Below are 525,479 nucleotides of genomic sequence, written 5' to 3' on the forward strand. Positions count from 1 at the left end.
GCAGCGCTTGTTGAAGGTGGGTTCCAGGTACAAACGGGTGGCTGACTGCAGACGTGTGCCAGGTCCGGACCTGTGTGTGGTTATCTACTAGGAACATTAAGCTCAAGATACCGTCACTTAAGTTGGGTCCCAGGTTCATTGGCCCATTTAGAATCTCCGCAGTGATCAACCCCGTGGCATTTCGTTTGGAGTTGCCGGCTGTGTATAAGATTCATAATGTATTTCACAAAGCATTGCTAAAGAAGGTCGTGGGTTTGGTGGATGGTTCCCCCAGGCCACCACCTCCCGTCTTGGTGGATGGCGCGTTGGAATTTGAGGTGTCCAAAGTGGTGGACTCTAGGGTTGTGCGTCGCACTCTACAGTACCTGGTCCACTGGCGTGGCTATGGTCCTGAGGAGAGGACATGGGTGCCGGCCTCTGACATTCATGCTGATCGACTGGTTACTATGTTCCATCGTCGCCATCCGGACAAGCCAGGTCCTGGACATGGTGAGGTTCCGGAGGTCCCTCGTAGAAGGCGGGGTACTGTCATGTCGGACACTGTTCACACCAGGGTGTCCGGCAGACAGCGGTAATACCCTGTTGGGTATTCTGTTCCAGTCGGGATAGGGTTAACCAGGTTGTCACGCTGGCTGAGGGCTGGGCCACGCCCTTGGTCTTTAAATAGTTTGTCCTGACTATGGGCGTCGCCGACTATAGCTTTAGCCTAGTGCTAGCAATACCGGTCAGCAGTGGTGGTGTTGGAGCGTCTGATATCTGGTGCAGTATATCCCTCAGTGGTTCTTTCTCCAATCTGTTATATATATATTTGGTTGCCCTTGCACATTATTGTATTCCCTTGTGTATTAACTGTGTGGTGTTTCTTTTACCCCTGTCCATACGTATTTGTTGGGTCTGGTGTCTGGTCCCCTCACTGGGTGGAGGGAGGTGGGTTCAGCTTAGGGCTGGACAGGAGACAGGGACAGGGTGGAGGCTCAGGCAGGCACACCTTCAGTGTAAACCCTGGGTAGAGGGACAGACAGGGTTCCCCTAGTCTGAGGGACATCGCAGGGGTCCCGGGGTTTTTGCCTAAAGTAACCTAGGCATACCATGACAGTTATAGCTCGCAGAATAAAGTGATGCAAAAATAATTATTTTTTATATAAAATTGTTTTCATTGCATAAAAGCGCCAAAACATAAAAAAAGACCTAAATGAGGTATCGCTGTAACCGTACTGACCCGAAGAATAAAACCGCCTTATAAATTTTACCCGCACCCGGAACGGCGTAAACGCACCACCCAAAAGAAATTCATGAAACGCTGGTTTTTGTAAACTCTGCATCCCAAAAAACGAAATAAAAAGCGATCAAAAAATGTCACATGCCCGAACATGATACCAATAAAAGCGTCAACTCGTCCCGCAAAAAATAAGACCTCACATGACTCGGTGGGTCAAAATATGGAGAAATTATAGCTCTCAATATGTGGTGATGCAAAAACTATTTTTACAATAAAAAGCGTCTTTTAGCGTGCGACAGCCGCCAAACATAAAAACCGCCATAAATAGTAAATCAAACCCCCCGTTATCACCCCCTTAGTTTGGGAAAAATAATAAAATTAAAAAAATGTATTTATTTCCATTTTCCCATTAGGGTTAGGGCTAGGGTTAGAATTGGGGGTTTCCACTATTTGCGCACATCAGGTGCTCTCCAAACGCAACATGGCGTCTGATCTCAATTCCAGCCAATTCTGCGTTGAAAAAGTCAAATGGTGCTCCTTCCCTTCCAAGCTCTGCCATGTGCCCAAACAGTGTTTTACCCCCTCATATGGGGTATCAGCCTACTCAGGACAATTTGCAAAACAACTTTTGGGGTCCTATTTCTCCTGTTGCCCTTAGGAAAATAAAAATTTTGGGGCAAAAATATCATTTTTGTGGAAAAAAAAATTTTTTTATTTTCACGCCTGGGCGTTATAAACTTCTGTGAAGCACTTGGGGGTTCAAAGTTCTCACCACACATCTAGATAAGTTCCTTGGGGGGTCTAGTTTCCAAAATGGTGTCAATTGTGGGGGGTTTCCACTGTTTTGGTACATCAGGGGCTTTCCAAACGCGACATGGTGTCCGATCTCAATTCCAGCCAAAAAAGTCAAATGGCGCTGCTTGCCTTCCGAGCTCTGCCATGTGCCCAAATAGTCATTTACATCCACATATGGGGTATCAGCGTACTCAGGACAAATTGCACAATAACTTTTAGGGTCCTGTTACCCTTGGGAAAATAAAAATTGGGGGTGAAAAGATCATTTTGTGGAAAGAATATGATTTTTTAATTGTACCGCTGTACATTATAAACTTCTGTGAAGCCCTTGTGGGTTCAAATCACAGAGCTGCTTTAATTTCTGAAGAGCATAATTCCCTTGTAAATATTTTGTTTCATGAATTTCCACTGTGGACTGTTTAGTTGTAGGTTCAAAGTTCTCACCACATATCTAGATAAGTTCCTTAGGGGGTCTAGTTTCAAAAATGGGGTCACTTGTGGGGGGTTTCCACTGTTTAGGTACATCAGGGGCTCTCCCCAAACGCGACATGGCGTCCGATCAGAATTCCAGCCAATTTTGCATTGAAAAAGTCAAACGGCGCTCCTTCCCTTCTGAGCTCTGCCATGTGCCGAAACAGTGGTTCCCCCCACATATCAGGTATCAGCGTGCTCAGGACAAATTGCACAATAATTTTTGCAGTCCAATTTCTCCTGTTACACTTGGTAAAATAAAAAAAATTGAACCTGAAGTAATTTTTTTTGTGAAAAAAAGTTAAATGTTAATTTTTTTAAATATTCAGAAAATTCCTGTGACGCACCTGAAGGGTTAATAAACTCCTTGAATGTGGTTTTAAGCACCTTAAGAGGTGCAGTTTTTAGAATGGTGTCACTTTTGGGTATTTTCTATCATATAGACCCCTCAAAGTGGCTTCAAATGTGATGTGGTCCGTAAAAATAAAATGGTGTTGCAAAAATGAGAGATCGCTGGTCAACTTTTAACCCTTATATCTTACTAACAAATAAAAATTTTGGTTCCAAAATTGTGCTGATGTAAAGTAAACATGTGGCAAATGTTACTTATTAACTTTTTTGTGTGCCATATCTCTGTGATTTAAGGGCATAAAAATTCAAAGTTGGAAAATTGCGGAATTTTCAAAATTTTCGCCAAATTTCCGTTTTTCCCACAAATAAACGCACGTTATATGAATGAAATTTTACCACTAACATGAAGTACAATATGTCACGAGAAAACAATGTCAGAATCACCGGGATCCATGGAAGTGTTTCAGAGTTATTACCTCATAAAAGGACAGTGGTCAGAATTGTAAAAATTGGCCCGGGAGTTAACGTGCAAACCACCCTTGGTAGTGAAGGGGTTAATGCACAATAAAAAACTTGTATGCGGCGCTGTTCACACTATGGCCATGCACAGCATCCAGGCCAGCCTAGTAGTGACACCCTTCTCTTAGCTCAGGTTGGCTGCCCAGCGCCATCAAAATGCATGCCATGTGAATAGACACCGCAGTTTACAAGACCAAATGGGCCCAACTGCACCCTGAATAAAAAGTGCAAAAGACACATTAAAAAATGTGGAGTATTAGCTGATATTTTGGCCAAAATGCGTGAGCCCGTAACCTGCGCCAAAGGTCTCCACGTGGAAACTGAATGGGAGGAGACACAGATTAGATATTAGAAAAAACTTTTTGACAGAGTGATCAATGAGTGGAACAGGCTGCCTCCATTGGTTTACCCACATTTGCATGAATTTAGAAAAAAGTAGCCAGCTCACTGTTTAAGAAGACGTGCTCGGAAGTTCGCCTTGATGAGACGCCAGTGACATGAAAAAATGAAAATTTGTTCCAGCTCCAAATGGTATAAAAATGAATTCTTTTATTCCATACGAGTAAAATTTACAGACAGCTTCTCGGACTTCACAGCACAGAAGAGGACAAGCGACTCGTTTCGACCGCAACTGCAGTCTTTATCAAAGCTACACGTTACTGACGTTGAAAAAACACAAAAATTGAGCTTGGTTTGAGTTGATACACATGCAAGCATATAAATGCATGTTAACATTGGCCATAAAACCTGCAAAAGACAAAGTGAGCAAAAACCCTGCTGTAACTAAAGAAGTAAAAGCAAAAGTGCATCTAAATAATAGTTTTTAGTAATACTGTTTTTGATCAAAAGTAGCATGAAAGCCATCCCACCACGACACGGTAACTCTGTTCGGGATAGGCCTACACTGTCTAATATTAAAAACCTTGCCTTGTGTCAAAGTTGACCTCAATGTGTGAACAAGGGCAGACAAAAGGACTGGGTCCCAAACAGTAGACACCAGTCTGGGGATTATATAAAATTTCCAGCTCAGGCGAGGGAAGCCACGCTCCAGCTTGCACAGAATGCAAAAATACAAACAAAAAACACAGAAATTACTGACATTGCAAACATTATAAAGACATGATACACCAATGAAAGATCACAGATTAGTCATGTGATCAAAGGTCCTGTTCGGACCAAATACGTATATATAAACCCAAAACTACGGAACAATTAAAATCAATAGCGCAAATAAGAATATACAACAGCAAAAATTACTGAACAATTATTGCACAATAACTAACAATGCTATTATCAATAATGAAACATGGTTTCGTTCTTCTTAATAAGACATCATATAAAGGCATTATACACCAATGAAAAGTCACAATTTAATCATGTGATCCAAAGATCCTAATTAGATCGAATACGTGTGTATATCAGAAACCATGAAAACAATTAAAATCTATAACACAGAAAAATATAATAGCAAAATTACTGAACAATTATTGCACAATAGATAATACTTTGATTACCCACATTTACCATATTGTTAGTCCTGTTCTCAGTTTTAATCCTGCTTCCCCTGACTTTGCTCTTGGACTCTGATTTTGTGACTAATTATTCTCTTGATCTGCCCTTGTCTTGTGTTTGGTTACTCTATTAAGTTTGCAACATCAAATAGCAACTTCTCTGCAGGCACAACCTGGGAGCCCTTTGTAAAAGCCCAAATTCTCATTTGTAGAGTAAAGGACCTAATAATTGGGTTGTTTTGATGCTGCTAAATGCTGTGGCTTGTGCTAACTCTATAACACAACTGTCCATAATGTGCTTTTGAGTTCAATCTATTTATCTAGCCGTACACATTAAATATATATTGACCAAACGCACATACCATGCTGACATAATACAGCACGTTATCACAAATGATTCTTTTTTTGAAGTAAAACTTTGTTTAAAAACAGGTAGTTACATGTTTTACAGCGCACATAAGGAAAAAATTCCCAAAAATTAAAAAAAAAAAGCACATTTGAAAGGTAAACTCACCAAAACCCTGACTAATGCACTAGCAGGATGCAGCAGACCTCCATTGATTAGTCAGGGTATTGGTGAGTTTACCTTTCAAATGTGTTTAGTTACAGGTTTTACCTCACAAAAAGAATCAGCTGTGTCCCCATTCTGTGCTGTCTATATCTTCTCTTTTGCTTCCTCCCCTGCCCAGGAGCTGTGGTATGATCAGACCATGTTCCTGTAACGTCAGACACGGCCATTACACAGTAGGGGAACATTTATAAGATTATCTCGGCACAGGAACATTTTTTTAACACATCCAATTAAGAAACTTAATTTTATTCCAAAATCTATTGATAAAAGTCTTTGTTTATGGGACAACTCCTTTAATAACCTTATTGATAGGTAAGCGCATGTTCTTCTGTGCGTGGTGCTCATATGCTATAATTAGTCAAGATGTTTTGAAGATTTTGTTCCCATTACTGATTAAAATGAACTTTTGTTCTTGGGAACACCCCTTTAAGACCAAATGTTGCTACTGGGCACATTTTTCAAAGCTATGCGACAAACTGATTATACATTTCATCTTTTGCCTTTTATGTTTCTCATGTTTCGTTCCATCCATAACCTCATGTTCCCCTGGTTTTACACTCCTGTAGCATTAGGCCAAGAGCCTTGGTGCTGTTCTCACACTGTGAGGTTCTCATTTAAGGACCCAATAAGGCTATTTCTAATATCCTAAGTGATTGATGACACTGGGTTGTATTAAAGTCAGCACACGGAAAGTTCATGTACTGACCGTTAAAACCTGGGAAGAGGGCATGACTCACGAAACTGCCGTTTGTTGAGAAATGACTTAAGTGCCATTCTAAAGAAGGCGAGAAGAACAGCATTCCAATCCGGGTGAAGATTAAGAAGGATTCTTTATTTTGCCAGATGTAGCGTTTTTAACTTTATAGGTCTTTTTCAGCCATGTTTCTTAATCTTCACCCAGATTGGTATGCTGTTCTTCTCTCCCCTTCTATGGTATGTACTCTTCCATTGGGTCCAGTGGAACTAGAACGAGCATTCGCATATCTGTAGTGCTGTCGGCCAATTCTGATTTTTTGTGAAGTACCATTCTGTCATCGAGGGGGCTCGGTATGATTTAGGGTTACTTGGGAGGTTTAACATGTAAAGAATCAGTGCAATCGCTTTTTCATTTGGAGGAGTTACGGTATGTTAATTATTCTAGTTTGTTTATTCAGCATTTCCTTATCACAGCAGCCTGTTCATGACCACTTCTCTGCCATGGACAAGGACCATTCGCCCCTATTTTATAGATCAGAGGCAATCTTACTATTTGGACTACTAGAAATCTGCTCTTACACCACCATTCAATTTCCTCCCTGTGTACACTGTATACGGACTGAACATCGACTTAGTCTTTTGGGTTTAGTAGTATATGATATTTAAATTGAGAAGCATTTCTATAAGGCATCCCCCTATGTACTAATTTCTTTATATTTTAGTTGTTTTGTAGTACTCTGTCTTTGCCAGTTTAGGCTAGCTAAAATAACAGGTGGAAAATGAATAGTTCTAGACCACATGGTTTATCTCTCCATCAGTTTTAGAGGACATTGGACTTTTTATTGCATTTTCTTATGCTGCAATCTTTTTTTTCTGTTTCATATTTTTTTATTCAAGCAATGTATCACTTACAGGACTGCTTTTGTGCAGTTTTGTTATAATCCCTGTTTTCTCTGCTGTAGATATGTCAGTGGTAAGAATGCTGAGCTGTGTATATCCCCACTTATATCACTGATTGGTAGCTTGCTTTCCATGTAAATAGAAGCTGCCAATCAATGGTGGGGGTGGGGATACACAGATTATCTGGACTGGTCTGCACATGAAACCTAGTCCTCTAGTGATGATCTGCTGATAAAACACTAATTGTATTGAAACTATAACGCAGTTTAGTAAGTGACACATCCCTGGTATGATGTTCTCTTGCCCTATATCATCTTGCTGACAGATTCCCTTTAAATACACTTTTTATTGTTTTCTATATACATTTTTCTGCATGTAGATTTAAAATCCACGTCGCTGTGAAAAAAAAACAAAAACAGAACGTCCATGCACAATAAACAGAGAGTCACCTGTGGATGTCTGCCACAGACTTTCGTTAAAATCATTGTTGGATTTTTCAGCCTAATAGTCCCACCTGCGCATGTGCTACGTAGGCGAGGGGTTGAATATAGGCAATAGAACATCCTTATTGTATTGTATTCAATTTTTCTTTGCAATTTGCAAGAACATTTGTACAATTGTGGCCTTTTCTCTGATATTTTTTCTTTTTTTTTTCTAGCATAAAAATGGTTTTGATGTGGACAAGTGGAGACACCTTCAAGACGGCTTACTTTATTCTTAACCAAGCTCCCTTCCAGTTTATCATCTGTGGCCTCCTGCAGGTTCTTGTAGACGTTACCATTTTGCTGCAAGTGTACATCTACAGTGCATACCCTCAGAAGCCAGTGTCACATACCACACATGTCACCAGTGCCAAAGCTCTGTGACGATGAGAACATGTACTGTCTGATCACGTGCTTCCCAAATCTACAACTCCTCTTGCACCAATAATGCACATGTCTGTGTTTAGGTCTTGGAACCTCTTTACCCACCATTAATATCCTTCAGTGTTTTTTTTTTTTTTTTTGCCTCCAACGATATTTCAGAATGCTGTTACCCTATTTCACGGTCAACTCTGGACCCCTACTTAGTGAAAGTGTTCTCTTTAGAATGAATTGATCAGACCCTTAATTGAAATGTGAATTCTATGCTCTCACTGTATGCAGGTGTGTACATTTGAATGCAGATCTGTGTAGTGTGAGGCATAGACATTACTCAAGCCAGTATATATATATGTCCAAATGTATGACTTCTTGGTGCCAGCTATGGGCAGCATGCTAACTAGAATGGTATTGTTGGCGAAATAGTCCCATCCAGCAATCTTGCATCCAGTGGGGAATCCATGCTTTTCTCCATGGGGAGGGAAAAGGACAGCAGACCTGGAAAAATTTCAGCTTCAACAAATGAATGGTCAGTGGCTAAACAAGTTTTTGACACTTGATTTGGAATGTAGGGCATGATATGTGCCAGTGCATGGAAGGTGCCCCATTGTAAGTTCTCGATTTGTACCCCTGTTTGCATTTTTGTCAGATTGACTATTTGCCAATGATGTCTACTGTATAGATCATGGGATGATCTAGTTAGTGATCTTGTCTATGTAAACTTATGTCGGACATTTGCTCCACCTCTCCAGGTAGCCTATCAACACTTTGCTATGCAATGTATTTAATATGAGTGGAGCCCTCCGTATAAATCCGAGACCACCGTTTCACCACTTGTCTCAGTACAACTATATCAGATAGTGTTACTTCCACTGCATGCTATGATGCTTATATGTGACTACACGTCCATGGATGTCTTTGCACTGAATTTGCACCATTATGAATGAAATAATGAAATAATAAGAAAACACAATAACAAAGAGGGATTTCTGAACTTTCGCTGCAGTTTCACCTGTACATTGAGATTCTTGAGGTGGGTTACAACACTGCAGTGACAGGACAGCATTCCAGTTTATAGGTGGCATGTCTGCCCTTGTCTACGTTCCAGGCCTTTACAAGAATGGTACCATACACATGTGATGGCTCTTACTTTTACATTGTTACTTGTATTATCCAAAACTTTTATTCTATGATTATTCAATATAATCATTGTTACCAATGCCTTGACAGACCGCAAAGATTGTCTGTTCATTATTCATACGCTTTCTTAAATGGAACATGTTTTTATTTAGCTGGCACATTTTTTTTTTTTTTTTTTAATTTTTCTCTCGGTTTATGCTATTTTTTTTTCCTTATCGATTGTAAATTGTAATGGAATGTTGTTAAAATGTAGAGCATTGTATAATATTGGAAGCAGACGGGTATGGCTGCAAAGGTGTTCTGTTCACACTAGTGTTATGGCCTTCATCATTACCCAAGCCATGATGGTTATGGCGGTTCTGTTGCATATTGGGTTTTCTCTACATTATCCTGGCTGTTGACAAGCAATAGAAACCTGAAGCAACAGAGCATTATTGCAGAGTGAATATAGCCTAAGATTTATACTTTTATTTTATCTACCACATTCATCAGATATTTTATTCTGTACATTACCGTCAAAACTGCACATTGGGTAAACTAGATGACCAATTGAATATTATGAGAATTTTATGGGAACAAATTGTCATTTCTGTGTTAAAATGGCAATAATAATGCAAGAAGCTGTTATATCTTAACAATACATGCCTCTTTAGTATTTCACACTGGGTGCCTGTGCGTTTTTTAATAAAAGCTGCTTGACTGATGTTCGATTGTTGAAGTAAGAGCTTCAAAAATATGTCCTGCCACAGAATAAAGCACCTATCAAGGGGAGGAAAACAATCAATCAAGGCTGGAGTTGGGATTGATATTTCTATTAAAGCTCTCACTAGTAACTAAAGCTGTTAACTGAGATTTACTGTTATAAGTGCTGGATCCCCACTGATCCTGAGAATAAAGGACAATTTTTCACTGTACACTTATGCTCCGGTCAACTAGATTTGTAGGGAACCCATTTTACTTGAACAGAGCAGTGTTGATGGGAGCGTCGCTATGCTGGTAAAAATCCTAACTATATGCTGTAACTTTACATGGCCTTTTAACCTCCTCTTGTAATATGCATGTCCAGTTATGTTATTTTACAAGTGCTTTGCCACAATCAGTCATCCATTTGCATCAGAGAGATGGCTTTGGCTCAGGAGTTGCGCCGGTGCCATGCACAACAGGATCCAGTTGCTATACACAGCTAAGCTTCTGCATCTTGTGCTGAGACCAGAGCAAATTCTTATCTGAGTTTTAACCCTTCAGATGCCTATGTCAGGGGATGGCAGCAGTTGAGGAGTTTGACAGAGGGAAATCTATTCCTCTGTCTGCCCATCTTCACCTTCCCAGCATCTTTGCAGACAGCAGTGGTTACCATGGTAACAAGGAGGCCCAAAATGGCCTCCATGTTTACCTTAAACCTACGTCTAAACAGATCCCACCCCCCCTGCCAGGGTCAGGTTCCAGTAGGGTGCCTTTTAGTCAAACACTGACAAGTTAGATAATATACTATATATGTTGTGTAGGATATTTTCAATGCAATAAAAGGATCCATAATCAAGTCCGTTGTGGGACTAGCTAGTAGTGTAATCTTTCTTTTAAGATAAAAAACATACAGTATATTTGTATGTGTGTGTGTGTATATGTGTGTATATATATATATATATATATATTTATATATTATATAAATTTTAAAAATAAAAATGGTTCTTAAAGGAGCACTCCTATCAAAGTTTTTATCCTCTTAATGTTTCAGTCATTATATTATACAGCACTGTGTACTTACAATTGCTCATTTTGCCTTTCTACCCAATTCTTTTTATTCTCTACTCTATGTACAAAAAGTATGTCTCTTTTTCGTGCATGAGTCATTCCCATCTAAAACTCATTCTGCCAGTGACTTTTTGCAGTTATGACCTCCTGTTTCTACATAGTTTAGGATTCAGCAGCTCATTTTTGTTAGAGAAGAATTAACTTGGTAGAAAGGCAAATTGAGCAGTTGTAAGTACACAGTGCCGTATAACATGATGAGTGCAATATAGTAAGATGTTAAATTTTTGATTATAGATTTTTACATATTTAGTGTGTTTCTTTAATGTATTCCATAAGAGTATCAGTAAAATAAAGTCTTACAGTTTGTAATCCAAAAGGTAAGCCCACATAGTGCTCTTTATCACAGAAGAATGAAAAAGTGATGGCTCTCACAATATGACAACCCCAGTTTTTTTTAAAGTTATTTTTCACAGAATACACAAAATAAAAAATTAAGTATTACTGTAAATGTATCGACATGAAGCACTTTACAATTTGTGACCCGTACAAACTACATAAGATATTAAAGTAACACAATTCAACAATTGCAAGAGCAAGGTCTTGCTCGCAAGCTTACAATCTAAGAGGAAATGGGATTTAAAGAAAAGGTAAAATTGCTTGTCCTGTATGGTTCAACCATTGTTGAAATAGGGGCAGTCAAGTAAAGCTGCATGATTTGGCCATCAGCCAGTATCTGTAAATTGTTGCTGAGGGTGAGGAAATATATGATAAAAGGGACCAGATTCTGAGGTATATTTAGGAAAAGAGGAACACGGAATAATTATATTAATTAGATGAGGTGATGGGTCAGACTAAAGCATTGTTTACCAAACGCCAGTCCTTACGGCCCCCAACATGTCATGTTTTCAGAATTTCTTTAGTATTGCACAGGTGTAGGAATTATTAGTAAGGCATCATAAACTGCCATAGGTTCCCTGTGCAATACTAAGGAAATCCTGAAAAAATTGTTTGGGTGGCCGAGAGGACGGGGTTTGGGAAACACTGGTCTAAAGGAATTTTTTTTTTAGAGCATGCTTAAAACTGGAGACTGAGAATTAATCTGATAGTCTGAAGTAGAGCATTCCAGAGTGGTGTGGATTATAGAAGGTGTTACTCTTAGCTCATAGAAAGGGTGGAGATGTAGTGGGATGCAGAACTGGGTGAGTGTTAAGTGTGCATTATACTCTGTAGCGAATGAGCCACCAATGCAATGACTGGCACAGGCTGGAGGTATCAGTGTAGTGGCTGGATATAAATCTGACCATGCATTCAGGATAGATTGGAAAGGGATGGGTTTGGTAAGAGGGAGAACGATTAGTAGAGAGTTTCATTAGTCCAGACAAGAATGAATCAAAGAAAAAGAAAGCGTTTTTTCAAGAGTCAAAGGTCAGAAAAGGTTGAATTTTTTTTATATATTTTTGAGGTGCAGGTGTCACGCGCTAGTAATTGGATATTTGGAGGGAAGGAAAGCTCTTTGTCAAATACGACCACAAGATAGCTAGCATGCTGCTTGGGAGGTATGGTTGAACCATCTATGGAAATGACAACTTCGGATTTAGGTAGGTTAGCAGAGGGATAAAACACCAGAAGTTCAGTTTTGGAAATATTCAGCTTCAGTTAGAGGGAGGATGATATTGGAGGGAGTGCAAACAGAATCCCTGGTATTTTGTATTAAAGTGGGGGTGATGTCAGAGAAGATAATTGGTCATCAGCATAGAGGTAGTACTGAAAACCGAATCTACTGATGCGTAGTTTGCCCAAGAGGAGTTGTGTATTGAGAAAGGCGGAACGGAACTATAATGGAACCCCTACAGCAAAGGGAAGAGGAGGGGAAAAAGCCAGCAAAAGATACACTAAAGTGGCGATCAGAGAGGTAGGAGGGGAGAATAAAGAGAGGAGAATCCTTGAGACCGATAAAGCGGAGCATAGTAATAATGAGATGATGATTCACGGTGTCACATGCTGCAGAGAGATCCAGAAGAATCAGAAGGGATTAGTGACTATTAAATTTGTCCATTAGAAGTTCATTAGAGATTTTAATAAGGGCAGTTTCTAAAGACTGTAAATGGCGTAAAAAGTGATGGGTCAAGCAGAGAGTTAATAACCCTATGCGTTTCTGAGACGCTCACTCTCCTTTATCAGGGATTATTTGTTGCATGCTACGTACAAGTAGTTATTGTGACACCATACAGCAACTTGCAACTCCATTTTTGAAAGGACAATATTTGTGGAAAGTGTTGGGGTACTGCACATCCGCTTCCTATTCAAATGAAGTACCCTGCCATTGCCACAATCAAAAGACTGAGAAGCTCTGCAATCGAACAGTTCCGGCCGCTGACATTGAGAACAGCTGATTGGCAGGGGTGCCGTGCCGACCCTGACTGATCAGACATTGATGAGCTATCCCAATGGTAGGTCATCATTGATAAATAGTGGAAGCCTATTTAAGGTGGCAGCATGCAGATGAAGTGAACTACTATTTTGTATATACCTGTGTATATATATATCCTCACTTGACCTTATTTTTGGACATTATTGCTTAAAAATATTTATCAGAATACATTTATCAGGTATTTGAATTTTATATGAGATCTCAGATTATGGTGATAGAAAAAACATGACAATTTTCTTTCAAAGTGGGTATTTTTTGTACAAAATAATATGTATATACATTTGGTATCACCATATTTGTACTTACCAACAAACTAAAGTTAACACTTTATTTGTGCAGCATGGCAAATGGCGTAAAATTTAAAATGCAGAAAAACAGTGGAGATTTGCTGTTTTTTTTATATTCCTTCCAATAAAGAGTTAAAGGTAAGTTTTCTATTAAGTTATATGTAAGCCAAAATGATTCCACTGATCCATATACCTCATTCTGGAAAAGTCATGCCCTCAAATGACTATCTCCTTGAAAAAATAAAGTTACCGTATGTCTCTTGGAACATGACAATATGAAGAGCAGGGGAAAAAAATTGTCCAAAGGCCAAATCTGGCTGTAATGCCAAAGGGTTATAGGTATTTAGATTGCTGTAATCAAAAAGTTGTCATGCACAATGTTTGTAGAATACTTGGCTGAATAGTGCTTATTTTAAGATCTATAAAATATTACTTTGCTTCTTAAAAACCGTTTTGCTTTATTAATAGGTTTCAGCCTCTTTCTCTCTGGACAGATTTATTTCTTAATTTCTCTCATCAGTGCTGAACATTTTTTAATAAGTAATTTTGTGATTATGCATTAAATTATTTTAAAACAAGCTGATAAAAAAAAAAAAACAAAACTAAAAATGGTTAAGATTTTACATGTGGTATATTGTCTGTTTTTCAACTATTCATTTGTCTTTTTTCAACCAGATTCATTATGTAACATTTTTCTGCTTTCTAAAAATTCTTCCCTAACTAAATTTTACATTAAAAAGCCTTTATCAGTATTGTAAGATGGCATTGTTGTCAATCATACTACCAATAGCTATATTAATTCTTCACTGGATTTGTGAAGTTTATGGGGGGGTCTGCTCTACTTATCCCCTTCACAACCTTGGATGTATCCATATGTCCTGATTGGGAAGGAGTTGCCAACTTTGGGCGTATGGATACGTATTGGTGAAAATGCTTCACAAAGTGATCAAAGGCACAGTGATCGCATGAAGGTGCTTACTGTTTCTGACAACAGGGTTCCGGTACTCATTGTCACTGTGTGGTTTCCCCCCCCTCAACTACGATTGCTGTGATTGGCTGTTAAATTCTGAGCAGTCATTCACAGTGATTTTTGTGTTTCAGGCAATAAAAATGCCTGAAACACGAAAGTTCATCTGTGATCGGTGCTGTAACAGCTGGTGCTTAGCATAGGCTGGAGCTTAACAACAGCAGCTTCACCAGCCCCAGGACTGATTGGAACGATCGGACGATGATGCCCGATCACACCAAACTGTGAGCAGTCTGAATTCTGACCAAACTGCTGCTTTTCATTACAGCTTGGAGATGTTGCAGAGTGGTCACAGTGTTGTTCTGCATCTAATCTGTTGCGCCTTGTAATGCCACAGACTTTTTGAAGCCTGTGTCATCACTTCTTGTGGTGCTAAAAGAAAGAAGACGTTCCTGTTTCAAGCTTTTTTCTAATCCACTATAATCCCCCCTTTCAAACGTGCTCCCTCTCCCTAACTCCTCCCATCCATTTTTGCCGCAAAGCGCTGATCAGTTATTGACAAATATAGAACAGTCACAAACATGGTTTACAGTCAAAGACAAAGAAAGATAAGAGAATCAATACCTCATCCAACACATCAAAAAATAAACCTAAAGCAGTTTGACAAAATTGTAACTTTAATATGAACAGACAAAAACACAAAAGACACACCATTGGGGAGGGGAAGCAAGCACCCGAAGGAGGGGAAGACAATGGTCAGATATCGATCTATTCTGATCTTTGCACCCAGAAGTAGTCCCAAGGAGCCCAGACTGAGTCAAAGCACTCCACCTTTGCATTGAGTATTGCGGTCATATAGTCCATCCATCTAATGTCATTAATTCTGTAAAGTAGATGAAGGAAAGGCGGCGAGGAAACCTGCCTCTAATTAAGAGCAATCAAACATCTTGCCGCGGTAAGAATGTGAAGTAACAGCTTTGCTGCCCTTTTCACCATTCCTCTAGGGGTAAGATTTAGCAGATATATAGTCAGATCTAGCCCAACTTCAGCATAAAGCACCTTGGAAATCAGTGAACCTACTTCCTTCCAAAAATTCTGAATCTTTGAATACATCCAAAAAATATGATAGTGTACCCCCATCCAGGCCACAATGCCAACACTCATTTGGAATCGCAGGGTTCAGTCTATTCAGAAGATCGGGAGTGTGGTATCAAAACATTAATATCTTATACTGATTCTCTTTATAGAGGGTACACAGATGATTTTGCCGCCTTTTCCCAAATGATATACCATTTTTGGGGCGAGAGTTCCTTTTCCAGAATGGATTCCCATCTGCTCATGTAGGGATGCTTTGGTTGACGGCCGTTTCGAGGGGAACAGAGAATTTTATAGATTTCTGAAATCAAACCTTTAGTCATCCCTTTCCTGCAGAGCCTCTCAAAATCAGTTGGGAGGGAGATTCCCGAGAAGCCAAAAAGGGAAGAGGCAAAATGCTTGATTTGTAAGTATTGCTAAAAATTCTATATTAGTAATGGAGAAATTAGATTTAACTTCATCAAATCAGAGCAGCCCAAGCGTGTCCCCGTCCATCACATTCGCAAATCTAAATAGGCCCGCAGAGACCAAGGATGGGCCATTGCATGTTCCAGGCTGCTTTGTAACGGGTTGGAATATGATGGAAATCATAGACAAATTTGGAGGGGCTAAACCAAACGTCTTCATACATGTATGACAAATTTCTCTTGTAAATCAAATCGGCCCCAAAAGGGACTCTGGAATTATCGCAGTCATTTTAGACCATAGAGAATTAGGATGGATTAGGGCCAACTACAACTTCTCTATTTCTGTCCATTTATTGTATGATATAAAAAAAAAAGAGAGAAGCCAGCGCTGCCTATGGTCAGAACGCAATACATAAAGTGCATATGCACATATTGATTTCTAACTGTATTTCAAAATGAGAACTGTATTTCAAAATGAGACATTTAGCAAACAATTGATCAATTCTTTGAGCCACACCAAGGCATTCTCACATAGGGCAGTCCTACTCTACGTTTTTTATATTCGCTGTGCCATTACGGCCTCCTAAATGTATTAAAAGCAAGACCACATTAAATGCAAATTGTACCTGAAGTGTTTTTGAATCTCCCATGGCTCCAGAAAGGGTGAGCGCAGATAAAGGTTGACCAGGTCCGGACATAGACATTTCAGGTCCAACCTCCACACTGCCTGACCAGCAACCACAGATGAAGAATATGAGAAAGCTGTGACGTGGCGGGATGGCTCAAAGAATTGATCAATTGTTTACTAAATGTCTCATTTTGAAATACAGTTAGAAATCAAAATGTACATATGCACTTTATGTATTGCGTTCTGACCATAAGCAGCGCTGGCTTCTCTCCCTTTATTTCATTATTGTATGCCCAGAATGAGGCCCATGAAGGAATTCTACGAAGATGAGCAGCCCAATAATATTTAGTTATATCTGGGACCGATAGTCCTCCCTGTGACTTAGGGGAGACTAAGACATGCCTAGAGATCCGATGACAACCATCTTTCCAAAGGAACCTCATCATAGCTGCTTGGAGGGACTTGAGCTCACTCATGGGAACCTTGACCGGCAAGGTCTCAAAATAATAGAGTAGTTTGGAGAGGAGAGACATCTTGAGCGAGGAAATCCTACCCAAAAATGATAGCGGGAGCGGCTTCCATTTATCTAACAATCTCTTCAACTCAGGAGTGGCTGGAAATTGGAACTATATAAGTTGTCGTAAGAGGAGGAACGTTTAATCCCCAAGTATTGAATATTCTCATCTTTCCACCTGAATTTAAAATTCAGGTGATCCAGTACATCTGGGGGGATGTTCAATGGGAGGGCCTCAGTTTTTGACATGTTCAACTTATACCCCGATAAATCGCCATATTTTTTAAGATCATCCATCAGATTAGGCAAGGTAACATGGGGATTAGTCAGTGTTAAAAGATCATTGTCAGCAAATAAGGAGATCTTAGACAACTTATCCCGAACCTCTATCCCTGAAATGTTCAGATTTTGCCTGATCATAGCTGCTAGCGGCTCAATGCATAACGCATAAAAAGGGGTGATAGAGGGCAACCCTGATGGGTCCCATTTGGATATTTTTAATGGGGAAAACGTATGGAAGGGGAGCTTGATTGAGGCAATGGGAGCTACAATGCTCCCAGTACTCTTATAGCTGCTAGGAAGAGGCCCGAAAAGCCAAAGACCTTTAAGGTTTCAAACATGAAGGACCAATTAAGGTGATCAAATGCCTTTTCCACATCTAGACTCAATATCAGAGACTGTAGTTGATTTTTGTTAGCTACATAAATTAAGTCTATCGCCCTTCTAGTGTTCTCCCCCCTGCCGGTTAAGGACAAAACCCACCTGATCCTTGTTGATAAGCTGAGGGAGCCAACAGTTCAACCTACTAGCCAACAAGCAAGTGAGTACCTGAAAATCAGACAGTGAGTACCTTAAAATCAACAGCGCTATTGGCTGGTAGTTCGAACACTCCAGAGGGTCCTTCCCCACCTTTGGGACAAGAACCAAGTAGGAATGAGCCAATGTTTCTGCATGGGGGAGCCCTCCAAGGAAGAGTTAGAGATTGGCCATGTGGGGAGAGAGCTCTTCTGCAAAGGTTTTGTAGTGCAAGTATGTCAGCCCATCAGGATCTGGAGACTTGCCTTGAGGGGTGGTCAGCTAGTATATCGAGGATCTCCTCCCGCATCACACTCTGGTTAAGAGACTCCAAAGCTTCCAAGGGAAGAGTTGTGAGAGTTAGGCTTCAGAGAAATTGGCGCAGCAATCCCCTTCTATCAGATTTGTTTGGGTATATAGTATCTTGTAAGTTGTATAATTTGCTATAGAAACTATAGATCAAATCCGAAATTACAGCAGGGTCATAGTGGATCGTACCATCTGAACCCCTAAAGGCCTGAGGATGGGAATTTAGGGCTCTATTTCTTAACATCCTGGCCAAAAGAGTGTGGGCCTTGTTACCCTTTTCATAATACTTTTTGTTTAGAGTAGCGGAGTTTTGTGATCCTACGTGATGTTATATCTTTCAATTTATCTCTAAATGCCACAACTCTATTCAAGGCCCCTACTGATGGCGAGGCTACCAACAAACACTCCTCAGCTGCCAATTGAAAAGTCAATTTATCATATTCCGCTCAAACGTTTCTTTTTAATCTAGAACTTTCCTTTATGCAGTACCCCCTCATAAATGCCTTATGAGCTTCCCATGACACTGCCGGAGAAGAAACCAAACCCTCATTCAGAAGGAAAAAGAGATGATTCAGCAGGGTCCTCCGAATTGTCGGGTCCTTAAATAAAAACTTGTTCAACCGCCAGTGACCTTTCCTGAAAATCGGATGAGAAGACTTAAGGTCCAAAATCACAGGAGCATGATCAGAGCAAGTAATGTGACCCATATCTGCCTTCGCCAACATCCTGACAATTGGAGTATTCACAAAAAATGTATTCTAGAGCGGGTGCAATGGGGGGGGGAGAGTAAAAAGAGAAAGCTCTGTCCCTGGGGTGGTCTATTCTCCCTAAGTCAAACAGAGAATTACCTCTGATTTAACTGAATTCTGAATTCTCATTAAATTGATCAAATTTTGTGAAGGGGGTTTAACATTAATAGAGAATGTATCAAATTGTTCTGAGAAAGGGACGTTAAAGTCTCCCCACAACAACAAAGCAGCTAGCAGAAGTTTTTGGATTAGGGAAAGTACTTTTCTCCAAAATTTGATCTGTCCCGAATTTGTAGCATATAGATTGCATAGGATGATGGGATTGCCTCTCAAAGAGGCCTCCAAAATGATGTATCGACCCCCAGAGTCTAAGGCTGAATTCACACGTTGCACTTTTTTCGCGTTTCCACGGCGGTTTTAACCGCTCGATTTTGCCACGAAAACGCGAAAAATAAGCATTCCATGCATTCCTATGGGATTCCGCAATGCTGTGCTAATGCTGCGGTTTTTACCGCGGCGGAATCGCTTCGCGGTAAAAACCGCAGCATGCTCATTAATTTGCGGAATCGTGGAGATCCCGCACCCATAGGAATGCATTGTTCCGCTTACTTCCCGCATGTGGCTGTGCACACCATGCGAAAAGTAAGCAGAACATTTGCGGATGGTACCCACGGTCCGGAGGAGAGGAGACTGTCCTCCAGGCTTTGGGTACCATATCCCTGTAAAAAATAGAATTTAAAATAAAACATATTGTTGTTATTACCTTCCGACGTCCCGCGCAGCCTTCCCGCCTCTCTCCACGCTCTCGTTCCCAGTAATCCTTTGCGAAAATGCCCGCGATGGCGTCTATTCTCGCGGGATCACGAAGTCTCGCGGTCATTCGCGCGACGTCATCGCGAATAACCGCGAGACGTCGCAATCCCGCGAGAACGTACGTCATCGCGGGCATTTTCGCAAAGGATTACTGGGAACGGCTGCGCGGGACGTTGGAAGGTAAGAATAACACCATTTTTTATTTATTTATTTATTTTTTTACATTTTATCTTTTACTACTGATGCTGCATAGGCGGCCTCAGTTGTAAAAAGTTGGTCACACTTGTCAGACACTATGTTTGATGAGTGTGACCAACCTGTCAATCAGTTCTCCAAGCGATGCTACAGCTCGCTTGGAAAATGCTAGCATTTTGCAAGCTAATTACGCTTGCAAAATGCTAGTTTTTTCGCAGGAAAATCGCGGGAATTTAAAATGTGATTTTCCCGCAGAATGGATTTCCGGAATTCTCGCGGTAATTTCCGCGAGAGTTCCGGTACGTGTGAACTTAGCCTAAATGTGCCTTTTGAACCTGCAGAGGACAACCTGAAGAGATCAAGATAGCTACTCCTCCTCTCTGTCGCATTTGGAGAGCCTCTGATGTACCTAATCAGTGAAAATCCCCCACAAGTGACACCATTTTGGAAACGATCCCTCAGGAAAGTGATCTAGATGTGTGGTGAGTACACTGAATCCTCATGTGCTTCACAGAAGTTTATAACGTTGAGCTGTAATCATGAAAAAAAAATATTTTCCACACAAATGTTTTCTTTCAGCACAAAATATTGCATTTTCATAAAGGTAACAGGAAAAATTGCACCATACAATTTGTTGTGCAATTTCTCCTAAATACGCCGATACCTCAAATGAGGGAGAAAACCACTGTTTGGGCTTAACGCAGAGCTCGGAAGGGAAGGAGTGCCATTTGACTTTTTGAATGCAAAATTTGCTGGTACAATTGGTGGACATAATGTCGCGTTTGAAAAGCCCAGATGTGCCTAAACAGTGTAAACCCCCCACAAGTGAACCCATTTTGGAAACTATAACCCTCAAGGAATGTATTGAGATGTGTGGTAAGCACCTTTGAACCCCCAAGTTCTTCACAGAAATTTATAACGTTGAGCCATGAAAAATACCAAAAAATGTTTTTTACCCCAAGTTATTAATTTTTCAAAGGACTAATAGGAATTCTTTTTTACAACAAGCTGAGGTACATTTTTACCTGAGTGCGTCAAAACCCTACATGTAATCGGGTAATATTTTGCAGGCACAGTGCAAAGCTCAGAAGGCAAGGAGTGCCTGGTTTTACTGTTATAGTTTGCAGGTACCATGACCCACTGGGAGAGCCCATGACAGCAGAACCCTCCCATAAGTGACCACATTTTACACCTCTCAATTCATTTAGCTGTGCAGTGATCATAATGACACCACAGGTGTGTCGCAGAATTTTATTGAGCAGTGAAGAAAAAATAACTACCCATATTTTTACATTTTCACACAAGAATTGGGTAAAAATGGCAGCAAAATTTGTCCCACAATTTCTACTAAACGTGGCAATCCTCATGTGCCTATACAGTACTACTTAGCCATATGGAGAGACTCAGACGAAACGGGGCGCTATATGCCTCCTTGAGCTAGAAGAGTTTGTGGACTCCATTTACAGAGCCCCTAATTGCTAGAAGAGCAGATTTCCCCCTCAAGTGACCCCATTTTGTAAATTATACCCATTTAGGAATGTATCTACAGGTATAGCGCTGATTTTGATTCCATGGGTATTCTCCAGGAACAAGCAGCAATGAATGTTGCCAAGTGAAAATTGCCAACTGCAGCTGTAGTGACCAGTACATTGCAGTCACCAGTAAGTTATGCCTAGCCCGTGCTTCTGGAGGCGTGTACCCATTTTGTTAGGCGGGTTCTCATCGCTTCAGAAATGCCAAATGTGGACGCTATTATGTGGTTTAGGTATACTGTGAGGCTCAGAAGGGAGAGATGCATTTGGATTTGGGAGCACAGAATTTGCTGAATTTCTTTTGGCAGGAGCCATTTAGCTTTTCCAGAGGCTTTGTACTACCAGTAACATGGAAGCCTCCTATATTGCCATTAACAGACCTGAATGAGGACTTTTTTTTGTGGATTGAGTTGAAGCTTTTATTGGAAACATTTTACATAATGTTATATTTATCTAGTGCTATACACTGAGCACGTACTTTGGGGTTTCCATCTAAATCTCTGAGTGACGTGATTCAGATGAAACCCCCTAGGGATCCATTCACTATAATGAGGCATCACAGTTACTCTGGACTCCATAGCATCACTACATTTTGAGTTATAATTTTTCCATATTTTGGCCAACAGAGTCATGTTTGGGCTTTTTTTTTTTTGCAGTACGAGTTGAGGTTTTTTTGGTACCATTTTCGGGCACATGACATTTTTTGATAGTTTTCTATTCCGATTTTTGGAAGGCAGAATGAAAAAAAAACAGCAATTCAGAAATTTTTGTTTTGGGGAGGAATTTATGCCGTTCCGTGTGTGGTAAAATTGATAAGGCAGTTTTATGCTTCGTGTCAGTACGATAACAGCGATACCTCATTTATATCGTTTTCTTGTGTTTTGGCACTGTTACACAATAAAAACTTATAGAAAAAATAATTATTGTTGCATCCCTTTATTGTGAGAGCTATAACTTTTACTTTCTCTTTCCCCCATGATGGCACCACGGAGAGAGAAGGATCCGCCCTCAGGGACAGGAAACCTGCAGATGAAAAAGGCGGTACCTCTCTCCCACATTAGTTGGTTTCCTGTCCCTGACGGGGAACCTACAGCACATACCTGCAGTCGACGTGGGATGCCGGGGAACGAGCCAGTCCGGTGATAGGCAGCGGGGCTCCCTAACTCGGCTGGGTCGAGGCCTTGCGCAGGCTTCCCCCGTAGCACCACCACCGAGGTCGGCGGGCCTTGAGGGTGAGTGGCGGAGAGGCAGCGAAGATCCGTGGACGAAGCCTGCTGATCCCAGAAGAAAAGAAAAAAGGGGATTGCTGTCTCCTTTAAAAGAGTGACGGCGGTCACTCTAGGAGAGCCCCCTGCCGAGCGCCAGACCCAGAGCGGCCTGCGGAGGATGGCGGCGGCCACCGGGACCGCAAAAGGTACAGGGGTTGGGGCAGAACCTGGGAGCGGCCCAGAGGGGGTGGCGGCGGCCACCAGGAGCCGCAAGGTGTATGCCCGCAGGGCTTGCAGCGATGGGGGTGGCGGTGGCCACCGGGAGCCGCAAGGTATATGCCCGCAGGGCTTGCAGCGATGGGGGTGGCGGCGGTCACTGCAGGCTGCTGAACGCCGGTACTGGACGCGCGCAGCAGCTTTCTTAATGAGTCGCAATGCACTGCTGGGAGATCCCGCAGTGCGCATGCGCGGGCGTCACTTCCGGCGAGGGCTCACAGCAAGGAGGAGGTGCCAAATTATAAAAAAAAAAAGTATATATTAAAGCCCCACTAAAATTGGCGATCTCCAGACCTGCTATCCCAGGGACCAGTGTATCACCCACACATAAAAAACCTACACATGACAGCTTGGCTTTTGAGAGGGAACTCCTAGGCAATAGGGGCTTCTCATCAAACTTGGTAACCACGTTACTGCAAAGTAGAAAACCAGTAACCACTATGGCATATGGGAAAGTATGGAAAAAATTCATATCAATATCTGATTCTGACCCAACGGGGGAGATCCCAATAGGAAAAATTCTGGAATTCCTACAGAAGGGGTTGGAAAAGGGACTAGCTACAAGCACCCTGAAAGTACAGGTGGCGGCCTTAGGGGCTTTGTATAATCATGACTTAGCCGGGAATCGGTGAGTTAGGAGGTTCATGAGGGCAGCAAGTAGATCTAGGCCGATCCCCCTACGTACCACCCCCTCTTGGGATCTAAACCTAGTATTGAACGCACTAACCAAATCTCCCTTCGAACCCCTGGCGGAGGCTCCCATAAAAATATTATCCCTTAAGACCTGCCTCCTCGTAACCTTAACTTCCGCCCGCTGCATTAGTGATATACAAGCTTTGTCTGCCTACTCACCCTTCACGCAAGTTCTGGATGATAGGGTAGTTCTTAGAACCGACCCAGCATATCTCCCCAAGGTATCCTCACAGTTTCATAGGACCCAGGAAATCTCCTTACCCTCCTGTCCCAATCCCAAAAACAAAACAGAGGAGGTATGGCACACTTTAGACGTAAAAAGATGCCTTGTCCAGTATTTAACAACCACAAGGGAGCTTAGGAAGGATAGGGCTCTGTTTGTCTGTTTTCAGGGTCCTCGAAAGGGTCAAAAAGCATCAAAGGCCACACTGGCAAGGTGGATAAGAGAGGCCATCACCCAATCCTACTCCTCCTGCGGGGCGGCCATCCCGGAGGACGTAAGGGCCCATTCAACCAGGGCACTGGCATCATCTTGGGCGGAAAAGCCGGCGCTTCAATAGAACAGATATGTAGAGCTGCCACTTGGTCTTCCCCCTCTACATTTTTCAAACATTACCGTCTAGACTTGACCTCCTCTTCAGATCTCACCTTTGGGAAAAGGATTCTGGAAGCGGTGGTCCCTCCCTAGATGTACAATCTTTGTAATTCTCTCCGTGGTGCCGACATGGAGGAAAGAGAAAATCGTAGTTACTTACCGATAACGGTATTTCTCTGATCCCATGACGGCACCCGTACATCCCCTCCCCTTCACACACACAGGTGTGCACATTACAGTGAGTTAGTTAGCTTTAGTACTTAGCCACACGGTGCCTCTATTAAGCTTAAGTTGAGTAATTTGATTAATTTGGGATTTTTTATAACCATTTGAGTTGCAGCTGAAAGTTCTGTGTAATGCTCTGTAAACCAACTGATGTGGGAGAGAGGTACCGCCTTTTTCATCTGTAGGTTTCCTGTCCCTGAGGGCGGATCCCTCTCTCTCCGTGGTGCCGTCATGTGATCAGAGAAATACCGTTATCGGTAAGTAACTACGATTTTTTTCACTGATGGAGCTGTATGGCTGACAGCCCCTCTGTCTTAGTGTCTTGTGTCAGCTGTCAGAATCAGCTGACACCCGGCGGCGGTCGCCAGCACACCACACATGTTGTGAACACTATTAACCCCTTAACGACCAAGCCATTTTGTAGGTTAAAGACCAGGCCTTAATTTTACTCTTCGCCACGACAGCACCCACTGGAGGTATCGGATCCGCCCATTTGGAACAGGAAACCCTACAGGAAAGATAAAAGGGGCGGTCCGCCTTTCCTCCTCAGTTTTGGTTTCCTGTTCCAAATGGAGCAGGATCCTGCAGGATCTTACCTGGACCATGCATCCGCCTGTGCGGTCTCCTCGGGAACGGCAGGGGCTGCGGTCTGGAAGCAGCGTCGGGGGAGATTCCGTTTGACGGCTCCCCCCTCGTCTAGTGACATAGTGGTGATGACCGGGTCCGGGGAGGGCCGCCCGGTCTTACCAGGGAGCGGGCCGGTCCGGCATCCGGAGGCAGAACCCCCCCCCCATCGGTGGGGATACAGCGTGGGAGGTGAGGCCATGAGCGCGCGAACCGCGCGTGTGAGTAGCGGTGGCGCAGGAGCCGGCCGGCGCCCGACGCTCTTATACCCCGGAAGTAATGGTTGAACTTCCGGGGTAGGATGGCGATGACGTGGCGCATGCGCCCTGACACAGGGCGACTTCCGGGGGCACGACAGGAGTAAAGATAAAACAGCGCTGCAACGATGGAACCATGTCGTCCCCCGCAGAGTCGCAGACCCCAGCAGGGGATTCAGCTGGGGGCAACTCCACCAGGGACCGCAGCGCCAGGACAGAGACTGCCCGCAGGAGCGAGGCAGCAGAAACCCGATCCAGACCGTCTCAGCCATCCGACCCGGTATTAAGCTTCACTGGGTGAGTGTGCAAAGTATATACTCTACCTATTAAGCTAACCTCCTCCCCCTCCCCCCCCTCTCTTTACCTTTGACCTCCCACTTCAGTCAAAGAAGAAAGAAAAAACTAAACATAAAGAATGCGCATTATGTTCAGAGCCTCTCCCTGACTCCTACCCCAAAAAACTCTGCAAACAATGCATGAAAGAGACCAGGCAGGGGTCGACGATATCTTCTAAAGATATCCGAGCCATAATTAGGGAGGAAATACAAGCCATCAACCGCGCCAGCACTCCCTCAGAGTCCAGTCATAAGAAACAGGTCGTTGTTAGTTCAGAGTCAGAGGAAGAACAGGAGTTAAACTCAGGCTCCGCATTCACGTCTTCATCGTCATCCTCGGAGATGGAAGGACGCGCATGTTTTCCACTGGACAGCGTAGATAACCTAGTAAAAGCGGTTAGAAATACTATGGGGTGTGAAGAGGAAAGGGGAGCCCAAACCGCGCAGGACATTATGTTTGCGGGATTGGCAGAAAAAAAGAGGAGATCATTTCCGGTGATACCGGCAATTAAGGAACTCATCAAAAGAGAGTGGGAAAAACACGACCAGAGGGGTTTTCTCCCATCAGCCTCAAAACGGAAGTATCCGTTCACTGATGAGGACCTATTAAAATGGACTAAAATACCAAAGGTGGATGCCGTCATATCCTCCACTTCCAAACAGACCTCGATCCCGGTCGAGGACGCAGGATTGTTAGCAGACCCATTAGACCGAAAGGCAGAATCTTCGCTCAAAAGGTCCTGGGAATCCACCACCGGGGTATTCAAACCCGCAATAGCCAGCACATGTACTGCTAGATCAATGCTGGTATGGCTAGATCAATTAGACCAGCAGATTGAGCAAAGAGTGTCAAGGGAGAAACTGCGTGCAGCCATCCCGTTGACAAGAGGTGCAGCTGCCTTTATGGCAGACGCTTCAGCGGACACCTTAAGACTGGCAGCGAGGTCGGCAGCCCTGGTGAATAACGCCAGACGCGCGCTGTGGATAAAAAGCTGGAAAGGGGACGCACAATCAAAATCCAAAATTAGTGCAACCCCATGCGAGGGTGAGTTCCTCTTCGGGAAAGCCTTAGACGAAATTCTCGCCAAGGCAAAAGAGAGGAAAAAGGCCTTCAGTGATTCTCCCATTCCGTTTTATAGGAAAACCTTTAAGAGACGGCCATTCGGGAGAAGAAGACAATCGGACAGAACGAATAGATGGGCCACGAAAGACGAAAAGCAGAAGGGTACCATCTTCAGAGGGCCAACATATAGGAGAGATAAAAATTAAGAGTTTAGACCCACCAGTTGGGGGTAGATTAAAAAATTTTTTTACCAAATGGGAACAAATTACGTTAAGCCCATGGATTTTGAACATAATCAAGGAAGGAATAAAGATTGAATTCCTTCAGATCCCTTATGAGTTCTTTGTTATAACTCGCCTTAATTCCTCAGTCCAGCAAAAGGCTCTCGAAGACGAGATTCGAGTCCTACTAGCTAAAAAAGTTTTAGTTGACGTCCCTGAGGAACAACAGGGCAGAGGCTTTTACTCTCCCCTGTTTTTGGTTTCTAAACCAGATGGTACGTTTAGAACCATTATTAATTTAGAGAAGCTTAATTCATTTATAAAAAATTATAACTTCAAAATGGAATCAATTAGATCCACTATAAAGCTGCTTTTCCCAAATTGCGTAATGGCAGGGATTGATTTAAAAGATGCTTATTATCATCTCCCTATTCACAATAGATTCCAGAAATACCTAAGAGTCGCAGTGGAAGTCGAGGGCAGGATTCGTCATTTCCAATACGCGGCCATGCCCTTCGGGCTTTCCACGGCACCAAGAATATTTACCAAGGTGATGGCAGAAGTGATGGCCTACCTTCGCCAAAAGGACACACTGATCGTGCCATATTTAGACGACTTCCTAATAATTGGGAATTCAGTCAAACAATGTACTGAACGCGTGACTGACGCAATCTCCTCTTTTCAGAGCCTTGGCTGGATCATCAATATCCAAAAGTCCAGACTCGATCCACAATCTCTCCAGACATTTCTAGGATTTCAACTAGATTCCTTGACCCAGAGATGTCTACTACCTCAGGTAAAAATCACCCTCACAAAACAAAAAATACGAGCAGCTATAGATAGACCACGTGTGTCCTTGAGAGGAGCAATGTCACTATTAGGATCACTAAATTCTTGCACCCCGGCAGTCCGGTGGGCCCAGTACCATGTCCGTACGCTACAACACCAGATCCTCCAAGAGGATAAGCGACATAGTGGTCATTTACAGAACAAAATAACCCTGTCACAAGAAGTCTTGACTTCCCTAGAGTGGTGGTTAGATGATGACCTTTTATGTTCAGGAGTTCCATGGGTTATAGTTCCATCCTGTATCGTAACCACCGATGCCAGTCCCCAGGGCTGGGGAGCCCACATGGAGAATGGGTTTCATCAGGGAAGGTGGAGTGGAGAGGAATGCGAGTACTCATCTAATTTAAAAGAACTGACTGCAGTGTTCTATGCTCTATACAACTTCCTTCCGCAGCTCCAACAGAAGCATGTCAGGATCCTATCGGACAACACCACCACAGTGGCCTATATAAACAGACAAGGAGGAACTCGATCAGAGACTCTGATGTCTTCAGCGGCAAGAATTTTAAACTTAGCAGAAAACTATTTTTTGTCCCTCTCGGCCCTTCATATCAGAGGCGAGAGCAATCAAAAGGCAGACTTCCTAAGCCGACACACTCTACGACAAGGAGAGTGGTGCCTCAATCAGAAGGTCTTCAGGGACATAGTAGCCTTATGGGGACAACCCGAGGTGGACCTTTTCGCCACAAAGGAGAACAGGCAGATAAAAACATTTGCCTCCCTATCTCCGTCAGATCACCCAGACATACTAGACGCCTTTCTAGCTCCATGGAATTTCAACCTGGCGTATGCGTTCCCTCCATTGATCCTCCTACCTCAAGTAATTCGGAAGATCAGAGACGACAAAGCAAGGATAATCTTAATAGCACCGTTCTGGCCAAAAAGACCGTGGTTTTCGTGGCTGCAGATTATGTCAATAACAGATCCTTGGGTCCTTCCTTCGACTCCCAATCTACTCTCCCAAGGCCCCTTTTTCCACCCTCAAGTGCTCAGCTTGCACTTGACGGCGTGGAATTTGAGAGGCAGTTACTGAGGACAAGAGGATTCTCTGAGTCTTTAATTACTACACTAATACAAAGTAGAAAACAGTCCACAACCCAAATTTACACTAGAATATGGAAAAAATTTCTTCAATTCCATACAGTACCTTATACAGCAGAAGTTCCGATAATCCCAATCTTGGAATTTCTGCAGAAAGGGAAATACTTAGGCTTAGCAGTAAATACGCTAAGAGTACAAATATCGGCATTAGGAGCACTATATGGCCATAATATAGCAGGCAACAAGTGGATAACTCGATTCATTACAGCATGTGAACGAATAGCTCCAATCCACATACCCTCCGTCCCTACATGGGATCTAAATCTGGTCTTAAACGCCCTAACGGTAGACCCCTTTGAGCCGATCGACACAATACCCTTCAAATACTTAGCACTTAAAATGGCCCTCTTAGTAGCACTGACCTCAGCTAGAAGAGTGGGTGATATCCAGGCCTTGTCAATAGATCCACCTTTTTTCCAAGAATACCAAGACAGATTGGTATTAAAACCAGACCCTGCCTACCTGCCAAAAGTGGCAACAAAATACCATAGATCTCAGGAGATACTCCTCCCAACCTTCTATAAAAATCCCTCTACTCCGAAAGAGCAGAAGTTCCATACTCTGGACGTCAAAAGAACTGTCCTAAAATGTATTGAGAGGTCCCAACAGTTGGAGGCAGAGTAGGGCCCTATTTGTTTCATTTCAGGGCTGTAAGAAGGGGTATGGAGTCACGAAGAGCACCATTTCCCGGTGGATCAGAGAGGCCATTCGTTTAGCCTACTCCGCAAAAAACGAAGATCCTCCAGGGAACATCAGGGCGCATTCCACCAGGGCAGTGGCAACCTCTTGGGCGGAAAAGGGAGATGTTCCGATTGAAACTATATGTAAGGCGGCAGTTTGGTCATCCCCTTCTACCTTCTATAACCACTATAGACTCGATCTTTCATCAACCTCTGACTTAAGCTTTGGCAGGACTATCCTTGGCACGGTGGTCCCACCCAGGTGAAGGTCTCTGGAATCTCTCCAGTGGGTGCTGTCGTGGCGAAGAGTAAAAAGCCGGATTACTTACCGGTAATGCTCTTTTAATGAGTCCACGACAGCACCCGCTCACTTCCCCCCCTAAAGATATCAATAGTTAAAGTATATCAACCAAATAATGGATAAGAAAGATGTTAAAATAAGAGAACATTGCCTAATCCTTGGCGGTCCCTCTGGTACTCTGAAACGTAAAACTGAGGAGGAAAGGCGGACCGCCCCTTTTATCTTTCCTGTAGGGTTTCCTGTTCCAAATGGGCGGATCCGATACCTCCAGTGGGTGCTGTCGTGGACTCATTAAAAGAGCATTACCGGTAAGTAATCCGGCTTTTTGAAATCGGACCACTGTCACTTTATGTGGTTATAACTCTGGAACGCTTCAACGGATCCCGGTGATTCTGAGATTTTTTTTTCGTGACATATTGTACTTCATGTTAGTGGTAAAATTTCTTCGATATGACTTGCGTTTATTTATGAAAAAAAATGGAAATATGGCGAAAATTTTTAACATTTTGCAATTTTCAAAATTTTAATTTTTATGCCCTTAAGTCAGAGAGATATGTCACAAAAAATAGTTAATAAATAACATTACCCACATGTCTACTTTACATCAGCACAATTTTGGAACCAACATTTTTTTTTTTCTTAGAAAGTTATAAGAGTTAGAAGTTGACCAGCGATTTCTCATTTTTACAACAAAATTTACAAAACCATTTTTTTTAGGGACCACCTCATATTTGAAGTGAGTTTGGGGGTCAATATAACAGAAAATACCCAAAAGTGACACCATTCTAAAAACTGCACCCCTCAAGGTGTTCAAAACCACATTCAAGAAGTTTATTAACGTTTATGTACTTCAAAAGAATTGAAGCAATGTGGAAGGAAAAAATATAATTTAACTTTTTTTCCCAAAAATTTTTATTTGGATACTTTTTTTTATTTTGTCAAGGGTTTCAGGAGAAAATGAACCACAATATTTGTTGTGCAATTTCTCCTGAGTACACCGATACCCCATGTGTGGAGGAAGACCAATCTTTAGGCGCACGGCAGAGCTCAGAAGGGAAGGAGCATCATTTGAGATTTTGAATGTCAAACTGGCTGGAATCGAGAGCGGACGCCATGTCGCGTTTGGAGAGCCCCTGATGTACCTAAACAGTGAAAACCCCCCATAAGTGACCCCATTTTGGAAACTAGACCCCGTTAGGAACTTATCTAAATATGTGCTGAGAACTTTGAACCCCCAAGGGCTTCACAGAAGGTTGTAACATAGAGCCGTAAAATTAAAAAATCATATTTTTTCCACAAAAATGATCTTTTCACCCCCAAGTTTTATTTTTCCAATGGTAACAGTACCCCAACAGTTGTGGTGCAATTTGTCCTGAGTACACTGATACCCCATATGTGGGGGTAAATTACTATTTGGGTGCATGGCAGAGCTCGGAAGGGAACGAGTGCCATTTGACTTTTTGGCTGGAATTGAGATCGGACGCCATGTCGCATTTGGAGAGACCCTGATGTGCTTAAACAGTGGAAACCCCCCACAAGTGACCCCATTTTGGAAACTAGACCCCCCCAGGAGCTTATCTAGATGTGTGTTGAGCACTTTGAACCCCCAAGTGCTTTACAGAAGTTTATAACGTAGAGCCATGAAAATAAAATCTTTTTTTTCCACAAAAATTATCTTTTTGCCCACAAATTTTTATTTTCACAAGGGTAACAGGAGAAATAGGACCCCAAAAGTTGTGGTGCAATTTGTCCTGAGTACGCTGATACCCCATATGTGGGGTGGATCCACTGTTTGGGCACATGGCAGAGCTCAGAAGGGAAGGAGCACAGTTTTGGAATGCAGACCTTGATGGAATGTTCTACGGGCGTCATGTTGCGTTTGCAGAGCCCCTAATGTGCCAAAACAGTAGAAAACCCCCACAAGTTACCCCATTTTGGAAACTAGACCCCCCCCATGAAGCTTATCTAGATGTGTGGTGAGCACTCTGAACCCCCAAGTGCTTCACAGAAGTTTATAACGCAGAGCAGTGAAAATTAAAAAATCATATTTTTTTCCACAAAAATGATCTTCAATGAGCTATAATTTTTCCGTATTTCGGCCGACAGAGTCATGTGCTGGCTTGATTTTTGCGGGAAGAGCTTACGTTTTTATTGGTACCATTTTCGGGCACATAACGTTTTTTGATCGCTTTCTATTCTGATTTTTCTGTTCATTTTTTGAATGAACAAAAACCAGCAATTTAGGAATGCTTTTTTTTTTTTCCCCCCTCCGTTCCGCATGTGGTAAAATTAGTATGGCAGCTTTATTCTTCGGGTCACTACGATTACAGCGATACCTCATATCTTTTTTATGTTTTGGTGTTTTTTACACAATAAAAACGTTCATAGAAAAAATATTTTTGCATCACTTTATTCTGCGAGCTTTAACTTTTTTATTTTTTCGCTGATGATGCTGTATGGCGGCTCGTTTTTTGCGTGACAAGATGACGTTTTCAACGGTACCATGTTGATTTATTTTCGTGTTTTTTATCGTGTGTTATTGCACTTTTTCCAAGCGGTATGATACTGCTTGGAAAAAGTATAATTTGCTACTTTTTTGTGTTTTTTATGGCGTTCACTGAAGGGGTTAACTAGGGTGACAGTTTTATAGATGGGATTTTTACGGACGTGGCGATACCAAACGTGTATTTTTTTTTTTTTTTTTACATAAAAATGTGTAATTTGTAGGGGATTTTTTTTAGGAATTTTTTAATATTTTTTAATTTTTTTTAACATTTTTTAAAATGTTTTTTTTTTTTTTTTTTACCTTGTCCCTTTATGGGACTTTCACTTTTGCTTTCACTTTAGGTATAATACATTACAATGCCCCAGCATTATAATGCATTATACTTATGCTGAAAGCTGCTGACACACATGGTCTCACCAGCTCTCCGTAGGTAAATGACCCGGAGGTTGTCATGACACCTGACCTGAGGCAGAGGGAGCCCCCTACCCTCTGCCTCCCCCTCTGAACAGGGTGATTATGCTCGATCGCAGCAATGAGGGGTTTAACAGCCTGGGGCGGCGGGGCACCGCTCCTAGCTGTCAGTGAAGAAGCTCAACCACTGCAGCGCTGAGCTCCTGCACTGATCGGGCAAGGAGAAGCTCAAATTTCAGCTTCTCCTGCTCATCACTGCTGTGTTTGGTCTTTCAGATTGACTGACCAATCACAGCGCTGTGGGTGCAGGGACCGACTGCAAGGGTCCCTGCCCCCTTCCTGTGCTTCTCAGCTGTCATAGGCAGCTGTCGGCACTGAACTGAAACTGCGTGTTTACACACAGTGACAATTCAAAGGCAGGACGTGCAGAGTCCGTCATGGTGCGGTAAGTTACCTCCTGCCATGACGGACTCTGCACGTCCATAGACATTAAGGGGCTAACCTGACTTCTGAGTTTGGGCTCCCTCTGGTGGTGGCTGCGGGTAGTGGAGCTGGTCGGGTTGACAGAAGTTCATCACCTGAAGATGATGAGTGGAAGTCAGGTGTTACAAACTGGGAAGATTTAAGTGAGCAAGCTTCCCTCAGTTGCTGCTGGTGATTTGTTGTTCTTCCTGTGCAACTTGAAGTCTGCTTGTCCCCTGCTTGGTCCTGCATTGTTCAGATAAGTTATTTGTTTGCTGAAATCTTTTTGCATTTCATCCAGTTTTGTCTTTCTCTGCTTTTTGCTTTGCTGTGTGGGTTCAGCATTGTTCCCTGCTGGGACCGGTGCTGGACCCTGCTCCATATGCCACAGCTTATGTCAGTCTGTTGAGTATTGCTAATCCCCTGTTATAGCAGTGTCTTTGGTTTTGCTTCCAGTTCACACCAGAATGCTGATCTAGTGGGGGAGAGGCCGTGTGGCCTCAGTATTTTTGCATATCGGACGTGTTGGATTTTTTAGGGTTTTTGCGTGATTGCAGACAGTATCTTTTCTGTCCTGTGCTATCTAGACAGTTTGGGCCACATCATTTGCTTACTCTATTATCTGAAGGTGTTTGTGCCTCATCTTGTTTCACCGGCAATATATGTTTGGGGGTTATCTATTCCTTTGGCGTTCTGCTGCGGGGCAGTTTAGCTTTCCCATTTCTTGCTTTAGGTGTAGTTAACGCTTTGGCTGTGCCGAGGCGTCTAGGGCCTTGTAGGTACGTCCCATGGCTAATTCTAGTTGTGTTGTTAGGTTTAGGGGTCTGCAATCCGCTAAGTTACCAACCTTTCTGGTGTTCTGGTTGCCTAGCTTATTTCCCAGTTATCCTTCTCGGTGACCTAATCATAACAGAATCACCAGCCTAAACTGCAAATTCTAGGGTACTCTAAAGAAGGGAAAAATTTGTAAAAAAAAAAAAAAAAAAGCGTCTGAATTGTTTGTTGAATATAGTCAGGATTAGTGTCAGATACTTGTAGATGCTCAGTATTTTTTTTTTTTTACTGACGTCTGTTTACTAAGTTTTTTTTATTTTACCAATTTTTTTTAAATTTTACTATCTTTTTCTGTCTAGAGTTTTTTCTTGTAGTATTCTATTCTAATTAATTTTTTTACACCAAACACGGATTGCTTCATGGCAATTTTCGATCTGAAGGATGCTTAGTACCATGTGGCTACACATGTAGAACACCAACAGTACCTCGGAGTTGTGGTAGTCTTTGGGGGAGTAGTCAGACATTTCCAGTTTAGAGCCCTCCCGTTTAGCCTCACTATTGCCCCACATGTCTTCACCAAAGTGGTCGCAGAGGTCAGGGCCCCTCTCCGGGAAAATAATGTATTGATTGTCCCCTATTTGGATAATTTTCTAGTAGTAGGTAATTCGGCCTGACATCGCACTACAAAGCAAGAGGGAGTAATGTCCACTTAAGAATGATTGGGTTGGCTGTTGAACCTTAAAATATCAAGGTTAGAGTCACTAAAATTACAGGCATATCTGGGACTTCTGCTGAACTCAAAGTTCAGGATTGTCCTCTCCTGGGCCTTAAAATGGAAAACATCTAACACCAGGTGTTAAGGGCCTTGATGTTCCCCACTAGGTCTCTTAGAAGTGCTATCTACCTTCTACGTTCTCTGATGTCTTGCATCCCGGCAGTCCTGAGGGCTCAGTTTCATATTAGAGCCTTACAATGGGATGGGTTAAGAAACAACATTTCCCTTAGAGGGTACCTGGAAGTAAGGATGGCACTATTCCTGTCATCTGTGCAGTCCTTCCCTTGGTGGCTGGATTATACTAGTCTGTTCAGGAGGGTTCCCTGGGTGAATTAATACTCACGGGTGGTCACCACAGATGCGAGCCTCTGGGGTTGGGGGACTCATCTAAAAGACATAGCAATCCAAGGGATTTGGTCAGGGGGCATGCAAGATAGGTTTTTCATCAAACCTGAAGGTATTGCTTGCACTTGAATTAGCAGGAAGACTTCTTGTGTCTAGAGATGTCAAGTTCGGGTAATAGAATGGGGACCCGAACATCCAGTGTTTGCCACACTGTCATATGCAAGACAGCACGGCAAGCACTGCTTCTGATCGCCGGTCAGACAGCCGCGGTTTCCATGCTGTCAAATAACAGCATGAGCACGCAGCTGTGATTGTAGGTATTGTCACCTTCCTGTTCAACCTGTTGGCAAAGAGGTCTATGTGCAGACGGTACCACATCTGCACTATCTGGCTGAAGATGGACTGATATAACTCCCACTCTCCTTGCTTTAGTTGATTGTGGCTTAAACAGTCCGTTCTGATGTTCTCTCCCCTCTTATGTAAGAGCCGTCAAAGACAGGAGATGAATTTCTGCTGGTCGGAATAAGCAATCTGTCACCTGCATTAAGGGTCTGGATTGGGTTCCCGCCTGGTGATTTATGTAGGCCACTGTCACCTGAGGGGTAGTGACAGTGGCCTACATACAGCTGACCGCACTGATGAGAGAAGGAGCGAGCGTTCCTTCACCCATCATCTCCCTGTCGGCGTCTGATGCAGACAATGACTGGGGGCGCGATTAATTCACTGCCTGGCGCCCGCTGTCAGGAGATGAGCGGGAGCTTAGAGCAGCACAGGAGCCAGGAGGAAGAGAGGTGAGTATTTATTTTTCATGGGGGTGCATTATTTTACAGTCTGCCTATGGGGGGGTGCTGCCTTACCTATCAGTCTGCTATGGGGGGGTTGCTGCCTTACCTAACAGTCTACCTATGGGGGGGTACTGCCTTACCAGCAGTCTGCCAAGGGGGGGTCCTGCCTTACCTATCAGTTTGCCTATGGGGGTGGTGCTGCCTTACCTATCAGTCTGCCCATGGGTGTGCTGCCTTACCTATCAGTCTGCTATGGGGGGTTGCTGCCTTACCTAACAGTCTACCTATGGGGGGGTGCTGCCTTACCAGCAGTCTACCAAGGGGGGTCCTGCCTTACCTATCAATCTGCCTATGGGGTGGTGCTGCCTTACCTATCAGTCTGCCTATGGAGGTGCGGTCTTACATTACAGTCTGCCTACGGGTGGCTGCATTATACTGTAGAGTCTGCCTATGGGGAGTGCATTATACTACATTGAGGACTATCTGGTGTATTATGCTATATTGAGGCTATCTAGGGTGCCATCATACAGTGTGGAGATTACAGTAAAGGGGTCATCATACAGTGTTGGAGCCATCAAAAAGTTTGGGGGATAGTAAGGGGTCAGTATATAAACAGCAAGGGGGCATTATATTGTGTATAAGAGAGCATCATACTGTGTATAGGGGGGCTGTACAGGGGGGCTCTGCAAATTATTAAATGTAAAGTGAGCACTTATTGTTATAGGGGAACTCGGGTAACTGTGACTGTCAAAGGGGCACACACAGGGCATTATTACTTTCTAGGGGCCAAAATGTGGGCACTGTTTTCTAGGTCACTTGCACCCAGTATCACTATATGGCCGGCATCACACATGGGAGAAACTCTGATGAGTCTTGCATGTTAATACCCGGCACTGCCGCCGCCACTCAGGAGCGGAGCGCAAGGCTTCATGTATTGCTATGTGGCCGCACGCTCCGCTCCTGAGTGCCTGCGGCAGTGCCGGGTATTAACATGTGAGACTCGTCCGAGTTTCTCCCATGTGTAATGACGGCCTATTGTAGAGGGTTGCTTTAGAATTTAAAGGGCACAGAGAGCCACCCAGCAGGTGCAGTAATAGGGACACATACGGCAGCATCGGCTCAGCATTGGGATATCAGTAGGATGAGGGGTTTGCGCAGGTTGGGGATAGATGGTGATGGGGCTGGAATATGAGAAGTGAAACGTGTCTTTCTTGTATTCTCTGTAGCAAAGTCCTGGCTGTAGAATTGTCATTGTCGGTCTGGGCCAGATGGAAAAGACGTGGAAAGTGAACAATTCCATCAGAAAGAACATCGGCGGTAAGTATCTGTAACTCTGCTGTAATCACTTATATGTTCACGTATATGTTCTGTAGGACTGATATCTACCACTGACCATATGGTGGTAATATCAATATTTGTCTTTATAGAGAGATTATTTTCAGTGACATCAGTCATCTGCTGAGGTTCTCCTATATCCCACTATTAGGGTGCGTCACTGAGGTGTAATCAAGGTTACCTGGTTAGGGTCCCACTCAGGAGTTTTGCCCCGCCCTGAACCAAAACCCTAGCTACGCCTCTGGCAAGGAGAGTTGGCCTTAGATCAGTCCATCTTTAGCCAGGTAGTGCATATGTGGGGCCGTCTGGGCACATACCTCTATGCCATCAGACTGAATAGGGAGGTGAAAATATTTTGTTCTCTGAACCCAGGAGAAGGTCCCCAGGGGGTAGTTGCCTTCTTAGTTCCATAGAAGTTCAACCTGGCATACACTTTTTCACTAATAGCCCTGATGCCGTTGGTGGTAATGCAGATAAGAGAAGAAAAAGTGAGGATTATCTTAATTGTCCCCTTTTGGCCCAGAAGACCATGGTTCTCATGGTTGAGGACTATGTCGGTCACCAACCCATGGGTCTTCCCCTGGAGGTTCCGAATCTCCTTTCTCAGGGATCAATCTTCCATCCACGAGTAACCAACCTTTATTTGGCAGTGTGGAATTTGAGAGGGCTCTGTTAATGGAAAGGGGTTTCTCTCCCAAACTTGTCACCACCCTACTTCAAAGCAGGAAGGTATCCACAACCAGAATTTATGCCAGAACGTGGAGAAAATGTTTAACTGCCTCGGGATAAAGGATTGAGGATGGGGCTCCAGTGGATTGGATTCTGGAGTTTGTGCAGAAAGGCCTCAAACTAGGCCTGTCCCCCACCATCCTAAAGGTCCAAGTGTCAGCTCTCTGGGCCCTGTATAACTGTGATCTCGCACAGACTTATTGGGTATCTAGATTTATTGGGGATTCATCTAGATCTACTCCCATCTTAAAAGAAAGAGCAGTGCCTTGGGATTTAAACCTAGTCTTAACAGCCATGACAGAGTTGCCTTTCTTTTGAGCTCATTGACTTAGCATCTGTCAAAATTCTTTCCCTAAAAACATCCATTCTGGTGGCTTTAACTTCTGCCCGAAAGGGTCAGTGACATTCAAGCCCTTTCCAGAGTCCCACCATTTACTCAGTTTCTGGAAGACAGGGTAATTTTGAAGGCGCATCCATCTTACCTACCTAAAGTTGCATCCCAGTTTCATAGGTTACAAGAGAGTTCTTCCTTCTTTTTGCGCTAGCCTAAAGAATCAGAAGGAATAAAAGCTTCATAAGCTAGATGTTGGATGTCTACTGAAGTACCTGTCTGTTACTGACTCCTGTATAAAGGATAGTTCTTTTTTTGTGTCCTTCCAGGGACCCATAAAGAGGCTTAAAGCTTCAAAACGCACAATAGCTAGGTGGATTATGGAGGCTATTTCTTTAGCTATTCTGCAAACCGCAAAGTAGTTCGAGAAGGTCTGAAGGCTCACTCAACAAGGGGCTTGGCAACCTCCTGGGCATAGAGATCGGACGTCTCAATTCTCCTTCTACTTTTTATAAGCATTATGGGCTGGATTTGGCAAAACGTTAAACTTCTGTTAATCACCTGTGCATTCAAGGTGCTTACCACACATCTAGATAAACTTCTTGAGGGATCTAGTTTCCAAAATGGGGTCACTTGTGGGGGTCCATTGTTTAGGCACATCAAGGGCTCTTCAAATGCGACATGGCGCGGTCAATTTTCTCCTGTTTACCTTGGAGCTAACGCAAGATTTTTGTGACAAAAGTAAAATGTTCTTTTTTTCCTTTTACATTATTTTAACTCCTGTGAAGCACCAGAAGGGTTAATAAACTTCTTGAATGTGGTTTTGAGCAATATGAGGGGTGAAGTTTTTAGAATAGTGTAACTTTTGGGTATGTTCTGTTTTATAGGCCACTCAAAGTCACTTCAAATGTGAAGTGGTCCTTAAAAAATTGGTTTTGTAAATTTTGTTGGAAAAATTAGAAATTTCTTATCAGCGCTTATCCCTTCTAACTTACTAACAAAAAAAATTAGGTTAAAAAAATTATGCAGATGTAAAGTAGACATGTGGTAAATGTTATTTAACTATTTTTTGTGACATAACTCTCTGGTTTAAGGGCATAAAAAATAAAAGTTTGAAAATTGTGAACCAATTGTGAATCATAAACGCAAGTCATATCAATCAAATTATATCACTATTCCTTTGAGGGATGATTTGGCCCATTATTTTGGGACTATTAATGGACAACTCACAGTGGCATACAGATTAGTGCTCATGAGCAGGGGAAACAGATGATAAATGGCCCTGCCTTGCATCCCTGGCACTACTGCCAGCATCTTCTGTATATACACAGCAGAAGTCAGGAGGATTTGTACAAATTGGGCTCATGGGCTGAGCCCACTCCATACCGAAAGGATGTTGGTTATTTACAAAGCAGACACTAGTCAGTAACTGGTAATAGATAACTCTAATAACAGCAATTTAGCACCTTTTAGATGCCATTATAAACAACAACGCCATCTAAATGAGTAGGCAAGGGGACCCAATGTCATTCTCATTGTACCACCCTCCCTCAACGCATGGGTGAAGGCCAAATTTGACTTCGCTATAGAGCCCTCAGATTTCTGTGTATGCCTATGTACTATAACTGTAGTGCAAAGAAGAGGAAAGTACTGCAGTGCACAGGCGCTTGGCCTCTCTGACCTTTCCTGGCACCTGTGCACTGCAGTACTTTCCTCTGCCCTCAACAGGGCAGATAAGTACACCTGCACAGGAGCACAATGGTGGGGAGCCGTGAAGCAAGCAGGAGGGCGGCGATCATAAGAAGATGAGAGGTGCCAGACCCGGACTTGTGACACCCATCGTACCGCCCCTGGGTGAGTATAATAAAACTTGTTTTTCTTATCTTTCAGGTCAGGGGCTTATCTACAGCATTATAGAATGCTGTAGAGAAGCCCTGAAAGGCAGTGGCCGCATCTTATATTGGCCACATCTGGTGACAGGTTCACTTTAAAGGGTGAAGGCCATGGCTACTCCTGGAATCTGGTAAACGGAGTGGCTTACGCTAAACCTGTTTGTGGAAGGTCTGTTAACACGAACATTAAAACCATGACAGCTACCATATTAAAGGAGTTATTTGTGTTCAGACAAGCCCTTTTAGAGTCAGGTCAGTGATGGACAATATCACATGCATTTTTTGATAGCCAAATATGTATAAATAGTCCTGCAAGGCGATCAAATGCAAACTCACTACATTAGTAGAATTTACTGTTGAAGCAAGTCGGCTCTGTTTCATTTGTGCAGAATATGCTCTCTTCTCAAGCCAAATATGCCACAGAGTTTCACGTTTGTTAGATTGTATGGATTTTATTTTTCCTAATGACTATGTGGGATACTGTGTGAGAACTATCACAATGTGCCAAGTGTCTGCAGGAGATGATAACGTTCTCATTTCTAAAGTCAGTCAGACTGATGGTGAGATCACAATCCCATCTTGTTGCGGTCTTTGTAGATTTCTTTGCCTTTTTAAGCTTTTACATAGCCCCAGGACCTGATGGGAGAAAACTTGGAGACAAGTCAAAGGTTGGGAGATATAAGGTTTGAAGATAATGGACATTTAGGTTTTTTCGGTTGGTGATATAACATCGTGAAAGAAAATAAAATGCAGCAGCCGAAACTGCTGAGAAAGGAGATTAAATGGATAACTGAGTGAGAAAGTGTAACTGAACGATCCATGAAATATGATTAATAGTGTAAAGAAAGTGACTGAGGATGATGTAATTGATATTTGCCCTGGCTCAGCAGTATGACCTAAATAAATTGTACACAGGTTAGAGACAAACGACAGATGGAACGATATAGAAAGGCTGTCAATTATTTAGGATCACCTCCTAGACTGCTATGTTTAGAATGAGCAGGGATTTCAATGAAGTACACTTAAGGCTATGTCCACACATTTCATATTAAAAGCTGCTTTTTACAGTACCAGAAAAAGTTATGAGATTTCAGAACTCTCATGCACACTTGTTTATTTTGCTGACTGATTTGGAAAACTGCGTTTTTTAAAACTGCAGCATGTCACTTTCAGCGTTTTTTCACTCATAGAAAGCTGTAAGTGCAAAACGTAGGTATCAGGTTTTGCTGGGTTTATGATGCATAAAACTTGGGAAGAAGAGGCACTAAACTATATCCGCACGCACAAGAGGCAATTGTATGTGAAAAATGCAGCAGAAAAAAACAGCAAATTTTTTTTTAAGTAGCTTCTTGAAAGCCAAGACAGCAGGTTTTGCCTGCAGAAAAGAACGCAACATATGAACATAGCCTAATACTCATTTGATTTCCAAATATTAAGCTACTTTCATTATCTTTCTTTATTACAGCCTGCACAACATACGGCCCATGGGCTGCATGTAGTCAGCCGAAGGATATGTGGCCCGCAGAGCTGCCTGGGAGACACTGCTCCCTCCTTCCTACCTTGGAACCTATTCATGTCATGAAAATTACATCTACAGAATGGGAGGAACTAATAGATCACAGACTGCACATGAGTCAACAGTGTGATGCAGCAGCAAAAAAGGCCAACAGCATTCGAGGATGCATTGAGAGAAGCATAGAGGCTAGATCACGTGAAGTAATTTTCTCCCTCTATTTCCCAGTCCAGTGAGCCTTAAGGGCCCATTACACATAGCGATATCGCTAGCAATATCGCTGTAACGTCACTGGTTTTGTGAAGTAGCAGTGATATAGCTAGCGATATCGCTACATGTGATACTTATCTCCGACTGGCTCCCCCGCTGTCCATCACTGATCGCGCGAGAACGTCCTGGACCATTTCTCGTCGGGCGCTTCCAGTGGCACTGACGAGCGACGCGTGGATGCGGGCGGGAGAACTTCAGAATCGCCGCGTCTGACAGGTAAGTAGCAACCCCCGACCACTGCTATGTCGCTGGTGAGATCTGCCTGTGTGGCAGCTCACTAGCAACCACTTAGCGATGCACCAGTGATCCATATCGTTGTCGGGATCGCTGGTGCATCGCTAAGTGTAACAGTACCCTTACTTTTATACCAGGAAAGATATTTGAACAAATTATTAAGCAGCATGCATGTAAGTACTTGGATAAGAATAGAGTAATTAATCAGAACCAGCATGGGTTTCTAGCAAACAAGTCATGCCAGACTAATCTAACTTCCTTCTATGATGGAATCACTGACTGAGTGGATCAGGGAAATTCTGTTGATATAGTTTATATCAACTTCAGCAAAGCATTTGATAAATTATCTCATACTATACTTATTGAAAAAATGACCAAGTATGGTATTGACAAGGCGACGGTTAAGTGGGTTCATAACTGGCTCAGTGAGCGTACTCAAAGAGTTGTAATAAATGGTTGCACATCTCATTGGAAAAGTGTTTCACGTGGCGTACCACAAGGCTCTGGCCCCGATGTTCCACATTTTTATAAATTATCTAGATAAGGGAACTGAAAGTAAACTAATCAAGTTTGCAGGCAATGCAAAGCTAGTAGGGATAGCTAACACTAGAAAAGACAGAGAAAGGATTCAGAAGGATCTAGATAAGCTTGAAGAATGAGCAGCGACTAATAGAATGGTATTTAACAGGGAGAAATGCAAGATTCTACAGCTGGGCAAAAAAAACAAATTGCATCTATTGAATGGGAGGAATAGAACTAAACAAACAGCATGTGTGAAAAAAACTTGGGTATATTAATAGATCACAGACTGCACATTAGTCAACAGGCAAACACAGTTCTTGGATGTATTAAGAGAAGCATAGAGTTTAGATCACATGAAATAATTATCCCTCTCTACTCCTCCTCCTTGGTCAGGCCTCATCTGGAAGACTGTGTACAGTGCTTGGGCACCACATTTAAAAAAAGACATTGGAAAAACTGGAGCAAGTTCAAAGAAGAGCTACCGGGATGGTGAGCGGACTGCAAAGTATGTCCTATAAGGAACTATTAAAGGATCTGGGAATGTTTAGCTTGCAAAAAAGAAGGCTAAGAGGAGATTTAATAGCTTTCTACAAATATCTGAAGGAATGTTGCAGTGTAAAGGGATCATCCTTAATCTCATTTGCACATGGAAACAAGAGAAGCAATGGAATGAAACTGAAAGGGAGAAGAAACAGATTAGATATTTCTAAAAACTTTTTGACAGTGATGGTGATCAATGAGTGAAACAGGCTGCCATGAAAGGTGATGAGTTCTCCGTCAATGGAAATCTTCAAACAGATGCTGAATCGACATCTGTCTGAGATGGTTTAGTAAATCCTTTGCTGCACTGAGCAACGGGTTCGACACGATGACCATTGTGTAAGGTTTCCGGATGTTCCATCGAGCCTGTTTTGCCCTCATCCAAGATGGAGTCTGGTACTTCGCCCTGTCCTTGAACTTCCTGTGTGGTTTACCGTCTTCTTATTACTGGACTTCCATGAAAGGTGTTGGCTTCACTGTTTGCGTACTTTTGGACTACCAAGTACAAGTCGCACTCTTACTGCATATAATTTCTGGACTTGCATTAGCGATCATGCTCCGCTAGCATAGCTACTGAACATTTCCGTTTTGTGCTGTTTTGCACTTCGCTGTAATTTCAGTAATTCCTCTGTTATTTTGTTTACTTTTGCTTTGTTAATACAGTTTGTTTGTCTCAACTTTGGTCTCAGATTCATTTATGCCACGCAATCAGATTCCATAGTACCTTATATGTATTACACCTTGAGGTCTCTTCCAACTTTAGCATTCTATGATTCTATGAAGTGTGAGGTCACATTGTGGAGAAGGGCTCTGTGGGGTGGACATTTCAGAGAGAGGCAATAAGTTGGTGGACATCATGGAGAGGGGTGTTATGGGAGATACTATGGAGAAGGGGCAGTGTGAGGGGGAGTATTTTGTGCAGGAAGCACAGTGAGGGGCAATCTCCCTACTGCATCTGTGGAGCTCAGCGACACTGATCTTGGGGTTCTTCTTTACCTCTCTCACCAAGGCTCTTCCACAATTGCTCAGTTTGGCTGGACGACCAAGTCTAGGAAGACTTCTGGTGGTCCCAAACTTCTTCCATTTAAGGATTATAGAAGCCACTGTGCTCTTAGGAACCTTGAGTACTGCAGAAATTCTTTTGTAACCTTGGCCAGATCTGTGCCTTGCCACAGTTCTGTTTCTGAGCTCCTTGGCCAGTTCCTTTGACCTCATGATTCTCATTTGGTCTGACATGCACTGTGAGCTCCAGTGAAGGAGTAGAACCATCTCAAGGAGCATCACAAGGAAATGGACTGCATGTGAGTGTCTGAGCAAAGGGTCTGAATACTTATTACCATGTGATATTTCAGTTTTTCTTTTTTAATAAATCTGTAAAAATTTCTACATTTCTGGGTTTTTTTTCAGTCAAGATGGGGTGCAGAGTGTACATTGAGAAAAAAATGAACTTTTTTTGAATTTACCAAATGGCTGCAATGAAACAAAGAGTGAAAAATTTAAAGGGGTCTGAATACTTTCCATACCCACTGTATCTTATAATAGCCTTTTACTGCTTTGAGGATCTCCACGATTTTCATTTTCAGAGTGCTAGAAAAACCATGGCTGCTGTTTTTTGGTACAAGGTTAGAAGGAGGCTGGGTTTTTATGAAGCTGGGAAATTTTCATCACCTGGCCTTTCCTAACGATGATAGTGAACAAGCCATAACCCTAGCAGGCTATTTAAGGTCTGAAACCTTGGTCAAGGTTATCTGAGCACACAAATCTCCACAGGTGCCCAAACTATTGCATTAGTCTATTTTTTGCCTAAACTGCAAAGAAAAGACGTCAAATTTAAGTTTAGGCCTTTTAGATATCACTTCATCTTTAATTTGCTTATCTGTTCACAATAAGAGTAATTTTGACCAGGGGTGCCCAAACTTTTACATGCCACTGTATACACACAGTATGAAGGTTTAAATCAACCCTCTTTTTACAAAATGCAGATAACAAAATCTAAAATGAGCTTACTTGGTATTGCTGATTGCGCAGTTGTCACACTAATGCAATATGAAAGTTATCCAGTACAGTGAACTCCAAAACGGCAGAGTCACTGTGTTTTAGGCACGTTATCATCCCCAAAAAATGGATTGGCAAAAATTAATAGCTTATTTTTCTTCTTTTAGTTTTACCCATCTGGAATATATTTTTCCTCTTTTACTGTGTATTGTGGGGTTAAATAAATAGCGTAATTCCAAGCTACAACTCGTCCAACAAAGACAACGTTCTCAAATGGCTACAAGAACAGAAATTAAAAAAAAATGTCATGACTCTTGGATGGCAAGGAGAAAAATGGCTACACATTCTACAGATCAGGGATGAAAAATGCTGTTTACTGACACATGTACTAATTTTTTTTTTTTTAATGAAATATGCTTTTTATTTATATCATGTACCAACTAAACATACACTTGGGAATACAGCACATAAACTGGTATATGGAATAAGGTTTAAAACAAAGTCAAATGCTTGTATTAATACAAGGCCCAAATTTAGGTATTTTTTGGGGTTCCTCAGAAAACAAGGTGGAAGAACTGTCACTTTAACAATAGGGATGGACCCAATTACGGTACATCTAATACAAATATATTCTGTTTTGTTCTCCATATACTGTATCTTTGTGAAAATATAGCAATAGATAATTTTGAAATGTTTTCCCTTCCCAACATTACAGCTCTTTAGGTTGAAATGAGCACTTGAGTGGCTCATCTAACATGTGAAATAAACTGTAGTCGTAATGCAAGACAAAATATTAATTGAGGTAGAGCACTGGTGCCTGCATGATGAATGTAATTTTTTTTCTCCAAACAATAACATATACAGTATGTAAAATAGAGGGCAGGTAAGTGAAGGATCAGTGACCTGTCAGAAGCCATACACATCAATACCTAATCAGATCACACATGAAGACCCTTCCACAGGCCACCCCGAAACACAAACATATCATTAACTCAAAACTGAAAATAAAGATTACACAACAACCACAAGATGGATTTCATCACCTAAGCTATCATTGTAATCAGTATAACGGCGCCGACCTGACACTGCCTGTAGATTACTGTGCAAAATCCTGCTGACAGGTTCCCTTAAATAATTTTTCAACGTTTTTTAACCAATGTTTAAGCCTTGCTTAAGTTTTTGTAGGTTTCACCATTACCTACCAAATTAAGTTTATGCAGATTTTGACTTTAATTGTACATGTTTAAAAGTTGATTTTTGGTACACTATAAAATACATGGAACCTAATGAATTGGAGAATTTTATAAAATGTGTACTTACTGTCTCTATTTGATAAATGTAGCAATATCTCCATAAGCCAAGTGCTAAATTAAAAGGTAAAATGACCTTGCTGCAAGTGGTGCTAATTAAACAAGTTTTATTTTGCTGATCCCTTGTAGTTAGCAAATAGGATTGATAATGGCTTTATTAAAAGGGTGCACTCAAATGCCAGATGATTAAGATATTGGCCATTTATTTTTCAGCTTTGCTTTATACTGATTCGTATTGTCCTAACCTGCAAGGACTTTATTTGAAGTCTCCATACCAACACTGTGCTAATTAGGTGCTAATTAAGAACTTGGTATGCTCAGTCTTAATGATGCTTAAAGGTAATCAGTCACCCCCTGGGACGTGTATGACCTATTAATATGGGCATACAGGTGATAGAAATGTTACACTTGTCCTACCTATATGCCTCACATTAATGGTCTTGTTGCTGAGAAATGTTATATTTCTTTGTTAATGATTTCTTCCGTGCAGTGCCTGGAAGAAATCCCTGCCTTCTGTTCTCTTTATAATATTACCCCCTTCCCATGCACATTAGTTATGGCCCTGGAATCCTGCGCCTGCGCTCTGCACTCCCTCAAAAATCCATACCACTTCCTCCCTTCTGTGGGTGCTGTATTCAGGGATCTTCTGCGCAGACAACGGCCACATCCACTCAAGTGACCTTTTGGCGTGCAACCAGATAAGGTGCTCTGCGCACTTCCTCCCTGCACAGAAATCACCATGTACACATCGTTCCTAGCAAAGACGGTGCAGGGAGGAAGCGGGGAGAGCACCTTATGAGTGCGCACGCAGGAGGTCACAGTGACTCGCCTGAGAAGATCTCTGAATGCAGTGCCCATAGAAGGGAGGATGAGGTATGTATTTCTGAGGGAGTGCAGGGAACAGGCACAGAATTTTGGGGCTGTAACTGACGCTGATGAGGTGAGTAGTAGTGTTATGAGGACAGTAGGCAGGGATTTTTTCCAGGCCCCAGAGCCTGGAAGAAATCATAAACATAATCTAACATTTCTCAGCATCAAGGCTATTAATATGAGGCATACAGGTACGACTAGTGTAACAATTCTATTACCTGTATACCCATATTAATAGGTCATACATGTCCCGGGGGGTGACATGTTCCCTTTAATTGTCTGTGACTGGAACTGCAGCCACCAGATCCGTGGATACTTGTTTGCTACTTTCAGGTTTCTAAAGCTGGAAGCATGCTGTCCTTTTACTTTAGTGACTTTTTAGTATGTTGTTTGCTCTTGTTTGGCGATCGTTGATCTGTTTGTAACATCTAGTTTTCTGTCAGAACACCTTGTGAAATAGAAATGGATTTTATTAAAAATTTTTGTTGAATGGGCTCCTGGTTGGTTAGATTGCCGTCCATATTGGTGATGAACACAGTTTATTTTTGTATAGAAATATAAATGAATTTTTGGGATGTCCTTTTAACCATAGTATAAAATGCACACTTTATAAACATAATGCCTTTCAGGGCTGATATACAGCATGCTATAATGCTGTAGATAAGCCCCCGTTCTGACCTGCAAGAGAAGAAAAATAACTTTTATTATACTCACCTGCGGGGCAGTCCTGTCCAAGGGGTGTTGATGTCTCTGGTTGGGAGCCTCCAATCTTTTTACGATCATCGTCCTCCTTCTTGGTTCATGTGGATGTCGTGTCCCTACGTCATCCACACAGTCTCCCTGGCATCGCCCTCCTGCGCAGGCGGACTTCTCTTTTCTTTTCAATGATTTATTGAAATTTGCATAGTTACATCAAACAAATACGCCAACGCAGTGGCTTAAAAATTATCATATGGACTACAAATTCCACTTTTCGTGAGTTAAACAGATAATTTGGGACATCTGTACATGGCAATGACTATTGAGACACAGAGGATCAAAGACAGCAACAACCCTAAAGGTACATCTAGTAATAATAGCTATCTAGGTTCAAATCCAGGTTCCCGCCATCCACTCATCCCTGGCCACAACACCTCCGCCATGATGTCAAGCAAAGATAATGAGTCAGTATAGGGAATAAGGGGACAGGTAGTCACAGAGAGAGGGGGTAGTTGAAAGATAGGGGAGAGACATATGGGTCGTAGGGGAGAGGAGGGTGGAGAGCACTAGGCAACAAGAATTCTATCTACGTTGACAGAATCGAGCAGGGAGGGCACTATAGCCTTATTAACTTTTAATAATGGAACTGAATCTAATCCATGGGCGCCATATTCTTTCAAAAGCTGAATGTGAGCCATTTACTAGGGCAGCTAGTTTGGCTACCTGATATAGCAGGTCTATCTTTTCCTGTAGCTGGGATATAGATGGAGTAGCTGTTGTCTTCCAATTCATAGGAATCAAAAGTTTCGCTGCCGAGAGAACACGTTGGATTAACAGAGCGGTATTCTTATGTCCAGTCGGTGTCAGGAAATTTAAGAGCACTATCTCCGGTGTCAATTTAAGCTTTTTGCCCACTACTTTCCCAAGAAAATCCTCCACTAGGTGCCAGAACTGTATCAGGTGTGGACAAGACCACCACATATGTAGGTAAGTTCCCTCTGCATCCCAGCATCTCCAGCATTTACTAGAGGATCCCGTCCACCATTGAGTATTTTGTTTAGGTGTAATATACCATCTGGCGACCATTTTAAAAGAGTTCTCTTGCGCTCTAACGCACTGTGATGGGCCATGAGAGAATTTATAAATGTGTGATATTTGGTTTGGGGAAAACTTGTATCCCAAGTCCTTTTCCCAGTTTGCTATGTAGGCTCTTTTGATACAGCAGTCAGATGTATTCAAAATCTGGTAGATGGACTACTTGCTAGAGATGGGGTGCACCTTACGAAGACTGGAAAACATGTATTTGGAAGTCGCCTTGCTACACTTGTAAGGAGAGCTTTAAACTAGAACAACATGGGAAGGGAAGCAAAGGACCAGAAAAAGCCATACACCTGACAAATGCTATTGAGAACTCTGCTATTAGAAGTGGAAAGGAAGAACAAAGATAAAAGAATCTAATTAATAAAAATATTGGAGAAAGAGAAACCAATCACAAACTAAAATGTTTCTATACTAATGCAGAAAGCATGGGCAACAAACAAGGAGAATTGGAACTACTAACACAGGAAAAGAAATATGATGTCATTGGAATCACTGAAACTTGGTGGGACAATACAAATGATTGGAATACAAGACTAGAAGGATACAACTTATTTGCAAGAAACAGACTTGATAAACGAGGAGGAGGTGTCGCATTGTATGTTAGAAACGCGTATATCTGCACAGAGATTGAAGCTTCAGAGACTGGGAGTTCTGTGGAAACTGTTTGGGTAAGAATACAAGGACAGAATAATGGAAAGGACACCATTGTAGGCATTTACTACAGGCCGCCTGTGCAAGCTGAAGATATGGATGAACTCTTTATGCATCAAATGGCCAAGTTGTCCAAAAAATATGACATAGTTGTCATGTGAGATTTCAACTATCCAGACATTTGTTGGGAATCTCTCTCAGGCAAAACTAACAGGTCAAGGAAATTCTTATCCTCTCTTGCTGACAACTTTATCTTCCAAAAGGTAGGGGAGAAAACAAGGGGAACTGCTACCTTTTTATCTAATCCTTATAAACAGGGAGGAAATGGTTGAGGAGGTAAAAGTGGCTGGAACCCTAGGAGGTAGCGACCATGCTATTTTAGAATTTTGGATAACTAGAGGAGGAAGACCTGTGAAGACTCAGACGTCAAGGTTAGATTTCAGAAAGGCAGATTTTAAGGGATTCAGAAAGAATTGGAGGGATCCAATGGCTGGATATCCTTAAAGACAAACATGTCCAGGAAGGATGGGAAATCTTGAAAAATGAAATTCTCAAAGCACAATTGTTAACAATTCCGAAAAGATGGAAGAATAGGAAGCATTTAAGGAAGCCAGGATGGATGAACACAGAACTTAAGCACATGCTAAAAAGGAAGAAAAAAGTGTTTAGAAAATGGAAAGAGGGAGGCATATCTAAAGAAGAATATAATGTTGTCTGCAGAACCTGCAGGGCACAAATCAGACTATCTAAAGCTGACAATGAATTGAGGCTTGCAAGAGATGTCAAAAGCAATAATAAAGGATTTTGGGGATATGTCAAAAGTAAAAGAAAAGTCAAAGATGCTATAGGATTTTTACAGGATGAAAATGATGAAATGGTAAGACAGGATGTTGAGAAGGCCGAACTTTTAAATTCCTATTTTGCATCTGTGCTCTCTCAGAAAGGAAATGTAACATCAACTGTTCTTCACTGTCCTATTAAGGGAATAGAAGAATCCAGGATATCTATAAACAGAAAGATAGTGAGGAAATACTTAGCTAACCTAAATGAATTCAAGTCTCCAGGTCCAGATGAATTACACCCCAGAGTACTGAAGGAGATAGCAGAAGAAATTTTTGAACCCCTCTCCATAATCTTTGAAAATTCTTGGAGAACAGGAGAAGTCCCAGAAGACTGGAGAAGAGCAAATGTTGTTCCTATCTTCAAAAAGGGGAAGATGGACCTAGGCAACTATAGGCCGGTGAGTCTTTCTATACCAGGAAAGATCTTTGAACAAATTATTAAACAACATGTATGTCAGTACCTGGATAAGAATGAAGTGATTAAACAGAGCCAGCATGGGTTTGTAACTAATAAGTCATGTCAGACTAACTAAATTTCCTTCTATGACGGAATCACTGATTGGGTAGATCAAGGAAATGCTGTAGATATAGTCTATCTTGACTTCAGCAAAGCATTTGATAAAGTATCTCATACAATCCTTATTGAAAAAATGACTAAGTATGGAATGGACAAGGCAACTGTTAGGTGGATTCATAACTGGCTTAGTGATCGGTCCCAAAGAGTGGTCGTAATTGGCTGCACATCCAGTTGGAAGAATGTCTCAAGTGGGGTACCACAGGGCTGTGTCCTGGGCCCTGTATTGTTCAACATCTTTATCAACGATTTAGATGAAGGAATTGAGGGTAAACTGATTAAATTTGCTGATGACACAAAGCTAGGAGGGATAGCTAATACTAGAGAAGAGAGAGAGAGGATTCAAAAAGATATAAATAAACTGGAGAAGTGGGCAGCAACTAACAATGGTTTTTAACAGGGAAAAATGCAAAGTACTACATCTGGGCAATAAAAATGAAAAAAGCATATACATAATGGGAGGAATAGGGCTAAGCAACAGCACATGTGAAAAAGACTTGGGTATACTAATAGATCACAGACTGAATATGAGTCAACAGTGTGATGCAGCAGCAAAAAAGGCAAATGCAATTCTAGGATGTATTAACAGAAGCATACAGTCTAGATCACGTGAAGTCATTATTTCCCTCTACTCCTCTTTGGTCAGACCTCATCTGGAATATTGTGTCCAGTTTTGGGCACCACATTTTAAAAAAGACATCAACAAACTGGAGCAAGTTCAGAAAAGAGCAACCAGAATGGTGACCGGTCTGCAAACCCTGTCTTATGAGGAAAGGTTGCAGGATTTGGGATTGTTTAGTTTGCAAAAGAGAAGACTGAGAGGAGACTTAATAGCTGTCTACAAATATCTAAAGGGCTGTCACACTGTAGAAGGATCAACTTTATTCTCATTTGCACAAGGAAAGACTAGAAGCAATGGGATGAAACTGAAAGGGAGGAGACACAGATTAGATATTAGAAAAAACTTTTTGACAGTTAGTGATCAATGAGTGGAACAAGCTGCCATGAGAAGTGGTGAGTTCTCCTTCAATGGAAGTCTTCAAACAGAGGCTGGACAGACATCTGACTGGGATGATTTAGTGAATCCTGCTTTGAGCAGGGGGTTGGACCAGATGGCCCAGGAGGTCCCTTCCAACTCTACGATTCTATGATTATTTTTTTGGGCTTATCCCTTGTCAGGCGGACTTCTCTGACCTGTTGAGGACAGAGCAAAGTACTGCGTTGGGTTTCTTTCACTAAATTCCTGCAGCTCCCGGGAAAGGTCAAAGGCCTGTGTAAGTACAAATGACTAAAACAAAGGAAACTGCAGTGCTGCTGAATATGTTGTTGCTATTAAAGTAACCGCATCTTTCCCAAGGGCACCAGGTTTATGTACAAGGAAATTTAAGGTTAGCCGGGCTAGCTACATGGACAAGCATTAATGCAAACATTGGAAACACATTAATATCATATGGTCAGACAAGTAATTGAGCAGTAAAACAATTATGAATATCTACTGCTGTAGCTTTACGATTGTGGCATCAGGAAGAATTATATTATATAACCCAAAAATAAATCAAGCCGATAATGAGCGCAGAATATTGGAAATGATCTAACCTGGTTATCAAGAAAAGAAATAGCTCGAATTCCAATATCCACACATGAAATTGGATTGCTGATGAATCGGGAATACAAGCTCACTTGACTTTATTTCCTTTATAAGAACCTGTGTTGATTAAACTGATCACCAGAGATCTAAATATTGTTTTACTTCTTGGACTTTTCCATTCAGCAGATTGATGCGACGACGACTTAATCCATATTTCATTTCTCCAAAGACGCTAAGTGCATTTTTATGAAATAAAATGACTTCTAATAATCCAAGATAGGCCAAGTTCAGTGTTAAACGGGACACTTTGCATCTCCTGAGAAAGGTGAAGATCTAAATAATCTTGCGATTACTGACTCATGTCAGTAGATTATTGCTGGATATCTCATGTTTAAACTTATTACTGAACGCCATGATGATATAGTTAGAATCTGAGCACAGCAAAAAAATCTTAAACGGTTTTCTTTCTTTTTAGTGATGTAATCTGAATTTTACAGCTGAACCAAAATGAAACGAATACCAAAAGCTGCTAATGTGTAAATATTTCGAGAAGCCTCCAGGCACAAGATGGGTTGGAAAAATCAGCATAAGTTCCTCTGGTGAGTGCGCAGTCCTGATATGGCAGTAGAACAATTTGTGGAGCCAATTACTTGCTACTAAAGTCTATTTCTTGGGATAGTTCACAAATCATATATAACATCTTAGTGATGTACCCTTCCAACAAAGATCACAATGACACTGGGAATGCAAATGTTCTCTATACATGGATAAATATTTTCTGTATTGGACCCGGAGAAACATTTTCTATCTTGGACCCATGAAAGTAAAGTCTAAGGCTGTGTGCACACGCTGCGGATTAGGTGCGGATTCATTTTGTAAAATCCGCAGGTGAAACCGCAGGTCAAAAGACCTGCGGTTTTACCTGCGGATTGCTCTGCGGTTTTGTCCTGCGGTTTTTCATCTCCTCAATGGAGGAGATGGCAAACCGCAGCGGAATCCGCAGAAAGAATTGACATGTCAATTCTTTCTGCGGATTGAAAACCGCAGATAATCCGCGCGGAAAATTCCGCACCGTCTGCATTGCGGTTTTTGATTCCCATAGGAAATCATGGTACTGTACACCGCAGCAGAAACTGCTGCGGGTCCGCAGCGGCCAAAACAGCTGCGGAACCGCACCAAAATCCGCAGCGTGTGCACACAGCCTAACACTTACTACAGATTTGTGAGAAATGGAGAACATAGGATAGATCATATCCATTTCATTTTTTTCAATCCTAGACCACCCCTTTAATTACCTACCCTCCTTTTATTTTTACCCAGAAATGTACAGTAGTTTGCTGTTCAGATTCATACATTTTTATTTGGTATCCCAGGTTGTTCTAACGGTGTTTTAGGGACTAATATTGGTTGGATTTATGACATTATCCGTCATGATGTTTTTCTCCGTAGCAGCTCGCCAGATATATTGACTCGCTGAAGGTGAACTATGGAGAACAGTTCACACTATTCATGTAGACCGTATTCACTTGAGTATAAAAAGATCTATGAATCACATTCCTGATGAAAACTTTACAGAAAAATAACTGTGGGCATGTGATTTCTACAGAAATGTCATTTTCTTCTCGTAAGATGGACTTTTCCTACTTCTCCTTGCCTGTTTGCAGCAGACTTGTCATTCATTGACTATGTCTATAATGAGGGGGCTTTAAGTGTTTTAATAGCATATGCACAGAATTGAGTGCTCAAGAATGAATGGCAGTCACAATGATGGTTTTTATAATACATGTTATATTGTAAAAAAAGGCAGAAGTATTGAACAATTGACACGAACCATGCATTTGAATATAAAGCAGCTTCTTTTTGTATCCCTTATTAAATGATATGATTTTCAACATCAATTGAGGTTTATTTGTTTGGGTTAAAAATCAAGGCCATGTTTTGCAAAGGAAATGGTACATTTTTTGGGCCTGTGGATTCAAATACAAAGTATTAAATTCTTTGCTTGGTCAAAACTTTAAACAATAAAATATTGAGCCTCCACTAGGGGGAGCTCCGAAGCTTACTGTATTACTGTATAATATTTATATAGTGAGCAATATAGCAGTTTACCTCTCCCCCTAGTGGTGGTTATAGGCAGCTACCTTTTTAGAACTATACCAGAAAATAAAACTCTTAAGGAAATGTTCACATCACTTTTACCTTATGTTCATTGGGTCCGTCAGAGCTTAATAATAATCTTTATTTTTAATAATAATCTTTATTTTTATATAGCGCTAACATATTCCGCAGCGCTTTACAGTTTGCACACATCATCATCACTGTCCCCGATGGGGCTCACAATCTAAATTCCCTATCAATATGTCTTTGGAGTGTGGGAGGAAACCGGAGTGCCCAGAGGAAACCCACACAAACACGGGGAGAACATACAAACTCCTTGCAGATGTAGTCCTTGGTGGGATTCGAACCCAGGACCCCAGCGCTGCAAGGCTGCAGCGCTAACCACTGAGCCACCGTGCCGCCCGTCTCTATGCTCTAAGAATCGAACTATATGCCTTTGATAGATAATCGCTACTAATTCAAGGGGTTTGCCACGGACCCTCTTAATTTAACACTGTGAATTAAGTAACCGTGACTGGTGGCAGCACATTGTGCACGGCTATTGCGGCTTGCTGGCAGTACAGAAGGGTCTTATATTGCTGAATAAGGGGCTGCGGCCACAGCATTGATTCCCTTACTGCAGAAGCCTAATTGCTGGTTCACAACAGGCAGTCCGTCCGGCAACTAATTATCCTAGGTGCAGTTCCCTGACTGACCTGAGGGTAAGGGGGGCGCCGGAGAGCTGCGAGTTCCAAAGTGGAACTGAGAAAGTGGGATATACATAAATCCCCGCAGTACTTGGAAGATTGATAGCAGTGGTGGGGCATCCAAATTAAACTCCCCCTGCGGCAAATTGTAGAGCGAGATTAGCTTGCTGGATATTTTTGGTCACATGGTGCCAGTGGTGGGATAACTAAGATAAGCCCCACTGCGCCTGTGATAGCCGTGTGCCGGCATTGTGTCACGTCCCTCCGTCCGCTGATGCACCGGTGTCAGTGGTGGGATTGTGACAGTGGTGACACAGGGTCCGCTGTCCGTCGCATTTTGGTGGCAGCGGGACCCCCGTTAGTCGCCCCCGTAAGTGGCGAACGGCGGTGGCAAAATGGGATTTGGGCGTGTAGGCTGATGGGAGTCGTTGACAGTAATGATGCAGGCAGAGTCACAGTGTGCGTATTTGTGCATCATTATGCCGATATACTCCCTAGTTTCAGGCTGACAGCAAGACATAGTTGACTACATCATGGTGCCCGCCTCTAATAGGAGTGTACGGTCAAAAACAATGCTTTAACAGAGTTCACTGTGACTCCATCGGCATCATTACTGTCAACGACCCTCGTCAACGTACACGCCCGGATCCTGTTTTGTGGGGGTTCAGACGTAAGCCCTGACAGAGCCACTGAACATAAGGTAAAATGTGATGTGAACTTTGCCTTAAAACACCTATTCTGTTATCTATCCACCATCTTTCACCATACATTTTTTGTTGAGAAGGTGGAAGGAGCCTAAGAATGTCTCTAAGATTATTCCACAAAGGGGATATTAGTCCAAATGTGTGTGGAATTGGGCCTAAATATGATATTTTATTTTTTTCCCACACTTTTTGAGCGATAAAACCATATATGGTACTATATAAATAAATAATATATGTAAAAATTGTTATTTAGATTATAACACGCTTTCTCAAAAACATTGTTACATACAATCGCCATGACACGTGTCCCAAAAATGTGTAATGCAGGTAATGTCTGCATTGATTGTAAATGGATAATGCTCTGTCAGTAATAAGCGCCACACAAAGCGCACCAAAAATAACGGGTGCCACACATCTCCCCATCAAAAGCAGTGTCCCACATAGTGCCCCCAACAATGAAAGCACCAAACCATGCCCCTGAAAGTAATAATGCCTAACATCTGCACAGATACAGCCTCAGGACCTTCAGAAATAACTGTACAGCATAGTGTTCCCCAGAAATTAAAGATAATAAATCCATTGCTCAACTGTAATATCCAACAGCTACCACCCTTTACTACTGAGTTTTTTATGGTTCAAAAAGCTTTAGGCTTCAATTAATAATTGCCATGTTGCATTTATGAGCTGAGACAAAATTCCTAAAATTGTGCAAAAATACAGGATTTGCTTATTTTGCATGAATTGTCCATGTGCACTGTTACAAGTGGTGGTGTTTCATTAGCCTCACCTAGACTTGCCAAGGAGCTATTAGTGCCACCACCTCTGTGTGTGATTTCTACCCTTAGGTTAGGGCAGATGATAGTGTGGCATTGGGACATCGCACCCAATGTTTTCCTATGGTGTGGAATTGCGGCCTACGACGAGTGCAAGTGTTGCCATGTAACCTACGGCTATGTTCCCACGATCGATGAGTATTTTGTGAGTTTTTGATGTTGATGATTTTCGGCACCATTTCTGCACTCATTATGTAAATTAGATTACTTATGTTTTTAAATACGTTGTTTTACATACGATTTTATTGTGATTTTGACCTTGCTGTTTTTGGGATGTCATGTTTTAAATAAAGCTTCTTTGTTTTTGATACTTCCTGGTATTTGGCTATAACAAAACGTTATTGTTACATTCATGGGCAGTTTTTTAGTGCATTTATGCAGTTCAAATCAGGGCTGTGGAGTCGGTAAGCCACAGTTGCGACTCCGACTCCTGGATTTTATCAGGCTCCGACTCCGGCTCAGGCTCAGGCTCCGGCTCCTTCATAAGTGGCCAATTCATAACAACAAATTTACTGTTGTAAAATATTAAACATCGTGCTTATTCAGTTTCTCACCATCATATAAGTAATCAGACCACTTAGAGCAAAAACTACATTTATTAGAATACAATTAGAATATAGCAAATAACTTTTCTAAACTTTTATAAACTGTAAGTAAATATGCAATCAACACTTTTATGCAGTTAATAAGAAGAAATCTATAAATTTGTCCTCAGAAAAAGTATTGCCTCTGTCAGATCCTCCTTCATGGATGCCCTCAAATCTGATCTAATTATTTTGAGAACAGAGAACAACCTCTCTACACTAACTTGTGTTGGTGGCAAAGCAGTAACCACTCGGGCAACATCTCTGACAATGTCAGGATACAGAGGAATCGCTCGTTGCACTGTTATTTTTGATGAACGGTCAAATTTCTCAATTTCTCTTAGTGCACATGAAAAATTCTGCTGAAATGTACTGGCTGTGTTCCTTGATGGGGATGACTCTTCTTCTATGCGGGAACGCTTTGCACGGTCCTTGTGATCCAAATATTTTTCAAAATTAAATTCTTCATCAGTTGATGATGAGGGTGAAGATGTGGCAGGACGACCAAATTCTTCTTGTTCCTCCTGACTGTTCTGCAACCCTTTCATCCTTACTGCTATTTCAAACAGAGCTTCTTTTCCTTTACTTAGCTGTTGATCATCTAGAAGAATCCGATGCATTGGGTCTACATAAACAGCTGCCAAAAGAATGTTATTTTGTAATAGTAGCTCCTCTCTCCGTTTCATAGATGTAGCAATGCCACTTGCAATTAACCCTCCTCTTTGGGACAGGCGAAACATCAGGTTCTTCCACTCCTTTAAGAAAATACCTGGAGTTAAGTCCTCTGCTTGTAATTTTTTAGTCACTGTAAATGGGTGCTCTAGCAATTTTTCCAGCTCAGTCACCTGATTCCACTGACTTTCATTTAGCATCAGTTGAGGGTTAGCCATGTCTACAAGAAAGGTTTTCAGTTCAACCAAGCGCTGAATCATTAAGTAAGTACTGCCCCATCGTGTGGCTTGATCAATAATTGCCCTTTTTCCAGCACGTCTCTTCAAAATTGAGTCAACTTTAGGGGTTCTGGCAACAGTAGCCAATTTTCTCACCTTGCCAATCAGTGCAGCAGCATGTCCTTCTTGCAGACTGTCTCTTATAGCCAGCTGTAGCGTATGCACAACACAGCGCATGTGATGAATGAAAGAACATATTGACACAGTTTCAACAAGATCATCTAAACTATCATGTTGCTGTTCATCTGAAGCAACTTCAGTTTGCTCCTCAGTTACAATACTGTGTTCCTCTATTTCAAACATTTCTGTGTCTGTGGACCCAGAATGTTCTTCTAGCTGCTGGTCACCATCATTACTCTCATTCATTAGCTTAATAGTACTTATATTTGAAGCATTGTCAGTTACAACAGAAAGAACTTGCTCTTTTTTAAGTTCATAGTCTTGCAGAACCTTTTCCACCAAGACCTGGATAAACTCACTGGTGTGATGAGCTTTGGTGTCTTTTACTGCCAATGTCTTGGTAACTATTTCATTTTTGTCACAAACAAATCGGACTTTGATGGCAAAATAGTTCACTCTGTGACGTGTGCAGGCATCCATTTTAAGAAACAGAAAGCGTCCCTTGAGAGTTTTTTTAAGTTCTTCCTTTTGTTTAAAAGCTTCTTCGATTACTAATTTTCTAATACTCTCTCTCTCCAGAGAAACACCAAGCTTGCGGGCCATTTCCCCATTCAGACACATAAAAGCTGGTCGTGAAAATAATGAAATAGGCACACTATCCTTTACAACAAGCTCTATGATCTGTTTTTTAAATGTATCTACTGTCATTGTCACAGTAACTTTGTCACTGACAAAATATCTTGCAACTGATGGCTGCAAAGTTCTCTGCTCCTTTGTTTGGCTGGAAGAGCTGGGCACTGGTTCATTGGTTTTGATGCAGTCTTTCTCATCCACTGCTTTCAGTACTTCTGGATGAAAGCTCTGTAAATGTCTCTTTAGATTAGAAGCTCTGGTAGGAGCATTTTTATCTTTGCCTGAATATGCACTCATCTTGGCTTCGCAGCATTTGTTTTCGTCTGGATCATTTGTCATACACTGACAGACATAATGTTTTCTATCTTGAGTGATGGTGAAATGTTCAAATATAGCTGATTTAATGTGATGCTTCTTTGACATTCTCAGGTTTTTAATTCTGCATTCACAATCCAAATGACAATTGTTTTTCCTAAAAACAATTGTACAAAATTATTGCCAGGTCGTACAACTGATATAGTGGTCAGTAATACTGTTATTATTCCTCATGTACTCACAGTTAACTGATGCAAAGTTTGTTGAAAGGATAATACTTCTTACTGTCTTCCTCTTCTGAGTAGCAGGCAGCTGTGAGATGCTTGGAAGACGCACACCTAGTATGATCTAGTCTAGAGGAGGAGCTTTACTACGAAGAATTTGCAACACATTTTCACTTTCAGTTTCATACATTGTAAGTAGGGGGGTTGGGGCAGCATGAGGTTAACCAAGTATAAGATTAGATAAGGGCAGTGGAGAACAGTGACACACAAGAAGTAAGAAATGTCTCTATCTCCAGCAGAACTGCTTATCACTGTTGTTCATAGTTTGATAGAACATATACACTCACTGGCCACTTTATTAGGTACACCTGTCCAACTGTGTGTTAAGACTTAATTTCTAATCTGCCAATCACATGGCGGCAACTCAGTGCATTTAGGCATGTAGACATGGTCAAGACAATCTCCTGCAGTTCAAACCGAGCATCAGTATGGGGAAGAAAGGTGATTTGAGTGCCTTTGAACGTGGCATGATTGTTGGTGCCAGAAGGGCTGGTCTGAGTATTTCAGAAACTGCTGATCTACTGGGATTTTCACGCACAACCATCTCTAGGGTTTACAGAGAATGGTCCGAAAAAGAAAAAAAAATCCAGTGAGCGGCAGTTCTGTGGCCGGAAATGCCTTGTTGATGCCAGAGGTCAGAGGAGAATGGGCAGACTGGTTCGAGCTGATAGAAAGGCAACAGTGACTCAAATTGCCACCCGTTACAACCAAGGTAGGCAGAAGAGCATCTCTGAACGCACAGTGCGTCGAACTTTGAGGCAGATGGGCTACAGCAGCAGAAGACCACACCGGGTACCACTCCTCTCAGCTAAGAACAGGAAACTGAGGCTACAATTTGCACAAGCTCATCGAAATTGGACAGTAGAAGATTGGAAAAACGTTGCCTGGTCTGATGAGTCTCGATTTCTGCTGCGACATTCGGATGGTAGGGTCAGAATTTGGCGTCAACAACATGAAAGCATGGATCCATCCTGCCTTGTATCAACGGTTCAGGCTGGTGGTGGTGGTGTCATGGTGTGGGGAATTTTTTCTTGGCACTCTTTGGGCCCCTTGGTACCAATTGAGCATCGTTGCAACGCCACAGCCTACCTGAGTATTGTTGCTGACCATGTCCATCCCTTTATGACCACAATGTACCCAACATCTGATGGCTACTTTCAGCAGGATAATGCGCCATGTCATAAAGCTCGAATCATCTCAGATTGGTTTCTTGAACATGACAATGAGTTCACTGTACTCAAATGGCCTCCTCAGTCACCAGATCTCAATCCAATAGAGCATCTTTGGGATGTGGTGGAACGGGAGATTCGCATCAGGGATGTGCAGCCGACAAATCTGCGCCAACTGTGTGATGCCATCATGTCAATATGGTCCAAAATCTCTGAGGAATGCTTCCAGCACCTTGTTGAATCTCTGCCACGAAGAATTGAGGCAGTTCTGAAGGCAAAAGGGGGTCCAACCCGTTGAGTGTATATTTGAGTAACATTTATAAAATTCATATGAAAGTTCAATTATGAAATATTAATACATTTTTTTTAAAGTCGGAGTCGGTACATTTCTACCGACTCCGACTCCAACCAAAATTAACTCCGACTCCACGACTCCGACTCCACAGCCCTGGTTCAAATGCGCTAAAAATGCAAATCCATTTTTACCTGTGAATTTTCCACATCTAGTGCAATTATACGGGAAAAATCAGCACATAATATCGGCGTACTCACAAGAGAAATTGACGTATTGCAGACTTCAAACACACCGCAGGTCAGTTTACGCAGCGTAAAAAAAGCACAGTGGGCATGAGATTTCTATACATCCTGTCCACTTTGCTGGAACTGCAAGACAAAAATATACAAATACCGTATATACTCGTGTATAAGCCGACCCGTGTATAAGCCGACCCCCCCTAATTTTGCCACAAAAAACTGGGAAAACGTATTGACTCGTGTATTAGCCTAGGGTGGAAAATGCAGCAGCTGGTAAATTTCAAAAATAAAAATAGATACCAATAAAAGTAAAATTAATTGAGACATCAGTAGGTTAAATGTTTTTGAATATCCATATTGAATCAGGAGCCCCATATAATGCTCTATACAAAATATACCCCATATAATGCTGCACAAAGGCTAATAATGCCCCCATAAGATCCTCCATACAATAATATGCCCCATATAATGCTCCATAAAGGTTATGGCTCCATAAATTATGCCCCCATAAGGTGCTCCATAGATTTTGCCCCCATAAAATGCCCCATAGAATATGCCCCCATATGCTGCTCCATAGATTATGCCTCCATATGCTGCCCCATGGAATATGCCTCCATATGCTGCCCCATGGAATATGCCTCCATATGCTGCCCCATGGAATATGCCCCCATATGCTGCTCCATGGAATATGCCCCCATATGCTGCTCCATAGATTATGCCCCCATATGCGGCTCCATGGAATATGCCCCCATATGCTGCTCCATGGAATATGCCCCCATATGCTGCTCCATAGATTATGCCCCCATATGCTGCTCCATGGAATAAGCCCCCATATGCTGCTCCATAGATTATGCCCCCATATGCTGCTCCATAGAATATGCCCCATATGCTGCTCCCATAGATTATGCCCCCATATGCTGCCCCATAGAATATGCCCCATATGCTGCCGCTGCAAAAATTAAAATGCCATACTCGCCTCTCCTGCTCAGGACCCGGCACCTGTGATATTCACCTGTCCGGGGTCCATCGCTGCTCACCACTGTCTGCGTGTCCTCTGTCAGTGACTGTTCAGCCAGCAGAGGGCACGGTGTGCATTAACCACGTCACCGTGCCCCCCTGCTGGCTAAACATCACAGACACAGGAAGCAGCAGACGGCGGTGAGCAGCGTGAGAATGAGGACAGGTGAATATACTATACTCACCCGTCCTGGAATCTCTCTGCAGCCTCGCTTCTCCACTGTCTCCCTTCCTGCCTTCAGATGTCAAGAGATACCGCTCATTACCACTCATGAATATGCGCATATTCATGAGTTTATATGACCCCGAGGTATATGACTCATGTATAAGCCGAGAGGGGGACTTTCAGCCCCAAAAAGTGGGCTGAAAATCTCGGCTTATACACGAGTATATACGGTATGTCAAAGTCTCACCAAAAAAACTCATTTAGGAACTTAGAGTCCACATGTCAAAGAAAAACTGTTTTTTCATGATTTCTGAAAAATCCCATTCCAAATTACTTCAAGACCATGTGGTTTAGAACAATCTAGACTTACTCTACATGCTTGCAATGCCTTGCAATTTACCACAATTTTCTGGACCGCAATGTTTGAATTCACACTTGAGCCTCATGCGATCAATAAAATATTTGCTGTTTAGGGCAGCAAAAACGGGCATACCTTATTATTTGCCATTAGGTTGGTCTCCTGTGCTGCCTCGGTGCACGGGCAAGTATTAGGCTATGTTCCGTGTTGAACTTTTGGTGAGTTTTGATGTTGCAGATTTTCTGCACCATTTCCGTCCCTATTAAGTAAAATAGGCTACTTGCATTTTTTCGAAAATACGCAGTGTAAATAACTCAGCGTGGTAATTCAGCCTTAGTGCACCAACTTTAGAAGGACAATTCAGTGCGCACTTCCTGCTGACAGTGTTTTATGTGTTTGGAGATTTTCTGTAACTCTTGGAGCACTTTGCCTGTATTCCTGCCAATCAGGGCCTCACCACTGGACAGTTTTATATATGTACTAGATGGAGGCCCGATGCTATCACATTGGGAGGAAGGTAATGTCGCGCCTTCTTAGTTAACCTCATACACTTTGAAGTTGTAGACTCGGCGGTGTGATGTGCTGGTTCCAATGTTCCAATGGGTCATCTTGTGAGCATGGTATTGTTGTTAAGACTGCAGATTTCTGTTTTCAGTGCTGTTGTTGCCTAATGGAATCCTGAGATAATCTAATCTTTTACATCAGGGAACTCATGTGCTTGACGCCTACGCTTATATGTATTGTTTTTGTCCCAGCAATGCTGTTGCTGTTTGAGTCTAATTTGCCTGTTGTCTTCGACGTTGTGCCTTTTCTGCTTTCATTTTATTGTCATTGGCATACTTTTTAGGAGTAGCCATGTTGGCGTTGATATTTGCTTTTTAAAGGGGTTTTCCCACAAACGAAAGTTCATTTTAAAAATTGTCTGTGTACAGAACATACCACAGCTCCTTGGCAGGGGAAAAAGCCAAATACAATACTGATATTACAGCAGGAGATCGCAGAGGACACATTTTGAGAGGTAAAATATTGTTTAAAAACAGTCATAGAAATATTTTACCGCACAAAAGAAATCCTCTGTGATCCCTTGCTGTAATGTCAGTTTTGTCTTTTGCTTCCTCCCCTGCCCAGAAGATGTGGTATGCTCCGTATGGTCAGACACAGACAATTTTTAAAATGAACTTTCGTTCGTGGGAAAACCCCTTTTATGTGACCAGATTCCTCTGCCTGTAGACAAGTCGCGCATCTGCCGCTGGGATCAACCGAATGATTCACTGCACCTGCGCAGTAAATCAGACTGACGCCATCTTTGTGCAGACGGCGGCGGTCACATTAAAACTGCACATGTGCTCCTCCTGTACAAAGATGGCGGCAGTCAGTGAATCATTCGGCTGATCCCGGTGGCGGCGTGTTAGCAACGGTGTTCCCCTCGTGGTACCGCGCAAGAGGCTGCGTATGGCGTATTCAGTGTGTGTGTGTGGTGTGCGCATGGCATATTCAGAGTGTGTGTGTGTGTGTGTGGTGCATACGGCATATACAGAGTGTGTGTGGTGCGATGGTGTTCCACTGATGGTACGGCACAAGAGGCTGGTACCACCAGCATTTTCCATATTGAGACACCCATCACTTGGGTGTCCCAATATGGCGGTCGGTGAACTTTCGCTGCTTGGAATTCTGGGATCCGGACACATCTGGATGGAACAGGATGTGAAGACATTGTAAGGTAAGTATATATTAGAAGATTATGCTCAAGGATTGCAAACTGTCTTGCCATTCCTATAGAAAGCTTTTAAAGCTTTTCTTTTTTATTATTATTATTAATCTTTATCTTCTCGTTAACCCTGCTGCTGACACTGCATATATAGACACATTATTTTCTCTCTGGCATATATATGTATATATCTCTATCCCAACTCAAGATTAATTTGAGCAGTTTTCCCATCCACCAGTACTACTTGTGCCTGGCTATAAGTCAAGACCTATACTTTCATTTATGTACTCAAGGCCAAGTACAGATTGATCTTCAGCTTGTGATATGCTTCCCTGGTTCTCACACCCTGCATGACACTAGACTATTATTCATTTATTCACCTATTATATACATGAATAAGTTAGTATATCAGCAATTGAGAAAATCATAAAACATAACTTTTAATAAGTAATATAAAAGCTACCACAAGGAATAGTGAAGATAAAAACACACTGTATCAAATTGTCACAGACTATAACAAAGAGTGTCTGTATAAGTCTCAGAAACAGATCACACAGCGTATATACATGTGACTATTCCAAGTCCGAAGTTTGAAAGGACTGGACAGAATATACTTGGTCTGAAACACTAAAGCTCAAGACCAAGATCAAACAATAAACAGTTTCCTTATTAGAAGTAATACATAAAACAATTTTCTATAGAGAAAAAAAGAAAACCTCTACCCTGTTCGGGTTATCAAGAAAGTTGCCTGTTTATACATATTAAGGAGACATCATATACAGAATCCACAAACACAATTATGAGAAATAGAAAGATCTTGTCACGGTCACGCGTGCCTGGACGCAGATGATACCGCAAGGCGGACCCATAGCACGCGTGACCCTGGATACAGCGCCTCCAGTGGCGAATTTAAATAATAATACGTGCAGATGGATACACCGCCTCCACCTGGCGAATTTAGGTATTACACGTTAATATAAATTCTGGAAACTCCGCCTCCAGTACGGCGAATTTAAATAATAAGGGGGACCTGGGAAACATTAACAATGGTGGGCCCTGCGATAGGGAATGGGGACATGGAGACCTCCTGCACTCCACTGAGCCAGTGTCCCTGCACTCCTCACATTCCCTATACAGGCTCCGCACCTGTCGCCGCACGCGAACCTTAAACCCTTGCTCGCCCTGACCCTAAACCCTCACTAGGGAATTGGGCGGTGCGGAGACTAATCCCACCACTGCACTAATAACACACATGAGGGAAAGAGACAATACAGGGGGACACCACTTAGCTTTATACTCTGTGCTTATGCTCCTGCAACAGAGCCCTCCACCTGCGTGCGTCTTTTCCTCCACCCGGATCCATCACCATAACAGGATCCTTCACCATAGTGCAGCCTTGGAGCAGAGTCCACCACCAGTTGCTGCTGCTTAGTAACAGAGTCCCAAAGATGAGTTCAGCTTCTGCCACGAAGTCAAGCATGCTTGAGTCCAGCTCAGCAGCCAAGTCCCACATGGTGAGTGCCACTCTCCCTAGTAGCCACTCCACCAGTCCATGCAGACACTTCCTGCTGACACCATCACTGCGACCCTACCACGCCATGCCAGCCCTTCGTCCAGACACCATAGCTGACACACGTCCCCCCTGGCTAAGCTGCACAGGACTCCTCCTCAGCTCCATCCTTCCACCAGGCTCTCACCAACTCAGAATCAAAGAATGAATGAATATCACCAGCAGTGATTACACACCCTGAGACTCATTTATAGAGCCCCACACCTGAATCATAATTACAGAGAACTTTAAACTGAAAACCTAAGGTGCGATACCACTATCCACCACCAGGGACAGTCAAGTCACCTTGGCAACTTGCCAAAAGGAAAAAAGTTCACTCTGTGCTTTTAAAACTGTCAGATCAAATTCAGATCATGACAGATCTCACCGCATGCATATGGAGGATGTCCCATCAGACTCATGTTAGGTCAGAAAAAAAGGCATTCACCCTGATCAAGCCCTATCAGAGCTAACAAACCTGACCCCCATGACTCCTGCCCTAACAAGGGCAGTCCAGATCTGCCTCCTAAGATGACTCCATTGTCATCTTAGGAGGCAGCCCATATATTTGGTTAATATGCCCATCAAGTGCTAGTAGGTCCCCTGAAGAGTCACTAACTGACGAAACGCATCAGGATGCACAGGGACATAATAGGGCTTCTATTTTGAGGGTCAGACTTATACAGACACTCTTTGTTATAGTCTGTGACAATTTGCTACAGTGTGTTTTTTATCTTCACTATATCTTGTGGTAGCTTTTATATTACTTATTAAAAGTTATGTTTTATGATTTTCTCAATTGCCGATATACTACCTTATTCGTGAGATTTGTGGGTTTTTGATTCCACTTATTGCTGTTTATATACATGAATAAAAAACCTTTTAACATAAGTAACTGGGAAAGGAGCAAATACTTTTTAGCAGCATTTTATATATACATATGTAAAGGAGTTAAAAAAAAATATAAAAAAAATGGCAAAAGGGGGTGTTGTGAGGTAGATTCTGGATAGGTAAAGGTGCATAGCGAATGTACAGAATATCCAGCAATCCAACTTTACAAATGCAAAAATAAGACCGTATCGATCAACCCAGATTTTTGACCAGACACTTTTAAATAATAATTTTTCCTTTGGTTGACTTGTAAGATGTTCCAATGAATAAACATTTTTAACTTTAGCTTTAAGTACTACTGTAGTGGGTTGGATAGGGGACTTTCATGTCTAGGAGATAAGGCACTAAGCTGCCAATTTACCAGTTTATGAGAATGAGCTTTAAGGTCTGTTGGTGGTTTCCCTTATATACAAACATTATTAGCAGGAGTCGATGCGGCCCAGTCATATTTTATAACAAGTACTTAAAGGGGTTAGCCTGGACTTTTTTTTTTTTTAATTGTGAGTCTAGGAACTAACACATGGGATAGTGGCCAACTACCTGCCTGCTCTTTCCGCTGCCTATCTATGACAAATCGGGGTTTACACAGACCGCTCCTGCCAGCAATTTTGCGGCTTCCACTGACATCATGTCAACAGAGAAGCTGCTTCTCTTCCACTCTGCTCTGTCAACGGGGCGAGATTCCACAGTCATGCTAATTAACATCTGGCTTCCCGGTGCCTAACTGAGGGAAATCTGCTGCCAATCAGCATGATGCTGGTGTAGTGACCCAGTCCAGAGTGTGTCCGTGTGTGGGGGTGGATACCAGGAAATGTTTGGCCTAGTCATTACATTGGCAGTCACACCCCATTGACAGAGCAGCCCGGAAGAGCTGCTCTGTTGATGAGAAGGAGCAGAATTGCCAGCAGGAGTGGCCCATCACCGATCTCCGTCAGTGCCTGGTAGTTCTTAGGCCCATAGTAAAAACAAAGAAAAAGTCCTGAAAATTTCCTTTAGAGCTCATACTCATCTGCATGAAAACGGACAAGTGCAATCCGATAAAAAAAAAAAATCGGATTGCACACTGACCAATGTTGTTCAGTGATTGAGTGCTCATCTGCGATTTTTTTTTTTTTTTTCTTAGATCGGACAAAGAGAAAAATTGCAGCATGTTGTGAGTGGTCGCGTATATCGGACAAGACTTGTCAATGAGTGTGAGGAAAAAAAAAACAGCACACGGTCCATGCATATACCATCCCTTTTTTATCCATATAAAACGCATCTTTTTTTCAACCAAAACAAGCACCAAACCCAAAAAATTTTACACACCTAAGGAAAAATAAACACCATACTAACATTGATCTTAGAACACACACTATACATGCTATTGCATACAGTATCCTTTACCTAGGTTATTATTCTTATAGCTTCCACTTTTCTTTCCAGTGGGTTTAGTGATAAGACGATGGAGGAGTTGCCGGGACGAGTTCCGCTGTGAGAGAGCAGTGGAACAAGAGCAAGGGTGTGGCCCTGTAAAAAGGCCATAACTCTATTACAATCGCCTACAATTTTTGGCCTCAGCGATAGATCTTAGCCCATAAGTGGATACCTTTTTCATTTAGTTGTTTGTCATGTTAATGATTTTGCATTCAAAACATAATTTTTTCTCTCTGATCCCTTACCTTACAGATTGGGTAAGGACACAAAGGGAACTACCTCCAGCTCGGATGTGATGGAGGCCGGGGAGGAATCTGAACTGGAGGCTGGAGCTGCAGGACATGAAATTGAGCCAGCAGAGACCACCACCACAGTGCAGACCATCGATACCTCCTTCCCTGCCCACCATCATCCAGCAACGCTGCCAGTGAAAGAGGGTCCCCCAAACCATCACTTCTGACATGAAAGTTGCTCTGAGTGAGGAATGGGGAGGAGGATTTCTGTCATAGTCTGGCCTGATATTTCCTCCATGTCCCTTTTTGTTTGAGGCTGAGGACTAGGGCTGCCATACAAATTGTTTTGAGTGCCGCAACACCTCCAAATTGTCCAATGCCAGTTTTTGAATTCCTAGGAGGTGGCAGCTTTCTCAGGAAAACCAAAATTGGCAATTGGACCCCAAAGAAGTACACTCAGCCAAGCTACCTGCCTGACACCCTCCACCTCCAGTCTGAGCCTCCCACAAGCCAGCACCACCTCCTCCTGTGTTATCCACCCAGAAACCAGCACAACCTCCTCCAGTGCCAGCCACTTGGAAGACACCACAAACTCCTCTAGTCCAACAATCTTGGCACCCAATACCCCCCTCACCATCATGTCTCCTGATACAAACAATTTTATGTGTTTGGAATGTGGGGCAAAACACAGAGGACAATAACCTAGGGAGATATCCAAATTGATGAGATGCCACTACAACCACAGAACAGAAGCCACCTGAACCACAGGAAGAGGGTGGTATATTTGTGACGGAAAACCCTTTCCTACCCAACACTCTGGACCATAGGGTCTCCCCAATTAGTAATCTTCCCTCACCCCGTATGTGTCCACTCCTGTTGCTGCTGCCCCACCTTTTTCGTCACCAAGTCCTGGCACTGATTTGTATTCCCCACATTATTATAAATTGTAATGTATTTTTTATTTAATAATTTTGTTTGTTTGTTATTACTTATGGCTTGGCGTATGACATTATTATGCTTATGTTATTTATTATTTTGTTATCTTCCGTTATTAAATTAAAAAAAACAAAGTGCCTTGTTCTTTTATTTCACAATATACACAAACATGTAATTTTGAGTAGTGGTACAGCATATCTGTAGTAAAAATGAATTCTTTTTTTAAAACTTAATTTATGTTAACAGATTTTCAGAAAGGGGTATTTAAAATACCTAAGTAGGCCTATAGCAGTGATGAGTTTGGTTCATATATAAAGACCTTATATTTTCTCTTCATGTGCATTTTCTTGCCCTATGGTTTTAAGCTGTTTATCCCCTTAATGACCACTGATGCGCATTAAAACAGTGGTCGCTAAGGGTACTTATTCCCTCGTTGGGGTTTTAAAATAGTGATGGAGAATAAGGGTATAGCGCCTCCGGTGATTCCTGCGGGTGTCAGCTGTACGTGACAGCTGACACCCTGCAGTATTGGACCCGGTCGGTTTTGCGAATGATCAGGGTTGATTAACTTTCAATACCACTGTCAATCACGACAGCAGTATTTAAGTTGTTGCAAGGTGGTCACAAGAAGCCCTTAGTAACCATCGGACCCTCGCTATGAGAATCGTGGGTCCTGATGGTTACTATATTACACTGAGGTCATGTGATGACCCCCGGGTATGGTGGCTGGTGAGATTCATAAGTACAGCAGTGTATTAGACAAGTGATCAAATTAAAAATTATACATGTGCCACAGTGGGACTAAGTAAAAAAGTGAAAAAAAGTAAAATAAAACATGTAAAAAAACACAAAAAAGTACACACAAATCAATAAAATCCATTTCACCATTCAAAATGCAGCGCTTGTGATAAAACAAAAATAAACAAAAAAGCATACACATAATTGGTCTCCTGCATCCAGAACGACCCGCTCTATAAAACTGGCATGTCATTTATTCAGTTTGGCGAATGCCATAAAAAAAACATGCCAAAAATGTTGCTGTTTTCATCATACTGACTCACAAAAAAGTGAATAAAAAGCGGTTAAAATGTAATGTAAAGAAATGCTATAAATGAAAACATCAAACCGCCCAGCAAAAAAGAAGCCCTAATATGAGTGTCTGCAAAAAACTAAAAAAGACGATGCAAAAATAAATTCATTTTTGCAAAATATTGTTTTTAGTCTGTAAAAAGAGAAAAGCATAAAAAAATATATAGATCTGGTAACGCTGTAATTGTACCGAGCCGACGAACAAATCATTCTTATCACTTTTACCGCACGGTAAACTCTGCAAAAAAAAAAAAAAAACAATAACTGAATTGGTAGGTATTGTTTATACTGTGTCTGGAAAATCTGAATAAAAAGCAATCAAAAAATATTATGTACCCCAAAATGGTACCAAAAAAATCTGCAACTCTTCTCCCTAAAAAAGAAAAAAAACCCTCATACAGCTCTGTTCACCAAAAAAATAAAACTGTACAGCTTTCAGAATATGGCGACAAAAAACCCTGCTTTTTATAAAAAAGCAATATTACTGTGTGATAGCAGGAAATCCTAAAATAAAAACAATATAAATCTGGTATTGCTGTAATCACACCAACCCGAAGAATAAATTCACCTTATATCTTATACCGCATGGTGAACTGAACAAAAATAAAAATAAGAACTATTCTAGTACTACTGTCGGTCTGTTACTTCTACATCCCAAAAATTGCAATAAGGCTCTGCTCACATTTATCCTGTGCTCTCCGCTGAGCACTTATGTCAGGGTTTCTGTGTAAATTCCCCAAAATCACCATTCAGACAAAACCTCAGATGGAACCACTCACTTATGAGGCAGATGGAGTCACATTGGACTAGTCTCTGTTTCAACAGTGTCCCATCATTTTAAGTGTCACTTTAGCGCGCAAGTGTGGGTGACCACAGATCTGTGCATGCCTAAACAGATGGATAACACCGTAGCAGACGCCAAATGGAGTACGAAGTGTCTCCATCTGCTTCATGGTTGGTGGTTTCATTGGGGGTTTCGTCTGAATCCCATTTTTGTGTGATTTACACAAACTCCAAGGTAAATGCTCAGCGTAAAACACAAGAATGTGATCCCAGCCTTATTCTGGAAGCAATCGAAAAGTATCAAAATGTTACCAATAAAATCCCTAATTTTTCTCACACAAAACCAGCCCCGACTCAGGGCCGTCATCTGTCACTGGAGCTATATTCGGTTCCCACATTACTGGTAGAACTAAGACTGAAAAAGCGACATGGTTCCCGGCCCTCAAATAAAACCCAGTGAATTCTCCACTCCCAAATCAAAATGCCCCTCCCACTCCTTGTGAGCCCCACTATGCCAAAACCACTGTAAGCGGCCACATGGTTGGCATTATTGTAATGGAGATAAGGCACTTAATTTAGAGATATGTATTGCCAGAAGCACAAGCTGGGAACAATGTATGGGGCTGCTACAATATATGGGGGCTCTACTGTATATTGTGTGGGCACACAATGTATAAGTACTAGACTGGCAGATTTGCAATTCTCCAGAAAAAAAAATCTGGCATGGATGTTACAAAATAGTCACTGCAGCCCTAAATGAATTCATTGAGAGGTGCAGTTTCTACAATGTGGTCACTTTTGTTTTTTTTCTGCTGTTCTGGCACCTTAGGGGTTCCGCAAATGTCGCCCGTAAACTATTCTAGCAATATCTTACCACTAAAATGTCATATTTCCATGTCTCAATGTTATAAAATTGTGAGGCACTTATGGGTTCAAAATACTCACTAAACCCCTAGATGAATTCCATGAGATGTCTAGTTTCCAAAATGGGTCACTTGTGCGGGTTTTCTGCTTTTTTCACATGTCAGGGGCTCTTCAATTGTGACATAGCATTCATAATCTATCCCAGACAAACTGCAGTTTTTCCTTTCCTAGCTTTGCCATGTGCCCAAGCGCAGACTTTTTTGGCCACATATGAGGAAAAGTCGCGTTCTGAACAAATTGCAGAACAAATTATGGGATCCATTTTCTTCTATTATCCATGGTGAAAATGACAAATTTGGGGCAAAAACAACATTTTCGTGAAAAAAATGAAAATTTTCAATATGACAACCTAATGTTATCAAATTCTGTGTAGTACCTGTGGGTTCAAAATGCTCACTATACCCCAGGATAAAATCCTTGAGTGGTGTAGTTTCCAAACTTGGGTAACTTGTGGGGTGTTTTTACATGTTTAGGCATTCAAAAAGTCGAACAGTGCTCCTTCCCTTCTGAGACTTGCCATGCTTCCAAATAGTAGTATTACCCCACATAACACAAGATTTTTGTGAACAAAAGTTAAATGCTAATTTTTTCCTTCCACATCGCTTTAGTGAAGGGTTCATAAACTTCTTGAATGTGCTTGAGTACCTTGGGGGGTGCAATTTTTAGAATGGTAACAGTTTTCTGTATTTTCTGTCAGATAGGCCCCTAAAGTAGCTTCAAATGTGATGTGGTCACTAAAAAGACAGAGTTGTAAATTTTGTTGGAAAAATGAGAAATTGCTGATCAACTTTTAACCCTAATTTTTTAATAATAGAAAAAGTTTAAAAATTATGCAGATGTAAAGTAGACATGTGGGAAATAATATTAATCAACTATTTTGCGTGACATAATTTTTCTGATTTAAGGGCATAAGAACTAAAAGTTTGAAAATTGCGAAATTTTCACAAAGAAACGCAAGTCATATTGAACAAATGTTACAATTATTCTGAAGTACAATACTGTATGTCTCAAGAAAACAGTCTCAGAATCAGTGGGATCCATTGAAGCGTTCCAGAGTTATTACCTAATAAAGTGACACTGGTCAGGTTTCAAAAATTTGGCCTAGTTATTAACCGCTTTACCCCCAAGGGTGGTTTGCATGTTAATGACCGGGCCAATTTTTACAATTCTGACCACTGTCCCTTTATGAGGTAATAACTGGAACGCTTCCATGAATCCTGGTAATTCTGACGTTGTTTTCTCGGGACATATTGTACTTCATGTTAGTGGTAAAATTTCTTTGATATAACTTGCATTTATTTGTGAAAAAAACGGAAATTTGGTGAAAATTTAGAAAATTTCACAATTTTCCAACTTTGAATTTTCATGCCCTTAAATCACAGAGCTATGGAACAAAAATACTTAATAAGTAACATTTCCCACATGTTTCCTTTACATCAGCACAATTTTGGAACCAAATTTTTTTTTTTTTTTTTTTAAGAAGGCTATAAGGGTTAAAAGTTGACCAGCGATTTCTCATTTTTGCACCATTTTTTTAAGGGACCACATCACATTTGAAGTCACTTTGAGGGATCTATATGATATAAATAACCCAAAAGTGACACCATTCTAAAAACTGCACCCATCAAGGTGCTCAAAACCACATTCAAGAAGTTTATTAACACTTCAGGTGCTTCACAGGAATTTTTTGAATGTTTAAAAAAATGAACATTTAACTTTATTCACAGAAAAATTACTTCGGATCCTATTTTTTCTATTTTACCAAAGGTAGCAGGATAAATTGGACCGTAATAGTTATTGTGCAATTTGTCCTGAGTATGATGAGACATGATATGTGGGGGGAACCACTGTTTTGGCACATGGCAGAGCTCTGAAGGGAAGGAGCACCGTTTGACTTCTTCAAAGCAAAATTGTCTGGAATTGAGATCGGACACCATGTCGCATTTGGAGAGATCCCTGATGTGCCTAAACAGTGGAAACCCCCCACAAGTGACCGCATTTTAGAAACTAAACCCCCAAGGAACTTATCTAGATGTGTGTTGAGCAATTTCAACCCCCAAGTGCTTAACAGAAGTTTATAACGTAGAGCCATAAAAATAAAAATCATATTTTTTTCCACAAAAATTATCTTTTTGCCCCCAATTTTTTATTTTCCCAAGGGTAACAGGAGGAATTGGACCCCAAAAGTTATTGTGCAATTTGTCCTGAGTAGGCTGATACCCCATATGTGGGGGTAAACCACTGTTTGGGCGCATGGCAGAGCTTGGAAGGGAAGGAGCACCGTTTGACTTTTTCAACGCAGAATTGACTGGAATCGAGATTAGATGCCATGTCATATTTGGAGAGCCCCTGATGTGCCTGAACAGTGGAACCTCCTCAATTCTAACGCCAACCCTAACCCCAACACACCCCTAATCCCAACCCTAACCCTAATTGGAAAATGAAAATAAATACTTTTTTTAATTTTATTTTTCCCTAACTAAGTGGGTGATAAAGGGGGGGGGGGTTTGATTTACTATTTATAGCGTTTTTTTTTGTTTTTTTTAAAAAGGAAGGGGTCTCATTTTATTTTGTAGAAATATCAAATAGTTACACCTCATTTTATAAATGGCGTGTACCAAGCTTTACCAAGTCACAAAAATGCAACAAAATCTTAGATCTTAATGTGACATTCTGGAACAGCGATTTGGCACAGATACATCCCACAGTTCTTGTTGGCTATAAGGTACGGATGAAAAGAGGCTGAACTGTTATGGGGCCCTGGGATCAGGATAAATGGTTCCTGTAGATAGGTCACTGTGTAGTCCTCATTAGAAGGATCTGGAGATGTTATCTCTTGGTCACTGCACTGTCTTCACATTGTGTGCTGTTCACGTCCTTGGCAAGTTCTCTATCATCTTCAGATTCCAACTCTACATGGAAATCTAAGTTGTCTTCTGCTTCGCAATCATCATTTTCATTAGGTGTAGTTATGTCTGTCTGCTGATCTTTTGCTAACACAACAAGGTCCTCTTTCTTTCCACACTTGGCACAAAGTTCCAGCTGAAGAGTGCATGGCTTGCAGATAATATGATAAGCTTCCTTCACTGTCTTCTGCAAGCATTTCACACACTTCTTAGGCTGAGACAATAACTTGTACTTGCTGAATTTCACACGCCATTCCAACATATCTTTGCAGCGCTGGCATACGCCATCATGTTGTTTGCAGTTTATATTCTTGGTCTTGGAGCTGCTATCATACTTGTCATTCTTGTAAACCGTCACGTTCCGGTGTTTCTGTGGCTGGGAGCGCTGCACATTTCCCCTCTGAGAACTCATGCTGAAGGACTGTATAGCGGGTTTTTATGTTTGGCAGCTGTGACACACTAAAAGATGCTTTTTATTGCAAAAAAGTTTTGCATCACCACATTTTGAGAGCTAGAATTTTTCCATATTTTGACCCACAGAGTCATGTGAGGTCTTATTTTTTGATGGACGAGTTGACGTTTTTATTGGTACCATTTTCGGGCACATGGCATTTTTTGATCGCTTTTTATTCTGATTTTTGGGATGCAGAATGAACAAAAACCAGCAATTCATGAATTTCTTTCTTTTAGGGGGGGCGTTTACCCTGTTCCACATGTGACAAAATTGATGAAGCAGTTTTATTCTTCGGGTCAGTACAATTACAGTGATACTTCATTTATATCATTTTTATGTTTTGGCGCTTTTATACAATAAAAACAATTTTATATAAAAAATAATTATTTTTGCATCGCTTTAGTCTGCAAGCTATAACTTTTTTTTATTTTTTCGCTGATGACGCTGTGTGGTGGCTCCTTTTTTGCAGGACAAGATGACATTTTCAGTGGTACCATCTTTTTGTTCGGCGGTATGATAAAGCATTGTTTTTTGCCTTTTTTTAAGGGGTTCGCTAAAGGGGCTAACTAGTGGGACAATTTTATAGGGCATGTCGTTATGGACATGGCAATACTAAATATGTGTACTTTTATTTTTTGTTTTTTTTTATTTACAAATAAAATAATTTATTACGGAATATATTTTTTAAATTATTTATTAAGGAATTTTTGATAAATTATTTTTACACAGATTTTTTTTTTTTTTTTAACCTTTTTACATTGTCCCAGTGTGGGAGATTACTATATAGTAATCGCTGATCTGACACTTTACAGTGATCTGACAGGCAGTGCAGGAGGCTTCTCAGCACCTGCTCTCAGCAGGCACTGCAAAGCCACCTCCCTGAAGGACCCAGAAGGCCCCTTCCGCCATATTGGATCCAAGGGCCTGCAGGCAAGAGGCGCTCAGAACAACGCAAGCGCATCGTGTTGTTCTGAGGGTCTCAGGGAAGCACGCAGGGAGCCTCCTTCCCTGCGTGATGCTTCCCTATGCCCCCGGAACACTGTGATCATGTTTGATTGCAGTGTGCCGGGGGTGTGCCAGGAGTGGTCCGTGATAATCAGTTGACACCCGGCCGCGATCAGCTGCGCTCCCCCGTACTATCCCGTCCACGGTCATACGGGCCCAGGTCACCTGGACTGGATAGTATGTCATCTGTCAGAAAAAGGTTAAGGTCATAATTGGCTCGGTCACTAAGGGATTAACATGTTTTTTCAATTATTAAAATCTAACCTAAAAAAAAAAAAAGACTTAGATTCCACACAATTTTTTAAGCCAGCGGAGGAAAAGCCGACAGCTGGGGACTGATGTTTATAGCCTGGGAAGGGGGTAATAAACATGGTTCATGCCACAGCTCAACAAGCTACCCAGATGAAGCAGAACTGGAGTTCTTCGTGTGACAGATATGGATTATGTTCTCATCAGACAGTTGAGGAATATGGCTGTTTATTTTTTATTTTACAGTAATAAAATGAATTATTTATTTAAAATGAAGGAATCTGTGTCTTTGTTTCAATTAAAGCACTTTATTCTGTGTAATTTTTACAACTTGATTATGGGGTCAATAATTGGGGCGTCGTATAGACTCCTCTCCTTACTAACCCATGAGCTTGATGTCAACAGGCAATACAAAACTGACATCAACCACAAACCCTATTAATCCACTTGCCACCGCACCAGGGCAAGTGGGAAGAGCAAGGCTAAGCACCAGATTTGGCACATCTTATGGATGCGCCATTACTGGGGTGGCTGAGGGCTGATGTTCCTAATCTGCAAGGTGGATAATATCCATGGCCATTTCTTAGCCTATTAATATCAGCCCGCAGCTGTCTGCCTAGCCTTTACTGGTTATTAATCATATAGGAGACCCAAGATCTTTTTTTTGGTGGGTCCCCTACTTTAATAACAAGCAAAGGCTAATTAGCAAGCTGTGAGCTGATATTAATAGCATGACAAGCTCCATGTGTATTACCTCCTTCCTAAGCTACTAACATCAGCCCCCAGCTGTCGGCTTTCCCTTAGCTGGTTATTAAAAATTTTGGTGGCCACAAGCAATTTTTTCTAAAGTATTTAATTATGACCTAAATACTTGTACAATAAGCTGCACTGCACTGATTAAATAGCTCAATTACATCAATCTATCTAAATATCTATATCTGTATCTAAGATTCGTTTATTAGTTACTAAACTAGCTTGAAATGACAAATTAATTCTCTATGTAAAAGTTGATGTTAAAAATGCATTGCATATGTATGTCATACGGATGATAGGTGAGAAAAAACGCGTTGTACTCGCATGACAATCGTCTGACTTTTCGGGACCAACATCGGAATGATTTTCTAAACACTGATAAGTATAAGCCCTTAACTTCAGTTCAGTAGTATGGTGCTAGTTGGTAAAACTAGAATCTGTGACTCGCTGAGCCCACTTAGGCTAGTATGGAAGGCAATGCATCTATTTCCTTGGTTGTAGTACAGGCTGAGGGGTTGGAAGTATGGAGCCTAATTTGAGCACAGTTATCCTGAGGTGCATGAAGAGATGAGCTGATCAATGAGACATAGAAAAGTGAGAGATGGAAGAGTCCAAGGATGTATTAAAGAAATCAAACAGCAATGAGTGGGACCCATTTTTGATTATAGTATTATACTATTACTTTTTGGGAAATGTTTACTTTTATATCTTGACAATCTTGTGTGTCCTATTCTCCATTACCACTTTTCTAACTTTTCTAAATGTTGAAGCTTGGAGATTCAATTATGTACATTTAAATGTAATTATGCAGCTCATTTACCAATGTGTAATTATTATAATTCCAATTCACTTTGTGTCAATATTGAAATGCTCACGCTGTGCTCAATAGGTCTACATCTCTATTACTTGCAGCAGTTTAGAAATCGAGATAGAGTTGCACAGTTTAACTTCAGGGGGCTTCATGCTTATTATACAGTAAAGAACTTACGGTACTTTATTTTCACAATTTAGCAGGTGGTGGACAAATAAACCTGAACCTGTCATTGTAACACAAAAATGCAGCTTTGAATTTAATTTCTTGGTGACTGATCTACAGATTGAACTATTGTGTATGGAAGCAATGTTTAGTATTTGTTTAAATGCTGTTCTCAAATTAATATATGTTAACCCCTTCAAGCTGCAGCCCTTCTTCCCAGAGCCATAACTTTTTTTTATTTTTCTGCCAATATGGCCATGTGTTTTTTTGCGGGACGAATTGTACTTTTGAATGACACCATTGGTTTTACCGTATCGTGTACTTGACAACAGGAATAAAATTCCAAGTGCGGTGAAATTGCAAAAAAAGTGCAATTCCACACCTGTTTTTAGGATTTTTTTTTTACCATGTTCACCAAATGTTAAAACTGCCATTATGACTTGCCAAGTCATTTCGCGTTTGTAGATACCAAACATGTGTAGGTTTTTTTATTCAAAATGGTGAAAAAAATATCCAACATTTGCTAGAAAAAAAAATTGTGTAATTTTCTGAGACCCGTAGCATCTCTATTTTTCTTGATCTGGGGCTGGGAGAGGGCTTATTTTTTGCATGCTGACCTGATGTTTTTAATGATACCATTTTGATGTGGATATGATCTTTTGATTGTCCTTTATTGGATTTTAACCCCTTTACCCCCAAAGGTGGTTTGCACGTTAATGCCCGGGCCAATTTTTACAATTCTGACCACTGTCCCTTTATGAGGTAAGAACTCTGGAACGCTTCCATGGATCCTGGTGATTGAGAATGTTTTCTCGTGACATATTGTACTTCATGATAGTGGTAACATTTCTTTGATATGACTTGCGTTTATTTGTCAAAGAAAAACAAATTTAGCGAAAATTTTGCAACTTTCCAACTTTGAATTGTCATGCCCTTAAATCACAGAGATATGTCACACAAAATACTTAATAAGTAACATTTCCCACATGTCTACTTTACATCGGCACAATTTTGGACCTTTTTTTTTTCTTAGGAAGTTAAAGGATTAAAAGTTGACCAGTGATTTCTCATTTTTACAACATAATTTTTTTTAGGGATTACATCACATTTGAAGTCACTTTGAGGGGTCTATATGATAAAAAATACCCAAAAGTGACACCATTCTAAAAACTGCACCCCTCACAGTGCTCAAAACCACATTCAAGAAGTTTATTAACCCTTCAGGTGCTTCACCGGAATTTTAGGAATGTTTTAAAAAATGAACATTTTACTTTTTTCACAAAAAAATTACTTCAGATCCAATTTTTTTTATTTTCCCAAGGGTAGCAGGAGAAAGTGAACCCCAAACATTGTTGTGCAATTTGTCCTGAGAACGCTGATACCCCACATGTGGGGGTAAACCACTGTTTGGGAGCATGGCAGAGATCGGAAGGGAAGGAGCGCCGTTTGACTTTTTCGTCCAGGGTCACACATGTGAGAAACTCGCACAAATGGCGCTCCTTCCCTTCCGAGCTCTGCCATGCATGTTTTTAGCCCCAAATTTTGCATTTTCATAAGAGTAGCAAGAGAAATTGCACCATACAAATTGTTGTGCAATTTCTCTTGAGTACCCCGATACCGCAGATGTAGGGGGATACTACTTTTGAGGCACAGTGTAAAGCTCAGAAGGCAAGTAGCACCAGATTTAACGTATTCTGGCTGTGTCTTTATTTACCATATAACTTTAGGATTAATAATGGATAGGTGTATTATAAATGCTTCTCCATTACTAAGCCATGGGCTTGATGTCACCCGACAATACAAAGGTGACATCAACCCAACAAATGTGAACCTCACTTTCCACCACTATAGGGAAAGTGGGAAGAGCTGGGCAAAGTGACAGTTTTGGCACATCTAACAGATGTGCCTTTTCTGGGCATCTCCGGGCTGCTATTTTTAGGTTGGTGGGAAAATACCCATGGCCCCTTACCAGCCTGAAAATATCACCCCCAGCTGTGAGCTTTAGCAAGGCTGGTTGTCAAAAATGGGGGGGACCCCATGCCATTTTTTTAAATTTTTTTTAATTTTAAAAAACAGCATGGAGACCCCTCTGTTCTTGATAACCAGCCTTGTTGAAGCTGACAGCTGAGGGTTGCAGCCCCCAGCTGTGAGTTTTACCTGGCTGGTTATAGAAAATACAGGGGAACCCACACCATTTTTTCCTTTATTTATAGCTCGGGTGGCGGCTGATGAATAGCCCCCATCAACGGCTCCTGCTGTCACTATTAGCAGCAGCAGGGGTAGGCTGTGGGAGTAATAGTCCTATCAGCTGCTTCCTGCTCTCTCTTTTATCACCTAAATATAACTCCTCATTCTCCCATGCTCGCGCAAATCGCTGGCAGAACAGGGGAGAATGATGACAGCTGTGTTCAGCATCTGGCACCGACGAACAGCGCTAACTGTAGTGCTTCTTCCCTGGCACCCATCTGTGTGGTACTGATGTGACACACGGATGCCACATGTGCTGCAAGTATTAAACACACAGGCACTGACATCCACGGTACCGGAAATATCATGACGTTTGAAAGAAGCCTCATAGCGGGTTTTTATGTTTGGTGATATCAACTTCCTGTTTGTGGCACATTAGTATATGGGAGGGGGGAAGCTTTTCAAGATGGGTGATGAGCTGATGACCATCACGGCCATTTTGAAGTCAGCCATTTTGTATCCAAATTTATTTTTTCCAAAGGGAAGATGCCGGGAGCGTGGTGAGAGGAGAGACAGAGTCCGGGGCCATCGGAAGGTGAGTATATCACTATTATTTATTTTAACAGAGACTCTAGAATACCCAATGCGATAGAATCGGGCCACCATCTAGTCTACTATATAATTGTCTAATTCTGTCTGTCTGTCTACAATGGAAATCCCGCCTTGCCATTAAAGGCATCACAGCTGCATCGCTCATTACACAGGCACAGTCCTGTACATATTCTGAAGTACAATACATTAGGTAACAGCAGAACAGTGACTGCATCTCTAGGAGTAACTGGAGTACAATACATTAGATAACAGCAGAACAGTGACAGCAGCTCTGGGTGTAACTGGAGAACAATACATTAGGTAAGATCTGAACAGTAATTGCAGCTCTGGCTGTAACAGGAGTATAATACATTAGGTAAGAGCAGAACGGTGACTGCAGTTCTGGGTGTAACTGGACTACAATACACTAGATAACAGCAGAACAGTGACTGTAGATCTGGGTGTAACTGGAGTACACTACATTAGGTAACAGCAGAACAGTGACTGCAGATCTGGGTGTAACTGAAGTACACTACATTAGGTACAGTAACAGCAGAACAGTGACTGCAGCTTTAGGTGTAACAGGAGTACCTTAGGTAACAGCAGAACTATGACTGCAGCTCTGGGTGTAACTTGAGTACAATACATTTGGTAAGATCTGAACAGTGACTGCAGCTCTGGCTGTAACAGGAGTATAATACATTAGGTAAGAGCAGAACTGTGACTGCAGCTCTGGGTGTAACTGGAGTACAATACATTGGATAACAGCAGAACAGTGACAGCAGTTCTGGGTGTAACTGGAGAACAATACATTAGGTAAAAGCAGAACCGTAACTGCAGCTCTGGGAGTAACTGGAGTACAATACACTAGATGGTGGCCCGATTCTATCACATTGGGTATTCTAGAGTTTCTGTTAAAATGAAAAATAGTTATATACTCACCTTCCGACGGCCCCCAGACTCTGTCCCACCTCTCACCATGCTCCCGGCATCTTCCGGTCCCAGTAATGCTTAGCGAGAAGGGCCGGAGATGACATCACTCTCACGTGAGAGCGAAGTCATCAGTGGTGTTTCGTGCAAAGTATTACTGGGACCGGGAGATGCCGGGAGCGTGGTGAGAGGAGGGACAGAGTCCGGGGGCCGTTGGGAGGTGAGTATATCACTATTTTTTATTTTAACAGAGACTCTAGAATACCCGATGCGATAGAATCGGGCCACCATCTAGTTAGTTTTTCAGAGATTGAGCAATTATAAAACAATCATGTATAATGGATCATAATATTGGGTTCTTTTATGGACTCTCAACTTGGAAACCACTGTATCTACAAGTGCTACTAGAGACTGCCTTCTTTCTTCTGCCGGGGAGAATTTTTTAAGGGTATTTGTAAGCCAAAGAAAAGGGAAAAAAAAAAAAAAAAGGTCCAGCTTTGCAAATTCAAGTCCAATTTTTTGTTAAAAACAAGTCCAAGACAGAGCAAAAATGGTGTGTTCACATGAGTAACAAGTGGTAGATTACACGTTTCGAACAATAGCTTGTTCTTTCTCAAAACAGAACAAGCTATTGCTCGAAACGCGTAATCTACTACTTGTTACTCATGTGAACACACCATTTTTTGAATTTGCAAAGCTGGACCTTTTTTTTTTTTTTTTTCCTTTTCCTTGGTCATTGCATGAAGACTGCACATGGTCCGGGCTATCCACTACACATGCCTTCAGGTGAGCTGGCTTTTTTTCCTTTATTTGTAAGCCAAACCCAGGAGTGGGTGATAAATCCAGAAGTGGTGACATGTTTCTATTATACTTTTCCCCTGATTGTTCCTCTCCTGGTTTTGGCTTACAAATACTGATGTAAAATACTGACCAAATACTGAATGTGTAAACGTGACCTTAACAGAAGTTACTGATCCTATTTTAGTGCTAATGCAGCAGAACTAAAAGACAGCTAGTATTGAAGTAATTGATATGTAAGCAATAATTACAAAATTTGGTTTACATATAAACTTTAAGACTCAAACAGGAAATTTACTTCAATATCATATAGTAGCAAAGAAAATTGTATAAAACCTTAAAAAAATTGATTAGCTCTCATTGAAGTTACTAGATGCATTGCAATTGTAAATTTGATAATTTGTCAGAAGGAATAAAAAAACAAAGCAAAGAAAAAAAACAATTATCTGTGCTATAAATGCCTCTGTTCAGTTGAACTCTCCAAGTCAAGAAGCGGCACAATAAGCTAATAATAAAGTGACTTAGATTTGTAAGAGAGAATTTCTGTCTGCGGAAATATTCTCTGGCAGTTCTGCTGGATGCAAAGTTATTGAAGAGTAACAAACAAATGCCTTCATAAAAATGTTTTAAAGAAGGAAGAAAAACTGTGAAGAGCAAATTAAAAAGTTTAGAAAAAAGAACAACCCTGCAAGTAATTGGCAGTGAGATACTAGTTATCACCAAAATAAGAAGAAAGGAAGACAGTGGGCCGGTATTACGAACTGTCATCCTGCCAGGTGGAAATCCCGACAATGCACATCCGCAATGGAGTTCTTGCAGTACACGGAATATGTGTGACAGGTATTTTCTTATCCAATATATACATCCTGTGCCAGACAAGCAGTTCTGGAGCGCACATTATAAATAGCCCAGCTTGGAGAATGTTGGTTAATATTCTTACAATAAAATTGTTTTTATTAAGAACTGCATACCTTTCCTTGTATATAGGAAACTAATTGCTCCCGTTTGGAGCCCGACTGCTTTTTCTATTAAATACCGCTTAATTAAGTATAATATGTGTCTTATATGTTTTATACTATTGAGTAAATAAGTTAATAAACATGCTAAAGTTATAAGGATTTTCCGTGACTTTTTTTTCTACTAGAGGCCAAGCACTTATTGGCAGGTAGTTGCTAACTACTGGCTTTTTCTGCCATGTGCCGATCTCTCCTGTCTCAGAGCGGTCACAGAACCACTCCTGGAGGCGATTCTCCTCCGTCTTGTGACATCACGTCGACAGAGCAGTTTCTTATCTTCCGTTCTGCTTTGTCAACATGATGTCACTGCTGATGTCCTGTTGATTGACGACAGCTGGCTCACGATTTACATTGCATGAGTTGGAACGCTGCAAGTGACATTTCCAGTGCCTATGTTGGGTATCGGAGTCACTTGTTGACTTATTTCACTATTCTGCTCATGTAGTGTAAATTTCACTAACTCAGTGGGGACCCGGCTGTCAAACAACATGACATCTGCAGTGACGCCCAGTCAGTAGAGCAGCAGAGAAGGAGCTACTCAGTCAATGTGACTTCACAGAAAGTGGGAGAGATCAGCACATGGCAGAACAGGCAGGTAGTTAGCAACTGCCTTTCAGTAAATGCTTAGCCCAATAGTAGAAAAATAGTAGAAAAAAAAGTCCTGCAAAACTACTTTCCTGTTATATAAGAAGCAAAATGCTTTATTTATCATGTACCTTTCAATGAAGTATAGTATGCAACTAATATGTTTTATATTATTGACTAAAAAGGGTAATAAAGATATTAAACTTAACCAGTTAAATCCTGCTGTCAATCACTGACAGCAGGATGTAACATACGCCAACTGGAAGCACGTCATTTTTCCCGCCCATCAGCGCTCCGACACGATGGGTTGCCATGACAGCTGTGGGTCTGCTCAGTTTTACCATACAGTGAACATGGTGAATGAAAAAACAAAAAACAATTGTGGAATTGCACTTTTTAAAAAAATTTCAATGCACTTGGATTTTTTTTCCCATTTCTCAGTACACTATATGGTAAAATTAATGGTGGTGTTCAAAAGTACAACTCGTCTTGCAAAAAACAAGCTCTCATATGACTCTTGGAAGAAAAAAAAACAAAACAGAAAATTGCTGGGTAGTGAGGGAGTTAATACCTACCAGTGTAGTTGAACGCTTAATGTATTATTTTTGAATAAATTTATCATGTTTAAAGTTTTAGTTTGGATTGCAAAAAGATTTGCACTACCCTGGTCCTAACAATAAAGGGGTTCATTATTCAAAAGCGGAGCCCAGGAATCCGGCGTTCAAGTGCTGGCCAAGGAAGTTGGCACTGTCCGGGAAGAGGGTACTGAAGTGGATATCGAACCAGGGGGTACAAATATTTTTGCTCATCCCTAATACCAAGAGATATTACACATAATGGTATATACAAGAAATAGAAATATATAGAAAACGTGTTATATAAAACTTATTTACCGCAGATCATATTACAAATCACTCACTTTTGAGGTTGCTTGGAGTTGTTTGAAAATTGTAGACTTTTACATTAAAATACATAGGTCGATCTCTTTATTCAGTATTGAATCCAAGGGAGTCTAAATGCATAATTGCCCCAGAATCAGTAGTACCAGTATGTCTTTATTCTTGCATTTTAAGATGCGGATACATTTAAGTGTACACACTCACTGGATGTGGGATATCTCGCTGAGGTTAGAAGGGAGTCGCTCAATATTCCAATGGCTGGTAATTCTCTATCCTGTGGAGCCTGTCAGAAGATCTTAGAGGAAACAGCTCGGGAAACCTTTCCCATCGGAATAAGGTTTAGTTGGCCACTGCAGTTTTCTTACTTTTGTAAACTTTTAAGCACTGTTGGGATAAATATCTGCTGTGATTATGTTCCAAGATCTAATAAAGACCAGATTCATGTACAGTTGTCAATCTATTCATGGATTACCGTACTTCATGGTGAATGCAAGTATTTACTAAAACAGACATATCAGGAGAGGAAAAAAACATGTTTAAAAAAAACCTATATGATATCATAAGGCAACGTACGTAGCAGATCAGTTTTAATAAAGAGATGTTAACAATTTAAATGTTCTGTTTCACCCATTGAAAACAAATTCTGTCTTCTATCATTGAACCAAGAATGTATATTATTACATAATTAGATATTTTTGTATATTTCCACTGTGAAAAAATGCAATGAAAAACAAAAGTTAAGTGCAACATAACTAGTTTCAAAATCATCTCTATTCTCTTCTGCTGTATCTATTTCAATAAATACTTGTAATTCATCATGAAATAATGATTCTGGAGCATCTTTTCTCATAATTGTGGGTGTTACCAGTTAGACTGTGCCACTTAGTGTTTCCAGCGTTAAAGGGCTTAGACACTTTTGAGACTTTTTTTTTTAACTTAAATTCCTATATTCTGGGTTAAAAAAAATATTTTCCTGATAGAACGGTGATGGGTCATGAGATCAGCCTACCCCAATTCAAAAGCAGCTTTCTGATGTGAGGTATTTCACAAATGGAGGAGGCTGACGGATAGGTCACATGCTCCTCCGCCAGCAGCCATTATATGGACAGTAGAGCTGGTCAGTGTGGAAGGAAAGCTGCGCTAACAAGAGTAAGTGGGTGAACTCTTTACCTGAGAATCACGGAGTTGGTTCTTACAGTTAAAGTAACAAAGTTTCATTTTAGACTGTCTTTTTTTCTGTGCTAAAGTTGAATGTGCAGTGTAACAAAGAGCTTGTAAAAGCAAAATAATCTAGAATTTGAAAGAAACCCAATTGCAAAAATTATTTTAGCCCAAAATACAAATAAAAAAACAAACAAAAAAAAAAAGTCCCTAAAGGTGACTAACTCCTTTAAGTGTTTCACACAGTATAGTAGGGACCATGATACATGACTTTCTTATGCCTATATGCTTCTGAGGCTGTGGAGTTCAGCTCTAGAGTTCTGTCCATGCATTACGGTCAGTGCTTGGACAGTGAAAAACACATAACTGAAACCAGCCTTTAGGAGCAGTCAGATGGCGGTGTAAATCAGACCGAGATCAGACCGCAATGCACGAACTGGCCGGCAGCTCTCCCGACCTGATCATGAAAGCTTCATATATTTCTAGTCTGAGCACTGTGGCCCGATTTATATGGTCGGCTGACTGCGCCCTTAAGACAAGGTTGGGACATGTGAATTTGAAAAGTTTAATTGATTAATTAGTAGTCAATTTATTATAAATATTCTGGAGGAATAACAGGATTGACACACGACATATTGATAAGGAAAGATTCTCCAAAATTGTTATAAGAAATACAAATAATTACTGAAGATAGACATATGAAGAGGTGACAGGTAGTCCCTAAAGGCTGTAATTAAAGTCCTGCATTATTGTACATGCAATTTAGAATGCATTGCAGCTTAGCAATTACCTTTGCACTACAAAATAAACCAAATATTTACTGATTTATTTGAAAGGCTTTTTTTTAGTAGCAACCATTGGCACAGCGCGCTTCCCAATGTATTTATCTGCATAGCTTATATCCAGTGCCAAAATTAAGGATTATTGGTCCTCTTACACACATGGACAAAATTGTTGGCTCCCTTCTGTTCAAGTAAGAAAAACCCACAAAGGTCACTGAAATAACTTGAAACTGACAAAGGTCATTTTCAATTTAAACTTATTGAATATCAACTAATGGTAATCAGACATTGCTAATTAGCATCACGTGTCTACAAATTTGTAATCAGACTACCTATTTAAAAGGTGAAATGTAGTCACTGTGGGAAAAAAATTACCGTATACAAACCTATTAAAGGTAAAGGCTATGAAGACCATCTCCAAAACAGTTTGATGTTCCTGTTTACTACATTTATATAGATTATTCACAAGTTTAAAGTCTATGGGACTGATGGCAAATTAAAGAGGCGGATATTACAAATGGTAACCAGAGTCCAGACACAGGGTGTCTTGAATCCGTGCAGGGTGCAATGAAATCTCAAGACTAGCGTTGCATTCTGGAGAGAAATGGGCTGCCCAGTGTCAGAAAGCTTGGTCTGAGTTGCAGGTCATAAGTTCTGCAGGAAAATGACCCAAAACACAACTAAAAACATCTAAGAATGGCCAAGATAAAAGCATTGAACTGTTCTAAAGTGGCTTCTATGAGCCCTGATCTAAAACCTACTGAACATCTGTGGAAGGAGCTTAAACCTGAAGTCTGTAGAAGGCAATTTTCACACCAGACACAGCTGGAGCAGTTTTCTTATGAAAAGTGGTTAAAAATACATGTGAACAGGTGCAGAAAACTCATTGCGAGCTACAGAAATTGTTTGTTTGCATTGATCGCCTCAAAAGTTATGCAACAAAATATTAACCCCTTAGTGACAGAGCCATTTTACAGCTAAATGACCGGGCCAATTTTTACAATTCTGACCACTGTCACTTTATGAGGCTATAACTCTGGAACGCTTCAACGGATCCCGCTGATTCTGAGACTGTTTTTTGGTGACATATTGTACTTCATGTTAGCAGTAAAATTTCTTCGATATGTCTTGTGTTCTTTATGAAAAAAATGGCAATATGGCGAAAATTTTGAAAATTTTAAAACTTTTTATGCCCTTAAATCAGAGAGATGTGTCACAAATTTCTTAATAAATAACATTTCCAACATGTCTACTTTACATCAGCACAATTTGGGAAACAATTTTTTTTTTGTTAGGAAGTTATAAGGGTTAAAAGTTGACAAGCAATTTCTCATTTTTACAACAAAATTTACAAAACCAATGTTTTTAGGGACCACATCATATTTAAAGTCATTTTGAGGGGTGTACATGACAGAAAATACCCAAATGTGACACCATTCTAAAAACTAGATTCCTCAAGGTGCTCAAAACCACATTCAAGAAGTTTATTAACCCTTTACGTGCTTCACAGGAACTAAAGCAACGTGGAAGGAAAAAAATGAACATTTAACTTTTTTTTGCAAAAGATTTACTTCAGAACCAATTTTTTTATTTTCACAAGTGGTAAAAGAGAAAATAAACCACAAAATTTGTTGTGCAATTTCTCCTGAATACGCCAATACCCCATATGTGGGGGTAAACCACTTTTTCAGCGCACGGCAGAGCTCACAAGGGAAGAAACGCCGTTTGACTTTTTCAACGCAGAATTAGCTGCAATTGAGATCGGATGCCATGTTGCGTTCGAAGAGCCCCTAATGTTACTAAACAGTGGAAACTCCCAACAAGTGACTCACTTTTGGAAACTAGACCCCTTAAGGAACTTATCTAGATGTGTGGTGAGCACTTTGAACATTCAAGTGCTTCACAGAAGTTTATAACTTAGAGCCGTGAAAATAAAAAATCATTTTTTTTTTTCCACTAAAATGATCTTTTCGCCCCCAAATTTTTATTTTTACAAGGGTAACAGGAGAAATTATACCCTGTCCTGAGTACGCTGATACCCCATATGTGGGGGCACGGCAGAGCTCAGAAGGGAAGGAGTACCGTTTGACTTTTTCAATGCAGAATTGGCTGGAATTGAGATTGGACGCCATATCGCTTTTGGAGAGCCCCTGATGTGCCTAAACAGTGGAAAAAAAACCCACAAGTGACACCATTTTGGAAACTAGACCCCTGAAGGAACTTATCTAGATTTGTGGTGAGCACTTTGAACGCCCAAGTATTTCACAGAAGTTTATAACGCAGAGCAGTGAAAATAAAAAATCACTTTTTTTTCCTCAAAAATGATTTTTTAGCCCGCTATGTTTTATTTTATCAAGGGTAACAGGAGAAATTGGACCACAAAAGTTGTTGTGCAAGTTGTCCTGAGTACGATGATACCCCATATGTGGGGGGAACCACTGTTTGGGCGCATGGGAGAGCTCGGAAGGGAAGGAGCACCATTTTGGAATGCAGACTTTGATGGAATTTTCTGTGGGTGTCATGTTGCGTTTGCAGAGCCCCTGATGTGCCTAAACAGTATAAACCCCCCACTCAAGTGACATTTTGGAAACTAGACCCCCCAAGGAGCTGATCTAGATGTGTGGTGAGCACTTTGAACCCCCAAGTGCTTCACAGAAGTTTATAACGCAGAGCCATGAAAATAAAAAGTGATTTTTTTTTTTTTTTTTAGCCCCCAATTTTTTTTTATTTTCCCAAGGGTAACAGAAGTTAGACCCCCAAAGTTGGTAAATAGTGGAAACCCCTCAATTCTTGCTCCAACCCTAACCCCAACACACCCCTAACCCTAATCCCAACGCTAACCCTAATCCCAACCTTAATCCTAATTCTAACCCTAATCCTAATTCGCCCTAACGCTAATTCTAACCCTAGCCCTAACCCTAATTCTAGCCCTAACCCTAATTCCAACCCTAACCCTAATTCTAACCCTAACCCTAGCCCTATCCCTAACCCTAATGGAAAAAAAAAATATTTTCTCTTTCATTATGTTTGCCTATCTAAGGTGGTGATAAACGGTTGGGCTATTTACTATTTTATTTATTTTGATCACTATGATAGTTTATCATAGTGATTAAAATGAATGAATGGAATCTGCCAGCCGGAGCCTGCAGATTCCCAGCGGGTGCACTGCGCATGCGCCCGCCATTTTCTCCGGATCCAAGATGGCAGCGCCCACTGGAGGAAGCCGCAGGGACGCAGGACCACCGGGAGGGGACAGAGGACCACCGGGAGGTACAGGGGGAGGATTGGGGACCTTATTTCTCTCTCCTCTGATGTGCGGTCGCCATTATAGGGTTAATAACGGCGATCGCAAAAGGGGGTCGGTAAAAACCGACCCGATTCATGTTCTCTGGGGTCTCGACTACCCCTGCAGCTGAGACCCCGGAGAAAATCCGACACTGGGGGGCGCTATTTACTTACTCCACAGCGCCGTGAATTATCGGCGCTGTGGTTTAAGTACCCTTAATTACCGCCGTTAAAAGGTGTATCAACGTTCGTTAAGGGGTTAAGGTTACCATCATTTTTGTGCTGGTAATTATTTTTTTTTAAAATTTTTTGTTGAACCCCAATTCAAAAGTAATATGTGATTTTCATTAGTTGATATTCAGTAAATTTTAATTGAAAATTACTTTTGTCAGTTTCACAATAATTCTGTAACCATTGTTGGATTTTCTAACTTTAACAGAAGGGCACTAACAATTTTGCCCATGTGTGTATGCTCTGTTCACATGACGTTTTGGACATGCAGTTGATTCATATTTTTATTATCTTACAAAAAGTATAATAGTGATAATGTTCTTTTTCAAGTTGAAGAAATCATTAGTTAAGGTATATGTTCACACATGGCAAATTTGTTGCACAAAGTTCTGCAACTGTCAAATTCTTGGGCATGACTAAGGTTTGCAGACATCCATGCACATGCTGCAAAAGCAACCACATTCAGATGTAGGGAAGAGATTCTCAGTCACCCAATTTGCTCTAAATAAACTGCAACATAAGAATATTTCCATCACTTTAGTAACTTTAGTTACACTTAACCACTTACGGTACATACAGGGGTGAAAGAAGTATTGAAAATATCTCCAATTTTCTAAGTAATTTTATGTTTAAAGGTGCTACTGGCATGAAATTAGCAAAGAAATCAAACCATAGATGTCCATAAATTAAGTTATATGTAATAATGAGAAATTACACAGGGAAAAAGAATTGAACACATGAAGACAAGTTCAAAAAGCCATGGAAAGTCATGATACCAGCTGAAATCTATCAGTAATTAGAAAGCAATCTTGCCACTTAGTGAAAAATAATATCAGCTGATTCAACTGATGGCCTATAAAAAGGTATCTCATTACCAAGGTGTCACACAAGAAGCATCTCATGATGGGTAAAACCAGTGAGCTGTCTCAAGACCTTCACAACCTTATTGCTGCAAAACATACTGATGGCATTGGTTACAGAAGAATTTCTAAATTTCTGAAGGTTTCAGTGAACACTGATAGAGCTATAATCCGGTATTGGAATGAACATCATTTCACCATAAACTGGCCACAACCAGGTGACCCAAGATTTCAGACAGAGGAGTGAAAAGAATTATCAGAAGAGCTGTCCAAGAGCCAAAGACTACCTGTGAAGACTACAGAAAGACCTTGAATTAGCAGGTACAATTTCTTCAAAGAAAACATAAGTAATGCACTCAACCTCCATGGCCTGTATGTATGGTCACATGCAAGACTCCACTGCTGAACAAAAAGCAAGTGTGTTTAACCCCTTCACGACCAATGACGCCACATAGGCGTCATGAAACCTGGTTCAAATCTGACCAGTGACGCCTATGTGGCGTCATGACTTCAAAGCCCCCCTGCGGGTCGGGTGACCGGGGTCACTGAAAGGTCACCCGACCCGCAGATACAGGGGGCTTTGTAATTCACCACAGGGGGCGTGGCTTTGCCCCCACGTGGCTACGATCGCTCTGATTGGCTGTTAAAAGTGAAACAGCCAATCAGAGCGATAGTAATATTTCATCAATGAAAATTGATGAAATATTACAATCCAGCCATGTCCGACGCTGCTGTAGCATCGGACATGGCTGGAGACACCGATTCCACCCCCTCCCACTGGCGATCGCCCCCCCACAACTGAATGACAGCGGCGATCTGCCGCCGCTGTCATCATCTGCCCCCCTCCCATTCCCTCTGCTCCCCGCCAGCCTCTGATCCCCCCTCACCCCCCCGGTACCTCCTGAGTCCCCCCGTCCCTACCGGTGTCCCTCGGGTCTGGATGATGGGCGCCGCCATCTTTGAAAATGGCGGGCGCATGCACAGTGCACCCGCCCGAATCTGCCGGCTGCAGATTCCATTCTTTCATTTTGATCACTCTCACAGTGATCAAAATGAAAGAAAAAGTAAATAAACCCCCCGATTATCACCCCCATAGGTAGGCAGAACTAATAAAATAAAGAAAATATTTTTATTTTTCCGTTAGGGTTAGGGTTGAAAAGAGGGTTAGGGTTAGGGTTAAAAAGAGGGTTAGGGTTGAAAAGAGGGTTAGGGTTGAAAAGAGGGTTAGGGTTGGAAAGAGGGTTAGGGTTAGAAAGAGGGTTAGGGTTAGGGTTGGAAAGAGGGTTAGGGTTGGAATTAGGGTTAGGGTTGGAATTAGGGTTAGGGTTGGAATTAGGGTTAGGCTTGTGGTTAGGGTTATGGTTAGGGTTGGGATTAGGGTTCGGGGTCTGTTGGGGTTAGGGTTATGGTTAGGGTTGGAATTAGGGTTAGGGATGTGTTGGGTTAGGGCTGTGGTTAGGGGTGTGTTGGGGTTAGGGCTGGAGTTAGAATTGAGGGGTTTCCACTGTTTAGGCACATCAGGGGGTCACCAAACGCGACATGGTGCAACCATTGATTCCAGCCAATTTTGCGTTCAAAAAGTTAAACGGTGCTTCCTCCCTTCCAAGCCCCGACGTGTGCACAAACAGTGGTTTACCCCAACATATGGGGTATCAGCGTACTCAGGAAAAATTGCACAACAACTTTGGGGGTCTAATTTCTCCTGGTACCCTTGGGAAAATAAAAAATTGGGGGCTAAAAAAATATTTTTGTGTGAAAATTAAAAAAATTTTTTTTTCCGTCTCTGCGTTATAAACTTCTGTGAAGCACTTGGAGGTCCAAAGTGCTCACCAGGCATCTAGATAAGTTACTTGGGAGGTCTAGTTTCCAAAATGGGGTCACTTGTGTTGGGTTTCTATTGTTTAGGCACATCAGGGGCTCTGCAAACGTAATGACGACCGCAGACCATTCCATCAAAGTCTGCGTTTCAAAACGCCACTACTTCCATTCCGAGCCCTTACGTGTGCCCAAACAATAGTTCCCCCCCATATATGGGGCACCAGCGTACTCAGGACAAACTGTACAACAACTTTTGGGGTCCAATTTATCCTGCTACCCTTGTGAAAAAAAAAATTGCTAGCTAAAAATCATTTTTTTTGAGGAAAAAAAAATATTTTTTATTTTCACGGCTCTGCATTATAAACTTCTGTGAAGCACTTGGGGGTTCAAGGTGCTCACCACACATCTAGATAAGTTCCTTGGGGGGTCTAGTTTCCAAAATGGGGTCACTTGTAGGGGGTTCCACAGTTTAGGTACATCAGGGGTTCTGCAAATGTAACATGATGCCCGCAGACCATTCCATCAAAGTCAGCATTTCATAATGTCAATACTTCCCTTCCGAGCCCCGACGTGTACCCAAACAGTGGTCCCCACCCACATATGAGGTATCAGCGTACTCAGGACAAACTGGACAACAACTTTTGGGGCCATATTATCCTGTTACCCCTGTGAAAAAAAAATTGCTGGCTAAAAATCATTTTTTTTTTGTGGAAAAAAAATATTTTTTATTTTCACGGCTCTGCGTTATAAACTTCTGTGAAGCGCTTGGGGGTTCAAGGTGCTCACCACACATCTAGATAAGTTCCTTGGGGGGTCTAGTCTCCAAAATGGGGTCACTTGTGGGGGGGTTCCACAGTTTAGGTACATCAGGGGCTCTGCAAATGTAACATGACACCCGCAGACCATTCCATCAAAGTCAGCATTTCAAAATGTCACTACTTCCCTTCCGAGCCCCGACGTGTGCCCAAACAGTGGTTTCCCCCCCACATGTGGGGTACCAGCGTACTCAGGACAAACTGGACAACAAATTTTGGGGTCTAATTTATCCTGGTACCCTTGTGAAAATAAAAAATTGCGCACTAAAAAATAATTTTTTGAGGGAAAAAATTTTTTTTTTATTTTCACGGCTCTGCGTCATAAACTTTTGTGAAGCAATTGAGGGTTCAAGGTGCTCACTACACATCTAGATAAGTTCCTTAGGGGGTCTAGTTTCCAAAATGGGGTCATTTGTGGGGGAGCTCCAATGTTTAGGCACACAGGGGCTCTCCAAACACAACATGGTGTCCGCTAACGATTGGAAGTAATTTGCATTTCAAAAAGTCAAATGGCGCTCCTTCCCTTCTGAGCCCTGCCGTGTGCCCAAACAGTGGTTCCCCCCCACATATGGGGTACCAGCGTACTCAGGACAATCTGGACAACAACTTTTTTGGTCCAATTTCTCCTGTTAGCCTTGTGAAAATTAAAAATAGTGTGCTAAAAATCATTTTTGAGGAAAAAAAATTATTTTTTATTTTCACTGCTCTGTGTTATAAACTTTTGTGAAGCACTTGGGGGTTCAAAGTGCTCCCTACACGTCTAGATAAGTTCCTTAGTGGGTCTAGTTTCCAAAATGGGGTCACTTGTGGGGGAGCTCCAATGTTTAGGTGCACAGGGGCTCTCCAAATGCGACATGGTGTCCGATAACGATTGGAGCTAATTTTCCATTCAAAAAGTCAAATGGTGCTCCTTGCCTTTCGGGCCATGCCGTGCACCCAAACAGTGGTTTATGACCACATATGCGGTATCTGTGCACTCAGGAGAAATTGCGCAACAAATTTTAGGATCCATTTTATCCTGTTGCCCATGTGAAAATGAAAAAACTGAGGCTAAAAGAAAATTTTTGTGAAAAAAAAGTATTTTTTTATTTTTTTTTTTTTTACAGATCAATTTGTGAAGTACCTGGGGGTTCAAAGTGATCACTATGCATCTAGATAAGTTCCTTGGGGGATCTGGTTTCCAAAATGGGGTCACTTGTGGAGGAGCTCCAATGTTTATGCACACAGGGGCTCTCCAAACACGACATGGCAACCGCTAAATATTCCAGCATATTTTCCATTCAAAAAGTCAAATGGCGCTCCTTCCCTTCTGAGCCATGCCGTGCGCCCAAACAGTGGTTTATGACCACATATGAGGTATCGTTGTACTCAGGAGAAATTGCCCAACAAATTTTAGGATCCATTTTATCCTGTTTCCCATGTGAAAATGAAAAAATTGATGCTAAAAGAAAATTTTTGTTGGAAAAATTAAAATGTCCATTTTTTCTTTCCACATTGCTTTAGTTCCTGAGAAACACCTGAAGGGTTAATAATCTTCTTGAATGTAGTTTTGAGTAGCTTGAGGGGTGCAGTTTTTAGAATGGTGTAACTTTTGGGTATTTTCTGCCATATAGACCCCTCAAAGTGACTTCAAATGTGAGGTGGTCCCTAAAAAAATGGTTTTGTAAATTTTATTGTAAAAATGAGAAATCGCTGGTCAACTTTTGACCCTTATAACTTCCTAACAAAAAAATATTTTGTTTCCAAAATTGTGCTGATGTAAAGTAGACATATGGGAAATGTTATTTATTAACTATTTTGTGTCACATAACTCTCTGGTTTAACAGAATAAAAATTCAAAATTTGAAAATTGCAAAATTTTCACCAAATTTCTGATTTTTTGACAAATGCAAAAATTATCAACCTAAATTTACCACTAACATGAAGCACAATATGTCACGAAAAAACAGTTTCAGAATCGCTAGGATCCATTGAAGCGTTCCTGAGTTATTACCTCATAAAGGGACACTGGTCAGAATTGCAAAAAATGGCCTGGTCATTAAGGTCAAAATAGGCTTTGTCATGAAGGGGTTAAAGTTTTAATAACAAAATGTAATCAAGCCTGTGAAATACTGGGAGAATATAGTCTGGTCAGAGGAGACAAAAATTGAACTCTTTGGATGCCATAATACACACCATGTTTGGAGGCCAAAATGCACTGCATACAATCCCCAAAACACCATACCACCCACTAATGAAGTTTGGAGGTGGGAGCAACATGGTGTTGTACTGTTTTTCAGCACACGGCACTTGCAATCTTAATATAGTAGAAGGAAGAATGAATGGACATATTTGATAAAAAATATGCTGCCATCTACCAGGATAATGAAGATGAAACAAAGGTAGACATTTCAGCAAGACAATGATCCCGAACACACAGCCAAATAAACTGTCAATTGGTTTCATAGAAAGAAACTAAAGCCAGCCAATAACCTGATCCAAATCCAATATAAACTTTATGGGAGGAGCTGAAACTCAGAGTTCATAGAAAGATCCCAAGGAACCTTCAGAATTTGAAGAGTGTTTGTGTGAAAGAATGGACCAAAATTACACCTGAGCAATGTATGCGACTAGTTTCACCATACAGGAGGCATTATGAAGCTGTTATCACCAACAAAGGCTTTTGTACAAAGTATGAAATAAATTTCAGTAAGCGTGTTCAATACTTTTTCCCAGTGTCATTTCTCATTATTACACATAACTTAATTTATAAACATCTATGGTTTGAGTCCTTTGCCAGTGTGGATTGCATGGGTTGTTACTGACATTTGGTGAGAATTTCATGTCTATAGCACCTTTAGAAATATATTTACTTCGAATGTTGGTGAAGTGTTCTATACTTATTTTTCCGGCTGTATCTGCAAACTATATTCAGAAGCCTGCTGATCGATAGCAGAAATCATCAGCAAGCTTGTTTTCAGACATAGCTAACTTACCAAAAATCTATTCTTTTAGAAATGTTAGTCATTATATGACTGAATTTTCTTAAATATAAAAAGAACATTTTTGTGGCCAGTGAAAACATAAAGCTTTTACTGATTAAAAAGAAATATTAAATTAGAATAATTTAATATTATTTTCTTACATAATGATTAATGATACTCATTAAATATAATTGTGGTTTTCACACTAGTATCCAATGTATCTAAGGGTGATGGTTTTAATAATACAATAGCCCAATCTGTACCTAAAATTTAAACAATACAAAATCTCAAAATCTACCAAACACCAGTAATCATTAATTTGCCTTCATATTGTTCTGCATCTGACAGTTTCCTTTTTTATTACTCCCAAGTGTATATTAAGTCTTAACCCAGTTCATTCACCAATACTGGTTTATCCACACCAGGGCACTGCTCTCTTTCCTCTAGTCTGTGTAGCTGCCTGCTTGCTCTTTGCTGTTGTTCCTTCAGTTCAGTATAAGAACGAGAAAATGTGTGAAATATAGAAGTGACAGGAAATGCCATAAGTAATATTCCACTTAGTATGCTGCTCAAGGCCACGACTTGTCCTGGGATGCTTCGTGGCACCATGTCACCATAGCCTACAGTTGTCATTGAAATAACCGCCCACCAGTAACTACCGGGGATGCTGGTAAACTCTTGTTTGGCACCAAGTTCATTCTCTGCCAAATAAACAAGAGGAGAGAACAAGGCCATGGCAACACACAGAAAAAGTAAAAGAAGTCCAAATTCTCTTGTACACCTTCTTACTGTAAGGCCCAATGTCTGCAATCCCAGAGAATGTCTGGCCAGCCTCATCACATACAAGATGCGCAGGGCTCGAAGCACGCGGAGAACTAGGCCCACCTTCTCCAAGTAGTTGTTTCCTGTTCCCCCGGTTTTTTCACTAGAAAGTGAATCCACTATTAGAGTTATGTAGTAAGGCAAGATGGCCATCATGTCGATAATGTTGAGTGGCGTTCTTAAGAAAACACACTTGCTCTCAGCCTGGATAAAGCGTAGGACGAATTCAAGGGAAAACCAGGCCACGCAGACTGTCTCTAGTACAAAAATATTGTAGCACTTCTGTGAACATTCTCCCTGAAAAAGAAAAATGAACATAAGGTTAGAAACACTAACACTTTACTTTTTAAATGCCTCACAAAATACATTATTGGCATTACTACAACTATAAGAGAATATATTAAATCATTGCCATTTCACAAGTTTTCTGGCAATTTTTATGTAAATGTAATCCCATGTCTAAAACATTTTAATTTTATTTAATAATTCAAGAGTACACACGAAAACAATAAACTTTGGGATATATCTTATCAGGCACATCTGCTTCTTTCTCCATCTGGATTAATTGATTTTTCAATTTCAATTCATGGGTAAAATCTATATTCAGTGAAGGTAAAATTTCCCATTACTGAGATAGCAAATGACAGTGGGTGCTTTTAAAATTCTAAGTAGGGAGGTGGGAGGAGTGAAAAAACCCCCATTCTGCTGCAATTTGTCCTGAAATGACAGGTACAGTTCTCCATTATGAGCCCCAACTGCCCATCTCCTATTGTAGTAATGGGAAATTCTATATCCACTGAAAACAGATTTTACCCATAAGCTAAGAATTTTGAGAAGGAAAGATAAGTTTAGAAGAAAGAAGCAGATTTCTATTATATTTTTTATTTTTATTTTCACATGTTCTAGTAATCTATGAGAAAAATAAACGACAGTTACTCTTTAAGAGCTATGCAATGCTATGTATGCGTCTTCGTATCTCATTTTTACAATTGCTCCCTGACTCTTCTGTGCACACTTTTCATTTTTTAATGTTTAGATCCTGCATTTTTACAAGTCATTGGAGTGTGCAGCCTTATAGCAGCCTTCTGCATTCAGAGAGGTCCAGCTCAATGGTTCAATAAGTTTTTATTAAATATGAAATTTTAACAATTTCCAACTTAATGTTTCAAAATGTTCAGTGAAAAGAAACAAGTGGAATATAAGTATACATTACGTCATATACCTAAGGAGTAAAACATATCTTTCCACAACACTATATGATGTATTATAGAGTATATTGTAAATCACAAATGATGAGAAACACTATGAGTTAGGGAAGAGAGATGTGGGAAACACAACGGGAAAGGATAATACACTAGAGGGGATAAGGGAAAAACTTTTAAATAAATGGAAGGTGAGTTACTAGTTTTATCTCAGTAAAGAGTAGTTATCCAAATTTTAAATTCCAAGGAGCTTCTGAAGAAATTCCAAAGTAACCAAGACCTCATGTATTCATAAGATCCTGACTGGAGGCGGCTGTCTGAGACCACTAATTCCTCCATACCGATTAAGAAATCCATGGATTGAATCCATTCTAATCTGAAGGAAGGAACAGGTGACCTCCAATGTCAAGGAACGACTTGTCTTTTTGCTGCTAAAATATTCTAAGTAAACCTTTTTATATGGACAAGCTTGGGTTTGGAAGTACTGAGAGTAATGCTGCTTCAGGTGTGTTATGGAGAGTTATACCAAATAGTTAATTAAAGAGGTCACAAAATGGCATCCCATAATTTACGAATTCAAGGAAAAGACCACAACATATGGGTCATGGTACTTACAGCTGATTCAGATCTCCAACGTCTGTCCCCGGTGGACGCAATCTGGGATCAGCTCAATAATTTATAAAAATTCATAATAATCATTTATAAACTATAAATTTGTGTTTTACCAATATCGCTAAGACATTATAGTGCAGAAATCTTTAATTTTCAGGAAAACAAATATAGAAGCAAGAAAGGAAAGTCGCTAGCTAATGACAAGTAAAAGTAGATTATTAAATGATTTAGCCTATGCCGTGTAAACATCCGGTATGACCCATTGAAGAGGACGTACATGCTGGATAGGATGATTTAGCAACACATGCCCTCAATGTCCATACTTCTTGTAATTTACTCTTTTTTCCTTTATTTTCAGTTTCAGCAGTGTAATTGAATTATTTGACCAGGAAAAGATCCATAAATCTATACTAAATGTGATTTCAATGTGATCGTTTCTTATTTGTTATATACTGTAATAGACCAACTAGCGTCTTGATGCAAACTCTGCACCAACTTTTTTCTCTAATAAGTCCAAATAAAAATGGTGGCCTTGCAATTTTTTTTATGTGTCCTGAAAATGTCAACTTTGTTCATTATACACTTTGAGTTAGAGTACTGTATCCAGAACCAAAAATGTCACACGTCAGGTTTGTATGTGACCTAGCAGTTCCAAGTTTAGAAAGCTCAGGTAAATCTTCAGACTGATGAAAATTGGTGAGACAGAGAAGGTCACATGGAAAAATCGCTGATAGACACTATCATATACACCTCTGTTGGGGCAGTATACCAGCATTGCTTTTCTACCTGATAGGTATATAGCGAAACAATCTGAGTGATCTGTCATCCTGCCAGTGACTTGATGAGCGGAATACATTGATATGATGTGTGTAGCATCTATACATTTTCCGCTCAAAGGTCTTGTACTAAATTTTATACCACTATGTGCAGAAATATATACACAGGTCACCTCCATCCTGCAGCAACACCAGTATAAAACAAAAATACAATATTATAAGGAGTATACATTTTGTCAAAACTGAATAAAAAGCCAAGAATATTAGACATCTCAGGATCTCGGAAGTTTCAGATTAGCTTCTTTTTACATTTACAATGCAACTGAACATATTTTAACCAGGTTCAACACCTTATATGTGGCATAAAGTCAGATGCCCAAATAGTAGGAATTTGTGATTTGGATGTACCTGATGTAATACATTAAAGGGATTTCTCTTGTATACAGTAGGTACGGAAAGTATTCAGACCCCTTTAAATTTTTCACTCTTTGTTTCATTGAAGCCATTTGGTAAATTCAAAAAAGTTCATTTTTTTTCTCATTATCCCCTTTACCCCCAAGGGTGGTTTGCATGTTAATGACAAGGCCAATTTTTACCTTTCTGAACACTGTCCCTTTAGGAGTTAATAACTCTGGAACGCTTCCATGGATCTTGGTGATTCTGACAATGTTTTTTGTGACATATTGTACTTCATGATAGCGGTAAAATTTCTTTGACATTACTTGCATTTATTTGTGAAAAAAAAGGAAATTTGGTGAAAATTTTGAAAATTTAGCAATTTTCCAACTTTGAATTTTCATGCCCTTGTATCACAGGAATATGTCACAAAAAATACTTAATAAGTAACATTTCCCACATGTCTACTTTACATCAGCACAATTTTGGAACCAACATTTTTTTTGTTAGGAAGTTATAAGGGTTAAAAGTTAAACAGCAATTTCTCATTTTTACACCACCATTTTTTTAAGGGATGACATCACATTTGAAGTCACTTTGAGGGGTCTATATGATAGAAAATGCCCAAAATTCACACCATTCTAAAAACTGCGTGCTTCACAGGAATTTTTGGAATGTTTAAAAAAAATATGAACATTTAACTTTTTTTTCACAAAAAATTTACTTCAGATCCATTTTTTTTAAAATTTTACTAAGGGTAACAGAAGAAATTGGACCCCAAAAGTTGATAAGCAATTTCTCATGAGTACGCTGATACCCCATCTATGCTGGTAAACCACTGTTTGGGTGCATGGCAGAGCTCGGAAGGGAAGGAGCGCCGTTTTACTTTTTCAACGCATAATTGGCTGGAATTAAGATCGGACGCCATGTCGCGTTTGGGAGCCCCTGATGTGCCTAAACAGTGGAAACCCCCCATAAGTAATACTATTTTGGAAACTAGACCCCCTAAGGTACTTATATAGATGTGTGGTGAGCACTTTGAATCCCCAAGTGCTTCACAGAAGTTTATAACGTAGAGCCATAAAAATAAAAAATCATTTTTTCCACAAATGATTTTTTCCCCCCAATTTTTTATATTCCCTAGGGTAACAGGAGAAATTGGACCCCAAAAGTTGTTGTGCAATTTGTCCTGAGTATGCTGATACCCCATATGTGGGGGTAAATCACTGTTTGGGCGCATGGCAGAACTCGGAAGGGAAGGAGCGCCGGTTTACTTTTTCAATGCAAAATTGGCTGGAATCAAGATCGGATGCCATGTCACGTTTGGAGAGCCCCTGATGTGCCTAAACAGTGGAAACACCCCACAAGTGACACCATAGTGTGAACTACACCTCTCAATGAATTCATCTAGGGGAGCAGTGATCATATTGACACCATGGGTATGTCACATAATTTTATACCATTGGGCAGCCATGCAGAGAGACTCGGGAGGAATGGAGCGCTATTTGCCTATTCACATGAATGGGTCTGTGCATATGTCAGTGTGTTTCCACAGACCGTGTGTCCGTGGGAAAAACACGCTGACATGTCCATTTTTTAATATCAGCATGGGTCATAAAACATCCAGCACGTGTGCATACGCATAACACACATGGATGTCATCCATGTGACACGCATCGGTGCTGGGGAAGAAGTGTTACAGTAAGCGCTGTTCCCTGGCGCAGGGTGATGAACACAGCTCTCATCATTCTGCCATGTTTGTGCCGATCGCTGGCAGATCAGGGGAGAATGATGAGAGCCGTGTTCAGCACCCGGCGCCGGGGAACAGGGCTTACTGTAAGGTTTCTTCCATGGCGTCCGTCCTTGTAGTACCGATGCAGCACACGCATGCCACACGTGTGCCGCAAGTAATACAGACACTGACATCTCCGGTACTGGAAATGTCAGGACGTGTGAAAGAGGCCTTATACCGGGTTTTTAAGTTTGGCTGCTGTCACACACTAAAAGACGCTTTTTATTGCAAAAAATAGTTTTTGCATCACCATATTTTGAGAGCTATAATTTTTCCAAATTTTGGCCCACAGAGTCATGTTGGTCTTGTTTTTTGTGGGACGAGTTGACGTTTTTATTAATACCATTTTCAGGCACATATCAATTTTTGGTCGCTTTTTATTCTGATTTTTGGGAGGCAGAATGAACAAAAAACAAAAATTCATGAATATCTTTTTGGGGGCTGATTATACTGTTCTGTGTGTGGTAAAATTGATAAGGCAGTTTTATTCTTCAGGTCAGTATGATTACAGCAATACCTCATTTATATCTTTTTTATCTTTTGGCGCTTTTATACAATAAAAAATATTTTATATAAAAAATTATTATTTTTGCATCGCTTCATTCTGAGAACTATAACTTTTTTATTTTCCGGTGATGGAGCAGTATGGGGGATTGTTTTTTGTGGGACAAGATGATGTTTTCAGCGGTACCATGTTATTTATATCCGTCTTTTTGATCACGTGTTATTCCACTTTTTCTTCGGCGGTATGATGATAAAGCATTGTTTTTTGCCTTTTTTATGGTGTTCACTAAAGGGGTTAACTAGTGGGACAGTTTTATAGGTCGGATCATTACGGATGTGGCGATACCAAAATATATGTACTTTCATTGTTTAGATTTTTTTTCATTCAAATATTTATTTAGTGATAGAATAAATATTGTTTTATTATTATTTTTTAATATTGATTTTATTATTTTTAAAAAAATATTTTTACAATTATTGAAAATTTTTATTTCTTTATTCTAACTTTTACACTTTGTCCCACTATGGGACAATCATTTATTGCAGGCTGATCGCTTCTATAGCATGCAGATGAAGCATCTGCATGCTATAGAAGCTGTCAGCGCTGCACTCAGTGCACACTAACCTGAGAGACTTTGTCATACACTGCGCATGACAGGAAGTTTCTTAGCTCTGATAACCTGGATGTTATCATGACAACATCGGGTTACCACGGTGGCGATCAGGACCCCGTGTCACGCCGCAGGGTCTCCGATCCATAGGCAGTGGCACTGTCAGCCCTCTGCCTGCTCCCGAAATGCTGCGACCGTGTTCAATCGCAGCATTTCAGGAGTTAAAGTGCCGGGAGCAGTCTGTGACCACTCCTGGCACTTAGTGCCGGGTGTCAGCTGTGAGAATCAGCTGACACCCGGCTGCGATTGGCCGCACACCTTCTGTGTGCGCAGCCGATTGCTATGATGAACTATACCATCCATGGTCAAATTGTGCAGGTCACATGGATGGTACAGTACGTCACATGGCAGAAACGGGTTAATGTACACTCTCTGCACCCCATCTTGACTGAAAAAACAAATGTAGAAATTGATACAAATTTATTAAAAAAGAAAAAATGAAATATCACATGGTCATAAGTATTCAAACCTTTTGCTCAGTAGTAAGTAGAAGCACCCTTTTTGAGCTAGTACAGCCATGAGTCTTCTAGGGAATGATGCAACAAGTTTTTCACACCTGGATTTGAGGATCCTCTGTCATTCTTCCTTGCAGATCCTCTCCAGTTCTGTCAGATTGGATGGTGAATGTTGGTGGACAGCCATTTTCAGGTCTCTCCAGAGATTCCCAATTGGGTTTAGGTCAGGGCTCTGGCTGGGCCAGTCAAGAACGGTCACAGAGTTGTTTAGAAGCCACTCCTTTGTTATTTTAGCTGTGTGCTTAGGGTCATTGTCTTGTAGGAAGATGAACCTTCGGCCAAGTCTGAGGTCCATAGCACTCTGGAAGAGGTTTTCATCCAGGATATCTCTCTGTACTTGGCTACATTCATGTTTCCTTCAATTGCAACCAGTCACCCTGTTCCTGCAGCTCAAAAACACCCACAGAGCATGATGCTGCCACCACCATGTTTCACTGTTGGGACTGTATTGGGCAGGTGCCTGGTTTTCTCCACACATACCACTTAGAATTATCACCAAAGTTTTTTCTTCATCTCCTCAGAACAGAGAATTGTATTTCTCATAGACTGGGAGTCCTTCATATGTTTTTTTTTTTTTTTTTTAGCAAACTCTATGCAGACTTTCATATGTCTTGCACTGAAGAGAGGCTTCCGTCGGGCACTCTGCCATAAAGGCCCGACTGGTGGAGGGCTACAGTGATAGTTGACTTTGTGGAACTTTCTCCCATCTTCCTACTGCATCTGTGGAGCTCAGCCACAGTGATCATGAGGTTCTTCTTTACCTCTCTCTCACCAAGGCTCTTCTCCCACAATTGCTCAGTTTGGCTGGATGGCTAGGTCTAAGAAGCCTTCTGGTGGTCCCAAACTTGTTCCATTTAAGGATTATGGAGGCCACTGTGCTCTTAGGAACCTTGAGTACTGCAGAAATTCTTTTGTAACCTAGGCCAGATCTGTGCCTTGCCACAATTCTGTCTCTGAGCTCCTTGGTCAGTTCCTTTGACCTCATAATTCTCATTTGGTCTGACATGCACTAGGAGCTGTTAGGTCTTATATAGACAGGTGTGTACCTTTCCAAATCAAGTCCTATCAGTTTAATTAAACACAGCTGGACTCCAATGAAGGAGTAGAACCATCTCAAGGAGGATCACAGGGAACTGGAAAGCATGTGACTTAAATATGAGTATCTGAGCAAAGGGTCTGAATACTTATGACCATGTGATATTTCAGTTTTTCTTTTTTAATAAATTTGCGAAAATGTCTACATTTATGCTTTTTTTCAGTTAAGATGACTTGCAGAGTGTACATTAATGAGAAAAAAATGAACTTTTTTGAATTTATCAAATGGCTGCAATGAAACAGAGTGAAAAATTTAAAGGGGTCTGAATACTTTCCGTACCCACTGTACATTCGAACCCTCCACAAAACAGGATTTGAAGGTATGTGCTGACAGGGCCATAAACTACACTGCTCAAAAAACATAAAGGGAACACTTAAACAACAGAATGTAACTCCAAGTAAATCAAACTTCTGTTAAATGAAACTGTCCACTTAGGAAGCAACACTGATTGACAATCAATTTCACATGCTGTTGTGCAAATGGAATAGACAACAGATGGAAATTATTGGCAATTATCAAGACACCCTCAAAAAAGGAATGGTTCTGCAGGTGGGGACCACAGACCACAGCTCAGTACCAATACTTTCTGGCTGATGTTTTGGTCACTTTTGAATGTTGGTTATGCTTTCACACTTGTGGTAGCATGAGACCGACTCTACAACCCACACAAGTGGCTCAGGTAGTGCAGCTCATCCAGGATGGCACATCAATGCGAGCTGTGGTTTGCTGTGTCTGTCAGCGTAGTGTCCAGAAGCTGGAGGCGCTACCAGGAAACAGGCCAGTACACCAGGAGACGTGGAGGGGGCCATAGGAGGGCAACAACCCAGCAACGGGACCGCTACCTCTGCCTTTGTGCAAGGAGGAACTGGAAGAGCACTGCCAGAGCTCTGAAAAATGACCTCCAGCGGGCCACACATGTGCATGTGTCTGCAAACGGTTAGAAACCGACTCCATGAGGATGGTCTGAGTGCCCGACGTCCACAGATGGGGGTTGTGCTCACAGCCCAACACTGTGCAGGACGTTTGGCATTTGCCACAGAACACCAGGATTGGCAAATTCGACACTGGCGCCCGCTTCACAGATGAAAGCAGGTACACACTGAGCACATGTGACAAACGTGACAGAGTCTGGAGACACCATGGAGAGCAATCTGCTGCCTGCAACATCCTTCAGCATCACCGGTTTGGCATTGGGTCAGCAATTGCGTTGGGTGGCATTTCTTTGGAGGGCTGCCCAGCCCTCCATGTGCTCACCAGAGGTAGCTTGACTGCCATTAGGTACCGAGATAAAATCCTCACACCCCTTGTGAGAACATATGCTGAGCGATTGGCCCTGGGTTCCTCCTAATGCAGGACAATGTCATACCTCATGTGGCTCGAGTGTGTCAGCAGTTCCTGCAAGTTGAAGGCATTGAAGCTATGGACTGGCCCGCCCATTTCCCAGACCTGAATCCGATTGAGCACATCTGGGACATCATGTCCTGCTCCATCCACCAACGTCAAGATGCACCACAGACTGTCCAGGATTTGGTGAATGCTTTAGTCCAGGTCTGGTAGGAGATCCCTCATGACAACATCTGCTGACTCATCAGGATCATGCCCAGGCATTGTAGGGAGGTCATACAGGCATTTGGAGGCCACACACACTACTGAGCATATTTTCCTTGTCATGAGGCATTTCCACTGAAGTTGGATCAGCCTGTAATTTGATTTTCCACTTTGATTTTGAGCATCATTCCAAATCCAGACCTCCATGGGATATTCATTTTGATTTACATTGATAATTGTTATGTTTTATTGTTCTGAACACATTCCACTATGCAATGAATAAAAATTTGCAACTGGAATATTTCATTTAGAGATATCTAGGATGTGGTATTTTAGTGTTGCCTTTATTTTTTTGAGCAGTGTATAATGGTGCCGACAAAACGAAGGTGCACTCTGACGTGCAGCAATTTTGGGTGTATATGCCTACTGGAGTCTAATACTCAGACACAGTATACTATGTGTGAGTTTCCGCCTCCCGTAAGCGTACAATCCCAAAAATGATGCACGGCGGAGCGCACATTCGCTCTGTCAGCACCATTATAGTCTATGGCCCCTCCCGTGCATACGCTCAAATCCCGTTTTGCAGAGGGTTTGGACCTAAGCCCCAACGGAGCCACTAACAGGTGCTTGAACACAGTGTGAAATCATCCTAAGTCTCCTCTCTGAATATGGCAAGCATGATATTTAGATCTCGTAATACAATTCTGCAGTCCAATTAACCTTTATTAATCCATATCTGTCATAATTCTGACCTTGATGTGTGCTGACTACAATGTGAAATGCAATATTCACAACAAGCACTTCAGGGAGTTGATAATATTATGCTACTACAGTATCTCTGAAAATACAAAAATAATCTCTAGGGTATAATAACAAGGCCAACTAATCATGACAGACTGTAGATAGCTGGAAGAATGTAATATTATCATGTAATTTACAGGCACAAAAAACGTAACAATACACACAAGAGACTGCAAGTGGGATATACACATTCTCCTCTTACTCTACTTGCAAATGTTCTATTCTGTACTCCACAAAATAAACAGATCCGTTATCTTTATACTGTACTTGTGTTCTACATTACAGAACAACACATCAATCCAATTGTGGTGGATCTCACACTTTGAATTTGGTATGAACAATTTTAGGCAGAAACCATGTTGGAATATGATAAAAAATGTATTTTTAAACCCTAATAGCACAGTACTTCTAATATATATATAATAGGTATAGCAATAATTCTGATAATTTGTTGGCAGTTGCAGCACTTGTTTTTCTACTTATTGTCAGAATCATATTGTTTTGGTCCAAATATTTACTAGACACATACAAATCATTCTCAGATGCCATTGTAAAATTCTAAAAGTGTAGCAAAAATGTTGCAAAAATTTCCTTTGTGGATTATTCAGGAACTGAAATCATTTCAATGTAACACCTGCACAGGGAACTGTCAGAGCAGCTACCGGCATACTGGAGCTTACAGACACTAAGAAGAGTTTTGCAGTGGCTGTTAAACAGGGACCTACAGACAATCGTTTTTCCCCTGAGTGGCAGTGGACTACAATTCCCAGGGACCCTTGTTTCAGTCAGATGACACGGCCTGTAAAGATAGGAGAGAGTGGATTGAAGGAGGAGGGACTTGGGGAGGGAGCTGATGAGAAAGTGAAAGTAAAGGCTCAGAGAGGAAGGAGCGTGGCAGCTTGTTATGAGAGACAGAGCGGTGTGGATCTGCATTCCTCTATACTGCAGAGTGTGGCGGCCCCCGCTGAGATACCCGTGCTGCTGGAGAGAGCAAAGATCCGGAGAGTTCTGCCGGCACTCCCACCGCATAAAGGCCTAAATCCTGCCGCTCCCAGCTGGTGTCCAGAGAATCCTCCGACCGTTTGAGACACACAGTGAGTGCCCTTCTGAGACTTGTGGTTCTACCAGCGCTATTTACAGTGAGTACACTACAACAGTGAGTACATTGTTAGCTATAACAATTAATGACATCACACTTTCCCCAGTACCAGAAGTCCGCTGCCTCGGAGTAACCTTTGACTCTGCCCTGTCCTTCAAACTGCACATCCAAGCTCTTTCTACCTCCTGTCGCCTCCAGCTCAAACATATTTCCAGAATCTGTCCTTTCCTCAACCTTCAATCTAATAAAATGCTTGTGCTTGCCCTCATCATCTCCCGCCTTGACTACTGCAACATCCTTTTCTGTGGTCTCCCTGCTAACACCCTCACACTTCTCCAGTCCATCCTTAACTCTGCCGCCCGACTAATTCATCTCTCTCCTCGCTACTCCTCCGCTTCTCCCCTCTGCAAATCTCTTCACTGGCTCCCATTCCCTCAGCGTATCCAGTTCAAATTACTAATACTGACCTACATGGCCATCTATAACCTGTCTCTCCCATATGTCTCTGAACTAATCTCCCGATACCTTCCCTCACGTAATCTCCGGTTCTCCCAAGACCTCCTTCTCTCCTCCACACTTATTCGCTCCTCACCCAACCGCCTCCAAGACTTCTCCCGAATAGCCCCTATTCTCTGGAATTCTTTGCCCCAACAAGTTCAACTATCAACCACATTTGGATCCTTCAGACGGAACCTGAAAACCCACCTCTTCAAGAAAGCCTACAGCCTGCAATGACCCTGCTACCTCCTTCTCTCTCACCACTACCGGTGATATCACCTCAACCAACACCGGAACTGCTGCAACCCACCAACCTACTCACTCCTTCCCCACCATCCTGTAGCATGTAAGCCCGAAAGGGCAGGGTCCTCTCTCCACTCTGTATCAGTCTGTCATTGTTAGTTTGTTTACGGTAAGTGTGATCTGTAATTTGTATGTAACCCCTTCTCATGTACAGCACCATGGAATCAATGGTGCTATATAAATAAATAATAATAATAACCCAGACTATTGATAGTAATATTCATCTAAGTGCACCCACGGTTCTACTTTGCGCACCAACATCCGCGGCGACTGGGCCCCAACGTTTGGACTGAGTGAATACAAAAGAGGGGGAACCTGCTACGCTATATTTGCAGGGTCGGAGTAAAAGTAGACTGTGATGTGTATATGACTTTTATAGAGCACCGTTAATTGTATTGTATGTTATTCTTTTAAACCCACCTCAATTCTGCTACATAGCAATAAATCTGTTAAACGGTTTTACTCCTGTTCCCTGAGTGTGTGTACTGAGCTGTGGCAGGGGTTTCCCGAATCAGCCCCTGGCAGTAGATAACTGTCCTTCTACAGACCCAGAGAGAGAGAGCTCCAATCAAGATTCGGGTGGAGGCATAGCACCCTACTTTAGAGAGGTGAGAACCACCATAACACCCAGTGTACCGTGGTAGCCCTTAAAGGGGTGTTACATCAATATTTAGTTAAATTAGTTGATGTTTACCTGTCCTGACTTTGGCATTGGACTTTCCTAACTTCCCCTATGCAGTCTTCCTTTGTGCTAATCCATGCCAAATTATTATTCTAACCAGCAATCTCCTCTTATGTCACCCAAGGTCCTTTATGCTCAGGCAACTGTTTGCTGCCCGAATAATGAAGCATTACTGCATTCTGCTTCCAGAAGGTAAGCCATACTTCCCACTTTGTTCTGCTCCAAGCCAGCTGATTTTCTCTTCATCTGCTCCAGACTGTTCCTGCAGCCATATGCTATTACAAACTCACTGTTCCATTCCTTGTGCTGTTCACACCTTCAACTCTGCTGAAACAAGGTACCCAATTTCCAGTCCATGTCAGCTATCCTGGTACAGTTTGCATCCTCAACTCTGCTGTGTCAATTTACCTTATAATAAGTTCATTTCAGCAATCCTGTTGCTGTTCATACTCACAACTCTACTGTTTCTATGTGTGACTGCACTACTGCCACAAAGTTCCTGATTGCCTACTAGTGATGAGCGAGTGTACTCGTTACTCGAGATTTCCTGAGCATACTCAGGTGATCTCCAAGTATTTGGATGTGCTCGGAGATTTAGTTTCTGTCGTCGTAGCTGCATGATTTGCGGCTGCTAGACAGCCTGAATACATGTGGAGATTGTCTGTTAGGAAATCCCCACATGTATTCAAGCTGTCTAGCAGCCGCAAATCATGCAGCTACGGCGACAGAAACAAAATCTCCGAGCACATCCAAATACTTGGAGATCACCTCAGCAAGCTCAGAAATCTCGAGTAATGAGTATACTCGCTCGTCATCACTATTGCCTACACATCTTTGGGTTCCTGTGCTGTCCTCTCATTAGACTGCCACTTTCTAATGCTTCCAGCCCTGTTTGTCCATCTAACATCCATCATACCCAGTTTTACTGGTCTTTGCTGTTTGACTTTTCCAGTTCATTACATGATCACCTCTGGATCAGTGCTGCTCAACCTGACCTATGACTTAAAGAGAATCCACTTCACCAGGTCAGCTCATAACAAGCATGATAAGATTTTACACATACATTAACTTGTCTTCTGATCCCCCAAAAATGAGACCTTATCTATTTATGTAAAAAAAAAACTTTTAAAAGAACTCTACACAGATATTGCATGAAGAAAACATTTAAAGGAAACCTGTCACCAGGTTTGGCCGACAGGAGTTACGGCCACCGCCTTCCAAGGCTGATATACAGCATTCTATAATGCTGTAGATAAGCCCCCGATCTGACCTGAAAGAGAAGAAAAATAAGTTTTATTATACTCACCCGGGGGGGCGGTCCAGTCCGATATGTGTTGCAGGTCATGGTCCAGCGCCTCTCATCTTCTTGCAATGCCGCCTTCCTGCTTGTTTCATAGGTCGTCAGCCTCGCACTCCTGTAAAGACATACTTACCCGCCCTGTTGAGGGCAGAGGAAAGTACTGCAGTGTGCAGGCCCTGAGAAAGTTCAGAGAGGCCCAGCACCTGCGCACTGCAGTACTTTCCTCTGCCCTCAACAGGGCAGGTAAATATGCCTACGCAGGAGCGCGATGCTGGTGAGCCATGATGCAAGCAGGAGGGCGGCTTTGCAAGAAGATGAGAAGCGCCGGACCAGGACCTGCGACATCCATTGGACTGGACAGCTCCCCGGGTGAGTATAACAAAACTTATTTTTCTTCTCTTGCAGGTTGGATCGGTGGCTTATCTACAGCATTATTCCCCCCTGTGAGCTCCGCTGATCGCGTGTGACATACTATTCTGTCCATGGAACTTAAGTCCCAGGTCACATGGACGGAATAGTACGTCCAATGTAAGGAAGGGATTAAATCCCTCAATACTGTCCTTTTGTATTTAACACCTTAAGAACCGAGCCACTTTGTATGATAATGACTAAGCCTCATTTTTTTAAAATCTAACCAGTGCCAAATTTTACAATTTCGACTAGTGTCAGTTTATGTGGTAATAATTCTGTAACGCATCAACGGATCCTATTGATTCTGAGAATGATTTTTTTGTGACACATTGTACTTCATGATTATGGTAACATTTATTTGATATGACTTGAATTTATTTGTGAAAATGTTGGAAATTTGGTGAACATTTTGAAAATTTCACAATTTTCAAACTTTTAATTTTGTGCTCTTAAATAAGAGATATATGCCACACAAACAAGTTAATAAATAACATTTTCCAAATATCTACTTTACATCAGTACAGTTTTTTAAAAAAATTTTTTTGATAAAAAGTTAGAAGGATTAAAAGTGGATCAGCGATTTTTCATTATTCCAACAAAATTTATAAAACCATTTTTTAAGCACCGCATTACACTTCAATTGACTTTGGGGGGGCGTATATGACAAATACTTAAAAGTGACACCATTCTAAAAACTGCACCCCTCAAAACCACATTCAAAAAATGTATTAACCCATCAGGTGCTTCACAGAAATTACTGCAATGTGGAAGGAATTTTACACAATATTATGCAGTGAAGAAAAAAATACAGAAAAAAATACATTCTTACCACAAAAATTTAGTTTTAGCCCCAAATTTTACATTTTCACAATGGGAAATGGGATAAAATTTCACCTAAATATGTCACACAATTTCTGATGAATGTGAAATACCCCATATGTGGCTGTACTCTACTTCTTAGCCATACGGCGAGACTCAGAAAGAAAGGCGCAGCATTTGCCTCCTGGTGTGCAGATGTTCCTAGAATAGTTTGCAGACTCCATATACAGAGCCCCTAAGTGCTAGAAGTGCAGAATACCCCCTTCAAGTGGAAATTATACCCCTGTCTAACATGTGGACACTAAATGTGGTTTAGGTATACTGTGGTGCTCCGAAGGGAGGAGTGCCTTTCCTAACAATGATAGTGAACACGCTATAAGGGCGGTTTCACACGTCCAGATAATTCCGGTACCGGAAAAACCAGTACCGGAGCTATCCATGTGTCCGTGTGCCGCATCAGGACCACACGGCCGTCCGTGAGCACGGAGAACTGTGTGAACAGTTCTCTGTGTGCAGCACGTGTTGCGGGCCGTGTGTCCGTATTAAAACGGACATGTCTCCGTGTTTTGCACACGGACACACGGCCCGTGAAAAACCGCTGACATCTGCATAGACCCATTCATTTGAATGGGTCTACATGTGTCAGTGTCTCCGGTACATGAGAAAACTGTCACTACATGTACCAGAGACACTGACGTGTGAAACTGGCCTTATACTGTCCTCATACACGTTAGCAGGGTGTGCAATGAGACATGTAGCTAAACCCCCTGTCTTCTTTAAGAAAAATAGGCTGTAAAATTGTAAACTTCTTTTATTGATTGCAGATGTGACAGGAAAGGGTGAAACTATAGGATGCAATAACAGGAGAATTTCAGAATATATAACTGCACAGAGCAGAAAATACAGATAGTCTGCAATACAAAGTAACATGAGGTAATACATAGGTACCATGAGGTAATACATAGCTGATGATTACCTATTTAATACAACAACGTAATAAACACAGGATTATAACACCTAGATAGTGCTTACCGACTATGCTTAGAGGAGGCTGTTTAAGAAGCATGAAGAACACGAATGATGTAGTTTCTCCTAAGACATATGGAGGGATAACAGTTGCTGTTCCCCTCATAGTGTCATAAACAAGACTATGATGTAACAAGAGCAATTCCCACAATACATTGCAAATTAAACTAGAATCTATGCATTAAACGGCCAGCAGGTGGTGCTGTTACCTTACAGTATGAAATATATGAAGGATTAATACACACAAAAAAATGACTTTCTAGACAGCAATTATATGGCTGGACAGAACACTCCCCGCTTGACGTCAGCCAACGTCACTATTGTGTTTATTGGACGAGAACAGCAGAACGAGTTCCCCTACTGGCCTGAGGAACAATTTGTTTTCCTATTTTTACTTCCACCTTACGTACGATTCCATCCTTACTTGGGAATGTCTGGGTAATGAGACCTAATGGCCATTCATTTCTCCGAGACTGACAGTCTTTCATTAGTACTATATCGCCAGGCTGGAGGTTAGGCTTGCTGGTTTGCCACTTTCTCCTCTGTTGCAGAGTAGGCAGGTACTGTTTTTTCCACTTGTCCCAAAAGACATTGGAGAGACTCTGTACTTGTCTCCATCGACTCCTGTAATGGTCTTTAACATTAAATTCTCCAGGTGGAGAGTAATTAGGGTCGGTCTTCTGCGTAAGCAGCAGGCCTGGGGTGAGAACAATTGGGTCATCAGGATCACTGGAAATTGGAGTCAACGGTCTGGCATTTATGATGGCTGACACTTCGGCCATGAATGTTGTCAAGCTTTCGTGTGTCAGTCTTGCAGATCCTTCCTGTAAGAAGATTGAATTCTCCTTGCGACACCCATCATTCTCTCCCATACACCTCCCATGTGTGAAGAATGTGATGGGTTAAAAGTCCAAGTACAGCCATGTACACTTAGGTATTTTTCTACGTCCTTCATATCCAAGTTGGAAGAGAGTTGCCGTTCTCTTGCTGCTCTGAGTTTCCTCAGAACACAATCTTTTGGTATTGGTCGTTGATTTGTTAAACAGTCGATTTCTTTGGCATAGTTTTCCCGTTGTACAGCTCGGATAATTATATTCTTCGACTGTTCTAGCTGTAGAGCTGTGTGGACGTGTTTACCATGGTGCCAGTGGTCCTCAATGTCTTGAAGTGTAGGTGCTAACTCTGTATGACAGTTCTTACATAACTTCTCCATGAAGGTTAAGAAATGGTCTTTCATCTTTGGTCTACTACAGAAGCTGTGCATGAGGGAGACAAAGTGTTTGTAAACTTGTTCTCTGTTTTTAGGCAAGCATTGTCTTTGAGACTTGAAGGGTAGAGATGCAATCCAGCTCTTCGTTTTGTCCTGCACCATTCCTTGCTCCATCATCTCTAGAAACAGTCTATCTTCAAATGACATTGCTGTACTATTATCTTCTTTGTCTTGCGGAAGACTGTACACCCAAGGTGATCTTGGTTGCAATTCTGAATGCAATCATCATTGGCACGACTCGCTAAGATACTTGGTGCTGAAGTGCTGTGTAGCAACTCCTTTATGAAGTAGTGATTTTCACATGGTTGAAGGAGAGAGAGATCAAGCGTACTGGTAAGCATGTTGTTAACCACTGTCGGTTTGTGTGCTTCTCCTAAACAGTCCTCTCCTACAATGACCCACCCAAGGTCGAGTCTCTGGGTATATGGAGCATTGTGAGAGCCATTGATATGCTGCCTAACCTTGTGGACTCGTAGAATATCTCTCCCAAGGAGCAAGACTATTTGAGCCTCTGGGTCAAGGTTAGGAATCAGGCGTTCTATACGCTTCAGATGAGGATGATACGATGCCACTTCAGGCGTAGGTATCTGTGACCTGTTGTCAGGAATCTGGTTACATTCCAATATGGTTGGTAAGGGCAGACGCATTTCGCCATCTATAGACTCGACTACATAGCCTGTTGCTATCCTACCAGTTGTCTCTACTATACCGGCACAAGTTTTCAAAGAGTAGGGCGCACTGGGTTCTCTGATGTTAAAGCTATCAAAGAAGGCAGACTTGGCTAATGACCTGTTACTCTGATCATCTAAAATCGCGTATACTTTGATGGCTTTGTCCTTTTCGTCTGCCGGGTAGACTCTCACTAGGAAAATTTTAGAGCAGGACTTGTACACTTAGAAGTAATGGCTGGAGTGTCAGTATTTGAGTCATTTAGCTCCCCGCTATGCTCTTGGGGCAAAGCATCCGATGGTGGTCCAGGGTGTAGAACTGAGTTATGTCCGGTGCTGTCAAATTCGGTACACCTTGCACTAACGTCACAGTCCCTGGCAAAGTGGGATGTTGAAGAGCAGCATTTGTAGCAGAGACGGTTCTCCTTAAGGAAGGCCTTCCTTTCCTCCAATGACTTTTCTCTGAAATCTCTGCAATTAAGGAATGTGGCTTCTTGTGTAAGGGACACTGCATGCTTGAGTCCTTGGATTTGTCTTCTCCTTGACCGGAGCTGAACTCTTTGCGAACTGAACCTGTGGAAGAAATGTTAGTTTTGTGGACCTCTACAGTTGTTCTACGAGGTTTACTAACAGAGTTATTGGCACATGACAGCATGAAATCAAAGCTAGGATCATTTCTAATTTTTGCTTGTTCTGAGACAAAATCTACAAACACATTGAATGGAGGAAATGGTACATTTAACACCTAGATAGTGCTTACCAACTATGCTTAGAGCATAAGAAGCATGAAGAACACGAATGATGTAGTTTCTCCTAAGACATATGGAGGGATAATGGCTGCTGTTCCCCTCACAGTGTCATAAACAAGACTATGATGTAACAGGAACAATTCACACAATACATTGCAAATTAAACTAGAATCTATGCATTAAACGGCCAGCAGGTGGTGCTGTTACCTTACAGTATGAAATATATGAAGGATTAATACACACAAAAAAATGACTTTTTAGACAGCAATTATATGGCTGGACACAACAGGCCTAACTAGTGATGAGCAAGTATACTCGTTGCTCGGGTTTTCCCGAGCATGCTCAGGTGATCTCCGAGTATTTTGGCGTGCTCGGAGATTTAGTGCTTGTCGATGCAGCTGCATGTTTTGTGGCTGCGAGACAGGCTGAATACATGTGGGGATTGCCTGTTTGTTAGGAATTCCACACATGTATTCAGGCTGTCTAGCAGCCTCAAATCCTGCAGCTAAATCTCCGAGCATGCCAAAATACTCGGAGTTCACCCCAGCATGCTCAGGAAAACCTGAGCAACGAGTATACTCGATCATCACTAGCTATAACCCTAACCGGCTAATTATGGCCTAAAACCTTGGTCATAGTTATCTGAGCACACAAATCTGCAAGGGTACCCAAACTTCTGCATTGGCCCATTTTACTTATTGTAGTTTTTCAAATATAATAGTTGAAAATATATATATTTTTTCCAAAAATACAAAGGAAATTTGTTATCTGTAACTTTAGGCCTCTTAAAAATCATTTCATCTTCAACTTGCTTAACCTCTTCCTGACATATGCCGTACAAGTACGTCATGATTGGGAAGGACTTCCCGACCAATGCAGTACATGTACATCATGGCGATCACCGATGAGTGTCAGCTGACTCTGACAGCTAATACCCAGGTCTCATTGCCAGGAGCGGTGCCCCAAGGTTCCCTGCACTTTAATCCCCTAAATGCTGTGATCAGTGTTATACTTTCCTTCGTTAAATAAGATTTGGTTCAGGTGATCATCTAATCAGAAGAACTGACACTGGAATGGAATGGCTGTCAGACATGTAGAGAAGCTGATTTTTATAAGAATGTGCAGTGGTCTCTTAATTTTTGCCAGAGTATATACAGCTTTGGCAAAAATTAACTTCCAAATGTTCAGCTTGTCTGATTTTTCTCTTTATAGGTATATTTTTGAGCATAATGTAAATTTTTCTTTTAGTCTACAAACTTTTGACAACATGTCTCCGAATTTCCAAGCAATAAATTTTGATTTTTTTTTCTGAACAGGAGAAATGATCAAAATAAAAAAAACAAACAGTGCTTTCAGACCTCAAATAATGTGAAGAAAACAAGTTCATAATAATTTAGAAACAACAGTACTAATGTTTTAACTCCGGAAGAGTTCAGAAATCAATATTTTGTGGAATAACCATGATTTTTAGAAACAGCTTTCATGTGTCTTGGCATGCTCTCCACCAGTCTTTCACACTACTTCTGGTGGAAAAATGAAAGCAGTTCTTCTTTGTTTGATGGCTTGTTCCTGTCCATCATCCTCTTGACTACATTCCAGAGGTTTTCAATGGGGTGCAGGTCTGGAGAATGGGCTGTCCACGACAGGGTTTTGATGTGGTGGTCTCTTAATTTTTGCCAGAGCTGTATAGATATACCCATAAATAAATTTTATTATGAAAAGACAAAAAACAATAACGGTATGCATATTTGATATCGCTATGTCCGTAATGACCCGACCTATAAAACTGTTCCACTAGTTAACCCCCTTAGTGAACACTGCAAAAAAAAAGCAGCAAAAAACAATGCTTTATCATCATACCGCTGAACAAAAAGTGGAATAAAACGCAATCAAAAAGACAAATGTAAATAAAAATGGTATTGCTGACACAATTATCTTATCCCACAAAAATCAAGCTACAATACAGCTCCATCAGTTGAAAAAATAAAAAAGTTATAGCTCTCACATTAAAGGGATGCAAAAATAATTTTTTCTATAAAATAGTTTTTATTGTGTAAAAGCGCCAAAATATAAAAAAAGATATAAATGAGGCATTGCTGTAATTGTACTGACCTGAAGAATAATTCTGCCTTATCAATTTTACCACATGCGGAATGGCATTAAAAAAAACAAACAATTCCTGCAATGTTGTTTTTTGTTTTGTCTGCCTCCCAAAAATGAGAATAGAAAGCAAAGAAAAATATCATGAGTCCAAAAATTATACCAATAAAAACTTCTCCGGAAAAAACAAGCTCTCACATGACTATCAGCAGAAACATGTAAAAATTATACCTCTCAAAATATGGTGATACAAAAAAATAGTTTTTGAAAACATCAAAAGCGTCTTTTAGTGTGTGATAGCAGTCAAACATAAAAACCCAGTATAAATCTGGTATCGCTGTAATCACGTCGACCCGAAGAATAAAGTCGTCTAAACACTTATACCACACGAGGAACAGTGTAATAAATAAAAACAATTCTTCACCTGCTGTTCATTTGTTCATTCTGCCTCCCAAAGATCGCAGTAAGGCTTGGCTCACATTTATCCTGCGCTCTGCGCTGAGTGCTTACACCGGGGTTTCCATGTAATTCTCTGAAATATGGGATTCAGACGAAAACCCTGGCAGAAGATTCCATATAATGAGGCAGATGGAGGCACTGTGGATGCTGTCTGACCTATGATCCAGCGGTGTCCATCTTTTTATTAGACGTGCATAAAAGTGCTGTCGACCGATTTTCTGCACCTCTGAAAAATGGACGCATCTGAATAGAGGTCAGATGGAGTCCAGAGTAACTCTGTTGCCTTATTATAATGAATGGATCCCTCAAGAATTTCACCTGAATTACGTCACTCGAAAATTTAAAGCCATATAAGTGCTCAGCACAGAGCACCGGATAAATGTGATCCAAATTGTTATGTAAAATGTTCCCAATAAAAGCTATAACTCAATCCACAAAAAAAGCAAGTCCTCACTCATGTCCATCATCTGTTAATGGAAATATAGGTCTCCACAATACTGGTAGCAAAAAGGCTCTGGAAAAGTGAAATGGCCCTCACCACCCCAAAGGAAATTAAAAATTCAGCAAATTCTGTGCTCCCAAATCCAAATGCCCCCTCCCTTCTGAGCCCCAGTGTGCTTAATTCACATTTAGTCCACCTAATTTACAGGTGCATGAGCTGGACACAAAGTACTGGCTACTGCAATGGCGGTTTGCAATTTTCACTCAGTCACATCCACTGCTGCTTGTTTGTGGAAATCTCCCATGGAGTCAAAATCATCACGACACCTGGAGATAAATTCACAATGGGGTATAATTTCCAAAATAGGGTCACTTGATGGGGGATTCTGCTCTTCTAGTTCTTAGGGGCTCTGTTCATGTATTTGGCAAACTATTATAGAAAATTCTATGCTCCAGAATGCCTCCTGTATAACAGTACTGCTTAGCCAAACGGTGAGACTCGGGAGGTATGGAGCACTATTTACCAATAGCACTTCGTCCCTCCCGAATCTCGTCGTATGGCTAAGCAGTACTGTACAGCCACATTTGGGTAATTCTACATTCAGCAAAAATTATGGGACAAATTTTGATGCCATTTTTACCCATTTTGCCATGTGAAAATGTAAAATCTGGGGCTAAAACAAAATTTTGGTGGTGAAAATATAATTATTTTTTCTTCCTTGCCCAATGGTACAAAAATTCTGTCAATATGATCACTGCACCCCCTAGATGAATTCATTTAGAGGTGTGCCAATGTGACATGGCACCCTCAAACCATTCCAGCAAAGTCCGAACTCCAGTATGGCGTTTGTCTCAAAAGTAGTTTTCAACCACATATGGGGTATCAGCATACTCAGGAGAAATTGCACAACAAATTTTTTGTTCCATTTTCTCCTGCTATCCTTGTGAAAATAAAAAAAATGGGACTAAAACTGCTCTACGTTTATAAACTTCTGTGAAGCAGATGGGGTTCAAGGTGCCCATCACACATATACGTACATTCCTTGAGGGGTCTACTTTCCAAAATAGTGTCACTTGTGGGGTTCTTCCACTGTTTAGGCACATCAGGGACTCTCGAAATGAGACAGGACACCGGCAGACCATTCCATCAGTCTGCGTTCCAAAACGTCACTCTTTCCTAACCAAAAAAATGTTTCAAAAAGCGTGGTAATGTAAAAGTTGACATGTGGGAAATGTTATTTATTAACTATTTTATGTGATATTACTCTCTGATTTAAGGGAAAACATTTTTTTTGCAAAACTTCCATTCTTTTCACAAATAAACACTATCATAAAGTACAATATATCATATGAAACAGGAATCAGTGGGATTCATTAAAGCGTTACAGAGTTATTACCACATAAAGTGTATATCTTTGTACCGTGTTAGCCAGTGGATAGAAAAATATTCAGGATTGAGAGTCCTCAGTAGTTGATACCTTTTAATGGCTAACTGAAAAGATGGTAATACATTGCAAGCTTTCGAGACTACTCAGGTCTCTTCATCAGGCTAGACTAATACAAAATCTGAAGTCACATATTTATGCACAATACAGCCTAGAAAAAATGCAATAGATAAGACAAGTGACGTGAAGCAGAACTATCAATATGGGAGAGGGAGAAACATAAATATAAACATTGGACCAGTTCATAGATAAGGAGTCTGGATGTTTTATGGTCCTCTGATTGGGGTCTAGTTCTGTGTTGCCCCGCAAGGTTTTAAAAGGAAATTCCTTAATTGATGTAAAAAGACATAAATCCATGCGACACATTCATTCCAGCACTGAGAAATGTTCTGTATCCCTGATCACAGCAGCATGGATATGAAATTACTGGTATTGAAAGATACAGGAAAGATGTATATCTTTGTACCGTGTTAGCCAGTAGATAGAAAAATATTCAGGATTGAGAGTCCTCAGTAGTTGATACCTTTTAATGGCTAACTGAAAAGATGGTAATACATTGCAAGCTTTCGAGACTACTCAGGTCTCTTCATCAGGCTAGACTAATACAAAATCTGAAGTCACATATTTATGCACAATACAGCCTAGAAAAAATGCAATAGATAAGACAAGTGACGTGAAGCAGAACTATCAATATGGGAGAGGGAGAAACATAAATATAAACATTGGACCAGTTCATAGATAAGGAGTCTGGATGTTTTATGGTCCTCTGATTGGGGTCTAGTTCTGTGTTGCCCTGCAAGGTTTTAAAAGGAAATTCCTTAATTGATGTAAAAAGACATAAATCCATGCGACACATTCATTCCAGCACTGAGAGTGTCAAAGTTCGTCATAAATTTGTACTGGTATTGAAAGGTAACTTCACATCTCAGAGAGAGAGACGAGTTTGGGAGTACAAATTTATGACGAACTTTGACACTCTCAGTGCTGGAATGAATGTGTCGCATGGATTTATGTCTTTTTACATCAATTAAGGAATTTCCTTTTAAAACCTTGCGGGGGCAACACAGAACTAGACCCCAATCAGAGGACCATAAAACATCCAGACTCCTTATCTATGAACTGGTCCAATGTTTATATTTATGTTTCTCCCTCTCCCATATTGATAGTTCTGCTTCACGTCACTTGTCTTATCTATTGCATTTTTTCTAGGCTGTATTGTGCATAAATATGTGACTTCAGATTTTGTATTAGTCTAGCCTGATGAAGAGACCTGAGTAGTCTCGAAAGCTTGCAATGTATTACCATCTTTTCAGTTAGCCATTAAAAGGTATCAACTACTGAGGACTCTCAATCCTGAATATTTTTCACATAAAGTGTAAAATTTGGACTGGTCATGAAGGTGAAAACAGGCTAGGAGGTAAAGGGGGTAACTGTTCACAAGAACAGTAATTTTGACCAGGGGTACCCAAAATTTTACATGCCACTGTATTAATCCACACCGTTCTCCTGAGAAGCAAACACTCATTATGGTACTGCTCTCTAGCCATTTAGCAAAAAACCTACCTTTTGTTAAAGGCACAAATTTTAAATTTTGATTAAGCAGTCCAGAGCACACGTTGGCATTGTTTCTATGTTTTCATGCTTAGTTGCTCTTTTTCATGTCAAAATGTATGGCTTTTTGGCCACAATTCTCCCATGAATACTATGTCTGGCCAAAGCTATCTGAACAGAAGAGTTTTGAACTAAAGGGACTGATGGACAATTTCCAATTTTGAAGGGAAGTATGCATGATGCATCTTTAATCTGCTGGGCTAAGTTTGGTCAGCCACTGTGTCTGCAGTCCTCAACATTGCCTAATTCTTGGTGTATCTTCAATGGAGCTTGAACTACACATCTTGAAAGTCCAATCTGCTTTTAACTACCTTCTGTCTTGTTGCTGTGCTTAAGCCCCCGTTACACATAACGATGTCCCAGCGATCCCACCAACGATCCGACATGGATGGGATTGCTGGGACATGTTAGGCTGATCTTTGGTGAGCTGTCACACAGACACAGCCCCTCCAGCGATCAGGACCAGCGAGCAAGCTGGTTTCCAACGTAAACATCGGGTTTCTAAGAGCCGCGCGGCTCTTGGAAACCCAATGTTTATGTTGGATAAAAGCGTGCAGCGTCACAGATCGCTGGCTCCCGCTGCCACATGCAGCGATGTGCGCTGGCCAGCGGGAGACCAGCGATTAAAAAATGGCCCAGGACGATCCAGCACAATCAGCGATACCCGCAGGGGGGGGCGGTCACTGCTGGATGTCACACACAGTGATGTCGCTGGAGAGATCGCTGATGTGTCACAAAATCAGCGATATCGCCAGCGATATCGCTGTGTGTAATGGGGCCTTTAGTCTTGCCTTGATGAATGGCCTATACTCTCATGCTGATGGTCTGGTTATCTCCAACTGTGATGAACAACAGTGACTGGATCATATTTATGTTCCTCTGTGTCTCTATCAAACCACTACAGTGGCACAGCTTAAGGGTACCGTTACACCTAGCGATGCACCAGCGATCCCGACCAGCGATATGACGCGGTCAGGATCGCTGGTGCATCTCTAGGTGGTCGCTAGTGAGCTGCCACACAGGCAGATCTCACCAGCGACATCGCTGGGGACGGGGATCGCTACTTACCTGTCAGATGCGGCGATCCTGCGTCCTCCCGCCCGGCTCCACGCGTCGCTCGTCGTCACAGCAGGAAGCGCCGCAGGAAGTGGCCAACGAGAAATTATGCAGGAGCTTCTCGCGCGATCAGCAATAACCAGCGGGGGAGCCGGTCGGAGGTAAGTATCACATGTAATATCGGTGACTTTACAGCGATATTGCTAGCGATATCGCAGTGTGTAATGGGGGCTTAATAATGCTATCTAACACCTCCCACTTGCTAGTTAACTTGAGCTAAGTGCAACAATAACATTTTCTGGCAGTACACAGGACATGTTATATCACACAGCATGGCACAAGACAGGACATCTATTGAATAATAATGGTATTGCCTAACAAAGTCCAACGACATGAAGAACACCAAGTGGTAAATATTTTTTCTTTGCTACTTTTTTTTATTTACTGTATCTTCCAAGTGCAGACATTACTTAAGTGCAAAAAGGAAACATATATTCAACCCAAACAGGCAAGTATAACTGAGTCTTTGAAGAACATACTCCATCAGATCCATAATTCTATGAATAGTGGATACAGCAGAGACAGTTTCAATGTGTAACACAGCACACTCAAAATTTCTTAACACGGCATGTTGTGTTACTTCTCACAACTCAATATGGGATTCGTGGCAGCTCTGGTTCTGCTGAAAGTGAAATTTTGTTTTTTCGTTTTGGTACAGCAAAATTAATGCCTGTCTCTTGCTGGCTGCTCATCAGCTGATGATGGTTGGTAACCATTCCCTCCTTCCTTTAAATAGTCACATAACCCACCCATCAGCTGATTGTCTGTAATAGAGTTCTTCTATGCAGACCAGCTTGGGGTGTGGAGATCTCCTGTGTCGGTGGTGTTGCTGCTGTGGGAGTTCATATTCATGGTGTCATTTTTTTATGCTGCTGTGGAGCTTAGCAGAAGAGACTGAAGCTGAGTATTTCTTCCTTTTTCTTTATCTGTCCTGTGTTTGTCTCTTCACCTGTGTGTTAGCATCAGCAGTGGTGAGTCCAGTGTCCTTGCCAGCCAGTGCTCTACCCAGGGTACATTGAGGTGGCAATCAGGGACCAGGCTCGTGACAGTGGCAGGGGGGAAAGACCCACATAGGGCATTACGGGAGCTTAGGGACAGGCATAGGTTGGTGTCAGGAGGTGCTCCCTACTCCCTACCATTAGGGCCTTCCTCTCTCTTTTCCATCCGATGGTATTTGTATGCTACTCGTCCGCCGGACTTACCCATGTCCGAGCGTGACAGTTACATGTTGAAACTCTTTCTGCTGACTCCACTATTCATCGATGTTATAGCATTATGGAGCTGATGGAGGATCTTTTTAAAGACTCGGTTATTGCCTGTTCAGGGTGAGCATAATATGTTTGAATTTTGCACTTAAGGTTTTCCCACAAAGTTAATTTTAATCAACGTTTTAATCAATAGATATTTGAATAATAACTTCCACAATTGGGTGTGTTTAAAAAATGTTCCTGTGCTTGGATATTCTTATAAATGTGCCACTTCTATCTACTGTGTAATGGCTGTGTCTGACCGTGCAGGAGCATGGTCTAATCATACCACATTTCCTGACCGTAAGAGGACGCAAAAGAGAAGATACAGGCAGGACAGCATGGTATTGCAAATGATTCTTTCAGGTAAAACATTCCTTAAAAACAGGAAGTGAAATGTTTTGCTTTACAAAAAGAATAATTTGCAATACCACACTATAATGTTTGTATAGTCTCTTTTGCATCTTCCCCTGCCCAGGACCTCTGGTAAGATCAGACCTTGTTCCTGCATGGTCAGACACAGCCATTACACAGTACCTAGCATTTATGAACAGTAAAGTATATAGCAATCCAGGACTGTTCAGAACATAGCACATGAAACCCAATGCTGTTAGTCTTTAATTTTGTAGCAAGGTGGTGAACTCCATTTTTGAATAATTTTACCAGCTGTTTAATACTATATAAATTCGCATACCTAATTGACACATTAGATTAACCATGCAAGCAATTTCTCATTTGTATCATTAATAATTATTGACTGGTTGTGATGAAGATAGGCTGCCATTAGTTCTGATCAATGACATTAATAACATATTTGTTTTTCTTATGTTTGCTTTAATAAAGTGTGTCAACATTATCTCTGTGCTAGCTCCTCTCTTATAGACCCGTGTCCATAGGAGCCATGTTCAACCAATACAGAAAATAAAAATTACAATTCCGTAATAAGTCTGCTGTGTGATTATTCATATCACCACTACTAAATTCCAAATAATGCATTACCATAATGTCTCAGCATGTACTGGGCAACAGTCAAGTCACAAGATAAATGACTGTATATTGAATCTATTAACATAATAAATGAACCCATCTAGGATTGTGGCCGTGAGCTGTCCACATCAACATTCTCTTAATCTTCGTGTGATTTATATATTGGCTTATATTTTTTGTCTCATTAGTTTCCCTTAATTGTTAATATGTGATTATGCCCAACAGTTTATTTACATATGATTTTTGCATTTTAAGAATATATTATTCTGCTTTATGTATCAGATGTTTTAATGATTGCAGTATTTCTCCCAGTTAGAACTGCCCCAAATTGAGATTCTTACATAGAACAACCTAGAATTATATGCTGATACCTATGCCTTCCTGCAGATTGAAAAATATTCAGGATTGAGAGTCCTCAGTAGTTGATAACTGTATAGAAAATTGGAGTCGGATCCTACACAGGACTATTACAAGGAACTAAACAAGTTGGTTTCTTGTCTGCCTGACCAGTCCATAAGAGCTGGCGATGACCTGATACCAGAGACTCCAAGAATAGGGACATTCTACATGCTTCCCAAAATCCACAAATCTGGAAATCCAGGAAGACCAATTATTTCATGTGTGGGCACCCTCACTGAGCAGGTATCTGGATGGGTAGAGGGTATTCTTAAACCACTGGTGAAGCATACATCCAGCTACATTCAGGACACAACTGACCTATTGAATAAACTAGCAGCAATAGGTCCTCTACCAGAAGGAACCATCCTGGCCACCATGGATGTGGAATCTTTGTACTCTAATATCCCACACCAAGATGGTTTAAATGCCTGCAAATTCTTCATGGAAAACACAGGGACTGATGCTGATGCTGTGGTGAAACTTATAAAATTCATCCTCACCCACAATTACTTTGAATTTGACAACAGGATCTATCTACAGGAGACTGGCACAGCTATGGGAAGTAAAATGGCTCCACAGTATGCAAATCTTTTCATGGCAAAGCTTGAAAGCGACTTTTTGTCCTCATGCCCCATCAGGCCCCTGGCCTACTACCGCTTCATTGATGATATTTTAATCATCTGGACGGAGTCTGAGCAACAGCTAAAGACGTTCCACGAACAGTTTAATCAATTTCATCCCACCATCAATTTAACACTCAACTACTCCAGTACTGAGATTAATTTTTTGGACACCATCATTAAGCTAAAAAACAATGAAATAGAGACATCCCTGTATCAGAAGCCAATCGACCGTCCAACATACCTTAAATGGGACAGTTTCCATCCAAAACACATAAAGAACTCTATTATCTATAGCCAAGCCATCAGATACAATCGTATATGTTCCAACCCCATGGACAGAGACAAACACCTTGGTCGCCTCAAAAAGACCTTTTTGAATCAAGGTTACCATCCAAGAACAATTGAAAACCAAATTACAAGAGCCACCAGATTGTCAAGGAATCACCTGCTAAATTACAAAGCTAAAGAAGAAAATAACCGAGTGCCTCTAGTAGTCACCTACAACCCAAATCTGGAGGTGCTAAGGGGAGCTGCACGGAAATTACAACCTTTACTACAAAAAGATGCCCGATTGAAATCCATTTTTCCAGACCCCCCACTGCTGTGTTTTAGGCAGCCCCCAAATTTAAGAAGCATCATTGTCAGAAGCTCCCTGTCCTCTCCAACAGCTGCAGGAACCTTTCCTTGCAACCAGAAAAAATGTAAAACCTGTCCATTTATAATGACCACGGACAAGATAAAGATCCCCAACTCACATCAGGACTACAAGATCGCAGGTACTTTCAGCTGCATTACATCTAATGTGGTGTACTTAATTATTTGTACTAAATGTCCAACTGGGGGTATGTATGTGGGGGAGACAGGGCAAAAGCTTAGAACAAGGATGAATGCTCATCGTCACACAATAAGAGAAAAAAGAATGGATCTACCTGTGGCAAAACATTTCTGTATCCCTGATCACAGCAGCGTGGATATGAAATTACTGGTATTGAAAGGTAACTTCAATTCTCAGAGAGAGAGACGAGTTTGGGAGTACAAATTTATGACGAACTTTGACACTCTCAGTGCTGGAATGAATGTGTCGCATGGATTTATGTCTTTTTACATCAATTAAGGAATTTCCTTTTAAAACCGTGTGGGGGCATCACAACACAGAACTAGACCCCAATCAGAGGACCATAAAACATCCGGACTCCTTATCTATGAACTGGTCCAATGTTTATATTTATATTTCTCCCTCTCCCATATTGATAGTTCTGCTTCACGTCACTTGTCTTATCTATTGCATTTTTTCTAGGCTGTATTGTGCATAAATATGTGACTCTTCAGATTTTGTATTAGTCTAGCCTGATGAAGAGACCTGAGTAGTCTCGAAAGCTTGCAATGTGTTACCATCTTTTCAGTTAGCCATTAAAAGGTATTAACTACTGAGGACTCTCAATCCTGAATATTTTTCTATCTACTGGCTAACACGGTACAAAGATATACATCTTCCTGCACATTGTTGTCTGCAGGTAACTTGTCTTTGGGTTCTTTTCTGCACACATTTTAGTGACTCTGTGATATTGGAAGAAAGCTATAACAAGTTATTCCAATGACAAATGAAAATACTGGGACTGTAGGAAATAACTGCCTACTGCATGGAAATCAGTGGGTTGTTATTAATAGACAAGGCTCACATAGCCTCACAGTTACTAGTGGGGGTACCATAGGGGTATGTACTGTTTTCTCTTGTTTTCATAAATAGTATAGTGCTCAGTATTAATGAGTGCACCCCAACAGATTTGTCAGAAAATGTTTAGTTTAATTTCAGAATCAACATATCAACGTTTTCTATGAGATACCATACTTCAAAATAATACCACAAATGTGGGCCATTGATTGCAAACAAGATTTTGTTATTTAGATGACTCCAAAAAGTATTTTTTTTTTAAATTAGAACATGATCATGTTATAAAAATGACTACACCGCAATGAACAAAGTTAAACTTTATTTTTTTAAGTTTACTTAACCCCTTTCTGACATACTACGCCAATGTTAGACTCCATCCCTTTGATGTGGGCTCCGGCGGCGAGCCCACATCTTTCCAGGGATATGTCAGCTGTTTTGAACAACTGACATGTGCCCGCAATAGCCGCAGGTAGAATCGTGATCCACCCGCAGCTATTAACCAGTTAAATGTCGCTGTCAATCTCTGACAGCGGCATTTAACAAGTGCTTCAGGCAATCGCACTGAAAATATGCCCAACGTTGACCCGCGTCACGTGATCGCGGGTCACCGGTGTGTTGGCGTGACAACCGGAGGTCTCTTGGAGACCTCTATGGTCAGTGCAGGAGTGCTGTGAGCTCCACCCAGTGGACGGCGCTCATAGCAAGTGAGTAAATCTGCTATATAGAGGAGATCTGATCATCGCCTCTAAATAGCACAGCCGATCGGGTTGTGGCAGCTTCTAGTCTCCCATGGAGTCTATTGAAGCATGCCAAAAGTAAAAAGAAAATGTTTTTAAAAATATAAAAAAATTTTAAAAAACATCCCCGTGTTCAGAATTGCCTGATCTATCAATAGAAAAAAATTAACCTGATCGCTAAACGGTGTAGCGATAAAATAAGTCAAAATGTCAGAATTACATTTTTTGGTCACCGCGACATTGCATTAAAATACAGTAACGGGCGATCAAAAAAATCGTATCTGCACCAAAATGGTATAATTAAAAACGGTAGCTCAGCACACAAAAAATAAGCCATCACCCAACCTGAGATCACGAAAAATGGAGACGCTACGGGTATCAGAAAATGGCGCAATTGTTTTTTTTTAATAAAGTTAGGAATTTTTTTTCACCACTTACATAAAAAAGAACCGAGACATGTTTGGTGTCTATGAACCTGGAGAATCATAATGGCAGGTCAGTTTTAGCATTTAGTGAACCCAGTTAAAAAGCCAAACAAAAAAAACAGTGTGGGATTGCACTTTTTTTGCAATTTCACCGCACTTGGAATTTTTCTCCTTTTTTAAAGTACACTACATGGTAAAACCAATGATGTTGTTCAAAAGTACAACTCGTCCTGCAAAAAACAAGCCCTCACATGGCCATATTGATGGAAAAATAAAAAAGTTATGGATCTGGGAAGGAGGGGAGCAAAAAACGAAAACGCAAAACTTAAAAAAGCTCCGGGGGTTAAGGGGTTAAAGAAAACCCTTTCCCATTTCATGCTGTCAGCAATGGCACCAAATGGAAGAGAAATGTCACAAGGCCAGAGAATGAAAATAATTTCTTTACATAAGAAAATATAAGAAGATCAGCAAAATTTTACTGTTAAATTTTTGTATCACTCTTACTACAGTATTTAAGATGGAGCTGTAACCATTTCACAGACATCTATGCTAATGTTTAAGGTGTTTTCTGGGCTCTAAACAAATATCAGAAGTCATTCTATGTGACTGCTGATTGCCAAATCATGTCAGTGTGCAATATCACGCTGCCATAATTCCCTTTTATTCTCAGTGCGAATGAGTGGTCAAGTTTGCAGCTTTCTTAGTTACAATCACATACCGACTAGATTCTTCTGCACTTCTCTCAAAATAATTTTAAGAGAATGGGAGGCAGAGGGTCTTAGAAAAAGAGGCTGTAGAAGCAGGAGAATGGGTGGGAGCAAAGGCAATGGAGTACAGATCGGGGTTTCAGAGGTGACAACACTAATGGTGACTGTAGGTGTAGGTTGAAAAAAACATGTTAGAGATCTCAGAAAAGTGAATAGGGAGGTACAAGGAGGCATCAGGACTCAGAGAGGAAGCACAGACACGAGGTGGAGATGGCGCTTTGCAAATGAGGGGAATGGACTGACACTGACAGCGGTATGTGACAGACAATGCTGTTGAGAAGTGTATCAAAACATTGCTAGTGTTGGCACAAAGTTCTTAAATAGTAAACATCATTTAAATTTTTTGTTAATAAATCAATAGAACAAATGGAAATAAGCATCTTTGTAATTTATCTCTTCAGATAAATCAGCTTTTTTCTGAACTAATCATTAATTCTCAAAATTACCAATTCACAGGTAAATTCTGTATACAGTGAATGTAAAATTTTCCCTTTCCTGAGATAGGAGATGACAGATGGTGCTCATAAAACTGTAATTTTTAACATTTAAAAATAAAAAAGTAAATGTGTCTGTGACGGATAGCACAGGGGAAGGGGTTGTTGACTTCGCTCACCTCAGGGGAGGGGAGAGAAGGACCCAGCAGGGATCAGCTCTGTGGTGCCACCACTGCCTCTGGTCAGTCAGGAAACTGCACCAAGGGAAAAAAGTCGCCGGAGAGGCTTCCCTTATATGTACAAGTTATTGAGGCGCTCCCATTGAGGGGGATATACATCACCAGTCCAGGCTATAAACCTCCCAGCCGTCACTGTCAGGGCTCCTCACTAACACAGTACTGTAAGCTGCCACCAGTTCCTCGTTCGAAATAAGCCACATCCGGCAGCAGGTCAGGAACCAACCAGGGCAGCGTATAAGAACCAACGGAGCGTGCGAATGTGAAGATTCGTGTATCAAGATAAAAGAGCAGCCCAAGATTAATTTTATATTTAATTGCTGAAAAGGAGCACTAGAAAAAACAGGTATATATTTACAAGAACAATATACAGGTATACAGTCAGGAGTGTAGTACAAGGATAGGGTATAGATAGGTTGCAATTACTGTGTTGTGTAGCAGGTGACCACAGGGAGGCGCTGATGAATCACAGGTCCAAATCTTAGTTACATGGTCTTCCTGGCGGCGTCAGCCAATGGATCCTCCTGCCATTAGAAAACTAAGCTCAAAATGAGCAGCTGCCTTTTATCTCCTAGGCTGTTCCCTCACACACTCTGTGCTCATCCCTGGGCTTGTGCAGCCTCTCTCCTCTCCTTCCATCTCTGAGAGAATGACTTTCCAGGCAGAACCGTAGATGGCACATAACTTTCCACCTGTAGCTCCAAATGGGTCGGCGGTGCTGCCACTTGATTCCGCTGGATTTTATCTGTACAGGGAGACCAAATATGCCTACCGTATATAATCCCTGGTAGCTATGCTTCATAACTCCTTAACACAAAATGCTACAGGTGGCTGCCAGGCACGGGCGTGTTGGGAAGGAATGCCGGTTCCGATTATGTGCTCGGCTAGGCTCAACAGATATTGCATTCTGTTATTATAGGTCATTTTCAAGATTCAAAACCTCAGAGCTTTGCTGTGACCTGTAGTGCGTGAGTTCGACAAAAGGATTCTGGATCTGGATAAGATGGAAACTTGGGCCAAAAGGTGGCAGATGCTGTTTAAAAATGATAAATGTAAGGTTATACACATGGGAAGAAGGAATCAATATCACCTTTACACACTGAACGGGAAACCACTGGGTAAATCTGACTTGGAGATCCTAGTTAATGATAAACTTACCTGGAGCAGCCAGTGCCAGACAGTGGCTGCCGATGTAATCAGGATCATGGGGTGCATTAAAAGAGGTCTGGATACTCATGATGAGAGCATTATACTGCCTCGGTACAAATCCCTGGTTAGGCTTTACATGGAGTACTGTGTATAGTTTTGGGCACTAGTACTCAAGAAGAATATAATGGAACTGGAGCGAGTACAAAGGAGAGCAACAAAATTAATAAAGGGGATAGGGGAACTACAATACCCAGAGAGATTAGCAAAATTAGGATTATTTAGTTTATAAAAAAGATGACTGAGGGGCGATCTAATAACCATGTATAAGTATATAAGGGGACAATACAAATATCTCTCCGTGGATCTGTTTATACTAAGGAAGGTGATGGTCACAAGGGGGCATTCTCTGCGTCTGGAGGAGAGAAGGTTTTTCCACCAACATAGAAGAGACTTCTTTACTGTTAGGGCAGTGAGAATCTGGAATTCCTTGCCTGAGGAGGTGGTTATGGATGACTCAGTCGAGGGTTACAAGAGAGGCCTGGATGTCTTCCTGGAGGGTAACAATATTATATCTTACAGTTATTAGGTTCTTTAGAAGGACGTAGATCTGGGGATTTATTCTAACGGACTACGGGCTGAACTGGATGGACAAATGTTTTTTTTGGCCTTGCTAACTATGTTACTATGAATCCAGTGTGGCTGTGCCTGCACTAGAACTCACACCCTTGTGCCAAGGGTGGGAGGCACATTCCAGGAGTCGAGTGAGATGTCCTGAACCTATAATCCAAAATGGGGTCTCCCTTGTCCCTCACAGTATCATCTTTAACTTTAGTCTTTTTAGAGATAATTTCATCTTCAACTTGCTTAACTGTTCAGAGTAACAGTAATTTTGACCAGAGGTGCACAAACTTTCTCATGCCACTGTATACCAGTCATAAAGAGGCCAGTGTCAGGCAACAGTGCTGTACAAACATTCAACAAGTATGTCAGGAACTTTCCCAATGTACACGTTATATTTTGAGCCACCAGGTTATGTAAACGGGGACTTACACAGAAAATGGTACAAATACATGTTAAACATGGATGTGGATGATAATATGACTCCTATATAAAAAATATCTTCCCCTGGTATTTTGGTACTGACAGACTAACTCGTATTATCCATTGTACTTCATACATCTGCCAGAGAAACTGCGAAAGCAAAGGCACTCTTATTCCGCATACTATTGTCCTCTGCACTACTCATAGATCTTTGAAGATCAGTTTTAAATAAGTTATTAAATGTTGAATTGATACTTCCCCTTCTCTAGCTCTACTACTTACAGATAATACTACTTTTTCAAATAGACATAATAGGTTTATGGGTTGCCAGTCACTAGACTAGCAATCCCTCAGAGCAAAACGAGTACAATTCTTTCATTGGAAGAGATTCCACCAACAAAACCCGTTCATATGAAAAAAGATTGCTCACAAAGATCAATTTTCTTTCTAAGTTTCTCATATTTTTGTGCATATGTGGCTTCAAAATCCTAGAAAGTGTTATAAATGGTAACAGTCTCCCCATTTGTTGCAGTACCTGAGGTTGTTATGATACAGTATGTTAATTTAAATGAAAGGGTTATCTATTCTAGGTTTTGTTTTTGCTCTATTTTTTTCAAGTGTTTTCAAGTTTATCTAAATAATTTTGTCTTTAGAAGTTCTGTAAAGGGGGCCTATCATCAAACTAATTGTCCTAGTATATTTAAGTAATTCTTATATTGTTGTCGGGTGTCCCAGGACCAGGGGCTCCTTCCTTGTCCCCAATGCAAGGAGCGCCCTAGCTCGCCCTGTTCCCCAGATTACTTCTGACGCTGAAGACGCCAGGGCCGCGAACCTTGCCTTAACGCCTGAATCTATCCACAGTCTGTACCATTCCCCCACTCAGGGAAGAGAGGAGTAGTAGTATACCGCAATACACCAACCAGACTAACAAGGTAACATGAATATGGATAACGAAAAATACAAATCACACATATATACTCACACAAGCAGCAGATAAATGCACTGTGGAGTGGATGATGGGTTTAAACCAAAGTAGGAGAAGGGGAATAATCACACACCTAAAATCTAGCAACAGTCACAGATAAATCCACCAAACACCTTCTCAAATAACAACCACCAACAACCTCCAGGCATACAGCAAAAGCTATCTCTGAAAATGAATGCTAGCCATGGCCCAGATTATATACAGTAGATGGGAGTGGCTAACAGTGAACAGCTGAGCCTTAATGCAGGAAAGCTTCCAGGAGCTCTCAACAGAGCAAATTAACCCCTGACCTGCTGAAAGAAACCTGAACTGTTTAATATGAATGTAAAGTGCTTCTAAACAGAGCAGGAGTAGGAGAAATCAGATGCTGCAGTCTTCTGACTCCTCTCTGTCGCGGTCAATCCCTGACATACAGTATATGTTGGCTTGTTTTAAATGGATACTGACTGATTAGAAAGTAAGGGTGTATCTAAATACTTCATTTTTGTACCCTTTCTTTTCTTCATATGCTTACTTCATGTATTTGCACAGATTCTCAGGGTTTGATCTGGTCTGCATATTGTTCTAATGTGCCTGCACACACATCTGTTATTCTTCTAAACACTGCTCTCTCTGAACTAAACAGCGCAATTTCATCAAAATTGCTTAGAGTGGGGGATACAGTAGAATCGCAAAAGCATGACTTTATTAAAAGTAGATGTCACTGCCGCTATGCTGAGCTCCACTCTGTATGACTGTCAAATCTTCTAAAATAATCACACTGCTATAAACAGAATAAACTTGGTGAGATCACATGGTTTAGAGCAGTAATTATGAGAGCTCGTTCACACAACCATATTGTTGGTCCAAGTGCTATCTGAAAAAAACTGAGAACAATGTTATTCAATGGGGCAGCGCAGATGAGCAAATTTTTTTCACTGACAGAATCTGGGTGTGATAAAACTTGGAGCATGCACTAGTATCTTCTGTAAATCAGATAAAACTCGCCCATTCTGGTCTATGGGTGTATCAAAAAAATCTGCTCCCCATCTTGACTGAAAAAGAGAAATGTAGAATTTTTTTCAAATTTATTAAAAAAGAAAAACTGAAATATCATATGGTCATAAATATTCAGACCCTTTGCTCAGACACTCATAATTAAGTCAGATGCTGCCCATTTCCTTGTGATCCTCCTTGAGTTTAAGTAAACCGATAGGACTTGATTTGTAAAGGCACACACCTGTCTATATAAGACCTCACAGCTCACAGCACATGTCAGACCAAATGAGAATCAGGAGGTCAAAGGAACTGGCCAAGGAGCTCAGAGACAGAATTGTGGCAAGGCACATTTGTCCAATGTTTTTGAAAAAAATACATGAAACACAGAAACTTATTTTAAAACAGTAGGTCATTTTATAAGGATATACTCCCTTTAAGCATTTTTTTTAGCAATATATCTATGGTAATCACTACATTGAAAACAGATATAAACCACTTCACCAGCATAGGATTTTCAGTTTTTGCATTTTTGTTTTTTTGCTTCCCTTCTTCCCAGAGGCATAACTTTATATTTTTCCATCAATATAGCTGTGTGATGGCTTGTTTTTTGCGTGACAAGTTGCACTTTTGAACGACACAATTGGTTTTACATATAGTAATATATATTGGTTTTCACATATAGTGTACTGTAAAACGGGAAACAAAATTCCAACTGCATTGAAATTGCAAAAAAAAAGTGCAATTTCACGTTGATCATGTGACAGGCGCCTATTTGGAGGATTTGTGACATGCTTCCGATGCCCGTGTAGGAAGATGTACCGGGCCGGTGGTACCTCTCATGCGCCACTTCCGGGAACTGTTGGGGCTGTCACCATTGTTGCTGGGGGGAAAGCTTTCTGACCTGGACAGACCTTTGCACTCGACAGTAGGGAGCGTGTCAGAGATAAAAGGGATGGTGTGCGGGAAAGCGGGACACTTGGCGGGAAGGCAAAGTGCGCAGCAGGAGAAGGTTGGTTCACTCTCCTTGGAGTGACGAGATAGTTCCGGCCCGCACTGTAGTTCCCTGAGCCATGCGCCCACTGACTGTGAGCAACAAGTAGCTGTGTGCCCGCTCACCCCTGTTACTGAGAATCCGTCTCGCACGGTTCCACTGATTGCCGCGGGCGAGCGACCTAAGACTAACCTGGTGATTCGTACAGCACCGGGTAGTTTCACCCCCACCTCCACCGCTGAACTGAGTCATGCTCCGGTGGTTCCATGGACTGTGCCACATCACGTACATTGTCCCGGGAATGCAGGGTCTTGCCTAGGAGAGCCAGGATGCACCACCTTAATCAGGAGACAGTTCCTCAACTTTCTTCAGGACCATGCCAGAGACTTCAGGCATCCCTTGCGTGGGCGCCACCATGGGATTTCAAACCTTCACAGCCCGGAAACCAACAGAGTGATAAGTTTACTGGTTTCATGAACAATTGTTCTTTCCCAGATACATTATCCAATTTTGCTCCTTAGTAACGCATTCTCTGTCTGCATGGAGTATTCCCTGTAATAAACCCTTTAACTCTTGCTCTGCCTTCTGCTAGTCACTGCATCCTGTGTTATGATTGAGTCACCGAGGAGGAAAAAAACAAAACACAAGCTCAGCCCAGAAAATCAGAGAGGTTGGAAACTAGCGGATTGTAGACCCCTGATCCTATCACACAATTAGCAGTAGCCGTGGAGTGTTCCTACGGTGATCCTAGACACCTTGTCACAGCCGGAGATCTACACAAGCCTAAAGAGAGAAAAGAGAAAAACTGACTGCCCCAGAGCATACCCCAAAGCAATAGGCAGCCCCCAACATATAATGACGGTGAAGAAAGATGAAAACACTAACACAGATAGAAAGATAGGTTGAGCAAATGATGGGGCCCAAGCTAACTAAAAAGGACAGGACAGAAAAGCTGCTGTCTGCAATCCGAGAAAACCCTGCCAAAAAATACTACCAACCCAACTGATAAGCAAAAAGGACCCTGAAGTCACTAGACTTCAAACCCTATATTAGCACTCAGAATATTCTGGAAGCAGAGCAAAAGATAACACTGATCAAGGAAAAAGAATCCAGCACACCCCCGGCAGGGGATGGCTGAACTCAAAAAACAAGGTAAGCAAAACTAAAACTAATAAGCTCAATAGCAGAGCAAAAACTTATCTTTGGGAAGCAGGAATCAGACTGGTCTCCAAGAATCCAGCAGAGAAATCACCAGTGACTCAGAAGGGCATCAGCTGCCTTATATCCAGTCTGTAGTTCCCGTTACCCAGTCACGATCCACCTGATCAGGCGTTTGGTTTCTTTCATCCAAATCATCCTCACTACCTTCCTTCACCAGAAGAGGGAGATCCTCGGACACAAAAGATGAATGAACAGATGAGCTCACAACAATCCTGTGTACCTGTTATCTCACACTTGGCGTAGTTGGCAGGATGCAGTATAACAGCACGGAGGCGGCAGACCAAGCAGTTGGGGTGAGCCCTAGGTCCTGTATCTCCCTTGGGGCAATGTTGAGAAAACTCCCTAAGTTTATGGGGAATAATACCATGTTATGCAGCTGGACTGAGCGCATTAGGGGGATGATGAAGATGCACCCCATGACCCCTGCATTAGAAGCCGAGGTGGCCATGATCGCTCTAGATGGAGAAACCAGAGATTCAGTTAAGTTGTGACCCCCCAGAGAGCGAGACACCTTTAACAAGGTGCTTTAAATCTTGGAGGAAACCCATGAGGACCCCTTGGACCTAGGGGAGTTACGGATGAGTCTATTTAGCCGTATGCAAAGAGAGGGGGAGACGGTGACTCAGTACATGAAGGCACTTCAGGAGATCCATACCGCTATCATTAGAAAAGATGGCGTAGGTGTAGGGCCTACTGACATATTGTTGCGGGATCAGTAGGTGACAGACTTGCGAGATGTGCTGATGAAACACGCTTTGCCAGACCGCTTGCGGGTAAATCTCCGCATGACCTTTTCTGAGATAGGAAGTGAAGCACGCAGATGCGAGCAAGAGCAGGGGGTGACAGTCCGGGAGGGAAGGTATGGAGCGGAGAGGTATCTGTGAACATTGTCACCGAAGCCCAATGAGTGGAGGAATTGTGGAAATTAATCCAGGATATTTGAGGAGAGTTGGCTGATGCAAAGAAGAAGTCAGTAGGTACCTCAAATCAGCCAGTAGACAGAGATAGCCCTGAACTTTGCTGTGAAACAAGGATGTTCCATCGAGAGAGACCCCTCACCTGTTATAATTGTGGAGAAATTGGACATTTGGCTTGGGAGTGCCCACGACAGGATAGGCCACTTCAATGTCGTCCGTTAAACTAGAGGGCTCCGAGCCTGGGGGACGCCACCCGGAGCCTGAACAGTCACGAAGGAGCATCAGAAGTCCCTCAAATTTAGTCTCAACATGCCCTCAAGTCTGGGCCGAAATTGACCGTCAAGCAGCACGTTGTCTGGTGGATACTGGTTCACTTGTGACTATGATGCCTGAAACCTACTTCCGGCGACACTTTCCTGAGGCAATGCAACCTGAGTGGGGTCCAGTGATAAAATTGACAGCTGCCAATCACTTGCCCATCCTGGTCGCAGGGGTGGTCTGGATGCAAATAACCATCTGCGGCAAAGACCTGGGTTGGAAGGGAGTGGTGTTGACAATTGGAGAAGCAGGTAACAGACATGCGGTCATCCGGGGGTTGAACGTGCTGAAGGAATTCGGGAGTCTCTTCATCAATGAGCCCTCAGATGTTACCTTGAAGCAGTGGAGCCCGCACACTCCCCAAAGGAGAGTATTCCAACAGTTAAACAGTGTAGCTCAAGCGGAGTCAGCTAGTGATGGAGGGACGTTCGGAAAGGTGATTGTACCAGCCTCTGCTAGACTCGTTTTGCCACCAGGACAGTGCTTACCCTGCCTGTACGGGCTTGTACCACTCTGGAAGGAGTTGAGATACAGATCGAGCCAGCTACTATGGAACAACTGCCCCCAGGGCTCCTTGTGGTGTGAACACTAGCCATTGTACATGACAGGACTGTCTCAGTATGCTGTGTCAATTGGAGAGAAGATAACATGATGCGGTCTCCCAAAAGTAAAGTGGCGCGGATTCTGGGCATGCCAGAAGAATTGATATAACCACAGGCCGTGCAATTGATGGTGAAACAAGGACATCCTTGGATCGTGGCTGTAGATACGTCTCTGACACCAGAACCCCAGCATTTACGAGAGGGGCGTCATATATTAGAACAGATGCGGGCCAAGCTGGCAGACCTTACTCCGCTACAGATCCAGCAGGTGGAAGCTTTACTGGGGCGATATCAGGATGTGTTCGCACGTCATGAGGATTTTGGCTGCATTACAGCAATCACACATGAGATTCCGACTGGGAATGTCGCACCCATAAGATAGCGGTACAGTCAAATTCCATCGCAACTATATCAAGAGGTGAAAGGTATGCTAACTAGATGCTGCAAAAAGGCATCATATGGGAGAGTCCAAGTCCGTGGGCCGCCCCCATCATGCTAGTGCGAAAGTAGGATGGTACACTACGTTTTTGTGTAGACTATCGCAAACTCAATGCCTGCACCATGTGAGATTCCTATCCATTTCCCTGGATTGAAGAATCCTTGTCTGCACTAGGAAGCACCAAATTCTTTTCATCGTTAGATCTAGCCAGCGGCTATTGGCAGGTGCTGATGTCTGAGCAGGATTGGTCAAAGACCCCCTTCATACTCCCCATGGGACTATATGAATTCAACCGGATGCCGTTCAGTCTGGCCAATGCCCCTGGAACTTTTCAACGGTTGATGGAGAGATGTTTAGGTGATGAACTTTGAAGCCACGCTCATTTATTTAGACGACATCATTGTATATGCCCTTCATTTGAAGAAAATTTACAAAGACTGGAACAGGTGTTGAGCAGCCTTCAAAGACACGGTTTAAAAGTAAAGCCTCAGAAATGTCATCTGTTGCGCACTCAAATCGAGAATCTGGGCCATGTCATCTCTGCTAATGGGGTGAAACCGTCCCGAGAGACAATTGCTGCAGTGCAGGATTGGAGTATCCCGACGACTGTGAAAGACGTCCGAGCATTCTTGGGGCTGACCAGGTATTATCGGCGTTTTGTGAAGAATTTTATCCACATAGTGAACTCGCTGTTAGAACTTTTATAGGCAGTGCCCTCAAGCGCCAAGAATCGGACTATCCAATGGGGAGACCATCAGGAAAAGGCATTTCAAGCTCTGAAGAAGGCATAGACTGAAGCACCAGTGTTGGCTTATGTTGACTTCTCTCAACCATTTATTCTCCACACAGACGGAAGCTTGCATGGACTTGGGGCTCTGTTGTAGCAGATGCAGGACGGGAGAGAGAGGGTGATCGCTTATGCGAGTCGGTCCCTTCATGATTCCAAATGAAATCCTGACACAATTCCTTCAAACTAGAGCTGCTGATGTTGGTGTCGGTATAAAGGAGAAGTTTGCGAAATACCTATCTGGGACTGAAGTACTGGTGCGCACCGATTATAACCCTTTGGCCCATCTGGAAAATGTGAAAGTAGGAGCTATGGCACAATGATGGGTGGCTAGGATGGCAAAGTTTTGATATAAAAATACCTACAAGAGAGGGGCTGAGAATACTCATGCTGACGCCTTATCCAGAGTGAAACATGGGAAACCTGGGTACAGCCGAGATGAGGAATTAGAAGATGAGGAGATTCCCAAGTTCTGAGAATTCTGCCAGGATGGTGGCAGCTATGCAGGAGCAGGTGCAAGTGTTGGCCCAAGAGGGTGTCTTGGGATGATCCCATGATGAGTGGGTTTGGTTACAACAGGAAGATGGTGAACATGCTATCAAGACAGTGGGTAACGTCTAAGCAACTTCCCAGTCAGAGATAGAGAGATGCCCTGTCTCCAGAGACTCTGTGCGACAGTGGGAAAGACTTCAAATGAGAACTGGACTGCTATATCGGAAGGTCCAACTTCAACAGGAGCTGGGTGTCACGTGGCAAGTGGTAATTCCGGAGACCCTCTTTTCCAAGGTGGCCACAGAGGCGCATGAAAGGGGAGCACGCTTCGGCCAAGAGAAAACCTTTCAGTGGTTACAAAGGTTACTTTATCATCCTCGGCTGAAGGCTATAATGGAAGAGACCTCTAGGCTGTGCAGAAGCTGTGAATTGGCAAAACCACCAGAGCAGAGAGCTCCCACACAAATCAGTGTGACTTCTGCTCCTCTGGAGGTGCTGATGACAGACTATATGACTATTGGGCCGGCTCATCAGGGGTACGAGCATTGTCTGGTAATGACGGACCAGACCACTTTACAAAGTTCGCTGTCATGACCCCAACACGTGATCAGACTGCTGAATCCGCCACGCATGCCATTTGTAAGAATTTCATTCAAGTGTACGGTTGCCCAAAGTGAATACACTCCGACCAGGTGGCCTGTTTTCTAGGAAAAGTAATAGAAGAGTTATACCGTCTGCACCAGATCGAGAAGTCTTGCACAACGCCATATCATCCTCAGGGAAATGGAGCCTGTGAATTGTTCAACCGCACCCTAATTTAAATGCTGAGAACACTTGAAGAAGACCAGAAGGCCCGATGACCCGAGTTCATAGCTGAGTTAGTATGGGAGTACAATAACCGAACACATCAAACCACTGGTTAAACTACGTATACCTTGCTATTTGGCCATTCAGGAAAAGAGATCACAGAGCTGGAGCTGGATCCAGAGGAAGACTACCCACGGATGGGTGTCCACCTGGGTCCGAGAACATCATCAGCGTCTACAGACTTTACATCCCCTGGTGCTGACTAGATTTCAGGAATTGGAGCATGCAGAAAAAACTCCTCTGCAGGGGACAGATCTCCACGCTGGAGACCATGTGAAATGGCAAATCAACTCTGAAGGGCCCGTTTACGAAATTCAGCCTCAGGGAGGAGAGAACTATGCCACTCGTAAAGTTCACCGGAACATGCTTCGGCCCTGTCTGTCAAGAGACCTTGATCAAGTGGAAGAGGTGTAAGATGCTTCTGAAGTACCCCCACCAGTCATAGTAGATTGTGAAGAGGAAGAAAGTCCTGAACAGCCATCCGAAGATCTACGGGAGGGACAAGTACCTGAAGTTCCCGAGGAGTCTGCCCCAGTGGAAACAGACGCGCTCCCGCCCTCACCTATGCAACCTGACTCAACCACCCAATGCGAATCGGCTACTCTTTCTGACTTACGGCGCTCCGAACGAACAACAGCTGGAATACCCCCCAAGCGATACAATCAGGACCAATTTATTTGGCAATGTCTTGTCCAAGAACTAGAAGATTGCCAAAGCATTTTACAAGAACACTCGCCCATGGAATGGCGAGCAAAAGAAGAGGGGGAGTGTAAGAAGATTGACCGGGCCGGTGGTACCTCTCTTGCGCCAATTCCGGAACTGTTGGGGTTGTCACCATTGTTGCTGAGGGGGAAAACTTTCTGACCTGGACAGACCTTTGCACTCGACAGTAGGGGGCGTGTCATGGATAAAAGGGACAGTGCGCGGGAAAGCAGGACACTTGGCGGGAAGGCAGAGTATGCAGCAGGAGAAGGTTGGTTCACTCTCCTTGGAGCGACACGATAGCTCAGGCCCACATTGTAGTTCCCCGGCCTATGCACTGACTGTGAGCAACAAGTAGCTGTGTGCCTGATCATCCCTGTCACCGAGAATCCATCTCGCACAGTTCCACTGATTGCTGAGGGCGCGCGACGTAAGACTGACCTGGTGATTCAAACAGAGTTGAGTAGTTTCACCCCCCTGCCTCTGCCGCTGAACTGAGTCACACTCCGACGGTTCCACGGACTGTGCCACATCACATACATCGTCCCAGGAATGCAGGGCTTCACCTAGGAGAGCCAGGATATGCCGCCTTCCTTGGGACACAGTTCCTCAACTTTCTTCAGGACCACCCCAGAGACTTCACGAGTCCCTTGCGTGGGCGCCGCCGTTGGATTTCAAGCCTTCACAGCCCGGAAACCAACAGACTGATAAGTTTACCAGTTTCATGAACAATTGTTCTTTCCCAGATATATTATCCAATTTTACTCCCTAGTAACCCATTCTCTCCCTGTGTAGAGTATTCCCTGTAATAAACCCTTTAACTCTTGCTCTGCCTCCTGCTCGTCACTGTATCCTGTGTACCTGCTATCTCACACCCGCATAATTAAATGCCAATGTCAGAGAGTGACAGTGGCATTTAACATGTTAGCAGGTGTGGTGGATCTTGATTCCACTTGTGGCTATTAGGGGCACAATGACAGCTGATCAAGTCAGCTGTCATGTGCTTGAAAAGATGCGGGCTCAGCGCCAGAGGCCACATCAAAGAGGGGTGGTGACATATCTATGTATTTCTTGAACTAACCATTCGAAGCCCATGTGGATAAAATAATTTACCATCTTATTGCTACTTGCAGAAAAATATATTTAGGCTACATTCCCACAATGAGGCTTTGGTGAGTTTTTGGTGTTGCAGATTTTTTTGCTGAATTTCTTCACCTGTTAATTAAATAGGGTTACTTGCATATTTTTTATTGCGTTTTTTTCCGTGTGTTTTTATTGCAGTTTTGGCACTGTAGTTTGTCTTTATTTGATACTAGATGGTGGCCCGATTCTAACGCATAGGGTACTCTAGAATATGTATGTAGTTTATTTAAAGGGAATCTGTCTCCTCATTTTTGCCTGATAAGTCCCTGATGGTGGTGGCCCCAGCTTATCTACAGCATTCTGTAATGCTGTAGATAAGCCCCAGATGAAACCTGAAAAATAAGAAAAATAGGTTATATTATACTCACCAGGGCTGATAAAGTATGCATGCGCAGGAGCCGAGGGAGAAGCAAGGAGGAAGATGTCATCGTATGAAGATGGGAGGCGCCGGACGGGACGGCGACACCCATCGGACCGGACCAAACGCTGGGGTTAGTATAATCTATTTTTTGTTATCTTTCAAGTTTCATCGGGGGCTTATCTACAGCATTACAGAATGCTGTAGATAAGCCAAAAATGGGGTGACAGATCCCCTTTAAATTCTGCGCCAATATCGCTGATTGCGGCAAATCCATGTGGCAGGAGATGACCCGCGGCAACCGTCGGGAGGTCAGATCTCCCGGTGGTAGCGGTGGCGTGCGTCATTCGAATTCCGTGCCAATTCGAGGCCGGACTGCGCCTGTCGCCTGATTGGTCGCGGCCGGCTGGGTGCGACCAATCAGCGACGAGGGATTTCCGTTACAGACACAGAATTAGACGATTATATAGTAGATGTCATGTTGTAAACAGGCCTGCTTTTCTTTTAATGCTTCCTTTCATTTGGCCTTGACAAAACTTTATTTACACAGTCATGTGCGGATTACATGCGTCTTGGAAGCTTTTCCGCTGGAGCAACGCACTAAAAATGCATGTGCATTTTTCCCTGCGGATTTACTGCATCTAATGTAAGTCTACGGGGAAAATCTGCACATAAAACTCTGTGTATGCACAAGAGAAACTGATGTTATATATTTGAAACACGCACTGCAGCTCAGGTTATGTTGAGTAAAACAAAGCACAGAGGGCAGGAGATTTCTTTAAATCCCATCCACTTTGCTGGAACTGTAAGACGCTGCATTTATGACGCAGTGTAAATGAACAGCATCAAAAATTCACCTAAAACTTATTGTGGGGGCACAGCCTTTGATATTTCTTGTGCTACAGATTCAGGGGAGAGGAGGGAGTTTTCCAAGAAGGAAAAGATTTTGCCAACGTCAGATTCATGAATATATGAATGAGTGTGGAAATTGTACAATAGTAAATTGGAAATTGATTAGCTCTGTGTTGTGGATTGATGATATTCTGACTGTTGGACAAATATAGAAAGGCAAGCACATTTTATTCATTTGTTTGGCTAATAATTCAAGTAAGCTATGTTAATATGTTTTTAGTATTTATGAGCTAAAAGTAATTAAAGCTATACCCTAAGGTTATGCAGTTCAGTGGTAAAGTTGATGGATGGAGACTGTTTACGTTAGATTTGTAGCTACTGGACATTTCATAACAGCAGATTTAAGGCTTATTATGGTGCCACTTACAAGAATAGGATAGATGTGTGTATGTTCTGGCAGGTATCTGTTGAGGTGTTATTACGGTACCTTTACCCTGTGCCAGACGTTACACTGATTTTGCCCATCTGATATAGAGTCGAATATAAACTCATCACTTTCATCCACAAAGCGCTCCACGCTTCAGCCCCACCCTACATCTCCTCCCTTGTCTCAATCTACCACCGTTCCTGTGTGCCCTGTTCTGCTATTGATCTAAGATTAACAACCTCAATAATCCAAACCTACCACTCCCTCCTCCAAGACTTCTTGGAGCTGCGCCAATTCTTTGGAATACACTACCCAGGACAGTTTTTCATAATTCCCAATACCCACAGTTTTAAGCATGCCCTAAAATCACATTTCTTTACATTGGCCTATCGCCTCAACATACTTATCTTACTAGCCCTGTTTTGTCCATACATAATTTTTTTCAAAACTAAGCCCCTGGTATAATTTATTCTCACACTCTACATGCAATTAATAGCCCTCCGTATCTGTACTTTTACACCTACTGGTTGGTTACGGGTTCATGCGGCATTACGTGAACACCCTATTTATTGCATTGAAGGCTGGACCATACTATACAAGCAATTGTTACCATCCACCTTTCGTGTCTCCTCTATTTCCTCATAGATTGCAAGCTTGCCAGTAGGACCCTCATTCCTCTTGGTATCTGTTGATTTATGTGATTATTGTTATTCTGTAATGTCTTTTATTGTCTATACAATTCTCCTCTGAAATATAATATGCTGCGGAATATGTTGGCGCTAGAAATAAAATTATTACTATTATTAGTAATAAGTATCTGTAGAGGTGACATCACTGGCACCACACAATTTCCAATACAGAAGTGAGGAGCATTGGAATGACCATTTAAGTTCCAGTTCTTATTTCTCTTTTGTCTCTGCATCATGACTATATAAGTAAACTTCCCATTTATACCTTATAGAGAAAAAAAGGAGCCAAATGGGGTTTATCCGCACTGCTGGTAGCCAATGAAGATCCAAATGGAAGTATAATAATAAAGAATTTTTTATTTCAGATTTTTCAGTCAACATGTTTCATAGTCATTCCAGACTTCTTCCTCAGGACACAAACCATATTTGAGAAGAAAAAAAAATCAAAGATGCAAAAGTTACAAAATGTCTGGTCGTGAAAGCTTATTCTGCTACAGATATTATTAACTTAAGCCAACTTTGATATGAAGTATTACATTTTTGCCATGAAAAAGATTGGCTCCTGGCATAACAGGCAGAAGCGTCTCTGTTCTTTTCTAATAGAATCTAGTCCTGTCCTTGGAATTGAATATACAACTCTCACAAGGATCCATATTTACACCTATTTTAAAGCAGCGTAAGTTTAATACTTATACAATACTTTATATGGTAACTTATACTTTATATGATAACTTAGAAATATTATAATATTATAATATAGTTAATAAGAGAATTTCACAAAATAACACTTTTATATTAAAGAAAGTCCTTGGAAAAAGCTAATCTGTGCCCTGTCCACTTTAAAATCTAAGGGTGAGCATTTCACCTTGTGGAGAGTACCAAACTTGTTTAAGGAGACTTATAGGCCATGCAATGCTCCTCTAGGCTCAGCTAACCAAATCAGATCTCCTGCTTTAGGCCACGTTCCTATGTTCAGTATTTGGTCAGTATTTTACATCAGTATTTGTAAGACAAAACAAGGAGTGGAACAATCACAGGAAATCACAGTACAATAGAAACAAGTGCACCAATTCTACGATGTTCACCCACTCCTGGTTTTGTCTTACAAATACGGATGGAAAATACTGACCAAATACTGAACGTGTGAACGTGGCCTTACATAGATGAGGGCCAGATGCTCCAAAACATGTGTGTGCAAATGGAGTATCGGGTTTGGCTTTCTGTCCTATGTCGTGTGGAAGGCTCGTCAAATGGTCACTAACACATAGGATTGCTACATTCAATCAGTGGCGGTAGAGTTCAAGACCTCTTCCTCTCTGAGCAGGTTTAGCATTGCTTTGATCTACTATCCCACTTTTCATTACTCACTTCATATTTCTTAGGGTACCGTTACACCTAGCGATGCACCAGCGATCCCGACTAGCGATATGACGCGGTCAGGATCGCTGGTGCATCGCTAGGTGGTCGCTAGTGAGCTGCCACTCAGGCAGATCTCACCAGCGACATCGCTGGGGACGGGGATCGCTACTTACCTGTCAGATGCGGCGATCCTGCGTCCTCCCGCCCGGCTCCACGCGTCGCTCGTCGGCGCCACAGGAAGCCCAGTAGGAAGTGACCAACGAGGAATGGTCCAGCAGCTCCTCGCGCGATCAGCAATAACCAGCGGGGGAGCCGGTCGGAGGTAAGTATCACATGCAGATATATCGCTAGCAATATCGCTGTAACGTCACAAAATCGGTGACTTTACAGCGATTTTGCTAGCGATATCGCAGTGTGTAACGGGGGCTTGACGAAGCATCCATGTATTTTTCAATGCTGTGCATAAGTAGACATAATTCACGCTGTGTTTTTTTCATTTATGCTTTGCAGAGTAAATAATATTCAGCAGCCATATGTAAAATTATAAGGAATTACAGCTAGTTCAATGGTTAATGGAGCCTTGTGCAAATGAGCCTAAAATACAAAGGATAAAGATTTGCAGTTTGCAAAAAGCAAAGGTCTTCAGAACAAACCATTAGAAACATTGTCCGGATCATGGCAAATCAGTGTAAAAGCATTTTCCTTTTAATATGATCGCCCTATAACTGGGATTCATTTAAGCAGCATCTTGTGGTAGCTTGGGAAGTAATTTCCATTTATTTTATGCCATTACAGTTTACATTTCTATATAAGTAGAAAGAAACCTGGACCAAAAAGCACCTATTAAGAAAACAGGATTTATAGTCCCATCAATTCTGATGATCTTTTCTCCAGCATTGACACATCTATTCTAGTAGTAATCACTACTAGAAAACAGCCTGCCGACTCACCGACGCTACTACTCTGTGAATAAGACAAGAAACCTGTAACATTAGTCTTTTGGGAGTTTTATTTGACTGAATAGAGCGCACTGAAAATGAAAGGTCTTTAAAGGGATATTCTCATGTTATTACATTGCTTTAGTTAGGCAGAGAAAGCAAGTTAATTGAAATCTTGTTTATTTTCCTGCTATCTGCTGTCACTCTCCTGCAATAAGAGCTTTTATCTTACATAGTGTACAACTTGTTTACAAGAAGCTTGGTTACCAGTGTGCAGCCAAGTGTTTGCGGTAGTTATATTCCAGGAGAGAAGTTAAAGGGCGTCTTAACACAGAATGACTCTAAAATTCAAGTACAGTTGCTTGGTGCACCCTTGGCATGGCCAAACATTAAAGGGCACCTTTTCCCTACTTGATTTCCCTTTTCCCCACTACCCCCCTTTTCTTTGATTAGCAACTTTAGCTTTTTAGAGCCAGAGGAGGGAGGAGATAGCAGTAAAGCAAGTGTGTGGGAAGGTGCACTGAACTGTTTGGCCATACCAAGGGTGTACAAGATGCCTGTACTTGGTTTGGATGGAATATTCTTTAGGTTTGGAAGACTCCCTTTAACTCCTAACATCCCAGTCAGTGATTTTTATGCAGCAGTTGTCTGCTCAGGTCCCTTATGCTCTCAGCTCCCCTCAGGCCTATTAACACTCATGTAGAATCACAATCCCTTTTGACGCAGCATCAGCAGTTTCCAGAGCAGTTCTTCTAATCTTAGCTCTCACTTCCTGAGCTGGTTGTTTGTTCGAAATCCATGTTATCTCTATATGTAAATGAAAAATGAAGCCACAAACCAGAGCTGTCACTTAATGAAGAGCACCAGCCCCCAGGAAGTAAAGCGATTGTAAGGAGACTGCTGAACTATCAGTTACTCTAGAGACAACTTGAGAATACCTTTTTTACATCCTGTACAAGCAGTTATAGTGTGCAGAGCTGTCACCTAATCTGAAGCAGCTACCATTTTCACCAGATCATCAGTTGGCCATTTCCATTTATGGCATAGTATTATTGATACTTTCAGAAATAGTTGTTGCAAATCTAATCTGCTTTAAAGAGAAGAGCGTAACTTGTTCATTAACCCTCGAATGATGAAGCTAGTTTTGGCGTTTGTGACCAGGCCCCACTTTTCAATTCTGATATGTGTCACTTTTCTATTATTATTATCGTGCATTTGTATAGCGCCATTTATTCCATGGCGCTTTACATGTGAAAAGGGGAAATATAGACAAGTATAATAAACATGTGTAAGACAAGGGACACACAAGTACATAAGGAGAGGGGACCCTGCCCGCGAGGGCTCACAGTCTACAGGGATGGGTGAGGATACAGTAGGAGAGGGTAGAGCAGGTCATGCGGTGGTTCAGTAGACCGAGGATCATTGCAGGCTGTAGGCTTGTCGGAACAGGTGGGTCTTCAGGTTCTTCTTGAAGGTTTACGTTGATGGTGAGAGTCTGATGTGTTGCGGCAGAGTTCCAGAGTATGGAGGAAGCACGGGAGAAGTCTTGTATGCGGTTGTGGGAAGAAGAGATAAGGGGAGAGTAGAGAAGGAGATCTTGAGATGATCGAAGGTTGCGTGCGGGTAGGTACCTGGAGACCATGTCACGGATGTATGGAGGAGACAGGTTGTGGATGGCTTTGTATGACATGGTTAGGGTTTTGAATTGGAGCCTTTGGGCAATAGGAAGCCAGTGAAGGACCTGGCATAGGGGGGAGGCTGGGGAGTAGCGGGGAGGCAGGTGGATTAGTTGGGCTGCAGAGAGTAGGATGGACTGGAGTGGTGCCAGAGTGCTAGAGGGGAGGCCAGAGAGGAGGAGGTTGCAGTAGTTGAGGCGGGAGATGATAAAAGCATGCACTAGTGTTTTTGTGGTTTCGTGGTTGAGGAATGAGCGGATCTGGGAAATATTTTAGAGTTTGAGGCGGCAGGAGGAGGCGAGGGCTTGGATATGTGGTTTGAAAGAGAGCGCAGAGTCGAGGATCACCCCAAGGCACCGAGTGTGCGGGACTGGGGAAAGAGAGCAGCCATTGACATTGATGGATAGATCTGGTGGAGGGGTAGAGTGAGATGGGGGAAAGATGATGTATTCTGTTTTGTCCATGTTCAGTTTGAGAAAGCGAGCAGAGAAGGAGGCTGAGATAGCAGACAGACATTGTGGGATTTCGATCAGTAAAGAGGTGAGGTTAGGTCCAGATAGGTAGATCTGTGTGTCATCAGCAGAGAGGTGATACTGCAAACAGTGGGATTCTATGAGCTGTCCCAAGACGAAGGTATAGATGGAGAATAGTAGGGGTCCTAGGACAGAGCCTTGAGGAACACCTACAGACAGGGGGTGAGGTGAGGAGGTGGTGTGTGAGAGGGAGACACAATGTTCGGTCTGTTAGATATGACGAGATCCAGGATAGGGCCAAGTCTGTGATGCCAAGAGATGAGAGAATCTGTAGCAGGAGGGAATGGTCCACGGTGTCGAAGGCAGAGGACAGATCCAGGAGAAGGAGGACAGAGTAGTGTCGCTTGCTCTTGGCGGTTAGTAAGTCGTTGGTGACTTTAGTTAGGGCAGTTTCAGTTGAGTGATGCGGTCGGAAGCCAGATTGTAACCGGTCAAAGAGGGAACAGGAGGACAGTTCAAGATATACATGCTGTTCCAGTAGTTTTGAAGCGTAAGGGAGAAGAGATATCGGGCGATAGTTATACACAGAGGATGGGTCAAGGGAGGGCTTTTTGAGAATGGGTGTGATTGAGGCATGTTTGAAGGCTGAGGGAAAGACACCATTTGTAAATGAAAGGTTGAAGAGGTGTGTTAGAGATGGGATGAAGACTGTGGCCAAGTTAGGGATGAGGTGGGACGGGAGTGGGTCGAGGGCACAAGTGGTGAGGTGTGATCTTGACAGAAGGGTGGAGAGCTGATCTTCTGTCATGATGGAGAAGCTGGCTTTTGCAGAACAGGGCTGAGCGGCTAAGAGGGGCATTGGGGGCTGCGGGCCAAAGTTTTGTCTGATCGTATCGATCTTCTGCTTAAAGAAGGAGGCAAAGTCTTCAGCAGAAATGAGAGGAGAGGGAGGAGGTGCTGTGGGATGGAGTAGAGAATTGAAAGTGTTGAAGAGCAGTTTAGGGTTGTGATCCAGGGAGGATATGAGAGATGCAAAGTAAATTTGTTTTGTGGCAGAGAGCGTGGACTTAAAGCTGGCAAGGGACTGCTTGTATGCGTTGAAGTGCTCAGTAGAATGTAATCTAATAATAACTCTAAATGCTACTACTTATCCAAGTAATTCTGATATTGTTTTTTGTGACATATTATACTTTCTGTTAGGGCTCATACTCACTTGCGAGAGACTCGCACGATTCTCGTGCGAGTCTCTCGCATGAAAACCTGGCACTGCCGCCAGCACTCGGACCGGAGCGTGCGGCTACATGTATTTCTATGCAGCTGCACGCTCCAGTCCAAGTGCCGGCAGCAGTGCCGGCTTTTCATGCGAGAGAGGATTAAAAAGATATATGTGACATGCACATGTTTTTAATCCTTTTTTTCCGTGCTCAGCACGGTTTGGGAGACCCCACCCTCCTCCTTTGTGACATGCACATAAATGAGCTGTCTTTCACCAACAAGCCCATATACTGGGAAGCGCCTGTCTGTATCCTGTTCATTCAGACACTGTTCACATGTTCAGGTTTTGAATACATTAGATAGGGACTGCTTCGTGAAGGGTTACCGTGAAGTGGTGAAGCAGCTTGGTATGTATTTTTTGCAAAAAATGTGTCGACTAAATATCCTGTATTTGTTATACAGCACTTGCTGATTACTTTTATATGTTTTTGACTGCAGAGTATTTTTTCAAATTTGTCATTTTGTGCTCTCTTGTTGTGGTTCAGCCATTGGGTGGTGTGGGCATTGTCTTACCGACTTGTTCACACTTGTGCATGTCACATATATGTTTTTAATTCTTTTTTTCCGTGCTCAGCACGGTTTGGGAGACCCCACCCTCCTCCTTTGTGACATGCACATAAATGAGCTGTCTTTCACCAACAAGCCCATATACTAGGAAGCGCCTGTCTGTATCCTGTTCATTCAGACACTGTTCACATGTTCAGGTTTTGAATACATTAGATAGGGACTGCTTTGTGAAGGGTTACCGTGAAGTGCTGAAGCAGCTTGGTATGTATTTTTTGCAAAAAATGTGTCGACTAAATACCCTGTATTTGTTATAAGCACTTGCTGATTACTTTTATATGTTTTTTACTGCAGAGTATTTTTTCAAATTTGTCATTTTGTGCTCTCTTGTTGTGGTTATGCACTGAGAAAAGCAAGCAGGGGCAGAGGCAGACTAGTCAGGTCTCTGGTTATGATAACTGGCTAAATATTTATAGTATATGCTCTCTGAATCACTGAAGCGTTTCAGAGAAAAGTATATTTGACTGCAATAGTGCAAACATATTCTGACTCATCTTGCACACGGTCCCTTTATTCCTTTCTGAACACTCAGCAAACTATTTGCTGTCAAATGTCCAAGTTTATTCTCATTGTAAACTCTATTCTCATCCACTTAGTTTGATTGACAAGTTATTTCCATGGTCCTCTTCACTGCACCTGCTGCTAAAATATTGCGTATGCCCGGTAGAAGTTATAGTCCACAAAGCTCTACCGTAAGAAAAAGCCTGTATCCCAGTCTAATAACAATTACTAAGGGTGCTTTCACACTGAGTTCTGGCCCCTGTTTGTTGGTCCTATGGGGGCTTAGGTCCAAACTTCCCACAAAACTGGATTTTGGCTTATGCGTCGACGGGGCCATAGACTATAATGGTGCTGACAGAGCAAATTTATGCTCTGTTGGGCATCCTTTTTGGCTATGTACGCCTACTGGAGATGGGCACCCAGGCGCAGTCTACTAATTCTGAGTGTCCACCTCTAGTAGCTGTATACGTGTGAAAATGATGCACGGCAGAGTACACATTTGCTTTGTTGACATTATAGTTTATGGCCCCGTCAGCGCATTTGCCTGGGTCCCGTTTTACAGGAGGTTCAAACATAAGCCCCAACGGGACCAACAAACGGGTGCCAGAAAGCAGTCTGAAAGCATCCTAACATATTCTGCTGGAAGAACCAGGATAAGCAAGTGTAGCTGAACATATATGTACATTTTATCTAAGGTAAAGTATAGTAAATTTGCTCGGTCTTTAGGAGGAGCTTGGCTGTCACTTACAATGCTGGTGATGGACAGAAGGTGAGTAAATTGAATATTGAAAGACTAACTCTTATAGAAATAAATGTTTTTTTAAAGCACAATGGGAATCCAGAAACATTCCAAAAAGTACTGTGAGTAATGTTTTAATGGGTTTGTAGCCTGATGGTTCAAGTCTGCAGTCAATCTATACACAATGTTCTGCGCAGCAAGAATTCCCGATGTTGGAACCATGAGCAGGTAATAATTAGACCACAAGGATGAGATATGCATACTTCCGAACACATTCCGACTAGACTTGTATTGAGCGAGGCCACGCATGTCTAGTCGGCATGTGAACGCTTGTATGCAAATCACATACTTGTGATCACATGCCCGCCTAATCCCGGCACCGACACTGGAGAATCCTCACAGTGCGCGCACATAGAGTGACAGCAGACTTGTACTCTAAGGCTGCACAACCCCTTTAATGAATTTGATGTTGTGTGTAGGTGATGGGTATGGTTGTTCTAGTGACAGATCTACTAAATATTACATTCACTGAAATTCTTCTGCAAAGATCTGTAGTTACATAGAGACTCCAACTGCTCCTGTTTCTTGCAAATTCTCTGATACAATGTGCCATTGATAAAAGTTATTTAAAATATTACCAACTATAGACAGGGTTATTACTAGTGGAATAAAATGATACGGTTAGGATAGTTATACATCTGTATGAAGACCTATAAGTATATAATTTTTATGAATACTGTGTGAGGCTTATACTTGCCCCAGCACCATCAATATCTCTCATGCAATCACTCTCTGCTGGTGCCTTTTCATCTTCTCTATAGCACTTGCCTATCAGATTAATGTATACTGTCAATATCCCCTGCAGCATCATGCAAGCTAATTTAATTTTTCGTCTCCAGCAATTTTATCACTGCCTATTACAGTACATCCTTGAATCTTTCACTGTTTTACATTATACTACCATTTCCACATTCTTTGCTGCTTCTGCTTATTATTCATCCATTTTATAGAGCTACATTTTGATTTTATAGTTACATAGTCAGAACGTTTAAAAAAGACCTAGGTTTATCAAGTTCAAATGTTTTAAAGAATAACAATTTTTATGTACAAAACCTAGTTAATGTAGTTCCCCATCAAGTGGAAAAAAATTCTTAATTGATCCCTAATTTCAATCTAACAGATTCCTGGATCACTATTCTAGTAACCTTGTATATTGTGCTTTACAAGGAAGATGTCTAACCCTTTACTAAACCTATCCACACTTAAGGCCCTATCTCACAAAGCGAGATCACTAGCGAGGTCGCTAATGCGTCACCGATTTTGTGACGCAACAGCGATCTCGCTACATGTAACACGCAGCAGCGACCGGACCCCCTGCTGGATATCGCTGATCATGCAGGAATGTCCTGGGCCATTTCTTCGTCGTCTGTGTCCTGCTGGCCAGCATGCATCGCTGTGTTTGATCGTTGGATCGTTGCTGTGTCGCTGAAGAGATCTGCCTGTTTGGCAGCTTACTAGCGATCATTTAGCAACGCACCAGCGATCCCTACAGGTCGTATCGTTGTCGGGATCGCTGGTGCATCGCTAAGTGAAACGGGACCCTTACAGTCACTACCAAATCTTTTGGGAGCATGTTCAATAACTTTACAGGTCAGGTAGTGAGATACCAAGAGATACCCTCATTCCTCTTGGTATCTGTTTTGATCTATGTGTTTATTTTTATGCTGCAATGTCTATTGTCTGTACAAGTCCCCTCTACAATGTAAAGTGCTGCGGAATATGTTGGCGCTAGAGAAATAAAATTATTATTATTATTATTAATAATGCTTTAGAAATTATGATGAAATTGCACTTTCCCTAACCATAAGCAGTGACTTTGTATTCTCCGCTGGGTCTGAGAAAAATCATTTACTGCATTGGTTTTACTGGGACCATTTACAAATTTATGAAGCTGTAAAGATATTATATCTTGACTAAGTCTTTTCTTCTCTAGGGTAAATTAATTTGGATTTAATAACCTATTTTACCATGCCTAAAACTGGACTTCAATCTAAAAACATTTCTTAAAGGAGGAGAAATATATTATCTTAAAATAAAGCATGCTAAAAACATGCTATATTCACCCTTTCCCAACATTGCTTTTTTCCATTTTTGTGTTTTCATTTTTTCATTGTCTTCTTGCAAGAGGAATAACTTTATTTTTCTTACAACATAACCATGTGAGTGCTTATTATATGAGAAACGAGTTGTACTTTTGACTGACACCATCTATTTTATTATGGGATGTATTGGAAAACAAGAAAAAAAATTCTAAGAGTGACAAAATTGTGAAAAAAAAGCACAATTCCACAATTTTGTTTTTTATTTATTTATTTTTTTTCCATGTTCATTATGTGGTAAACATGACTCGGCAATTTTATTTTTTAAGTCAGTACAATTACGGAGCTAACTAACATGCTTTTTTTTTTATTTAGGTGGCGAAAAAAAATGTGAAAATTTGTAGGAAAAAAAAAAATCAGCCATGATCTGCCATGAAAGATGTGGACCGAGTTCCCAAGCCTGCATCAACATTAGGGAGCTTGTGTAGGGAAGGTGACCTGACGGACGGACGGACTAGTCAGAGTGAAGAAAGATAGGTTTGCACAGTGTAGGTAGGAGACAGTGATTACAGTGGGGAAACAACTAGAAAAGTGTAGTGGACGTGCAGTACCTTGGGATGACCATTAGATGGCAGGGTGGAGTGTGAGCAAAGGACTTTACAGCAGCTTAGGGCTTTAGAAACCGTTGGTCATGGGGGGCGTGGTGACAGTTAGTGACAGTTTCAAGGAACCGGGGAAGTTATAAATTCTGAGGGAGGGTTCCAGAAGGTTCCAGTCCCCAGGGGGAGCCCAGGTGACAGGAGGACTACGCCAGTCTGTGTGCCCTGAGGAGAATCCGACCAAGGGGACTGAGGAGAGGAAACGTCAGGGGGGTGGTCCTGACAGGAAAGGACCGCAGCAGAGACGAGGCTCTGGGTGGAAGACACCGTATGTGTAACGACGAAACTGACCAGTAAAGTGCTGATGGTGTACGGGCCTAAGGCAGCCACAGTAACCGAGCTGTCAGGATTGTCACAGTGTGAGACGGGACGTTACGTATAAATACGTCCCTAGTGTAACGTACGGTGTTGAAGCGGCCCTGGACACGGAGGGCAGAGAGAGAGATATCTCGGTGTACCGCGAGGACCGTCAGTCGGACGGTGAGCAATAAACTTGGACCTGTTGCACCCAGAATCTGCCTCATCGTGTCTCTGTTATCATCTCTGCGCGGTAAGAAGTGGGACCACCCCCTATCACCCCCCCCCCAGCTCGGCACCCCACCACCGACGCTACATTTGGCGTAGTCGGCAGGATCGCCGCCGCTAATACGCTATCTTCTGCGGCAGGCCTGCAACTGAAGGACTGAGGAAAACTTGGACTGCTCTATTTCGGATTATAAATACCTGTGGACTAAAAATTACTGACCTGTGGATTACAAATTGGGACGCTGTGTCGGATCTGTGTTGCTTGCAGAGGATCCAAGGCAGTAGCTGATTCTGCCCAAGATGGCGGTATTACTTCAGCGCAGAGGAGAGGTCCGGGTGTTTGCAGTTGTTCAGAGTGGACTGGGACCCCCTCCAACGTACCCCAAAAGGAAGCAATATATGCCCGAAGACCGACGTTTCCATATATTGGACCCTGGCAGATGGATGGAAAGGTCTGCCAACGCCCCACCCAGCAGGAGGAGTGGCACAGAAGAAAAACTTGGCTGCGGCTGTCTGACGCCATTCGAGTGCTGCCCAACGGACGGTATGAGATGCTGTGGGTGTCGGGGCATCGGCCGCCTAGAGTGGCAATGGCGGCGAGAGATGGAGCTGCACCAGAAGTCATCTTCAGATTTACGGGCAGGCAGCGGGATGCTGAGCCGGGGAGCGGAGCCTGAGGGGAGTCAGCGAGAACGGCTGCCACCAATACCAGCAGAGGACTTCTCAGCGGAGCCCCCGAGTCCGGAGGGAAGGCCCGCAGGACCGTGGAGCAAGGAACGGAGGCTGCGGGGGAAACTGCGTGATGATGGAACGGAGGCCGCAGCGCCGGGGAAGGTGAGAGTACCCCCGGCCCTACCAGTGCCTCCGCAAGCAGCCCCCACCATTCTGCTGCAGCACGCGGCCCCCTGCGCACCGGAAGGCCTAGTTACCACGGGCCCCGTGGTGTATGCAGAGCTGAGCGAGGCCCCCGCTCATGTCCCCGAACTACCCCGCCCGGAGTCACCAGTGCAGAGCTCACCCAAAGAAGACGCTGCTGCGCTTTCCCTGCTAATAGCAGCTGCATCGTTGAAATCGGCCGTTACTCCAGCTCCGTTGGAAGTAGTGGATGCGGCCTGTCCTGAGGCCGCGGTTATGCCGCTGCTGGAGTCGGCTGCGGCCAACTTAGCGGGCCCTGTGATTCCAGCCCCCGAGGACCCGGTTCTCCCCATTTGCCACCTGACCCCAGCGGCTGCTGGGCCGCAGAAATCTTCGGCCGTTTCTGTCTTGCGGTCTTTTTCAGCGGAGTCCCGCCCACCGGACTCCAGGGCCCGTGCTGTTCCCTCCGTGTGGGAAGCGGAGGTGATCAGGAAGAAAAAGGCCCGGGAGCAGGAAGTGTGGAACCTGCTCCACACTCAAGGAGAGGCCGTCATGGAAAAGAAGAGGACTTGAATGGACACCCTCAGTATCCCCGTGGAGCCCTCACCTCTGTCCATTGAGAGTGGTATAGACTGTCAGGAGTTCGATGCACCGTTGTGCAGATTATAAGGACAGTTGCATTTAGAAAAAAGTTTTGTTGTTGTTTAACTGATGCAACTATTTTCTCTCTCTTTCTTTCTTCTTTCTATGTTCTTTATATACGAAAATATGTTTACCTGACAGAACGGGGATACGGAAAAGTGGAGGAGTGTCCAGGTCCAAGGAAGGGGGGGAGGAAGAAAGAGGAAATGCAATGTTATGTTATATTTTGGTTTTAAAAGTAAGAGAAAATGGAAAAAAAAAAATTATAAAAAAAATGGGTACTTGTGCTATTATAAAGTTGTATGATGTATAATATGCAAAGTAAAATGCAACAGGTCCGGGTAAGGGAAGGTCTGCGGGACCAAAGGAAAGTGTGAGATCCGGTAGGGATCTAAGAGTTGAGGTCTGGGAGACCGGGACGCCGACCATGACATGTAATTGAAAGAAGGAAAATGAATGGGAAGATGTGAGAAAGACAGCCGTCCTAGGTCAGGTCCCCGACACCACGGACACCCCTGAAGAAGGAAAGGCGGGCGCCGGCAATGATCTGGTAGGTGAGTGGCCTCGATCATGGCGTACCGGATAGTGAAAGGTAACAGTAGGGGAGAGTAGGGGAAAGATACACGCCGTAGAGAGAATACGGGTGTACCTTGCCCAATTTGAAAGACGTTGTCATGTGGCGTGCGCGCTGGTGAGTAGCAGTAGGCTGCTCAGAGCATAGTGCTCCCAGTGTGGTTCGGCCCCCGCAGATAGTGGGTTTGGCTCAACTTCTGGTCCGACAACAGAATGTAGGTGTAGATTCAGAACGACGAAGGCAGGGATGACGATTGTCGAGGACGACAATGGACAAAGGAAGGGGGAGTGTAGGGAAGGTGACCTGACGGAAGGACGGACTAGTCAGAGTGAAGAAAGATAGGTTTGCACAGTGTAGGTAGGAGACAGTGATTACAGTGGGGAAACAACTAGAAAAGTGTAGTGGACGTGCAGTACCTTGGGATGACCATTAGATGGCAGGGTGGAGTGTGAGCAAAGGACTTTACAGCAGCTTAGGGCTTTAGAAACCGTTGGTCATGGGGGGCGTGGTGACAGTTAGTGACAGTTTCAAGGAACCGGGGAAGTTATAAATTCTGAGGGAGGGTTCCAGAAGGTTCCAGTCCCCAGGGGGAGCCCAGGTGACAGGAGGACTACGCCAGTCTGTGTGCCCTGAGGAGAATCCGACCAAGGGGACTGAGGAGAGGAAACGTCAGGGGGGTGGTCCTGACAGGAAAGGACCGCAGCAGAGACGAGGCTCTGGGTGGAAGACACCGTATGTGTAACGACGAAACTGACCAGTAAAGTGCTGATGGTGTACGGGCCTAAGGCGGCCACAGTAACCGAGCTGTCAGGATTGTCACAGTGTGAGACGGGACGTTACGTATAAATACGTCCCTAGTGTAACGTACGGTGTTGAAGCGGCCCTGGACACGGAGGGCAGAGAGAGAGATATCGCGGTGTACCGCGAGGACCGTCAGTCGGACGGTGAGCAATAAACTTGGACCTGTTGCACCCAGAATCTGCCTCATCGTGTCTCTGTTATCATCTCTGCGCGGTAAGAAGTGGGACCACCCCCTATCACCCCCCCCCAGCTCGGCACCCCACCACCGACACTACATTTGCATATAACGTAACTGTACGTCATTTGTCAGTAAAGAGTTGACGGGGTTATCCAGGACTTTTTTGCATATGGCGATAAGAAGTGACAGGCAGGTAGTTAATGGTTACCTGTCGGTTCTGCCCAGTGATGATTTCTACTGGCTCAGAGCAGTCACTGATCGCTCCTGCCAGAGATTCCCCTGCTTCTGCTGACGTCATGTTTACAGAGCAGGGGCTTACTTTCAGCTCATGGGGCATCTCTACTGATGTTATCCTGATTGACAGTTGGCACCCTTATGTCTAACTGCAGGGATCCCACTGTCAACATCATGATGTCAACAATAACTCCTCATCAGCACAGCAGACCAAAGTGGAATAGTTGCTCTGCTGATGAGAGGTGAAATACAGCAGAGGAGTCAATTGAGCTGGCAGCGATCATCTCCATGAAACTCCAAATTACCATCAACAATAATTGGTGGCCGTGGCAAGGGAGATGGCTCCACAGGCGCTACGTATTTTTTGAGCAATGACCCGTGGAAAACATTGTGGATTTAAAGAGCTAGGCTGGGGTCATACTTGTGAGAAACTCACATGAGTCTTTCATCACATTACCCGGCACTGCCACCGGCACTCAGGACCGGAGTGTGCGGCTGCATGTATTTCTATGCAGCTGAGCGCTCCGGTCCAAGTGCTGGTGGCAGTGCCGGGTATTGAGGTGTGAGATTCGTTCAAGTGTCTCGCAAGTCTGACCCCGAGCTTAGAAGAAGCTGAAGACAAAAGGCCACAGGGTTAATTACGGCAACCATCTTGTAAGGACCAATGAACCTAGAACCCAATTTACAATAAAGAATTTTCAGTTTAACATTTCTGGTAGACAGCCATACTAAATCATTCACACTCAGGTGTGGACCTGCCAACTGTTTCTTATCAGCTTTGTCCCCTATGATCTTTGAATGGGACCTGTCAACACGATTGTGCACAGTAATCTACAAACAGTGTCAGGTCGGCACCATTATACGGATTAAAATGATACCACGTTTCATCTTCAATGCCCTTGCTGATGGAAGGAGGTTTGCACTCAAAATCTCACGATACATGGCCCCATTCATTCTTTCATGTACCCGGATCAGTCGTCCTGGCCCCTTTGCAGAGAAACAGCCCCAAAGCATGATGTTTCCACCACCATGCTTTACAGTAGGTATGGTGTTTGATGGATGCAACTCAGTATTCTTTTTCCTCCAAACACGACAAGTTGTGTTTCTACCAAACAGTTCCAGTTTGGTTTCATCAGACCATAGGACATTCTCCCAAAACTCCTCTGGATCATCCAAATGCTCTCTAGCAAACTTCAGACGGCCCCGGACATGTACAGGCTTAAGCAGTGGGACACGTCTGGCACTGCAGGATCTGAGTCCATGGTGGCGTAGTGTGTTACTTATGGTAGGCCTTGTTACATTGGTCCCAGCTCTCTGCAGTTCATTCACTAGGTCCCCCCGCGTGGTTCTGGGATTTTTGCTCACCGTTCTTGTGATCATTCTGACCCCACGGGGTGGGATTTTGCGTGGAGCACCAGATCGAGGGAGATTATCAGTGGTCTTGTATGTCTTCCATTTTCTAATTATTGCTCCCACAGTTGATTTCTTCACTCCAAGCTGGTTGGCTATTGCAGATTCAGTCTTCCCAGCCTGGTGCAGGGCTACAATTTTGTTTCTGGTGTCCTTTGACAGCTCTTTGGTCTTCACCATAGTGGAGTTTGGAGTCAGACTGTTTGAGGGTGTGCACAGGTGTCTTTTTATACTGATAACAAGTTTAAACAGGTGCCTTTACTACAGGTAATGAGTGGAGGAAAGAGGAGATTCTTAAAGAAGAAGTTACAGGTCTGTGAGAGCCAGAAATCTTGATTGCTTGCTTCTGACCAAATACTTATTTTCCACCATAATATGCAAATAAAATGAAAAAAAAAAAACAATGTGATTTTCTGGATTTTTTTTTCTCAGTTTGTCTCCCATAGTTGAGGTCTACCTATGATGTAAATTAGAGACGCCTCTCATCTTTTTAAGTGGTGGAACTTGCACTATTGCTGACTGACTAAATACTTTTTTTCCCCACTGTAGATGCTACTGCGCAGGCGGCATCATCTTGCTAGAGAAAAAAAAATTGCCACCCAACACAGTAGCAGCTATCGGATCGCCGATCACTGCTACTGCGCAGGCATGGCTGGCGCCATTTTCAAACTGATTTTGTTTTTAGAATTTATGGATAACATGAAAGAAGAGGATAACATACACATTATATATGTGATCATGCTGCAACCGCTGGCACCTGCCTGCAGAAAATAATTTTTTTTTTTTCCAAGATACACAGGTGCATCTCACAAAATTAGAATATCAAAAAGTTAATTTCAGTTCCTCAATACAAAAAGTGAAACTCATTATATAGAATCATTACAAACAGAGTGATCTATTTCAAGTGTTTATTTCTGTTAATGTTGAGGATTATGGCTTACAGCCAATGAAAACCCAAAAGATATTACCTCAGTAAATTAGAATACTTTATAACACCAGATTGAAAAATTATTTTAAAATCCAAAATGGTGGCCTACTGAAATGTATATTCAGTAAATGCACTCAATACTTGTTCTGAGTTTCTTTTGCATCAATTACCGTATTTTCAGACTAAAAGACGTACTTTTTCACCAAAAAAAAGTCAGGTGATTCTGCGGTGGTCTGATGCTGCAGAGCGATGATCACACTCCCTTCCCAGGATGATGTGGAAGTATTCGGCGGTGCGCAGTGGTGCAGGGGCTCTGCCGACATTTTGTGAAAGCCCGGAGCCCCCGCACTTCCATTGCTGTGATGGGTGGTTTCCGGGAAAATGGCTGCTGGATGCGGCACATGCACAGATTGAGATCTCGAGAGACGAGAACTCCATGCCGAGATCTCAATCTGCGCATGCATCGCAGCCAGCGGCTATTTTCCTGGAGGCCACCGCATCGCACCAGTGGAGGCTCCAGGCTCTCACAAAATGTCGGTGGAGCTCCCGCACCACTGAACACCACGAACCTGCCGCATCAGCCTGAGATAGGAGTCATATCATCGCCAGACCACCGAACACCCTCTGTGACAACACTCCAGCGCTACTGATTTCCCCCAGTAAGCTGAATTTGGACTGTAAGGCAGACCCCCATTTGATGCATTTTTTTCCTCTAGTTTCCTTCTGAAAATTTGGGGTGCGTCTTATAGTCCAAAAAATACGGTACTGCATAAATGCGGCATGGCATGGAAGCGATCAGCCTGTGGCACTGCTGAGGTGTTATAGAAGCCCAGATTGCTTTGATAGCAGCCTTCAGCTTGTCTGCGTTGTTGGATCTGGTGTCTCTCATCTTCCTCTTGACAATACCCCACAGAGAATATATGGGATCAAGTTCAGGTGAGTTTGCTGGCCAGTCAAGCACAGTGATACTGTTGTTTTATAAACCAGGTATTGGTATTTTTGGCAGCGTGGACAGGTGCAAAGTCTTGCTGGAGAATGAAATTTCCATCTCCAAAAAGCTTGGTGGCAGAGGGAAGCATGAAATGCTTTAAAATTTCCTGGTAGACAGCAGCTCTGACTTAAGTCTTGACAAAACACAGTGGACACCAGCAGATGACATGGCTCCATAAACCATTACTGATTGTGGAAACCTCACACTGGACCTCAAGCAGCTTGGATTGTGTGCCTTTCCACTCTTCCTCCAGACTCCGGGACCTTGATTTCCAAATGAAATGAAAAATTTACTTTCATCTGAAAACAACACCTTGGACCACTGAGCAACAGTCCAGTTCTTTTTCTCCTTGGTCCAGCTAGGATGCTTCTGACATTGTCTATTGGTCATGAATGGCTTGATACAAGGAATACGACACTTGCAGCCCATATCCTGGGTACATCTGTGTGTGGTGGCTCTTGAAGCAATGACTCCAGCAGCAGTCCACTCCTTGTGAATCTCCCCCAAATTTTTGAATAGCCTTTTCTTAACAATCCTTTCAAGGCTGCGGGTATCCCGGTTGCTTGTGCAGCTTTTTCTACCACACTTTTTCCTTCTACTCAACTTTCCATTAATATGCTTGGATACAGCACTCTGTGAACAGTCAGCTTCTTTAGCAATGACCTCTTGTGGCTTACCCTCCTTGTGGAGTGTGTCAATGACTACCTTCTGGACATCTGTCAAGTCAGCAGTCTTCCCTATGATTGTGGAGCCTACTGACACAGACTAAGGCCTCTTTCACACGTCAGTGGCTCTGTTATGTGTAGTAGCCAACACAGCTGCTCCCGACTGTAAATGACTGGGGAATGAGTGGGAGCAGAGCGAAGATTCAGTTAAGAGTCTTGAGGAGATCATTTGCATATTCCCAGTGCCTTCTGGGATAAGTGAAGAGTCTCCGCGAGCTCAACGATCACTGGGTTTTGGCCGTTGCAGCTGAAAAGAGGAAATCGGAAAACCAGGGGAAGAGTCTTGAGGAGATCATTTGCATATTCCCAGTGCCTTCTGGGATAAGTGAAGAGTCTCCGCGAGCTCAACGATCACTGGGTTTTGGCCGTTGCAGCTGAAAAGAGGAAATCGGAAAAACCGCGCACTTATCGGCGCGCGAATTTGGGCTCATCTTTCATCATTTTTAAGAAATCTCAAGATGGAAGAGGCCAGGAGCCATTTGGTGAGCTGCATTTCTTGCTACATGTTCACAGACTTACCAGTGGAAAAGCCAAACTTCACATGCCACAAATGCAAGCTTGTGTCCCTGTTGGAGGAAAAGTTGCAAAATCTCGAAGAGAGGTTAGCTACGTTGAAGATCATTAAGGAAGGTGAAGAGTTCTTGGACAGAGCAGAATTATCTCTTCATGTTACAGAAAGAGAAGAAATTCGAAGTGCACCTGAAGAAACAGAGGAATGGAGACATGTGACCCAGAGAAGCAGGAGGATCAGGAGGCAGTCAGCACCCATACTGCTCAGAAACCAGTACCAGGCTCTCACGCAGGAAAACAATGAAGAAATACATCAGGATAAGACTTTGCCAACAAGCAGCAACCTTGTACGCCTTCAGAGTCCTCCTGGATGGAGAAAGAAAAATGTTGTGAAGAAGAAACGGAGAGTGGTGGTCATGGGGGATTCCCTGTTGAGAGGAACTGAGGCCGCTATCTGCAGACCGGATATAACTTCAAGAGAAATGTGTTGTCTTCCAGGTGCAAAAATTAAAGATGTGTCTGACAGGATATCAGGACTCTTCAGACCTACAGATGACTACCCATTCCTGCTACTACATGTGGGGACAAATGACACTGCAAGAAACGACCTGGAAACCATCTGCAGAGACATTGAAGACTTAGGCAAGAAAGTGAAAGAACTGGGAGCGCAGGTGGTCTTCTCTTCCATCCTCCCAGTGGATGGCCATGGAACAAGGAGGTGGAATAAGATTCTGCAGGTGAATAACTGGCTACGTCGATGGTGCCGTCAGCAACGATATGGATTTCTGGATCACGGAGTGAACTACTTATACGATGGACTACTTGCTAGAGATGGGGTGCACCTTACGAAGACTGGAAAACATGTATTTGGAAGTCGCCTTGCTACACTTGTAAGGAGAGCTTTAAACTAGAACAACATGGGAAGGGAAGCAAAAGACCAGAGAAAGCCATACACCTGACAAATGCTATTGAGAACTCTGCTATTAGAAGTGGAAAGGAAGAACAAAGACGAAAGTATCTAATTAATAAAAATATTGGAGAAAGAGAAACCAATCACAAACTAAAATGTTTCTATACTAATGCACAAAGCATGGGCAACAAACAAGGAGAATTGGAACTACTAACACAGGAAAAGAAATATGATGTCATTGGAATCACTGAAACTTGGTGGGACAATACACATGATTGGAATACAAGAATAGAAGGATACAACTTATTTGCAAGAAACAGACTTGATAAACGAGGAGGGGGTGTCGCATTGTATGTTAGAAACGCGTATATCTGCACAGAGATTGAAGCTTCAGAGACTGGGAGTTCTGTGGAAACTGTTTGGGTAAGAATACAAGGACAGAACAATGGAAAGGACACCATTGTAGGCATTTACTACAGGCCGCCTGTGCAAGCTGAAGCTATGGATGAACTCTTTATGCATCAAATGGCCAGGTTCTCCAAAAAATATGACATAGTTGTCATGGGAGATTTCAACTATCCAGACATTTGTTGGGAATCTCTCTCAGGCAAAACTAACAGGTCAAGGAAATTCTTATCCTCTCTTGCTGACAACTTTATCTTCCAAAAGGTAAGGGAGAAAACAAGGGGAACTGCTACCTTGGATCTAATCCTTATAAACAGGGAGGAAATGGTTGAGGAGGTAAAAGTGGCTGGGACCCTAGGAGGTAGCGACCATGCTATTTTAGAATTTTGGATAACTAGAGGCGGAAGACCTGTGAAGACTCAGACATCAAGGTTAGATTTCAGAAAGGCAGATTTTAAGGGATTCAGAAAGAGAATTGGAGGGATCCAATGGCTGGATATCCTTAAAGACAAAAATGTCCAGGAAGGATGGGAAATCTTGAAAAATGAAATTCTCAAAGCACAGTTGTTAACAATTCCGAAAAGAGGGAAGAATAGGAAGCAGTTAAGGAAACCAGGATGGATGAACACAGAACTTAAGCACATGCTAAAAAGGAAGAAAAAAATGTTTATAAAATGGAAAGAGGGAGGCATATCTAAAGAAGAATATAATGCTGTCTGCAGAACCTGCAGGGCACAAATCAGATTATCTAAAGCTGAAAATGAATTGAGGCTTGCAAGAGATGTCAAAAGCAATAATAAAGGATTTTGGGGATATGTCAAAAGTAAAAGAAAAGTCAAAGATGCTATAGGATTTTTACAGGATGAAAATGATGAAATGGTAAGACAGGATGTTGAGAAGGCTGAACTTTTAAATTCCTATTTTGCATCTGTTTTCTCTCAGAAAGGAAATGTAACATCAACTGTTATTCACTGTCCTATTAAGGGAATAGAAGAATCCAGGATATCTATAAACAGAAAGATAGTGAGGAAACACTTAGCTAGCCTAAATGAATTCAAGTCTCCAGGTCCAGATGAATTACACCCCAGAGTACTGAAGGAGATAGCAGAAGAAATTTTTGAACCCCTCTCTATAATCTTTGAAAATTCTTGGAGAACAGGAGAAGTGCCAGAAGACTGGAGAAGAGCAAATGTTGTTCCTATCTTCAAAAAGGGGAAGAAGGTGGACCCAGGTAACTATAGGCCGGTGAGTCTGACTTCTATACCAGGAAAGATCTTTGAACAAATTATTAAACAACATGTATGTCAATACCTGGATAAGAATGAAGTGATTAAACAGAGTCAGCATGGGTTTGTAACTAATAAGTCATGTCAGACTAACTTAATTTCCTTCTATGACGGTATCACTGATTGGGTGGATCAAGGAAATGCTGTAGATATAGTATATCTTGACTTCAGCAAAGCATTTGACAAAGTCTCTCATATAATCCTTATTGAAAAAATGATTAAGTATGGAATGGACAAGGCAACTGTTAGGTGGATTCATAACTGGCTTAGTGATCGGACCCAAAGAGTGGTCGTAAATGGCTGCACATCCAGTTGGAAGAATGTCTCAAGTGGGGTACCACAGGGCTCTGTCCTGGGCCCTGTATTGTTCAACATCTTTATCAACGATTTAGATGAAGGAATTGAGGGTAAACTGATTAAATTTGCTGATGACACAAAGCTAGGAGGGATAGCTAATACTAGAGAAGAGAGAGAGAGGATTCAAAAAGATTTAAATAAACTGGAGAAGTGGGCAGCAACTAACAGAATGGTTTTTAACAGGGAGAAATGTAAAGTACTACATCTGGGCAATAAAAATGTAAAAAACATATATAGAATGGGAGGAATAGGGCTAAGTGACAGCACATGTGAAAAAGACTTGGGTATACTAATAGATCACAGACTGAATATGACTCAACAGTGTGATGCAGCAGCAAAAAAGGCAAATGCAATTCTAGGATGTATTAACAGAAGCATACAGTCTAGATCACGTGAAGTCATTATTTCCCTCTACTCCTCTTTGGTCAGACCTCATCTGGAATATTGTGTCCAGTTTTGGGCACCACATTTTAAAAAAGACATCAACAAACTGGAGCAAGTTCAGAAAAGAGCGACCAGAATGGTGACCGGTCTGCAAACCCTGTCTTATGAGGAAAGGTTGCAGGATTTGGGAATGTTTAGTTTGCAAAAGAGAAGACTGAGAGGAGACTTAATAGCTGTCTACAAATATCTAAAGGGCTGTCACATTGTAGAAGGATCAACTTTATTCTCATTTGCACAAGGAAAGACTAGAAGCAATGGGATGAAACTGAATGGGAGGAGACACAGATTAGATATTAGAAAAAACTTTTTGACAGTTAGAGTGATCAATGAGTGGAACAGGCTGCCACGAGAAGTGGTGAGTTCTCCTTCAATGGAAGTCTTCAAACAGAGGCTGGACAGACATCTGACTGGGATGATTTAGCGAATCCTGCTTTGAGCAGGGGGTTGGACCAGATGGCCCAGGAGGTCCCTTCCAACTCTACGATTCTATGATTCTATGATTCTATGATGAGCGGTGACGTCACCGCTAGTTACTGAGCAGACTCTGGCTGCTTCCATTCATTACCCAGTCATTTACAGTCGGGAGCAGCTGTGTTAGCAGCGCTCCACCTGTAAACGTATTAACCCCCGAGATGGATTTACACCGTGGGACACGACTGAGCACCGGACAGGTAATGTATATAGTTGCTTTATTATTTTCACCTTTTTTTTAGAATATCGAGGGCTTTGCAAAGGAATTACCAGTGTAATAAAGATTTTAAAATGTGTGTGTTGTATTCTTTCATTAAAATAATTTATTCTTATTGTGTGTGTGTTTATTTAACCCTTTATTTACTGTAGGATTAGTAATGGATAGGTGTCTTATTGAAATCTCTCCATTACTAATCCGGGCTTATTTTCACCTTATAATAGAAAGGTGGCATTAACCCCTTTTAACCCCACTTGCCACCACTACAGGGCAAGTGGGAAGAACCGGGCAAAGCTCCAGATTAGGTGCATCTAATAGATATGCCTTTTCTGGGCAGCTGGGGGCTGCTGTTTTTAGGCTGTGGGGGGCCAAGATCAATGGCCCCTTACCAGCCTGAGAATATCAGCCCTCAGCTGTCGGCTTTAGTGAGGTTGGTTGTCAAAAATAGGGGGGACTCCACGCCATTTTTTTAAATTATTTATTTAAATAATTAAAAAAAACAGCGTGGGGACCCCTCTATTTTTGAGAACCAACCTTGATGAAGCTGACAGCTGAGAGCTGCAGCCGCCAGCTGTAAGTTTTGTCTGGTTGGTTCAGAAAATGAGGGGGACCCCACGTCGGGTTTTCATTCATTCTTCTCTCCTGCCAGCAGAGCAGGAGAGCAGAATCACAGCCGAGGTCAGCACCAGCCGCCGGGAACAGCGCTTACTGTAGCGCTTCTTCCCAGCGCCGTCCGTGTGGTCCTGATGCGGCACACGGTTGCCACACTTGTGCAACACGGAGATACCACGTGTCCACACGAACACACAGACACGGATAGCTACGGTACAAGTTTTTCCGGTACCGGAATTATCTAGACGTGTGAAACTGGCCTAAGGGACCTTTTTAAGCACTTAGGAAGCCTTTGCAGGTGTGTTTGTTAATTATTCTAATTTACTAAGATAATTACTTTTCGGTTTTCATTGGCTGTAAGCAATAATCAACAACATTAACAGATATAAACACTTGAAATAGATTACTCTGTAGTGACCCTATAATATATGAATTTCAATTTTTGTACTGAAGAACTTAGAATATCATCAAAAAGTTAATTTATTTAATTTGTGAGAAGCACATTGTATATATATATATATATATATATATATATAATGTGCTTCTCACAAAACATACATACATACACACACACACACACACACACACAGTGGGGGAAATAAGTATTTGAACCCTTGCTAATTTTGTAACGTTGCCCACTGGCAAAGACATGAACAGTCTATAATTTTAAGGATAGGTTAACATTGAGAGATAGAATATCAATGTTAAAATGCAAATAAATTTATATAATTTATACAATGTGATTTTGATATTCTATCTCTCAATGTTAAAATTAACCTACCCTTAAAGTTATAGACTGTTCATGTCTTTGTCAGTGGGCAAAGTTAAATCAGCAAGGGATCAAATACCGTATATACTCGTGTATAAGCCGACCAGAGTATAAGCCGACCCCCCTAATTTTGCCACAAAAAACTGGGAACACTTATTGACTTGCGTATAAGCCTAGGGTGGAAAATGCAGACGCTACTGGTAAATTTCAAAAATAAAAATAGATACAGTATCAATAAAAGTAAAATTGAATGAGACATCAGTAGGTTAAATGTTTTTGAATATCAATATTGAATCAGGAGCCCCATATAATGCTTCATACAGTTCATGATGGCCCCATAAGACGCTCCATACAAAATACACCCCATATAATGCTGCACAAAGGTTAATAATGGCCCCATAAGATGCTCCATAGAATATGCCCCATATGCTGCTCCATAAAGGTTATGGCCCCATAAGATATTCTATACATTATGCCCCATATGTTTCCCCATAAAATGCTCCATAGATTATGCCCCCATAAGATGCTCCATAAGATGCCCCATAAGATGCTCCATAAAATGCTCCATAGATTATGCCCCATAAGATGCTCCATAGAGTATGCCCCCATAAGATGCTCCATAGATTATGCCCCATATTCTGCCCCATAAGATGCTCCATAGATTATGCCTCATATGCTGCCGCTGCTGCAATTAAAAAAAATTACACACTCACCTCTTGTTGCTGGGGGCCAGGTGCCGGTGTCCTGAGCTGGGACACCGCCGCACTATGGGGGACAGGTGCCGGTGTCACTGCTGGCTCAGGGCCCCGGCACCTCAGATATTCACCTGTCCCCGTTCCACCACTGCCGCTCTGTCTTCTGGGTCCTCTGTCATTGACGTTCAGGAAGAAGAGGGAATGGCGCACACTAACTACATCACCGCACTCTCTGACCTCAACATCACAGCCAGAGGACACGGAGGACAGAGCAGCACGCAGCGTTGGGTCAGGGACAGGTGAATATTGTATATACTTACCCCCTCCTGGCGCAGTCTCTGCAGCCCAACTTCTCCCACGGTCTCAGGCTCCTTCCTTTCAGCGGTCACGTGGTGCCGCTCATTAAAGTCATGAGTTTGCACATATTCATGACTTTAATGAGCGGTACCACATGACTGCTTCCTTTTGTTCCAGGCTTCACGAAACACAACAAATTTATCCTGTCCCCCAGAAAACTATCCAGGAAGGCCACCTTAGGTTCCAGATCAGCATGACTACCCGCCAGACCAACAGTCTTGCTGCTGTGAGACCGTAGACTGCAAGTCTGACAGTTCAAGTGACAGACCCTGCAATTATTTGGCAACAATTGCAATGGTATCCATACCAAGAAACAAAATGTGGGGCCAGTGAAAATGTCATGCTGTGATGGTCTTCGGTAAGAAAGGGGGGCCTGAAACTGTACCTGGAACTGTGACCCTAACTATCCCTGTCCTGGTTTTACTCTTGAAGGTAGAGAGCCCAAGTCTCTGACCTTACCATGTTACTGTTAAACCCTGGTCTGTCCCCGCCCCCACCCCATGAGGCAAAGGACAGAAATGTAAGGTAAACAAGCCACAAAGACAAAACTGGGATGACAGAAAACCTCTCTCATACAAAAGCACTAACCAACAATAGGAAGGAGGATAAATAAATAGGAACAGTGGCCAATCGATAAATACACACTTATTACTGCAAAGCACAGAACACTACAACAACTCTACTTCAACCACTTAGCTTTAACCCACAGCACAACTAATCATTCAGCAAGGACAAGATGGTCTAACCATTTTTTATAGGAACAGGTAATGACCAGATCAGAAGCAGCTGAAATGGAGCTGCATATTTCTGACCAGCATAGAAATGGTAATTAACCTCTTCAGCACCAGAGAAAACTAAAACCATTTAATATGGAACACAAATTACACCATCTATAAAGAAAAAGTGCGATTTATTACCCAACATGACAGTCAATTCCAGGTCTTCTAAGGGAACGTGACACTCTTGTGACAGAAGTGTCCTATTCTGAGATTCAATCATTTTAATGTAGATCTGTGATTTCACATTTCTCACACACTTGTGTCACAAAAAAGTGCTGACTGTCATGTCCTCACTAAATGAACGGGATTCATATAGCTTAACAAGCAGCTAAACCGCTATACCGGGTTCCAATAAGGGAGACTGTAGTTGAATCTGTGGTTTATTGAACGTAAGTATATAGATGTGTGGTAAAACTACAACAGAAACAGATACATAGGATCAGTACTGGGTTCATGGAAATATACAATATTCACAGCATACAATCTCGACTACTAGCTGAGCAGGGGGTGTAACTAAGCTAGCTAATATGAGACAGAAATCATATACAGAGAGGGTGATTACATACCACCGATGCTGACACAAGGGGAGTAAGCGATGAGGAGCTTTCAATATGCAGACTTGAAAGAAATGGCCGACTGAAGAGAGAAAGGGGGCTGGGATAGACCATGGTACCTTGCAACGTTACCCAGAATACATTAGGAATTGGAGGGAAATAATACAGGAAATACAATGCATAATATCATGCAGTTATAACTTTTGACCACTAGATGGAGCTGGAAACAATAACCATTAAAACGTGTGGTAAACTGAGCATCGTATACATACTGCAATCCTTGTATGTTATCAGAACTGGTAGTTAAGAGTCATTGATTATGTCGGAGACAGAACACTGATAGTCTACAGAAAATTCTCCTTTTTGGTCAATCAATCTTTAGTTTATAGTAACCTTTAGAAAAAAAAGAACCCAAAACAGTTGCATAGTTTTTTTGTTTTATGTCAAGAGTACAAGCACAGGGCCATTACTGGTACTACTGCAAGGACAACGTGTTTAGACTAGTATTGTAATGTCTAAATCTGCACAATTCGCACACTCAACTCAACTATTCTACACCTACAATTTTTGCCTGTTTTAAAGGGTTATGCCCATCTTCATAAATAGAAATTGTCAGGTAGTGCTTGTACATGTAAGTGATTTAGCAATTTGGTGATTATTAAAATTTTCAGCCGTGGCACTGGAGTTCTAGTCCTCTTCCTCTCTGAAGAGACAATTTGCATATTTGTCAGAGGAGCATTGTGGCCTTAAGTCTCCTCATACAGGCATGCTTAACATGTTACTCTCTGCAATAAAAAAACAATACTTCTTGGATCCAGGTCAGATGCCTCTCACACAGCCAAACCAAATCTCACACTTTGCACTGATGAGGGGCAGTACCCCCAAAACAGTGTGTCTGCAAATTGAGATTCTAGTTTGGCTTTTATTCTAAGTAATGTGACAAGGCTCGTTAAAGGGTCGACATTGACTTTTAGGATTGCTATTTCCAATAGGTGACACTAGAGTTCTAGTCCTCTTCCTCTTTGAAGAGACAATTTGCAGCCGTACCTAAGAAAATAACATTTCTATTGCGTACTGCTCGTTGCCTTTGAGACCTACCACCGCTGCTAGAGAGCAAAATATGCTCAGTGCTTACAAGTTTTTTTTCTATCTATTTTGCTTGCAAGCACTATTTTGAAGCAGGTCAGAATCACTGGCTGTTACCTCCTAATCCTAGCCAATCTCAGCATTGTTTCCAAGACCAAGAGCAGCAATGGTCGGTCTCTTAGGCAACGAGCTGAAAAGAAAAGTAAAAGTAAAGGAAATTGTTAATAAGCAGGTAAAGGTTAAAGTGCTTATTGTTACAATATCTATCTAACCTTACAAGGCATTAAGACCATATCCTATAATCCAAAAACATATGAGATCTGCACTGGCAATAAATCTATTTGGATATTTATACTTAAATGATAGCACATTAAATTAGATCAGAATGGTGCACTGAACCTATATCCTTTTTACCATGAAAACAAAGCTTTCAGTCCATTTAGCCATAAAAAGCTTAAGTAGGTATACAAGCAGAGGCTTTGAGCCAACCCATTATCTCCCTGTCATTTGTATTGCTTTTATGTTTACTGTGGATTTTACAGTACTTATCAGAGCTCCTAACCACAGATGAGCTTAAAAGAAAGATTTAGCAGTCAGAAAGTGTCTGTTTGCTTTACTGAGTGCATGAAATGTTTTTATTCTTTCTTTCCATTTAAGCTCATGGTAATTAGAGTTATATTGACTTAATTATGTCATTTACACATTGGGAATAATAGGAGTGGGGAGGTAAGTGTTTTTTTTCAAACATCATTATGAAAAAGAGTCTGTCTCCGCAATAGTCAAGAGAAAAATGTACAATAACAAGTATTGAATACACTTTGGCTGCACAGGGAAACAAAAGACTGGCAGACAGCGTCCTTGTACTAAATGCAATAATCTATGGTGTAAGATAAAGCCATGTGTACTCTGCATTCCAGTTCCCAGGTTATATGGATACATTAGTGAATCTCTCTTCTATACGCTTCGGCCACTCAGCGTCACATGGTGCATGGATCCCTGCAGGTATTGGTCAATTAAAGCTTATTCCGAGGCAAGTCCCTACACTTTTCTAAGTAAACAATATAAAGAACATTTTATGAATGATAATATAGAATTCTAAAAGCAATTAAGTTACCTGCAATAGTCAAACACTTGTCAAAGTACAGATAGGACTGGACGACGTGACATGACCATGGATATCTAAGCTACTACAATGCCCTGCACATGGGGTGAGCGACATAGCTTTTCAGAAGAACTACACTACATTTCTAATTTGAGGTTTTTGCTAATATTATTAGTATTACATCTTTAAGTTCAGCTTGATTAGACAACCCATTCAAAAAGTTTTCAAAGACTAAAAACAACTCCTCTTTTATGATCAGTTGCTGTTTCAATACCCTTGTCTTACAGGAATCAACTATAGTCAGCGACTCAGCAGGAAACAATGTAATCCAAATATTATAGAAGTGGAGCAGCACGGTGGATTAATGGTTGGCACTGGGTACTCCGCTTTCCTCCTACACTCTAAAACCTACTGTGCCAAGCCGGCTGTCAGTCAGTGTCAGGGGCATAGTTACACCCTCTGCTCACTATATGCTGAGCGATGACTGAAGCAGACCTGATCGCACCTCTATGACTGAAAGCTTGAGGCTGTTGGGAGAATTAAATTTAATTTCCTCCCAGCAGCCACAGAGCTTTAGAACGCTATTAACCTGCAGATTAACCACAAGTCTGAAGTTTAATAGCATTTTTTGACATGACAGGTTCCCTTTAATTATCACTGTAGTACCATGTTATAATACACAACATATAATGCAGCCTCTCATTTCCCTCATAGTATAGCACATGTTGCCAAATAGTAAGAATAAATATTGCCATGCAGCTCAAAATAGTACTGCCACTAAAGGGCCAAAAAGTACCATCAACAAAAAAGCAGCATTATACAGTGCCTTGAAAAAGTATTCATACCCTGTGAGCTCTTCTACATTTTTTCCCGTTACACCCTGAACCTTTAATGTAGTTTATTGGAATTTTGCGTGATATAACAACACTACATTGCAAGTATTTGTGAAGTGTAAAGGAAATGATACATGGTTTTCTAAATACAGTGCCTTGTGAAAGTATTCACCCCCTGGAACTTTTCAACCTTTTCCCACATATCATGCTTCAAACTTAAAGATACCAAATGTAAATTTTTGGTGAAGAATCAACAACAAGTGGAACACAATTGTGAAGTTGAACGAAATTTATTGGTTATTTTACATTTTTGTGGAAATTCAAAAACTGAAAAGTGGGGCGTGCAATATTATTCGGCCCCTTTACTTTCAGTGCAGCAAACTCACTCCAGAAGTTCATTGTGGAACTCTGAATGATCCAATGTTGTCCTAAATGACTAATGATGATAAATATAATCCACTTGTGCGTAATCAAGTCTCCGTATAAATGCACCTGCTCTGTGATAGTCTCAGGGTTCTGTTTGAATCACAGAGAGCATCATGAAGACCAAGGAACACAACAGGCAGGTCCGTGATACTGCTGTGGAGAAGTTTGAAGTTGGCTTTGGATGCAAAGTGATTTCAAAAACTTTAAACATCCCAAGGAGCACTGTGCAAGTGATCATATTGAAATGGAAGCAGTATCATACCACTGCAAATCTACCAAGACCCGGCCGTCCCTCTAAACTTTCTTCTCAAACATGGAGAAGACTGATCAGAGATGCAGCCAAGAGGCCCATGATCACTCTGGATGAACTGCAGAGATCTACAGCTGAGGTGGGACAGTCTGTCCATAGGACAACAATCAGTCGTACCCTGCACAAATCTGGCCTTTATGGAAGAGCGGCAAGAAGAAAGCCATTTCTCAAAGACAACCATAAAAAGTGTAGTTTAAAGCTTGCAATAAGCCACCTGGGAGACACACCAAACATGTGGAAGAAGGTGCTCTGGTCAGATGAAACCAAAATCAAACTTTTTGGCAACAATGCCAAACGATATGTTTGGCATAAAGGCAACACAGCTCATCACCCTGAACACACCATCCCCACTGTCAAACATAGAGGTGGCAGCATCATGGTTTGGACTGCTTTTCATCAGCAGGGACAGGGAAGATGGCTAAAATTGATGGGAAGATAGATGGAGCCAAATACATGACCATTCTTGAAGAAAACCTGTTGGAGTTTGCAATAGACCTGACAGTGGGACGGAGATTTGTTTTCCAACAAGACAATGATCCCAAACATAAAGCAAAATTTACAATGGAATGGTTCACATATAAACGTATCCAGGTGTTAGAATGGCCAAGTCAAAGTCCAGATCTGAATCCAATCGAGAATCTGTGGAAAGAGCTGAAAACTGCTGTTCACAAGCGATCTCCATCAAACCTCACTGAGCTCGAGCTGTTTGCCAAGGAAGAATGGGAAAGAATTTCAGTCTCTTGATGTACAAAACTGAAAGAGACATACCCCAAGCGACTTGCAACTGTAATCGCAGCAAAAGGTGGTACAACAAAGTATTAAGTTAAAGGGGCCGAATAATATTGCATGCCCCACTTTTAAGTTTTTGAATTTCCACAAAAATTTAAAATAACCAATAAATTTCGTTCAACTTCACAATTGTGTTTCACTTGTTGTTGATTCTTCACCAAAAATATACATTTGGTATCTTTATGTTTGAAGCATGATATGTGGGAAAAGGTTGAAAAGTTCCAGGGGGCCGAATACTTTCGCAAGGCACTGTATAAATGTTAAAATTATGATGTGCTTTTGTATTGAGCCTCCCCCTGAGTCAATACTTTGTAGGAGCATCTTTCGCTACAGTTACTGCTGTAAGTCATTTGGGGTATGTCTCTACTAGCTCTACACTTCAAGAGATTGAAATTTTTGCCCATTCTTCTTTGCACATGAGCTCCAGCGCAGTGTCATTGCATGGAGAACCTCTGTAAACAACAATTTTCAAGTAATTGAAACTCTCAGAGATTTAGTTCTAGACTTTAACTGGGCCATTCAAACACATGAATATGCTTTGATCTAAAACATTTCATTGTAGCTCTGGCAGTATATATATGGTCACTGTTCTGCTGGAAGGTGAGCCGATGTCTCAGTCTCAAGTCTTTTGCAGCCCATAACAGATTTCCCTCCAAGATTGCCCTGTATTTACAGTGGGTAAGGAAAGTATTCAGACCTCTAAATTTTTCACTCTGTTTCATTGCATCCATTTGGTAAATTCAAAAAAGTTCATTTTTTACCCATTAATGTACACTCTGCACCCCATCTTGACTGAAAAAAAAGAAATATAGAAATATTTGCAAATGTATTAAAAAAGAAAAACTGAAATATCACATGGTCATAAGTATACAGACCCTTTGCTCAGACACTCATATTTAAGTCACATGCTGTCCATTTCCTTTTTATCCTCCTTGAGATGGTTCTACTCCTTCATTGGAGTCCAAATGGGTTTAATTAAACTGATAGGACTTGATTTGGAAAGGCACACACCTGTCTATATAAGACCTCACAGCTCACAGTGCATGTCAGACCAAATGAGAATCATGAGGTCAAAGGAACTGGCCAAGGAGCTCAGAGACAGAATTGTGGCAAGGCACACATCTGGCCAAGGTTACAAAAGAATTTCTGCAGTACTCAAGGTACCTAAGAGCACAGTGACCTCCATAATCCTTAAATGGAAGAAGAGCAATCGTGGGAGAAGAGCCTTGGTGTGAGAGGTAAAGAAGAACCCTAAGATCACTGTGGCTGAGCTCCACAGTTGCAGTAGGGAGATGGGAGAAAGTTCCACAAACTCAACTATCACTGCAGCAAACCACCGGTCAGGCATTTATGGCAAAGTGGCCTGGCAGAAGCCTCACCTCAGTGCAAGACATATGAAATTCCGCATAGAGTTTGCTAAAAAAAACACATGAAAGACTCAAAGACTATGAGAAATAAGATTCTCTGGTCTGATGAGACAAAGATAGAACTTTTTGGTGATAATTCTAAGCGGTATGTGTGGAGAAATCCAGGCACTGCTCATCACCTGCCCAATACAATGCCAACAGTAAAACATGGTGGTGGCAGCCTCATGCTATGGGGGGTATCAACTGCAGGGACTGGATGACAGGTTGCAATTGAAGGAAACATGAATGTGGCCAAGTACAGAGATATCCTGGATGAAAACCTCTTCCAGAGTGATCTGGACCTTAGACTTGGCAGAAGGTCCACCTTCCAACAAGACAATGACCCTAAGCACACAGCTAAAATAATAAAGGAGTGGCTTCAGAAATCTGTGACCATTCTTGACTGGCCCAGCCAGAGCCGTGACGTAAACCCAATTGAGCATCTCTGGAGAGACCTGAAAATGGCTGTCCACCAATGTTCACCATCCAACCTGACGGAACTGGAGATGATCTGCAAGGAGGAATGGCAGAGGATCCCCAAATGCAGGTGTGAAAAATTTGTTGCATCATTCCCAAGACGACTAATGGCTGTACTAGCTCAAAAGGGTGCTTCTACTCAATACTGAGCAAAGGGTCTGAATACTTATGATATTTGTACCAAAAACAGATAAAGGAATATATATGAAATCCTTGTGAATTCCTTTAAAAATATTTCCTTTAATGACAGATTCTTAAAAAACACCTAGCCCCGTGAGCAAAGGAATTAAATAAATTCCACAATTTAAATACAATATTAAAGACTATAAAGTCCTACAAAACCCTGCAATAATACTGTCTTGGCACCTTCCTTGCTGTGGAGGTTGGTACCCTAAAAGAATCGAATGCTTGGCATCCCCACTCAACGTGGACTATCCCGCTCTCCCCTACCTCATCTTACAATCAAAGGTGGGAAAACAATAATTGATAGGAAGGAGATGAAGGAAGTGGAAGGAAGGATTTCGCAGGTAAATTTGTAGGAAAAAATATTAAATTTTAATACATTCCAATTCTCATGCATGTAAGAAACAATACTCTTAGCATATTTCCAAGCCATAAGAAAAACAATAATGCTTGTCAATACTCTTCTCAATCAACAAATACATTACAAACATGCATGGATCACATCAAAAAATAGAAAAGTGTGATCCTATTAAATGCCATTCATTGAAACACTAAATATGACCAACCAATGGTACAGCAGATACATCATATTAGTGGCCCAGATGCCAGGTCCAAGATGAATAGTCAGAGCATTAATAATAGCAGCAGACAAAAAGCCACATAGTGGTCACTTGTCGTATATGAACGCCTCAACGCGTTTCCCCGGTATGTCGGTTCATCAGGAGGCCATTTTTCATCATGGTATCTGGCATCACAAACTGCATCTGTTATCTGTGATACTAACCATATAGGCATCTGGACATCTCTGATTAACCCTTACTAGAGATGAGCGACTTTGCCTTTTTTAGGGTTGAGTCGGGTTTCATGAAACCCGACTTTCTCAAAAGTCGAGTCGAACGAAATCGTCCGACTATCGGGAAAAGTCGAAGGTCCGACTGAAACACGAAACCCAATGCAAGTCAATGGGGAAGCAAAGTTGGCAGGGAGTGGAGGACAGTAAACACACCTACATGCTGGACCGCTTTTTTAAAGTGCGCGAAAACTCTCTCTCTCCCCCCGGACGCTGCACATGTCATCTCGTTGCCCACAGTGTACGTCCTTGCTCAGTGGCTGAAAAAAGTCACGTGCAAGCATTCTGGGAAATCCGACTTTGGCGCTCATTTTGCCGACCGCATGGCAGACTTCACGCTGTGGTCAGGTTTCACTCGGCGAAACCCGACTTTGCCATAAGTCGGCAACTTATGAATCTGGCCGACCTGTTTCGCTCAACTCTAACCTTTACATTTCTATATTATTTTAACCAGTGGCTACAGAGGTAAATGTCTTTATCTTAGACTTCTTTTAGACTGTGGTCACATATATCCTTTGCATTAGGCATAAGTTTTTGGGCTTGATGAAACTCAGACAATTCACAACTGATGCAAAGATGCATCAGCTGACATCAGTTTTTTCCCGTGTTTAATCCTGAGGCACTGGTCCATGGCCGAATCTGGATCACTACTTTACATGAAACTTTATGATGAGGGCACCTGATCGGCTCCTGTACCTGTCAAAAATGGATGAGCTGGACAGTTGGGGTTATTCCCACTGCAAACATTGCATTGGGATCAGTTCCTAAAGCATTTCAAGTAATAGCTTGTGTTTTTCTGTCAATCTAACTGTTTTTTTTGAGGGATGGTCATACTTTTTGGGGTATAATAAATGATTTTCATTTGTCATTTTTGTTAAACGTCAAATGGAAACTGCAAGAATATTTCTGTTTGTGTTGCATTGAGTCTTTTTTAATATATGTATGAAGATTTTTTTTTTCCCACACGTGTTGAACTTTTCAATTACACCATTTTGGGGTGCAAATGACTTATTAAAGTTGAACAATTTTTTTGGAGGGGGAATATGGCATAACAGCAATTTCAATAGTTATCTTTTATTGTATTTATTATGCCTCTTTGTTATGGAGATGTTTACAATCAAAGTATTTGGCATCAGATGAGTTTACTTATTTAAGTCTACTAGTACAAATTTTCAATGGGGGCATGTAATTTTTCTTCCTACAGTATATGAGTTGCCCAATCATAAGCCGTCAGCAACAAAGCAGAAAAAGAACATGTCGCATAGGAGGGTTTGTAATGTGACATATCTAAAGTTCGCTGTGCCCTTTCCCCCACAGGGACTTTATCTGAAAGGTGTTAGTCATCTGTGCTCCAGTCTCCCAGCACTTCCTAATCATGTAGGAGGGATACTATTGAAGAGAAATAGCGCAATAGTGCATTATCCAGTGTAGGTATATCAATTTAAAAATAATACACTCACCAGATGGAGCTTGTAATAAGCATGGAGGATTCGCTGCTGCAGAAACTACAGATCCACGAGGGACCGACGTAGAAGATGCAGGATAGGAAAAAAGTGAGGAAGGAGTTCTGTGAAACTTCGAAACATGTTGAATAAAGACCACTGTAATAATAATTGTTCATAGTGATTCACAGCACAGATTGTCTGACCACTTTTTTCCTATCCTGCATAATCATGTAGGAGGTTATACCAGGAGATCAGAGCTGTATCATTACATCTCACACACTGAGAAACCTAAGCTATTGTGAGATATGTTCTTTTTCTGCTATTTTGCTGTCTGCATATGATTGGGCAACTCCTACAGGGAGAAAAAGTACACGCCCCCAGTGAAAACTATCTAATAACACCCACTTGGACATAAAAATAGTTAACGTATTCTGTGCCAAATAGTAACAGGCTAGCAAGCAATTACACTAAGCTTCAGGAACAACCTTTATTATAATACAGTTGCCATGGAACCTTAATGGCACTCTAAAATTGCACCTTGGGGCACCACTGAAGTGACAAAGGTCCCCCTATGTGTGTCTAACCATAAAGCTACAGTGATTGCTATTGGACATGGTATCAGTTGCAAGGGGATGTCGGTTTTATGTTATGGCCTCCACCTGCTGCAGATATTGCAACCATAATATCCACTGAATGTGTTGGTTTTCAAGAATGCAATGCCAAAATGGACATACAGTCATGTACATTCAGAAAAGGGGATTTTAATTACACTTATTCAAAGTGCCAATGCTTCAACTCATTTTTCCCTATTAGACAAACTGAATCTCTTTCTCCTATCTTTCTACACTCCTTTACATTAAAGGTTGATTTCACAAAGCTTAACTATAGTGGTTAGAGACAAGTTTTCAGAAGCATGAAATCTTCTCTGTTCATCATTTACGTAAGAATATACTCTATTTGCCATCTCTTTAAAGAATATGCAAAAGTATGAAATCAAATACAGAGAATGATGCCATGAGATATTAGAATCATACAATGAATTGTATAATCCTATTGTGTTTTATTGTTGCATCAATTCAAGAAGTCACATCTGTGGATAGCCGATAAAAAGCAATTCTATACAAATGGTACATACATAGAGACGATCGTAACAGAAACCAGACAATACAAGGAGTATTAGAATGTCTTTGTCTTTTTTTACTAGTTAGAATTGCTATGCACTCAATCATTCATGTATTATTTCATTTTTAAACAGATTGGTCATTTTAAAAAGGACATGGACGTTTCATAATACTGCATATGATATGGATAGTAAAAGCAATTTATAACAATGATAAACTTGCACAGACTCAAATGTGCAAATATCCATATTTGCAGTCAGTAGAAGCAGAAAGTACTTTAAAAATTATAGATAATGGGCCATCTGATTTTGACAATCCTCTTCATACGGAGCATCCATTGACAATCTTCTGCAGCAAATTAAAGATATGTCACTAGGTTAAAAGGGGATTTTTTTGCTCCCATTTAATCCCCACTGCTTCCCCAAAATTACATTTTTTTGTTTAAGTTTTTAAACTCCACCATATAGTTCCAGAGATGTGGACTTATTTTATTAAGTTGTAAGTTTTATGGTATTTACTAAGGGGGTGTTGCACACAGGGCTGTGGAGTCGGAGTCGTGGAGTCGGAGTCGGAGTTAGTTTTGGTTGGAGTCGGAGTCGGAGTCGGTAGAAATGTACCGATTCCAGCTTTAAAAAAAATGTATTAATATTTCATAATTGAACTTTCATATGAATTTTATAAATGTTACTCAAATATATATGTTCTATCAAACTATGAACAACAGTGATAACCAGTTCTGCTGGAGATAGAGACATTTCTTACTTCTTGTGTGTCACTGTTCTCCACTGCCCTTATCTAATCTTATACTTGGTTAACCTCATGCTGCCCCAACCCCCCTACTTACAATGTATGAAACTGAAAGTGAAAATGTGTTGCAAATTCTTAGTAGTAAAGCTCCTCCTCTAGACTAGATCATACTAGGTGTGCGTCTTCCAAGCATCTCACAGATGCCTGCTACTCAGAAGAGGAAGACTGTAAGAAGTATTATCCTTTCAACAAACTTTGCATCAGTTAACTGTGAGTACATGAGGAATAATAACAGTATTACTGACCACTATATCAGTTGTACGACCTGGCAATAATTTTGTACAATTGTTTTTAGGAAAAACAATTGTCATTTGGATTGTGAATGCAGAATTAAAAACCTGAGAATGTCAAAGAAGCATCACATTAAATCAGCTGTATTTGAACATTTCACCATCACTCAAGATAGAAAACATTATGTCTGTCAGTGTATGACAAATGATCCAGACGAAAACAAATGCTGTGAAGCCAAGATGAGTGCATATTCAGGCAAAGATAAAAATGCTCCTACCAGAGCTTCTAATCTAAAGAGACATTTACAGTGCTTTCATCCAGAAGTACTGAAAGCAGTGGATGAGAAAGACTGCATCCAAATCAATGAACCAGTGCCCAGCTCTTCCAGCCAAACAAAGGAGCAGAGAACTTTGCAGCCATCAGTTGCAAGATATTTTGTCAGTGACAAAGTTACTGTGACAATGACAGTAGATACATTTAAAAAACAGATCATAGAGCTTGTTGTAAAGGATAGTGTGCCTATTTCATTATTTTCACGACCAGCTTTTATGTGTCTGAATGGGGAAATGGCCCGCAAGTTTGGTGTTTCTCTGGAGAGAGAGAGTATTATAAAATTAGTAATCGAAGAAGCTTTTAAACAAAAGGAAGAACTTAAAAAAAACTCTCAAGGGACGCTTTCTGTTTCTTAAAATGGATGCCTGCACACGTCACAGAGTGAACTATTTTGCCATCAATGTCCGATTTGTTTGTGACAAAAATGAAATAGTTACCAATAGAGTTGAGCGACTTTTGGTTTTTTAGGGTCGCGTTTCGTTTCGTGAAACCCGACTTTTCCAAAAGTCGGGTCGAGCAAGATCGTCCGATTATAGGGAAAAGTCGGGGTCGTCCCGAAACACGAAACCCAATGTAAGTCAATGGGGAATAAAAGTCGGCAGTGAGAGGAGGACAGGAAATACACCAACAGTGCCCATTTGAATGCCAAAAGCATCAATTCTTCTTACTTAAGCTTGTCAACCTTAATTAACTTCATAATACAAGTTACACACTGAAAAATGGGGCTTATTTGGCTACAGTTGTGGGGGGGGGAGGGCTGGCTCCAGGTTTTCATGTGCCCTGGGCGAAAGAGCGCCCCTTTAACACATACCACAACTCATCATGCTCCGATACGGCAGAGAAATAGCGGTATAGTACAATGAAAAATACTTCACTTTTTACATCTCATGACGAGACCCATCTATTTCTCCATACAGAATCATTGGTCCCATATAATGGTTGAAACAGTATATGATGAGCTCCACATAATGCTACAGTATATGTTGGTCCCCATGGATGAAGCTCCACTGTCTTATGGGCCCAAATAATGCTCCAAACATAATGGGCCCCATTTCTAATGCTCTAGTGTATAATGGGCCCTGTAAATGCTGCTCCAGTGTCTGATGTCCACCTTTGGAATGTTCCAGTGTACGGTGGGCCCCATCTATCATTCTCCAGAGTATAGTGCTCCCCAAAAATTGCTGTCCCAACATTGAAAACAATCAAATAAGTCTCCTCGCTAGGGAATCCCTGTACTTGTCTGGACTCCTCGTCGTCCCCATCTTCCATCTCACTGCACAGTATTTTAACTATGCAAGTGCTGTGATCCTGAGCAAGCAGGGGAGGGCCCACTCGTTGGCGACGGCACTGGCACAGGGCCCCTGATAGTACGGTGGTGTGTCTGATGGCGGGTGGGCCGAACCTGCACTTTCATCTGCAGCTTCCTCTTTTTCACCGTGTAAGATGGAACTGTATATGGGAAGGGTAACCTGAGTTTCATCAGGGTCAGATTCAGGCCGTGTAGCGTGCGAGGGGAATGTAGTGGTCTGGGTCAATGTACCAGCAGATTCATCGAGCAGTGGCTGGGCATCAGTGCACTTGTGTCGCCCCCAGGAGTACGGTCGCCACAGTGGCATTACCTTCTTCCTAGGGAGTGTGATGTCATGCTTGGGAGCAACGAACGATCTCTCTAGCAGGTTAACTGATTGGGCGGCGTTATTCCCACGAGTCATGACCCTCCAAACAGCGTTCATGAAGGCAAAGTGTTTGTTTTACGTGGGCAGTATGGTTGCAAAGCTGAACCTTAAAGGAATGTCCAGAAGGGCACCACCAGGAGTGGAGCCTACGGTTAAATTCGACTCCACCTGGGAAACCTCAACCATGCCAGCTACAGAACAGATGCACACATTGCAAGCTTAATTCCGTTAACGAACGAGACTCCGTCATGCCCCGCAGTCCGAGTCCGGCTTACTAGAGGGACACGTGAGGCTCTGGCACATGAGATTGGCCAATAACTGGTGTGTCATGCCCTTACATGTCCGTGGCTGCATGTGCGCTACACTGAAAAGGCCAGCGTTTGTCGCTTACAGGTGCAGATAACCCGCTGAACAACGTTAGTGATGGGGATCACTGATTACAATTATTACCCGCGAACAATGATTTCCCAGTAAGTGCAGGTCAACCGCAGTTCCGGAATTAGGCCTAACCGTCATTCCTGAAAAAATGAAAAACTTACGTGTGGAAACCACAGGTGCTGTAGCTTGCTTAACAGCTCGCCAGCCGTTCTCACGCCCAGTATGGATTACACGTGATTGCACAAAGGTGAGAAAGGGTACCGTATCCCCAGATAACATGTATGGATAGCGTACACATTCAAAATATATGTCTATACATCAGGAGGCAGGCTCAGACGGTGTTAGGCCCAGTATGGATTGCACGTGATTGCACAAAGGTTAGAAAGGGTACCGTATCCCCAGATAACATGTATGGATAGCGTACACATTCAAAATATATGTCTATACATCAGGAGGCAGGCTCAGACGGTGTTAGGCCCAGTATGGATTGCACGTGATTGCACAAAGGTTAGAAAGGGTACCGTATCCCCAGATAACATGTATGGATAGCGTACACATTCAAAATATATGTCTATACATCAGGAGGCAGGCTCAAACGGTGTCAGGCACAGTATGGATTTGACGGCCCAGACTACACAGCGGAGGAGCAGGGAGAGGTAAAGATTGCAAATGCTGGGGCCCTGCCCAAGCAAGGGGGGCCCACTCGTGGGCGTCGGTACTGGCACTGGGCCCCTCATTGTACGGCGGTGTGTCTGACGGCGGGTGTGCACCACCACCATCAGAGACACTTGATTGCACTATGAGGGACCCTGTGCCAGTGCCTGCGCCCAAGAGTCGGCCTACCCACCTGTCCAGGGCAACGGCACTCGCACGGTGTCGTGCGCTAGGTGGTGACCCCGGCCATGGGGGGGAGGCAGCACAGTTAGGGAGTTTTAGAAAGTGGCATATGTTGATGTTGGACATTCAGCTGATGCAAAAGGTGAAATAGGTCAAGTCCCAGGAAGAGGTGGACCAAAGCAAGCCATTTTTCTGTCACCCTATGTGTCATCAGGGGAAGGTGGGACAAAATCCTTGGAAACCCATGCGTGGTTCATTTTAATGAAGGTTAGATTATCCACATTTTGGGTTGACAGACGGGTCCTTTTTTCTGTCAGGATTGATCCAGCTGCACTGAAGACTCTTTCCGATAGCACACTTGCAGCTGGGCAAGCGAGCTCCTGTAAGGCATATTGTGCCAATTCAGGCCAGGTGTCCAGTTTAGCGGCCCAATAGTCAAAGGGGAATGACCTGTGTGGGAGAACATCGATATGGGAGGAAAAGTAGTTTGTAACCATAGTTGACAACTGCTGTCTCCTGTCACTTTCCATCGATGCAGTATTACCAGTTGTGTGAGCGGTACTTGAAAAATCAGTCCACAACATTGTCATGAAACCCCTGTCTCCAACGCCACTTCTGCTGTGTGCACCACGAACACCTCTGCCAAGCTGACCCCGGCCCGTACGGCTCGTGTGAGAACCATCACCGCTGCTGTGTGCTGGGAATGCCTCAAGCAACCGATTTACCAGAGTTGCTTGTTTATTAGCCAATATTAGGTCAAGGTTCTCCTGTGGCATGATGTTTTGTAATTTGCCTTTATAGCGTGGATCCAGGATGCTGGCCAACCAGTAGTCGTCATCGTTCATCATTTTGGCAATGCGGGGGTCCCTTTTTAGGATCTGCAAGGCATTATCTGACATGTGGGCCAATGTTCCCGGTGTCAATGATGCACTGCGAGTGCTGGTTGGAGGAGCACTTTCTGGCAAATCCACATCCCTCCAGTCACGCACAAACCCTGTACCAGACCTTGCCACGCCAATATTTTCACTTGCCCCACGAGATGCATCCTCCTCCCCTAAGTAATCATCCCCATCATCCTCCTCCTCCTCCTCTTCTTCCTCCACCTCGTCCAGGAGAGGTCCCTGAGCAGACAATGGCTGAATGTCATCAAGGATTCCCTCCTCCTCTTCCTCCTCATCAACATTGGCTGCAGAAGCCTGCTCCTTAAGGTGCGTCAAAGTTTGCATGAGCAGACGCATAAGTGAGATGCTCATGCTTAGGATGGCGTCATCTGCGCTTACCAGCCGTGTGCATTCCTCAAAACACTGAAGGACTTTACAGAGGTCTTTCAGCTTCGACCACTGCACACCTGTCAACTCCATGTCTGCTCTCAAAGTGCCTGGCCGTGTATCCTCCCACAAATGCATTATGGCCTGCCTCTGCTCGCACAGCCGCTCCACCATGTGCAGGGTGGAGTTCCACCTTGTTGCAATGTCGATAATGAGGCGGTGGTTGGGAAGGTGGAGCAATCGCTGCAGCTTCTGCATACGAACGGAGTGTACAGGCGACCGGCGGATGTGCGCGCACAGTCTTCGCACCTTCTGGAGCAGGGCTGTTAACTCCGGATAATTTTTGAGGAAGCACTGCACCACCAAGTTCAAGGTGTGAGCCAAGCAAGGTATGTGGCTGAGTTTTGAAAGGGCTATGGCTGCCACAAAATTACGGCCGTTATCACTAACTACCTTGCCTGCCTCAAGATGTACACTGCCCAGCCATGACTCAGTTTGTCGCTTCAAGTAGTCGGCCAGCACCTCGGCGGTGTGTCTGTCGCCCAAACACATCATCTGCAACACAGCCTGCTGACGCTTTCCACTAGCTGCTCGATAGGGGGACACATCGTGTGCAACAGTGGCAGCTGCAGATGGAGTGCTCGTACGACTGCGCTCTGTGGACGAGCTTTCGCTTCTGGAGGAGGAGGAGGAGGAGGAGGGTCGAACGCCTACAGCCAACTGTTTCCTATACCGTGGGCTAGGCAGCACTGTCCCACCACCGCTGTCCCCTGTGGACCCTGCATCCACCACATTAACCCAGTGCGCAGTGATGGACACGTAACGGCCCTGGCCATGCCGACTGGACCATGCATCAGTTGTGAGGTGCACCTTTCCGCTCACTGACTGCTTGAGTGCATGGACAATGCGGTCTTTCACATGATGGTGGAGGGCTGGGATGGCTTTGCGACAGAAGAAGTGGCGACTGGGTAGGTCATAGCGTGGTACTGCATAGGCCATGAGTTCGCGGAAAGCTGCGCTTTCCACCAACCGAAAGGGCATCATCTCAAACGAGATTAGTTTGGCAATGTGGGCGTTCAAACCCAGTGTACGCGGATGAGAGACACAGTACTTTCTTGACCTACTCATAGTGTCTGGGAGGGTGAGCTGGACTTGAGAGCTGCATATGGTGGAAGTAGCGGTGGACAGGGCGGACTGAGAGAGGGTTGATGATGGTGATGGAGTTGGTGTTCTTTCTGATGGCCTAGAATCAGTCTTTCGTTGATATAACAGTGGGATTCCCTGACTGCTGTGGCCTTGCAACGACACCTCAACATTTGCTGCTGTGCTAACCGGTGGGCTTACAGTGGGGGAAACAATGTAGCGTTGCTGACTACCTTCGTTGTGATCAGTTGCACATGTGGCACTTGAGGTTTGGTGTTGTGTCCACGCTTGCAAGTGCATGCTGGTTAAATGTCTAAGCATGCAACTGGTATTCAAATTTTTCAGATTTTTCCCTCGGCTAAAGGTCTTTGCGCACTTCTTACAGATAACCTTGGCCTGATCATGAGGATTTTGTTCAAAAAAGTGCCACACTGCACTCTTCCTACTTTGGCAGACATTTTGCGGCCTAGCACGCTGTGATCTTTTGACCCTCTGGACAAGCTGTCCAGCAACTCTTTTGATTTTTGGAACCTGTCTTTGGAGTGCTCCGGGCCTGCCAGATAACAGCTGTTGCGATGTCGATGTCTGCTGTGGATGCTCCTCATCTGAGCTATTGGAAGCAGCACCCTCTTCCCCCAATGGATGCCAATCTGGGTCAACAACTGGGTCATCCATCACCTCCTCTTCAATGTCATGTGCACCTTCCTCTGTGTCACCGTGTATGGTGGTATAGTGTGCGGGAAGGGGCACCTGAGTCTCATCAGGGTCAGAATCTGGCTCTGTACACTGCGAGGACAATGTAGTGCTCTGAGTGAATGTACCAGCAGAATCATCCATCAGCGGCTGTGCATCAGTGCACTCCATGTCAGATTCATCTTGGCCTGGGTAATTCACCATTTGACTTGATAATCCAGGCATGGTATGTGAAAACAGCTCCATGGAGTAATCAGTAGTATGGCCTGCGTCATCCTTCAATCTTGGTTGGGGTGAAGGACACAAGGAAAGGTGTGGTTCATGAACATGAGCCTCCAATGACGACTCAGTGCTTTTACTTTTTACAACTGAAGAAGAGGAGGCGATAGAGCTGGAGGCTGAATCAGCAATGTAAGACAAAACTTTTTCCTGATGCTCTGGCTTTAAAAGCAGTTTGCCAACTCCTAGAAAACTAAGCCTTCGAAGCCTTATGGAGCCAGACGATGACGCAGGCTCAACACCTCCTGCATTCGGTCCTATTTTGCTCTTGCCACTACCATCAGATCCACCACCAACACCATCATTACCAGCTGCCAACCCCCGCCCAATTCCACGGCCTCTTCCACCAGCCTTCCTCATTTTTGGTAGAAATGTAGACAAAATCCAACAAACTATATAGTAATGTAAAACAAGGTACAAGGTGTCTATAGGACAGGGGAGATTATGAATTTCTGCTCACACTAGTGGACACTGGACACTTTTGGATTGTGTGAGGCCCACTGAATATCTGAGCGCTATGTCACAGGCTCGATGGCACAGCTGTGACCAAAGTGATTAGAGGAAAAGTGAGATTTTGAATTTCTGCACACACTAGTGGACACTGGACACTTTTGGATTGTGTGAGGCCCACTGAATATCTGAGCGCTATGTCACAGGCTCGATGGCACAGCTGTGACCAAAGTGACTAGAGGATAAGTGAGATTTTGAATTTCTGCAGACACTTGTGGACACTGGACACTTTTGGATTGTGTGAGGCCCACTGAATATCTGAGCGCTATGTCACAGGCTCGATGGCACAGCTGTGACCAAAGTGACTAGAGGATAAGTGAGATTTTGAATTTCTTCAGACACTTGTGGACACTGGACACTTTTGGATTGTGTGAGGCCCACTGAATATCTGAGCGCTATGTCACAGGCTCGATGGCACAGCTGTGACCAAAGTGACTAGAGGATAAGTGAGATTTTGAATTTCTTCAGACACTTGTGGACACTGGACACTTTTGGATTGTGTGAGGCCCACTGAATATCTGAGCGCTCTGTCACAGGCTCGATGGCACAGCTGTGACCAAAGTGACTAGAGGATAAGTGAGATTTTGAATTTCTGCAGACACTTGTGGACACCGGACACTTTTGGATTGTGTGAGGCCCACTGAATATCTGAGCGCTATGTCACAGGCTCGATGGCACAGCTGTGACCAAAGTGACTAGAGGATAAGTGAGATTTTGAATTTTTGCAGACACTGGACACTTTTGGATTGTGTGAGGCCCACTGAATATCACAGCGCTATGTCACAGGCAGAAATTGGCTAGTGTATCACAAACTACAAGGTGTATGTAGAATTGGGCAGAGTAGGAATCTCCCTAGAGTGCAGGTCTGTAAGAACGGAACATGTCCTCGACTTATTCTCACAGAGTGACACAGATAGCTTCACTGTGGCTGTGATAACAGCCGTTACACGGTACTGTGTGAGGAGCGTACACCGCTGTATGGTGTGAAAAAATGCATGCTCAGTACTTCAGCAGGACAAAAAAAAAATTGGGATTGCTTTTAAAAAAGCAGTTTGCAGCTCAGTACCTCAGCAGGACAAAAAAAAAAATTGGGATTGCTTTTAAAAAAGCAGTTTGCAGAGCAGTGGGTAAACAGCAATGCAGCTGTCAGGAAGCCTTAGAAGGCAGCCCAACAACCAACAACACTGATACACCACAATATAGCCTCCCCTTGCACTGCACACACAGTGACTGATGTGTTGTACAGGCACAATCGCTAGCAGCAGAAGCAGTTTTTTTTTCTTCTTCCCTGCCTAACACTCTCCCTACAGAATCAGCAGCAACCTCTCCCTATGCTAAGATCGGCAGAAGTACGATGGCGGTCGGCGTGCACGCCCTTTTATACCCCCTGTGACGCCCACCAAAGCAAGCCAATCACTTGCATGCCCTTCTGAAAGATGGTGGTGACCCGTGCCTATGTCATCACGTTGCCCACAGTGTCCGTGGATCCTGATTGGCTGAAAAAGAGCGCAAAACAAACTTTTGAAACGCGACTTTGGCGCGTAAGTCGCCGACCTCGTGGCCGACCTCATCCTAGGGTCGGGTTTCGTTTCATGAAACCCGACTTTGCCAAAAGTCGGCGACTTTTGAAATTTTTCGACCCGTTTCGCTCAAATCTAGTTACCAAGACATTGGCAGTAAAAGACACCAAAGCTCATCACACCAGTGAGTTTCTCCAGGTCTTGGTGGAAAAGGTTCTGCAAGACTATGAACTTAAAAAAGAGCAAGTTCTTTCTGTCGTAACTGACAATGCTTCAAATATGATAAGTACTATTAAGCTAATGAATGAGAGTAATGATGGTGACCAGCAGCTAGAAGAACATTCTGGGTCCACAGACACAGAAATGTTTGAAATAGAGGAACACAGTATTGTAACTGAGGAGCAAACTGAAGTTGCTTCAGATGAACAGCAACATGATAGTTTAGATGATCTTGTTGAAACTGTGTCAATATGTTCTTTCATTCATCACATGCGCTGTGTTGTGCATACGCTACAGCTGGCTATAAGAGACAGTCTGCAAGAAGGACATGCTGCTGCACTGATTGGCAAGGTGAGAAAATTGGCTACTGTTGCCAGAACCCCTAAAGTTGACTCAATTTTGAAGAGACGTGCTGGAAAAGGGGCAATTATTGATCAAGCCACACGATGGGGCAGTACTTACTTAATGATTCAGCGCTTGGTTGAACTGAAAACCTTTCTTGTAGACATGGCTAACCCTCAACTGACGCTAAATGAAAGTCAGTGGAATCAGGTGACTGAGCTGGAAAAATTGCTAGAGCACCCATTTACAGTGACTAAAAAATTACAAGCAGAGGACTTAACTCCAGGTATTTTCTTAACCTCTTCGCGACCGCCCACAGTAGATAAACATTGGCGCTTGCTGGGCTTTGTGCAGCGCCGACGTTTATCTACTGTCGGCGGTTTTGTGCCCCCCGGGACCCCCTCATACCTTATAACGCGGGGATCCCGGTGCACAATGCATGCTGGGACCCCCGACGTCATCGAGACCTGATTGGTTCAGGTCCTGATGACGTCGCGTCACAGCAGCCAATGAGAGAGCTCGCTGGGAAAGCTGCTTGTTTCCCGGCAATCTCCCTCATTATAACGCGACTTCTCCTCTGAGCTCATGCTGACAGATGAGCAGAGGTGAAGCAGCGTTACAGTGTGACTAGATCGCTGCCTGGCACAGCTGATCGCTGCCTGGCACAGCTGTGTCAGGCAGCGATCTTGTCACACAGTAACGCTGCTTCTCCTCTGATCATCTGTCAGTGTGAGATCAGAGGAGAAGTGGCGTTACTATGTGCCGGGCAGCGATCTTGTCACATAGTAACGCTGCTTCTCCTCTGATCATCTGCCAGTGTGAGATCAGAGGAGAAGTGGCGTTACTATGAGTCAAAAATACAAAAAATAAAAAACAAAAATAAAAAAAAGTAAAGAAAAAAAAGCAGGTAGGCAGGCTAGGGCTATGTCTAGGGTTAGGGTTAGGGCTAGGGTTAGGGTTAGGGCTAGGGTTAGGGTTAGGGCTAGGGCTAGGGTTAGGGCTAGGGTTAGGGTTAGGGTTAGGGTTAGGGTTAGGGCTAGGGTTAGGGCTAGGGTTAGGGCTAGGGTTAGGGCTAGGGTTAGGGTTGGAATTCGAATTGGGGGTTTCCACTGTTTAGGTACATCAGGGGCTCTGTAAATGCAATATGACGCCCGCAGACCATTCCATCAAAGTCTGCATTCCAGAACGTCACTACTTCCCTTCCGAGCCCCACCGTGTGCCCAAACAGTGGTCCCCCCCACATGTGGGGTACCAGCGTACTCAGGACAAATTGGACAACAACTCTTAGGGTCCAATTTCTCCTGTTACCCTTGTGAAAATAAAAATTGGGAGCTAAAAGATCATTTTTGTGGAAAAAAAATAATTTTTTTATTTTCACGGCTCTACATTATAAACTTTAGTGAAACACTTGGGGGTTCAAAGTGCTCACCACACATCTAGATAAGTTCCTTGGGGGGTCTAGTTTCCAAAAAGGGGTCACTTGTGGAGGATTTCCACTGTTTAGGCATATCAGGGGCTCTGCAAACGCGACATGACACCCGCAGACCATTCCATCAAAGTCTGCATTCCAAAACGTCACTACTTCCCTTCCGATCCCCACCGTGTGCCCAAACAGTAGTTTTCTTCCACATATGGGGTACCAGTGTACTCAGGACAAATTGGACAACAACTTTTGGGGTCCAATTTCTCCTGTTACCCTTGTGAAAATAAAAAATTGGGGGCTAAAAGATCATGTTTGTGGAACAAAAATGATTTTTTATTTTCATGGCTCTACGTTATAAACTTCTGTGAAGCACTTGGGGGTTCAAAGTGCTCACGACACATCTAGATAAGTTCTTTAAGGGGTCTAGTTTCCAAAATGGGGTCACTTGTGGGGGTTTCCACTGTTTAGGCACATTAGGGGCTCTCCAAATGCGACATGGCGTCCTATCTCAATTCCAGCCAATTCTGCATTGAAAAAGTCAAACGGCACTCCTTCCTTTCTGAGCTCTGCCGTGTGCTCAAACAGTGGTTTAGCCCCACATACGGGGTATCGGCGTATTTGGGAGAAATTGCACAAAAAATTTTGTGGTTCATTTTCTGTTTTTACACTTGTGAAAATAAAAAAAATGGTTCTGAAGTAAAATGTTTGTGAAAAAAAGTTAAATGTTTATTTTTTCCTTCCACATTCCATTCATTCATGTGAAGCACCTGAAGGGTTAATAAACTTCTTGAATGTGGTTTTGAGTACAATGAGAGGTGCAGTTTTTAGAATGGTGTCACTTTTGGGTATTTTCTGTCATATTGACCCCCCAAACTCACTTCAAATGTGAGGTGGTCCCTAAAAAAAATGGTGTTGTAAATTTTGTTGTAAAAATGAGAAAATCGCTGGTCAACTTTTAACCCTTATAACTTCCAAAAAAAAAAAAATTATGTTTCCAAAATTGTGCAGATGTAAAGTAGACATGTGGGAAATGTTATTTATTAACTATTTTGTGCGATATCACTCTCTGATTTAAGGGCATAAAAATTAAAAGTTTGAAACACGGGTATTACATACCTGGCAATGTGTTTTTTCCTGACACATGACGGCACCACGAGAGGGGATCCGCCCCACGAGGACAGGAAACCTTCAAGATAAAAGGGGCGGCTCCTCTCTCCGCATCAGTTGTTTTACAGAGCACGAGAGGAACTCCGCAGGTTAGTGGACACATAAATAATACATATTTTATACTGCTAAATTTCCAACACCAAGGGAGTGTATAATACTAACAAAACACCCAACTAATGACGTGATCAAATAGGGCGGGAATATAAGGGTGCCGTCATGTGTCATGAAAAAACACATTACCAGGTATGTAATACCCGTGTTTTTCCATTCTACATGACGGCACCACGAGAGAGTTACAGAGATTTGTATTCTCTTTAGGGGGGGGTTTCACTGCCTGTAACACTCTTCTCCCAAATGTGAGATCAGAGGCAGCAGATAGGTCTAATCTGTAATGTCTGAAAAAGGTAGATGGAGAGGACCAAGTGGCCGCCTTACAGATTTGGTCGATGGAGGCGTCCGCTCTCTCCGCCCAGGACGTTGCCATGGCCCTCGTGGAGTGGGCTTTTAGGCCCTCTGGAACAGCCCTGCCTGCACTACTATATGCTAGTATGATGGCCTCTCTCACCCATCTAGCTATAGTTTGCTTAGAGGCTTTAAGGCCTTTCCTTGCCCCCTGATATGAGACAAATAAGGCCCTCTGTTTCCTCCATGGTTTTGTCACCTCTAAATACTGTAGGATACATCTCCTAACGTCTAAGCAATGTAATCTCTCTTCCTTTTTGTTACCGGGGTTAGGACAAAAGGATGGCAAGATTATTTCCTGAGCTCTGTGGAATTTCGACACTACCTTAGGGAGGTATGCTGGATCTAATCTTAACACGACTCTATCGTCCATAACCTGAGTGTATGGCGGGTCTGCTGATAGTGCGTGTAAGTCCCCAACCCTACGTGCCGATGTGAGTGCCACTAACAAGGCTGTTTTTAAAGTTAACACTTTATCTGATGTTGCGTTTATTGGTTCAAATGGGCTTTCCGTTAGAGATGATAGGACTAAATTTAGATCCCAGGGAGGAGGTTTAGGAGATGGGACAGAGTCAGCTCTAGTACAGGCCCGGATAAATCTGGCGACCCATCTATCGTTTGCCAGGTCATAGTTGAATAATGCTGCCAGGGCTGAGACTTGTACTTTCAGGGTGCTGACCGCTAAACCCAAGTCTAAACCCCTTTGTAGAAACTCTAGCACTGCCCTCACAGGTACTTCCCCCTCCTGTATTGGGCCTGAGGTGGAAAAAAATTTTCTCCATATTCTCCCGTATATTTTTGTAGTCACTGGCTTTCTGCTACTGATTAGGGTGGAAATCAACCTTGCTGAAAAACCTTTCTTCTCTAACAGTGACCTTTCAAATTCCAGGCTGTCAAATGCAGCCTGGAATTCGGAGGGTGATTGAAGGGACCCTGTGTTAGGAGGTCGTGGTCCTCTGGGAGCACCCATGGGTCTGTCACTGACATCACTCTTAGCCAATAGAACCACGGCCTTTTTGGCCAAAAGGGAGCTATCATAATTACTCTGGCTTGGTCCTCCCTGATCTTCTTCAGGACTAATGGAATGAGGCATATCGGAGGGAAGGCGTACAGGAGACCTGATGTCCATTTTATCCTGAAGGCGTCTACCGCCAGTGGCATGTCTGCTGGCCTTAGGGAGCAGAATTTTTGACGTTTTCTGTTGGTTTTTGAGGCGAAGAGATCTATTATGGGTTTTCCCCACCTCTGCACAATTTGTTGAAAAATGGACTCTTTTAGGCACCATTCGCCTTGCTTTAAGCGGTTTCTGCTCAGAAAGTCCGCCTTCAGGTTGTCCACGCCTCGGATATGCAGGGCCGATAATGAGAGAAACTGATGTTCCGCCAGAGTCAGGATTCTTCTTGCTATTTCCATTAATGCCCGAGAACGGGTGCCCCCCTGATGGTTCACGTATGCAACTGCTGTACGATTGTCCGATAGGACTTTCACATGATGTCCTCTCAGGTGTGTCAGCAATCCTTCCAGCGCTCTTTCGATGGCTAGTAGCTCCCACTCGTTTGAGGATAGATCTTTTTCCTCCTGAGCCCAAGGATCTTGGAGCCATAGGGTGTCTAGATGGGCTCCCCAGCCCCAGGGACTGGCATCTGTCGTGACTACTCTGGAGGCTGTATATGTCCAGGGTACTCCCCTCGGAGAGGACTCTATCTGTAACCACCATCTTAGTGACTGGAGTACAGGATCCGGGATGGTGAGCTTCTGTTCTAACTGCCCTTGAAGCGTCAGATCGCTTTGTAACACACACCACTGAAGTTCCCTTGTGTGAAATTGAGCCCATTTTACCGCTGGTATGCAGGAGGTTAGGGACCCCAACACTGACATGGCTTTCCTCAGAGTCATTGTTGGCTTTCCTAATGTTGTCCTGATTAGATTTTTGATTTTCTCTTCTTTCTCCTTTGGGAGGCGACATTCCTGTATTACCGAGTCTATTGTTAGGCCCAAAAAATTCTGGACCATTGTTGGCTCCAACCTGGATTTTTTGAGGTTCAGTTGCCAACCCAGAGTCTGAAGAGTCTCTATCACTATCTTGACTCGTTCCTGACAGTGAGAGAAATCTTTCCCCACTATCAAGAAGTCGTCCAGATATGGTATTACTAGAGCATCTTTTTCTCTGAGATGTGCCGTGACCTCCGCAATTAATTTCGTGAAGACCCGGGGGGCTGTTGCTACCCCAAAGGGTAGAGCCTTGTACTGAAAGTGATGCCACTGAGATTTTATCTGGACTGCCACCCTGAGATATTTGTGGTCTTGCTGCCGGATCGGGACGATAGTAAGCATCCTTGAGATCCAGGACCGACATGTAACACCGAGGGAAGAGGAGTTTCACTGTAGATCTTATCGTCTCCATCTTGAATGATGGGACTACTAGATACTTGTTGAGGCCTTTCAGATTTATAATCGTCCTCCAGGAATCGTCTGGTTTCTTTATCAGAAATAGGGGGGAGTAAAAGCCTTCCTTCTTTTCTTTTTCTGGAACTTCTTCTAGTACGAGTTTTTGTATAAGTGATAATACCTCCTCTTCCAAGCTCTTTTGTCTTTCTTGAGATGATTGTACCGGAGTTTGAATGAATTTTTGTGGTGGCCAGTGGTGGAATTTTAACTCCAGACCTGACCCTACTATCTGTCGGATCCAGGTGCTGGATGAGATCTTTTCCCAGGCTGGGAGGAAGTGAGAGAGCCTTCCCCCCACCTGAGAAGGACCGTCACTGGGCGGGTTTTTTGGCTTCTCTTGGGGGCTTACTGAAATAGAAGCCTCTCCCTCCTCTGTATCGTCTGTCAGAATTGTTTCTGTCACGATCTTTAAATTGTTGTCTTCTGAATTTTCGGCCCCTCTGAAAGGAGCGCCAAAAGGCTTGAAATGGTTGTTTCGGAAAATTCTTTTTTGTATCACTCGCTTTTTCCAACACTTCATCCAATGCCGGACCGAATAAGAAATTTCCTTCACATGGTAGAGAGCAAAGTTTCATTTTTGCCTGAGTGTCCCCCGGCCAGCATTTGAGCCATACCGCACGCCGTCCTACATTGGTTAAGGCTGCTGACTTTGACGCTAGCCTGGCCGAATCTGCTGACGCCTCTGCGAGAAAGTCTGCCGCCGCTCTAATAGCCGGTAATGCTTCCAGAATCGTCTCTCTGGGAACTCCTTGTTCTAATTGATCCTCCAAGTTGTCTGTCCATATCTTCAGGGACCTAGCCACACAAGTGGCTGCGATGGCGGGTCTTAGTGCCCCAGCCGAGGTTTCCCAGGCTGCCTTAAGGCAATTGTCCGCCTTCCGGTCCAGCGGTTCTTTTAGAAACCCCAGGTCCTCAAAGGGTAGGGAAGATTTTCTGGCGACCTTTGATATCGCTACATCAATTTTGGGGGCCCTATCCCAGGATGAGGATGCCTCTTCCTCAAAGGGGTATATCCTCTTCAGGGAATTCGTTATCTGGGACTTCCTTTCTGGTTTTTCCCATTCGCGTTTTATGAGTGCTTTCAGTTGCTCATTAACAGGGAAGGTCTTACGTTTTTTCTTTTGCAGTCCACTGAACATGAGTTCTTGGGCTGTCTTTTTTGCTCGCTCTTCTACTAGCCCCATGGTAGATCTAAATGCTTTAATGAGTTCATCTGTAGTTTCTACTGGGAACGTATCTTCCCCGTCCGAGCTACTTCCTGAATACTGCGTCTTATTTGAGTCGTCTTCTGACCCTGTAGAGTCTTGTTGAGAGACCCCTGAGGGGCTTGATCTCCTAGTTTTCCTCTCTGTATCTACAGATTGTAATGCTCTTACTGACTTGGAAACTTCTGTCTGAATTATGGACCTCAGACTATCCGAAAAACCACCTGGTCCCGCACCTGCCCCGCTAGTGTCTGTGTGGACGCGCGCGCGCACGTGCGTGCCCCATGCCTCTGCGTGCCCCCCCGGGACCGTGCACACCTTCTGCCTCTCGCAGGCCCCGCGGCGCGTCGCTCTACTTCCAGGTCGCACGCAACCACTTCCGGTTCATCGGCCGTCATGCGCGCTCCCAACCCGCGCGCCTCCTGGTGCGGCCATACGAACCTGGGCCGGGTGAGCGCCTGGGCCCTACTTGCTTCGGGGCCCCCAGACACCCCTTACCTGCCCGATGGCCTGGCCACCACTGACTGCAGGTATCCTTTTCGCTTTTGGGGCCCGGTGTCTGGTCTTCAACAGGGAGGGTACACTGTCTGTGGCCTCCGAGGAGCATTTTTCTCTGCCCGGGCACCGATGTGTCTCCTGGGCTGCATGGCCACTGTATGTCGACAGGGAGGGAACACTGCAAGTGGCCTCCCTGGACCTTCTTTGTGTGCTGTCATCTTGGAGGGTCCACCGCCAAGGTACCCCGCTTCGCCTGGGCATCTGCCCTACCGGCTGTGGCCATGCCTTCGCTCAGGGGGGACATAGGCATATATGGCCCCCGAGGCGACTACCGGTACCCAGCGTCGGGTGTAGCAAATCCATGCCTGCCATTAATCACCCGACCCGGGTCCAGGCATCCTCTTCTTTCTTCAAAATCTTCAAGAGGCTTTCATCTTGAGGGTTCCCCGTCGAGGACAGGAAACCAACTGATGCGGTGAGAGGAGCCGCCCCTTTTATCTTGAAGGTTTCCTGTCCTCGTGGGGCGGATCCCCTCTCGTGGTGCCATCATGTAGAATGGAAAAAATTGCAAAATTTTCAACATTTTTGCCAAATTTTGATTTTTTTAACATATAAGCGCAGTTCATATCTAAGAAATTTTACCACTATCCTGAAGTACAATATGTCATGAGAAAACAATGTCAGAATCAGCAGGATCCATTGAAGCGTTCTAGAGTTATGGCCTCATAAAGTGACACTGGTCAGAATTGAAAAAATTGGCCTGGTCACGAAGGCAAAAACAGGCTCAGGCGCGAAAGGGTTAAAGGAGTGGAAGAACCTGATGTTTCGCCTGTCCCAAAGAGGAGGGTTAATTGCAAGTGGCATTGCTACATCAATGAAACGGAGAGAGGAGCTACTATTACAAAATAGGATCGCTACTACCAATAGGTGGCGCTGTAGAGTAAAAGTCCTCTTTCTTTCTGAAGAGGCAATTTGCATATTATTTTCCCAGAGGAGCATTGCACGGCGAATAAGTCTCCTTACCTTGACAAGCCACAGCTGGCATGTCACTCTCCGCAAGGAGAAACCTTACTTCTTAGACCCTAGTCCAGAGCCTCTCACCTTGCCAAATCAGATCTCATACTTTGCACTGACGAGAGCCAACAGCTCGAAACACCGTGTCTGCAAATTGAGATTCTGATTTGGCTTGTATCCTAAGTCATACTACAAGACTCGTTAAAGGGTTGATTGTGACTTGTAGGATCGCTACTACCAATAGGTGGCGCGTAGAGTAAAAGTCCTCTTTCTTTCTGAAGAGGCAATTTGCATATTATTACAAAATAACATTCTTTTGGCAGCTGTTTATGTAGACCCAATGCATCGGATTCTTCTAGATGATCAATAGCTAAGTAAAGGAAAAGAAGCTCTGTTTGAAATAGCAGTAAGGATGAAAGGGTTGCAGAACAGTCAGGAGGAACAAGAAGAATTTGGTCGTCCTGCCACATCTTCACCCTCATCATCAACTGATGAAGAATTTAATTTCGAAAAATATTTGGATCACAAGGACCGTGCAAAGCGTTCCCGCAAAGAAGAAGAGTCATCCCCATCAAGGAACACAGCCAGTACATTTCAGCAGAATTTTTCATGTGCACTAAAAGAAATTGAGAAATTTGACCGTTCATCAAAAATAACAGTGCAACAAGCGATTCCTCTGTATCCTGACATTGTCAGAGATGTTGCCCGAGTGGTTACTGCTTTGCCACCAACACAAGTTAGTGTAGAGACTCTGCTCTCAAAATAATTAGATCAGATTTCAGGGCATCCATGAAGGAGGATCTGACAGAGGCAATACTTTTTCTGAGGACAAATTTATAGATTTCTTCTTATTAACTGCATAAAAGTGTTTATTGCATATTTACTTACAGTTTAGAAAAGTTTATAAAAGTTATTTGCTATATTCTAATTGTATTCTAATAAATGTAGTTTTTGCTCTAAGTGGTCTGATTACTTATATGATGGTGAGAAACTGAATAAGCACGATGTTTAATATTTTACAACAGTAAATTTGTTGTTATGAATTGGCCATTTATGAAGGAGTCGGAGTCGGAGCCGGAGTCGGAGCCTGATAAAATCCAGACTCATATCTATGAAACTGTGAATTAGGAAACAACTTGAAAGAATAGGAGCTGTTCTGCAGTATCTGAAAACAGCATCTACATGTTGAATGTAGCTGTGCTTTAAAGCTCCATTCAAAGTGTTGACATCCAGCAGCCAATGGAGCGAACAACCTAAGGATAAGTCATGAATATTATTTGACTTGACATTCCCTTTAAGCCTTTAAGTATTATATTATGCCAATTGATTTCAATGAGTAATCTACGAAATCCCAATGAGATAAATTCTTCAGAAGAAAATAAGCTATTTGTATGGTCATTCCACTTTTGTTAAAAGAAGGAAGCACAAGTTAGGACCCATCCCTATATAACAGGGCATAACCCTCTTCAAAATCTGATTTCCAGTGCAAATGACTTGTAAGGTAATGAAGAAATCTCAATCATTAACACAAATAATGTGTTTTTCTAAAATATATAGCTAAATTAATCAGTCCAAACACTGATAAAAAAATATTAAATTAAATAAAAATCCTTCTACATAAATGTATTTTGAAGTAGTTCATCTTGTTAGTATAATAGTTCTACCATTAAATTCCGATGCAGTTTCACAGATACGGAACCTGGTACAGAAGGACACTGGAAGACATTCCAAAGTAATTACTGTAAGACAAGCACATACCACACAGACACTTTCCAGAAGGTCTATGCTCTTCTTACTTTTTTTGCTCAGATACATCAGGAGGGCATTACAAAAGTTAGGATTAGGCAAAGTTGAGTTCAAATTTAATTGCGAATTGCAGTAGGGATACTATTCTTGTCTCTGAACCCTTGCCAGAGGGAAAAAGGGTGGTTTCCTCCAGATACGGAGGCTGAATCGAATATATGTTTATTGCTATTGTAGATTTTTTGAAATTTGTCTGGTTCAATGGTGATCATATCTTTTGATTTAATATAAGGTATATAGTTTCTTATCTTGTATGTTTTTACTTTTTCATTTTTTTTATTATTATTTCAGTAAAAGGACATTATTTCAGTTAGCTATTGTCTGTGAATCCATTTAATTCTGCATCTTCAAGTCCATTATAAAACAGTAAACAGAAGTAAATGTAGAAGTACAACATGTTCTGTTAAACATTACCATACGCTCAGGTGTGCAGTGTGGAAAACAATAAAATACGTCTGTTGCTGGTGGCAAAAGTATAGTGTTCAGAATTTTCTGTATACTCATAAATCACTACAGCATCAACACTCAGAGAGAATCTTCAAAATGTAAGAAGCAGCAGAACAAGAGAGAATCCGATCAATGACCATTAACATCTGCAAATACCATATTTTTCTGACTATAAGACGCACCCCAAATTTTCAGAAGCAAAATGGGGAGAAAAAATTAATGCGTCAAATGGGGGTCCATCTTACAGTCCTGAATTCATCTTACCCAGGGGGGATCGGCAGAGCTGGTGGCAGCAGGAGTTGGGCGATTCTTCCGGTGGTCCGACGCTGCAGGGCGATGATCTCACTCCAATCCCAGCCTGGTGTGGCTGGTTCGGCGGTGCTTGGTGGTGCGAGGAGCTCCAACAACATTTTGTGAAAGCCCAGAGCCCCTGTACTATTGCCTTGATGCTGTGGCCTCCGGGAAAATGGCAGCCAGAGGCGAGATCTCAATCTGCGCATATGCCACCTCCAGAGGCCATATTCCTGGAGGCCAGATTGATTCCCCAGGCACAGACCGAGATCTCAGGAGAAGAGATCTCGGAGCCGAGATCTCAATCGGCGGCCATTTTCCTGAAGGCCACGGCATCGAAGCAATAGAATTGCTTTCACATAATGTCGCCGGAGGCCCCCGCAGCACCGAGCACCACAAACACTGCTGCACCAGGCTGGGATGGAAGTGAGATCATGGCCCTACAGCATCAGACTATCGGAAGAATCGCCCGACTCTTGCTGCCATCAGCGCTGCCGATCCCCCCGGGTAAGATGGATTTGCCACACTAACTGTAAGTAACATAGTAACTTAGTTTTGATGGCTGAAGGAAGACCTTATGTCCATCTAGTTCAGCCTATTTTTAGTGCAGCTGTTCTGCATTGTTGATCCTGGGGAAGGCAATAAACCCACAGAGTAGAAGCCAATTTTCTCCATAGGGAAAAAAATTCCTTCCCCTTAGCTGGGTCAACCATCTACCTATAATATTATGTTATTCGTAACCTTCTATACTGTTACTCACAAGAAAAGCATCCATTCCTTTCTTAAATTCATTCAGTGAGTTGGCCACATTCTGACTAAGATACACCCCCTTTTTACCCCAAAATTTTTTGTGAAAAAAGTGCGTTTTATAGTTCGAAAAATGCGGTACATGCAGCAAAGTGCCAACGATAGGCCAAGACATGTAGTCTGACATGCAGATATACTGTAGTTCCAAATTGATAACTTTATGTATTCTCTAAATTAGATACAACTTTAAAAATAAACAAGATCTTCACCTATTTACTTTTACATGTATTGCGAAACCTGTAACTGCATGATGGCACTTCATGATTATCACTACCACCCCCAGAAGAAGGCAGCGCCGAAACATGCTTTGGGGAAGACGCCATCACAGGCACCGTTTATAACCATTTGAAATGTTTAGTTATAATTGTTGATTGGGACTTTGTATGAAATGTTCACGCATACTACTGCATATACACTTTATCTGTTTTCTTACCTGATACATTTGAGCCATTTCCAATCTTGGGCATCATGAAATAAAATACATGTACAATATAGACAACTTACTCAATTCCGTATTATTAGCACTTGCACTTTACGTTTTTATTTGCTTTATGCTATTGGGTGTTATTTGTTGCACATTATACTATTTATATATGAATTGCTATTTATAATCAGTTTACATTGTTCATATAGTAAATCATGATTCATTGATACAAGCCCATATTTATATTATTTTACTTTAACAATAATTTTGACTCCATAATCTCTATTTTTCATTATGTACCCTTTGATGTTTCTCTACTGGTCTTTGTTGTGGTCATCCTCATCACCCTCTACAGCCCTGTTTTTACTATCATTTTGTAAGGCTACGTCTACCAAAGGTTTATGAATTTTTACTTTTGGTGCATTTGAATTTTCTTGGGCAGTGCCTTTTTGAGTTTGCACCAGTTACCTCATCTACACTTTATGTACAATTACAGATTTATTTTCTAATTCATATATTCTCTTTCATGTGTATTGATTGCTCTCGGTTGCTATTCTGTCCACCTCTGGGGACATATTTTTTTTTTTATTAAATGCATGTATTTTTGGCTACAATCAGGTTTCAGAAAAAAAATTTCATTGATCGGCTTTTGCAGGCTGTTTGACTGCACATTCAACTTTGATGTGGTCATAAATCAGCTGAATTAAGCTCAGAAAGAGACAGATAAAAGAGTTACAAACTCCATGACAATATGTTATAGCAGGCTGACGGACAGATTTTCAGTTAACTCAATCTGTAGCCAGCAATATACAGAATAACACAGAGGCTATAAAAGACAAACAGCTAAACATTTTTAACAAAACCCAATAGGAAAAATGATTTAGCCTCAGAATATATGAGTTTAAGTAAAAATGCTATCTTAAGAGAAAATCACACTGCTTTTACTGTTTACACTTATTGGGAGCCATTCAACAGGCTGTCTGCCATTAAAAATAACTATATTATGTATAGGGTTTTCTTGATGTTCAATACTTCAGTATAGAGAAAAATGTATAATGTGTCAAAAGGACATTCTTTTGGCATATGATTGCCAGACTATATTCAGGAGGTTTTTACAGTATATATACAGACAGTACATTGCTGACATCTGGTCTTAAAATTCTAAGATTTCTCTGCGTTTGGTGTCTACCTTGGAACATAGTGTTATACAACCTGAATTCGAAAAAAGTTGGGACTGTCATGATCCCAGTGCAGGTTTTGACCTGAACGTCAGAGGTTAATGTCTTGAGCTCAGTGCAGGCTTTGCCCTGCACGCCTGGGGTAAATTATTGTGGCCTCTCTTTGGTTCAGGGAGAGCTTCTTATAGCCCTTGGGAAACTCCAATCCCCGTCAGTTATACTTTTGCCTTTGGCCGTGTGGTGACCCCTGAGTACCTGTGCCTGTTCATTGTCTTCTTGCTTGCTTATATGGTTGTGACCCGGTTCTGTCCCCCGTTGTGAGTTTGCCTGTTGATTCTGTACTGTATATCTGTTTCTCTGGTTTCTGACTTCTTGGCTACGTCCGGACTATCCGTTCTGTCTAATCCTTTGGTATTGTCGTGCTATCTCATGCTTCGACCCCGGCCTGATCTGTTTACGTCCCTGTCTATGCCCCTTGGTAACTATGTCCCGTAGTTACCCTGCTAGGAGTTTTCCTGAAGCTCCTAGCTCTCTGGAGTTTAGGCCACGCCCCCAGCAGTCACGTGCTTCAGGTCCTGCTGGTCTGAAGCACACATCTTCTCTGCTGCTGCCCGCTACACAGGTATTTTAGAGCACAGTTTTTCTTACTCAGGACACGCACACTGGCTCAGTGAGCAAGTGCAGTACGGTGTTCCTGACAGGGACTGTGTAAATTATGAAGAAAACAAGAATGAAGTAATTTGGAAATATCATACAGCAATATTTTATTAAGAACAGAGAACACATATTAGAAGGTTGAATTTAGACATTTTCCATTTAATTTGAGAACATTACCTCATTTAGAAGTTGATGAGAGCAACACACCTCAGAATTGTTGGGACAGAGTCATCTCTACCTTTGTGTAGTATCCCCTCTCCTTTATACAACAATCTGTAAACATCTGCAATGTGAGGAGACAGATTGCAGTTTTGCTCAATAATCCTAGGTCTTCTTTGTTGGATTTTTCATTTCATAATGCCTCAAATGTTCTGTATTGGTGAAAGGTCTGGATTGCAGGCGGACAATTTATAAACTGAACTTCTGAGAAGCCATGTTGCTGTGATTGATGCAATATGTTTTTTTTTTAGTATTGACTTGCTGAAATGTGCAAAGCTTTCACTGAAATGGATGTTTGGGTGCGAGAAAGTGTTGTTCTGAAACCTCTATTTAATGCTCAGCATTAATGTTGCCTTTCAAGACGTGCAAGCTGCCCATGCCATAGGCTCTAATGCCTTCCATACAATCAGAGATGCAGACTTTTGAACTGGGCACCGATATAAGCTGGATGGTAGTGTCTCTTAGGGCTCATTCACATAACTGTATTGCCGGTCCGAGTGCTGTCTGTCAAAGCAACTGACAGCACTTGGACCAATGTGATTCAATGGGGCAGTGCAGATGAGCGATTTTTTTTTTCAGTGATCAAATCTGCATGTGAAAAAAAAATAAAAAATTGCAGCATGCACTAGTTTCTTTTGTAAAGCAGATGAGGCTCACCCATTCAAGTCTATGAATGCATGAAAATAATCAGATACCATACGGAGCCACTGTATAGAATATGAATTTTATGGATACAATGCAATTCTGTAACACAGAAACCTGTATACATTATGGTCGTGTAAATTATTAAAAACTGCTGCTGTAAAAAATAGATTATATATGGACTGCACACGGATGACAAGTGAGAAAAAAATTGTCCCACATTTCTGGAGGAAACTCTATGAATGATTTTTTTTATACAGTCATGTGAAACTACACTGACAATTACTGGCTGCAGCAATTACACAGTTGATCAGTAGGGAGTTTGTATATATTTTTTATAGTGGGCAACCTCTTATGTGTAGCTTTGGCACCAGCTAATGTAATCTGATGTAAAAATTCTCCTGCTCTAGTATTCTGCGGTGTTATTCTTGTAGAAGGTTTCCTGTGACAACTAGCAGAACTATGATGTAAATATGGCAATAAAACAGGATAAAATTCACAGTCAGTGCAAAATCTGTGGTGCAATGTATTAGCAAAATAACTCACATATTTATATTCATTCATACTTATATGCCCTGAGCTCAGATAGTTGTGGCTGAACTGTTCAGAGGCATCATATATATCAGACCTGCGCAAGATACAGCCCACGGGCCACATACAGCCCACCGAAGAATATTATGTAGCCGGCAGAGAACCGGGAGACTCCGGTTCTCATCTTCCTGTGTTCAACTGTATTTATGTCTTTCAGAAGCGAATCCAGTTAAACACTTCGGCGCAGGGACAGGAGCAGCACAGCGCTTGTCAGCTCCGCCCCAACATGCAGCAGGGTGATGAATGCCGCTGCTACTGTCGCTGACACTGCATCGCAAAGGAGGCAAGGACGCGCCGCAAAAAGTAACTACATAAAAGTTACTATGAGGCAATGGGGGAGGATTGTGAAGGACGCACAGTATACAGAGGGGTAGAATGTGGGGGGAAATATGACAGAGGAGCTGTGTGTCAGGGAATATTTTATGCAGGAAGCACACAGAGGGGAAATTATTTGTTCAGGGGCACAGCATGATAGATATTTATATTTCTGGGGCAGTATAACGATATTTTTATTTTTAAGGGTACCATGTCTGGAAGTGATGCTGAAGGCGGAGAAGATGGCAGTCTGCAGAGATGAGCACTGAGCATGATAAGTTAAGGACATACTGGGAGTTGCAGGTTTACATGATACAAGTGTATATGGGGCTGAACTGAAACTGCAATTGATCACTGTACTAAGCTTGGTGATGTATTCCTGTACTGATGGTGGTTCTGGCACTGCCTTCATGCACTGATGGTGGTTCTGATCATATATAAATCCATAACATGCTTCACATTAAAACTGAAAATCCAGAAAACTTAGTTTTGAGATTATGAGGAGCATTTGGTTAAGTTTCTGTTCCAAGAACTCAGTGTAAGTTTAGGTGTGTTCACACTGATTTTTTTTTTTTTTTTAGCAGGAACTCTCCAAATTCTTCTCAAATACTCAAAACTTGGTTCTGTTGATGTATTCATATACTGTAAATAACCCGTTACATTTTTTTTGTGGCTCTTCAGACTGGTTTAATATGATAATGTGGCCCTTGGACCAAAAAATGTTCTGCTATAGATGCTTTAATTTAAAAAGTAAAAGTCTAATAAATGTTTTTTTCATAAATCAATAGTACATATGAAAATAAGAAGCTTTGTAATATATCTTTATTAATTCTCAAATGTCTCAATTTATCGGTAAAATCTATTTTTAGTGAATACAGACTTTCCCATTACTGAGCTAGGAAAAGTCAGTTGAAGGCTATAAGATTCTATGGAGAACTGTAAACTGTTGTTTCAGGCGAACTTGCAGCAGAATGTCTGTCTGCCTCTAGATCCCCCTCCTGTCTCCAATTACCTTCAGCTCCTATCTCAGTAGTGAGAAAATATGTCTTCACTGAATTTACTCCCTTTAAGTTGATTAATGGAGGTACTGTTACCCGGTTAAAAGTGGTCAGTTTTTGCTCATATATTATCCTCACTGCTTCTCTGTTTATTTATTTAAATCTGCCATATGATTCCTGAGATTTGGCCTTTATTATTTAGTCTTAATTTTTACGTTTTTTACCAGTGGCGTAACTACAAAGTTATGGGCCCGGTGCAAACTTTCAAATGGGGCCCCCCATGCCAAAATACATGCACATCTCCGCTCACCTCATACACACAACATCTCCGCTCCGTACACCTCGCACATGCGCAGCTCCGCTCTGTCCACCTCGTACACACGCGACTCCGCTCTGTACACTTCGTACACACGTAGCTTCTCTCCATACATCTCGTACACACTCCGCTTCGTACACACACGGCTGCGCTCCATACACTTTGTACACACATGGCTCCACTCCGTACACCTTGTACACACACGGCTCTGCTACATCCACCCTGTAAACTCCTCCTGACCCCACACATAAACTTGCCCTCATCCAGCACAGCAGATTCCTGCATACACAGACTCCTTTTCATGTGACCCCTGACTCCCTCCTCCCCTCCTGTGACCTCATCACAGGTCCTGTGCGCACACAGCAGCCATCGCGTCAGGTCAATTGCAGCCTGGCAGCCAATCAAAGCATGGAGCTGCACAGCCAATGAGCGGCTGCAGCTCTGCAGTCGGGCCCCTAAGCAGTCCGGGCCCCGTTGCAGCTGCGACCGCGGTAGTTACGCCCCTGGTTTTTACCATGGGCATGTGGCTCTAAGGGTAATAATGTAAAGCAGCCTAAAGACATGACCCCAAATAATCCTATGAGCCAAGCTCTGTTGAAAGACTATTAAAATTAGAAATAAAAAAGAAAGGCCTGTACCTGTGGATTCCTATGGTGGATTTAAAAATAAAAATAAAGATTACTCTGGAGAAGTGAGAAAAAAAAAAAAAGAGGATAAACTGGTCACTTTTGGCGCTTGGTGACAGATCCTCTTTGGCCAATTCTCTATACTTATAGGGGTAAGAACCCCAAAATAGCTAATTCACAGATAGGTGTCTAGTTTGGCTAAAATTAGATTGCTTTCTACTTTCTGGAGGTGAAATACTGTATATACTCGAGTATAAGCCGACCTGAGTACAAGCCTAGGCACCTAATTTTGCCACGAAAAACTGGGTAAGCTTATTGACGCGAGTATAAGTCGGGTATGCATTGTCCTCTCATCCCTATCCTGGTATGCATGGATACCATGTGCATATTCATTACCTTAACCCCTTACCTACAATTGACGTAATATTCCGTCCATGTGACCATGGACCTAATTACCATGGACGGAATATTACGTCATCGCGATCAGCGGCGCCCACGTGGTGAGCGCCGCTGATCGCGGCCGAGTGTCAGCTAATTATCATAGCTGACACCCGGCACAATGTGTCAGGGGCGGTCACGGACCGCCCCCGACACGTTAACCCCTTGCACACCGCGATCAAACGCGATCGCGGTGTACCGGGGGTTAAAGGGAAGCATCGGCAGGGAGGGGGCTCCCTCCGTGCTTCCCTGAGCCCCCCACAGCAGAGCAATGTGCAGCGCTGCTGCGGGGGGCTCTTTCCCTACAGGCCCCCGGATCCAAGATGGCGACGGGGGCCTTCGGGGGCCTGAGGAAGCTGGCTTCCTCAGTGCCTGCAAAGCGCAGGCATGAGGAAGTCTGCAGCAGTGCCTGTGACAGATCGCTGATCTGTCACAGTGATCTGTGATGTGACAGATCAGCGATCTGTCACAGGACAGCGATGTCCCACCTGGGACAAGGTAATAAAGTAAAAAAAAAAAAAAAAAAGTGTTAAAAATAATTTTAAAAAAATCGCTAAATAAATCAGTAAAAAAAAAAAAAATATTCCCCAATAAATCCATTTTTTCAAAATAAAAAAAACCAAAAACAATAAAAGTACACATATTTGGTATCGCCGCGTCCGTAATGACCTGCCCTATAAAACTGTCCCATTAGTTAACCCCTTTAGCGAACCCCTTAAAAATAAAAATAAAAAACGAAGCAAAAAATAATGATTTATTATCATACCACCGAACAAAAAGTGCAATAACGTGCGATCAAAAAGACGCATATAAATATGCATGGTACCGCTGAAAACGTCATCTTGTCCCGCAAAAAACGATCCACCATACAGCATCATCCGCAAAAAAATAAAAAAGTTATAGCTCGCAGAATAAAGCGATACAAAAATAATTATTTTTTATATAAAATAGTTTTCATTGCAAAAAACCGACAAAACATAAAAAAACGACATAAATGAGGCATCGCTGTAATCGTACTGACCCGAAGAATAAAACTGCTTTATCAATTTTACTGCACGCGGAACGGTGTAAACGCACCCCCCCAAAAGAAATTCATGAAACGCTGGTTTTTGTTCATTCTGCGTCCCAAAAATCGGAATAAAAAGCGATCAAAAAATGTCACGTGCCCGAAAATGGTACCAATAAAAACGTCAACTCGTCCCGCAAAAAATAAGACCTCACATGACTCGGTGGGTCAAAATACGGAAAAATTATAGCTCACAATATGTGGTGATGCAAAAACTATTTTTACAATAAAAAGCGTCTTTTAGCGTGCGACAGCCGCCAAACATAAAAACCGCCATAAATCGTAAATCAAACCCCCGTTATCACCCCCTTAGTTAGGGAAAAATAATAAAACTAAAAGAAAATGTATTTATTTCCATTTTCCCGCTAGGGTTAGGGTTGGGTTAGGGCTAGGGTTAGGGCTAGGGTTAGGGCTAGGGTTAGGGCTAGGGTTAGGGCTAGGGTTAGGGCTAGGGTTAGGGCTAGGGTTAGGGTTAGGGCTAGGGTTAGGGCTAGGGCTCAGATTAGGGTTAGGGGTGTGTTGAGGTTCGGGTTGGAGTTATAATTGGGGGTTTCCACTGTTTGGGCACATCAGGTGCTCTCCAAAGGCAACATGGCGTCTGATCTCAATTCCAGCCAATTCTGCGTTGAAAAAGTCAAATGGTGCTCCTTCCCTTCCAAGCTCTGCCATGTGCCCAAACAGTGTTTTACCCCCACATGTAGGGTATCAGCCTACTCAGGACAAATTACAAAACAACTTTTGGGGTCCAATTTCTCCTGTTACCCTTAGGAAAATAAAAAATTGGGGGCAAAAATATAATTTTGCGGAAAAAAATGTTTTTTTTATTTTCACGCCCAGGCGTTATAAACTTCTGTGAAGCACTTGGGGGTTCAAAGTGCTCTCCACACATCTAGATAAGCTCGGTGGGGGGTCTAGTTTCCAAAATGGGGTCACTTGTGGGGAGTTTCAATAGTTTAGGTACATTAGGGGCTCTCCAAACGCATATGACACCCGCATACCAATCCATCAAAGTCTGCATTCCAAAACGTCACTACTTCCCTTCCGAGCCCCGACGTGTGCCCATACAGTAGTTTTCTCCCACATATGAGGTATCAGCGTACTCAGGACAAATTGGACAACAACTTTTGGGGTCCAATTTCTCCTGTTACCCTTGGGAAAATAAAAAAAATGGGGACTAAAAGATGATGTTTGTTGAAAAAATACGATATTTTTATTTTCACGCCCGGTCGTTATAAACTTCTGTGAAGCACTGGGGGGTTCAAAGTGCTCACCACACATCTAGATAAGTTCATTAGGGGGTCTAGTTTCCAAAATGGGGTCACTTGTGGGGGGTTTCCACTATTTAGGTACATCAGGGGCTCTCCAAACGCAACATGACACCCGCAGACCATTCCATCAAAGTCTGCATTCCAAAACGTCACTACTTCCCTTCCGAGCCCCGACGTGTGCCCATACAGTAGTTTTCTCCCACATATGAGGTAACAGCGTACTCAGGACAAATTGGACAACAACTTTTGGGGTCCAATTTCTCCTGTTACCCTTGGGAAAATAAAAAAATGGGGACTAAAAGATCATGTTTGTGGAAAAAATACGATTTTTTTATTTTCACGCCCGGACGTTATAAACTTCAGTGAAGCACTGGGGGGTTCAAAGTGCTCACCACACATCTAGATAAGTTCCTTGGGGGGTCTAGTTTCCAAAATGGTGTCATATGTGGGGGGTTTCTACTGTTTTGGTACATCAGGGGCTTTCCTAACGCGACATGGTGTCCGATCTCAATTCCAGCCAAAAACGTCAAATGGCGCTGCTTCCCTTCCAAGCTCTGCCATACGCCCAAATAGTGGTTTACCCCCACATGTGGGGTATCAGCGTACTCAGGATAAATTGCACAATATCTTTTAGGGTCCTGTTACTTTTGGAAAAATAAGAATTGAGGGTGAAAAGATCATTTTTGTGGAAAAAATATGATTTTTTAATTGTACTGCTGTACGTTATAAACTTCTGTGAAGCCCTTGGGGGTTCAAAGTTCTCACCACACATCTAGATAAGTTCCTTGGGGGGTCTAGATTCCAAAATGGTGTCATTTGTGGGGGGTTTCCACTGTTTTGGTACATCAGGGGTTTTCCAATCGCGACATGGTGTCCGATCTCAATTCTAGCCAAAAACGTCAAATGGCGCTGCTTCCCTTCCGAGCTCTGCTATGCGCCCAAATAGTCATTTACACCCACATATGGGGTATCAGCGTACTCAGGACAAATTGCACAATAACTTTTAGGGTCCTGTTACCCTTGGAAAAATAAAAATTGGGGGTGAAAAGATCATTTTTGTGGAAAAAATATGATTTTTTAATTGTACCGCTGTACGTTATAAACGTCTGTGAAGCCCTTGTGGGTTCAAAGTTCTCACCACATATCTAGATAAGTTCCTTGGGGGGTCTAGTTTCCAAAATGGGGTCACTTGGGGGGGTTTCCACTGTTTAGGTACATCAGGGGCTCGCCAAACGTGACATGGCGTCCGATCTGAATTCCAGCCAATTTTGCATTGAAAAAGTCAAACGGCGCTCCTTCCATTCTGAGCTCTGCCATGCGCCGAAACAGTGGTTCCCTCCCACATATCAGGTATCAGCGTACTCAGGACAAATTGCACAATAAGTCTTGCAGTCCAATTTCTCCTGTTACCCTTGGTAAAATAAAGAAAATTGAACCTGAAGTATTTTTTTTGTGAAAAAAAGTTAAATGTTCATTTTTTTTTTTAATATTCAAAAAATTCCTGTGACGCACCTAAAGGGTTAATAAACTTCTTGAATGTGGTTTTAAGCACCTTAAGGGGTGCAGTTTTTAGAATGGTGTCACTTTTGGGTATTTTCTATCATATAGACCCCTCAAAGTGGCTTCAAATGTGAAGTGGTCCCTAAAAATAAAATGGTGTTGCAAAAATGAGAAATCGCTGGTCAATTTTTAACCCTTATAACTTCCTAACAAAAAAAAATTTTGGTTCCAAAACTGTGCTGATGTAAAGTAAACATGTGGGAAATGTTATGTATTAAGTTTTTTGTGTGCCGTATCGCTGTGATTTAAAGGCATAAAAATTCAAAGTTGGAAAATTGCGAAATTTTCAAAATTTTCGCCAAATTTCCGTTTTTTTCACAAATAAACGCAAGTTATTTGAATGCAATTTTACCACTAACATGAAGTACAATATGTCACGAGAAAACAATGTCAGAATCACCGGGATCCATAGAAGCGTTCCAGAGTTATGACCTCATAAAGATACAGTGGTCAGAATTGTAAAAATTGGCCCGGTAGTTAACGTGCAAACCACCCTTGGTAGTGAAGGGGTTAATGAACAGGGCCACATGATCACTCGGCTGGAATAGTGCTGCAGCCGGAAGGAACGAGATGTAGTGCCAGCGAGGGAGCGCAGATAGGTAAGTAGGATGTGTGCTGGAAGCCGGCGGCTGGCACTGTGCACTATTACAGCAGCGGCACAGGCTTTAGCCACAGCCACCGACTCCTGCCTCAGTGACCCGTTGCTCCGCCACTCCCCTTCCCCCACCATCTTTCTGGGACAATTGACTCGCTTATAAGCCGAGGGGGGCATTTTCAGCAGAAAAAATGTGCTGAAAAACTCGGCTTATACACGAGTATATACCGTATATACTCGTGTATAAGCCGACCTGTGTATAAGCCGACCCCCCTAATTTTGACACAAAAACTGGGAAAAATTATTGACTCGTGTATAAGCCTAGGGTGGAAAATGCAGCAGCTACTGGTAAAGTTCAAAAATAAAAATAGATACCAATAAAAGTAAAATTATTTGAGACATCAGTAGGTTAAATGTTTTTGAATATCCATATTGAATCAGGAGCCCCATATAATTCTCCATACAAAATACACCCCATATAATGCTGCACAAAGGTTAATTATGGCCCCATAAGATGCTCCATAGAATAATATGCCCCATATAATGCTTCATAAAGGTTATGGCCCCATAAGATGCTCCATAGATTATGCCCCCCATAAGATGCTCCATAGACTATGCCCCCATATGCTGTCCCATAGATTATGCCCCCATATGCTGCTCCATAGATTATGCCCCCATACGCTGCTCCATAGATTATGCCCCCATACGCTGCCCCATAGACTATGCCCCCATATGCTGCTCCATAGACTATGCCCCCATATGCTGCCCCATAGACTATGCCCCCACATGCTGCCCCATAGAATATGCCCCCATATGCTGCTCCATGGAATATGCCCCCATATGCTGCCCCCATATGCTGCTCCATAGAATATGCCCCCATATGTTGCCCCATAGAATATGCCCCCATATGCTGCCCCCATATGCTGCTCCATAGAATTTGCCCCCATATGCTGCCCCATAGAATATGCCCCCATATGCTGCCTCATAAAATATGCCCCCATATGCTGCTCCAAAGATTATGCCACCATATGCTGCCCCAAATATGCTGCTCCATAGAATATGCCCTTATATGCTGCCCCATAGAATATGCCCCCATATGCTGCCCCATAGAATATGCCCCCATATGCTGCCCCATAGATTATGCCCCCATATGCTGCTCCATGGAGTATGCCCCCCTATGCTGCTCCATAGAATATGCCCCATATGCTGTTCCATAGACTATGCCCCCATATGCTGCTCCATGGAATATGCCCCCCATATGCTGCTCCATGGAATATGCCCCCCATATGCTGCTCCATGGAATATGCCCCCATATGCTGCTCCATAGACTATGCCCCCATATGCTGCCCCATAGAATATGCCCCCATATGCTGTTCCATAGATTATGCCCCATATGCTGCTCCATGGAATATGCCCCCATGTGCTGCTCCATAGACTATGCCCCCATATGCTGCTCCATGGAATATGCCCCCATATGCTGCTCCATAGAATATGCCCCCATGTGCTGCTCCATAGAATATGCCCCCATATGCTGCGCCATAGAATATGCCCCCATACGCTGCTCCATAGACTATGCCCCTATATGCTGCCCCCATATGCTGCCCCATAGATTATGCCCACATATGCTGCTCCATAGAATATGCCCCATATATTATGCCCCCATATGCTGCTGCTGCTGCAAAAAAAAATGCCATACTCGCCTCTCCTGCTCAGGACCCGGCACCTGTGATATTCACCTGTCCGGGGTCCATCGCTGTTCACCACTGTGTGCGCGTCCTCTGTCAGTGACTGTTCAGCCAGCAGAGGGCGCAGCACACACTAACCACGTCACCGCACCCCCTGCTGGCTAAACATCACGGACACAGGAAGCAGCAGACGGCGGTGAGCAGCGTGGGAACGAGGACAGGTGAATATCGCTATACTCACCCGTCCTGGAACGTCTCTGCAGCCTCGCTTCTCCACTGTCTCCCTTCCTGCCTTCAGCGGTCACGTGATACCGCTCATTACCACTCATGAATATGCGCAGGAAGGGAGACAGTGGAGAAGCGAGGGGGCTGCAGAGAGTGCCAGGATGGGTGAGTATGATCTGTGACACCCCCGCCCCCCCTCCCCCGCTGACCCCCAGGTATATGACTCGTGTATAAGCCGAGAGGGGGACTTTCAGCCCAAAAAAATACACAAGTATATATGGTAGGTAGTTTACATACATTTTTGTGTTCCCATGGAGCATTGCCTGTAAATACAGTAAATGTGATCCAAGACATTAGATAGCTGTCTTCTGAATGAATATTTAGCCAATGGGCCATCTCTCCTGACCCCACCATATAATGAGTATTCAGCTCTGTTGAGGTTTCATGTTTTTTTAATGGAGAAAAAGACAAAGCTGCTGCCATTAAACCAAAAGAAATGGGTGTTGGAATACAGACTTCCGCAACCTTCTCTCTATTGACAATCAGTTGGAAGGTTGGTCTCGCCAAAATCGACGGATTTAGACGACTTTCATTTAATGTGTATGAGGGCATTATATTTCCTTACACTATCTGTGCAAGTACCCCTGCACAATATTAACAAAAATAAGGTTGAGCAAGAATATTCCAATAAAAATTAGGTTGAGCAAGAATATTCCAATGCATGCAAAACATTGTTCTGTTTTCTAATTGATATCTATTGTAAAAATAGGTATTATATTGCTATTCTGCACCCTTAAAAAGCAGATAATAGTGCTGTCAAAGATATGTAGTGTAGCAATGCCAGGTAGGCAAGGGTTAAATCCTAACTCTGCAGGCTTTGATTAGTACAGGGCTAGTTCTGCATATAACCAGGCTAGGTGTTCATGTAAGTCAGTCAGCTGGGGAGGCTGAGCAGTCTGGATGAGTCTTTGAGCTAAAGAGAGAGAGAGAGACCAGAATCCCTCCCTGAGAAGAGTCAGCACGTGCTGTGTGCAGAGAACCGCAAGTATCAGTGGTTGCTATGGACAATAGCTGTTTTTTTTTTTACCAGGCTTGGGCTAGCTGAGCTGTGTATGAGTAGCTAGGGTTTGTTCTGTTTAGGTTGCACCTAGACAAGGCTGGGAGTTTATGTTTATGATTTTGTTTTGGCACAGTGCAACATGTGGAAAGCAATAAAAACTGCATGTTTGGATAAAAACGGCATTGGATGTCCCGAAGGCCAAATGCCTACCAGAGAGTGAACCCCTACAGTAGGTATATTGTTGGCCTACATACAGTACACGCTGTCTAAATAAGATGGTAAAAGCTGATTACTGTTGTTGTGAGGACACTGTAATGGAGCATTCTAGAGCAGTGTAGACCGTGCACCGGGGTGGTCTCTCCCAAAACACAGTGGACAAGGATAAAGAACACAACCAGATAATTTGTCAAGTAACTACTTTTACCTCGACAACGCAAGAAAGAAAACACAGTTAAATTTCACACACACCAAGCCTTGGTCAACTAGGATCCCAGCATTGTACAACCTCTAGGGCCAGGATGTTCTATCAGGTACACTATAATTTGCTTTCATGTAGTTTCTCCTAATGTGGTAACTGAGATTTAACCAAGGGCAGGGTTGTAATTAGGTGGGTTCAAGAGGCAGCGCCTGCAGTGGTATAGCGCAGCGGTTTACAAACTTAACAATTCTCTAAGATTACAATTGTATATATACTGATCAAAAACATAAAGGGAACACTATTCCAGTTGCAACAGGCTGTTTGTTTTCCCTTTATTTCTTTGAGCAGTATATATATATTACACACACACACACGTTCCCCTTAATGAGGTAAGTATTTAGCTCTGGCTCATACAGTTTCACTAGCAAACAATGTCTCTAGTTGGAAAATCTATGTTTTGCGCCAAACTCCAAGTCTGTGTGCACGCTCTGACTGTGATCACTGTGGCGGGGCTTGAGCTCAGGACTTGCCAACTGAAACCTGGTCGCTGAAGAGGTAGACTGATCGTCCATTCATCCGTTAGCTGGGAGGCCGAGGAGTGGATCCTAAACTTGTAACCTGGAGCGTAGTTTTATTGCGCTAACCTAGCAAGAGGCCCCCCATGTCACAACAGATGCCTTAGTAGGAATCTAAAGGTACTGTCACACTTAGTGATGCACCAGCGATCCCGACCAGCGATATGACGCGGTCAGGATCGCTGGTGCATCTCTAAGTGGTCGCTAGTGAGCTGCCACACAGGCAGATCTCACCAATGACATAGCAGCGATCGGGGGTCGTTACTTACCTGTCAGACGAGGTGATCCTGACGTCCTCCTGCCCGCGTCCACGCATCGCTCGTCGGCGCCACAGGAAGCCCAGCAGGAAGCTGACGACGAGAAAAGGTCCAGGACATTCTCGCGCGATCAGCGATAATCAGCGGGGGAGCCGGTCGGAGGTAAGTATCACTCATAGCGATATCGCTAGCAATATCGCTGCTACGTCACAAAAACCAGTGACGTTATAGCGATATTGCTAGCGATATCGCTAAGTGTGACAGGCCCTTAACTCTGCATCCAACCATAGTTGTTTACCCAAAGGACTTCTTTCCAGCTAACAGTCATCACGGAAACAGGTACAAGTTTCTGCAGTACTCTGGTCAGTTTCCAGAACACAACAAACTCCGAGCTCCCAGAATGGCAGTGGATTTCTCTCTCACTCGTCCTCTTCCAGTCAGCTCTCTGCACGTACTGAAAAACACCATGAGGTCTGTAATAGAGTCTATCCAAGAGGCAGCAGTGACCTCTTGTAGCCGGAGATCGATACTGGAAGTCTATTCATTACCTTCTGATAGCAGTGCTGTTTGCCAAATCCTAGGTTTACTAAATACTGCAACTTTACATCATTTATTGGGCAGTGCACATGAAACTGTGTCCCTCTCCCATGACAACACACCCTTTTTACCTTTAAGTAATACACTGGTGTCAAATGTTGAGTTGCCATTTACATCAAAATTTTGGATTTGGTTTAGTACATCTCTTCCAATATGTTATGCTTAGTTATGGGATTAAGTTGGTGATGCAAGGCTCAAACAACCCCAAAGATAGAAGACATGTACCGTCTGCTCAAACCCTACACTAACAAAGAGTGTTAGTTATTCCAGGAGTAGCGCAATGAATATTAGGGAAATATCTATTTGATTCTAAGGAAAACTCCATCTGCTAATTTGAAATAAATTGAAACCTGAATAGATCATTGGGATAAAACAAAAATCATATAGTCACCATTTTTTATTTTTAATAAACAGTGACAAGGAAAATTAATGGTGATGTAGTCTCTATGGCAGACAAGAATATGGGGTACTGGGGTACTTCAGCTAAGCTCACACAGTAGTTGGTTACCATACATTATACAAAACTGCAACTACTGCTGTAGCATGTAATGTCTTGTCAAAATGCAAAACCTCAAGTGAAAAAAATAGATTTAATGCCTGCGCCACTGGCGATGATGAGGCTCACATCTGTCAATTTCCCTTTGTAGACATAGGGCTTTTGAACTCTAGAATATTGTTTAATAACAGTGAATTATCTGTCATCACGCAGATCAATAAAACAAATATAATGGCTCAGTTTATGCTTAACGTGATTTTACATGTGCCCCAATTGTCACATGTAAGGAGAATCAACGTTAACAATTATGCACACTGTGACCATCATTTATCATGTGGCTTTCAGTGCTCGGTGACATAAAGCCATGTAACAAGCCACTTCAGATATTTTGTACACATATGTATTGATCAGATTTTTACATGAAACAGAGTCAATTACTCAGTAAGAGACACGGCTTAATTGGCAGTGTGTATTTCTCCTCGTGTCTTCTTGGTATTTCCTTCAGAACTTGGCCCCTTTTGGGCAAGCAAACACCTTGTGAAAATAAATATCTAATCAATGCAGAACTTAAATGTATGAGATGAAACCTGCTTTTGTTCAAAGATGTAAAAATTGTCATATCTACGTTTTAAATTAATTTGATTCCTTTTATAGAAGACAGTTGACATCTACCTTTTATACCATTTCAGTGCCTCAAGTGCTATTGTTGCCACTAAAATACCATAATCCACAGAGAAATCTAATGGAACCCACTAAAACTGAGCCTTTACATGTTTAGTAATGAAATAGTCTTCAGAATATAAGACATCATCTAATTTTTCAGGGCACTGTCATTATGGTAATGTCATCACATTAAATTATTTTATTGCTTTACAGGTTTAAATAAGCACTCCCATTAAAATTTGCATGGGCTAAACCTGTGTAAATGTGTACGTATGTAATGAAGTGTAGATGTATTAATACACTCACTGATTATCGTCTTCCCGTGTTCAGCTTTGCTCTGGTCTTCTGAGTCACATGACTAAAATTCAGAGTCTCCGGATCACACAGGGCTGTATATGTGAGCCGGAAGTGGCTTTTACAATGTAAGCCGGTGGGTTGGGGGGCTCAGAACTAGGCTACATAGGCGTACATTGTAATAGTGACTTTTGGTTCACACAAACCCCAGTATGAGCTGGCAAATCTGATCAGTTTTCATGTAACCTCTTGCATGTGAGATCAGAGCAGGGTGTCATTACATGACACACAGGAGTAGTCTAGAACATGCAGGTTATTCCTGGGTGAGATGCAATGACAGCCTGATATCACTGCAGAGCAATTACAAGTTGCTTGAGCACAGCAGACATAAGTGTGATTACTGACACACTCCGTAATCAGGAGAGTTGATAGAAGGGTTTGTAATATGACACAGCTAAACTCCGCTACACTGTCTCTCTCCCCACATGGATTCATGCAGGAGGTTAGACCAGATCATCAGAGCTGTCCGACATTATATGTCTCACACAGTGAGAACCCTGATTTAAGCCAGGCTTGGGCAAACTGCGGCCCACGGGCCACATCCGGCCCCCTGAGTGTTCCTGTGCAGGGCTCCTGACACAGCCAGAGAGCTGGAGTCCTCACCTTTGTATGTGAGAGTTAACCATTACCTCCCAGCTTGTACTGTTGTATGTCCTGTGCAGGAGAGGTAAGGGTTAAGTCCCTCATAGTGCTCCCTGTTATGAATGGGTCACCGAGGAGAAAAAGGCAAAACAAGCTAAGCCACAGAAAACCAGAGTGGTTGGTAACTATGCAGATTGCAGATCCCTGATCTTACCACACAACTAGCAGTAGCCGTGGAGCATGCCTACGATGAACCTAGATGCCTCGTCACAGCCGGAGGACTACATAAGCCTAAAGCAAGAAAAAGGAAAACTAACTGCCCCAGAGCAGACCCCAAAGGAAAACGGTGAAACAAGATGAAGGCACAAACACAGGCAGGAAAATAGGCTGAGCAAATGATGGGGCCCAAACTAACTAGACAGGAAAGGAAAGGGAAGACACTGTCTGCAATCTACAAAAAACCCTACAAAAATAATGTACAACACTTCTGATAGCAAAATTAACCCTGAAGTCACTAGACTTCTCCCACTATATCAGCACTCTGAAATATTCTGAGACAGAGCAAAAAGAGACGGAACTAGCAAGGGACAAAAAGCCAATTGGCAAAATACTGATAAATAAGAGTGGAAATTCAGCTCAGCCCCCAGCCGGGGCTGGCAGACCACACAAAAAACTGAATAGACCAACAAAATCAAGTGTGAACATTAGCAGAAAAACTTAGCTTTAGATGACTGGAACAGAGCTGAAAACCAAGAGCTGACAAGCCAGAAGGAATCACCAGCAACTGAATAGGGCGTCGGCTGTATTAAATCCAATCTGAGAATCCTGAGATCCAATCGTCATCCTCATTCTCAGGTGGCAGACCTCCACCGATCAAACCAGCCGCACCACCTCCCGACACCACCAGAGGGAGTCCAGAAGGGGAATCAGAGAATGAACTCACAACAGCTCCCCCTGTGATCTGTGGCTTATCACATCCACTCCATAGACTGCAATAAGGATTCCCACCCCATGACAGTCAGCTCTTGCCCATATGTGATGTGGTTCTCTGCATGTGGAGTATAGGTGGCAGAAAAACTTTTTTCCAATGGTCCCAATTTATTGCTTGATCAACTCCTATTACGTGTTACGATAAGCTTCATTGCAAACAGTATTATCAGGCCACTTTCACACAACTGTAATATTTTTCAAAGTGCCGTCTATGAAAAAAAATAAACCTGACCTCAGACAGAGCACTGGGAGCAATGTTATGGAATTGAGCTAATTATATTACAGCTTGAAAATGTCTGTCTGAGAAATGTCACAGCACTCATCGGTCACTTCTGTTTTTCAGATCAGACTTGCCTGTTGAAGTCAATGGGTGTGCAAAAATAAAAAAATTGGATCCCATATGAATCATCCACATAGCATCCAATTTTTACGAATACATTTACATTACTAACACAGGACACTATTTCTTCTTTAAAATTGTATTCACTTCTGATGTATAAAAATGGATGCCAAAAGGATGACAATACAAATGGAAAATCGTCTTTTTCTGGATGAAATGAACGATTTTATTTATACGCTCATGTAAACTACATCACATAAGCAACTGCTTTTTATAATGTGACAAAATTAATATTATGCAAAATTAAAGGGTGATCCGAAACCAAAAGTGACTTTCATACTAAATTTAATTCAATAATCTAATCACTTTTCTAATTTTAGTTAAAAAATGTCTACCTTTGCCTCTCTACTCTAACTCCTGTCTGCTTGTGTTTTTTTTGCTTTTTTTTTTAACTTCCAATGACATTTGTTTGAGAATCTCAGTGCATTTTTGGGTACTCACATGGGACATCATCTGGGGGCAGAGGATGCGCTCACTGCCACAGCTGCTTTCCCCACCATGAAATAAAGAGTCATCTGTTTCAGAGACTGGACTGGTCCCTGCCGGGTCTTCCTCGCATTCTTAGAACAAGCAAGGGAGCACACTGTCACTGTGTATTCAAAGGAATCTATTTATATAATTGCCTTGTAATGTTTTCATTTCCTGTTCTGTCCAGATGTCAACGTATCCCAGAATTCCAAGCGGAGGAAGTCCACCAACCGCCATATTGGGACACCCAAGTGATGGGTGTCTCAATATGGTAACTGATGCTGGTACCAACCTATTGCGCGGTACCACCAGCAGAACGCCGTCGCACCACTCACTCACACACACAGACACTCATACACTCTCACAGCCTCTTGCGCGGTACCACCAGCGGAACACCATCGCACTGCGCCTGCGCAAATTCTGTGCAGGCACAGTGAATCATTCGGCTGATGCCGGTGGCAGATGTGCAACGTGTGTATAGCCAGAGGAAGCTGGTCACATTAAAGGGGTTTTCCCACGAACGAAAGTTCATTCTAAAAATTGTCTGTGTTTGACTGTGTACGGAGCATACCACATCTCCTGGGCAGGGGAAGAAGCAAAAGACAATACTGACATTACAGCAGGGGATCACAGAGGATTCATTTTGTGAGGTAAAATATTTCACTGTTTTTAAACAATATTTTACCTCACAAAATGTATCCTCTGTGATCTCCTGCTGTAATGTCAGTATTGTCTTTTGCTTCTTCCCCTGCCCAGGAGCTGTGGTATCTTCTGTACACGGCCAGACACAGACAATTTTTAAAGTGAACTTTCATTCGTGGGAAAACCCTTTTAAATAGAAATTCCTCCTGACATGCTGCGCACTGACTGTTTAGTGATGAGGTACACAGGTCAAACAAGAGATGACATGAGAGGAGAAGACAGCCGATGGGGAGAGAGAAAGCGCACAGGGGTGAGAAAGACAGAGCACAGGGGGGAGACAGCTCAAACAGGACAGCACATGAGGGGAGAACACAGCACAGGAAGGCGAGAGACAGCAGACAAGGGGGATAGCACATAGGGTGGACAGGTCAAAGAAGAGACCACAGATGGGAGAAGTCAGCACATGGGGAGAGAGAGTGGATAGGTGGGTGAGCACATGGGGGGGGAGATTCTCAAAGCTGCAAAGCCTGCCCTAATCGTGACATTCGCCCTCCTGATGCGATAGCATCGGGCCTCCATCTAGTATAGCATAAGAAGCTCATACTGAGTATACGTCACAATTTACAACCAACGCATTATCAGATGAGCAGGACTAGCCGAACCTCCAAAACAGATATCACTGATGGTGCCTAATTTCAGAGAGGGCGCAGAGGCTGTGGCAGTGTCCCCAGCTTCTGCCTCCTGATGACAGCTCATTCGAGTATCTCAGCATGCACTGGTGAATCTCAAACAAAATGTCATGGGACATAAAAAAACAACAAAAAACACAACACAAGAATTCAGAATGTAGAAGGTACGTTAGGGAATTTTTCACTGAAGTATATTAGAAAACAAGATTATATTATTACACTGAATAGATATACATTTAATATGAAATTCACCTTTGGTTTCGGACCACCCCTTTAAGTTCAGCCGATTGGTTCGGCCCTCCACAGCAGTGCCAGTTTCTCATGTGGCCCCTTGGGAAAATTAATTGCCCACCCTTGCTCTAAGCTATTCTTCCCTTTGTGTGTTGCTGCCTGTTATGTTTGGCCGACATCATACAGGAGACAGAAATACATGCCCTCAGTCAAAATGGTTGATAACACCCACTTTCGCTTTAAAAAGATAACTAATTAGGTGCCAAATACTTTGATTGCTAATATCTCCGCAACAGAGCGGTGAAATAAAAATAAGAAAAAAAGAACACAGTTTAAGGGAACATGTCAAAGTGGCATGAACTTTTACATTATCCTATGCTGAAAAAGATTGTTTCTGTTGCTTATATAATACATGTAAATTATTGGTAGAGCTGGATTCATACCTGCAATTAGGAATTCCATTTGTATTTTCCATTTTAGGAACTGACACATGGAATTAATGTCCAAAAGGGATCAACTGTCAGTTTTTTTTAGAACAGAAAAAAAGTTTTGCTTATTTTTACATTCTACAAACTGACACATAACGGAACCCAGATAGACCTATAAGAATCAATGGAGCCCCTGCACTTCCAATGACATCAGTTATGCAACTGATCTATTTCAGAAATGAATTCTCAAACTCAGATATCAACTCAGCATTATGTTATGATGACTTACCCTATCTTCCTCGTCTCTGAAATCTGGCATGGTGCTAATACAGAGACTTACAGCTGTGATTGCCACAAAAGAAACGGACAAACAGGCAAAAATCTTTCCAGGAATCCCTGAGTGAGGGTTCTCCACCATGTCCCTGAGATGCTTCATGCATTGGGCTAAACGCCCACTGTCCTGCAAGGCACTTTGTGAATTCTCCTTGGAGGTGCCATATTCGCCTTCATACATCTTAGCTTCAGCTAATTCCTCTTCCTTCTGCTGCAGCTTTCTAAGGCAGCACCACTCCAATTGCTCATCCTCTATCCCCCAGTATATAAGTTCTTCCTGAAAAGAAAGGGCACACATCTCTCTCAGTATCCTTAGCTTGCCAGCTGCCAAGAAAGTCATAATAGTCCTAAAGGCACAGGGGTTACGATCAAAGAAAAACTCATTGCAATTGATGTCATAATCATCACAAATATCCATGATTTCATCATAATTGTTGCAAGCTTTAAGTTTTCCCAGCCGTGTTAGTGGACAGTCTTCTAGTGTGGTCCATGGGATCCGGTACTTTATGCCCCCTACATTGATTATGACATGTCGCATCCTATCCTCCACTTGGCCTCTGTAACATCTCTCCTCTCCAGGTCGAAGGAGCTTAGCTGTTTTGTAGAATACCCCTTTCCGGGTCCGCACTTCACAAAAATTCTCACTCACATTCTTAAACCTAAAGGAGGTGAAGTCGGCCTCTGCTTTTCCTGCCAGTAATGCCATTTCCTGATACATTGGCTTTCTTCATTTAGGCAACCACTCTTTCTAGAAGAAACGGTAGATGCTCTATCAACCAAATCAGCTCCAGATCTGAAAGAGAAGAGCATGTGTTCATAATTTTAGTATTGTTTATGGGAGCAGAGTACATAAAATTAATGGAATGTAAACAGAACATGGAACGGTATATCCAAAAGCAATAAACTTCAGACGTTGGTCAACGTTGCACGTGTTCACAAATCTCATGATGGTTGTGTGAGGGAATGATCACAGTTTATGAATCAGAGGAGATAAATTAACATACAATGACACTGGAACTACTCCAATTTGAGCTCACCATCCTAGACCACAGATTTGCATCATAAACTTACACAGCAACTTTTTTTTTTTTACAGTTATAGTATTTGAGCTGAATTTGATGTATGGGTTTCTGCAAAAACAAACAAATCAGAAGGATGGCAGCCCAAGATGAATGTGATAATCACACAGGAAATAATGATCTGCTCTCCTCTCGGAATATGTACTGTAAGTGAGCATAAGTCAAAACAGATCATCATGAGACATGATTAAGCCACAAACAGAATGACTAGGGTCCCCAGCAGAGTATTAAAGAATATTAGCGGTATAAGGTACATTTACTCTCAATACATTTCACAAAATGAGTTTTATAAGAATTAGCTTGAAAAGTGACTTCAGATAGCACAACTAGTTCTGTATGAATCTGATCTGCAGTGTATCAAATACTTATTTTCCTCACTGCAAAACTAGAAAATGTAGACAGGAGTGCTACCTTAAAGTGGATGCAACAACACAAACTATGCACATTATTAAACAGATGTCTTAAACCCAATGAGACTGGTGGACAGACTTTGAAAATTCACGAGAGTGCAAGTGAATTCAGTCACCTCCCACCCACCTAGCCTGACAGATTGCTGCAGCATGTACTGAGTAGCTTGAGATTTCAGCAGCAGGGAGAAGTGGTATTAAGGAGGCGTTAAAGAAATCATGCCAGGCAGGCGGAGATTGCATAATCCTATAGGAAAGTTGAACTCAGACATTCTGATTGGATTTTTTCTAGTAACTGCTAAATTCTTATACTTCTAGATCCATTTAATAAATGCCGATTGTATTGTGAAATCTAGTGACAGATCCGCTTTACATGCTTACTGCCAGTTTTACTAAAGGTTTTGAATGATTGCAGTCTGTTATAGCGTAATCTCATACAAATGCAGCTATATGGTATTTTTACAAGCTGCAGATATAGTGCAGAAGTTTAAAAGACCGAAAACCCCATTTCATACATCTAAATGGGTTTATGTAACATTCATGGATATTTGCAAACCCTATTGAGTGGCACAGAAACTTTGGTCATTATAAACTACAAAACTTGGCAAAATGCATACCCAAAAGATAATATATTCCATTGCTGATCATCATTCATATTGACTTGTCTCCTCTGTGCAAATTATTGTCCCACAGGCAAAAAAGTAAAGTAGAAATAAAAAATTGAACCAGAATAAGACTAAATTTGGGCTTTTATATGCAAGTAGAAAGGATCACAATTGTGGGCTTGATGAGTTTGATCTTTATCTCTCAACGGGAGATCTTTAGATATACCGGATGGTAGCCAGATTAGCTTGTTGCCCGGGCAAGGCGACAAATCAACACAGAGACAGGGTGTATCTGTATCAAAGATGCTGTCTAAGCACCCTTCATTTAATAAAAAGGTGCGGTCATATATACCCTTTCTGGTGGGTGTTAACATTACATCATCATATTTCATTGGCTGATTAATTATCAAAAGTAAGCATAAATGGTTCTAACCAATCATATTCATATTTGGTCACCAATCAGATTGTCTTTGGCTGTTAATTATTAGATACATTCGGGAATTTCCAGAGAAACACGTAAACAGGTGTTGATTATACAATACCCTAGCATTAGCCTCCTAACCTGTCCTAATAAGGGCTTATAGCCCCTTTATCTACAGTGATTCATCTAATTCTAAAGGGGGTTTTACACATAGCGATATCGCTAGCGATATCGCTATAACGTCACCGATTTTGTGACGTTATAGCGATATCGCTAGCGATATCGCTATGTGTGATACTTACCTCCGACCGGCTCCCCCCGCTGTCCATCGCTGATCGCGCGAGAATGTCCGGCTCCATTTCTCGTCGTCAGCTTCCTGCTGGGCTTCCTGCTGTGACGACGAGCGACGCGTGGAGGCGGGCGGGAGGACGCCAGGATGGCTGTGTGTGAAAGGTGAGTATCGTGCGCTGCGTCGCTGCTGCATCGCTGTGAGATCTTTCTGTGTGAAAGCTCACTAGCGATCATTTAGCGATGCACCAGCGATCCTGACCGGGTCGTATCGCTGGTCGGATTGCTGGTGCATCGCTAAATGTAAAAGGGCCTTAAGACTATGTACTCATTATCTACATTAGGCCTACGTGGAACTCGTGATATGTCCTTCAGTTACATGAATCATGAGGTGCAAGAATAACAAAAGACTAGGTGAGAGTTGATCTCTTTCTCTGAGAGCTAATATATGAATTGTTTCATAGAAGTATTAAGAGCAAGACCCTAAGAGTGTATGAAGGGTCCCCATAGAATCAGGGTTTCCCTATCAGGCTATAAGTGTGTAAGTTGGGGTTTGGAATATATTATTTTATATATGAATATATGATAAACTTGATATTTAATATATTGTGATCAATGGTCCCCATGTAAATCTTTAAGCTGCACTGTAGCTTAGGCTGGTTTCACATTTGCATTTTTTTGCGCTGCGTTTTTGCGCATATGTGCGCATGCGGTTTTTTAACCTATATTTAACATGGGTGTGCATACGTGCGCATTAGCATGCGCACGTATGCGTTTTTCGTGCGCTGCGTTTTTTTAAGATGCGCGTCCATAATTTCCAGACGCTACATGTTGCATTGTTTGGTCCACCCAACCGCTTAAAAAAAAACGTATGCGCATGTTTTGCGCAAAAAATTAACATTGTCTATGGGTGTGCATACGTGCGCATTGGCATGCGCAAGTATGCGGTTTTTTTGCGCATGCATTTTTTAGGTGTCCATTGGTTAGACAAGTTATAAAAAACCCCAACTACAAAAACTTCATGTTTGTATAAAAGTAGGTGTCTGCCAGAACTTTACCACAACTATAGAGACAGCCTGGAGAGCATTTCCAGCTTCAGCGGCAAGAATGTGAGTATTATTACATCTAAAAATATATTCCTGTCCTTTTAATTTGGATATGTGCTAATGCTTTGTATTATTTTTACATGCAGTATGTCTTCGGAATCTGAATATTCACCATCCCGGCAGGAACTGGCGCAAGCAGACCGTGAGGTGATTATTTCCGTGCGTTTGGTAAGTATATCTGCTGCTTCTCAAAATCTCTAACGTTTGTTTTTTTTTTCAGACATCGTCATCTTCAGCGGACGCGACTAGTGAAGGCGAACAGCATGAGCAGCCAAGCCAAGTCCCGGTGGTGATACGGAATGTAAGTATCAAATGATTTGTAATGTCCTTTATTTTTTATCTTCTATCTTTCCTCTTTTCTGGATCTTTTTTAACTTTTTATTCACACAAAATTCGAATATTCTAATGAATGTTTTTTGTCTAGGTTCCACAACGGGATGAAGACGTCTACCTGGATAATGAGCACCTTATCCGCCTGGTCCAGAAGCGTGCCCCGTTGTGGGACAGCCATGACCGGTTGTACAAGGACAATGTGGTGACCCGTCGGCTATGGAATGAGGTGGCCACAGCGTTGATGGATGGCTGGGACAGTGCCACTGCAACCGCCAAAAAGGCATTTAGTATTTCCCTGCTCCGTTATGCCGCAGTGACTATTGTCCTTGATGGCACTGTTGTGTTTCGTGCTAGATACAGTATATTCTAGCAGGAAACCCAACAGTGTCATCTGGCTCAACAGTGACTGCTTTGGGTATTGTATTGCTGTTTTGTGCCGCATTGACTCTTGCTCGTTATGGCACTGTTGGGTTTCGAGCTAGATATATTCTAGCAGGAAACCCAACAGTGTCATCTGGCTCAACAGTGACTGCTTTGGGTATTGTATTGCTGTATTGTGCCGCATTGACTTTTGTTCGTGATGGCACTGTTGGGTTTCATGCTAGATATATTCAAGCAGGAAACCCAACAGTGTCATCTGGCTCAACAGTGACTGCTTTGGGTAATGTATTGCTGTATTGTACCGCATTGACTCTTGTTCGTGATGGCACTGTTGGGTTTAGTGATAGCATATTTTGTGCATCATACACAATTGTTAAATGTTGTTTGTTTGTTTTTCCAACAGTGAACAAAGTCCGAACACGTTGGCGCTCGATCAAGGACCGCTTCAACACTGATGTTCGTGCTGAGGGACAGGTTCGCAGTGGTTCAGCGGCAAGGACCAGAACAAAATACCGGCACTATCAAGCTTTGCAGTTCCTAAGACCGGTCCTTGCCACCAGAGCGCAAGTATTATAATTTTTGTTTTTTATTTTTATTAATCTGTGTTTTTCTATTCCACAGCTGGTGCTTCTTGTAAATGCATGATAGTAATGTTTTTCCTTTCTTCAACAGCACCTGGAGCAGCACCCTGCAACCTGGCCCTGAAGCGGTCCTTCATCGGACGTCCTCGGACTCGTCTCAGCCATCTGACAGCCAGGAAGCACCTTGCACGTCTGCAACACGGACAGCTGCTGACCAGGAAGCTGGTCAATCAGGTGTTTTCCTGTCCCAGGTCTCTGCCACTGGTTATGCGGGCACTACCCGCCAGCGGCAGAGGGCCTTGGACAGGAATGTCTTGCCCGAGTTTATGCACTTGAGCGAGGCCTTTAATGCCAGCCTCAAGTCGCTGTCAGACAGAGTGGAAAGCGGTTTTTCAGTAATGGAACGTGGTTTTAACCACATGGAACACCACTTCCACTCTGTCGAACAGCGCCTTGACCGTCTGGAGGCCGATCTCAACAGACCAGCGCACCATTTTTTTAGTAAAATTGAAAAAGGGCATGGCGGAACTCCTTAGTCCTGAGCAACAGCTGAGTGTGCTGCAGGCCTGCAACAATGCTTTCTTGCAGGCTATGCAGCATAATCAGTACGGGCAGCAGTCAGTAGTGTCATTTCCAACAGTGCCACTATTGACTCGCTTCACCTCACTACAGACTTGTGCTGCATACCACTGCACGGACACCTCTATTCAAAGCCAGGACACCCACCATTACACCACCACAAGTCTGAGTGCTGCTGGTCACTTCACCAACACCACCATAGCAAGTGCTGCTCCTGTCTGGAGCACCACCACCACCCCATGCATGCTTGGCGCACAGCCACCGTGACCACTCCTCAAACGTGGAACAGCCCTGCCGCCAGCACTATAACATGTACTAGCCCTGCCACTACCACTCCGCAAACATGGACCATCACTGCCGCCACCAGTCCTCCTGCAAGGACAAGCACTGCCACCGCCACCACAGAGCATCAGCAGCAGCCACAGCAGCAGCAGCCACAGCCACAGCAGCAGCAGGCACAGCAGCAGCAGCCACAGCAGCAGACGGGGGACCTACATTCCTTATTTGCCACAAGTTCCAGGCGGGGCCAACAATCAAGGCAGGCATGGGGCCCAAGGAGGTCCAGGCAGGCCAGTTTAAGGAGACAAAAAACACTTAGGACCACTGTCACTGAACCTCTGTCCTCTCATCCTAGTGTGTCTAGTTCCATTGCCATCACTGGCCTCCCTTCACCCACAAGTTTTGTTGCACCTTCCCCTAGAACACCTTCATCCACTATAAGCTGTTCATCTTCACTGCACACCCCCAACTTGCAACCATCTGTCACCAAACGCCAAAAAAATAAAGTTTTTTATAATTTTTTTGTTTAAAAATAAATTTGAATTTCTTGTTTACCATAACAAAGTTTGATTAATATTTTTTGCGCTGCCTACACACAGTGCGCCGTACATACAATGCGCCTTCAACTTTGCAAGGTGTCATTAAGTGTTTTGAGGATGAGCTGTTTTTACCATCCTCATTTCTCTTATTGTTATACTAGGCCAGGGGGATGATAGATATACCATGTAATTAACAACATACTCTTATTAAGGCTATGTGCACACGTAGTTTTTTGCTTCTGCGGATTTTGGAGAGAAAACCGCAGGTAAATCCGCAGGACAAAAGTCCTGCGGTTTATCTGCGGTATTGCCTGCGGTTTTACACCTCATAATGGATGAGGTGTAAAACTGCAGCGTTTCTGCACCAAACAATTGACATGCTACGGATTGTAAACCACGGAAAAATCCCCAGCATGTGCACTGCGTTTTTTTATTTCCATAGGAAATAAAGGTACTGTACAATGCAGCAAAATCTGCTGCGGACCCGCAGGTGCAGAAACACTGCGGAAACACAGTAGAATCCGCACCGTGTGCACATACCCCAAGTGTGTGTTCAATCAACTGATGCGTAAAATACACGTCATATGGCCAATACTCAGGCCTATGGCCAATACTCAGGCCTAGTATCATAACTATTTATCAATCATGGGCAGGTTAATACACATGATTTTTAACCTGCAGCGTCACTTCGTACCAATATATTTCACGAAAACTAGCGATGCTGCAGTTTAACTCGTATGTGTAGTTACCTGCCCAGGTGTGAGAACATCATTAATTCACAGGTATACATGGGAAGTTGTTTATTATAATGTAGTGTAAAAAGACATAGTGCACTTGGTACAGGTATCAAAACAGGTTTTTTATTAACATACACACACGAAAACAGTTTTACACCATTTCAACTTGCCAGTGCACCCGTCCTACATCAGAGAAAAAGTAGGCCTCAAATTGGTCCCTCATTTGGCCAACTTCAACGGATGACCTGAGAGGGTGCTGACTGAATTCAGGCAATGGGTTAGGAGCAGCATCATCGAGTTCAAAGGTCGGGTGCTCTTTAGCCATCACAAAATTATGTAGAACCACACACGCCTTTACCACCTCATCCACTGTTTCCAGTTTCAGATTAATGGCTGTGCCGAGAATTCGCCATCTGGAGACAAGAATCCCAAAAGCACACTCTACAGTTCTTCTGGCCCTGGTCAGCCTGTAATTAAAGATTTTTTTGGTGTGGTCAAAGTCACAGCTGGAGTATGGTTTCAGTAGGTTTGAGCACATTTGAAAAGCCTCATCCCCAACCATTACAAAGGGCAGTGGCGGAGCTTCGGTGTGGGGAAGAGGCCGTGGCATAGGGAAATTAAATTGGTTGCCATACAACCTCTGGCCCATGCCTGAGTTTTTAAAAGCCTGGGAGTCATTACCACGGCCAAATGCTCCAATGTCTACTGCTACAAACATACATCCGGCATCCACAATGGCCATGAGTACTGTTGAAAAGTACTTTTTGTAATTATAATACTCCGATCCAGTTCTTTTGGGTTTGATGATCCGTATGCATTTCCCATCCACCACTCCCAAACAGTTGGGGAAATTGCATACTGTCCAGAATTTGTCAGCAATTTCCATCCACTTTTCAGCGGTGGGCAGGGGCATAAATTCTGGACAAAGAAAGGTTCCAGAGAACCCGGCAGGTGTCCGCGACAATTCCAGACAAGGTGGAGATTCCAATACGGTACTGGAAGTGTAGTGAAGATAGGGTCTCTCCAGTCGCCAGGAATCTGCGAAACAGAGAAAGAAGTAAAATTAATATTTCTGTATATGGTTTTTTAAAATAAAAAAAAAATTAGTACATTCACGAAAAATAATTAGGCCAGGTTTAGAATAATACATGTCATAAAAAAAAAATGCAGACACCCCACCTTGGTTTTTAAATATTACGTACCGTAATGTCACCAGGAGCCGTTCCTCAGGAGGAATCGCACGACGGAGCTGTGTGTCCTGTCTCCGGATGGATTCTTGGACAAGCAAATCCCTGAAACTTTCTTGGGACATCCGGATATAATCTGTAAATTTCCCCGGGTTTGCCTGTAGCTCGCTGTAGAGGGTGTGGTACGCCCCACGGCTCTCCCGGAGTTCAGACTCTCGCGCTCGACGTAGACATCCTTCCATGCCTAAGTGGGAAGAGTGCAATGTTTTCAGTATGTCTCTTCTGAGAACTTCTGGTATAACCACCCTGTCTCCTTTAAAGATGATTCCTTGCTGCACTGACAATTCATCTCTTATGTGGAAGAATGGTGAAACTTCCCTTGGAGCATGTTGCTTGTATTTTGGCCAGCCCTGCAAGATGACAGTCTTTAAACTCTGGAGACTTATCCTTCTCTGTGCAAGTCTGGATTTTCTTCAACTTTTCTTTTGACACTGCAAGGTAGTTATACATATTGATGATTTCAATGTCTTTCTCCTCATAATTTGTGATAGGAAGGTAAGCTCTGCTTAGCGTATCTGCAATCAGTAAGTCTTTTCCTGGACAGTACCTGATGTCAAAATCATATTTCTGAAGTTGTAACAGCATGCGCTGTAGTCTCTTTGGGGCATTCAGTAGTGGTTTCTTTGTAATGCTCTCCAAAGGTTTGTGATCCGACTGTACTCTTACCCGTCGACCATAGGTGTATTGGTGAAACTTCTCCAACCCAAATACCACAGCCAGTAGATCCTTCTCAATCTGAGCATATCCTTGCTCTTTTGTTGTAAGGGCTCTGCTTGCAAATGTGAGTGGCTGTTTGTTCTGCATTAATATAGCTCCAAGGCCTTTTTCTGAAGCATCACATTGTACCACTACTTCTTGATCTGGATCGAAATACTTTAGGGTTGCTGCATCTGCAATAGCTTTCTTTACTTATTGGAAAGCAGTCTCCTGGATTTCCGTCCATTCCCAGAGCACATCTTTGTGGGTTAGCTGTCTCAGTGGCTCACACATGTCCGACAGATGACTGCAAAATTTGGAGATAATTTACCATGCCCAAAAATCGTTGTACTCCACAAACATCAGTAGGGGTAGGCAAATCTTGTATTGCTCTCACCTTTTCAGGATCCACTTTTACACCGTTTGAAGTCAGACGATGTCCAATATAGGCCACTTCTGTCATTTTCAGTTTGAATTTGTCCAAGTTCAGCTTTGTGTGTTTTCCTCTGCATCTGTCCAAAAATTGTATCATCTTCTGATCGTGATCCTTGATTGCAGATTCCATATCTTCACCTTCTCCCACTATTAGTATATCATCTGCTATTGTCTTCACTCCAGGAAGTCCTTCCAAAGCCTGCATTAATGTCTGCTGGAACACCTCTGGAGCAGGTTTTAGTCCCATGGGCATTCTCAGCCATTTAAAACGTCCAAATGGTGAAGAAAATGTGGTCAATAAACTTGATTCTTCAGTCAGTGCCACATGCCAAAATCCATTTTTCACATCACATACAGAAAATATTTTAGCTTTTGATAAATCTGGTAGAACATCATCTAATGTCGGCATGGGGTAATGATTTATTTTCAGCGTTGTACATCACCAGTACCTTGTCAGTTGGCTCAATAGAAACCTGTTTGTTCAGCAGAGCAGATGGAATTACATTGCAGCTTGTTCCACAATCCAGCTGAAATCTAATGGGCTTCTCATCCAACAAGAATGTTGCATAAAGCTGCTTGGCATCCATGCCTACTGACTGCCTGACTACATTGACTTTCTCTGCTGCAGGCTGCAGTTGTAGCCATGTAATGTCCTCTGCACTGTCAGTGTCTGGTGTCACAGTGTGGAGCTGTCTGTACTGTTTGCCTGTTGCTTGCCTGCAGACAGCTGAGAAATGATTCTTCTTTCCACACAATCTGCAGGTTTCACCATATGCTAAACACTTGGTTTTGTCTCTCTCATGTCTTTTCCCACAATACTTGCAGTGGACAGTGCTTATAGGGGAGCTTGATCTTGTCTTTCCTTTCATAGATACTGCATGTACCTTATCATTATCACTGGTGTCTGCCATCATCTTCAGGCTGTGTTTTGTCAGTTCAGCAGCCCTGCAGATTTGCATGCATTTCTCTAAAGTCATGTCTTCCTCTCTCAATAACCTTTATTTGAGATGACTATCTCTTATGCCACACACCATTCTGTCTTTGATTAGACTGTCCCTGATCTCTCCAAAACCACATGTTGTTGCCAGCCTCCTCAGCTCTGTCAGATATCTGTCCACATTTTCACCATCCTCCTGATGTCTTGTGAAAAAGTTATATCTTTCCACTGTCTCATTCTTCTTTGGGTCACAGTGTTTATCAAATGCTTGCACAATATTTGCTAGCAGGAGGTTGTCTGTGTGTGGGAGTAAGGTGAGGGCTAATTCTCTGCCATTTTCCCCAATAAGGTAATAAAACAGCTTCACTTTTTGTTTGTCATCAGTGGGGGCCACTGTGAGATCCACATACAGTGTAAACTCTTCCTTCCAATGTCTCCAAGTCTGGGACAAATTACATGAAGTCACATCCAGTCCCTGAGGGGGCTTCAGACCAGTCTCCATTTTGCAGTAATGTCAGGGAGTCTGTACTTACAGGTGCTGTGATTCTCTGTGATCCTCTGTACAGTCCCAGCCTCACACAAGCTATGAGGATTTGCAGGTTCTGTGCCCAGCTGCCACCATGTTCTGTTATGTATTTCCGGTCAAGGATCACACTCATTGGATATCTCCAGGCTTGTTTATTACATGAGACTTGTGATACATTCCTCCATTACAAGATGTCTGCTAACAACAACTAACCAACAAGTTCTTACACTCTATAGTACTCACATCAAAGTAGTGAGACCCCTAGAGGCCACATCAACATATAACATATTGCTACAAGTAGGTGGACCAGATGCTATTTTACTAAAGTCTTATGCTGTGCACATAGTTACAATTTTCCCCAATAACCGCTCATGCAGTGTTCAGTAGTGAGTAGTGACAGGAGGTGCAGGCAGCGGTGTTGAGAAGAGCGCCATGTCAGTGATGGTGAGCACAGGTTGGGCAGCCTGGCATTATACTACAAATGCCAGGCTACAGACCTTTTCTCACCGCTGGAAGGAGTTACCTCTATAGTTCTGCTCTGAGTGGTGAGAGCAGGGCTTCAGCAGTGAGTTCTTAAAGCAGTGAGAACAGGTCTGTAGTCTAGCATTAGCAGTATGATGTCAGACTGCCTAACCAGTGCTCACCGTCGCCATCACTGATAAGTGTTCAGAACACAGCAGTGAAACCATCCTGCTACTGTGCTTTGAACACTGACTAAACTTTGCTTTACAGTGTAAATCCTGATTTTGATGTCTGTGACATCTGACTAAGGTTATGTGCAACCGTTGTGGATTTTGTTGCGGATCCGCAGTGTTTTTCCCACGCGGATTTGCACCAAATCCTCAAAGTGTAGCTCGAGCAATGTTAATAAATAGGAATCCAGAATTGGTGTGCACATGCTGCGGAAAATTCCACACTGATTTGCAGCATTTTATTTTCCACAGCATGTCAATTCTTTGTGCGGATCTGCAGCGTTTCTGCACCCATTGACTTACATTGAGTGAGTTAAATCTGCAGCTAAACCGCAGGTGTAAAAAGGTCTGCGGATTAGCTGCATATTTGAGTGCCAAAAATGCTGCAGAAAGGAAGGAGGAAGAGTGTGTGGGTGGAGACTATGTGTGAGCGGAGAATATGTGCATGTGTCTGCGGGTGTCTATCTGCAGGTGTCTGTGTGTAGGTCTGCGAGTGACTGTGTAGCCAGGCATTGTCTGATGGGACTACTACTCCAATCAGGCTATGTCTGCTGTCACATATATCAGTGACAGCATGAGCCGATGATGGGACAGTAGCAGTTTCATTATCCGGCGACTGTGTTCAATTGTAAAACAAAAAAAACACATTTACTCTCACCAAACACCTAATCTCCAATGCCCTCGATCTCCTGCAACAAAAATAAAATAATAAACCAACATATACTTACCTTTCTGCCGTAGTCCTTTTAATAACGAGTGTCCCATGACGATCTCACGTGTAGAACAGTCAAATAGGGAGATGTAAGAAAAGAAAAATACGTACAGAGGCGCAAGTCGTTCAATCCCACTACCAGCAGCAGCAAATATGGACAACGCCACCTAATATGTCCTATAATAGAGATCCATTCACATGTAATAACTACTTGCGCTAGCTAGGTAGACCCGGAAAGAGAGATGAACTCGAGTCTGGATGTGTATAATAAATACAGTAAATACACCCTACACTACTTCCAAGCAGGATAATACCATCCCGCAATGATTAAAAAAACGCGTTAAGATAAGTCAAAGCATAAACAGAGCTATACCTTTGTTCACATGGAGTTCAGTACGATTGGACAGAGTCCCGGTTCCAAGGGGTCCCAGTGCACAAACAGCAATTCCAGCAGTAATAGTTCAAATAGTGAAGCCCGCGGTGAATGTCCACAGGGCACAGTTCCTCGTTTCTGGGCAAGAGTTCAAGTGGACCAGACTGGATTCAAGTACCGACTCAATGCGACTTGCATTCTAAAGGACCTTTGAGTCGGTACTTGAATCCAGTCTGGTCCGCTTGAACTCTTGCCCAGAAACGAGGAACTGTGCCCTGTGGACATTCACCGCGGGCTTCACTATTTGAACTATTACTGCTGGAATTGCTGTTTGTGCACTGGGACCCCTTGGAACCGGGACTCTGTCCAATCGTACTGAACTCCATGTGAACAAAGGTATAGCTCTGTTTATGCTGTGACTTATCTTAGCGCGTTTTTTTAATCATTGCGGGATGGTATTATCCTGCTTGGAAGTAGTGTAGGGTGTATTTACTGTATTTATTATACACATCCAGACTCGAGTTCATCTCTCTTTCTGGATCTACCTAGCTAGCGCAAATAGGGAGATGTGCCTGCTCTACACGGCTCGGGGATACACTGACAGGAGGTGACCCTCCTGCAGTGTATTACTGCGCCGCCATCAGAGGTCACTGCAGTTCATGGTGTCACTTGTGGCATCACTGCATGAGAAAATTCTCAAAGCGGTAGTGCCGTAAATGAGAGCACAAAACAAAAAAGAAAAAAAAGCAGACCACTGATAGGAATGCACACTGCCAGTATATCATAAAAAGAGATGACTTTATTGATAACAAATGATTAAAAACATAAAAAAAACAGTGAAAACCGCATAGGTCCTGTGCACACCATAAGTATTATAAAGATAGTACAAATAACAGCTCCATAAGAAAAAGCCAAGTACGAATCAAATACAATCATATAAATGGCAATTCATTTAACTATGCAGGAGATTTCAAACAGACATAAATGGTCACTAGATAAAGAGCTGCATAATAAACCCCCCATGGAAAAGCGGACCACTATACCACATCAAACAGCTACAGGCATAAATCGGCCTGGAGAAAGGAATGCACACCATAGCATGCTGAAATGAGTATGCCAATGAAGCCAATGCAACGGCCAAATATATCAATCTGTAAGAGTGCAAAAGCACATGCAAATGGCCAAAAAAAAAAAATGCTAAGATGAAAGCATCCACACAAAAAGAAGGCACAAGGCCTAACATAAGGGTGGCGGTCCCTTGAACATTCAGAAAAAGTCTGTTATATACATGCCATAAACGGAGCCATGGGAGACCAGTTGGTGAGCACAGGGCGCAGAGGCGGGAACCCAACGCGTGTCGCCGTCCTTGTAACGGCGACACGCGTTGGGTTCCCGCCTCTGTGCACTGTGCACAGTGGTCCGCTTTTCCATGGAGGGTTTATCATGCAGCTCTTTATCTAGTGACCATTTATGTCTGTTTGAAATCTCCTGCATAGTTAAATGAATTGCCATTTATATGATTGTATTTGATTCGTACTTGGCTTTTTCTTATGGAGATGTTATTTGCACTATCTTTATAATACTTATGGTGTGCACAGGATCTATGCGGTTTTCACTGTTTTTTTAAATGTTTTTAATCATTTGTTATCAATAAAGTCATCTCTTTTAATGATATACTGGCAGTGTGCATTCCTATCAGTGGTCTGCTTTTTTTCTTTTGAATTCATGTATTGACCACTGGTTTGCACCTCCGCCCTATATTCATTGAAGTATTAGCAGTGCACCAGCTCACATTATTCATTCTGTAAGTGAGAGCACGAAGTCCGGTGAATTCTCAGTGATGCACTGCAGGAGCGAGCATCTCCTGTCAGTGTATCACCGATACCATGCAGACACTCGGTAAATGGACTACGTCGGACAGGGAGTACTTGTGTTGGTTTATTATTTTATTTTTGCTGCAGGAGATCGAGGGATTCAGGTATTAGGCGATGCAGTAAGTATGGTGAATTAAGATTCAATAAAGGAGTCTGTCATTATTTAAAATAAAGGACTTTATTCTGGCTGTGTCTTTATTAACCATATAACTAGAGGATTAGTAATGGATAGGTGTCTTATTGAGGCTTCTCCATTACTAATCCATGGGCTTGATGTCACTGGACAATACACAGGTGACAGCAACCCCACAAATATTACCTCACTTGCCACTGCTACAGGGCAAGTGAGAAGAGTGAGGCTATCTTCAAAAAGGGGAAGAAGGTGGACCCAAGCAACTATAGGCCAGTGAGTCTGACTTGTATACCAGGAAAGATCTTTGAACAAATTATTAAACAACATGTACGTAAGTACCTGGATAAGAATGAAATGATTAAACAGAATCAGCATGGGTTTGTAACTAATAAGTCATGTCAGACTAACTTAATTTCCTTCTATGACAGAATCACTGATTGGGTGGATCAGGGAAATGCTGTAGATATAGTATATCTTGACTACAGCAAAGCATTGACAAAGTATCTCACACAATCCTTATTGAAAAAATGGCTAAGTATGGAATGGACAAGGCAACTGTTAGGTGGATTCATAACTGGCTTAGTGATCGGACCCAAAGAGTGGTCGTAAATGGCTGCACATCCAGTTGGAGGAATGTCTCAAGTGGGGTACCACAGGGCTCTGTCCTGGGCCCTGTATTGTTCAACATCTTTATCAATGATTTAGATGAAGGAATTGAGGGTAAACTGATTACATTTGCTGATGACACAAATCTAGGAGGGATAGCTAATACTAGAGAAGAGAGGATTCAAAAAGATATAAATAAATTGGAGCAATGGGCAGCAACTAACAGAATGGTTTTTAACAGGGAAAAATGCAAAGTACTACATCTGGGCAATAAAAATGAAAAAAGCATATACAGAATGGGAGGAATAGGGCTAAGCAACAGCACATGTGAAAAAGACTTGGGTATACTAATAGATCACAGACTGAATATTAGTCAACAGTGTGATGCAGCAGCAAAAAAGACAAATGCAATTCTAGGATGTATTAACAGAAGCATGAAGTCTAGATCACGTGAAGTCATTATTGCCCTCTATTTCTCTTTGGTCAGACCTCATCTGGAATACGATGTCCAGTTTTGGGCGTCACATTTTAAAAAAGACATAAAAAACTGGAGCAAGTTCAGAGGAGAGCAACTAGAATGGTGACCGGTCTGTAAACACTGTCTTATGAGGAAAGGTTGCAGGATTTGGGAATGTTTAGCTTGCAGAAGAGAAGATAAAGGAGACTTAATAGCTGTCTACAAATATCTCAAGGGCTGTCACATTGTAGAAGAATCATCTTTATTCTCATTTGCACAAGGAAAGACTAGAAGCAATGGGATGAAACTGAATGGGAGGAGACACAAATTAGTTATTAGAAAAATCTTTTTGACAGAGTTATCAATGAGTGGAACAGGCTGCCACGAGAGGTGGCGAGATCTCTTTCAATAGAAGTCTTCAAACAGAGGCTAGACAGACATCTGTCTGAGATGATTTAGCGAATCCTGCTTTGAGCAGGGGGTTGGACCAGATGGCCCAGGAGGTCCCTTCCAACGCTCCGATTCTATTATTCTATGATTAGGTGCCAGAATTGGCGCATCTATAAGATGCACCATTTCTGGGGTGGCTGAGAGCTGATGTTTTTAGCCCCTGGTGGTGCCAATATACATGGTCCCTTTCCAGGCTATTAATATCAGCCCGCAGCTGTCTGCCTAGCCTTCGCTGGTTTGCTTTTATAGGGGGACCCCATGTCAATTTTTTTCTTGGGTTCCCCTGTAAACTAGCTAGTAAAGGCTAAGCAAACATCTGTGAGCTGATATTAATATCCCGGGAACCTTTATGTCTATTGACTCCTTCCCAGAATATTAACATCAGCCCTCAGCCATCATCTTTCCCTCTGCTGGTTATGAAAATTAGGCTGGAGCCCAAGCAATTTTTCAAAAAATTTCTTTTGAAAAATAAACAGATATTGCGTCTCACAAATTTCATGTGTGTGTCTTTTATTGAATTCTTTATATACTATTTTACTAATGAGGGTATCTGGCTGATATATATATATATACACATATATATATATATATATTCACTTATATTTGTTTTGTGTGTAACCATTATATTTGAAAATGTTATGTAGTGATATTATGGTCTTCAATGGAAAATGTAAAAGAAGAGGTTGGACAAGCAAAATTACATCACAATTGGTATTTTTAAATAATATATTTTCATTTAGCTTGCAAATCCGCAGAGAAAACCGCATGAAAATCCGCATCAAATTCGTGTGGATTTTCAACTGCGTTTTATGTCATGAGAGGCAGATTCCGCACAAAATTTAAAAAGGCAAATCCGCAACATGCGCAAAGCTGTACCAGAAGAAATTACCTTGTGACTGACTACAGTGCTGTCATGCAGGTGGCTGTAGACTCTATGTGTGATGGACCTGACATACCCTGGGATAGAGAGGGCTTATTGCTTACTGTGTATACACCATCCCTCTGGTGGCCAGATTGGACTTTACTGCCGGCAGACACCAAGCACCACTCAGGGACAGTCCCAGGATTCCACACTCCACCCTGAAACCAGACAGCACACAGCGAAATGGATGGGAATGGAAGCACTTCCACTAGGGAGAGATAAGAGGGGCATCCCCTCAAACTTGCCCTGCAAAACTCTGAGCTCCCTGATGTCCCTAAGCAGTTTCTTTTACCACCATGTGATCGCTTTCCTATCCCTGTCTTTCCCCAATCACTGCCCTGGATAGTGTGTGGGGCAGCAGGAACACTATTCCTGCCCTACGATAAAGACAAAAAGGGACAGGTAAAAGTAACGGCAATCATACAATGTGTATCCAAACTAAAGAAAGGTATAAAGGGTGTATGGAGCCAAATGCTGCGATTTTCTGACTCCTGAAATAGAGTAGACCACTCTCAGTCATGGCATCCTCGCGGCAAGCGCTCTGTACATTCAATTTCAATGTACAAAGAACAGTAACCAGTGATAAAGTCATCTCTTCTGATGTACTTTACAGACACAGAAGAAAAGTCTCATTCAGACATCCCTGCAACACAGACATCTGATGAGGCTTTAAGGGCCTTTCATACATAGCGAGATCGCTAGCTATATCGCTAAAGCGTCACCGATTTTGTGACGCAACAGCGATATCAATAGCGATCACGCGACATGTGACACGTACCTGCGACCAGCCCCCCAGCTGGATATCGCTGATCGCGCTCGAATATCCTGGGCCATTGTTCTCTCGTTGGCGTCCCGCTGGCGCTGACTAGCGACGCATGGACGCAGGCGGAAGTCGCCATCATCGCTGTGGTGTGACTGGTAAGAGCGACCGCCAACGGATTGCTTATCGCTGCTGCGTCGTTGGTGAGATCTGCCTGTTGGCAGCTCACTAGCGACCACTTAGCGATGCACCAGCGATCCTGACCGGGTCGTATCGTAGTCGGGATCGCTGGTGCATTGCTGAATGTAACGGGACCCTAACACTGACATAGCAGAGCCATATATCTAATCCTATCATACATGATACAATTCGCTGAGCTGTGTATCTAGTCATATCATGTATGATAAGTTTGCTGAGCTAGTTATCTAATCGTACTGTGTGATACAGATAGAAAGGGCTAGATAGCAGTATAGGCGTTGCCGACTGTTCTTGTTAAAACAGTTAGTGTCACATTTGTATCACTTTGTAGTCACCAACACAACAAAATGGCATCGATGGTGATCCAAAATTTCATTCTCCTTTACAATTTAGCAAGTGTCCAGAAGAGAAGGGAAGTGTCAGGAACACCGCACTGCACTTGCTCACTGAGCCAGTGCGTGTCCTGAGTACAAAGACACCTGCGGAGCGGGCAGCAGTGGTGGCAATGCATGCTCCAGGATCTGAAGCACGTGACTGCTGGGGGCATGGCCTAAGCTCCACAGAGCTAGGAGCTGCAGGGAAACTCCTAGAAAGGTAACTACAGGACAATGTTACCAAGGGGCATAGACAGAGACAGAAACCAGATCAAGCCGAGGTCAAAGCACAAGATAACAATACAGTACCAAAGGATTAGACAGAAAGGACAGTCAGGACGTAGCAATAGATCATAAAACCAGAACGGGCATTAGACGGTACAATAGGGGTAACCTGTAACGGAGTAATGATAGCCAAGCCAGGAGGTCAGAACCAGAAAAGACAATTGTACAAAAACGAGAGACAGGTCATACACGGGAAGCAAACAAACAACGCAGAGTACACGCACACCAGAGGTCAGACACACCAGAACAGCAGTATAACTGACAGAGAATGCTAGTTTGGAGTGAGTATAAATACCCCTCCCAGATCCAAAGAGAGGCCGGCAAAAGTTAACCCTGTGAGAACAGGACATTAACCATGTCCTAACCATGACAGGAAGGAGTGACATCAGACAGCAGTACACTAGGTTTTCATGGCAAATTTCTGCAGCTGCTTCCCGTAGTGCATAAAAGTTGAAAATATCAAAACCTTACAATTTATCATATTTTATAACATAAAAAAATTAAAAATGTATTTTCTTTTAAATTGTTGAAAAATTGATCCCATATTTCTCTTAAGTGTATTTAAGTGACTTTGCTCATTTAGTATAGAGTGTTGAAACAATGGTTTAATAACCTCACTTACTTTTCAAAGGAATTATCTTGATAAACAAAGTAAAGATGTGAAATATCATAAAAATATCACACATACACACACTATATACCGTATTTTTCGGACTACAAGATGCACTTTTTCCCCAAAAAATTTTGGGGGGAAAACAGGGGTGCGTCTTATAGTCGGAATGTACTTACAGATAGCGTGGTGGCAGCAGGAGTCGTGCGATTCTTCCGGTCGTCCGATGCTGTAGGGTGATGATCTCGCTCCCATCCCAGCCTGACGCGGCAGTTTTGGCGGTGCTCGGTGCTGCGGGGGGCTCAGGCAGTTCTATTGCCTCGATGCTGTGGCCTGCGGGAAAATGGCATGTGCATGTGTAGATTGAGATCTCAGCGCTCCGAGATCTCAGGATGAGATCTTGTTGCCGAGATCTCAATCTGTGCATGCACCGCTGAAGGTGGCCATTTTCCCAGAGGCCACAGCATCAAGACAATAGAAATGCAGGGGCTCTGGGCTTTCACAAAATGTCACCGGAACCTGCCACACCAGGCTGTGATGGGAATGAGATCATCGACCAGCAGGGTCGGACCACCGTAAGCATCGCCTGAGTCCTGCTGCCACCAGCGCAGCCGATCCACCCCCAGGTAAGATGAATTCAGGACTGTAAGACAGCCCCCCATTTGACGCATTAATTTTTCCCAAATTTCCTTTCGAAAATTAGGGGTGCGTCTTATAGTCCGAAAAATACGGTACATACAAAGGCAGGTTCTAAAATATTGTTTTCAGCACAGTACTTATAATAAATGAGCAAAGTCATGCATAAAATGTAAACAAATGTAACTTGTCTCCATACTTAGGCAGTGCATTATGTATAATTTTCTGGATATGAATCTGAGATCTAATAACATATTGATGAAAATACATAATGTCTAGGTCTGTGAATATATATTTTCATCCAGTGATTACAATCGCTTAGGAGATCTTTCATTATGAACAAATGGAGCAATTACTTAATTTACACTGTAACACAGTAAATGTATAGGGCTTGTGAAGCATGATAGGTTTCAACAAAAGAATAAAGATAAGGCAATATGTATGTATGTATGTATGTATGTATGTATGTACGTACGTACAGTGGGGGAAATAAGTACTTGATCCCTTGCTGATTTTGTAAGTTTGCCCACTGACAAAGACATGAACAGTCTAATTCCCCATGGTGGGACGATTAAAGGATTATCTTATCTTAAAAGATTATCTTAATTAAGGGTTGGTTAGTTTTAACATTGAGAGATAAAACATCAGAAATAAAATCCAGAAAATCACAATGTATAAATTATATAAATTTATTTGCATTTTGCAGTGAGAAATAAGTATTTAATCCCTCTGGCAAACAAGACTTGATACTTGGTGGCAAAACCCTTGATGGCAAGCACAGCAGTCAGAGGTTTTTGTAGTTGATGATGAGGTTTGCACACGTCAGGAGGAATTTTGGTCCACTCCTCTTTGAAGATCATCTCTAAATCATTAAGATTTTGAGGCTGCCGCTTGGCAACTCGGAGCTTCATCTCCCTCCATAAATTTTCTATAGGATTAAGGTCTGGAGACTGGCTAGGCCACTCCATGACCTTAATGTGCTTCTTTTTGAGCCACTCCTTTGTTGCTTTGGCTGTATGTTTTTTGTCAATGTCTTGCTGGAAGACCCAGCCACGATAAGTCCTGGCGGAGGGAAGGAGGTTGTCACTCAGGATTTTATGGTATATGACCCCATCCATTGTCCCATTGATACGGTGAAGTAGTCCTGTACCCGTAGCAGAGAAACACCACCAAAATATAGTTTTTCCACCTCCATGCTTGACAGTGGGGACGGTGTTCTTTGGGTCATAGAAAGCATTTCTCTTCCTCCAAACATGGCGAGTTGAGTTAATGCTAAAGAGCTCAATTTTTTGTCTCATCTGACCACAGCAGCTTCTCCCAATCACTTACAGAATCATCCAGATTGGGCAAACTTCAGATGGGCCTACACATGTTCCTTATTGAGCAGGGGGACCTTGCGGGAACTGCAGGATTTTAAACCTTTACAGCGCAATATGTTACCAGTGGTTTTCTTGGTGACTTTAGTCCCAGCTGTCTTGAGATCATTAAGTTCCCCCATGTTGTTTTAGGCTAATCTCTCACCTTCCTCATGATCAAGAGTACCCCACGAGGTGAGATTTTGCATGGTGCCCCAGATCAATGTCAATTGACAGTCATTTTGAATTTCTTCCATTTTTGTACTATTGCACCAACAGTTGTCTCCTTCTCAACCAGCGCCTTACGTATGGTTTTGTAGCCCATTCTAGCTTTGTGCAGGTCTATGATCTTGTCCCTGACATCCTTATAAAGCTCTTTGGTCTTTCCCATGTTGTAGAGGTTAGAGTCTGTCTGATTAATTGAGTATGTGGACAGGAGTCTTTTATAAGGGTACCGTTACACCTAGCGACTCACCAGCGATCCCGACCAGCGATATGACGTGGTCAGGATCGCTGGTGAATCGCTAGGTGGTCGCTAGTTAGCTGCCACTCAGGCAGATCTCACCAGCGACATCGCTGGGGACGGGGATCGCTACTTACCTGTCAGACGTGGCGATCCTGCGTCCTCCCGCCCGCGTCCACACGTCGCTCGTCGTCACAGCAGGAAGCGCCGCAGGAAGTGACCGACGAGGAATGGTCCAGGAGCTTCTCGCGCGATCAGCGATAACCAGCGGGGGAGCCGGTCGGAGGTAAGTATCAGACACAGCGATATCGCTAGCAATATCGCTGTAACGTCACAAAATCGGTGACTTTACAGCGATATTGCTAGCAATATCGCAGTGTGTAACGGGGGCTTAAAGGTGACTATGTTAAACAGCTGTCTTTAATGCAGGTAACGAGTTGATTAGGAGAGTCTAACTGGTCTGTAGGAGCCAGAACTCTTAATGGTTTGTAGGGTATCAAATACTTATATCTCACTGCAAAACGCAAATAAATTTATATAATTTATACAATGTGATTTTCTGGATTTTATTTTTGATATTCTATCTCTCGATGTTAAAATTAACCTGCCCTTAAAATTATAGACTGTTTCGCTTTGCTAGTGGCAAACTTACAAAATCAGCAAGAGATCAAATACTTATTTCCCCCACCATATGTGTGTATAATATATATATATATATATATACACATATATATACTGTATACACACATACAAACACACAGGTGCATCTCACAAACTTAGATAATCAAAAATGTATTTCAGTTGTTCAATACAAGAAGTGAATCTCATATTAGATAGAGTCATTACAAACAGAGTGATCTATTTCAAGTGTTCATTTATGAATTTAGATCAGTGTTCCCCAACTCCGGTCCTCAAGAGCCATCAAAAGGTCATGTTTTCAGGATTTCCTTAGTATTGCACAAGTGATAATTGCATCACCTGGACAGGCAAGAATTCAAACACCTGTGTAATACTGAGGAAATACTGAAAACATGACCTGTTGGTGGCTCTTGAGGACTGGAGTTGGGGGAACACTGATCTAGATGATGATAGCTTACAGCCAATGAAAACGCAAAAGTCATTATCTCAGTAAATTAGAATAATTAACAAAACACCTGCAAAGGCTCCCTAAGCATTTAAAAAGGTCCCTTTGTCCATTTCAGTAAGCTCCACAATCATGGGGAAGACTGCTGACTTGACAGAGGTCCAGAAGGCAGTCATTGACAAACTCCACAAGGAGGGTAAGCCACAAAAGGTCATTGTTGAAGAAGCTGGCTGTTCACAAGAGTGCTGTATCCAAGCATATTAATGAAGAGTGCACAAGCAACTGGGATAACTTCAGCCTTGAAAGGCCATTCAAAAATTTGGGGAAGATTCACAAGGAGTGGTCTGCTGCTGGAGTCATTGCTTCAAGAGCCACCACACAGAGATATATCCAGGACATAGGCTACATGTGTCGCATTCTTTGTGTCAAGCCACTCATGACCAATAGACAACACCGGAGTTGTCTTAACTGAGTGAAGGAGAAAAGAAACTGGACAGTTGCTCAGTGGTCGAAGGTGTTGTTTTCAGATTAAATTAACTTTTACATTTCATTTGGAAATCAATGTCCCAGAGTCTGGAGGAATAATGGAGAGGCACACAATCCAATATGTTTGAGGTCTAGTGTGAAGTTTCCACAATCAGTGATGGTTTGGGGAGCTATGTCATCTGCTGGTGTAGATCCACTGTGCTTTATCAAGACCAAAGTCAGCGCTGCCGTCTACCAGGAAATTTTTAGAGCATTTCATGCTTCCCACTGCCGACAAGCTTTTAGGAGATTGAAATTTCATTCTCCAGCAGGACTTGGCACCTGTCCACACTGCCAAAAGTGCCAATACCTGGTTTAAAAACAACAGTATCACTGTGCTTAATTGACCAGCAAACTCGCCTGACCTTAACCCCATAGATGGGGTATTGTCAAGAAGAAGAGACACCAGACCCAACAATGCAGACGAGCTGAAGGCTGCTATCAAAGCAACCTGGGCTTCCATGACACCTCAGCAGTGCCACCGGCTGATTGCCGCCATGCCGCATTGATGCAGTAATTGATACAAAAGGAGCCCCGACCAAGTATTGAGTGCATTTACTAAACATACATTTCAGTAGGCCAACATTTTGCATTTTAAAATCATTTTTCAAGCAGGTGTTATACAGTATTGTAATTTACTGAAATAATGACTTTTGGGTTTTCATTTGCTGTAAGCCATAATCATCAACAGAAATAAACACTTGAAATAGGTCACTCTGTTTGTAATGACTATATAATATATGAGTTTCACTTCTTATATTGAAAAGTTAAATTAAGTTTTTAAGGAGATATATACACTCACTGGCCACTTTATTAGGTACACCTGTCCAACTGTGTGTTAAGACTTAATTTCTAATCTGCCAATCACATGGCGGCAACTCAGTGCATTTAGGCATGTAGACATGGTCAAGACAATCTCCTGCAGTTCAAACCGAGCATCAGTATGGGGAAGAAAGGTGATTTGAGTGCCTTTGAACGTGGCATGATTGTTGGTGCCAGAAGGGCTGGTCTGAGTATTTCAGAAACTGCTGATCTACTGGGATTTTCACGCACAACCATCTCTAGGGTTTACAGAGAATGGTCCGAAAAAGAAAAAAAAACCAGTGAGCGGCAGTTCTGTGGCCGGAAATGGCTTGTTGATGCCAGAGGTCAGAGGAGAATGGGCAGACTGGTTCGAGCTGATAGAAAGGCAACAGTGACTCAAATTGCCACCCGTTACAACCAAGGTAGGCAGAAGAGCATCTCTGAACGCACAGTGCGTCGAACTTTGAGGCAGATGGGCTACAGCAGCAGAAGACCACACCGGGTACCACTCCTCTCAGCTAAGAACAGGAAACTGAGGCTACAATTTGCACAAGCTCATCGAAATTGGACAGTAGAAGATTGGAAAAACGTTGCCTGGTCTGATGAGTCTCGATTTCTGCTGCGACATTCGGATGGTAGGGTCAGAATTTGGCGTAAACAACATGAAAGCATGGATCCATCCTGCCTTGTATCAACGGTTCAGGCTGGTGGTGGTGGTGTCATGGTGTGGGGAATTTTTTCTTGGCACTCTTTGGGCCCCTTGGTACCAATTGAGCATCGTTGCAACGCCACAGCCTACCTGAGTATTGTTGCTGACCATGTCCATCCCTTTATGACCACAATGTACCCAACATCTGATGGCTACTTTCAGCAGGATAATGCGCCATGTCATAAAGCTCGAATCATCTCAGATTGGTTTCTTGAACATGACAATGAGTTCACTGTACTCAAATGGCCTCCTCAGTCACCAGATCTCAATCCAATAGAGCATCTTTGGGATGTGGTGGAACGGGAGATTCGCATCAGGGATGTGCAGCCGACAAATCTGCGCCAACTGTGTGATGCCATCATGTCAATATGGTCCAAAATCTCTGAGGAATGCTTCCAGCACCTTGTTGAATCTCTGCCACGAAGAATTGAGGCAGTTCTGAAGGCAAAAGGGGGTCCAACCCGTTACTAGCATGGTGTACCTAATAAAGTGGCCAGTGAGTGTATATATATATATATACAGAGGGACAAAAAAGTATTTAGTCAGTCAGCAATAGTGCAAGTTCCACCACTTAAAAAGATGAGAGGCATCTGTAATTTACATCATAGGTAGACCTCAACTATGGGAGACAAACTGAGAAAAAAAAATCCAGAAAATCACATTGTCTGTTTTTTTTTCATTTTATTTGCATATTATGGTGGAAAATAAGTATTTGGTCAGAAACAAGCAATCAAGATTTCTGGCTCTCACAGACCTGTAACTTCTTCTTTAAGAGTCTCCTCTTTCCTCCACTCATTACCTGTAGTAATGGCACCTGTTTAAACTTGTTATCAGTATAAAAAGACACCTGTGCACACCCTCAAACAGTCTGACTCCAAACTCCACTATGGTGAAGATCAAAGAGCTGTCAAAGGACACCAGAAACAAAATTGTAGCCCTGCACCAGGCTGGGAAGACTGAATCTGCAATAGCCAACCAGCTTGGAGTGAAGAAATCAACTGTGGGAGCAATAATTAGAAAATGGAAGACATACAAGACCCCTGATAATCTCCCTCGACCTGGTGCTCCACGCAAAATCCCACCCCGTGGGGTCAGAATGATCACAAGAACGGTGAGCAAAAATCCCAGAACCACGCGGGGGGACCTAGTGAATGAACTGCAGAGAGCTGGGACCAATGTAACAAGGCCTACCATAAGTAACACACTACGCGACCATGGACTCAGATCCTGCAGTGCCAGACGTGTCCCACTGCTTAAGCCTGTACATGTCCGGGCCCGTCTGAAGTTTGCTAGAGAGCATTTGGATGATCCAGAGGAGTTTTGGGAGAATGTCCTATGGTCTGATGAAACCAAACTGGAACTGTTTGGTAGAAACACAACTTGTCGTGTTTGGAGGAAAAAGAATACTGAGTTGCATCCATCAAACACCATACCTACTGTAAAGCATGGTGGTGGAAACATCATGCTTTGGGGCTGTTTCTCTGCAAAGGGGCCAGGACGACTGATTCGGGTACATGAAAGAATGAATGGGGCCATGTATCGTGAGATTTTGAGTGCAAACCTCCTTCCATCAGCATGGGCATTGAATATGAAACGTGGCTGGGTCTTTCAACATGACAATGATCCAAAGCACACCGCCAGGGCAACGAAGGAGTGGCTTCGTAAGAAGCATTTCAAGGTCCTGGAGTGGCCTAGCCAGTCTCCAGATCTCAACCCTATAGAAAACCTTTGGAGGGAGTTGAAAGTCCGTGTTGCCAAGCGAAAAGCCAAAAACATCACTGCTCTAGAGGAGATCTGCATGGAGGAATGGGCCAACATAACAACAACAGTGTGTGACAAACTTGTGAAGACTTACAGAAAACGTTTGACCTCTGTCATTGCCAACAAAGGATATATCACAAAGTATTGAGATGAAATTTTGTTTCTGACCAAATACTTATTTTCCACCATAATATGCAAATAAAATGAAAAAAAAAAACAGACAATGTGATTTTCTGGATTTTTTTTTCTCAGTTTGTCTCCCATAGTTGAGGTCTACCTATGATGTAAATTACAGACGCCTCTCATCTTTTTAAGTGGTGGAACTTGCACTATTGCTGACTGACTAAATACTTTTTTGCCCCACTGTGTATATATATATATATATATATATATATATATATATATATATTAGGGTGTTTCATTTTTCTGAAGTTATGATTTTCATATGACTTTGCTTGAATCCTTGGTCTGAGTCATCTAAAAGATCCATGTAAAAAATTTTAGCGAAATCGATTAATATTTAGGGGTTGCACACTTTGATCACTTTTATCTGAAAGTACTGAAATTCATGAAAATGTATCATCGACATCACACTAATGTGTATGTTGTGCCTGGTGGTGAATTTTTGGGAGCTTGACTCCCTTCCAAGGAACAAGTGCTTTTAGTTTTTATTTATCATCACAAGGAAATGAAAGAAACACTCTCGTGTGCTGCTAAATCCACAAGGATTGTTATGGCAAGGATGCAGGAAAGGTTTTCTTGTGATAATTCTTCTATGAAGGCCATATTTGTGCAGGTGTCTCTGAACAGCAGAACAATGTACTACAACTCCAGAGTTTTGTGAGCACACAAATCTCCATGGGTGCCCAAACTTTTGCATTGCAATTTAAAATGAAAAAAAAAAATGACAGTATTTTTTTCCGGACTAAAATACAAAGGAAATGTGTCATCTTTAACTTTAGGCCTTTTAGAGAGAAAAATTAGAGATAATTTCATCTTCAACTTGCTTAACTGTTCACAATAACAGTAACTTTGACCAGGTGTGCCCAAACTTTTGCATGCCACTGTATATTTTTATTGTTTTTTTCATGCAAATCTTAAACTATAGCAACTTTACATAGGCCAGAAAAATGACAATATATCACACTATCCTCTTATTGACACTTTTTATGCCACATTTGGACATGGCACAAATTTTGCTGTGGATTTTGCAGCACGTTTTTACCTCTTACAAAATGTGACTTTAGACAAAGTTTTGTAACAACTCAGCATGACAAAGATCATACTGCATATAGAATATCCTCAGCCTTCCCCACAGTCTGCACAAATGTCCCCTTCACCTAGAAAAGGGGTTTCCTAATACCTGGGTTACTAGCCTTATGATGTACTTGGGGGGGGGGGACTTCAGTGCAGAGCAGACAATCTGAATATGGCCTCGGTGTCGAATAATCAATATTTCCCCCTTGCTTTCTTTCCTAAAACAGATTCATACTCTTGTTCCCATTTAGCAGCTTTTATTATCCTCTCCATATCTTTTCAATTTTCTTTTTTTGAACAAGTAAGCAGGAAATAAAAAAAAAAAATTGGATTTTTAAAGGTGCTATAAAAAGCAGAAGTTAAACAGAAGCCCTTGTACACAAAGGGGGATTGCATTAGAGTCAGTGTGTCTCCGGCAGAATTACGGTTGAAAATGAAGAACAACGTGTGAAAATGGTGGACTACCTCAACAATGTCTTGAAAGATGGCAGTCATCCAAGAGAAGATTACAAAGAGCTATTACAACTATCACTTCTATATCTTGGAGGTTGGGATGAAAACGATTTCAAATTTAGGGTTCCAGGGGCTCTGACTGAAGCAAGGTGGATGGCAAAGGCCATATATGTACTCAAAATTGTGCTATTCACTAAACAATTGCATATGTCTAATACCGAATTGAAAGGAATAAGTAGCACGTTTTGTCTGTCTGATATATGTCCACCTTTGGCACGAGGCAATTGTAAGACGATGGGCTCCAAAGAATGATTTGGAGATGCTACAGCTTCTGCAATATTACCCAGATAAAGAGGTCGGAGAAAGTGTCCTCACAGTGGCTAAGAGACACATTTGGAATCTGTCAGAAACTAACAGGATTGGCATTTTTGGATGAACGTATCGGTCAGGCTGAGAAGGAGAAGAGGTTTGAAAATTTAAGAATGAAACCTGAAAAGAAAAAGGAACTGAAACGGTTGGAAGGTAAAAACCTAGTTTTTGAAGGAAAAGACCTCAGCAATTTTGTTACAAGTAAGACAAAGACATTGTTTGAACTGTTTGGGATCCACGACGTAGAAGAATATTGCAGTGATACACTAAGAAGCTCCATCAATGCTCTTAGGCTATGTACCCACATATGCAGAAAATTCCTGACTGAAAACCGGACTCCTTCCCAGAAAACGCGCGTTTTTTTTATGCGTTTTTCCGGAGCGTCCACAGTCTCATAGAAAATAGCTAGAAATATGGATTTTTCCGCAAAATTAATGAGCATGCTGTGTTTTTTACCGCGATGTGTTTTTTTCGTGGAAAAAACGCATCAGTATGCACAAAAAGTGCAGAATTCATTAAAATGAATGGGATGCTTCTTTTAAGCATTTTTAAAGTGTTTTTGCCTGTAAAAACGCTTAAAAAAAGCGAAAAAACGCTTACGTGTGCACATATCCTTAAGGTGATGAATGACACTGCAGAAAGGGGCATTGCTCTGATAAAGAAGTTTAATAATTCAATCAGAGATGAACAACAGAAACAGTTCTTGTTAAGAGTTGTTGAGTATCATAGAAAAGCTGTCACCAAGCGAACAAAAGGAGTTGCATCGTTCACAGCACATTAGTGTAAATCATTTAATACGTAGGATACTGCCTATCAATGTTACTGTTTATTGTCACTATTATTCTACGTTTTTAATTGTTTGAATTTCTAATAAAAAATACTTAACATTGAAAATCTGTTTTTGCGTACTTTTATTAAACTGATAAAAGTGTGCAACCTCTAAATATTGTTCAATCGTCTTGAAATTTGGCATACAGTATATACTTTTTACATCAGTGAGACTCGGGGCGTAAGCAAGGTCTGCAAAAATTTGACATTTTAATTTTTACCATACAAAATGAAACACCCTAATATATATATATATATATATATATATATATATATATATATATATGTACACATACACTAGGTATATATATATATATATATATATACACATATATATGTACATATATACACATACACACACACTGGATATATATATATATATATATATATATATATATATATATATATATACACACACACACACATACACAGGGTGGGCCATTTATATGGATACACCTAAATGGAATGGTTGGTGATATCAACTTCCTATTTGTGGCACATTAGTATATGGGAGGGGGAAACTTTTCAAGATGGGTGGTGACCATGGTGGCAATTTTGAAGTTGTCTATTTTGTATCAAACTATTTTTTTCAATGGGAAGAGGGTCATGTGGCACATCAAACTTATTGAGAATTTCACAAGAGAAACAATGGTGTGCTTGGTTTTAACGTAACTTTATTTTTTCATCAACTTCTCCGATCAGCAACGAATCAAACTGAGAAGGGTCAGACTTGAGCACCGAGAACGGCTGAAGGGAATCAATGAATGAATAGAACTGGAGGTATGAAAACCAAGGTATGGTTTGATTGGTGTAGAGAGCTTTAAGCTCGTTTAGCGATGGTATATTTCAGAAATTTGCCAGGACCTGATGGAGTCTAGTTTTATAGTTGAAGACCAGGAATTTACTCACTATCTCCAGGGGGAATTCTGAATTGTCAATAATCAGTGTCATAGGTCCTGGAATCTTAGAAATCTTAAGTTTATTTACCAATTGGTCCCAAACTCTGAGAAGATCAACTGTTAATGGGAGGAGTGGTACCTTTGAAGAAGAAAAGTGCTTAGAAATCCAGGGTAGAGAAGGTAAGTCTAGGCATGATAGGAATGACTCTAGTGTGACCCAACACTTCTGATTCACACCATGAAATCAGTCCACCATCCGCCCCAGCACAACCACAGCATGATAAAGTTGAAAATTCAGAAGGCCGGTCCCCGCTTAAGATTTAGATCTAGCCAAAAATTTAATGGCCAGTCTCAATCTTTTTGATCTCCAAATGAAATTGTTACAGACTGTATTTAGCTGCTTATAAAGGAACTGCAGAGTGCAATTGGAACCAACTAAAATACATAAAGCAATTCATAAGAATATCCATCTTTAATACGTTAATTCTACCGAACCAAGATAATCATGTTTTGTCATAAGCCTTGAGCTCAGCTTTGTCATAACTGAGCAAAGCAAGAGCTGGGACAAGTCTGAGGGCAATTGGAACCCAAGATATTTCATAGAACCATTACACCAACGGAAAGGACCCCTTTAACAATTGTGCCTCTTCCTGTAGGATATTGATGTTCAAAATATCTGACTTAGAAAGATTTACCTTAAAATTACTCAGTCTACTATATAGAATAGAGGGCAGTGTTGTTTGAGAATTAGTGATGTACAATAGGAGGTCATCTGCATATAGCACCAATTTATAAGATTCGTGCCCAACTGGGATTCCTAGAATGTTGGAGTTTTTCCTGAGGGCCATTGACAGATGTTCCATCACAATATCGTCCAATAAAGGGGAGAATGGACACCCCTGTCTTATTCCATTCAACACTTCAAAAGATTCTGAATAGGTGCCATTGCAACGGACCTTGACAGAGGAGTCTTGATATAAAACCATTATTTTGTTGAGAATGTTGGGACCTAAACTGATTTGTTTAAGGGCACTATGTAGAAATGGCCAGCTATTCCGGTCAAATGCTTTTTCAGCATCAACCGATTGAAAAAGATCCCAGCATTCATTTTATTTTGTATAGGGCATTAGCAGCATCGTTTTAATCGTGTTGTCTCTTGCCTTCCTCTGGGGGACAAATCCTACTTGATCGTTGTGCATGATATGAGGCATAAGGGGGGCTAATCAGGTCACTATGATTTTAGAGAAACATTTAACATCAATGCTAATTAAGGATATTGGCCTGTAACTTGAGCATAACATTTGGTCTTTCCCAGTTTTCGGTATCACCAAAATATGGGCTTCCAGAGTTTGTCTGGGAAAAGGGTTTGAAGTTGAAACTGAATTAAATACTTTGGTTAAGAATGTTGTTAATTGTGTAGCAAATGTTTTATAGAATTTGTCAGAGTAACCATCTGGACCTGGGCATTAGATGGGGAGCTTTTGATGACCTGAAGTACCTCCTTTTTCAAATGATTGCTCTAGGGTTGCCTTTGTGTCAACTAGTATTGAAGGCAGAGCAGTGTCTTTCATGTATTGATCAATTTTCAGATAAAGTTGGGTTGGTGACACATCTACATATTGGCCCTCAATATTGTACAGGGAGCTATAATATGCTTTGAATGCCTCAGCAATTTGTTTGGATATATTGATTACGGTTCCTGTTGAATACTGTATAGATTGAATAAATGTCATTGGGGCTTTAGGATGGATGCTTCTAGCTAAAGGGCCACCACACTTGTCTGCAAATTCATAAAATAACTGCTGTAACCTTTCCTTCTGTTTTGAGTAACTTTGGTCTAGAATCCCTTCAGGTCATCTTTTTGCTTGTTCAAGTTAATCAAGATTTCAGCAGATGGATTTTTTTATGGGATTGTGAAAGGGAATGTATTTGCTTCAAAAGATTTTCTATTGCATGTGTTTTTACTTTCTTAAGTCTAGTGCCTTCTTTGATTAGGACACCCCTAATTATGCATTTTAGAGCTTCCCACTCAGATGGCTTGTTCTACAGCATTTTTGGTATTAATGTCTTCAAGAAGGTGGGTGGCTGGAAAGTAAAGAAGATGGGAGCAAGGTCTGACCAGGTCATAGTGCCCACAGAAGCGGAGGGATTCCAGCTAAACAAATGATGACTAACTAAAAAGTAGTCAATTCTACTATATAAGTTGTGAAATGATGAGTAGTGGGTGTAATCTCTATCTTTAGGATGTAAGACACGCCACACATCCACTGTCTGCAATTTGAAGAGATTGTTTTTCCAGGAGGATAATTGCGTAGGGGAAATCGTAGACTTACCCACTGAGGAGTCCCACATTTTATCCATTGTCAGATTCAGGTCTCCCCCAAAATCAAAAAGCCTTCCATAAAACCCTCCAGTCGTTGCAGGTATCTCAGCCCAGTACTCACCTGCTCTTTAATTGGAAGATAAAAGTTAGCTAGTGTGTAGATCTTCAATAAAAACAAAAAAAAAAAAAAGATCTTCAATAAAAACATCCATTATCATCAGTTTCAAACCCTAGTAGGGTGAAGGGGAAAGGTTTGTGAATAGCAATGCTGACCCCTTTAGATTTAGCAATCGGATTCGAACTATGATACCCGGTTGTGTAGTACCAGTTTTTCATTTTTGGAAAGTGATTACTGTATTTTTCGCTTTATAAGATGCACTTTTTTCCCCCAAATTTGGGGGGAAAATAGGGGTACGTCTTACAATGCGAATATACCTTTTTTGTGCTGCCGCTGCAGGTGTCCGGTGCTTGCCGCCGCCGCGCTGTGTCTCCAGGGTGCTACCGCCGCACTGTGTCTCCCGATGCTTGCCACCTCCGCGCTCTGTCCCGTGCTGCGTGGGGGGCTCTGCCATTCCATTCATGCTTGCAATGCCCTGTGCGGTGAATTGCTTCTGGAAAATGGCCGCCGCGCAAGCGCAGATGGAGATCTCGGCACTGAAATCTCAGGAGATGAGATTTCAGCACTGAAATAGGGGACAGAGCGGGTGGCAGCACCAGGGGACAGAGCGTGGCGGCAGCATCGGGGTACAGAGCGGGCGGCAGCACCGTGGGACAGAGCGGGCGGCAGCACCGGGGGACAGAGCATGGCGGCAGCATCGGGGGACAAAGCGCGGCGGCAGCACCAAGTACAGAGCGTGATGACAGCAACACCGAGGACATAGCACAGCGGCAGCATCGGACACCCGCACCTCAAAACACCCCCTCATCCTAGCAGCAACATTCCACTCCTGCCTCTTCCAGCAGCAACCCTGGGACCCCACTTCCCACCACCCCCGGTAAGCAATAAGATGCCTGGATTATAAAAAGCACCACCATTTTATTAAAAAGAAGTTTTTTCCTCCTCAAAATTTGGGGTGTGTCTTATAAAGCGAAACATACGCTTTTAAAATGGGTCTCCTGTAAGAAAAGAATTTGCACTCCCATTTCATGCATCCTGTATAGAAGTGGAGAATGTTTTTGCGGGACAGTAAACCCTCTAACATTTAGAGAAGCTACCTTAATTGATGCCATGTCTGATATTACCAATTTCAACTTAGTCTATGTGGATGGACAAGGAAGAAAGGACAGAGATAAAGAAGATATAGGTAAAGAATAAAGATAGAAGAGGTTGAAATAAGCCTATATAGAGAATAGGCCAAATCCTCGATCCTAAGCCGAGGATGTAAAGAAGGGAAAAGGAAACCCTGTGGTAGAGGATTCCTTCCCAAGTAAACTTGTATAAAACAAGTCACCCTAATTGGGGAGTGTCTTTCAAGTCAACATTGACTAACTCCCGGGGATCTTGGCCTAGACAAAATAAAGATTGTAAGAAGCACATAAAAACTCTAACAAAAAACAAGGACCCTATGTTCCAACTACAACAAGGATCATACCCATTTAAAGATGCATAACACTAGGTAACCTGTAAGGAAAGGAAAATGCAGTAGTTAACCCTAATTGAATATATCCCAGTGTTCATTCTAGACCCTTAGTTGTTTCTGAAAGTTGTGTTAGTCTAACATACTAACTACAGGTATCTACTTGTATGTTCATAAATCTCACATTCACACGATATAGATCGCATATTAGTGTCTTATTTATTAGTCTAAGGGCTTAGTAGAATCTCCTTCAAAGGAAAGATGGATTGAATTACATCACCCTCGGATATCCACAGTATGGATCACATTATATAAAATAAAGTGTCTTATGATTCTAACAGGTCCAGTTACACCCAAGTTCACAATATAAACACTAAAAAAAGTAACTTAGTGAGTGATATATAAAATTCAATAGACAAGCTTTCATTGAATCTCCTAGAATGAAACAGAACAACCAGAGATATCATTGTTCAGCTGGACGAGAATGAGAGGATGGTCATCTTCTGAGTCTTTGGGCTTGCGGTACTTGTGGACGATTCATGTAGGAGTCCGAAGGAGTCAATGGGTTTGTGGGCCAATCAGAGATAGTAATTTCTGGCACATCCAGGTCCTCTAGGAATGACCGCAATCCGTTTGAGTTCCTCAGAAAGAAAGTTCCATGCTGGTTGCGCACTTGTAATTGGAAGGTAAAACCCCATGAGTAGGGGACATTTCTTTAACTGAGAACTTCCAACAGAGCCCTACGTTTTGCTAAGGTTGACCTAGATATGTCCGCCATAAAATCTTAATGGGCCCCATCAAAATCCATACGTCCTTTGGACAGAGCCTGTCTCATAATTTGTTCTTTGGTTTTGAAATAATGAACATGGCAAATTACATCTCTGGGAATGCCCAAGTCACTGTTGCGGGGTCTTAAAGCTCAGTGTGCTCTGTCAACAAGTATTTCTTCGGTAGGTGACTTTTCCAGGAGCGTGTTAAAGATGCAGCAAAGGATGGAAATGGAAATAAGATCGACTGTACCAGTTGCTTCAGGTAAACCCCGTATGCGAATTTTATTGCGGCAGTTTCGATTCTTGAGGTCCTCTATCATACCAAATAATGAGTCAATCTGTGTAGAATGGCGTTCTATTATTTGACTTTGCACCTTTGGTTCTGCGGCAGCTGTGGCAGAAGAAGATTCCAACTAGGTCACTATCGTCGACTTGTGAGATTGACGCATTCAGGCCTTGTATCTCAGACTTCTATAGATTTTCCAAGCGAGTAATATAACCTTCCATATCTGTTTTGGTTAGAATATTTCCCATTTGAGAACAGAGATTTTTTATTTCTTTCATCATCAATGCCAGACTCTGAGATGGTGTCACCGCTGGGGCATTAACAGAGCTTGGTGAAGGTATAGAAGAGGTGATGGAGTGGGTGTCTCTCCTTCCTGCATATTTTCTCTGGAGATATCCTCTTGTGAGGAAGGGGAGGCTGTGGGAGAGGGAGTATCAGATGCCAATTTTAGAATCTTGATCTGGGACAGAGCCTGGCTTGTTTGTTAAGTATCTTTGAATGCTGTTTGATCTGGAAGAAGCTGGAGTTAATGATGTGGAGTGTTTCCTGCATTTCTTGCTATTATCTCACACACACTGGTCTTCCAGACTGAGGAGCATAACATTGACTTTAGGGTACAATGTTTAGTTTAACTTCTTAACCACTCAGTGACACAGGATCCAGTTAACGCTTAGCTATAAAGAGCCCAGCAGATTTTACATATTCACTTCCCTCAGTCCATACAGAGGGGGCTCTGCCAGAGTTCAGGAGGGAGGATTTGTTGCCTCCAGTGTAGAAACAATCAGCTCTTTTGCCCCCTTGTCTTCCTGCCTGCCATGCACTTTTCTTAAGGTACTGTCACACTTAGTGATGTACCAGCGATCCCGACCAGCGATATGACGCGGTCAGGATCACTGGTACATCGCTAAGTGGTCGCTAGTGAGCTGCCACACAGGCAGATCTCACCAGCGACATCGCTGGGGACGGGGGTCGCTACTTACCTGTCACACCAGGTGATCCTGCGTCCTCCCGCCCGGCTCCATGCGTCGCTTGTCGTCTCTCCACAGGAAGCGCCGCAGGAAGCTGACGACGAGAAACAGTCCTGGATGTTCTCGCGCGATCAGCGATAACCAGCGGGGGAGCGGGTCATAGGTAAGTATCAGACACAGCGATATCGCTAGCAATATCGCTATAATGTCACAAGTTATAGCGATATTGCTAGCGATATCGCTTAGTGTGACAGTACCTTTAGATTCCCAGAATCTATGTGGCAGCTAGAGAGCGATCTGATAAGCACTGACAGGAGGGAGGAGGAGGACTGCTGTCCAGCACTATTCACAGTGTCCCAAGATGATGTGAATTACAATGTCTGACAAATATCTGCATTTTAAATATTAGGAAATCAGCATAGTACTTTAATAGCAGACACAGATAGATGGATAATAAGGACAATCGCAATCTACCAAAGAAACAAACTGAGCAAAGCTCCAAAAAAGGCGACTAAGTCCAAAGTAAAATCAATTTTTATTAAGACAAATCCAGATACAAGTGGGGGTAGTGGACAATGAAGTGCGGAAACCGCACACCGCATGGATAAGAAGGGGTTGCTGTACAATCAGAACCTATGCAATAACAAGGAATACATTACATAGAGTTATTAAATCATCGCAAAGTGCATGGCAATGTATGACAGATAAAAATGCACCACCAAAAAAAATCTTATTCAAGCTGCATACATCAAATACACAGATCATTATCAGATAGCAGGTGACCATTCACCATGGTTAGACAGGTATATGACGCCCAAGAAGCAGAGTAGCAAGAGAAGAAACTTGAATTACCTAATGAAATGGCGGACAAAGGTTCCAGCAGTCAGCAGCCCACCCAGATTGTACAGCAACCCCTTCTTGTATCTGGATTTGTCTTAGTAAAAATTATTGATTTTACTTTGGACTTATAGTCGCCTTTTTGGAGCTTTGCTCAGTTTGTTTCAAGAGTTGATGTGGCCAGTCAGGGAGCAGATCATCCTGTTAAGTGCTGACAGGGGAGGCTAAGCTTTCTCAGATTCTGTGTGGCCATCCAGGGACAGCCCTGATAAGTATTGCCAGGAGGGAGAACGCCGGGAACTGAAGCACAGACACACAGCTTCCTACCTGCTTTTTCCCCACACAGTATTCTGTAGTATATCTGTCCCAAATGGACCAAGATAGTTTCAGCAGGACGGATCTTGCTCTGCTGCAAGCTTGAAGACACACGGCCCTCTTCTCTCTCCTCTCACTGCCTTCTCCATCACCGCAAAACACAGCTGCTCATCCTCCTCATCTCTTCTTTGCTGCTACTTGATGCCTGATGTCCTAGAGATTTTCTTACAGGGTTTTGCTTTTTCCATGGCCCTTGAATTCCCAGAAGCAGCAGGAGCTTTAGTGAACACATCCACTTGGAGCCATTGCCAGGCCAAGCCACCAAAAAGTTCAATTTTTGTCTCGTCAGACCACAGATTATTTTCCCAAAAGTCTTGAGGATCATGAAGATGATCCTTTATGTTCAGCAGTGGTTTTCATCTTCGAACTTTGCCATGCAACAATTTTTGCCCAGTCTCTTTCTTATGATGGAGTCATGAGCACTGACATTAACTGAGGCAAGTGAGGCCTTCAATTCTTTAGATGTTGTTGTGGGTTTTTTTGTGACCTCTTGGATGAATTGTCGCTGCGTTCTTGGGGTAATTTTGGTCAGCTGGCCACTTCTAGGAAGGTTCACCCCTGTTCCATGTTTTCACCATTTGTGGATAATGGCTTTCACTGTGGTTCGCTGGAGTCCCAAAGCTTGAGAAATAGCTTTATAACCTTTTCCAGACTGATAGATCTCAATTACTTTGCTTCTCATTTGTTCCAGAATTTCTTTGAATTGCCTCATGATGCCTGTCTTTTGAGGATCTTTTAGTCTACTTCTCTTTGTCAGGCAGGTCCTATTTAAGTGATTTCTTGATTGAAAATAGGTTTGGCAGTAATCAGGCCTGCATGTGGCTAGGGAATGTGAACTCAGCTTCCCAATGATGTGATAAATCACATTTAAAACATAAATTTAGAGGGGAAATCACTTTTTCACAAGGGGCTCTGCATTGTTAACTTAATAATAATGACTTCTATTTAAAAACTGCATTTTGGGTTTACTTGTGTTCTATTTGTCTAATATTTATATTTGTTTTATGATCTGAAACATTTAAGTGTGACAAACATCAAAAGAATAGGAAATCGGAAAGGGGACAAACTTTTTCCACACAACTGTATACACACAGTATATATACTACACACACACACAATGCCAAATGTTACATGCTTATCAATATTGGATATAAATTGGTAATGTAGCATGCTCATTTTGAAGAAGAGGCATTTTTTTCCATGTGAAATAAAACCGAGTTAGAGAAAACATGGCTGCCTTGTGTTATTAACTAGGCTAGTATCTACATGGAATTTATTCTCCCTCTGCCACTGTAGTCTAAAATCATACAGAAATACAGGTCAACTGACTTTCCATTAAACAAATCTGTTTGTATTTGTGCGAGACTACAAGATAGATCACAAACTCCATTTGTGTCAAATGTGATAAAAATGGCAAATTAAAGCAAGTTTTTCTGTTGTAAAAGAAGGCACATTAGTCCTACAAGATGGTTTCAGTCCTTACTTTCATGTGATTGGCAGGGGACACCGAATTCACACCACCACAGATCATAACGATATATCATACTGTTGCAGTATGCACTTACTTCTTGTATTGGGCATTACTATTGCTTCTGTTTGGCAGATATAGGATAACCCCAGAGCTGTTGTCACTTTGTACTGAAACTCTGAGACTTTATGAGATACCTTCAACCAAAATATGCAACCTGCTCTCCATCATTCAACACTGTAAATTATTTGATTGTGATTGGAAATTACAGAATTAAGATCTCACTTTTGAGCCAGATAAAAATAAACAGCCTTTACTAAAGCATTTCAAGGTTATTACTCCAAATATCAGTCTGAATATTGGTAGTAACTTAATTTTCACTATTTTTACCCCTTTGCTTTAACCAGCTCATCCATTCTCAACTAAGAAAATCTCCAGTTTGGCATTTACTGGTATTACCTGTGTAGCTCACTTTCACAAAAAACAAAGTGCGTCATTTACAAATGTATAAATTTGCTATTAATTCTAATTTTAACACAAGTTTCATAGTTTCCATTAATATAGTATAAAGTGCTAAGGGTTTACTCCATCTTTGAGTCACTTGAGTATTTATAAAGTGTCTGGACACTTGAGTTTCAGTACAGGCTGGAGCCACTTGTTATTGATGGGTAATACAATTTTCAAAACTATTTTCTGAAAACTGTTGAATCTCAAGCTATGATGTAAACCAAATCTGGCTAATGGCATTGTTAATAAACAGGATGCTTAGCTTCAGTTCTGGAATTTTCCTCAGTAGGATTTACAGTAAAGTGGCAAGTACACACAGGAATGAATATTATGTACTATGAGATTACTTCAGTTTTAGCAACTTGTTTTGCCAGTTGCTTTTTCCTTTACCAAATAAATCTAATGAACAAAGTGTTAGGATCCTGTCAGCGCCGGCGTGCAGCCTCCGCTGAGCAGGGACTCACCCGCACCGGAGGGGGGCCCGGGGTCAGGTACAGCCGGAAAGTACAGATACACAGGACCTGTGGATGCTGAAGTTTAGCAAGCAGTCACAGGACCTACGGTCATGTGACTGCAAGGGGGCGGGGCTTAGCGTCCTGCTTTCAGAGATGGCAGGACACTATACAGAAATACTCAGAGTCAGGCAAGACGGAGGTCATACACAGAGATATCAGTAAAGTACCAGGGATGAGACAGAACGGATAGTCAGGGCCAAGCAGAAGTCAAAACCAAACAGACAGAAGGTACCAAGCAGAATCCAAAGCAATATCCAGAGAACAGACCGAGTCGTACACAGAGAATCAAGCAACCAGAACACAGCACAAACACACTCAGGGGTCACCACACAATGCCAAGGGCGAAAGTATAACTGACAGGGATTGGAGTATCTCAGGGCAATAAAAGCTCTGCCTGAACCAAAGAGAGACCACAATAATTAACCCCATGTGTGCAGGTCAAAGCCTGCACTGAGCCCAAGACATTAACCCCTGATGTGCAGGTCAAAACCTGCACTGGGACCATGACAGTTCCCCCCTCTCAACGGGGGGCCTCTGGACTCTCAGGCTTCCCCGGGCACTTGGCATGGAAAGTCCGAACCAGGCGATCTGCATGTACAGAGTGAGCAGGGACCCATGAGCGATCCTCCGGTCCATATCCCTTCCAGTGGACCAGGTACAGCAAAAAGCGGCGCACCCGCCGAGGGTCCACAATATGTCCAACCTCATACTCCAAGTGACCCTCCACCAACACTGGAGGAACAACAGACTCGGAATCCTCCTTAACAGACCCCACAGGTTTCAACAGAGATTTATGGAACACATTGGATATCTTTAAGGAGGTGGGGAGACGCAACCTATATGCCACCGGGTTGACTATCTCCACAATCTCGTATGGACCAATGAACTTTGGTCCCAATTTAGCTGATGGTACCTTCAAGGTGATGTTACGTGTGGAAAGCCAAACCTTCTCCCCCTACCTGAAATGTGTCCCGGGGCCCTCTTTTTGTCAGCAAAATATTTGTACCTCCCCTGGGCCCGAGAGATGATATGCTGGACTTCAGCCCAGAGATTTTTAACCGCTGGACGGACCCCTCTGCCCCTGGACAACCGGAATCCACCTGTGAAAACTCCCCAAAATGAGGATTAAACCCATAATTGATTAGGAATGGGGACATATTGGTGGACTGACTCACCCGGTTGTTAAAAGCGAATTCTGCCAACGGTAACGCATCACACCAATCCTCCTGTCTGGCGGAGGTCAGACACCTGAGAATTTGTTCCAGGGATTGATTGGTGTGTTCCGTTTGACCATTACTCTCCGGGTGATATGCCGACGAGAAGGAGAGTGAGAAGCCCAATTTCATACAGAATGCCTTCCAAAATTTGGCCACAAACTGCACACCTCTGTCAGACACCACATTCAGGGGTACCCCATGCAATCGGACCACATGCTGCACGAACAACCTCGACAATGTTTCTGCTGAGGGTAGTGCTGCCAAAGGAATGAAATGGGCCTGTTTTGAAAACCTATCCACCACCACCCAGATCACGGTATTGCCCCTGGAAGGTGGAAGACCGGTAATAAAATCCATGGAGAGATGAGTCCATGGCCTATCAGGTACCGGTAAAGGTATGAGTTCCCCAGCCGGCCAGTTATGCGAGCTTTTGGAACGGGCACAAACTCCACAAGCAGCAATGAATTTCTTGACATCGGACCCCAGTGAAGGCCACCAAAAAATCCTGGCTACTGCCTCTCTAGTGGCCGTGATACCGGGATGAGCACTCAGCCTAGACTCATGAAACTCCTGCAAAAGTCTAGGCCGCAATAAATCCGGAACAAACAATTTATCCCCTGGCCTGGTCGTCGGAGCTAGGAACTGAGCCCTCAAAATTTCTTGTTCCAACTCTGATGAGACCCCCGCCACAACCACCCCTGGGGGAAGAATGGAGGATGGCGGCTCGGGGGGAGACACCGGATCAAAACTTCTGGACAGGGCATCTGCTTTAACATTTTTGGATCCTGGTCGAAAAGTAATGGAGAATTGAAAGTGAAAAAAAAGTGACCAACGGGCTTGTCTAGGAGTAAGCCTCTTAGCAGATTCAAGGTATGCCAAATTTTTGTGATCCGTGATAACAGTGTAGGGTGAGCCGCCCCTTCCAAAAAGTGCCTCCATTCTTCGAATGCCACCTTGACCGCAAGAAGTTCTCTATTGCCTACAGAATTTCTCTCAGCGGATGAGAACTTCTTGGTGAAGAAGGCACAGGGTTTGAGATTAGTAAGGGTGGCCGGACTTGGGACAACACTGCCCCCACCCCTACTTCAGAAGCATCCACCTCCACAATAAATGGTTTGGACGGGTCTGGCTGGACCAACACCGGGGCGAACATGAAACATTTCTTAAGAGCTGAGAAGGACTCCTTAGCGAGTTCCGACCAATTTTTTACATCAGCCCCCTTCTGGGTAAGATCTGTGAGTGGTTAAACCACTTGAGAGAAACCTTTAATGAATCTCCGGCAATAGTTTGCAAATCCCAAGAAGCTCTGGAGCCCCTTGAGATCATGAGGCTGAACCCAGTCTCCGATCGCCAGCACCTTCTTAGGGTCCATATGAAACCCCTCACAAGATACAATCAGCCCCAAAAAAGACAGTTCCTGTACGAAAAACGAACATTTTTCCAACTTAGCAAACAGGTGGTTCTCCCTGAGTCTCTGGAGAACCGTCTGTAGATGTTGTAAGTGAGACTGACTGTCCGGGGAATACACCAAAATGTAATCCAAATAAATGACAACAAAACGGCCTATCAGGTCAGAAAACACATCATTGATAAAGTTCTGGAAAATATCGGGGGCATTAGTTAATCCAAAGGGCATAACCAGGTTTTCAAAGAGTCCTTCAGATGTGAGGAATGCAGTTTTCCACTCGTCCCCTTCCCGAACCCTTATCAGGTTGTAGGCCCCCCGGAGATCTAATTTGGAGAACCATTGGGCCCAAGATTACTGGTTACATAGGTCTGGGATGAGGGGAAGTGGATAAGTGTTCCTAACCGTTATCTTGTTAAGTTTCCAAAAGTCGAGGCACGGCTGCAAACCACCATCTTTCTTCTTCACAAAGAAGAATCCTGCTGCCACGGGTGACACAGAAGGCCTGATATGCCCTTTGCGGAGACTCTCAGCTATGTACTCCTTCAAGGCTTGGCGCTCAGGCCCGGACAAATTGAACAATCGAGCCTTAGGTAACTTGGCCCCGGGTACTAACTCAATGGCACAATCGTAGGGTCTATGTGGTGGCAGCGTCTCAGCCTCACTTTCGGAAAACAAGTCTTTGAAATCCTTCAGATACTCCGGAATACCTTCCAGACCGACAGACGACACAGATACGGTTTTAACAGAGTTAACAAAAGGCCCCAGGTTACAACACTTATCTTTACATCCCCATTGAGTGATATGCCCCGTCACCCAATCAATGGTAGGATTATGGCGTTGTAGCCAAGGCATCCCCAGTACCAGTCCTGCAGGCAAGTTATCTAACACAAGACAAGTTAATTTTTCCACATGAGTGGAACCCACTTTGAGAGATAAAAGTTCAGACCTGAAACAGATACCGTCCCGGGTAAGAGAGGACGAGTTAATTGCCACAAGTTTAACAGGATCCTGAAGCCTGACTGTCCCTATCTTATTAAGAGTCATAATCCAGGCATCAATCAGGTTAACAGCAGAGCCACAGTCAACAAAGGCGGTAGTCTGAACAGGACCATCACCAAGTTCCAGTTCCACCTGAAGCACAATTTTTGCAAGTGAGGAAAAAGGTACCTGAAGGTCTGGGTAGCCTCCTTGACTACTACCCAGACCTAGTAATTTCCCGCCACCTTGGAGGATGACGGACAGGAGGGGCAGTCCTTCTTCCAATGTCCATATTCCCCACAATAGAAGCACAACTGCTTCTCCCAGCGGCGTCTTCTTTCCTTCTCAACACAGGTGACAGCGCTCACCTCCATAGCCACCGGAGGAGTCCGGGTCTCAACTCCACTGGAGAATAGTGATGTTTCAAGTTGCATAACACCTCTTGCCCGCAGTCTGCGATCCATGCGAACCGCTTGGGTCATGGCATCCTCCAGGGAGTCAGGTGGAGGATGGAGTGCCAGGGCATCCTTCAGACGTTCACACAGGCCTTTACGGAACAGCCCCCCGAAGGGCGGCATCACTCCAAGAAACCTCAGCTGCCCAACTCTTAAATTCAGAACAGAACCACTCGGCCGAGTGCTCCCCCTGACGGACACTCATCACCTTGTCCTAAGCCAAACGCACTCTATCTGGCTCATCGTAAATAAGCCCTAAGGCCTCAAAAAACGCATCCAGACATTCTCTCTGGGGCAGAAGAGGAAAGAGAAAATGCCCAGGCTTGTGGGGACCCCCTAAGGAGGGACATAACTACCCCCACCCTCTGTTTCTCATCCCCAGAGGAGCGGGGTCTCAAGGAGAAAAAGAGCTTACAGTCCACTTTAAACGCTCTAAATTCATTTTTGTCACCAGCAAACGTATCTGGTAACTTAACCGGGGATTCGGGGGGGACTAAAATGACATCTCTATTCCCCACCTGCTGAAAGCCTGCGGAAAGCACCCCCTGAACCGAGTCCGCAACCTGCCGTTGGGACTGGGCCAGAGCTTGGTGTTCTAAACTTAGCTTCTGCAGCGACTGAGTCAAGCATTTCACATGCTCAGATAAGGCATGCATTGGGTCCATGCTGCAGAAGTGAGGAGAGAAAAAAAAAAGTTCACGGACAGTTATAATGTCATGATCCTGTCAGCGCCGGCATGCAGCCTCCGCTGAGCAGGGACTCACCCGCACTGGAGGGGGGCCCGGGGTCAGGTACAGCCGGAAAGTACAGATACACAGGACCTGTGGATGCTGAAGTTTAGCAAGCAGTCACAGGACCTACGGTCATGTGACTGCAAGGGGGCGGGGCTTAGCGTCCTGCTTTCAGAGATGGCAGGACACTATACAGAAATACTCCGAGTAACGCAAGACGGAGGTCATACACAGAGATATCAGTAAAGTACCAGGGATGAGACAGAACGGATAGTCAGGGCCAAGCAGAAGTCAAAACGAAACAGACATAGAAGGTACCAAGCAGAATCCAAAGCAATATCCAGAGAACAGACCGAGTCATACACAGAGAATCAAGCAACCAGAACACAGCACAAACACACTCAGGGGTCACCACACAATGCCAAGGGCGAAAGTATAACTGACAGGGATTGGAGTATCTCAGGGCAATAAAAAGCTCTGCCTGAACCAAAGAGAGGCCACAATAATTAACCCCAGGTGTGCAGGTCAAAGCCTTCACTGAGCTCAAGACATTAACCCCTGACGTGCAGGTCAAAACCTGCACTGGGATCATGACACAAAGCTTGCAAGAGCTGCTCATTTTTTTTTTCACAAATAAAAGGTAGTATTCATGGCATGAACATTTTTATTGAATTTTCCTTTTGAGAGAATAGTAATCTTTTAAATATTCTAACTTCGTAAATGAATTGGTAACCTTCATTTCAGCATGCCAGATTACTTTGACCTCATATATTCAGAATGGTAGTTATACTTCTGGAATCTAGGCAGGTTTCTTCTGGGTTATCAATCTATGCTACAGTATTAAAGTACAACTCAAATTCCCAAAAAGTTGGGACACTGTGGAAAATGTAATGAAAACAAGAATGCAATGGAAATCTCTTACAGCGATATTTTATTCACAACAGAATATACAACACAGATCTGAAGGTGAAATTATCAAACTCATTTAAAAATTGATGGCAGCAACACATTTAAAAAAAAGTTGAACAGGACAATGTCTAACATGTAGAAGCTCCTCTTCTCAACTGGGCAGCATGGTGGCTCAGTGGATAGCACTGCAGCCTTGTAGTGCTGGAGTCCAGGGTTCAAATCCCCACCAAGGACAACATCTGCAAGGAGTTTGCATGTTCTCCCTGTGTTTGCGTGGGTTTCCTCCCACATGTCAAAAAGCGCTGTTGTCAGCGTTCAGCATATTTATATGTTTGTCCCAGGAGCAATGTCCGGCCGGAAGTGAGGGGTCTGAACGCTGACAACATGAGCACGTCGCCATTGCAGCCAGGTGCGCTAGTGCAGCCTTATACCGGCACATCACCAGGTAGTCTTTATACTGTCGACAGCGCTCTTGTTTCTCTGGCTAAACAGTGCTTTTTGACTTAATGGCTGCATTTGTCGTGACAATGGCAACCCACCATCTTTTATACATAATTTTTTACAGACTCTTAGCAGCATTAGTTACTGCCATTTCAATGATAGCGCAGCAACATTAGGTACTACATAGCTTATTTGGTCTTGGTTCATAGTAACGGCACATAGAAGCTAACTGTATGACTTTTCCTTTCAGCCGCTTTTCTTGGGCATTTCAGGGAGTTCTATCCTCCTTTCTGCACCTTATCTATGATCCAGCTCTGGATTAAGGTAATCCCTTCTCTCCTTATTATTAACTCAGTATGGTACCACTATTTTTGATAATCAGCCTTGCTAAAGCTGACAGCTGAGGGTTGCAGCCCCCAGCTGTGAGCTTTGCTGGTTATCAAAAAAGCAGGGCAACCAATGCTGTTTTATCTGTTATTTATTTACAGCGCAGGAGTAGGCTGATGGGAGCAGTAGTTCTATCAGCTGACAGTGACCGAAGGTATACTTTTTACCTCCAATCACAGTTGCGCGTTCATGCTTTCATTTAACAGCATGGGAACCATGGCTCTCTGACTCTGACTGGTGGTAATGACTTCATCACCGATCAGAAGCAGTGTTTGCCGCGCTGTTATACACATTTCAAGTGAATGGAGTCTGGGTTCGGGTCCAGGTACTGGTCTGGTAGCCAAAACTGCACTTTTTAAAATGTTCAGTCAGACCCAAACATCCAGCGGACCGCCCATCTCTACTCGGGAGCAGACTTTGGCAAGGACTAATGTTGCGTTGTGGTTCTTCTGCATTTCTTTAGAATGGAGATCCTTGATCCCTGTTTGATACTTCAGAAAGTGGCAAGGGAGACAGTTAGCAATGCATGTGTGCAGCTCTATCCATGCAATCATTGCAGTGCAGATTATGGGAAAAAGGCTCCTGATGCAGGTCCAGGTTCAACTTTTAGATCTCCAATTTATCAGACACTTATCAAATACAGATTTGATACAACATAAGGTTGCATTCACAGTTTGCAGGTGCATTCTGGCTGCATTGCAAGTTTTTTTTTGCGTTTTCCAAAATCATGGCCAGAGTTTTGGAAAACTGCTGCAGAAAGAATATAGCCATGCCATTATATTATGAACATCATGTCAAAACAGTGTGTTTTTCGAATTGACTACGTAAAACTGTTTTTTCATAGTACTTGGGAGTGGTTTAACATGACAATACAGTCCTCAGACTAGAGAAGCGTATGCATTCCTGGTTTACAGGGATATTAGGTAACCAGACTGTTTAGGCAATGCAGAAAATGAAACTGAAAATGTAGTTTTTCATTTTCTTATGTATAGTAGATTTAACAATATAAAATGTCATGAAATTTCATGAATTGTTTTATATCTATTTGTAGTATTGCCAAGTATACAAAGCATAGCCTGGATAATAACATTACTATCCTTGCATGTCAGCAGGGAATTTTTTAGTACATGGCCTTTGAGCCTGAACATGATAACCAACTTAAGAAATGCAATTACTGACACCAACACAGGGGTTTTTAATTACAAGAGGCTTTGTCTCAGGCAAATCAGTTTAGAAGGTACCATCTCTTAATAGTACACAACTTGATATACACAGCATAGTGACGTAGAGCTTGATACTTGCACAAATGGTAATTGTAAGCTTTGGTGAAACCTGGGGCAAATCTGAAGAGTGCTTATAATCTCTCAAAGAGGCTTCAAAGTACCGTACAAAAGATAGTGGCACAGTTTGATTGCTACAGTACAAATGCGATATAAGGCTTGGTGGTTACATATCAGAATTGAGGACCCCAGTTACACATTTCATAATTCTACTTTTCAGTCAACAATGCTGACCACAATGTTTTCCATCCATAGACAGTTCAGGACAGATAGGCTGGCAATTTCAACACTTAAAGGTCACTTTAGGGTGTAGCTAGCTGTACTAACCCATAGGTAATATATTTGTCAGAGGGTTCCCTTTCGTTCTAACCCAGCAGTCGGTCATACACTCTTTACAGGGTGTTTTTATCTGTAGTAGTTTCACAATGTCGATAGATGTCAGCAAAGAGTCTGTAACCACTCGCAATATACAGGGACACTTCTCCACCAAAGAACTGTCTCCATCTGGCCAAGTGTATATAGCAGTCTACATCCAGACTTGTATGCATACAAGCTGTGCTGGACTTAGTGGCAAGCTAACTCACTTTGACCAAGAGGCGTTCCTAGCCCCCTCCTTGAGGACCAATAGTCATTTGATTACAGGACCTTGAAAAATCAATTATTATTATCACAGTGTTTGCATTATACACATGCAATCTTGCCCCAACCATGGCAAAGGAGAACATAAAGCAGAGTACGGCGTAACATAAAATTACATGGCAAAGGCCACCAGGTGCACAACTGCCAAAATACATTTCAATGATGCATTAGCTGGAAGAAGGTGGTTTAGGGCTAAGGCTGAGTTCATTTAATGCTTGTCACTATGTTAATTGGCTCCGTCTAGGTTTATACCTAAACCTCGGCAAAATGGGATTTTAGCGTGTGCACTGACGGGTCCATTGACTATAAGGTTGCAGATGCAGTTGCAGCATGCACTAATACCTCATTTTTGGCCATATACGCCTGGAAGGGAACACCAAGATGTAGTTGACTGTCAGAAAATGATGCACAACAGTGCACACTGTAACTCTGTCTGAATCATTATAGTCATAGCCCTGTCGGCACATACCCTCGAATCCTGTTTCACAGGAGTTCAGACGTGAGAACCGACAGAGTCACTGAGCCTACTGGCAGTCACTATGTGAGCCCAGCCTTATACAGTTGGAAGTTAGCCTCTTTATAAGCAACACTGAATATCAGAATACGCTATACGGTCATTCTACAGCATTCCATCAACAGTATGCCATATTTTTAGCTTTAGGATTATTATGCTGAGCCTGATAATCATAAAACATCATTTTTTTCTAGCTTTTAGAGCCACTTATTCAAAGTTGAAAGCAGTTTAATGTTTATATATTTATAGAGTTTTGATGAGCTAAGATCTCCAACCAGTGCTTTTGGACCTCTTTTACTATCAAATTTCCATATTTAAACCATTGAACTGCTGTATTAACAGTTTATAAAATATATAACCAAGAAAGTAATTTGAAATACATACCATTGCAGAAACCTCAGTGCTCTAGTTTACCCTCTGAATTGAGCATAATCCAATCTATTTAGAGATTCCATCAACCAAATTTTTACATTTATTGTCTTTTTGCAACAACTTGAGTTGATGAAGTTGTACCACAAATCCTGTTAACTTTATTCCTCTGCATAATATAGTACAGCATCACAAAGACTCCTAGTAAGACATGTATGAATACCTATGAAAACAATTAGTGCCAGGCCAATAAGAATCAACTTAACTCATGAAATGTTCTACATGGCTTCTAAACGATTAACATTACGTTACACTCCAAGGACTCCATTGTGCTCATTCTTGAGTTTCTAACTCCCAAACTGCTCTCAGAAAACCCTGATCTTCCAATGTTTGTTAATAACAGAATCAAATGATTGCATGTTTTTATATATTTGTTACTTCTAATAATATAGTTGTCAAGGTGAAAGCGCTCTGAAAATAGTTCTGTCTGGAGAATATTTGATGATGGATCTGAATCTGATACAGTGTTTACTTCCTAATGAAAATTGTACTAGATTTCAGCTGACAATGAGTGATTATTGCTACCAGAGGGGAACTTATCTTGTATATCGAAATCTCCAACTGCTTGTATTCGTTCATTATTATTGCAAAAAAAGACAGATGCATTACCCAAAGTCGTAAATAGTGGTCACAAAATAACATGCTCACGTAATAAAATGTGCAACAAATGAACACACATATTATGCTTTAAAAATCTTTACAATGTGTTAGATCAGCTTCCTTCTTACATTGTAAGAATGTAACAGAATGTACTGCAGTCAGGGACAGGAGACAATGTAATCTTCTCTTATTAGTATTGATTAATTTCCTACACATTGCTTAGAAAATCATTCTAATTATGTCTTCTTTAGTGCCCGTTAATTCTTGCAATGCTTCGCTCTGTAAATGGCTGTCAAAAGACTTTCTACTTTAAAGATCAAATATCAAATTGCAAAAAAGCTACACACAGGCCCTTTAACTTGTAAGAATGTATTATTACAGCCAAATGCCTTACAAGACAGCGATTCCATTTTTATGAGAGGGAGACACTTTAGGTCTAAAAGATGAAATATAACTGACAGTGCAGATAATACTATAACTTTGTGATGTACTATATACCTTATATCAATTCAGTTCTCATACCAAGATGTCAGGGACTTATACTTACATGTGTTTGCTTACATTAACACGTTCATACAGTTACACAGTTAAAAAAACCAGACATCCATAAATTTCAACCTCTCTCTATCATATATTATCTATGACAGAATTATTTTTAACTTACAATGCCATTTGCTACTCTTCAATAATAATGTCTATTTGCTTTATAACAAATAGACAAACTTCTATTACTGCCTCCCATGAACTGGGGTATAAGTTGGTATGCATGCAAAATAGGATCATGTTCACACTGGCCATTAAACAGACAAAACTCAAGTGTAATGGTAATGTAAAATATGACGCAAGATTCCCCTGATTGTCACTATTTCTGGAACATTCCAGACTCTTCTATTCACACTCACACACGCTGAAGATTCAACCCCTCCTTCCTTTCCCCGTGCCTGCATCTGCATTCACACGCTCACTGTAACACTACACTAGCTCTTTCCTGTCCCCCCACTCTCCTCACTGCAAGGGAATGTTAATTAGCCAGGAGAGAATTTTTCTTTGTCTGAGCCCATGTGTGTGGATATAAGTGTGGGAAATATTAAAGAGGCCTTAACTCAGACCCAATCAGTGACAGAAAAATTAAAATTACATTTCTGCACCGTGCGCCAACTCAGCTTCCTAGCCCATGTTTTTCACGGTTCCAGCACCAACAGAACCAGAGAAATGGATTTCTCCTGAACGGTGTGGAATAACTAGTTTGAGTTTGGTTTTGGATGAATGCCAGCGACAGGCTGGAAAAGATTATACTATGTGCATTTCTATATGAGGTACCCTATGCGAGCTATGGATATGATAAGCCAGAATGTAACTGAGAGCAGGGGGGAGGACTGTCACCAGACAGACGCTTTGGTGATGTCACAAGCCCAGACTTATAAGTCTGTAACTGAGCCCCCCAGTGAGTTGCTGTTTGGGAGCTGTTGCCACAAGACCTCATCCATGAATTATGATGTCTGGCTCCTCCTCCCCGCATGGCTCTGCCTGAAATGATCTAAGCAATATGTAAAAGTTTCTCTGTTTTTAAATCCCTTTTATTTGTAGTTGCATTGTACATACTATTATTGTCTCATATCTTAAAGCCATGCTATCGTCTGTAAACACTGCTAATTACGCTACTGATTTGGGTTTGCTTCGAACCCCTCTTTTAATTTTAAATATTAATACAATGAATCTGAAGCTGGTTGCAGCGAAGTGTGTTCTGGCTAGGCGGGAAGCGCTGGCAGTGACTGATTGTGTGGCTGCGGCCAAAGCATTTATAACTCCCTCACTGCAAGCGGACCTAATAGCCATTGCACAACAAGTAGCTTGTCCGGTGACTAATTATCCTAGGTGTAGTTCCCTGACTGACCTGAGGGTAAAAGGGGCGCCAAAGAGCTGCAAGTTCCAAAGTGGAACTGGAAAGTGGGATATCCATAAATCCCGACAGCTTGTAACATATTGTGGCAGTGGTGGGATAACTAAAATAAACCCCCCCTGCGGTAAATTGTTAGGGCAAGACTAGCTTGCTGTTTTTATCACATGGTGCCAGTGGTGGGATAATTAACATAAGCCCCCTGTAAATGTGATAGCCGTGTGCGGCCAAAGGGCATATCCCCTGATTGTGGCACAAAGACAGAAACACAATGATCATATGGCCTCGGGACCTGGGCCTGCTCTGCCCTTATTCACACTGACATCATTTTGACACATGGTAAGGCTTTAATAATAGAGATTAGGACCATCCTGATTGTGGGACACCTTGATGCTGGTGGGATGGCTTTTATGTATAACCGTGTTTACAAGGAGCCCTACATTATTTTTGGGCTATTGCTTCTTCTTATTTACTTACAGCAGGGTATTTGTTCATTTTCTTTCTGTCTTGGGTTTTGCATGTTTAATGACCAGTGTGAACATGCTCCTACCAACTTATACGCCACGGTCCTGCTCTACCCTTATTAACATTGATGTCACTTTGACACATGGTAAGATTCTAATAATAGAGGTTAAACCATCCCGATTGTGGTACACCTTGACACTGGTGGGATTGCTTTTAGGCTTTTTTTTATGATTAAAAAAAACAGTAATTTACCAAGTACCCTACATATTTATATACACTATTACTTTTACTTACAGTAGGGTATATGTTCATTTTATTTCTGTCTTGGGTTTTGTCTTAGTGCTGCACAGCCACAACATCCATATACCTAATTTGGATGTGTCCGTGTGTCGGTGAACAATGAGTCATCCACAGCCCAACCATCTGTCTGGGCACAATGAGTCATCCACAGCTCAACAGTAACTTAGGTATCCATAGTTATTACCACTAGCAGCTAACTGACTATATGCGTGGGCGTAACCATGGATACCCAAGTACTGTAAGGCCCTGTATAGGAGTTAAGTGACATATCTAATAAGGAGAGGAGCTCTCCCTGGTGACAAGTTAAGGCATAAGCCTTTTTTGAACGTTAGCCTGTGAGGCAACATTGGAAGGCAATAGTGTGAGGTAACATTGCAAAGATGGATCAAATTGATCGCGCTGCTGCATGTAGAGAAGCGAAACGCATACCTGCATCTTAATGACTCAAAAGACGAACGCAATTGTCGAAGAACTGCTGAAGCAGCCCAACAGAGAGCGGCCAGAGCAAGAGAAATAAATGAAGTAGAACATCTAATGCTGCACGACAACGAGCAACACGCAATACACAAAGTGATACACAAATTTCACAAATACGAGAACAAGATAGAAGACGTGTCCAAAATGCAAGAGACACTCGACGACGGCAAGTTACATTTGCCACTAGAGGGCATCTTAATCAAATTGAGGAGACACATATTGAAGAGCACTATGCTGGCGAACTGACATTTCGATGTCAGTTCTGCCAATCTAAAAATTTCAAAGACGAAATGGCGCAGGACAAAACATTCCCTTCCTGCTGCAAGAGAGGGCGCATCCAATTACGTCCCATTTGTATGGATGATCAATTAGTCAAGTTGATGAAAGGAGAGCATCAGCACTCCAATAACTTTATGGCTAATATAAGGCAATACAATAGCTATCTTGCTTTGGCATCAATGGGAGCACAAGTAGCGCCACCTGCTGGGCATGGTCCATACTGTTTTTGAATTCATGGGAACTGCCCCATTGCATCCTGCTGTCGGGGTAGTACTCCCAAGTATGCCCAGGTTTATATCTTGGACAGTGAAGAAGCATTAAGTACAAGAATTCAAATACAAAGTGCCTCACAGCACTGCTGTCATCTCTTGGAGAGAAAATGAAAGCAATTAACCCACTCACAAGAGCCTTCACAATGATGAGGGAATTTGAAAGAGAGGATTGCTGAATTAGAAAATCGTGATCCACTTGAAATAACAATGTCAATTATAAATGACTACAATGATGACCAGAGGCACTACAATGTACCAAGGTGCAATGAATTAGCTATAATTTATCAAAATGCATTGGGTGAACTCCCCATTTAATAGGGACATCAGAGTTCACCTGAAAAGTAAAAACCAAACAGTTCAAATCAGCTTTCTTCACAGAAAGTGTGATGCAATAACATATCCACTTCTATTCCCATATGGGAACAGTGGATGAACAATAAATTTGACAACTCCAATTGCCCTAAGTGGGCAACATCAAGGAATTGGTGACACTGATCTACCATCCACACCAGTGAATCAAGATCGGCAAGAAAAAAAAAAAATCACCCTGTTGCAGTAATATGCATACAGGCTTGCCATTCGTGGCAAGTTCAATTCCCCTATTAAATGCTGGGAAGTTGCCGCAACAATTTATCATTGACAGTTAAGTCAAAATTGAATCTGTCAGGATCGAGTATATAAAACAAAATCAAAAGGCATTACAGTTATGCCAGCGTTATGAATCACATCCATAATGCTGCGTTACACCAAGGGCTAAAAGCTGGGACACCAGTAATTTTACCATCCAGTTTCATTGGAAGCCCAAGAGCTATGCAGCAAAATTACCAAGACGCCATGACAATTGAGGGATAGCGCTATTGGATAGCTCTACCGATTCATTTCCTTTAGGAATAGAGCTATGGGATAGCGCTACCCGTGCACTTTCTTCATGGATAGCACTATCGAATAACTGTACCCGAACAGTATTACCTACAGAGCTTTTTCATACGCAAGGTAGGAGTGGCAGGAGAGGTACACCAGGTATTTGTTTGCGGTTAGTCTGCACATATGCCAGTCTGGTGCGTGGTTACACCCCATTGCGTGGTTCGTAATCACAGCGCGGGCCCGAAGGGCACGCAATCACTCATTCGAGAGCTAATGGCTTTATTACAAAGCACTTTAATGCTAACCTATCTCAAGATTAAAGATCCTAATCACATGGCCATACTGCAAATGCTGTACAATCAAACACCATGTATATACAGTGCCAGATTCTGTATATTCTGTGCCAGCCAGTGTGTTCATATCACCTAACTCTCTGATGTGTATTTCCCTGTGCTTCCCTCTAGGGGTGGTAGGAGACAAAAGGGCTGTTTTTTTGCCCCAAGGTATGACTTTGTGACACAATAATAAATGTGACATGTTAATTACTTGATTCTTGAAAATGTAATGAACACAGAGCAGGATAATAGAAGAGGCACAATTGGAACACATTATTAGTGTGATCACATTGCACTATTTCAAGGGGCAGCAATGAAACCTGAAGGAGGTGTTCACCAGGAAAGCAAAATACTCAAAAGTGATGACTTTTATAGCTGGTATAGGAAACCGGTAACAATCTCTCAACAGATAAACCCCTACTGTATTGGAAATTAGTTTTTCAGACTATTATGGTGTAAGGAAGAAGACCGGGCTGTGGGTACTGACAATGCACCGGGTCCGGAACTGCTGGGGCCATGCCTATTGTTGCAAGGGGGAAGGAAATTGAGGATGGAGAGAACCCATGACCTGCAGAGAGGGGGCGTGGTAAGAGAGGGAGGAAAAAAGGGTTTTGCGCAGGAAGCGAGAGTTCCTGCCAGAGAGTAGCAAGAGGGCAGACAAGCTTTGCAGTGTGTAGCTGTAGTCTGTGCAGTAGCAGGAGATGAGTTCGGGAAGGACAGGGGCACAACGCCGGGCATGCAGGACCAAGCATGTCGAGTGGGAGATCGTTGTGCGAGACTCCTGACTGCAGAGCACGTTGAGCGGGAGATTGAGGTACTGGACTCCTGCCTGAGAGCATGCTGAGCAGGCGATTGTTGTCAAAAGCTCCTGGCTGCGGAGTGCACCGGTATAGACTGGGATCTCAGGGGGTCAGACCAGTGACCGCCTGCTGCCACCAGAAGAGTTGAAACGGATCTGTTGGGTGAGGAAGCCTGAAAACCTCAACACTGGCATCAGCTGGCACTCAGCTTTCATCTTTGAAGAAGTGATCAGCATCGGACTCACGCTAAGTGAAACAGATATACGCGTAAACTGTTTCTTTAAGTTACCCTGTTCTTTGTAGTTCTTAGCTTAAAATCTGATTTACCCCTGTTGCTCCTTGTGAGGAGATCCCTCCTTGTGATAAACCAAACCCTTGTAAACCCTTGCTCTGCACCTCTGTGCTGCTGCATTCAATTACCTGCTTTACATTTGTCTTAGTCAGCAGGATGCAGTCTTCGAACACAGACACAGCAGACCAATCCACTGCGAGTGTCCCAAGGTCCAGCTTGCCATTGGGGGCCATGCTCAGCAATCTCCCAAAATTCACAGGGAGTAATATAATGTTGTGGGACTGGACCAAGAGAGTAAAAAGCATGTTGTGGATGCACCCTATGACCCCTGCTATGCAAGCTGAGATTTCCATGATGGCCCTGGATGGTGAGGCTTGGTGTTCTGTCATGTTCAGTCCCCCCATGCATGGGATACACTGGATAAAGTGATGCAGATCTTGGAAGAAATACATGGGGACCCCACCAACGTTGGGGAGCTACGGATAGGGCTGTTTCACCGCGTCCAGAGGGAAGGAGAGTCCGTGACCCAGTGTATTAATGCATTGCAGGAGGTTAATGTGCACATCGTTAAGCGGGATGATGTGGGGGCTAGAGGAACGGGACCTCCTGATGTGATACTGAGGGATCAGTTTGTGTCAGGTCTGAGGGATGCACCACTCAAACAGGCTTTGTGAGAGCGCCTGCGTTCTAAGCCGCGTATGACCATCCTAGAAATAGGGGCAGAAGCACACGTGAGACAGCAGGAGCAGGGGGCGGCAGCCTAGCAGGAATGGTCGGGAGCAATGAGGTACCCACTTCGCCCACAGCTGAGCCAGAGTGCACCTGGGAAATCCAGAAAGAAATACAAGAAATGCATGAGGAGTGGTCCAGCCTTAGAAGCCCAAGACACATCGAGAGCAGCTCCCTCATCAAAAGATAGAAGTGATTTGGAGTCCTGTTTGTCTGTCGAGCCTCACCAGGGAATGAGACAGCCCTGTGCAGAATGGGATCTGCCCTGTTTCAGGTGTGGGAACCCTGGACACTACGCCTGAGGCTGTGCGAGACGGGGATGATCCCTACCATGGCAGCCATTAAACTAATGGGGACGCAGCCCAGAGCCTGAAAGGCCAAGGAGGAGAGATGGGAGTCCTGGAGGTTTAATCTCTACGAGCCCCACCGTCTGGACTGAAGTAAATGGGTGAGCAGTTCATTGCCTAACTAAGGGTATGTGCACACAGTTTTTTGTCTCTGCGGATTTTGTAGAGAAAACCGCAGGAAATCCGCAGGACAAAGTGCTGCGGTTTATCTGCGTTTTTTCTGCGGTTTTGCCCTGCGGTTTTACACCTCATAATGGATGAGGTGTAAAACTGCAGCGTTTCTGCACCACACAATTGACATGCTGCGTTTTGAAAACCGCAGCAAAACCGCGCGGAAAAAAAAGCAGCATGTGCACAGCTTTTTTTTTATTTCCATAGGAAATAAAGGTACTGTACAACGCAGCAGAATCTGCTGCGTTTCTGCAGAGCCAAAAACGCTGCGGAAACGCAGCAGAAACCGCAAAGTGTGCACATACCCTATTACCGGATCACAAGTGACCACCATGCCAGATGCTTACTTTAGACACCATTTTCAAGGAGTGTCATGGCCAGAGTGAGGGCTGGTAAATCAGACTGACAACAGCCAACCAGTTGCCCATCCCGGTCAAAGGGGTGGTCTGGATGGAGATCAGAGTATGTGGAAAGGATTTAGGACGAAAAGGGGTCGTGTTGATCACAGGGGATGTTGGCAGCGGGACTGTGGTGACTCTTGGAATGAATGTACTGAAATAGACCGTATCTCTCCTGATCAGTGAGCCGCAAAAGGTCTTTTTTGAAAGGTGGAGCCAGCGAAAGGCATTCCCGCAACTTATTTTAGCTGCCAAGGTTCAGGAAACGTCGAGTGGAGGGAAAGTCCTGGGGAAGGAGATAGTTCCCCCAGCTGTTAAACATATTTCACCACCTAGTCAGATGGTGCACATGTTGCCAGTATGAGCCTGTACGCCCTTCAAGGGGGTGGAGATGCAGATAGAGCCAACATTGGTGGATCAGGTACCCCCTGGATTCTTCATAGCTCAGACATTGGCCACAATTCATGACAGAAGTGTGGTGTGTCAATCTGGGACAAGATAGCCTCACCCTCTCACCTAAGAGTGAAGTGGCTCAGGTCCTGGGAATGCCAGAAGAAGTGGTGCAACCTGAGGCTGTGCAATTGGCAGTAATGAAAGGAGATCCCTGGACCCTAGCCGTTACAATGGCACTGGAACACTCGTCTGGAAGTACGAAGGAGGGTCATCAGATCTTTAAGTGGATGCGGACTGAACTGACGGGATTCTCACCTCAGCAGGTGCAACAGGTGGAAGCTGTATTAGAGCGTTAACAAGAGGTCTTTGCCCACCATGAAGATGACTTTGGATGCACTCAGGCCATCACCCATGAAATTCCCATGGGACGTGCTGCACCAGTTTGGGAAAGATATTGGCAGATACCTCCTCAGATGCATAAAGAAGTAAAAGAGATGCTGGCTCACATGCTGCAGAGCGGAGTAATACGGGAGGGAAAGTCAGAGTCTGTGGGCAGCTCCCATCATTTTATTTTGGAAAAAGGATGGAACCCTGCGCTTCTGCATCGATTACAGATGACTGAATGCTTTTCACAGTGCAGAACTCCTATCCATTGCCTAGAATTGAAGAGTCCCTGTCTGCTTTGGGAAAGGTAAAGTATTTTGCCTGGATCTGGTCAGCGGGCTTAGGCAAGTGCCCATGGCTGAACACGACTGGCCGAAGATGGCGTTCATATTGCCCATGGGCTGTTTGGATTTAATAGGATGCCCTTTGGCCTGATCAACGCCCCCGGGACATTCCAGCGGTTGATGGCGGCATACCTGGGGGACTTGAATTTTGAAGCAATGCTTATTTACCTCAACGACATCATCGTTTATGCGGCCACCTTCGAAGAACATCTGCGGCAGCTGGAACAAGTGCTAAGTTGGCTGCAGAGTCACGGTCTGAAAGTGAAACCCCAAAAATGTCACTTTTTCCGCAATCAAATTGAGTATCTGGGGCACGTTGTACCTAGTGTAGGAGTGAGACCTGCACGTGAGAAGATAGCAGCTGTACAAGCATGGCCCATCCCAACAATGGCGAAAGACGTTCGGGCCTCCTTGGGATTTACTGGGTACTACCGAAGATTTGTGAAAGATTTCACTCACCTCGCCAATCCTATTGGAACTGCTAAAAGGAGTGCCGTCTGGTTCAAAGAACTGATAATGGGGAAGCAGCCAGGAAGAATCCTTCATAGCCTTGAAAAAGGCCTTGACGGAAGCTCCAATACTTGCCTATGCAGATTTCTCGCATCCCTTCATCATCCACACTGATGGAGGTCTACATGGTCTGGGGGCAGTCCTATCTCAAATGCAGGGAGGAAAGGATTGAGTGACAGCCTATGTGAGCCGGTCTCTTCACGACTCGGAGTGGAACTCAGACAATTACAGCTCCATTAATTTGGAACTCCTAGCATTGATGTGGGCAATGACCAAAAAGTTTGCAGACTACTTGTTGGGGTCAGAAGTCCTTGTGGGCATGGATAATAACCCCCTAACCCACCTGGAAAATGCAAAGTTGGGGGCCTTGGAACAACAATATGTGGCCCGCATGGTGAAGTATCGGTACAAGATTGCTTACCGGGCCAGTGCTGAGAACACGCACGCTGATGCCCTCTTGAGGGTGACTCATGAGCGGCCCAAACGTGACTGAGATGAAGAGCTCGAGGTGGAAGAGATTCCTGGTTTTCAGGACCTTGCCAGATCATTGGTGGCGACACAGGGACAGATTGGAGAGGCTTCTGAAGAACAGGTGCTGGGACTACCCTGTGATGACTGGGTGCAATTTTAACCCCTTTCTGCCATTAGACGTACTATCCCATCCATGTTCCCTAATAAATTCATTTTTTGGAAATAAAAAAAATAAATAAAAGTACACAGATTTAGTATCGCCGCGTCCATGACAACCCGCCCTATAAAACTGTCCCATTAGTTAACCCCTTTAGCGAACCCCTTAAAAAATAAAGCAAAAAACAATGCTTTATCATCATACCGCCAAACAAAAAGTGCAATAACGCAAGTCAAAAAGACGGATATAAATAACCATGGTACCGCTGAAAACGTCATCTTCTCCTGCAAAAAACGAGCTGCCATACAGCATCATCAGTGAAAAAATAAAAAAAAAAGTTATAGCTCGCAGAATAAAGCGATGCAAAAATAATTATTTTTTATATAAAATTGTTTTTATTGTATAAAAGTGCCAAAACATAAAAAAAGACATAAATGGGGTATCGCTGGAATCGTACTAACCTGAAGAATAAAACTGCTTTATCAATTTTACCACACGCGGAACGGTGTAAATGCCCCCCAAAAGAAATTCATGAAATGCTGGTTTTTGTTCATTCTGTGTCCCAAAAATCGGAATAAAATGCGATAAAAAAAGTCATGTGCCCGAAAATAGTACCAATAAAAACGTCAACTCATCCTGCAAAAAATAAGACCTCACAAGACTCGGTGGGTCAAAATATGGAAAAATTATAGCTCTCAAAATGTGGTGATGCAAAAACTATTTTATACAATAAAAAGTGTCTTTTAGCGTACGACAGCTGGCAAACATAAAAACTCACCATAAATAATAAATCAAACCCCCTTTTAGCACCCCCTTAGTTAGGGAAAAATAATGAAATAAAAAAAGCATTTATTTCCATTTTCCGACTAGGGTTAGGGCTAGGGATGAGATTAGGGTTAGGGGTGTGTTGGGGTTAGGGTTGGAGTTAGAATTGGGGGTTTTCCACTGTTTAGGCACATCAAGGGCTCTCCAAACACAACATGGCGTCTGATCTCAACTTCAGCCAATTTTGCGTTGACAAAGTCAAACTGTGTTCCTTCCCTTCCAAGCTCTGCCATGCGCCCAAACAGTGTTTTACCCCCACATATGGGGTATCAGCCTACTCAGAACAAATTGCAAAACAACTTTTGTGGTCCAATTTCTCCTGTTACCCTTAGGAAAATAAAAAATTGGGGGCAAAAATATCATTTTTGTGGAAAAAAAATGTGATTTTATTATTTTCACGCCCTGACATTATAAACTTCTGTGAAGCATTTGGGGATTCAAAGTGCTCACCACACATCTAGATAAGTTCCTTGGGGGGTATAGTTTCCAAAATGGGGTCACTTGTGGGGGGGTCTCAACAGTTTAGGCACATCAGAGGCTCTCCAATCGCGACATGACACCCGCAGACCATTCCATCAAAATCTGCATTCCAAAACGTCACTACTTCCCTTCCAAGCCCCGATGTGTGCCCATACAGTAGTTTTCTCCCACATATGGGATATCAACGTACTCAGGACAAATCGGACAACTTTTGGGGTCCAATTTCTCCTGTTACCCTTGGCAAAATAAAAAAATTGGGGACTAAAAGATCATGTTTGTGGAAAAAATATGATTTTTTTATTTTCACGCCCGGGCATTATAAAATTCTGTAAAGCCCTTGGGGGTTCAAAGTGCTCACCACACATCTAGATAAGTTCCTTTGGGGGGTCTAGTTTCCAAAATGGTGTCATTTGTGGGGGTTTCCACTGTTTAGGCACATCAGGGGCTTTCCAAACGCAGCATGGCATCTGATCCCAATTCCAGCCAAAAAAGTCAAATGGTGCTGCTTCCCTTCCGAGCTCTGCCATGCGCCCAAATAGTGGTTTACACCCACATGTGGGGTATCAGGGTACTCAGGACAAATTGCAAAATAACTTTTATGGTCCAATTTCTCCTGTTACCCTTGTTAAAATACTAAAAAATTGGATCTGAAGTAATTTTTTTGTGAAAAAAGTTAAATGTTCATTTTTTTAAACACTCAAAAAGCACCTGAAGGGTTAATAAACTTCTTGAATATGGTTTTGAGTATCGTCAGGGGTGCATTTTTTAGATTGGTATCACTTTTTGGTATTTTCTATCATATAGACCAGGGTTCCCCAACTCCAGTCCTCAAGGCCCACCAATAGGTCATGTTTTCAGGATTTCCTTTGTATTGCACAGGTGAAGCAATTATCACCTGAGCAATACAAAGGAAATCTTGAAAACATGATCTGTTGGTGGGCCTTGAGGACTGGCATTGGGGAACCCTGATATAGACCGCTCAAAGTGACTTCAAATGTAATGTGGTCCCTAAAAAAAAAAATGGTGTTGTAAAAATGAGAAATCGCTGGTCAACTTTTAGGCTATGTGCACACGTAGCATTTTAAAACGCTCACTAAAAACCGGACTCCTTCCCAGAAATCGCGCGTTTTTTTCAGCGCGATTTCACAGCGATTATGATCGCGATTTTGCAGCGATTTTCGCGTGTTATTCAAGCACTTTCCAAGCGATTTGAAGCATCGCTTGGAAAGTGATTGACAGGTTGGTCACACTCGTCAAACATAGTGTTTGACAAGTGTGAGCAGGTTTTTACTATTGAGGCCGCCTATGCGGCATCAATAGTAAAAGATAGGATGTTAAAACGCTAAAAAAAAAAAAAAAAAAAAAAAAAAATCGGGGTATATTTACCATCCGACGTCCCGCGCTGCCATCCCGGGCCGCAGCGTTCCCAGCGATGTCTTGCGAGACCTGTGATGACATAGTCTCGCGTTGTTATAGCGATCTCGCGAGACCGCTAGAGTCACGCGAGACTACGTCATTACAGGGCCTTGCCGCAAGGCATTACTGGGAACGCTAGGCCGGGAATGCAGCGCGGGACACCGGAAGGTAAATATACCCCGATTTTTTATTTTTTATTCTTTTTTTTACAGGGGTATGGTACCCAGGGCCTGGAGGACAGTCTCCTCTCCTCCACACCGTGGGTACCAACCGCACATGAGACGCTTAACTTCCCGCATGGTGGGCATAGCCACATGCGGGAAGTAAGCGATTCTCATGCATTCCTATGGGTGTGGAATCGCGGCAATTCTTTACGATTCCGCACAAAAGAATGAGCATGCTGCGATTTTTTCCGCGATGCGATTCCGCCGCGGAAAAAAGAGCAGCATTAGCACAGCATGTGCGGAATGCCATAGGAATGCATGGGGGGGGCGTTCTGTACACGGTTTTTAAGCGTTTTCGCGCCGAAAATCGCAGCAAAAACGCTTAAAAATCGCTACGTGTGCACACAGCCTTAATCCTTAGAACTTCCTAACAAAAAAAAATGTTGGTTCCAAAATTGTGCTGATGTAAAGTAAACGTGTGGGAAATGTTATTTATTACATTTTTTGTGTGCCATATCTCTGTGATTTAAGGGCATAAAAATTCAAAGTTGGAAAATTGCGAAATTTTAACCAAATTTCATTTTTTGTTAGAAACAAACGCAAGTTATATCAATGAAATTTTACCACTAACATGAAGTGCAATATGTCACGAGAAAACAAATGTCAGAATCACCGGGATCCATGGAAGCGTTCCAGAGTTATTACCTCATAAAGGAACAGTGGTCAGAAATGTAAAAATTGGCCTGGTCATGAACGTGCAAACCACCCTTGGGGTAAAGGGGTTAACAGACAGATAAGGAACTCACTCAACTGAAATAGTGGGTGGCCCTGAAGCAACTTCCCAGCCAGAGAGAGACGCTCTGTCTCCAGGGACTCTGCGGATTCTGAGACAGTGGGAGAGGCTTCAGTTGGAAGATGGGTTGCTATACCGAAGATTACTGCTACTACGAGAATTGGGGGTCACTTGGCAAGTAGTGATCCCAGGAAAAGTTGATCAGCATAGTGGCTACGGAGTCTCATGAGAGGGGGGCCCACTTTGGTAGGGAAAAGAGGTTTCAGTGGTTACAGAAGCTGGTGTATCACCAACAATTGGGGGATGCAGTAGAGGAGGCCAGCCAAAAATGTCAAAGCTGTTATCTAGCACATCTCGGATATGAACATTGTCTGACCATTTCACCAAGTTTGCTGTTGTGGCTCCGACTTGAGACCAGACTGCCGAATCAGCTGCACAGGCCATTTGCCGGGACTTAATCCAGGTGTCCTGTTGCCCGAAGAGGATCCACTCCAACCTGGGCACCTGCTTCTAAGGTCGAGTGATAGAAGAGTTGCATCACTTATACCGGATTGAGAAGTCAAGAACTACTCCTTATCATCCTCAGGGGAATGGAGCTTGTGAATGTTTTAATCAGACGTTGATCCAGATGTTTCAAATGTTAGAGGAAGTTCAGAAGATACGGTGGCCTGAGTTCGTGGCTAAATTGGTGTGGGTGTACAACAATCGAGTGGACAGTATGACGGGGTTCACTCAATATACCTTGCTGTTTGGGCGAAAGGGACCAGAGATCACCGAGCTGGAGTTGGACCCAGAAGAGGACTACCCTCGGACGGGGGTGTCTGCCTGGGTTCGAGAACACAGACATCGACTGCAGACTCTCCGTCGGCTGAAGCAGATGAAGTTTCGAGAACTCCAGCATCATCAAGCGGCACCTACTCTAGGGACAGCTCTGAGATCAGGAGACCGGGTATTAACCCAGAACAATCGGCCCCAAGGAAAACTGGAACACTGATGGAAGAGGACCCAGCATCGGGTGACACGACGAGTTTAGCCTGAGCAGGTAGAAGGAGCACCTACCCGGGTATTTCACCATAGCATGCTGCTGCCCTGCCTGTCAAAAGGACCCAAGAATGAAAAAGAAGTGCCAAAAGTCATCAATGCACCCACTTCTACGGTTCTTGACTTTGATGAAGAAGAGATGGTGGCCTTGCCCCCAGACCTCAACAGTTCACTGTCTACCGCCCCCAGGGAAGTGAGCACTGAAGGGCCAATGCTTGAAGCAACAGGTGCGGTAGACTCATCAGATCAAAGTTGCTCCTCACCTCCCATCAGTCAACCTCGATTGCGCTGATAAGAGCAAGCAACCGGAGTGCCCCACCCGTTACAAACAAGATCAGTTAATCTGGCAACAAATCGTTCAAGGAGTGAAGGAATGCAAACGTCTGGTGAAAGAGCTCTCGCCCGTGGAATGGCGAGTTAAAGGAGAACGGGGGTGTAAGGAAGACCGGGTTGTTGGTACCGACAAAGCTTCGGGACTAAAACTGATGGGCTGCGCCTATTGTTGCAGGGGGGAAGGAAATAGAGGACAGAGAGAACCCGTGACAGGCATAGAGGGGGCATGGTAAAAGAGGAAAGTAAAAGGGGTTTTGCGCAGTAAGTGAGAGATGGTTACTGCCAGAGAGTAGCGAGAGGGCAGACCTGCTGTCCACCATGGGTAGCTTAAGTCCGTGCAGTAGCAACAGACGAGGAGTGTGGGAAGGACCGGGGAACGCCGCCAGGCATGCAGGACAAAGCACGTCGAGTGGGAGATTATTGTGCGAGACTCCTGACTGCAGAGCATGTTGAGAGGAAGATTGAGGTACTGGTCAATATTGAAATAATTAGGAAAAAACATTTAAGTTATAAGGGCAGACCTACTAAGATCCACGTTGACACCAAAATAGTAAAAAAGAAACAAATATATACGGCAAGTGCAAAGATTGAGGAGACCACGTGAATCAGTTGGAAGTCCAATTGATGAGTAAATATCCTATTGCAGTGCTAGTTAGGAAGCCTGTGCTTGGCAAATCAATAGAGCAAAAAAGATCCCACGTATAAACATTGTTCGGGCATTGCTTTACCTGGTGTGGATTTGATGTTGCCAAGGTACAATGCAGCTAAGTGAAAAGTTATATTATACACCCTACGCACGACGAGCGCTGTTTTGCAATTGAGCTTCTTCCAATTATTTCAACATTGTGATTTACTATGCATGCCAGGTTTTTTCTTAACACCTTTGGTTTTCAGTGCGGACATTCACACTCGTGACTTGTTGTTCCCCTCCCTATTGTCTTTGGAGGTTTTTCCCCCTTTTTTCCCTGTCTTTTTAATTTACCCCTTTTAAATTTTGTATTCAATAAAATTTAACTTTTTTAACTTCACCTTTCTTCTCTTGTCACTTATTTACTGTTATGGCACTCTATCATAACAGTAGGTATATTAGCTAGATTTCCTTTGAAGCCAATCTTTGCAACTGTGTAAAAATATATACAGGAAAGATATATATCTTTGTACCGTGTTATCCAGTAGATAGAATATTTAGAATTGAGAGTCCTCAGTGGTTGATACCTTTTAATGGCTAACTGAAAAGATGGTAACAAATTGCAAGCTTTCGAGACTACTCAGGTCTCTTCATCAGGCTAGACTAATACAGCATCTGAAGAATCACATATTTATTACTCTAGCCTGATGAAGAGACCTGAGAAGTCTCGAAAGCTTGCAATTTGTTACCATCTTTTCACTTAGCCATTAAAAGGTAACAACCACTGAGGACTCTCAATTCTAAATATTCTTTTAAAAATAGCTAGGGACCCTTATCACATTTCAATAGGGCCCGTTTCTTTTGCAAAACTGATCCTGAGTACAATAATGGAGACATGTACAGCTCTCTTGGGCTACGTAAAGAGCGTCTGCCTTTCTGCCCAAGCCTTCCAACACTATACAACAGTTTACTCAATCATTTATTAGCAGAAAAGATAAAGTTATATATGATTAGTGGATATTCATTATTTTGTCAGTTTTGCTCTTAATTAAAAGTTGGCTGCACGGATTGCTCATTTATCTTCATTGCAATGAAAGAGCGCCCTCATTGTTTTGACATGTAAAACAGTCATCCCAACATCTTCACAGTATACGAACATTTTACAGACAAACTCTTTAATGGATTAAGATTGACTGAAATTTATAGCCTAATTGAAATTGAAATGTTCAGAGTTTCCAGGGTAATTCTAGCTATCAGAGAAATTAGGCAGTGGTGATATACTGTGGGAAGTTTACTAAAATGTCCCTCAGTTCTTGTTAAAAAGAAAAAAAAAAAGTGCCTTCTAGGGATGAGCGAGCGTGCTCGGTGATACTCTGATATCACTCGAGTATCTGCGTGCTTGGATGTGCTCGACACTCAGCGAGCATTAGCCGATGCTCGAATTTGAAACTTGAATTCTAACCCTGCATGTTTGGTGCCTGTTACACAGCCAATAAGCATGCAGGGACTGCCTGCCAGTCACTGTAATTCTGTAGTCATCTTGGTAGTGGCATTAACGTGATTGGCTGGCCTCATTATCTCATTAGAGGTTATAAAAATACGGGCGCTAACATGCTTGGCTCACTGACGCTATTACACAGCTCAGGGACAGTTTTTATTGGAGGGGAAAAGTTCTTGTCCACGCCTGTTTGTGCAAATTTTAATGAATCAGAGTCCTCTAGTGTTGATACTGATGCTGAACCATCATACTAACAGTTCTTGTAAGGGCTAGTCTTGTGCTTTGCTGTTTGCATCAGATATATTTAGCATAGCGAGGGACAGTTGCATTAGCAGGAAGAGTGGCTGAATACAGTCTCTAGGCATGGTTTAGGACTTTGCAGTCCGTTGCAAGATACCACATCCTAGATATCACTGAATGACTTATTCCTGTTGCAAATTTTTATTCATTACATAACGAAATGCGTTGAGAACAATAAAACGTAAAAATGATCAATGGAAATCTAAATTAATATCTTATGGAGGAGGTCTCGATTTGGAATGATACTCAAAATCAAAGTGGAAAATCAAATTACAGACTGATCCATCTTCAGGGGTAATGCCTCAAGACTATAGATGGGCTGACCCAAGGAAGTTCGGGTGCGGCGAAACAGTTACAAAAAGTTTGGGTTCGGGTACCAGAACAGTACCTGGACCTGAACCCAGACCCCATTCACTTGAATGGGGGGCCCGAACATCGTGTTTGCCACTCTGTCATGTGCATGACAGCGCAGCAAACACCGCTTCTGATCGGCAATGAAATCATCCCCGCCGGTCAGAGAGCCGTGGTTCCCATGCTGTCAAAAAGTTTACCTCCGGTCACTGGTGTCAGCTGATGGGACCACAGCTCCCACCATCCAACACCTGCTGCCGCTCATAACAGTGAGAGGAGGAACAGCTGATGGGAGTATTCATCAGCCTTTACTGTAAATAAATAATTTAAAAAAAAAACGGCGTTGGTTCCCCTGTATTTTTGATAACCAGCCAGGCAAAACTCACAGCTGGAGGATGTAACCCTCAGCTGTCAGCTTCAACAAGGTTGGTTATTAAGAAAAGAAGGGTCACCACGCTGTTTTTTTAAATTATTTAAATAATTTTTAAAAATAGTGTGTGTTCCTCCCCATTTTTGACAACCAGCCTTGCTAAAGCAGACAGATGGGGGCTGGTGTTTTCAGGCTGTTAAGAGGCCATGGATATTGGCCCCCCATCCTAAAAATAGCAGCCCGCAGCTGCCCAGAAAAGGCACATCTATTAGATGTCCCAATTCTGGTGCTTTGCTTGGCTCTTCCCACTTGCCCTTTAGCAGTGGCAAGTGGGGTTAATATTTGTGATGTCACCTTTGTATTGTCAGGTGACATCAAGCCCACGGCTTAGTAATGGAGAGGTGTCTGTAAGTCACCTCTCCATTTCTAATCCTATAGTAATGTGGTAAATAAAGACACAGCAAGAATAAAGTCATTTATTAGAAATAAAACAAAACACACTTTTACTTTTTTATTTAAAAATTAACAAACACAGTTATATGAACCTAACACCTAATTCAAATGAAGCCCACGTTCTGCTGCAATAGAACCAAAATAAAAAAAGAATATCCCTCACCTCTCCATCGTTCTGACCCATGCTCTAATCCATGTCAGGGGGCAAAACAGCTTTCAACCTGGAAGATAAAGCCCCCCCCATAGAATATAAAGTAGCCCCCTCGTAGAATATAATGCAGCCCCCTTATAGAATATAAAGTAGCACCCTCATAGAATATAATGCAGTCCTCATAGAATATATTGCAGCCCCCTCATAGAATATAATGTAGTCCCCTCTCATAGAATATAATGCAGCCCCTTCATATGGTATAATGCAGCCACCCCCACAGAATATAATGTAACTCACTCAGAGTATAATGCAACCCCCCATACAATATAATGTAGCACCCTCATAGGGTATAATGCAGTCCTCCTCAAATAGTTTATATGATGCCCATACAGTTGAATGCGGCACACACTGGGGAACGGCACTGGTGCCAGACCCCCCTGACTTACAGCTCCATAGCAGCCGCATGGGCTGGGGGCCCCTGGGGAAGTGGGGGCACTGTTCTGCCGGCCCTGATATCAGACCGTGTTAGTCGCAGCCTGCGGCAAACACTGCCCACTATTAAAGTGAATTGACTATTCACCCCTCTCCACGCCCATGGGGGCATGGGGAGGAGTCAATATTCATTTTTCTTTAGCAGCAGGGACAGGCTTTAGCTGCAGCAGCTGGCTCCTGCCTCCTGCTGCCCCCACTGAAGCTGCGTGGTGTGCCGCTATTAGTGACACGCTACTAGCTGGGGGCCCCTGGAGCAGCGTGGGCCCTAGGCAGCTGCTGGCCCAGACAATGCTAGCGGCAGGGGGTAAAGCCATTTTTTCCAACCAAGGAGAGGCAAAGGAGACACACACCAGGTACAGCAGATGCAGGAGTACCCTGTGGAAGGCCTCAGTCAATTTCAGGACACCCTCCTAGTATCCAGGCCTTGATGACTGGGTATTTTTGACAAGAAGGGAAAGGTTTTTAAAGATGGTCAAGCAATAAATGACCGACAAAACCAGCGTACACCCCAATTCCTCTGTGACCTTCACCTATTGGATCTCAAAGCTGGACACTGGCATGAGCTGTCTCTATATGACTTGGAGGTGTTGTGCTGCCCTTATGCTAGCTCTTGTCTGAGTGTTTTTAGTGCTGCCGGGGAGTTCAAAACAGAGAGGCGCTTTGGCCTGTAAACAGAAAGTGCTGACAGGTTCACTCTGATAAAAATGAACAGAGCTTGGATTAGCCTAAACTTTTCCCGATGACAGCAGCACATAAAGGGATTTTAATCTTTAATATTTGAATGAGGCCCGTCAGTTGTTGCCTTTAAGGGTCTATGGAAGACTGGATGACCATACTTATAAATTTTTAATGGCTTTACACTTTGTGAAAAACCTTTATGAGAGTAGAACATAAATTACACTTTCAAAATATTTTAATTGGGTCAGCAAGTTGTTGCCTTTAAGAGTCTATAGCTGACTATTACCTTTCCTTTCATTTTTTCATGGCTTTGCACTGTTTGCAGAGCCTTTATGAGTGTAGAAGTGCCACAACTACACTTTTTACATTTTTTATGAGGCACTCAAGTTGGTGCCTTCAAGAGTGTATGGAAGACCCTTTTTGTAAGTTCTAGAAGGCTTTGCACTGTGTGCAAAGCTTTTATGAGTGTAGAAATATAACAACTACACTTTGCTCACAATATTTGAATGAGGTACTACAGTTGATGCCTTAAAGGGTGTATGGCTGACCCAGCTTGCAATTTTTGGTAGGCTTTCCACTTAGTGCATAACATTTATGAGTCTAGGAATACCAGTACATTACAATTTAAACAGAATGTGTTTGAAGCCCTCATTTATCTTTTATAAAGGGTGTATCCAAGTCCCTCTGCCATCATATTTTTGGAATTTCTTGCTTCCTTCATAAATTACACTGAAATTTCCAATGTTTTAATACAAATTTCAGTTTTGGTTTACTTAAATTGTTAATTATTTTTAAATTATTTTTAAATTCTATCTTATATACAAGTCATTATACAGGAAAGAATGTTTCTTAACTTTTTTCCTGTAAACGCCAATTTCTCGTTGATTTTGAATGCTTTATTATCAGTCCTTAAAGTGGAGTAAAAGTAGGACACCAGCAGTCCTACTCCCAGGTACTCCCAGGAGTCTTCACCATCCTGTTCTACTTCCATTCAGCACTTTTCTCCACCCATTTCAACAATTTCACTGCCCCCAGACCTATTTGTAGGGTTTGCCGGAAAAATGCTTGGATTTTCCATTGACTCCCATTACACTCGTTACTCAAAACGAGCAACTGAGCATTAGTAATTGCTTGGTTTGAGTAACGAGCATCTGAGCAATTTAGTGCTCCCCTATTCCCAGTTCCCTGTACTAGATTTAGACCTTGTTTGCCCTACACTACAGTTGTTTTTAAAAGTATCTACAAAGGAGACATCGTATTTCAAAGGGAATGTGGTTTAAATATTTTATAGATGAGAGGTTTTCTGTGCTTTTGCCTTTTTGACAAGTCAGCAACTACTGGGGCAATTCTTCACTGTCTCAAGCTGTCTCCTAATTTAGAAAAATAATTCTCACTGCACTTACCACCAGACACAGCTTTAAATGGCTTCTTAACCTCTTTTCAGATACATTTTATAATTTTTCCCAAACCTCCATTTAGATTATTCTTTTGGCACAGTGCTCCAGTAGAAACCTTACAAAGAATACTTTACTTATACTTAGGTACAATAAATAGTGACGTTTAGATGTTATAGTGAAGTTTAACACAAATACCAAACTACAGGAATATGCACTCATCCAGAAACATCTGAAAGGAAGAAGATATAATGACAGCGCAGTAACTATACATTACAATAATAAAATGCTTCAAAACACGATTAAATCTAAATCTCTTGCTTTATGTTATATTTTAACTTTCTTTTTACTGAGATGAGGGAAAAATCCATGATAATCTATATCCATTATATTATGACATTCACAGATGTGTAGTATCTAATAAACTTTGGCAAGTGTCACAAACTTGTCTGAAGACATTATATCCAAAACAGTGCCCTTATGCAATCCACATGTAACATGGGACTGCTAACTTCAGTTATAATAATACTAAACTTGTTTTATGGAGGTAGACTTTCCAACTTGAAACAAGTGAAAATGGTAAAAATAAGATCTATCACACTATTGATAAATATTGTGAAAAAATCTAACTTGGATCAATACCTTCAAAATAAAAATATTTGCCTACATTTTTTTTTTCTTTGATATCCTGGTGTAGACAGAAACTTTGCTTGATTTGTGCAGAGAAGTCTTAGTTTCTATGAAACTCATTCTAATAAATATATATAAGATGTTAATATACAAGTAAGTCAATTATTTAAAATTCATGTGAAGGTTTTATGTTGTGTAAAATGCCCATCACCTGCAACTTTTCCTTCTTCAGTCAATCATCGCTGGCTGTTATGAACACAACATTATCATGGTATATTGTAACTGGATATAATGGTCAGGTAACAGGACTATGTGGCCACTGGTATCACAATAGAAAGGACTACCGGTGACTCACCAACCCAGTACAGCCACAATAAGGGAACTAGATTTGAAGGTTTGTTTTCCCTTTTGAGCCATTTTTCTGGATTTTTCTGTGCTAAGCATAGGGATTTATCAGCCTCTTAAGTTAAAAATGTGGGATTTCAATGACCTGTCTGCAACATTCACTGTTACTCAGCAATTCAATTATGTACAGTCTAGGATAACAGAGCAGAGGCAGAGCCCCTAATTAATATTTATGAGGACTCACTTTTATTAAAAAGCATATATGAAATGTGGTTTATGAGGAAAGTCAACACCACAGTCAGGTGAAAAAACACTTGTTAAAGTGTAACCTTTATATCATATGCAACAGGAACGCCTAATGAGGAATAAGTATAATAAAAGCACAAAAAACATAAATAATTCAAATATAGAACTATTCTCACTCAGCAAAATTACACCCTTCTCAATAGCTGTTAAAATGCTGGCTATGCTAGGCACCATTAAATAGGACTGAAGCCTGAAACCCTAAGGGTATGTGCACACGCTGCGGTTTCCGCAGCGTTTTTGGCCGCTGCGGACCCGCAGCAGTTTTAGCTGCAGTGTACAGTACCATTCAAATGAATGGAAAAAAAAAAAAACGCTGTGTAGACGTTGTGGAAAAATCCGCGCGGATTTGCTGCGGTTTTGAAACCGCAGAAAGAAGTGACATGTCAATTCTTTCTGCGGAATCAGCAGCGGGTTCCTATCTCCACCATTGTGGAGATGGTGAATCCGCAGGACCAAACCACAGTCAAAACCGCAGATAATCCGCAGGTCTTTTGACCTGCGGTTTATCTGCGGTTTTTGCAAAATCTGTGCGGATTAATCCGCAGCGGATTCCGCAGCGTCTGCACACACCCTAAAGACATTACCATTAAGAGCATCTACTAGTGATGAGCAAGTATACTCGTTAGGCTGGTGTCACACTAGCGATGAGTACGGATGTTTTATCGCATAGCACTCGGACCAGTATTCATCTATAGGGCAAGCTCCCATCACCCTTTATTTTCTCGGCTGTATTCTACGTGCGAGTGAAATCGCAGCATGCTGAGATTGTCACTGACACTTGGCTGAGTCTCGGCTCACTCGCACCTATATAAGTCTATGGGTGCGAGTGACACCGCGCACATAACTTGGATATCATCCGAGTGCTGTGCGATATATGCTGACCCGGACAATGGAGGAGATGGAGAAGTTAGTTTCTCCGCCTCCTCTGCAGCTGTGCTCCGATCCTCTCTGTTAAAGATGCTCGGAGCACAGTCGCATGACACTCGGCTCCCGCTTGCAGCAGAGCAGGAGCAGAGGGTCATTAGCATATCAAATCTGATGCGCTCGCATCGGATGCCATTCGCTAGTGTGACCCCGGCCTTATTTCCTAACAAACAGGCAATCCCCACATGTATTCAGACTATCTAGCTGCTGCAAATCATGCAGCTATGGTGACAGAAACTAATTCTCCAAGCACACCCAAATACTCAGAGATCATCCGAGCATGCTTGGGAAATCTCGAGTAACGAGTATACTCGCTCATCACTAGTATCTATCACCTGTCTTGGGCTGCACTTTTTATTTAAAGGGGTTGTTCAGTCAAAATCAATAAGTCTGCAGTCACTCTCTGTGACTGCAGACTTATCAATACCCCCAGTGCACGCTGTGGGGATTCACCTATTTCTGACCCCGGACTGGCGTTATACATACTCCTGGCCAGTGGGCGCAGCCACACCCATTGGCCGGTCACATCACTAGACGAGGTGCAGCCTCGCTTAATAAAAGTGAATGAAGCAAGGCTGTGCCCACTGGCCAGAAGTATGTGTAATGCATACATAACCTTTGAGATCAGGACAGAAACCAGCGAGTCCCTGCAATGCACCGGGCATGTGCTGGGGGATTCATAAGTCTACAGTCACATAGAGTGACTGCAGACTTATCAAATAGGACTGGCTTTCTAGTAAGCATGCAGAGCAGGATCCCACAACCCTCCTTATTGTGAAAGCTATTGAACATTGCTTATGAGTGTTTAGAAAAAAAATTATCAGTCTAAACGACCCGATACACATTAGATTAACGACGGCTGAACCCGCCAATATCTGGTAGGTTCGCCGATATGGGAATGTCAGATGGCTCCCATTCAAATTAGACTATGTCTGGGTAGGTAAGAATCTAGCATGTCTTATTTTGGGCTGCCAATCATGTTATTCGCAGTTAAAATAAGCTGCATTAGGAGGTTGACATCATATCAGGAGAACACAGGATCACTTGGTAGAACTGTAGGCACCATCGATTTAGGTAAAAATGCACGGCGATTACAGCGAAATATTGGGATGACAGGTGGGGCTGCATCAGTGTTGCTGATGTCAAAGAGCTACATTTCATTCATGGTCTAATGAACTCAAAGACGCCCTGCTCCAGGGGCGGACACTAATAGCTTGGGTACCCTTTGCAAGAAATGTGTCTGGTCTGGGCCCCCCTCCCTGCCTGCTACGCGGCTTATGATGGTAATCTGGCAATGGGAACCTGGAGCCTCTGGCTCCGAGAAACAAGGGAGTTTGCCCTCATTATTGCTGCCCTACAAGCTGGGGCATACATAGCAATCACAGGGCCCCATAGCAAAAGTTCTATTTGGGCCCCCACACTCTAAAGATAATGGAGAGAGTAGAGGCCATATGCACAACTCTGCTCTATCCTGGATGAGACTGCAGAGCCCTGTTCTCAGAGTCTCTGGGTTGGCCCAGTGATCACACATACATACAGCTCTGGCAAAAATTAAGAGACCACCACATCAAAACCCTGTCATGGGCAGCCCATTCTCCAGACCTGAACCCCATTGAAAACCTCTGGAATGTATTCAAGAGGATGATGGATAGTCACAAGCCATCAGACAAAAAAGAACTGCCTAAATTTTTGCACCAGAAGCAGTGTGAAAGGCTGGTGGCAAGCATGCCAAGAATCATGAAAGATATTTTTAAAAATCATGGTTATTCCACAAAATATTGATTTCTGAACTCTTCCCGAGTTAAAACATTAGTATTGTTGTTTCTAAATGATTATTAACTTGTTTTCTTTGCATTATTTGAGGTCTGAAAGCACTGTTTGTTTTTTTAATTTTGACCATTTCTCCTTTTCAGAAAAAAAATTATTGCATGGAAATTTGGAGACATGTTGTCAGAATAATAATAAATAATAATCTTTATATAGCGCCAACATATTCCGCAGCTCTTTACAGTTTAACAGTTTCAAAACACAAAACACACAGAAGTTTGTAGACTAAAAGAACAATTTACATTTTATTAAAAAAAAATAGCTATAAAGAGAAAAATCAGAGAAACTGAACATTTGGAAGTGGTCTCTCAATTTTTACCAGAGCAGTATACCGTACATACATACATATACCGTACATACACAGACAGACATACATATACCATACATACACATAGATACACATACAGTACATACCAACATACTGAACATACATACACCGTACATACAGATACACATCCAAGAAGTATCATTTCTCCTCGCAGAGAATGACATGCTAAGCATGTCGAGATGAGGAGACTTAAAGCCGCAATGCTCCTCTGGGAAATATGCTAATTATGCAAATTGTCTCTTCAGAGAGGAAGAGGACTAGAACTCTAGTGCCACCGATTGCTACTTCCAATAGGTAGCACTAAAGTTCTAGTCCTCTTCCTCTCTGAAGAGACAATTTGCATAATTTACAGATACACATGCATATACCGTACATTCATACATATATATACCATACATACACATACAGATATACATACAGTGGGTACGGAAAGTATTCAGACCCCTTTAAATTTTTCACTCTGTTTCATTGCAGCCATTTCGTAAATTCAAAAAAGTCCATATTTTTTTCTCATTAATGTACACTCTGCATCCCATCTTGACTGAAAAAAACAGAAATTTAGACATTTTTGCAAATGTATTAAATAAAAACTGAAATATCACATGGTCATAAGTATTCAGACCCTTTGCTCAGTATTGAGTAGAAGCACCCTTTTGAGCTAGTACAGCCATGAGTCTTCTTGGGAATGATGCAACAAGATTTTCACACCCGGATATGGGGATCCTCTGCCATTCCTCCTTGCAGATCATCTCCAGTTCCGTTAGGTTGGATGGTGAACGTTGGTAGACTGCCATTTTCAGGTCTCTCCAGTGATGCTCAATTGGGTATAGGTCAGGGCTCTGGCTGGGCCAGTCAAGAATGGTCAGAGTTGTTCTGAAGCCGCTCCTTTGTTATTTTAGCTGTGGGCTTATGGTCATTGTCTTGTTGGAAGGTGAACCTTCGGCCAAGTCTGAGGTCCAGAACACTCTGGAAGAGGTTTTCATCCAGGATATCTCTGTACTTGGCCGCATTCATGTTTCCTTCAATGGCAACCAGTCATCCTGTCCCTGCAGCTGAAAAACACCCCCATAGCATGATGCTGCCACCACCATGTTTCACTGTTGGGATTGTATTGGGCAGGTGATGAGCAGTGCCTGGTTTTCTCCACACATACCGCTTAGAATTATCACCAAAAAGTTCTATCTTCGTCTCATCAGACCAGAGAATCTTATTTCTCATAGTCTGGGATTCCTTCATGTGTTTTTAAGAAAACTCTATGCAGGCTTTCATATGTCTGGCACTGAGGAGAGGCTTCATAGAATCATAGAATCGTAGAGTTGGAAGGGACCTCCTGGGCCATCTGGTCCAACCCCCTGCTCAAAGCAGGATTCGCTAAATCATCCCAGTCAGATGTCTGTCCAGCCTCTGTTTGAAGACATCCATTGAAGGAGAACTCACCACTTCTCGTGGCAGCTTGTTCCACTCATTGATCACTCTAACTGTCAAAGTTTTTTCTAATATCTAATCTGTGTCTCCTCCCATTCAGTTTTATCCCATTGCTTCTAGTCTTTCCTTGTGCAAATGAGAATAAAGATGATCCTTCTACAATGTGACAGCCCTTGAGATATTTGTAGACAGCTATTAAGTCTCCTCTCAGTCTTCTCTTTTGCAAACTAAACAATCCCAAATCCTGCAACCTTTCCTCATAAGACAGGGTTTGCAGACCGGTCACCATTCTGGTTGCTCTTTTCTGAACTTGCTCCAGTTTGTTGATGTCTTTTTTAAAATGTGGTGCCCAAAACTGGACACAATATTCCAGATGAGGTCTGACCAAAGATGAGTAGAGGGAAATAATGACTTCACGTGATCTAGACTGTATGCTTCTGTTAATACATCCTAGAATTGCATTTGCTTTTTTTGCTGCTGCATCACACTGTTGACTCATATTCACTTTGTGATCTATTAGTATACCCAAGTCTTTTTCACATGTGCTGTTGCTTAGGCCTATTCCTCCCATTCTGTATATGCTTTTTTCATTTTTATTGCCCAGATGTAGTACTTTGCATTTTTCCCTGTTAAAAACCATTCTGTTAGTTGCTGCCCACTTCTCCAGTTTATTTATATCTTTTTGAATCCTCTCTCTCTCTTCTCTAGTATTAGCTATCCCTCCTAGCTTTGTGTCATCAGCAAATTTAATCAGTTTACCCTCAATTCCTTCATCTAAATCGTTGATAAAGATGTTGAACAATAAAGGGCCCAGGACAGAGCCCTGTGGTACCCCACTTGAGACATTCTTCCAACTGGATGTGCTGCCATTTACGACCACTCTTTGGGTCCGATCACTAAGCCAGTTATGAATCCACCTAACAGTTGCCTTGTCCATTCCATACTTAGTCATTTTTTCAATAAGGATTGTATGAGATACTTTGTCAAATGCTTTGCTGAAGTCAAGATATACTATATCTACAGCATTTCCTTGATCCACCCAATCAGTGATTCCGTCATAGAAGGAAATTAAGTTAGTCTGACATGACTTATTAGTTACAAACCCATGCTGACTCTGTTTAATCACTTCATTCTTATCCAGGTACTGACATACATGTTGTTTAATAATTTGTTCAAAGATCTTTCCTGGTATAGAAGTCAGACTCACCGGCCTATAGTTGCCTGGGTCCACCTTCTTCCCCTTTTTGAAGATAGGAACAACATTTGCTCTTTTCCAGTCTTCCGGGACTTCTCCTGTTCTCCAAGAATTTTCAAATATTATGGAGAGGGGTTCAAAAATTTCTTCTGCTATCTCCTTCAGTACTCTGGGGTGTAATTCATCTGGACCTGGAGACTTGAATTCATTTAGGTTAGCTAAGTGTTTCCTCACTATCTTTCTGTTTATAGATATCCTGGATTCTTCTATTCCCTTAATAGGACAGTGAAGAACAGTTGATGTCACATTTCCTTTCTGAGAGAAAACAGATGCAAAATAGGAATTTAAAAGTTCGGCCTTCTCAACATCCTGTCTTACCATTTCATCATTTTCATCCTGTAAAAATCCTATAGCATCTTTGACTTTTCTTTTACTTTTGACATATCCCCAAAATCCTTTATTATTGCTTTTGACATCTCTTGCAAGCCTCAATTCATTGTCAGCTTTAGATAATCTGATTTGTGACCTGCAGGTTCTGCAGACAGCATTATATTCTTCTTTAGATATGCCTCCCTCTTTCCATTTTATAAACATTTTTTTCTTCCTTTTTAGCATGTGCTTAAGTTCTGTGTTCATCCATCCTGGCTTCCTTAAATGCTTCCTATTCTTCCCTCTTTTCGGAATTGTTAACAATTGTGCTTTGAGAATTTCATTTTTCAAGATTTCCCATCCTTCCTGGACATTTTTGTCTTTAAGGATATCCAGCCATTGGATCCCTCCAATTCTCTTTCTGAATCCCTTAAAATCTGCCTTTCTGAAATCTAACCTTGACGTCTGAGTCTTCACAGGTCTTCCTCCTCTAGTTATCCAAAATTCTAAAATAGCATGGTCGCTACCTCCTAGGGTCCCAGCCACTTTTACCTCCTCAACCATTTCCTCCCTGTTTATAAGGATTAGATCCAAGGTAGCAGTTCCCCTTGTTTTCTCCCCTACCTTTTGGAAGATAAAGTTGTCAGCAAGAGAGGATAAGAATTTCCTTGACCTGTTAGTTTTGCCTGAGAGAGATTCCCAACAAATGTCTGGATAGTTGAAATCTCCCATGACAACTATGTCATATTTTTGGGAGAACTTGGCCATTTGATGCATAAAGAGTTCATCCATATCTTCAGCTTGCACAGGTGGCCTGTAGTAAATGCCTACAATGGTGTCCTTTCCATTGTTCTGTCCTTGTATTCTTACCCAAACAGTTTCCACAGAACTCCCAGTCTCTGAAGCTTCAATCTCTGTGCAGATATACGCGTTTCTAACATACAATGCGACACCTCCTCCTCGTTTATCAAGTCTGTTTCTTGCAAATAAGTTGTATCCTTCTAGTCTTGTATTCCAATCATGTGTATTGTCCCACCAAGTTTCAGTGATTCCAATGACATCATATTTCTTTTCCTGCGTTAGTAGTTCCAATTCTCCTTGTTTGTTGCCCATGCTTTGTGCATTAGTATAGAAACATTTTAGTTTGTGATTGGTTTCTCTTTCTCCAATATTTTTATTAATTAGATTCTTTTGTCTTTGTTCTTCCTGTTCTTCCTTTCCACTTCTAATAGCAGAGTTCTCAATAGCATTTGTCAGGTGTATGGCTTTTTCTAGTCTTTTGCTTCCCTTCCCATGTTGTTCTAGTTTAAAGCTCTCCTTACAAGTGTAGCAAGACGACTTCCAAATACATGCTTTCCAGTCTTCGTAAGGTGCACCCCATCTCTAGCAAGTAGTCCATCGTATAAGTAGTTCACTCCGTGATCCAGAAATCCAAATCGTTGCTGACGGCACCATCGACGTAGCCAGTTGTTCACCTGCAGAATCTTATTCCACCTCCTTGTTCCATGGCCATCCACTGGGAGGATGGAAGAGAAGACCACCTGCGCTCCCAGTTCTTTCACTTTCTTGCCTAAGTCTTCAAAGTCTCTGCAGATGGTTTCCAGGTCGTTTCTTGCGGTGTCATTTGTCCCCACATGTAGTAGCAGGAATGGGTAGTCATCTGTAGATCTGAAGAGTCCTGATATCCTGTCAGACACATCTTTAATTTTTGCACCTGGAAGACAGCACATTTCTCTTGAAGTTATATCCGGTCTGCAGATAGCGGCCTCTGTTCCTCTCAACAGGGAATCCCCCATGACAACCACTCTCCGTTTCTTCTTCACAACATTTTTCTTTCTCCATCCAGGAGGACTCTGAAGGCGTACAAGGTTGCTGTTTGTGGGCAAAGTCTTATCCTGATGTATTTCTTCATTGGTTTCCTGCGTGAGAGCCTGGTACTGGTTCCTGAGCAGTATGGGTGCTGACTGCCTCCTGATCCTCCTGCTTCTCTGGGTCACATGTCTCCATTCCTCTGTTTCTTCAGGTGCACTTCGAATTTCTTCTCTTTCTGTAACATGAAGAGATAATTCTGCGCTGTCCAAGAACTCTTCACCTTCCTTAATGATCTTCAACGTAGCTAACCTGTCTTCGAGACTTTGCAACTTTTCCTCCAACAGGGACACAAGCTTGCATTTGTGGCATGTGAAGTTTGGCTTTTCCACTGGTAAATCTGTGAACATGTAGCAAGAAATGCAGCTCACCAAATGGCTCCTGGCCTCTTCCATATTGAGATTTCTTAAAAACGATGAAAGATGAGCCAAAATGTCCTCTTTTCAGCTGCAACAGCCAAAACCCAGTGATCGTTGAGCTCGCGGAGACTCTTCACTTATCCCAGAAGGCACTGGGAATATGCAGAGGATCTCCTCAAGACTCTTCCCCTGGTTCCGTTGGGCCTCTCTGCCATGAAGGCCCAACTGGTGGAGGGCTGCAGTGATAGTTGCCTTTGTGGAACTTTCTCCCATCTCCTTACTGCAGCTGTGGAGCTCTGCCACAGTGATCTTGGGGTTCTTCTTTATCTCTTTCACCAAGGCTTTTCTCCCATGATTACTCAGTTTGGCTGGATGGCCAGGTCTAGGAAGACTTCTGGTGGTCTCAAACATCTTCCATTTAAGGATTATGGAGGCCACTGTACTGTTAGGATCCTTGAGTACTGCAGAAATTCTTTTGTAACCTTGGCCAGATCTGTGCCTTGCTACAATTCTGTCTCTGAGCTCCTTGGCCAGTTCCTTTGACCTCATGATTCTCATTTGGACTGACATGCACTGTGAGCTGTGAGGTCTTATATAGATAGGTGTGTGCCTTTACAAATCAAGTCCTATCAGTTTAATTAAACACAGCTGGACTCTAATGAAGTAGAACCATCTCAAGGAGGATCACAAGGAAATGAACAGAATGTGACTAAATTATGAGTGTCTGAGCAGAGTCTGAATACTTATAACCATGTGATATTTCAGTTTTTCTATTTTAATAAATTTGTAAAACTTTCTACATTTCTGTTTTTTTTCCTGTCGAGATGTGGTGCAGAGTGTACATTAAAGAGAAAAAAAAGGTAAACTTTTTTGAATTTACCAAATGGCTGCAATGAAATAAAGAGTGAAAAATTTAAAGGGTCCTGATTACTTTCCGTACCCACTGAATAATAAAATAATTACAACAATTTTATTTCTATAGTGCCAACATATTCCACAGCACTTTACGTTTTAGAGGGGGACTTGTACAGACCATAGACTTTACAGCATAACAATAAACACATAGAACAACAGATACCAAGAGGAGTGAGGGACCTGCGCGTAAGCTTACGATCTATGAGGAAATAGGGGAGACATGAAAGGTGGATGGTAACAATTAGCTTTCATTGTTTGAACCAGCCATAATGTAAGAAATTGGGTGTTCATGTAATGCTGCATGAACTGGTTATCAGCCTAAATATGTAACAGTACAGACACAGAGGGTTGTTAAAAGCATAAAGTGTACAAGAACATGATACGAGGAACCTGGCTATGGTAAAAATTTTGAATGGGCAACACAGGGATAGTTAGATTATTGTGTTGATGCCGTAGGCCAGTCTGAAGAAATGCATTTTTAGTGCAGGCTTAAAACTGGGTATTGGGGATTAATCGAATTAACCTGGGTAGTGCATTCCAAAAAATTGCCGCAGCACGTGAAAAGTCTTGGAGACGGGAGTGGGAGGTTGTGATTATTGAGGATGTTAATCTCAGCTCATTAGCAGAATGGAGAGCACGGGTAGAATAGTAGTCTGTGACGAGGGAGGAGACGTAGGGTGGTGCTGAGCCATGGAGTGCTTTGTGGGTGAGGGTAATAAGTTTATACTGAATTCTGGAGTGGATGGGTAACCAGTATAATTTAGACTGACACAAGGTAGTGGCATCGGTGTAACGGTTGGTGAGGAATATGATCCTGGCTGCAGCATTCAAGAGAGATTGGAGAAGGGAGAATTTGGTAAGAGGGAGACAGATTATAGAGAGTTGCAATAGTCCAGACGAGAATGAATAAAAAAAAGTAAGTTTTTGCAGAGTCGAGAGTAAGAAAAGGTCGAATTCTAGAAATGTTTTTGAGGTGCAGATAAGAGCGAGCCAGTGATTGGATGTGGGGGTGAATGAAAGCTCTGAATCAAGTATGACCCCAAGATAGAGAGCATGCTGCTGGGGAGTAATGGTAGAACCACACAGGGAAATGACAACGTTAGGCATAGGTAGGTTAGTAGAGGGAGGAAACACAAGGAGTTCAGTTTTTGACAGGTTCAGTTTCAGATAGAGGGAGGAGATGATGTTGGAGACAGCGGTAAGATATACCACACATACACACATATACCGTATATACATTGTGAAAATCATGGGGGAATAGTGGATGAGGGCAGGTACAGTTAGGTCCATATATATTTGGACAGAGACAACATTTTTCTAATTTTTGTTCTAGACATTACCACAATGAATTTTAAACTAAACAATTCAGATGCAGTTGAAGTTCAGAATTTCAGCTTTCATTTGAGGGTATCCACATTAAAATTGGATAAAGGGTTTAGGAGTTTCAGCTCCTTAACATGTGCCGCCCTGTTTGGCGGATGTCATTGATCGACCGGAGTGGTCTGAGCAGAGGGGGGTTATATGGGAGAATCATGGGGGAATAGTGGATGAGGGCAGGTATATCTCGCCCAGATACCTTTCCTATGTGACCTAGTCTGGTCAGTATCTCACCTGGTGACTGAGTAATGGGAAGCGGATATAAAAGGATGCCAGGTGGTGTGTTAGCTGCTCAGCCTGGGGAACACAGAGAGCATGTCTGTGTGAGCGACACTTGTGAGTGAAAGCTGTGCTTACGGTAATGCTGGTTTGGCTGGCTGGGAGAAGCCCACCAGTTGGTAGTTAGTATGGACCCTGTTTAGTTAGTGCCGCACAGGCAAGGATTTGTTTTATGTTTTATTTCCTGTATGTTTTGCTTTCACCTGAAATAAACCTGACCCAGCGTCAGTTATGACCAAATCCCGGCTGTGCACCTGAGTTTCATGCTACACCCATGTGGCCTTTGACCCCAGCAAAGGTGATCCCGGAGTGTTTTATCACAACATACACACAGTTATATACACATATAGTATACACATACCGTACACACATGTACATATACAGTCATATCTAAAAGTTTGGGCACCTCTATTAATGTTAACCTTTTTTCTTTATAACAATTTTGGTTTTTGCAACAGCTATTTCAGTTTCATATATCTAATAACTGATGGACTCAGTTATATTTCTGGATTCAAATGAGGTTTATTGTACTAACAGAAAATGTGCAATCTGCATTTTAACAAAATTTGACCGGTGCAAAAGTATGGGCACCCTTATAATTTTCTTGATTTGAACACTCCTAACTACTTTTTACTGACTTCCTGAAGCACTAAATTGGTTTTGTAACCTCATTGAGCTTTGAACTTCATAGCCAGGTGTATCAAATCATGAGAAAAGGTATTTAAGGTGGCCACTTGCAAGTAGTTCTCCTATTTGATTCTCCTATGAAGAGTGGCATCATGGGCTCCTCAAAACAACTCTCAAATGATCTGAAAACAAAGATTACTCAACATAGCTTTTCAGGGGAAAGATACAAAAAGTTGTCTCAGAGATTTAACCTGTCAGTTTCCACTGTGAGGAACATAGTAAGGAAATGGAAGAACACAGGTACAGTTCTTGATAAGCCCAGAAGTGGCAGGCCAAGAAAAATATCAGAAAGGCAGAGAATGGTGAGAACAGTCAAGGAGAATCCACAGACCACCTCCAAAGACCTGCAGCATCATCTTGCTGCAGATGGTATCACTGTGCATCGGTCAACAATACAGCGCACTTTGCACAAGGAGAAGCTGCATGGGAGAGTGATGCGAAAGAAGCCGTTTCTGCAAGCACGCCTCAAACAGTCACCTGAGGAATGCAAAAGCACATTTGGACAAGCCAGTTACATTTTGGAAGAAGGTCCTGTGGACTGATGAAACAAAGATTGAGTTGTTTGGTCATACAAAAAGGCGTTATGCAGGGAGGCTAAAAAACACACCATTCCAAGAAAAACACTTGTTACCCACAGTAAAATTTGGTGGAGGTTCCATCATGCTTTGGGGCTGTGTGGCCAATGCCGGCACCGGGAATCTTGTTAAAGTTGAGGGTCGCATGGATTCAACTCAGTATCAGCAGATTCTTGACAATGTGCAAGAATCAGTGACGAAGTTGAAGTTACGCAGAGGATGGATATTTCAGCAAGACAATGATCCAAAACACCGCTCCAAATCTACTCAGGCATTCATGCAGAGGAACAATTACAATGTTCTGGAATGGCCATCCCAGTCCCCAGACCTGAATATCATTGAACATCTGTGGGATGATTTGAAGCGGGCTGTCCATGCTCGGCGACCATCAAACTTAACTGAACTGGAATTGTTTTGTAAACAGGAATGGTCACAAATACCTTCATCCAGGATCCAGGAACTCATTAATAGCTACAGGAAGCGACTAGAGGCTGTTATTTTTGCAAAAGGAGGATCTACGAAATATTAATGTTACTTTTATGTTGAGGTGCCCATACTTTTACACAGGTCAAATTTTGTTAAAATGCAGATTGCACATTTTCTGTTAGTACAATAAACCTCATTTGAATCCAGAAATATAACTGAGTCCATCAGTTATTAGATATATGAAACTGAAATAGCTGTTGCAAAAACCAAAATTGTTATAAAAGAAAAAAGGTTAACATTAATAAGGGGTGCCCAAACTTTAACATATGACTGTACTTGTGTTAGGCTCATTCACAAGCCGAAATTGGCAGGTCATAGGAATAGTCTTGGGGCACCAATAAGGGTTTTCATGAATTTTAAAACTTATCGCCAGTGATTTTAAAGCACCCTACATTCCCAAATAATATGTAACATTGTTCTGGTTACTAATAGACATCTCAGGCTCTCTGCAGATCCCAACCTTTTTATTTTAGCATAAGGCGTTATAATGAATCCTATACAGGATTTTTCATTATAGCCTTCTGTAACTTCATAGATATAACACCATATCTTGTTCTTATTTGAAGTAAAGTATGGCGCTTTATTTTTAATATACTGTAAGTTCATTTGATAAAAGATTTAACATACTGGAAGGTACGGAGGAATCGCTGCCATGCTGTTCTGAACTGAAACCAGGTCATAAGTGCCCATTCTTTACTGTTATATTATTCTTATATTATTCAGGTTTTGTTTGTTCTTTTTTTAATTCTGCCATGCAGTTCGAGTTTTGGGCTTTTTTATTTGTTGGTGATTTTTACAGTCTTTACCAAGCTCACAGGTATCTCTATGGACGTAAATTTGGGCTGCTCTGCATTATTACCCTGTGACTCACACCCCCTTGGAAAAGATCATAAAAATGAGCACTTTAAGAAAGGTCTGTAGGTAACTGTAACTGTATGGTGGATTTAAAAATAAACAAATAAATGAAAAACTCATTAGTCAGTTGATCAACAGGAACAAAATGTGAGCAAAACTGGCAACATGACTTGGTGACAGGTCATCTTTAATTACCATCCTATGGTGCAGGGTTCTCCAACTCCGGTCCTCAAGAGCCACCAACAGGTCATGTTTTCAAGATTTCCTTAGTATTGCACAGGTGATATCTGTTCATCTGCACACGCAATAATTCCATCAGCTGCGCAATACCAAGGAAAACATGACCTGGTGGCTATTGAGGACTATTATTGAAGAACATTGCTATGGTGGCTAGAAACTGTGACTATCATTGATCTTTTTAGATAGAATCGGGTGAGTAACAAATTATAGAAAGTTATAATATATGGTTAGGGTAAAGTAAGTTTCTATATTTACTAAATTATCAGATTTGTCTGTATTTGGTTGCTGGCTCTTTGATGTCACTGCATTGTGATGTCACTACTGCGAGTTCTCAAGGTTCTTTGCCACCAAGGTTCTTCAGTCACTTTCTGCACAGCGAGTGATTTTGTTGGTTGGATCTTACAACTGACTGCGTTTATTGGATTATATTTTGGATAAAAAAATGTTCTGGCTAGAAAGGTTTATCCTTGGGTCAGCCGCTGACATTTCTTCTGAATATATTTTGATGAAGCTGAAAAGCCTCATTAATAACCAGAAACATAGAGATAAAGTAAAGAGGCACCGAGAAGAATACAACAGAAAGAAGATCGAATTCCTGGAAGTCCTCAGTGATGTGGCCTGCATGAACCGTGACGTGGAAGCAGCTCTTCGTGTTCTATTTCGCCTGCAAAATTACCAATTTCATCACCACCCAACAATGTGAGGAAGACGTCTTCTACATGTGCCCTAAACAACTGTGAAAAATCCCACCTGTTGTTAAGACAGGACCTTGTTAGGCAGAATTACCGCAGTTGTCATTATCATCATCGCCATCATCAGACACCAGCCTAACAAAACATCTCCACCTATCAGCAAGTACGCTGAGTACTGGCTCATCTTCATGCCATATATGAAGCAAGTCCCCAGCACGAATGTGGTTGAGGTACCGGGTACAGGTGATACTATGAGTTACCTGCAATGATAAAATACCAGTTACCCAGCTTTAGAGACAACTCCTTTCCTGGCTTTGTAATATGGAAACTTACCTGCAAGACCTCACCATGTCGTGGAATATTCTTCTTCTGGGCCGTGTGTGTTTTACAATGATTTAGTTGTATTTGGAGTAAATAAATTAATTATAAATTCCAGTCCGACTTAATGCGTCATTTGTATTGCATCACATATTATAGGGATGACATCATAGAAATCTTTTACTTGAAAGCTTTCATTCAGTTTCCTAATTTCATGAACAATTATTGTATTTTTCGGACTATAAGACAAACCTTTTTCTTCCCAAAATTTGGAGGAAAATGAAGGGTGCGTCTTATAGTCTGGATGTACCTGCTGTGCTGTGTCATCTTTTTCTCTGAAAAGACATATCGGAGTGTTGACCAATATGTTAAATGTGTTTCAGAGAAAACTTTGTGGAATGGTGACTTGAATCGCAGTAATATTTAACTTTTCCAAAGTATGAACCCTACAGCAAGTGTTATATGACTGGTAACTGCCAAAGGAAAAAAAAAAAGATAAGTTCTCAGAAACACATAGTACTTGTGCTTTTTGAGAAGTAATATGAACTGAACTGTATTAAAATAGTAGGCCTGTAATCCTACCAAACCTGCTTTATACCAATAAAATCTCCTTGCAGAGCCGCTATTAAAGAGAATGAATGTTCACTGCTCCCCACACTCATGGGAGTGGAGAACAGTGAATATTGATTCTCTTTAGTAGCGGACATGCGTGATCGCCCTGCCGCTGGAGGAAGCCAGCAGCTGTGGCTAACAGTGTGGCTGCTATTAAAGAAGATGAATATTCACTGCTCCACTTGCCAATAGTCCTGGGTGTGGGGAGTAGTGAGTATTCTGGCACATGACGTTGGCTTGCAAGTAGCGCATAATGTCACTGCCATGGGCTGCTTACAAGCTGAAATCAGCTGCTGGCATCAGAACAGAATGCTGCGAGGGAGCACAGGGAAGGTAAGTGGAATAGTTTATTTTTTAAAAAATGTTTTTCTGATGGGGACTATGTATATCAGGATGGGGGCCATGCATACCAGTATGGGGATGGGGGCCATGCATACCAGGATTGGAATAAGGGGATGATGTATACCACAATGGGGATGAGGAGACCATGTACAGTCATATGTTAAAGTTTGGGCACCCCTATTAATGTTAACCTTTTTTCTTTATAACAATTTTGGTTTTTGCAACAGCTATTTCAGTTTCATATATCTAATAACTGATGGACTCAGTTATATTTCTGGATTCAAATGAGGTTTATTGTACTAACAGAAAATGTGCAATCTGCATTTTAACAAAATTTGACCGGTGTAAAAGTATGGGCACCTCAACATAAAAGTGACATTAATATTTCGTAGATCCTCCTTTTGCAAAAATAACAGCCTCTAGTCACTTCCTATAGCTATTAATGAGTTCCTGGATCCTGGATGAAGGTATTTGTGACCATTCCTGTTTACAAAACAATTCCAGTTCAGTTAAGTTTGATGGTCGCCGAGCATGGACAGCCCGCTTCAAATCATCCCACAGATGTTCAATGATATTCAGGTCTGGGGACTGGGATGGCCATTCCAGAACATTGTAATTGTTCCTCTGCATGAATGCCTGAATAGATTTGGAGCGGTGTTTTGGATCATTGTCTTGCTGAAATATCCATCCTCTGCGTAACTTCAACTTCATCACTGATTCTTGCACATTATTGTCAAGAATCTGCTGATACCGAGTTGAATCCATGCGACCCTCAACTTTACCAAGATTCCCGGTGCCGGCATTGGCCACACAGCCGCAAAGCATGATGGAACCTCCACCAAATTTTACTGTGGGTAGCAAGTGTTTGTCTTGGAATGGTGTGTTTTTTAGCCTCCATGCATAACGCCTTTTTGTATGACCAAACAACTCAATCTTTGTTTCATCAGTCCACAGGACCTTCTTCCAAAATGTAACTGGCTTGTCCAAATGTTCTTTTGCATACCTCAGGCGACTCTGTTTGTGGCGTGCTTGCAGAAACGTCTTCTTTCGCATCACTCTCCCATACAGCTTCTCCTTGTGCAAAGTGCGCTGTATTGTTGACCGATGCACAGTGACACCATCTGCAGCAAGATGATGCTGCAGGTCTTTGGAGGTGGTCTGTGGATTGTCCTTGACTGTTCTCACCATTCTTCTTCTCTGCCTTTCTGATATTTTTCTTGGCCTGCCACTTCTGGGCTTAACAAGAACTGTACCTGTGTTCTTCCATTTCCTTACTATGTTCCTCACAGTGGAAACTGACAGGTTAAATCTCTGAGACAACTTTTTGTATCCTTCCCCTGAAAAGCTATGTTGAATAATCTTTGTTTTCAGATCATTTGAGAGTTGTTTTGAGGAGCCCATGATGCCACTCTTCATAGGAGAATCAAATAGGAGAACTACTTGCAAGTGTCCACCTTAAATACCTTTTCTCATGATTTGATACACCTGGCTATAAAGTTCAAAGCTCAATGAGGTTACAAAACCAATTTAGTGCTTCAGGAAGTCAGTAAAAAGTAGTTAGGAATGTTCAAATCAAGAAAATGATAAGGGTGCCCATATTTTTGCACCGGTCAAATTTTGTTAAAATGCAGATTGCACATTGTCTGTTAGTACAATAAACCTCATTTGTATCCAGAAATATAACTGAGTCCATCAGTTATTAGATATATGAAACTGAAATAGCTGTTGCAAAAACCAAAATTGTTATGAAGAAAAAAGGTTAACATTAATAGGGGTGCCCAAACTTTTACATATGACTGTAGATATATACATATACATACATATATATATATATATATACACACACACACACATACATATACACACACATACAAACATACATGCATCTATATCATATATACATACAAATATATTGCACATACACAGATACACACATATACAGTGCATACATACACAGACATAACTGTACAAGCATACACACACAGTCATATAAATATACTATACATACACACACATATACCATACATGTATACACAGATACACACATAGAAACATACACATAGATACACACACATACTGTACATACAGTACACAGATGCACACACACATACATACATGCACTAATTTGCGGTATCAGGTGTTCAGATGAGCCCTGGAGGAGGTCGGCCACATAGTGCAGAGATCAGGTGGAGTAGGCTGCAGACCCCACTGTGGGTGGATGGGGAAACAGAGCAGAGAGGACTGATATCAGCCCCTGCTGCTGCCGTGCTGTCCTGTGCAGTGAGCCTCCTCCTCTGACCTCTTCTCTGAGATGCTGCTTGGAAAAGAATAGTTGAGGGATCAGAATACCCCCTGTAAGTCCTGCTCTTCCTTCACTGCTTTCCCCTGTGTGCTGTACGGCCGGGGTCCCCTGACTACAGGTGAGCACTCACCATTGGGACACGCCATGCAAGTGGACAGAGACGTCAGCCAGTGAGTGCTCTCATTACTCTGGTGAAGAAAGCATTCATTGGCCCTACATGACACGCCCCCTTTTTGAACTCCTGCACTCCGCTCTCTTCCCGGCTATGGGTATCCTATCGACATGATTAAGGGAGGGATTGAGAGCCCCTTTCACTCTCGCTCACAATTTTGACTGAGTGGACCCATAGCGGCTGCAAACTCTGCCGCTATGGGTAGTACGCTCCTACCTGCAGGGCCCCCTTCACCTCTGGGCCCTGATGCAGTTGCGCCGGCAGTATGTCAGCCGCTGCCCTGTTCTATATTGAAAGAGATGCCACCATCACTCCGTGCCCATGGTAGATGTGCACTTTTCCAACAGGATAATGATCCAAAACACACAACTAATATCCCTGTTGCATTTCTGAGGAAGAACACTGTGACATTGAGTGGTCAAGTATGTCTGATCTGAGCCAACCGCAACACCTATGGGGAATTCTGAAGAGACACGTTGTCACTAGCAAATGGTAAAGAGTAACCAGCTCACCTGAAGCAGATTGTGGTGTGTGGAAGCACGGAGAATGCTTACCGCCAATTGAGACTCCCCTACATTAGAGATAGAACTTCTGATCAAAACAAAAATAGTTATGATTCATTAGAAAGTGTACAACTTGTATGGCAAATTGACAAATCAGCAATATTAAGCGATTCATGAAATCAAAAATATGTCTGAAATAACTCAAAATCGCTGATAAGGGTGGTTTGGTTGTAGTTATGGATACCATTACTTATAGAGATCAAATTAACTCTTTATTACAGAACACTACATATATAAAGTAGAAGAGTGATCCTACACACCATTATCAGACAGAAACATTTAAGCTGATTGATGAGGGTTTTTCACTGGGGGTAATAACAAAATCTCAATCTGATTATCTTAAAGTCGATAATCCCATCCTGCCTATTATGCATGCTTTACCCAAAGTTCACAAAGGGATTTCCCCACCGTCAATGCGCCCTATTATATCTGGAATTGGGTCAATTACTGAACATCTTAGTCAAGGGGTAGACTATTACGGTCGCACACTGGGATTTTTAAAGGACACCAAAGATGTTTTAGAACAATTTTCTAGTATTACATGGCGTGATGATTTCTGTTGGGCGAGTTGTGATGTAATTGCATTATATACTTCGATACCTCAAGATTTGTCCATTACAGCTGTTGAATTTCATCTTCAAAAATATAGCAATCACACTGCTGATCTCTGTCAATTTGCCATACAAATTTTGCACTTTTGAATCAATCATAACTATTTTTGTTTTGATCAGAATTTCTAACTCCAATGGGCAGTAAGCATTCTCACTCTGTTGCTAATTTAGTAATGTCCTACTGGGAAGAAAAGTTGTTCTATTCTGTTGACAATCCATTTTTTTCTTGCATATTCTGGTATGGCAGATTCATCGATGACACACTCCTCATCTGGACTGGTGATGTATCTGCCATACCTGATATTGTAACATATTTGAATTCAAACCAATTTAATTTGTGGTTCACTTGTAATTTTGACTCCTCTAACATATCATTTTTGGATTTAACATTAAAAGGTATTGTGGGTTCATTTATTATTACTTCCACTTATTTAAAACCTTTATCGGGTAATAGCATTTTGCATGCAACCAGTAGCCACCCACGTCATACAATTAGATCTGTCCCGGTGGGTGAATTGACTCAAATTGCGAGAAATTGTAACAATTCTTCTTTACTTGATAATGAAATTCAGGCATATTGTGATTAATTAAAGAAGAGAGGTTACTAAAATTGGACTTTGGGTAGAGTTATTCAGATTGTGTGGAAAAAGAAACGATGTGACTCACTCACATCCAGAACATTTACCAAAAATGTTTCTGATCGAAAACCGGTCTTATCTATTCAATACAGCCCACAATTTGGGGCAATAAAATCTATTATTCAGAGGCATCTTCCTATATTATATGAGGATGACATTTTATCCTCTATACTTTCCTTCGGTTATCATATTGTGGCTAAAAAAAACTCTCACCACAGGCAATAAAATCTCTCCTAGTTTCTATAATCCTACAAAGAAATATAGAACCTGGTTACATCATCCAGGTTTTTATAATTGTGGCAGTGCACGATGTAGAACATGTGCATATTCTCTCACAACTCATGTTTTTGGATAGCGATAATTTTAGTCAATATAAAATACATGAATATATTAATTTCAGCTCCAAGAATGTGGTATATCTGATTAGTTGCACTAGTTGCAATCTTAGTTATGTAGGGTGTACCACAAGTAATTTAAAAATCAGGATTTCGGAACACATCACCGATATTGTGTCTTTGAGCAGCTCTTATCACAATGTCTTTTGCTTCCAAGCATTTTGTCTCCGATCATCAGAGAAATACCGCAACACTGAAGGTTACTGGTATAGAGAGACTGACCACATTACCAAGGGGCAGTGATATCATTGATGAAACGAGAAGCCTATTGGATTTTTCGTCTTGGGACTTGCTTCCCTGCAGGACTTGCTTCCCTGCAGGACTTAATGCCCGCAGGGAAATTATGTATTATTATTAGTGTCCACCTTATATATTTTATATTTGTCTCATGTTTGTCAAAGTCTATTTCTTTGTTACAATACTGTTTTGTTTTAATTATTTTACTTGGTCACATGTGTTCATTGTTGTTTCTCATTGGTTGGTTTTTATATAATATCAACATGTTTTCATTGACATGTAGCTTTGAGAAAGGACACTTCTACTGTGTTTGAAACGCATTGTTGCTACCTTTGTACATGTGAACTGTAGAGTTGAGCGAAACGGGTCGAAAAATTTCAAAAGTCGGGTTTCATGAAACGAAACCCAACCCTAGGATGAGGTCGGCCACGAGGTCGGTGACTTACGCGCCAAAGTCGCGTTTCAAAAGTTTGTTTTGCACTCTTTTTCAGCCAATCAGGATCCACGGACACTGTGGGCAACGTGGTGACATAGGCAGGGGTCACCACCATCTTTCAGAAGGGCATGCAAGTGTTTGGCTTGCTTTGGTGGGCGTCACAGGGGTTATAAAAGGGCGTGCACGCCGACCGCCATCTTTTACTTCTGCCGATCTTAGCATAGGGAGAGGTTGCTGCTGCTGATTCTGTAGGGAGAGCGTTAGGCAGGGAAGAAGAAAAAAAAACTGCTTCTGATGCTAGCGATTTTGCCTGTACAACACACCAGTCACTGTGTGTGCAGTGCAAGGGGAGGCTATATTGTGGTGGATCAGCGGTGTTGGTTGTTAGGCTGCCTTCTAAGGCTTCCTGACAGCTGCATTGCTGTTTACCCACTGCTCTGCAAACTGCTTTTTTAAAAGCAATCCCAATTTTTTTTTTTGTCCTGCTGAGGTACTGAGCGTGCATTTTTTCACACCATACAGCGGTGTACGCTCCTCACACAGTACCGTGTAACGGCTGTTATCACAGCCACAGTGAAGCTGTGTGTCACTCTGTGAGAATAAGCCGAGGACATGTTCCGTTCTTACAGACCTGCACCTACTAGTTTTGTCTAGCTTTCAAACAGTTAAATATATTTGCTGTTTGATCACGTTCAAAACTATAGAGAGACAGCGTGTGTCAGTCCGTATACTTAAAAAACACAGAGCTTGACAATTTTACGTACACCGGACAGCCGTGTACGTGCACGCTCCTCTCAGTACAGTGTAACGGCTGTTATCACAGCCACAGTGAAGCTATCTGTGTGTCACTCTGTGAGAATAAGTCGAGGACATGTTCCGTTCTTACAGACCTGCACCTACTAGTTTTGTCTAGCTTTCAAACAGTTAAATATATTTGCTGTTTGATCACATTCAAAACTATAGAGAGACAGCGTGTGTCAGTCCGTATACTTAAAAAACACGGAGCTTGACAATTTTACGTACACCGGACAGCCGTGTACGTGCACGCTCCTCTCAGTACTGTGTAACGGCTGTTATCACGGCCACAGTGAAGCTATCTGTGTGTCACTGTGGAACGATAAGTGGAGGACTTGTTCCGTTCTTACAGACCTACACTCTAGGGAGATTCCTATTCTGCCCAATTCTACATACACCCAAAGTTTGTGATACACTAGCCAATTTCTGCCTGTGACATAGCGCTCTGATATTCAGTGGGCCTCACACAATCCAAAAGTGTCCAGTGTCCACTAGTGTGTGCAGAAATTCAAAATCTCCCTTATCCTGTAGTCACTTTTTTCACACCTGTGCCATCGAGCCTGTGACATAGCGCTGTGATATTCAGTGGGCCTCACACAATCCAAAAGTGTCCAGTGTCCACTAGTGTGTGCAGAAATTCAAAATCTCCCTTATCCTGTAGTCACTTTTTTCACACCTGTGCCATCGAGCCTGTGACATAGTGCTGTGATATTCAGTGGGCCTCACACAATCCAAAAGTGTCCAGTGTCCACTAGTGTGTGCAGAAATTCAAAATCTCCCTTATCCTGTAGTCACTTTTTTCACACCTGTGCCATCGAGCCTGTGACATAGCGCTCTGATATTCAGTGGGCCTCACACAATCCATAAGTGTGCAGTGTCCACAAGTGTGTGCAGAAATTCAAAATCTCCCCTGTCCTATAGACACCTTGTACCTTGTTTTACATTACTATATAGTTTGTTGGATTTTGTCATACATTGTCTACAAAACCAGGGGAAGAGTCTTGAGGAGATCATTTGCATATTCCCAGTGCCTTCTGGGATAAGTGAAGAGTCTCCGCGAGCTCAACGATCACTGGGTTTTGGCCGTTGCAGCTGAAAAGAGGAAATCGGAAAACCAGGGGAAGAGTCTTGAGGAGATCATTTGCATATTCCCAGTGCCTTCTGGGATAAGTGAAGAGTCTCCGCGAGCTCAACGATCACTGGGTTTTGGCCGTTGCAGCTGAAAAGAGGAAATCGGAAAACCAGGGGAAGAGTCTTGAGGAGATCATTTGCATATTCCCAGTGCCTTCTGGGATAAGTGAAGAGTCTCCGCGAGCTCAACGATCACTGGGTTTTGGCCGTTGCAGCTGAAAAGAGGAAATCAGAAAACCAGGGGAAGAGTCTTGAGGAGATCATTTGCATATTCCCAGTGCCTTCTGGGATAAGTGAAGAGTCTCCGCGAGCTCAACGATCACTGGGTTTTGGCCGTTGCAGCTGAAAAGAGGAAATCGGAAAACCAGGGGAAGAGTCTTGAGGAGATCATTTGCATATTCCCAGTGCCTTCTGGGATAAGTGAAGAGTCTCCGCGAGCTCAACGATCACTGGGTTTTGGCCGTTGCAGCTGAAAAGAGGAAATTGGAAAACCAGGGGAAGAGTCTTGAGGAGATCATTTGCATATTCCCAGTGCCTTCTGGGATAAGTGAAGAGTCTCCGCGAGCTCAACGATCACTGGGTTTTGGCCGTTGCAGCTGAAAAGAGGAAATCGGAAAACCAGGGGAAGAGTCTTGAGGAGATTATTTGCATATTCCCAGTGCCTTCTGGGATAAGTAAAGAGTCTCAGCGAGCTCAACGATCACTGGGTTTTGGCCGTTGCAGCTGAAAAGAGGAAATCGGAAAACCAGGGGAAGAGTCTTGAGGAGATCATTTGCATATTCCCAGTGCCTTCTGGGATAAGTGAAGAGTCTCCGCGAGCTCAACGATCACTGGGTTTTGGCCATTGCAGCTGAAAAGAGGAAATCGGAAAACCAGGGGAAGAGTCTTGAGGAGATCATTTGCATATTCCCAGTGCCTTCTGGGATAAGTGAAGAGTCTCCGCGAGCTCAACGATCACTGGGTTTTGGCCGTTGCAGCTGAAAAGAGGAAATCGGAAAACCAGGGGAAGAGTCTTGAGGAGATCATTTGCATATTCCCAGTGCCTTCTGGGATAAGTGAAGAGTCTCCGCGAGCTCAACGATCACTGGGTTTTGGCCGTTGCAGCTGAAAAGAGGAAATCGGAAAACCAGGGGAAGAGTCTTGAGGAGATCATTTGCATATTCCCAGTGCCTTCTGGGATAAGTGAAGAGTCTCCGCGAGCTCAACGATCACTGGGTTTTGGCCGTTGCAGCTGAAAAGAGGAAATCGGAAAACCAGGGGAAGAGTCTTGAGGAGATCATTTGCATATTCCCAGTGCCTTCTGGGATAAGTGAAGAGTCTCCGCGAGCTCAACGATCACTGGGTTTTGGCCGTTGCAGCGAAATTTGGCTCATCTTTCATCGTTTTTAAGAAATCTCAAGATGGAAGAGGCCAGGAGCCATTTGGTGAGCTGCATTTCTTGCTACATGTTCACAGATTTACCAGTGGAAAAGCCAAACTTCACATGCCACAAATGCAAGCTTGTGTCCCTGTTGGAGGAAAAGTTGCAAAATCTCGAAGAGAGGTTAGCTACGTTGAAGATCATTAAGGAAGGTGAAGAGTTCTTGGACAGAGCAGAATTATCTCTTCATGTTACAGAAAGAGAAGAAATTCGAAGTGCACCTGAAGAAACAGAGGAATGGAGACATGTGACCCAGAGAAGCAGGAGGATCAGGAGGCAGTCAGCACCCATACTGCTCAGGAACCAGTACCAGGCTCTCACGCAGGAAAACGATGAAGAAATACATCAGGATAAGACTTTGCCAACAAACAGCAACCTTGTACGCCCTCAGAGTCCTCCTGGATGGAGAAAGAAAAATGTTGTGAAGAAGAAACGGAGAGTGGTGGTCATGGGGGATTCCCTGCTGAGAGGAACAGAGGCCGCTATCTGCAGACCGGATATAACTACAAGAGAAATGTGCTGTCTTCCAGGTGCAAAAATTAAAGATGTGTCTGACAGGATATCAGGACTCTTCAGACCTACAGATGACTACCCATTCCTGCTACTACATGTGGGGACAAATGACACCGCAAGAAACGACCTGGAAACCATCTGCAGAGACTTTGAAGACTTAGGCAAGAAAGTGAAAGAACTGGGAGCGCAGGTGGTCTTCTCTTCCATCCTCCCAGTGGATGGCCATGGAACAAGGAGGTGGAATAAGATTCTGCAGGTGAACAACTGGCTACGTCGATGGTGCCGTCAGCAACTATTTGGATTTCTGGATCACGGAGTGAACTACTTATACGATGGACTACTTGCTAGAGATGGGGTGCACCTTACGAAGACTGGAAAGCATGTATTTGGAAGTCGCCTTGCTACACTTGTAAGGAGAGCTTTAAACTAGAACAACATGGGAAGGGAAGCAAAAGACCAGAAAAAGCCATACACCTGACAAATGCTATTGAGAACTCTGCTATTAGAAGTGGAAAGGAAGAACAAAGACGAAAGAATCTAATTAATAAAAATAATGGAGAAAGAGAAACCAATCACAAACTAAAATGTTTCTATACTAATGCACAAAGCATGGGCAACAAACAAGGAGAATTGGAACTACTAACACAGGAACAGAAATATGATGTAATTGGAATCACTGAAACTTGGTGGGACAATACACATGATTGGAATACAAGACTAGAAGGATACAACTTATTTGCAAGAAATAGACTTGATAAACGAGGAGGGGGTGTCGCATTGTATGTTCGAAACGCGTATATCTGCACAGAGATTGAAGCTTCAGAGACTGGGAGTTCTGTGGAAACTGTTTGGGTAAGAATACAAGGACAGAACAATGGAAAGGACACCATTGTAGGCATTTACTACAGGCCGCCTGTGCAAGCCGAAGATATAGATGAACTCTTTATGCATCAGATGGCCAAGTTCTCCAAAAAATATGACATAGTTGTCATGGGAGATTTCAACTATCCAGACATTTGTTGGGAATCTCTCTCAGGCAAAACTAACAGGTCAAGGAAATTCTTATCCTCTCTTGCTGACAACTTTATCTTCCAAAAGGTAAGGGAGAAAACAAGGGGAACTGCTACCTTGGATCTAATCCTTATAAACAGGGAGGAAATGGTTGAGGAGGTAAAAGTGGCTGGGACCCTAGGAGGTAGCGACCATGCTATTTTAGAATTTTGGATTACTAGAGGTGGAAGACCTGTGAAGACTCAGACGTCAAGGTTAGATTTCAGAAAGGCAGATTTTAAGGGATTCAGAAAGAGAATTGGAGGGATCCAATGGCTGGATATCCTTAAAGACAAAAATGTCCAGGAAGGATGGGAAATCTTGAAAAATGAAATTCTCAAAGCACAGTTGTTAACAATTCCGAAAAGAGGGAAGAATAGGAAGCATTTAAGGAAACCAGGATGGATGAACACAGAACTTAAGCACATGCTAAAAAGGAAGAAAAAAATGTTTATAAAATGGAAAGAGGGAGGCATATCTAAAGAAGAATATAATGCTGTCTGCAGAACCTGCAGGGCACAAATCAGATTAGCTAAAGCTGAAAATGAACTGAGGCTTGCAAGAGATGTCAAAAGCAATAATAAAGGATTTTGGGGATATGTCAAAAGTAAAAGAAAAGTCAAAGATGCTATAGGATTTTTACAGGATGAAAATGATGAAATGGTAAGACAGGATGTTGAGAAGGCTGAACTTTTAAATTCCTATTTTGCATCTGTTTTCTCTCAGAAAGGAAATGCAACATCAACTGTTCTTCACTGTCCTATTAAGGGAATAGAAGAATCCAGGATATCTATAAACAGAAAGATAGTGAGGAAACACTTAGCTAACCTAAATGAATTCAAGTCTCCAGGTCCAGATGAATTACACCCCAGAGTACTGAAGGAGATAGCAGAAGAAATTTTTGAACCCCTCTCCATAATATTTGAAAATTCTTGGAGAACAGGAGAAGTGCCAGAAGACTGGAGAAGAGCAAATGTTGTTCCTATCTTCAAAAAGGGGAAGAAGGTGGACCCAGGCAACTATAGGCCGGTGAGTCTGACTTCTATACCAGGAAAGATCTTTGAACAAATTATTAAACAACATGTATGTCAATACCTGGATAAGAATGAAGTGATTAAACAGAGTCAGCATGGGTTTGTAACTAATAAGTCATGTCAGACTAACTTAATTTCCTTCTATGACGGTATCACTGATTGGGTGGATCAAGGAAATGCTGTAGATATAGTATATCTTGACTTCAGCAAAGCATTTGACAAAGTCTCTCATACAATCCTTATTGAAAAAATGACTAAGTATGGAATGGACAAGGCAACTGTTAGGTGGATTCATAACTGGCTTAGTGATCGGACCCAAAGAGTGGTCGTAAATGGCTGTACATCCAGTTGGAAGAATGTCTCAAGTGGGGTACCACAGGGCTCTGTCCTGGGCCCTGTATTGTTCAACATCTTTATCAACGATTTAGATGAAGGAATTGAGGGTAAACTGATTAAATTTGCTGATGACACAAAGCTAGGAGGGATAGCTAATACTAGAGAAGAGAGAGAGAGGATTCAAAAAGATTTAAATAAACTGGAGAAGTGGGCAGCAACTAACAGAATGGTTTTTAACAGGGAGAAATGCAAAGTACTACATCTGGGCAATAAAAATGAAAAAAGCATATATAGAATGGGAGGAATAGGGCTAAGTGACAGCACATGTGAAAAAGACTTGGGTATACTAATAGATCACAGACTGAATGAGTCAACAGTGTGATGCAGCAGCAAAAAAGGCAAATGCAATTCTAGGATGTATTAACAGAAGCATACAGTCTAGATCACGTGAAGTCATTATTTCCCTCTACTCCTCTTTGGTCAGACCTCATCTGGAATATTGTGTCCAGTTTTGGGCACCACATTTTAAAAAAGACATCAACAAACTGGAGCAAGTTCAGAAAAGAGCGACCAGAATGGTGACCGGTCTGCAAACCCTGTCTTATGAGGAAAGGTTGCAGGATTTGGGAATGTTTAGTTTGCAAAAGAGAAGACTGAGAGGAGACTTAATAGCTGTCTACAAATATCTAAAGGGCTGTCACATTGTAGAAGGATCAACTTTATTCTCATTTGCACAAGGAAAGACTAGAAGCAATGGGATGAAACTGAATGGGAAGAGACACAGATTAGATATTAGAAAAAACTTTTTGACAGTTAGAGTGATCAATGAGTGGAACAGGCTGCCACGAGAAGTGGTGAGTTCTCCTTCAATGGAAGTCTTCAAACAGAGGCTGGACAGACATCTGACTGGGATGATTTAGCGAATCCTGCTTTGAGCAGGGGGTTGGACCAGATGGCCCAGGAGGTCCCTTCCAACTCTACGATTCTATGATTCTATGATTTCTACAAAAAATGAGGAAGGCTGGTGGAAGAGGCAGTGGAATTGGGCGGGGGTTGGCAGCTGGTAATGATGGTGTTGGTGGTGGATCTGATGGTAGTGGCAAGAGCAAAATAGGACCGAATGCAGGAGGTGTTGAGCCTGCGTCATCGTCTGGCTCCATAAGGCTTCGAAGGCTTAGTTTTCTAGGAGTTGGCAAACCGCTTTTAAAGCCAGAGCATCAGGAAAAAGTTTTGTCTTACATTGCTGACTAAGCCTCCAGCTCTATCGCCTCCTCTTCTGAAGTTGTAAAAAGTAAAAGCACTGAGTCGTCATTGGAGGCTCATGTTCATGAACCACACCTTTCCTTGTGTCCTTCACCCCAACCAAGATTGAAGGATGACGCAGGCCATACTACTGATTACTCCATGGAGCTGTTTTCACATACCATGCCTGGATTATCAAGTGAAATGGTGAATTACCCAGGCCAAGATGAATCTGACATGGAGTGCACTGATGCACAGCCGCTGATAGATGATTCTGCTGGTACATTCACTCAGAGCACTACATTGTCCTCGCAGTGTACAGAGCCAGATTCTGACCCTGATGAGACGCAGGTGCCCCTTCCCGCACACTATACCACCATACACGGTGACACAGAGGAAGGTGCACATGACATTGAAGAGGAGGTGATGGATGACCCAGTTGTTGACCCAGATTGGCATCCACTGGGGGAAGAGGGTGCTGCTTCCAATAGCTCAGATGAGGAGCATCCACAGCAGACATCGACATCGCAACAGCTGTTATCTGGCAGGCCCGGAGCACTCCAAAGACAGGTTCCAAAAATCAAAAGAGTTGCTGGACAGCTGGTCCTGAGGGTCAAAAGATCACAGCATGCTAGGCCGCAAAATGTCTGCCAAAGTAGGAAGAGTGCAGTGTGGCACTTTTTTGAACAAAATCCTCATGATCAGGCCAAGGTTATCTGTAAGAAGTGCGCAAAGACCTTTAGCCGAGGGAAAAATCTGAAAAATTTGAATACCAGTTGCATGCTTAGACATTTAACCACCATGCACTTGCAAGCATGGACACAACACCAAACCTCAAGTGCCACATGTGCAACTGATCACAAAGAAGGTAGTCAGCAACGCTACATTGTTTCCCCCACTGTAAGCCCACCGGTTAGCACAGCAGCAAATGTTGAGGTGTCGTTGCAAGGCCAAAGCAGTCAGGGAATCCCACTGTTATATCAACGAAATACTGAATCTAGGCCATCAGAAAGAACACCAACTCCATCACCATCATCAACCCTCTCTCAGTCCGCCCTGTCCACCGCTACTTCCACCATATGCAGCTCTCAAGTCCAGCTCACCCTCCCAGACACTATGAGTAGGTCAAGAAAGTACTCAGTCTCTCATCCGCATACACTGGGTTTGAACGCCCACATTGCCAAACTAATCTCGTTTGAGATGATGCCCTATCGGTTGGTGGAAAGCGCAGCTTTCCGCGAACTCATGGCCTATGCAGTACCACGCTATGACCTACCCAGTCGCCACTTCTCTCTCAAAGCCATCCCAGCCCTCCACCATCATGTAAAAGACCGCATTGTCCATGCACTCAAGCAGTCAGTGAGTGGAAAGGTGCACCTCACAACTGATGCATGGTCCAGTCGGCATGGCCAGGGCCGTTACGTGTCCATCACTGCGCACTGGGTTAATGTGGTGGATGCAGGGTCCACAGGGGACAGATGTGGTGGGACAGTGCTGCCTAGCCCACGGTATAGGAAACAGTTGGCTGTAGGCGTTCCACCCTCCTCCTCCTCCTCCAGAAGCGAAAGCTCGTCCACAGAGCGCAGTCGTACGAGCACTCCATCTGCAGCTGCCACTGTTGCACACGAGGTGTCCCCCTATCGAGCAGCTAGTGGAAAGCGTCAGCAGGCTGTGTTGCAGATGATGTGTTTGGGCGACAGACACACCACCGAGGTGCTGGCCGAGTACTTGAAGCGACAAACTGAGTCATGGCTGGGCAGTGTACATCTTGAGGCAGGCAAGGTAGTTAGTGATAACGGGCGTAATTTTGTGGCAGCCATAGCCCTTTCAAAACTCAGCCACATACCTTGCTTGGCTCACACCTTGAACCTGGTGGTGCAGTGCTTCCTCAAAAATTATCCGGAGTTAACAGCCCTGCTCCAGAAGGTGCAAAGACTGTGCGCGCACATCCGCCGGTCGCCTGTACACTCCGTTCGTATGCAGAAGCTGCAGCGATTGCTCCACCTTCCCAACCACCGCATTATCGACATTGCAACAAGGTGGAACTCCACCCTGCACATGGTGGAGCGGCTGTGCGAGCAGAGGCAGGCCATAATGCATTTGTGGGAGGATACACGGCCAGGCACTTTGAGAGCAGACATGGAGTTGACAGGTGTGCAGTGGTCGAAGCTGAAAGACCTCTGTAAAGTCCTTCAGTGTTTTGAGGAATGCACACGGCTGGTAAGCGCAGACGACGCCATCCTAAGCATGAGCATCCCACTTATGCGTCTGCTCATGCAAACTTTGACGCACCTTAAGGAGCAGGCGTCTGCAGCTAATGTTGACGAGGAGGGAATCCTTGATGACATTCAGCCATTGTCTGCTCAGGGACCTCTCCTGGACGAGGTGGAGGAAGAAGAGGAGGATGATGATGGGGATGATTACTTAGGGGAGGAGGATGCATCTCGTGGGGCAAGTGAAAATGTTGGCGTGGCAAGGTCTGGTACAGGGTTTGTGCGTGACTGGAGGGATGTGGATTTGCCAGAAAGTGCTCCTCCAACCAGCACTCGCAGTGCATCATTGACACCGGGAACATTGGCCCACATGTCAGATTATGCCTTGCAGATCCTAAAAAGGGACCCCCGCATTGCCAAAATGATGAACGATGACGACTACTGGTTGGCCAGCATCCTGGATCCACACTATAAAGGCAAATTACAAAACATCATGCCACAGGAGAACCTTGACCTAATATTGGCTAATAAACAAGCAACTCTGGTAAATCGGTTGCTTGAGGCATTCCCAGCACACAGCAGCGGTGATGGTTCTCACACGAGCCGTACGGGCCGGGGGCAGCTTGGCAGAGGTGTTCATGGTGCACACAGCAGAAGTGGCGTTGGAGACAGGGGTTTCAGGACAATGTTGTGGACTGATTTTTCAAGTACCGCTCACACAACTGGTAATACTGCATCGATGGAAAGTGACAGGAGACAGCAGTTGTCAACTATGGTTACAAACTACTTTTCCTCCCATATCGATGTTCTCCCACACAGGTCATTCCCCTTTGACTATTGGGCCGCTAAACTGGACACCTGGCCTGAATTGGCACAATATGCCTTACAGGAGCTCGCTTGCCCAGCTGCAAGTGTGCTATCGGAAAGAGTCTTCAGTGCAGCTGGATCAATCCTGACAGAAAAAAGGACCCATCTGTCAACCCAAAATGTGGATGATCTAACCTTCATTAAAATGAACCATGCATGGGTTTCCAAGGATTTTGTCCCACCTTCCCCTGATGACACATATGGTGACAGAAAAATGGCTTGCTTTGGTCCACCTCTTCCTGGGACTTGACCTATTTCGCCTTTTGCATCAGCTAAATGTCCAACATCAACATATGCCACTTTCTAAAACTCCCTAACTGTGCTGCCTCCCCCCCCATGGCCGGGGTCACCACCTAGCGCACGACACCGTGCAAGTGCCATTGCCCTGGACAGGTGGGTAGGCCGACTCTTGGGCGCGGGCACTGGGTCCCTCATAGTGCAATCATGTGTCTCTGACGGTGGTGGTGCACACCCGCCGTCAGACACACCGCCATACTATGAGGGGCCCAGTGCCAGTACCGACGCCGAGTGGGCCCCCCTTGCTTGGGCAGGGTCCCAGCATTTGCAATCTTTACCTCTCCCTGCTCCTCCGCTGTGTAGTCTGGGCCGTCAAATCCATACTGTGCCTGACACCGTCTGAGCCTGCCTCCTGATGTATAGACATATATTTTGAATGTGTACGCTATCCATACATGTTATCCGGGGATACGGTACCCTTTCTCACCTTTGTGCAATCACGTGTAATCCATACTGGGCGTGAGAACGGCTGGCGAGCTGTTAAGCAAGCTACAGCACCTGTGGTTTGCACACGTAAGTTTTTCATTTTTTCAGGAATGACGGTTAGGCCTAATTCCGGACCTGCGGTTGACCTGCACTTACTGGGAAATCATCGTTCGCGGGTAATAATTGTAATCAGTGATCCCCATCACTAACGTTGTTCAGCGGGTTATCTGCACCTGTAAGCGACAAACGCTGGCCTTTTCAGTGTAGCGCACATGCAGCCACGGACATGTAAGGGCATGACACACCAGTTATTGGCCAATCTCATGTGCCAGAGCCTCACGTGTCCCTCTAGTAAGCCGGACTCGGACCGCGGGGCATGACGGAGTCTCGTTCGTTAACGGAATTAAGCTTGCAATGTGTGCATCTTTTCTGTAGCTGGCATGGTTGAGGTTTCCCAGGTGGAGTCGAATTTATCCGTAGGCTCCACTCCTGGTGGTGCCCTTCTGGACATTCCTTTAAGGTTCAGCTTTGCAACCATACTGCCCACGTAAAACAAACACTTTGCCTTCATGAACGCTGTTTGGAGGGTCATGACTCGTGGGAATAACGCCGCCCAATCAGTTAACCTGCTAGAGAGATCCTTCGTTGCTCCCAAGCATGACATCACACTCCCTAGGAGGAAGGTAATGCCACTGTGGTGACCGTACTCCTGGGGGCGACACAAGTGCACTGATGCCCAGCCACTGCTCGATGAATCTGCTGGTACATTGACCCAGACCACTACATTCCCCTCGCACGCTACACGGCCTGAATCTGACCCTGATGAAACTCAGGTTACCCTTCCCATATACAGTTCCATCTTACACGTGACAAAGAGGAAGCTGCAGATGAAAGTGCAGGTTCGGCCCACCCGCCATCAGACACACCACCATACTATCAGGGGCCCTGTGCCAGTGCCGTCGCCAACGAGTGGGCCCCCCCTGCTTGCTCAGGATCACAGCACTTGCAAGGTTGAAATACTGTGCAGTGAGATGGAAGATGGGGACGACGAGGAGTCCAGACTAGTACAGGGATTCCCTAGCGAGGAGACTTATTTGATTGTTTTCAATGTTGGGACAGCAATTTTTGGGGAGCACTATACTCTGGAGAATGATAGATGGGGCCCACCGTACACTGGAACATTCCAAAGGTGGACATCAGACACTGGAGCAGCATTTACAGGGCCCATTATACACTAGAGCATTAGAAATGGGGCCCATTATGTTTGGAGCATTATTTGGGCCCATAAGACAGTGGAGCTTCATCCATGGGGACCAACATATACTGTAGCATTATGTGGAGCTCATCATATACTGTTTCAAACATTATATGGGACCAATGATTCTGTATGGAGAAATAGATGGGCCTCGTCATGAGATGTAAAAAGTGAAGTATTTTTCATTGTACTATACCGCTATTTCTCTGCCGTATCGGAGCATGATGAGTTGTGGTATGTGTTAAAGGGGCGCTCTTTCGCCCAGGGCACATGAAAACCTGGAGCCAGCCCTACCCCCCCACAACTTTAGCCAAATAACCCCCATTTTTCAGTGCGTAACTTGTATTATGAAGTTAATTAAGGTTGACAAGCTTAAGTAAGAAGAATTGATGCTTTTGGCATTCAAATGGGCACTGTAGGTGTGTTTCCTGTCCTCCTCTCACTGCCGACTTTTATTCCCCATTGACTTACATTGGGTTTCGTGTTTCGGGACGACCCCGACTTTTCCCTATAATCGGCCGATCTTGCTCGACCCGACTTTTGGAAAAGTCGGGTTTCACGAAATGAAACTCGACCCTAAAAAAACAAAAGTCGCTCAACTCTAGTGAACTGTTTTATCATGACTTTTTTCATTATATTTTAATCAATAAATTTTGGAACAAGTTGGAAGCTGTAACATTTCTACCTTTTTTCTACAAGTTGTCACTCTCCATCCAGCATCCAGGCTCTAAATGAGCTAGTTCTTGGAGAATAAAAAAGATAGATGTAGCAATATGTCACCAACTTGTTTATTCCATGCCTAGAAGATTTGGTGCTGTCCTTAAAGGGAACTTGTCACCAGGTTTGTCTGATATAAGATGCGGCCATCACCTCTCAGGGCTTATCTACAACATTCCATAATGCTGTAGATAAGTCCCCGATCCAACCTGAAAGAAAAATAAGTGTTATTATACTCACCTGGGGGGGGCAGTCTGGTCCAATGGGTGTTGCAGGTCCTGGTCCGGTGCCTCCAATCTTCTTGTGATGCCACCCTCCTGCTTGCTTCATGGCTCCCCAGAAATGTGCTCCTAAGCAGGCGTACTTCTCTGCCTTGTTGAGGGCAAAACAAAGTACTGCAGTGCGCATGCGCTGGGCCTATCTGACCTTTCCCGGCACCTGGGCACTGCAGTACTTTGCTCTGCCCGCAACAGGGCAGATAAGTCTGCCTGCACAGGAGCGTGATGCTGGGGATCCTGTGAAGCAAGCAGGAGGGCGGCATCGAAGATGGGAGGCGCCGGACTAGGACATGCGACACCCAGGGGTGGGATTCAAATTTTTAACAACAGGTTGTGTTTGTGTAAGAAAAGCACACCAATTTTAAGCCACACCCATTTTAAACCACACCCATTTTAAGCCACACCTTTTCCTCAAACATATATAAGTAGGAGCGCAGTCAAACAGTTGAAAAAAAATAAATTGGAATGAGATCAGAAGAGTGCACATTCTGGCCAGCAGCTCTCCTGACCCGTGTGTGACAGCTGCATATATTTCTATGTAGCTGTCTCACTTGACTGACCGGCTGGCCAGGCTGTGCACTACATTCTGATATTAACAGTTCCCATCAAACACCAGATCACATATATAACCAGCAGCTTTTGTTCTGGCCAAAATAATTTTTAAGCTGATACCACGACATGGGAGACTCTTTCAGCCGGGCCCTACTCTACTCTAAACTAATAAAAATATATATTTATGTATTTTTCTTTAAGGGAATGAGTCACATACATTTACATGTAATACCACATACAAGGGACAAATATCGTCACACCATGACCAGACCACATATTACCACCACATAGTCACCGAATAATACCACATGCAAGGAACAAATACCACCACACCATGGCCAGACCACATATTACCACCACATAGTGACTGAATAACACCACATACAAGGAAGAACAAATACCACCACACCATGACCAGACCACATATTACCACCACATAGTGACTGAATACTACAATACTGATCATTAATTAAAAACACAATACTAAGTGCAATTGTATACAGGAACTCTGTATTTACTGTCAGTGTACAGGTCACACACTGACTCACCAGTGATGTCTCTAGCTGAAGTCCTTCATCTTTGCTTTTCTTTTTCATCCAGCACAGACCGCCATCACTTCTTCCAGCCAGGACTCGTCTCTGCATGAAATAACAGTTACCTAGAGCACCACTTCCAGAGCACATTCCCAATTTTTTCCCTTTCTTCTACACTACATATCTGAATACAGACGTGCACCCACCATTAATACATAATTGGTTATTATGCAACCCACCATTCCAAATACAAATTATAATCCACCACTGTGCACCCACTAACTATAAATGCCACTTTCCCCATTTAATATATAAATTAGCACCTGTACTCTTTCCCCCAATTCATTACCAGGCACTTCAACGCCCCCCCACTATGTACCTCCCACTCTAACCTGATCCCCGATTCATTATATTTACATGCCCTCCCACCTCAATTCATTGTCTTGTCTTTCTCTCCCACCCTCTATTCATTATCAACTGCTCTACCCCACATTCAATACATCACTTACTCCCCCACACTCAAAATTCTTTATTTATTCTCCAGATAGATCATTTGCTCTCCTCACCCCCACCTTCAATTCATCATTTGCTCTCCTCACCCCCTCACCTTGAATTAAATTGCTGTGCCCAGTCACTCACACTGAATTCATCATTTGCAGTCCCCTGTCCTCTCCCCCACATGATCATTTGCAGTCTCCCCACTTTAATTTGAAGTCCCATTACTTCATCCTTTGCAGTCCCCTATAACCCCTCACTTCATCTGCAGTGCCCCTTCATCATTTGCAGCCCCCTATCCCCCTTCCATTTCATCATGTGCGGTCCCCCTTACCCACCACTTCATCATGTGCAGCCCCACTCCCCCATCATCATGTGCAGTCACTCTTACCCCCACATCATGTGCAGTCCCCTTTACCCAATTCATGTGCAGTCCCCCTTACCCCCAATTCATCCTGTGCAGTCCCCCTTACCCCCACTTCATCCTGTGCAGTCCCCCTTACCCCCCACTTCATCATATGCAGTCCCCCTTCATCATGTGCAGTCCCCCTTACCCCATCAAGTGCAGCCGCACTCCATCATGTACAGGACCACTCCCCCTTCATGTGCAGCCCCACTCCATCATGTACAGCCCCACTCCCCCTTCATCTTGTGCAGCCCCACTAACCCAACTCCAACATGTACAGCCCCACTCCCCCCACTCTATCATGTACAACCCCACTCCATCATGTACAGCCCTACTCCTCCCACTCCATCATGTACAGCCCCACTCCCCCTTCATCATGTGCAGCCCCACTCCCCCCACTCCATCGTGTAAAGCCCCACTACATGTACAGCCTCACTCCCCCCACTCCATCATGTGCAGCCCCAATCACCACACTCCATGTACAGCCCCCGTATCCCCCTCCATCATGTACAGCCCCATTCACCCCCCTCCATCATGTGCAGCTCCTTTCACCCCCCCTCCATCATATGCAGCCCCATTCACCCCCCTCCATCATGTGCAGCCCCATTCACCCCTCCATCATGTACAGCCCCATTCACCCCCCTCCATCATGTGCAGCCCCATTCACCCCCCGCCATCATGTGCAACCACATTCACCCCCTCCATCATGCACAGCCCCATTAACCCCCTCATCATGTACAGCCCCATTCACCCCCCTCCATCATGTGCAGCCCCATTCACCCCCCCATCACGTGCAGCCCCATTCACCCCTCTCCATCATGTGCAACCACATTCACCCCCTCCATCATGTACAGCCCCATTCACACCCTCATCATGTACAGCTCCATTCACCCCCCTCCATCATGTGCAGCCCCATTCACCACCCATCATGTGCAGCCCCATTCACCCCCCTCCATCATGTGCAGCCCCATTCACCCCCTCCATCATGTGCAGCCCCATTCACCCCCGCCATCATGTGCAGCCCCATTCATCTCCCTCCATCATATACAGCCCCCGCACCCCCCTCCATCATATGCAGCCCCATTCACCCCCTCCATCATGTGCAGTCGCATTCACCCCCTCCATCATGTGCAGCCCCATTTACCCCCCTCCATCATGTGCAGTCCCATGCACCCCCCTCCATCACGTGCAGCCCCATTCACCCCCTCCATCATGTGCAGTCGCATTCACCCCCTCCATCATGTGCAGCCCCATTTACCCCCCTCCATCATGTGCAGTCCCATGCACCCCCCTCCATCACGTGCAGCCCCATTCACCCCCTCCATCATGTGCAGCCCCATTCACCCCCTCCATCATGTACAGCCCCATTCACCCCCCTCATCATGTACAGCCCCATTCACCCCCCTCCATTATGTGCAGCCCCATTCACCCCCCTCCATCATGTGCAGCCCCATTCACCCCCCTCCATCATGTGCAGCCCCATTCACCCCCCTCCATCATGTACAGCCCCATTCACCTCCCTCCATGTACAGCCCCCGCACCCCCCTCCACCATATGCAGCCCCTTTTACCCTCCTCCATTATGTACAGCCCACGCACCCTCCCTCCATCATATGCAGCCCCATTCACCCCCTCCATGTACTGCCTCATTTACCCCCCTCCATCATGTGCAGCCCCATGCACCCCCCTCCATCATGTACAGCCCCATTCACTCCCCTCCATCATGTGCAGCCCCATTCACCCCATCCATCATATGCAGTCCCATTCACCCCCTCCATCATGTGCAGCCCCATTCACTCCCCTCCATCATGTGCAGCCCCATTCACCCCATCCATCATATGCAGTCCCATTCACCCCCTCCATCATGTGCAGCCCCATTCACCCCCTCCATCATGTGCAGCCCCATTCACCCCCCTCCATCATGTGCAACCCCATTCACCCCCCTCCATCATGTGCAACCCCATTCACCCCCCTCCATCATGTGCAGCCCCATGCACCCCCCTCCATCATGTGCAGCCCCATGCACCCCCCTCCATCATGTGCAACCCCATTCACCCCCTCCATCATGTACTGCCCCATTTACCCCCCTCCATCATGTGCAGCCCCATGCACCCCCCTCCATGTACAGCCCCATTCACCCCATCCATCATATGCAGTCCCATTCACCCCCTCCATCATGTGCAGCCCCATAAACCCCCCTCCATCATGTACAGCCCCATTCACCCCCCTCCATCATGTACAGCCCCATTCACCCCCTCCATGTACAGCCCCATTCACCCCCTCCATCATGTACAGCCCCCGCACCCCCTCCATCATATGCAGCCACATTCACCCTCCTCCATTATGTACAGCCCCCGCACCCCCTCCATCATATGCAGCCCCATTCACCCCCCTCCATCATGTACAGCTGCCCCATTCACCCCCCTCCATCATGTACAGCCCCATTCACCCCCCCTCCATCATTTGCTGCCCCCTCACCCACTGAATTCATTTAAAAAAAAAGTTTCCCATACTTACCTCACAACCGCTCCCCAGCAGCTCCTCTCTGCAGCCAGCGTCCAGGTGCATGTCGGCGTCTGCGCGATGACGTCATCGCGCAGGCCCGACACCTGACCTGGAAGTAGAGGGAGCGGGAGCTGTGCAGCTGTCAAGGTGATGGCCATGCACAGCTCCCTGCAAGAGAAGAAAAATAAGTTTTACTATATTCACCTAGGGGGCGGTCCGGTCCGATGGGTGTCGCCAGGGGTGGGCTTCAGCCGGTTCTCCTCGGTTTGGTGGAACCGATTGTTAAAAAAGCAGCCGGTTCCCCGAACCGGGGAGATCACAGCCGCGATCCGGAACTGTGTGCAGCGGTGCCCTCTGTTCTGTGACGCGGCCTGCAGCAGACACAGCCGCCCGTGTCACAGTGTATCGGTTCAGGGGCTTATCTATAGCATTACAGAATGCTGTAGATAAGCCCTGAAAGGCGGTGGCCCCAACTCGTATCGTCCAAACCTGGTGACAGGTTCGCTTTAAAAATCATGGAGGTCAGACAAAATACTGGATGTAGTAGATTTTCACGTGGAAGTGTATTCATTTTTTGCATCAACTAAATTGAGTAAAAATTAAGATTTTGTAATGAAAGTTATTTTATTAACCTTATCTTCATGTTATGGGTTAATAAAATGTGCTATAATACTTAGTCTTATCAAAATTTTGGAAATTGTTCTTGTATTCACCGAAATATTGACTAAAATGTTACTTTTCAAAGGGGGTGAACTCATCTAGGCTGAGCACTGTTTTCTTGTCAGATTTTGAGAATTAGAATAGGACATACTCAACAGGTCTATGTGCAGTCTAACAAAAAAAAAAATTCGACAGCACACTGACTTCACACAGATGTGAATGTAGAATAAGGCTGTTATGATTTTCACTGAGCTATTGCTTCTAATCTTTCCATGTGTGATACTTTTATGAAAATGAAGAGTATATGATCCAGCTCCTTAAAATTGCAAATTCTTTATTGATCCATAAAATAGATGAATTTACCAAATTCCTCAATAGTGAAAATGCACATGCAGCATACAGCGACGCGTTTCGTTCTCAAGGAAATTTTTCACAGCTGATCACAATTATCAACATAGCTGGCTAAATAGCGACTGCAAGCCAATGAAATATACAAATACAATCATGTGACATATAAAAAAAAACAAAAAACGTGCGGCCACATAGCAATACATGGAGCCGCACGCTCCGCTCCTGAGTGCCGGCGGCAGTGCCGGGTATTAACATGCGAGACTCGACCGTATTCCTCACATGTGTGATCCAGGCCGAAAAGATTTTTTCCCATGACAGGTTCCATTTAAGGGTATGTTCACAATATGTCTTTTGCGGATCCTGATCTGCAAAAAAAAACGGAGGAAAAAGAACTAACAAAAAAAATCAAAAGAAAGGTCCTATTAATTTGTATGGGAAAACTACTTGCTGTTCATATGTTCAGGTTTTCTAATGTCTTTCAAAGATGCCAAGTGTTTAAAAGAATGAACATGAATCTTCTTCTGGCGCCTTGTGCTAGCATGTTGCTTAATAATTTACAATAAGAGTCAATGGGAAGGCTAAAAATCTGCTCGATAGGTGTCTGGGTGTTTTTTGGAGTGTTTTTTGTCAGTTTTTGCTTAAAAAACCCTTGTTTTTTCTCTCCCTGCATCGTGATTGGTTCTGTAAAGTCCGCCAAAAAAGCTGGGTGAAGACCCGAGTTCCTGCAGAGTAATCCTGGAAATGCTCGGTGCTCGCTGAGTACACCGAGTACAGTGATACTCGGGCGAGTACTGAGTAGTGGCGAACACATTCGCTCATCACTATTAAAGGGAATCTGTCACCCATATTTAGGGATATCATGTAAAGATATCACCCAATTGTGCATCCCATAAGGATTCTATTAGGATTTTTATTCCCCCTGACCCCGCACCTTTGAGGCATAAATACCTTTTTGTGTTGGGGATGTATGCAAATCGCCGCGGTCCAGTCCAATGGGCGTGGCTTTGTCACCTTTCCCCATCCTCCTCGGCTTGCTGCACGTAATCTTCATCTGTGAATATCACATATAACGTTGGTTTCCGCGCCTGCGCAGTATGCTTTGCTCAACTGTAGATTGGCCCCAGATGGCGGTGGCCGCATCTCATAGGGCAAAAATGAGGTGACAGATTCCCTTTAAGTCAGATGATGTAACCAACTTGTCTACTTATAGGTTGTGTCCTCTTGTGAATCAGAAGCTCCTTAAATTTTACAATGGGAACTACTCTTCCATGTACACCATTGACAACTATTAATCATTTATACTTATATACATGCTATCTATTTGATGACTATAAATATGTAAAAATCACATTTGTTTCTCTACTTTGTAAATTAAAGACATAAGATCACTTGGAGTTTGATTTAAAAGGCCCTGTCTGGCTATATGATGCTGTCATTGATAGAGCTGTCAATTATATGAGAAAGGGACTGGCATCTAACAAACTGGGGACTCCGTTTAAATGTGTCAGAGAACACTTGCAAATTATCAGCGCTTCCTCATTGACATGAGTGATTGCAAACTTGATAATGTGAAGCAGCACTGTATTTAATCTCTGACCTGATACTGGTTCTTGCTTTCATCCTCTCTTATGCAAACCGTGTGAGCAAACATTATGAACAGGGGCAGAATGCCAATTTCAATTTTAAAGGCTTCTTGTAACCATTTTATGTGTCTATTATTTATAGGCAAAAATTGCTATGGCAAGCACTATATATAACTGCTAATCTTCTATATGAATAGGATGAATCATGAAACATCTGCTTTGTACTTTCTCAGGGATGCAAGTTGTTCATGCAGAAACAAGTAACAGTTTAAAGAGGGGTTTTAAAATAATGCATGGAAAATATAGAGAAACTGATTTCATTATAGATATATTCTGCAGACAAAGGGATTCATAAATTTCATATTAAACCACATATAACCCCTTCACCCTCATGGCCAGGCCAAATTTTACAATTCTGACCACTGTCATTTTATGAGGTCATAACTCCGGTATGCTTCAACTGATCCCACTGATTCTGAGAATGTTTTTTCGCGACATATTGTACTTCATGATAGTGATAAAAATTTGTTCGATACAACTTGTTTGTGAAAAAAAACCCCAGAAATTTGGTAAAAGTTTAGAAAATTTAGTAATTTTCAAACTTTTACTTTTAATGCCCTTAAATCAGAGTTATGTCACACAAAATAGCTAATAAAGAACATTTCCCACATGTCTACTTTACATTAGCACACTTTTTTAAACTAAATTTTTCTTTGTTAAGAAGTCAGAAGGGTTAAAAGTTGACCAGTGATTCTTCATATTTCCAACAAAATTTGCAAAACCATTTTTTAGGGACCACCTCACATTTGAAGTGACTATGAGCAGTCTATATTACAGAAAATACCCCAAATTGACAACATTCTAAAAACTGCACACCTCAAGGTGCTCAAAACTACATTCAAGAAGTTTACTAACTATTCATTTACTTGACAGGAATTTTTGCAATTTACAAAAACTTTTACTTTAGACCCAAATGTCTTTAGTTTCACAAGGGTAAGGGGAGAAAATGGACCCAAAAATTTGCTGTGCAATTTCTCTTGAGCACACAGATACCCCATATGTGGGAGAAAAATAAACAGTAGAGACTCCCCACAATTGAACCCATTTCAGAAATTAGACCCCTCAAGGAACTTATCTAGATGTGTGGTGGGCACCTTGAACCCCCAGGTACTTCATAGACATTTATAACGTTAAGCCACGAAGACATAAAAAATATTTATTTCCACAAAAAGTGTTATTTTAGCCCCATTTTTTTATTTTCACAATGGTAACAGGAGAAAATGCAAAACTTGTTGTGCAATTTCTCCTGAGTATGCCAATATTCCTTGTGGGGTAAAATTACTGTTTGGGCGCATGACAGGGCTCAGAACAGGAGCACAGTTTGACGTTTTGAATGCAAAATTGGCAGTGATCATTAGCGGATGACATGTCCTGTTTGGAGTGCCCCTGATATTGCTAAAGAGTGGAAAACCCACACAAGTGACCCAATTTTGGAAATTAGACCACACAAGGAAAGTATCTATATGTGTGGCGATCCCTTTGAACCCTCAGGTAATTCACAGAAGTTTATAACGTTGAGCTATGAAAAGAAGTCAAATTTTTCCACAAAAAAATGTTATTTTAGCCCCAATTTTTTATTTTCACAATGGAAACAGGAGAAAATGGACTGTAAAACTTGTTGTGCCATTTCTCCTGAGTACACCGATATCCCATGTGGGGTAAAATTACTGTATAGGAGCAGAGTTTGACTTTTTGAACGCAAAATTTGCTAGGATCATTAGCGGATGTTAAGCCATGTCTGCAGAACCCCTGATGTTTCTAAAGAATGGAAACCTCACACAAGTGACCCAGTTTTGGAAATTAGACCACACAAGGAATGTATCTAATCCATAGACGTTTATAACGTTGAGCTGTTAAAAGAAGTCCAATTTTTTCCATCAAAATTATGTTTTAGCCACAACTTTTTTATTTTCTCAAGAGTAACAGGAGAAATTGCACCATACAATTTGTTGTGCAATTTCTCCTGAGTATGCTGATATCCTATATGTAGAGGAAAACTGCTATTTGGGTGCATAGCAGGGCTCGGAAGGGAAGGAGTGCCATTTGACTTTTTGAGTCACTAGTGGTTGCCAAGTCGCGTTTGCAGAACATCTGATGTGCCCAAACAGTTACCTCTCAAGAAATTTATCTATACGTGTGGTGAGCACCTTGAACCTCCAGGTACTTCACGAAATTTTACAACTTTGATCTGTGAAAATTAAAAAAATATATATTTTTCCCAACAAAAATTTTGTTTTAGCCCCAAATGTTTGCATTTTCACAATGAGAAAATGGACCCCAAAATTTTCTGTGTAATTTCTCCTGAGTACACACTTACCCCATATGTGGTAAAAAACTACTTTTGATGCACAGTGCAAAACTCATAAGGGATGAAGCTCCATGTTGGAGTTCAGATTTTCCTGGAATGGTTTGAGGGCGCCATATCACACTGGCAGAGCCCCTAAGGTGCTAGAACAGCAGAAACCCCCATAAGTGACCTCATTTTACAAATTACACCCCCCAGTGAATTCATCTAGGGGTGCAGTGAACATATTGACACCACATGTGCCTCACAAAATTTTATACCATTGGGCGGTGAAGAAAAAATAACATTTTTTCAACTAAAATGTTTTAGCCCCAAGTTTTAAATTTTTCTAAGGGCTAATAGAAAAAATGTGCCTCACAGTTTGTTGTAAAAAATCTTGAGTGCGCCAATGCCCTACATGTAATTGTGAAATACTTTTCAGTCACGGTGAGTGCAAAGCTCAGAAGGGAAAAAGAGGCATATTATAGTGCAGAGTTTACTGCTATGGTTTGTGGGAACCATAGCTCACTGGAATAGCTCCAGAGGTGCCAAAACCTCAGAAACCCTCATAAGTGACCCCAGTTTACAAGACACACCTCTCAATGAATTCATTTAGAGGTGAAGTGATTATATTGACTTCACAAGTGTGTCACAAAATTTTTTTACCATTGTGAAGTGAAGAAAAAATAATTACATTTTTACCATCAAAAATTTGTTTAGCCCCAGATTTTACATTTTCACACGAGGAAGTGGGTAAAAATGGCACCAAAATTTGTCCACAATATGGAAATACCCAATATGTGGCTCCACAGTAGCGCTTAGCCACACTACAAGACTCGGGAGAGACAGAGACCTATTTACCTCCTGGAGGCCAGATTTTTCTAGAATAGTTTGCGCACTTCATATACAGAGCTCCCAAGTGCTAGTAGTGCAGAATCCCCACTTAAGTGACCCCATTTTGGAAATTATACCTCTTGGGGAATTTACAGGCTTAGTGACGATATTGACTCCAAGAGTGTTTTCCTGAAACAAACAGCAGTGGATGTTGCTGAGTGAAAATTGCAAACTCCCGTTGTAGTCACCAGTATGTTGTAGTGACCAGCTTATTGTTCTGAAGACACGCACCTGTAAATTAGGTGGGCTCTTATAGCTACAGAAATTCCAAACATGTGAATGCTAAATGTGGTTTAGGAACACTAAGGCTCAGAAGAGTGGGTGGCATTTGGAATTGGGAGTGCAGAATTTGCAGAACTTCATTTGGGGAGTGAAGACAGATTTTGCTTTTCTAGAGCCTTTGTGCTCCAGTAACGTGGAAGCCCCTATATTTCCATTAACAGATGACGGACCTGAGTGGTGGCTTTTTTTAAATTGAAGATTTTGTTAGGAACATTTTATATAACAATTGGGATCACATTTATCCAGCACTCTACGCTGAGCACTTATATCGGGTTTCCATCTAAATCTCTGAGTGATATGATCCAGAAGAAACCCTCAAAGGATCTATTCACTATAATGAGGCAGCAGAGTTACTCTGGACTATATCTGGCTTCTGTTCAGCAGTCTTCTTTTCAGAAGTGCATAAAACTGTGGCCGACTGCACTTTTATTCATGCTTAAAAAGACGGACTCCGCCGGATCACAAGTCAGTCCACAGTGCCTCCATCTGCTTCATTATAGGGAATTTCCCATCGGGGGATTCATTTGAATTACGTATTTCAGAGATTTACACGGAAACTGCGGTGTAAGGCCTGTTTCACACTTGCTTTTTTTTGCAGCGCGTTTTTCCCGCAAAAAAACGCATTGAAAAACGCATACAAAAGCATACAACTGCTGCGTTTTTTTCAAGCATTTTTATGAGCATGCATGAAAAAAACGCAGCGTTTTTATGCGTTTTTAGTGCGTTTTTACCGCGTTTGCGTTTTTTTCCAACATTAGGTGGCCCCTCACACTAACCCAAACCATGACTTTACTAACCCTAACCCTGACCCTAACCCTAACCCTGACCCTAACCAGAACCCTTAACCAAACCATACTTAACCCTAACCCTGACCCTAATCCTGACCCTAACCCTTAACCAAACCATACTTAACCCTAACCCTGACCCTAACCCTAACCCTTAACCAAACCATACTTAACCCTAACCCTAACCCTGACCCTAACCCTTAACCAAACCATACTTAACCCTAACCCTGACCCTAACCCTGACCCTAACCCTGACCCTAACCCTTAACCAAACCATACTTAACCCTAACCCTGACCCTAACCCTGACCCTAACCCTTAACCAAACCATACTTAACCCTAACCCTGACCCTAACCCCCCTTAACTAACCCTAACTCTAACCCAAACCCCTAAATTCCATGGTTAACAAAAAAAAAACGCATGTGCAAAAAAACGCATACATAAGCATGCCAATGCGCACATATGCGCACCCATAGACTTATATTGGGTGTCTTGCTGTAAAAAAACGCATTGCGCGCGCATGCGTTTTTTTGAGGCAAATCGGACGCACAAAAAATGCAACAAGTTGCATTTTGTGCGCCCGAGCGCATACCGCAAAAAAACGCATGCGCGGTAAAACGAGTACAAACGCATGTGTATGCGCACATAAGCGCATCCCATGCAAAGTATAGGAAAAAAAACGCATGCGCTATTTAGCGCTAAATTACCGCGAAAAAAAAACGCAAATGTGAAACCAGCCTAAGTGCTCAGCAGAGCGCAGGATAAGCAGCCTCACTGCGATTTTCGGGAGACTGAATGAACAAACCATCAGAAGGTGAAGAATTGGTTTTATTTATTTTTTATGCAGTTTCTCATAAGGTATAGGTGATTAGACGACTTTATTGTTCGAGTCGGTGCGATTACAGCAATGCTAGTTTTATATTGGGCTTTTATGTTTGGCTGCTGTCCCACACTAAAAGACACCTTTTATTGCAAAAACTAGTTTTTGCATCGCCATATTTTGAGAACTATAATTTTCCTACTTCTGCTGACAGGCATGTGAGGCTTGTTTTTTTGCTGGACGAGTTAACGTTTTTATTGGCACCATTTTATGGGATATGACATTTTTTGATCACTTTCTATTCCGATTTTTAGAAGGCAGACTAAATGAAAATCAGAAATTCAGTAAAAAAAATTTTTATGCAGCTCCACGTGTCATAAAATGAATAAGGCAGGTTTATTCTTTGGGTCAGTATGATTGCAGAGATACCACATTTTTTTTATGTTTTGGCGCTTTTACACAATAAAACCTTCTATAGAAAATTTTTTGGCATCTTTTTTCTGAGAGCTATATCTCTTTGAATTTTCAGCTGATTTAGCTGTATGATGGCTTGATTGTTTGTGTGACAAGATTACATTTTCATCTATACCATTTTTGTTTAGCTTACATTCATCTTTTTGATTGCTTTCCACTTTGTGTGGCGGTATGACAATATAGCATTACGTTTTGCAATTTTTTTATGGTGTTCACTGAAGGAGTTAACTCGTGTGACATTTTTATATGGCGGATCATTCTGGACATGGTGATACCAAACGTGTATTTTCATAAAAATATTTATGGGGTACAGTATATTTTTAACTTTTTTATTTTGTGATTTTTTTCAAAAAATATTTTTCCGTCTTTTTTTTTTTTTTTTTTTTTACCACTATGGGACTTTCACTTTCAGGACTTTGATCGCAGTAATAAAGCATAGCAATTTAGGAGCATTGCTATACTTTGAAACTGTCAGTGCTGCACTGACACAAATTAGTTAGATCATGCACTGCGCATGATCTAACTAACTTGCTAAAGCCTGGTGACTTGGATTCCACCATGGAAATGATCGGCCACTGCGATGGTGTCGTGGGGACGATGACTGGAGGGCAGAGGGGGCTCCCTCCCTCTGCCTGGCTTCTAATTGCTGCGACAAATATCAATAAATAAACGCAACACACCTGAGGATCTCACAGTAGTCAATTCCAAGAGTTGGATAATATATATATTTATATATACATACATATATTAGTTACCAGGTGTGCTGAAAGAAAAAAAAAGTGAAAACCACTCAATTATAGACTAGGAAAGGAATATCCCAAAGACATAGGTACCAAAGAAATATCGTACCAAAAGAAAATTTGAATTAAAATGCATTTATACAAGTGGCAATTAGTAGTACAAAGTTTAAAAACAATTGCCTGTGCTCAGATAACCAAATTGATAAAAAATAGAAAAAATGAACATACTATACTAATATATAGTTATGACGGACCAGGAGAGGTAGAGAGGTAAAAAATGAATGAATCAATCGTATTATATGATTCAGGTATAAAGATCCCAAATAAATTAGGAATGAATAAAAAATCAAAAATAAATAAAAAATAAATCAAATAATTCATGAATCGGGGGTGAGAGAAATAAATATAGTAGTTACTCATATAAGTGCAATGTGTGAAAAAAGTCCCATCAGTATGGGAAAAAACAATTTAAAGTGTCATAGTGCAATGAAATAAGCCAATAGCTTGAACCAGTGACACAGTGCAAAAGGTGCAAAAAATGGGATCAACGTCCATGGTATATACCTTTTAGGCCCGTCAGGATCCCGGAACAGCGCACTCCCCTTTTGGCAAGTGGGAAGAGCGAGGCTAAGCGCCAGAATAGGTGCATCTTAAAGATGCGCCTATTCTGGGGTGGCTGAGAGGTGACTTTTTAGCCAGGGGGGCCAGCATCCAAGGCCCCTTCCTAGGCTATCAATATCAGCCTGCAGCTGTCTGTATAGCCTTTGCAGGTTATTAATTATAGGGGGACTCCACATCATTTTTTGGGAGGTCCCCAATTTTAATAGCCAGTAGAGGCTAAGTATACAGTTGTGAGCTGATATTAATAACCAGAGAAGCACCATGGGCATTACCCCCTTTCCAGGCTATAAACATCTGCTCCCAGCCATCAGCTTTCCCTCTGTTGGTTACAAAAATTGCACGGGAGCCCACACCATTTTTTCCAACAAATTATCTTTTATTAATTTAATACATGAACAGTAATTTGCACACACACTGTACTAATTGTATTTGTCACTGACATCTATATATCTACCTATTCTATTTGTATTTACAGAATGTAATCCATCTTTTCTATCCTGTCGTCTCCTGTAGTGATTGTACTGTACACTGCAGATGAATTGCCGGCTTTTCTTCCATCTATGCAATATCTATACATACAGTGGGTACTGAAGTTATTCAGAACCCTTTAAATTTTTCAGTTTCATTGCAGCCATTTGGTATATTCAAAAAAGTTCATTTTTTTTCTCAGTGTACACTCTGCACCCCATCTTGACTGAAAAAACACAGGAATGTAAACATTTTTGCAAATTTATTAAAAGAAAAACTGAACTATCACATGGTCATAAGTGTTCAGACTCTTTGCTCAGTATTGAGTAGAAGTACCCTTTTGAGCTAGTACAGCCATGAGTCTTCTTGGGAATGATGCAATAAGTTTTAAACACCTGGATTTGAGGTTTCTTTACCATTCTTCCTTGCAGATCCTCTCCATGTCCGTCAGGTTGGATGGTGAATGTTGGTGGACAGCCATTTTCAGGTCTCTCCAGAGAGTTTGGATTTAGGTCAGGGCTCTGGCTGGGCCTGTCAAGAATGTTCACAGAGTTGTTCTGAAGCCACTCCTTTGTTATTTTAGCTGTGTGCTTAGGGTCATTGTCCTGTTCGAAGGTAAACTTTTGGTCAAATCTGAGGTCCAGAGCACTCTGGAAGAGGTTTTCATCCAGGATATCTCTGTACTTGGCCGCATTCATGTTTCCTTAAATTGCAACCAGTCGTCCTTGTCCCTGCAGCTGAAAAACACCCCCAACAGCATGATTCTGCCACCACCATGTTTTACTGGGATTGTATTTGGCAGGTGATGAGCAGTGCTTGGTTTTTGCCACACATACCGCTTAGAATTATCATCAAAAAGTTCTATCTTCATCTCATCAGACCAGAGAATCTTATTTCTCTGGGAGTCCTTCATATGTTTTTTAGCAAACTATGCGGGCTTTCATATGTCTTGCACTGAGGAGAGGCTTCCGTAGGGCCACTCTACCATAAAGGCTCGACTGGTGGAGGGGTTCAGTGATAGTTGACTTTGTGGAACTTTCTCCCATCTCTCTAATGCATCTGTAGAGCTCAGCCACAGTGATCTTGGGGTTCTTCTTTACCTTGCTCACCAAGGCTCTTCTCCCACAATTGCTCAGTTTGGCTGGACGACCACGTCTAGGAAGACACTTCTGGTGGTCCCAAACTTCTTCCATTTAAGGATTATGGAGGACACTGTGCTCTTAGGAACCTTGATTACTGCAGGAATTCTTTTGTAACCTTGGCTAGATCTCTGCCTTGCTACAATTCTGTCTCCTTGGCAAGTTCCTTTGACTTCATGAATCTCATTTGGTCTGACATGCACTGTGAGCTGTGAGGTCTTATATAGACAAGTGTGTGTCTTTACAAATCAAGTCCTATCAGTGTAATTAAACACAGCTGGACTCCGATGAAGGAGTACCACCATCTCAAGGAGGATCACAAGGAAATGGACAGCATGTGACTTAAATTTGAGTGTCTGAGCAAAGGGTCTGAATACTTATGACCATGTAATATTTCAGTTTCTCTTTTTTAATAAATTTGCAAACATTTCTACCTTTCTGTTTTTTTTTCCAGTCAAGATGGGGTGCAGAGTGTACATTAATGAGAAAAAAATTCACTTTTTTGAATTTACCACATGACTGCAATGAAACAAATATTGAAAAATTTAAAGGTGTCTGAATACTTTCCATACCCACTGTATATATATATATATATATATATATATATATATATATATATATATATACACACATACACACAGTATATACAGTATGTGTGTGTGTAAGCTGACATCTATATAGCTATGTATTTTATGTGTATATATCTATTCTAACCGGTCAGTGTGATCTTACTATATGCGGCACATGAATTGCCGGCTTTTCAAAGGACACCGGTGTGTAAAATTCGGACAGCACTCGCATGGTCCGAGTGCTGTGCGATTTTTTCTCGCACCCATTAGCGAGTCGCGGCTGAGTCTCGGTGACAATCGCAGCATGCTGCAATTTTACATGCACGCTGAATACACCTAAGAAAATAAACAGTGATGTGAGTTGCAACATAGATTAACACTGGGCCGAGTGCTATGCGATGTTTTGTCGAGTAGCACTCATACTATTCTACGGTGGTGTGACTCCGGCCTAAAAGTCATCATCTTAACATTTGCTCTTCATAGCTATTTGTCAACCACGAGTCACACATCATGGGCCTGTGAGCCACATGTTGCTCCCAAGCCACAGTTTGGGGACCCCCATTTTAGGACATTCCTCTTCATTACTCCCGTCAATTGTAACAAAAACTGCACCATATAATTCCTGCATCTGTGGCATTTTCCATGCCATTTTATGACATTTTTTACAACATTTCTGAAGAAGCTTTACTAAAAATCAGCAATTTAGTATCTCAAAAAGTGACAGAAGCAATGAAATTTACTGCTGCTTTAGACCAATTCAATTTAATCTTACACCAACCCCACTGTCTGCTCCCTGCTGTGTAATGGTGTCATAATTGACAGTGCGAGTTTGTTTAAATTACTACTCATTCGATCGACCAACACAGATCATCTCAATCATATTTTGCATTAGACAGCACATTGCATTAGGTTACTTTACAAAAAAATAATCAGTGCTTTATGAAATATAAAAGCACTGTGATTGTCTGTATTTTTACTGCATTTCTGCAGAGAATAATTTGCTCAATGTCCTGTTTTTAGTAATTTTGAAGTGTTTGGTAATGTATTATAGGAGTGTTCCCAAAGTCAATGGCTCTTGCAGAATTCCATACAATAAACGTGACAATATGATTGCAACTGAAATGGTTTGATTGTTATCATATGCAGATTTGTCTAATCATTTCAAGAAAAAGAAGCCTACTGTAACAATAGCAAAGGAAAAAAAGGAATACCATTGGAGAAAAGAACAGGGACACTGTGCCTTGTTTACTCCATTGGATACAACTTTCTTTCTGAAGCTTTTATAAAGTTTAAAGTATTTATAATATGCAAATGAAGTTAACTGAGAGTGTGTCACTTATCTCTCTGGGGATGCACCTTAAATTGAACCACTTTGCAGAACTCCCATGATTTAGAGATACACGTGAAAACATTGTGCAACTCATGAAATTATCTTTCCCTCTGTTACCAAAGTACTTTTCTAGCTAGTCATTAAGTAACTCAAAGAGAAGCTATCATCAGAAAATTACCTATAGTTTTAGTCAAGTTTTTGTATTACATGCATTCACAACTTTGGGGTTTTCCGGGGTTTTTTGCTGCCCTTCTTCCCAGAGCCATAATTTTTAGATATAGCTACGTGAGGGCTTGTTTTTTGTGGGACGAGTTATAGTTTTGAACGACACCATTGATTTCACCATATCGTGTACTATTAAAATGGGAAACAAATTCCAAGTACGGTGAAATTACAAAAAAAAAGTGCAATTTCACAATTGTTTTGTTTTTTTTACCATGTTCACTAAATGCGAAAACTGACTTGCCATTATGATTCTCCAAGTCATTACGAGTTCGCAGATACCAAACATGTATAAGTGTTTTTTATTGAAAGCAGTGAAAAAACATTTGCAAAAAAAAAAAATGGTACCATTTTCCAAGACCCATAGCATCTCCATTTTTTGGAATCTGGGGATGCGCAAGGGCTTATTTTTTGTGCGCCGAGCTGACGTTTTTCATTGATACCATTTTGGTGTAGATGTGACATTCTGATCGCCTGTTATTGCATTTTATTGCAATGTTGTGGAGCCCAAAAAAACCTTAATTATGGCGTTTTGATTTTTTTCTCATTACAACATTTACCAATCGGATTACTTCTGGTTATATTTTGACAGATTGGGAGTTTCTGAACGCGGCAATACTAAATATGTGGGAGTTTTTAGCGTTTTATTTCGAATTGGGGGTGATTTGAACGTTATGTTTTTAAAAACTTTTTTTTTTTTTTTTTTTACTTTTCACTTGCTCCTATAATCTCCATGGGAGACTAGAAGCTGCGATCATTTGATCGCCTGTACAACACATAGCAGGGCTACAGCCCTGCTATGTGTAGCAATAATGATAATGTGCTATTAGCACCAGCCATATGGCGGCGCTCATAGCAGATCGGCAGTGAACCACATGGCTTTCCTGCAGACCACAAGTTGTCATGTCAACCTATCGGCGCCCCGATTTCATGTAACACGGACACCGATGGGCGTGATTAGTGATGTGCTTCCGACGCAGCCAAGTTAAATGCTGCTGTTGGAGATTTCCAGCAGCGTTTAATAAGTCAACAGCTGTTGGTGGATCGCGATTTCACCCGTGGCTGTTAGGGGTACTTGTCAGTTGAATAAATCAGCTGACATGTGCTGGAAAACATGGGGGCTCAGCTCCAGAGGCTATTAGGTCATGAAGGGGGTTAAAAAAAATGTACATTTTTTCATATAGCAATCTTAAAACAGACATAACTATGGAGGACACTGCTAATGAAATAATAAAAATAGATAGATTTGCAGATTATAAGCTCTCACAAGGGTCGTTTTATTTTGCTTTAATTATTGTATTATTGTTAACGTTGTTACTTATGACTGTTGTGTTTGAAACTGTAAGGCTATGTGCCCACGTAGCGTTTTTTAAACGCTCAGGAAAAGGGTTCTCCTTTCCAGAAAATGCACGTTTTTTTGCGCAAAAACCACGGGTTTTTGATGCGTTTTTTTCCACGCGTCTTTTGGACTATAGGAAATAGCCAAAAACGCGGACCCAAGCGGAAATTAATGAACATGCTGCGTTTTTTACTGCTAAGCGTTTCCTTAGCGGTAAATAATGCATCCATTGGCACAAAAAGGCCAAAATGCATTTAAATGAATAGGATGCTTCTTTTAAGCGTTTTTGATGCAGTTTGACCCCGAAAAACGCATCAAAAACGCTTAAAAAAACGCTACATGGGCACACAGCCTTAAACTGTATAGCGCTGCGGAATATGTTGGCACCACAAAGGTTATTATAAAAATAATTAAAATTAATTCATAATAATTTTAATATAAACAGAGCACTGTATTGCACATTGTGTTTCTGGTAAGGACTAGAAAGCATATAAAAAAGGGAGTGAACGAGCTTGTGAGTGTTTTCTTCCAAAATATGGTTTGTCTTAAAAGGAATGGTCACGTGATAAAATTTTATTACCCTGCAGATATGGAGTTATTCTGCAGGTTAATAGTGTTCAGAACTTGTCCAGACAAATATAATCAACAGGAAAGTTGCGGCTGGCTGCTCTCTTTCTCTTGATTACTTATGGCAATGGTAATTAGATATTTTTATTTTTACTGGGGCAAACATTTAGTTAGAGAAGGGGTTTTCCTAGCTGGGTTCTAGCCAGGAGTATGCATATAGCAAACTTGAGGTCACATGATCACTGTTCCCAGGGCTGACACTGGAGAATCCTCACACACACAGTGTGCATGATGTGAGGATTCACACGTCTGCCGTCTTAATTCACTGTCTAATGCACCATGACAATTTGGAAAAAGTTGATTACCTGCAAGAAACAAACCATCTAATGTGATACTCTGTGCCTTGGGACAGCTGCAAGCTATTATTTTTAGATTAGGAAGCAACCAATATTCTAAAGGACCTTTCTATCCTGAGAGGATCAATTTTCTGGTGTTGGTTTTTCATCGACTGATTATGAAAATGTGCGGACCCATAAAAAAAAAGAATACCGTAACTAAATAAATTAGGTTGTTTCACATGTAAATGTTTTATCCTGTGTTGGCTTGAAAACATAACCAGGAGCTCAAGAAGGCAAAAATTACCTGTTTTCTTCTTAAAACATAGGAATAGATGGCTCCAGATTAATGACATACAAACTACTCAATTATGAATAAATGAAAAGTAAGGCTGGTTTCACATTAGCGCATTTTCAGCGCGCGCACGGCCGGGGGTAGCTCCGCCCCCGAGCCGGCTCTCTGCCCGGCGTGCCCGCCCCTTGCTTGTAGCGCCGCCTACTAGCGGACAGCGACGCCTGCGATCGGCGCACCCTATCTTTAGCATAGGGTGCGCAGATCGTGCGCAGGTCGTGCGCTAGTTGCGCTTTGACCTGCGCTGCGCACTTTTGACGGTGCGCCGTGCGCGCCAAAATCAAACTTTTCGGATTTTGGCGCGCACGGCGCACCGTCAAAAGTGCGCAGCGCAGGTCAAAGCGCAACTAGCGCACGGCCTGCGCACGATCTGCGCACCCTATGCTAAAGATAGGGTGCGCCGATCGCAGGCGCCGCTGTCCGCTAGTAGGCGGCGCTACAAGCAAGGGGCGGGCACGCCGGGCAGAGAGCCGGCTCGGGGGCGGAGCTACCCCCGGCCGTGCGCGCGCTGAAAATGCGCTAATGTGAAACCAGCCTAAGAAAACAAAAATAATGTGGGTTCCTCTCATGTTAAATAACCCATCAAAGTAAAAATCACAGCAGCAAACTGTTACTATCAGGATAGGAAGATCCATGGATGTTGGTTCCTTCACACCCTAAAAACATTCAGCAGTGACTGCAGAGGTGACGTGTCACAGTGAATGGTCCAATTATGAGGGTAACCCAGTTCTTCACAATACCCCTGTGTTTGGGTAGTTAAATAATAGTTTGTGTGTGGGTCGGGAGGGAAACAAATCTTTGGCGAAAAACAACGCTGGCTAATATCAAGTTCCAGCAATAGTAAAATACAGTGTGTCAGTAAAGTTATGGTGCACTTTTGACCAGTCACTGGAAAGCAACAAAAGACGATAGAAATGTGATATCTGCTCCAAATAAAAGAAAAACTCTCCCAGTTTTCAGTTGACTGATGGCCTACCAGAACGGGGTTTCAACACCAAACTGCCGATTTCCTTCAACTACTTATCCCACTGAGTAATGTTATTCCTATGTGGTGGCGCTTCGTTATAAACACGCCGATATTCACGTAGCACTTTGGTCATGGATTCTGAAAAGCTGAAACCTGGGAGGGTTTTTCCTTTTATTTGGTGCAGATTTCACAGTTCTATCTCTTTTGTTGCTTTCATGTGACTGGTCCAAAGTGCACCATGACTTTACAGACACACTGTAGTGGAAAGTGGTCTGTCAGATACCGTATTTTTCGGATTATAAGAAGCACTTTTGTTCCCCCAAATTTTTGGGGAAAGTGGGGGGTGCGTCTTATAATGCGAATCTGTGTGCTGCTGTGCTATAGAGTGGGGGGCGGTGGCTCTGGAGTGGTGTCAGGGGTTGGGGTGGGCTTGGCTGCAGGCTGCAGAGACGGTAGGAGGTCCTGTGCTCCCGCTCATTAGGCTCATGTAATATTCACTGCACCCGCTGTCCATCACCTCGGTGCTGAAGCCGCGCCGAGTTGGTAGACAGGGGAGCGGTGCATATTACATGTGCCTGCACTCTCCCCCTGTCACTATAGTCACCTACCATATGATCACTCCTGCTCCCAGCTCCCCCCGTGGCTTTCCTGTGTCTGCTGAGATCCTCCTCCTGTGAGGGCGCACGCAGCTGCTGCTCATTCAGGCAGTTCATCGCTTCAGGACCTTCCATGATGTGACCAATAGGACCTGCGGTCACGTGACTCCCAGTGTGCACTGCAAGTCACGTGACCGCAGGTCCTATTGGTCACATCATGGAAGGTCCTGTAGCTACAGTGAGCTGCCTGAATGAGCAGCAGCTGTGTGCGCCCTCACAGGAGGAGGCTCTCAGCAGACACAGGAAAGCCACGGGGGGAGCTGGAAGCAGGAATCACCATCAGAAGGTGAGTTAACTGTTTATTATTATATCATGTGCTTGCCAGGAGGGGGGAAATATAGGGATGGGGGCCATGTGTGACATCAGGGGGGAATATAGGGATGGGGGGGACAATGTGTGCCAGCAGGGGGGAATATATGAACAAGGAGCCATGTGTACCAGTAGGGGGAATATAGGGACGGGGGGACAATGCGTGCCAGCAGGGGGGAATATAGGGACGGAGGGGAAAATGTGTGCCAGAAGGGGGGAATATAGGGACCGGGGGACAATGTGTGCCAGCAGGGGAAAATATATGGACGGGGGGACGTGTGCCAGCAGGGGGGAATATAGGGACGGGGGGACAATGTGTGCCAGCAGGGGGAATATAGGGACGGGGGGCCGTTTGAATGCCAGCAGGGGGGAATATAGGGATGCGGGGGCCATGTGCGTAACAGCACGGAGGCATATAGAAGAGGGGAGCCATGTGTGTGCCAGCAGGGGGGCATAGAGAGGGGGGCCATTTGAGTGCCAGCAGGGGGGCATATAGTGACCGGGGGGGCCATATCCAGTTTGGGACATGGGGGTTATGTGCCAGCACAAGTGGGCAATGTGCCAGGATGGGGGTTATATAGATACCAGGATGAGGGACATATACGGTATATGATTTGAAAGACGGACACTGGCATTATAAGACACCTCCATCTAACATAAAAAAACATTTTTCTTCAACAAATTTGGGGGTGCGTCTTCTAATCAGGTGCGCCTTATAAAGCGAAAAATACGGTATATTACTAATGTAATATAGTGTTAAAAAATAAAAATACTTTATTTAAAAAACATTCCTGGCACTATTCCTCTGTAGCCATTTTATTAACGACATGAATCTCATGCTGATCCAAGGTCGTCCATCAAATCCAATGTAGACCAAACTGGAAGCCTGCAAAAAGTAAAAGCATTACAAAAGCATGGTTTCAATAATTTTATATTTTGATAGAATGGACTTTTTTGGACTTGATGATGCAAAATGTTTATTGTGGGCGATTGCACAGAAGAAGGGGTGTCGACTTGTTGGAGGAAAAGTTGCAAAATCTCGAAGAGAGGTTAGCTACGTTGAAGATCATTAAGGAAGGTGAAGAGTTCTTGGACAGAGCAGAATTATCTCTTCATGTTACAGAAAGAGAAGAAATTCGAAGTGCACCTGAAGAAACAGAGGAATGGAGACATGTGACCCAGAGAAGCAGGAGGATCAGGAGGCAGTCAGCACCCATACTGCTCAGAAACCAGTACCAGGCTCTCACGCAGGAAAACAATGAAGAAATACATCAGGATAAGACTTTGCCAACAAGCAGCAACCTTGTACGCCTTCAGAGTCCTCCTGGATGGAGAAAGAAAAATGTTGTGAAGAAGAAACGGAGAGTGGTGGTCATGGGGGATTCCCTGTTGAGAGGAACTGAGGCTGCTATCTGTAGACCGGATATAACTTCAAGAGAAATGTGCTGTCTTCCAGGTGCAAAAATTAAAGATGTGTCTGACAGGATATCAGGACTCTTCAGACCTACAGATGACTACCCATTCCTGCTACTACATGTGGGGACAAATGACACTGCAAGAAACGACCTGGAAACCATCTGCAGAGACTTTGAAGACTTAGGCAAGAAAGTGAAAGAACTGGGAGCGCAGGTGGTCTTCTCTTCCATCCCCCCAGTGGATGGCCATGGAACAAGGAGGTGGAATAAGATTCTGCAGGTGAACAACTGGCTACGTCGATGGTGCCGTCAGCAACGATTTGGATTTCTGGATCACGGAGTGAACTACTTATACGATGGACTACTTGCTAGAGATGGGGTGCACCTTACGAAGACTGGTAAGCATGTATTTGGAAGTCGCCTTGCTACACTTGTAAGGAGAGCTTTAAACTAGAACAACATGGGAAGGGAAGCAAAAGACCAGAAAAAGCCATACACCTGACAAATGCTATTGAGAACTCTGCTATTAGAAGTGGAAAGGAAGAACAAAGACGAAAGAATCTAATTAATAAAAATATTGGAGAAAGAGAAACCAATCACAAACTAAAATGTTTCTATACTAATGCACAAAGCATGGGCAACAAACAAGGAGAATTGGAACTACTAACACAGGAAAAGAAATATGATGTCATTGGAATCACTGAAACTTGGTGGGACAATACACATGATTGGAATACAAGACTAGAAGGATACAACTTATTTGCTAGAAACAGACTTGATAAACGAGGAGGGGGTGTTGCATTGTATGTTAGAAACGCGTATATCTGCACAGAGATTGAAGCTTCAGAGACTGGGAGTTCTGTGGAAACTGTTTGGGTAAGAATACAAGGACAGAACAATGGAAAGGACACCATTGTAGGCATTTACTACAGGCCGCCTGTGCAAGCTGAAGCTATGGATGAACTCTTTATGCATCAAATGGCCAAGTTCTCCAAAAAATATGACATAGTTGTCATGGGAGATTTCAACTATCCAGACATTTGTTGGGAATCTCTCTCAGGCAAAACTAACAGGTCAAGGAAATTCTTATCCTCTCTTGCTGACAACTTTATCTTCCAAAAGGTAGAGGAGAAAACAAGGGGAACTGCTACCTTGGATCTAATCCTTATAAACAGGGAGGAAATGGTTGAGGAGGTAAAAGTGGCTGGGACCCTAGGAGGTAGCGACCATGCTATTTTAGAATTTTGGATAACTAGAGGCGGAAGACCTGTGAAGACTCAGACGTCAAGGTTAGATTTCAGAAAGGCAGAATTTAAGGGATTCAGAAAGAGAATTGGAGGGATCCAATGGCTGGATATCCTTAAAGACAAAAATGTCCAGGAAGGATGGGAAATCTTGAAAAATGAAATTCTCAAAGCACAGTTAACAATTCCGAAAAGAGGGAAGAATAGGAAGCAGTTAAGGAAACCAGGATGGATGAACACAGAACTTAAGCACATGCTAAAAAGGAAGAAAAAAATGTTTATAAAATGGAAAGAGGGAGGCATATCTAAAGAAGAATATAATGCTGTCTGCAGAACCTGCAGGGCACAAATCAGATTAGCTAAAGCTGAAAATGAATTGAGGCTTGCAAGAGATGTCAAAAGCAATAATAAAGGATTTTGGGGATATGTCAAAAGTAAAAGAAAAGTCAAAGATGCTATAGGATTTTTACAGGATGAAAATGATGAAATGGTAAGACAGGATGTTGAGAAGGCTGAACTTTTAAATTCCTATTTTGCATCTGTTTTCTCTCAGAAAGGAAATGTAACATCAACTGTTATTCACTGTCCTATTAAGGGAATAGAAGAATCCAGGATATCTATAAACAGAAAGATAGTGAGGAAACACTTAGCTAGCCTAAATGAATTCAAGTCTCCAGGTCCAGATGAATTACACCCCAGAGTACTGAAGGAGATAGCAGAAGAAATTTTTGAACCCCTCTCTATAATCTTTGAAAATTCTTGGAGAACAGGAGAAGTGCCAGAAGACTGGAGAAGAGCAAATGTTGTTCCTATCTTCAAAAAGGGGAAGAAGGTGGACCCAGGCAACTATAGGCCGGTGAGTCTGACTTCTATACCAGGAAAGATCTTTGAACAAATTATTAAACAACATGTATGTCAATACCTGGATAAGAATGAAGTGATTAAACAGAGTCAGCATGGGTTTGTAACTAATAAGTCATGTCAGACTAACTTAATTTCCTTCTATGACGGTATCACTGATTGGGTGGATCAAGGAAATGCTGTAGATATAGTATATCTTGACTTCAGCAAAGCATTTGACAAAGTCTCTCATACAATCCTTATTGAAAAAATGATTAAGTATGGAATGGACAAGGCAACTGTTAGGTGGATTCATAACTGGCTTAGTGATCGGACCCAAAGAGTGGTCGTAAATGGCTGCACATCCAGTTGGAAGAATGTCTCAAGTGGGGTACCACAGGGCTCTGTCCTGGGCCCTGTATTGTTCAACATCTTTATCAACGATTTAGATGAAGGAATTGAGGGTAAACTGATTAAATTTGCTGATGACACAAAGCTAGGAGGGATAGCTAATACTAGAGAAGAGAGAGAGAGAATTCAAAAAGATTTAAATAAACTGGAGAAGTGGGCAGCAACTAACAGAATGGTTTTTAACAGGGAGAAATGCAAAGTACTACATCTGGGCAATAAAAATGGAAAAAGCATATATAGAATGGGAGGAATAGGGCTAAGTGACAGCACATGTGAAAAAGACTTGGGTATACTAATAGATCACAGACTGAATATGAGTCAACAGTGTGATGCAGCAGCAAAAAAGACAAATGCAATTCTAGGATGTATTAACAGAAGCATACAGTCTAGATCACGTGAAGTCATTATTTCCCTCTACTCCTCTTTGGTCAGACCTCATCTGGAATATTGTGTCCAGTTTTGGGCACCACATTTTAAAAAAGACATCAACAAACTGGAGCAAGTTCAGAAAAGAGCGACCAGAATGGTGACCGGTCTGCAAACCCTGTCTTATGAGGAAAGGTTGCAGGATTTGGGAATGTTTAGTTTGCAAAAGAGAAGACTGAGAGGAGACTTAATAGCTGTCTACAAATATCTAAAGGGCTGTCACATTGTAGAAGGATCAACTTTATTCTCATTTGCACAAGGAAAGACTAGAAGCAATGGGATGAAACTGAATGGGAGGAGACACAGATTAGATATTAGAAAAAACTTTTTGACAGTTAGAGTGATCAATGAGTGGAACAGGCTGCCACGAGAAGTGGTGAGTTCTCCTTCAATGGAAGTATTCAAACAGAGGCTGGACAGACATCTGACTGGGATGATTTAGCGAATCCTGCTTTGAGCAGGGGGTTGGACCAGATGGCCCAGGAGGTCCCTTCCAACTCTACGATTCTATGATTCTATGATTCTATGACTTTGCTCACCTCGGGGAAGGGGAGAGAAGGACCCTGCAGGGATCGAACCTCTGTCGCCACCACTTGCCTCTGGTCAGTCAAGGAACTGCACTGGGGCAAATAGTTGCCAGAAAGGCTTCGCTTATAAGTACAAGTTTGAGGCACTCCCAGTGGGGGGGATATACATCATTAGTCCAGGCTGGGGGGATATATATATCAGGGCTCCTCACTAACAGTAAGGTATGCTGCCGCCAGTTCCTCGCTCGACATAAGCCACGGACAACATGCTTATATCAGGTCAGAAACCAATCCGGGTAGTGTATAATATAACCAAAAGAGTGTGCGGACATGGGGATTCGTGTATCAAGATAAAAGAGCAGCCCAAGATTAATTTTATATTTAATCACCGAAAAGGTGCACTAGAAATATATATACACACATACAAACATATACATACACAGAACAGTATACAAGTATGCAGTCAAGAGGATAGGGTGTAGATAGGTTGCAATTACCTTGTTATGTAGCATGTGACCACAGGGAGGCGCTGGTGATAACAGGTCCAAATCTTAGTTACACGGTTTTCTTGGCTGCGTCAGCTAACGGCTCCTCCTGCCAGTAGAAAAACTAAGTCCAAAATGATGGGCTGCCTTATTATCTCCTAGGCTGCTCCCTTCCACACTCTGCGCCCACCCCTGGGCTTGTGCAGCCTCTCTCCTCCCATATCTGAGAGTATGATTTTTCTGTCCAGAACCGTGGCGGTTCCTAACATTCCATCCAAAGCTCTGAATGGACCAGCAGCGGTGCCACTGGATTCTGCTGGATTTTATTTGTGCACAGAGACTAAATATGTTTACTGTATGTAATTACTGGTAGCTATGCTTTGTAACTCCATAACACAGAGTGCTACAGGTGGCTGCCAGGCACGGGCAAGTGGGGGAAGGAATGCTGGTTCCGGTTTTGTGCTCAGCTAGTCTCAGAGATGTTGCATTCTGTTATAATAGGTCATTTTCCAGATTCAATACCTCAGAGCTTGCTGTGACCTGTTGTGCCCCCATGTTTCCATGTGCTCGAGTCAGACAAAAGAATCTAGTTTGGCTGTACCTGCACTAGAACACTCAACCCTTGTGCTGATTGCTAGTCGCTGAGCTTCAAAAAGCTTGTTCCTTGAGTTTTAATTAGAAGAAAAACATTGCATTGCTTTTTATGGCCTTGGGGAATGCATGTGAAGGGAGGGGAGCTGAGTGGTCTCAAGCAAGTATTTTTTGGCCAAACTTTATCTTGATGGGGAATTCCATCATGAAATCCAACTGATATCATTTTCCCATATCTCACATTTAGTTTTATTTTTTTTTATTTCAGTGGAGGAAAAGGGGGGTGATTTGAATGTTCATTTTTTATTACCATATATATATTTTTTAATCATCTTTATTTTTCTTCATTTTTTAGTCCTCCTAAGGCACTTGAATCAGATTTTTTAATTGCTTATATTACATACTTTAGTCCTTTTGTATGGCATTATATAAAGATGTTGCAGTTCTGCTGAAGAGTTCAACCTGTGAATTAGCTTTACAGGAGGACCAAGATGCAAATGGGGCCATTGGTTGCATCACTTTGGGGCCAATGGGAGCTGATACGCACTTATCATTTAAGTGCTGCTATCACAAATTGACTATATCATTTAGGTGGTTAAACTGTGGCGATTAAAGCTCACTCATGTCCCTGAAGTTACAGGCAGATGCCGGCATACAACCCCTGGCAAAAATTATGAAATCACTGGCCTTGGAGGATGTTCATTCAGTTGTTTAATTTTGTAGAAAAAAAGCAGATCACAGACATGGCACAAAACTAAAGTCAATTCAAATAGCAACTTTCTAGCTTTAAGAAACACTAAAAAAAAATCAAGAACAAAAAATGTGGTAGTCATTAATGGTTACTTTTTTAAACCAAGCATAGGGGAAAAATTATATAATCACTCAATTCTGAGGAAAAAATTATGGAATCATGAAAAACAAACCAACAAAAAAAACACTCCAACACATCACTAGTATTCTGTTGCACCACCTCTGGCTTTTATAGCAGCTTGCAGTCTCTGAGGCATGGACTTGGTGAGTGTCAAACAGTACTCTTCATCAATCTGGCTCCAACTTTCTCTGATTGCTGTTGCCAGATCAGCTTTGCAGGTTGGAGCCTTGTCATGGACCATTTTCTTCAACTTCCACCAAAGATTTTCAATTGTATTGAGATCCAGACTATTTGCAGGCCATGACATTGACCTTATGTGTCTTTTTTTCAAGGAATGTTTTCACAGTTTTTGCTCTATGGCAGGATGCATTATCATCTTGAAAAATGATTTCAGCATCCCCGAACATCCTTTCAATTAATGGGATAAGAAAAGTGTCCAAAATATCAACATAAACTTGTGCATTTATTGAAGATGTAATGACAGCCATCTCCCCAGTGCCTTTACCTGATATGCAGCCCCATATCATCAATGACTGTGGAAATTTGCATGTTCTCTTCAGGCAGTCATCTTTATAAACCTCATTGGAACGGCACCAAACAAAAGTTCCAGCATTATCACCTTGCCCAATGCAGATTCGCAATTCATCACTGAATATGACTTTCATCGAGTCATCCACAGTCCACGATTGCTTTTCCTTAGCCCACTGTAACCTTGTTTTTTTTCTGTTTAGGAGTTAATGATGGCTTTAGTTTAGCTTTTCTGTATGTAAATCCCACTTCCTTTTGGTGGTTTCTTACAGTTTGGTCACAGACGTTGACTCCAGTGTCCTCCCATTCGTTCCTCATTTGTTTTGTTGTGCATTTCCTGTTTTGGAGACATATTGCTTTAAGTTTCCGGTCTTGACGCTTTGATGTCTTCCTTGGTCTACCAGTATGTTTTCCTTTAACAACCTTCCCATGTTGTTTATATTTGGTCTAGATTTTAGACACAGCTGACTTTGAACAACCAAGATCTTTTGCAACATTGCGTGATGATTTACCCTCTTTTAAAAGTTTGATAATTCTCTCCTTTGTTTCAATTCACATCTCTTGTGTTGGAGCCATGATTCATGTCAGTCCACTTGGTGCAACAGCTCTCCAAGGTGCGCTCACTCCTTTTTAGATGCAGACTAACAAGCAATCTAATTTGATGCAGGTGTTAGTTTTGGGAATGAAAATGTACAGGGTGATTCCATAATTTTTTCCTCAGAATTGAGTGATTCACTGACTACCACATTTTTTGTTCTTGATTTTTTTTTACTGTTTCTTAAAACCAGAAAGTTGCTATTTGAATTGACTTTAGTTTTGTGCCATGTCTGTGATCTGCTTTTTTTCTACAAAATTAAAGAATTGAATGAACATCCTCCAAGGCCGGTGATTCCATAATTTTTGCCAGGGGTTGTAATAACGGTTGGGACCTGCTGTGCATGAAGCAGAATTGGCTCTTGAGTGTTTTCATACTTTCCTTACTGACTTTTGATGAAAATGTACATCATAAGTCATTAAAATGTTAACCAGTAAAATATGGACAGCGCACATCTGTGTGTTATTTCTGTTATTTTTCACATGGGTCCATGATCTACGGCATCTGCAAAAATGATGGCTAGCACATTTAACAAAAAATTTGGTGTGTGAAAGAGCCTTTATTGATAGAAATGGGAGAAAGCCCTTAGCCAGTTATGGCTTTACTAATATAGAAAGAGAACTTTCTCTAACTCTCCACCTCTATTGTAACTGATTGAAAGCCCATGGCTCAGCCCATGCAGCTTTAAGTATGTGTCAGTGTGTACATGGGCGGACATACCGCCGGCTCAAACGGTGCATTGCACAGGGGCCCAGAGGCTACAGGGGGCCCCTGCTGGGCGGCTAATGATGAGGGCAATCTGGCCGGTTTCTCCGGGCCCGAGGCTCCGGGGGCCCCCTGGCCAGATTGCCCTCATGTGTAGTGGCGGGCAGGGAGAGATCCCAACAGCTCCGCTGCCTGCAAGAGAAAACAGCAGGAGCGGAGCTGCAGGGATCCTTCCTGCCCGGCGCCAGCGCTTCCTGTGTCTCTCTGACACAGAGAGGAGTGCACCACTGAATGACGTCATCATTCAGCGGCGCGGCTACTGTGCGAGAGACACAGGAAGCAGCCGGAGGGCGGAGGCGGTGATGCTGCGGAGCAGACATCATGTGAGGTACTGTCCTGCCTGTCACTGCTGCTGTGTGTGTGTGCACGTGTGACTGTGTATGTGTGTGTATGTATGTAGTGTGATGGGGAGTGATGGGAGAAGGCAATGATGTAGTAGGTGTGTGGAGTGGATGTGTGTGTGTGTGTATGTGTGTGTGGATCGATTGTGTGTGTGTGTGTGTGTGTGTGTGTGTAGGTGGAGAAGGCCATGATGTGGAGAAGGCCATGATAGGGTGATGGGGAGAAGGTCATGATGGAGGTGATAGGGAAAAGGCCATGATGGAGGTGATATGGAAAAGACCATGATGGAGGTGATATGGAAAAGGCCATGATGGAGGTGATGGGGATAAGGCCATGATAGGGTGATGGGGAAAAGGCCATGATGGAGGTGATAGGGAAAAGGCCATGATGGAGGCGATAAGGAAAAGGCCATGATGGAGGTGATGGGGAGAAGGCCATGATAAAGTGATGGGGAGAAGGCTATGATAAAGTGATGGGGAGAAGGCCATGATGGAGGTCATAGGGAGAAGGCCATGATGGAGGTCATGGGGAGAAGGCCATGATGGAGGTGATGGGGAGAAGGCCATGATGGAGGTGATGGGGAGAAGGCCATGATGGAGGTGATGGGGAGAAGGCCATGATGGAGGTGATGGGGAGAAGGCCATGATGGGAATGGTGGGTTAAGAGGAAATGATGGAAGTGGTGGAAAGGGCAATGATGGGGTGGGGGAGAAGGCATTGATGGTGGTAGTGGAAAAGTCAATGATGGGAGTGATGAGGAAGGAGGCAATGATGGGGGTGGTGGAGGAGAAGGCAATGATTGAGGTGGTGGAAAGGGCAATGATGGGGTGACAGGGGAGAAAGCAATGATAGTGGTGCGGGAGAAGACAATGATATAGGTGAGAAAGAGGGCAATGATGGGGTGGGGGAGAGGACAATAATGGGATGCGGGGATAGGAGGACAATGAGGGGTGTAGGGGATTGGGATTGGAGGAAGGGGGACTTATAATGGACTTAGGAACAGTGGGAGGTGGAGGAAGACATTATTATCGCTTATTATGTCTAACACAGTCCCTTAGAATATAGTGTACTCACTTATTATGTCTAACACCGTCCCTTAGCGTATAGTATATGTACTTATGTATAACACAGTCCCTTATTACCTACCATCCTTTCTAGTTATATATGGTGCCGTCCCTTATTATATAGCTTCCTCTGCTGTTAAGTATAGTGCTGTCTCTTACATAGTGTATTCTTTTTAATTTTGCTATTAACAGTGCCCTTTTATTACAAAGTCCCCTCTCTTTTTAGATATAAAATTACTGCTGATGGAGGAGCCGGTGACCAGACGACCAGTCCATCATCTCCTCCACTAGAAAGGAAGCTTTCCTAGCCATCATTACATTATACAGCTAACAAGACAGGACGGTATGTAATAAAAACAGGGCTCTATATAAGTCAATATGTAGGGAACGGTGCTGTAAATAGCAAGAGAGGGCACTGCATAATAAGTGACGGCAATATACATAATAAAGGAGACTATGTAATATATACATGTATGGGTGTGGCACTATATATATATATATATATATATATATATATATATATATATATATATATATATATATATATATATATATATATATATATATATACATATACACATATAATCGCATACAAGATTTCTCTCGCGCATCACCCCTACTCTGGAACTCTCTACCACAACATATCAGACTCTCACCTACCATCGAAACCTTCAAAAAGAGCCTGAAGACCCACCTCTTCCGACAAGCCTATAACCTGCAGTAACCACCGATCGACCAAACCGCTGCACGACCAGCTCTACCCTCGCCTACTGTATTATCACCCATCCCTTGAAGATTGTGAGCCCTCGCGGGCAGGGTCCTCTCTCCTCCTGTACCAGTTATGACTTGTATTGTTTAAGATTATTGTACTTGTTTTTATGTATACCGCTCCTCACATGTAAAGCGCCATGGAATAAATGGCGCTAGAACAATAAATAATAATAATAATACACACATATATATATATATATATATATATATATATATATATATATAGCGCCCCACTCATACATGTATATATTACATAGCTATATATATATATATATATATATATACACAGTATATATATATATATATATATATATATATATATATATATATATATATATATATATATATATATATATATATATATATAGAGAGAGAGAGAGAGAGAGAGCTTTGTCGCCATAAAAGGAAGGAGGCCCAGACACATTTCTTGCACAGGGGCCCCAAGCTGTCAGTGTCCACCCCTGAGTGTGTATATAGAGTATGAGTGTTTACATTCATGTATAATGTGTGTATAGTTGTTAGTGTGGGAGACCTTATTCATTACAGTTACTCCCAATGAACTAAGAGTATACACAGGTGCACTTAAACAAAATTAACAGTTGCATGGGGGCAAAATACAAAGCTCTCTATGTATAAATCAATAAAACAAAAAGTATTATGCCAGTATTTTAGTAATCTACTCGGTGCAGTTTTCACAGTGTCTCTTACAAAATAGGCCTTTTCTCCTAACTGGACCTCTATAAGGCTATTTATACATGTGCATATATATTCAGATGCAAGATGGTACCGGTACATCCTGAAACTGAAGTAAAAGGGCCCAAACACTGTATAAACCTGGAGTGGGTGTAAAATGCAGAAGTGGTGCAAATGTTTATATTATGCTTTTCCTCTGGCCGTTCCACTCCTGGTTTTGGCTTTCACATACTGGGGTAAAAAATTCAACAAAAATTTACAATGTGTGCACATGGCCTTATAATGAATGTGGAATGAAACAAAAGAGCAAAGAAGCATGCGTAGAACCATAGGAACACCCACAATTCATAAAATGCAAAAAGTTTTACATTTTATTAAACAATGACAACACATGCAAAAACACAGCAAAGCTCAAAAACATTTAAAAACAATGGATGAAAAGACATTAGTTATGCCCATGATGTAGCAATAAGTAACCCACACCAAATCCCTGACAGCTAGTACAATTAACTTCACAAGGCTCCAAAGAAGGGGAAAAAAAGGCACACTCATTATAATATGAACAATGTGTTGTAATACCAACATTCAAAAAAATGCAAATAAATAGAACTGCATATGCCTAATCATAGCACCATATTTATGAACACAATCATTATGAGCCATAAAAAAAAGAAGAAAAAAAGAAGGCTGCTCCACTACAAAATCAATGAGTCTGATAGATATAAAAGATGAAACCAATTCCTGTAGTATGGGAGAGGAAGCAGCCCAGTGATTAAGCCCAATGCTAGAGAGATGAAAGAGGCATTGAAGGAGCCATGGAAGCTGAGAGGGAAGTGTTTTCAGGACACAAAAGATGTGCTGAAAAACTCGGCTTATACTCGAGTATATATGGTATTTGGTTGACACAACTCCACAAAAATAAAAAATGTTATAAAGTAGTAATTAAAACATGACATCTAACCAAATATGGTAGAATACAGCGTGACTAGAAAGAAGCCCTCACACAATTCATTAGACAGAAAAATAAAATGGGTCTCGGAAAATGGCAGCATAAAAAATATATATATCTTAAATTTCAGAATTTTTAGTTCACTACTAAAATAAAATAAACTGTACAAGTTTGGTATTTCTGTAATCCTACTAATTTGTTGAACAACACTAAGTAATTTTACCACACACTGTATGCCGCAAAACTAAACCCCCAAAACAATGCCAGATTGAGTTTTTTTTTGTAATTTTAAATAAACCTTGTATTTACCAAAAAAAAGAACAAACAACAAATACCAAAGGATCAAGTAAGCCATTCAGAACAAAAAATCTTTAATCTCAGTGACTATAATTTAAATGACAACGAGAGAGGCTTACTGAGTAAAGGCCTCAAGTTTGCACCCAGTGTGGGTTTTAACAAATGTCAGGCCTTTATAGGCATTAAAACCTTTATGAGAAGATTAGCCATAAAAAATTTTTATATGAAAAAAAGAGTGACTTCTAGTGATGTCACGAACCCGCTTGAAAGTATAGACCCTTATCAGCACACCGGTCTAAAAAAGAAATCCAACTTCAATCCAATTCAAGAATACTCAGAAGCCTTCGAGGCATTTCAAAACAACGTGATACAGGACATTAGGAGTATATCTGACAAAAGATGCAGAAAATGTAAGTATAATTTATCTAGTAGAGAACGTTCAGCTATTAAACGACTCCAGACAAATCATGCAATTACAATAAGACCGGCCGACAAAGGGGGCAGTATAGTGATTTTGAACACTTCTGACTATGAGGAAGAGTCTTTAAGGATACTGTCGGATTCACGTACCTATGAATTATTGGACAGTGATCCTTCGGAAAGGTACCTTGCAGAAATGCAGGTCCTCATCAAACGTGGCTTTGATAAGGGGTATATAAAAAAAGAGGAATTTGACTTTATTAACACCACTCACCCTAGGATACCATACTTTTATTACATCCCAAAAATTCATAAGAGTTTGATCAAACCCCCTGGCCGACCAATAATATCGGCTATTGGTGGCCTGACAGCTAACCTCTCTAAATTTGTGGATTACCACTTACAGCAACTAGTCCCTGCTCTTCCAGCTTATTTGAAGGACACTACTCACGTTTTACAGGTTTTAAACACTATAGAATGGAAGGATCATTTCATCTTAGGGACTTTACATATAACCTCCCTCTATACAGTTATTGAACATGAAAAGGGGTGCAAATCTGTGGAATTCTTTATGTCTGAGGCTAAAAACTTACCTAGCGACCAGATCACTTTTATTGTTGATTGTATTCATTTTATACTCACCCACAACTATTTCTACTATGGAGCGAACTACTACTCCCAGAAGTGGGGGACCGCAATGGGTACCAGATTCGCGCCCAGTTATGCAAATCTGTATGTTGGTAAGTGGGAACATGAAACCATCTTTCCCGAGGGCAGGCTGCGCGCGAATCTGGTACTCTGGCACCGCTTCATAGACGATATTGTTTTTATTTGGTCTGGCGGGCCTACTCTTTTAACTGATTTTATTGATGAATTGAATAAAAATTGTTATTTTTTAAAATTTACAGCAACTACTAGTCTCACGGAGATTAACTTTTTAGACCTAAAAATCTTTATTGAGGACAACACTATCCAGACACAATTATTTCATAAACCCACTGACTCAAACAATTATATTTCATTAGAAAGCTGCCACCTCCCAAGTTGGCTTCTTAATATTCCAAAGAGCCAATTTATACGGGCTCATAGAAACTGTTCCAAGCCACAGGATTATCTAACTGAAGCTGAAACTCTAATTAAAAAATTCTGCCAAAAAGGATATGATACCCAATCCCTGCGAGCCACCAGGGAACACAATGGGAATATACCGAGGGAACAATTCCTCAGACATAAAATGAAAAATAAAGAAAATTCCATTATAGATGAGGTTCCCATCATCACTCAATATAACTCAAAGTCAAATTCTCAGAAAAATTGTAAATAAACACTGGGGTATTTTGAAAAATGATAAAACCATAGGGGAAGTTCTGCCAGCTCGCCCTAGGTTTGTCTTTAGAAGGGAAAACAATTTGGGTAACCTGGTAGCCCCTTCTATTTCTAGATTAACATCAGGCCCCAATTCTCACTTACAACAGCAATTAAATGGTTTTTTTCCCTGCAAAAAATGTGCATCTTGCAGAAAATTGGGCAGTAAGAAACAACTCTCTATTGTGAATAAGTCTATGGAGATTCAGATTCGTGATTTCATCACCTGTGACACGAAGGGGGTGATATATTGTATCACATGTCCATGTGATAAATTATATATAGGTCGAACGATACGTCCCCTAAATGTCAGAATTGGGGAACATCTACGAAATATCTGTAAGAAATTTACAGGTCACCCCCTCTCTAACCATTACCTTACACATCATGGGAGCTCTTTAAAGGACACTAAGGTGACTGGGATTCAAATTGTTAAAAGAAGCATTAGGAAAGGTAACTTTATCCATCAGATGTCCAGGGTAGAAAGTAAATGGATATTTGAATTGAATACTCTGATCCCAAATGGTTTAAATAGCTAAATTGAGCTATTTGCTTTTAATGTATAATATGATGCTTTGTCACTGGAGGCTATATACTGGAGGCTATATAAGGGTTACTCTTGTCTTAGGGGGCCATCCCTGAGGAAGGAATCAGTGAATTCTGCAACGTAGGATTTGCCATTGTATTCTGGCCCCTTCAGCGCCTCATAGCGCTTTTTTGCCTGTCACGTGATCCCCCACGTGACTGTGACGTCATGCAAGGTCCTTCAGCGTTTTCGGACCTTGCAGACCTGCTTTTGCAAGCGGCGGCTGGTACTTCTACAGCCTGCGGATATATACCTCCAGCTGCACGCCAGTCACCGGCCGGGACGGCGGCATGCTAGGGGGTAGCACCCTTTAGCTCCAGCAACCCTTTATATAGCTGTGTCGGGGAGTATCTTTGGGAAAGGACCTGGAAATTTATCTGTATTCTGAAGACTTTTCTCCGTGCCTCGCCAACTTCAGCTCCAGTAAAGGTAACAGATCTCTTCATAAGGTACTTCCTTGCAATTTTGGGTTTTTAACCAGGACACATTTAATTAGCGCAAGTCTATACAAGGTTTATTTATTATTATTTTTATGGAGACAATCTGAGTGGTGTGTTGTCTTAATACTTGCTGCTTTGTGTTCTGTGGTTGTACGCTTTAGCGCCATTGGTATATACATATATATATTGCATTTTTTTGTAATTTCACTGCACTTGGAATTTTTTTCCTATCTTTCAATTGTACGGTAAATTGAATGGTGTTATTCAAAAATTACCACTTGTCCAGCAAAATACACTGCTCAAAAAAATAAAGGGAACACTTAAACAGACTAACTCCAAGTAAATCAAACTTCTGTGAAATCAAACTGTCCACTTAGGAAGCAACACTGTTTGACAATCAATTTCACATGCTGTTGTGCAAATGGAATAGAAAACAGATGGAAATTATTGGCAATTATCAAGACATCCTCAATAAAGGAGTGGTTCTGCATCTGTGGATGTCGGTCCCTCAGACCATCCTCATGGAGTCGGTTTGTAACCGTTTGTGCAGACACATGCACATTTGTGGCCTGCTGGAGGTCATTTTGCAGGGCTCTGGCAGTGCTCCTCCTGTTCCTCCTTCACAAAGGTGGAGGTAGCGGTCTTGCTGCTGCCACAGCTCGCATCGATGTGCCATCCTGGCTGAACTGCACTACCTGAGCCACTTGTGTGGGTTGTAGAGTCCATCTTATGCTACTACAAGTGTGAAAGCACAACCAACATTCAAAAGCGACCAAAACATCAGCCAGAAAGCATTGGTACTGAGATGTGGTCTGTGGTCCCCACCTGCAGAACCACTCCTTTATTGAGGGTGTCTTGATAATTGCCAATGATTTCCACCTGCTTTCTATTCCATTTGCACAACAGCATGTGAAATTGATTGTCAATCAGTGCTGCTTCCTAAGTGGACAGTTTGATTTCACAGAAGTTTGATTTACTTGGAGTTATATTCTGTTGTTTAAGTGTTCCCTTTATTTTTTTGAGCAGTGTATATACAAGCCCCCATACTGCTGGTGGTGGAAAATAAAAAGTTATGGGTCTTGGTAATATGAGGGAAAAATGAAAATACAAAAATGAAAATTGGTTGTGTAGGGAAGGGAAAAAGGGAATGGCTGGACTGCAGTACTAAAACGTGCTTTCAAACTCAGGATTAATCAGTTAGGAAAAACAAAAGTTTAGGATTAATGATCCACTTACAATGTGCAAATACCGGGTGAGTCATAAAGGACGGATGTATTTGAAGTGGCTATAACTCACCACCAGGTGGAGGTAGAGATGTGCGGGAGGCGGGGTTATGTTTGTGAGGTGAAAGCATTGTTTTTATTTTAGTTTCAGTTTAAGCTATGGTGCCGTGGACGATAGAACATCGCGTTTTTGCGTACGACAGTTTTGTCAAGAATAATGAGTGTATCACAGCCGTTCAGCGTGAGTTTCGGCGTCATTTCAATATTCACAGAAATCAAGCTGTTCCCGCTCGTAACACTATCCTACGTTGGGTTGAAGCACTCCGTACACGAGGTACACTAATGAACAAACGACCACCGGGGGCTCCACGAACGGCACGTACCCCTGAAAATGTGGAACGCGTCAGGCAAGCCATGCTGCGTAGTCCGAGTCGATCTGCTCGGAAACATTCTTTAGAACTTGCCCTCAGTAATCGTACAGTAAGGCGTATTTTGCATTTAGACCTGCATTTCCACCCCTATAAATTGGCCATTGTGCAACAGTTGGAGCGCGGGGATTACGCAGCGCGACTGAAGTTCGCACATGAGATGGAAGCAATTATTGAGCAAAACGACAACCTTATTTTATTCATGATTGATGAAGCTCATTTCCATGTCAATGGCATGGTTAATCAGCAGAACTGCCGTTATTGGGCCTATGAAAATCCGAAAGAATTACATGAACGACCGCTGCACAGCCCTAAGGTAACGGTGTGGTGCGCTATGGGCAAATATGGCGTGATCGGTCCATTGCCCAAATCGACAGAGTTGTGTTGGAACGTGTTGATGCCAACTTCCAAGAACGCCTTTGGAAATGCATCACTGATAATGGCCACCACATGGCAGATGTTGTTTTCCACACTTGAATTTGTCAAATATTTGTCAGTATACGTAACCAAATCTGTGAATACATTTATATTTAATAAATATTTAACGATTTTATGATTAGTTTAAAAACGTCCGTCCTTTATGACTCACCCGGTATATGGACAGTACAGAGATTTTTCTAATCATCTTTTTACATTTAGGCCCATAACCTCGATGACCGTTTATCCGAACTCGGGGAGATTCCCAGCGACCACAGTGCTTGGGCCGGCAGCTGTATTTAGGTGACTGCCGACCCATTAATTTCTTCTTGCTATGTGAGCACGTGCACACAGTGTTCACTACTGAATGCTGAGGCGGGTGCAATGAAAGATTATACCCTGACACCAGTGCCAGCATCAGGATGTAATTTGTGGGAGGAGTTAAAGCGCAATTTGTATGGCCCCCGAAGGATGGTATAAATATCGAAATGGCCCTTGGTAGAAATGGGACTCCCCACCCCTGATTTACATCCTATACATCTTTTAGAGTAAAGAAAGTTTAATCATCAGAATGGGGATTCATTACTGTACAAGCTATTATGGAACTCTCTGCTACAACATTTTGTGCTAGTCAATTCACTAAATAAGTTCAAGGAGGGACTAAATGCCTTTCTTGAAAACTATTATATTTCAGGGTATGGGGACTAGAGTCTTGAGATAGTACGCTAAATGGGTTGTCTGGTCCAAATTGATAAGTCTGCAATCACTCTGTATGTCTGCAGACTTACGAATCCCCCGAGTGCATGCACTGCGCGCTGCCTGGATTAGTCGGTTTCAGACCAGGGACATTTATGAGTTAAACATACCTCCAGCCAGTGGGTGTAGCCTCACTCAATACACTTGTATTAAGCGACGCTGGGCCTCGTCTAGTGACGTAATTGGCCAGTGGGCATGGTCGAGAAGAGTGTGTTGCCTCACTCCATACAAGTGTACGGAAGCGAGACTGTGCCCACTGACCGGGATTATGTATAACTCATACATCTCATACAAATCCGCCGGTCCAGGGTCAAAAACTGGTGAATCCCCGCAGCACACAGTGCGTGCATTGCTCCAGTGATTTGTCATATGTGGAGTCAGGAAATAATTTTTCCTATAACATGGGGCAGTAATCATTTGTAACATGGGGTGTTTGCGTTCTACTGGATCAACATGCTTAGCTATAGGTTACTCACCAGCCTCTGTATTTAGTCATTTCTGACGCCTTTCTGGTCTCCATTTTGTGACCCTAACTTCCGACTTACTGGAAGTCAGAAGTAACGGTCACATGCTCTCAATGTTAGTCTATGAGTCTTCCTGGCTCTTATAGACTTACATGTAGAGATGAGCGAACGTGTTCAGTTGTTATCCAAGCATACTTGGGTGCTGAGTGTCTTTGATGTGCTCGAAAAGTATGTTCGAGTCTCCACGACTGCATGTCTCGCGGCTGTTAGACAAGCAATCCCTGCATGTGTTGCAGCTAACAAAACAGTCGTAGTTCCTGCATCACTACTTACATGTACTAGTGACTTCCGTATCGTCCAGCAAACACTGGAGCAATCCGGCAGTTCACACTGAAGCGTTGCCTATAAAAGATGAAGATGGCGGCTGTCAAGTATAATACCAGGGTCAAAGAACTTAGAATTGCACCACTTCAGCGCTGCAATAAAACAAAACTCAGGATTGGTGCTTTAAAGCTATGAAACAATTATACACTATTTTGTTGGACCATATATTTTCATATTCTTCCTACGCATGTAGTCATTGCCTGGTTGTTCTTTTCTAGCTTTGTTTTCTAAATTCATCCTTTAATTTTTATGTCTTTATTCCCTTTTGCTACTACTGCCTGTACAAATCCTGGTTTCTTTTGTCTGATAAAGACATTTTCTCTTGAAGATGAATAAATAACTCTGTGAATTAAGTTCACCGCAGGGCTCAAAGCCTCCAGCAATTCCTGATATCGCAGTATGTGTATTCAATTTAATGTGTACAATCACGTACACAATAGACGTTTTCATTACTACTTAAGCCCCCTTTACATTTAGCGTTGCGCCAGCGATCCGACCAGCGATCAGACCCGGTCAGGATCGCTGGTGCATCGCTAAATGATCGCTAGTGAGCTGTCACACAGGCAGATCTCACAGCGATGCAGCAGCGACGCAGCGCACGATACTCACCTTTCACACACAGCTATCCTGACATCCTCCCGCTCGCCTCCACGCGTCGCTCGTTGGCGCCAGCAGGAAGCCCAGCAGGAAGCGTCCAACGAGAAATGGAGCCGGACATTCTCGCGCGATCAGCGATGACAGCGGGGGAGCCGGTTGGAGTTAAGTATCACACATAGCGATATCGCTAGCGATATCGCTATAACGTCACAAAATCGGTGACGTTATAGCGATATCGCTAGCGATATCGCTATGTGTAAAACCCCCTTTAGGAAGTAATCTGGAAAGAGCAGCAAATACTTTGTTTCATTCCAAACCTTCAATATCCAAACCTCAGGCTTGCAATAGGCATGGGAAAAAAAATCAATTTTGGGAATGCTGTGAAATACAGTATTTTTGTTCCTCAAAGTCTTTTTATTTCAGCAGTGAGTATGGAATACAATTGATGCTAATAATAATAGTAATAATGCAAGTGCAGATAACACTTAACAGCTTTGCTGGTACACTGACCTACAAGACAGGGTAAGGTAATTTATATCATATGCTCCACAGGGAAGGGGCGAGGGAGCACACAGTCTAGCATAAAGCGCAATTATAGCCTGAACAACACAAATGGATTTTAAAGGCACAGCTAGAATTACATTGAATTTCCTGCAATATATGCATAGCAAATCAATCACTTCTACAAAACCAATATATTCCAAGAGCAAGGTGCAGAACATTGTATTCAGCACATCAGTCTATGTCTAGGTGGAGCACACAATATCATTTATGTGTCCAAAACATATTCTTGCCTACATTCCTAAATTTTAGTGGATAATTCAAGGTTTTAAAGAGGTCTACTATAGTGATGGACGAGCACGAAAATGCTCAGGTACTCATTGCTCGGGTTGAGCAAATCGGAATGCTCGGGTGCGCAACCCGAGCAACGAGCCTAATGTAAGTCTATTGGGAACTTGAGCATTTTTACCACGGCCCCCCAAGCGGTCTGCAGATGGACTAAAAATTGCGGAAATCGATGGGAACAGCATGGAGAAGACCCCAGGAAGCATTTCTGACTCCCAGGTCACTGCTGTTTTCAATGTTGCCAGAGTCTTACGCCACTTTTACAGACTCACAATAATACATACAAAAACAAACCCAAAATGGATTTTCCTGGGAAATATGTTAAGGAACATCCTTTCCAGGGTAATGACTTGTATATAAGGAAAAATAACCAAAAACAAGAATTCTCCTTCACCACTTGGACTATGTTCACACGTAGCGTTTTTGATGCGGTTTTCAACCTTAGCATTGCTTTCAACCAACACAAATGCATTCACTTGTAAATGTCATTTTACAACCTTATCTGGCCATGTAAGTCACAAAGCCTATTTTATAGGGCCATCAGGCGGCCTTTACTATTCTAAAATGGCTAGCAGTTAGCCTTCACTATTCTTAGAGAACCATCAGCCAGCTATGCTTGGTTGTTCCCATTATTAAACAGTGGGTCTCCTATACTGTTGTGTATGTAGTGAGTGGCAGTGCTGCCAAAACTTGGATGCACACCAATACCCCTTTGAACAGACGTAAATGAGTCACCTGAAAGCAATGTTCCTATTATTAGGAAGTTGATACTCCAATACTGTTTGCCCATGAAGTGAATGCAATGCCTGCCCTGGCCAAAATTTATATGCACCCCAATAACCCTTTGAACAGACGTAAATGAGTGCCACCTGAAAGCAATGTTCCCATTATTAGGAAGTTGATACTCCCATACTGTTTGCCTATGCAGTGACTACAACACCTGCCCCAAATGTGGATGCATCCCAATAACCCTTTGAACACATGTACAGGATGGCCACCTGAAAGCAATGTTCTCATTATTAGGAAGTTAAAACGACGGGAGGTATCACTCTTGAGCTGCTGAGATAGAATCCTTAAAATTGAAACGTTTATTAGAACGGTTTACAAGTCAACGCTTTTCGAGGTCACACCGGACCTCTTCATCAGGACAAACCTCAAAACCGCGTTGACTTGTAAACATGTTCTAATAAATGATTTGATTTTAAGGATTCTATCTCAACAGCACATGAGTGATACCTCCCGTTGTTTTCCTTCTACCTGTGGTTGTACTCTCGACCGGTATCTGTACAGCAGCTGTTACATGCTGTTCATGTGTTGCCATTAAGCAACACAGCAAGGTGAGTGCATCTCACTCTTTCCCTACTCCCTATTGTCATTGGATAAGACCCTATTGCGCTTTTTTCTTCCCAGTTATATTCCTATTATTAGGAAGTTGGTACTCCCACACTGTTTGCCCATGAAGCGAATGCAAGGCCTTCCCCAAATGTGGACGCACTCCAATAACCATTTGAACACACGTAATTGAGTGCCTCCTGAAAGCAATGTTCCTATTATTAGGAAGTTGGTACTCCCATACTGTTTGCCTATGCAATGAATGCAACACCTGCCCCAAATGTGGACACACCCCAATAACCCCTTGAACACACGTAAATGAGTGCCACTTGAAAGTAATGTTCCCAATATTTGGAAGTTGGTACTCCCATACTGTTTGCCCATGAAGTGAATGCAAGGTGCTCCCCAAAAGTTGTCGCACTCCAATAACCCTTTGAACAGACATACAGGATGGCCACCTAAAAGCAATGTTCTCATTATTAGAAAGTGGATACTCCCATACTGTTAGCCTATGATTTTCACGTTGTAATATGGAAAGGATCTGGACTGGCTGTATTCTGCAGTGCCAACAAGCAAATGGAGCAAAAAAACCCAGTTATTCCTGATACCTGGGGCTATGTATATACGGTAAATATCTGTAATAGGCAGCAGCAGGAGACAGTACTGGAATGGACCTTCTTGCTATATGCAATGAAGTCTGCCACATACACTGCCTGCCTATCTAGCACTGATATCTATGCACTTTGATTAGTCCTCAGAAGGACTGTTGGTTTAGATGGATTTGTGTATGAAATATGGTATACCCACACTAACTAAAACACAAAATCTGTCCCCATCTCTGAGGTAACTCTCCCTACACTGCATGATTCCAGAGAAGACTGACGCTGTGCGGCCAGTCAATCACTAATTCCACAACCAACATGACTGCGGCATTACAGTGTGTGGCAGACAATCCCTGCATGTTGATTGGCTCTGTAAAGAGCGCCAAACATGCAGGGCGGAGACCCGAGCTCCCGCCGAGCAACCCTGGAAATGCTCAGCGCTCGCCAAGCATCTTGAGCAGTGAGATGCTTGGGTGAGCACCAAGCACTTACGAGCATGCCCGCTCATGACTAGTCTCCTATGATAATTCTGTTTTTCAGTTCTGACTTCATATTTTTCTCTATGATAACATTTGCTGCAGATAAATTTAATACTACTAGTATACAAAGCTGAAATTTCAAGTTAAAAGACCATAACTATCATTTCTGCTGACTTGCTAGTGGGAGGTAATTCTACAATAAAATAAAATTCCATTTTTTTTATTCATTAACATAGAATCTTAGTTTCTACATTCGCTAATTCTGCATCATTCCCTGTCAATAGTTTGTTAATTATAAAAATTCATCTTATTTTCCCCAGGTAAAATGTTCTGAAATACTTCGCTAATTTTCACAGGCACAGCGATATATTTGACATATCTCTATTTAGGGAGACATGCAGTGACAATGTATTATTCTATAGGATCAGAAACAAGCCAATCTTGTGGATTATTTAACATATACTAAGATAATTATGTATTTGCATTGAACATTTTAGATTAAATGTGACTCAGGGAATCATCGTTCATGACATGACTCTAGAGCAGTGGTTTTCAACCAGTGTTCCGCGGCACACTAGTGTGCCGCGACACATGGTCGGGTGTGCCGCGTGTCCGCATGGCTAATTTACATGCGATGCAAATTAGCCATGTGGAGGCAAGCAGGGCGGCGGGTCGGAGAGGCAGCAGTCCCGTGTTCCTGTGTCGCTTCCTCCTTGACACAGCAGTCAGCGGCGCGGCTGGATGACATCATCATTCAGCCCCGCGGCTGCTGTGCCAGTGAGAGGAAGCTGCCGGTGAGGAGAGGTGAGGGGTGTGTGTGTGTGTGTGTGTGTGTGTCTAGGTGAGAGGTGTGTGTTTGTGTGCGTGTGTAGGTGAGTTGATGGATGTGATGAGAAGCAATGATGGGAGTCATGGAGAAGGCGGTGATGGGGAGAGGGCAATGGAGAAGGCGGTGATGGGGGTGATAAGAAGGCGGTGGTGGGGAGAGGGCAATGATGGGGTTGTCAAAAGGGCAGTAATGGGGTGGTGGGGAGAAGGAAATGATGGAGGTAGTGGAATGGGCAATTTCTACATGAAGGGGATTATGATGGGGCATATTACTACAAGAAGGTGATAATGATGGGGCATATTACTAAAAGAAGGGGATAATGATGGGGCATATTACTAAAAGAAAGGGATAATTATGTGGCTCATATACTGCAATATAAAGGGGTACAATGAGAAATACTATGGCCATGAGGCTGGAGTACAAGCGCCGGCTCATATACTATATATATATATATGGTATATGCTGATAATTATGTGGCTCATATACGTGGGACTGTATGTATGACTTTACATGGGACTGTATATATATATGGGAATACTGAGTGAGTAAAAATACATTTAGAATCTATATTATTAACTATATGTATAATATGTACTGTTTTAGTGTCATTTTGTGCCATTTTGGTTGGTGGTGTGCCCCGGGATTTTTTACGTATAAAAAGTGTGCCGCGGCTCAAAAAAGGTTGAAAATCACTGCTCTAGAGCAATACATATGTATTTGTCAAGTACAACGGGTTTCAATTATAAGCTTTAAAGTAACAAATACAAATTGAAGACTATAAAATATGTCCAAGACTCTCAAAGCCCAAGGGCTACTAGCTGCCATACAGTATATAATCTGATTTGATACCAACAGACATTGTTTTGTGGGAATCTCTCACATTCCCATATGCAAGTGTAAAATGATGAGAAGCAGCAATAAATCAGTGAAGGAGAATTTCAAAACAATTTTTCAAATAAAGCTGACTAGTGCAAAATTGTGAATTCTTATGCCAGTCTTCAGCCTCAAGCTGCACTTCTGTCTTTGCAGGAAAGTATTTAAAGAAGCCCTATACTCACCTACAGCCATCTTCTCCAGTATCCAACACGGTTCCAGTTCTCTTCTGAGAGTCTGAAAAGCAGTGACAGCAATCTGGATCACTCTATGCATGAGCCGGAAGTCTCTTTTACAATGTAAGCATATGGTGCCACACTCTGACATTCCATAAGGTTACATGGTAAAAGACACTTATGGGTCACACAGAGTACAATGTGATCCAGAGAGTTTGAATAATTATCATGTGACTCAGAAGGCGACTGGAATGGCACTAATAATGGAGTAAGTGGCACTGCGTAAATATATTAACACACTGACACTACAGTGCATACACATATATACAGCTTTAAGGGAATCTGTCAGTGGGATCAACCCTCCTAAGCCATCTATATGGGCATGTAGGTCATAGAAAGTTGAATAAATTGATACCATGACATTTGCGATCCGATTGATTCCAGAGAAATCTGTTGGTTTTTTTAATATATAAATGAGCTGCTAAGATCTATGGGTCAGATACAGATCTCAATGAGAATCTGCCTCCAGAGCTTATTAAAAATGAAAGGAGGTGTTACCAGTGTGAGACCTATAGATCAGGAAAGCAAACTGTCAATCATTACAAATGTCTCACACTGGTAATATCTCCTTTATTTTGAAATAAGCTCTGGAGGCAGATTCTTGTGGAGATCTATATTTGACCCATAGTTCTTAACAGCTTATTTATATAGATAGTGGCGTTTTTCTCTAGAATAAGACATCAGATCGCAGATATCAAGGTATCATTTTAGTCAACTTCCTATGACCTGCATGTCCATATAAATGCCTTAGGAAAGTCAATTCTACTGACAGATTGGCTTTAAAAATAAAAGTGTTTAGGAGTGCTTCTTTAACCCCTTCACAACATCCTTTCACCCATTCCTGCAATGTACAGCATCACGATAGCAAGGTCTATCACTGAGCTCTGACGCAATCAAAAGCGGATGTCAGTGCTATATGAGAACTGACACCCTGCAGCAACGCCTACAATTGGTGATAGTGCCGATCGCAGCTGTCTATAGTGACATCAATCAGCACAGCAGAGGGAGGGAGCGCCCTCACTGCTCCAATCGGCACAACACGATTGTAATTTCATTGTGTGGATTGTCTCCATGGTGAACCCAAGGCAAAAGATGGCCATGGGGTCTCACCCAGGTATGATGGTCTATAAGCTCCTATTCAGAGCAGGAGCTGTACGCCACATCCATATGTGTGATGCACTGATCTAAAGCACTGCAATGCAAAAGCATTGCTGAGAATCAGCTGAGCAATCAAGGCAAGTAATTTGATACCCCAACCTGGGACAAGGTAAAAAAGTAAAAAAAAAAAAAAAGTTTTAAAAAATTGTAAAGATTGCAAAGAAAGTGGGCAAAAAAACTCCTTCTTCAGCACACAGCCAAACAAAAAGTAGAATAAAATGGTGTCCGTCTTTTTAAGCGTGTATAAAAGCACGGTAGACTATAAAAAAAAAAAGGATACTGCTGAACAGAGGCCAGACGGAGTCCAGAGTAAATCTTTTGTCTCATTATAGTGAATAGAACACTCGGAGGTTTCATCTGAATTATGTTATTCAGAGAGTTAGGCTGGAGTCACACTAACCTGCGCAAAATACGGTCAGTATTTTACATGCGTAATACGGATGACAGACCCCTAAACAGTGCTCCGTATGTCATCCGTAATCAAGGTGTGGTCGCGTATTTTGCGCATGTCAGCATCCATATGTAATCCGTATGGCATCCGTATGGCGAGATTTTCTCGCAGGCTTGCAAAATGGACATATAATGGAGCCCTATGACAGGGTTTCTAACAGAAACCAAAGAATAGATATAGACTCATATATATATATATATATATATATGCATTCTATGTATTCTATGTGTCTATATCTATTCTTTCGTTTCTTTATTAAAACGGTCAGTGTGAGTTAACGGTATAGCGCACTGAATTGCCGGCTTTGCTAAAAGACACCAGGTGCGTATTTCTCGCAAGTCACATGAGTGGTCCGTGTGTAATCCGTATTTTTTGCGCACCCATAGACTTGCATTGGCGTATTACGGGCGTAGTACGCTGACAATCGCAGCATGCTGCGATTGGCACGGAGCGTAGGATACTGAGGAGAAATATACGCCTGGTGCAAGTGACCCCATAGAAAATCATTTGTCCGTGTCTAATGCGTGCTTTTAGCGCCTCTCACTCAGCCGTATTCCTCGCCAGTGTGACCCCGGCCTTAGATAGAAACCCGGTTGTAAGTACTCAGATTAGTAGAGATCGCAATAAGGCGCATATTTATCCTGCGCTCTGCACTAAGCGCTTACACTGGGGTTTCCGTGTAAATCTCTGAAATAAGTGATTCAGACAGATCCCTTGATAGAAGATTCCCTATAATGAGTCACAGAGGCACTGTGGACGCCATGGGACTTGTGTTCCAGAGGTGTCCGTCTTTTTAGGATTGCATAAATGTGCCGTTGGCCACAGTTTTGTGCACTTCTGAAAAGAAGGACAATGCTGAAGAGGCCAGACGGAGTCCAGAGTAACTCTGCTACATCATTATAGTGAATGGATCCCTCGGGCAGGGTTGGGATTCGGCCTGTTCTCCCCGGTTCGATGGAACCGCTTGTTAAAAAAGCAGCCGGTTCCCCGAACCAGGAAGATTCTGAGCCGCGATCCGGTACTGCCAGGGCCGGTGTCAGCACCCGGCGCACTCAAGCAAAGTGCCGGGGCCCTGGCGAAACGGGGGGGCCCACTCACACTATCTGGGATACAGCAGACTACGCGGTGACCGTCCGCCTCTGCCGTACACACCTGGAACGAACAGTTCAGCAGTTATCAAACTACAGTTACCAGAAGACCAGAATGCAACACGGAACACACCGCAAGGAATTGTGGAGCTATACGCTCCGCCTGCCGCATGTGACCTACTCCGATACCATGACGCGTCCGTACGCCTGTTACCTAGACAACAGCCACAGCCTGACACTCCGCATGCGCAATATACCGTGACGTCATTTGGAGGTGACCGGTCCTCATGCAGGAGAGCCGGAGAATCTTCGGAGAGGACGTCTCTCGAGTCCCCAGTAAGAGGAGCGTGAAGCTGGGGGGAGGCTGACGTGCAGGAGAACCAGAGGATCTTCGGAGAGGACGTCTCTCGAGGAGCGTGAGGGGGAGGCTGACAGTGCGGAAATCTCCTGTTATGGAGGGGGGAGGGAGGCCTCAGCTTAGTGTATAAGGCTGAGAACGGAGCGGTGACCTCTGCGGTGTGAGGACACATGACCCAGTACTGCCCCCTGTTATGCGCCGGTGACCTCTCTGAGCAGCTAATTAAAGGGGATGACTTACCATGACTTTTTCCTTTTCAAAACTGGAGATGAGAGATTGCTGCAGAGATAATACAAGTGATGGCAGTGTAGTGTCTGCCGCTCAGCAATGTCATCCAGGGCCCCAGTCCCCAGATCGCTGGGGTCAATGGTCACACATGAGCGTTGGGGGTTTGGGGCGCATGTCCTCACTATCCCTGCTCTCTGACCAGTCTTTAAACAGCTGTGTGAATCCCCTGTAAGGCAGGAGAAAGCAACGATTACGGTCACATATGTGGAAAGAAGTATATGCCGATGTGAGGGGTATACAGACCTTGTGTCCCCTATATCCTGTAGGTTTGATGTTGTATGTGATTGTTAGTCTTGTAACAGTGTTTCCTATTTTGCTAAAATGAGGAGCGCCACTGAGTACCAGGAAGACTCCAAGGGCCGACAGAGGGTAAGTATATCCCTATTTTTTTTTTATTATTTTTAACATTCTATCTTTTACTATTGTTGTTGCATAGGCAGCATCAATAGTAAAAAGTTGGTCACACTTGTCAAGCATTATGCTTGACAAGCGTGACCAGCCTGTCAATCACTTTTCCAAGCGATGCTTCAAATCGCTTGGAAAAGCGCTAGCATTCTGCAAGCTAAAAATGCTTGCAAAATGCTTGTGTTTTGCAGGAAAACGCATGCGAATTCCGCGTGCGTTTTACCCGCGGCAGGGAGTTGCGAAAATGCTGCGGACAATTCCGCAGCATTCCTGCAACGTGGGCACATAGCCTAAATGTTAAATGTTCATTTTTTCCTTCCACATTCCAAAAATTGCTGTGAAGCACCTTGAGGAGTTCAGCTTTTAGAATGGTGTCACTTTTTGGTATTTTCTGTCATATAGGCCACATACGGGGTATCGGCACACTCAGGAGGAATTTCACAACAAATTGTACAGTTCATTTTTTCCGGTTACCTGTGCAAAACTGTAAAAAATGGGCCAAATGAACATTTTAGTGGGAAAAATTAAAATGTTTTTTTTTTTTCATCCACATTACTTTAATTCCTGACACATGAAGATTTTAAAATGGTGTCACTTTTAGGTATTTTCTCTCATACAGGCCTCTGAAAGTCACTTCAAACATGATGTGGTTCTTAAAAAAAATTGTTTTGTAGATTTTGTTAGAGAAATGAGAACTTGCTGCCACACTTTTAACTCTTCTAACTCCCTAAAAAAAGAAAAAAATGTTTCAAAGATGATGCTGATGTAAAGTAGACATGTGGTAAATGTTATTTAAAAATGTTTTTTTTATAACATGATTAACTGGTTTAGGGATATAATAACTGAAAATTTAAAAATTGCTACATTTTCATCATTTTCTCCAAAATTCTGATATTTTCAGCGATAAACGCAAAAAAAACAAAACAAAAAAAACTGACAAATTTACCACTAACATGAAATGCAATGTGTCATGAAAAAAAAAGTCTCAGAATCACTGGGATACGTTGAGTCATCCCAGAGTTATTACCACATAAAGTGACACTGGTCACAATTGTAAAATTTGGCCTAGTCAGGAAGGTGAAAACAGGCTTGAGGGTGAAAGTTAATACTACTTGTACAATAAAAATTTGTATCTGGTTTTTGTTGACTTATCTTAAAGTCTTCAACACATTAAGATGAGCCTTGGGCAACACTGTGACAATTGTTTTCGAAGTGCAGTTTGATGCTAGCAATGGCATGGCACCGTTACATTTCTACTTAATGATGAAGAACAGATTTTTGATAATGTTGTAAATATTTATGTGTCACAACAGAACAAGTGATGTGACTGACAAAAAAAAATAAAAGCATCAGCCTGAAGTTCAGAACATTATAATGATAAAAAAAGGCTTCAGAGTAGAGATCTCCCAGCAGACCTTTCTGGCTCAGTGCATGTTTTTACATATTAAAAGTCAGTTAATCTCACATGGTCAATAGTACTTTGCAAATAATGAACTGTTTAAGCAGTTACTTGTAGTCTTACATCCATTCTATTTTTTTATGGTGACAGGTGCCTTATGTTTCATCAACCCCTTCAACTGTTTTTTAATCACATAAAGGAAGTTGTATTGAATTTTTCCTACAATATACAGGCATATTTTTGGTATGCCTGTATATTGTGCCTGTGCCTATAGATATGTCGTAACAGGTGCCTGTGCATATCTGCTTCGTACAAGAGCAACTGATGTCAATGATACTCTAGTCTAGGATTGAGCTGCAGGTAGTAGCATCCAAACCCAGGCTCAGGCACATAATATAATATCTGCACACTCTGTGAAATTGCTGGTAGTGGTGAGAAAAGATGTGCCAACTACACGAGGCCCTTGATAAACTATAACGACATGGAGCAGGAAAGATTTATATTACGGTAAGTTTATTTTGATTCCTACCCTTTACAACATACCGGTATGTAGAATTATATTTTCCTATTGGTTATTTAGTTCCAACACAATATTCCACCAAGCTGAGCTGTAGAGATTGCCACTAATTTTGTCTGTCCGAGTGGGGGACAAATGGGGCACATAATATAATTTCCTTAGCTCAGACTTACACACAGTAGGAACAGTTTCATAGAAAGCTATTTAACCTGTCAGTATGGAAAAACACTGGAGCATCCAGAGGAAACACTCACAAATGGCAAGAACATGAAAATTACACGTGGATGTTGCCTTGTATGAATTTGCATGGCTAGATAAATTTATGATCATTTTGTAATTTTTGTCTGATTAGTATAATTTTTTAAAAGTGCCTTTTTACTAACCTCAATAAATTCAGTGTGTAGTTCATACGGATCTGAAGTCTCTTCATATATTGTAGTCTTAGGATCTGGAAGAATTTTGACAGAATTCACCTTGATACTAAGGAAGATAATTAAGGAAGAAGGTATGGCTGAACTTTAAGAACCTTGTCTTTTTTTAAATTTAACAAGCATTCACGTCGAATTGAGAGGCCCCCAATCCATCATCACCGGTAAGATATAACAGCTCACTCGATTTCTGGCGCCTGTCAGCTTCTGCATCTTAAGTATTAATAAGACATAAAGTAGCAATCCTGACAGACCAGGAAAATTACTAATGTGATATATTTATGCTTTTTATACCAAAATCCCCTTTACTTTACGCGGAAGTAGAAAATGAATTCTAATTTTCAATAGGAATAGTTGTCATATGCATTAATAAGAAAAAAGAATCCGTATACAATTTGGGGATTCAAGCATTTGCTAACTGTAAACAAAAAAACTTTCATGACGTATTTTGCAAAAGTTGTTTAACTTTTCATTATGCAATAAATAAGCTGTATTTGAAAATCCTGTTAGAAGAGGTGAACCGCCGATAGCTGATGTAATCCCTTTGTGCCATGCTTTATAACTCTAACCTCTTTATGTAGAGGATTATTATTTCTCATAAAGTGATGCTGCCTTCTCTCAGCTGCAGGGAGATTATTGCCTTTGATCTTGCTAAGTAAGATTGATGAAATTGGAGGTTTAGTCAGAAGTTTGGTCAAACACTCCAGGTAAAATTTAAATTTCCCTCTACTTTGAGTGATATGTTTAACTCTTTCGTGCCAGAGCCTGCTTTTGCCTTCATAACCGGGCCAATTTTTACAATTCTGCCCACTCTTAACTTTATGAGATAACAACTCTGGAATGCTTCAATGGATCCTGGTGATTCCGAGATTGTTTTCTCGTGACATATTGTACTTTATGACAGTGGTAACATTTCTTCGATATGACTTGCACTTATTTGTGGAAAAAATGGAAATTTGGTGAAAATTTTGCAATTTTCAAACTTTTATTTTTTATGCCCTTAAGTCAGAGTCATATTACACAAAATAGTTAATAAATAACATTTCCCACATGTCTACTTTACATCAGCACAATACTGGAAACATTTTTTTTGTTTTTCTAAGGATTAATAGGATTTTTTTTTTACAGCAAACTGAGGTCCATTTTTTCCTGAGTGTGCAATACCGTACAAGTAATCAGGAAATATTTTTCAGGCAAAGTGCAAAGCTCAAAAGGCAAGAAATGCCAGATTTTACTGTTATGGTTTGCAGGTGCCATGACCCACTGGGAGAGCCCCTAAGTTGTAACAACAGCAGAACCCCCCATATGTGACCCCATTTTACAAATTACACCACTCAAGGGTGCAGTGATCATTTTGACACCATGGGTGTGTCACAGAATTTTATACCATTGGGCAGTGAAGAAAAAAATAACATTTTTACCACAAAAATTTAGTTTTAGCCCCAGATTTTACATTTTCACATAAGAAGTGGGTAAAAATGGCACCATAACATGTCCCATAATTTCTACTGAACGTGGCAATACCCCATATGTGGCTGTACAGTACTAAGCCATACGGAGAGACTTGGGAGGAACAGAGTCCTATTTGCCTCCTGGAGTGCAGATTTTCCTAGAACAGTTTGCAGACTCCATATACAGAGCCTCTAATTTCTAGAAGAGTAGAATTCCCCCTCAAAAGACCCCATTTTGGAAATTATACCCCTTTGGGAATTTATCTACAGGTGTAATGGAGTCGAAATCGTCACGGGTATTTTTCAGAAGCAAGCAGCAATGAACGTTGCAGAGTGAAAATTGCAAACCGCCGTTGTAGCGACCAGTACACAGCAGTGAGCAGTACATTCAATCACCAGTACGTTATGCCCAGCTTGTGCTTCTGGAGACATGAGGGCTCTTATAGCTTCAGAAATGACAAACATGTGGACACTATATGTAGTTTAGGTACACTGTGGGGCTCAGAAGGGAGAGGGCATTTGGATTTGGATGAGGAGAATTTGCTGAATTTCTTTTGGAGGGTAAGGAGTTATTTAGCTTTTCCAGAGCCTTTGTACTACCAGTAACATGGAAGCTCCATATAATTCTGTTAACAGATGACTGACCTGAGTGGGGAATTGCTTTTTTGTGGATTGAGCTGAAGCTTTTATTGGGAATATTTTACATAACGTTTGGGATCACATGTATCCGGCGCTCTATGCTGAGCACTTACTTTGGGGTTTCCATCTATATCTCCAGAGTGATGTGATTTAGATGAACCCCCGAGGGATCCATTCACTATGAGGCAGCAGAGTTACTCTGGACTCCGTCTGGCCTCTGTTCAACTGTGTCCTTTTCAGAAGTGCACAATACTGTAGTCGATGGCACTTTTATGCCAATCCTAAAATGACGGACCCCACCAGATCACAGGTCCTACGGTGTACACAGTGCCTCCGTCAGCCTCATAGGGAATCCTCAATCAAGGGTTCCGTCTGAATCACATATTTCAGAGATTTGTCCCAACGTAGAGCACAGGATGAATGTGGGCCAGGCCTTACTGCGATCTTTGGGAGGCAGAATGAAAAATAAAATCAACAGCATGTGAAGAATTGTTGTTTTTGTATTTTTTACGCCATCCCTTGAGCGGCATTAGTGATTAGGCGACTTTATTCTTTGGGTTGGTCCGATTACAGCGATACCAGATTTATATTGTGGTTTTATGTTTGGCTGCTGTCACACACTAAAAGACGCTTTTTTTTTGCAAAAACTATTTTTTCGCATCACCATATTTTCAGAGCTATAATTTTTCCATATTTTGGCCCACATTGTCATGTGAGGGCTTGTTTTTTGCGGGACGAGTTGACGTTATTATTACCATAGTCAGACATGACATTTTTTGATTGCTTTCTATTACATTTTTTGGGAGGAAGAGTGAACAAAAAAACATCAATTTTTTTTTGGGGGGGTTATGTCATTCTGTGTGTGGTAATATTGATAACTCAGTTTTTTTCTTCGGGTCAGTACTATTGCAGCGATACCTCATTTATATTTTTTTTATGTTTTGGCGCTTTTACCACAGTAAAAACTATTTTACAGAAAAAATTATTTTTGAATTGCTTTATTCTGAGAGCTATAACTTATTTTTCTGCACATGGATTTGTATTGCGGCTTGTTTTTTTGCGGGATAAGATGAGGTTTTCAGCAGTACTATGCTTATTTATATCCGTCCTTTCAATCGCGGTTTATTACACATTTTGTTCAGCAGTATGATAAAGCACTGTTTGCCTTATTTTATTTTTTTAATGGTGTTCACTAAAGGGGTTAACTCGTAAGACCATTTTGTAGGTCAGATCATTCCGGATGCAGCGATACCAAATGTGTACTTTTATGATTTTGGTTTCTTTTTCCATACAAATATTTATTTATTGGTACATAATCTTTTGTAAAAATATTTTTTAAAAAATAAAATAAAAAAATCAATTAAAAAGAAAATGTTTAATATTTTTTTACTTTGTCCCACTATGGGACTATAGTTTTTTGCAGACTGATCGCTTGTATAGCATGGGGATGCAGTAGCATCCCTATGCTATGCAAACTGTCAGCTCTGCACTGACACATAAAGTTGCTGATCATGCATTGCACATGATCTAGCAACTTTTCTAGCTCTGGTGAACCGGATGTCATCATGTGTCACCATGGCAAAGATAGGGACCCTGCATGACACTGTGGGGTCTCTGATCCAAGGGCAGAGGGTCTGCCATCCCTCTGCCTGCTCCCAAAATGCTGTGATCGCGTTCGATCGCAGCATTTATGGGGTTAAAGTTCTGGAAGCGGTGTGAGACCACTTCTTGCACTTAGTGCTGGGTGTCTGCTATCAGAATCAGCTGACATTCGACGTCGACTGCGTGCGCACAGCCTCTGTGCGAGAACAATCGCATGGAGATAAAAATATCAATAATGCCTAGGGTGCAGGGATCTATTATTACTGACATTGTTGGAAAGGGATTAAAGCCAATACTTTATTCTGTAATTTCAATTCTCTAGGTACCCCCTAGGGAATCTTCTTTGTTTGTCGGAGGAGAGAAATTCAGGGGCGCTTGCCCCACTTTTCCGCTGCAGTTACAATCAAAATTATTCAATCCTCTTGGGAAATTACGTTTATTAACAAAATATAGTAACTTTCTTTTATTTGCAATAATCCAAAGAAATAAGCACAATTTAAATAGCTCAACAAAACTAATATAACAAGTATGTAATCAATTTAAACACAACCTAAAATGCCACTTTTAATGACTATTCCAGTCTTATTCATCCCCTTTGAATTTGCATAGTTAAACACCTATTGAATGCTGAAGGTCTCCATGCTCAAAAACGTACACCTCTATTAATCCAAAAGTTCAAGAACATCAGCTCTAATATGCTCATAATTATAAAAATCAGCCACAGAAATTTGGGGATTTTGTTTTGAGGCGTGCTGAAACCACTTTTTGAGCATATGAAGTAGTCTACAGGAGGAAAATTAAAGCAAACACTGGAAATAAACTGCTTACAGTGAAGTATGGCAGATGCTCTGTGATGATTTTGTTTTACTGACACTTAAAACTTGCAGCGTATGGACAAGGTGAATCCAATCAAGTATAAAGAAATCCTATATCATGATTTCTGTTAGAGGGTCAAGCGATGTCCAAGCTTTAGCTTCCTAACAGGACAATGGTACTAAGAATGAGTCCAACAATGTTTTGTTCCAAAAGAAAACCTGGAAGTTTCTGAAGTGGCCACTTGACTTTAATTTCAAAGAAAATATTTGATCTGTGGGATAGTTGCAATGTGCAAACCTAAGATTACTACTGAACTTGAGACCATTGCGAAAGAATAGAGGGCTTAAAGGGAACCCATCACCTAATTTTTCACATATACTGTAAACTGTGGCCACCGCCATTAGGAGTTTATCTACAGCATTCTGGAATGCTGTAGATAAGCCCCCGATGTAACCTGAAAGATGAGAAAACCAAGTTAGATTATACCCACCCAGGGGCGGTCTGGGTCCGATGGGTGTCGCAGGTCTGGGTCCGGTGCCTCCCATCTTCATGCGATGGCGTCCTCTTCCTTGCTTCTGTTGCGGCTCCTGCACAGGAGCAATTCTCTGCCCTGTTGAGGGCATAGCAAATTATTAGTGCACAGGTGCCGGGAAAGGTCAGAGAGGCGCCGAGATGCTGTAGGCAAGTCCCTAATGGCAGTGGCCGTAGCTTATATGCAAAAAATGAGGCGATAGGTTCCCTTTAAATTAATTAGAAACACTGTCAGATAATGCTGTCTGGCTAGGCTACGCATCTCATTTGCAGCAGGTCATAACATCCAAAAGTGCTGTAGTAAGAACTAAAGATGCTTATAACATAAAAGTGCAGAATTATTCAACCCCTATGTTGACTTTAGAGAAACTACTTGTTATATAAGTTGTGTTGAGGTATTTTTGTTCTTTTTTCTTTGGTTTAATATAAACTGCATAAAGTTGGACATTTGTTTACAAATCTAATTTGCATTGGGGGGTTGAATCATTTACTGCAAAATAACAGGTTTAAAGGATCTTTTACATGATCTATTTTTATTATGGGATAACCCTTTAAACCCTTAGTGCTATTTGACGTTCATATCAACACGTCACTTTGTCCTCTATGATAGATATGTATGTCATGCTGATCACACGGTGCAGCCTCTGTAAAGGTGCGATCAGCTGCAAGAGCCTGACTGATTTACACATTTCAGGCTTTTGATGCAACTACTAGGACTACCTTTAAAGCTGATCCTAACAATTTAGCTCTTCATTTGCTGGGAGTGACAGCAGCACACGAGGAGTCTGCCAGAGGAAAACAACTACGGTACCTATGTTTCCCCACCAGCACCCACACAGAGCTATTATGGGTGCTGATCCCACTGGCGAGTGGGCCTGATTGGTAAAAGAGGGCAGTAAAAGAGGGACTAAAACATATATGTATTATACATATTTAAATGAATGTTGCAAAAAAAGAAATAGAAACAAAATCTAAAATTACCTTTTTATTCAGCCAGCCTCACAAAGTAAAATTATAAAAAAAAGTGATGATCAAAAAGTTTTATTCACTTAAAAATTGTACCAAATGGAACAGCAAAAAACATGCCGTATTACAGCTCAGTAAATAAAAATCAAAAAAGTAATGACTCAGATGATGCACAAAAATAAATTTTATATTAAAATGTGCTTTTCTTGTCCAAAAGTAGCTAAATGAAAGACAAAAAAAAACAAAACACCTACCATAAAACTGGATATCACTGTAATCATATTGACCCATGGAGCACATCGCATGAAAATAAAGAATCTATATAAACTAGAATTGCTTGATTTTGCAATCTAGTCTCACAAAAAAATAGAAAAAATGTTATATGTACCCCAAAATGGCACCAGTGAAACTACACCTCGTCCCACAAAAATAAGCCTTCTTACATCTCTGACTACATAATAAAAAAGTATATATAATAAATAAAAAAATAAATTGCTGTATCAGTCTTGGAATATTGTGAACCCTCTACACCATCCTCCAAATAAAAAAACAAATTATAGTTTTTTTGAGTGAGACTTATAAACAAAATCTACATAGATTGGTTATCGACCGGCAGAATAAAGCTAATATGTCAGTTAAACTGAATAGTGAACAGGGTTATAAAAAATATAGATTCCAGAATTGTTGTTTCGTTTGTACATTCCACCCAAAACAAAATGTAATAAAAAGTAATTAAAAAAAAATGTATAAACTTTATTTCTCTCTCAATGTGTGACACTAAGTAAATGATTTTTTTTCAAACAGTTGTATTTATTGTGCAAAAGTAATCCAGGATAAATCTATATCAGTAATCTTCATCAAAACTCTAGCTGATTTTTCTAACACATATAGTAAGCCTCCTTCACGTGTGTGTTCTCAGTACGTGTGCTATCTGTTTTTTTCACTACATGTATCCATTATACCCTATGCTGCTCCGTTTTTTTTTTTGGCAGCACGGATGACAAGGGCCAATACAAGTCTATGAATTCGTGAAAAACACGTGCAGAACACAAATGGCATCCGTGTGCTTTACGTGTTTAACACTGAAAAGTATAGGAGAAGCTTTATAATTTAATTCTTTCTTTATCTATACCAGAAAAAACACTGATGACCCCACTGATGGTAAAAATGGACACTTGGATGACACACTGATGGAAAACACTGATTGAAACGGTACAGTTTTTTCACGCACATGTTTAAACATGGACGTGTGAAGGAGGCCTTAGAAAGTTCAACAGCAAAACATTAAAATATGGATGCAAGAGTAAAGTTCTGTGCTCTGAGGTTAATAAAATGTAGTACACAAGCTAGTTCTACTAACTGGCTCTGCTCACAATGTTTTCGTCAATAGAAGTGTCAGAAACAGGTAGGAGTTGCACAAATTTTCCTTGGCAGCTAAGAAAACCAGTGCGTTCATAGACACTCCCCAAGGACATACAGTATATTCAAAGCATGTTCTGCTGACTCAAGTCAGTAAGAGTCCTGGGAGGAAACAAACATGATTTTTGTAACATTTTCATCAGTCAGAACATGATCTTACCTTGTGATGGAAGGTCATATTTTAAATTGGGGCTTGGTCCGGGACAATTGTGTACGACAGTATGCATTATTTAATTTATCCCACTAAATGTCACTGTCTGAGGATATGACAGCTTCCTTAAAAATGTAAACCAAACAAGATCGCAAACTATTTTTCTCCATATCGCAGCTGCCAGTCAATGCTACAACAGAGACAATAAAATACAAAATGATTAACTGTGTGATAAAAGGAAAAGAATAAAAACTAAACTTTGTTATATTGCATCGTATGAGTCATTATGAATGACATTTTTTTTTTTAAAGGATTAAGTCTGAGTATGGACAGAGCAAAAAGATTGTGGAGACAGATGTGGCTGAGAGCAAGTTTCCCAATTTTCCTTGCATCATATTTAGGATTCGCTCACACGAGGGTACAACAGTGCCCAGTGCTAACCAATGTTTTACTGCATAGCACTCGGCCCGATATTATACTATGGGGCAGTGTAGATCAGCAAATATTTTCTCATGCCAATTCGGGAAGAGAAAATAATTGCAGCATGCTGTGAGTGCATCCAATTGGACCACACGCACCAATACAGGGTTACAAGTGTGTGAAATATCAGACTGAACTCGGATGACATGGCCAAGCCCCATTAACTCAGATGCCATGACAAGCCCCTTAATGACCAATCCCCATTTTGGAAATCTGACCAGTGTCACTTTATGCAGTAATAACTCTGGGATGCTTCAATATATCCCGGTGATTCTGAGACTAGTTATGTTAAAGCTAATTTTATGTCAATTATTTTTTCTGGTTTTTGTGAAAATACCTGAATTGTGATAAAAATTTTAAAAAATTTGCAATGGTCATACTTTCAATGCTTATATTGTTACATCAGATAGTGATACCACACAACATGATTTATAAATAACATTTCCCATATGGCAGCATCATTTTTCAAACATCCTTTTATTTCATTACGGTGTTAAGACTTGCAATTTAGCAACAATTTTTCATTTTTTTTTTTCAAGAAAATTTGCAAATCCAATTTTTTAAAGACCTATTTAGTTTTGAAGGGACCGTGAGGGTCCCTTTTACCAGAAAAACTCCAGAATTGATACCTAGAAGTGACATCTAGATAACTAGACCCAACAAAAAATTAGGGGTTTGTTGAGCGTTTTGTACTCAAGTTTTACAGAACTTTTTAAAATGTGGATGTGAAAACAAAAACTACTTTTTTTTCCTGCTAAAATGTTGTTTTAGCCCAAAATTTTTAATTTTCACGATGGATAATAAGATAAAGTGGACCCTATAATTAGTCCCAAATGTGATGATAGCCCATATGTCAAAAACGGCTTTAAAGGGAAATTTGGCTGGAATAGATTGTGAATGCCATGTTGCTTTTGGACACAGTGCATTTGCCCTTGAAGTGCCAAAAAATAAGAAACACCCAAAAGTGACCTTATTTGGCAAAATAAACCCCATAAAAATTCATTCAAGGGTGTGGTGAGCATTTTTAAACACATACAAACAATATCACAGAATTTTGCAAGATTGGGCAGCAAAAACTAAAAACTTGGGATTTTTTCACTAAAATTTTACTTTAGCCTCAATGATATCTCCTTGATGGCATTGCATGATGAAAACATATCTGCCTGTATTTCTTAGCATTGAGTGTTATGAACAGGTCACCAAAGAGGATGGCAGGAATAGGCTAGGCCACCAGGAAACCAGAAAGGTTGGCCACTTAGCGAATTGCAGACCCCTAATCCTAACAACACAACCAACAGTAGCCGTGGAGCGTACCTACGATGCCCTAGACGCCTCGACACAGCCGGAGAATTAATTAGGCCTAAAACAAGAAAGGTGAAATCTAAACAGCCCCGGAGCAGAACCCCAGAGAAATAGATAGCCCCCAAACATATACTGTTGGTGAGACCAGATGAGGGACAAACACAGGCAGAAAATAGACTGAGCAAATGAGGGGGCCAAAACTTTCTAGATAGGAAAGGAAAGACACTGTCTGCAATCACGCAAAAACCCTAAAAAAATCCAACACGTCTGATGTACAAAAAACACTGAGGTCTCACGACCTCTCCCCCACTATATCAGCATTCTGGTGTAAACTGGCAGCAAAGCAAAAGAGACTAATATTTAACAAGGGACTGAACCCCTTGACACAAGCTGTAACATATGGCGCGGGGTCCAGCACAGCCCCAGCAGGGAGCACGCTGAACCCGCAAAGCAGAAAGAGGCAAAACCAGATCAGAAGCAAAGGATTAGCAAATGAACAACTTAGCTGAAAAATGCAGGATCAGGCAGGAGACAGCAGACCTCCTTGCACAGGAAGAACTAATCACCAGCAACAACTGAGGGAAGCCTGCTCACTTAAATACTCCCAATCAGTAACCCCAAATCTCCAATCATCATCGTCAGGTGGCAGACCTCTGTCAATCCAGCCAGCGCCACTACCCACAGTAACCACCAGAGGGAGCCCCGACTCAGAAGAGAATTCACAACAATTGAGGATACCAAGAAATGGGCAATGTTGAGGACCGTACACAGTTGCGGGTAAAATAAACTTAGTGAAGCAGATGACAGACATATCTTGTTACTTCCCATCAAAAATCAAAAAATGTCTAGAAGTGTCATCAGCTCAGATCTGGCAACAGCCAGTGGAACCAGCTACACCCATCTACTTAGTTTGGCCAGAAGTGGTCTACATGGAAATAGTGATAAAAAAACAATTCCTTCTCCATAGAAATAATAGAAACAAGACCAAGTGACTTAACTATGCACAAGAAATGCACAAAAATTGGGATGCAGAAAAATGGCACCAAGTACTCTGGACTGATGAGTTAAAATGTGAAAAACCTGGATGTAACTTTAGACAGTTTGTCCCCAAATGCCTGGAGAGTAGCAGACTAATGAATACCTGCACGAACATGGAAGAATGTTGGAGGGTTCAGCAAATGGGAGTTATAGATTTGGTCTGGATTTATGGTGTTCTCAATGTTAAGAAATACATGTAGATACTTATCAATCATGCAATACCATCAGCAAGGCATCTGACTGGCTCCAAATTTATTGAACAGCCGGGCAACAGCCCTAGGCATAGAGACAATGCCATTAAGGCCACATGCACACATTCAGTATTTGGTGAATTTTTTACCCCAGTATTTGAAAACCAAAACCCGGAGTGGGTGATAAATGCAGGAGGGGTGCAAATGTTTCTATTATGCTTTTCCTCTGACCGTTCCACTCCTGGTTTTGACTTACAAATACTGGGGTAAAAAATTCCCCCAATACTGCATGTGTGCATTTGGCCTAAGAACTTTCCTCAGCGTAATGAAAAAAAGGAATCATGTAAGAGATCATATGGTCCCACAGAGCCTAGATCTCAACATCATCCAGTCTGGGATTACATGGAGAAACAAAATTCCGGGGGAGATCAAATCCCAATAGAGAATTGTTTATTTAATTAATGTAAGCGTGTGCAAAGCAGAGATGGCACCCCGAGGAGCAGGAACTACAGAGTAATGCGAGTGGATGTCGAGACAAAGCCCTGCCCAACCAGGAATGCCCACTCAAATCAGGCTGAATCTTTGATGGTGGGAAGGTAAGCATAATCACACATACAACAGACTCACTATATGTATAAATACCCACATAAGCAAGAGAAATTGACTGCACACTCTTTCAGGTTATGCAAAGCTTTTTACTATCAGCAAAGGCAGACATGTGCAAAATATCAAAAAGGTGCTAGAAGATGTGTGACAGAAGTAAACTGGACATTTCGACCCTTGCAGGGTATTTTTCATAATGTCTCTAAGAATTAAATGTCTACGTGCCTAATTCTGCTGGGTCTAAAATAAAAGTGTGTGGCGAATTTCTCTTGCCTTGGTCTAGCGATTAGACACCCCGCTCCACCAGGACCTCAAACCTTGACCGGTGGCATGCCAATCTTCCAACATCTACATACACAAATAAACAGCTGCATAGACCTTTCTGTTGGTGAGGTAGGAGCAGAAGGCCCTCTACAGGCCATTTCCAGGGGGCAGACTTCATAGAAGAACCATGGATAGGTTCCGTTTGCTTACACGTTGATCTTGTCACGGCCCTGCACTCTCTGCTTTCTCCCTCCTTATTTCACCTGACTGTTGAGCTGCCTACCTCAAGTTACACAGTCAGAAGCTTCTAGCACCAGGTCAGGGGTGCGTTAACACTTGCATGTCACTGAAGTTATAGTCCATTTAAGGATGTAGAAGGAAAATTAGGCAGCAGGGGAGAAACAGCAGAGATGAAACAGCAGTGTCTAGTGTAAGAAAACAGGAGAAATAGTCAGTCCTGGATGGTAGATACAGTGGAATGTAAACGTTTGGGCACCCCTGGTCAAAATTTCTGTTATTGTAAGCAGTTAAGCAAAGATGAAGATGAAATGATCTCTAAAAGACCTAAAGTTAAAGATGACACATTTCCTTTGTATTTCAGGCAAAAAAAAAAAATCTATATGCAGTCATTTTTATAATAATTAAAATTGCAAAAAAAAAGAAAATGAGCCGTTACAAAAGTTTGGGCACTGTCACACTGTGACTATATGTAAATAGAGAAAGGGGCCCTGCACTGTCTTTAGGGCTGAGACCCTAACTATCCCTGTTCCCAAAGGTACCTCTAAAAGGTGAGGAGGTTTGGGCCACCAGCCTTATTATTCTCCTGTAATACCCTAAACTGTCCCCTCCCCAGCAGGCCTGGGACAGAAATGCTAGTGTATAAACACGCTAGACAAACAGGGATAACAAAAAGCAACGAACATACAAAACACTCACCAAACGGTAGAGCGGTATATAGGGAAGGATAGGAAAGTACAAACCAAATAGGATTTGGACATGAGGAAAGCATACACCCCAAAACAGCATGCGACAACGATGATCTCCAACTCAGCACAGCGACTCCAAAGAGCTAGGAATTCAAACTTTCACTGGTCAGGAATTAAAGGTCTGGTCAGATTTTATAGGGAGAGGAAATGACCAGGTCAGGAACAGTTGTGAGATAGAGTGGCAAGTTTCTAACCAGTATAGAAAGGGTCGTTAATCTCTTCAGCACCAAAGGAAACAAAATCCATTTAATATAGAAACACAAAAGGCTAAATGGGAGATCTGCGATTCACAATATGTAGTGATTTTCTAACCTCAGATCTCCCAAAAGGACCTGAACCACTCATCACAGGCACCCTTGGAGACTTGTGTACTTAGATAACTAGGTGATGCAAATTTCCCAGCTTTATAAAAACCCAGGCTCCTCTAAGCTTGTGTAAAAAAAACCCCAGAAGCCATGAATTCTTCTAAGCAGCTGCCTAGCACTTTGAAAATGAAATCTGGAAAGCCAAGAAAAATTTCATTGAGAGCTGCTTATAGGATTGCTAGAGAGGTAAATCAGAACTTCTGCTTGACTGTCGCAAAAGACCTTCAGGAAGATTTATCAATTTAACAGATGCTGGAGTTGAGGTGCATTCTTCTATTGTACAGAGAAACCTGCACAAATCTGACCTTCATGGAAGAGTCATCAGAAGAAAGCTTCTCCTGCGTTCTCGCCATAAAATTCAGCATCAGAAGTACGCAAAAGAACATCTAAATAAGCTTGATGCAGTTTGGAAAAAATTCCTGTGGACTGAGGAGTTTAAAATAGAACTCTTTGGCCACAATGATCAAAGGAATGTGTGGAGAAAAAAGGGCACAGCATTTCAGGAAAAGAACATCTTGCCAACCATTAAGCAATTAAGCATGGGGGTGGAGGATCAATCATGGTTCAGAGTTGTGTTGCAGCCAATGGCACTTGGAACGATTCACGGATAGAGGGAAGAATGGATTCAATGAAATTTCAATAAATTCCTGATGTTAAAGGGAACCTGTCACCCCACCAGGCGTTTTTAAGTAAAAGAGCCACCTTATGCAGCACTAATGCTTCTTTCTGTCAATGTGGCTCTTTTACTTAGCATCCCTTCCACCGCAGAAATAATTTGTTTTTAAAATTGGTCAAAAAATGCCTGAATTTTGACAGAGGGGCAGGTCTTTCCCCCTCTGACACCTCGCATCCATCAGTCATTTCTTTCTTCAGTATTTGGTGCCATCTCCTCAGCTTCTTTTGAAATCGTGGCGCTTGCGCTGTACTATATCTTCTTGGGCATGCGCAGTTATTGCTGCCCGTGCTCTCACATCACATCCCGGCCTTCCTATCTCGCGGCCAGAGATCCCACCCCGCAGTCGCTTATGATTTGTTCACACTGCGGGGCTGGGAATCTTGGGCATGAGAGACGCAGAGAACTACTGCGCATGCCCAAGATTCCCAGCCCCGCAGTGTGAATAAGTCATAAGCGACTGCGGGGCGGGATCTCTGGCTGCGCGATAGGAAGGCCGGAATGTGATGTGAGAGCACGGGCAGCGCTAACTGCGCATGCCCAAGAAGATATAGTACAGCGCAGTCACCATGTTTTCAAAAGAAGCTGAGGAGGCGGCGCCAAATACTGAAGAAAGAAATGACTGATGGATGCAAGGCATCTGTCAGAGGGGGAAAGACCTGCCCCTCTGTCAAAATTCAGGTATTTTTGACCAATTTTAAAAACAATTATTTCTGCGGTGGCAGGTCTTTCCTTGGTTTCTCTGGCCTAGAGCAGGAAGGTAAGACCCTCCCTACAGTCCCACCCCCGAGCATCTCATTAACTAAAAACTAAACACGTACTATACAAGAACCAGCGGCAACCTGACAGTGTCTGTAGTTTACTTAGCAAAATCCTGCTGACAAGTTTGCTTTAAAAACACCAAAGAAGACAAAGAGATGCCCCTCTGTAATGATAATAGCAGCCACCAAAGAAGTTTAGATACTGAGTATTGTTACTTATATACAGGAGTTTTTGTTAATTTAGCAACGGCTGAAAACATTTACACCATTACATAGCAAACAGTGTACATCAGCAATTATTCAGGAAACCTGAGGGACACAGATCTTCTCTTCCCTACTTCACCCCTGTGATATGTTGTCATTAGTGTTGAGCATTCCGATACCACTAGTATTGGCCGATATTCGCGGTATCGGAATTCCGATACTTTTAGGATATCGAATACAGGAATCGGAAGTTCCCATAATGCTATGAGCCAGTTTGATTTGATTCAGCCAATGACAATCCTCTGAAGTGTGGGCACATCCTGTTAGGCATGTAGGCATGTTAATGGCATGGCTGTGATTGGCTGTTGAAATGATGTCATGATGCACTATAAAAGCCTCTGCCATTTAGGGTTCACTCTGCTGTGAATTCAGTTAGGGACAGGCTGATGTTCAAGACTCTGAGGGACAGTTAGAGATAGCGATTTTCCAAACAATATTGTGCTTTACCCAGGCTACATTCTCAATAAGCGTAGCTTTCTTTTGCCTTGCAGCAGCGCTGTTCACAGCTGTCTGCAAGGTCTGTGTGAGTGCAGCTCACGCTGTAGTTTGTCCTGCAGGCACGTCTGCTTGAAGGCCGCTCAGCGTGTCACTGCCTCATACATATTTTTCTTTTATTGCTGCTCATTTTTAATTCTCCTATTAGTGTGCATCCATCCGTATCCATATACGTTGGTTGCAAACACTATAGGAGTAGACAGCGGAGCCTTTCTGCAGCCTTTCAGTGCTAGTGCCCAATTCTCTGCACTGTTCACGGCTGTCTGAGAGGTCTCTGTGTGAGTGCAGCTCACGCTGTAGTGTGTGCTGCAGCCACATCTGGTTGTAGGCTGCTCAGCGTGCGTCACTGCCTCATACATATTTTTATTTTATTGCAGCTCATTTTTCATTAATTCTCCTATTAGTGTGCATCCATCCGTATCCATCTACATTGGTTAGTTGCAAACACTATATAGGAGTAGATAGAGGAGCCTTTTTGCTGGCTTGTGCCCTGCAGGCGCAGCCAGATTAGTATTAGCCTATTTTTTGGAGTCTCATCTTTTGCATTGTAGGTTACCTTCCTGCATTGTAATAGCTTCAAAAAGTGATACTATCGCTTTCAAATCTTTTGTCACATCCTTTGTTTTTTTGAAAAACAAAAAACAAAATAAAGTTCACAAAACACTCCACTTGACAGTTGTGTAGGCCACATTAGCTCATATTAAAGTGTAGTTCACACACTTTATAAAATTAGTGTTTCTTATACCTGTTAGCAGCTGTTCAGGAATAAGCACACTAAGCCCCCCCTTTCTACTTTTCTGCCTATCTTTATCAGACTACCAAGATGAAGAAGGCAGGGAGTAGGCACGTGGTTGTGGAGTTGCAGCAGGGAGAGGACGTGGGGATTCAGCAGGGAGAGGACGTGGGGATTCTGTGCCTGCTGTGGGCACCAGTGAGTCAGCATCCTCTAGTTTTACCAGGCAACAGTCCTTTATGCGCAACTTTGTAGGACCTCGCTGTACCCCACTGCTGCGTGACGAACAAATTGAAGCCGTTGTCGGATGGATGGCAGCTAACGCATTGACTTCAATGACTTCCACATCCTCTCAGGGCCAAAGCACTGAAGAGCAACCATCTGTCTCTTCGCCACCTGCCAAATTGCCCAGGCAGTCAGAGAGCCCTGCACAGGAGCCATCACAGTCTCTACTTCTGTTCTCTGAATCTGTTGGCTTGGAAAGAGGGGGCCAGCCAAGCAGCATTCAAGAATGTGAAGAAGAGGGAGTATGCAGTGATGCGCAACTGCTTTGTCCCTCTGAATCTGAAGAGGCGGGTGGGCCGGTGCCTATGGTCAGCACACCTCAGTACGCATCAGATGATGATGAGACTCAGGTGCCACTTTCTGGTGCGTACGGTGCTGGCGAGACTACCCAGGAGAAGCAGGTGTTTGAAGAGGGGAGTGTAGATGATGAGGTCCTTGACCCATCATGGCGTGAGGAACAGGAAGGTGGTGGGAGCAGCTCTGAGTAAGAGATTCCCCGAATGGCCAAAACAGGAGGGAGAGGGAGGGGGCAGACTAGGTTGCCTGTAGCCTCCACTTCGGCACCCGTTAGGAGCATTCCTCTTCCAAAAGCCAAAACGGGCGCTCCCAAGACTTGCAGTGCGTGGTCCTTTTTTGTCACAGTTGCAGATGACATTTGCTTTGTCAAATGCAAGCTGTGTCATCAGAAAGTCAAAAGAGGGAAAAATGTCAGCAACCTCAATACCACAAATATGTGGAAACATGTGCGGACCAAGCACGTGGTGGAGTTACAAAGACACACTGAAGATGTAGGCCAACCTACAGCACCACCTACCACCTCTTCAGCTCGTGTTGTAGCCTCTTCTTCCAGCTCACACACAGCTGGTTCGGCTTCCTCACAGGATTGCCATGGAAGAACCTCTGGCACTGTTGTCCAGAGACCCAGTGACATTCCACCCACAGCACCACGTTCCCGTTCATCCTCACACTCCCAGGCCACTCTACAGCCATCGGTAGAACAGGCATGCAAAAAAAGGCGGCCATACTCGGCAAACCATCCCCGAGCACAGGCTCTGAATGCTGGCATTGCAAAGTTACTGGCCCTTGAAATGCTCTCATTCAGGCTGGTGGAGCCTGACACCTTCCGGAACTTGATGGCATTGGCAGTCCCACAATACACCGTGCCCAGCCGCTTTTATTTCAGCAGGCAAGCCATACCTGCCCTGCAAAAGCATGTGGAGGCAAAAATTAAACATGCGCTACTAAATGCCGTCAGTAGCAAGGTCCATCTGACCACCGATGCGTGGACCAGTACCCATGGACAGGGACGATACCTGTTGTGAGTTCATTTTCCCCTTCGTCACTGGGGTCTGGTGAACTCCCTATTCTGGTGAAGGAAGGTAATGAGCCTGATTATCAGGCACCTGAGTCTAATGAGGATGACTGGCTGAGTGGAGTCACGGACTGGATATAAGGCTGCCGATGCCCTTCTGCCCTGCGGGTGATTTCTCTGTGGACTTCTAGGACACCAGTCTGATTCCTGCTCCTCTAAAGCTAAGTTTCTGTTTTGCCTGTTAGCTTTTTGTTTTGTTTTTTGTTTTCCTTGCTTTTCAGTATTCTGCCATTCCCTTCGGGGGTGAGCTGAATCTCCTTTTGCCTGTAGCTCTGTCTTCAGTATATTCCTGAGTACTGACATAGCTTTTTTGAAGCCTAGCGTCTTCAGGGCCTTTTTCACTGTCAGTCTGTTGGCTCTTATTTTCATAGGGTTTTTCACGGATTGCAGACAGCAGCCTTCCTGTCCTTTTCTATTTAGTTAGCTTGGGCCCCTCTTTGCTCAGTCTATCTTACTGTCTGTGTTAGTATTTTTATCTTGCTTCACCGTCATTATATGTTGGGGGCTGCCTATTTCTTTGGGGTCTGCTCTGGGGCAGTTTAGATTTCCCCTTTCTTTCTTTAGGCCTATTTAATTCTCCGGCTGTGATCGAGGGGTCTAGGGCATCGTAGGAACCCCCCACGGCTACTGCTAGTTGTGTTGATAGGTTCAGGGGTCTGCAATCCGATAGCTGCCAACTTCTCTGGTTTTCTGGACTTAGCTAGCATTTCTGTTTTTGCCTCCTACGGTGACTCAATCATAACAGATACCTTTCCCTCACTGCCCATTGGGTCAATGTTTTGGAGCCGGGTACAGATCTTGAGAGTGGCGTTGTATGTGTTCTGCAAACTCCAAAGATTGCAGGAATCCAGTCTGTACACACTGACTCCTCCTCAGACTCCAGTTCCTCAGAATCGGCGCTGCAGGAGCCTGTTACGACTGATATGAGCACAGCCGTGGCCAAGCGTCAACAGGCCGTATTCAAATTAATTTCTTTGGGGAATCGAAGCCACACAGAGCAGGAGCTCTGGAATGCCATCAAGCAGGAGAGCGACGTGTGGTTTGTGCCAGCGAATCTCCAGCCAGGCTTGGTAGTGTGTGACAATGGGCGAAATCTGGTGGCAGCTCTGGGCCTAGGCAAACTCACTCACATCCCATGTCTGGCACATGTGCTCAACTTGGTCGTGCAGAGCTTTCTGAGGGACTATCCGGATCTTGATGCACTGCTGCACAAGGTCCGCATAAAGTGCGCTCACTGGCGGCGTTCCAGCATGGCAAGATCGCGCATTGCAGCTCTGCAGCTCCGATCCCACCTTCCGGAACATTGCATCATATGTGACCTACCCAGGTGGAATTCAACGTTACATATGTTGGAGCAGTTGTGTGAGCAGCAGGCAGCAGTCATGGAGTACCAGCTGCATCAGTCGCAAACAAGTCGCACTATGCGCCGGTCACACTTCAGCACCACTGAGTGGGCCCCTATGAAGGACACCTGCCTCGTTTTGCATGCCTTCAATGATTCCACGCAGATGGCGAGTGCAGATGATGCACTAGTCAGCATGACTGTCCCCCTTATCTGCCTGCTTCAAAAAACACTGCAAGCACTAAGGGAGGAGGTTTTGGAAGAGGTGGAGGATGAGGAGTCACAAATGCCATCTGCTTCTGGACAGTCTGCGCTACGTGGTTCCTCACAAAGGCCTAGGCAGGGGACACTTTGTGAGGAGTCAATGGAGGAAGACATCTCTCCAGAGGAGGGAGGTACACAATGCTCTAGTCAGTATGTACAGCGAGGGTGGGGTGATGCAGAGGAGGCAGAGATGATGCCTCAAGCAGGTGACAGCGTTTCTTGGGCAGTTGGGAGTCTGCAGCACATGGTTGATTTCATGCTGCAGTGCCTGAGAAATGACCGCCGCATCACCCACATTCTCAACACGGCTGATTATTGGGTGTACACCCTCCTAGATCCTCGCTACCGGGACAACTTACAAAGCCTCATAACACCGTTGAACCGGGAGCGTAAAATGCGGGAGTACCAAGAGACACTGGTGCCGTCCATCATGTTCTCCATTTGACCCGAGAGCAGTGCTGCTAGTGCTTTACAAAGCAGCTCTGTGCATCGAGGCAGTGGAGGAAGCTCTGCACAAAGAGGGAGCAGAGGCAGCACCTCAGCACAAGGCAAGACCAGTATGGCCCAAATGTGGCAAAGTTTTGTGTGCCCGCCACAAATGTCTACACCATCACAGACTGCTCCAGTCAGCAGGAGGCAAAGTTTCCGTCAGATGGTGACAGACTACATGTCTTGCCCTGTCAGTGTACTCCCAGACGGCTCTTCCCCCTTCAAGTTTTGGGTCTCTAAGCTGGATACATGGCCAGAGCTTAGCCAGTATGCATTGGAGGTGCTGGCATGCCCTGCTGCCAGTGTATTATCGGAGTGCGTCTTTAGTGCCGCAGGTGGTGTACTAACAGACCGTCGCACGCGACTATCCTCTGATAACGTTGACCGGCTTACTTTTCTGAAAATGAACAAGGCCTGGATCTCGCCAGAATTTGCCAGTCCTCTTCCAGAATAAATTGGTTGGCAACAGTATCCAGGTCTACTGTTGTGTTCATGTTTCTACCACCTGAACTGTAATCCCTGGGCTTCAACACAGCCAGTTGTTGCTCAGAAGTGCCGTCTGCACAGAGACAAACTCTAGCTCCTGTGTAAGTGGGGTTCAGTAACGCCAGCTGCTCCCCTGCTGTGTGAACGGCAATGTCTACTGCTGCCTCCACATTCAAACTACTACTGATTTCAAACTTGCTCCAACTAGGCCTCTGGCTCCACCCTGTCTCTAGTATTTCCACTGGCCTCCAACACCACCAGTTGCTGCTCAAAAGTTGCATCTGCACAATCAACACTTGTTCCTGTGTTACTGGGGTTCTGTAACGTCAGCTGATCCCCTGATGTGTGTCCGGCAAGGTCTCCTGCTCTGTCCACATTCCCACTACTAGCAAAAGGTGGCTACTTTGAAGAACCTAGAATATAAGACATTTTTAATTGTTTCATACTTTTTTGTTAATTATATAATTCCACATGTGTTAATTCATTGTTTTGATGCCTTCAGAGTGAGTCTACAGTGCCTGCAGTTTAGGTGCTTCCTATGTGGGCTGCGGGTTCTGGTAATAAAGGCTGGTTCCGTAGTGCCAATAGGACAAGCACCCCCTGTAAGGACTGTGGGTTTCGGTAACTGCGGCTGGCTCGCGGCCTTGCAACTTTGTTTTTCATGGGTACCTTCTGCTACCCATCCGGGTTCCAGCACCGTCAGCTGGTTCTCGGCAGTGCCTTTGGCTGAGGTGCCTCCTTCTCGGTATCCGAGTTCCAGCAACGTCTGCTGGTTCTTGGCAGTGCTTTCTAGCACAGGTACCTCCTGCTTAGTAACCGGGTTCCAGCACCGTCAGCTGGTCCTCGGTAGTGCCATTGGCTCGTGTTCCTTCTGCTGCCCCTCCGGGTTCCAGCACCGTCAGCTGGTTCTCGCTAGTTCCATTTGCTCTTGCAGCGTCTGCTACCCATCTAGATTCCAGCACCGTCAGCTGGTTCTCGGTAGTTCCATTGACTCTTGTAGCTTCTGCTACCCATCCGGGTTCCAGCACCGTCAGCTGGTTCTCGGCAGTGCCTTTGGCTGAGGTGCCTCCTTCTCGGTATCCGAGTTCCAGCAACGTCTGCTGGTTCTTGGTAGTGCTTTCTAGCACAGGTACCTCCTGCTTAGTAACCGTGTTCCAGCACCGTCAGCTGGTCCACGGTTGTGCCATTGGCTCTTGTTCCTTCTGCTGCCCCTCCGGGTTCCAGCACCATCAGCTGGTCCTCGGTAGTTCCATTGACTCTTGTAGCTTCTGCTACCCATCCGGGTTCCAGCACCGTCAGCTGGTTCTCGGCAGTGCCTTTGGCTGAGGTGCCTCCTTCTCGGTATCCGAGTTCCAACAACGTCTGCTGGTCCTTGGTAGTGCTTTCTAGCACAGGTATCTCCTGCTTAGTAACCAGGTTTCAGCACTGTCAGCTGGCTCTCGGTAGTGCCATTGGCTCTTGTTTCTTCTGCTGCCCTTCCGGGTTCCAGCACCGTCAGCTGGTCCTCGCTAGTTCCATTGGCTCTTGCAGCTTCGGCTATCCATCCGGGTTCCAGCACCGTTAGCTGGTTCTCGGCAGTTCCTCAGCCTTCTTGTACCTTCTGCTACATTTCCAAGTTCAAGCTTTTGCAAATGTTTTTTGTTTATTATCACTCTGGATCTCCCTGAAGATGACGACCTGGAAGAACACCCCGAAGAAGACCAAAAAGATGACCTTGAAGATGATGACCAAGAGGACAAAGAACATGAAGACAACCACCAAGATACAGAACAACAAGAGACAGAAGACCAAGAAGCAGAAGAACAAAAAGCAGAAGGATATTACGCATAAGACTAAAAATCAGAGCAAAAGATATTATCTAAATTATAAGCAAAAGAAGACTAAGCAGTGTATGGGGGTGAGTCCGTTCCTCCTCGTGGTGCCCCTGGAAAATGCCTGCTGCTGCAGGCCAAACTGAACGCGGACAAATCATGTTGTAAATCTTTTGTGACAGGCAGAACGGAAGGTGTAATCTTCAAACTTTTATAGATAACTACAGGAATGACTGTCACAAATAAGAATATGATGAAGAACAATAGAAGATGAAGAAGTAGAATATGAAGAATAATAGTTGAATAAGAAGAATATGAAGAATGTAAAAAAAATAATAGGAAGAAGGTGAAGATGAATAAGGTGAAGAAGAAGTTGATGAAAAAGATGCTGCTGTTGCTGAGGATGATGAAGGAGAAAGTGTGGGAGAAGTAAAAAAGAAGGTGAAGAGCATGGAAGTAGTAAAACATACATATCTGACAAATATAAAAAAGGTTAACATAGTCAATATCTTTGTAACTCCGAACGTCTTTAAAAAAAAAAATCAATTTCTGCTATTCCATTTGATTGGGCTAAACCTCTATGCCTTTAATGTCTCCTCCCCCTCCCCCAATACATTCTACATTATTCTTAGTTGTTTTTCTTCATGTAGAAATAACCTACAAGGAAAGAAAGGGTTTTTGATAATTCCGATATTTCTGTCCCATTGACTTGAATGGGGCTTCCGGTATCGGAATTAGCGATACCCGATACTTTTTGGGTATCGGTCCGATCCAATCCGTTCCGATATTTCACGATATCGGATGGTATCGCTCAACACTAGTTGTCATGTCTTTCTACAGATTCACTTTATCTTTTTACTCTGAAACTATAAAAAGACAAAATATGAAAAGTAATCTTTATTGCTATCTAAGATACCAAATATCAGGTATTATTACAGTACCACAATATTTCTAGTCCTTTGACTGAAGTAAAGAGTAGTAAAGATTCTAAAGATGGTATTAATCAATATTTAGAAATCATTAATTATAATATTTTGTCAATAAACTAGGACAGACTGTCAAATTGCCAATGTCATCTCAGGATTAATGTAACCTATTTGAGTACACAATCGTGCTAATGGCAACTAGAAAACTACTTGTAAAATAAAAATAGCCAGAAGGCTGGACAACAAAGAACAAGACATGTCAGAACAGCAGGCTCATCCATTAAGTAAAGCTTAGGCAGGCACAGTAGACAAATGAATGTGGCCATGGATTTGATCCTTACAAATCTTACACAGATTAGAAGTTTCTTAGGAACGATTACAGTTAAATGAAATGATCTGTATGTATAACAGAAAGATTGTGTGCTTTGCTTAAAAGTATAAACTGTATGACACATGATGGGCAAAAAAAAAAAAAATAAAGATTCTAGCCAGACAGATGCTAGCAAAATGCATAAACACTCTGCATTGAATGAATATATACATGCAAACTACTATTGCTCACATGAAAAAAAGTAAAATACTTAATAATTTTTGATTAAAAAGTGTATGTAATGCCTCAAAAAGATGTACATTGTGGAAGGGACCTAGCCTCCCTAATTCACCTCAGTTTGTGTCTAAAGCCTCATGTGTAAGGGATAAGGGATAGGATCCTGCATGCTGATTTATAAAAATAAACCATTTGCACATCTAATTTTGAAAGCATTCTTGCTTGCAGCATTGTTTCCCACACGAGCCCAGAGAGGTGGCCACATCCTTCAATTCAAGAAAATATGTTGGCCATGGGATATGTACACCTATGCATTAACTTATGTTAGGAGTGCTGGTTTTCCCCATACATGTACGGTATATATTTTTCACTGTACATTGTGTTCGCTGGGCCATGTGTCTTTATCAACCCATTTTTCCCAAACAAATTTTAATTAGAACTATGCCAGATCATATTCCTTCTACAGTACATATTATGCTATTAGATCCAAAGAGATGCACCTTGTAATTGGTGGAAGGTTTGTATGCTAATTGATCAAAAATGCCTAAGTACTTCACATTTACTACACACATAAAATAGTGGAGTATATGTACTCATTAATTTTGAGACAGAACTTGAAAATGCATCTCTTCAAGAAAGCTTACAGCCTACAAAGACCTACCGCACCACCAACTGAGCTGGCGCAATCTCCCTAACCTACTGTCTCCTTCCCCATTTCCCGCCAGGGCAGGGCCCTATTCCATCTTTACTAGTCGGTCATTGTTAGGTTCTTGACTGTAATTTACATTTGTATTTTGTATGTAACCCCTTCGCATGTACAGCATGGAATCAATGGAATAAAACCCCCTCCTCATGTACATGGGGGGGATCAAAGGTGCTCTAAAAAGAAATAACTGCAGTGTGTTGATGCATTTTGTAGTATGTATGTTTGCATAGTGGGAATGTCATAAGTTCAACCTTACGTTATATTACTACAGGCTTGCTGGCCATGAACGTGTAGCTATTTGGTAAAGAGAAAAAAAAAGCAGCAGAGTCTTTTGAAGAGAAAAAAAATGAAGGACGCAGTATTCAAGAGGCACACGTGCATTAAAATATGCCCTTTTCAAGGTTTTATGTTTCATTTGAATAAAACTGCACTTTTTTTTCCCACTTGGACCCATAGACTGATGAATCCAGATTTCCAGGTTTGCTCGTGTTCTAGGTTCACTAAGGCTGCTTTCACATTTGCATCTGTTTGCACAGCGTTTCATCCGCAGCAATCTGTATGCATCTTGTTTCCTTATTTTTAACATGGTGTACGCAGGGGCATGCATCAGCGTACGCATGCGTTGTTTTTCGGTTTCGGGTCCAGCGAACGTAACATGTTGGGTTTTTGGAAGGGCAAAAATCTGTCAAATATGCACATTCATGCACATGAGTGCGTCAAATAAATGCATTACTGTCTATGGGAACTCATGCGTATGCAAGGACATGCGTTCTATACGCATGCTTTTTTTAATGAGTTGGTCCAGGAAGTGATTCATCCACCTGATAATTGAGAGCTCTATAAAAGGAAGAGTGGACACAGCAAGGCCAGAACTCTCTGGACGATACCACAACACTGGCTATGTAAGTATACAACCTTAGAAAATGTCTGTCTCTCTCACTGCTGTTTGTGCTAGTTTTTTTTTTTTGCTTACTTTTAGACGTGTCGACTGGCCTGGTACAGTGGTTGGCTCCCGGTGCAGCGGGTTTCTCCAGTTCATCTCCTGGTGCTGCTTTCTGTCGTGGTGAGGACAACACTGTCTATGTAAGTATAGAAGCTTTGGAAAGGTCTGTCTCTCTGAATTCTTTTTCTGTTCCTTGTAGACTGGCAGATTCTCTCTGGTGCAGTGGGTGTCTCCTGGTGCAGTGGTTTTCTTGTGGTCATCTCCTGGTGCTGCAGCCTGTCCCTGTCCTATGCTGACTGCTGTGGAGTTGGACTACTGCCTGTAATGTAAGTATTGTTGTCCTTTTGTTTTTTTGGTCTACATTGTTTTTGGATCTTTACAAGTTTAATTTTTCTTCTGTTCTTTTCTGTAGTGTTTCACTTGACTGCTGCCTGCTCTTCAAAATGTCCTCAAGTGAAGAACAGACTTCTTCCCAGGGTGGACCGGACAAAGATTATGTAATCACATTTGCTATACTGATTGGTATGTATTGACTGGCAATACTCCACATGTGTTAAATCATTTAATTTCTTTACAGGTACCTGGCAGTGATGAAGAGCAGGAGCAGTCCAGTGGAGAGGATTCTTCCCAGGGTCATCGGGCTCATGTGTCTCAGGAGGAAAGAGTGGGTGTAAGTATTCCTTTCATCAGAGTTGTAATACAATTTTTTTTCAGTTTTACAAAAAAATCTTTTTTTTATATTTTATCAATAGGTTTCACAACGGGAAGAAGCCACACTGGATATAGACAACGAACAACTAATCCACCTTGTGCAAGAGCGAGTACCGTTGTGGGACACCAGTGACCATCAGCACTTTGACAATGTGGTGATTCAATGGCCCTGGGAAGAAGTGGCAACATCGCTGCTGCTTGGTTGGGACCGTGCCACACCGCGTGCCAGAACAGATTTTGGTTAGTATTGCAATGTGATCTGAAACAGCAGTGAACCTGTGGACGGATGTGCATTGTTTTCTAATTATTTTTTTTCCCCCTTCACAGTGAAGCGAATCAAAATCTGTTGGCGCTCGATGAAGGACCACTTCAACAAGGACATGAGAGGAGGTTTGGGTTTGAAGTGGTTCTGCTGCAAGGTTCCGCAAATACAAATACTTGCCTTTCTGAGGCCTGCACTTGCTCAGCGAACGTAAGTATAGAATTTTTTTCTTTTTAATAATGTTTAATTTTTTTTCCACACATAACCAGGAACAGCACAACACAACCCAGATCATCTTCGGTTGAAGCGGCCCCTCATCTACCAGCCACTGAACAGACACAGTACCAGTCATCCACCTGCGATGGAGCAACCTTGTTGGCTTCACAGGCTGGGGAAGAGGCAGCCGTCCATCAGGTTTTCCTCTCTCCCAGCCCTCTGCTTTTGCTGGGTCTTCTCGTCAGCGGCAGAGGGCCTGGAAGCGGTCAGGCATGCCCGATTGACTGTAATTAAGCTTGGTCTTCCAGGATGGGGTTAGGTTAATTGCTGACAGAGTGAAGAGTGGGTTCAAGGAAGTCAACAATCACCTTGACCTCCTGACAGCCGACCTTAATAGACCAGCGTTACTTTTTTTCTGCAATTGAGCGGAGCATGTCGGAAAACCTTACGCCTCAACTCCAGCTGACCGTCATGCAGGCTTGCCACGTTGCTTACAGCCATGCAATACAGCAGCAGCAGTCACAATCCTACAATCAACAGGCCAGAGGATACTGCCAGCAGCCAATCTACTATCCAGCTCCCACGGCACCGAACTATCCGCCACCACCACCGCCTCCAGTTCACTGAGCGACCACGCTGCCAAGTGTATCAATCCTGTAGCATCCACCATGCTCCAGAGAGTCCAGCACCCTTGCAGCCAGCAGTATCCACAATGCGGGCCAGTCCACCACCCCTGCACACTACAGCACCCCTGCCCAGTCCTGCACCGCTGCAGCCAGCAGTATCCACAATGCGGGCCAGTCCAGTACCATGCCAGATGACTGCTACACAGCCCAGCACTCCCACTCGGCCAAGAAAAGAGGTCCAAAAAAGAAAAAAATCTTGGCACCAGGACCAAGACCAGGAGCCCCAAAAATCTGACCACCTTGAACTCACCACCTCCACCCTCACCTACCAATTTGTCACTACCTTCCTTTGTGTCTGTCTGTTCCTTCCAGTTTGTCTATCGATTCCCATGATTCCACTTTGTCATCTATCCCTAATGTCTCCACCACTGCCAACCCTGATCCAATCCTTCAATTGGTTGCCCGTTCCCCTGTATACTGTCCTCATACACATTAGCAGGGTGTGCAATGAGACATGTAGCTAAACCCACTGTCTTCTTTAAGAGGCTGTAAAATTGTAACCTTCTTTTATTGATTGCAGCTGTGACAGGAAAGGGTGAAACTATAGGATGCAATAACAGGAGCATTTCAGAATATATAACTGCACAGAGCATAAAATACAGATAGTCTGCAATACACAGTAACATGAGGTAATACATAGGTACCATGAGGTAATACATAGGTACCATGAGGTAATACATAGCTGATGATTACCTATATAATACAACAAACGTTATAAACACAGGATTATAACACCTGGATAGTGCTTACCAACTATGCATAGAGCAGGTTGTTTAAGAAGCATGAAGAACACGAATGGTGTAGTTTCTCCTAAGACACATGGAGGAATAATGGCTGCTGTTCCCCTCACAGTGTCATAAACAAGACTATGATGTAACCGGAACAATCCATTGCAAATTAAACTAGAATCTATGCATTAAACGGCCAGCAGGTGGTGTTGTTACCTTACAGTATAAAATATATGAAGGATTAATACACACAAAAATACAATGTCTGTAATAATCGAAGACATAAAAAATGACTAGACCTTCCAGACAGCAATTATATGGCTGGACAGAACACCCTGTAACCCCTTACTCATCAACTACCACCCAATCCTCACAGCTCCACACCCCCAATGTCCTCCCCATTTCACCCTCACATAAACCCCGAAGAAAAAAAAAATCACCCCAACCATAACCATTTTTTTGTAAAAGCGTTTAAAATAAAAGTTGTAAGTGTTGAAAATAAAATTTGTATTTTGTTAGCACTATATCTTGTGATTTTTTTATCTTTAGGTGCTGCCGTCGACGACACAAACATTTAATCATAACAGGTATGTAATGTTTGACATTACAGGTATGTTTTAAACATAACATGTACATTTAACTTAGCGGCTTAAATCATTTTGTCTTGCCATGCCACACGTCGATTATCTGAAACAAAGTAAGCAGCAAACTTATACTTCATTTAGGCAATTTCACTGTGGTTCTCATAGGGTGGAACTGGTAATCATGCAATGTAACAGGTTCCTCAGGTTGTAAGCTTGGTCGCTCTTTTACTATGATGTAGTTGTGCAGAACTGCACATGCTTTCACAACCTCATCAATAATGTAAATTTTTAGATTACTGGATGTGCACAAAATGCGCCATTTCGATACAGGCAATTCAAATGCCCACTCCACAGTTCTTCATGCTCTTGTCAGTCTGTAGTTGAAAATTTTTTTGTGTGATTTAAGTTACGCCTTTAGTATGGTTTAATGATGTTGGCACACACTTGGAATGCCTCACCACCAACAACAAAAGGCATTGGCGGTCCATCAGTGTTGGGGGCAGAGGTCGTGGCGGCGGAAAATTAAAATAATTTCCATACAGATGTTGGCTCATGTCTGAGTTTTTGAACATCTGCGAGTCACTGCCTCATCCAAATGAGCCAATGTCCACAGCAACGAATCTACAATCGGCATCCGCAATAGCCATTAGAACAATGGAAAAATATTTTTTATAATTGAAGTACTCTGTTCCACTTCCAGGTGGTTTCATAATCCTAATGTGTTTGCTGTCCACAGCCCCCACACACTTAGGAAAATTGCAAATTTCCTGGAATTTGGAAGCATTTTCAATCCAGAGTTTACTTGTGGGTTGGGGAGGAATTCTTGCCGCAGAATGCCAACTAAAGCACAAGTGTCTACAATAATCCCAGAAAGGGTGGATACTCCAATCCGGAATTGGAAATGTAACGAGGACAGTGTCTCTCCAATAGCCAGGAATCTGTGGAAAAAAAAGAAAAAACAAAAATAAGTACACTGCTTAGGGTTAGGGATATTTGTGACAGGAGTTTCTTTTTCAACACTACATACATCAGGGTGACCAAGAGACGCTCCTCAGCTGGAATTGCTCAACGGAGCTGTGTGTCCTGCCTGGCAATGGAACCTTGGACACGTAGCAGCAAGTCATGGAAGCTCTGCTGCGACATCCTTGTGTAGTCAAAAAACTTCTCCGGGTTTTGCTGCAGCTCGGTGTACAAAGAGTGGTAGGCTCCACGGCTCTCTCGGAGTTCAAGGATAGGGTGTTGCCAATAGCAACGACGACCACTTCTTAGTCTCTCGCTTTTCTTCTGTGTTCTTGACAAGCAAAGGCAGCAGCCAAATTCAATTGTAAATCCAGATCTTCTAGGAAGCTATCCAGGTCAAGATCCATCTTGCAGCTAGATACAGCAGCCAAAGATGAGAATTTCCTCAGTGCAGTGTGTCTATATATATTTAGAAATCCTGTGAGACACGCCTACTGGGTGTCTGATGTCAAGGAAAAGCTACTGGAAAAAATTGGAAATTTCTAATGCATGCGCATAAAAAACACAAACGCATGCATATATGCGTGGAGAGAGGCGGGAAGGTAGCGCGGGACGTCGGAAGGTGAGAATAACAATATATATTTTTTTAATTATTTTTTACATGCTATCTTTTACTATTGATGCCGCATAGGCGGCCTCAATAGTTAAAAGTTGGTCACACTCGTCAAACACTATGTTTGACGAGTGTGACAAACCTGTCAATCAATTCTCCAAGCGATGCTCCAGATCGCTTGGAAAACGCTAGCAATTCTGCAAGCTAATTACGCTTGCAAAATGCTAGTTTTTCCGTGGGAAAATCGCGGGAATTTAAAATGCGATTTTCCCGCGGAATGGAATTCCGGAATTCTAGCGGTAATTTCCGTGAGAGTTGTGGTACGTGTGAACCCAGCCTAATGCAGCGTTGAAACGGTTAAACTAAAATAATTATAACTTATCAGTCCGGGGAAAGCTTGATTGAAGAGTCTACTTCTCCAACGTTGGCACCGACAACAGCAGCGCTTGCAGTCTCTAAAGTCTCTACTCTGAATGAAGTTGGGGCCTCCAGAGGTTAAAGCAAGAAGCAGGGAGATGATGCGAACCTGAGTCTCCCCTGCTCTGAGTCTCTGTATGATACCACGCATGTCTCTCCGCAGGAATGATGCTACGCACACTGTGAAGTCTCTTTACCACACTCAGGGGCTACAGCTTGTCACTGCGTTCCCCGGGACTTTTTTTGACAATTTTTAATTTTTTATTAAAAGTTATGTTTTAATTCTTATCTATGCTGACTCCACAGTTAGGGCTCATAATCGTCTGTGTACAAATCGGACGATTGCAATCTGATAAAAAAGAAAAAAAAAAAAAAAAAGAGCAATCACTTATTCACTGATTTAGAGCTCATCTGCGATTTTTCTCAGCAAGAATCTTGATAAGAAAAAAAAATCAAAGCATGATGCGTTTGGCTGCGCATATCGGACAAGACTCATCAATGGAAGTCAATGGGCGCAAGAAAAAAAAAAACCAAGCACATGCTGTACGATTTTTATGTATACATTAACATTCTGTAGCATAGAACACTAAATTGTCCTGTAAATGATAGTAGAATAATAACTGCAGAGAAAAACAAACAAATTGAAAACGCATGTTATATACGGATGCTATATATGAATAAAATGGTATACACTCTTCTTACTTTTCTGTAATGACATTGTAGCAATGTATTAAACGCAGAGGTGTGTGAGCCCTTAAAAAGACTGTGAAGAAATGGAGGAAATTCCAAAAAATCAAAAAGGAGCAGGCACCACTTATATACTAAAGTGCTAACCAAAATATGTGTACAGTGCTGTATATGTTATACAGAAAAGGAAGAAAGACGTGTGCAAAAGATCAGTTGAACTTCCTAAATTTTAACAATATATATCTTTATTCTATAGAAAACACAAAAGCCTAGGCAGGACATATAAAAATATTTAAAAACGTGCACATTGTGTCAAAACCTTTGTCCTAGGCCAAAATCTGGCACTGAAAAAACACATATGATCATCGTGACAACTATTACAGTCATATAAACAGAATGAATATCTGAAGAGTTTAAATTGATACTAAAACCAAAGTGATGAATGACAAATTTTCAATATTTACATACAGATAATTAGAGATGAGCGGATCGCTTTGAGCAACACCGGTCCTGGTCAGTGTACTCTGCCATGGACTGAAGCTGCATGAATTTTTGGACCTTACGGATTCCGTGGTGCAGTGTTTAATTTGATGGCCTGGCATAATGTCATCTGTGCACCATGCAGTGCACAGGTAATGTTGTGCCAATACAGCAATCATAAGACGAGCCCAGTATTCTGGAAGGTCAGGAAATTCACACAGTCTATGCCCATTGACCTGTACCACGGTTGTACGGCATGATCAGCTCTTCCCTAATAATAACACAAAAATAATGCAGTATAAAAAAAATTATAAAACAAGTAAGCAGTAACACTGTCCAATAAAATGCCATGTGCATAGTCACCCAGGTGAATAGGCTTACAGAAAAAGAGTCATGGGAGAACGAGGACACCAGGTATATCAGCACAGAAGGTCAGTTCAAGGTCAAATTAAGGAAATTAAAGACTTATTTCACTCCTTAAGAATGGTCAAAGAAGAATGATCACTTCCAGAGTAATGCATATATTAGCTGTAAGGTGATAAAGGAACCCAAGGCAATCACTAAGCAAGTAAAGGACTGTCTCACATTAGCTAATGTTAACATTAATGAATCCACTATGAGGAGGTCACTGAACAATGGTGTGCACTGCAGGATTACAAGGAGAAAGCAACAGCTCTGCAAAGTGAACTTCAAAATATGATAGTGAGCACCCGAATGAGAGAAAACACACCAAGAAAGTTAAAAACTGTTTTGTAGGGAGCAATGGGCTAAAATTTCTCCAGGTTGATGTTCAGGTCTAATCAGCAGTTACCAGAAACATTCAGATGGTCCAAAGGGGGCACACCAGATACTCAAAGCAAAGGTAAACATATTTTTGCCACTGAGACATGTGATATTGGATTATATTCTCAATAAAAAATTCTAATATCTTTGACTCGTTTGTTTGATTCGGTTCTGTATCTACTAGGAAAATATGATTTAGTTTTAAGGGAAATCGGTCATCAGGTTTTTGCTACCTCATCTGACAGCAGCATAATCTAGAAGAGAGACACTGATTCCAGCGATGTATCACTTAGTTTACTGGGTGCAGCAGCTGTGACACAGAATTCTTAAGGCCCAGTCACACATAGCAATCTCGCTAGCGAGATCGCTGCTGAGTCACAAGTTTTGTGACACAACAGCGATCTCACCAGTGAGATTGCTGTGTGTGACAGCGATCAGCGACCGGCCCCCCTGCCGGTATCGCTGATCGCTCTTGGAAACCTCTGGACTTTTCTTTTGTCGCTGGTCTCCCGCTGGCCAGCATGCATCGCTGCGTGTGACAGGCGGGAGACAGCGATCAGCTGGTAACTAACGTACACATCGGGTATCCAAGGGACGTGCGTCCCTTAGTTACCAGCTCCTTGCATCAGCGCGCTGGTAACTAACGTACACATCGGGTATCTAAGGGACGCATGTCCCTTGGATACCCGATTTGTACGTTAGTTACCAGCTCCCTGCATCGGCGCGCTGGTAACTAATGTACACAGCGACGCCGCACACTCGTCGTGGCTGTGCTGATCGCTGGTGAAGCTGTCTGTTTGACAGCTCACCAGCGATCACATAGCGACTTACCAGTGATCCTGACACGTTGATATCATTGTCGGGATCGCTGGTAAGTTGCTATGTGTGACTCCAGCTTTAGATGAAGTATGAAGCAGAGCTTAGAAAGCTAACTCATACCCACACCAGGCTCTCTATTTACAAGGTCTATAGGCAGTGAGTTGCTTATCACAGGAGGGGGCATAATTGGTCTAGCAAGCATGTGTTATGCAGTCCCAGCAGAGAACCACCAGGTGATAAAACCTTCATTATAGGTAAACATCAGCACACAACTTGATAATTGACACATCGCTGAATTTTGTGCTTTAACCCCTACCTCAAGCTGTCCCCAGATTGCATAGCAAAAATCTGCTGACAGATTCCATTTAAGTCAAATCTATATAGAAATATGGAACATTTGAAGGGTTCTGAAACTTTCAAGCACCACTAGAAGTGGTGCAGCATGCTTAAAATTGATGAACGGGGCCAAATGTGTTTTTCCCCACATTCTAAGACGAAAACAACTTTCCTCCTGAGCACCGAAAATTTAGCCATCTACTTCATCTGTTTCAGTAAAAATAGTTGTTCACATGGCAGCTGCCAAGCCCCAATGCTACACATGCTGAGAAAATAAAGAATGCTTTACAGTTCTCACATTCAAAACCTCTTTAAATTATTTTCATTTGAAATCCATCTGCAATTATTTTTGTATTTTTTAAACAAACCATACAAGAAAATGGAAATTATGATGAAATGCATCATCCCAATGGGAAAATAAACTTTAGCATTTCACATTGTATTTGGTAAACAAATGGTATATAGTTGGAAAAATGAGAATACCTCTTGGTAATCCTATCCGTGGTGATCTAGTATCATCTGTTGATGCAGAGTTTAGTATAAGAAATCCTTGAATCCCACTGTGGATAGGAGTCTTGTATAACAAGTCTGTTTTAAGCACTACCTTCACCCTGACACATAATTATAAAAGAGAGTAAATAACTATCTGTGCTAGAAACCAAGATGCTAAAAAACTTGCTCTCCGCCTGGGGATTATCTATAGTGTAAATGAAAATATTGTGTTCAACACCTGGGGATGGGTGCTTGTTAGATTACTAAAGGATGATAGTAACCTAGATGTTAAAGGGAACCTGTTATCTGATTCATGTGGCCAAAACCATGGGCAGCATTAATAAGAGCCTGGCCCTGGCTGTACGATTGCAGTCAAGCATATTTTTATCTTTTAAATTTACTCTAAGGGTATGTTTCCACGGTCCAGATTACATCAGGATTAGCTGCCGATTGAACGCTGTGCACACAGCATTTAGTCCGCAGTGTCCAGATGTTACAGCATAGTGGAGGGGATTTTAAGAAATCCCGTCTCCACTATGCATACTAAAACGCGGGTGACACACCCACGAATCCGGACATGCGGCGTGTCTTTATAGAACACAGCAGGTCTATTTATCTTGTGGAGACGCTCCGTCTCCGAAAGATAAATAATATAGTTTATGGATATGATGCGGTGATTCCGCATGTGTTCAATGAACACTTGCGGAATCACTGCGCGTACAACAGGAGGCGGCGCTTTGGGCGGAGCGGGCTTTCCTCTGCGTCCAAAGAGCAGGGATTCCGGACCGTGGAAACATACTCTAAGGGTACATGGTGAGAGACCTGACAATCATCTAGAGCAGAGTTGAGAAATGCCATCCAGGTGAGGAGACAGATTAGTTTAGTCTCTGGCTATGATCTTCAGCTTTTTCCTGCACTGCTCTAAATGACAGACAAGTCTCTTGTTATGGAAGAAACTTATTTCCCTGCAGCAGTTCAGGGAAAAACTGGATTAGTTTAGTTTCTCCCTAAGGTCACTGGCCGATACCTTACAGTAGATTTACCTTGAAACACCAGAGCTTTCTAGAGGAAAATACACGTAGTAGTAATTGTGTGGATTACGAAGCATAAACAAATGTAAAACATGACCTGCTGATTGTATGGGAAAATTGCATTTCAATATACTGAATTTTTAATGGGTACTGTGGAGACAGCATTTAATCATAATTATCCAGATGTAAATTCAGTAATCCAGGAGGCATAGACTTATCTTTATGCTGACTCTTCTTGTAGGTTGAATTGATATTTGTAAAATGATGGTTATTTACCTCTTACTGTATGTGGGGGGGGACCACTGTTTTGGCACATGACAGAGCTCAGAAGGGAAGGAGCGCCGTTTGACTTTTTCAATGCAAAATTGGCTGGAATGCAGATCGGATGCCATGTCACGTTTGGAGAGCTCCTGATGTGCCTAAACAGTGGCAAACCCCCACAGTGACCCCATTTTGGAAACTAGACCCCCCCAAGGAACTTATCTAGATATGTGGTGAGAACTTTGAACCCCCAAGGGCTTCACAGCAGTTTATAACTTACAGCGGTACAATTCAAAAACCATATTTTTTCCACAAAAATGATCTTTTCACCCCCAATTTTTATTTTCCCAAGGGTAAGAGGACTCCAAAAGTTATGTGCAATTTGTCCTGAGTATGCTGATACCTCATACGTGGGTGTAAATGACTATTTGGGTGCATGGCAGAGCTCGGAAGGGAAGCAGCGCCATTTGACTTTTTTAGCTGGAATGGGGATCGAATGCCATGCCGTGTTTGGAAAGCCCCTGATGTGCCTAAACAGTGGAAACCCCCCACAAATGACACAATTTTCGAAACTAGACCCCCGAGGAACTTATCTAGATGTATGGTGAGCACAGGGCTTCATAGAAGTTTATAACGTCCGGGCGTGAAAATAAAAAAAAATCATTTTTTCCATAAACATGATCTTTTAGTCCCCAATTTTTATATTTTCTCAAGGGTAACAGGAAAAATTGGACCCCAAAAGTTGTACAATTTGTCCTGAGTAGGTCGATACCCCATATGTGGGGGTAACCCACTGTTTGGGCGCATGGCAGAGCTTGGCAGGGAAGGAGCACCGTTTGATCTCAATTCCAGCCAATTCTGCATTGAAAAAGTCAGACGCCATGTTGCGTTTGGAGAGCACCTTATGTGCCTAAGGCCTTTAACATTTCAGCTTTTGACGTTAGTCAAAATCCACCAGAGTGTGAAAAAATGGATCAGTTTCCGTTTTGCCACAAACGGATGACAAAGGATCCATTTTTTTGACGGAAGAGAGAGGGAGAGGGAGAAAATTTTTTTTGCTGCCAGAACAAAATTTGGGGTTAAAATTCATGAAAGGAAATTGTTTTGGGCATGCTCAGTATAAAAAAGGCGGAACCGTTGGCAGATTTTGTCAATTAACGGTTGCCAACGGATCCACTGCCCATAGGCGTCCATTATAACGCATGGCGGACAGCGATGGATCCGTTGCTATCCGCTTTTTTGACGCACACAAAAAACATTTCATTGTCCGTCCCCTCAAGACAGCGGATGCCAAAATTATGATGGATCCATCAAAAAACGGATGCAACGGATGACCATCCATCAAAATCCGCCGCAATGCAAGTCAATGGGAAAAAAACGGATTCGCCAAAAAAAAGGCGGATCCTTTTTTTTGCAAAATGACGGATTTTGACTGACATCTAAAAACTGAAGTGTGAAACAGGCCTAAACAGTGGAAACCCCCCAATTCTAACTCCAACACACCCCTAACCCTAATGGGAAAATGGAAATACTTTTTTTTAATTATTTTTCCCTAACTAATGGGGTGATAAAGGGGGTTTGATTTACTATTTTTAGCAGGTTTTTATGTTTGGCAGCTGTCATACGCTAAAAGACGCTTTTTATTGTAAAAATAGTTTTTGCATCACCACATTTTGAGAGCTATAATTTTTCCATATTTTGACCCACTAAGTCATCTGACATCTTATTTTTTGCAGGATGAGTTGACGTTTTTATTGGTACCATTTTCAGGCAGAAAATAGGGGGGGAAGCCAGCACTGCTTAAGGTTAGAACGCATAAATTGAAGTGCATATGCACATAATATCAAGCTGTATTCAAAAATGATATTTAGCAAAAAAATTGATCAATTCAATTGAGCCACCCCGCCGCGCCAAGGCAATCTCATGTGGGGGGTCCTACTCTACATTTATAATAAATACTGTGCCATTACGGCCTCCTAAGAGCATGACCACATCAAGTGCAATCTGTACCTGAACATTGCTGGATCGCTCCCATGAAGCAAGTGCAGATGAAGGCCAACCAGGTCTGAACACAGACATAGCAGGATTGACCTCCACACATTGCCCAACCAGCAAACATAGATGAAGGGCGATATTGGCCCAGACACAGGTGCACAATTAAATAAAGCTTGGGGCAGGGCGGGGCTGCCGTGTGTGTGCACAGCAGCCTAGATCCATCATAATGAACACAGAAAAATTTATAGCGGACATAGCCAAGCGTGCACGGCAGCAGTGGTGGTGAGCCACAAACCAACAACAAGAAAATAGGGGGGGAAGCCAGCACTGCTTAAGGTTAGAATGCATAAATTGAAGTGCATATGCACATAATATCAAGCTGTATTCAAAAATGAGATATTTAGCAAAAAAATTGATCAATTCAATTGAGCCACCCCGCCGCACCAAGGCAATCTCATTTAATTGTGCACCTGTGTCCGGGCCAATATCGCCCTTCATCTATGTTTGCTGGTTGGGCAATGTGTGGAGGTCAATCCTGATATGTCTGTGTCCAGACCTGGTTGGCCTTCATCTGCACTTGTTTCATCTGGCTTCATGGGAGCGATCCAGCAATGTTCAGGTACAGATTGCACTTGATGTGGTCATGCTCTTAGGAGGCCGTAATGGCACAGTATTTATTATAAATGTAGAGTAGGACCCCCCCACATGAGATTGCCTTGGCGCGGCGGGGTGGCTCAATTGAATTGATCAATTTTTTTGCCAAATATCTCATTTTTGATTACAGCTGGATATTATGTGCATATGCACTTCAATTTATGCGTTCTAACCTTAAGCAGTGCTGGCTTCCCCCCCTATTTTCTTGTTGTTGGTTTGTGGCTCACCACCACTGCTGCCGTGCACGCTTGGCTATGTCCGCTATAAATTTTTCTGTGTTCATTATGATGGATCTAGGCTGCTGTGCACACACACGGCAGCCCCGCCCTGCCCCAAGCTTTAATTAATTGTGCACCTGTGTCCGGGCCAATATCGCCCTTCATCCATGTTTGCTGGTTGGGCAATGTGTGGAGGTCAATCCTGATATGTCTGTGTCCAGACCTGGTTGGCCTTCATCTGCACTTGTTTCATCTGGCTTCATGGGAGCGATCCAGCAATGTTCAGGTACAGATTGCACTTGATGTGGTCATGCTCTTAGGAGGCCGTAATGGCACAGTATTTATTATAAATGTAGAGTAGGACCCCCCACATGAGATTGCCTTGGCGCGGCGGGGTGGCTCAATTGAATTGATCAATTTTTTTGCCAAATATCTCATTTTTGAATACAGCTGGATATTATGTGCATATGCACTTCAATTTATGCGTTCTAACCTTAAGCAGTGCTGGCTTCCCCCCCTATTTTCTTACCATTTTCAGGCACATGACATTTTTTGATCGCTTTTTATTCCGATTTTTGGGACGCAGAATGAACAAAAACCAGCATTTCATGAATCTCTTTTGGGGGGTGCGTTTACATCGTTCCGCGCGTGGCAAAATTGATAAAGCGGCTTTATTCTTCGGGTCAGTACGATTACAGTGATACCTCATTTATGTCTTTTTTTGTTTTGGCGCTTTTATGCAATGAAAACCACCATGGTTACTTACCGGTAGCCGGTTTTTCCGGAACCCATGACAGCACCACATGAGAGAGGGATCCGCCCCGCCAGGACAGGAACCTACTGAGACATAAGGGGCGGCACCTCTCCCCCGCTTCAGTTGGGTTACAGAGCATTGAGAGGACTTCCCGGTTAGTTACATGTTTATCCAACACCACAACACTCAAAACACCCTACTAATTGTGCACACCATACAGTGAAAAAGGGGGGGAATGTACGGGTGCTGTCATGGGTTCCGGAAAAACCGGCTACCGGTAAGTAACCATGGTGGTTTTCCCTTCACCCATGACAGCACCACATGAGAGATTTTTGGAGACTTCGAAACACCTTAGGGAGGGACCACCGCTTGCAGCACCCTTCTACCAAAGGTTAAGTCAGCAGAGGAGGATAGATTTAATCTATAGTGCTTAAAGAAGGTTGAAGGTGAGGCCCAGGTAGCGGCCTTACAAATTTGTTCGATTGATACCTCTGCCTTTTCAGCCCAGGAGGTCGCCACGGCTCTGGTGGAATGAGCCTTGATGCCGTCAGGAATCGGGATACCACTAGCTGAATAGGCTACACTAATGGCTTCCCTGATCCATCTAGCAATAGTCCCTTTTGAAACCCCATAGCCTTTCCTGGCACCCTGAAAAGCTACGAATAGGGACTGTGACCTCCTCCACTGGCTAGTGGCAGATATATATTCTACAAGAGCTCTTTTAACATCCAGACTATGGAATTTTTCCTCCCCCAGATTTTTTGGATTTTCGCAAAAGGATGGAAGAACAATTTCCTGACCCCGATGGAAATCTGACACTACCTTGGGCAGATAACTGGGGTCTGTTCTTAACACTACCCTATCCTGAAAGACTTGCGTATAAGGAGGATTTACTGAGAGAGCCTGTAAGTCGCTTATCCTGCGGGCTGATGTGAGGGCTACTAACAGGATCGTTTTTAGGGTCAAAAACTTTAGGGGTAGCTGATGTAATGGCTCATACGGTTCTTTTGTAAGGGCTTCTAACACCAGGTTTAAATCCCAGGGGGCTATTCTAGGTATTGGAATAGGTCTAGCTCTATGGCAGGATTTAATAAATCTGGCTATCCACCTATCTGATGCCAGTTTGCAATTGTAGAGCGCCCCTAGTGCCGACACCTGAACCTTAAGTGTGTTTACTGCTAACCCCATCTGCAACCCAGATTGTAAGAACTCTAGGATGTCACTAATCGGAGGTTCTTTCCCTAACGGCTTACCCAAGAACTGTAGGAACTTATCCCATGTTCTGCCGTAGATGTTAGTAGTCACCGGTTTCCTGCTTTTTTGCAGAGTGGCCACCAGCCCAGGGGAGAACCCCCTATCTATTAAAAGCGACCTTTCAAATTCCACGCCGTCAGATGGAATCCTTTGACCTGAGCGTGTAATATTGGACCCTGAACTAGTAGGTCCGGGATTTCTGGCAGAACCCAAGGATCGGAGAGGGACATCTTCCGTAGCAGAGCGAACCAGGGCCTTTTTGGCCAAAATGGAGCTATTAGAATCACCCTGGCTTGATCGTTTCTGATTTTTCTTACCACAGTCGGGATCAGAGCTACTGGGGGGAACGCGTAAGCCAGTCTGAAGTTCCACTGGATGTGCAATGAGTCCACTGCCCATGGGTTTTCCCTTGGGTTTAGAGAGCAGAACCTTTCTGTTTGCCTGTTGTGCTTGTTTGCAAAGAGGTCTATCACCGGTTCCCCCCAAAGCTGAATTAACTTTTGAAAAATGGATCGGTTTAGTGCCCATTCTCCTTGCCTCAGGGTATTGCGACTCAGGAAATCTGCCTCTATGTTTTCTGCCCCTTTTATGTGTAGGGCTGTCACGGAGTGTAGGTGATCCTCTGCCCTGCTCAGAATGTTTGTTGCTGCTTCCATTAAGGAGTGTGATCTTGTCCCTCCTTGGTGGTTGATGTATGCCACTGCTACCTTGTTGTCTGACATGATGCGTACATCTTGACCCTGGAGTAGCGGAATGAAGTGGTTTAGGGCCTTGCCCACTGCCCACAGTTCTCTCAGGTTGGAGGATGCCTTCCTTTCTTGAGGTGTCCAGGAACCCTGACCTATGAGGCCCCTTAGGTGTGCCCCCCACCCCGAGGAGCTTGCATCTGTTAAAATTATATCTGTCGCCTGTCTGTCCCATGGTATTCCTAAGGTCAGATTTGTCTCGTTCTACCACCAGTTGAGAGAGTCTCTGGTTTTTAAGGAAAGCTCCAGCTTTCCTTCCAAACGCCCTCTTAGCGATCTTTGTGCTCTTAGTATCTCCCCCTGGAGTTGCCGGGTGTGAAACTGAGCCCACCTGACCGCCGGAATACAGGATGTTAGGGTACCTAGCAGGGACATTGCTTTTCTTAATGTCATACATGGTTGGTTTCGGCCCGCCAAGGCCAGATTTTGCACCTTCTCTATCTTGGACTCTGGGAGCAGACACTCTTGCCTTTCTGAGTCCAGTATAAATCCTAGGAAGGTCTGTTTCTTTAGGGGTTGTAATTTTGATTTTTTGAAATTGACTATCCACCCTAACTCTTGCAAGGTGTTGATCACCTGAGTCAGCTGTGCTGTACAGTGGTCCTCTGAACTGCCCACTATAAGAAAATCGTCCAGGTATGGTATTATGACCGTATCGTGAATCCGGAGAAAGGCTGTCACTTCCGCTATGACCTTGGTGAAGACCCTCGGGGCTATGGATATGCCAAACGGAAGAGCCCTGAACTGAAAGTGCCTTAGTGTGCCCTGAATATAAAGCGCTACCCTCAGGTATTTCTGGTAATCTGGATGGATAGGGATGTGGTAATACGCATCCTTTAAATCGACTACGGCCATGAAGCAATCTTGATGTAGCAGCTTCACTGCCGTAGTTACTGATTCCATCTTGAAGGTCGGGTTCTTTATCCATAGATTGAGGCGTCTGAGATTTATGATTGTCCTGAATGACTGATCCGGTTTTTTTATTAGGAAAAGGGGCGAATAAAACCCCTTTCCTTCCTGTAAGCGTGGCACCTCGGACAGTACCCGCTTGTCTATCAGGCTCAGGATTTCTGTTTCTAAGGCCAGTTGTTCTTCGGTCATCTTCCTGATAGGTGTGATGACGACCACGGATTTTGGCTGACGAATAAAGGGGATTTTCAGGCCTTCTTTTAGGATGCTCAGAATCCAGGTGTTGGAGGAGATCTTTTCCCAGGCCTGGAAAAAGAGTGCCAATCTTGCTCCTACTGGAATACTGGCGTCACTGTGGTGACTTTTTGGAGGTGGAGGTGCCTCCACCAAACATAAACCCTGATTCTTTCTTCTTTTTATCCTCCCATCTTCTCCTGTCAGCGGGAGGACGTCCTCTATTGAATCTTCCCCTCCGAAAGGGCTGTCTCCTCTGATCCATAGGGAATCTGGGGAAGCCTTTTTTCTTATCGCCTGCTTTCTCCAGAATATCGTCCAAGTTTTTGCCGAACAGGAATCGGCCATCGCAGGGGAGAGAGCACAATTTGGCCTTGGACTGAAGGTCACCCGGACAGCCTTTAAGCCATAACGCGCGTCTAGCAGCATTTGATAGTGACGCTGCTCTGGCTGTTAATCGCATAGAGTCCGCCGAGGTATCTGCCAGAAAAGCCGCTGCCCCGTGCAAGAGATACATGTCTGATAAGATCTTCTCTCTTGGGACCCTTGACGCCAGCTTCTCTTCTAACTGCTGCAGCCAGATCATGAGGGAGCGTGCCGTGCAGGTGCCCGCTATCGCCGGCTTAAGACCTCCTGCTGTTGCTTCCCATGCGTGCCTCAAATATGAGTCCGCTTTTTTGTCTAGCGGGTCTCTAAGAACCCCTGCGTCTTCCAAGGGCAGGGCCGACCTTTTGGAAGACCTGGACACCGCTGCATCTATTTTTGGGACTTTGTCCCATATTTCCGTATCCTTGTATTCAAAGGGGTATCGCCTCTTAGAAGCGGATGGAAGGGCCCCCGATTTTTCAGGCTTTTTCCACTCCTTCTCAATAAGCGCCTGGATTTTCGCGTTTACTGGAAAGGTTCGTTTTTTCCTCTCCTGAAGCCCCCCAAACATGACGTCCTCTAGGGTTTTAGCCGCCCTTTCTTCCTGTAGGCCCATTGTGGTTCTAATGGCCTTTAGGAGGGCATCTGTATCTTCTACAGGGAAACATGGCTTACCCCCTGTGTCACTATCTGAGGAGTCTGAGGAGGATGATTTTTCCGCCTGAGATGATACTGATGCGGAATCTGAGGGGGAACTAGGGAAATCCTTCCTGCTTTTTTTCCCTTTTTTCAATAAGGACTTAATTGAGCCTTCCATTTCTGACCTGAGGGGAGATATTAGATTGGCTGCGAAACTAGGCGCTTCCTCCGCCATAGTTCGCTGAATGCACGAAGCACAGAGATCTTTTTGCCAGTCTCTTGCTAGGGGAGATTTACATATAGCACAATCCCTATTGTTCTTCTTGCTTCCTGCTTTTCTGGGCCTTTCCTACAGGGTGAAGCATACAATAGAAAAACCCCCTATTAATATACTGCTGACATTCACGAAGATCACTCACCACCCGTAATCAAGGGTACCGGATTTGGAGGCTGCGTCGGAGCACCTGACCCGCGCTCTTTGGACCTTGAGGAGTGCCCCGACCTGCGGCTGGGGCGACTGCTGCTTGAATGGCTTCCATGCTTTCTGCCAGAGGGCTGTGAGGGAGGCAGGGACGCTGAACGTTCCTGCTCGGACTCCATCTTGCACCGCCGATCTACCGCTGTCTTCCCCTTTTAATTTGCATGCCTCCGCCTGGTGAGCGTCTTCCTCCCCTCCCCCCTGCGACCGCCGGCCCAGCGCTTCAGAAAGCCGGCCGGCGTCGCACCCGGCGCCATTACACCGTCGCCTTCTGCTGACGTCAGCCGGCGCACCCAGCATTCCAAGCGCCGCTGACGTCAGCGGCCGGAAGACGCCAGCGTCTCTCCCCTGCCACGGGGATCGAGATGCGGCGAGGGGAGGGCGGCGCGGTGGGGGCTTCCCGGAGCCACCGGGATCCCATCCACGCCCGCACGAACCCGGAGCCCCAGGGACCCCGGGGACTGCGCTTCCAGGACCCGACGGCCGGCGCTACAGGTAAGCTACCTGTTCTTCCCGCGCCGGGACGGGCCTGGGTCTTCTTTCTCGTCGCCCATGACAGGCACCGCCACAGTGGGATTCCTTCCAGGACAGGAACCCAACTGAAGCGGGGGAGAGGTGCCGCCCCTTATGTCTCAGTAGGTTCCTGTCCTGGCGGGGCGGATCCCTCTCTCATGTGGTGCTGTCATGGGTGAAGGGAAAACAATTTTATATTAAAAAAATTTTTTTGCATCGCTTTATTCTGCGAGCTATAGCTTTTTTATTTTTTCACTGATGACACTTTGTGGTGGCTCATTTTTTGCGGGAAAAGATGACGTTTTCAGCGGTACCATGTTATTTACATTCTTCTTATATCCTTCTTTTTGATCGCACGTTATTGCACTTTTTGTTCGGCGGTATGATAAAGCATTGTTTTTTGCTTTGTTTATTATTTTTATTTTTTTAACCCTTTCTGACATCTGACGTTCTATCCCATCCACGGTACCCGGGCCCCTATTACCGGGGATGGGATAGTACGTCATCGTGATCAGCCGCGCTCCCAGGGGGGCGATGCTGATCGCGTCCGGGTGTCAGCCGATCATTTTATGGCTCTACGTTATAAACTTCTGTGAAGCACTTGGGGGTTCAAAGTGCTCACCACACATCTAGATAAGTTCCTTGGGGGGGTCTAGCTTCCAAAATGGGGTCACATGTGAGGGGTTTCAACAGTTTAGGCATATCAGAGGCTCTCCAAACACGACATGACACCCGCAGACGATTCCATCAAAGTCTGCAAACGTCACTACTTCCCTTCCAAGCCCCGATGTGTAGTACAGTACATACAGTAGTTTTCTCCCACATATGGGGTATCGACGTACTCAGGACAAATTGGACAACAACTTTTGGGGTCCAATTTCTCCTGTTACCCTTGAGAAAGTAAAAAAATTGGGGACTAAAAGATCATGTTTGTGGAAAAAATATGATTTTTTATTTTCACGCACTGGTGTGATAAACTTCTGTCAAGCCCTTGGGGGCTCAAAGTTCTCACCACACATCTAGATAAGTTCCTTGGGGGGGTCTAGTTTCCAAAATAGTGTCATTTGTGGAGGGTTTCCACTGTTTTGGCACATCAGGGGCTTTCCAAACGTGACATGGAGTCCGATCTCAATTCCAGCTAAAAAAGTCAAATGGCGCTGCTTCCCTTCCGAGCTCTGCCATGCGCCCAAATAGTCGTTTACCCCCACATGGGGTATCAGCGTACCCAGTACAAATTGCATGATAACTTTTGGGGTCCTGTTACCCTTGGGAAAATAAAAATTGGGGAGGAAAAGATCATTTTTGTGGGAAAAATATAATTTTTTTAATTGTACGGCTGTATGTGATAAACTTCTATGAAGCCCAAGGGGGTTCAAAGTTCTCACCACATATCTAGATAAGTTCTTGGGGGGGGGTCTAGTTTCCAAAATGGGGTCACTTGTGGGGGTTTCCACTGTTTAGGCACATCAGGGGCTCTCCAAATGTGACATGGCGTCCGATCTGAATTCCAGCTAATTTTGCATTGAAAAAGTCAAATGGCGCTCCTTCCTTTCTGAGCTCTGCCATGTGCTGAAACAGTGGTTCCCCTCGCATATCAGGTATCAGCGTACTCAGGACAAATTGCACAATAACTTTTGCAGTCCAATTTCTCCTGTTACCCTTGGTAAAATAAAAAAAATTGGACCTGAAGTAATTTTTGTGAAAAAAAAGTTAAATGTTCATTTCTTTTTTTAAAACATTCAAAAAATTCCTGTAAAGCACCTGAAGGGTTAATAAACTTCTTGAATGTGGTTTTGAGCACCTTGAGGGGTGCAGTTTTTAGAATGGTGTCACTTTTGGGTATTTTCTATCATATAGACCCCTCAAAGTGACTTCAAATGTGATTTGGTCCCTAAAAATAAAATGGTGGTGTAAAAATGAGAAATCGCTGGTAAGCTTTTAACCCTTATAACTTCCTAACAAAAAAAAAAAATTCCAAAATTGTGCTGATGTAAAGTAAGCATGTGGGAAATGTTATTTATTAAGTTTTTTGTGTGCCATATCTCTGATTTAAGGGCATAACAACTCAAAGTTGGAAAATTGCGAAATTTTCACCAATTTTCCATTTTTTTCACAAATAAACACGTTATATCATTGAAATTTTACCACTAACATGAAGTACAATATGTCACGAGAAAACGTCAGAATCATCGGGATCCATGGAAACGTTCCAGAGTTATTACCTCATAAAGGGACCGTGGTCAGAATTGTAAAAATTGGCCCGGTCATTAACGTGCAAACCACCCTTGGGGGTAAAGGGGTTAAAATAAATTGGACTTATAACAATTTGTAGTTTATATTTGAAGAAGGGCTAAATCCGATCCTGAAATGGGTAATTAAACTATCTGCATCAACCTCGGAGTGTGGAACCATCTCATGCAGCAGCGCAGTCTTTCAGATGACTATTTTCCATTCTATCATCTAAGCAGTTAATAATGTTATAGAGAATACTACAAGTACTGGCACCATGTAGGCTCAGTGTACTGTAGGGAAGCAATGATTCATGTAATGGATTCATGTATTATAATGTATTGTGAATTATTACGGAGTGTCAGGATGGAAAGATCGAACATGGGACTGCAACACAACACAAAGAAGATATTGACTACTGCCAGGTATGGCCGAGACACATTTGAGATGGATGGCAACAAACTGAAAGTTGTAAAGGACTTCAACCTATGTGTATGGAGCGCGGTGGCTGTAACTGTGCCTAACGCACTGACTGACAGCAGAATTAGCATTAGACTTAGCTGTCAGTCAGTGCCTCCTGGCAGCGGGGCTCAAAGTACACATGCTGGGCAGGTTCAGAACACCATTAATCTGCAGATTTACCCCACATCTGCAGGGTAATAGCTTTTCACATGACAGGTTCTATAGTGATGACACACTTTATGTAAGCTGTAATGTAAGCATATAAGAGGCCAAAGCTATACAATAAAATATGTAAACATATAAGCCAAATATATATATATATATATATATATATATATATATATATATACACATACATACACATACATACATACACACACACACAGACATATACACCAATAAAATATCACAGACTTTTTTTATGAAAAGGGTTTCACATTACTGCAAAACTAGTGTCCTAAAATGTGTATTGCCTTTTTCTACTGAGTAGATTTACCTTCCAAGCAATACAATCAAGTATAGTGATTTAAATAATTATTCAGGACCTTTTTGTACGGTACTAAAAGAAAAAGAAAAAAATAAAGAACAAATTCTAACAAAACTCAACCACAGATATCAAGGCCAACACAAGCAGCGGTCAACAAGTAGGTCAGCTCTGTCAGTATACGAATTATTCATGCTCCTGGCAGTGTTCCAATAATATCATGCCAGTATTTTTAATCATTATATATTAGCTTTTATTTTACAACTTCATGATTGGCTTTTACATCTTTATGATTTCTACACAATAAAAAAACAAAAACACACACAAAAGCTCTATATCGTACTGTCTCACAGTTTGAAGGAGTTAATCTACAAAAGTCATAGGGCCCGATTCATTATTGCATTTATGCTTTTTTCTTGTTGAGTTTTTCAAACTCCTCTTTAGGCCACGTTCACACAATCAGTGTTTGGTCGGTATTGAATATCAGTATCTGTAAGCCAAAACCAGGAGTGGAACAATCAGAGGCAAAGTATAATAGAAACACGTCATCACTTCTGGATTTATCACCCACTCCTAGTTTTGGCTTACAAATACTGATGTAGAATACTGACCAAATACTGAACGTGTGAATGTGGCCTTTTTCAAGTTTATTTTATATGTGTCCCTTGCAAAAGTACTCCAGGGCCCGCGGAATGATTTCATGACCGAAGTGGCATTTCTGGCACGGAGCACGAAGACACGCACAACTGATAAGTGGTGCACTTCTCTTAATGAAGTAGTAATATTTTATTCCTGTATGCCCCTCATTAAGTCTGGTGTACTAACATCAGTCTTAATTGGGACCTTTGTTTTGAGTTTTTACTGGCATCATGAAAATAACTAGTAAGAGGTAGTGCAAACTAAATTGCTTAATAAACCAACTCCTTTCCGATATCCACTGTACAGGTACGGCGCTGTGGATAAAGCGTTCCCACAAAGCATTATACATGTATTACCATCTACAGTGGATATTAGCTGTAAATTATAGCTGACCCTTATTGCCATTTTAAGGGAACCTTTCAGCAGGGTTATACATAGTAACCTACAGTGTCAGGTCGGAGCCGTTATACTGAATAAAATTATACCTTGGTTGATGAAATCCACCTTGTGGTTGTTTCTTAATCTTTATCTTCAGTTTTGTGTTGAGATTCTTGTACCCTAAGGAGGGCCTGAGGTATGTGGTGCTCTGATTAGATATTCATAATAAAGACTTTAGCACCTGTGCTGCAGCATAATCGCATGGTTACTGTGCACTTAATACCTTTTGCAGATTTACTTGAGAGGAAAAAAAAAAAAGTCATTTTGAAAACGACTAGTCTATGTGTATATACTGTATGTATAGATGGATTCATCTATTCTAACCTGTCGGGTTCTATTGTGATTTCACTGTATGCGGCAGATGAATTGCCGGCTTGTCATAGGAGGTCGATGTGTAAAAATCGGACAGCACTTGCATGGGCCGAGTGCTGTGCGATTTTTTTTTTCCTTGCACCAATTGACTTCTATTGCAGAATGTGATATGATTTCCCATTACAATAACTGCAGGCTACGTTTTTTTTCCAGTCCTATCATGATCCGAAAAAAAAAATTTGCAGATGAACACACAATGATTGAATAACATTGGTCTGAATGCAATCCTATTTTTAGTAGGATTGCATTCGTCCGATTTCATCGCAAGTGGGAATGAGCCCTAACAGTTCTAGCCAAGTGGATGGAATTTATAAAAATCTCATGCCCACTGAGCTTCTTTTATTACTTAGCTTATGATGACCTGCGGTGCAAGTGTAAGAGTAAGGGCAGAGACACACTGGCGAATTTTTCGTCGGAGAATCAGATGGTAAAACTTGCCCTGGCCGGCACCTCTCCTGACCTGAGCATGACAGCATGATGGATTACTATGCAGCTGTCAAGTTCAGGTCAGGAGAGGTGCCGGCCAGGGCAAGTTTTACCATCCGATTCTCCGACGAAAAATTCGCCAGTGTGTCTCTACCCTAAGGAAACAGTTCGTCGGATGCAGTGAGTAATCGGAGACAGAAGGGGTTAACAAGAATTTACTGAACAATCAATACAGTAATACTCCACGAGGGAAGTAAAGGGCAATGGCAAAAGAATATACAGGATAAGGGGGACACTTATCAGTTGTAGATCTGGCAGGGGGAAGACTGAAATATCTCCCGGCGACGTCTCCAACAATGCACAAAGTCTGGCTCTGCTACGAAGAAACATGTAACACTGCCGCCCGACAGTGCCAAAGGATTCAGTCCTCTTTGTCTTGTGTACACTGGAACATAGTAACAATCCTTTGTATGAATGCCTCAGAAATGGTACTGGGCACGTGTCGCAAGCACGTGCACAAGCCGCAACAGTCTGCGATCTTTCGGACTAGTCTCTAAGCTGTTGTTCGGGTATGTCGGGTGAAACAGGGGTATTCAACTGTACGGGTACAGATGGTAACTCAATAGTATCAAGAGTAATCTCAGAGTCAGCACACGGAGGTCTGGAAACAAAAAAGTTGTCAGTAGGAGCAGCGGAGAGGGAGTCAACCTTCTCCTGTCGCCTTCCCCCAAATCTGCCCCGTTCCCGCACTCAGGTCTCCTTTTGTACCCCACAACATCCCAGTCAGCCGTGGTGACAGCCCTAATAGTTCCAGCCTGAAAGGGCACCGCACACCGCTGACTCTGTCTTGTCTCACCTTCTTACACAGGTTTCAAATCTACATCATGTCTATTTCTCTTGTGAGTATGTAAGAGGGTGGCAGTGCTATGGACAGTAGAGACAAGCTGCCCCTTTAAGAGACAGCACCCCCTTGGTTAGATCAGTGGGACATTCTACGCTTCCCTGCTATAAAGGCTGTTTGGTTTCATCTGCCAGACTACAGAGGGGAGGGGCTGCTTTTCTGAGTGTAGGAGAGACCCGAGATTTCTGCAGGAAGCAGGTGTGCCTGCGTGAGCTGTGAGGAAAAGAACATTTAGTCTGCGACTGTGACTTTGTAAACTATTCTGGGGATCAAAAGGTGGCTTTCCTGTCTTGTCAAGAGAAGCCACGAAGAAAGGACAAGAAAGGGATCCAGAGGAGGAATCCATCATTCCTAGGAGTATCATTGAATTTGCACACAAGGAAAACAGAGCTTCCAGCAAGAACTGCGCACCATCTTGTAAAGCTTCAGGGCCCCCGGGAATGGACTGAGATACCAACTAGTGTGACTGTTAACTCCATGTGAGCACATGTTTAGGGCTTAGGCTAGGCTGCAATAGACAGAAAACGGTAGCCGTGCCACCGGAGAAGCAGCGGCCAGATAGATTATAGTTAGAGTAGCAGCATACTGTGCTTTATTGTATTGTTTTGCCTTTTGCAAAATACACTCAACTGTAACAGTTGGTGCACCGTGCCATTTGTATGGCCCAGCTAGAGAATATCACTTTTGTAAATTGTTTTATGTCATTGCATACCCCAGTTTACACTTTCCTAACACTGCATTCCTTGCCTGTAAATTAACCCTTTGTTACTTGCACCTCATCTTGTGTACCGTAGTCTCCCTGCATTGTGGTGGTCCCCCGGCCATCGCTTCAAGTACGCTCAGTTTTCTGTGCAGATTTTCCTCAGACTTGCACTGGATGCAGAAAATATGAAGGTAAAAAAAACGCACTTGCATTTTTAGTACGTTTCTGCTACTGAAAGGCATCAAAACCACGTGAAATTCGCATATGACTGTATCAATAAAGTTTTGTCAAAGCCAAATGCCAGAAAGTATCAAAAACCAAACCAGCTTTATTTAATACATGACAAACCAAAAAGAGATAAAAACTACAGCATCAAAAACACAATAAAGCGCAAGTAACCTAATTAACGCAAGACTATGCTCCTACAATGAGCTTTTGGTGATTTTTTTAAGCTGCGCATTTTTGAAAAAAATACAAGTAACCCATTTTACTCAATAGGTGCAAAAATGGTAAATGAAAATTGCAACATCAAAAACTCACCAAAAGCTCATCAAGGGAAGCGTAGCCTAAATCTCTGACTAATTACTACCATGCAATGTCAAACAGCAACTTCTAAAGTCAGCAGGATACTGTTATGTATTAAAAGCGGTATAAACTCTCAGGACGGCTACATAATACTACCGGCCGCTTTACAATGTGTTAATGCAAACTCATCTGGAATTAGCATTTCAGTTCCTGGCAACAGTACATAGAAAGGATGCCCTGGAGCTAGAAAAAGTACAAAGAGGAGCCACAAAACTGATAACAGGCATTGAGCATCTTAGTTATAAGAAAAGATTAAAAGAAATGCATTTAGACTTTAGAGGAGTAACGTAAGGCTATAGTCACAAGTGCAATTTTTTGCAGCGTGTATTTCTGCAGAAAGGAAACTACATTTTAGGCCATGTTTACACATTCAGTATTTGGGCAGAATTTTCAGAATTTTACATCAGTATTTGTAAGCCAAAACCAGGAGTGGATGAAAAATGCATTATTGGTGCATGTGTTTCTATTATACCTTTCCTTGGATTGTTCCACTAATGATTTTGGCCTACAAATATTGATGTAAAATACTGACCAAATACTGAACATATGAAAGTACTAACAAAAGCTAGATTTTAAAAAATCTCATGCACTCCAAAACTATTAGCCCAGGCAAGGAGGGCATTCATCAGAGAGGCAGCACAGACACCAAAGGCAACCCTGAAGGAGCTGCAGAGTTCCCAAGCAGAGACTGGAGTATCTGGCAATACGACCACGCTAAGCCATACACTCCAGAGAGGTGGCTTTTATGGTAGACTGGGTTAAAAAAGCCTTTACTTTCACACAAAAACTGTAAGGCCGGGATCACACACAGCGAGATACGGCCGAGTCTCGCAGGTTAAAACCAATCTCTGATCAAATATGCACATAATAAATACCTTGATATTTTTCAAAGAGATATATACTGTAATTCTGGGTGAAAATGATATAGACGTCTTCAGACACAATAAACGTACTAAAATAAAGTAAAATAAAAATATGATATAATAAACCTAAAAATAATAATATAATCCTAAAAATAATATCTTTCTAGCAATATTATTTACGTAAATAAATACAATGTACCGTGCTGCAAATGAATTGCTATATCACTCAGTTAGGCATTAGATGTGAAAAAAGCTACATAAAAATCGGCTCAAATAAAAAAAAACTCATTAGCTTGCAATAGACTAATCTGTGTAATAAAAAGCAACAATCAGAAAAGGGGGAAAAAAAATTGCTAGTTAATAATATTAAAAGAGTATCAAGGTATAAACTTCAGAGAAACAGGAGCCGTTTAGTAGAAATGGGTCAAAAACTGCTAAAAAATGCAGAAAAAAGGTGTTCATATTAAGATACCTTCATTTTTCTGAAGCTTGAATAAAACTCTGTGAAGCTTGGATGAACCTCCGTGAGTCCTGAATGGACCGCCGTAGGTCCACTTGTAAATGCTCTTAGCCTACGATTCAGCTGAAAAAACGTTCTGGAGTAGAGGTAGATCCTGGAGCTTCGTCCCGGCCGGTGACGAGCTTCTCGGGTGATTCAATCCAAAGCGCGGTTTGCCGCGTTAGATGCTCATGAGACTCATGAGCGCAGGACCTGTCTGACGTGGTTAGAGTCCCGTGACTGACAGAGCTGCGTGATGCTTCTGCAAACAAACTACGGTGTGCAAATGGTGCCAATCTCCTACGTGTTTCGGAATTACTGCTGATTCCTCTCTCAGGGATGGCACCCCCTGCATTAACGGTTCCTTATATCGGGTTAGTCCATTAACCCTTAATTGATCAAGATACATGCAATTCAATCTCAACATTGCAGATTCCTTCCTTGTTAATCTATTAACCCTTGATTAATTAAATGCAAACAATTCAGTTTCGTTATTCAATCCCCTTGGTTTCAGGGTATTCAATTAAAAAATCCAGCGAGTTTCTTCTCTGGACATCTGGTTAATAAAATTCCCTTTCCGCCAATCTTTATTAACTACTTTAATGCCCATAATTCTTGTGCCCTTAACTATGAAACTGCTTAAAATGTCGGGAAAGGGGATGATTATCCACATTATTTCTAAGATATTCCCCAATTCTTTTGCATAGGGGGCGTATAGTTTGTCCCACGTACATTTTATGACAAGGGCATTCGATGACATAAATTACTCCTGTAGTACTACAAGTTATGAAATCCTGAATTTCAAATTGAATCCCACATTGTGAGGTGATAAATTTCTGTTTTGTAAGATGTAGTGTTTTACAGGCTATACACTTGTGACAAGGAAAAAAGCCTTTCACTTGGGATTTAAAGGGGCCAACTTGATTATGTGCATATTTGGGATTTCGTATTGTAGGAGCTATAATGCTACCTAAATTATTGGCTTTTCTAAAAATGAATGTTGGATATTGAGTAATTTTATCTCCAATTACTTTGTCCTCCTTTAAAAGCCCCCAATGTTTTCTTACTATTTTTTAAGAAATTCTGTATTTGAATTATACTGTGTGATTATGGGAATGGATATCATATCTGAAATATCTGCTTTCTCTTGATTATTTGGATTTTTTAGAATTTTTAATGCTAATTGACTCCCCTTTTTTTATTAACATTATAGATTAATTCCTCTCTAGGAATATTTTCTACCTCATTTTTAATTTCCAACAAATATTTTTGTTCATAACCTTTATTTATAAATTTGTTGATCAATGTATCTGCTTCTTTATTAAAAGACGAAGAACTGGTACAGTTCCTATGTAACCTCATAAACTGACTCCGTGGTACATTCAATAGCCATCTTGGTAGATGGCAACTTTTCACAGAAATATATCTAATAGAGTCAGTAGGTTTCATATAAGTACACGTTTGAATCCCATTTTCACCAATAGAAATATCTAAATCTAAAAAATGTATTCGTTCTTTGCTAATAGTAGCATTGAACTCCAAATAAAAATCATTTTTATTTATACCATTTAAAAACTGATGTAGAGATTCCTCCCCCCCTTTCGAAATAAAAATCACGTCATCTATGAAAACGCAACCATAGGGCCAGATCCGCGAGCAGCACGCCCCCTTGATATATGTGGATTATTCACAATATGAAAATGAATCTTTACGGATTTTAGGTGTTGTAACTACCTATAAGAAACTGGACAAGGACCCTATGGATGGTCATATAACTGAATTAAAAAATCTGTTGACTAAAGGTTTTAACCTGCGAGACTCGGCCGTATCTCGCTGTAGTGCGACTCCGGCCTTAGGATCTCCAAATGCATGGAGGAAGGTGCTGTGGTCAGACGAGATCAAAATTGAACTATTTGGCCACCAAGGTAAACACTATGTGCTAAACCAATACAGATCATCACCCCAAGAACACTAATGAAACATGGTGGTGGCAGTATCATTTACTGGGGATGTTTTTCACCAACGCGGACAAGGAAAATGGTCCGAGTCGAGGGGAACATGGATGACAATTAAAAGGGATATTCTTGAGCAAAACCTGTTTTAGGCCGCAGGGATTTGAGACTTGGACTGAAGTTCACCTTCCAACAAGGCAATGACCCAAAGCATACTGCTAAAGAAACACTCAAATGGTTTAACCCCTTCATCCCTAAGCCTATTTTTACCTTCAAGACCAGGCCAAATTTTACAATTCTAACCAGTGTCATTTTATGTGGTAATAACTCTGAAATGCATCAAAGGATCCATTAATTCTGATATTGCTTTTTCATGACATAGCTGTACTTCATGATAGTGGTAAAATTTCTTCGATAACCCCTTTACTACCAAGGGTGGTTTGCGCGTTAACTCCCGGGCCAATTTTTTACAATTCTGACCACTGTCCCTTTATGAGGTAATAACTCAGGGACGCTTCAACGGATCTAGGCGATTCTGACCTTGTTTTCTCGTGACATATTGTACTTCATGATAGTTGTAAAATTTCATTCATATAACTTGCGTTTATTTGTGAAAAAAAACAAATTTGGCAAAAATTTAGCAATTTTCCAACTTTGAATTTTTATGCTCTTCAATCACAGAGATATGGCACTCAAAAAACTTAATAAGAACATTTCCCACATGTTTACATCAGCACAATTTGGGAACCAAAATTTTTTTTGTTAGGAAGTTAAGGGTTAAAAGTTGACCAGCGATTTCTCATTTTTGCAACACCATTTTATTTTTATGGACCACATCACATTTGAAGTCGCTTTGAGGGGTCTATATGATAGAAAATACCCAAAAGAAAATACCCAAAAGTGACACCATTCTAAAAACTGCACCCCTCGAGGTGCTCAAAACCAGATTCAAGAAGTTTATTAACCTTTCAGGTGCTTCACAGGAATTTTTTGAATGTTTAAAAAAAAATAAAAAATGAACATTAACTTTTTTTCACAAAAAAAATTACTTCAGGTTCAATTTTTTTATTTTACCAAGGGTAAAAGGAGAAATTGGACTGGAAAAGTAATTGTGCAATTTGTCCTGAGTACGCCGATACCTGATATGTGGGGGGGAACCACTGTTTGGGCGCATGGCAGAGCTCGGAAGGGAAGGTGCGCCGTTTGACTTTTTCAATGCAAAATTGGCTGGAATTCAGATCGGATGCCATGTCAAGTTTGGAGACCTCCTGATGTGCCTAAACAGTGGAAACCCCCCATAAGTGACCCCATTTTGGAAACTAGACCCCCCAAAGAACTTATCTAGATATGTGGTGAGCACTTTGAACCCCCAAGGGCTTCACAGAAGTTTATAACGTACAGCCATACAATTAAAAAAATCATATTTTTTCCACAAAAATTATCTTTTCACCCCAATTGTTATTTTCCCAAGAGTAACAGGACCCCAAAAGTTATTGTGCAATTTGTCCTGAGTACGCTGATACCCCATATGTGGGGGTAAACCACTATTTGGGCGCATGGCAGAGCTCGGAAGGGAAGCAGCGCCATTTGACTTTTTTGGCTGGAATTGAGATCGGACGCCATGTCACGTTTGGAAAGCCACTGATGTGCCAAAACAGTGGAAACCCCCCAATTCTAACTCCAACCCTAACCCCAACAAACCCCTAGCCCTAACCCTAGCCCTGACGGAAAAATGGAAATAAATACTTACAATTTTATTATTTCTCCCTAACTAAGGGGGGCTGATAACGGGGTTTGATTAACTATTTATGGTGGGTTTTTATTTTTGGCAGCTGTCGCACGCTAAAAGACGCTTTTTATTGTAAAAATAGTTTATGCATCACCACATTTTGAGAGCTATAATTTTTCCATATTTTGACCCACTGAGTCTGTGAGGTCTTATTTTTTGCGGCACGAGTTGACATTTTATTGGTACCATTTTCGAGCACGTGACATTTTTTGATCGCTTTTTATTCTGATTTTTGGGACGCAGAATGAACAAAAACCAGCGTTTCATGAATTTCTTTTGGGGGTTCGTTTACACCGTTCCGCGTGCGGTAAAATTGATAAAGCTGTTTTATTCTTCGGGTCAGTACGGTTACAGCAATAACTCATTTATGTTTTTTTATGTTTTGGCGCTTTTAAGCAATGAAAACAATTTTATATAAAAAAATAATTATTTTTACATCACTTTATTCTGCGAGCTATAACTTTTTTATTTTTTCACTGATGATACTGTGTGGCGGTTCATTTTTTTGCGGGACAAGATGACGTTTTCAGTGGTACCATGGTTATTTATATCAGTCTTTTTGATCGCGCGTTATTGCACTTTTTGTTTGGCGGTATGATAAAGCTTTATTTTTTGCTTAGTTTTTTATTTGTATTTTTTAAGGGGTTCAATAAAGGGGTTAACTAGTGGGACAGTTTTATAAGGCGGGTCGTTACAGACGCGGCGATACCAAATATGCGTACTTTTATTGGTTTGTTTTATTTTCAAAAAATCAATTTATTAGGGGATATTTTTTTTTAAATTTAGTGATTTTTTTATAAATTAGTTTTCACTTTTTTTTTAACTTTATTACAATGTCACAGGGCAGACATAACTGTCATGTGACAGATCGCTGATCTGTCACATCACAGATCGCTGTGACAGATCAGCGATCTGTCACAGGCAGTGCTGCAGGCTTCCTCGTGCCGGCGCTTTGCAGGCAGTGAGGAAGCCAGCTCCCTGCAGGCCCCTGAAGGTCCCCGCTGCCATTTTGGATTCGGGGACCTGCAGGGAAAGAGACCCCCGCAGCAGCGCTGCACATCGCGCTGCTGTGGGGGTCTCAGGGAAGCAAGGAGGGAGCCCCCTCCCTCCCGATGCTTCCCCAAACCCTCAGTACACTGCAATCGTGTTTGATCGCAGTGTGCCAGGGGTTAACGTGTCGGGGGCGGTCCGGGTGTCAGCTGTGATAATCAGCTGACACCCGGCCGCATCAGCTGCGCTCCCCCCGTTAGCGCAGCTGATCGCGCTAGATGTACTATTCCGTCCTTGGGACTTAGGTCCCAGATCACATGGACGGAATAGTACGTCTAATGTAGGAAAGGGGATATGACTTGCATTTGTGAGACATTTTTTCCAAGATTTTGCAAAGTTTCACATTTTTAATTTCTATGCCCTTAAATCAGATAATTATCTCACAACATAGTTAACACATAACATTTCTGACATGTATACTTTACATCACTATAATTTTAGAAACAATTTGTTTTGTTAGGAACTTAGAGGGGTTAAAACGCTGACCAGCAATTTTTCATTTTTACAACAAAAATTCACAAATTTCTTTAGGGACCACATCACATTTCAAATGATTGAGGGGTCTGTAAGACATAAAATAAGCAAGTAATACCATTCTAAAATTGCACCACTCAAGGTCCTCAAAACCACATTCAAGAAGTTTAACACTTCAGGTGCTTCGCAAGAACTGAAGCAATGTGGAAGCAAAAAAAAAAAAAAAAAAAACGTTTAACTTTTTTCACAAAACTATTACTTTAGGCCTAAATTTTTTACATTTTCACAATAGTAACGGGAAAATGGACCCCAAAATTTGTTGTGTAATTTCTCCTGAGCAGGCCGATATCCCATATGAGGGACAACTACTGTTTGGGTGCACGGCAGGGTTCAGAAAGGAAGGAGTGACATTTTGGAATGTAGACTGATGAAATGGTCTGCAGTTATGTTGTGTTTGGAGAGCTCCTGATGTGTCTAAACAGTGGAAACTCCCCACACGTGACCCTATTTTAGAAATGAGACCCCTAAAGGAGGGGTGTGTGTGATGAGCACCTTGAACCCAGAGGTGCTTCACAGAATTTTATGCCTCATTATATGGTATCTTCTCCAGGGGTTCCATTTAAATCACCTATTTTCAGAGATTTACATGGAAACCCCAATGTAAGCGCTCACGATAGCGTGCAGGATAAACGTGACATGAGCCTTAGGCCTCATACCCATTGGCGATTAAAAAACGGTCCGTTTTCTGGACTGGAAAAAAGGGTGGAGTGTTATGCCAGTGTCATGCGATTTCTATGCGTTTTTTTATTTTTCCATCTGTTTTCCATCCGTTTTTTTCCCAGCCACTCTTTTCCTACAGTCATTTACAGGACCATTTACAGTGTTCTATACCACAGAATGGTGATGCATCCGTTAAAAACGGATGGAAAACGGATGGTCCTTTTTTTAATCACACCCATTGACTTCTATTGAGTAAAATCGCTGCAAATCGCAGCATGCTGCGATTTTTTTCTCAGACCGATTTTGGCTGAGAAAAAAAATCGCAAGTGAGATGTCACCCATTCACTAACATGGGTCAGAGTGCAATCAGATTTAAAATCGATTGCAATCGTTCGATTTTATCGCCAGCGAGTATAAGGCCTTAGGCTGTGTGCCCACGATGCGATTAAGCGTTTTTTGCCGCGATTTCGGCGGGAAAACGTTAAAAAATCGTGTACAGAACGCCCCCCATGCATTCCTATGGCATTCCGCACATGCTGTGCTAATGCTACGCTCTTTTCCGCGGCGGAATCGCATCGCCGGAAAAAAAAAAAAAAAAAAAAAAAAAAAAAAAATCGCAGCATGATCATTCTTTTGTGCGGAATTGCAAATAATTGCCGCGATTCCGCACCCATAGGAATGCTTGACAATCGCTTACTTCCTGCATGTGGCTATGCCCACCATGCGGGAAGTTAAGCGTCTCATGTGCGGTTGGTACTCACGGTGTGGAGGAGAGGAGACTGTCCTCCAGGCCCTGGGTACCATACCCCTGTAAAAAAAAGAATAAAAAAAATCGGGGTATATTTACCTTCCGACGTCCCGCGCTGCATTCCCGGGCCTCAGCGTTCCCAGTAATGCCTTGCAGCAAGGTCCTGTGATGACGTGGTCTCGCGAGATCGCTATAGTAACACGAGACCAACGTCATCACAGGTCTCGCAAGGCATCGCTGGGAACGCTGAAGCCCGGGATGGCAGCGCGGGACGTCGGAAGGTAAATATACCCCGATTTTTTATTTTATCATTTTTAACATTCTATCTTTTACTATTGATGCTGCATAGGCGGCCTCAATAGTAAAAAGCTGGTCACACTTGTCAAACACTATGTTTGACGAGTGTGACCAACCTGTCAATCACTTTCCAAGCGATGCTTCAAATCGCTTGGAAAATGCTTGAGAAAATCGCGGCAAAATCGCAAACAGAATCGCGGTGAAATCGCGTGGAAAAAAACGTGTGATTTCTGGGAAGGAGTCCGGCTTTCATTGTGCGTTTTAAAACGCTACGTGGGCCCATAGCCTTACTGCGATTTTGGGAAACAGAATGAAAAAATAAAATCAGTAGTAGGTAAAGAATTGGTTCTATTTGTTTTGCGGTATAACTGATTAGACCATTTTATTCTTCGGGTCGGTGCGATTACAGCGATACCAGATTTATGTGGATTCTTTATGTTTGACTGCTGTCACACACTAAAAGACGATTTTTATTGCAAAAACAAGTGTTTGCACCCCAATATTTTGGTGGTTATAAATTTTTCCATATTTAGGCGCTTTTATACAATAAAAACTATTTTGTAGAAAAAAATAAATTATTTTTGCATCGCTTTATTCTGAGAGCTATAACGTTTTTATTTTTCCAGTGATGGAGCTGTAAGGGGGCTTGTTTCTTGTGGGTCAAGATGACATTTTCAGCGGTACCATGTTTATTAATTTCGGTCTTTGTGATTGTGTGTTATTCCACTTTTTGTTTGGCGGTATGATAAAGCATTTTTTTTGACGTTTTTTTCCTTTCTTTTAATGGTGTTCACTATAGGGGTTAACTAGTGGGACAGTTTTATAGGCACGGTCGTTACGTACGTGGCGATACCAAATGTGTACTTTTATTGGGTTTTTTTTTTTACATAAATATATGTATTTATTGGTAAAATATTTATTTATTTTTTTCTTTATTTGGGGATTAAAAAAAAATATTTTCACACATTATTTTTTTTTTAGCTTTATTACATTGTCCCAGGTATAGTAATATAATGTCAGATCGCTGATCTGACACTTCGCACAGCACTGTGTCAGATCAGCAATCTGACAGGCAGTGTAGAAGGCTTGCCGGCACCTGCCCTGAGCAGGCGCTGACAAGACACCTCACTGAAGGACCCGGAAGGACTTCGAGGCCATCTTGGAGCTGGGGGTCTCCATGGAGACCACAGGAACGTGATCGCATCGCGTTGATCTGGTGGCAGAGCGCAGGGAGCCCCCTCCCTGCACGATAGTACTGACAGCGGCATAAAGAACAGACAGTGGCATCAGAGGGGTTCAATGCCCACGATCGGTGCTAGCATCGTCACATACAGCTGACACCCGCACCCGATTACCGCGGCGCTCAGCGTGAGGCCGTGGTCTAAGCTCCTAAAAATATGAATAAAAAGGTTATATACAGGGCTGCCACTAGGTATTTTGGGGCCCCATACTGGCAAAATGTTCGGGGCCCCCTTGAAACTCCACCCAGGCTATAAAACCTTACATTTATCATTGTTAAACCGAGTCTGCCACCTTTCGGCCCAAGTTTCCTACTCACCCCCGTCCTGCAGCATATGTCTGTACACTATCAGTGTACACCCCCCCTGGGGTCCTGCAGTATAAAACCCTATATACTATCAGTGTACACCCCCCGGTCCTGCAGTATATAACACTATATACAATCAGTGTACACACACCTCCGGTCCTGCAGTATATAACCCTATATACAGTTGTGGCCAAAAGTATTGACACCCCTGCAATTCTGTCAGATAATACTCAGTTTCTTCCTAAAAATGATTGCAAACACAAATTCTTTGGTATTATCTTCATTTAATTTGTCTTAAATGAAAAAACAAAAAGAATTGTCCTAAAGCCAATTTGGATATAATTCCACACCAAACATAAAAAAGAGGGTGGACAAAAGTATTGGCACTGTTCGAAAAATCATGTGATGCTTCTCTAATTTGTGTAATTAACAGCACCTGTAACTTACCTGTGGCACCTAACAGGTGTTGGCAATAACTAAATCACACTTGCAGCCAGTCGACATGGATTAAAGTTGACTCAACCTCTGTCCTGTGTCCCACATTGAGCATGGAGAAAAGAAAGAAGACCAAAGAACTGTCTGAGGACTTGAGAAACCAAATTGTGAGGAAGCATGAGCAATCTCAAGGCTACAAGTCCATCTCCAAAGACCTGAATGTTCCTGTGTGTACCGTGCGCAGTGTCATCAAGAAGTTTAAAGCCCATGGCACTGTGGCTAACCTCCCTAGATGTGGACGGAAAAGAAAAATTGACAAGAGATTTCAACGCAAGATTGTGCAGATGTTGGATAAAGAACCTCGAATAACATCCAAACAAGTTCAAGCTGCCCTGCAGTCCGAGGGTACAACAGTGTCAACCCGTACTATCCGTCGGCGTCTGAATGAAAAGGGACTGTATGGTAGGAGACCCAGGAAGACCCCACTTCTTACCCCGAGACATAAAAAAGCCAGGCTGGAGTTTGCCAAAACTTACCTGAAAAAGCCTAAAACGTTTTGGAAGAATGTTCTCTGGTCAGATGAGACAAAAGTAGAGCTTTTTGGGCAAAGGCATCAACATAGAGTTTACAGGAGAAAAAAAAGAGGCATTCAAAGAAAAGAACACGGTCCCTACAGTCAAACATGGCGGAGGTTCCCTGATGTTTTGGGGTTGCTTTGCTGCCTCTGGCACTGGACTGCTTGACCGTGTGCATGGCATTATGAAGTCTGAAGACTTCCAACAAATTTTGCAGCATAATGTAGGGCCCAGTGTGAGAAAGATGGGTCTCCCTCAGAGGTCATGGGTCTTCCAGCAGGACAATGATCCAAAACACACTTCAAAAAGCACTAGAAAATGGTTTGAGAGAAATCACTGGAGACTTCTAAGGTGGCCAGCAATGAGTCCAGACCTTAATCCCATAGAACACCTGTGGAGAGATCTAAAAATGGCAGTTTGGAGAAGGCACCCTTCAAATATCAGGGACCTGGAGCAGTTTGCCAAAGAAGAATGGTCTAAAATTCCAGCAGAGCATTGTAAGAAACTCATTGATGGTTACCGGAAGTGGTTGGTCACAGTTATTTTGGCTAAAGGTTGTGCAACCAAGTATTAGGCTGAGGGTGCCAATACTTTTGTCTGGCCCAATTTTGGAGTTTTGTGTGAAATGATCAATGTTTTGCTTTTTGCTTCATTCTCTTTTGTTTTTTCATTTAAGACAAATTAAATGTAGATAATACCAAAGAAATTGTGTTTGCAATCATTTTCAGGAAGAAACTGAGTATTATCTGACAGAATTGCAGGGGTGTCAATACTTTTGGCCAACTGTACAATCAGTGTACACACACCTCCGGTCCTGCAGTATATAACCCTATATACTATCAGTGTACACACTCACCCCCAGGCCTGCAGTATATAACCCTATATACCTATCAGTGTACACACTCATCCCCGGTCCTGCAGTATATACTGCATAGTATCGGTGTACACACTCACCCCTGGTCCTGCAGCCGATCCTCCTCGCTCTGGTCTCCCCCCCGCTCCTGCAGTCACCACTCCTCCTCTCTCCCTTGGTCTGAGCTCATAGCCATCCTATCGCTGTCGCTCTGGCCCTCGGAGCTGCTCTAAATCACGTCAAAGTCGAATCCTCCCTGCGCCGCCCGAAGCCAGACCGTGGAGCTGCTCATCAGCCGGTCTAGTTCAGTGTGCCCAGTTGCGCCAGCAGCTCCAACAAGCCGGCCAGCTGTTGCCGGACATGCCACTTCACCTGCTTGGCCTGGATCACCTGCAGCCGGCACAGCCTGTGGACCCCCGAGCTCCTGCTGCTGGCTGGACACGTGGGCCGCCCTCTGCGCACACAATGCCCCGGGCCTGTCCGAGTCCCCCGGCTCTTCCCCGGCCGCTCCGGGGTGCAGTCCTTGACGTCTCGTTGAGCATGAGGTGGCCGCTCCTCTGGACCTGGCCTGTTCAGCTCCGGCTTCCACATGGGCAGGCCGCATTTGGTAGCTGGGGACTCAGCGCTCAGCTTCAGACTGTAGGGAACTTCCTGTGAGGCTCCAGTCAGCGCCGCTGCCATGTCTACCATAGAGGGACCTCCTCCGGAGGAGGGCGGCACACGCCTCATGGCTCTGGGGGGCCTGGGCTCTTCATGACCGGGGGTTCTCTCTCCTCAACCCTCCAGCACTCAAAGCGCTAGCTCGCGGTGGGGGACAGCAAAGGCTTCCTCCCCACCCAGGCAGCCAGGGGAAGGGGAACAAAGCTGATGTGGGGCGGGCCCCCCTCTGCTCATCGGGCCCCATACACCAGTCAGGGCAGTAATGCCCTGATGGCAGCCCTGGTAATATAGCACAAAACGGTAAGAATAAAAAACTACAACACGCAAAAAAAAATTCTCCATTCAGATTTGTCCTGTTAAATAGGGGCTACAGTACTTATAGCAAAAAGATTCAAGAAAAGTGACATGAAACCACCCCCCAAAAAAACAAAACAAGAGACAGAAATCAGGGCAAATTACCACCCACCCCTCCTACTGAGCGCTGCAGTATGCTCAAACTGCATATGGCATTGCTGCAAAAAGTAGAATCCACTTAAAGAAGCACTCCTCCTCCCATCAAAGTTTTCACTCTCTTAATACACTGAAGTGTCACGGGGGCTTAGTTCAACTAAGGCTGAAATACCCGGGGCCCCTGTGGTGTCCCTTTTACTAGGGGAAACCCTGTCTGACCCTCAACCCAGGGTTTTTGCTGAAGGTGCAAATGCCTGAGCCTCCGACCTTTCCTAATCTCCTGCTCAGCCCTGCACTTAACCCTCCACCCTCCACCCAGTGAGGAGTCACACCACCAAAGCTCCCACACAAATAATGACAGACAGGGAGAACTTAAACTGCACTGCGCCGCACACACACAGGAATAAACAGTAATGTGAACAGGGCACAACTGAACACAAATATGGGAAGGAGAAAGGATAACGACGGATCATACGACACCAGATATGAATCTCTCTCTCTTGAACACCTCCACTCCAGACCGGAACCACTTGGTATGAAACACAAGCTATAATCGGCGACGCCCATATGCCAGTATGACTATTTAAAGACCGTGGGCGTGACTAACCTTCCAACCTGGTCTCCAGCAGGATTAACCCCCGAGAGCCTGAAGATCAAACCGGCGCCACTGAGGCTATAGTGGCTGGAGGTGGAACTACCTCTGCCTGCCGGATGCTGTGGTGTGAACAGCGTCCGACATGACAGTACCCCGTCTTCTACGAGGGACCCCAGGGCCCTCAAGACTCATAGGACCCGGCTTGTCCGGATGACGACGGTGAAAAGAACTGACCAGCCGATCCGCATGTATGTCTGAGGGTGGAACCCAAGACCTCTCCTCTGGACCATACCCCCGCCAGTGCACCAAATACTGAAGAGTACGGCGTACTACTCGAGAGTCCACCACCTTGGCGACCTCGAACTCTAACTCGCCATCCACCATGACTGGAGGTGGCATCGGCGTCGTGTCCACCAAGCCTACCACCTTATTCAATAAAGCCCTGTGAAAAACGTTATGTATTCTGTACACCGCAGGAAGTTCCAACCGATAAGCCACTGGGTTAATGATGGCAGAAATCCTAAAAGGCCCAATAAACCTTGGACCCAGTTTTAAAGATGGGATTTTGAGTTTTATGTTCTTCGTAGCTAACCACACCCATTCGCCCACACACAGGTCCGGACCTGGCACGCGTCTACTGTCAGCCACCCGTTTGTACCTGGCACTCATGCTCAACAAACGCTGTTTCACCCGCCTCCAGACTGATGACAATTGGGCTCCTAGCTGATCCTCCTCTGGGACACCCCCGGAGTCACCCTGACGTAAGGTACAAAACTGAGGATGTTGACCGTACACACAAAAGAATGGAGACTCTCCTGATGACTCTTGGCGGTGATTACTTAATGCGAATTCGGCCAGAGGAAGGAAAGTAGACCACTCCTCCTGGTTGTCGGACACAAAGCATCGTAAATACTGTTCTAGATTTTGGTTCATGCGCTCAGTTTGTCCATTAGACTGTGGATGAAACGCCGATGAATGTGACAACTTGATCCCCAACCTAGAGCAAAAAGCTTTCCAAAACCTCGCCACAAATTGCGTACCCCTATCAGATACTATGTCAGACGGTACTCCGTGGAGTCTGACCACCTCCTTCACAAATACCTGAGCCAACGTCTTAGCATTGGGCAAAGAGGACAACGCCACAAAATGCGCCATCTTTGAAAAACGGTCAACCACCACCAGGATGACCGTGTTCCCTGCCGAGGCTGGCAAGTCAGTGATAAAATCCATGGAGATTTCTGTCCATGGCCTATTGGATACCCCCAGAGGCTGTAGCGTGCCAGCAGGACGGGTTCGGGGTGACTTAGCCCTAGCGCACGTGATGCAAGCTGCCACGTACGAGACCACGTCCTGCCGGATTTTGGGCCACCAGAAACGATGCGATACCAGCTCTAAGGTGCCCTTCACCCCTGGGTGACCAGCCAGTACCGAATCGTGGTGTTCCTTCAACACCTTAGGCCGAAGATGCAGGGGTACAAATGATTTGTTGGCGGGAAGTCCTGGTGGTACCTCCTCTTGGGCCTCGGCAATCTCCGCCTCTACCTCAGTCGTGAGAGCCGAGACCACTACCCCTTTCTGGAGGATGGGTACCGGCTCTTCCCGAGGTTCTCCCCCCGGAAAACACCTAGACAAAGCATCCGCCTTGGTGTTTTTAGCCCCGGGACGGTACGTCACAAGAAAATTGAAACGAGTAAAAAACAATGCCCAGCGAGCCTGCCTAGGAGACAGACGCTTGGCCGACTCCAGGTAGAGCAGATTCTTATGGTCGGTGATAACTGTGACCTGGTGAGCCGCCCCCTCCAAGAAGTGTCGCCATTCCTCAAAAGCCAGTTTGATGGCCAACAACTCCCTGTTGCCGATATCATAATTCCGTTCGGCCGGCGACAGCTTCTTGGAGAAGTAGGCGCATGGATGCATCTCGCTCAAGGACGAGCCTTGAGACAGTACTGCCCCCACTCCCACCTCCGACGCATCAACCTCTACCACAAAAGGTTTAGACACGTCTGGTTGCACCAGAATGGGGGCTGAAGCAAAACTATTCTTCAGACGCTCAAATGCACGTATAGCCACCTCAGGCCAGTTCGCCAGATCGGCACCCTTCTTTGTCATGTCCGTGAGCGGTTTGGCGACAGTCGAAAAGTGTTTTATAAATTTCCTATAATAATTCGCAAACCCAAGGAACCGCTGGAGTGCTTTCAGACTCTCCGGCCTCTCCCATTGCAACACCGCTTGCACCTTAGCGGTGTCCATTTTAAAACCGGCTGCGGACACAATATATCCCAAAAAGGGCAACTCCTGGACAAAAAATAAACATTTTTCCAGCTTAGCATAGAGCTGGTTCTCCCGGAGCAACTGTAACACCTGCCTAACATGCTCCAAATGAGTGTCCCGATCGCTAGAATAAATGAGGATATCATCCAGGTATACAATCACAAATCTCCCCAGGACATGAGCAAATACATCATTAATAAAATGTTGGAAAACGGCAGGCGCGGTGGTCAACCCAAACGGCATAACCAGACTCTCAAAATGACCCTCAGGAGTGTTAAACGCCGTCTTCCACTCATCCCCCTGACGGACCCTTATGAGGTTATACGCCCCCCTGAGGTCCAGCTTGGAAAACCATTTCGCCCCCGCTACCTGGTTGAACAAATCCGGGATCAACGGCATTGGGTAGGGATCACGGATAGTAATCTGGTTTAACTCTCGGAAATCCAGACACGGGCGTAACCCCCCATCTTTCTTCTTAATGAAGAAAAACCCCGCGGCTACAGGCGAGGACGAAGGCCGGATGTGACCTTTGCTCAGACTCTCGGCGATGTAGTCTTTCAGAGCTTGTCCCTCAGGACCAGATATATTAAACATCCTGGCCTTAGGTAATTTGGCCCCGGGTTTTAACCTAATAGCACAGTCATAGGCTCTATGTGGAGGCAGTTCTGAGCAACCCTTCTCAGAGAAAACATCCGCAAAATCCTGCAAAGCCTCCGGCAGGCTGGGCGTCACGGCGGACACACATGTGGCCAAGCAATTGTCTTGGCAGAAACCACTCCATTGAACTATGTCCTGAGTTTTCCAATCAATTACCGGGTTGTGCCTGGACAGCCATGGAAAACCCAGGACCATTTGAGCTGGGAGATTACGGAGGACCCTACATGTAACCGACTCAGAATGTAGGACCCCAATGTGGAGTTTCACCTCTGCCACAAACTCAGTAATCTCCCCTTGAGGGAGGGGAACAGCATTAATGGTCACCACCTGTATGGGGTGAGGAAGTTTTTCGATCTTAAACCCGGCGGTGTGTGCAAACTCCTCATCTATGAGATTGGTGGCGGAACCGCTATCCACAAACACTGATATAAGTAGCTCTCTGCCGGCGATAATAACCTTGGCAGGGAGCATACATTGAGATACCATCATGGAGGATATGCATACGCTCAGTTGGGTCTCCTCCATACCCTCTGAGCTTAACAGTTTTCCGCCGGTGTGACCCTCTTAGGTAGTACCGGGCAAACGTTAACATAATGACCTCCTTTACCACAGTAGAAACATGCTCCGGGCTTCCGGAATCCCGGAGCGCGAGGCTGAACCTGTGCCACGCCAGCAATCTGCATAGGTTCAGGGGACTCATCTACTTCAACCACACCTGCACCTCTGTTTTCCCCCAGAGGTAGCGTCTCCTGTGCCCCCTGACGAAAACGGCGATCAATACGTATCACCAAACTCATGGCAGACTCCAATGATGCCGGAGTCTCATACATCAGGAGGGCTTGTTTCACCCTCCCTGATACCCCATGAATAAACTGGCTCCGCAGTGCTGGGTCATTCCACTGTGTGTCTACAGCCCAGCGGCGAAATTCCGAACAATAGTCTTCTGCCAAGCGCTCCCCCTGGCGGAGGGCGCGGATTTTAGATTCCGCTAGAGCCAGTCGGTCAGGGTCATCGTAAATGAGCCCGAGGGCAGAAAAAACATTATCGACCGAATGAAATGTAGCAGAGTCAGCTGGTAAGGAAAATGCCCATGCTTGGGGGTCACCACTCAGTAATGACAACACCAGCCCTACTCGCTGGGCCTCATTACCTGAGGATATTGGCCGCATGCGGAAGTATAATTTGCAGGCCTCCCGAAATACGACAAATTTGCTGCGATCGCCTGAAAATCGTTCTGGCAGCGGAAACTTCGGCTCTGCACCGATACCTGCAGATGCCGTTTGCACCTTTGCTACTACCAGGCCCTGCTGCTGAACTGCCCCTTTCAACTCGGAGACCTGTATGGACAGCGCCGCCAACTGGCGGGTTATGGAATCTAATGGATCCATGGACTCCTGAAAAAATGTGGGCCGATTATAATGTCACGGGGGCTTAGTTCAACTAAGGCTGAAATACCCGGGGCCCCTGTGGTGTCCCTTTTACTAGGGGAAACCCTGTCTGACCCTCAACCCAGGGTTTTTGCTGAAGGTGCAAATGCCTGAGCCTCCGACCTTTCCTTATCTCCTGCTCAGCCCTGCACTTAACCCTCCACCCTCCACCCAGTGAGGAGTCACACCACCAAAGCTCCCACACAAATAATGACAGACAGGGAGAACTTAAACTGCACTGCGCCGCACACACACAGGAATAAACAGTAATGTGAACAGGGCACAACTGAACACAAATATGGGAAGGAGAAAGGATAACGACGGATCATACGACACCAGATATGACTCTCTCTCTCTTGAACACCTCCACTCCAGACCGGAACCACTTGGTATGAAACACAAGCTATAATCGGCGACGCCCATATGCCAGTATGACTATTTAAAGACCGTGGGCGTGACTAACCTTCCAACCTGGTCTCCAGCAGGATTAACCCCCGAGAGCCTGAAGATCAAACCGGCGCCACTGAGGCTATAGTGGCTGGAGGTGGAACTACCTCTGCCTGCCGGATGCTGTGGTGTGAACAGCGTCCGACATGACATGAAGTCATCAAATAATATAGCTCTGTGTACTTACAATTTCTCATCGAAGCGGCACGAGGAAACAAAAAAAAAAATCACAGCTCTGCACTGCACCTTAGAATAACATTTGGCCAAGTTATATCTGGTAAAACATCAGGGCTGGCTCCAGGTTTGTAAAAGTCCTTGGTAAACAAAGTCCCTGTGGGTTCTTCTTCACTTCTGATTTTTCTCGCCTGCCTTTCAAGTGTTACAACTTTTTTTGTTTTTTGCAGTACAAGATGTAGTTTTTGTCATTACCATTGGTCTATACAACTTTCTGATCGCTTTATACCATTTTTATTTCCTTTTGATGCTCATTGTGGTGGATAAGCATTTTATTTGGATAGTTACTAATGCAGTGACATGTTGATATATTTACCGTATGTTGCTGGAGAGGGAGGCTGATTTGTATTAAACACTGTAACACACCAAGGTGGGATGCACGGGAATAGCAGACATGAAGCTCCTGAGTAGGCTTATGACTGTAATTAGAGTGCCATTGGCAATACTAATCAGTGTTTTGCATCAGATTTCCAACAGAGTGTAATAACCTGCAGGCACTAAGGATGTTGCCACAGATCCGAGACAGACCAAGAGTTAAAGGGAAGGTGCCGCAATTTTATATAATTTGCAAAAAAATAGTAAGTTACAAAACATGTTGTTTCAGCAAATGTTGTACTAACCAGGATTTATGGTTTGTTTGTAATAATGTTTTCATGTAGCCACTGGGCGCTGACATCTTGATTTGCAGATCTGTGGAGGACTCATACAGTCTGCAAACATGGCCGTCCCTGCACATAGGAAACTGCGGTCGGCTTCCGACCGCACATTGCAGCCTCAGTAGCAGAGAACTGGGCACGCCCCTGTGGGCTGCACCATTCACTGCTGTAGGTGTGGCTGGGCGCCATTTTACTGTAGCCCAGTGCTATCTGCTGAGCTCCACTTACCCTCTATCACAGGACCACTTGTGGCATAACGGGTCCTGTGTTGTGAGGAGAGGCTGAAGAAAAGGAGAAGGTGGTCAGCAGAGGAGAGAAGCGCTGACTGGAGCCGGAGGATGGAGAGGGGTGAGTGCGGGTGACTTTCATCTAAGCTCCTCTGTCCTGCTTACTCCAGGCTCAGCCCTGTGCTTCCTGCTCCAGCGTCCTCCTGCTCTGTCTCCGCCTCCTCACTCACAGCCCCAGTGATCTCCGGTAATCTGACACCTTTGCTTTTATGGCCGTCTGAGGAGGACAGTGACTTATACAGCCCATAGTCTTGTGTATAATTGGGGGGGGCTGGAAGTTTCACCAGTGTGGGCATATCTGTAATACTGTCTGCTGAGCCGTGTATCTAATCCTCTCCTGTGTGATACTGCCTGCTGAGCCGTGCATCTAATCCTCTTCTGTGTGATACTGCCTGCTGAGCCGTGCATCTAATCCTCTTGTGTGATACTGCTTGCTGAGCCGTGTATCTAATCCTCTCCTGTGTGATACTGCCTGCTGAGCCGTGTATCTAATCCTCTCCTGTGTGATACTGCCTGCTGAGCCGTGTATCTAACCCTATCCTGTGTGATACTGCCTGCTGAGCCGTGTATCTAATCCTCTCCTGTGTGATACTGACTGCTGAGCCGTGTATCTAATCCTCTCCTGTGTGATACTGACTGCTGAGCCGTGTATGTAATCCTATCCTGTGTGATACTGACTGCTGAGCCGTGTATCTAATCCTATCCTGTGTGATACTGTATTCTGAGCCGGGTATCTAATCCTCTCCTGTGTGATACTTTCTGCTGAGCCGTGTATCTAATCCTCTCCTGTGTGATACTGTCTGCTGAGCCGTGTATCTAATCCTCTCCTGTGTGATACTGCCTGCTGAGCCGTGTATGTAATCCTATCCTGTGTGATACTGACTGCTGAGCCGTGTATCTAATCCTATCCTGTGTGATACTGTATTCTGAGCCGTGTATCTAATCCTCTCCTGTGTGATGCTGCCTGCTGAGCCGTGTATCTAATCCTATCCTGTGTGATACTGTATTCTGAGCTGTGTATCTAATCCTCCTGTGTGATACTTTCTGCTGAGCCTTGTATCTAATCCTATCCTGTGTGATACTGCCTGCTGAGCCGTGTATCTAATCCTCTCCTGTGTGATGCTGACTGCTGAGCCGTGTATCTAATCCTCTCCTGTGTGATGCTGACTGCTGAGCCGTGTATCTAATCCTCTCCTGTGTGATGCTGCCTGCTGAGCCGTGTATCTAATCCTATCCCGTGTGATACTGCTCTCCTGAAATACTCTGTGCTGCTGTCACTCTGCTCCCAGAATCCTTGCTGCCTGCCATCCTCGGTGACCGAAGACCCCATTCCTCTCCTCAGATCCCGTCCTGGCGATGTGTGAAACCGAGGGGACAGGGGCCTGATGTATGGTGGAAGGAGCAGGGCGACAGCAGCACAGAGTATTTCAGGAGAGCAGTGTGCTGGTCTGTGGGGGGCGTCCTGTTCGGTGCCAGGGATTGTACAAAGAGCGCTGTGTTTTATTCACATGGATGGACCGTCTGCTTGTCTGCTCCACAGAAATCCAGGAAACATGTCTGCTGATTGATGGCCTGTTCTGATCCAGACTTTACATGCAAAGACAGTCAGTAACTTTGCAAGCCCCATCAAAATGGCTGCTCACTGTGTCTATAGATGTCATAGGTTTTTGTGCCAGATTTCAGTAGCTGCTCCCCCTAGTGTTAACAAGTGGAAATGCCAAACTTTTTAAAATTATTTTTCATATTTTGCAAAATTAAAAACAAACGATAATATTTTTTAAGAAAATGTAAACATTAATTCTTTACATTTTTTCAATTGCTGAAAAAAATTTTTTTGGATGGCACCTTCCCTTTAAAGGTTTATTTACAGGGATTTACTCTCCACGCAGGGATGAGCAGTAGGGGGATAAATGTGACAGTATAAAACAGCACAATGTAACTGTAAAAAGCAATAAAACAGTTATGCAGGCGTTGAAACGGTTAAACTCAAGTAATTGTAACTTATCAGTCCGGGGAAAACTTGATTGAAGAGTCTGCTTCTCCAACAACCAACAACAGCGGCGCTTGCAGTCTCTAGAGTCTCTACTCTGAATGAAGTTGGGACCTCAGGGATTAAAGCAAGGAGCAGGGAGATGCTGCGTACCTGAGTCTCCCCTGCTCTGAATCACTGTATGATACCCCAGCTGTCTCTCCGCAGGAACGATGCTGGGCACACTGGGAAGTCTCTGTACCACACTTAGGGGCTCCGGCTTGTCACTGCGGTCCCTGGGACTGTACTCTCGGGGGGGGGGGGGGGGGAGTCTCGCCTAATCACGGAGGCTACCGGGCCCACGTACTCACATACGGCGCTCTCAACACCTCGTCCTTCAGTCTCAGTCCCTTGATGGGGGGATTCTCTTTCTCTGGGAGCGCGTTACTGCAGCATGCCTTCTGTCCCGCGAGCTCTGCATCTCGTGCGCTCTGCTTTCGCGCCCTCACCCTGCACAGCTTCCTGTCCACTGCCCCTTCCCTTTTGTCACTGCCCCTCACAGTCACATGGTACAGTCGGTCCAGGCCAGAAAGTCTTTCCCCCGGCAACCCTGCTGTTTGGCAAGGTGGTTCCGGACACGGAGCAGGAGAGGTAACCCCTTTTGGGCTCTTCTTCCTCTTACAAGAGTTTGGTCAGTTAATCAGTTTTTACCACCAGAATGTCATCTGTTTTTTTGTGTAGTAGAATGCTCCTCAAGCTTTACCAATTAAACAATGCAAATCAGACAGCAGACGGATGGCATCTGAGTGGTGTTTTCAAGGCTGCCACGAGAAATTTCAGGGCCCATACTGGCAAAATGTTAGGTCTCCCTTGAGACTCAATCCAGGCTCCACCTATAGCTATCGAACCTTCCACAGTCCAACTGCTTACTCTTGGAAAAACTCCACTTCTGCACCATGTCCTCACCAATCACACATTAACAGCTCCCATCGAACACCATATCACTTACAGAGCCATCATCTTTCGTTTTGGCCAAAATATTTTTTTAGCCTGCCACCACGACAAGGTAGACTATTTTAGCCAACCCCTACTCTACTCTAACCTTTTCAAATTTTCTTAAAATATCCAATACTCTCTTTAGGTATACAGCTCTGGCAAAAATTAGGAGACCACTTCCAAATGTTCAGTTTGTTTGATTTTACTCTTTATAGGTATATTTTTGAGTAAAATGTAAATTGTTCTTTTAGTCTAAAAACTTCTGGCAACATGTCTCCGAGTTTCCAAGCAATAAATTTTGTTTTGCTTTTTTACTGAAAAGGAGGAATGGTCAAAATAAAAAAAAAAGACAACAGTGCATTCAGACCTCAAATAATGCAAAGAAAACAACTTCATAATCATTTGGAAACAACAATACTAGTGTTTTAACTCAGGAAGAGTTCAGAAATTAATATTTTGTGGAATAACCATGAGTTTCAAAAACAGCTTTCATGCGTCTTGGCATGCTTGCCACCAGTCTTTCACACTGTTTCTGGCACAAAAATTTAAGCAGTTCTTCTTTGTTTGATGGTTTCTGACTATCCATCATCCTCTTGATTACATTCCAGAGGTCTTCAATGGGGTTCAGGTCTGGAGAATGGGCTGCCCATGACAGGGTTTTGATGTGGTTGTCTCTTAATTTTTGCCAGAGCTGTATTTTGTATTTATTTTTCTTTAAGGGAATGTGTCATATACATTTTTTAACATGATCAATAATACCACATACAAAAGACAAATAGCACCACACCATGACCAGACCACATATTACCACCACATAGTGACCAAATAATACCACCTACAAGGAAAAACTACCGCCACACCACAAATAGACCACATATTACCACTGGTGTTCTATATATTGTGTTATTGTGTATAGTGTACAGGTAATATAGTGATCGCCAGTCACATTATACACAAGAGCTCTATATATACTGTATAGTGTTAGTGTATACATAACACACTCACAAGTGACTTCTGTAGTTGAAGACATTCACTTTTCGTCTTCATTCAGCGCAGACCGACATCACTTCTTCCAGACAGGACTTGTCTATGAAGACAATAACATAGTTATCTATAGCTGATCATTTCTAGAGCATATTCCCCACTTTTTCCCCCAACTTCTACACTAGGCCAGATGAAGAAAAAAGTGACAGTGCTTCCCTGCACAGTAACAGGACCACCCCAAGTCATCATTTGCTCTCCCCCTCCCTCAAGTCACCACCATTGCTGTTCCCCACTCCTAGTCTCAATTTATCATTAGTTATTCTCCCCTACCCCTGTCTTAATTCAGCACTATTTGCTGTCCCCACACCCAGTATCAATAAATCACCATTTACTGTACCCCATCCCCCAGTCTCAACTCCTTATTCATTATTCCCCCAGTCCTAATTCATCACCTGGTGCTTAGCCCACCTCCTAATCTCAATCATTATTTGCTGTTCCCCACCCCAATCTCGATCACTATTTTACTGTCTCCACCACCAATCTTAATTTATCACCATTTGTTGCACCCCACCCCCTAGTCTCAATTCATCACTATTTGCTGTATCCCAGCCCCCAGTCTTACTTCATCACCATTTGCCGGCTGTACAGCACCAGGCAGGAAAGCTCCTAGCACAGAGATGTGCACCGACATAAGCAATGCACCAGCTCACAGTACATTATACTCTGGGGCCTGGTGTGCTGAAGCACAAGAGGGGGGCCTGGACTGGACCCTCCCCTTTTATTTTTGCTCACTGGGCCCCATACAGCAGTACGGGCAGTAATGCCCTCATGGGATCCCTGACTGTTTTATCATGGTCAGCAAGCTTGATCCATAACTCAGATCAAAATCAAATATCTGTCTCCGTATTTTTTTTGCAGACTTACTGGTTCACATGTGAACATCTTCATAGACTATAATGGGTATGAATATTGTGAAAAACAAAAAATAGAAATTGCACATGAAAAACTGATGTCTGAATGAGTCTTCATATGACAGAGAAATGCTGACCAAATGTGCACTGACAGCAGACAAAAGATGAAAACCAGGGGAGGAGTCCTGAGGAGAGAATTTTCATATTACCAGTGCAATCTGGGATAAATGAGTCTCCACGAGCTCAAAGAACACTGGATTTTGGCAGCTGCAGCTGAAAGGAGGACATCGGTAACCCAGGGGAGGAGTCCCGAGGAGAGAATTTGAATATTCCCAGTGCCTCGCTACACTCATCAGGAGAGCTTTAAAGTACAACAATGTGGTAAGGGAAGCAAAAGGCCAGAAAAAGCCATACACCTGACAAATACTATTGAGAACTTTGCTATTAGAATTGGAAAGGAAGAACAAAGACAAAATCTAAATAACAAAAATATTGGAGGAAGAGAAACCAATCAAACTAAAGTGTTTCTATACAAATGCACAAAACATGGGCAACAAACAAGGAAAATTGGAACTACTAACACAGGAAAAGAAATATGATGTCATTGGAATCACTGAAATTTGGTGGGACAATACACATGATTGGAATACAAGGCTAGAAGGAAACAACTTATTTGCAAGAAACAGACTTTATAAACGAGGAGGTGTCACATTGTACGTTATTAAAGCGTATATCTGCACAGAGATTGAAGCTTCAGAGACTGTGAGTTCTGTGGACACTGTTTGGGAAAGAATACAAGGAGAGAACAACGGAAAGGACACCATTGTAGGAATTTACTACAGGCCGCCTGTGCAAGCTGAAGATATGGATGAACTCTTTATGCATCAAATGGCCAAGTTCTCCAAGAAATATGACATAGTGGTGATAGGAGATTTCAACTATCCATACATTTGTTGGGAACTTCTCTCAAGAAAAACTAACAGGTCAAGCAAATTCTTATCCTCTTTTGCTGACAATTTTATCTTCCAAAAGGTAGGAGAGAAAACAATGAGATCTGCAATCTGATATAATCCTTATAAACAGGGAGGAAATGGTTGAGGAGGTATTGAGTGGCTGGGACCCTAGGAGGTATTGGCCATGCTATTTTAGAATTTTGGACAACTAGAGGAGGAAGACCTGTGAAAACTCAGACTTCAAGGTTAGATTTCAGAAAGGCAGGTTTTAAAGGGATTCAGAAAGATAATCAGAGGTATTACATGGCTGGATATCCTTAAGGACAAAAATGTCCAGGAAGGATGGGCAATCTTGAAAACTGAGATTCTCAAAGCACAGTCATTAACAATTCCAAAAAGAAGGAAGAATACGAAGCATTTAAGGAAACCAAGATGGATAAACACAGAACTTAAACACATGCTAAAAAGGAAGAAAGAAATGCTTATCACATGGAAAGAGGGAGGCATATCTAAAAGAATATAATGCTGTCTGCAGAACCTGCAGGGCACGAATTAGATTATCTTAAGCTGACAATGAACTAAGGCTTTCAAGAGATGTCAAAAGCAATAAAAAAGTATTTTGGGGATATGTCAAAGGTGAAAGAAAAGTCAAAGATGCTATAGGAATTTTACAGCTGGAAAATGATGAAATGGTAAGAAAGGATGTGGAGAAGGCCGAACTTTTAAATTCCTATTTTACATCTGTTTTCTCTCAGAAAGGAAATGTAACATCAACTGATCTTCACTGTCCTATTAAAGGAATAGAAGAATCCAGGATATCTAAAAACAGAACTACAGTGAGGAAACAGCTAACATAAATGAATTCAAGTCTCCAGGTCCAGATGAATTGAGAGGAGACTTAATAGCCATCTACAAATATCTCAAGGGCTGTCACATTGTAGAAGAATCATCTTTTATCTCATTTGCACAAGGAAAGACTAGCAGCAAAGGGATGAAACTGAATGGAGACAGATAAGATATTAGAAAAAACTTTTTGACAGTGAGGGTGATCAATGAGTGGAACAGGCTGCCACCAGAAGTGGTGAGTTTTCCTTCCATGGAAGTCTTCAAACAGAGGCTGGACAGACATCTGTCTGAGATGACTTAGTGAATCCTGCTTTGAGCACGGGGTTCGACAAGATGACCCAGGAGGTCCCTTCCAACTCTACCATTCTATGATTCTATGAAATCAGATAGACTTCGAAAATGTTTTAGTTCCTACATGTTATGAATGAGTCACCGGAGGAGGAAAAAACAAAAACACAAGCTAAGTCCAGAAAACCGGAGAGGTTGGTAGCTAGCGGATTGCAGACCCCTGATCCTATTCATCACAACTAACAGTAGCCATGGGGGGTTCCTACGGTGCCCTAGACCCCTCATCACAGCCGGAGAGCTAAATAAGCCTAAAGAAAGAAAGGGGAAATCTAAACTGTCCCAGAGCAGACCCCAAAGCAATAGACAGCCCCCAACATGTATTGTCGGTGAAAAACAGATGAAAACACAAACACAGACAGAAAGACAGGCTGAGCAAATGATGGGGCCCAACTAACTAGATAGGAAAGGACAGAAAAGATGCTGGCTGCAATCACGCAAAAAACCCTGCCAAAAATAATGTCCAACACGTCTGATAGAAAAGGCCCTGAAGTCACTAGACTTCAAAATCACTATATCAGCACTCAGGTATATTCTGAAGACAGAGCAAAGAGATCAACTGATCAGAGACAAAAATGGAGTTCAGCCCGTCCCAACCAGGGCAGGCTGAACACAAACACTAAGTAAACAGACAAAATCTCATGGAAAAATAGCAGAGCAAAAACTTAGCTTTTAGTAGACAGGAACTAACTGGATGCCAGAGCTTAGAGCAGAAAGGATCACCAGCAACCCAGCAGGGCGTCGGCTGCCTTATATCCACTCAGAAATTCCAGATGTCCAATCACACTCCACCTGTTCAGATGACAGGTTCTTCCCATCCAGATCAATTTCACTACCTCCTTTCACCAGCAGAGGGAGTTCATCAGACATCAGAGGTGAAGAAGAAAATGAACTCATAACACCTACATATGCAATAGTAATTCAAGAAAAGGCTTAGTAGGGTTATACTAATGGTGAGTAATTTTTTTTTATTTTTCTATTGTCAATTAAGGTGCAATCTGCCACTATACAATGATGAAGGCACATAGCTTAAATGCACGTAGGGGCTGTGGCACGGGGGGCATGAGGTAATTATATACAGGTCATTTAACTCTTCCCTTTACTCCTATCTTTCACAATTTTCTTGGTGTTATGTTATGTGTAGCTATAATGACCTTCATGGAGACAGTCTACCCTGGATAATATACTTGATACAGATGGAGTATATACAGTCAACATATTGCCTCTGAACTGTGGTTCCACCAATGGTAGTTTTCACCATCTTATCATGCCTTATTAATGTATTGTGATTTCTATTTGTTTTTTAAAGATGTTTATTTAATAAAGTATATTTTTTTTTTTACATACTTTGGTTCTTTTATGTGCAATCTGTTCTTTATACGCAATATGACATGATACCCGCAACCCATTCCAGAAAGATCTGTTCTCCAAATGGAGCTCCTTCCCTTCTGAGCGGCTTTGTTCTGTGGTCCAAATGTAGTTTCTGTCCACATATGTTGTATTATCATACTCAAGAAAAGTTGCATAACAAGCTACGTGGTCCATTTGCTTTCATTTTAATGGAAAAAAAATATTTTTTTTCTTTTCACAGCCCTATGCTATAAAATTCTGTGAATGACTTGTGATTTTAAAATGACTACTACACCAGTAGATGAATTTCTCAAGGGAAGTAGTTTCCAAAATGGGGTCACTTAAGGGGGTTTCTGCTGTTTTGTCATATCAGAGGTTTTCTTAATGTGACATGGCATCTGTAATGTATTACAGCAAAACTTGTTCTCCAAAAGTCAAATAGCACTCCTTCCATTCCGAGAGCTACTGTGCCCCAAAAGAGTAGTTTCCAACCACACATGGGGTATCCATGTACTCGGGAGAAATTGCACAACAAATTGTGTGGTCCATTTTTTCTTTTTAATCTTGTGAGAATTAAAAATTTAAGACCAAAACAATATTTTTGCATTAAAAAAAAAACAACTTTTCATTGTTTTGTCCTTCTAGTTTGCATTCATTCCTGTAAAGCACTTAAATGGTTAACACTTTTTGAATTCAATTGTATTCAGGGGTGCAATTTTTAAATTGGGATCTTGTTTATGGGTTTTCTGGCATATAAGCCCCTGAAAGTCACTTCATGTTATTAGGGACCACTTCACTTGTAGATTTTGTAATTTTATTGAAAAAATAAGAATTGCTGTTTTTAACGCTTTTAACACCCCAACACACTCCAAAAATAATGCTGATGCAAAGTTGACTTGTCGTAACTGTCATTAACTATATAGTTCATTAACTATGTTGCGTGGTAAGAGCCCATCTGTTATAAGGGCATAAAAGTTCAAAGTTAAAGAATTGCTATTTTTTCTAAAATTTGTCAATTTTTAATATTTTCAGAAATCATATTGACCTAAACTTACCACTAACATAAAGCACAATTTGTCACAAAAAAAAAAAATCATAGAATCACAGATTGTGGAAGCAATCCAGTTATTACCATAAAAAGTGACACTGCTGAGATTTGAAAAATTCGGCCTGCTCAGGAAAGTGAACATTGGCTTAGCTGTGAAGGGGTTAAATGATCTTTCTAAAGTATTTTCCTACAACAAAATACTAGTTAGCACTACACTGAAATATTTATGAGAAGTAGATGTTTGATCAGCTTTTGATACTTTTAGAAATACTTGCAAGAAAACTTTCACTGCTGGAGTGGTGACACTAATGTAAGCTCCCTGATGCTTTTAATATATTTACTAGGCACCGTCTTTAGCTCTTCCTGGCCCCGCTCCATTCTCGATCTGCCATCTTGTGACTACAACTTCTGACTGACTGGAAGTCGGAGATAACAGTCACAAACACTCAATGTAAGTCTACGAGTACCTCGTTCTGACTCTTATAGACAGCAAATATATTGTGAGCAACAAGTCTGCATGATGTAGTCTGCTCTGCATCAAGCAAGTGCATCATATAAGTGTATTGCACTGAATTAGACCAGAATTGAACCAGAAGGGAACTGAAGATAACTGTATACACAGTAAGGGTGTGTGCACATGCTGCGGAATGCTCTGCGGATTTGTCCACGCGGATTTAGTAAAATCCGCAGATAAATCAGATCAGAAGTCCTGCGGTTTATCTGTGGATTACCCTGCAGAAAGAATTGACATGTCATTTTTTTCTTCGGATTGAAAACCGCAGCAAAACCGCGCGGAAAAATCTGCACCGTCTGCAATGCGGTTTTTGTTTTCCATAGGTTATAATGCTACTGTACACCGCAGGGTACCGCAGGGCCAAAACTGCTGCGGATCCGCAGCAGAATCCGCAGCATGTGCACACACTCTAACAGTAAAGAATGTTTGTTTTCACTCTCACCCCTCCAATCCTTAATTTTCTACAAACCTCCCAAATTCCGACAAAGAGTAACAACCTGGTCATCTCTCCCTCTATCTTCCCCATCCATCTCACCTCCTCCTCAGATCTGTTCCTCAACATACAATCCTGTCTCCAAACAAGTCAACCACCTCATGCCCTCTCTTGCTCCCACCTACTAACACTTTCTCTGCTCCTCCTCACTTCTGGAAATATTTTTGAACTGTCTTCACACCACTCCTTTTTCTCCCTCCTCGACCGCTTACAATCTGGCTTCTGACCGCACCATTCCACTGAAACTTCCCTGACTAAAGTCCCCAATGACCTACTAACTGCCAAATCCAAGCAACACTACTCTGTCCTCCTCCTCCTGGACCTGTCATCTGTCTTCGACAGTGGACCATTCCCTTTTAGTACAGATTCTCTCATCTCTTGAAATCACAGATTTGGCCCTATCTTGGATCTCCTCATACCTAACAAACTGGACATTCAGGTTCTCCCACTCACACACCACTTCCTCATCTCACCCCGTCAGTGTCCCCCAAGGTTCATTTCTAAGACCAAGGTTCTTCTACATCTATCCCTTCGACCTGGGACAGCTCATTAGAGTCCCATGGCTTTCATTATCACCTCTATGCTGATGACAGACAGATCTACTTTTCTGGACCCGATATCTCCCTACTCACCAGAATCTCAATGTCTGTCGGTTATTTCATCTTTCTTCTCTGCTAGATTTCTAAAAGTTAACATGGATAAAACAGAATTCATCATCTTTCCATCATCTCCCTCATCCCCCCCAACAGACTTATCCATCATAGTCAATGGCTGCGCACTCTCCCCAGTCCCACAAGCTCGGTGCCTCGGAGTAATCCTTGACTCCAATTTCTCCTTCAAACCACATATTCAAGCCCTTTCCATTTCTTGCCAACTCCAAGTCAAAATTATCTCCTGGATCTGCACTTTCCTGAACCAAGAATCTGCAAAAACACTAGTGGATGCCCTGATTGTCTTCCACCTTGACAAATGCAACCTCCTGCTTTGTGTCCTCCCTTCTAACCCCTCCAATCTATCCAAATCTCAGCTGCCAGACTAACCCAGCTGTCACCTCGTTATTCCCCAGCCTCCCCTCTCTGTCAATCCCTAGACTGGCTCCCAATTGCCCAGAGACTCCAGTTCAAAACCCCAGCCTTGGCATGCAAAGCCATCCACAACTTGTCTCCTCCATACATCTTTGATCTAGTCTCCCCGTACTTACCTGCATGCAACCTGATCCTCACAAGATCTCTTTCTCTTCTCCACTCTTATCTCCTCTTCCCACAATCGCATACAAGATTTTTCCTGTGCATCCCCCTACTCTGGAACTCTCCACCCCTACACATCAGACTCTCGCTTAGCGTGGAAACCTTAAAAAGGAACCTAAAGTCCTACCTCTTCCAACAAGCCAACAACCTGCGGTAACCCTCGTTCCACCAAACTGCTGCATGACCAGCTCAACCCTCACCCATCCCTTGTAGTTAGGACACTGATGACGAGGTCTCACATTTTCCTCCTGTACCAGGCAACGACTCATTTTGTTAAAGATTATTGTATTTGCTTTTGTTATGTATGCCCCTTTTCACATGTAAAGCACCAAGGAATAAATGGCGCTATAATAATAACTATAGACAGACATGGAGTAGTGACTTCCGGCTTGTCCAACAAACACTGGAGCAATCCAGCAGGTACCAGCCTGCAGAAGACTGACCAGAGCAGTGTCGATAACAGATGAAGATGGCGGCTGGAGAGTATAATACTAGGGGCAGGGAACTTACATTAGTGACATCATTCCAGCAATAAAATAATAAAAAAACTGTTGTGCTTTAATAACATTGGATTTTCAATAGCTATGATTTAAAGACTTTTGAAAAGTTTATACTCTACCTAGAAATATGTTCATGGTAAATGCTATAAGAAAGTAATCATAGTAGATTATATGACTAACAGTAGAAAACTTTCAGGTGGCTTTAAAAGTTTTAGATTCTGGGACTGTAATTCAAATTCCTCCACACCATTAATTTGCTAAGTTTTTATCTTCAATTGCATTCTGAATTGAATGAATGTTACTGTTTTATCTAACACTTTTCAGCTAATCCTTAAAATGTCTTGTGTCGACATCATTAATGAGATTGATTGTGGTATGTGCTAATGGAGACACCAGGGGAGGTAGAGTTCTATTAAGCAGTTCTGACACAAAAGAAAGTCAAATCTTTTAATAATAAAAAGCAATATCGTTCCGATTCATTACTAAAGGCGATATTCAGAAAGTTCCCCCCTGCTCATGGTGGGCTAGTTCCAGTAAAATACAGTTTTCAGCATTTAAATTTATGAAAATCAATTAATGGGCTAGAATAGAACATTTGGATGTTGGAAGGAAAGTAGACTTCTGTAAAATTTTACAGGTGGCTCATGAAAATTGCCATTTCCCTGTGTATAAAAGCGGCGTTTTCCTAGAGTGACCATTGAAATCATTGCACCATTTAGGATAGTGGCTATACGCACTGTGATGTGTCCGTAAAGTAAGGAACGAAGTTACCTTGAAATTGCCATGTCCATATAACAATGTTTAAATAATATTCTCTTCCAGAGCTTAGAGTCAGTTGGTGATGGAGCGGTTGGTACAATTAGTCGGTATTAGAGCAATATTCCTTTCAAACAGGTCAGTCTTTTGCTTAGAGTCGTCTTAAATATTGGTCTTGTATATTAAGGGAGTAGAGAGACTGGCCTCGTGTCATAGTCTCCAAAATGAAGCTTTTTTGATTGATTCAAACAAATCTTATAGAAGCATTAGATATGCTCAACTTTGGAAAAAAAAGAAACAAACACTCTTATTGATGTTCTTGATATTTATGTACAAGAGTTGGTGACCAGATGGTGACTTTCCCAAGGCGCTTGTGCTGACATCATTGAGGCGAACAGTTCATTGGCTATGAACTCCATTTGTTTTCCCATCACGGTGAGGCACTGAGCTGTGCAAGCACACGCATTGTCTCTGCTGCCTGGCATGCCGAATGCTCACATGAGGGCAGTGTTCATCATGCCAAGTAGATGTAGCAGAGCTAGGCTCGTCTATGGACAAATGAATTATTATATTCTTGTCGGAGAGGTGAGGAATATAGCTGTTTTTTTTTGTTGTTTTTTTTTTTTTTTTTTTTTACAGGGGACATGGGCATAGGAGTATTATCTTAATTTTGGGCATAGGTGAGGAATATGGTTGTTTATTTAATTTTTTAACGGGGGACATGAGCTACAGTGGATTGGGCATTAAGGTGAGTATAAGTTTTTTTAAATTAAAAATAAATTGTCAGTGTCTATTTCAAATAAAGGACTTTATTCAGGGTATTTTTTATTTATAATATGACTATGGGTTTAGTAATAGGGGCGTCTTATAGACACATCTCCATTACTAACCCCTGGCTTAACGCCAGCTGCCAATACAAAGCTAACATCAACCCCAATACCCATTACCCCACTTGCCAAAGCACCAGGGTAGTGCAAGGCTATGTGCCAGAATTGTTGCATCTTATGGATGCGCCTTTTCTGAGATGACTGGGAGCTGATGTTTTTAGTCTGAGAAGGGGCCATATCCATGGCCCCTTCCTTGGCTATTAATATCAGTCGGCAGCTGTCTGCCTAGCCTTTTCTTATTATAGGGGGAAACTACCTCATTTTCTGGGGGGGGGGGGTCTCCCATTTTAATAACCAGTTAAGGATTAGTATACAGCTGTGAGCTGATATTACTAGTCTGGGAAGCTCCATGTTTATTATCACCTTCCTTGGCTATAAACATCTGCACCCAGATGTCCTCTTTCCCTCTGCTGGTTAATAAAATTTCATGGGATCCCATGACATTTTTTTTCAGAAATGTATTTATTAATTAAATACATGTACAGTAGGCTACATGCACTGTACTAATTAAATAGGTCACTGACATACTGTATATATATATATATATATATATATATATATATATATTCCATCTATTCTAACGTGTCAGGCTGTGATTTTACTGTACGCGGCAGATGAAATATCAATATAGAGAGGGCATGACATGGAGGTGTAGTTTAAAAATTTGGGGCCTAACATAAGAATAGGTTTGCAAACCTGGTAAGGAGCTTGGAAGTACTGCTGAAGAGTATAAAATGTGGAACATGCATTTTTCTCCACACAGAATAAAACAGCAGGATCTCCAAAGGGACTAGAATTTTCAGCCATATGACCTTCTGGGTATAAAACCTGGGTCTAAGCAGCTACCTAAATAAAGTTAATGAATAGCAGAAGGTCCATGTTCAAAAACTATCCATAGGCAGCCTGAGGAATTATGATAACTAAAGATTATGTTGGGCATTTTAAGGCGTTATAATGGAAGGCCTTTGTAGTTTTGGAAAAAGAAAGGTTCCAGATCACCTTAACTGCTTAACTCTTATGGAGCACGGAACAGGCGATGCTGCTAGAGACGATAGCAATCATGGTAAATAGTGAAAAGAATCCAGCTCAACAAAGAAAATCTTCAACTTTATTGGTGCATTACTAGAACATCTTCACATGCATCTAAACGAAGATTTTATCAGCTGATCTGGATCTTTTTCACCATTTACCCTTGCAGTTTCTCATTATGGTCCACAAAACTGGTCTACGGAAAATTGCTGTATATCTACAAGGATAACATTTAGTGGAAGTAATACACAGTCTATATTTGATTATTACCAAGGAAAGATCAAAAGTTACCCAAGAAAATTAACATGAGATTGGTACTGTTACAGGTGCTTAAAAGTCAGGTCAGAGGTAGGGTTCAGCTGTTACCAATACAGAAAATTTTTTTGGCTGAGCCTGGTTTTATATAAAGTAATACTATACTACCTAAATTCTGCTAACCCTCTCTCTGTACGTGCATTCACTCATCTGTATGCAAGACAAGATTTAATAGATGCATCAAAAATAAAAGTATTACTCAGGTTAAGGTAACCCACTACTGTCATATCCTTAACACAACAAGTTATGTGATGAAAAGATTTTAGGATGAAGTCTGAATGAAATTTTTTTTAATACACACAAGTCTGGTTTTAGTCTTCTAAGGAGATTATATATTATACAATAACTTTGGATAGAATGTAAGATTATCTAAAGTCTCTCAAAGGCTTACCTACCAAAAAAATAAATTGTTATATTGTATATTAATGGACAATGGAGGTTTTTTTTAGGCTTTGGGTTTTTGCTAACTTGCATAGTTACTTAACTCTAAGGTTTAACAAAAATAGCCATTTACTGAAAGCCTATAGGACCAATTCATCAAGCCTAGCATAGTGCATGCTCATGGTACACCAGTCTTGCTGGACTAGAAGGCATCTAATTCATTAAGAAACACGACACTCAGAAGAGGCATCAAATTAAGTGTAGTGCGCCTCTTATTTCTCTTTTTTTTGCTTATCCCTTCTTCTTAATTATAATTAAGAAGAAGGGATGCACTGTACTCCTCTATATGGGTGCAAAAGTAGAGTTCCACCCCGGGGCAACCAAGAATGAAGAACTTTTCATTCCTTTTCATTGAAGTAATAATTTTATTTAAAAAAAAAAATCCACTAAAATTCATATAACGTTTGAACTTTATATAATTGGACCATCATCAGAAATGGACTGCAAACCAAGGACAGAAAATAAGAAATAATAATGAGACAGTGCAAGGTAGATCTGAATTATTGCTGGTGTATGGCGCCTTTTGGGTTCATCAGAACTAGAAATAGGGCACACAGAAAAGCAAGTATTGCTCAGTTTCTGACCAACAGCAGAAGATCCGGGTGTTATGTATTGAGTATTTAAGGTCAATATTTCTAAGCCAAAAGCAGAACAAAGCATGAACAGAAAAAACTTATGTAAACATCTGCGCCTCTTTTATATTTTGAACCTGCTCATTATTTCTTAATAATGTGGATGTAAAATACTTACCAGAATACTTCTCTGTGAAAGTGGCCTTAGCAGAAGCTAAAATGTTTACCCACCATTTAACCCAAGAAATACTGTGTTGAAAGAGTGACAGTGGCCTACAGTGCCTAAAAGGAATAAGTGGATCTTCTGCGCTGCTGATAGAAATTTAGAAGAAAATTCCAGGAAAAATGATAGGTGGTGATGCGGTTTATTATCTACGCGTTTAAAAGTCATCTGAGTTCTTTATCAGGACAAAACCACAAACCATAAGAGTTCTAGCTTAAAATGACCCAGATATACAATATAAATTTGATACTATTATTGCATTGCTACCTATGGCATATGTTTTTAGCTTTAGATGAACATTAAAGTCACAAAGTTAAAAAATCTAGCATTTTATTTATTAACTTTAGCAACTAATTCATGCAAACAATTCCAATTCCTAAACATGCATTATGTAGCTTTCATGTGGTTGTCATTGCCTAGGAGACTTGGGAATGGCAACTAAGTATTTAAATCAATGCTAGAAATGTTAAAAATCAAATTATATATATATATATATATATATATATATATATATATACACTCACTGGCCACTTTATTAGGTACACCTGTCCAACTGTGTGTTAAGACTTAATTTCTAATCTGCCAATCACATGGCGGCAACTCAGTGCATTTAGGCATGTAGACATGGTCAAGACAATCTCCTGCAGTTCAAACCGAGCATCAGTATGGGGAAGAAAGGTGATTTGAGTGCCTTTGAACGTGGCATGATTGTTGGTGCCAGAAGGGCTGGTCTGAGTATTTCAGAAACTGCTGATCTACTGGGATTTTCACGCACAACCATCTCTAGGGTTTATAGAGAATGGTCCGAAAAAGAAAAAAAAATCCAGTGAGCGGCAGTTCTGTGGCCGGAAATGCCTTGTTGATGCCAGAGGTCAGAGGAGAATGGGCAGACTGGTTCGAGCTGATAGAAAGGCAACAGTGACTCAAATTGCCACCCGTTACAACCAAGGTAGGCAGAAGAGCATCTCTGAACGCACAGTGCGTCGAACTTTGAGGCAGATGGGCTACAGCAGCAGAAGACCACACCGGGTACCACTCCTCTCAGCTAAGAACAGGAAACTGAGGCTACAATTTGCACAAGCTCATCGAAATTGGACAGTAGAAGATTGGAAAAACGTTGCCTGGTCTGATGAGTCTCGATTTCTGCTGCGACATTCGGATGGTAGGGTCAGAATTTGGCGTAAACAACATGAAAGCATGGATCCATCCTGCCTTGTATCAACGGTTCAGGCTGGTGGTGGTGGTGTCATGGTGTGGGGAATTTTTTCTTGGCACTCTTTGGGCCCCTTGGTACCAATTGAGCATCGTTGCAACGCCACAGCCTACCTGAGTATTGTTGCTGACCATGTCCATCCCTTTATGACCACAATGTACCCAACATCTGATGGCTACTTTCAGCAGGATAATGCGCCATGTCATAAAGCTCGAATCATCTCAGATTGGTTTCTTGAACATGACAATGAGTTCACTGTACTCAAATGGCCTCCTCAGTCACCAGATCTCAATCCAATAGAGCATCTTTGGGATGTGGTGGAACGGGAGATTCGCATCAGGGATGTGCAGCCGACAAATCTGCGCCAACTGTGTGATGCCATCATGTCAATATGGTCCAACATCTCTGAGGAATGCTTCCAGCACCTTGTTGAATCTCTGCCACGAAGAATTGAGGCAGTTCTGAAGGCAAAAGGGGGTCCAACCCGTTACTAGCATGGTGTACCTAATAAAGTGGCCAGTGAGTGTATATATATATATATATATATTGGTACAGTAAAGGGGGTGTTTTACTGGATGGGAGATACGTTTCTCCCAGCAGGTTAATGTTTGGCCGGGTTTTTCCCTAAAGACAGGACCTGCGATGATGTCATGGTTACGTGATCAGCCCATGTGATGTCTACCTCACTTGTAGGAGGGGTTATGGGCTATGTAATGGAGGTGGGTGTTTGGCACATGGTGAGTGTGTCTGGAAGTTACAGGAACTTGGCTGGACTTAGCCTGAACTTGTTTACAGGATCCCCGTGCTGCAGGACTATAGCAGCAAGACTCTCAACAACCCTGGGAATGGCACCTGGCAGATGCCGCAGACCTGGCAGCCACTTAGTTAAGCCAGTCCAGTGCAAGGGGTGAGTTTGGGACCAGTGGTTCTCCAAGCTGGAGTATATTTATGTTTTTCCTTACTTTCTGTTAATCTGCTGTTTGCAACGTGACATTAAACCACTGAAATTGGACTTTAAGCTTGTGTGTTGCCTCGTTACTGCAGCCCTGCCATTACCTACCAGAGCGAATCCCTACAATAATATATATATATATATATATATATATATATATATATATATATATATATATATATACACCCACCCCTTATAGTGAAGCAAAAAAAAAAATAAAATCCTATGCGGAGGCCATTAGTTGTAGCTCTTGTGCACCTGGTCTGTCCATGTAATAGATGACTAGTCATTCTTCCCAATGGTTTTATTTTGGGTAAATGAATAGGAAAATGCATCTTTCCCCATAAAATATAGTGTGCAAAGCTGATCACTTGAATATAGGTTGGGTGCTTTCTTGAAGAAAACAAATTACCTACATAGAAGTAGGATATTTCACTAAATCTTGAATTTTCCTTAACCCTGTATTCTTGGTGGACTACTTAACTCCAGTAGCTGTTCTCTTTGTATATGATGATAACAGATAGTTAGCTATCGATCACAGGACTAGAAGGCGCCATTAGGTCACTTTCATACTTGCAAATATTGGGCAGTATGTTTTATATCAGTACTTGTAAGTCAAATCCAAGAGTACAAGTTGCATAATGAAAAGATTTGCACATCTTTTGTGTTTTGGACCATTTCCTGATTTTGACTTACAAATATTGATGCAAAATAATGAACAAAATGCTGCCATGTGTATGTAGCCTTAGAGGAGCAGAATGTATCTCTGTTTAGATACTGCATAATTTAGCTCCAACTAGTCAATTGTACAGTATTTCCAAAGTAACAATAGATGTCAAGCTATACACGTAGTATCACTTGTGAAAAGAAAACTTATAGGAATGATTGTTAAAGAAATCACTGATAAATGTTTATATCAATGCACCATTCCAAAGGTTTATTAAAAGGGAAAGAGTCAGCAGGTTTTTAGCACTCAAACTAAGGTAGCCTAGGAAAAGTGTCTGTAATATTGATTATTCCCACACCATTGTTTTATAAGTCCATGTTTTCAATTCTAGAAATCCATTGACAATTTTTTATGTAAATGAACTGCAAGTGCAGTGGGCTTGGTCTTGCACTTACAGCTCTCTGACTTCTCTCCCTCTTCCCCATCAGCTTCCGGCCTCCTGTCAGTGACTAACAGGCAGGGGCATAATAATTGCAGTCGCAAAGGGTGCCATTGCTATCGGGTCCATTCGGAATGCCAATTTCACTTGGATGTGTGTCCTCAGACACACATTCAGGTGAGATGTATTGTGGTGCATAAACCCGCCGGCTTTCTGTAATACGTGACGCGAGCCAATCAGAGGCCGGCAGCTAATGTCGGCTTGCCAGTGACGTGCGACACATGACAGTTACATCATCAGCTGCTGGCTTCTGCGCCAGATACAGAAGATTCTGCTGTGCGGCGTGGGAGCAAAAGGCGGGCAAGAATAATCAATTCTTTTTAAAGTGTGCTGGAGAAGAAGGCAAAGGGCCCAGGATGGGTGACATTACACCAGAATGGGGGGCATTATGTCAGGATGGTGGAAAATGTTATAGTATTGGGCCCAGGATTGAGCATATTTATTACTGGAAGGAGCCAAGATAAGAAAGATTACTACAAGAAGGAGGCAGGACAGGGGACATTATTACATAGAGAGTGAACATGTATGTCTTTATAGGACCTAGAATGCTAGAAGTGCCTATACATCTAACCAATATGCAGGTGGGGGACAAGGTCCAAATTTTGCACTGGGACCCATCGGACTCTAGTTACTACTGATAGGTCACTCTTCTCTGTGACGTGATCCCCTGCCTGTCATCTCATGCAAGTGGCACGATACTTGTGGGGAGCACATGCGCAGCAAAGTCCTGATAGCTTGATTTTGATAACTGGCTTTTGATCTACACATGCATAAGACCCAGGAATTACAGCGCTTGCGCGATAAGTCAGACAAAGAGCAAAGCAAGATATATATCTTTGTACCATGTTAGCCAGTAGATAGAAAAATATTTAGAATTGAGAGTCCTCAGTGGTTGTTACCTTTTAATGGATAACTGAAAAGATGGTAACAAATTGCAAGCTTTCGAGACTACTCAGGTCTCTTAATCAGGCATAAAATAATGCAAAATCTGAAGAATCACATATTTATACGCAACACAGCAGAGAAATAATGCAATAGATAAGACAAGTGACGTGCAGCAGAACTACCATTATGGGAGAGTGATAAACAGTTGTGGCCATAAATATTGGAACAGTTAATGCATAAAGAGCGTGAATGTTTTATTGTCCTCCGATTGGGGTCTGGTTCTGTGTTCTGATACCCCCACAAGGTCTGAGGAGCAAATTCCTTAATGGATGTAAATTAAATTAAATCCATGAGACCCATTCACTCCTGCACCGAAAGTGTCAAAGAACGTCATGAGTTTATACTTCCAGACTCTTCTGTCTCTGAGACATGAAGTTACCTTTTAATACAAGTAATGTCATGTCCATGGTGCTGTGATCTGGGATACAAAAATGTTTTGCCACAGCTAGATCCCTTCTTTTTTCTCTTATTGTGTAGCGGTGAGTATTCATCCCTGTTCTAAGCTTTTGCCCTGTCTCCCCTACATACAGACCTCCAGTTGGCCTTTTGGTACATCTAATTAAGTACACCACATTAGATGTGATGCAGCTGAAAGTACCTGGGATTTTGTAGTCCTGATGTGAATTGGGGATCTTTATCTTGTCCGTGGTCCTTATAAAGTCACAGAGAAGAGTGAACTGTCAGTCATTGATGGGCAATCAGTGGATAGCAGGGAAAGAGGCAGGAGATCATAAAAATTTTCAGATGGATTCCCAAAAAACGGACACATGGACTTTTAAAACAAAGGTGTAGAAATAAACAAAATTAGAAGGACTTCATATATTGATGTTTGCTGACAGGTCCCCTTTATGACCATGTCTGTAAGAGAAAATACCGTCTTTCCTGATAAAATTCGGGATCTGTACTGAACACCTACTGCTCAGGCACAGACCCTGAACACAGACTTCTCCAGGAATTCCAAATTACTGTTTGGGTTTAGCACCGCGAACATTGGTCATTTCTTGTGCTGTCATTTGCATGACAGCATAAGAAACACTGACGATTCTGATCGGCGGTAAGATTATTACCATCGATCAGAGCCCTGCGGCTCCCACGCTGTCAGCTTACCTACAGTCACAGAGGCGTTGTCTGATGGGAGTAGAACTCCCATCTACACCTGCTGTTGCTGATAACGGTGAGAGCAGGCAGCGGCTGATTGGAGTATTCAGCCAACACCTGTGCTATAAATAAGTAATTTTAAAAAATCGTGTGGGTTCCCCTGTATTTTTAATAACCATCCAGGTAAAACCGACAGCTGCGGTCTGCATCCCTCAGCTTAAGCATGGCTGGTTATCAAGAATAGAGGGGTCCCCACTTTTTTTTTTTTAAATTATTTGAATAAATGGTTTTTTTGTTTGTTTTTTAAATGGAATGGGGTTCCCCTTCATTTTTTACATTTTTAGGCTGGGGGGTGGTGGAGGGGGCAATATTTGTGCCTCTTTATCAGCCTGAGAATACCAGCCCCCAGCTCTCTGCTTTAGCTTGGCTGGTTGTCAAAAATGTGGGGGACACATGCAGATTTTAAAAATCATTCATTTGAAAAATTTTAAAAACGCGTCGGGGGGCCCACTTTTAATGATGACCAGCCATGCTAAAACTGACAGCTGAGGGTTGCAGCCCACAGATGTCAGTTTTGCCTGGATAGTTATCAAAAATACAGGGGCACTCACGCCATTTTTTTTTTTTATCTATAGCGCAGGCTCTGACTGATGAATACTGCCATCAGTCAGAAGATGCTCTCACTGTTATTAGTGGCCGCAGGTGTAGGCTGATGAGGTATAGTAGTCCCATCAGCAGACGCCTGTGACCAGATGTAAAATTTTTACCTCTAGTCACAGCTGCAGGAGCTGATCTTACCGTTGATCAGAGACAGTGTTTGCTGTGCTGTCATGCAGATAACAGCGTGGCAAGCAATGGATGTCCTGGCCCCCCGTTAATGTGAATTGGGTTCAGGTAATGTTCTGGAACCCAAACTTTTTTTTTTTTTTTAACTGCGCGGACGAACCTGCCAGACTCGAACATCCACAGGTTCGCCGATCAGTAATGGGGACACCTACAGGACAACTTATGGCATCACATTCTAAAGCCATAGGCATTAACATGGCCTAGTTTCAATCTCCATTATAGTTCATCCTAAAGTTGTTCAATGGGATTGAGGTCAGGGCTCAGGGTAGCCAATCAAGGTCTTCCACCCCCAACTATCCCAACCATGCTTTTATGGACCTTGTTTTGTGCAGTGTGGCACAGTCATGCTGAAAATCTGTACTGTATGCAGCAATAATGAGGTACATGATTAAACATCCTAGATGAGCTGTAAATGCAACGAGGAACTCTAGAAAAGATAAAAACAGGTGCTCCACACAAAAAAAAGGATAGGACAAACATGTAAGGGAATTGAAAGTTTGATACAAGTCAGAGGTGATCATCAACAAAACATTCTCTCTATAACTAATGGAAGACTGAAAGAACAACTTGACAGAAGAGGATACTCTTCTTGACATCCCTACATTTCAGCATAATCTTTCTTCGACTTCTATTTTATCTTTGCTAGAATCTGGATGAAAACTGTAAAGCAGAGGGTGATATAAGCAAATTCATACTGCTCTACCCACACAAATAGGGGGCGACTTGGCAGCTCAGTTAAGCTGTGTGGACAAAAGCCCGAGTGTAGCAGACTAGTGGAGCCACTTCTTGAGCCATACACTTTTGTCTTACAATTTTATGACTATGTGCAGCACGAACCTGCTAATACATTCCCTTTAAAAGTCCATATTGGACATTCCTCTTCATTAAATAGCATTCGTAACATTAAAGGAACACAAAATGTCCCCCTGCTGGTGTGTCCCAGCTGTAATCTGGGAGAAAATATACTTTCTGCAGCACCATCATATGCAAAATTAATTATAACACAGTGTTCATGTAAATCAGTTGGTTGTCTGTGTACCGCAGGACAGGGTAAGTCCTCCAGAGTAAGAGATGCTCTTTGTAACTGCGCTCTACTCTGGCCAAAAAATGAGCCTACTAAAAAGTAGATCCCTTATATAAACTCAGAGGTTAGACTTATAAAATGCATGTCTAATATCACACAGCAAATTATTCAAATAGGATCTTACAGACATGGATCGGGGATATACGAATTTACCATCCTCAACAGATTGTGAAATCTGGTGACAGATTGTTGGTTGAACTCTTCAATTTTTGGGATATCAGCACCTCATCTACTGTGCATGGGGGTACCCAAAGATCTTAAACACCTGTTGGATGAACATCTGACTGACAACTAATGCTCCAAACCCCCACACTGAGTATTAATATAGTTCTAATACAGGGAGAAAAAATAGTGTTCATCCAACAATTGATATGTCTATGACCTAGGAACCAGCCTGGAGCTATCCACACACCACACCCTATCTGGCATGCCTCCTTCACTGGTGAGCTGATGGGTTTTTTTTTTGCCTCTTCCTTATATTATTTTGCTAGATTTTTAATAAGGTGAGGGAAGTAAGCTATTTACCAGACACCTTAGATGGTAACCCGTTTCCTGCTGGAACAAAAGATTCAGTTTGCAATCCCACATGCCCGAAGATGGCAGGTTCAGGGTGACAAGTTTCATGACTTCTACCAAAGCAAAACATGTTGTAACAACATTAAGGCTATGTTCCCATGAAGAGCTTTTGATGTTGCAGAATTTCTGCACCATTTCCACCCCCATTAAGTAAAATAGGTACTTGCATTATTTTTAACAATATCCAGTGCAAAAAAACTCACCAAAAACTCATTGTGGCCATAGCCAAATTTTAATTTAAGATCTTAAAGAGAACCTGTCACCAGGTAAAAAGCCTCCAGTTTTCTCCCCTAACTTTATTTTTGCTGCTCCCCTGAGTATTTTTTTTAATCCTCCATACATTTCCAGAGATATGGTCCTGTTTATTTATTGCTCATTATGGCCTTTAAAAGTAGGTGTGGCTCACAGAATTATGTTAGCCACACCCCCTTGGTAAACACCATAAATATTTAGCACTAAATAGAAAGGCTCATATTTTTGTAACTGTATGGCGAATAAAAAAAACAAGCAAACAGATTAGTCAGAGGAGCAGCAGGAATGAAATAAAAGCAAAGGCTTTCCTCTATAAAAGGGTTATTCCCATCTCAGCCATTTGTCGCTGAAGTTGGAATAACGATGCAGAAACAGACAAATGCGGCTCTGCTACACCATTTCTATAACTCCCATGGAAATGAATGGAGGCTATATAAGTAGCAGAGCACAGCTGCACTCAGCTGTTTCCAGAGCGCCATGTCCTGATGCTAATGACTGTACACTTATTACTGGCTTCGGCTATAAGTGGCTGCGATAACAAGAACATTTTAACCCGGTCTCTTCAGTTGTAAAGATTTCCCTTCATGCGGTTGCCCATACACATAAGATATTTATCTGCAGATCATTGGCAAATCCAGCGTTAGGAACCCAAAGGTATTAAATTAATGTTAATGGAACTCTAAGGTTTTTTTTTGCCAAACATTCAATTTTTATGGTGGATTCCAAACTCTGCCTTGATGGAGGAATCATGGAAGACAAGGATTGAGCATGTTGAATTTCAATGTCTGATTGTTTTGTTCCTTTGCAAGATCATTTTGCCTTGCATGGGCTTACTCCACTTTCCCCATAAAATCAGATGACTCTCAGCCAACGGGGATGTATAGATGTATAGGTGTATGAGACGGTTGGGAGAGACAGCTCTTGGTGGAAAAAACAAAGAGCTTTCTAAGGTGTATGGTCATCTTTTTGCTAAAAAAAAATTTCCCACGTTATAAGCAATTTTTTGCCTTGTAATATATAGCAAGAGATATTGATCATTTGCCTTCCACTTTGACAATAGGATATTAAATGCTACAATTCCACTTATTTGCACTACGGACTGGGAAAAGTTGGAATTCTGAGCGACAAGTGTTCAGGATAATGGAACAGATTTCCAGTCCTTGGACACAGTCTCTTACTACAGAGCTAATAATTAGGACATGAACTGGTCATACAGTAATTATGAAGCTCGGTGTGTAGCAATACATTTATTTTTACCACATTTAGAACTTTCGTATAATTCTCCTCTTCATTGTGCAGTGCACTTCGCAGTTATTAATGTGGGTGTAATGTATTTGCAGGTTTCTCTGCCACCTTTAGCAATTCTCTCCTGTGCGCCCGGGTGAAGCATCTGAAGAGGGCGAGGAATATCACCAAAACCTGAGGCAGTGGTTGATATATACCGAACCATGGCGGTGTCCCATCAGCAAACTTTTTCTGTTCCTATATCATACCCTTCTTTAGTAGACGGTCAGACAAATACCCTACAGTATAAGTGGCATTCGTCCTTTTAATGCTGCCCATCACAGCTGGCGCAGATTTTATGGCTACCATTCTCTATTATACTTAATCGATATTGCCATCTACCATATATTGCATTATCAATTGAGGTATATGTAATTAGTTCATTACCAAACCAAAGGCTGGAAAAGCTAATCATTATATCCGTACAGGGAGCATAATTCATGCAATTGCGAATGTGAATTAATTAAAAAAAAAGGAAGCAATATCTGAAGTCTACGCCACAAATACATTACAGTCAGCCTTCCTCCTGCGGAAATCCTCTCCTCTTGGGTCATCAACGTGACATTACTAAAAGCTACTTTGAACTATAACTTTTGATTAAAAACTTAATAGCTGCGGCCTCATATAATTCTAATAATCTACATGTATGATCATTATCACCCTGATGCACCAGCAATCACGGACCCTCAGAATCTGCACATTAGGGAGTCGGAGAGCATCTACTGTATACATGGCAGCAGGTTATCAGGGTGGTGGAGGCAGAAAGGACCAGCCATGCAGCGGCGATCACCTTCTCGGATAATCCCTGGCCATTATAGATGTAGTAGATCTCCACTGGCCCGGCAGCCTGCTGAGTAGCCATTCTAATGACTGAGGGGATGAAGCAGAGCTCAAGGTGCCATTCAACACATGTGCTAGTGAGAAGATGATGCAGTAGGTTTCCTTCCCTGCAGTCCAATGGCGACATTGTAAAGTTGTTCTTGTGACAAAGAACAGAACTTATCCTGTCGCCGCGGCATTATATGTCCCAATCAGCCATAGATTTCCTCATCAGATACAGATATCTGGAAAAATGTCATTTAAAGTGAAAGAGAGTGTGTGTGCGTGTGTTTCATATATCCGTATATTTCATATATCCGTATAATAAAAAAAATAGACATATGCAGCACAAGTCCAATATAGCAATTGACTTAATTCCAATAGTTATAGCTCACCAACCCGTGCAAGAACAAAAAAAATTAGGTAGTAAGGGATTGTAATAATATATAGATGGAGGAGTGGGCACGATATGCATATATACATATGTATAAACTTATATACCTATACACACATTATATACATACATATCTATATATTTATATATTCATACATACACACGTCTGAGTCCATGATCCAGTGAGCTGACTCCTACAAGTGCACACAGACACAGGGGCTGCTACTCACCACAGGCAGCTGAGGGAAGCTCCGTCCTCCACTACGACTTGCTCACCGTCCGCTCCTGTCCCGCACCCTGATCCCTCTGCAGCTGGCTGCACTGAGCCAAGTGCGGAGCTCCACACCCTCCAGCCCCGTACATGTCCTCACAGTGTGGGGAGGATTCCCGCCCACAGCACCGCCCATGAGAGGGACGCCTGGAGCTGAAGGCTTGTGGCTGTCCTATACCAGGGAGACGCTCTCGCTTCTGTAAGCAGTGGCTGACACAATGGTGACGGCTGGAAGCTCGGCTGCTCTCTCTCCTCATGGTGTACTGTCGGCTGCCCCTCACCATGGGCATTATTGGGGCCCCTGTCTGTAGGGACCATGCAGTTATACTGTAGTAACCGCCTGACTTACTTGGTGGCTTCATAGAAAAGGCCAGCTATAAGAACTGTGGTATCGCTCTCCTCCTCTGATATCACAGGAAAAAGCCTAAAAATTAGGCAGAACCCCTCAGAACAGCACCAAGAGGATGGCCGGGACTTGGTGGACTGGCCCCTATGTTGGTGTGTGTACAGCGACTGACCGGCGGCACTAAAAACCTACATAAAAAGGCTGTGTGCCCACAATCAGCTTTTGGTAGCCCAATTTACAGAACAGGTGCAGAAATTCTAGCCTCAAAAACTCACCGCAGCCTATCAGTCGGTTTAGCCGACCCCATATGCTTTTGCTCAGACCGATCGATCATGATCATTTTGTGCACGCAGAAAATTATTCTCGGCAGCACAGGTGGTGTCTAAACAGGACCACACTTTTATTCTCCATGAGTATTTTTTTAATGCTACTTCTTTTCTCTGAGCAAAAAACGCCACGTATTACAGTTCCTGCAAAATGAATGAGATTCATAGAAACCTCATGCCTAGCATGCTTTTATTTTAATGTAGTTTAACCCCTTAGTGACTGTTCTGCCTTCTTCCATGTATGACGCTGTGTGGATTCCAGCATACGGCTTAACCTTTCACCCTCTCCCAGAAACAACGCTGTATGGGTGCTTAAGTCTATTATTTATTGGGATGATATGGACAACGATGGGAGATGATAACAGATGGATAATTCAGCAGATTGTTGTACAAAATGTGGATGATTCAGAAAAAAACTACAAAAGATAGATAATACAGCATGTCAGTACAGGTAAACAGTATACAATACACGAATACTGGCAGGTAATAGCAATGCAGGGTATTATCACAACAGCAGCAATGATACAGGATGCTGTAATCATGCGTTATATAAGAGCTGGGCAATATAACATACACAGCAGCAAAGGAGAAAGAAATATCTAACACAACTTGTGGCTGCCAGCTTTACACTCACTGAACAGAGGATGCATAACTAGAGAATGCTTATAACAAACATGCAGATAACATCACAGGAGCTGAGCATGCATTGCAAACATCATGGGGGGCTGCATTATGGCTTCTAACACAGATGCATAACCCATAATTGCATTATCCTTACCGGAATCTGCTTGTTATAGCAATGGTTTTGCAAAGAGCTGAGCTGAACACATGAGGGCTGCTCAGGAGACAGCTGGAGAATGGTTACATGTTGACCAAGGCTAGAAGAAGGGGCAGTTCTGAACAATTAACCATTCGGGGAGCAGAAAATTCCAAACACAGGAACAAAAGAGAAGGGCAACTTATGACACCTACTGACGATAGCTGGAACAGCACTTAAAAATATCTAGCTGCTCAAAAAGGGCAGAACAGTGACAGAGCCAATTTTCAGTTTAATGACCAGGCCAATTTTTACAATTCTGACCACAGTCACTTTATGAGGTTATAAATCTGGAACGCTTTAACGGATCCCGCTGATTCTGAGGTTGTTTTTCGTGACATTTTACTTCATGTTAGAGATAAAATTTCTTCAAAATGACTTGCGTTTATTTATGAAAAAACGGAAATGTGGCTAAAATTTTTAAAATTCTGCAATTTTCAAACTTTTAATTTTTATGCCCTTAAATCATAGAGATATGTGTGGTGCCCCTGAGGGTCCAATCGCCACAGAGGTACCGCACCTCATCCAGAGGTGTGGTATCCCACTCTCAGGTAAGGAGGGAGGACACACCAGTTCAGTCAGGGCATCTGGGTGTACCCTTAGGGAGGATGGCCTCATCCCAGGCTGGCTAGGAAATGGTGTTGGGGAGTGAGTGGGGAAGGTAGGAAAAAGTGGAGGAGCTTAAAGGAGTGATGGTTGGTGGGAGGAGTTAGTGCTGAGGTAAGAAGATTGTTCTAGAAAAAGTCAGTCAGTCAGAGGGGAGTGAGAGAAGGAGTGAGGGCTGACAATGTCTGAGGAGACTTGGAGAGAAAGTGAGGAGACAAAGAAGGACTGCAGTAGGAAGAGCTGGAGAGAGAGTTGTGAGGGGAGCCTGAAGCAAGCTCCCGGGAGGACAGAAGGGGTCCTTGGGGCACGGGAAGTGCGGAAGCCACCCGTGGGGCCTGTATCCAAAAGGGGAGGGACCAGGTCACAGTGGGGAAACCAGCTCCTAAGACAAGTGGAGGACTGCAAGGATCAGCTAGCAAGCCGGAGGCTGAGGTAATTGTACATACCTCAGCCACAACCACATTCATTCACCAAAAGGCAGCCATATAGGAGCAAGGGGACTCAGAAGACGTCGTCCGACAAGGACCGCGGATGCCGGCTTGGGGACACTGTTTGTGAAGGTGCTGGGCAGAAGAAGTGGAAACCAGTGCAGTGAGACGGCCAGGAGGGAAACACACAGAAGGGAGTCCTGGAAAGTTTGCTGGATCCCTCACCTGGAGGACACGGCACTAAGCAGGAATCTGTGCACAAGAGAACTGTGAGTAAAATATTGGAAACTGCACCCTGCTGTGTCATCTGTGTCATTTACGTCTCACCTGCCCTGCACTCATCACAGCAGCCACGACCATTACTTATAACATCCTAACTGCCCTGGGACACAGCTCTACCCATGGAGAGCTTAACCATCTTTGCTGCTCTAACAGCATCCCAGAGGATCTGCATTGCAGCGTCAGCTACCCTTGCCGAATACCACGGATGACATCACAACATAATTCCCCTACAAACTACCCCATCTCACCATCAATTATTAATTTCACTAGACGCCCAGGGCCATGGACCGGGCCTCCTTTAAGAGCCGTCCGGTCTGGTACCGAGTATCCCATGGCCCAGTGGGGCACTCCATATGTCACACAAAATACTTAATAAATAACATTTCACACATGTCTACTTTACATCAGTTAGGAAGTTATGGTTAAAAGTTGACAAGCGATTTCTCATTTTTACAACAAAATTTACAAAACCATTTTTTTTTAGGGACCACCTCACATTTGAAGTCACTTTGAGGGGTCAATATGACAGAAAATACCCAAAAGTGACACCATTATAAAAAAATTCACCCCGCAAGGAGCTCAAAACCACATTCAAGAAGTGTATTAACCCTTTACGTGCTTCACAGGAACTGAGACATTGTGGAAGGAAAAAATTACCTTTTTTCTTTACAAACATTTTACTTCATAACCAATTTTTTTTTATTTTCACAAGTGTAAAAAGAGAAAATGAACCACAAAATTTGTTGTGCAATTTCTCCTGAATACACCAATAGCCCATATGTGGGGGTAAACCACTGTTTGGGCTCACGGCAGGGCTTGGAACGGAAGAAGCGCCGTTTGACTTTTTCAATGCAGAATTGGCTGGAATTGAGATTGGACACCATGTCACGTTTGGAGAGCCCCAGATGTGTCTAAACAGTGGAAACCCCCAAGAAGTGACCCCATTTTGGAAACTAGACCCCCCCAAGGAACTTATATAGATGTGTGTTGAGCACTTTGAACCTCCAAGTGCTTCACAGAAGTTTATAACGCAGAGCCGTGAAAATAAAAAATCATTTTTTTCCCTAAAAAATGATTTTTAACCCGCTATTTTTTATTTTCACAATGGTAACAGGAGAAATTGGACCACAAACGTTGTTGTGCAATTTGTCCTTAGTACGCTAATACCCCATATGTGGGGAGGAACCACTGTTTGGGCGCATGGCAGAGCTCGAAAGGGAAGTAGTGACATTTTGGAATGCAGACTTTGATGGAATGGTCTGCAGGCGTCATGTTGCGTTTGCAGAGCCCCTGATGTGTCTAAACAGTAGAAACCCCCCTAAGTGACCCCATTTTGGAAACTAGACCCCCAGGGAGCTTATCTAGATATGTGGTGAGCACTTTGAACCCCCAAGTTCTTCAGAGAAGTTTATAACGTAAAGCTGAGAAAATAAAAAAATCATTTTTTTTTCACAAAAATTATTATTTAGCCCCCAATTTTTTTATTTTCCCAAATTTAACAGGAGAAATTAGGCCCCCAAAGTTGGTGTGCAATTTTTCCTGAGTACGCTGATGCCCTATATGTTGGGGTAAACCACTGTTTGGGCACTCTTCGGGGCTCGGAAGGGAGGGAGCACCGTTTGACTTTTAGAATGCAAAATTGGCTGGAATCAATGGTGTTGCCATGTTACATTTGGAGACCCCATGATGTACATAAACAATGGCCACCCCTCAATTCTAACTCCAACCCTAACCCCAACACACCCCTAACCCTAATGCCAACCCTAACCATAACCCTAACCACAACCCTAACCTCAACACACCCCTAACCCTAATCACAACCTTAACCACAACCCTAACCCTAAGCCCAACCCTAGCCATAACCCTAACCATAAACCTAACCCCAACACCCTCCTATCCCTAATTCCAACCCTAACCCTCATTCCAACCTTAACCCTAACCCTAATGGAAAAATGAAAATAAATATATTTTATTTATTTCATTATTTTTACCTACCAATGGGGGGTGATAAAGGGGAGGTTATTTGTGTCATCTAGACTGATGACACAAACTGATTTTCATTGACCTATTAGCTGGTCATAAGAAATAGGCAGGCCTGCTGGAATGGTTTCAGTAAGTTAATGTGAAATGTCACTTGAAAACCATACAGAACTGAAAATGAGTCACTGGAAGCATGAGGTAATAAAATTGCTTTTGCTTTGGTAAAAAGCCATATACTCCTTAATGATCTGACCTGGATAGAAAGGCTTCATTACACTGTTTGACAGCATCCATGTACCTTGACCACAACAGCCATTTTACCTCTAAAAGCTAGTTCCACCAAAGTCAAGCTGTGTGTATTCCAGGAAATTCACATTTACTTCACTGTTTAGCATGGCCGCATTGCCACATCTATGATCAGAAATGTACAGGAGTAATACAGTATCAGGCATTCTTTCGCAGTCCAATAGGTGAGGTGCGGGCACAGTAAACCCCAGGTTGTGCCTTCTGACAATTGCTCATAAACCTGGCAACAGAAACACGAAAGTCTATAATTTTGTTATCTATACTAGGTACCTGACTAGAAATAAAATAGACTGGTAGGGTGGAAGAAAGGTTGTATATACATTCAGGGCTGCCATCAAGGCATTACTGCCCTTACTGGTGTATGGGGCCTGGTGAGCAGAAGCAAGGAGTGAGATCTGGTCTTGGCCCCCTCTTTTTGCTTTTGCTTACCGGGCCCCAGGGGCAGGATTCGGCTGGTTCAGTAACTAAACATGCATCCTCGGATGCACATTCACTTGAAATCTATGGTCTTGCAGGAAGTCACATGCTTCCTGTACGGCAATAGTTAACAGCCTCCAGCCACTCAGAGGCCGGCAACTAACGTTGGCACGCACATCGCCAGTGTATGATGTCACTGCCATGCGGCGGCACATACGTGCCTCAGAAGGATGATTAAGGAGGAACCCCTGGACTGCGGCATGGTAGGGAGAACCTTTTTGTTGTACTGAAAGCAGATATATGAGACCAGGATGGGATATCATATGGGGGTAGGATGGAGGCACATGGAGCAAGGATGGGAGAACATATGGGGGCAGGATGGGAGATAATATAGATTCAAGATAGAGACATAAGAGGCCAGGATGGGAAAACATATGGGGGCAGGTGTTGTGAATTCACTTTCTGGCCTCCCTCTGGTGGTTACTGGACGTAATGGAGCTGATCTGATTAACAGAGGCTTGCCACCTGATGATGAGGACGACGATTGGAGATCTGAGGTTTCAGAGTGGGATTTAAGATAGCCGACTCCCTCTATGCCTGCTTTCTTCCTGTTCCTCCTGAGGTCTGATGTCTCCAGCTCAGTCCCTGCATGTACAGCTAAGTGTTCATTTGCTATTCTGTTTACATTTGATCTGGTTTTGTCTATTTCAGTTTTGTGTGGGTCAGCCAGCTCCGGCTGGGGCTGTGCTGAATCACCATCCATATGTTACTGCTTGTGCTAGTTTGTTTTTGTCCCTTATTAGATTGGCCTCTTTTTGCTCTGATTTCAGAATATACCAGAGTGCTGATATAGTGGGCGAAGTCGTGCGACTTCAGTATTTTTTTGCATCAGACGTGTTTGACTTTTTTGCAGGTTTTTTTGCGTGATTGCAGACAGTGTCTTTCCTTTCCTGTTCTGTCTAGTCAGTGTGGGCCCCATCATTTGCTCAGTCTATTTTCCTACCTGCGTTTGTGTTTTCATCTTGTCTCACCGACAATATATGTTTGGGGGCTATCTATTCCTTTGGGGTCTGCTCTGGGGCAGTTTAGATTTCCCCTTTCTTGCTGTAGTGAAACCTCCACCAGGGGGAGCTGGTGAGGGAAGAGAGGTTATACACTAAGAGCAGCAACCCTGAGCAACAGCACAGGTGCCACAGGTAACGAGAGAGAATAGTCAGACGAACCGAGTCAGAAACTAACAGGAGCAGACGTACCAGAAGGAGCAGCAATACACATAGTCAAAATACCTAAGCCGAGAGTCAGAAAGCCAGAACATGAGCACGGGGTCCAAAACGTGAGACGAAATACGTGGTCAGGGTACAAGCCAGGGAGTCAGATGCCAGAGAGGGAACGTAACAGCAGAGACGAATACCAAGAGACGGGGTCAGAAATCAGTCCGGGTCATACACGTGAATATCAGTCAAAGGCAGGAGGATCACCAGGGTACAAGGGTCAGCGGCTCTAAACTGCAAGCTTGAGCTATCACTAACACTGGTCAGCAGGCTGTGAGGGATTGAAATAGCCCAGCTAGCTCCAGAACGAGGCTGAGGAGATTAACCCCCGCATGACCAGTCCGGAGTAAAGACAACAGAAGATAAACTCCGGACTGGACCATGACACTTGCTTTAGGCTTAGTTAGCACTCCGGCTGTGCCGAGGCATCTAGGATCATCGTAGGCACGCTCCACGGCTACGCTAGTTGTGTGGATAGGATCAGGGGTCTGCAATCCGCTTAGTTACCAAACTCTCTGGTTTTCTGTGGCTTAGCTTGGGCTTGCGCTCCTCCTCGGTGACCCAATCATAACAGGCAGGATGGAGACACGTGACCAAGATGGGAAAACATGGGGCGGAATGAAGACACATGGGGCCAGTATCGGAGAACATATATGGGGGTAGGATGGAGAGATATGAGGCCAGCATGGGCGAACATAAGTGGTCAGGATAGAGTCATATGGGGCCAGGATGGGAGAACATATGAGGCCAGGATAGGAAACATATGGGGGCAGGATGAAGACACATGGGGCCAGGATGAGTGAACATATGGTGGCAGGATGGAGTCATATGGAGCCAGAATGGGAGAACATGTGGCCAGGATGAAGACACATGGAGCAAGGAATGAGACCACGCGACAAGGATGAAGGATGTTATTACTGGAAGTGGCCAGGATATGGGACGTTATTAATGGATTGGGCCAGATGTCAAGATATAAGTGTCCAGGCTGAGAACCACTGGTGAATAAGCAGCTGCGAGCGCAGCATCATTGACCAGCGGTGACATCATTGTGCTTACTGCCATTTAGTGAGGCTGCGTTCCCAACAGGGCTGAACTACGGTGACCACAGCATCATGGGCAAAAGTCAGTAATGAGGTCACCGCAGTTGAAGCTCAGTGTCTTCACAGCAGACCACCATAAGTGGGCAGTGGGACTGTGTAAGGATCAAGGGGTGGAGGCAGAGCTGGGGTGGAGCCTGGGTGGAGTCTGAAGGGGGCCTGAAAATTTTGCCAGTATGTGGTCCTGAAATTCCTTGTGGAAGCCATGTATACAGCAAAGCAAAATCAAATTGTCAGTCCAGAAATAAAACCCAGCTAACCCTCAACATTCTGCTCCTCCTGAGCCCAACTGAAACTACCCAAGTGCACACCAATACTTCTGAAGATTTTCTCCCAAATCTCCTAAACCAGATGAATCAATGAAAAGAGGAATCCTGTAAATTAGACATCTCAGGAGGTTAACTGTTACCATTATAGTGAAGAAGGAAATACCTTTAACCCCTTAACGACCTGGGGTATTTTTGGTTTTGCAATTTCATTTTTCCCTCCCCTTCTTCCCAGAGCCATAACTTTTTTATTTTTCCATAAATATGGCCATGTGAGGGCTTGTTTTTGTGGGACGAGTTGTACTTTTGAATGACACCATTGGTTTTACCATGTCGTGTACTACAAAACGGGGAAAAAAAATTCCAAGTGCGGTGAAATTGCAAAAAAGTGCAATCCCACACTTGTTTTTTGCTTGGCTTTTTTGCTAGGTTCACTAAATGCTAAAAGTGACCAGCCATTATGATTCTACAGGTCATTATGAGTTCATAGATACCAAACATGCCTGCGTTCTCTTTTATCTAAGTGGTGAAAAAAATTCCAAATTTCGTTAAACAAAAAAAAAATAGTGCCATCTTCCAAGATCCATAGCGTCTCCATTTTTCGTGAGCTCGGGTTGGGTGAGGGCTTATTTTTTGCACACTGAGTTGACATTCTTAATGATACCACTTTGTGCAAATATGTTCTTTTCATCTCCCGTTATTGCATTTTAATGCAATGTCACAGTGACCAAAAAAGCGTAATTCTGGCGTTTTGCTTTTTTTTCTCGCTACGCCGTTTAGCGATTGGGTTATTCCTTTTTTTTTATAGATTAGGCAATTCTGAACGTGGTAATACCTAATATGTGTATGTGTGATTTTTTTTTTTAATGGAGCGAAAGGGGTGTGATTTAACCCCTTAGCGACAGAGCCATTTTGCACCTTAATGACCAGGCCAATTTTTACAATTCTGACCACTGTCACTTTATGAGGTTATAACTCTGGAACGCTTTAATGGATCCAGCTGATTCTGAGAGATTGTTTTTTCGTGACATATTCTACTTCATGTTAGTGGTAAAATTTGTTCGATAAGTCTTGTGTTTATTTATGACAAAAACGGAAATATGGCGAAAATTTTGAAAATTTTGCAATTTTAAAACTTTAAATTTTTATGTCCTTAAATCAGAGAGATGTATCACTCAAATTTCTTAATAAATAACATTTCCCACATGTCTACTTTAGATCAGCACAATTTTGGAAGCATAAAAGTTAAAAGATGACCAGCGATTTCCCATTTTTACAACAAAATTTACAAAACCATTTTTTTAGGGACCATATCATTTAAAGTCATTTTGATGGATTTACATGACAGTAAATGCCCAAAAGTGGCACCTTTCTAAAAACTAGACCCCTCAAGGTGCTCAAAACCACATTCAAGAAGTTTATTAACCCTTTACGTGCTTCACAGGAACTAAAGCAATGTAGAAGGAAAAAATTAACATTTACCTTTTTTTGCAAAAAATTTACTTCAGAACCAATTTTTTTTATTTTCACAAGTGTTAAAAGAGAAAATCATCCACAAAATTTGTTGTACAATTTCTCCTGAATACGCTGATACCCCATATGTGGGGGTAAACCACTTTTTCACAACACGGCAGAGCTCGCAAGGGATGGAGCGCCGTTTGACTTTTTCAACGCAGAATTGGCTGGAATTGAGATCGGATGCCATGTTGCGTTCGGAGAGCCCTTAATGTGCCTAAACAGTGGAAACCTCCAACAAGTGACCCAATTTTGGAAACTAGACCCCTTAAGGAACTTATCTAGATGTGTGGTGAGCACTTTGAACCTTCAAGTGCTTTACAGAAGTTTATAACGTAGAGCCGTGAAAATAAAAAATTCATTTTTTTCCACAAAAATGATCTTTTCGCCCCCAAATTTTTATTTTTACAAGGGTAACAGTAGAAATCATACCCCCACAGTTGTTGTGTGATTTGTCCTGAGTATGCTGATACCCCATATGTGGGGGGAACCACTGTTTGGGCGCATGGGAGATCTTGGAAGGGAAGGAGTGCCATTTTGGAATGCAGACTTTGATGGAATGGTCTGCGGGCATCATGTTGCGTTTGCAGAGCCACTGATAGGCCTAAACAGTGGAAACCCCCAACATGTGACCCCATTTTGGAAACTAGACCCATTAAGGAACTTATCTAGATGTGTGGTGAGCACTTTGAGCCTTCAAGTGCTTCACAGAAGTTTATAACGTAGAGCCATGAAAATAAAAAATCCATTTTTTTTCCACAAAAATGATCTTTTCGCTCCCATATTTTTATTTTTACAAGGGTAACAGGAGAAATCATACCCCCACAGTTGTTGTGCGATTTGTCCTGAGTACGCTGATACCCCATATGTGGTGGGGGAATCACTGTTTGGGCGCATGGGAGAGCTTGGAAGGGAAGGAGTGCCATTTTGGAAAGCAGACTTTGATGGAATGGTCTGCAGGCGTCATGTTGCGTTTGCAGAACCCCTGATAGGCCTAAACAGTGGAAACCCCCCACAGGTGACCCCATTTTGTAAATTAGACCCCCAAGGAGCTTATCTAGATGTGTGGTGAGCACTTTGAACCCCCAAGCGCTTCACAGACGTTTATAAACGCAGAGCCATGAAAATAAGAAGTCTTTTTTATTTCCACAAAAGTGATTTTTTTAGACCCCAATTTTTAGACCCCCAAAGTTGGTAAATAGTGGAAACCCCTCAATTCTTGCTCCAACCCTAACCCCAACACACCCCTAACCCTAATCCCAACCCTAACCCTAATCCCAACCCTAATCCCTAATCATAATTCTAACCCTAATCCTAGTTTGCCCTAACCCTAATTCTAACCCTAGCCCTAACCCTAACCCTAGCCCAACCCTAACCCTAGCCCTAATGGAAAACTGAAAAAAAATATTTTCTTTATTTCGTTATGTTGGCCTAACTAAGGGTGTGATAAACGGGGGGGTTATGTACTATTTTTTTTATTTTGATCGCTATGATAGTTTATCATAGTGATCAAAATGAATGAATGGAATCTGCCAGTCGGAGCCGGCAGATTCCTGGCGGGCGCACTGCGCAAGCGCCCGCCATTTTCTTACGGATCCAAGATGGCGGTGCCCACCGGAGGACGCCGGCGGGACGCGGGACCACCGTGAGGGGACCCTGGACCACGGAGAGGTACCGGGGGGATCGGGGACCCTACTTCTTTCTCCTCTGATGTGCGATCACATCAGAGGAAAGAGAAATTTAATGCAAAATCGCAGCTTTTTTTGCGGTCGCCGTTATAGGGTTAACAACGGCGATCGCAAAAGCGGGGTCGGTAAAACCTGACCGATTCATGTTCTCTGGGGTCTCGGCTACCCCCGGCTGCCAAGATCCCGGAGAAAATCCGACACTGGGCGGTGCTATTCACTTTCTCCACAGTGCCGTGAATGAGCGGCGCTGTGGTTTATGTACACTTAATTACCGTCGTTAAAAGACGTATCGGCGGTCGCTAAGGCTAGTTTCACACTAGCGTTTATGAGCGCAGCGACGGCCTGCGCATGGCCGCCGCTAAGCCCCGCCCCCTGCCGCGCCTCCGCCGGTAGCTCCGCCTACCGGCGCATGACGCTGCATGCGCCCTGCGTCCCCTATCTTTATCACTGGGGGCGCAGGCCGTGCGCAGTATGCGTTTTGCGGCGCATGCGCCTTTTTGACGGTGCGCCGGCGCAACCAAACTGCAGCAGGTTGCGTTTGGCGCAGGTCGGCGCACCGTCAAAAGGACGCATGTGCCGCCAAACGCATACTGCGCACGACCTGCGCCCCCAGTGATAAAGATAGGGGACACAGGGCGCATGCAGCGTCATGTGCCGGTAGGCGGAGCTACCGTGGAGGCGCGGCAGGGGGCGGGGCTTAGCGGCGGCCGTGCGCAGGCCGTCGCTGCGCTCATAAACGCTAGTGTGAAACTAGCCTAAGGGGTTAAACTTTCAGTTGTTTTTTTTTCATATTTTTGAAAACTTTTTTTTAACTTTTGGCATGCTTCAATAGCCTCCATAGGAGGCTAGAAGCTGCCATAGCATGATCAGCTCTGCTACATACACTGTGTTCCAAATTATTATGCAAAAAATATTTCCTCATATTTTCTCTAAATTACCTATATGAATTGCAGTCATTGTTATTTTCCAGTCATCTACTATTCTAGTACAATTGCAATGTTTTTGAACAAACTGCCTATGAAAACAGTACATTTTTTAAAATAAGAAACACTCAAAATGTATGTTCCAAATTATTATGCACAGCAGAGTTTTCAACCTTTTTATTTTTATTTTGAACAAAAAAATGGTCAATTGTGAAATTATAAGCATTAGCTTATTACAAAATGAAATCAAACAGTTTTCAAGTCAAAACTTTATTCTACAGTTGTGGCCAAAAGTATTGACACCCCTGCAATTCGGTCAGATAATACTCAGTTTCTTCCTGAAAATGATTGCAAACACAAATTCTTTGGAATTATTATCTTCATTTAATTTGTCTTAAATGAAAAAGCACAAAAGAGAATGAAGCAAAAAGCAAAACATTGATCATTTCACACAAAACTCCAAAAATGGGCCAGACAAAAGTATTGGCACCCTCAGCCTAATACTTGGTTGCACAACCCTTAGCCAAAATAACTGCGACCAACCGCTTCCGGTAACCATCAATGAGTTTCTTACAATGCTCTGCTGGAATTTTAGACCATTCTTCTTTGGCAAACTGCTCCAGGTCCCTGATATTAGAATGGTGCCTTCTCCAAACTGCCATTTTTAGATCTCTCCACAGGTGTTCTATGGGATTCAGGTCTGGACTCATTGCTGGCCACCTTAGAAGTCTCCAGTGCTTTCTCTCAAACCATTGTCTAGTGCTTTTTGAAGTGTGTTTTGGGTCATTGTCCTGCTGGAAGACCCATGACCTCTGAGGGAGACCCATCTTTCTCACACTGGGCCCTACATTATGCTGCAAAATTTGTTGGTAGTCTTCAGACTTCATATTGTCATGCACACAGTCAAGCAGTCCAGTGCCAGAGGCAGCAAAGCAACCCCAAAACATCAGGGAACCTCCGCCATGTTTGACTGTAGGGACCGTGTTCTTTTAATTGAATGCCTCTTTTTTTCGCCTGTAAATTCTATGTTGATGCCTTTGCCCAAAAAGCTCTACTTTTGTCTCATCTGACCAGAGAACATTCTTCCAAAATGTTTTAGGCTTTTTCAGGTAAGTTTTGGCAAACTCCAGCCTGGCTTTTTTATGTCTCGGGGTAAAAAGTGGGGTCTTCCTGGGTCTCCTACCATACAGTTCCTTTTAATTCAGATGCCGACGGATAGTACGGGTTGACACTGTTGTACCCTCGGACTGCAGGGCAGCTTGAACTTGTTTGGATGTTAGTCGAGGTTCTTTATCCAACATCCGCACAATCTTGCGTTGAAATCTCTTGTCAATTTTTTTTTTCCGTCCACATCTAGGGAGGTTAGCCACAGTGTCATGGGCTTTAAACTTCTTGATGACACTGCGCACAGTAGACACAGGAACATTCTGGTCTTTGGAGATGGACTTGTAGCCTTGAGATTGCTCATGCTTCCTCACAATTTGGTTTCTCAAGTCCTCAGACAGTTCTTTGGTCTTCTTTCTTTTCTCCATGCTCAATGTGGCACACACAAGGACAAAGGACAGAGGTTGAGTCAAATTTAATCCATGTCAACTGGCTGCAAGTGTGATTTAGTTATTGCCAACACCTGTTAGGTGCCACAGGTAAGTTACAGGTGCTGTTAATTGCACAAATTAGAGAAGCATCAAAATGATTTTTCGAACAGTGCCATTACTTTTGTCCACCCTCTTTTTATGTTTGGTGTGGAATTATATCCAATTTGGCTTTAGGACAATTCTTTTTGTGTTTTTTTCATTTAAGACAAATTAAATGAAGATAATAATACCAAAGAATTTGTGTTTGCAATCAATTTCAGGAAGAAACTGAATATTATCTGACAGAGTTGCAGGGGTGTCAATACTTTTGGCCACAACTGTAGGTGATGTTACATTTGCACATAGGACCCCTTGTTCGAAAGAAGCTTCTGAACTCTCTCGTCCATTGAATTTGTCAGTTTCTGGATGGTTTGTGCTTCAATTGTTTTGCATGTGGACAGAATACCCTCCCAGAGCTGTTGTTTAGATGTGAACTGCCTCCCGCCATCATAGACACTCCTTTTGATGATGCTCCAGAGGTTCTCAATGGGGTTGAGGTCAGGGGAAGATGATGGCCACACCATAAGTTTGTCCTCCCATAGCAGCCAGAGATGCAGATGTGTTATTTGCAGCATGAGACGATGCATTATCATGCATGAAAATGATCTTGCTGCGGAAAGCACGGTTCTTCCTCTTGAACCATGGCAGGAAGTGCTGTTTTAGAAACTTCACATAGATTATGGAGTTCATCTTTACCCCTTCAGGGATCCTAAAGGGGCTGACATTCTCTCTCCCAATGACTCCAGCCCAAAACATTTCTCCACCTCCTCCTTGTTGGCGCCTTAGCCGTGTTTTCATGGGGTGTCCATCAACCAGCCATCCTCCACTCCATCCATCTGGACCATTGAGTGTTGCACGGCACTCATCGGTGAACAAAACAGTTTGGAAGTCAGTCTTCATGTATCGTTTGGCCCACTGGAGCCGTTTCTGCTTATGTGCAGTGGATAGAGGTGGTCGACAGGATGGCTTACGCACAGCTGCAAACCTCTGAAGGACCCTGCATCTTGTTGTTTGGGGGACATTGGAGGCACAAGCAGCTTCAAAAACTTGTCTGCTGCTATGACAAGGCATTTTTGCTGCTGCTCTTTTAACCTGACGCAATTGCCTGTTGGAAAGAGTCCTCAATTTTTCCTTTTCAGCACGGTCGGTTATGCGAGCTTTTGGAACGGGCACACATGCCACAAGCAGAAACAAATTCCTTGACATCGGACCTTAATGAAGGCCACCAAAAACCCATGGCTACTGCCTCTCTAGTGGCCGTGATACCTGGATGAGCACTCAGCCTAGAATCATGAAACTCCTGCAGAAGTCTAGGCCGCAATGAATCTGGAACAAGCAGTTTATTGCTTGGCCTGGTTGCCGGAGCTAGGGCCTGAGCCCTTAGGATTTCTTGTTCCAACTCAGTTGAGACCCTCGCCACTACCACCCCTGGGGGAAGAATGGAGGACGGCGGCTCAGGGGGAGACACTGGATCAAAACTTCTGGACAGGGCATCCGCTTTAACATTTTTGGACCCCGGTCGAAAAGTAATTGAGAACTGAAATCGTGAAAAAAAAGTGATCAACGGGCCGGTCCAGAAGTAAGCCTCTTAGTAGATTCAAGGTATGCCAAATGTTTGTGATCCGTGACAACCGTGATAGGGTGAGTCGCCCCTTCCAAAAAGTGCCTCCATTCCTCAAACGCCAGTTTGACCGCAAGAAGTTCTCTATTGCCTACATCATAGTTTTTCTCAGCTGAAGAGAACTTCTTGGAGAAGAAGGCACAGGGTTTGAGATTGGTAAGGGTGGCTGGAACCTGGGACTGCACAGCCCCCAGCCCCACTTCAGAAGCATCCACCTCCACAATGAATGGTTTGGACGGGTCAGGTTGCACCAACACCGGGGCAGACATAAAACATTTCTTAATCGCTGAGAAGGATTCTGTCATGATCCAGTGTTGGATCTGGCGGTATTAAAAGCACAAAGTGAACTTTTTTTACTTTGGTTCAGTTCAAAGGTGTTTTGACTGTCCCCGGTGGTGGTTAGCGGTATCGCACCATAGGTTTAGGTTAATGTTCACTTAATTAGGGATCAGGTGTGACTCCCTATAAAGGTGTGCTTAGGGGGTTCACTCACGGCTGGTGATATTTCTTTCTGAGTTGTTGGAGAGCCTGGTGGAAGGATGGAGCGGGATAGGTGTCCTGCGCAGTCAGCCAGAGAGGATGAGTGCCAGCTAATGGTGTCTGCAGGAAGGACTGGCATGGCTTGGTGGAGTCGCAGTTTGTGGTGTCGGCGGGAAGTGAGGGCATGGCTTAGAGGAGTGGCGACTAGGAAGAGAGTTGCACTCAGCATGTTCGACTTGGTTGCTGAGAACTGGACTCGAGCATGCTTGGATTCTTGGCAGAGGCTGGACTCATCTTGGGACTCTGTGTACTGGACTGCTGCAAGTGGTGATGGACTCTGCTCCCAGGCTGCACGATGGTGACGGATCCAGTTATGTGATGGATCAGGGTGGAGGAGAAGATGCACACAGGTGGTGGGCTCTGTTGCTAGGAGCGCACGCAACAGAGCAAAGATAAGTGGTGTTTCCCCTGTATTGTCTCTTTCCTCATGTGTGTTATTAGTGCAGTGGTGGGATTAGTCTCCGCACCGACCCATTCCCTAGTGAGGGTTTAGGCTCAGGGCGAGCAAGGGCGTTAAGGTACGCATGCGGCGACAGGTGCGGAGCCTGTTTAGGGAATGTGAGGAGTGTAGGGACACTGGCTCAGGGGAGTGCAGGAGGTCTCCTTTTCCCCATTCCCTATCGCAGGGCCCACCATTGTTAAAGTTACCCAGGTTCCCCCCTTTATTATTTAAATGCGCTTTACTGGAGGCGGTGTTTCCAGATATATGTATGCATGGCGTGTAATACCTAAATCCGCCAGGTGGAGGCGGCGTATCCACCTGCACGCTTTATTATTTAAATTCGCCCCACTGGAGGCGGTGTATCCAGGGTCACGTGTGTTATGGGTTCGCCTTGCGACATCATCTGCGTCGCGACACACGTGACCATGACAGATTCCTTAGCAAGTACAGACCAATTTTTTTACATCAGCTCCCTTCTGGGTAAGATCCGTGAGTGGTTTAACCACTTGTGAGAAACCTTTAATGAATCTCCGGTAATAGTTCGCAAATCCTAAGAAGCGCTGGAGCCCCTTGAGATCTCGAGGCTGAACCCAGTCAGCGATCGCCAGCACCTTCTTAGGATCCATACGAAACCCCTCACAGGACACAATCAACCCCAAAAAAGACAGCTCTTGTACAAAAAACGAACATTTTTCCAATTTGGCGAACAATTGGTTCTCCCTGAGTCTCTGGAGAACTGTCTTTAGATGTTGCAAGTGAGACTGTCCGGGGAATACACCAAAATATCATCCAAATAAATAATAACAAAACGGCCTATCAGATCAGAAAACACAACATTGATGAAATTTTGAAAAATAGCGGGTGCATTAGTTAACCCAAATGGCATTACCAGGTTCTCAAAGAGTCCTTCTGATGTGAGGAATGCCGTTTTCCACTCGTCCCCTTCCCGAACCCTTATCAGATTGTAGGCCCCCCGCAGATCTAACTTGGAGAACCATTGGGCCCCAGCTAACTGGTTACATAAGTCTGGTATGAGGGGAAGCGGGTAAGAGTTCCTAACCGTTATCTTGTTCAGTTCCCGAAAGTCGAGGCACGGCCGCAAACCACCATCTTTTTTCTTCACAAAGAAGAACCCTGCTGCCACAGGTGACACAGAAGGCCTGATATGCCCTTTGTGGAGACTCTCAGCTATGTACTCCTTCATGGCTTGGCGCTCAGGCCCCGACAAATTGAACAATCGAGCCTTAGGTAACTTGTTTCCGGTTACTAAATCAATGGCACAATCATAGGGTCTATGTGGTGGCAGCGCCTCAGCCTCACTTTCGGAAAAAACGTCTTCGAAATCCTTCAGGTACTCCGGAATACCTTTCAGATCGACAGACGACACAGACACGGATTTAACAGCGTTAACAAGATGTCCCAGGTTACCACATTTATTATTGCATCCCCATTGAGTGATTTCCCCTGTAACCCAATCAATGGTAGGATTATGGCATTGAAGCCAAGGCATCCCCAGTACCAGTCCTGCAGGCAAGTTATCTAGCACCAGACAACTTAGTTTCTCCACATGAGTGGAACCCACTTTTAGAGAAAAAAGTTCAGACCTGCAACAGATACCGTCTTGGGTAAGAGGAGATGAGTCAATTGCCCAAAGTTTAACAGGATCGTGAAGCCTGACTGTCCCTATCTTATTAAGAGTCATAACCTTGGTATCAATCAGGTTCACAGCAGAACCGCAGTCAATAAAAGCAGTAGTCTGAACAGGACCATAACCAAGTTCTAGTTCCACCTGCAGCACCATTTTTGCGCATGAGGAAAATTGTACCTGAAGGTCTGGGTAGCCTCCTCGATTACTACCCAGACCTAGTTGTTTCCCGCCATCTTGGAGGATGACGGACAGGAGAGGCAGTCCTTCTTCCAATGTCCAGATTTCCCACAATAGAAGCACAACTGCTTCTCCCGGCGGCATCTTCTTTCCTTTCCCTCACAGGTGACAGTGCTCACCTCCATAGCCATAGGAAGAGTCCGGGTCTCATCTCCACTGAAGAATAAGGGCGTTTCCCGTTGCATAATGCCTCTAGCCCGCAGCCTGCGATCCATGCAAACCGCTTGGATCATGGCATCCTCCAGGGAGTCAGGCGGAGGATGAAGTGCCAAAGCATCCTTCAGACATTCACACAGGCCTCTGTGGAACAGCCCCCGAAGGGCGGCAACACTCCAGGAAATCTCCGCTGCCTAACGTTTGAATTCAGTACAGAACCATTTGGCCGAGTGCTCCCCCTGACAGACACTCATCACTTTATCCTCAGCCAACCGCACTCTATCAGGCTCATCATAAATAAGCCCTAAGGCTTCAAAAAATGCATCCACAGACATTCTCTCAGGGGCAGAAGAGGAAAGCGAGAATGCCCAGGCTTGTGGGGACCCCCTAATCAGGGACATCACCACCCCCACCCTCTGTTTCTCATCTCCAGAGGAGCGGGGTCTCAAAGAAAAAAAAAGCTTACAGCCCTCCTTAAATGCCCTGAAATCATCCTTGTTACCAGAAAATATATCTGGCAATTTAACCGGGGATTCAGGTGGGACTAAAATGACATCTCTATTCCCCACCTGCTGGAAGCCTGCGGAAAGTACCCCCTGAACTGAGTCCTCAACCCGCCGTTGGGACTAGGCCAGAGCTTGGTGTTCCAAATTAAGCTTCTGCAGTGACTGAGTCAAGCCTTTCACCTGCTCAGATAAAGCACACATTGGGTCCATGCTGCAGAAGTGAGGAGAGAAAAAAAAATTGTAGGCCAGTTATAATGTCAGAGACACCGCACTGAACTTGCTCACTGGTATGCACTAAGTTTGGTGGCATACTACCAGCTTGGCACTCCCCCTTTGTCATCTCAATTAGGACTCTGTCCACCTTATAATTCACGATGACCCCGTGGAGGCAGCGAACTCTGACGTTTTTCTCGGTCAGAGCTAAAACGAGCAGAGTTCCTGTGCGAGTCACCTGACTCTTTGAGTCCAGCCTACCAGGGACTCCTTCCTAATGCAGCATCACGGTACACACCTGCGGCCCATCGTCACTATCCGGAAAGGATATCCCACATTCTGACCAAGTCATACACACACACTGCGGTACTCCAGACATACCCACTGAGTCATCTAGTGCTGTCATTTCTTCAAACTTGGCCCTTTTCTGGACCACCACCCCACTTTGGGTTGCAGCCCCCTCCCGGGACTCCACCCTTTTTGGGTTACCGCGCCAATTTGGGACTCCACCCCCTTTTGTGCTACTACCCCGATTTGGGTCACCGCCCCTTTTGGGACTCCACCCCCTTTCAGGATCTCCCCATGTCTGTTACCGGTCTTCTCAGACCACAGTTCACACCACACAGTTTGTGTCTCTTACGATACCACACAAGTCTTTGTTGGCACCACCACAGCTCCTGCTGCACCGATCACCGGCACCACCGGCTGCTGTTCACACACAGCTGCTGGTGTCACTGCAGCTCCTGCTGCGCCGTCTTCGTGGACCTGCCGATCCACCGGAAGCCGCTTGTCCCCTTCGTAACCCCGCCGGGTTACCGGAAGCCGCTTGTCACCCTCGAAGATAAAAGAAACCACAAAAGCGCGCCCATAGGGCCTTACCAGTGCAGGTATAATGGGTATAAAGAAATAATACAGGGTACTCACCCTTAATAGTTGTGTAAAGCCACAACTACTGTATCAGCTTAGTCACATGCAATAAAGCTGCAGCAGGATGGTGTAGACAGACAGCGTCTGCTACCTATGCTCAAAGAGAAGATCCCAAAAAAGGAAAAACACCAGGTCCCTGTGCTGCGAGACCTTCGTGACCCCACTGAGCCACAGCAAGCACCTTCAGGTTTTGCAGAGGAAAAAAAGAAAAAACACATGCACGAAAAAACTCCAAAAACTCACGAATCCTGTCTGTGCGCTATTCAGGACGTACCGTCTCCGCCTGAGACCGTCCAACACACAGGGCACACCGGGTGCAATTCAGGGAGCCGACCCTCCTCCCAGGGTCTCCCAACACACCGGCCTCACCAGGTCCAAGGTCATATCACGTGTTCCAGGGATCCGATTCCTCTCCCAGAACCTCCCAACACTGACCCTCCAGGACCTTGCTCACTGACCCAGGTCAGTACAACAACGAACACCTGTCCGTTACCTGTGTCGGCCACACAGGTCCTCGGGTACCTCTTATCCGCAGAGGCACCCTATCAATCACCTGTCTCTTTCACTGAGCTGCTGTCAGTGTACGGCTTTCACAACAGTCAGCCCTCCTGGCTCAGCGTTGCCAGCACTGCAACATGTGCTGTTGGAACCGCAGCCCTTAGCAACAAAGTTTTTTTTTTTTTTGGCAGTCCTTTTCCGTTGCCCCCAGCAACAAGGCTACTATATTGCCCGCATTCTCCACCATTTGTGAGGTAGCGCTGTCATTCAGGGTTGGGGAACACTCGCTTGGCAGCGAATAATCACGTCTGGCACAGGTTTTCATAAAGCAATATCACAGTCCATGAGGTTTATTCATTATCATAAACCAAAACGATATGCAACAGTCTAACAGCAGGGTACCTTCACACTGGAGCTCTGCTCCCCTTTAGCCCTCCTAGTCACACAGGCTGTGCTTCATCTAACCAACAGGCCATACAGTCTCTCAGTTGCAGTCCCATCTCCGGGTTACCGTGCATGCTGCTTTACCCTGCAAACGTCCATCCCTTTCTCCCAGGGAATTGTCAGGCACACATCGCCATTAGTCACAGCGTCCAGACATGCTGTCAAGCAGGAAGCCACACGAGACCTTCCAAACGGACCAATCAGGTCTCTGCATTCCCCACATGTGACCAGACCTCAGGTACCTTATATGGTCCATAACCACACCCACAGGTGATCACATGGCTATGACCTCACCCAAGGTCCTATTGCACACAACCACACACAGGCTTCCCTGACACATTGTAACAGAACATACTAGTCAGCAGTACCTCTGTTGATCATTATGATCTTTCAGTATCCTACACCTATCAGGGCAATGGATATGCTTATACGGCTGTCCTGGGACACCCACACAGCGCCCCCTAGCGGACACAGCGGTCACTGCACCACAATACATATACACACACAGACACACACATACATACATATATACACACATGTACACACACAGACACACACATACATACATATACATACAGAACACACACAGCAGCACCTCTCACCTTTCCGCAGCATCGCCCGCGCTTCCTCGCTCTGGCACAGCAGCGGCCACTGAATGATGACATCATTCAGCAGCGCTCCTATCTGTGTCAGAGACAGGAAGCGCGGGCAGCAGGCAGGAAGCAGGACAGATCCTTGCAGGTCCGCTCCTGTTATTTTCTCTTGCAGGCAGTGGAGATGCTTGGATCGCTCCCTGTCCGCCGCAAATGAGGGCAATCTGGTCAGGGGCCCCCGGAGCCTCGAGCCCGGAGAAACCATCCAGATTGCCCTCATCATTAGCTGCCCTGTAGGGCCTCCTGGAGGCTCTGGGCCCTGGTGCAGTCGCACCGGTTGAACCAGCGGTATGTCCGCCCATGCCCCTGATGATGCTTGGTTTCACTATCTCTTCATGCCCTGGGACTCTCAAAGTGTCATCACACAGGAAGCAGGGGAACATGAAATACAAAAGCAATTAGTTCTGGAACCCTTGACTTATTTTTTCATGATTCTAGTCTAGAGTCTCACCTTTTGTTATGGTTTTTAAGTGTCCATCGCTTTGTCTGTGTTGTGCGAAACTTATACACTCCTCAGCATTGAAAGAGCAATACCAAGAAGAAAAAATTATGGAATTATAAATCTCTCAGGGTTGATAAGCATGTCAATGATATTCGAAGTGATGGAAAAATGGAAACCAAATTTTCAAAAACATCTCAATTTCTTCAGTATTAAGTATGAGAGCTCCATGCAGAAATACAAACACATGTCTTGCCATGCTATGACAGATTAGTAATGGTTCTGCCACACTGAATGCAATTAGACACACAAATCAAAAAGATCTGCTGTTGGCAGCTCCCTTTGCAATTGCCGACAGATGACGTCTACATGTGCTTGACTGGAGACAAGTCCAGAGAATCTGCTGTTCTGTCTCAGCATGAGGCGAATGAAGACGTGACTGGTGAATAGGGGCTGGGAGAGATTCCTTCCTTCCTTTCCTCAATGCAGGGCAGACAGGACCATATGATGCTGTTTTGCTGTTCAGCGTCCAGAGAGATGATACACACCAGGGATTGTGAAGTCCCGACTAGTTTATTTGGAAATCTGGACATACAGCATATGATTGGTAATGCAGTAGGTTCTCCAGACATGCAGATGTAACAACCAAGATGTGAGCAACGAAGCGTGAGAAAAGTGTGCAGCAAATTGTGAGCAAAAGCCCCGCCCCTCATTATGATGTCATAATGGTTGCCATGGCGATGCTGGTGTCATCATAGGTTGCAAGCCCCGCCGCTCATTATGATGTCATAATGGTTGACTATGGGATGGAGGATGTGTGATGGGCATATGTGCACTGGACTATGGGATGGAGAATATGTATGACGGGTATATGGGCACGGGACTATGGGATGGAGGATGTGTGATGGGTATATGGGCACTGGACTATGGTATGGAGGATATGTATGATGGGTATATGGGCACGGGACTATGGGATGGAGGATATGTATGATGGGTATATGGGCATGGGACTATGAGATGAAGGATGTGTGATGGGTATATGGGCACTCGACTATGGGATGGTGAATATGTATGACGGGTATATGGGCACTCGACTATGGGATGGAGGATATGCATGATGGGTATATGGGCACGGGCATATGGGATCGTGGATATGTATGATGGGTATATGGGCGCGGGACTATGGGATGGAGGATAATTATAATTTGCTATAACTAACCACAGTTAGTTACTATGCCCGGGCAGCGCCAGGCTCTTCAGCTAGTATATATAATAAATGGTGAAGTAAGGGATTTCCCTAGAAGAAAATTTTGAATAAAACCAGGTGTTGGGAAATAAATTCCCACCCTTATGGCTACAAGGTTTGACCTTCAACAGCTTATTTTTCTGCTAAACAATTACATGATATGTCAATTTACCCTCACAATAAGTCTTTTTTTTATTGATGCACAGGAGCAATAATACAATTGCATCTATTCCCAATGAATGACTGCAAGGAGGAACTGAGAAGCCCAATAGGAATTACCCCAAAAAGCATAATGGTAAAACGTATCATGGTACTTCATACAGAGCTTTGTTGACTCGGATTTCATTACATATCCACAAACAAACTTTGAATGAGACTAGTCCATGTGCTGACCCACGGCCGTTCAAGCTGCAGATCCGAGGGTCAACCGTGGACTTTTCGGATGTGGATTCCACTCCAAATACATGTTAGAGTTTTACTGCTGAAACTGAAGCATCTATTTTGAAATAATCAATCATAAATACAATAAAATGTCACTATAAAACAGGAGAAAAAAAAGTTTATTACTTCCTTTTTCCATATGCTTAATACAGATTCCATCATGCAAAGATAAAATGTACAAAGCGCTTTTCCTGTAAAGGAAGGCTTCTGTCTCATTACAAATGCACCATTAACTCAGATCCTAGACCTGCAACTCTCATATTGCTTAATAATCGTCAACGTTGACGATGTTTTGGAGTGTCAGTACATATATTATAATATTATATAGAAAATATCTTTTATACTTATTATAGCAAAATATTTTAATATGTAGGTCTTAAATCTAACCTAATAACTGTGGGTCATGTAGAGTTGCTATGGTCAGACTACTTTTCATACTCAGAAAACCAGATACACAAAACACATCAAATTGCACTTTTTTCCTGCCTTTTGTATGTCTAAAGGGGGTTTTACACATAGCGATATCGCTAGCAATATCGCTAAAGCATCACCGATTTGGAGACGCAGCAGCGATATTGCTAGCGATATCACTATGTGTGATACTTACCTCCGACCGGCTCCCCCGCTGTCTGTCATTGATCGCGCGATATCACGCAGCTCCATTTCTCGTCGGGCGCTTCCTGCTGGGCTTCCTGCTGGCGCCGACGAGTGACGCGTGGACGCGGACGGAAGGACGTCAGGATCGCCACGTCTGAAAGGTAAGTAACGACCGCTGTATCGCTGCTGCATCACTGTGAGATCTGCCTGTGTGGCAGCTCACTAGCGACCATTTAGCGATGCACCAGTGATCCTGACTGGGTCGTATCGTTGTCGGGATCGCTGGTGCATCGCTAAATGTAAAGGGGCCTTAAGGCATTGTCCAGGCACATAATATTGATGACCTATTCTTTAGATAGCTCATCAAGATCACATTGGTGGGGTTGACACCCTGCACCGCCCTCCCAACTGATTAGCTGTAAATATTGAGCAGCAACATTCCATTCAATGTATAGCAGCCTCTGCCGAGTACAGCAGATCATCCCCTATTTAAGAGAATAGAAACTGATCTATAGCTGTAGAAAAAGACATGGGTCGCAAAATTAAATTAAATTACTAGATGCAAAGTTGTGATTTTGTGCATAATTCATTGCTATTTAACACTAACTTAAAAATCAAATAGCAAAATTACTTAACTTAATTACAAAGTAAATTTTAATAAAATGACAATTTTATGCAACATAGACTGCACTCTAAAGGTCCTGTTACATTTAGTGATGCACCAGCGATCCCGACAACGATACGACCCGGTCAGGATCGCTGGTGCATTGCTAAATGGTCGCTAGTGAGCTGCCAAACAGGCAGATCTCACCAGCGACGCAGCAGCGATCGGCTATCGCTACTTACCTGTCAGACGGCAGCTCTGCTGATGACTTCTTCACGCGTCCATGGAGTTGCTCGTCGGCAATGAGAAATGGACTAGGACGATCTCGCGCGATCAACAATAGCCAGCGGGGGGGCGGTCGGAGCTAAGTGTCACATGTAGCGAGATCGCTAGCGATATCGCTGTTGCGTCACAAAATCGGTGATGCTTTAGCGATGTCACTAGCGATCTCGCTATGTGTGAAGGGGCTTTAGGCTGGGGTTACATCGTGATCGCAATGTGCATAGTCTATTGACAGTGAGCTGCTTATCACAGCAAGGGGCAGAGTGGGAAGATTTGGCACACATCAGAAAGTGGCTGCTGCTACACTTAAAACTGTGAAACAGAGGCCAGGGGGATAGTCGTGCCTAACCTTGGCAGTACTGACACACCCTGGTTCCCCGCCACATTAACACATTTTTAGTCCACTCACTTGTAAATCAGGGTCCATTCCAAACGACCAGGGCTCCTTTTCTTTGAGCACCACACAATGATAGTCAGAGTTCAAGTTCATTTTCAGCAAAACAACTTTACTCAGCTCAGCTCGTCCAGTTTAGTCACAGATACAGCACAAGGTTCTTTGCAGAATATATCCATTCCATTCCCTGTGCTGTCCCTCACTCCTCCAGGAATCTCACACTTCTGTATCATATCTGCCGGTATTGCAGTTTCCTGACTAGTCAGACTAACCCGCTTCAGGAGTTCCCCGTCCGCTTCCCTTTCCGAAGGTGGTTGAAGGGTGGCTCTTCCATTCCTTTCCAGGCCATAGGCCTTGGATGGTAAGGGTTGTTCCCACGAACTTAGGTGCTACCATTCTTATGCTGCTCTGATATTCCTCCACCACCATGTGACTGTCAGCTCTTAGGCCCTGGACCGCTGGTTTCCTCTGCTTAAACGTTCCCCCGGACACGACTGACATGCCCTTGCTTCCAGCTCACACTAATTAACTCCAGAAAGTTCCCCAACTACTCTTCCTTAGCCCCTCCTAACCAGTCAAACCCTATTGGTCTAACTAATCCCTATCCTAGTCTACTGTGCCCCCCCACTGGTCTAAGTCCTACACTGTCCCTATATCTCCTTAACACATAGACATAGGCACAATGCAATATACAATATATCAACATTACACGACATATGGAAACACAGTCCTTTGCAGCAGTTACGTACAGTCCGTTTTTAGTCCAAGGGCACATAACTCCTCAAGGTCAGAATCCTGCAATCCAGCAGGGGAGGCGCAATGGGCGCAACAGAACTTGGAGAGGGGAAAAACAATGTTCCACATTAATGTTCAACCAAGGCCACACCGGCCCCACTGCACTCAACTCCGCACCAGACTCCTATGCTACAGGGCTCCTCTACCCACAGGGACGTGGAACAGTCCCATTCTCCATTTTTTCCAACAGGTGCAACAAGCACAACTCTGCTTTTCAAGTGACCATTATCAGTCACTGTTCCGGCTGCACACGTCCCTTGCCACTCTATCCCACATCAGGCTTTGTGCCCGTGCTCCAGTGGGTGACGGTAGTTCTGATGCTACATCCCCTCAGCATCAACAACAGGGGAGAGTCAATGCCCGGCCGTGCAACAGGCAGCGAACGTGAGGACAACTGCGCCTGTTTCTGGCGCTCGTGCAGTTCCGGGTCATCCTTCGAGAGTAACAGGGCGATCGCAATGGCAAAATACCCCTGGTGTCCATCCTCTTTGAAAAAGGTGACCCGATCTCCTTTCCTCAGGGGCCTCTGAAACTTGACAGAGCTGGCGTTCACATAAATCTTGTCATTGGTGTAGGCCTTGAGGAAAAAGCCATACCCGTGAGACGGGTTGGTGTGCACCAACATCTCGCAGGTCCACCGTCTGGCCATTGAACCCCCTTCTGGTCAGCGCAGCTCTGCCCAGATTTCTCTGTCCTTCTTCCCTTCAATCACCCTCCTGCTCTCCATGCTACCTGCCCAGGGGATGGGAAGGGACCCTCTCCTTCCTGGTATCTGGTCGATGGACCAAGGGACGGAACGTCTATGAATATGAGCCTGCGCTCCAGGGTGGGGGACCGAGTTCCACTCACCGCCTGCTCATCATCTCACTCCCGCTGCTCCCACATCCTGGCCGCGATCGCTCAGCGACCATCAGATTCCACTGGCACAGCTGTCCGTCCTCCGACTCAGGCTCCTCCGGTTTCACCTAATTCGCTTCAGGCTCCTCTGGGGCAGCTCCTTCCGATTCACCTTCTTCCGGATCACCGATCTTCTCTGGTACGTGGTGACATTCCGGGTCCGGCAGCCGCCAGCACTGATCTCCAGCGTACAATGGGAACCTGTCAAGCCATCCTCATCCCCGACATCAGATGCTCCCCACAGCCTTCTGGGCCAGGTGCTTTCCTCCGCCAGCTGCCACTTCCACTCTATGCGGCTGACACCGCCGCAACAACGGATGCAGGAGTGTGCCATTGGTGCGGGTGCTCTGCCTCGCAATGGGGCCACGCAGCTGCACATGCGGTTTTCTTCTAGGCCCCACTCATTCCAGGGTGGAGCCGCTTCCGGCTGCTCACCGCTTCAGCATCAGACTCCGCCCCTTGGGAATCTGCTGTAAGGGGTGGGGTTTCCTTTTCTTCTGTCGCTCCCACCATGGGCAGGCACAAAGAGATGCATCACAAGCCCGGGCCACTTTCTCTGCCATACGGAGGTACGCACCACTTTCAGGTTAGGATGCCCACGAGGAGTGGAATTAGAGTTATCCTCAGTCTTCGCACCATATTCCGCCATTTTTGCCATACTAAGGGTACCTTCGCCTTCTGAATGTGAGGTATTTTGCTTCTGGTGCAAAAATTTAAGCAGTTCTTCTTTGTTTGATGGCTTCTAAGTATCCATCAACTACTTGATTACATTCCAGAGGTTTTCAATGGGCTTCAGGTCTGGAGAATGGGCTGCCCATGACAGGGTTTTGACGTGGAGGTCTCTGAAGTTTTGCCAGAGCTGTATTTTACTTGAGTACTTTCCTTTTTTGATTGTTTCCTCAAACATGTCTCATGTCTTTATATTTTGATTCATGTTTTTGCTATTAGATGTATTGAATCTTTAATAAAAAATTACCTATTTTTATATACCTCCTTTAGTGGTGTGTTTTGGATACTTTTGTATCCGATTTCTAAATCTGATATCAATAACCTATCTTACAAATAGGATATCCAAATAATATACTCAGACAATCCCTTTATACTAGATATTACATAAAAAGTAAAAGATAGTCAGCTTTACAATATCACTATGCATAAGGGAAATTAGATAAAACCTTTTTGAATACTGCAACGCTGTTTTTATTGTTTTCTTAGTTGTCATGTTGATTCCTCTATTGTAAAATGTACTTAAAGAGTCAAACATCTGTAATGAATACTATTATATATTTATAATTATACATATTTGTCATGTATTATGACAGCATAACTAATGACATGAATTGGGCAAGTGCTTGTTCCTTGGACAGCCAGCAGACCTGGAATATTGCTTTGCAGAAAAAACTTAGAACGGGTTAGAAGAGAAAAAGGGAACTAAATCAGTCCTGTGATTCCTTCATTTTCAAGGCAGCTGAGGTCACAAAATGGGAATAAACTTTTATGTTTAACCTTTGCACCCCTGGGCGATTTTTCTTTCTTTTCATTTTCGTTCATCCTTTCCTTCTTCCAAGAGCAATAACTTTTTTTATTTTTCTGTCTCTTGCATTTAATTGCAATGTTGCGGCGGCCAAAAAAAAATTAATTTTGGTGTTTTGATTTTTTTTCTCATGACGACATCTACCGATCAGATTTTTACCAATGATCGTACTTTTTTTTTGCTAAATTGTTTTATTGTTTTATTTTTAATGGGGCAAAAGGATGGTGATTTGAACTTGTGTTTTTTTCATATTTCACCTTTTTTCTAAACTTTTTACTGTATTTTTACTTTTTTCCCTTAGGGGACTTGAAGCTGTGATTGTCTGATTGCTTGTGTTATACGTACATAGCAGTGCATCAGCACTGTTTTGTATAGAGAAAATCATGATCTCCTATGAATGCCAGCCACATGCTGGCTTTCACAGGAGGATCATAATACAGACACAGGGATCATCAGCAGATGCCCAGCTGTCATGACAACTCATCGGTGCACCACGATCAAATATCGAGCACGCCAATGGGCTTGTGTAAAGACGCACTTCCCTTCCACAGCCTGTTAAATGCCACCATAACAGACTGACAGCAGGATTTAACAAGTTAGGAGCCATGGCGAAAGCACCGCTCCACCCGTGCCTATTTTAAAGACACATGATGGCTGATTAAATCAGCCATCATCTGACAAGAAATATGCTGGCTGGCATGCATCATATGTCGGGTAGTTGTTAAGATATTAGATAAAGTAGTCAAAGATTGCATTATTTTCATATATTTTTAATATATTCCAGCACTTCTAAATTCTGAAACCAGGCTCCTCATAGTGACTTGGTCAGCGATGGTTGCTATGTAGTATTTGAAGATAGATAGGATTTGAAATTTCAATTTTAGCACTAACACAGCATGATAGTATATTTTCTTATTAGTCATCAATGTGTGGCTGTAATTTAGTAGTCAAATGAGATTCTCTATTGCACTATGTCTTATTCAGCACATGATATTCACATCTCATTGGTTCCGTCATTTAGAGATCCACACTGAACTTCTGAAACTATGAAAGTGTTTCTGTGCAGGGGTCCCATGGTGTCATGGACATAGTTTGTGGAACCACTGTGCCACGGACCGAGGAGAGCCTGGAGGGGTGTGACTAAGCGAACACCTGACTGTTCACTAGAGCTTCTGAAGGTGAGGTTAGACTTGGCTCCCGATGAACGCCAAGTACCACTCCAGGACAGACAAATGGACGCGCAACAGCTGGACCCAGAGGACAGACTGGAGGGAGCTGCTGGCAAAGTTTATATTAGAATGCAGCAGACAGCGTTTGCATCAGAGTGCAGCAGACAGAGTTTGCACCAGAGTGCAGCAGACAGAGTTCACAGCAGAGGGCAGCAGACAGAGTTCGCAACGGAGTGCAGCAGACAGAGTTCGCAAAAGAGTGCAGCAGGCAGGATCTGCATCAGAGGGCAGGCTGTTGTGAGCTCATTTTCTTGTTCACCTTTGATGTCCGATGAACTCCCTCTGCTGGTGAAAGGAGGTGGTGAAACTGATTTGGATGGGAGAAACCTGTCACCTGAACAGGTGGATTGCGATTGGACATCCGGAATCTCTGAGTGGATATAAGGCAGCCGACACCCTGTAGGGTTGCTGGTGATTTCTCTGCTCTGAGCTCTGGCCTCCAGTTCAGTTCCTGTCTTCTAAAGCTAAGTTTTGCTCTGTTATTGTTCCATGAGATTTTGTCTGATTTGCTTAGTTTTGTGTTCTGCCAGCCCCAGCTGGGGCTCAGCTGAATTTTCATTTTTGTCCCTGATCGGTTAAATCTCTTTTGCTCTGTCTTCAGAATATATTGGAGTGCTGATATAGGGATTTTGAAGTCTAGTGACTTCAGGGCCGTTTTTCCTATCAGACGTGTTGGGACATTTTTGGTAGGGTTTTTGCGGATTGCAGCCAGCATCTTTTCTGTCCTTTCCTATCTAGTTAGTTGGGCCCCATCATTTGCTCTGCCTGTCTTTCTGTCTGTGTTTGTGTTTTCATCTGTTTTCACTGACAATACATGTTGGGGGCTGTCTATTGCTTTGGGGTGTGCTCTGGGGCAGTTTAGATTTCCCCTTTCTTTCTTTAGGCTTATTTAGTTCTCCGGCTGTGAAGAGGCGTCTAGGACCACCGTAGGAACGCTCCACGGCTACTGTTAGTTGTTGTGAATAGGATCAGGGGTCTGCAATCCGCTAGCTACCAACCTCTCCGGTTTTCGGGACTTAGCTTGCATTTTTGTTTTTTCCTCCTCCCGTGACTCATTCATAACAGCAGGCAGGATCTGCATCAGAGGGCAGGCAGGCAGGATCTGCATCAGAGTGCAGGCAGGGGATGGTATGCAACCTTACACAACTTAGACTGCAAAACAGGAAGGTTACTCAGGCCCAGTTGCCCAGTAGGGAGGAAGCAATATATACATAATGTCCCACAGCTATTGGCTGGGGAGGAAATAGCAAGTGCACATGCTGACCCTTTAAGAGGGCGGGAGTGCATGTGCCCTAAGGACATAGCCAGAGGACCGGCTGGAACCATGCATAGCATGGGGAAGGGAAGAACTAACTACAGCATGGGTGAGTGAAGAGACATGCCGAAGACCCTGCCTGTCAGAGTAGGACTCTGACGTGTTGCTAACACATGGTAAGTTATGGCTGTAGTGAGGCCTTGCTTTGGTCAGGATGCCTGAGAGCTAGCCCATTTTCACTGGAGAATCTAAAGGAAGAATAGTGAACGGCAGGCTTCAGATATGGTTCAGACATGAATGGATTGCCCGATCTCCTAATGGGGCAGCAGAAAAGAGCAAGAATGCTTTACAGCAGGAAGTGAAGAGGAGCTTGACTAGGACCCATGAGAAGGCACAGAAGAGTATCTGCAGAGCTGATCAATATAGTTTTCTGCTACTTCAGCTTGGACTGCTAATGAGGCAGCTACATGTTGTTTTGCTCTGCATTTAACCCCTTAATGACCGCCGATATGCATTAAAGCGGCAGTTGTTAAGTAGCCTTATTCACTTATCGCTGTTTTAAAACGGCGATGGGGAATAAGGGAATAATGCCACCCGGTGGAGACAGTTCCTGCAGGGGTCAGTTGTACATGACAGCTGACACCCTGTAGTATCAGACCCAGCTGGCTTTGCAACCGATTGAAGCTGATTAACCCCTAAAATACCGCTGTCAATCGCGACAGTTGTATTTAAGTTGTTGCACGGGGGTCACAAGATCCAGAACCATGGGATATTTTTTGTGGAAAAAGTTAAATGTTCATTGCTTCCTTCCACATTGCTTTTTTCCTGTTAAGCACTGGAAGGGTTAATAAACTTCTTGAATGTGGTTTTGATTACCTTGTGGGGTGCAGTTTTTAGAATGGTGTCACTTTTGTGTATTTTCTGTCATTTAGGCCCCTCAGTCACTTGAAATGTATTGTGGTCCCTAAAAAATGGTTTGGTAAATTTTGTTGGAAAAATGAGAAATCATCTTTTAACCCTTCTAACTTTCTAAGAAAAAAAAAATGTTTAAAAAATGATGCAGATGTAAAGTAGACCGGTGGGAAATGTTATTTATTAACTATTTTGTGCAGCATTTCTAATTTAAGAGCATAACAACTAAAAATTTGAAAATTGTGAAATTTTTGAAATATTCGCCAAATTTCCAATATTTTCACAAATAAACATAAGTCATATCGAACAAATTTTAACACAATTATGAAGTACAATACGTCACAAAAAAACAAACTCAGAATCAGTGGGATGCGATGAAGCATTCCAGAGTTATTACCTCATAAAGTGACACTGGCCAGATTTTAAAAAATTGGCCTGATCATTAAGGTCAATATTGCCTCAGTCACTAAGGGTTAAAGCAGGGGCTGCTAGCATTTTTCTTTTGTGCTGCCCTGGGCGACAATGATCTGACCTATAGTTCCAGCTCAGAAGTCTTTTTATCCCTGTTTACAGGTGTGGGCAGGGCTGTATTTGGTGTTCATGCTGCCCTAGGCACTCTAAGTCATGACACCCCCTATTGATAATGTCAAAACACCTCTAGCACTCAGAACAATATCAAAAACGAAGTTGCTTCCAGAAATATATTCATTTATTTCATCTTTTTATTTCATCTCTTTATGCACTGGGAATTCACAGCCAATATATAAACTTGTACAGCAGAGTATTAAAGCCCAACGTTTCGGCCCATCTGGCCTTTATCAAGGGTTAATTCTGCACCTTGCCATACGTGCACGTAGTGAAACCCCCTATTGATAAGTCAGACTAAAAGTGCCCATACCCTTTAAACAATAGTTAACCCCTTCACCCCCAAGGGTGGTTTGCACGTTCATGACCGGGCCAATTTTTACAATTCTGACCACTGTACATTTATGAGGTCATAACTCTGGAACGCTTAATAATAATAATAATAATACATTTTATTTTTATAGCGCCGACATATTCCGCAGCACTTTACATTTCAGAGGGGATTTGTACAGACAATAGACATTACAGCATAACAATAATCACATACAGTAGATTATAACAAATACCAAGAGGAGTGAGGGCCCTGCTCGCAAGCTTACAGTCTATGAGGAAAGAGGTAGACACGAAAGGTGGGTGGTAACAGTTGCCCTGATTGTATGGACCAGCCATAATGTTAAGTGTGTAACAGTACAGACACAGAGGGCTAATGGATGCATAAAGCATGTGGGAACATGATGCTGGGAACCTGGTTATGGTAAAACTTTTGGCTCTGCCACACAGGGATAGGTTAGGTTAATGTGTTGAGGCGATAGGCCAGTCTGAATAAATGCGTTTTCAGGACACGCTTAAAATTGTGGGGATTGGGGACTAATCGTATTGACCTGGGAAGTGCATTCCAAAGAATTGGCGCGGCACGTGTAAAGTCTTGGAGACGGGAGTGGGAGGTTCTGACTATTGAGGATACTAACCTCAGGTCATCAGCAGAGCGGAGGGCGCGGGTAGGGTGGTATACTGAAACAAGGGAGGAGATGTAGGGTGGTGCTGAGCCATGGAGGGCTTTGTGGGTGAGGGTAATAAGTTTATACTGAATTCTGGAGTGGATGGGTAGCCAGTGTAATGACTGGCACAAGGTAGAGGCATCGGTGTAACGATTGGTGAGGAATATGATCCTGGCTGCAGCATTCAAGACAGATTGGAGAGGGGAGAGTTTTGTAAGAGGGAGACCGATTAGAAGAGAGTTACAATAGTCGAGACGAGAATGAATAAGAGAAACAGTAAGAGTTTATGCAGAGTCAAAAGTAAGAAAAGGTCGAATTCTAGAAATGTTTTTGAGGTGCAGATGACAAGAGCGAGCCAGTGATCGAATGTGGGGGGCAAAGGAAAGCTCGGAATCAAGTATGACCCCAAGACAGCGGGCATGTTGCTGGGGAGTAATAGTGGAACCACAGACGGAAATGGCAATGTCGGGTGTAGGTACATTAGTAGCGGGAGGAAACACAAGGAGTTCAGACTTTGACAGGTTCAGTTTCAGATGTAGTGAGGACATGATATTAGACACAGCGTTTAGACAATCGCCAGTGTTTTCTAGAAAGGCTGGCGTGATGTCAGGAGAAGAAGCGTATAATTGGGTGTCATCAGCATAGAGATGGTAATGGAAACCAAATCTACTGATTGTTTGACCAATAGGGGCAGTGTACAAGGAGAAGAGGAGGGGGCCTAGAACCGATCCTTGAGGAACCCCAACAGTAAGGGGAAGGTGAGAGGAGGAGGAACCGGCAAAAGAAACAGTAAAGGAGCGGTCGGAGAGATAGGAGGAGAACCAGGAGAGAACGGTGTCCTTGAGGCCAATGGAATGGAGCATAGTGAGGAGGAGCTGATGATCCACAGTGTCGAATGCTGCAGAGAGATCCAAGAGAATTAGCATGGAGTAATGACCATTTGATTTAGCTGTTAGCAGATCATTAGAGACTTTAGTGAGGGCAGTTTCAGTGGAGTGTAAAGAGCGGAAACCGGATTGGAGAGGGTCGAGAACAGAGTTTTCTGAGAGATAGCGGATAAGACGGGAGTGGACCAGGCGTTCCAGGAGTTTAGAGATGAAGGGAAGATTAGAGACAGGTCTATAGTTAGCGGCACAGTTTTGGTCGAGGGATGGTTTTTTAAGTAGTGGATGTATGATGGCATGCTTAAATGAGGAGGGAAAAATACCAGAAGAGAGAGAGAGAGGTTAAATATTTTAGTTAGGTGAGGGGTGACAGCAGGGGAAAGGGACTGGAGGAGATGTGACGGAAATGGGTCACTGTTGCAAGTAGTTGGGCGAGAAGATGCAAGGAGCCTGCTTACTTCTTCTTCTGTGACTGGTTCAAAATCAGAGAGTGAGTTAGATGCAGTGGGGGAGGGAGGACAGTGCATGGTATGAGGGGATTTGGAGATAATTTCCTGTCGGATCTGGTCAATTTTTTCTTTGAAGTAATTGGCCAGATCGTCAGCTCGGAGCTCCGTGGTTGGGGCCTGTACTCTTGGATTGAGTAGAGAATGAAAAGTGTCAAAGAGACGTTTCGGGTTATTGGACAGTGAGATGATGAGGGTGTTGAAATAGGTTTGTTTGGAGAGGTGAAGGGCAGTGTTGTATGTTCTAAGCATAAACTTAAAATGGATGAAATCTTCGTGTAGATTGGATTTTCTCTACAGACGTTCGGCGCACCTGGAGCACCGCTGCAGGAAACGTGTTTGCACCGTGTGCCAGGGTTGTCGCCGTCTGCGTTGTGGTGTTCTATTTATAGGGGGTGCAAATTCATCCAGGGCAGTTTGAAGTGTTTCATTGTAATGCTTCAATGCAGAATCAGGACATGAGAGGGAGGAGATAGGGGCCAATGAAGACTGCAAGTTCTTCAGAAGTTTCTGGGTGTTAATGGCCTGTATGTTTCTATAAGTCTGGACAGTGGGGGTGACCTGAGCAGCCTGGCAGTTCTTGATAGAGAATGAAAGAAGATTGTGGTCAGAGAGCGGGAGAGGGGAGTTTGCAAAATCATCCACTGCACAAAGCCGAGAGAAGACCAAGTCGAGGGAGTTTCCGTCTTCATGCGTTGGAGAATTAGTAAGCTGCGAAAGGCCAAATGAGGAGGTTAGAGATAAAAGGTGAGTAGCAGATGGGGAGAGGGGAAGAGCAATGGGGATGTTGAAATCTCCCATGATGAGGGTAGGGTTGTCACAGGAGAGAAAATGTGGAAGCCAAGTGGCAAAATGATCCAGGAACTGATGGGAGGGGCCGGGAGGACGATACACCACCGCCACTCGCATGGAGAAGGGGGTGTAGAGTCTGACGGCATGGACCTCAAAAGAAGGGAAGACAAGTGAGGGTACTTGAGGGATAACCTGAAAGGTACATTTTGGTGATAGGAGCAGACCAACGCCTCCACCAGCTCTATTGTCTGATCTTGGGGTATGAGAGAAGTGTAGCCCCCCGTATGAAAGAGCAGCAGCAGCGGTAGTATCTGACTGCTGGATCCAGGTTTCAGTAAGAGCCAGAAGGTTAAGAGAATTAGAAAGGAAGAAGTCATGAATGAAGGAGAGTTTGTTACACACTGAGCGAGAATTCCAAAGTGCACAATTAAGAGAGACAGATGGCATGCAGGGAATATTAATAAGATTAGAGGGGTTTCTGAGTGTAGCATTGGGGGGGTTTGACTTTCTATAACATGGGGGACCAGGGTTGGGAGCAATGTCTCCTGCAACTAGGAGAAGGAGGATAGAAAGAGTGAGCAGATGGTTAAGTGATTTGTGAGAGCGTCTCTGGTGTTGAATGGTGGGACTGGCTGGATCTGTGCAATTTAACAATGTGAAAAGAGCATGAGTGCTATACATAGGAGAGGAAAGAAGCGAGGGGCCAATATGGATGGAGTGTGGAGAGTTAATGCCAGGGCGGTGGATGTGTGTGAATGCAGCGGCCCGGATAAAAATTACACAAATGCATATGGTATATATTTGTTGTACTCCAAATGTACAGAGAGTAGATGTATATAAATATCTTACCTGTCTCTTGCCCTGTCTAACTGCCATGTTATAACTGCCAGAAGTACTTTGATACATGTACTTAGATTACATGTGCATAAATGCTCCCCCTAGCTAGGTCTGAATATATAGGAGGTTAAGGCGAAGTTTTTTTTTTGTTTTGTTTGTGGCTCTCTCTGCTCGTTAATCAATCACACTAAATTGAGACACCAGGACCCAATAAAATGTTGTGGTCAAATAAACACATGTCCAGCACTACATGGATCATAAAGCACTTTGAAAAGTTTCTTGACCTCACAACATAAGGGGACAAGCAGAGTAAGTTGAAAAAACTATATACCAGATATAAGCTTGCAGAGTTGAAAACACATAGATAGCATTCAGGATTAACTGCTTGCTGACATTGAATGGAGACACAGGAGTGGATTCAGAGCAGAGATTGGAAAAGCTGGTTACCAGATATAAGCTTGCAGAGTTGAAAACACATAGATAGCATTCAGGATTAACTGCTTGCTGACATTGAATGGAGACACAGGAGTGGATTCAGAGCAGAGATGGATAACGCTTCTATGGATCCCGGTGATTCTGACATTGTTTTCTCGTGACATATTGTACTTCATGTTAGTGGTAAAATTTCATTCAAATAACTTGCATTTATTTGTGAAAAAAACGGAAATTTGGCAAAAATTTTGAAAATTTCGCAATTTTCCAACTTTGAATTTTTATGCCCTTAAATCACAGAGATACGGCACACAAAAAACTTGATAACTAACATTTCCCACATGTTTACTTTACATCAGCACAATTTTGGAACCAAAATTTTTTTTTGTTAGGAAGTTATAATATGGCTAAAAGTTGACCAGCGATTTCTCATTTTTACAACACCATTTTATTTTTAGGACCACATCACATTTGAAGCCACTTTGAGGGGTCTATATGATAGAAAATACCCAAAAGTGACACCATTCTAAAAACTGCACCCCTTAAGGTGCTCAAAACCACATTCAAGAAGTTTATTAACCCTTTAGGTGCGTCACACGAATTTTTTTGAATATTTAAAAAAAAATGAACATCTAACTTTTTTTCACAAAAAAAATACTTCAGGTTCAATTTTTTTTATTTTACCAAGGGTAACTGGAGAAATTGGACTGCAAAAGTTATTGTGCAATTTGTCCTGAGTACGCTGATACCTGATTTGTGGGGGGAACGACTGTTTCGGCGCATGGCAGAGCTCAGAATGGAAGGAGCGCCGTTTGACTTTTTCAATGCAAAATTGGCTGGAATTCAGATCGGACGCCATGTCACGTTTGGAGAGTCCCTGATGTACCTAAACAGTGGAAACCCCCTACAAGTGACCCCATTTTGGAAACTAGACCCCCCAAGGAACTTATCTAGATATGTGGTGAGAACTTTGAACCCACAAGGGCTTTACAGAAGTTTATAACGTACAGCGGTACAATTAAAAAATCATATTTTTTCCACAAAAATGATCTTTTCACCCCAATTTTTATTTTCCCAAGGGTAACAGGACCCTAAAAGTTATTGTGCAATTTGTCCTGAGTATGCTGATACCCCACATGTGGGGGTAAACCACTATTTGGGCGCATGGCAGAGCTCGGAAGGGAAGCAGCGCCATTTGACGTTTTTGGCTGGAATTGAAATCGGACACCATGTCGCGATTGGAAAACCCCTGATGTACCAAAACAGTGGAAATCCCCCACAAATGACACCATTTTGGAAACTAGACCCCCCTAAGGAACTTATCTAGATGTGTGGTGAGAACTTTGAACCCCCAAGGGCTTCACAGAAGTTTATAACATAAAGCCGTACAATTAAAAAATCATATTTTTTCCACAAAAATGATCTTTTCACCCTCAATTCTTATTTTTCCAAGGGTAACAGCACCCTAAAAGTTATTGTGCAATTTGTCCTGAGTACGCTGATACCTGATATGT

The 525,479-nt window shown here is 42.8% G+C and overlaps 3 protein-coding genes and 1 pseudogene across 19 annotated transcripts in view; 2 read left to right on the top strand and 2 right to left on the bottom strand.

Moving 5' to 3' along the window:
• SLC66A2 (solute carrier family 66 member 2) overlaps positions 1–9,737 on the top strand; it is a 204,040-nt gene extending 194,303 nt beyond the window's left edge. For 4 of the 6 annotated variants that reach the window (XM_073566240.1, XM_073566223.1, XM_073566245.1 and 1 more), the window contains one exon: positions 7,692–9,737. In XM_073566240.1, the coding sequence (XP_073422341.1) occupies positions 7,692–7,899 (208 nt within the window). In that variant the 3' untranslated portion in view covers positions 7,900–9,737. The remainder of the gene's footprint in view (positions 1–7,691) is intronic. The other 2 variants (XR_012230492.1, XM_073566257.1) reach the window with 2 other exon arrangements.
• An 8,310-nt stretch (positions 9,738–18,047) lies between these two features.
• Positions 18,048–30,627, top strand: LOC141081201 (uncharacterized). The gene is made up of 3 exons (XM_073566087.1): positions 18,048–18,143; positions 26,793–27,800; positions 28,248–30,627. Exons 1-3 carry the CDS (start codon positions 18,048–18,050, stop codon positions 28,884–28,886), a joined length of 1,743 nt encoding a protein of 580 aa, XP_073422188.1. The 3' UTR covers positions 28,887–30,627.
• Positions 30,628–75,544: 44,917 nt separating this feature from the next.
• LOC141080779 (uncharacterized protein C9orf85 homolog pseudogene) lies at positions 75,545–76,337 on the bottom strand (annotated as a pseudogene).
• Positions 76,338–93,582: 17,245 nt separating this feature from the next.
• KCNG2 (potassium voltage-gated channel modifier subfamily G member 2) lies at positions 93,583–487,202 on the bottom strand. Of its 12 annotated transcripts, none has more exons than XR_012230504.1 (5): positions 486,479–487,202; positions 396,374–396,554; positions 388,745–388,841; positions 341,761–341,863; positions 340,779–341,177 (listed from the first exon to the last, which is right to left on the bottom strand). XR_012230504.1 is itself a non-coding variant. In XM_073566294.1 (3 exons), the coding sequence occupies exons 2-3, from the start codon at positions 228,513–228,515 to the stop codon at positions 98,638–98,640; spliced, it is 1,497 nt and encodes a 498-aa protein (XP_073422395.1). In that variant the 5' UTR covers positions 228,516–228,590; positions 486,479–487,202; the 3' UTR covers positions 93,583–98,637. The 12 variants fall into 12 exon arrangements, 1 of the variants encoding a protein (XP_073422395.1); XR_012230505.1 differs by lacking the exon at positions 388,745–388,841 and adding an exon at positions 393,788–393,907; XR_012230511.1 differs by lacking the exon at positions 396,374–396,554 and having other exon boundaries at positions 388,745–388,809.
• Positions 487,203–525,479: the final 38,277 nt, after the last annotated feature.

The sequence above is a fragment of the Dendrobates tinctorius genome, unplaced genomic scaffold, assembly GCF_039654945.1.
Source record: "Dendrobates tinctorius isolate UK_male_01 unplaced genomic scaffold, ASM3965494v1 ptg000004l, whole genome shotgun sequence".
Taxonomy (NCBI): Eukaryota; Metazoa; Chordata; class Amphibia; order Anura; family Dendrobatidae; genus Dendrobates; species Dendrobates tinctorius.

Coding starts and splice junctions, on each gene's coding strand:
- LOC141081201 (XM_073566087.1), top strand. CDS start 18,048: ATGAGCCAATGTTTCTGCATGGGGGAGCCCTCCAAGGAAGAGTTAGAG. Junction 18,144..26,792: donor GCAAAGGTTTTGTAGTGCAA/GTATGTCAGCCC, acceptor GGAAAGCCTTAG/ACGAAATTCTCGCCAAGGCA. Junction 27,801..28,247: donor AGAGATGTCTACTACCTCAG/GTAAAAATCACC, acceptor TTCCTTCCGCAG/CTCCAACAGAAGCATGTCAG.
- KCNG2 (XM_073566294.1), bottom strand. CDS start 228,515: ATGTATCAGGAAATGGCATTACTGGCAGGAAAAGCAGAGGCCGACTTC. Junction 99,373..227,753: donor TCAGAGACGAGGAAGATAGG/GTAAGTCATCAT, acceptor TTTCTTTTTCAG/GGAGAATGTTCACAGAAGTG.